The 505,133-nt window shown below is 41.7% G+C and overlaps 1 protein-coding gene, 3 long non-coding RNA genes and 1 other non-coding gene across 8 annotated transcripts; 3 read left to right on the top strand and 2 right to left on the bottom strand.

Moving 5' to 3' along the window:
- Window positions 1-51,015: 51,015 nt before the first annotated feature.
- LOC129199675 (uncharacterized) lies at window positions 51,016-478,485 on the top strand. 4 transcript variants are annotated; one of them, XR_008574710.1, is made up of 4 exons: window positions 51,016-51,369; window positions 455,315-455,401; window positions 475,767-475,889; window positions 477,241-478,485. It is a non-coding gene; the product is annotated as an uncharacterized LOC129199675 (long non-coding RNA). The 4 variants fall into 4 exon arrangements; XR_008574711.1 differs by lacking the exon at window positions 51,016-51,369 and adding an exon at window positions 426,037-426,065; XR_008574709.1 differs by lacking the exon at window positions 51,016-51,369 and adding an exon at window positions 426,082-426,327.
- On the bottom strand, window positions 82,105-91,234 carry LOC129199692 (uncharacterized). The gene is made up of 3 exons (XR_008574718.1): window positions 91,017-91,234; window positions 86,357-86,412; window positions 82,105-82,666 (listed from the first exon to the last, which is right to left on the bottom strand). It is a non-coding gene; the product is annotated as an uncharacterized LOC129199692 (long non-coding RNA).
- LOC129199687 (uncharacterized) lies at window positions 341,529-361,764 on the bottom strand. The gene is made up of 3 exons (XR_008574717.1): window positions 361,636-361,764; window positions 346,326-347,356; window positions 341,529-341,983 (listed from the first exon to the last, which is right to left on the bottom strand). It is a non-coding gene; the product is annotated as an uncharacterized LOC129199687 (long non-coding RNA).
- LOC129201999 (U5 spliceosomal RNA) lies at window positions 377,297-377,384 on the top strand. The gene has a single exon (XR_008575579.1). It is a non-coding gene; the product is annotated as a U5 spliceosomal RNA (small nuclear RNA).
- SOX1 (SRY-box transcription factor 1) lies at window positions 434,601-437,235 on the top strand. The gene has a single exon (XM_054810533.1). The coding sequence runs from the start codon at window positions 435,000-435,002 to the stop codon at window positions 436,113-436,115; it is 1,116 nt and encodes a 371-aa protein (XP_054666508.1). The 5' UTR covers window positions 434,601-434,999; the 3' UTR covers window positions 436,116-437,235.
- Window positions 478,486-505,133: the final 26,648 nt, after the last annotated feature.

Below are 505,133 nucleotides of genomic sequence, written 5' to 3'. Positions count from 1 at the left end.
GTGCATTTATTAACACTCAGGAGCGAGTGGGTTTGGGTTCAGGAAAGCTCCCTGGATCCTGTATATAATACGCTGAAACCTTAAATAACCATTAAAGCATTAAGCATTACCTTAAATAGTGCTGTTTGCCTGAGATTGACAGCTCCGCCTGCAACATTGGGACACAAGGCCGGAGTGAGAAAGGTTAGGAAGGTAGATGCCCACCATGGCAGGTGTGAGAGGGAGCTGTTAGTTTGATGGGAACAAAAAAGCGTTTTCTCCTTCATCTTATCAGATGACTCGTTTCTAATTTCTTGCTCTTTCCTTAACTGACCATCTGGGTTTTTTCAATCACCTACAGAATTTCTTCAAATCACAATACAAGTTGTGTCCAGCAGGTGAAACCCATATTTATTTAATTATTGCTTATGAAAACCATTTTTACTGTTAATATTCCACCAGCTACTTTCTATTTTATAATTACTGCCAAGTAGTTGTCACTTGCCCACCCAGAAGCACTGGCAATGTTTTCCAAGGGTGTGGTGTGCTTTGACAACTAGAGGAAAACACATTGTCAGTCAATGTCTTCAGCATCTAGGGGACGGAAAGAGGAGGACTGATGGTTCTGAGGTGTGGATGGTGTCAGAAGAGAGCTACATTTCAACTGGGAAGGAGAGGGAAATGAATTGGCCGCGTTGGCCACTCTGCGTTCAGGTAGTGCTGATGATGTTACAGGCTGGGTTGGTAGAAGCAGCAGATAAAAGATAGAGTTTGTATCCTGCTACCAGCACAGCACGAATTGTTATTTCTCCTCATAGTGGGATGGATTTCTGAGGAAATGGTCTAAATAGATCTTGAGATGCTTTTCACTACGCATGCTTGCAGTCACCAGTGTTTCCCATGTAGGGTTATGCCTCTGAACTACTGCTGCTTGTCCAAGGGGTATCTAATTTATACACTGTTGGAGCTGCTACAGCTGGTAGGCTGAGAAATCTATGTGCAGAAGCTAATGGCAGTGGGCACCTTTGCTTGCTATGATAAGGTAACAGGGCAGGAGGGAGCATGTAGCAACTATTGATTATGGGAGTGAGAGGCCTAAAATAGCCAGGGGAGCGGTGGGTGAAATGTGTATGTATCTGTATGTACACCACAAGTCCCACAGTGCTGATGTTGAAGGATCCCAGAAATGCAGAATTTGCACGTTGGAGAAATGCTGAGATGAAATTTGAGATTAACTTGCTCTGCAAGGCATGCTTCATGATCTGGAAAGAGGCGTAGGGTTGCCATATTTCACCTTGTGTGCTCTGCATTTGAGCTTTCTCTTCACTTCATGTGAATCAAATATCACCTTGGAAGGGGAGCTGAGCCTGGATTTGGAACTAAATTAACCTGAGCTTTTTATTAATTTGAGTGGCTGCCCTCAAGCCACGGTTCAGGCCCAAATCTAGTTGTTCTTGTTAGAAGCAAACGAGAGCTACAGGTCACTGAGTTAGTGTGAACAGTTACATCTGTGTTGCTATTTGCATAGAGCAATCTTAGCAGTCCAAAAATTTGCTCGGATGCTCCCATTAGTTCCTGAACGTTTTCACTGATATTGTTCCCTTCCTCTGTTGAACATGCGCAGGATCTGCTCTATGCGTGGCAGAGCTCACTCCTGTGCTTTTACCCTAAGAACATCATCATGAGGATGGTTTTAGCCTGACATCCAAAAGGCAATGGAGGCTGATAGAAGGAGAAAGCTTTTACCTACTGATACACACCAGTCCCAGGAAGGTGGTGTTGCCATGTGTGACACCCAGGATATCATGGAGTATCTCAAGTTGGAAGGACCCATAAGGATCATCAAGTCCAAGTCCCTGCTCTTTGTAGGACTACCTGAAACTAAACCATATGACTTCAGAGTGTCCTCCAGATGCTCCTTGAACTCTGACAGGCTTGGTGCCGTGACCGCTGCCCTGGGGAGCCCCTTCCAGTGACTGACCACCCTCTCGATGAACAATCTTTTCCTAATGTCCAATCTGATGTTATGTTATGTGTAGGCCTGGTGAGATTCCCTAAACAATTATTTTTTTTTTTTTTTTTGGCCAGTGTATCGCTCAGGTTTCATTAGACATCTCTTGCCTGTCAAGCAGCCTATGACAGCTCTGTGTGTGCTGTAGACATAGATGACCAATACAGAAATAGCATGTTTTTGCACTATTTTTCCAGCAGGGGACTGTGTTAGCTTCTGCTTTGTCAGAAACTACTCACAGCTTCCCTGAATTTGTTAATATTTGTACTTTTGTATGCTTTTATAACCAACTGGAGTTAGCTTTTTGCATGTTTTGGAGCTGCTTTTCAAGCTCCAGGAATTACAGGGTCTATTAACCTTTTGTCCCGTAGAACAAAAGTAGACCATCACAGTTGAAAGTGTTTGTGAAGCATTTGACCCAGCCATGTGTATGGGATTTGTATGGGGTTTTTAGCATTTGCCTGCGGCACGCGTGACTTATAGCGTCTGTACATTCAGCATCACAAGGGCTCTTTCAGCCCAGTGCAATGTGGAGGTAACATGGGATCAGGTTTATTGAGAAGCGAAACTAAGCAAGGAATTTGGCTGTGATCACTAGCTCGTTTAACCTCAGACCTCACTCTAAGGCAAGCAGAATTTCAGAGGAACTGAGAAACATCCACTGCTACAGGACTGGTCTTACCAGTTCCCACAAGAAGTCTCCATTGTGACACTGAGTTGAGAAAACGCTGGGCCGGTGCAACCCATGATCCATCCACCACGCTCTCTCATTGCTATCTACTTTGCCAAGCGAGTTTTCTGCTGGGAATTTAAGATACAGGACTGTTTTACCTGTGCTGGGAAGGGGAGAGAGCAATGCACTCTTTCTTAGTGGCAGAGGGGGAGCATGGCGACTACCCTGGACTTGAGGCTAAGTATTTGAAATACAGGTTCAGGAAAGTGACCTGTCCCTGCCCTACACTGACCACCACTTGTCACCAGCTGCCAGTTGGATTTAACTCCATTCACCACAACTCCCTGGGACCGGCCACCCAGCTAGGTTTTTACCCAGCAAAGCACATGCCCATCCAAGCCATGAGCAGCCAGCTTCTCCAGAATGCTGTGGGAAGTTGTGTCTAGGTAGACAACATCCACAGCCTTTCCCTCATCCACTAAGCGGGTCACCTTGTCATAGAAGGAGATCAAGGTCAAGCAGGACCTGCCTGTCCTAAACCCATGCTGACTGGTCCTGATCACCTGGTTGTCCTGTACATGCCACGTGATGGCACTTGAGGTGATCTGCTCCATAACCTTCCCCGGCACCGAGGTCAGACTGACAGGCCTGTTGTTCCCCAGATCCTCCTTCCAGCCCTTCTTGTAGGTGGGTGTCACATTTGCTAAACTCGAGCAACTGGGACCTGCCCAGTTAGCCAGGACTGGTGATAAATGATGGAAAGAGGCTTAGTGAGCACTTCTGCCAGCTCCCTCAGTACCCCTGGGTGGATCCCATCTGGCTCCATAGACTTGTGTGTGTCTAAAGTGGTATAACAGGTTGCTAATCATTTCCCCTCGGATTATGGGGGCTTCATTCTGCTCCCCGTCCCTGTCTTCCACCTCAGGGGGCTGGGTATGTGGAGAACAACTGGTCTTACTGCTAAAGACTGAGGCAAAGAAGGTATTAAGTACCTCAGCCTCTTCCTCTCCCCCCCCCCCCCCCCCCCCAATAAAAGATGGAGATTCTCCTTAGACCTCCTTTTGTTTTTAATGTATTTATAGAAACATTTTTTATTGCCTTTAACAGCAGTAGCCAAATTAAGTTCTAGTTGGGCTTTGGCCCTTCTAATTTTCTCCCTGCATAGCCTAACGACATCTTTGTAGTCCCCCTGAGTTGCCTGCGTCTTCTTCCAAAGGACATAAACTCTCCTCTTTTTCCTGAATTCCAGCCAAAACTCTCTGTTCAGCCAGGCCGACCTTCTTCCCATGGGCTTGTCTTTCAGCACTTGAGGACAGCCTGCTTCTGCACCTTTAAGATTTCCTTCTTGAAGAGTGTCTAGCCTTCCTGGTCTCCTTTGCCTTTCAGGACTGCCTCCCAAGGGACTCTGTACACCAGTCTCCTAAACAGGCCGAAGTCTCCCCTCTGGAAGTCCAAGGTAGCAGTTCTGCTGACCCCTCTTCTTACTTCTCCAAGAATCAAAAACTCTCATTCCATGGTCACTATGCCCAAGATGGCCTCACGCTGTCACATCACCTTCTCTACTCGCAAGCAACAGGTCCAGCGGTCGCCTTCCCTAGTTGGCTCACTCACCAGCTGTGTCAGGAAGTTATCTTCCACGCACTCCAGGAACCTCCTAGACTGCTTCCTCTCTGCTGTTCTGTATTTCCAGCAGACATCTGGGAAGTTGAAGTCCCCCACGAGAACAAAGGCTAGCGCTCATGAGACTTTCTACCAGCAGCTTATAGAATATTTCATCTGCTTCTTCATCCTGGTTGGGTGGTCTATAACAGATTCCCACTGTGATATCTGCCTTGCTGGCCTTCCCCTGATTCTTACTCATAAACACTTTACCCTTTCATCACCATTGTCAGGCTCTAGACAGTCAAACCACTCCCTAACATATAGGGCCACCCCACCGCCTCTCCTTCCTTGCCTATCCCTTCTGAAGGGTTTATAGCCATCCATTGCAGCGTTCCAGTTGTGAGTCATCCCACCATGTTTCTGTGGTTGCAATTACATCATCTCCATCCAGTACCCCCACTGAGATGGCTAAGGTGCTGTGTGCATTAGTATAGAGACATTTCAAATGTACTCCAGTGCACTCAGCTCATCATGGAGCAGACCGAAGGACCTCTCTAGCACACTGTCCCTCAAACACTGGCATGCTGTCCCATGGCTTATCACTAGCAAGCCTGGTTTTATCCCTTTCCCCCTTCAAATCTAGTTTAAAGCTCTTTCAATGACTCCTGCTAACTCTTGTGCAAAGATCCTTTTCTCCCTTTAAGAAAGGTGTACCCCATGTTGTCAGTAGGCTTGGTGTCGTGTAGACCAACCTATGATCGAAAACCCCAAAATTCTGCCGGTGACACCAGCCACAGAGCCAGGTGTTGATAAGTTGGGTCTTCCTGTTTCTTCCAACATCATTCCCTGCAACTGGAAGTATAGAGGAAAATACTATTTGTGCTACTGATCCCTTAACCAGTCATCCCAAAGCCCTGAAGTCTTTTTTGATTGCCCTTGGACTTCTTTTTGCAACTTCATTGCTGCCTATATGGAAAAGCAATAATGGATAATAGTCTGAGGACCATACCAGGGCAGGAAGTTTTCTCATAATGTCGTTAATCCAGGCCCCAGGAAGGCAGCAGATTTCCCTAAGATGTGGGTCTGGTCAGCTTATTGGGCCTTCTGTTCCCATCAGAAGAGAGTCTCCTGTAACAATAACCTGTCTTTATTTCTTAATAGAGGTGGTTTTGACACAGGGCGTAGGCCAACTTAACCTTGATGACACCTCCAACCAAGATGGACCATCATCCTCATCATTGTTTGGTTCTACCTGCAGAGCCTCGTACCTATTGTACAAGGGCACCTGGAAGGTGAGGTAGTCATGGAGGAGATGCGCCTGCTGCGCATCATCCTACTGCTGCAGTGAATGCTGACACTTGGATTACAGGGTAGGATGTGCTCTTGTAAGAAAGAAAACCAAATGGGTGTTGTCCAAACATAGAATTCTCTGACATGGGCTGCCATGTCTCACTCTCCTTTACTCTGTCAAACTCCATGCAGGAATCTTGCTTCTCAGAGATGGCAGTTCACAGACAACGGGGACCCAAAGAACGTGTCTCATCTTGCATCTCATCTGCTGAATCAGAGGGAGAGTTAGAGGTGAGTTTTGTCTACAGATGTTACAAGGGAAGAACATTCTTCGGTTCTGAGTGGTTGGGTGTGCACACATAGACAACACATCTTGAGTTGCCAAGAGTAAATTTTCCTAGTCATGGAAAAGAAGAAAGACAGGTGACTGTAATGACCAGATTTACATGATATTGTTTTGGGAAAGTAATAAGGAAATGGATTCAAGAATCTTGAATTATTCTTATTTAACAGACTTGGTTTCTGGTTGAAATCCTTCTGAGGGCTTGTTGCATAGAAATATTCCCAGGCCTAGATTTTGGGCTGTAAAACACATTTAAAAATGATCACATTTACGAGTACAGCATACTTGATACCTGCTATGGATAGCTGCACAAATCAACACTGCATAATTTGCCTGCATCAGGTTGTAAAATAGGAAAAGCTGTTCTGAAAGGACAGAGGAAGCACGCGATTTGTAGGGGAAATTCAGTCTAGTCCCTTGAAATAGTTTATCTTCTTGGTATGTGCCTGTTATTCTGAAGACAATGAAGACTCACAATATAAAAATTTGTATTCCAGGTATTTTTGCTTCTGTCAGTTTATGGTTTATTAGAATTCTTTTAGAAGTGCCTTTAAAACAATTCAGATTAACTGGGCTTTATTAGGAAGCAAATTGAATTAACATTTCAATGCATTTCACATTAGTAGGGACGCTTTCGATTAAAAGAAAAAGCACACTCTGGCTATTCTGAATGGCTTCCTGCTCATCAAGAGTGTCAGATTTTATCAGCATGCACCATGGAATAGTTGACATGAACAGTTATGCCTTCTACAAGGCTGCGCATAAAGAGCTCAGATGCATTTGTGTAAAGTGAGAAGCACTGGTGTATGGCAGGAGGAAAAGTAATTTCTACCTAAATCATTATACATGTCTGTAAGGCTGGATTCATCTGCACAGCCCTTTTGTGATGCCAGTTTGACCACCCTGTCGCAACACTAATCCCTTGTGCCGCACTCCAAATCAAAAGGATGGCCATCGGCTGGTTTGCAAGCACATAAATTAGGTGGCCTCATGCAAAGGTGCACTGTGGAGGAACATGACAAAGGAAACAGGGAGCTATGACATGAGGTTGAGTGATGAGGTGAGAAAAACACAGTGAAAACACCCTTTTCTCATTATCCTGATAGGGGAAGTGTACTGATGTGATCCTTCAGCAAGGCAGCATGTCCTGTGTGCTATGCATGCTGTGGAGAACAAGAGTGTGAAAACTTGAGTGGGAAGTAACAAATGAGTTGCAGCTTAGTGTTGCTCAAAACCTTGGCTATTGGAAGAGGTTGGAACGACAGGCTTTATTTGAGGGAAAGGGATAAACAGGACTGAAAACACTGTGCAACCCACAGGTATTGTCCTAACAGAGGTGGATGTTTTGGGGTGGCTCTTTGTCCACAGAGCACGATCTCCTCGTTCTGCTGTTTTCTACTCGGTTTCTCTTCTACCTTATGCCTCCCATATCCATCTGCTGGCAACTGTGACGCAATGCGGACTACTATGTGACCTCACTGAGCATTGGCCCACACCTCGGGGGAAGGATGCCGGGAGGCATGTCCTGAGCAGCTGGAAAAGCCGCTACCCCTAAGCTGGAAGCTGCTGACCTGAGCTGCACTGAATGCTTTGGTTTTCACAACTGCATTACATTCTCCTTTGCCTTTTTCCCCTTTGTTTCCAGCTGAACCCATGGTTTTCCAGAAACTCCTCTTCATAGCTGTGGTGGGTTGACCCTGGCTGGGGGACAGGTGCCCACCAGAGCCGCTCTGTCACTCCCCCTCATTCACTAGGCAGGGGAGAAAAGGCATAACGAAATGCTTGTAGGTCGAGATAAGGACAGGGAGAGATCACTCACTAATTATCGTCACGAGCAAAACAGACCAAACTTAGAGAGGGAATTCATCTAATTTATTACTAGGCAAAACAGAGTAGAGGAATGAGAAATAAAATCAAGTCTTAAAACACCTCCCCCCACCCCTCCCATCTTCCCGGGCTCAACTTCACTCCCGGCTTCAACCTTCCCCTCCTCAGCGGCACAGGGGGACGGGGAATGGGGGTTACGGTCAGTTCATCACACTGTGTTTCTGCTGCTTCTTCATCCTCAGGGGGAGGACTCCTCTCATCGTTCCCCTGCTCCAGCATGGAGTCCCTCTCATGGGGTGCAGACCTTCACAAACTTCTCCAACGTGAGTCTCTCCCACGGGGTGCAGACCTTCAGGAGCAAACTGCTCCAGTGTGGGGTCCCCCACGGGGTCACAAGTCCTGCCAGCAAACCTGCTCCAGCGTGGGCTCCTCTCTCCACAGGTCCAGCGGTCCAGCCAGGAACTTGCTCCAGCGTGGGCTTCCCACGGGCCACAGCCTCCTTCAGGTGCCTCCCCCTGCTCCGGCGTGGGGTCCTCCACGGGCTGCAGGTGGAATCTCTACACCCCCTCATCCTTCCTCCATGGGCTGCAGGGGGATATCTGATCCACCATCAACCTCCCTGGGCTGCAGGGGGACAGCCTGCCTCACCATGGTCTTCTCCATGGTCTGCAGAGGAATCTCTGCTCTGGTGTCTGGAGCACCTCCTGCCCCTCCTTCTGCACTGACCTGGGTGTCTGCAGAGTTTCTTACATCTTCTCACTCCTCTCTCTGGCTGCAAAAGCTCTCTCTCTCTAACTGTTTTTCTTCTTCTTAAATATGTTATCACAGAGGCGCTGATTGGCTTGGCCTTGGCCAGCGGCGGGCCCGTCTTGGAGCCGGCTGGCATTGGCTCTATCAGACACAGGGGGAGCTTCTGGCAGCTTCTCACAGAAGCCACCCCTGTAGCCCCCCTGCTACCAAAACCTTGCCACGCAAACCCAACACAATAGCATTGCCAACAGAAAGACAGAAGATGTGTGCTAGGAAGAAGCCTTTTCTTTTAGTGTGCTTCTTCACAGCTTCCTTCCAGCCAAGGGCTTGGCCTTCCCCTCCAAGTCACGCAGTGTCATTGACCGTAAACTCACTGTCAGTGTTCAGGTGAGATCTCCGAGCTGTCCATGGAGAAGCTTTCCCAGTGAGGTTAGAAAGCTGTGACGTACTTTACTCTGCGCATTCATGCGTTTTGCAGGCAGTGACCGTGCACGTTGTAACATATTAAACTACTTGGTGAACTATTACTTGATTCCTAGGCAAAAACGTGCTGATGTGAGGCTGTTCTGCCTCTCACCTTGACTGTGTCTTGCAGCATTTGGAAGTGCTCCGTGATCGGCCTTAATGAGGTAGAATCTGTTTGTGTCTTGATTTAAGGAGAATCATTTACAGAGCTTTTTGGGTCTAATGAGCATTGGTTTATAGGAAATTCAAGAATTCTGTCCCTTTGTCAAATGTGGTTGAAGTCCACCGGGATGTTCAAAAATTGTTCAGATTGGGAGGGAGCATGGGAAGCAAAGGAGCTGGCCGAGTGATTTTGGAGTTTTTGTAAGTACCTCAGGAAACTGAAGTAAAAACGGTGTACACAGACTTGTAATGAAACATGTAATTGCTTGACACTCTCGGAACAAGCGAAAATAAGCTGACGGAGCTGGGCTGCATCAGTCATTGCGATTTTATGGGGCAGTCGGGATGTGGGTGCCTGTGTGGCTGTGGCTGCGGCTGCTGCCTGGCATGGCTGAAACCTGCCAGCTGCTGAAGGCTGTGCCCATGGGCAGACATAACGTCATGTGGGTGTTCACAGTTTTGCTAAAAACCCCTTTATAAAGCCAGTAACACTTTGCTTGTTCAGTTGCCAAGCTCTGGTTTTAGAACAGCTACCCAACAATTTTAGAATGGTGTTGCTGGACTTTTGTCCTCCTATTCAGTGTGAAGTAGTGCCATGGATATTTGAGGAAGAAAATATATACAAAAAAGTTGAGGAATATCAGTTAAGGGAAACCCACTGACTTACAGATAATTCTCTGCAACTTGAGCAAAGGTGACTAGAGCAAAACTGAACTTGCTCACCAAAACCCAACTCTGAGAACTCGTCACAGTCATGCATCCTCTTGTCTTTTTGGCACTTTGTCCCTCCTGCTCATGGCTCAGGGTCTGTTGTGGTTCTCAAACCCTTTCTCCCTTTGATTACTAGTTCTTGACTGCACAGAGCTCATGGGTTTTGTGCTGGCTGATGTGGTCCTGGGCAATCTCTTTTCTTCAGTTCAATGGCTCTGCAAGGGCCATTCCTCAGGTTGTTTAAAGAAAAAGATTTTAAATTCATTTGACTAAATGGATATGAAACCAACATGACTGTCTATGTTAAGCTGAGACAGAAATGAAAAGTTGTATGAAACAAACGAAAAAACCCCTCCTGGATGACAGATCTCTTCCTCAGCCCCTGTTTTGTGAGGGATTGGTCTCTGGAAATGCTACCTGTACAGATGAAAACTGCAGAAGGGGAATACTTAAGGGTCACACGTTGGTACGCTGAACCTAGCAGTTTGCTGTAGCTGAGAGTGTTGGACAGGAAAGTATTTGCCTCTCTTCTGCCAAAACTGGGGTAGTGAGGCTGAGGGGAATGTCGTATAGCGTACCTGGAACGCAATGCCCAACAACCCCATGAAATTTATTTCCTGCCAGGCTTTGGAACATGACTCAAAGTAAGCTGTTTCAGAACATTCACCTTTGAAATAATGATAGATGGGGCAAATTGTTATTTCATAAGTTGCGGTATAGAAAGCAAACTGTTTTAGATGAAAATATTTACTTTGGATTTACATACTTAGAGTATGAAGATTAAATGATGTACTTCCATTATGTGAGGCCACAGGGGAAGACACAACCTGTCTTCAGGGCTGGAAAAAAGCACATTTGATGAGAGATAATTCTGAAATGTAAACAGTCAATATTGTAGCGCTTCACCACAAAATTGTACATATTGTAAATGAGTCATGCTGCTACTTTAAACTGTGGTAAAGCAGTAAACAAGACACAGAAGTGCAATGGTACAGTTCAGTCCTGTACTCGTCAGAAAAATATAAATTTAGGAAAGAGTTCTGTCAAAAGCTGAGTGCTTCTGAATTCTGGTGCAATTTATTAGATTTTGAAATGTGATGAACGAATAAGGTTTACAGAACACCTCACCAAACTCTAATTTGTCTTTGTTCATGATATGAGACTTTGTATGTAAGGAGATTGTGTGATTTGATGAATAAGCCTATCTAAGGCATTTTTCAGTATAGGCAAATTTGTAGAAAAAGAAAACTAGATCCAGAGGAGCTTGTCATAAATATTATATTATGTCTGAAACAAGCACAATCCTAATAAAAGCTGTGCACAGCCATGATGTAGGAGTACAGACTGGGGGAGCTGGAGGTCTGCTAGCCCCTCTTCTCTCATTTATATTTATCCCATCATCCTGTCATTTGTGTCCGAAGCAGAGAGTGAAACGTGGGTTTTGTACTGACACCTGAGAGCGCTGAGCCTGGATGAACTCTCTAAATAGAGCTGAATTTGTTCTTGGATACCTGCATCCTCTAAAGAGCAATTTACCTATGGCTCTGCGAACGCTTGCAGTTAAGAGGCGACTCCAAGCGTGGATGTTCACTAACCAGTGTAGGAATTACTTCATTTCACTACAGAACGCATGGGAGCAGTGGCAGGAAGAGAAGAAGCCCTGTAAATTAAGGACAGCTTACAGAGTAAAAGTAAAATAAAGAAACGTCTTAGGAACTTTAACGTGAGTCCCCAAGGACTGGAGAACAAGCTGCCGTTAGCAGGGTTTTCTGTACTTGAGGTGAGGGAAGCAGATACTCAGAGCAATCAAAGCATCAGTCAGGAGTGGCAGAGCAGCATTGCTTCTGGGAAATCCATACTAGTGCCTTCAAATTAAATGCAGAAGGCATTAAGAAACTCCAAACTCCAGGGAGGCTCCTTACCATCCATCTTCTTCCCCCGAATCTGGTAAAATCCCACTTGCCGTGTTACAACGGAGCATCTTTAACACGCTTGGCTGAGGAAACTGCGGGCTCTGCTTTTTACTGCGGTTTCCTATGGATTTTTTACCCCTCCTTGAAAAGAGAGTAAAGCCTGCGGTGTGCTGTGGGACTTTGACGTGCTGGGGGGGGGGGTGGGGGGGTCGGGTTTTTTTGGTTGTTGGTTTTTTTTTTCCCTCCTGCTGCTGACGGAGGACGTGCCGGGGAGCCGCGGGGCCGCCATCAGCGGTGGAGGGGCTCCTCCTGCTGGCAGCTGCCTCCGGGACCGCCGCCGCCGAGCCCGGCCGGGCAGGGCAGTGCGGGCAGCACCCCCCCTCCCCCGCCTCTTGGGGGGTAGGTTTTTGCGCTGCCATCCTCTTCGGTATTTATCCCCCCCCCCCCCAAGTAAACTATGTGGGACAACTCATGGAAGGAGGGACTTTTTTACTATTTGTCCGTACCAGGCTGAGCATCCCGGGTCTTGATGCCGGGATGGGTGTTTCAGCTCTGCAGTTCATGGTAGGATTCAGGGCAGCAATGTGAGGAGGGGGATATAGTTCAGGGGAGAGCAGGGCAGATGTTCATTTCGGTATGTCTAGGTCAATCCAGGGTCCGGTGCGTTGGCAGATGTGTACATCTATTTGGTACTTACATAGTTACCTTGAGATGTGGGATCCTGTGGGCTCTTTGGATCCCGTGCTAGTTACATACTCACTAAATGCAGCAGCGATCAAGGAAAAGAAAGATTTAAACAGGATTGTGCCTAAAATCCTTCCAAATAATCCTCTCTCTCAGGACTTCTTCCTGTTGCTCTGGCAGTTTCTTCATTTCCCTCTACCTGCCTTCTTGTGGGTTAACCCTGGCAGGCAGCTCAGCACCACCCAGCCGCTTGCTCATTCCCCCTTCCCCGCCTGGTGGGATGGGGGAAAGAGTCACAGGAGTGAAGGTGAGAAAACTCATGGGTTGAGGTAAAGACAGTTCAATAGGTAAAACAAAAGCCACACACACAAGCAAAGCAAGACGAGGAATTCATTCACCACTTCCCATGGACAGGCAGGGGTTCAGCCATCTCCAGGAAAGCAGGGCTCCATCACACCTAACCGTTATTTGGGAATGCAAATGCCATCACTCTGAATGTCCCCCCCCTTCATTCTTCTTCCCCCAGCCCCTTATATGCTGAGCATGACGTCATATGGTATGGAATATCCCTTTGGTCAGTTGGGGTCAGCTGTCCCGGCTGTGTCCCCTCCCAACTCCTTGTGCACCCCCAGCCTCCTCACTGGTGGGGTGGTGTGAGGAGCAGAAAAGGCCTTGGCTCTGTGTAAGCACTGCTCAGTGGTAACTAAAACATCCCTGTGTTATCAGCACTGGTTTCAGCACAAATCCAACATAGCACCATACAAGCTACAATGAAGAAAATTAACTTGATTCCAGCCAAAACCAGCACAGCCTCCAGATACTTCACAGGCTTGCAGACACCATATCTTGCCAGATCCAGCCTTCTGCATGTTCATAGTCAATTTTCAGTGGAAAATTCTTTTGCTGTTCCTCAGCATTTGGCAGGTCTCTGGTTTTGTGTGATGGCTTCTGTCACCATAGCTGTTGTTTTCCCCCAAAGGGGACCCTAATCACGTCCTACAGTTAGCATCAATCGAGGGTAGCTGCAGTGTAACAATGGTGCTGGAAACTACTGGGAAGTTTTATTCCAAGTAGTGAGGGGCAGAAAAACCGAACTCCTATTAAAAAGAATAAAAAAGTCCTTCCAGGCCAGGGGTCCTGTTTCTGTTCAAGGAGGTTTAAGGATGTGAATCCTGTTGTACCTTCAGAAAATTTCCCCACTGGCCACAAGAAAGACTGACGTCAAGCAGGCTGGTCTTCTAATCCCTAACTTCGTCTTCTTTTACTTAACTTTCGTGCTTAGATTTGCCTTTAAAACCATACCAAATACATTTCACACTTAGCTCGGGTTGCCAGGTGCTTTTTTTTTTTTTAAGAGATGTTAAGTGGGCCTTTGCTCAAGCTTACCACAGTTACTGAATTTCAGAGCTTATAGGCCTATATTGGAATTAGAGATGTGACGGTAGCACAGAGGAACAAGCCTGAACTTGACTACCTCATCATGTCCGCCTGAGCACTGATGGTAGGATTAGCTAAAGCACTATGGGCTTTGGTATGGGCTAGGTACATGAATAAAACCATTCAGGCTGGACGGGACCTCAGGAGGTCTCTAGTGTAACCTCCTGCTCAGAGCAGGGTCAGCTCTGAGTTCAGACCCAGTTGCTCAGGGCTTTGTCCAATTGGGTCTTGAAAACCCTCAAGGATGGAAAACTAGCCAGAGAACCCAGTGGGCTTGAACTGCTGATGCTGCTGAAGGAACTTTACTGAAAACAGCTGGATTAAAGGCAGGCTGGGCAGGTCTCCAAGGCTGCAGTGTAGCTGGCACGGGTCCTAGCTCAGATAACGACATGGTACGGTCTTCATGTGCTTCACGCTGAGCTTCAGGGTATGTGCTCCTGTACCACAATCACATATTCTCCAGCATAAAAGTACTTTGAGATGGCAGTGCACTACAATGCCTGTACTTCTGTAATATATATATATATGTATTGGTTTTTAAATGCTGTATGAGACAAGACTAATGGAAACAATTGACAGAGTTTTGCTGATGCTGTCTTTGAGAATTGCTGTACCGCTCATTGCTGAAATGGGGAATGGGCTTTCCCTTTCTTCTCAGTGGTTAAGAGGAGGCAGGTATGCAGCTCATGCCTGTGGTTCTGGACCACAGACACCTTCAAAGGTGCAGCTGCCAAAGGGCTTCTGCTGAGAAGAAGGTCTTGGGCTTTTGTTGGGTTTTTTTTTCTAGTTGTAATCATTTTGAAATCCCATTTCCACTTTATATTATAAAAAGCTTTCTTGATGAAAATGTTGAACTACTTGTAAATATATTGAAAATGGTCAGTCACAGAATTGGTACTTTTCTTTAATCTTCTTCTGTAGTACATATTAATTATCTTCCTTCCTGTCAAAATGGGAGTAAAAAATTCCATTCTATTACACAGACTCGAAATCCTAAAATCCTTTGATGTGGATAATTTAAACTTATAATACAGTAAAATATGGAATAATTATATGTTACAAATAGAATCTCAAATTTTCTATTGTATTCAGTCTGTCTTGTGTTCTGCTGGACTATTCAGACTCATATCAGCAAGAGTCTTCCACTGAAGTGTATTATGACTTGAAGACTGTGTTGCTATGAATAGTCAATTCTACCTTCATTTTGTTTGCTTCAAACTTTAATTTATTCTAGATATGCATTACAGATTTCACTTTCAGTGATTATGAAGATAATGCAACTACTTTCAGTGAAATTAAATGAAAAGCTAATGTTAAATTCACTGCCTTTCCCCCCCCCCCCCCCCTTTTTTTTGGTCTATTTTGTAGTTTGTGAACTTAATGTTTATGAAATACATTACCAAAATGTGCCAGGAAAGGTGTATGTAACCATAGATGGCTCCTTCTATGGGCAAGATAGTTATCTGAAACCTATGCCAAGCGAATACTTAAAAAAATAAGATAACATTGTTCAGATCTCAGACTTAGCTTCTAATTTTGGAGTTAATGTCTTTTTGTGGACTGTGTTTGCGGTGCTCATGTCTCAGGCAGGAAGAGACGGGCCTGTGCCCGTGGAAGCCTGCCACAGCCTTTCTGTTCTCATTTCGAGTTGATCGATGCCCTCATGCCCCTGCGTCCTCCTCTGGTGACTGGCATCACATTGTCCATACTAAATGAACCAAGAGAGCTTCCTTCAACCACGCGGTTAATGGGGGAGGAGAATTTGCAGGAATAATACCCAGATTCCAATTAAAATTTATTTAAATGTTCATTATAAAAATGGTCAGGACAGGCTATGTATGTTAATCTTCGAGAAATCAGCATATTTGGAGACAGCTGAAGACTGACTAGTGTTTCAGTTCTGTCCAAAACGTAACCTCATGCTCATAAGTTGACTTGTACTTGCATTTCAGAGGGTTGGTTTCAGCTTCCCCTCACAGAGCCCCAGGACAAGAAGGAGACATATTAGAGAAGAGAACAAGATCTTTGTGAATAAAGGCTCAGAAATAAATATACTTTGAAAAACTATGGAAGTGGTCTGTAAAAATGTAAGGCAGGCATGTTTTTGCCATGAGGGAGAGAGAAATCTGCCAAAGAGCACCTTCCGAGACAAGTGAGATGGGCAATTTTCCTTCACCTTTTTCTATATGGGTTGTACACATATAAGTTAGATTTGTATTTATGCACTTCTGTGATACTTGAAACACTGTTCTCTTAAAAATCTTGTTATTGAAAACATCTGGTTTTCATATAAGAAGGCTACCTGGACTGATTAAACAGGAGAAAGTTAAACCAGATCAGGGCGAGAAGCTTGGGCAAATAATAATAATGAAGAATGAAAAAAAAAAAAAAAAAAAGGTGTAATGCCATAGACAGGAAAGGATTTTTAAAAAATTATACTGAAATTAAGACAGTATCTGTGTGGGAGTAACAGGATAAAATGAAACTCAAAAATGGGGAAAGTTACTGACCTATAACTCTTTATCCTGAAGAGACATGCAAGTGAGGAACTTGGCAGATTTTAATTCCAGAGTGGAGAAAAAGGTTTCTGACATACAGTTTAGGATAGTCAAGGAACAGCAGACAAAGTGAACTGCACAGTCATGTTTTCATCTTCAGATTACGGCATTATAAGCTTCCTGGCCCCATCCTGCCTCTCGTATTTTATTTTTTCTCCACTTAATTCCTTTTTCTTTGGGAAGCAAGTGTGAAACACACATATATATATATGCATGTGCTTCAGCATCCTTTTCTGAGAACTGGGTTATTTCATGTTGTATAAAATTTACTTCTTTACATTTGCCCATTTATTTCTATTTACTGTTGATGTAGCAAGTTCATGCTGAGCGCAGAGAAGATGGTGTGTGGTATTGCTTCTTCTGGCATAGGGCACCTTTAACTGGGACTCAGTACGAGGCTTTGCTGAAAGAAATAGTGTGCAGAGAAAAGGGTATTGTTTTTCATACAAATCTATTTGCCATAAAGTGCTGCTTCACTGAGGCTGCTCAGAGTGTCACATCCCCATTGAACTGGGTGAATAGTTTTGGCCAAAAGAGGGAAAAATACGCGACATTTTTGTAACGCTTGATTCAAATGACCCCATAATAAAACATCACAGGGCTTCAGGGTGGGTTTGTAGAGCAGTGCGGGTTGCTGTCTGCGCAGGGAGGATGCAGTGGTCCTTTTTTCCTTTACTGTGTGATAACCCAGCAACTAGGGAATTTGCCGGCCGGCGGCCATGCAGGGTTCAAACCTTCCTCGTCCTGATGCAAGTGAGTCTGTAAAGCAGGGACGGGGACCCCATGACCCTTGGTCTTGGCTGTGTAAGTAGACGTAAAACATTGAAATGCTTCATGTTTTATTTAAATGCCACTACAAAGGTACTTAAGGTACTCAGGTACTTAATTCCTTTGTGAAAAATGAAATGTGATTTAAAGTGCCTTTGTGACCCTGCCAGTGTTCCAGAAGTCAGCCTCCAGCCTTTTAAAAATTGTTAGGTTTTTTTTAAATATCATGGCAGTTAAGATAACAATATTATTACTATTTCTAATGATACGTTTGGGAGCTTTTTTATTTGGCATCCTACGTTCTAGCATAAACTTTTCATGATTTTTTCCTCAATGAGCAAGGCTAAAAAGTATGATTTTTTGAAAGGTAGAATTATCTTTCAGATTGCAGGAAAAATGAAAAATCTTGTAAGAACTGAAAACGTGATTTCTCTGCATGTTTGTTTCTGTGTATAATTTTCTGCTTAAGATAATTCCCCAGCTGCAAGTCAAAGGTGGAGACCAGAGTTTTCATGTAAGGAAAACTAAAAGGAATTCTCAGCTAAGAGACAAGCTGTTCCTGTGATACCTAATATTAATCATGTCGCTAAATGTGTGCTGTGCCACTCCTGCATGTAATCTGCAGGCTGCTGCCATCATTATTTTAAAAAGGAGGAAGAAATAATGTTGAGGAGTTGTAGATGACAAAGTGTAATTGTTTTTCAGCCTACGTGAAAGTGCTCGCCAGCTTGATAATGCTTGTCCTGGTCTTCATTGTATTTATGTACAGCAGGTGAGTGCTTTTACTCTATAAAGAAAATGTAATTCTATTGACTTTGGCAAAATTGAATTAATACCATATATAACTTGATTTCAAGTTTATAGGGGCTTTCACAGATATTGAACTTCTTTTTATTTATTTTTTTTTTAGTCTATCCCCAGAAATGTCTGTGCTGCCTGCCCAGGGAATACAGAATGAAGGCAGGGGATGAGAACTACCTGTGTGGTGAGCCACAACAAAGCTATTTTGAGTATCCTGTCCTATAAGCTTGGATGGTAATTTGATGCGACTCACTCCTTTCAGCTGTGGAAAAAGGATAACATAACTTTATCCCACTGAAGAGAGGGCTTGAGAAAAATTATTTGTGCCCTTTTGGCTGGGCCTGAGCTGCTTACACAGCTGGATCCTGCACTGACTGCAGTTCAGCTACGATTAGCCATCTATATGTAGGCAACTTTGTGTTTGCTAGGTGTCCAGTCTCTCCTTCTAGCAAGTCAGTAGAGTTGGCAGAGCCTAGAGAGCCAACCAGCCATTTGATGTCTGCTTTGGGGGGTGAGCTGAACCTTGCTCTGCGCTCCCGTCACTCTGCTGATCGAGTGGAACTCAATCCAGTTACCTAAGTATAAGTGTACCTTGCCAAATCTGGTGCCCTAGGATATTAAAACATCTGTCAGCCTCATGCAGATGTTTTATAGGACCAAGGGGAAATCTCCGCCCTGCTGGAGGCCAGTCAGAAAATCCAACTCATCTCAAATGATACTAGATACCCATGTTTAAGCAACTGAACCCAGCCCTATCTCTCCGTTGGCTGTAATGGCACCCAGCTCATGTCAGCACCTAGATTCAAGTGACTGAATCTCAAACTGAACCCCCCTAGTCTTCTCTTTCTTAGAGAAGTTCTTCTCTTTCTCTTTCTACCTCTTGCTCCGTGGTAATGTAGCAATGCTGCGGCTTGCCTTGCTGCTATTCATGCGATTTATAATATTATAAATAGGCTAAACTTGTTCATGTTTATATAAGCTATGAGTTAGATTTCAAAGTTATGTAGAGCAAGGGCAGTTCAATACGTCCTTGCAAGACCACAGGAGGCAGGCACAGAGTTCCCAGCTCTTGATGACAGACGTTCATGGTAGAAGGTATAGCTGCTGCCCTACCATCGCCTCCCATGTGGATGTGGAGACAATTTCTCTGTCTAGCTTTGGCCTTTATTTGTAGCTGGTGGAGGGTTGGGTGCACTCAGCCTTCAGCCCATGTCTTGCCTGAAAACAGCCATCCTAGCCCACTTTCATCTATTTACGCACTAAAGTATTAGAAGTAAAGGTCAGTGAGGAGGCTTTTACTCCTCTAACAGTGCTGCCTTTTTTACAGAAGGTCAAAACATGATGTAGGAAGAACAAAAAAAGAAATTAAGAATTCCACTGATGATTAAATCCTGCATCTCCACATAGCACAAAACTATACACCAACATTTGGAATCTTATTCTGACTACCATCTGAATAGCTCCAAAAATATTCCTAACACCAAGAAAATCTACTAAAAATATTCTAGTTTTCCTTATTCATTCATAAAAGGCATTTGTCTATAAGGTATTGGTCACCACTTTAAAGTGACTCTATCAAATAAAGTTCTTTGGGATTTGCGAGGGAATTGTGTTAGTGATTTTGGACCTGTGATAATACATATCTTCTTTATGGACCTTTAGTACTCGTAAGTGCAGAGAGTCTGGTGGTTTGGTTTTTTGTTTTTAAATTTATGAAAATACAGAGTGAGATGGATATTTATTTCAGCAAAGATTTTTGAGAATTCCTGGATGAGGCAAGAAGTTGTGAACTTGGTTATAACATCTTCTGTTGGTGTTAGAACTGCGTGGGGGTGTGAGCCGTGGGGCTGCGGAAAGACTGGGTGTCCTGCTGTTTGGTTGTGACTCAGCTGTGACTGAAGTTATTCTTCCTGTTACACAACTTAAGCCTAATATTGGCAACAATACTGGGCTTCTCCACACTGTAATTTTTGCTGCACTGTACTGCTGTTACGGTCTCTACCTTCCATAAACAGTGTTTACCTCTTTTTCCCTCTTTGCCTTCGTCTTCCACTTTTGCTAACAGCCTCCCTCTGCTCCACAGGTACCAACTGCTTCTAACTATTTAATTAACATATTTAATTTAAACTCACAGGTGTTGTGCTCATTCTGTCTTTAGCCTGAAGTATGCTGCTGCTTCAGATCTGAAGAAGGGTTTATGTGCATAAAAGCTCTTCTCCCTCTTTTCCAAATCCATCAGATGGTGTTACAAAATAAATTATCTTTCCCCACAAATCTTACCTTGATGGAATGTCAAGAGGGGACAACACACACTTGATGGTATCTTTAATGCCTTCAGGTCAGACACATGATTTCCGTATGGTGTCTCTTTTTTTGGAGAACAGCTGTTCTTCAAGCCTGCTTAGTCTCTTTTCTGTTGATCAAGATGGCGATCTTACGATATTGAATATATTCCAGGTTTTGTAAGGTGAAAAGTACCACAGGTACTTCAGTCTCCTTTCCCATTCTTCCAAGTTCACTTTTTAAATGCTCGGCCAGGCACTCTTATTCTGAAGTGGGATTTTGTGGTTCTGGGGTACGGTGAATTTTGTTGGTGCCTTCTCCCACGCTGCCTCCTGCTTTGGCACTCTTTCTTCTCATGTCCTTGTGGTGGGTTGATCCTGGCTGGAGGCCAGGTGCCCCCCCGCCCCCCCCAGCTGCTGTGTCATTCCCCTCCTCAGTTAAACAGGGGAGAGAAAATATAACGAAAGTCTCATGGGTCAAGGACAGGGAGAGATCACTCACCAATTACTGTCATGGGTGAAACAGACCCAACTTGGGAAAATTAATTTAACTTATTGCCAAACAAATCAGAGTTGAGTAATGAGAAATAAAACCAAATCTTAAAAACATCTCCCCCCACCCCTCCCTTCTTCCCGGGCTTCACTCCTGATTTCTCTCCCTCCTCCCCCGCAGCGGCACAGGGGGACGGGGAATGGGGCTTGGGGTCAGTTCATCACACGTTGTCTCTGCTGCTCCTTCTCCCTCAGCGGGAGGACTCCTCACACTCTGCCCCTGCTCCAGCATGGGGGAAGTCCTCCATGAACTTCTCCAACATGAGTCCTTCCCACAGGCTGCAGTTCTTCATGAACTGCTCCAGCGTGGGTCCCTTCCACGGGGTGCAGACCTTCAGGAGCAGACTGCTCCAGTGTGGGTCCCCTACGGGGTCACAAGTCCTGCCAGCAAACCTGCCCTGGCGTGGGCTCCTCTCTCCACGGGGCCACAGGTCCTGCCAGGAACTTGCTCCAGCATAGGCTTCCCACGGGCCACAGCCTCCTTCAGGTGCTTCCACCTGCTCCAGTGTGGGGTCTTCCATGGGCCGCAGGTGGAATCTCTACACCCCCTCATCCTTCCTCCATGGGCTGCAGGGGGATATCTGATCCACCATCAACCTCCATGGGCTGCAGGGGGTCAGCCTGCCTCACCATGGTCTTCTCCAGGGGCTGCAGAGGAATCTCTGCTCTGGTGCTTGGAGCACCTCCTGCCCCTCCTTCTGCACTGACCTGGGTGTCTGCAAGGTTGTTCCTCTCGCATCTTCTCACTCCTCTCTCCGGCTGCAAATGCTGCTGCTCAGCAACTTTTTATGCTTCTTAACTCTGTTACCCCAGAGGCGCTACCACCGTCATTGATGGGCTTGGCCTTGGCCAGCAGCGGGCCCGTCTTGGAGCCAGCTGGCATTGGCTCTGTCAGACACAGGGGAAGCTTCTAGCAGCTTCTCACAGAAGCCACCCCTGTAGCCCTCCCACTATCAAAACCTTGCCACGCAAACCCAATACACTCCTGATGGTTCTTCCTGCCTCCTCATTTTCCTTAAAGAAATGAACAAATAAAACTACTGACTTATTTCAGGTATTTCTTTTTGTCTGTTTTCCCAATAAGCCTAAAGATCTGTAATAACAATTAATTATACTAACCTTAGTAAAAAACCCCATGAGGCTCTCAACCTATCTTTTTTTGGGGGGGTGGGCACTGGAGACAAATAGAAATTTTTTTTCGTCCTTGATTGACAGACACAGGCTAAATTAAAATCCTGTAAACTAATGTTATAACAGTCCTGCTTTTATTTTCCTTTCTGGTCATATTCTCTTTTTCAATATTGCTATTTATTGTACACATTATACTCTTTAAATAGTAGCAGTTAAAGGTGTATCTTTCTCCTGTGGGTTTTTTTTTTTCGTTCTATGAACCACCACAGAAATTGACTTTTCACATTTCTGATTTATAAATCACTTTTCATGTGAGATGCCTCTTCATCTCTGACAAGGCTGTTAAAGAGAGATTAGGTTTAAGAGCCTACTTCAAAGACCAAACTCCTCCTAGAAAAGTAAATTGTGCTGTTTCTGGGGCTTCAGTACTGTCCTTGCCTTGCATGTCATATTTACTGCCAACAGTGATAACTTTTATCATCTGTGACTCCAGACTTCCCTCCTTAAGCCAGTCCCTTGTCTGTAAATCTGCTGATTCTCTGTTGCTATAAAGCTGGAATTGACCTCAGTCTGTCTCCCTAATGTTCCTGTTCATCCTTGCAGTCTAGCCCAGGATGCTCTTTTTTTTCTGATCTTTATAAATATTTGTGCTGACATTAAGGGGAAAAAAAAGGTCATAAGTGAGGTTCGGAAATCCCAGTCTGTGGTCCAAAGGGATCTACACTCCCCTCACCTAGGACATCAGATATTTCTATGCTTTTGGAGACTGACCATGCATGAGTTGAAATGATAAATCTGGAGGATAGCTTTAAGCTTTGCTTCCTAAAATTCTGGCCTTACCATATTGCAAACAATACAATTTTCTTGCTTTAGAAAGCTGGAATTTGTCTATCCTGTCATCTTCCATCTTTAATATTAGCCTGTCACCCATCCCTTCTTTGCTCCTGTGGCATTATGGTTCTCTGCAAGCTGTACCTCCTGAGCTCAAAGGCAAGGCTTGCTCCATGTTCCAACAAATTTCTCCATTTCAGCTCATTATCTATGGTCCCAATCTAGTCACTGGGGTATAACTAACAGAAGGCTTAACTCAATTGCCCCCACATCCTTGCTGACCTCCGGTTCAGAATAAGGCAGAAGGAAATGAGTCTCCTGCAGACCATGTCGTACCCACCTGCTCTGTGCAGATACCTCAGACCTCTCAAATGGCACCACGTTTCTGTAGGTGAACAACTTACTCGAATTCTTTGTATCCCCTAACAAATACCTCCAGATGCATCCCTGATCCGGTTGCTGTGAAGTCATAAGAGTGGTAGATGTGCCAATTTAGCCAGTCTTGCTGGGTCACAGCCTGTTGTGTTTGCAAGTGACTCAGGATCAGTTGCTATTCTGCCACAAGTAGACACCCACATTTGGTCAGTTTGATGCTGCCTAAGATCCACTTTTGGCCTCAATCAGTTACCCATACTTTGGCAACTACTTTAGGGCAAATAGTTAGGTCTGTATTGACTAGATCTCACTTGGCTGCAATGGGATCTTAGAGGCGCAGCACACACGGACACTTGAATTTACCCATTTCAGTCTGGAATTGAATCTTCCCCAAACTATTTCCCTCCAAGGTGGCTGCAGTTGGAGCAAAGCTAGTAGAAGCTAATATGTTCTGAATGGCTGAGTGTGTGATCCTGACCTCAGGACTGTGCTGTCTGATCCCAGCTGGCCTGCAGTAGTGATGGAGACTCTGAAGGTGGAATGGCAAGTGATGGTTGATATTGACCTAAAACTAAACTCTTCTTGGATGTTGCAAGCTGCTAATGCTTCTACAGTAACTGGGAGAATTGAGTGTTGGAGTGTCATTACAGAATGGGTACAAGGTAAGATGATGTAAATGTTGTAAAGTCAAGTATTTCTAGAAAGGGTTTCTTGGCCCTCCAGTAGGAGTCTAAAGAAGTTACCTCACCTGCATTGATTTAATTCAACTTTGTCCTTCCTGACAGAAGTTTTACTTTTTAAGGTCTTCCTTCTTTTAGTTTCTGCCCAAAGATACCTCGAATGTGTTGCTTGCTATGTCTGCGTGCGAAGAGCACCCATGGAAAATGAAAACCATGATTTTTTGGTTAAAAAAAATCTTCGTGAATTAAAAAAAATTACTGCTACTTGTTTTGTGGTTGAACATAAATCCATAATCGATACTCATTTCATAGAGGCAGACCTTAGCAATCATTCCAATGATATGCTTTCACCAAACATATTTTGATATTGAAATAATCAAATTATTTAGACAAGCTTAGAGCAGTACCAGATCAACATCAAACTAATATAGCAACATTGGCAGCATGATTCACTCTCATTATAAATTGGTCATTAATGCCTGCTTAAATAATATATAGAGACTTTGAACATTTATCCAAATAAATTGTTTTTAAAGTCAGTTAAATGATAGCTGGAAAAGAAAATAATGTGATTGCTGTTAAAACACTGACTTGTATTCAATCACACTGCTCACCTGCCTGGTGAATTCCAGGGCTTCTTTGTTTTATTTATTTAGGAAACTCATGTTCCTTAAAGAGGTGATGATACCTCAATAGAGAGACTCTTCTTAATCTGTCCAAAGTCATAAATATTTACTTATTATCACTAGAAATCAGAGAGGGTTTTTCAATTTCTTATGTTATTAAACTAAATGTTGTCTATTATCTGTCTGTCCAGAATGCTTATCTGTAGAGTCACATCACATCTGGATGATGTCATTTGTTATCTAGACACATAAACATAAACAGATCACTTAAAGACGGTAAGGGTGGAATCAGCAGTAGTATGGAAAGAAAGAGCACGCATTTATTTTCCCTAATATAGAGAGAATCCACCAAAGGAGGAGCTTTTCTAATAACATGTCTGTAGGAAAGATTAGGACCTTGTTGGACCTTCATGGTCCTTGTTTTCTTAAAAGCAGGAACCAGCTCAGACCTAGCAATTTCTGAATCTTTCAGTTCTTCATCTGGTACCTGCAACAGAGATTTGGTTTTTATGATAATGGGACCTCTTTGAGGATCAAGGACTGCTATGAAGAGAGAGGATCCACTTGACCAAGGAGGGCAAAAGCATCTCAGCCAACAGGCTAGCTAACCTGATGTGAAGAGCTTTAAAATAGAAATGACAGGAGAGGGAAGTGATGACCACGTTCAGGTGAGGAAGTGAACTGGGTTGGCAAGAAAAGGGTGCAGGGTGATATGGACAAGAGAGGCCTTGTAAACAACAAAACAGCACTGAAAGAGCCTCGTCCTAAGTGTATGCACATAAATAAGGAAGTGTCTACAGGACAGCATGGTGGGGAAAGCTTTCACCTTTTCTGGGCCATCAGCACGCTTGGGTGCCTCTCTGAAGTGTCTGCGTGCTCATGCATGCAGCACGAGAACAAACAACAAGGGTTCAGAAGTCTGCATGCACTTGCAGGGCTACTATCATGTGGGGATCAGAGATCCTGGAGTGCCACAATGGATGGATAGAGGCTTTTTAGAGGGGACAGGTTAGGAAGACAAGGAGAGGGATTTACCATTTATGAGAGAGAACAGTGGGACTGACGGAGCTCTGCCTAGGAAAGGGAGGTGAGCCAGCTCAGAGTTTAATGGGTCAGGGTTAGTGGGCAAACCAGCATGGATGATGTTGCAGTGGGTGTCTGCTATACACTGCCTGATCAGGAAGAAGAAGTAGTTGAAGCTTTGTCGGAAAACTGGAAGAATTGCACTTCAGCATCCTTAGAAGAGGGAGCAGGTCAAAAAGCTAGTCAACCCCAGATTCCAGGAGAGCAGAATTTGGCCTCTTCAGGGATCTGCTTAGAATAATCCCATGGGAGATGGCCCTGGAGATAAAAGAGGTTCAAGAGAGTTGGTTGATATTGAAGGATTGTCTCCTCCAAGATCAGGAATGGTCCATCCCACTGGTACTGAATGTATACTTCACCTCAGTTTTTAATAGTAAGATCATCCTTCAGAAATCTGGGGACCCAGAGACTAGTGGGAAAGTCTGGAGCAAGAAAGATTTACCTTTGATGAAAGAAGATCAGGCCATACTTAAGCAAACCGGACATACAAGTGCATGGGGCCTGATGGTATGCACCCACGAGTGCTGAGGGAGCCAGCAGATGTCATTGCAAGGCCACTCTTGATTACCTTTGAATGATCATGCTGACTGGGAGAGGTGCCTGAGGACTGGAGGAAAGCAAATGTCACTCCTATCTTCAAGAAGGCCAAGAAGGAGGACCCAGGGAAATGTAGGCTGGTCAGCCTCACCTCGATTCCTGGGAAGGTGCTGAAAAGATGCTGCTAGAAGCTGACGGGTGAGATACTGCAAGACCCAACTCTTAACTTGCAGGTGTATGGTCCCCAACACAGGAAGCAGAATTTTTCTTTTAGGAAACTAGGATGGATCATCCGACGGTGTCAGGAGGAGATCCAGGCCAAAGACTAGCCCAAGAAATGCCTACAACTGAACACAGGGAAGAGCTGAATTGACTTACCAAGGTAAGCCTTCACTCTATCCCCTTGCTGTGGGACATAGAATCATAGAATGGTCCCAGCTGAGAACTGGCCCAACACCTGTCCATGAGGGTGAGCTGCTATGCTGTGTTTATTTTCTGTGCTGCATTGCTAACAATTAGAATAGTGTCACTCTTTTATAATTTGGTTAAAGACGCTTTAAAACAAAGCAAAAAGTTACTTAATATTCGTCACTGCTGTGCTGGGGTTTGTTAGACATGTCCCAAGCCTTGAAGGTTATGAAGGGAGGGATATCTGGTTCTGGGCATTGCATGGTTTCAGGCTACAGCATCTTGCCATGGTAAGGGCTTCTCTGAGTAAGGGCAGGCTTGTCATGTCAGGCTTCCAGGAAACTTTATCATGGAAAATGGGATGTCCCTGGTGTTTGCCCACAGTTAAGCAGCTGCGAAGAGAATTAGGAAGGTGGTTGAAGTTTTAAAACTAATTTTGGGTTTAAATGTCAAATTATATGTTCTGTAATGGATGATTTGAAGTTCCTGTCCTTAAATACTCTGTGGTGATCACCAAACTTACCCAGGCAGTAGGCTGAAACATTAAGGGGTCAGTTTGTCAGTCTAGTTGCAGAAATGTTTAAAACCATAGCACTTCTTTTAACTGCTTATTTTCCAGTTATGCTCCAGGAAAGGCAAGAGACAGTGAGCGGGGGAGGCAGAGGTTCCTATTCGCCATCCCCAGGTGCTTGCTGAGCTCTTTTTCTGAATGACTCAGTACAGTACAGAAGATGAAGGAGTTTCTAAGAAAAAAAATGATCTATTGTGCACTAATGTATTTTTCAAGGAAAATCCCTTCTGAGTCATCACAAATGTTCTCTAATAGTTACTAGAGGACCTATTTTCCACCCATAAATAGTTTCTTTTATACTTCAAAAGCCTGTATCTTTCCGGCTTGGAATTAAACTCAAAGTGTGCTTTATCAGACCATTTGTTATTGCAGTAGCTGGTTGATTACAGATGTACATCTTTTTTTTTTTTTTTTTTTTTTCCCTCCTGGTCTTTTTAGAGGGCCAATCACTATGGTAACCACATTACAGAAAATTGCTTGGTCTCCTTAAAATACCCTTCAGAAAAAGGTCATTTGTTATTAACATTTTCTGACTAAACTCGAAATGTTAACAACATCAAGAATATTGTCGCTGTTTCTATACTTACATGTTTTTTTTCTTTACCACACACCTTTCAGTTAAGTATCAAAACAGGACACAATACTGAGACTCCAAAACAATTGTAAAGCTGCAGACTTTTGAATATGTTTTGAAATATCAAGATTTGCTCATGTTGCTCCGTTTCGGCTGCTGGCATGCACAGCTTTGTTTCATTGTTTTCATTTCTCTGATTTGGAGCAAAATCCAGGCTGAAGTTGCTCTTTCAACCTCTGCAGGCTACGACTGCAAGGAAGGGGCAGGCATACGACTATTATAGACAGCCGTCTGCTGTTGAATTATGAAATAGCTGTTCTGGATAGTCATTTAAAAGCCTGGAAATGGCTGGTTAAAGGTTTCTACTCTCAGGGTAAAACGCATCCAAGGGGTGTTAGATGGGAAAAATCAGGTCTGATTGTAATAATAGGGTCCCAGCCTGTGAAGTGAGAACACACAAAGTTGCTCTCTTTCTGGCATACGCCACTTGTGTTCTGCTTGATTGGACACGTTGTTTCTTTGCCATTTCACATTATCTACATTGCCGGCAAAGGATTCTCACATTTGTATAGTTTTCTTGTTTTGCAGACAGCTATTTGCAGCTTTTATCCAAGCCCAGTAAACAATTAAAAAAAATCCCCTTTCTTGGAGTTCCATCATTTTGGAATTGACAAACAAGTTAAAAAGGCTGCCAAAAGAAAGCACGAGTTGGAGGAAGTTAATTCGCATTGATGTGTGCATGCCACTGATAGCAAGTTATGCCTATGACATTCTGACATTGCCTCTCAAAAAAGAGAAAGAGTGGAGTGGAGTGAAAGACTAAGAGGATGTTCATTTAATTGGAAAGCCTACTGAGATCTGAGGCAGCTGAGGCAAAGGATGCACCCTTTTTCTGCACAATGGCATTGGTTGAAGGTTGTATATAAGGTGGCCTTATTAAAGTGACAAGGCAATTTAATTCTTTTGTGCACAATGATTCTACTTCATTGATTTACAATGGGAAGGATATAATTTTGCTAGTGTTGGCAAAAAGCTCAAATGTCAGGCTTTTCAAATTGCCATACTTGCCTTGTTCAGGATGAATAATGAATAAGTCACCTTTTGTCTACAGTTAAATATTCTTGAATAAATACAAAGAACATAAAAGACATAAATGATTGCCTGATTTATATTTAAAATAAAGATCAACATTGTGATAAATGGTTGAAAATGCTTAGTGTGAAGTAATATGACTATGCTGATAATTACATTATCAATTAAGGGGCAGCCCAGGTGTGGAGTGTTATAGAATGGATGGCAGAGAGAAACCCCCAGTGTGGAACATGCCAAACTTGGCTGTCTGGAAAGGGGGAGGGGTGGAGAGTGAAGAGACCCTTAGTTATGCAGGGGTTCTCATGTTTAAAATTGGACAATTTACTGTACTGAAATAACCGTTCTCTCAGGAAGCTGTAGCTGTTGCTTCTTGCTTTGTCATTAGCAGGACGCATTGGTCTCATGTCTGGAAACAGATTTTGCTCCATTTATTCCTGATGGTTTGGGTGGGCAGAGAAGGCTGCTCATCATTTCTCAGGATCTGTCTTTATTCAGAGAGGAACAGTTCCTAAAGACCTGCTAAGTCCAACATTCATTACTCACAATGTTGTCAAAACCTCAGTAAAAGAACTGGAACAACTCAGAAGAAGACAAGATGCAGAAGTCTACTGAATACTCCTCAACCATTCCTAGACCATAAGCAACAGGCCTTGCCTCCGTATGCACAAGCACACAGTCTCCACTTTAGCTAAAATAATTGTGTTAAAACTGTGCCTACTCTCAATCTGTTGTTCTTCCTCTTCTAGAAAGCTTTGTTTGTCTTTATTAAATGTCTCAATGTCTTAAACAAGATGATCTTAAAGGATTAGTTGCTTAGATGCTTCTGTTAGATGAAACATATGCTTTGAACTTGTAGTAGGGCAGCAGGCAGTCCAGAAGTAGCTGGCTGGCATGACAGTGTGATATGGTGAAGATATCAGGATGCTGTATGTGGAAATGCAAAATGGAGTACAATGGAGCAGGTACAACATACGCCTGGGTCCTACGGTACTTAGATCATGATGATGGAAGGAAGGACCATAGCGCTTACTTGCAAAGCCTTACAAAGGTGCTGCAGGCAAATTCAACACCCCCATAGTATAACGTGTGCAACTTTACAGCTAATCACATACTATAATTCTATACGCGTATATCTGAGAGAGGGGGGTTTCTGGGACTCTTAAAAAAAAGCCAAAACCAACCACCCCAAAAAAGCCTTCCAGAAATGTGCCATGTGACACTAAGAGATCATCAGCAGGAAGAATTACATCTGCCTTGCAAACTTCTTCCATTGAACGAGTCAAGTATTATACAATAGTAGCAGACTATAGCTCTCTAAATGAACCAGGTCAGGGCTTGGGGATTGCAGTAGGGTTTTAGGTGCATGCTGACAGCAAAGATATGGTGAGATTCCTCAGCTTTGGGCAGGGGCAGCACATGCTCTTCTGTCTACTCTCTTCTGTGACATCTTTAATCTCTCCTTGTACTAGTCCTTCCACCATCCCTCTCCAGGCTCTCCTATTCTCATCTTCTCATTCTCCCACACATTTCCTTGTTCAGTGGGTCCAAAAGATCTCCTTTTGATCCCTTTCCCAGATCCATAATCTCCAGAACTATTCTTGCTTTCCATGTGCATATGCTCCCATTTCTCCCTACATTTTTTTTCCAGTAGCACTTCTCACTTCCATGGGGTGTGTTGCAATGCAAATTGAGAGTTATTTCACCCTCTTTCCTGCCCATTTGTTCCAAAAGCCCAACAAAGAACTGCAGCTCAAAGAAAAGTGCTCTTGCTTTCCCTGCTAGCAGTGTGCTGCTTGCTTATCTCTGCACAGGATGATGGTAGTGGCCACTGATGTTGCCCACCAGCAGAAACTACCTTCTTCCACTCTGTCCTGTAGTGTTAGGTCAGAAGTTGAGAGTGACTAGTTTTTCCCTTGCTGCTAAGAGTTCTGCTTGTGGGTGTTCCCCAGATTCGGTATCACAGGTTTGTCACTACCTGACTGTTTCCTGAAAGAGTCTGTGTGTTGGCAGCTGGCATGTGAAAGCTTCAGGTATATCTAATATTTCCTGCTTTTTCTAAAATATTGCTGGCTGATGATTCCTGCAGTACCTATTTCTGATGTGGCTTTTAATTCCTAGACCTGAGTAGTTTTGATGTTATATTAAATGTGATGTTAAATGGCTCTTGCAGTGGGTCATTGTGAGAAAATAAAATTTAATTTCTTATGATGTTATCTGAAGATCTATGTTCATTGATAGGGACTTATCATTCAGAAGCTGCCAGATTTCTTCATTTCTTTGTTTTTGCTGACATACCATTGAATAGGGTGAAGCCCCAATGTTATGTTATAAAGAAAGAAGCACGTGAGAAGAACATGAACATTGCATGCTACTTTCAGAAACTCCGAATAATTTTAAGCTGCACATGGCTTAAAAACATTCCATTAAGCAAAAATGCATTCAGTGTGTGCTTGACTGCACCTTCTCTCTCAAGATCTCTATGGATCTAATTGACCAAGAAGCTGCTGTACTTCTGGGTCTGTGGAAACAAACTGGCTTATGATTTCTTTCAGTCTTGCAACAATAGGACAGTTACTGTAGCTTTACTTGCAAAAGGAGTCTGTTGTATGAATAAATGTGGTGAGCTACAAGGGGCAATGAAGGTAGATAGGAAAATGCAGTATGTAATAAAATTTCTTTTGGACCCTGTGCAGAGTCCTTGCCCAGCCCTGTTTTCAGACTTCAGCAAATTTCTTCTGTTAGGAGCAAAACTGATGATGAAGCAAGATATTTCTTTGATGCAACTGTGTTTATATCCAATGAACATATGAATCGAATGTCAGTCTCTTTGCTCAGTTACGGAGTACGTCCAGGCAACTTATTGTGTGAAGGCTATCTAAGCCTGTTTTGAAAGGATCTGTCTACCAGGACTTCAGTGTTTGAAATACTTTGTATTCTCATTATCCCTTTCCTTATGAGCACCCTGCTTTTTTTCTGAGATGCAGCTTTGTCAATCAATGCTCTATCTAGAGCAGTTGCCGCATCATTCTCCCGATAAGGTTGCATGGGCCAGCTTCTGCTCAGATCTCGCTTTCTCTGGTTTTGTTTCAAGTCCATCCAAGAGTTTACTTTTTTCCTGAATGAAGAGCAGAGATTATGATCAATATTTTTCACTGGTATTTTGGGGGTATCCAGCTTCACAATATGACCATAAGATACAGGAGTGAGGTGTGTTATCAGTATAATAAAAGCATCAGATTCTTTACAGAAAACATGCAAGAGACTGAAATAATGTGTCCTTGTTTACGTACATATTAGCTATGGTTAATAAGAACTCCCCTGGCATTTGGTCTTCGTTCTTTTTCTGTTCTTTGTGCCACTTGCTGTCATGAAAAGAAAATGGAAAAGCTTATCATGGGCATGACTGATAGTGTAATCAGAAGAATATACCTAGTTTGAACGCTACTCCTCTGCAGGGGGAGAATAGGTGGATGAGACATACCACTGCTATTTAGTACCATATGGGTACTAAATTTACATTTTCGCCCAAAAGGATACTTGCAGAGGGCAACGATTTCCAAATCAACACCCATTAAGCAAAAGAAATCGGTATACAATGACCATTTAATAGAATCGTAGAATAGCCCAGCTTGGAAGGCACCTTGAAAGATCACCTGGTCCAACGTTTCTTTTAGTGCAAAGAAAAAAAAGCATAATGGAAATTTTTAACTCCAAATGCTTGTCCTGTATCCAGAAAATGTTGAAAGAATGGACTAATTCAAAGGTTCATATAGCAGGCAATGCATTTCAGGACTTCTTTCTTAGGTTCATTTTTACAAGAATATACACAAAAGAATCTTTTTTAGTAGTGGGGGCTGTTAGTGTTAAGACCCCAAACCTGAACAATGGAGTTTGTCAATTGTATCAGTTTCTGCCATCCTCACCTCTCCCAGCTCCATTTTTTCACCATGAGAAATGTCCTGTAAGGTGGTTGGGTTTTTTGGGGGGGTTTTGGGGTTTCTTGTTTGTTTGTTTGTTTGTTTTTGTTTTGTTTGGTTGGTTTGGTTTTTTTTTTTAATACAAGCATTTATTATGGTGGTATATTTTTCAAAACTAAAGACTGAGGAAACTGGAAATATAAAAGTGAATACTGTTTTTTTGTCACTTATGTAATTCTAGCATGTCTTTTTGTTTTGACATTAAAACAAGTCTCCTGAGTGGAAACTGAATGTTATACCAGGAAGATGCCATTTTTAGGAAGGATTTATAAAGCATTGTTCAGGTAACTGGCTCCCTCAACTTCCTTTGTGTGAACATTGTGTAAGAAAGCACTGCAGTAGCAAGCAGAAAGTAGAGTAAATCTTCTCCTCCTTCCTTAAGACAAATTCTGAGAACGGTGCAAACTCCTGGACTTATGTGAACTGCATTTTGCAGGTTATTCAATTACTCTGATCTGTCAGCATAGTTTGGGTATAATTTGAGGTCTGGGAAGAGATCAGTGGTTGCTGTTCAGAAACTGCCTTGTGTGTGAAAGAAGATTTCTTTATATCTGGAAACCCTAGGTTAAAAATAAACATTAACTCAGTTCAAAATAAATATTCAATGTATTTTTGTTCTAGATGGAAGTTGTTTCCTTTGTGTTTTAAGGGCAGGTTGAACTAAATCAGTGTGTAATGAATTCTACACAAAGATGTTTCTCAGCAATTGATCTAGGTCTCTTCCTTGATGTGTGATGGAGCACTGCATACTTGTGGGCAAATCTTGTATTTCCTCATGCTAAGCTTTTACTAGCGTTTAGTTTAAAGTCAGCAAGCTGCTTTCTCCTTTCTATCCCTGCGGCTGACTTCTGGTAAATCTTTTAATTTTTTTTTTTTTTTTTTTTAGAGCAGGAGAGATCCAAAATGTGCAAATATTTCAGAATAGCATGCCCCTAGGAAGAAACCCCTGAAACGCCATCGCAGAACGTGGTTTTGGTTGGTGTGAAATAGTATTGTTTGTGTGTATAAGAGACGGAGTAGCACAGAGTGGCTGAGAGGCGAGTTATTTGCAAATCTTGTCCCCTCATTGTCTTGTGTGCTTCAGTTCTGGGCCTCCCAGGAACACGGGCGGGAGGACAGGTAGAAGCAGAAGAGGGGTGATGGGTCTTTGTAGGGACTTGAATTTCAGCACCGGGGTTGCAAATGAGCTCATGGGAAAGGAGGGACCCCACAGCAGCTCCCTGACATGCAAGACCAACATTTGTTCTAACTTCATTTGCTTTTAGGAAGCCCACACAACATTTAATCAACAAAGACCTCTCTTACCAGTAAAATAAAGACCAATGGGAGTAGATATACAATAGGCAGAAATAGAAAGAATGAGCAGTTGCTCCTTCTTCCCAAGAGTCATTTGTAAATTCTGTCCCAGATGCAATTTTCCACATGCTTCTTTTTAAACCTTGAAGTACAGTTTTTAGGAAAAAAAAAAGATACTTCTACTGTTTGATTGGTCAAGGACTGGTATGATACATTATTATTGACTAGAAATTAATTGTAGGTTTTCTTCCTAGTTTGGACTGTAAAGTCAAGCTGTGATTCTGTTTTCTGAGACTGGTTGCTAGAGTAGACCATCAATAGGCTAGCCTAAAAGATGATCACTTAGCAATGAATTCTCTTCCCTCTTTTTCACTACTTTCCTTGGCTTCTTCCTTTTGTCGGATTTAAATGTTTGTGATTTTCACCTCTTTATCCATCATAGCACACCATTGACTGAATAATACACTTTTATTAAGCTGCCCTCTTTCTGTGAAATAAATGCCAGTAATAATCAGTCAATCATTCAATCCATATGAATGTGGAATTTAGATGTGGCTGTTTGAATTGGGTTTATAATATACCGTTTCTTGGTACAGCATGTTCTTTGATAGTATTCTTTTAAAAGACTGTTTCCCACTGCACTTGAAAGCACCTATGAAAGAAATTGTTTGTGACGCTATACTTAGTTTAAATCTCCTTCTCTTTTCTTCAGCATTTTTGTCTGTATTTCATTTCTATGCAAATTATATCTTTGTGAGTTAGTAAAATTTTACAAACCAGATGAAATGCAGCTATGGAATGAATTATTGGAGAAAATTTGGAAAATATGCTTATGAAAGGAAAACTGAGGAAAACATTTAAATCTAATTGTGTATTATTCAAAGAGAATTTCAGAGCAACTCTTAGGCAAATATTACATAAATGTATACCTATATTAAATGATTAATTTACCACAGGTAATATACTTGAAGGCTCAGGGACTATTTTCCCATTAGCCTGTGCATGTAGCACTTCTCAGCTGAAATAGAGCCTAGGTGCACAAATGCACTTAACTTGCTCATGGGGAATTGCAGAGGACAAATTGTGAATGTAACGCTTGTAAACAGCTAGAGACCAATGGCAGTCGCTACCAACTATCCCAGTGCTTCATTTCCATTAGAGTGACAGTGACTGAGTTTAACCTCGCAGGGACTCAAACCTTGATGACCAAGAATAATTCTGTATCCTCCCAAGTATAAAGCATACAGTCCCCCTAAATTCATTAACAGCAGCTGGCAGATCTACTGTGAATACTCTGAATAACTACCAGATTCCCAGCAATCGATCTCCAAAATGGGAGACTTGATAGCTGCACATTTGTCAGTCAAGAATAATTTCTATGATTTGTGCCTCTGTGAGGCAACTGCTTCCCCTCATGAGACAGGCGGGCTTTGTGAATAGTTTCTTCCCTCATTTCAACATTTACCTAGGAAGGATGTGGGCTGAAATGCAGAGGCAAGGAGATTAAAGGACCTTCAGTACTTTCAGAGCCTCCATGGGAGAGAGGAGCTGGAGTCCAACCCAAAGGTTGTGCTGGTATCTGCAGAGTCCAGGAGATATTGCAGAAAGCTCAACACGAGACTTTTTTTTTTTTTTTTTAATATATTAAAAAAAGTCTAATTCTACTCATGCTTCCTTATTCACAAGTACTAAGCTGCATGTCCAAAGGGTCTGGCTAGTGCAGATGATGAGGGGTGCCAGTTATCTCCCCCTCCCCATATCTCCTGGTTTCTTCAGCATATGGTCGACAAGTTGAGGTCACCAAAATGTGCCTTTTAGGACCTGCCAGTGGTTGTGGTGTTTTGAGACATCCTGACCCACTTGTGTGAGTCATTAGGTTTTATTCCCTTTTAGCTCCTTGTCTTTGTGTGTCTTAACACTCCAGTCCTGTCCATTATCTTTCTGTCATCACCTCATAATGCAGTCCTTTGTTTAAGTCTGGGTGCTTTCTCCATCTGGGTGTCCTGGGAAGCTGTGTGTCCAGGTGCTGATCTGCTTACCTGGGTGCTATCAACACCTGCCATTCTTACAGCCCTACTTCTGCTTTTCCTTCTGGTGCTTCCACACCCAGGCATGCCCATTCACTCCCCATTCATACCAATCTCAATCTTTCTATTACACATCTGTTTTCATGAATAAGTTGAATCAGTTTGGGTTTCTGCACCCAGCAGAATGTCTCCTTACTCCTTATAGATTGGCAGTGATGGTCTTTTGTTTCTGTGGAGCAAATACACTCAAACAATAAACGGTATTTTCTGAAGTACCCATGTAACTAAGGGCAGGATTCAATAGAGCACGTAGGGACATATAAACTGAAATGCAGGCAGATTTAAGGCATTGAAGTCTAATGTTGCATCCCAAGCTACCTCTTCCTAGTTGCCCGCTCAACCCAGAGGATTATCTGGTGCCTCCCAGCTTGAATCCCAAGTTCCTTGTGAAGTTCCCCAGTTTGAGCAGATAAGTGATCAGCTGGTGCCTAATATTGCTGAAGGTCTATCAGCTACTGTACGTGCCCTTGAAGGACCCAGTGTTTAAGGAACAAGCCTCTGCAACGCACACTGGGAGAACTCAGCCTTGTGTGAAAACCCACAGCAAGAAATTCTGCATCGAGGGGCTGTTTTGGAGCCGTTTAGTTCGCTGTGTGGAGGCTCCTAGCTCAGCCCGTGCCCTCTGAAGGGAACTGCGGTGCCAAACAAGGCATCCTGGCTGGCCCTTCAGGGGCCGGGTACCCTGTGCTGGGCATCCTTGTGAAGCAGCAAGATGCCTGCAATGACCCCTCCTCCCACCAAACACCCATGCCTCTCATGCCTCTGCTCTGCGGTGAAGTCTATTTATGAATTGTTGCCAACTGTAGGAATGCTTAGACTGAGTAAAGATGACATGAAGCTTATGCATTCCTCTTATTTAATCAGACACAGTAGTGCTCATCAGCTCTTGATCTAACATGGTATTTTATATATTTCCAAATGGATGACAAAGGAAATTTAATCTTTAATTTGAATTTCCATCAAGGATATCTTACATTATAAGCTAACAATGAGGTTTCTGTAATGCGGAATAGGTTACATTTGTGTGTGTGTGTGTTTGTTTGTTTGTTTTCTATAGTACTTTCTGGTACTATGGGTATGAAAGAAAGTTCATGTTTCTGTACCGAATGCATAAATTTGTACATAAAGTATGGTAGTCATGTGGTAAATACAATGCATAGTAGCTTATAGATATCACATCCTGTGTTAATTTCCAGTGCTCTCGAAAACCTAAGGGGATTCATTGGCTGCATGCAATTCGACAAAATTATGAAAATTAATGGAGTGTTGAAATAGTACCGGTAGCCAAATTTGGACAATTTTTTTCAGGATAGTAAAATATAGGATTCATCCTCTTTAATTTTAGTAAGCTTAAATTTGATGTCAAAGTCCAGCTAGTCTTCTAGGTTTCATGTATAATGTGTTTAGAGATAGACATCTGCATCGTGGAATGGAAGACATTAAAATTACAGATGGTCCAGAAAGATGACAAGGCAATTATTATTCACTATTTTTCACAAAAGAAGGGCTATGGAGCACAGAGGTAAATCAATATCATGTCCTTAAAACAAAGATGGTGTATAATTAAATCATGAAACACGTCGTCACAGGTTGCAGTAAAACAAAAAATACAAATTTATTTTAAAAGATGTAGAGAGGTTCAAAGGTAGGTCTCTTGCTGGGTTATTGAAAGTAGTTATTTAACTGTGACCCTTGCCTTGGGAAATCCCTGTGCTCCTCAATGAGACTGGGAGTATATACTGGGGACAAATATTTTCAGCTACTGGATAACATCAGAAACAGGATATTATTCTGAACAGGCTTTTGCCCTAATCAGTTTTGGGGTTTTATCTTCCTTTTGTCTCCTTAGGACTAAAGACCATCACTGAAGTAACACTACAGTAACACTGGGTAATCTCAGCACGCTGTATCTCTGCCAAATTTTTGTAAGCATTATATTGCAAGACTGATTTATCAGAATAGTTTTAAAGGGCACAGTAAGACAGTTCTGAGTTTGTTTTTCCAAAGTAGTTCATCACAGGAAGAGCAAAAACATACTTCTTCAGACACAATGGTACTCATACTCAGAATTTAAAAGTTTTGTGAGTTAAGTTGGAAAAAATAAAAATTATTCTTGATTTTAAGAGCATGTGCATAAAAACCGAGTATTTGGAATGCTTCAGGTAGTGGGTTTGTGTTTATTGTGGTAATGAGAATGGCAGAGAAGGGAAAAATGCTGGGGTTTTGATTTGTGTTTCCTGAAGCACAGTGAGCTTTCCTGAACTTTTCAATGGGAACTTCCACTGGAGTGTGCTTCCAAGGAGACTGAATTCCTTCAAGGATGAGGAAAGCCTTTAAGCTGCACATCTTATTTCTTAGCAAGAGCTTTAATATAGGGTTTCTATCCAGAATAAAGCAATTTCTTCCTCTTGCACACAGTTTAAGTAAATCCACTTGGAAGAACCTGGCAATTCAAAATCAGGTTGTGACTAGCTAGTGGTCTTATTCTGGTTACATGTTTGTTGCCAGTGACTCTGTATTCGTGTAGCTAAGACTGAAGCATCTCTTCCTGTTGTCTTACGCTTTTCCATCCTTCATGTTCTTCCATGTTACCTTTCTGCACAGAGTATCTTCCATTTCATGTAGATTGAGCCAGGACCTCCCAGACTTGTGAGCTGTATGCTGAAGGCAGTTTGTATTTCACAGCTTGGTCTGTCCTGTCTGAGGCTCTGTGTTCCTTGCCTGGCAACTTAGTAAAGCAGAAGCACTTCTGGCGTGATGTTTTCCTGCAAGCAGAGTCAAGGCATGGAACCAGGACAAGAGCTGTTTCAGCCATTGGTGTTGGTGTGAGTGTCTGTGTGGGCCAGAAAGGGTCATTCTACAGGCCTCTCTGCAACAAAAAAATAACACTTTGGGGGGTCAACCAGCACACAAAGCTCCAGCATGTTGCATTACGCTAGGCATTTTGGGGAGCTCTGATTTTCATAATTGGACAAAATCACATAAAGTTAATTTGGGAGACCTAGGGTTGGGATTTTTTTTTTTTTTTGCCTGTGTGGACTTATGAAGTGAGTGTATGTGGCAGAAAAATATGTAATGGTACATTGGGCATCTGATTGTAGCTTCAGCTTGGCTGACTGAAAGAAAGATGAGGTAGGTTGAGCCATTTTGAAATGACTGTGATATTTCCATTCACACTGTTGATTCTTGAACAAGACATACAGGTGAGTCCGGAAAAATCTCATGGAACTTACAAGCTAAAAGAAGAGCCTTTGAGAGGGATATCTTGTGTGCACAGTCCTTGGTTTCTTGCTTTGGAAGTCACCCACATCCTGTGCTGCACTGTCGTGATTCAGCCCCAGCTGGCAGCTGAGCGTCACAGTCATGGTTAATGAGGGAGGTCCCAGATGACTGGAGGCTTGCCAATGTGATGCCAATCTACAATAAGAGCCCAAAAGAGGATCCAGGGAACTACAGGCCTGTCAGCCTGACCTCGGTGCCGGGGAAGGTTATGGAACAGTTCATCTTGGGTGCGCTCACCAAGTGTGTGCAAGACAACCAGGGGATCAGGCCCAGCGAACATGGGTTCATGACAGGCAGGTCCTGCCTGACCAACCTGATCTCCTTCTATGACCTGGTGACCCACCTAGTGGATGAAGGAAAGGCTGTGGATGTTATCTACCTGGACTTCAGTAAAGCCTTTGACATGGTCTCCTAGAGCATTCTCCTAGAGAAGCTGGTGGCTCATGGCTTAGACGGGTACATTCTTTGCTGGGTAAAAAATTGGCTGGAAGGCTGAGCCCAGAGAGTTGTGGTGAATGGAGTTAAATCCAGTTGGCGACTGGTCACAAGTGGTGTTCCCCAGGGCTCAGTCTTGGGGCCGGTCTTGTTTAATATCTTTATTAATGATCTGGACAAGGGGATTGAGTGTGCCCTCAGTAAGTTTGCGGATGACACTAAATTGGGAGGAAGTGTCGATCTGCTTGTGGGTGGGAAGGCTCTGCAGAGGGATCTGGACCAGCTGGATTGATGGGCCGAGGCCAGCTGTATGAGGTTTAACAAGGCCAAGTGCCGGGTCCTGCAGCTGGGTCACAACAACCCCAGGCAATGCTATAGGCTTCAGAAGAGTGGCTGGAAATCTGCCTGGTGGAAAAGGACCTGGGGGTGCTGGTTGACAGCCGGCTGAATACGAGCCAGCAGTGTGCCCAGGTGGCCAAGAAGGCCAACAGCATCCTGGCTTGTATCAGAAATAGTGTGGCCAGCAGGAGTAGGGGAGTGATTGTCTCCCTCTACTCGGCACTAGTGAGGCCACACCTCGAATACTGTGTTCAGTTTTGGGCCCCTCACTACAAGAAGGACATTGAGGTGCTGAAGCATGTCCAGAGAAGGGCAACAAAGCTGGGGAAAGGTCTAGAGCAGAAGTCTTAGGAGGAGCGACTCAGGGAGCTGGGGTGGTTTAGCCTGGAGAAGAGGAGCCTGAGGGGAGACCTTATCGCTCTCTACAACTACCTCAAAGGGGGTTGTGGTGAGGTAGGGGTCAGTCTCTTCTCCCAAGCAACAAGTGATAGGACAAGAGGAAACGGTCTCAAATTGCTCCGGGGGTGGTTTAGGTTGGATATTAGGAAAAACTTCTTCACTGAAAAGGTGGTCAGACATTGAAACAGGCTCCCCAGAGAGGTGATGGAGTCACCATCCCTGGTGGTGCTCAAAAAGTGTGTAGACATGGCACTTCGGGACACGGTCTAGTAGACATGGGGGTGTTGGGTTGACGGTTGGACTTGATGATCCTAGAGGTTTTTTCCAATCTTAAAGATTCTATGATTCTATGATCACATGGCCACTTGCTCACTCCTCTCTCCCCAGGTGGGATGGGGAGGAGAACTGGAAGAAAAAGGCAAAACTTGTGGGTTGGGATAAGGACAGTTTACTGGGACAGCAAAGGAAGAGGAAAATTACAACAGTAATACTTATAAAAGAATATACAAAGCAGGTGATGATACACAATGCAATTTGTTCACTGCCTGGAACCCGATGCCCAGCCCATCCCGCAGCAGTGACCCCTCCTCCCCGGCCAGCTCCTCCCTCACATACTGAGCATGATGTCATGGTATGGAATACCCCTTTGGCTAGTTTGGGTCAGCTGTGCTGGCTGTGTCCCCTCCCAGCTTCTTGTGAAAATTAACTCTATCCCAGCCAAAAACCAGGACATGCACGTTCCATGAAGATTTTGCTTCTTTTTTTTTCTTGCTCCTAACTATTTACACAGAAATGGTTGAGATAGCAGAATAACACACTAAAAGTCTGCTGAACTTTGACTACTACAGTCTGAGTAGTTCCCTCTGTGATTGCCACCCTCTGGTCTAACCTGCTGACAAAGTCTGTATCTTCAATTTTCCCTTCCCTTCTGAGACATCTGACTTTGGGGGACAGTGCTACCCTGATACATAATTTACATTTGTATGAGGGAAAAATCCAGAATGGTTTTATAGTCTATACTGTTAGAGGAAAATATATCATGTCAGATCCAACAGAGAGAGGTAAGGATGCTGCAGCTCCGTGTCCCCAGGTCCAGCCAGTAGTGAGGCTGGAAATGTACTCCCAGTAAGCGTACACACGTGGAGCACACATATACACCACATCTATATATACATGGCTGGCCACAGAGATCACAGACACACACAGAGAGCACTTGCATGAACACGGGCAGCACCAACAGCCTCATCCCACTCCCCTCTCCAGCTGAGTGGGATGGGGGTCACTAGTGAGAGTATACCTATACATATGTACAAGATGGATCCCTCCAGGAGCTGGGCTCAGACACTCCATCTGCCCCATAGCTGGCCCCTGGACCCCAGTCTCCCCAGTTCCTGGCACCTGGACATATGACCCCCCAAGGCTGCAGCCCCTCAGTAGTTGCTGGCACAGATCATCCCACTCATCCCACACACCCACCCCAATCTGGCTGGGACTCCTCTGGTCCCCCAACAGCCACCACCCATGGTCTCACCCTTAGAGACAAACACACACATGGGTCTCGCTCCTAGAGACCCCCAGACCCCGCTGTCTCTCTGGCACCTGGTGGGACTACCCTGGTCCCACCAATAACCCGCTCCTCCATGGTCTCATCCTTAGAGACAGACAAACAGACAGACAGACACACATGCCTGGCGCCCAGACCACTTCACCTACTTGCAGGTATCTTTCCTAGTACTCACACACTCACCAGCACACCCACACTTGCTGTAGCTGCTGCCACCACGAACACATGGGCCCCTGTGACCTGAGGTCCCACTCTGGTTGCCACACTCAGATCCCATAATACGCACGGGCACCCAGGAAAGGAGAAAGGAATTTAATTAGGGAATAGAACAGACTGCATTGATCAGGCAAAGTGCAGACAAGTGTATCAACCAGCTCCCTATTTACATGTCTGCTGGTTTTGGCTGGGATAGAGTTTATTTTCTTCACAGTAGCTGGTATGGGGTCATGGTTTGGATTTGTGCTGAAACCAGTGCTGACAACACAGGGATGTTTTAGTTCCTGCTGAGCAGTGCTTACACAGAGCCAAGGCCTTTTCTGCTCCTCACACCACCCCACCAGCGAGGAGGCTGGGGGTGCACAAGGAGTTGGAAGGGGACACAGCCGGGACAGCTGACCCCAACTGACCAAAGGGATATCCCATACCACATGATGTCATGCTCAGCATATAAAGCTGGGGGAAGAAGAATGAAGGGGGGTACGTTCAGAGTGATGGCGTTTGCCTTCCCAAGTAACAGCTATGTGTGACGGAGCCCTGCTTTCCTGGAGATGGCTGAACCCCTGCCTGCCCATGGGAAGTGGGGAATGAATTCCTTGTCTTGCTCTGCTTGCGTGTGCGGCTTTTGCTTTACCTGTTAAACTGTCTTTATCTCAACCCACGAGTTTTCTCACTTTCACTCTTCCGATTCTCTCCTCCATCCCGCTGGGGGGGGGGGGAGTGAGCGAGTGGCTGCGTGGGGCTTAGTTCCCAGCTGGGGTTAAACCATGACACAGGCATCCAGCTCTTTTTACCTGTTTATCCCTCTGGTTTTCCACATTGTTCCTCCCCAAATCACTTAGATGCCTCCCTTCTCTACCTTTGGTTCCTGCCCTAAGCATCCCATAGTAATCCCTGGATAATCCCAAACTGCTCTTTCTCTGCATCTCATAATGTGTCCCAACCCTGGGAAGCAACTTCCCTTATTTGGAAAGGTGATGTGGAGAGCTCCTCCTGATGATTCATCGTGGTGGGCTCCATGCCTGGACACCAGGGCTGGTGGCTCTTCTGGGACAACCCTGGGAGTTGCTTAACTTGGGATCCCTGCCTGCTATTGCTCTCTGTTCTCCTTTGTGGGAGTTTTTATCACATACCCTAATATATAAAACTTTTCTGTGCAGCCGAAAAAAATGGAAAGGCCTTTTTGTTAATTAAAACTTTCTGCATTGCAGGAAGGGAAGTTGCAACTTCAAGTCTATGCAGGTGTCTAGCTGGTCTGTTCTGCAGCTGCCACGTTCCAGTTTCTCCGCCTGCGACCATTGCATAGACTCTAGGTACTATAGGCACCATATTATGCTGTCTATGCAGAGTTGGACAGGTCAAACACATTTTTACTAGTAATATAATTATGAAGAGTATTGACACAGAGTATGTGAACATCTCAGAATGGAAATGAAAACTTTTGCTCCAGGCCCCCAGCAGAGTGCCGTTCATCAAAACAGCTGCTTTTCCTGAGAATAGATATGGAGATTGTTAACTTCATTTAATATTCTTAGGAAAATATTCAAACTTTGTTCTTCTTAGGAACATCACAGTCAGTTTAGTGTTTCTGGAATTTGCACATGTAAGAGTCCTTATATTGCTCCACAGAAGAGGATTAATGGGCTAGCCAAGGTTGCTTGGGGAATCCTTTCCTGTTTCGTCTTCATGGAGGTAACTTTGCAAAAGTGAAAATTGCAGTTATGTCTTCTCAAAGTTGGGTCTTGCTGATATCACACCACGCTTCTGCCAGACTACTTGAGACCTACATCTGGCCATCTGGCAGCACGCTGGGAGGACAAGTTATTGATTCAAGTATGCTGGGGATGTGCATAGTATGGAAAGAAAAAAAAAAGAGTGATGGCAGCACTGCTAGTTCAGATGAATTTGTCCCCAGAATAAGATCAAAACCAGGGCACATTCTTGCTGTGAAGGCTTCGATAGAGTCTCTCCACAATGGCTGAAAGACAAATTCAGACTAAAAAATAAGGGCGCAACGAACGAAACTCTAACAATATAGAAAATTAACCTTTGTTATAATTTATCAAGGGCAGCAATGCACAAACTTCAACTCAAGATGAATTCAGGCATATGTTCAGTTCAAGAAAGGCTTTTGCGCTTGAAATAACACATACCGGGAAAATCTTACAGTGTGCATAATGCACAAGGTTGGACTAGATGATTATTTTTGCCCTTCAAGTCTGTGGGTTTCACGTAGTTCCTGTCTGCAAGAAAAGGAGCCTTGTTAATGTGTGCTAAAGGTGTAGGGTACCTAAAGGGAGCATATGTGCAAAAAGGAAATAGAAGACTGTTTTCCATAATGGTTATGGGGTGGTAAAAGAGCAGCTGGTCTTTTCTGTGCTAGGATATTAAGACATGTTAAAAATACACCTTTCTCCATTGGCAAAGATAAAACTGTATGAGTTGCATAAAGAGGAAGCTAATGCAATGTTGCAATGAACAAATGCCAAGTGAAGGGAGAGAGAGAAAAGCAATAGAAAAGAGGTCTATAGACCAGAAGGGGATTTAGGATAGTGAAAAGTGGTAGAAAGGACAAAGAGGTGATTGTGCTTGCAAAAGATGAACCTCTCTGATACAGTGTGGGATTTGTTTGTGCAGAGTCTAAATCACTAAGGAGAATTGGATCACCTTTCTTTAAATTTTTTTTTTTTTTTTTTTTTTTTTTTTTTTTTTTTTTTACTTCAGAGCATCATTTAAGATTCACATGCCTGGTACATCACACATACCTACTCAAGTGCCTTTCTCCATGAGAAAAATCGTATCTTTCATCAAGGTAATGTATTTTTTTTAAACTGTCAGAATCATTCCAATGAAGTGCATGAAGAAATCAATAGCAGAATTGTATTAAAGAAAAACCACAGTTTTGCTCACAGTTACAGGTTTCAAGTTCAATAACGTTGGACTTTAAAGAGAAGGAAAGAAATCTCCTTCATTTTTACTATAATGCACTTAATGCACCATACAGAGAAGAATAGAAGTGCTGTCCAATAGACCCTTTGTGTTTTCCTCAACCTTTGCTATCAGTTCCCTTTTCCATTTCTTTTTAATTCTCCTTGTTCATTTTCAAAAGAAGACCTTTCCACTGCAAACGAAGCTATTCCTTCCAGTGATGCTGCACTAGATCTCCCCGCATCCTGTCACAAACAATATCCGTGACGTTTCAAGAACTGTCTTTTATTTTGAAATATCAGTAGAAAAGGTATTCCTGGATCTGTTCTTTCTGAGATATACTACAAAGAAAGATAAAAGAGCGGGCCAGTACCATCATGAGTACATTTTTTTCAAACATACCTGTTCTCAGTGTGTTAATACACAGTGAGAGGAAGAACCAGATAAGCAAGATGTAACTACTGCCTTGTGTCACAAATAAGACTAGTTATGGAGGATTATTTTATTTGGGGATCCTTTTCTGTCAGAAATGAAGGACTGACCCAAAACAGCTGCTGCTTTTTGAAACTATTCTTAACTACCTAGCTACTGTTCAGCTTAGGTATGTTGTCCTCTGTATTAGTCTCTTTTGGTGTCTCTAAGTCGTCGTCGTCTTCCATTTGAGTCTACTTCAGGCAGTCATTTATCACAACCTTCCTTTGAACCGAGCTTCCTTTTTTCCCTTGCTGTCTTCGAATACTCCTCCCACTGACAGCTAGTCTTTCTTTACATTCTTTTTACATTACTTTGTGTGGGTTTTTCTGCCAGCTAACTCTCACAGAGAGTTTTGCTTTCTGATTTTAAACAGCACATCTAATAAATAGTATTTACTTTTCTAAAGTAAATACTTTTCTGGTTAGGGAGAGAGGACTTCTACCAAGGAGCAGACAGTTGCCTGTATCCTTACAAAGACTTAAACGAGGTTTTAGGTTCACATGATCTGACCATCTCTATGTTAATGAAAATGCATAGTGGACTATGTACGCTTCCCTGTCCCACTCTAATTTGAAGCTGGTTACTTTCTACCAATAACAAACTGTGATCCAATTTCCACCTGAAAATCAGAGTGTCTGGGAATACTTACAAAAAGGTGAATGTGATTAAGGTCCTGGGAGACCACGGCCAGTAACACTGACTGACAATATAGCCTTGTCTCCTCCTGTTCCCATGTAAAAAAAAAAAAAAAAAAAAAGTGCTGATGCACACTTATTTACCCCTTCACATGCACAATGCTAGTGCTTTTAGCCAGTCTGTACCCACTTCTACTGCTTCTTCTCTCTTCTTCGTGGACTTAGACTGGGTAGAGGTCTCCGGTCTCTGCCTGAGATTCCCAAACTGGTGAGCAAGGGAGCAGCCGTGCTGGCTGAAAGGTTGCTGGAAGGCTCAGCTGTGGGAGGAAGAAAAAATAAGACAGGATGTTTGGTTTAGGTTGGGGGTAAGTCTAAGGCCTTTCTTAGGGAGCACACACACACACACACAAAGAAAAAAAGATGGGAATAATAAACAGTCAATACCTTAATTAACCTCCTTTTGAAAAAGGACACAGTTTTTCCATATTGGCCAAACGGTGATTTTACTAGTCAAGATCTGACAGGTCAGGCACTTTAGCTTTTTTTTTTTTTTTGAGGTAAGGGCAGCTTTCACACCCAGAGATGCCTATTCCCCCTCTCTCCTGTGTTAGGTCACTCCACTGTCATCACAGCCTCTTGAGTGAGAGCTGGTGAAGGGAAAAGGAAGGTCAGGACCTGCAGGGAGAGTCAAACACAGCCTTTGCTTGGAGGGGAGGGTGTGATGGGACGTGGTTTAAGGGTGCTACTGAAGTTAGACCTGATGAAGAGGGAAACACTGGAAGGGTCTATGGCAAAGGCTTGTGGAAAAATGAAATGGGAGGAGGAAGTGGCCTAGGGCAGGGCAGTGTCTGCTAGAAACTCTCTGTTGGTATTGCTTTCTTGTGTTCTTAAGGGCATGCCGATCATATTTTGTCAAAGGATGAAGGATGAGGGATGACCCTTTATCGATCTTATGGAAAGATTAATGAGGAAGACATGGTGGAAGCAAGTCCATTTGCTTTAAACATCTCTTGTTTGAAGCCACATCTGATGGCTTGGTAGCTTCTCTGGCTTTCCCTGTGCAATGCTCTCATGAAACAGTGTGGACAAGTCCTGGGGCTATTTCCCTACTTACTATTGTCCTGACAGAGCACTTAATGCACATCCATGATTATTGCACTCAAGGACATCTCCCCGCTCTACAATGTCAGGCTCTTGTGCATGTTGAAGGACTGAAATCCATCACGGGTTTCCACCTCCACTCGCTCTTTCACACAAGTAAGCTGTCCGCTGGTTTAGCGCTGTGTCAAACATTGCCACATCTCTGCAGCTTTGCAACGGGCAGCAGCAGGCTGTTTGCTGCTGGTTTGCATGGTGCCTTGTGTGAAGGGGCTTCTCACACCTGCCCCGAATGCTACCTGTCCCGAACTATGATAGTAAATGTCAACAAGTGGGAGAAGGGGCAGGGCGCAGCCATTACCAGCAGGGTCCGAACGCTGCGTCAGCTCAGCCTGGTATGGTAACATATTAAAATACTGTCTATTCGTAAGACTTCCTCAGTCTGTCAGATCTTCTATGTTTAAAAAATGTGGGATTAGAGACAAAAGATATTTTCAGAAAGCATCTGCTGTAAACAAAAATGTGCACGTGTGCGTGACTGCATATAATAGATACACACAAACAAATTATGAGCGTACTGCAAAACCAGCTAGATTTTGTGTGTGGATATATATGGAGACCACTTTAATAGTCTGCATGTGCACACATACACACATTTAAATACTTTATGCAATGGTATGAAATCTCTTTTGATGCTGAGTACTTTTCTGATTTTCAGTAGTTTTTTCACACAGAAATGGTGCCAAGAATATATGAATTTGTTGTAAAAATTGTGTCCCTGGGTAGTGGTATTGTACAGATGCTCTTAATGCCTTGATGTACCAACAAGCCTAATGAACATGAGCTGGAGTTGCTGTATCTGAACAAATACTTTTCACTAGTTACAGCAGACTTCCCTAAATACTGCTATTTTTCAGAATGTTAAATGGTTGTAGCTGCCTTTTCACTAAGACATACCTACACAAGCATACAACTTTCTCAATTTTTTATGGGTATTGAAACACTATGGAATTAGAACTTTTTGAATTTGAAAACTATTTGAGTAATTGTTCATGCCTGCCTTTCTTTCTTCCTTCCTTCCTTCCTTCCTTCCTTCCTTTCTTTCTTTCTCTTTCTTTCTTTCTTTCTTTCTTTCTTTCTTTCTTTCTTTCTTTCTCTCTCTCTCTCTTTCTCTCTTTCTCTCTTTCTCTCTTTCTCTCTTTCTCTCTTTCTCTCTTTCTCTCTTTCTCTCTTCTTCTTTTTTTTTTTCTTGGTCCAGACACAAATTTTCCCTGTGTTTCCCACATCAGTTTGCCAGCATTTGGTTGTGTCTTAAGGGAATGCATAGCCATTGCCACCAACTCTTCAGAGATGTTTCAAACACAGTAAAAACTAAAATGAAATAATGAGAAGACTTGAAGGTGTGAGTAGGATGAGACTGTGTAGCAAGTATAGCCATATACTGGAATTTTAAAATACCTCTTTGTACTCAGCTTCTGTGAGTTGACGATGGTCTGTGCGTAGACTGCATTTTGTAGGTAGCTACCTGACTCTGAGAAATAGATCTGACAAAACCAAACTGCAATTTTTTTATACTCAAAATACAGTTCTCTTGATGTACACACTGTTTTTTTCTCTCTCTGATGCTGAAGCAGGGGTTTTCAGACTGCTTTTGCTTTTATAAGCTCTCTAGATATTTTCCAGTGAAAGCACTCCTTACCAAAATTTACAAGAACAGATTTTTTTCTTAGTTGCATTTCACAAAGGACTTTTGCAGTCTGATCATCCCAGTAGAGAAACTCTGACTCACTGAAGTGAGCATCAAGAACCAAACCCTTTGACCTTTGATGGATTTGGACCTAGATATGAACCCGAGAAGTAGCACCTGCCTTTAGCAAGAGCTGAACTCTTTCAGATCTTCCATGTGAGCTGTGTCCATCCAGCAAGAGAACCAGAAAAGAAAGTTCAGATTATTCTGCAATTCCAGGTTTGGGGTCCACTATAGTTATGCGTGACCAGCACCAAAATACAGCCTTTTTCCCCCTGAAATCTATATGAGATTGAGAGGAATACCTTAAATGTGAATGCCTGCTCAGGCCACGTAATGTTAAGAAATGCACAATGAATTAAAAGGTAGGAATACAGCATGAGCTGAGAATTGTTGGTTTATTTGTAAAACTAATTCAGGTTTCAAAGTTTTTGTGCTAGTCAAAGGACCCCAAATGGGACTTACGGTAGCAACTGTAGTTTATTTTCCTCTTTTGCTCTTCAAAAGTTGATGTCAAACCATTGAAAGATGAACATGAATTAATTACATTTTTACTGTAGCTATGTAAAGAGGGAGAAATTGTCTCCGAGTTCTCTCAGTAGTCTTAAGCGTGCTGTATTTGAGTCATTCTGATCTGCTGTATGTGAATTTTTTGGGAGACTTCTCAATTTAGTGACTGAGCCAATTCAAATCATAGTGGTACAGAGGCTGCTTTCATAATGCAGCATCCAGGTGTCTTTGGCAAAGTCCATGTACTAACAGTTCAATTCCGCTTTTCTATCATGCATGTTCTATAAGCCATTTTTAAAAAATCAATAATTTTAAAATCTTTTTGTCCAATACAGCAAAACCAGTTTGTGCCCTTCATGGTCTGACAGCTTAATTTTTATTTCTTAAAGAAAAAAAAAAAAACCTCAAATCCTAAACCCAATCTTGAGTTATACAGTTGTTAAAAACCCTCAGAAATTAGCAAGCAGCTTTTAGAAATGTTTAACTTAAAAACAGCCAGGAAGGGTTTTTTTTTTTTCCCCTGTTACATTTGTTTAAAAAAAATTATATTCCCTCAAAATGAGACCTTTGTGCCAAGTTTTATTCTGGAGCTCAGCTTTACAGCTGAGCTAAAACCCCCTATAATAGGAGAAAAGTGACAGACCCTTAACTATAGTAGCATGAACAGCACTGCCATAATTCCTGGGTGAACTTTGTCCCTGGATGTGTGTTTTTGGAGTGTGCCGGGGTGACATTCAGCCTCTACATTCATTTTTATGATAATTCAGAGTAAATTGTGGTGCAATAAACTCTTCAAGCCTGTCTTTCTTGTGAAAGCCATGAATCAATCAGCTGCAGGCTTTTTTGGGTCTTTTCAATGTATAGTGATCATTTAGATTTGACATGCATTGTGAGACCTTGGCTTAGCTCCTCTCTATGGTCTGTCATTAATTCCAGCCTTTACTGTTCTGAAGTACAGTGAAGGATGACTGAGAAATCATTGCCCCTCTTCAGCTCTGTTATTGCACAAAATAGCAGCGCAATAATTTTTTGTCAATGTTTTACTCTAAAAGCTTTCTACATCAGTTTTGAAAAGGAAGCAATAAAGCCCATTCAATGGTATGAATAAAAATCCTTTGAGGTTTAGGCGCAGGGCTGCTTTTCTTCAGCTGGTAATCAAATTGGAGCTAAAATGAAATTGAGTTTTCTTATGAAAATAGCCTTTGTTGCTGGGAAGGCTGGTAATTCATAAACAATAACCTGCTCTTTTGTGTGGATAATAATATATTCATGTTCTTTCAATAGGGTAAAAGCCAGACCTAGTGCATTATGGTACAGTAAAAATAGCAGAAGGAGCTTGCTGGAATAATCTTGAAGAAGAAATGTAGCATTCGGTGACTTAAGCTTTCAGCTCCCATCTGAAATTGTACTTTGCTTTTATTTGCGAGCCGGGTTTTAGTTGTTGATTTGTTGCCGCTATACAATATTTGGTTAATTGTGGAAGATCTCAAGCTGTGCTCATCACTGCTCCTGCGAAGGCTGCTGCCAGCTGCTAGAAACAGAGCCTGCTGCTACAGGATGTACACTATTCACAGGAGCAGCCTCTCAGCGCTGATTATCACTGAAGAGTTCCCCGCTCTCCATCACTCTGCGCCCTGCACGCAACCGGACTGCCGAGCACGGGGAGGTAGGCTGCCTGCCCTCTCTTTGGGGTAAGGTTAAAGGCGTGCAGCGGGGCTGCAGAGAGCGTGGTGGGCGAACTTGGCTGGGGATTTTCCAAGCACCGGTGGGGAAACAGGCTCCCAGCCCCCGGGGAGGACGGTGTGGGCTCAGTCACTTTGGAGCTGAGCAGGGGCTGGAGGGGCAAGGAGCGAGGGTTTCCATGTGCACCGCGAGGTGCTCTTGGAAATGTTGCCTCGGGGTTCGGTGTTTTTTTCTAACTAGCCGGGCGATCCTTTGGAGGTTTGATCCGGCGCTGGTGCTAGTTGGTGTTTTGGGGCGTACCTTATTGCCACATCTGTGCTTTGTGACTCGATGCTAAGGGTCTCGGTACGGGTGGAGGATGCTCCCCAGATAGGTTGTGTGAGCAAAGGCAAGAGGCTGGCAGAAAACTCTGGGAGCACGTCCTGTCTGCAGTGACTCTTTTTCTTTGCCTCAGCTCGCAGGGAGTGGAGGGTAAACTTCAGTCTGAGTACCTGAAATTACCTCCCTCCCCTCCTCTCCACCAGTGTATGCTTTTAAATTGTTGATAGCTTTGATGATAGTCTTGAGCTCTGAGTGGCGATAAAAAAAATTGCATGCAGACACAGGCGTACAAAAACGCTGATTTGGGGTCTGTTTACTTGTGAGATGCAGACTTGATCAGTCTCACCAACACTGAGGTGAGAGATTGCTTCAGGATTTAGTTTAATTTTGACCAGTCTCCCTGCCTGGGTGGCAGGACTAATACTAAAGCCACTTGTCAGAGTGCTTGGGGAGATGCAGCGTGAGACATGATAGCAGGTCAAATCTGTGCCATTACTTGTGGGTTTCAGGTGCGGGGAGGACTGGAGGACAGACCGTGTCTTGGTGGCAAATCAAAAGCAGCTTTGCACAGGGCTTTCTTACAGTGAAAGGATTTGTAATCCAGACTCTGCAAACCCCACTCTTTTTAACTGAAATAAGGGATGAATTAATACTAGAGGTATTGCTCTCCTTAGAAACTTTCCCAAGGCTTCAGAAAAGTTTTAAAAAACCCAAACCAGAACATACCCTAGGCAGATATAAAGTAAACGGGAATGTAAAGTGCAAAGACTTACAATGGGGATTATTTTCTATGTAACACTGAAGTTAGATCTGTACCATATGTAAGGCTGTCTTGAGGCACTTGCATAGGTTTTTATTCATTTTTAACAGTGAAATTACATGCTTAACAAAAGGAACTTTTAAAGGCACAGTGGTAACTGACAGTCAAAGCAAGATATGTCATTATCCAATTAGTACACACAAGTGTGTTTTTATTATTCACTTAACATACCTCTGTGTCTGGCTCTCAGAAATACGATGTTTTATTTCTCAAAGTGTTTTAAGACTGGTATGTGTTTTACTGCTGTAATCGGAGTAATATTTTTTCATGTTACATGTATTTGCATCTTTGTTGCTTATTGGATTGGCTCTGTTTGGAAGAAAATTTCTAAAATGAAGAATTGTTTTTGTGGGTAAATGCTGGTTAGACCAAATGTAGCATGCACTCAATTCCAGTTTTCTTCACAACTGGAAAATCTGTTTTATATTGCATCCAAAGTTGAATTGAGATAAATAATATTGCTTGTGTTTAAAAGAATGATGATGCGACTAAATATTCAAGTGCGTTTGAATGAAATGTATGTTAGCAGGTAATAGAGCATTTGTTGGTACTTGCTAATATGAGAACAGAGAGTCTATTCAATAGAACCACCCTTTTTGTTTTGTTGAAAAATAAAACTATCTAGCAATGTGTTGTTGGCATTTGTTTTGTTGGGAGACTAGTTAACTGACAGATGTGGTGGTGATTTTATTTTTTTGATTACAGGCTAGCAGAGTTGCGGTACATTGTATTAGCAGAGTTCCTTAGGAGCAAACATTTGGGTTGTAGTTGGACAGTGCTGTTGTCCTAGCACCAAATAGGTCAAATAGGTATAACAAGTTTTCCAGAGAATCCATGTTGTCTACAGCTTTAGAAAGAACAGTTTTGCTTCTCTTGCTATATTTAAATAAGATTTAGGACGTGTTTGGAGTGGAATATGTTTCCTAGTGTTTCTGATGCTGGATTCACCTTTGTCATGGAAATGCATGCTTTGTTCTGGGAGTCATGCAGGAAGGATGCTGCACTTAGGTGTACGGTGCTCTAATGAAGCTCTGGTATGTGCATAAACCTCTACGAAAGCAAACTCAGTCTTCAAATTTCACTAACGGTAGATATTTCCCATACTGATAACACCAGAGTGGGCCAGCTAGAGGAAGTATAAGCTTTCCATGAGAGAACTGCTAGTGTATCTCGTGCCCAAGTACTATTCTGTTATTTGGCAGTATTATGAATTATGAATAATTACCTAGCAGTGAATCACTCTAAGACCTCCAAACTCATTTCTTGGTGCCTATGTTAGAATATAAATATAAGTAAATATGATGTTTGCCAATGTTAACTTTATGTACCACTGTAACTCACAAAAGTAGATATTTTCAATTGCAAATAGCATTTGTAAGCTCACAAAGGAATGGATTTCCAGTCTATGCAGTCATAAATTACATGCTACTTATCACAACACACAAATTAAATTTGTCCACGGTTGACAAAGTTGGTTGAATGATGCACTGTACATTTGCCTTGAAATTTTAAGTATCTGCTGATGCTGCAGCATAAATTCTTTACTGACTATGTAGGATTTCCCTACAGATGTAAGGCAAACAAGTTGATCATAATTAATTTAAAAAAAAAATAAAAAAAAAAAAAGCAAGTTCCAACCACTGCAGATAATAAGGTAATCGAAAGGCCTGAAACCCTGTAGTCAAAAAAATATTTATATATTCAGGTTTTGCATATTTTACCCAATGAATGCATCCTAGCACTGGAAAAAAACAACACTGACCTTTAAGATAGGAAAGCAAACAAGGTGAATTAAGATCAAGATTAGTCTAAATGAGAGAACTTTTAAATGTATTTTTACACATTGGCTTTCTCTGTACTAACTGTATTTAAATTTTTCAGCCTTGATTTTCAAGTAATTTGTGGTCACCTTGGCTGGGTTTGCATCTAGTTGTTTATTGCTGGTTGTTTTGTTTTTTTTTTTTTAAGAGAGTATTCAGTAAAGGCGTATCTGGATAATTTATTCATATTAGAATTCTGATGTTAGAATAGATCTGACACCAGACTGATCTGATAGGCTTTTAAATGTATAAAAATAATACTTAAGAAGAAAAATATGTTAAAGGATTCTTATCAATAATGATGTTAATGGAGGTCACAGATTGCAACCCGTATCATGTGGATGAATGTCTGTAGAGTGCTGTTTCATGGACCTTCCTGCTTTTACTCTTCTGATTCTTATGTTTGCTTAAACTTTGTAGATTTTAGTTAAATGCTTTATGTACTTCTTTATGTAAATCGCAGAGATAAAAGTTCAGAGCCGCGCAGTTTCAATACTTTCATGTCTGTCTCTACTTCAGTCCTTGAAAACTAAGAGCTTGTTTACAGGTGACTTTTTATTTTCTACTAAAATATAAGATTAGCAGATTTCAATTTCTATTGCCTTCTCAGCTTTCAATGCACTCTGCCTTATCGCTGTACTCGGATCCACGTGGTGCATATAAAGTGAAAGCTTCAAGTATTTTTATTAAGACATCCAGGAAGAGCTCTGTAAACAAGGCTTTGCTTTCCAATGTTCAAGCTTTGAATTGTCAGCTGTTATAACACACTCTTACTTTCTCATTCTGAAAGGTGGCCAGAAAAAAAGAGCACATCTCTAATGTGTGTGGTGCCTTCTCAATGTAGCTATTTGAATATCAATATTTTGCTTTGAAATAGGAATCTATTTTATCAGGAGAGCTGGTCCCTCAAGTTTTCTCAGTGTGTGTGATGGTCCTGAAGGTAACATTATTTTACAGTGTAATTCAGCTCATTTTACCAAGGCTGTTCTCAGAGACAGTTGAAACAGCATCTTTCTGCTTCAAAGCTCTCAAGTACAGTACAAAGAAGTCAATAAAAGTAAAATATTTTGCTGGCAGCCAGGTTACTCAAGGGGTTCAGGAGTTGAAAGAAAGTAGGGGTCCCGTTTTAGCAGCCTTCAGGGGTTCAAAATGGGCGGGAAATAAGCAGAGAAAAATCACCCAAACCGTGGGCTGAAGCAAAATTCCTCCATTTGCTGTTACAGTCGGGAAGCCAAGATCCTAACTCCCCAGTGTCTCGTACTTCGTACTTTCCCTGGTGATTTCAGAAAGTAGGTAAAAACCGGAGGTTGTCATGGCGGCTGCATTGCGATTCAAAGCCCAGGGCGTCCTCCAGGTTGGATTATAAAACTGGGGTGAGGGTGGAGGAAACGGTGGCTGGGCACAGCAAGTTTCTGGGGCCACGGGCAACCCCACACCACTAGTGGTGTAAGGGTAGGAAAAGTGCTCGCTGCAGCCGTAGGGAGCTTTAAGCCACTTGGCACAGCTGTGAAGAATCAGGCTCAGATATTTAACGAAGTAAATTCTTGATCAAATGATCTCTCAGAATATTTCCGGCATCATCTCTGATGCCACTGGCCAGAGACAATACATGTTGCAAAATCAGACCAATAGTTATTTGGTATATTGAGTACGTACAGCACTGAAGGGAGGAAATAGAAATAGGCAGTTCTTTGGAATCTGGAGAAGACTCCCACACAGCATGAAACAGTTGATTTTTTAACTAAATTTACTTGTGCCTTTGTGATAGACAGTATTTTTTCCCTTCTTTTTTTCCCCCATCCATGGAATTTTTTTCCTCACTGGTTTTCTTACCTCGCTGCAAAATAATTTAATCTTCTCTTAAATTTAGCTTATCATTGCTAAAAGCACTGGTCCTGATTTCCCCAGAGCATTCCATCACTTACAAATCTCTGTAACTAATTTGAAATCAGATCTATGCCAGTGTGAAAGTGATGGAAAACACTGGGAAATCAGGCCTGCTCTCAGAGTAGAATGCTAGCTTTGTAAAAGTTTTTCAGATCACCTTTTTTATTGTCAAATGTAAAAGCACTGAAGTTCAACAACTTTTCTGTTTTGCTCCCTAAGCCACGTTTGCTAGCATTAAGGTAGTCTATAAAAAGTCATGTTCCCACTGCCACGCTGAAGCCAATGAAATAGCAGCCATCGCAGAATAACTGGAGCAAGAAGTGGTGCATCCACTGCATCGTAACACAGCAAAAGGAAAACTTTTAAGATCAATCATTATTCAAAGTGCTATGGGTAATCATCTTCACGGTCTAGGCTTGACAGCACATCTGAAGTATTAAACAGCCATCCGCAGACACTTAAATAGCCTTTTTCTAGACACTGCTTACACTGAAGAAAGAGCACAGCTTATACTTCTACCAATCAGCAACGGCACAAAACTTACAGAGAGTTACAAAAATGTAATTTCAGTCTTCCTGGGAAATGGAACATCCAGCTGCAAAGCATTTATAAAGTACATCAAATACTTCATATCACACAGCAGCTAGTAAAACATGTCTTGATTTATCTGTTTGAGAGCTGATCTCCAGTGTCGCTTTGGAGCTGGTCTTAATCTTTCATCAAGGCCTTTCATAGAAGTTCTTAACCATATTGGAAATGTGAAAATGTTGCTTTTGAATCATATTGGAAATGTCACATTATGTTGCTTTAATTGAGAATTTTTAACAAAATCAATGCAAACATGCCAATAAATGTTAAAGGATGAAATGGCATTGGACTCCACATTTGCTTTATTAGGCTGTGTCACAAATACATAAAATGGATAATGGGCTACTGATTAACACTTCAGAAGCTGACATAACTGTACAGAAACCATTAAAATAATTTAAAAGTTTGTAAGAAGATCCACTGTGATGAGTTTTTAAAACAAATTGAATAGTTTTAACAGGTATTCAAACCAGAACAGTATTTTGCATGAGACTCTACCGCCTGTTATCTTAAACAAAGCATCACGGTACTTGAAATGAACTAATACTCTGGTTAGTCTAATAGAATAAGAACATGACAGTTCAGTTGCTCAGAATTAGAGGTATGCATCAGAGACTTTGACATTGCTGGCATCTTTGTCAATCTTGAAGTTTGAGTGCAGACGTCCTGGGTTGACTGGATATAGAAAAGGGTCCGGTTGATACGGATCTCTAATCTAGTGAGAACCTCATCATTTAAAGTCAAATTTGAGGAGACCAATTTTTGCCTTGTATTTGCTATGACAGCACATTTTACTGAAGATTCTGCCTCTAATACCTCAAAGCTAATGCAGGACAGACCAGCATTTTTGTGGTACTAAGTGGAAAAACATCCAGCATTCTAAGTGACTGAATTTTTATCCTCCTGAAAAACTGTGCTTGAGTCAACTTTTTGATGCCACCCTACACCAGTACATCACCTTATAGAAATTCTGTCTGGTTAGGTATTTGTAGTAAGACTTGCATGAGTAGGAAAAAGAAGGCATTGATCCTCTTTCAGTATGCTTCCCAACGTTGAATGCAGAGCTTAGAAAGATGAACTTTGCAGTTATTTTTAAAGCTAAAAACAAAGTCTTTAATTTAGGGAGCTTACTATTTGGAACACTGAATTCACGTTGTCCCTAGAGATCAAGCTTTTGTGTGTGGAAAATTTTTTTTTTGGATGGCAGCACAGCAAAAGAAAAAAATATTGTTCAAAGAAGCAAAGACTCTTTGAGCTGCAAGAGTCTGTGGTTTCAAAATAATGGCCTGCCTGAAAGTAGGGGTGTAGCTGTGTACAGAGAGCTTGAACCGAAGGACACCTACGGTGATGAAAGGCTGCTGACAGCTCCATCCAGAAGCCACCGTAGAAACTGGCAATGCTATACGCTCTGTGAACTTTTACAAACTTCCCGTCGTATTCTTGGGGAACATGTCTTTTCGTGGGCATTACACATCACTCTGTGGACGTGTCTTTTCACGGGCATTACGCATCACACTGTGGACATGCTGTGTGCTTCTGAAGGCTGCCTCTGCTTGGTGGGGTCAGATGTGCTAAAGCAGAGTACTCTTCATTACATTATTCGTCATATGAACAACGTGTGGTCGGTAGTGCAGACTGGGGCAGGTAGTCAGTGACCTTTTATCACTGTGCAGTTTGTGACTTGGATCTGGCACTGGAAGGGAGAAGGAAATTCCAAAATACCACTGAATAGAGCATGAAAGACTGTTTGGGCTTTATTCATTTTCCACATAACTGGGAGAGGATGATAGTTGCTGTACAAAACTGACAGAGAATGAAATCCTTGCATTAGTGGATTTATCTCTGAAGAGAGCATTAGGCTTGTTGTTTGGAAGGAATGATCTAACTGTATCTTTTGTGTTGTAAAAATATACGTGATTCTAAAGCCTATGAGTTCTTTTCCTTTTTCAGCTTGGGAAAGTCACCAGTGACTATTTTCCTGGGTAATGTTGACAAACAGAAATGCTTTGAGACCAACTGTTCATAAGGGATAGCCCATGGCACAATCATATGTGCTAATAATTTACAGCTGCTCTCATTCCAGGCTGGATATGACTTAGAAACCTAAAGACAGAAGGATATTTGTTCAGTTATTAAGCTCTAGCACCAGTCACGTTATCTGGAAACTACATTTCTATTCTGAACGCCCAGAGGACGTTACATTTCCCATGATTTTCATTCTGCGAGAGGGAGAAATATCTGCTAGCTTTATACAATAATGCTTCTCTCAGTAGATGAAGGGCTAATGTCCTATGCTCCATTGAAGCTGATTGTGAAAAGCAGCAACAAGCTCTTTTTGGTAGTGTGTCACATGGGTGCTGACCTTGTGTGGCAGTGGCAGTGGCATTGCATCATCTTTTGTGTTGGGGGTGGGTAGAGGAGACTGGCTGGCTGCACGGCAATTAGCATTCCCTAGGATGGGAGGCCACCGCACGTGTGGGTTGTGCAGAACGCTGCGGTGTGCTGCCCTCCTCACTAGCACCCTCCCCACACAGGACCTGCCGTGTGGCATACAGAGGGAAACTACTGCTCATTTAGTTTGTGCTGGATCCTTAGATGAAGAGAAGAAAATGCTGTCAGGGCTTACTCCTTTTTAATATTGAGGAAGAAGAGAGGAAAGCGCTGAGTCTCTCTCTTTTTCTGCCTGAATTTCACTCTGGAGAAAGGAGAAGCCAGCAGGCATACAGAAATTGGTCAAAAAGGAAGCAATCACCTCTCTAAATCAGGATGATCTCCTCCTTTTCCCTCACTCTCTCTTCTGTTGCTGGCTTTACTCTATCTGCTGGCAAGGAAGCTTTGGGATCCTTTGACCTCCACAGAGATTAGCTTCTTTTGATGCTCAAGCTTCTTGCTCTTAACAAAGGAAGAGGACAAATCTCCACATTGTTTTTCTCTCCTTTAAATCCTGCTAAGTCTTTACAGGCCCTTAGGCTGTTGACAATGTTGTGCCACTCTGAACTTGTGCCGTGTCGTCTCTAACCTGCTTGGAAGATGCTGCGATTTGGGGCTCTGCAGAGCATCTTTAGCTTCTTTGATGTATTTATGGGCATGAGCTTCTGGAGTATCTTCAGCTGTTCATTGATGGCAAGAAGAGAGCTTTTCCGTCTTACTGACTCATACTGTCATGAAGGATGGAGCTCTGCAAAAGCTGGTTCCTCACTTGTACAGTGCCATGAATCTGTGAGGTACCAGGTTCAGGATGTTTAGCTTACTCACGTGATACAAAGGCCCTTGTTTCAATGCAGTTACAGGTTAAGCATGCCTAATTTGGGCTCATATTAACATGCTATTAGGGCTGAAGCACAATTTAGTACTTCAAGTAAACGCTAAGCATGTTTCAGCCGATGCAACTGCTTGATCTGCTGGCACACAGGGCTTTGAAGTAAGTTCAAATAAGAAAGGCGATATATTAAATCAGCTAATACTTCTCAGAATGAACAAAGCAACTGAATGGGTTATCTGCAGAAAGGTTAACAGAGAAGTTGTTTGTCATGTAATGTCTATCAGAAATTGAGCACTTGGGGAAAATCTCTAAATCACTAGTCCTGCAGTACTTCTTTTAAGCATGCTTTTCACAAAAGATATGTCTGAGCATCAGAAACATCTCTGGATTTCTGTCAAGCCACCCAGCAGGCATGCCACATGGCTCATAGAAGCAGTGGGAAAGTTGTGGTTTCCCATATGCCTATTTTCACTTTTTAGTAACAGATTCATGTTATTCGCTAAACACGGTGAAGAATAAAATACAGATGAGGATGAACTTAGTGTCAAGGGGGACGACTTGCTAGTAATGCCAGTAAAAATGTTATGCTCATTTAGAGCTCAGGAGCAGAGGAGGGATTATGAATAAGTGCATGACTATTACTGGATTCCAGCACCTATACACATATATGTGACACACTCAAGGTACAGGCATGGTCTTCAATATCTTGTGGCCTGTCAAAAAGCCTTCTTGCTCATTACTGGTTGCTAGTACACACTTCTTCCTCTCCTGACCCTGGGTTACCACGTGGTTTGTGAAGCGTCTGTGGATACTTACTCTGTAACTAACATGAAGAATATGTTGGGAGCTGAGAAACTTAAGATGCTTATCTAAAACAAGATAAAATCTTTAAAATTGTTTTTCAGGTGGTAGTCTTGCCATTTGTCTTAACTGAAGTATGTAAATGAAGTATCCTAACTGAAGTATCACATACTTGGAGATGTTACGTGCCAGTAACTTCTTTTTGCTTCATTCAGGAGTAAAACCTGCTCATCTCCCTTCATAGATTAGTGTGCATTTGTCAATGAAAAATGTTTTCTCCAATGAACCATGTATCTTTCTGTAATCAAAAATACCTGATGCAAACAGCTAAAGGGCATAAACATGCATACCTCCTAGCTTGCTCTTGATTGAGCGTGGATGCTCTGGTGACCCTCTACTTTGGAAAGAAAATGGATTTGGGTAGATGACTCCCATCAGCTTTATTCTCTATCTGTCATTTTCCACTGTACATTGAAGCTAAGTAGTATTGCCATGTTTTCACATATCTTAGTCTGATGGGGCTAACTTTTCAATCATTTCTCTATGAAATACATGTGATGAAACCCAGCAGCAGTTAGAAACAATTACCTGTGGCTTGTAAACGGAGGTGTGTTACAACCAACAGTAGGAATATTCCTGAAATGTTCTTATTTTCATCAAGTCAGTGTAAGATTAAACAGAATAAACCACATGATCCAGCGATGATAGTTTAATAGATGTTCTAATTAGAGATAGCCAATTGTGATAGAATAGAATAGAATAGAATAGAACAGAACAGAACAGAACAGAACAGAACTATTTCAGTTGGAAGAAAATGGCAACAATCATCTAGTCCAACTGCCTGACCAATTCAGGGCTGACCAAGTTAACGCATGGTATTAAGCGCATTGTTCAAATACCTCTTAAACACTGACAGGCTTCGGGCATCGACCACCTCTCTAGAAAGCCTGTTCAGTGTTTGACCACTTGGTAAAGAAATGCTTCCTCATGTCCAGTCTAAACCTCCCCTGGAGCAGCTTTGAACCATACCCACGTGTCCTATCACTGGGTACCAGGGAGAAGAGATCACCAATTTATTTAAAAAAATAACAATTGTAATATATTACTTGCAAAGATACTACTTTGGGAATTATAAGTGCCCCATATTCTGTTGTAATTATTAGAGGAAGATAATATCCACAGTATCTATATGATGACGCTAAAAAAATATTGAGGAATACATGAAACTCTCTACTTGGGGTCTTATCTCATTTGGTCTATCTTTAGAAACACCTCCATTTAATCACAGCAGGATCTGCATTTTCAGACTTAAAAAACAACATGGAATTTCATTTCTTATGCCTGAATGTTTCAGCAGATATGGTATTTCATTTTCACAAACATTTGAAAATGCAATGTGAACATGTTCTGGAAATGGACAGTATTATCTCAACATTATGAGTACTTGTGTAGTGTCCTGTTACTTTTCTATTCTAGAATTGTTAGAAAACTTGGGTTTAGAGTTGTAGGCAAATTTTTTAATTATTTCAAGCATACAGTAGAGTTTCTGTACAGATTATCTTTGCTTATAGATAAGGTTTTACTCTGATCTTGATAAGAAAGGAGAATTACTGCTTGTAACATCTGCTCTCTACCTTTGCATGGTAGCTCATTTATATTTGGTTTTGACTTATATGAACAGCACTTGTAAAAATTTAGAAAATGACTTGTGAAAACCATCCACTTACATAGTCAGTATTAATTTTAAAATGGAAATGGCTTCATTGTTTGTCTTAATTATTTTTTTAGTAGCAAAGGGAATTAATTCATTAAGGACATTATACTTCAGTTCTGCAAACACTTTGCTTGGTTTTTAGCCCATGAAGAGTCGTGATGAGTGATGACTTCTCTTTGTTCAGCACAGGAACCTGTTTGCCAGCCTGAGGACTAATTGCCCGCTCTAATGTCTCAGCTGAAGGTGGCAGAAAGTTTGCTCACTGACGACTGCTGAAATGAAGCTTTCTTTTCCATCATCAATTTTTAATTTTTTTCTGCAAATGCAGTGTGTTGTAAAGATTAATAAGTCATTCATAGATTTCTCTCAGGTACCAGTTACTCTTTCATATAAAAGGTTTCTATCAGTTATTCTTACAGGGAAGTCTCCTTGCCATTGTATGGTAGCACATGAGCTGTTTGAATGATGCATGAAGCAGAGCTCACCTAGAAACAAAATCATTGCCTACAGATATAAAGGACTTTAAAAACTTAGCACTGCAGACAAAATGCCATGAGCCCTTGAGCCCTCATGGGGCTAATGCAATGGGATGTTCTGTGCACATGGGATTTTTGAAAAATACAGCAAGAAATCTACCCAAAGACTCTTCAGTAACAAATGGAAATTGCCAGGCATTCAGAATCAGGGTGCTGTATACGCCTATCCTGGGGCTAATCTCGAAAACTGGGACTCAGACTGATGAATGTAAATTATCATAAATATTTCATAGAAGTATTGTAGATGTTAACTGAAATATTTAAAAGGAATTTCATAAAAAAATATAATCATAATCAAGACTGCTCATTTTATGGGCTATGACCATATTCTTATGTTCTTAATTTTGTGTTTAACAGACCGAGATTTAAAGTTGGTGAATAGGCAATTGTACATCCAGTACAGAACTTTTGTGCAACTCTATGAATTAAAGTTTTAATAAAATTTACATAAAAAGTTGGTAAAACCACTACTGCTGTGCTGCTGAGGCCGTCCAGTCAGTTGGTGATGTGTGTGGGAAGACAGAGCTCTGCAGGTCTCCGTGCAGTCTCCAACTGCTTGTACCAAGGCAGCTACTGGTTTTGTATGTGGTTAGAGAACTGCGTTTAGGGCTCATGAAGTGTCATAGGGTGGTTTTAGTAAGAAAAGAAGATTGAAACCACTGTGTAGTGATGAAGGAGGAGTTCGATGGAGCATATTTTATTGTAAAGCTGTTCCCATGATGTTCATCTCTGTTAACTACTGCTCCTTCAGCTTTTCACAGATTTTTATAGTGTTGGAAGACTGTTTTATCTGCTTTCAAGTTGAAGTAAGGCTCTACTGTATTGTCTGCCCTATTTTTTCATGAAGTGTGAAAAGTCCTCTCCACTCATGAGTTTTCAAGCTTAACTCTTTAGAGGCATCTAGGACCTCACTTTTTATTTTCTACTTTGTCCTCTGCTTCCCTGGTAGATTTGTCAGAGTTTGGGTGATGGACTAGGATTTACTCTTGGAGGATATTGATTGCACAGGAGTGGACTGTATGGAAAAGAGGGAAAAAACCCATGCAAGCAGTGTTATTCTGTTTCTGAGGCATCAAAGATAAAACTAAAGATGGAGGGCTGTGCTGAGATGCTATTCTTGTTCCCAGAACTGGAAGAGCTTGGACAATTGTGGTGGGTTGACCCTGGCTGGGGGACAGGTGCCCACCAGAGCCGCTCTATCACTCCCCTCATTCACTACACAGGGGAGAAAAGGTATAACAAAAAGCTTGTGGGTCGAGATAAGGATAGGGAAAGATCACTCACTAATTATCATCATGAGCAAAACAGACCAAACTGAGAGAGGGAATTCATCTAATTTATTACTAGGCAAAACAGAGTAGAGGAATGAGAAATAAAATCAAATCTTAAAACACCTGCCCCCACCCCTCCCATCTTCCCTGGCTCAACTTCACTCCCGGCTTTGACCTCCTCCCCCACAGCGGCACAGGGGAACGGGGAATGGAGGTTACGGTCAGTTCATCTCACGGTGTTTCTGCCGCTTCTTCATCCTCAGGGGGAGGACTCCTCTCATTGTTCCCCTGCTCCAGCATGGAGTCCCTCTCACGGGGTGCAGACCTTCAGGAGCAGACTGCTCCAGCGTGGGGTCCCCCATGGGGTCACAAGTCCTGCCAGCAAACCTGCCCTGGCGTGGGCTCCTCTCTTCACGGGTCCACCGGTCCGGCCAGGAGCTTGCTCCAGTGTGGGCTTCCCACAGGGCCACAGCCTCCTTCAGGTGCCTCCACCTGCTCTGGCATGGGGTCCTCCACGGGCTGCAGGTGGAATCTCTACACCCCCTCATCCTTCCTCCATGGGCTGCAGGGGGACAGCCTGCTTCACCATGGTCTTCACCACGGGCTGCAGGGGGATCTCTGCTCCGGCGCCTGGAGCACCTCCTGCCCCTCCTTCTGCACTGACCTGGGTGTCTGCAGAGTTTCTTACATCTTCTCACTCCTCTCTCTGGCTGCAAAAGCTCTCTCTCTCTAACCGTTTTTTTCCTTCTTAAATATGTTATCACAGAGGCACTGATGGGCTTGGCCTTGGCCAGCGGCGGGCCTGTCTTGGAGCCGGCTGGCATTGGCTCTGTCAGACACAGGGGAAGCTTCTAGCAGCTTCTCACAGAAGCCACCCCTGTAGCCCCCCCGCTAGCAAAACCTTGCCATGCAAACCCAACACAACAATATGTTATTTAATGCACTAAATTCTATATGCTTTGAAGACTTGACCCAATGAGTGCTTCATGTGAGAGAGAGTTGGACCGATCTCTATGAGCATGAGGCAAATATATTTATTGTCTATTGGCTAGGAGAGCCCAGTAAACTAGGAATAAAGTCCAACCTGATGGAAGGTGAAAAATAGTAGAAATGCAATTTGACGCTGTAATGCTTAAACCTTTATGACTCACTTCTGTCTCATGCCCAACTTCACAGTGGAAAAGTGAAGTTTGCAAGAATTGTTTAGAACTTGAGAGGTTAGTGGGGTCCTGTCTCCTTTCCATTTCTGGTGTTGTCTGTGTTTTTCTGAGAGGAGTTTGTTTAGGAATGCGATGCTAAGGTTGGTCTGAGATAAGAAACCTTAGAAATCTTTCGATAGCTGAAATGCTGTGATTTGTTTCTGAGGAAATGCCTGATACGGTGCTGTGCTCAGCCTCTCCTCATATGACAGATGACCCAAGCCCTTCATCATCTTTGTGGCTCTTTTCTGTACTTTACTGTAGTAAGTCCATGTCCTTCTTACACTGGGGAGCCCAGCACTGGAGCCAGCACACCAGATGTGTCTCACCAGTGTGAGGTAGAGGGGAAGGATCACCTCCCACTACCCGCTGACAACACTTTCCCTAATGCAGCCCAGGATCTGAATCTTTTCTTATTTCTAGAAGAAACAGTGATCCTGAACCACTGGTCCAATACCTGCCAGTGGCTGAAATATTTTTATCACTACAGTGAAGTAATGCTTTAAAAGCTCTTGTGCTCTGCTGCTACTCCAGGTGTATAGAGGTACGCAAGCCTGTGTACGGATGCTTGTTAGTGTTAGGTGGAAGTATTGTGATGAAGTGAATGTAGTGAGCTTATACTGGAAAGTGTGCTAAAAGTTGGAAGCTGGTTATCTTTTTTGGTTTATACACAGTAAAGCATGAGTGCAAGCCATGTCTATGTGTAGCAGCTGCATCTTGTGTGTTATCTCAGAGTCCTCTGGGCCACAGAAAAGCCAGTGATTTTGAGTTTTGCTTTCCTGTGCTGATTATATGCTAGTGAAACTTCCAGGAAATCAATGGAGGTACGTGGGTTCAAATCACAGTATAGCAGATTGTTCACTTGGTCCCTTAGTTCTGCCTGAAACCACCCTCCAAGCCCTAGTGCTGTCAGCATTGTAGGAGTGGGGGGCTATAGTCAGTCTACCTTAATTTCTTAAATTAAGTCTAAACACTCATAATTAAACGTAAGGTTCTCTCAAACAGAGGGACATCAAAGCCAGTTTTGGATTCAGCACAACATAGATAGCAGGCCAGCTGCAATAATGAGGCCAGATGTCTGAAACAAAATGACCTCCAAGTAGATGTATAGTAAGACTGCCCTGCTGGGAAACTGTGAAACAAGTCCAGTATTTATATGCAAAGCAGGTCTTGATTCTATTGACAGTGATTTGCCACTTCTGGTGCAAAACTGAAATATGTAGCTAACATCATTTACAATCATATGATGAAGAACAATATTTTGAAAGCAGGTTTGCAGTGCTTTGAACTCTGAAAGCATATAGAACAAAGCAATTTTTGAGAAAAATTAGGCAGGACTCTTCTGTTGTTGCCATCATTAGGATGTGTTTGAATCAATTCCAGCCTTGCTTCTCAAACATTACAGGCTTCTACATCTAGTTACAGATCTGAAGGTTTCTGGAAGGCTTTGTATTTTATAACAATATCTGACCGACACTGAGGAGTAACCTGCTGGTGATCCTCAGTGTCTATAAAATATTGAACCCTGAGATCGCAGGAAAGTAACATTTCCTCAAAGCACAGCACGGTAACTGCTGGCTTCCTGGTAGTGCCCAGCAGAGGATGCCCACTTGGGGAAGAATAGAGGGGACAAGCATGTGGTTTGGCCCCAACAAATTGTGGTTGAGTTTCCACAGACCTTTACAAAGGCTAGTTGTGGTGTGCAGATCCATTGTGGATGTTGCTGCAGTCATGAGCAGCCAAGACGACAGATCTTATCCCACAAACAAGTGAACTGCACATAAGGTGAAGACATGAAGAAACAGGAAAATTAAGTTGGAGTGAATGAAAGCATAGGATAAGAATGAATTTTACAGAAAAAAAAAGTTTTCAGCTCATGTTTTGCCTTGTCGATGTCAGAAGGGAGGGGGATTTGTCAGAGGTAGTGAGAGAATAAAACGCCAATAAACACAATTAGGACAGTTTGAAAAAGTGGAGAAGTACTTCAAAAAGAAGCAAGAAAACTGTGTTGCCATTGGCATTACTGACAGGGGTAAGGCAAGGATCAGAGGTGTACTGGGGAGCTCCGTGTGGGGCTAGCCCTAAAGTGAGAGCCTGGCACCGGAGTGGTGGAAGCGAGGGAGCTGGAGGGGTGGATCACAGCAGCCAGGATGATGATTTTGAAGGATGGTCCTAGTAAGAGGGATGTGAATAGGTTTAAGGAGGCCTGAGGTGACTGATGTCAAGAACAGGAAGGGGAAAATTCCTGGAACCGGGACAAGAGTTAGCACAAAGCAGGACGGTGAGACTTGAAGGTCTAAAGGGATAGAGCACAGGCAGGCTTGGTCCAACTTGGTGCTGTGTTTGCATAGACAGGCAACACCTCAAATACAAGCTCAGGAGGAGGACAGCGATGGTGTGTTCACAGCAGCGGAGGCATTATAGCAGAGTTCAGGTGATTTCACGGAAGACTGGTAGGGTGGGAGGGGAATTCAGTTGTACTCTTGTAATAATAACTCCAGTATCACTAATGTGAAAGAGAGACAGAGGTGCTCAGCGTTGCTTAAAATGAGGAGATATTATGTTAGTAAAATGGAATTTATGTTAAAAAAGTAAACATATTAAAGACTGCAAAATGTTGTTCCACGCTGTTAAGGCTGTAGCAGTTCATCAGAAATACAGATGAGCAACCCCACAGCACCACTGTGACAAAGTTAGGTATTGCTCCCATTATAAGAGAAAAAAAATGACATAAAGGAGCTTAGCACCTCAGCTGAGCAGAGCACTTGGAAAATGCATGAACGCTGAAGTAGACTCATTGACTTCAACAACACTGTTTTTTCTTAAAGTTACATAGGGACATAAGTGCCTTGCTGAATTGAGAGCCCAAGGGTAGGGATTAGAACTTGTGTTTTCTTGGCTCTCCGCCTGAGCAAAATTGGTTATGCCACACCGATCCTGAAACACAACTTCTGTTTATATTATTTGTGGAGTGCTGTGGGGAAATGAAAGCTGGTAAGGCATAATTTTATTTGTGTGCTTTGAAATTTTATATTATTATGTATTTCTTCTTGCACTGTAATGAAGCTCTGATTTCCATATTAAAATTAATAAAATGAAAACAACATGAATGCAATATTCCCGCTGAATACACATTGACTAGACAATGTTTTCGTATTATTCCGCAGGCATATTTATGACAGCCTATTTCACGGCGCCTTGAGAAGGCTGCAGGTCCAAAGGAACTTTAATCATTCACATTTTGCTTACCCAGTTACAACAGAATTCACACACAATCCATATTTGAATACCACTTTTAAACTAAGCAGTAATAGCATAAGTTCCATTGTAATGATGTATAAGCTTTTTTAGACTGTTCCCAGCCTATAATGATGTGTTTATGAAAGCAACGGCACTTACTGGAGAGAAATAATCTGCTAAAGTAGAGCTTATATTTCATAACTAACAGTCCTTTGTTTTATTGTGGATATTGGGCAGAGAACAAGAGCTTCACAGCTTCAGCCTGGGTTCAGGTAGGTATATCAAATTCATTAATCTGTGCCTATATTACTTGGACCTCTCAACTTAGCAAAGACATAATAGTTTGAAATAAGTATCAGTGCTCTGTAGGACTCGGCAAACACGCATAGTGCATTCAGAAGGGCGGTGGGTTTGTAAGTTACGGTGGTCTGTAATCACTGGTTCATCCAGATGAATGCAGGGATCGTGGGTTGTTCCTTACATCCATGCAGAAGTATTACAACCTACATTACGCTAGCAACGCGGTGTGTTAGAGAGCCCTCTGCTCAGTGTCCGATTACATAGGAAGCAGACCAGCAGGAGGAACTCGAGTATCTGTACAGCACATGGACTGCACCTCCCTTACGTCACAGCCTTTGCGCACTCTCCTCTTTCCTCATCTACCCCCCCTAAAATGTTCATGCACTTGCCAGCAGGGAGGGCGTTTCACTGTGGGGGAGAGAGGCAGAGGTTGGATGGAATTTTTCTAGGGCTCCTTGCTTGCTGCCAGCCCACTCTGTTAGGACAGGTACCTTACGTCCCCCCAGATAACTGGTTTCCAGGATGGAGAAGTGATCTGAGAGGCCCACCTATAAAAGGCATTTCTCAAGACATCATCATAACAATTCTCCCTGCCATCTTGGTGAAACTTTACCTATGGGATAGGGAAATAGGCATTAGATGCGCAAAGGTGTTTTGTAAAAGCATTTTCCCTTGTCACTCTTGCCCAGCTACCTCCCGTGGGATTTATGACTTCAGAAGCATTATGACAAATGAATCATTGTTTCAGTAAATTTGATTTCAGGGTGCCAAAAGGCTGTCACTTACGTCAACATTTGGTTTTGTTTGGTAGTTCTTTGCTACCGGACATGAAAAAAAAGCAAACATCAATGGCAACAATTTGAATATTTTATTAAATGATACAGCAGCCTTCATTGAAAGCTGTTATCACTGATGTTCACAGCATGGACAGTGCAGTGGTACGTGGTGGTGTTTCCTGCCCAAGCTGCTGTGAATACTCTTAATGAAGAAATGTAGTTGGGAGATGTTATTCCCACTCTGGTTCCACAAATCCAGAAAATATTAGATGAACAAAGAAATTGTTTGTTCTCTGTATCGTCAAATAAAATTTCTTCACTTTTCTTCAACTTGTCTGTAGTCTTTAACCTGGTCTTTCATATCAGAGAAATAGTTTTTCCAACAGATTTTCTGGAGAGGAAGCTATATTTTGGAGTATGCTACCTAAAATAGAATACCCTATACTCTTATAGAAGTACATGTCTATGATTTATAATACCAAAAAAAATCATACTGTAATGCTACATTTCACGATTTTCACTGTTTTAGTAGTAGGACAACTTTCTGATGAAGATGCCTCTGTACCTGGCCCATAATCTTTTCAAGAGTATAAAAATAAATGCACTTCTAGACTTTCTCCCCCAGGTAATCTTCCTGATGAGAAAACATAGTGCCTCTATTTGTGTTGCTTCACTTTTTAGTTGATTGTGCCTTGTGGTCAAGAATATTTTCGGTAATTAAATCTTTACAGGTCTATTCCCTTTTTGGACCCCAAATAAACTTAGATTTTAATTATATGAACTCAAGGAGGACTCAATTATTTGTTCAGAATAATTACAGTACATTAAATAATATTAGGTTTTAACCTTATTTTCAAAAGAAGTGATTTAATATTAACTGGGAAGATAGCACCACAGTTTAAGACAGCACCACAATATAACTAATCAGCTATACTAAGCTGTACATGTTGCTTTGGTTTATGGCAGTAAAGAAAGTACATGGTAGATCCTGCCAAGCCATTGAAACCTTAAATGAACATGCTAGTTGCTTTTCTGAACTGCCTGCCTGTGTGGGAAGATGCTATAGCTTTCCAGTATAGCAGCATGTAGTTTACTGTTGATTTATGGCAGAGAGAAAAAGATTCATTCTAAAGGCATTGCCAGAAATTATTCCATTTGCCTTTAGAGTCAAACTTGACCTTTCAGTGGATTGCCAGAAAAAGGTTTGCATCTGACTGACTTCTTATCCATATTACAGAATAAAATTCTGTTTTCACTTGCATGCGAAACGTATTTTGATACTGCAGCACTAATAAGTATATGGAAGCACGCTGAGGCCTTTGATGCCCCTGTCCTTTTCTGTGATAATTTTTCTGGGTACAGATGATCTTTTTCTTTTATTTTCTGCATGCAGAAAGTGAGGCAGGATGGGTTTCCTTTTGCTACCTCTTATTTGGGAGGGGAAATTAGTTCAAGTGCACTGTAGTCTCCATTCAGTAGTTACTTGAAAGGGAAAACACATTAACAGAGCACTAACACTGAGGTGACGCAGAACCAGAAATGTTCCTCTTGCTTTGCTCTCAAAAGCAGTGTCAGTCGCTATGGGGAACTATAAAAGGCCATAGCAACACCAGGAGAAAATGTTTTTTACTGCAGGTTTGGTGGGAGCTTTTTGTTCCTCTTCCTTTGGCTTTTGAGTGGCACTGGAAGAAGGGTGAGGTCAGTGGGTTTTGATGGTGTTGCACAGCACAGATTAATGCTTTCTTTTTTATCTGAGTGTGTTTTGCAGCAAATACAGCACTACAGAGATGCACAAACATCACAGTGCTAAATTAAATACCTGTTTTGGGGAAGACCTGCTGATTTAAATGCTGTCTAGCAGGCATTTGGGCATTACAATAAATACGCTACATTTCTTTTTACGAAAAAACTGGGAAATAGTTATGGTTTGTAATGGTGGATTATTGGTAATTATGGGCAGGATTATTTTTGTAGATTGTTTTTGTAAGTAATTATGGGTGAAGTTCATCTCGCACCAGTTTAGAGGTCTACCTCTGAGCTAATCGCCCAGAACTTCTTACAAATGTTGTGGAGAAATAGACACCCTAAGAAAGTAGTTCACTCCTCCTCTTATTTTTGGAATGAAAGGAATCGTTTTCTAGAGATGCCTGCTTCTCTATATCAACTGTAGAAGGAGCTCAGGGGATCACCTGTAGAGTGCTCATCTTCTGGTTGCCTAAACTAGGGCATAGCAACTCCATGCGGTAGCAGTACTCTCCAAATTGATTATCTCAAGAACAGGGAATCATTCTTCATGTGGCTACCTGGCTTTTTAGTAGTAGATGTCTTGTGTCCAACCAGTTAGGAGCATGGCAATCAAAGTAGGGCCATATATCTGTCTCTACACCCTCATTTAGAACCTGCCTCTCTCAGGGAGCTGTGCGTCTTTCCCAGCACTGCCGGGGTGTGCCTCAGCACCAGGCTCCTGCCACTGGCCTTTCCCAAATTATTCGAGATCTCCCTTCCCTGTCCTGTCACGTGGTGCCCTCACCTGTTGGCTGCCAAATTGGGCTGGTTTTCAGTCTTTCCTTCGCCACATTTATGTATCATTAGTGCTTTTTTATCAGTGGAGCGGCTTCCAGGCTGGATGGGGCTTTGGGCAACCTGGTCTAGTGGAGGGTGTCCCTGCCCGTGGCAGGGGGGTTGGAACTAAATGATCTTTGAGGTCCCTTCCAACCCAAACCATTCTATGATTCTATGATTCCAAGGGGACGGTTAAGAGCGCTACCAGCCCCTTGGCCAGCAGCCCACCTGGCATCATCATGGCACCTTCAGGAGGCTGGGGTGAGTGACAGGCAGGTACCCTCCTCAGGGGTGAGTGCTTTGGACCAGAAAACCGTTGTACAAAAAGTGGGCAGGTTTGTCATGAAGGCTGATGGTATGCAAGGGCTGCCTTGCTCTGCTCCCTGACACCGGAGTTTTCTTCTGGAGGTGGAGTTTTAGGAACCTGTAAAACATACTCATGGAGAAATAAGCCATCTCCAGAGATCAGGTGTTCCCAAAATAAGGAAGAAGGTCTTGGATGGACATCTCTATGTTTCTATATAACTCCAGCTTTAAGCACTTGGGGGCCTTTTTGCATATGCTTTGCGCTGAGCACTTTTCTTCATTTGCAAATACAGTGGGCTCAAATAGGTGTGAAACCATGGGGCAAGGCATTTGACATTCAAAACATTGTCTTCAAAATCCCGGACTACAGAGGGTCTTTTAAACATTGCAGGGGCTGGTAGGCACAAATGAAACTGGGCAACCGTGCATAAATACTCTACCTGCATGAAATTGAAGTGCAAAATGTCATGCACTGAATTTTGGGGAGAATTTTATAGTGGTCTTTAACTTTGTTTTCAGAATTATGTTTATCTGCTCATTAAGACCCACAGAAACCATGGAAATCTTTGTCTCTCTGAATGACAGGAGTGTTAAATCTTTCCCATCGCTATAAAATGTTACAGGTTTAACATTAAGGAATCAGAATGTAGTGAAGTTTAATAGTATTGTGTTCTATGAATGCTCTGAAACAGGTCGTTAAACGTTATTATGCACTATGGTTATTTCACCACTCAGCAGAAAATGCCTCAGTGTTATCCTGAAAAAAATATCTTGAGCCACGTGTAACATTTACAAAGATTTTTAAGTCACTTTATAATCAAAGTCTCATTTATGTTGCAATGCTATTATTCTAAGTCTTGAGGTGCTTAAAATTTGGTGATACTGCTGTCTGCTTTTCCCCACGGACTGCATTGTGAGAAAAAGCCCAGGATACCCATCTCTGCTCCAATTTCTACTTCTAGGTCACTGTGGAACTTCACATCCCTACTTTTCCCAGGTGTTCATTTTCTTTATTTCCATATTAAAATTACACTGAGTTGTATTAATTTAAATAGGCTACATAGCTATGTACAAATCTTGCTAAGGCAGACTTGTTTTTCCTCTGAAACTTGTGTAACATGCCATAATTCCTCACTGTTGTACAACAGTACCTTGGATGAATTTTTGCTTTTGCTCAAAATGGAAAAATACCTCCTTTAATGACACTCTGCTGGAAAAGCTTTCAGACAATTTTCTTACCAACAGCTGGGTAAAACCATATGCTGTGCTACATTTAAAGTATAGCTGGTTTAAAATTTATGCTTCTTTACAGCAAACTGCCCAAGCACAAGTCAGTCATCTGTTTTAACAACTCCTGAGGCTTAGGTTTGACACTTTTATTCCAAACTCCATTACATATTGTGGATGCTTATCTTATCTCACTGATCAAATAAAAACCTATAGGAAAAAATATCATTTTGCTTCTAAGACCCTCATTCTTTGCTGTTTTTCCTGAAAAGGGAGAGAGATGTGGAGATTGCTGCAGCATTGTTTCAGAATCCTTATTCTCTACCTCTCTGGGATTTTTTGGATTTTTTTTTATTCTTTTATTGAAATTATATTTCCTGACTCATACAGGAATTAATTTTTTGTTACTGTGTATTAAAATAAACTGAAAAAAGAAATCTGTACAGATAAGAAGCTGGAAAATCTTGAAAGTATGAAACTACCAAATGAGATTTCATGACCTTAAATAATAATTGTAATATCTGATTTCCAAATAGCACATACCTTCCTTTCCTCTCTGAAAATCCAGCCCTTTCAAGATTATGCTTCAAAACATAAGCCATATGGTTTTCATTTGTCATTGGTTTTCTGTAGTTTCTGCAAAGAGAACTTCTATTGACTTTGCATAAAAGCGTGATCCCCAGAAGAGATTCCCATTTAAATGGTTCCCTGTACTGTGCCATAACATCCTTCCATTTCCTTGACTGCCCTGTAACGACACTGGAATATTGTGAACTGGGAACACCAGTTATGATGGGCACCAGGAATAAATCTCAAAGAGCAGAGATGACATGACACATCAATAAATGCCACAAAACTGGAGCTAGTCAGAAAACTGTTAGGAAAAACAAGATTTCTTGTCTCTGTGTAGAGCGTGTAATTTTTTTTTTTTCCTGTTTTTTGACATTGAAGTAAGTTGCTTTCAAAGCTAAAACCGCATAGGACTTCTTGAATGCAAAAGAAGCTGCCATATAATAGACATCTTTGACATGGGCCACCGTGGAGTTTATGCTATTGGCAGCATTTATTCAGCTTCACCAGTCTGCATTAGAAAGAACTTGGGACTAAGGTGCGCACTTCTGTGCTGGAGCAGATAATATTGGTAATATGAATGCATGATAGAGGGACAGTTAGGAAACAAGAAGGGACTTTGTTGGTGAAAATAAGCCCTAGTAGCAGTGGCATTATCTGCATACTCCCAGCTTTTGCTGTTCTTGAGGACAAGGTGGTTGCTAAGCAATCACAGAGTTGGACGGGCAGATTCAGAACTTGTTAGCTCTGCTTGACGTGGGAAGTTCACAATTCAAGCTGCGTGTCCGCTCCAAGGAAAGGATGAGCTGATGAATGAATCTGGCAGTGAAACATCCAGTGCTATATCTGGTAGAAATCTGAAGCAGCCTGTGAATGTCTGAGTTCCCTGGGTGGCACATCCTTTCCAGGTGATGACAATATGCTCCAGAAACATCTGATTGCTCAAGGTAAGGTATGGAGCAGGTCTTTGTTGGACCATATCAGTGTTTGTCTGTCTGTCTGTCTGTTATTATATGTCATCTGCCAGTTCCCAGTTTTGTCCAGTAGACACAGGCTCCTATAAAGATCATTTCTTCCAAACTGAAGACAGAAGGCTGCATGAGTTGCGTGATTCATAGAAGTGCCATACACCCACCCTTTGACCTTACACCTCACCAAGGTACATATTTATACCCCCTGCACACCCAACTTCAAGAAACAAGGTAAGCCCTTAAAGCACTGACAGTCTATGTGGTATTTTGTCCAGCAATGACAGAACTTACACTTGGCATTTGTAAATATGTAAGTAGCTGTGGCTGGAAAAATAGCTTCTGAAGCATGGTTTGTCCCAGTAGTGTGAATTAAGATGCAAGACAGGGTGGCAAAAATTACTTCCTGCCAGTAAAGAAAATGAACAGTCCTGGTTTTCTCATGAGCTCAGTATAGGGAAAGGAAAAGTAAACCTGGAAAGCTAAATATACTTAGATGATGACAAAATTAGCTCAAAAAAGAAACAAGTTTACTCCAAAAATTTTTGGAGTATATATCAATGCAAAACAAGTAAGCACAAAAAAGGTGTTACATAGAAGAAGCTGGAGCAGAAGTGAAGCAGTTAGAATATGGTAGCAGAGTCAGAATTTCTGGAAAACACAGATAAAACTTAATGGCTATACACAAAAGAATAAAAAAGTCATGGTCACAATGGGCAGAGATGGAGTGACAAAAAAGATGAAGGTTCATTGAAAAACTCAGACAATGGAAACTCTGAATTCTGATATACAGAAGGGAACAACACAGTTCAGGCTGACGGAGTCTCATTTTAAAGGACAGTATAAAAGGATAGCATAAGCAGGTGAAGATAACATCAGAAATGCCAAAGGAGCAAAATGAGATATAACTAGCAAAAGACATCAGAAATGTACCGGTAGCAGCAGAGAAACACCAAGAAAAGAATTGGTCTGCTTTGCAGCAGAAAGAGAAAGCTATTGATCGACAGTGCTGAAGTGTCAGAAGTGTTATATAGCTTTTTTGTTTATCCTCACTGAAAGTGTCAGCTCTGATCAGACAGAATCGAACAGTGGGAACCCAGAGCTCTTAGTGTGGTTACACTCAGCATGTAGTTGCGGGCACAACGGTGACATTTTGTGCCACTCATGAAAATCTAGGTGATGTAATAACTTTCTAGTGCCATCGAAAGTTGACATCTAGCATATAACAGGCACAGTGAGATGTTTACGGGAACTTGCATGCCCTGAATTTGTCAATATTTTATGTTTAGAAGGACTTTAGAAAGCTGAAGAAGCAGCCTTCATTTTGCTCAGGTTAAGTTGTTTTCTTATTTCATGTATTGGAAAGATAATGAGTATCTCTGAAAACAAAGTTCACCTGTGCTTACCTGGACAGGCCGTATAATTGAACACATACAACAATTATATTCTTCTGTTAACAGTTTTACAATGTCATACTTGCAGAAGTATCAAGTGCTCCAAATAACATAATTCAAGTCACATCTGAGGCAAATTTGCCTGGTTTTAATTTCAGATACATTTGACGAGTACAACATTTTAAAAGAAGGAAACAGCATATGGCAAAAGCCTTATGCATAGATGCTGATCAACTTTGAAAAGCCCAAGTTAAAAAAAAAAAAAGGTAGAATTGATTATAATGACTTTGCTGTCTCTGGTTTAAGGTTGAATACTGGAGGAGTAACTGGAGGGGGGGAATATAGTGTCACTTTTACTACTATGTCTCTGAAATTTCTGTCTTTGCATGTATGAAAAAGAAAGATTTTAAGAGTTTTCAGAAAAATTAAAAGTTGGAAGTGATGGACACTGCTTTTTTTTTTTTTAACCGCGTATTCCCCCCTCCCCCCTTTTTTTCCCTTTATTTTTTATTTTATTTTACTAAAGAAATGAACTAAAATCTCAGTCTATATTACTGCCCAAAGCAGCTTTTCAGCACAGGTCCCATCTCCTGTTAAAGTAAGAGGATTCTCCCATTCACATCATGAGCTACATCTGATCTCTTGAACTACCTGAAAGTCTAGCACTTGTTAAAGTTTTGGAGTAAGTCGTTGTCAGCTACAAGGTATGGGATGTCAGGGTCCGTTCGGAGAAAACAAGTAACTAACTATATAGAGGGATTTAAAGCTTCCAGATTGGGATTTGAGATAGTGAGAACTGATTATCTAGTTTTGTTTTAACTTCATCATACACCCTGAGTTTTCTTGATGTCTCTGAGTGTTATGATGATAGCAGGTAAAAATAACAATATTTAATTTGTAGTAGCACCAGAACAGTTTAGCCAAAGCAAATAGCAGTTTATGTCCAAGTGATTTCCAGGCAGCAGTGAAAGCAGGAGGAGGAGAAGATTGCAAGAAAACTTGCAATTAAAAGCTGAAAAGTTGGAGTTGAAAAATCCTGCGCTATGCTTCGCAGAACTGTAGTCCAAGTACATCCTGCTTTCATTTTTTCTCATAGGCTGAGTTCCCAATTAAGAGATGATAATCTGATACATCATGGATTTTCTTTCTCGAGACCAGAGCCATAAAAGTTGTAATGTACGGTGGTAAGATGCAGCAGGAGACTAAAACCACACAGCTACTTTCACTAGGTGGTGAATAATCCATACAAAGATTAATATTTCAGTTTTCTACAAAATGTGGAAAACAGATTCATCTAATCAACTTTTTTGTTTTACAATGTCTTGTTTGTCTATCACCTTAGTTTAGGCAAAAAAAAAAAAATGTCAGCAGCTCCTAGGCTTCAGTCTTGAAAGTACTGATGTTCACCTGAAAAACTATACTGCTGAGAGCAACTGTAAATTCCCTATGAAATAGAACTGACAAATATATTGGTAATACTGTAACTTAAACTCAGGAAAACTGAGGTTTAAGTATATTTAAGTAACTCGAATCTGAGATATTGGGACTGTCCCAAGGAAAATGAAGTCCAGTGAGATAAAGTCAAGAAGGAAGCTTTTGCAAAAAGATTTACTAAGGATTATGGGTTTTACTAAGAGTCTTGCAAATTGAACAATTGGTTTGCTTTGTTTTTCTAGGGAATGTTGTGGGACATCATACATGTGAAGAAAGGGGAGGTTTGAAAAGTAGTAGGAGTTAACTCTTGCAGAAGAGTTTTCTATCTCCCATGATTCCATTTGATTCTGATTTGATTGGACAGTTTGCTTTTCTTAAAAGTCTTAGTTACTATGTGTTTGACTCAGTCATTTGAGTCAACATTTTTACCACTGTGGGCATAGCATTCTTTTATTATTTATGAAACAGCCCTAGCAATCCAACCATTTCCATCCTTGGCTAAGGCTGGTGTTACAATCAGACCTCGGTAAACCTTTGGGCTGTGCTGTGCACTGCTTTCTGACTGGGTTGTGTCAGGTTCTTCTTCAGGATGGTGCTTTCAGAATTTTAAATCTGTGAGGAAATCAGAGAAACTCTGAAGCCTGTTCTCCAATCCAATAAGACAGAGGTTGAGAACATCTTTTGAGTGTGTAACAATTTGTAACTTTAGGTTTTAGGATAACGCTAGAATAGCTATAAATACTTTTTCCTTTCTACTTTTATTCAACACTTGGCAAAAAGTGTATCCCTTTACAGCATACACATCAATTCGGCATGTGCGTTGAAGGTGGAGGGGGGTTAACAAGGACCTTGAACCTCAGCCAAGTGTGGTCTTCCCTTGTGGGTATCCCATTGCAGTGACTCTTCCTACCCTGAGGCAATTCTTCATTCTCTCCTTGGACCCAAACTAGAAATGGTTTAATGTTTCCTCATTCCTTACCCCATCCGTCTCCCACTCCTTCCCCGATCCCACTTTTTGGTGTTGTAGAGGCCCTATTGCTCTATGCATGCTGCCACCAGGCTTACAGCACCACCCAATCAATTATAAACCTTTCAACCAGTACAAGTACATTAGGTCTGGGAGGGAGGATTTGTGGGATGCTAGACTTAGGTGTTAGGTCTAATTTCTCCCTCCTTTTGCTGTCCCCCATAACTTCTGTACTGCTGGCCTGTCTTCAGTGGGAACTGCATTTGAAGTGTGAGCTTCACTGCGGTGGTGCAGGCCTTTGCTCATCCTTCGTTATGGGATCGATCAGTGGTGAGGGGAAAAGAAACCCACGCTCACCTTAACAAACCTCATGGACCAGCTGGTGCTGCTCAGCACTGTGGTCTGCTTCCTGCCTGAGTCAACCGGTGATTCAGTAGAAAGGGTTAGCCAACAGAAGAGAAAATGCAGAAACTGGCGTGGTATTTGAGAATAATTGGGCATGTATCCATATCCTTTCTTAAGGCCAGAAAGTGAGAGGTGGAAAGCTTACTCATGATGTTGATATAGAGAACTTACAGAATGGAAAGACCAAGAAGATAACGAGACAGAAAAGCTACGTGCTGTTCTTAAAGCATAATTGTATAGAGTTGTTTAAGAGCATTGAGGAAGATGGTGAATTCAAGCTGGAATTGGCAAGGCAGGAGGCTGTGAAGTTGGCCAAGAAACTGGGGAGCCTTTTTTTATGTGAGGAAATGAAAATAACGCGTATTGGTTGCCTGCGAAATGAATTTTGAAAGAAGTGACTGATTTCAATGTACTCATAAAAGAAGTAAACGATAGGAGGGATGGGTAGGAGAAGAATGATTTAACCTACACTGGAGCTTTAAAAATTGTTATCTATCCTTCCATTTGAGCTGGAGATGAGAGAAATGCCACAGAGCTGCTTGAATAAATTTTTCAATTTAATTTGCTCTGCTTTTCTTCAGACTATGTTTATCATTTGTCATAACAATCCAGGCAAAACCAGTTTTTACTTAAGGGGACAGGTAGCAATCCAGCTTTTATCACAGCAGTTATCTGAGGATTATATCACATTATAAAAAAACAAATATAACTAGAAATATTTGGGGGCTATAAAATGTACAGACTGTCATGGGTATTTTGGATACTTCTGAAGGAGAAAGAGATTACTTAGTTTTGGAGACTATTTACTTCATGGCTACAATAATACTTTCATACTTTGAAGAGATGTTCTGTAACATAAATACTTTAAAAGTGATAGTGATGCCTAAATATTTTACCATGTAGATCATATTAATACCTAAGTTTCCTAATGGATATGAGTTTTGTATCAGCATCTCTTAATCTACAAGGGTCTCACTGGCACACACAAGAGCAAAAGCTGGGACTTTACCCTACAGTAAAAAAAGGAACCACTGTGAAATTTGTAAATCAAAAGGGGGAAAATTCATATCAGACTGCATCTTGCTAAACAAAGGAGCAGTATTTTGTTTTATCTTTATGTACAGTTCTTACTGCTGGAAAGAAACTGCCCATGTTTGTCAGAAGAAACTGGAGGCTTTAGTGTGGAGCAGTGCAGTTCATGCTGCTAATTTGTTCCTGTATGCTTCTCTATTCTTGGTGCCCTCTTCTTAGCTGCTGCCTTTTCTCTAACTTTCTCGTTCTGAAGAATAAGCAGAACTGACATATTAAATAGAGGTGGCTGAGTAAAATGTGCTGCCTACATTGTGACAAGTTTTACCAATTTATTTTTTGAAATCTTTAAAACAAATATCTGATTTTGTGGGTCTAGACTTCTAATTCTTAAACTCCTACTTAGATGTGACACAACTTACACTTCTGAAATGAGTGTTCAAATACCCACAGGCTGAAGAGGCTCTGGAACCCACACTTCCTGCTTTCTGGTGGAGCAGCTAGTGACTATTGCCCCTTTGTCCTGTTTACTTATTTTTATTGGGTTTGGGGCTTTTTTTTTTTTTTTTTAAAGTGGTACTATGCAGCCACCATTTCATCTGACCTCGGAGAGGACATACCTTATATTGCCATGTGTAAAATGGTGACATTAACTACTACTGCTCTTTCACAGTAAAGCTGTGCTTGGTGCTTGATAATATTATAATGTTAAAATTATGATGTTAATTTTAAATGTACTCAGATTATGCTTAGATGTGATTCGTGTTGCACAGCTTGTTCAGCATGGCTGTGCTGCTTTCTGAGCATGGTTAGGAGCAGAACTTTACATGTCTAAGGATGCTGACCCTCCAAAGCGGCTAGACAGAATATCTGCAAATCTCACTAGTGTCGAGGTACCAAAGTGAAAGTGAGCTACTGAAATCCATTTGTGGGTTGAGTCTTGTCTCCTAAGTCAATCCTTAATGACTCATATTTTTGAAGGTATGTTGGTAGTACACAGGGACTCTGATCTGATCTGTACCTTATTGGATGATCAAACAGCCATGTGGCAAAAATATGTCTCCTCTGCAGCAGGTTAGGTGATTTCTTCTCATCTCACCTTCTCCTGTATGTTTCCAGTGTAGTACTCTTATAAAGACAGACTCTAGACTTGAGTCATACTATTCATTCTGAAGAGTATAAAATACAGACGCTGAAATTTTACTTGAAACAAAGCAAAATATTGGCGCAACATTAGATTGTGAGGATGGAAAACTTTATTTAAACATTAAAATAATAATCAGTAGATTTTTTTTTCAATTATAAAAGTGCGTGCGTGTTTGACACCATCCTTCAGTCTTGAGTGCTACATGAGTTAGAGCAAGCTGCAAGAACAATTGCCTCACAATTTCTGACTGTTACAACTTGTAGCATTTTTGTTCTTTTGAGATAAGGTGACTCATTGCAATTGGGGTTGGTTCATATGCATGGGAACCAAAACCTTGGACTTCCAAGGAGTTGAAACTGTCTGAGAGGGTTTGGTCTTGATTTAATGATAGCTTGAACAACGGAAATACTTCTCTTCTGATACTCAAACCTTTTAACTTTGGGCCATTCCTAATAAATATAGCTTGTACAGTGCTGCAATCCTGGAAAGAGCAATGTAATACTACACAGGAGGCTTGCAGATAGCATTCCCATCTTTTTCCCAGCTCAGTGTCAGCAAATATTCTCCCTTGAAATTAGTTAGGTTTTGTTTTACAGTACAAGAAAGTACATAAATTATGCACGTTTATTCACAGAGATTGAAGGCAAAGTGCAATATCAGAAAGGTGTTAAGCAAGCTCTGCTAACTTCAGGGTCCTCAGAGAGGTGCCAATCTGAAGAGTCATCCTAAGCAGTCTCTGTAGTCAATGAAAAGAAGGAAAAAGGATCCTCAGAGGGAGATTTATTCCACCAACAAACAAGGTGATTGTGTTTCCAGGCTAGGCAGACTCTTAGATGCTTACAGTGAAGTGGAGAGAGTAAGGCCTCGTGAATTGAGATATGAAATATCATATCATTACACTGCATTGACTATGTAAACTTCCAGCAACTGAAATGTTAGGAAGACACTGGTGAGCTTTCCCTCTCATTGAATGTGAGCTGTGTCCATGGCCCGTCAGGTGCACACATCCGTGTTATGTCAGCTGATGGACGCTGGGGGAAGAAGGATCACTTCATACTTGCCTTGGTTTTTTGTGCGCTTTACTCCATATGTTCCTGGGCTACCCTTGCGTTGACTCATCAATGGTCAATTCTTATATACGTAAATATTTACGACTGATCTTATGTAGGTATTTAAGTTGGGGAGGATTCTTAGGTGACAAACTTTGAGAAAAGTCTCAAAAGTCTCAGTCTTCAGATAATCGGTGGGCACTTTTGTCACAAACACCACTAAAAGAAATCTAACCTTATACTACATAATATGACAGAAAGCTGGTTTTATTGGGAGTCATAAAGATCAACTTAGTAGTGTCTTTGAATTAGGTACATTTTTTACTAGCATTTAATTAAACATGGGATAGTTGTGACATCATAAGACTGTAAATATGTAGTGAAAAGATTTACTTTTCAAAAGATTAATTTTTAGTCTTATTATGTGTACTTTGCATAATAGTATGCTAAAAATTATCAGAAATACAACAGGTATTTATTTTAACAAACACTATGATTTCTTTCAGTTTGTTAGTCTGACATTTAGATCTTATCATATATTTCCAATGTTTGCTTCCTGGTCAGCACTGCGAGATCTGTCCTGAAATTACATGCAGATTAAGTGAAATTTCTCCTAGACAGGCTTTCTTTCCGCTCTGAGCTTCAGAAGGACCAGAGTAAAGTACTCTGTGCCCTGGCTGATGCCATTAAGGTGGTATCCGGGACTGAACTTTGAACTGACTCCAGATGTGATGTGATCTCAATACTGTGGTCAAATCTGGTGGGCTGCTCAGTCCCTTTGTCACTCGTGGAGAATTGTTCTGTGTCAATTTGCTTCATCTTTAGCATGGCAAATAAAAAGACAAAATGCCCAGCAGTCGTTACCCAGTATGTGAAGCTCATGACAGCTTCCCCATGAAGAGGATGTCCCCTTTCAAAGTTAGGTCAGATGATGGGACAGAGGAGTTGTGGTACAAGCCTGCGACTGGGATGCATACATCTTCCAACAAGGCTCCTTAGACTACGTGTCCCTGCTAAGAGGCACCAGATGCTGGGCTTCGGCAGTGCTGCAGCCTCTTCTCAGCCCCAGGTTCCCACACGTGACGTACCTCTGACCGATACACCAGCAAAATGCCAGTGGTGACGCAGGCTTTTGGTGCTGGAGAGAAGTGACAGTACTGCATGTGGGGTGCAAGAGTTCCCAGGCCTGCAGAGAGGGGGTGGGAGGGAATGTGAAGCTGGGCCAAGGGGGTGAATACCAGACATAAAGCGTGACACTTGGCAGGTCTGCTAGGACAGGGCCAAAGGACCTCCTGAGGAGATGAGGGAGACCCCCTACACAGATGTGCTCTCATTGTGTATTGTGTCCCTACTTTTCTACAAATTGAGTGAAACTCCTTTGGCAAACATCTAGAAAAATTAATGGAAACTTGAAAGGAAGGAGATGACTTTACAGAATTTTCCCTGATGGGATAGTCCCATAAATATAACACAGGGGAAACACAATAAATCAACAAACACTCTGTCCATACAGACTTGAATATGAAAATAGATATCTCCTAAAGAAATCGAGTATAAGCTCAGAACAGTATGATTGTTCTCTATTCAGTGAGATAGGATTTATTTCAAAGGCATAATGCAGTTCTAGCAAAACATACCTTTATTTTCCAAAATACGTGTACTGAAAAATAGACCTACTTTGTTTGCAAAGACATTCTGCAGAAAAGTGTATAAAATAGAAGGGAAAGAGGTGCTAGTGTGTTTTAAAGAGAGAAAGCAAGGGTTTGGCAAGCACTTTTGAGAATAAAGCTCTCATTGATTAGAAATTTGTGAAGGTCGCCGCCATCTAGTGATGAGATGTTGAAGATGTTGCTTAGAACTAAACTGCACCAAAACACGAAGTGTCTTTTCCAGCTGTGTCTACATTCACTCAGTACACTAGATGCATCCTGCAACAGCAGGGTTTTTTTTCTTTGTGTGTCTTGTGGCACGTAAGTTAACTGGGAACAGGAGAAACTTATTGAGACTCAGTGCATTTGTTCCTGTGGACTGCTCTTGCATTACAGTCCTAGAACAGGGCACTGATGTAACCGTCAGCATTCGAGTGCGGTTTTAAGTGAAAACAGCAATCCAGCAACTTAACTACGCATAAAACTCCAACTGTCAGGGCAATGAAAGTTACTCACAAACACAAGATGGGCAGTGCGCATCCTCTTTTATGAACTGCCCCCCTGTGAAGCACTTGGGCAAAGTCATAATTTTAGTTTAAGAAATTTAAAAATGTAGCTAAATGCACCCACTTCTTGTTCCTGGCTTAGCAAATTATTTGAACACTGTGTATCACTAGGGATGTGAATAGTCCTCAAGTGTTTTAATCTAAGTTTAAAATTTCTACAAAACTAATCACTGTCATCTGAACAGAAGGGAAGTACAGCATGCAACCGGTTTGGGAAACTTGCATCAAGATTTGCATGTTTTAGAAACTCTGAGAACCTGGTCTGCACACACAAAGTCTACACCCAGTCAGTATCTACAAAGGTAACTTTTGCATTTTTGCTATTATTTTTTAGTAGACATGCTTCCTTGGGTCCCACCCGTGTCTGTATGGTTTCTTCCAAATGCCTTTACTGCGTAAAGAGCAAAGGGCATGACAGCGAAGGAAACCCAGCAGTGGGTGAAGACAGGCTTTTGACTAATAGCTATTGGCTTGGAATTGTTGTTCAAATAATAGAGCCAAAGCATCTACTTGTGTAGTAGTTCAAAGAAACATCCAGTATGGACTCAGCCAGATGTGAAGATGGATGAATCTTTAAGGACCAACAAGGAAAACCCACATCTGCCTGTTCAGTTGGAACATTATGCCCACCTGAAGCGTTAAACCCAAAAAAACCAGCCCTGGCTTCAGTATTCCTTCCTGCTAAACCTGCACCTCAGACATCCTCTGCAGAGAGCCACAGCTTTTCTCCCACCCCAAGCTGGTCTGACCGGTGGTCCCGCAGCCTGTGATGCCCGTGGGTGAGCAGCGAGGAGCCCAGGAGAGGTTGGGGGGCTGTGCTGCTTCAGCTGGCAGTTGCTCAGAAAAGCTGCAGTAAAAGGCAGCAGCAACTTTCCACCATGGCCCTCGTGAACCAAGTGGCTGTATCTCTGCCAGCTGTGTGCTCATGTCCTGCGTCCCAGTGTGTGTGTGTTGGGTCCTGGAGAGGTCACTGACTCCTTAACTAGTGCTCGGCAGAGGAATATATAGGGATAGAGCCAGCTTTCTACTGTAAGATTTTGCTTCCTAAGCTCTGCCCCAGTTCAGATGAAGAGGCCCACTGGTAAGTGACTGTGGAGCATTGACTGAGGTGAAGGTAGTGCCTTAGCAAAATTATAGCTCACATGAAGGTTGTGATACTTACTCCAGTGCGCATACATGCTTCAGAACCCTCTGCAAGCTTCAGGCACTGGAAATGTCCTGCTAAGACAGAATTACAATAATCAAGCCTTCTGGCCCCAAATGTGTACGTTACTGTTACTAGGTCACTGCGTTATCAAAAAGGGGCAGCTTGTGCATCTGAAATTTGCTTCCTTTCCAAAGCTGATTGCCACCTACCAGCCAAAATCTGGTGACCTTTCTGGGGAAGGAGCATAATCAAAAGTGTCATCAAGATACTTAATCTGATTCATTATCTCAGCATGCATCCCTTCAACAGCAGGGGCATGAAGGAAGACAGCATCATCATAACAATGACCTTGACCAATTCGCTAGACTTGTGATTTCCCCGAACAAAATTGCACCAGCAGCAGGCATTACAGCAATCAAACTCAATCTGTTTTGTACCACTAGTCTAAGTTTATTATAGCTGACTTACAGATCTAAAGGGCCTGTTGCCCAATCATCTAGTTTAAATATTACACCAGGGACAAAGCTAAGTGGTACTAAGTCAATGAGAGGCTCGAGCGTGATGCAGGGAATAAGTCTCTCAGAGCTGCTTTTATGGAATCAGACCTCTGTTCTTTGTTTTCTGCTGGAGGCCAGCTAAGGAGATTTTCTTTTTACTAATACTGAAAAATAGTAGTCTACTGTTTGGGTGGATCAGTGACAATCCATACAGCGAAAGGACTGATACTGCAGTCCTTACAAGAATAACTGAAATCTGATAAGCTGAACAAATATCAAATTGCACCTAGGGAAATTGTTGAAGCTTGTGTGTTGATGAATCATGCTCGTGACCTTGGATGACCAAAGTGAAAGGCCCTCAATTTCTTACTTTCTCTGCAAGAGCATAAGGACATTTTAATTCTCTAGCTACTGCCTAGCCGGTAACCTCTATATTCAGTGTCTCCTGGGTCTGGCGCTACGCAGTATTTTCAGTACTGAGGGAAATGCTGCTGTAGTGTTTTCAGGCAGTATCAAGCTGGAAGGGGTGCTCAGAATACAGAAGGGAATACAGGTGGGAATTCAAGATTATTGTAATGAATTGGAAAAAAAAAAAGAAACCATGAACAGGATGAACATTGGTGGCACCAAATACAGGATACCAGAGGAAGGTAGGGATAAAAAATTGTAAAAGCCTAACATTTGGAAACAACAAGCTAGGTAAGGATGAGAAGCAGATTAAAAAAGGACCAGGAGATAATACTGATTCTGCTGTATCATGGCATAGAGACCTAGTGGAAAGAGAAAGTGATGGGAATTATTTGTAAGCTATGAAGTAATGCATTTGCTCTACTTGGCACCAGGAAGGCTTCTGCTGCAATGCTAAGTCTGGTACTAGGGAGGCATCACAGCTTAAGAAGTTCAGTGAAAAACCATGAGAGTGGTAATGACAAAATAAAATTTTGTGACTAAATATCGAAGAAATTGGAATTGTTTAATCTACAACAAACTGAAAGGTGATCTAGCCTTTGAATAGATTAAAAAGTTGCAAAAATAGGAAATCTTCTTTTCTACATGCTATATGGACAGGATAAGAAACTGTGAATTCGAACTGCATCAAACTTTTAGACAAGCCCCAATATTTTCTTATAGTAAATATAGGTACATACTAGCACATATGACAGAAGACAATGGAGTCTAGAATTCTGAAAACAGACCAGACAAAAATCTATCAGGAATGCTGTGGGGATATCTGATCTTAAGGAAAGTGATGAGGGAAAATGAAAAAACCCTACCTCCTTTAAATTTCTCCCATCCTTATTTTCCATCGTGAAAATATGACCTCCTCGGGTAAAAGCATATATTTCACCTTCCCTGTAAACTCAGCAGCTCCTTGAGAGAGCAGACCACTGCTTCAAGATTTTAAACTCAAGGAGAATACAAAGACTGACAATCAATTCTTTACATATATATAGACTCCAAAATGATTCACACTTGCCAAATTTAGCAGCTTTCACCGATGATCATGATCAGTGAAGATGAGTCATGTTAGGGCACATTCAGATGATCACATGCCTTCCAGGAGTATTACAGGGCACATATTCCTGGCTCTTGCAACTCTGAGTGAAACTTTAGGCTGTAGTTCATAGCAGTCATAAATGAAACTGTTAGAAAGTGACTTTTTATCCATTAAACCCAGAATTTTAAAGAGCAATCTAGAGCTAGGGAATCTATCGTACAAATGTTTTTTCACATCAAAGCCCCAAAAATCTGACTTTTGAGACACTGTTTATATAATTTGCATTGTGTTTAAATTTGGGATTTAATATTTTGTAATGCCCTGCTTTACATCAAGCAAAAACCCATCTTCTGTACCATGTTATCTTACAAAATAAAAACAGAATGCAAAGCAACCATGATGTTAGATTTGTTAGTGAAGTGGGCTTCGATAGAAAGAAGAGTAGTCTCCTGTTCCAGCCCTATCTCCAGCTGGGGGCTTGGGGCCTTCTCTTGAGGGGTGACACATGGTTTTGAGCTCCCTCTGCCTGAGGCAGCCGTTGAACCAAGGCATCCTGCTTCTTATGGCCAAACCAGCAGTTTGCTACATAAAAGTAGGCAAAAATGCCTTGTATGCTTCTCTTTAAGAGCAGAGTAGACCAGGAAGAAAATTTCAGCTGTGAAGCCCAGCCTTACACTGGGAGAAATTCACTTTTCCTTGTAGTGCTGTTAGCTGCTGGCTTGCGTCCCGCTGCTCAGCATGCTGGCTGTTGGGATTTACACAACCGTACACAGCCTACTGTATGGGGACCTCGATCATATTTTCTTGGAGTTGTCTACCTGAATTCACTATCACCCCCAACCTCTGGTCTTCTGAAAAAACTTTTTAAAAAAATCTGCATATGCTTTAAGTGTCTGACCTAAACACGTGTGTTGTTATCTTGTGCCCTGTCTCTTTGCACCTTTGCTTCAAAGACAAATATTTGCCACTAGTTGGCGTTCTGCTGGTTCTGTGACTTTTGGTGGCCTTGGGTCAGGTTCAGGGGTCCGTCTGGCTTTTTTTTTGGCACTGCACATAACTCTCTGAAGTTCCCAAGGAAGGTAAAACAGCAACCGAGTTGCTTTCTGTAGAGTTGACGAGAGTAAGGGCTGTCCTGTGCCTTAAGCAATCCCATTTCAGTTTTGCCACTGGAATACAAGAAGTCTAATTACGGAAGTCAGGAGACCCAGAAGACAAACTGGGCCATTTAGTCCTCTTTCTTTGTGATTAAGCCTGGTCTTAAACAACACCTCTTAGTAATCCTCTGTGGTGTGGACAGTGTTTAGGTTCTCCAGAATTAAAAGAGGAGCTAATAGGGTTTTCTTAGCCTTAGCAATCTCTAGATGATGTTGATCCACCCTTAAAGAGCAAGACAATTGCACTAAGGTATAGCTATAGCATATTTTTTATCCTTTTTGTAGCAGGAGTACATGTTATTAGTGAAAATACACACCTTAAAGTGCACGGTATAAAGGTTAGGTTGTATCCCAGTGCTGGCATGTATTTCCACAAGACGTCTCAGGCACTGCATGCAACAGGTTCAGGAGGCATTTGCCACCTGGTTTACATATGATTCTTGGCTTTTTTCTGTTTTGTTTCCTCATTCCCTTCTGACAGAGATTGGAAGCAAAGTTCATGTTTTTGTGCACTCACTGTCACTATCATTAAATTTTGGCACTTTTGGTTGGATTCATTTTGTGTAGTGTGGAGCCAAATGTTTGTGCCCTCATCTCTTTCCTTTTCAGATGGCAAGAGCATTTAATGTGTTTTCAGGGTGAGGCGTGCCAGAACCTACCACTTAACAGATTGTCTTTCACACACAAAGCGTTTAATCATTTAATTAAGCAATAACACTTTAAGCCATTAATGTGTGTCTTGGACGCGCTGGGCGACACGAGGCTAAAGGCAGAATGACTTCAGTCACCTCAGCAGTGCTTTCATGCTTTGGTAATGTGCATCCTGGAGCGGCCAGTTACTATCGTAATAAGGACTTTCTGTATTTGAAAGAGCTTTTAAATTTTTTAAACACTTTTCTTTTATGTTTTATTGACTACATTTCTCTTTTGGAAAAATGGGCTATTGATGTTAGTCTGTTGAGGAGCTTGCATGCTAACTCTCTGCTGACCCTGACTCTTTCCTCAGCTATTAAAATACATTCCAACTACCTTTTCCTCAGCTTTGTGTAATTATAGATGATGAATTATAGATGATGAATTATAGATGGGGCCTCATCTTTCTCATTTTGTATCAGTTCTGTTAATAATATATAAAAATCACTATTAAACATATATTAATATATACTATTAGCAAATATACACAATATCATTATATATTAGTCAAATAATGCTAGTCTCACTTGCACTTTTCAAATAGCAGGTGTTTAAGTAGGTCTCACAACAACTGTATTAAGTAGGTAGGAAGGCTGTAAACTGAGGTATACAGAAATTAAGGTTGTGTTTACACTGGTAAACACATTTTAGGGAGTGATTCTGTTGTCAGTATTTTGAATGTATATATTACTTTTCCAAAACAATAGACAAAAATGCATGTAGGAAAATTAAAAATAAAATAGTTGATATTACTGTTAAGCAATACAATGACTCACGTCCAGCTAAAACCAGAAGCCTTAACCGTACTGTACCCTAAGAAACATATACTGTACCTTTGATGCAGTTTAAATCCATTACTGCTTTTCTCTTTCTCTTTTGCATTTTTGAAGGCAGTTCACGGACTCTTTTCTGTTTTCTCTTTTCTAGAAGATTTCCTTTAGCTGTTACCCCAGGTTATGTTATTCACACTTCTCTTCACTTTTATTACCTCTCTGGACTCTCTCCATTTGGCTCACATCTTTCCTAAAGTGCCGTGCCCAAAACTAGACATCACACTCTTGCCGCTGCCTTACCAACACTCAGTAGAGCTGAAGGCCCCGTGAGGCAAGACGGAGCGGCTCACAAAGTACTTCAATCTATATCAGCTGCCGGGAGTGTCAATAGGCCACTCCAGCAGTCAAGACTCACTGAGATGCAAGAGAGTCCTTGTCATGTTCCCGCCTTCCCCCCACTCTTAGCAACACACCTACCACTATAGAGAAAAGTGTGCCGTACTCCTTGATTTCTAACTATGGATTATTCATAACGCACTGGTAAGTCAGAGTCAAGGCTGCAGTGATTATCTAAGGATGACTCATTGTTGCCGCCTTTGAAAAGTGGAAGCACATCAACTCAGTCGTTCCCGAGTTTCCAACTGTACTTTCTTCTCCTTGTAGTGTCTACGATTCCTGAAAAGCAATACACATTTGGTACATTGATATATGTAGGAGCCATAAACAAATTAATTCTCTAGGAATGCTTATTTTAAAGTCCTAAACTGCCCTGGACCAGAACTCCCCTCTCCTATAGTTCAGAGGAGTAAGGGGCCCAATCTTTTTTTTCCAGCCTAGAAGATCTTTACATGATTCAGGCAAAGAATTTGTCCTTGAGCACAACCATGTTACAGTTCATTCCTCAGGTCATGTCTGAAGCCTAATTCAAACTCTGATTATATAGTACTTGTACTTTTTCTTCTCTGTATTCACCTGTGATTGTTCTAGTTTTGAGTGGAGGTACTGAATGTACCAGGAAGAGGTAACCCCAAAATGCCACCGATTTTCAGCTATTTTATGGTCTCTACATCAGGTTCAGCTAAAGCATCCAGGTGGCTAGAGGTGTAGTTGAATATTTATGATGTTCAAAACCAAGAAATGTCTGAATGTGACTGATTATTAAGTGACTACAGCTCTTCCAAAAGTTCCTCTAAGGACTCTAAGGTAGAAAGGCTTGTAAGTGCTGACAGTACTTCTAACAGGAGGCAAAACTACATCTGAGAAGACTGTGTGCCAAAAATTTCCATTTTCCTCAGCATGACCATGGAAGGTCAAATGGCCCATGTTATGAATCAGGACAAGAAAGGATTCACTGAACCTAGTTCGTGTTTGAAAGGTGTCTGCACAGATCTTCTTAGCAACCTCCAGTGGCTATCAGTTTTGGAGGTAAAATTTTTATGATTTCAAAGCAATCAGTGTATGGGCTTACTGATATCAGAGACAAAACAGACGTGATCTTGAACCCAGCATAGGAATCCTGTGAATTTCATTGGTTTTGACAGGTAAAACTCAGCAATTTTGCCTGGGGTTACCTTTGCAGCATCAGGACATGATGTTTAAACTGTAAATATGTAGGCTGAAAAGTCAAACTGAAAAGCTGACTAACAGGTGTTCCTTCAGGTCTCCTCCAAATCGCTCAGCCTTTTGCTTATTTCTGGATGAAGCTTTCATAAAAGTCTTAAACTCCTAAAAGCTTACTATGTTTGAAATATACTTAAACATCTAGTTTGTGTGCAATTTACGTTGCTCATAAAATCCTGAGTATTTTTTGAGACCTGTTCTTTCTACATTGAATGATTTTCTTTATCTTGACATTGACGCTGATGAGAGACAGCCTGCTGGAGAGTTTGGAGTTCAGGTCCAGGTTCAGATCTCTGTTTTGCTGAGGTTGCATTGCAAATACTGCAAAGGGATTAGTCTTACTGCTTCTCCCCAGAACTCCCTACGATGCTGAACTTGGCTGGAGCAGCCGAGTACTATTCAGGCTGAGGATTTCTTTTTTTTTTTTCCATCTCATCATCTTATAGAATCACTTAGGTTGGAAAAGACCCTTATGCTCTTTCGTAGTCAGCTTGCCGTCTCCCCTCATCCAGACTGAACCCTTTTCCCGTGACAAGCAGCTGTCAGCAGTCGCAGTGTGGTTTTGTCGTGGTTTTTTGCTTTTTGGGTTTTTTTTTTTTTTTTTGGCGGGAGTTCCGCCGCGGTGCGGTTCCTCTCGCCGCCACCAGATGTCGCCAGCATCCCTATGGAAAACGGCTCTGCCGCGCGGGGAGCCGGGCGCCGGGCTGGCACGGGACGGGGGGCCGCGGCTTCAGAGCAACCCTGCCGCTCAGCTCGGGGCAGAAAGTGGAGAAGGAGGTTTCGGGGGGGGGGGTTGGGGTTCTTTGGTTTTGGGGGTTTGGTTTTGTTGGTGGGTTTTTGGGTTTTGTTTGTTTGTTGTTTTTTTGTTTGGTTGGTTTTTTGGGTTTTGGGGTTTTTTTTTTTTGGGGGGGGGGTGTTGATGCCTTGTTGGATGAAAACATATCCCAGGCTGGCTCGTTCCTAAAATGCCAGCTGCATGGAGGTAAAAGCTGGAATAGAGTGGATGAGCTGATGGCCAGTTTGTCCGGCAAATTTCGTTCGTGCAAATCCAGGATTTGCCTGTAGGTTTTGCTGCGAGGAGTACAGAAATTGCAGCTTTTGAATAAAATAGTAATAATTTTGTTTAATACGACTCTGATCACTCCGTGCTCAGGCAGGGGCTATGCTCTGAATGTGTGATACAGCAACAAAAGGTTAAGGGAACACAGAGCCACAAAGGTCTTGAATCCAAGGCACTTTATGCCTCAGGACCCTCTCAACACAAGTCTTTTGTCAAACTGCTCCATTCTCCACTGCCCTTCTGCTCGGCCACGGGCATCAAAATGCATTTTTAAAGGAATGTTCTTTTGCTTTCTCTGCTTTTGTTCTGCAAGGAGAAGGTCATAGACATTAAAGACCTCAAGTCCTGTGGCTAAATCAATGTTGTTCATCTCCTGAATTCCTTTAATTGCTTATTTCTTCTTCTGGAATCAAATTCAGGATCCTCAACCTCCAATTTATGGCTTTCTATTTCTTCTGTAGTGCTTATTTCTCAGCCAGCCTTTCATCCCACCTCATCCCTTCATCCTGCTTTTGTCACCAATTCTTAACTTTTTTATTTTCCTTATTGGGGTTTGTCTGGAATTCTAGATAGGAAACTTGCCTCTACCTGACTAATTTTTAGATTCTTCTGATCTGAACTTAGGCACAGAGCTACTGTTAAGAACAGACCAATTTTCTTTATCAGAGAGAGATGCTTTTGTGTTAAGGTTTTGTGTTTAATTTCAGTTACTCTTGTCCCACTGTTTTTTGTGTCATCTTTTTCTCTTAAGAAAAACCAAGTTGAAGCAATGAGACACAGAACGCGAATCAGAAGCAGTATTTCTTTTAAATTGTATAATGGTGAAGAGCAGTATTAGGCTCAACATTTTTAGTTGCTATAATACGCTTTTAGTCACTATAATGTGCTATGAATTCCTATCAAGAGCTAATATTTAAAAGTGTAAATAAGAGAAAAATTAGATTACATTTGCTATGTGTCTTTTTAATATGCAAAACTGGATGTGAACAGAGACAAAGATATATAATTAGATAAATGATTCATTCTTGATGTATTAGGATATGACTTGTGCTTAAATAATTCCAACTGGAATGATGTCGCTCTCAGTCACGTGGAAAGCAGGAAAAATTGCTGTGGAGGACTTTCTTATCATTCTAACATTCAGCCGATATAAACCAGCATCCCAAATTGCATGCCACTTGAACTCCTTTCCCATCAAAACCAGGTTTTCACTGTTTGGGTTGTTTTTTTCTCCATAACAGTATTTCCTTGATATAAAATGTTAACTAAAGAAAAAAATGAAAGAAACAAAGGGAAAAAAAAGGTCACTTGGGGCTTGGTGACATCATGTTACATCACGTGGAAAGACTGTGGCTGATTGTATTTTAGGGTGCCCAGCTGTAACCTTTTACCATACCCGGATGCAGCACAACCAGGTACTGCCCCTTCTGCGGCTGCCTCCATCACAGCCAGCCGACAGCGCGTCCATGCCTACCCAACGTGTACGAAGGCATTGGTGTGCCTGGACACACAGCATCGCCTGTGCTGGAGGACATCTGAGGGTGCTTCTTCAGCACCCATGTGTCCCAGGAGCAGAGGTGGCTGGGGAAGCCTATGGACCTTCGGCTGGAGCTGGTAAATCTCTGGACAGCACTGTACAGGCAGCCTGCTGAGTGTATAAACAGCCCTATATTGGATATTTTCTGATCTCCGAATGCTTAAGTAGGCTGTTTGAACATTATTTTAACATGGTTCTTGTTTTTCTCCTTAATGGAGTATTATACACTCCTGCAGCTATTGTGCCTTTGGTTCCACTGTGCTCTGGTGTACAGTGGATGTTTACTTGTCTTTGTTTGAAATAAGATATAATTAAATTGGGCAATGCGCACTGTCAAACAGCAGTGCTCGGTGGTTTGCAGTCCTTGTAAAATGTGCCAAAAGCCATTATTGAGCTAGAAACCGGTCTGATAGCTACTCCTTTTGTCTCCTTTCTGTGGCATAACCAGGAACCTGTTCAGTGATGCCTTCTGACCTCAGTAGAGCGGGGGAGATGCTTAGGGCCAGAGGGGACTGAGATGCAGAGCTTACCTATTCACTCCTGAGCATTACAGAGAGAACAGAGTAAAAAGGGTTTCTGTGGGGGGAAAAAAACCTTACTCATCAAGACCAGAACATTTGGCAGGACAGGTTGGTTTGCGTGAAGTTTTTTTACACGAGAAATTGGTGTGGAAAGCTCCTGCACACCTTGGAGTTTCACCATTCAAAGCTCTTCCTGTGGTGCAGAGCTCCCATAGCCAAGGGGTAGAAGGTTTCTGGTCACTCCTCTGTCATGCTGGAAGCCCCTCAGGCTCAGTGGCACTCACTCTCAGGGGGCAGCAGGGAAACGATGAGACTCCCACCATCAGCCCTTGAATATTCTCAGATCTCCTGGGCCTCCTTCTTCTTCCTGATAGTAAGGGGTTCCTTGCAAGATTTGCTTTGAAGAGATCTTGACATGTCCACAATTTATTAGGGTTTGGGTACATTTGGGACTTCTTGGCTCCCTGCATTTGACGTTAAGCCCTATTTCCTTATATAATAGGCAAATTCTTAGCACAGCTGTAGGAAATGTTTACTGTCACAGCTCATTTCTTAATCCAGGGTGGCTAACTCAGCTCAGATCAGCTATGTAGCTGGACTGGATTTCTTAGGTTTCAACTCAGGTTGGCAAAGCACGTTCAAGCCAATAAGGAGGCCTGAGGCCGAAACTGAAATGTTGCTTTAGAGTCCCGGACTGAAAACGTGTTTATTGCAATACAGACTTGAAGCAAGGATGGTCTCCAAAGCACCTAGCCCTCTCTCCATGAGAGCTTCACCTCTCCAGCGGTATCTCTGGCGCAGAGGGTGCCCATGCTCTGCCAGCAACACAACTGTCTAGCAGAGTCGTTCAGGCCAGCTGGGTTGAATTGGATATGTTCTGTGGTTAAGGAGACTTTAGTCCCAGAAAGGATGGCTGTATTTGTCCCAAAAGGTCTCCTGTTCAATGACACCCCTGTAAAAGATATCTTCCTATGGTAAATTGAAGTAATGCATAATGAGCCAAGAGCTACTTTCATGTTTATCTATCTTTCTGAAGAGATCTCATAGAAAATCATCAGCCACCTTCACAATAGGGCATCACATAGTCATTCTCTGCAAATGTTTTAATATAATAAATCATCAGTGGAAAACAAACAATAGTGCATTGCCCATCTGCGTTTTCTGTCTTCTGGAGCTCTAAAAGCATTGAGTAAACATTTATTAAATCTAATAATGCTCCTATGAGAAATTCATACAAAAAAGTTGGGTGGCTTGTCCCACAGAAACAGGATGGATGTAGTAGGGCACAAAATAGCCTCACGTCTCCTGCACTGTGTATTAAAACCAGAATTCATTGCACTAGCTATTTCAAAACATTGAGATAGCTTGAACTCTGTTTAGAATATTTATATTCTCCGTCCATCACATTCTCCAAGGAGACAGCACAATCTTAAATCTATTTTCAGATTTTATATAGCAGCATGAGATAGGGAAAATGCGGGGTTTCCTCTTAAATAAAGTATTCAGTGAAATACGCTTTATACGACTCTGACAAATTGCTTGCAAAGTTACTGGGCTGTGCCTTGATCTGCAGCAGCTGCTATAGTTAGACATGCTGTATCATGATTTCTGTAGATGGTAGCAGTCAGGATAAAGCCAGGCAAGTGATGATATAAGTATCTGTAAATAAAAACAGGCTAGTGGAGGTAGGATCATTGCAAACAGAAGCAATACACACCATTCAGCTGAGCAAATATCTGTCACACAATGCAGCTGACACAAGAATAGCCTTAAGAGATGGGATTAATAAGGTAATCAAACTGTTAAAATGTAAAATGGTTAATTCCTGTCATATCAGAATTTGGTTTAACCTGTGAATAGCAGTTAATTTTAGAAAAAAGTTCCATAACAGTGCAGAGTATTTAGGGTAACACTCACCAAAATAAGCATTTACTAGTATATAAAAATAAACAAAAGCAATATTAATTTTCTTGATGCTTCCCCAGTGTCAATATTTAACATGTTCTATTGTTCTGACATCTGGACCATTAAACAGATAAAGATAATAGGGACTGGAAAAATGGCCAGCCAAGCTACCCACAAACTTTGGGTATTATGAAATACTGATTACAACTATGGTGCCTAAATTTGAATATGTAATCAAGCCTCTGGAGGTAAAAAAACGAAACAAAAAACCCAACAGCGACAAAAAAACCCCTCTCCCCTCAAAACAAAACAACCTCCTCAGAAACTCAGCCAAAACCCTGCATAACTGCATAAGCAAAGGGGAATTTGTGTGCGCAGTTTCTTTACTCATTAATACCAGCTTTTGGAGCATGGTAAGCGTATGTGTTAGTAAACTAAACCAGCCATCTGACTTGGTTGTCGCAGGAGATCCGCTCGCTGTAGCTGCCCTGAGGAAAGGTGTGGGCTGAACAGGACAGCAGCGAGCAACGGAGTGGCAAGCTGTGCACGCGCGTTTCCCACGCAGGACAGAACGGATGGCCCCAGGATGTAAACGCTCTTCTGACAATGTGGCCGCTTTGCTCCTCTCTCTCTTTACTTCAGGGTGCCTGAAAGATGGACTAATTTGTCCTTATGACCTGCTTTATGACTTTACAGCATCTTACACCTACCTTTTCTTTCATTTATATGCATATATATGTATGAAAATCCCTTAACATAATGTTGCCAGTGCTTTTAATTCTCGTAATATGGAGTCCTCCAAAACTCACATTAAGGCTGCAAGGGTACAAACTTGATAATAGCAAAAAGTGACATCCCTTTTGACTTTTTTGTGATTAATGTTAGTTTCCCAAGTAATTTATATTCTCAGGATGTACCTTACATTTTGGTGATTATACATTTTTAAAAAAGAAGATGAATTCTCACTGAGAATAGATAGAACTACTTTTAAGGCAATATTTCTCAGGATGGAAAAACACTCTGAGGAGTTCAGAAGCCTTTAATCAGCGACAGAGGGGGTTCACATTTTTTAATATAAGATTGCTCCATTGTAGAGTAAAGGCTGATCCTTGCACTCTGGCTTCATATTCGTAGCTGGGTGTCCCTCCTAAATGATGTTGACTGCAATATTTACTGATACTATGTCTGATTCCCCACTTCTCTCTTTTTTTTTTCATTACATGATAGACATTAATATTAGAATGCCATATCATGAAGTCAAAGTAATCATAAAGACCAATTATATAAAATGTACAAAGTCTTCTTGCTTCCATACATGGGGGTTTCTAAAACGCGGAAGATGAAAAGTGTTTCAAGAGGGCTTCCGAGTCATATACCTACAAATAGGATCTTGTAGAGATACTTAGACATGTAAGTAAAAGAGCTCACACAGTTTACCAAACGTGAATGGCTGTCGGTTTTGCTCTGCAGAAGTGTAAAAGACTAACCATTCAATTCTCTGTGCGCTGATTGCACACTGTCCGTGTTGTGTTCACAGCACACACCCTGGTGAAATAACATGGGTGATACTTAAAATGCTTATTTACATGGGAAAGACTGCATGTGGTATGCAAGAGCATACGTTTACAGTGAATCAGCCGCTCTGTACTAACTCCCATAGATGTTGCTGGTGAGGGCTATACATCCCTACTCCACTTTCAGAAGTATTGGGGGGGAACGCAATATAGACAAACCCTAAGAAGGGCTGGAAAAAGAAATGCACCTTCACAGTCCCGCAGTCTTGCCAGGGCGGCTCGGACACCCGTCAGAGCTGTCAGACCCGATGGTCCCCGCCTGTGTGGTACTCACCGCTCGCTCTCAGCTCTCACCACCTGGGCTGGGGCTGGGGTGATGCAGGGAGGATGCCTGGCTCCCGCTGCCGGTGCTGTCCGCAGGCACCGCGCAGCACGTGTAGCATCGAGAAGGTGCTTTGGTCTCCGGCTGGAAGCGCAGTTGATTCAAGCCTGTTTTGACAAAGTAAAATGTGTTTGTTGTGAAAAGCACTTACACAGCAAACTGTAATTATGGAGCAGTTGGGTTAATAGTGGAGCCAATGTAACAGACTCACTCGATTTGATTTGATCCAACAGCCCAGCCTACCCACTGAACAAACCAGATGAGAACATTCCCTTAACCTTCCCCTTTTGTTTTTTTGGGACTTGGTACATTCCGCTGTCTTTTCTCTTCTGAAACCAGTAAGAACCAGTTTAACTCGAAGGGATCTTTTCCCCCCCTACCTGTCTGCAATGCTGTTATCCACAGCAAAGTCTCATTTTCTGCCTGCTTCTAAGTTGAGGGAAACAGAGTATTGCCTCAGTTTCCTGCACTTTCAATATGTACATTGGATTTAGTGTGTAAATGAATTACTAAATTGGTTCTTATTCTGCCTTATTTTATATTTTGCTGGCTTCTCAGAGCTTTAGTGTTGCTTTTCCATGAACCTTTGATAATTCAGTTCTGGCTTTATAAGTTAGTCTTGCAATAAAATTTTCTCAGATGCCACAGATATGGCTCATTTTATGTAAAATGACTGTTGTGCTTGCTGGTATTACTAAAGAAGGGCCGCAGTCCATTTGTTTGGTGCAGCAGCCACCTCCATGATTGAAGAACACATACACATTATCAGCCCATTTTGAAAGGGTGTTGACATGGCTGCACCTGTTTTAACTTCTTTTATTGTCTTGAAAAATCACAAAGTTAAAAGTGGTTTACCTTCTGGATCATTTATTTAACAAATGTTTCTGGAGTGAAATGACAGGGCATTGTTTGTTTGCTTCTTTTGTTAATGGATCTACTTTGCGTATATGACAATATATAGTTAACCGGTGGAAGAGAAACTGAAATATAGGCAGCTGGAAAAATTGTCCTTGACCTGGGCCTTAAATGACTACAAACACTTAGATATGGTGAATGCTCATTCTGTATGTTAACTTTCCAGGAATGTCAGTATAAGTTAATACTTCTGTCAGTAACACTGAGTTAACCATCAGTGAGAAGATGATGCTCTACTGGCATTCTCTTTTGAAGGAGGAGCAACGGTATTTTGGGCCACAAAAGAGAGAAGACATAATTATGAAGCAGTTGGACAGAAGTATACCCCTCAAAGTTACAGTGTTACAGATTCTTATCTGGACAAACGTGAATTTAGATGAACCTGATGGTTGAAAGCTATCATGAGAAGGTAATGACATTTTTGTATAAAGCCTTGATAGCTTTGCTTGTGAGAGTTCTCTTGCCTGGAAATTTTCTAGGAGGAGAGAGGAAAAAATGGCAAAGTAAAAAATGTGACTGATGTGGGAAAGGATGCTTCAAGAAACAGGTGGACTTCAGGTCTATAAGCTTGCCCGCCACAGTCGGAAGGAGGAATACCAGGTTAGGAAACATAATAAAAGGGATGGCCAAAGAAAGGCAGAGCCAGGGTAGTTTGCATCTGGCTAGCACCGCCCTGAGGACCTGCCTGAGCACATTCAAAAATACTTTAGGGGTGATTTCAAGATTGTCTTTGGAAACCTTGTGCTGATATATCTAATTCAGTTTCTATTAAATTAGGGGTGTTCATCTTTAAAAAAAAGGCAAACAAAGAAGTAGAGGACAGAGAGTCAGACAGAGGCCGAAATATGCATGGTAGGATGGTAAATACATCCCTGTTTTACTTAGCATTCTTAGTTTTTCTTTGAAGTTTGATATTCACACAATGTACTTTCCATACTTTGCGTTTTCTTTTGATTAATCTGTTAGCATAATCCTGCTCTTCATTAGACATGAGCTTACATCAATATTTAATTTGTTAGAAAAGACCAACGGGTCTTGAAATGAGTCAAAAGAAGGCTGGAGGAAAACTTGAGAAAGCATGGAAGCAGCACTCCTGGAAGCAGTGTCCTTATGCCTTCCTCCAGTAACAGAGAACTTATTCCAGGTAGTGAATACACGGTCTGGCAAACAGATTTGTTCCTGGATTTCTTCTGAAATGTCGAAAGGCTTTGCTGATTTTCTGAACTCCTGCTGCATCGCTAAAGCTTTGCCTCTTTCTCATCTGTATATGATGCTTCTTTGGTGGTACAGTCAGCATGCTTATTCAGTGCCGTATTAATGTGTGTACGTGTGGAGAGACGTGTCACTGTGCCTGAAGAGGAAAACCTAGAGCTGCTGGTTTTTTCTTCCAGGTTTCTCCTGGTTTCTGCTCTTGCTTATTCTTCCATCAGCCACTGTTTTCCAGCCTTTGTTCAGCCCCAAAGACCACTATCTCCCCGAAAGTGAAAACTTTTAATTCTATATTCCCTTCTCCTCCCTTCATTCAGTTTACATTAGACAAGAAAATAAGGAGGTAGATTTTCTATAGCTTTGAACTTCTGCGGCTACTATTAGATGTTTGGATGTTTGGGCACTCAGCACCCCAGAAAATCCTATTTCAGGTGTTTAAAGTAATCTTTTGTTGCTTTGTTGCTGAGCTGCTTCAAGCTGTGCATAAGCAGATAAACTAGGTGCATATTTTCCAGTGACACTAGGAATTAGTAGATTCAAATGCAGATCATTCCCAGAGCCAAGGAAGTAAAATTCAAATGTTTTATATTTTCTACAGTTAGTACACGTGAGCTTTGAAAAATTGTAAATGTAAGACATAGATAAGTAAAACAAATCCATCAAGAAAACAACCTGTACTATACCTTACTGTTCCGTGAAACATATCGAACAGTTTTTTGCATAAAATTGGGACATTCATGCTAGTAAATACTCTGGTTTACTGGAAATCGACTGTTGATTTAATCATTGTGTTGGTGACCTGCCGCCTGCAGCTTTGGTCTGCCTACACCATTCCTCCTGGTGCCTAGAACCACAGGCAGCCCATCGCTCGCTAACCATCCTCGCTGTGACGTCTGTGCCAGACTACCTGAGGATCCCAAACTGCCACGCAGCTATTAACGCGGCTGTGGAGTAGCCGGTGAGTAAGTCGTGTTATCTCCATTTTACGGATGAGGCGGGCAAGGGGGACACAGGTAGGTTAGATGACATGCTGAAGGTCACAGAGAGACTTTTTGGTTCAGCCAGCTGTTCCTTTGGCTCCGGCCCCAAATATTCACGATGAGACTGTCCGTGCTGGCTCCGTACGCCTGCTACAGGTGAACGGGAAAGCTGGGGCCAGGCACGGGGATTCTCAGCTGGCTTGCAATAATACAGCTTTGTTTGTAAACACTTAGCCTGTTGTTTCATAGTTGAAAGGGGCTCGATGTAGCAAAATAACTGACGCGTGTTTTAGTTAGAACCTCCATTCTCTTCCGCACCTGCCCAGAGCTAGGATGGGTGCATCTCAGCGGTGGTTACCCACACCCTGCTTCCCAGCTCCCAGTACCAACACAGGGCGGCCTCGCTAGGATTAAATTTCTGTCCCTCCTTTTCTAAACAGGTTTCCTTAGGGCCTTGAAACAGCAGGAGGAAGAACACAAAGTGTGACTCCAAGGTAGTAGGTTCAACCTTTGGCATGAGGAATATTTTATTTTATTTTTCAGTGAGATTCCACTCAGGTGGTTTGAACATTTTCTTCCCCTCTGCATTTCTTTATTATGGTTATTTTTAAATACTCTTTGATCGTGCTGCCTTAGTGTTGTTTATCTCACAGAGTGTAGCCTTTTGTCTCACAAGAGCAGGTTCACTCCCTCCCTGCCTTGACACATGCTGCTGAACGTGGCTGTGCTCTTGCTGTGCAGCGGATCTATTCATGGTTTTATGAGTGGAAAGGGCTGTTTGCCGTGTGGAGCCCAGCAGGGCTAATAGCATATTTTTTCCCTGAGCTATTATCCCATTGGATTACCACCTGCCTTTTTACTATTTTGCAGGCTATTTACATGGTCAGCTGATAAGTGATAGGTAAGCTTACTACTAATTGAGTTCCTTTTTTAGGAGTGCAATTTGGGATGGACAGACCACACATAAGGCACCAAGAATAATTCTCCTGAAGTATGTAGGCTCTGACTCAAGTCAGTTATCAGGCTGAACTGCAAACTCCATGTACTGGGTAACTTCAGACAAAATATTCCCCTCCGGGAAGAAGCTCTGTACTTTATAGCAGAAGGTTCAGGAAAGATGATACAGCCTTGAATAGGGAAGATACTGTTGGCTGCTGCTATAGCCAAGATTATATATTCACTTGGCTACTCCTCTGTGTCAAAGCACTCAGTGTCCAGGAGCAGGCAGCTGTAATTTTCAGTCTTGACATTTACAATCAAAACCTTTTTACACTTTTTTTTTTTAAGTTCACAATCAGCTATGTTTGGTCCCCACCGCTTCCATAGAAAATTTGGAGTAGGGGAAGTACTGGTGACAGGCTTCCAAAAAAAGGTCATTAAGTTAACCATTATCCAGCCACCAACGTAAGAGGCAAACTTTAGGAGCTTCTGCCAAAGACCCATCTAGCCCCAGTTTCCCATTGCTAAGTAGGAAGTTTACTCCACCCCTTCAGAGCATGGTCAGCAGTGCTTCTGTAGTTAACACTGTATGATAAATGGTCTGTTTTTCCCTTGATACAATTACTCATCTGAGAGCTGGAAAGCTCCACATGTTTATACAACACTTTTTTTTCTTTTTTTTTTTTTGTTTATACTGCATTTTCAGGATGTCCATTCAGAACACAAGCTGTCCTAATCCTTGTATTCAAAGTCAAAATTTGAAGACGTTCAGGGTAATAACAGAGAAAAGTTTCTTAGAGCATATGGTGAACATTGTGAATGTAGGACTTTTGCCGTAGGAGTCTGACCAGTACTTGTTTGACTCAAGTTCTCAATCTAAAATCAATCTCTTTGCTCAGTTGGCCTACTGCGTAAAGCTGGTGGCTGGCAAAGAAACAGAAGAAAGGTTATCTAATAATTGAAGATCATGGGAAGAAAAGAAGAAAAGGGGGAGAGAGGAAGAGGAAGAGGAGGAAAAAAAAGGAAAAGAAAATTCTGAGGGGATAAGCATGATTTGGTACATTTCATTTCATTTCTCTTTCCCATCAGAAATGGCTCTGACAATATAACTATCAAATTAAAGAAGACAGGAAAGAAGTTCAACATCTTTAGTTTGAAAGTTATCGTATGTCTAAGCAGCATATCATTTCTAGATACCATTTTCATTGTACTGACATCAGTAGCATTTTTAATCTAATTAATAAAAAATAGATATGACAGGAAAATGAGAAAAAGCATACTGATTTGCCATGTACAAGCTCCTTTTTAAATGGAGACATATTCTTTCCAACTTATCCCATGTGCAACTACTTTGACCACCATTGAAGAAGAGGATGGCATAAAACATTGATTCTGTTGACATCAGTAAGTTTTTTGCCATGAGCTCTAATGGTAGAAGGTTTCCCTTCCCAGTCCCAGATTTACTGTCCCTCCCAATATATCTTATTTGTGTCATGTTCTAATTTGAGATGATGTTCTCTGAGGTCATTCACCACAATTGTCAATGTTGTGGTCTCCAGTCCTTGGAAATAAAATTACGTTTGCACTACCTGTTCACACCATACACACCCTTGCCTGCCCCCACAATGCATCAACCCTTAGCAAAAGCTTGTTCCTCTCAATTTTAAACCTGTCTCTCCTTGGTTAGCCTTTTGTGTCATTGAGAATTGTGCACTAGTTCTGACAATGCTTCTCTTTTTATGCCTTGATTAGTGGTGATATAATTAACAACAGTGAAAGATACAACTCTGTGATTATTTTACAGAGTTATCAACCCTTGAAGTGAATGGGGTAACCTACATCTCAGAACCAGTGTTTTAGGCTCTCTGCAGATTCAGGCAGACATCTTCAGAAATGCTTTATTCAAGTAATATTTCAAAAATGGTTCTTGCTTAGAATAACAAATGAACAAAAATGGTACTAAAAACCAACCCAACCATCATAAATTAAAAAAAAAAAAAAGGAGAGGGAGATAAAGTAGAAGTTTTAGTGATCAAATCAGATTCTTGCTGGAAATGCACTTTATGGAAGTGTTCAAGACCAGGCTGAATGGGGCTTTGGGCAACCTGGTCTAGTGGAGGGTGTCCCTGCCCATGGCAGGGGGGTTGGAACTAGAAGGTCTTTGAGGTGCCTTCCAACCCAAATCATTCTGTGATTCTATGATTCTATGATTTATGAGCTATAAGTATGAATAAAATAAAGATAGAACATAACTACATAATAACCTAATACAGTATCTCTGAGACCAAGAGAAAACAACAAAGTGGTGTTGCATTAATATGAGTTGGAAAAAAAGTACTGCAAGTAGTAGAATTGAAATGGCTACCGTAAAACAGCTCCAATTAGCTCTTCCAATGAACATGCTGGACAATTTTCTGTCCTTATCTTTTAATTGTTCTTTCAACCTTTGCATCCTTTTCTTTTTGCTTTGAGAGAAACAATGCAAAAACATTTGTTTTCAGGATTCTGAAGAGAGCTATTATTCATTTATCGTAAAAAAAGGTGTCAGTATTTTGCACAATGAGGGCTTGCTCACTAGCAGAAAAATTTGAGTCCTGCTGAACTGTGAAACTTGTCACTGTTCTATACAAAAAATTAGAGCTTGTTTTAGTCCTCAAATGTCCCTGCCAAAACACAAATAGCACTGAAAGGTATTGACATTGGAGAGGCAATCCACTCATTAATATTCAAATAAATCATCTAGCCTTTGGGGATTCCTGCACATACAGTCTTTCTGCATTCGGTTTGGGGACTCTCTATTGTAAACAGACCCTGGGTTTGGGTCTTGCAGAGATTGCAAGTTGTGTTGTGGTCAACAGGAAATCCCTCTCCACTGTCACCTGGGACCAAGATATGGCTGAGAAATACATAAAAGCTCTATCTTGTGTGCAAATAAATATTCAACAGGATCTCAAAACCATGGTAAAATATTTTGTCACCTAGGCCTTTCTCCTTTGGCTCAGATTTCTTCCAGTTGCTGCCCCAGCTGCCTCGTGCCTTGCCGTCTCCCACTCCCCCTGCAGATCTTTAGCGTAATGATGGCAAAAGGTTTAGGACAAATTCATCCCGTTTGAGGTCTCCTGGCCTTACTGCTAACGCTCTGCATACTTGTTTCTCTTCAGATAGTGTTAATCTGAGACCTCAGCATTCTCATGCGGAGTGGAGAAGGAAAATTCAAATTGATGGTAAATTCTCCCTTGTATTTTTAAGAATAACTACATTATTATTCTCTGCCCCTTGAAATCTGGTTGCTTTTTCAGTATGATGGCAGCTCTAGGACTGAATTTCAGCTTGCTTGCTTTAATAGCTGAGCAATTCTCAGCGTAGCCTTTTTACCAGAGAGCTGCTGCATGTTGCCACAGAACTTCTGCTCCCGAAAGAGAAGGTTTTGACTGTTCCAGACCACAAAGGTGCAGGAGATAGCAGGAGATGGATAGCCTCCAGAGAAATACCACATTGTCAAAATTTGGCAATGGTTAATTTTGATCCTGTTATGAGTCCTCTGTTAGTGGAATTCAGTAAAAAATTTTCATCTGTCCTGATTTTCTAGCTAGAAAAAAGGGGGAGGAATATTCGTTAGACTTCTCTTTTGAAGATTTTTAGAAAGGTTTTGGCTTTTTTGGCTCATCTCGAGTGCAGGCCTGAAATAAGAAGCTTGATTGCCTCCTCCTTGTTAGAGAAACTTCTGGGGCTTGACAACTGCATCGTCGCCACTCTCTCCCTTTCATTTCTCTGGGATGTGAACATGAGGGGCCAAGGGTACGTGCTATCTGCCAGGGAACTCTGTTTTGGAGGGGGCAAGGCGAGGATGATCTGTGAATCTGTCAGCATTGGCTGGTTAAAGGTCCCCCCAAGTGTTTTAATGAATGAACTCATACTCAAGTAATCCAAAGATACATAGCAAATGGATAAAGCACCGCAAAGGTTGCTCACGTAGATCTCAGCAGCCATTCCCCTGCCCTCTTAGTCTGGGTGCAGCCCACTCCGTCTGGATCCTGCACTGCTCTTGTGAAAGAAGGGACTGCACTGTGGCATCCTCTTTGCACCCTTTGGCCAGCAATCCTCCTGCAATTTCTGTTGCCCACACAAAGACTGAAAAAGCATTCCAGACATGTAATGCCATGTAGTTAGGCAGAAACAGGCAAATTAAGGTATGTATGACATGACAGGTGTTTCCCTCATTCACCAGTGTTTATCACCCAGTATTTATCTAACATTGCCATGACTGAAACTTCCAAGAGTATTCTGAAAGACAGAGATGTCCCTATTTCACAGTTACAGAATGGAAAGAGCTTCACTTCCCAGGATTTAGAAGTACTTTTTACTGATCTGCTCTTTTCTCAGTAATAGTGTGTGAATTGCAAACTCTTTTTTTCAGACTACAAACTTTCTGGAAAGACATTTTGTTCTGAGTTTGTTTACATGGTGCCCAGAACAATTGTGTTCTCAGTTGTGACTGAAACTCCTCAGCATCACGATGGTCTCCTCAACAAACAACACTGCATTTCTTACACTAGAGTGAGTAAAGTTACACCTGTATTTTTCTTCAAAAAGAAGTCATGCTCTGCATGGTGTGAGCACTGGAGACATCTCTTAATCCTTGACTCTGTGTGCTTGTCATTTTATAATCCCTTCTTCAAATAGTAGCCCAGCACATTTTTTTTTCCCCAAGAAAAAGGTGTGGGTTTCTTGTTTGTTTGGGTTTTTTTTTTTTAATATGGCAAAGGAAGCTGTGAAGAACAAAAGGGCACACTTCATTGCATTAAAGCAGTCTCCATCTTTGCCACCAGAGTGGTGGCTCCAACTATGCTGAAGCACTCACATGCCATAAGAAAAAGAAAAGGAAAATCTCATCAGTGACAGCTGTACAGGGATGATTTTTCACTCATTGGAGAGACTGTCATAACTCATAGTCCTAAGAGAGTGTCTGTTTCTCACTGTCACTGGTGAGATAAGCTATATTTAATGCTGCAACATCAAAGCTGCCAATTTTACATTTGCATTTAGTGGTACAGTTACAAATTAAATACACTGCCTGCCTGGTTTTGGTTTTGGTTTGCAGAAGGTAAAGTGATGTATTACATTAGAGGGGAAAAAGGTCTTAAAAAATTTCAAAGTGCAGGGCTTGACATTTCAGGAACATCGGACGGGTACAGATTTAAATGATGTGAATTTATATATTATCAGCAATGTACATTAAAAATGTGCATGAGCATATTGAGGTCAGACTTCTTATTCTGTAAATTACTATATAGTATCCTTGGATAGCTCTGTGCTAAATATAAAAGCAAATCAGCGTCTGGTCTGCTATAACTAGTATGGAAAAAAGGAGTTTTCATTATCAGCAATGGAGATGAGATATATATTTGTGGCCGTAAGCAATGGTGGGGTACTATTAGAATGAGAATATCCTGGCTGATTATCTGTTTGTTTAAATGAGGAAAAATGCATCAAGTTCCTTTCAGGTGGTGGACTATATAACAAACTACTGATCAGGATTAAGCATCACTTCTTATTTTCTTTAAAAGGCTAGCAAAGTAATTGAAAAGTGCTGGATAGAGTCTGTTGTACTAAGACAGCATAAATCTAAAGTAAGGGAGACAAACATACAATGGTTACGCTTCTTCACTATCCATGTGTCCTATGTCTGAACTATTTATTAACTGAAACGTGAATGGGCAATGAAGGGCCAATTTATATGTTACATCAAGAGATGTATTATAACTGCCTTAAGCATTGATTTCCTTCCTTTGCCTATTCTTGATTGGGATATACACACATAGAACAGCAATAATGTGGGGTTTCCTTATCAGATCTTGGATATTTCCCCAGACTGTCTGCAACCATTAACCTTGCATATTATCTGACTTTAGTGATTAGTACAAGGCACATAAAACCGTATTGATGGCCAGCCTTGGGTTAGAATGGTGAGCTGAATTATTGGAGGTTAGATTTTGCTGACTTTGTGATACAAATGATAGTATTATGCTAGTCCTGTGAAATTGCTAATTTGTCATTTCTTTCATGGTGTAGTCAATGATGTGGTACTAATGAATGAGGCACATAATTGTGTGATACCGAGCTGTAGCTTCTTGCTGATGCCTTCTGCGCCTGTATTAAGAGGGAGCGAATGTCAAGACTCTCTTTGTTCACTAGTTCCTCTCGCATTTCTGCGCTCTGCTGCTAGATGATCAGAAACAGTGTTTGTAATTAATGCTAAGGCTATTGCAGTTCGATTTATAAGCCTGACTTTGTTCTGTTGTGCTCATTACTTTGATGAGGCGCTTTTGTAGGGTTCTGTCGCTTCTTTGCTCTTGCAGCTCTGCTGTGAGATGCGTGCGCTGCATCTGCAGGGAACTTCAGCAAATAAAGTCCTCCAGGATCGTACGGGGCTGCCGTTCTGAGATCCCCTCAAGAAGGGTTTTTCAGTGCACATCTCGGAGACTATCCAACAAAGTGGGCCTCCAAAAGGATTTGGAAGATAAACTGGAGTGGGTAAACTGGGGATCAGTGTTTGAAGCATTTCTTTTTGTCTACTGTTCTATTTTTGCTTAAGTGGTTGTGCAAGGAGATCTAACTGGACCAGATTAAGACATTGCAGTGGTCAATCAAAATGCTTCTTATCCTTATGATTAATTTGGGGGTTTCTTTCTTTTTTTTTTTTTTTAAATCCCTTTTTTCTTATTCTTTATCCATTTTATTAGGAAGAATGAGGCTCAGGGGAGGAAGGGGAAAAAAAGGAAGAAAAAGGACTAAGTCTTTTCTTTTAATTGGTAAAACAGAGTTCATGGCTGTTCATAGATATAATTTCAGCTTGTGTTATTAAATACTTTTTAGTTCTTCTCCCAGAAGGCACTGAAGAAATAGAAGTACACATATCTGTCTGCTTCCCACCTGGCACCAGGAAGCCGCTGGGCCAGACCTTTAGTTTACTTATGCAATGATGGACATCCCTAGCAGCCTCAAGTGGGGCAAGTTCTCCTGCAGCGAGGGCTGTGGGGGAGCACCAGCTCAGGCACTGCTGCTCTCAGGAGCACTGTGGCCGTCCCGTGCCATCTGACGTCATACCTAAAGCTCTAGCTTGGGAAAATAAAGTAAATATTGGAAAAATCTCAGTTTGTATTAAAATTAGACAGAAAGATGAATACAGAATAAGAAATAGTATTTATTATGAGAAAAATGAAAAAAATAATCTTGTTGGTTGAGAAGTCTGAAAAACAAGCACAAGTGGATTTTGAAGGCTCGAAAACTAAAAGGTGTGTGTGGTGGAGAGAGAACCTAGAGTTTATACTATTATAAAAATACAAAGTTCTGCTTTATCCTAATTGGATGCTTCTTGTAGGCTGTTTTGATGAATTGTACGGATCTGGAGTCCTAGAGTCTGATTTACTTCTGTATGGTTTGGTCAGATGTTAGTGTGATACCACTGAGCTCCAAATAATGGCTCACAAGCACAAGCCCTTGAAACTCCTTCCCTAATTGGTCTGAGCAGTTTAATCTTGAGAAAATCACTTTGGAAATCAGCTTTTTAGCCTTCTTACATGTAAAATGGGAATAGCAACATTTGTTTAAGTCCAAAAAGTGTTTTTTTCAGTTTTATGTAAGAAAGACGTAGTGTCTGGCTGTTAGTGAATAGTGCCTATGATATGCAGCAGAGGCGTTATGCTGCATATCATATTTACACATATTTACCCCATCAAATACCATATCATATTTATGCATATTTACCTCATCAAATTTAAAGTGGAAGAAATACACACTGCTCAAGTGAAAGTGTCCAAGTCCCAATTAATTTGATACGCTTACATTTAACTAGAAGCCACTTCAGTCTTTTTAGGCTCATACTTCTGTTCTCTGGTTCTTTACCATATGCATCTCTAGTGCTGTAATGAACTTTCACTGATGCCGCAGTTGTTATATTTATTAAAATGACATCAGTATAAACAGCCTTCTTTTGTAACAAACTGTATATTTATTGCATTAGTTTTCAAGCCAGTAGTCATGCTATGCTAAAATGTATTATTAACACGTCTCTGAGTTTGGAGTGATGTCCTCCTCCTGCTGCTGGAGAACTCAAGCTCTGATAGTGACATACTCACAAACTGCTGTTCTGCTTGAAGTGTTTTAATGGAAGATAGGAAGGCAGCTGTTTTTCAGATCCAGGTTGTCTCAGCGTACAGGCAATTTTGTGTTGGTTTTAGGAGAACAGTTTACTCGGAAGCTCGCGTCTTCATGAATTAACAGACAATTTCTGCCATTAGAATAATTCAAAAGCAACTCAGTTGCTTTTTTTCGAGACCTTTACTCATTCCACAAGTATTTGTGGAATGTGGGGTGCACTGGCTTTTCTGTTAGATGCAGTATCTCTACAAAATTAACCAGCAAATACAGTAAAAAAGGGAATGTTAGGGTCCCACTAATGCAGAGCTAGCGGCTTTTTAAACCATAGGCATAGTAGGATTTGGAGAGAGACAGTAGGGAACACATGCTATTTCTGCATTGTGAAGGACTATTTCCCATGGGCTCAGGCAGTGCAATTTAACAAATGAAACAATGAACAGGGAACCAGTTGCTATTCCTAGTCTGTCCCCAAGCAAAGCTATGATTTTCTTTTTATCTTTAGAATTTAAGCTTTGTGGATGATCTTTTATAATGTGTTTGTACAAAGCCAAGAATAAAAAGGGCTGAAATCAAGTAGATGATACACTTATTTTCTTCTGTTACTGTTGTTACAGCTGTCTAAAGAAGCAGATAAGAGAAGTCTTGTAGACAGAGACAATATCTCTTAGTTGGAACAATCAGTATAATTGCAAAATCTAGGCAAGTTCTTGGGCATACAAACCCATCTTTAAGTCTGGAATAGGAGATGGACACCTCAAATCTAAACAAAACCTGTATCTTTCTGGAGTTAATGATTTCTGGTATGCAGAGACACTATGAACATTATTTTATAGTTGCCTTTTGAAGACATTTTTTGCAGGTCTCCACTGAAAAGCAGGATTAGAGATCAGAGATGGAGTGATTGGTGAATATCTGGGTCTTTAATTGATTTGTATGGATGTGTGAGCTCACTCTAGGCTATAACATTTGTTAAGTCTTGTCTACTCAGTTTCCGTGAGAGCTCTGTATGAAGTATTCTATGTACTGAGGAGTATTGGGATCCAAGGATTTTGATTGTTTTGTTTATCTATTCCAGTGATGCACAGAAGTGTTGCCAAGCTTCCTGCTTATTAGTCAGATCAGACATAGTCTAGATCCATACGGTACTTTTTGGACTATAGAAACTTTCATCTGTTTGTAGTGTAATAAAATAAGGTTACTTGAAAACTAGGAAAATTTATGTTGGGAATATATCTTGGAAGGTAAGATCTCCTTTCAGAACAGTTTGCAATTTCTTAATGACTTTATCCGTAGTTTCCAAAGACTGGTGGCATGTGCTTTGGAGGGGCATGTGATCAGTGAGTTGTCCTGGGGGTTTTTTGTTATAAGGTGTTCTTAAATGGTAACTGAGTGCTTTCTGTAGCTGTGTGCTACAGATGTGTGAGTCTTAGGTATGTTTATTTTTTGATAAATTAAACAGTGTATTGCATCAAATAGAGACAAAAAGGTTGTGGATGCCCCCTCCCTGGAAGTGTTCAAGGCCAGGCTGGATGGGGCTTTGGGCAACCTGGTCTAGTGGAGCGTGTCCCTGCCCATGGCAGGGGGGTTGGAACTAGATGGGCTTTGAGGTCCCTTCCAACCCAAACCATTCTATGATTCTATGATTCTATGATTCTATGATTCTATGATTCTATGATTCTATGATTCTATTATTCTATGATTTTATGATTATTTTACTCTTCTGTTCCACCTCACAAAAGCTGCAACACTTTAACAACACTTTCAGAAGAACTTTACTCAGTTTTGCTTAATTCAGATTCTACTGGGTTTGGGTTTTTTGGTTGGTTTGGGGTTTTATTGTTTTGTTTTGTTTTGTTTTGTTTTATTCTTGGTAATTAGCAGATATTTCCTGCTCTCTGCTTTGTTGTTCTGGTTAGAAATGGGTATTGCAGAGGTTTAACTCAGTGTTGAATGTTTTCCCTGAGCAGCATCTGAAACAGATCAAAAGAGTATCTGCTCGGGTTGGGGGCCCAACCATCCTTTTTGACTATTAGCAAGGCAGCACCCGCCAACGCTAAAAGTGCTGGGAGCTCTGCTCCGTCCTGCCTCTCCACGGATCAAGAGGAGCAGGAGCTGGACTCTTTGAAGACCTGTAGTCACCCTTTCAAGACTAATTCCCTGTTGCTGGACCCAGCAAGGCAAAGCTGAGTCTCATGCTGCCTATCACCATCAGCTGTAGTCTGGCAAACACATAATCTGCACACTATTTCCCTCCCCTTGGGCTTAAGCTGCAAAGGTTCATCTCTAAAAATAGCTGAGAAGGTAGCTGGGTCTCTCACCAAATCCTCTCATTCTGACTCTACACATATTGCTGATGGGGCTCGCCGGTGTGATGGTAGAGGATCAAAAGAAACCTGAATTGCTGACAGTTTGTTTGAATCAAGGAAGGATATTTTTGACCTGAAATCCTGTGCATTACTTGTTTAACCGATAAAAGAACTGCCATTGTTGCTACAAATTACCTGTTTTGTCCACATTAAAATATAAAACATTTCTGTTGAAGGAAAATATGGCACCATAAATAATTAAAACTATTCCAATTGACTTTTTTGGTCAATTTTAATCTGACCTTAAATCACAATGGTCAGCTGTTTTATTTATTTTTTTAATTACTGATTATTTAGAGAGATTACTCTAAGCAATTACTAGTTAATATCCTTAATAGCCAGTTTTACATGTAGTCCACTGCTGTGTTGCCACTGGCCCTGCTTGAGAAATATAATACACTGAATATCAGATCACATCCTGCATGTCCCCAGTATTAAAGAGAACAAAATGAAAGTAATATGAATTTCACTGATAAGGACCACTTTTGCTATGATTATAGTTCTATCAAAATGTACCAGTCTAATATTAAGCACAGATTTACATATCTTTGAAATAATACAATTATATATAAGAAACCTTGCTTTAGCGATTAAGACAATGAGATCTGCCCCATGGTGTTATGGGGAGAAGTCCACATTTTTTGATCTGGACAGGTTGGGTTTTTTTCTTCTCGATATTATTGAAGCTATATGAGGCAACAGCTTCCCCCCCCCCCCATTTTCTGAAGGGTTACAATTGTTCTGTCAGTGATACTTGGGTTACGTATTAAATGACCTTGTGGAGGTTCCTGTTTTATTGTAATCAACCATTTAGCAACAACTGGATGGTATATTTGTGCCTCACAGTTAGTTGTTTCACTGAGATTAAGGAACTATGAACCTTCTATATGTGCTATTATTTATTGAACCATGTTTGAAGAAATTCGTCTACTGCTTTTCATTGATGGGAGTTTCTGGCTAACAGCACTTTAAATAAGTGGAAAATGCTCAGTTATCACCCAATGTGAACAGGATCAATAATAGTTTAGTAGTGTCTGATAATTGCAGTGGCTGTTATACACAAGAGCTTGCATCTTCTTGAGTGACTCTTATCAATCTATTGTCCGTCATCATCTGATAATCAGACCGAAAATATAGTGGGGAATTATCCCTTTTTGAATCAAGCTTGTGAAAGACATTTGAAATAATGGTAAAAAAAATTCTCATTGTTCCACTCAGCAGGGAGAAAAATTCAGTATCTGGGTGACTATAGTGAGAAAGGGACAAAAAAAAAATACAAAAAAAATCCAATGTGCACTTGCTAAGTAGAAAAATATGTATACTACAGTGATATAAGGGCAAAATGTTTTTGCAATATTTGGAGAGTGTCTTAAAATATTTGCAGTTGTATTCTGAAGCAGTCATGACCCTTTGTATCGCCCAGGACTATGCTGGTGACTTGAAAGGAAACCATAGGACACAGATGGCAAGAAAGGTATGCTAGAGTGCAGCAGAGTGCAGCTCTTGTTGCTTTGTTCCTGAGGGCAGCAGCATCTCCGCTTCACAGCACAAGCACCCCAGCGCTGCGATGGCGTGCAGCTTTGGCTGTTCCCTCCTGCTCTTGGAAGAAATGTTGCTCTTGGACACACTGAATTCACTTACAAAACCAGAAATATTTATCTCCCCCACCCGCCCCTGCCGCTTTACATGGCAGTAGGAGTGGCTTTTTTAATGACTGTCTCATCATCTTCCTGCTTATGCTTCTCTCCCCATTTTCCTTTCCAGTTTTTAATTTGTCTTTTACCTTGTTACTTTCACTAACATGTATAGCCTTGCCATCTTAGGCTTCCTGGCCTTGCTCCTCTGCTGACAGCAGACAGAAGTGCCAGAAGTCTGTCTGTGCATAGGTTTTTGTATTACTAGGCTCAGTTATCTAAGAAAATCCTTCGCCTCTTTTTACATATTTGTTCTAGGAATGAAGAAAATAGATTTTTTTTTTTTTTTTTTTTTAGAAGCAGTTAAATGAAATATGCCTCTGTAGACCAGTGGCTCTACTAGTATATTCTTTTATGAAAAGAACTTGACAGTTTGTGTGTAGTCTACTGGTAGCAACATCATGTTTTCTTTGCAATAAGTTTCTGGCTTTGGTGTCTGTTGTATCAGGCCACTTGTTTGGCAGACACATATGTTACGGGAAGACAAAAGCACAACTTTGCTCTCTCTCCCCTTACTGTCGTACTTTTAATTGCTGAATCATGAAGTAATACTACATAAAGTAATTGCTGAATCATAGAATAATAATAGGTTGGAAGAGACCTGCTCAAAGCAGTTCAGTTACTTTAGGTTTATCAGGGACTGGTACAGGCAAGTAAAATTTTGGATATCTGCAACAATCTCCACAACCTCTCTGGGTTCCTGTTCCAGTGTTTGATCACCCTCACAATAAAAAAAAAAAAAATAAAAAAAAAAGGTTCCCTAATTCACAGGAAATCAGAAAGTCACATATTCCAACTTGGTGTCTGTTCCCTCTTGACTTGTGTCTGTTCCCACTGTGCACCTTTAAGAAGAGTTTGGCTCCATCTTCTCTACACCCTCCCATTAGACATTTGTAGACAGCAATAAGGCTGCCCCTTACCTTTGTCATCTTAAAGTTGAGCAAACCTGCTCTGTTAGTCTCTCCCTGTTCATCATGTGCTCCAGCCCCCTGACCATCTTGGTGGCTCTGTGCTGGAATTGCTCCAGTTATGTAAATGTCATTCCTCTACTGGAGAGCCCAAAACTGGACACAGTTCTGCAGATGTGGTTTCACCAGTGCTGAGTAGAAGGAACGGATCACCTCCCTTCATCTATGGGTTGTGCTCTTGCTCATGCAGCCCAGTATTTGATTGTTCTTCACTGCAGAGACTAATGACTCACGTTCAAAATGAACATGCTATGATGCGAGGGCATAAATTGTTTTTGATTATATCTAGTCTAGGCACCAAAGTTGTGTTTTTGAGAACTTTTCAAAAACGTTGTATCAAGTCATACCCCAGACTACCTTATTCAGAGGATCTCAATTTAGATCTTATTGAATAGCTTCTGTAATAGTCCTAAGTAATATTTAAGCCAAAGTCTCCAGCTATCCTGGCCATACTGTCTTTAATAAACTCTTTTGTCTACTTTTGAATAACAACTTGATTTCTGCCATATGGCTTGCAATGTGAAGAATTAAATACAGTATTTCTGTACCTTGGCATGCATATGTCCTCTCTTCCTTTACATTTATTTCAAAGGCAGTTTCAGACTTGATTGTGGTCTGCTGTCTATTATATATCTCCTGGACTATTCAGACTGGAATGAAATTACAACAGCCCTAATTCCCTGAGAAAACACTTTTGACTGAGCAAATAGGAAACTTAATTGGTGGGTGCTTCTGTAGTCCTGTCCTTTGCTAGGTGATTAGAGCACAATCAAATTACTCTGTTGAAACAAAGCAAAATTTACCAGTAGCCAAAGTATAATTACTTTGAAATATTAATCTCTAGTATGTACCTGCGGGACTTCCTCTCTGTAAGGGTATTGCCTTTTTCTCTGAATGTCAGTGAGTAAAGATTTACAAATACTAGCAAAAGTCTTTCAGATTTTAAAAATGTCCCTATTCTGCATCAGGACAAACTCAACACCCCTCCACACACACACTGTTTCTGGGTGAAAAAGGGGCAACAGGTGATTCCCCATCAAACCCAGAAAAGGAATCTCACTGAAGGCATTGGGGAACTGCTTTCAAGTTCTTGTTCTGCTATACTTCTTATTCCCTTATATGCCATACTTCTTCATCCCCTTATGTATAACACTGCGGGCTGCTGCTGGGTGCTTGTCCTGTCCTGTACCAGTAGAGATGACACCCTCCTCCTGCCTGCTCCTAGGCGTAGGACTTGAAAAGGAACATGAACACGTTAAAGGCAGTGACCTAACTACTAGGCTACGGTTTATGTTGTCTTCCAAGACAAACACCTTGGACCTGAAAGATTATCCTGAGGCAAATTTCCACTACACTGGCATTATTCTTGAGGGGAAAAAAAAAAAAAAAGCTAGTTTTTTATTGAGCTGTTTTGTGTCCTTACAGTTGTTTTGAATCATCTTCTCCGACCAAAAAAAAAAATCAAAAAGTGCAGCTGAAACATTCCCTGCTACCTGTATTTATAATTTTTTTCTCTTTGGCTTTGTATAGAGCTTTTTGTTCTCTTAAGGTGCAATAAAACCTCAGATAAAACAGAAATTAAATAGGTTTTATTTGCATAAAAACTATAGCCTCTAACTCCATCAACTACAACTTTGTGTGCCATATATGGTATTTTTTCCTAAAGCCCATTTAGTAGGTAAAGGATGAATAGGCATTTTTAGACCTAGTCTTGAAAGCTGACCTGCTTGAGATTGGCTGGTACCTTCGGAGGGCTAAGTTGACAAGGACATTTGTTACTTCCATATTCACAGAATTCCTCCTTTCCTTCTGAGCTCTAGCTGGCTATGCTTTCAGAAAGAAATGGATGGTTCTCTGTCTTCTCAAATTGATAACCAGATTTCTGACTTCCAAAATGGAGGATTTCTAAATAACTACAAGAAAACCAAAGGAAAGAGCTTGTTACTGAAATGGCAATCACCAGAACTTCTTCCTGTGCCACCCTGGAGTTTTCAACTGGTTTGCTGGTTCCCTTTTCTGTACACACAGAACTGTGTAAGAGAGCAACTCCCTTCGGTCTTTGGAGTGAAACAGGTTAAATATTGCAGCATAAAGTGTGTGGTCCACACTGAAAATGACTTGCGGATGCTGCTGCTAAGACCATGAATCTTTTATACCTCAACCCAAACCTATGCATTTTGTTTTAGTCAGAAAATTCAGCCCTTAAAAATCAAAATGCCATGGAAGAATATTCTTATCTGATCTCAGACAATCCCAATAATGTTGTAAACTTAATAATGAAAGAATATTAATAATGAATGAATATGTGGCATGTCTATGAAAGGCTTTGTCACTTCTCTCCGTGGAGTAAAGAGTGAAGGACAACTGGGCTCTAATTTGACTGCCTCAGGTAAGTGCCCAGAGTTAAAGCAGGATGACTTTGACTTTGGATTCCAGCTTCTTACCAAAATAGCGTAAAGACAAAATTCAGCTGACTTGGAAATGGAAAAGTATTTGGTTGAGGAAAGCAGGATTTAATTTCCGTTCTCAGTTATTCAGTATAATTTGTACTTTCCTTAAGGAGAATGAAAGTTGCCACTCTTAAGATTTAATGATATTTTGCAAATGATTAATAAAATGTAATAGGCTTAAGGCAGTAGTGCTTGCTACAGATGAATTCCAAAGTGATAAGCATTTTAGGTGGAAATACAGGTGACTGGAATTCAAAGCAGTCAATTATTAAGTCACTTTCTAACCTTCAGCTTTCTGTAAACCAACTCTAAAAAGAAACCAAGTGAGGTGCTTGTCTACAGGACTCGAGCTCCCATTACATTACATAAAAGTGATGTCAGCCTCTCCTGTTTGACTGAGAAATGTTCCAAACTGATGAGTGTGGGTATCCATTCAGGTAGATAATTTGGTTGTGGACAGTCCAGTTAAATACTTGTTTTACTCAGCCTTTTTATCTTGAAATTAACTTTGCCCCAGTGCCTACTGATTACAATGTGTTTGTTCTTCCTTGGAGCTGTTTGCTTTGGCATGGAAGGTGAGAAGAAGTTCCTTTTGGAGCCAGTCTCTGCTCATCCCAGAGCTGCAGAGCAGCATCAGGCTTAACTTCTCCCGTTTCCCAAGCTAGGGCTGCCAGCCTGCCCAATGCAAGGCGATGGACAGCCCGAGCATGAACAGAGGGTTTCAGCAGATCCATGCAATGAGCTGTCTTCAGGCTCTCGGACCAGCCCTTTCTACCCTCTTTGTCCTCCAAAGCGACAACAGCCTGATATCCAATATCCAGAAAGTCACTGGGAGTCGTGCTCTTCTATCTTAAATCTGGAATAGTGGGTGTCAATATGTAGTCTTACAGCCTACCCGTCCTCCAGGATAAACACTGAAATCTAAGAGCATTGAAATGTTTTCCACAGCCCCTGTCTTTAGGGCAGAATAGGCCACGTAAGTGAACCCAAGACCCCTCTGAGTTAATAGTTCCCCTTTTAAGACAGGGAGGAGTTCATAGAGGATAGAGAACAATATATAAATGCATCTAAAACTGGAACTGGGTAATGGCTTTGGTGCTAAAGGGCTAAAGAGAAACATCGAATGCTCTCAAGGATTGCAGTTAAATTCTGGTTTTAACAGTTCAGTCAGGAGTCATGAAAGCAGCAAATGGCAATTTTACAGTTATTATTACCTTAAGAAAAGGGATTTACACACACACACACACACACTTCTTGTTTAGAAATGGGAAGCTCCTTTAATAGAGGTGATGCACAACAGGACAGCAGGCGACATCCAAGTATGTTATAGGCATATGCTCAGCCTATAACAAAACTTTTATTTCAGAAGTCATAATATCAAGTAAAGGTTTTAACAGAAGGCTTGTTAGGTACATTTATAGAGGTTTACCAGTGAACAAAAAAATAGTGTATTTAATTGACTTATCCTTTCAACAGCTCTAATGCCCACTTTTAGCATCTATTCCCCTGAGATATGGGATATCACTCATTTATTTCACCTGCTCTAAGGTCTAGGGTGGGGGGTTGAGTTTGGTTTTTTTATTTGCTTTGCTTTTAGCATTTGGGAAGATATGAAACTGCCTCTTACATCTTTTACATGACTATTACGTACCACTCATTTAAAAGAGAATTACTGCTGTATCAGCCCCTGTCTTCTAGAGTTGTATGGGTTTGCACTGCAACACTGCTCCCTTACTTGAGACGTTTTTGACAGAAAGCGTAGTTGAAGTATCTGTATCCAACCATACTCCAAGATGGTACTGAAGACTGTCATTTCTTAGGCACCATTCATCACCCAGCTTGACATCTGCTGAGATAGTTTCTTGCAGCTGCATTTAGTATTCTAGTGCATTTATTTATTTATAAACCTGGCTGCTCAACAAATGGCAAGATCAGACAGATTTGATATGAGGTCTCCCCATAAAACACCTGTATTATAAAGTTAAATGTGTCCTTTACGTCAGGTTCCACTGCACCTAAAGCACTGCGTAGCATTTTGGGCTCATGAAAAGCATCAAAGACATTTAATTTTTTTGCAAGCAGACCTGCTCAGAGCAGAATTGGGTCTGGGTATAGCTTTTATTGCTCTTAGAATTCAACTGCTTTGCGGGGGAGACATGACCCATTTAGCTGTGTAAATATCTCAGACATCCATAGGTTAAAAAATTCAAGAAAAACATATTCTGCTTTGTCACTCGTTATTCCATTGATACATAAAATAACATACCTTTGTGAAGTAGGTGCATACATTAATGGGAGCTTTAACTGTTGATTTTTCTGTTTCTGTCACCATTATAATATTACTTAATCACAGCTTTTTGTGTCTAATTTACCCAAGAGTATTTTTAATAGAAGCATAAAAGAAGTTCAATGCTGGGTATGAAAAGAAAAGGAATTGAGGTCCAGTCTCTTTGGCAAATACTCCATAACAAGGTAATTCTTTAAAGGCATATCACATAGCTCTGAGAGAATAAAACAAATGCTTCAGAGTAATTCTGGTCTCTCAGATAAATACACTGTTAGATTATATGATTTACATTACATGACGTTAATTTACATAGGAAAATATGTGAAATATTCCCAAGGAGAAAGGACAGATCTACATAACTGGAGAGACCTTTAATAAGCCCATGCTCCCCCCTGTTAAATAATAAACCAGAAATAATGTTTAAGTGTTAGAGCTTTTGTGATATATTTTTGAGAGCATTTTTTACAAATTATGAATAAAATTAACTACTGCTCATTCTCATGCATGCTATCAAGTTTTTCCACACCAATATATCAAGGTTTTTCACATGTCAGCATACTAATACATGTATATCTTTAACATTCATGAGACATAAATGTCTCTAACATCTAACAATAAATAGGTAACTGATTTATAGAAAAGTAAAAAAAGTAAATCGGATCATTAGGAACATGTCTATTTTTGGTTTTGAGAAATAAAAACTATGAGTATCCCATTAATGAAACATGTGGGAAGAATTTGCTTGCTGCAAAATTTTATTATGATAAAGTTTTTATTTTCACATAGAGTAGACAAATTATTTAAGATACACAAAGGGCACAAAGTGGTGGGAACTGAGGTGAGTTGGTCTTTTTCCTGGAAGGCAGTGCAGCAGGCAGGTGAATGGACTATGGTGGGTCTTCCCAACCTAATCCAAAAGCCTTTGTTCAATTGGTTCCTTCCTTTAATGGCAGTGAAGACTTTCATGTGAGTAAAGACTGTAGGACTGCCTCCCCTCTGATAGCATCAACTGGAAGAGAGATCTCATTTTGGCTACTTGTTCCCTTAATGCTCCCATAATGAGGACATGGTTTATTTCTAGCACATCTAGTTGTAAAGTTATACTTTACAAACCACTCTGAGAGCTTTTTTTTTTTTTTTTTTTTTTTTTTTTTTTTTTTTTTTGGCCTCTCTACCCTGGCGCCCACGTACATATTTTAACATTTCAGGGACATTTTCCTTGAAATGTTTAAAATTATATGCGGCTGATACAGAATATGGTTATCATTGCGGTACAACCAAAAGTGATGCCTTACAACATGACACCCATACGTACATCATAACTTGTGTTTACAATATGATCAACCAGTCCACCTAGCCTTAACAGTTAAGGTTGCCACTTCCATTTCAAATGAGAGGCAAACCTGGCAGACAGGCTATGAGCAAGCCACGTAGCCGCTTGCTTCCTGAACTTTACATTTGCAGAAGAATAATAGTTTTCTCTCTGTTTTGAAATAGAAGATGCAGGGAATTTAGAATTAATCAGATGTCCAGTCTAAATGCAATCACTAAAATTAGCAGAAGCAAGAGGTATCACATATGATGTAAAGGTCTTTTATTTTTTTCCACTTGTACTGACTTGAATGGTTCGTGTAGTGAATAATGCTATGCCTGTTAATGAGCTCAGGCCTGTTTAAATAGAGAAATGGCATTCTCTGTTTATTCATGTGTGTTGTTTACAGGAGAGTGAAACACCCAAGGTAAAATGTGAGGACTATGTCCTCAAGGTTTCTTGACCAGCATGCATACACATATATATGCATCGCTGTAGCTCAGGGTCCTCCTTTTTTAACACATAAAAATTAGCTAATGAGAAGACCAGCAAAACCCCAGATGAATACAAGACACAATGAAGGTCTCAGATTTTAAGAGGAGTGTAGCTTTGGATATTTTTCTTCTTCTCCTTTTGTTACAACCACATATACCTGACATAGGTACAGTATCGATCTACCTACTGGTGGTGAAGCTGGCTTTTTGTTCATCTGGTGGTCGTGTTACCCTAAAGCTGCATGTCAGTTCATCAAAATCAATTCCCTTTTGATTTTTGCAACAGCAGAGATGGGTCAGCTAACAAATGACAAAGGGCCCTATTCATGACAAAGCGATTGTTGCATTACAAGTACAATTTTGTAGGAATTTAACAAAAAAAAAAAAAGAAGCACAAGAACACAATTTTACTGCATCATTTACTGTCTCACATGATTCCTCAGACCTCTTGAATGTCACATAATACAGTGTTTAGACTGCCTTCAGAGTAGACTGGTCACCTTCTTAAAGAGAAACTCACCAAATTCAGCAGCGCATATTTTTCCAATAGGAAAAAAAAAAGTTCTTCACTTAAATGTATTTCCTAACATTTTGCTGCAAATTCCAAAACACCTTAACTGACCCAACAAAACCCCCTCTGTATTACTCACAACATTACCTTCTATTTATTTTAGTTACTTAACATAGGTTATATAGGTTAGAAAAGAGCCCTCTGTTACAATATGTGAATTGGTCGTTTCTCCTGCTGGACAGTTAGAAATGCCTCCTGCAAGGCTGGAATAGTGACTGCAAAGCTCAGGCAGAATCTGGAAAAAGACACCAAGATCCACTTGACAATTTTGCAGAGATTTTTACCAGCTCAGTGCCGACAACTGACGCAAATCTATGAATTAACAGAGGGAGGGTATGAATTAACATTTTCAGGAAACAAAATTTTAAAGCTGGCATTTTTGTTTGAATGAGAGTTTGTATTTGAGCAACACTGAGCTCAGGCAGACCCTAGATGTCTGTCTATGTAGATATTTATCAGATGAATGGCAAATCTGTACATAAAAATCCAGTTTAAACACTTTAACTTAGACACAAACGTGAGTGTGAAAGTTTTCCATGGCACTTGGAGTGTCCTTACTTAAGTCCATATGTAGAACATCTTGGGCATATGTTTTAGCTCCATTGTATTGCAGCAATAACAGCAAAGTTTGGAAAACTGTTGACTCACCGGTTGGAGGATCTTGTTTTGGTGTAGCTCTTGGATGCCGTAGATTTGAAAAAAGTAGACTTGTAATCTCTTAATTTTCAGCAGCTTTGGTGTAGTGCTTTAGGAGAGCAAGGATTTAGCAAGCTGGTTGAGTCTCGTCTCTGATGGTTGTTAACTTTTGTTTTAAACCAAGGTATTGTCACCTGCTTGATACCAAACTGGCTGCACAATTGTCCCTAAGATTGGCGTGCTGGAAGAGGTTGTGCCTAGGAAGGCTGTAATGCTTTTCAAACTTGTCCTTTAATAAAGTTTTCTGAGCTTTTTTCTCCAGGAATTCTTAAGAACCATCGATATTTATTTATCTGTAATAGGGGACAGAAAAGACTTTCTCATTATTAACTTGTCTAAGAGTGGTTGGTAAGCATTGCCAGGTTGGTGAAGAATACTTTTGAAAGTATTGCAGGGGGTTGGCATACAGCTTCTTGCAAGGAGGGAGCCTCCAGCCCCTGGCTCTGTGGGCTACTTTGCAAAGTCTATGTCTTCTCAACAGTTTCCAAGTGCAGATTTAGCTCTCCCCATCTGCACTGATGGCCAAGACATACGCTTCTTGGACACATAATCTGACTGGGGTCTGCAGCGTGTGCTGGCACGCTCATTGGAATTGGGGCAGCATCTACTCCAGACTTTCTGTATCTCCACAAGTCCATGGAAAGGTCAACCATTAGGCCACTTTGGGCTTGTTTTTGTTGTTGCTGCTGCTGTTGTTTGCTAGAGAGCTCAAAAGAGAAGCAGTTGCTGTTTGTCAGTCAAAGTGAACAAAAATGCAAACAATGACAGTATTATGTCTGTATGGATGTATGATTTAGATTTATGCAAATAGCTATGGAAATTAAATTGCCACTTGGCTTTTAGTAGGTTCTGGTGTGGCTCATGGAGTTGCAAAGTTTTAACGGCTACATTTTAGTTCCTTCGGTCAAAGGTATAACTCTTCTCTGCTTAAATAGCAGATTGATCACTATTCCTTTTTATTTTTCACAAGATGCTAGACATTGTCCCCTGCTTATAAACTTGAAACTATTCAAACTGTTTGTGTTTAGCCCCAGAAGTTTTAAGAATGCAGATGCTTTTTCTGCACGTGCATATTCTTGCGTGTTTTAATTTATGGGCACAGAAACATCAATTTACTGGTCTCTTCTGCAGAGGGATTAGATGCCAGTAGCCAGGACCGTATTGGGACAGCCTTTTCACAGCTGTTTAAGCACGGAATAAAAACCCTTATTGATCCTACTGAAATACCTAAGACATGGCTATTATTATTACATATCCATTTATCCTCTGGTGTTACATTTGTCTTATAGACAACACTCTTTAACCAAGGTGTTGTCCAGACTGCTAGGAAAATGCATTACTCTGGGGGAAGTGCTACCATTTGTGCGCTCTACTGCAATCTTATTCTGGATAAGAATGGGAATATCACATTAAATTCACTGGGAACAGACTCAGTCTGCCAGGCTTGGATAAATATGTATTTCAATGTTCCTTCAGGAATTGTGCAGCTCTGAAATGCCTTTTCCTTAGGACTACTTTAAGGTCATAATACCTACAAGTATTTTAATTACGGTCAATACATTCCCTTTGCTTACTTTGTATTTTCTGAAATGCTCAATAACATTTGCCTGTTCTCCAGTAAAAAAATACCAAGTGCCATTCCTTTCCTCTGGCACACACACATGATTTAACTTGGGTCTGCCTGGTGCAGAGATGCTGGGAGTTTATCAGGGCATTTTTTTTTCTCCCAGCAGTCTCCTTCTGGGGAGTTCGTCAGTTTGCAAGCTATAATGAGAAGTAAGTTAAAAGAAAAAGGGCATTTTAGTGGAGGAGGGAATTAAAATTCAGCAGCTTAATATCAGCAGTAGTTTATAACAGGGCCTTATAAAAGGCAGCTCTGTGTCTTTTTTTGTGTGCACTTTTATTTCCTTTGATATCAGCAGGGGAATTTTCTCTGCAAGACCCATTCCCATCTCACTTTTCTGCTTTCAGATCCCTGCTGCTCTGGGTTTTCTCCTTTCATTTTGATATATGTTATATTCTTCAACCTTCCCACTTGAAGGTTGTAGGAAGCTCGATATTGCCCTTAAAATAGAGAACACAATTGACGTGAAAATTCTTCAAGGGGTGGCCCTGCTTTTCATATATGTTGAAAAGAATCCTTCCGCTTACTGGGAGGCCTTGGTGGTGGTGGATGTGAAATCTTCAGGACACCATCCCTTGCCTAAAGAAATTGCACTAGAAACCGGTCATACCGTATCCTTACTAAGAATGCATTTAGGGGTTCTCTAATTATACAATAACAAGATATAATTATGGTTTTATGCATATACACCTACAGCTAATGCTGCTACTGAATTAAAAATGTGTCTTTATGAACTGCTGCTCAGATGTTTGCCCTCCATGAAACATGGCAAGCTCCCGAGTTTAGTCTGAAGTAATTCCTTCTCTGTACTACCTATCTCAAGTAATTCCTTCTCTATGCTACCTAGGGCAGAGGCTAAAAATCCAGTTAGGCGCTTCCGCAGAAGTGGGGAATTTCTTTCTAAACCCTGATCATAGTGTGGTTAGCATTTTCCAAATGAAATTGTGTTTAAATCTCCCACGACAATTCCCTCAAGCTCTTTGCTGACTTTTCTTTTGCTTTTTCGGTGACCCCCAGGGTAGGATAGGAAGGCGGTACGCGGGGGACCGTGTGGTTATCTCACACCCTCCACTCCAGCAGTGGCCTCCGGTGCATTTCTAGCTGTTACAAATAGATGGCACTTTTGACTTGTACTAGAGCAATTCAGTTGGTAGGATGCAATACCTGAAAAAAAAAAAAAAAAACAACAAAAAACAAACCAAAACCAACCAACCCACTTGCTAGGGTTTTCATAAGTCAGGCACATATTTGTTACTACTTACATAGGGGCAAAAGAAATGAGGCAGATTCAAATAGTCTGCCATGTATATCTCAGGCGGTGAAAGCTTAAAAATATAAAAATTAAACGGTAGAACGGGCAGATCAAGTACATTTGTAATGTATTTTCAGACTCATGCACTGGATTCTCAGGGCAAGCTGGAAGGGAATTATCTTTTAATACTGAGCTGCTTTAAACGCGAACTAGGCAATTGCCACAAAAGTCTCTTATTTGCTGCTTTTCTGGTCTACACGTGTGCACACAGAGCCACACATACACACAGGGGGGAAAAAATCAGCCTGTTGTCTTGCAAGTGTTACTTATCATATTAATTAAAATCTGGTGACACGATAACACTAGCAGCTGTGTGGGAAAGCGAGGGAAATTAACAAACGTTTGATTTGTTGTGTTGCTAATGTGACACTTATTATACAGGTCACAGTAAAACAATACCTCAGCCAAAATATGCTAATACTGGTGGAGAACTGTTGCAGTTGTAAAAACATTGGTGTTTATTATAATGAGGCAAAATAGCACATTACCTTTAGCAGAGTGAATTGCTGTTTCTCAGCACAAGAATGAAGTGTATCTGAAGGTTTAATTAAAAAAAAAAAAAAGAAGATGTAGAGGAAGAATAAAATGAAATTGTTATACTTAAAAAACCGGTAAAAAGAAAACAACCTCAGGTACGAAAAGGACATACCGCTCGTAGAAAGCAAAATATGTAATTTCTAATGGACATGGATTAAATGGAGGATGCCTGCAGCTTCTTCGTTTAGCATTCCAAGGAACTTTGTTACAAGAACAAAAGAAAATGATTTACTAAGATACAAGTTATGCTATAAAATACACATAGCACTGGAAATGTAATTACATTTAGAAATGGATGTATTAACCACCCTTTTCCCCTGAGGTAAACTAATATGTAAGCTTATTTTTAATGGTGGCTTATATCCAATCAACCAGTTTGATGAAATTTTTAAACAAAGACCTTCGGACTTTAAATAATTATCCCCATGCAATTGTTGGATCACATTTAATTGCTTGCCATTTAGTACCTCTTCCTAAACTTAATTGCACTATACGCTGGATCTGAGAGGTTTTTTATATATAAAAATTAATAAATTTACAGAATTCAAATCTGAAATAGGAAAAATCCTTCCCACAACTGAAGTAAAAATTAAGAGTATGCATTCAGCATTTTGTAGCTATTTACATCTTCCCAGGAATAATTCAATTTTTACCTTTTCAAAGGTTTCTTTCATTTCCAGGGTATTTTCTCAATCTTTGTACCATATTTTTGAGCCCAAGGAAGGATTTTTTTTTTCTTTCTGATGTTTTGATCATTTTACTGAAATGGGGTGTATGAAGTCAACCATTTGTTTGACAGTCTTTGACAGCAGATTATGTAGATTTTGCCTGACAGAACACTAGTCATTCGGAACTGAATTCCGAGTGAGCAATCTAGATCAGAGGTCAGGCTGCGGGGTACAAATTGGGACAGCTATTTCACCTTACCACGCGAAAGGACACAAAAAAGCACACGAATCAGGAATTGGCGAGAACTAAAAGGTTAAAGCAGAGGTGATCCAATTACACAATATTTACAGCCTAAGATTGTGCTAAAGTCGTTTTGAACCTCCTGCCCCTCTGGTTCATGGAGGAAGCGGGCTCCGATTTGGAAATCTTCCCTGAAGAAATGTAAATGCTCTATTTCAAGATCTGCTCTATGCCAAAATGCTAAAATATACCTGTTGTCACTTGCGTTTCCCATCATTCACCTTGGTTTCAGTTTCAAATGGGGTATCAGACTACATGGGTGCACATGCCAGAAAATAGTTCCTTATTCCTCCTCCTTTTTCAGAATAACAACAGTAAGGGAAAAAAAAAAAAAAAAAAAGAGGAAGAGAAAAGATAGTTACCTAGGGCAAAACTCAGGTATAGAACCCAGGGACTAGATTTTTTGACTTTTCACATGAAAATTGCCAGATGCAAAAACATAATACTGAGGCGCTGAATTCAATTACTGGTAAATCAGATGTTAAAAAAAACCCAACCAACCCCCCAAAAAACCCACCCCAAAACAACAACAACAAAAACCACAAACAAACAAACAAACAAACAAAACCAACAGAAAAAAGTGTTCTATATTTTAGTGGTAACTGGACCGTGATAGAAAGGAAACCAATTTGCAAACATCTTAAGCTCTCAACAGAAACTGATCTTTTTCCTTTTAGTGGTCAGTACTAGCAGTTACACATACAAAACAAAACTCATGAGAGCGTTTGAGTCGGAGATTTTTTAAAAAATAAGCACTAGATGAGAAAGGTGGTTTGTTTTAATTTTTTTACCTCTGAATTAATTGTAATTGGAGATCATTTTCAGAGGAACATTAGTGTAACATTTATTATTTATCTTCATCTATTACACTCATTCTTTTATTAGTATCTGCCAAAACATAGCAAAAGTCAAAGCAGAAGAGGTTAGAGAAATTCCAGAAAGTGATTAACTTTTGTTTTTGTTTTTGGAGAATCTGTATAAATTAGATGGAGCTTTTGTGCAAACTTCCACCTTATGTAAATATGATAGGATGTCTCTACATGTTCAAGGAGGTTAAGGATACCTGAATCAATAATAAAGATGCCAAGAGTACAATTTAAATCTACTAAGTAACTAAAATCCTAAAACCATTATGTGGGGGGAAAAAAAAAAAAAAGAGAGAGAAAAAAAGAAAACACTTAAGGCTGATGAAATATCAAGGTTTATTATTCTATTAGACTTTGACAATGAAATGAAATACACAGACCTCTAACAATGTTATTAAAATAAAATTTCCAAGCTTGATTTTTCAATCATGCAGTCAAAGAAAGGAAGACATTTTACAGTCATATCCTGTAGAGTATAGGAAAGTTCTCTGTCAAAGCTGTGTAACATTTTGATTAAGTGCTTGATAGATGATAAATATAAGTCAGAGCTGGCAAGACACTGTAATAAATGGATCTTCTAAGAATGACTTGTGATCAATTTCAAATTACAGAAGTTTGTAATATACTCATTTCTTCCCTACATATACTCTCTTTAATAATGCCTTCAAGTACACGTGTGTAGTTTTGTCTGTATGTAGGCACTCAGCGTAGAAATACAGAGACTCATCCATGCATGCACACGTACATATGTTTGCACATCCACATCTCCTTATATAAGGTTTCAAGTAGCGTCCTATTCTGCAAGTTGTTGTTTGCTTTGGAGTTTTTGTCACAAATATTATTTTGCGTATCATTAAACTGTAAGTCAATGGGCAGACCTGCCACGGATGGGCTTTGGACAAGCAGATGAGACCCCAAACCCACAGATGATTGCATAGGAAGTCAGTGGCAAATGCGATGCCGAAAAAAGGGAAGTGCGGAGCCGTTCCTGGAGGATTACAGTGAGCAATAAAACACTCTGCTTTTTGCTGCTGTGCCTCATTTCCACTGCAGCGTAACTTTGTAAGATTTTTGCTAAGGGAAAATTATTTTGGTACGAACTGAGCAGTAGCTGATTCAGTTCTGTGCTCTCAACTTCTGTTACCAGTACTGTTCATTGAAATAATATAATTTATTGATATAATTTAACCTCTCTCATATGAATTGTTTGAAAGCAACCAGTCTCTTAAGTACTATTGATCTATGCTCTACCCTGATTTTAATGGGCACTCTTATAATACTGTCTCTGGAACCTACTCTATTTGTTCCTAAGTACATTAATCTCAATAATTACGATTATATTCATTATAAAAATACTCCATGTAGTACCTAAAAAAAATTTGACTCTTAGCTGGAATTAATTTGTCATTATCTTGTTCTGAACTGGAAGAAGCCTACCAAAAAGGCAGGAAATGACTAGAGAAAGAAGAGAAAATTTCCAAAGGGTTTATCTAACAAAGGAGAGACTGTTTCCAGGGAAGTTGTACCACACGACATGTTTTAAATGCATACATTCAATACTATAATAAGTTTACAGTCAATCGTTGGTTCATAGGTCATCGGTCATGAATTATAATCTGAAATTACTTTCTTCTGAATAAGCTCCGAAACTACGCAGGTTTTTCATACATCAGAACCTTTACAGCTCACTGGGAAAGATTCATTATCAATGCAAGCCTGATAAATTTGGCAAGATGTTAACTTTTATTACTAACATTTGTTTGTTTAGATTACTGTAACTTGCTGTACAGTGTATTTATAACAAGCATTAGACCAGCAATAATAGGAACTTTCCTTTTGAAATGTCACAGATGTGCCATTCCCTTTAATTCTCCAGAAATATGGGAAGTGATGATAGAAAAGGGGAGGGGGTGCCGTTCAAAATATGCAATTTGGTTTTTAGGAGCAATTTTTAAAAAGACCAATTTCCATATATCAACACTTCTCAGTGAGTTCCATGAAACATTTTGATATGATTTACCAAAAACAGTTTTTGCATCAGGAACATTACAGTAGCTAATCTGCATCTGTAAAGAGTGGGAAATGGAATCACATTAGATATAAATGTAATGCAAAAAAGAAAAAAAGTTAATGCAACATTATGGTAGAGAATTTAAATGTACAATAGTAAGGATATTCAAAGTTATGGTTCCCACAGCAACAGTAACTCAGCTTTATTTACATTGTAGGATTATATATGTTTTATTCCTTAAAGGAAAACTGATTTATTTTTTTCTCAACTATATAGGATACCATTTGCACATTAGGAAATATTTGTCTCTGAGATGAAACTGTGAACACCAAAGATATACATTTAGTAAAACTGAGTATTTCTGAGTGTGGCCAAGGAAATATCTTTTGCACTAAAAGGCGAGAGAAATTTAGCTTGAGAGAAGGGTATCTAAATTAGTTTGCAGCAATTTAGTGCAGTTAACTGTTTAATTAATGACCTGTCATGAGATTTTCTAGAAGTACTTGAATATTTCACCTAGAACTACTTGAAAATTTCATATTTAAGCACTAAATTTTTGCATAAATATTAGATGCTTTTAGTTATTCTGCATTTAATCTGACTGGAAACTTTTTTACATGTTTTCCACTGAGCTTTTACACTTGATGGATCATCCACGGTATAACCTTCCAGCAAAATGGTGACCTGTATTACAAGCTTCAGAAGAATCTACTAACTAATTTCATCTGTCTATTTTAAAACTAACAGATGATGAACACTAGTAAGTAAATGAGATGAGAAATAGCCAAAAGGCTAACTATCTGTATGTGGCTGCATGCTTCACCATACTTTAGGGTTTATAGTGATGGAGTAGGAATCTCGTTTTCAGGGTTGCTTTCTCTTTCTTTGAATAAAATTAGCTCATCACATTAAAAATGGAACACAGACCACTATAGCCCATCAAATCCAGCCATTAGGCTCCTCCCATGTGGGTCATTAGTCTAACGGGAATCCTGAACCTTCAGATTCCCCTACTGTAGACATCTGCCACTCAAGTGACAAAGCAACTGTTAACCTCTCTTTGGGTACGAACTCCTGCAGCGACACTTGAAGTGCTCTTTGCTAGCAGGTTATATTTAGAAATCCCGAGTTCGCTCTATAGCTATGGCGCAAGGTTACAGTGCAGCAGTTAGCAATAGGATAAATAAAGTTTGTACATTCATATATGAAGTTTTGAATTACAGGGCATTTGGTTGCAGTTCATCCCCCTATCTCCCAGTGGGATTTTGCCTTTAGTACAAAATCCATCATGTGAGAGATGCCATGATATTGGTTAGGGCAAGACTGGTGAGGGCTTCTATGGTGTGAGAGAGCTATCTAGTCAGAGGTGCCACGTTTAGAAGTAGAACAAAGCCAAGGCACAGGTTGGGTTACTGTCCCACCATCAGTCTTCGTGTACTCCCTTGCATGGACCAGGGGATAGTACGTTCCAGAAACTATTGCTAAAGGTGACTTCTGACGTCAGAAGGTAAACCCTATAAAGGTGAACTTCGTCATGGCACGTGGTCCATTTTAATTGTCAGCACAGACAATTCCTGCAAGCTCACCTGACACATAAGTGCCTGTGCTCACCTAACACATTTAGGTTACCAGAGAAACTTAGGTTTGTGTCTGTGCTATTAAAATGCATGTGCTTCTGGGCATGATTCCGGGCCCCTGGGCCAAGTAAAGCACAGCATTTGGTGTCTACCCAAATCCTACTCAGATTTTTCTGGAAGATTAATAGTTGGAGTACCTGAAAAAAAGGAGTCTACAGTTGGAACTTGGTCCTCACAGTGTTTTAATTAGCAGTGGGTTTGTATGCTAGTAACCCCGGGGACGGTAAAAAATGTGGTATCTTGAAGCTAGTTACTTGGTGCAAAAGGGATTTTCTTAGGTCCTGTGGTCTGTGAATATTGGTGGCTACCACCTGGTAGCTAGGTGGGTCTGTGGGGAAATGTGTTGTTTGTAGGTCATCCATCACACTCACGTTTGCTGCCCAGATTTCTGGTACTAATATTTTACTTAACAAGCTGTGTTAAATTAAGCCCTAGCCTTTCTGTGACCTACCTAAAACTGTGTGTGTCATCAGAGTTGTGCCTGTAAATCTTTACATGCTTATATACTGCTCTTCTGAGAAATAATATATTAAATGTTCTTTGAGTGTCCTACACATGCAATGCGTCTGAAGTTCCTGGATTGTTCGTTTATATTCTCAGACCTAAAAGTCTTTTTTTCCTTGGTAATGAGACTTTTTGGTTTTTCTTTTTCTTTCTTTTTTTTTTTAGAACAAAGTAAAAAGAGATTCATGTTTCATTAGTCAGCATCCTCCTTTGCAATTTTGTTAGAGAAAACAGTCATTTCAGATAGGGATTAAAAAAGATTTTCATTTAAGTTTCATTCCTGCAGAATGCAGAGGGAGCATTTGGAGTGAGCAATATAGACAAATTTGCACTGGTAAATCAACTCTGTTTAAAAACAGAAGACAAGTCTGCTGAGAACCCTTCAATACAGTCATTTTGGAGAAAACGGAATGACGTTATTAGTGAAAGCCTATGCTTATCTGAGTGTGATAAATTAGAATCAGACCCAACTACATGGTTCTGATTGTTTCCACAGAATGTTTCCAAATAATTAAATATCACACACATGATGCCAGAATACCATAATAATAATAATAATAATAATAATAATAATAATAACAATAATGTGCAAAAATCTACTGAGGTGTAGTGTAAATGAGGACATGCATAATTCTGTTACTTGTTAAGTCATTCTAAAAACAGCAAAAGATAATGAAAAATGTCATTTTTAAAAAGGATATAATTTCTAAATTAATGTATCCAGATATTCCTAAACCCCTCATCTTCAGAGCAGACTAAATCCTTTGAAAATCTGAAATTCTGTATTTTAGTCTTTGTATCCAAAAGATGAAAAAGGCAATTTTTAACTGATTGTAAAGCAAATTCTCCACTACGCTTTATGTATACCAACTCTGTAGCTTGAGTGCCAGTACAGACCCAGAATGCACAGTCTCTAAGCTGTGATTACTCAAACTCTGTTGAAAGAGAAGTACTTGAACTTTGTAAAAATCCTTCTTGGTTTAAACATAAGACTTAAAGGAATAAACTGTCTCTCTTTCTCCCAGATCAAAACATTGAAGTGTTCATAAAGTTATGCACCCTTGAGAAAGAGAAGCATGTAATAAAATTACTTATTTTAATTCTACATTACAGAAAAACATTGACAACATTATTATGAGATACTATGGACTCATTTAAAATGTTATCACATGTATGGCAATATCATAGAATCATAGAATGGTTTGGGTTGGAAGGGACCTCAAAGATCATTTAGTTCCAACCCCCCTGCCATGGGCAGGGACACCCTCCACTAGACCAGGTTGCCCAAAGCCCCATCCAACCTGGCCTTGAACACTTCCAGGGAGGGGGCATCCACAACCTCTCTGGGCAACCTGTGCCAGTGCCTCACCACCCTCACAGTGAAGAATTTCTTCCTAACATCTAATCTGAATCGACCCTCTTTCAGTTTAAAGCCATTACCCTTGGTTCTATCCCTACATGCCCTTGTAAAAAGTCCCTCTCCAGCTTTTTTGTAGTTCCCCCCCACCGCCTTTTAGATACTGGAGGGCTGCAATTAGGTGTCCCTGGAGACTTCTTTTCTCCAGGCTGAACAATCCCAACTCTCTCAGCCTGTCCTCATAGGAGAGGTGCTCCAGCCCTCCAATCACCTCTGGACTCACTCCAACAGGTCCATGTCCTTCTTATGTTGGGGACCCCAGAACTGGACGCAGTACTCCAGGTGGGGTCTTACAAAAGCAAAGTAGAGAAGGAGAATCACCTCCCTCAACCTGCTGGTCACACCTCTTTTGATGCAGCCCAGGACACGGTTGGCTTTCTGGGCTGCAAACACGCATTGCCGGCTCATGTTGAGCTTCTCATCAATCAACACTCCCAAGTCCTTCTCCTCAGAGCTGCTCTCAGTCCATTCCCCACCCAGACTGTAGTTGCGCTTGGGATTGCCCCAACCCACGTGCAGGACCTTGCACTTGGCCTTGTTGAACTTCATGAGGTTCACACAGGCCAATCTCTCAAGCCTCTCAGGGTCCCTCTGGATGACATCCCTTCCCTTCAGCGTGTCAACCACACCACACAGCTCGGTGTTGTCAGCAAATTTGCTGAGGGTGCACTCGATCACACTGTCCATGTCACCAACAAAGATGTTAAACAGTGCCGGTTCCAGTACTGACCCCTGAGGAACACCACTTGTCACTGGTCTCCACTTGGACATCAAGCCATTGACCACAACTCTTTGAGTGCAACCACCCAGCCAATTCCTTATCCACCGAGTGGTCCATCCATCAAATCCATGTCTCTCCAATGTAGAGACAAGGATGTCGTGTGGGACAGTGTCAAATGCTTTGCACAAGTCCACGTAGATGATGTCAGTTGTTCTTCCCTTATCCACCATAGAAGGCCACCAAATTTGTCAGGCACAATATAAAATATTTAAAATAGCTCCATGAAACTCACAGAGCTCATTTTAGGGAAACAAACATAGACATTATTCTCTGTTTCCTAATAATTTTTTCCCATAAGAGAGAGCAGTATGTCACTTCCAGCAAAACAACTCTTTTAGATTGGGCAAAGGAGTTGTGATAGAAATAGTTAATCCATTTTAAACATTATTATTTTAAAAAAGCAAGTTTTATATAACTGGAGGTTCCAGACATTTCCATATGGATAGCATTTCTGTGTCTTTGAACTTATTGATCAGAAAACCCTGGATAAAAATCCAAGATTATTCAGCTTTCCTTGGTTACAAAAAATGCTGTGGTGGTTTCTGAGTTCCACATTGCTCTGTGAAGGGTAGGTCCTTAATGAGACATTGGCATTGATGAATTATCTGGCTATAGTCACCCTACAGTCTCCATAAGGAGAGTGAGCGGATGCTTCCTCCGGAGTATTAATGTGGAGGAGCTGGCTCAGGTCCTTCCCGTCAGAGACAGATTGGAGCAGCAGCCTCTCTCCAAGGGGTACAGAGGGACCCCACAGAGACCAGGACCCAGATTTGTCTGGAGGCGAGTGGGGACCCCAGGAGATGCCGCAAGCCAACAGTTGAGGCAGTGGCACCACCATTATGGCAAGGACTGGGGAACAACGGCCAGAGGAAGGTTTTTGCTTGTTTTCCACCAAAGCCTGCAGCAAAAAGACTGCCTGCTGGAGATGATAGGGAGAATGTGTGGCAGAGAAAATTAGAGATTATCAAGAAAATTGGGAAAAGGGAAGTCATGTGAGGAAGACAGACAAGAGTAAACAAAAACAAGCAGAATGAGGACAGAGAACAGCATGAGGTTAAAAAAAAAAAAAAGACACACTGAAAAGGAAAAGAAAGATGGTATACAGGTAAAAGTATCATTTTTAGAAGACCAGCTACAGCTCAAACTCAGGAACTTCACGGGGGGAACTTTGCACTCTGGTACAGGAGATGAGCTGAGAGGACCATAAGTCTCCATCCTGGTGTTCACATTTCTAGAGGCTGGAGGGAATAGACAGCACAGCTGCTTCACTGTTAGGTGTTCCTTCCCTGCGCCCTCACGTAGGCCCTAAATCTGGGCATCTGTTGTCCCTTAGGACAAGTTCACACCAGGAAAGATCTCGTTGCCTTGTGAATGCTTTCTTTATTTCAAAACATAAAGATTTAATTATAGTCCACTGCTCCATTAACTCACACTAAGCGCAGCTCCCCGCAAGGGTCTGCTTTGAGTCAGGGAAGACCTCAGGTAGTCCATGATCACTTTAAGTCTGTGACGTCTGGAAAAGCCGTACTGTACAGCAACCACAGAAACAAACACAGGATGGAAAATATATGGTACAGTAAAGATGCTGCAATCTGCTCTCCACAGTCAGAACAGCATTTCTCCAGCAGTGACGTGCTTGGTATTGTGCTAGCAATATTTAGTACTGTGGTACATTTGTTAGTGTCTAATCATCAGAATCAGAGACATGAAGTCTCAACATGTATAATTTGGCATAAATTTGAAATCAGTTGATGAAATATGAAGAATTTTCATGGTCAGGCTGGTTATTAGACTGTTCCTGGTGAATTTAAGTATGCCATAAGACTCCACATAATCAATACCCAAAGAAAGGGTGGGCACTTTTACAGGCCCTGATGACCTTCAGGATAAAAATTTTTTCTACTACTTTTGATATATCTAGTCTGCCCTGAGCTACTCATCCGTGTTGCTGGATGGAGATGCCTCCTTGCCCTGTCTTTAAACTCTTTAAATGTATTTCTGCTGACATGAGAACATGAGCAAAGTGGCCATTGGTATTTCCCCCATCTGTACAGTCAGTTCTAAAGCCAAACTTCTCCTCAAGTATTTTCTTTTCTTTTTTCTTTTCTTTTCTTTTCTTTTCTTTTCTTTTCTTTTCTTTTCTTTTCTTTTCTTTTCTTTTCTTTTCTTTTCTTTTCTTTTCTTTTCTTTTCTTTTCTTTTCTTTTCTTTTCTTTTCTTTTCTTTTCTTTTCTTTTCTTTTCTTTTCTTTTCCTTTCCTTTCCTTTCCTTTCCTTTCCTTTCCTTTTCTTTTTTCTTTTCTTTTCTTTTCTTTTCTTTTCTTTTCTTTTCTTTTCTTTTCTTTTCTTTTCTTTTCTTTTCTTTTCTTTTCTTTTCTTTTCTTTTCTTTTCTTTTCTCTTCTCTTCTCTTCTCTTCTCTTCTCTTCTCTTCTCTACTTTACTTTACTTTACTTTACTTTACTTTACTTTACTTTACTTTTTTACTTTCATGGCAAAAGCCAAACGAGAAATCCTAACTACGAGATGAACCAAGAACCCAGTAGTTTTGGACCACGCAGCTATTACTAATAGGCAATAACGTGTTTGAACTTGCCTTTGGATGTCAGGATAGGCAATCCAAATACTTTTGGTAGATGAGAAAATGTGTTGGTCTTACAAGATATATTATCAAACATGGCTCATTTTTAACTCTAGGTGGCCTTTAGACTATATCGTTACTTCATGTTTTCCAAATGGCAAATATGCACTTCAGGTTCACTTATTGTAAGTCCTCCAAGTGTTTTGTTTTCTTCATCTTTCTGTATTTTTGGCTCTTGCCATAGCTAGTGGTAAGCCCCTGCCTGTAACAATTTAGGAATCATAGAACTGTAGAATAGTTTGGGTTGGAAGGGAACTTTAGAGGTCACCTACCCCAAACCCCCTGCAATTAATTTGCTCAGCTATGCTAAAGAGCTTCCAGATCTTTTTGTTTTATATTCTCAATGTTCTTAACTTCCTTTGACTTCCAACGACTTTGTCTTATGTAACTGACTTAAAATTTGTTCCTGGCTCCTGCTTTATGTTCTTTCACCATTTTTGCAGTCCGATGCTCTGAAGTTATCTATTCCTGATTTTAGATTAGCACACTAAAAAAATACGTTACCTTACTAAAACCTAGCTCTGAACGTGAGCGGTTTGCTACATTGAGGTTCTTGTTTGGGATGGAAGTGGTTAACAGACTGCAAGCACAGGAATAGTGCTTGCCCTGTTGAGTTCAGACTGTTCAAACTCTTGGTGAAAATCTAAAGCCACAAATACTTTTTTTCCTTTCCAGCTATTGTTTAGCACTTGCTGTTGACAGTCCTTTCCAGATTAGGAAAAATATTCTCTTTTTTAGGTTTCATTCTACTAACCATACAATTAACCTACTTGGACAGTGTCTGTTTTTGATTAATAACTTCTTATTTTATCACAGGGATGCATAATTTTATTTAGTTTCACAGCATTGGTTGGATTTCCCTTGAAAATATAATTCTGAGGTTTTGAAGTCTTTCCACAGGGAGGAAGGAGTTGTCTTTACATATGCATTACATTATAGATATTCTCCCTGTGCCCTTTATTTTGGTATGAACTTCTGTGGACTTGCCAGGCTCCTTCAGTTCTGAAGAAGCACTTTGGTTTTACCTATCATTTTCTCTTGTCCTTCCAGGAGGAGTTATTTTTTGTAGAGTAAGGGTAAGCATCCACACCCAAAACCATTTTTAAGCTGGTCTGTTAGTAAATTATTAATTGATGCGGGAGATCACTGCATAAAACTAGTGCATCCTGTGCTTGTTACAGCCTACCCAGGTCTGGCTTGTTGCAATATCAGAAACTTCAGCCTTCACTGGATTTCAGATGCAATCAGTTATATCTTTGGCTAGGGACAGTGGACCGTAATTAAAATGAGAATTCTGAATTTGCACAAGACATTTAAAGGAATAAATGCTTTCCTAGTCCTAATAGCTGTGTGCAACATTTTAGATATAGCCATATTTTTAAACATAGTATGGATAGCAATTATTTCATTAAAAAACATAACAACAAACATTTTTTTCTGCCAAAAACCAAATTTTTTTTCTTTTTTAGCTATTGTTTAGCACTTGCTGTGGACAGTACTTTCCAGATTTGAAAAAATACTCTCTTTTCTTGGTTTCATTCTACTGACTGCACAATTAACCTACTTGGATAGTGTCTTTTTTTGATTAATAACTTCTTATTTTATCACAGGGATGAATAATTTTATTTATATAATGTTAATATAGACCAAAGATAATTAACACTCTTTTATAATGATCATGATCCTTTTTATCCTTTTTATCAGCATTTAGATTTTAAAGAGTATTTAGATTTTCAAGACTTTTTAAAGGCCTTAAGAACTCAAATAGAACCTGTTCAAACACTGTGAAAAACAGCCAGAAACTAATGATGATAATAGACAAAACTCCTGCTTTAAGAGGCAGTAGAAAAACTCCATTTTATTTTTTATGTCTGAAGTATTTATTTCAAAATAGGCTTAAGAACTTTTTAAATTGTCGCTCACATAAATTAAGAAAGAAGCCCTCAAAGGCAATTGTTTTATTTCACGATAAAATTGCTGTAGAAACAGATTCACAGGTGGTGTCAGGTAATCATATTCTGTGGCATTATATTTGTAATAATTGACTGCCAAATAGAATGTCTAAATAAATATCAGCTAAATAAAGCACCTATATTTTTTTACTTCATTGCATTTCAGTTATTAAGAATGGTATTTTTTTCCTCACAATGACTTTGCTGCAAAAGGAAACTCAGTACCTCTTGACTTTTACCACATAAAATCCACATCTTTGAAAACTAGTTTTAAAGTAATTCTGGAGGAGGATGTTGTCAGCAGTGGCCTGGTCTTAACGGCAGCCAGTCTGTGGGAAGACTGTATTTTCTTTTGTTTTCTGTGAAAAAGAACGAAAACTAGTGGTCAAACATACTTTTACCAGGTCAATGTATAGACATAAAAATGTCTTCTCTGATAATGTAACGTTATCACAGTTGTCCAGACCACATTGAATGAAACGCTCATAAACGAGTGTTTTGTCATCAAAGGGGGCTGTGAAATTTCTCCTAGTTTCAGAATCCATTATTTCTGTTCCTTTTAAAAAGAATCAAGTCATTATTAAGAAATTAAAAAGAGGTTTTTTTCACTTATACAGTCAAAGCTGGGTCTGCTACTGAGTAGATGAGGCTAATAATACTGCCAGAGGCTAGATCATGGACTTTTAAGCGCTGTGAACCAAAAGTGCAATTAGTCAGGAGGCAGGCACAGAGTCAGAAGAAATGGTGATTTAAGGGGCTGAATTCTTCTACCACCCAAATCATAAATCCTGTCTCAATCACTTTTGCTTGGGATCTCACACCAATGTGGTGGAATTTGATCAAGTATCTAGTACTCAGAGCAATCTATATTCTTATCATGTATAAAGTATCATTACATGCACCTCACATACACTATTAGGTGTACCAGGTGTATGTATATTACACTAGAGTGTAATGTATACCCTATATTACTAATAAAGATACTAATTAGTATTATGTACATATATATTATACTCCTGCTCTAACCAAATAAATATACAGGCTGTATGCACGTCTGGAATATTTAAAAAAAAAAAAAAAAAAGAGTTTGATGATGCAGAGGAACTGCAACTTTTAAGGAAATCAGAAGAAGATCAGCATCTGGAAACTCCAAAGAACAGAGTCCTGAAAATAATTTTCTCAAAGTTGAATGAGACATACAGGCCAGCAGTCACTTCCAGACTGGTGGGAGATTGAAGTTGGTTAAAGATATTCAAGTTTAAAGCAAGAGAAGGTGGAAAGAAAGTTGAGGAGTGAGAGGCTTAGGATGGAGAATAAAGTAACAGCACCGAAGTTTTGAGGTAACATTTGAGGAAAGCCGATAAGGGAGATTAGGAGATAACTCTTATAAGCTAAACCTAGAGCAGAGGAATCTGAGGATTTTCAGAGGATTTGATGATAGTAGATAAAAACATAGAAAGCAGACAATAAACCACAAGGACTTCTCACAGAGGTGCTCTCTTTACTCTGGGCTCATACACATACAACCATGAAAGAGGCTGATCAATGTTAGTACGAGGGAGTGTCGTTATTCATACCATGGCTAGAAAGAGAATAAAATGTTACACCAAGTAGGCCATTTAGACTTGTAATCATTAGAGGTGAGGAAACTGCCACCTCAGACCTTGCTAGCCACGTCTAAACTGAGCTTGAATTCAAAGCAAAGTTTAAATCTCAGGGAAGGACGTTCACACAGGGGAAACGTACATGACTTCTATTGAAATATCATTTTCCAACTGACTGCCTTCCCCCAGTCAGACTTCTTTTGTAATGAACTTCCTTGGGATTTCAAAAGTGTCTTCTCTGAATAACATTAGCAGCTCCAGATCTCTGCCGAGCACGTTAACGAAGGTGGCCCTAATGCCCCTGCCTGCCTTGCCAACCCTACAGCTGGCTCTTCCACCTGCTCCTTTGAGACCGCCAAAGTGGGACCCCTCATTGTCAGAATGCGTTGCTGTTCTCTGAACATTTCCTAAATTTATTCTGTTTAACTTATCGTGTCTGTGATCACTAAGCACATGGAGAAATGAGGCAAGATATTAAATTCTATTTCTTTATAGTGGTAGGAATATTATGCAGTAATTTTGTCTTGTGTGTCAGGAGAGTGAGAGTTTTACTCAAAGAGTTCTTTCTGCAACCAAGCTAGTGATGACCACAAAAATCTAAATAACCATCTCTTCTGCATTTCATCTTTTTTTTTACATGTTTGAAGTAACTGTTTCTTTCAGCTTTGAGTAAGCTCACTGGGGTTCCTGGTGGCCCATGACTACCTACTTAAATCTTCTGGCACTGTTCTAAGAGGACGAAGAAATAGCCAGTTCCCACTTCTCACTTTCAGTTTCCCCTGCCCAGCCACCATGAGACTTTTTCTCTAAAGATCCCAAAGACAGACGTTATTCTTGAAGGAGGAATATGGGTCTGTATAACAAGGAAGAAAGTAGCAAGAGAACGCTGGTGTGTATTTTTTTTCCCTTTTGAGTGCCTACTAGCACATAAATTTTTTGTACCCTTTGTTTCCTCCCCTGAATCTTGGAAATGAGCTTCCGCCCCAATATTTATGGTTAGATACAGCTGTCTTTACAGATGATACCAATGCCATGTACACAGTTATCCAGAGAACGGTACGAGGGCTCCTTCCCAGGGACAAAGTGCTCTTCATCTTTGGTACTTCCAGCTCTTGTACAGCTGTGGTTTTGAACCTACATGTCCTCAGACATGTTGGAAGGTCTGAGCTGGTATTTCACTGATAATCACATCATTTCTCACAGGGATGGATAATATGCACTGTGTAGCTTGCTGCTTCAATTTCCATGTAGCTTTCTTCCCACTATTTCTGGAGATAGTTGAAGTCCTCGTAAAAACACTCTTGACATCAACACTGGAGGAATTTATAGTGTCCTATGCCAAGGCAGAACACAGCAGATGAACAGCCTACTCAAGTCATAACTGAGTTCATATGCAACCAAATATATGCACTAGAACTGGTTAATTGGTAAATTTTCATACTTTAGGTGAGAGGACAAAAAAGTATTTTTTTAATACAAAATTCTTCGTATTGCTACATTTAACTAATTGAGTCTGTATTCTAGTATCACTGCCTATGTGGTGAAGAGGCATTCGACTTCATTACTGATTTTCTTTTCACTATTCTTTACTTAGTAACTCCTACTTTTTTGGGGGGGGGCGGGGAGGGGGGTGGCAGCAAGAAAGGCCACTTGTCCTGTGGGAGCTTGTTAATGACTCCTAGAAACGTGTGCTCTTATTGGGGAAAAAGTGCTTTACCTATAGTCGATCCTACAGAAATGCGGGGTGAGGTCCCAAGACTGCAATACTTATTTTACATAAAACATCAGGTTGGTCTTTAAATAGCAGTCCCAGAAGCGCAAGGCATTTTATTATCCATTAAGTTACTTAGCATCCACTATATTTTTTTTAAAGTTATTTTCCCCAGAGGAGTTCCTAATATATGGTATTCCAGCACAGAGGAAAAAGAGCAAAGTATCTACAGCAAATAATCTTCTGCTAAATTCAATCCTTATAATTTTGGAAGTGTAGTAGATAGCAGTAGGAGTGCTGAGAGATCCATATGATACCTCTCTAAATTTAGGATCTGTCCTGAACATCTGTATGGGAATATGGCAGAGCTGCTTTGTCTGTTTTATAAGAAGGGGAAATAGTTATTTTTATGTTTTTCCTGAATACTTCTATAACCAGTATTCTGTGTCGGTTTATAGTGGGCAACTGTAGATGTAGGCATGTGTGTGAGGGGGCCAAGTGGATGGGTACTCCTGGAGAACAGGAGAAGGCAGACCGGAGACACTGTACATGTTTTAGCTGTGCAGAATCTCTATGGAGAAACCTACACTAGAAGCTTACTACAGATGAAGGGGTTTGGCACCAGAATATGGACCTTAAAACTAAATGGACATCCTTCTGATTACTCCTGAAAAAAGAGGTGGGTGGAGGATGGGATAGTCACATCTCCTCAGATCTCTACCAGAAGTTACTTTCTTTAGATCCCTGTTTAGCTGAAATGAGTCTTCTGCTCTGACTTGCCAGGCTCTCTGCATGGGCTGTCTGATAGGCACTTAGGTCAGGTTTGTCAAAAGGGGAGAAATTCAGTTTCACAAGATTTGTTCTAAGGCAAAGGTGAGCTCAAAATTCTTATATTTTCTGTGATCTAACATGAAGAACAAAATGTGAGTGGCAATAAATTCTGGAAAATAAGAAAATTAGTTATTGACTGTAATGGAGACACAGAGAAGGAAGCCTGAGCTTTACAAAATGAGTTAAGCAAGCAGAAAATAAAAGCTTCTTCCAAAAGGAGAAGCTGGAACTTATGAAAACTGCACGCCTTGAAGTTAATACCACCAGTGACAGTATCTGGAGAAGTTTTTTTTTTCAGTTTCCTGAATTACTATTATCACTTTCTTAACTCTGTTGGCCGCCCAACTCACCAGTATGCCTAGACTTGCTTTAGTTGTTAAAGTGATAACATATTACAGCAGATACACAGATACTGTGTTTGAAGGCATCCTCCAAATTCATGAAGTGCGGAGATAAAATTGCATACCACCACAATATGGATTGATTTTCTGGGTTTTGTTGTTGTTATTGTTAAAAAACATTCTTTCTTCAGCAAAATTTCCCAATATGAAAAAGGGGTTCTGCTTGACTGTCCTGTTGTGAGTAATAATGCATGTGTCTTTTTATTCAACTCTAGATCAGATTTAGTTGTGCAGTGCACTAAGGTGAACTTCTCTGAGAACAGACGTGATACCGGAGGGAGACTCCGTGATCACTCTAACTGCTGTGTGGTAGGCAGGCAAGAGCTTCTCTGGAGACTGTTCAGGGCACGAAGGACAAAAGGGATTTATAGAAAGGTATTAATGAAGGTTCATGGTAGCTGAAGGATGCAGCTGGGCATGCCAATCTGATTGACGATCTTCTTTTAAGCTTTCCTATGCCCCTGTCCTCTCAGCCCCTTTGGCTGGTGCATAAAGGTCAGTGCCTCTTTCTCCCTTTACACTGCTACAAAGTCTAGCAAGAGATATCTTAAAAATCCCTCCAAAGATGATGGAGACGGGTTTTGGTCATTTAGCTAGCTACTCAATTCAGCTCTCTTGAAAAATGTGGCTGGAGTTAGAAGCAGCAAGACTCCATCTCTAATTTAGAGAAGAAACTTTTGGGAGAAGGAACGATCTAAATGTTGGTCTGCCTACCCATGTAATGATGGCTAAAGCTCAGACCTGTAAACCCTCCCCAAAGATCGTGTCTGTAAAATTCTCATGATGAGACTGGAAAGCAGGTATGTAACTGCACTGTTACTGCTCGGTCAGCAGATTTCAGCCTACGCTCATTTTAAATCTGTTCTTTCTAAGCTTTGTGGACTGCAGCATCACTCTCTTATCAAGTCACTAATCCATAATGAGATTATTAGTCTGTTTGCCCCAATAGGAATGATCATCTTTAAAAAAAAAAAAAAAAAGAAAACAAAGCAGTGCAGCAACTATCCTAGATGCTCCCAGTGAAGCAGAGCTGCCGTGCCTACCGTGACATGGAAGCTTTTTGTCATCCTTATTTTTTAAACACTTTGAGGTTGAAATGACTCAATTCAGCAGAGTCCATTCCCTTTCAGGTTCAGTTCTTTATGATGCTACAAGAGGAATAACTTTCAGCTTCCAACCACCCGCAGAAGGTGCAGTGTAGTGCGTCTGGTTTACGTGCTTTGGGTACACAGTGGATCCTTATTATATATTGTTCACCAACATACTAAGTACGAAGGCAGACAGTTGCCATGTTTGATAGGTTAATTTTAAAGGGGTTTTGTTAGCAAACAAATCTTAGAAATAAAGCAGAAAAATGCTCAAGTTTGGTTCCAGCCTCTCCCAGGGAGGAGCTGCTCGCCTCTTCAGCAAGAATTCAAATGAATTGAAAATTCCTTTAGAACTGACAGCCCAAGTGTAAGAATGATAAACGGCTTTGGCCTTGATAATTTTTATTAAGCACTAAATGTCACATTTAACCTGCATTACTGAAAGCAATTACCCATGTATCAACAGTCAAGCAGTGCAGAGCTAGACGCCTGAAGCAGCAGCATTATGCTCCATCTGGGAATAAGGATTTTCAATTAGAAGGCAAATAGCTGGAGAGGGGATCAAGTCCTCCAGTGGCTCCCAAAGGAGGTCTATGAGAAGCAAAGTCTTCATATCCAAGTAATCGCAGGCAATGTCAACAGAGCATTCCAAACCATCTGCTGCCGGAGTAGCATTTACTTTATCAAATCTCAATATTTACAGAACACTGATCAGCTCGTGGGACCAGGATGGCTCACTGCCAGGGTGTTCTGGGAAATTCATTTTAAGGTGTGTTTCAGTAGGCTAATTAATTTACAAGCACCTGTTTCATCACTGGGAGCTGTTAGCACACCAGATGAGCTGCAGCAGGGGAAGGGGACTTTTTATCCCAGCTAAATTGATTTCAATTGATTTTCATTTACTGATGGCACAGTTGTAGTTTAATATGAGCATGGCCTAAAGTCTTTTTGTTTATTAATGTATAAGACAGTTTAGATAGTTTATAATTTACAAATACACTTTGGCTCTAGGAGACCTATGAGATTTCCTAAGTTAAATACAGCACACACCTTCCTACAGCAAGGTATATTGTATACATCCTATTCCATTGTGGTGAATTGTATTTTTTTCCAGTCTATGTTATTTAAAAGAAAAAAAAATACAGTTTTTTCTGTTAAAAGATCCACCTAATTCTATTGGTGTGTCATTCAGAAAGTCTCTGTAAAGGACTGTAAACTTCTGTACCCAGCACCAGGAATCGTGCCACCTAACCTTAAACTGCTCTGTCATGCTAGGCATTGAGGTTCCTCACTTTTGTCTCAGTTTCCTCTTACACTACTTCTTCACATCAGGGAGCCAATTCAGGATTAATTAGTTCATGTTTGAACGTCATTTTGCAAATGGAAAGTTCAGGATTCTTCTAGTTAAGATGTGACAAGTGGCACGGAGGAATGATTTGTAAAGCCAAATTAATCATTTTTGTTTCCTAAATGTGGTGTTTAGAATTAGGGCTTTTTCCCTGGCTAGCTGCAGAGCTTCCACAATCTTTGTGTGCTACCCCAGGAATGGCCAAGAGCTACGTTACATAGAAGAGTCTTCAAAGCAAGCTGGACTTTTGAACATAGAATATTTTCACAACAAACTATTCAGATCTGAGTGACAGATCAAGAATGAATTGCAAATATTATTTTGCTAAAATTTTAGAGTGATAGATTTGAGAAAATAAATGAGAGAGTAACTTGAAAAGAACTTGTATCAGCACAACAGGATAAGATTTAAGAGGCTTGGGAAGTCCTGGGTCTCTTAGACTGCCTGTGAGGCTTTCACCAGATCTTTGTGTCCTTCACTTCTCACTCTGTAAAATGAGGATAATACTAGCTGCCCCAACTGCCTTGTTTAGCATCTTTAAACTGGGCGTGAGGTGACTGTGTTTTGCCACGTGCTTTTACAGCAGTTTTCACCCTACTGCTCCAGTATTGGATGGTTCCTCTTGACACTGCAGTAATAGAAAAAGGGAATAATGATAATTTTGTTACAGTAATGTCAAGATCACCTAACCCATATTGACTTCCTCTTGACACTCCTGTAGTACAATTATTGTCCTTTTGAATTACTGGTCTAGATCTTCTTTACACTATGGATGTATGGTGCCTATATGAGATGGAGGCAATTTAAATTAGCAGGAGAAAACATAAATAGCTAAGGCAGCTGGAAGTTCAGCTTAAGTAGATTTAGACTGGAGATAAAGAATGTATTTTTTTTCATTGTGGCAATTATCTACTGGTGAAAGGTTTATGGGAGTTTAGTGGATTGTCAGCCTTTAGATCAAAACTGGATATCTCACCCATCTTTGCTTGGGCTCGGCAATGAAGGCCCTGATGAAGAAATTCTGTGACCTGTTGTGTCCTGAAAAACAGAACAAGCATACTGGTTTTCAGTTTGCTTTTAACTTCAGGTCTGTGTCTCCCTAGTAAATTTTGATCTACTTCAGGGAATTAAAAAAAAAAAAATTAATCTCATATTATGTTATATAACACCCTACACCTGTGAAAAGGCTTAAGTCAGTCTCTGCTAAAAGAGTTTTGAAAGTCCCTGAACGGGGAAAAAATTTGGAACTACTGGTCTGGTGAATTAATGATGATTTTTTTGCTTTAAAATCCATTGGGCAGTTTTGTGTTTCATCCCCTGGAAGGAGGGAGAAGCAGCTTGGGTCTTCTTTGTGCCCCTCCTGGTTAGTGTTGCCCGAGGGGTGCCTGGGGACACTCCAGCAGCAGCACCCCTGGAGTGTCTGTGGCGTTTCACAGGCACGTTCCTGCTGCCTTAGGAATCACACCGAGGACCTTACAGGGTACCTGTGATACAGCAGAGTCTCGTTTTCCACTGATTAATTGAAGGATTGCCACAGCTATTTAGAATATGTACCCAAAGGATGAAAGTATTTCTCCCTACTATATGTAATACAGCTGCACTAGAATATTCATTTTTATTTAGGACTATGTACCTATATCATGTGGTCATGAAAGTTTTCTTTCAGTGCAAAATGGTTTTGTTTGTCTTAAATGTACTCGTTCCATGATCCTAGTCTGACATACTCCATATCTTTGGGTTCAGTTTGGCAGGAGAGAATTTATTTCCAGCTTTTGCATTTACTATCCATTGGCTGGAGGGGTTTTTCCAAAAGAATGATTTAAGTGTGAAGGATTTATAAGTCAGCTTGTTTCTGTATTGATGGGGGGGGAGGCAGGGGGCGGAGGGCGGAAATAAAGGATTGGAAATACTTGCAGAAGGAGGAAAAACTTTCTATGAGTATCTACAACTTTCAACCTTACAATTATCCCAAAGTCATGATCTCACCCAATTTCTAATGTTAAAAGCAATGTGTTAGCATTTATTTGTCTATTTCTTATCTGTATGTGTAGAGAAATGGGTAGAGGAGGGATTTTGCCAAGTTGTTTTTGTGGTTTTTGTGGTGTGGTTTGGGGTATTTTCTGTGAGACACGTGTCATTGTTTTTCTCATCTCAGAGGCTGTTTGTCTGTGGTAATATCTGTGTCTGAGGAGTCTCCTTCATATGGAAAATGAAAAAATTTAATAATGTCACAAGGCTCAGAGAGGGGTCTTTAGTTTGCCCAGTATGAGATGAGGGTAGTTGAGTATGATCATAAATTTTATTGCTTATAATGTTGTTGACAAAGTGCTTGGATTTGAGCAAAACAGAAAATGTGGCATTTCTTGCTTCAAGGAACTACCTCAGTCTAATTCTATTTGTCCGCATTCTACTTCTGACTTTCAGAGGACACATTCATAAAAAAATTCAAGATTTCAAGGAGGAGAAAGTAACTGTTTAAAACTGAAAAAGCTGTAGTTTTTCAAAACAGCTGGGATTTGCCTTCACTTCTCAAATCTGAAAAAAGATCTTTGAAGAAGGAATGACTAGCAGAACACATTATAAGCATATTAAAAAGCTGGTCTGCAGTCCTAAATATACAGCAGTGGTTGTTATCAAGTCACTGTTGTTTATACTTAAAAGCATCTTTTTCTTTCCAAATTCTTCCCAATTCAGTGAAAAAGAATTATTTATTCCACAATATTTTTTTCCATATTGCAATCAATACAGAGATGGATATTTTACATTTGAAAGAAATTTCAGTAGAAATGTAGATCAAGCAAATTGATATAGACCAAATTCTGATTTTTTAGGATCATTTTGGTATACCTCAGGGGTTCAGAACAAGGTGAAATTATTTTCACGTACAAAGAGAGTTGTATCAGTCATTTAACATGCACATAAAGCAAGAGAGTAAAATCCTGCACTCTCTGAAGTCAATGGCAAAACATTTCACTGGATCTAAGATTTTACTTGGTAGGTAAGTAGGGCAGATTTTCTCCTGCAGTAATTATCTTAAAGTATATATTTTTTTAGTGTCTTACAGCAGGTGCAATGAATAACGTGGTGAGTCAGCCTGGGCTTGCCAGCCAGCAATTCACAGAATGGTGGGGGGAGAAAGTGGCACTGATAGTGCCCCTTAGAAGTGCTGCAACTACGTAGCAGAAAATAGACTGGAAATCCCATTTATTCCCCCAAAAGCCTGATAGTATCCTACCACTACAGTCATGCGTTTGTGCCAGGCATTTTCTGACAAGCGTACCAACCTGATGATTCCCCTGCACTATTAGTTGCGGTGTTTTATTGCTAGTTGTTCGCATGCACTGGGACAGGTGCTTTGTTTGCTGATGAAACTCAATAAATCTTTCAAATGTTGCAGTTTAGGCCCAGCTGATCAGCAGCTGCAGGAATGAAGTTCTGTATTTGCTCCGTGTTGCTGTTTATTGTGGTGGAGGTTTGTTCCTTGCAACGTGGAAAATACATACCTACTCCTTAAGTCCTGGACTTAGTGTGACCATTGACTTTTTCCACAGAAACCACCAAAAAGCTTTAATTGCAACATATAGAAGTCTGGCTCCATTCCCCCCCTGTGACCTAGAGGTGAAAGGATCTATATTTAACTTTTAACAGGGTCCATAATCTATTCATCCCCCGTCGCCGTCGTTTGCTCTATCGTTCTGCTTCAGCACCCTCTGACAGCCGGGCTTCCGCAACGCTCCCACAAGGGTGATTCAGCATGCTGTAATTTTATTGCTGGTAGCTCTGTTTGCTTTAATGGGATTTGTTTTACTTTGCAATATTACTTTAAGCTCTGATCTGTTGTAGGATAAAGATGTTATTATGACAGTGTTAGCTTCTCTGTAAATTACAGTGCCTTGAGGATTGCATTTTGAGACTTCATGTAAACACTTTACAGAGCTAATAACATAGATACCATATGTAAAGCTTGAAAAATATTTAAATAGGGCACATTTGAAGGAATAAAACAATCAAAAGGCTTTTTGGGGGATAATGAAGATTACACTGAATTGTTTAAACTCAATGTACAGCTTTTAAAACATAACCCATATACCATCATCCATTTTCCCTTTTCTTCCTGCTTAGCTACAATTTATTTGAACTATCGGAATATGTTTTCAGCAGAATTCCTTTACAGTAATTGATGAGATCTCTGGGATAATGTCTTTAGAACAACAACCTTTCATTTAATGTAACAATCATTAGTCATTTTTGTTAACAGTCTTGACTAGAAGAAAAACAGTTGTTACAAAAATGAAAACAAGCAAGCCAGCTAGCTGCTTAGACAGAAATGCACCACTTTGTGTGACGGCAGTGATGTTGCTTGAATGTTTTGGTTGACTCCAAGTGGGGCTTTTTAATCCCTTTGCAAGCACAATAGCTGCACGACTGCGGCTGGTAGTTTGAGTCACAGAGGAACTGCAGAGGAACTACTAATATAACATTTTCAGTATAAGACTTTCTTTGGAGACTGAAACACAAGCCTGACCTTTGATCAAAATGGAGTATTTATTATTTCATTTTTCTTACAATACTTCTTCCATGCAATATTTTGAACTTAACTTTCCTCTCCTCTCCTCTCCTCTCCTCTCCCTCAAACTCTGATTATCTCATTTGATTCCACAGACTTCCTTGGAGTTATATGTGTGCAAGTAAAGCAAGCTGGGTTTTTTTCCTCACTTTTGTGCACTGGGCAGCTCTATTAAACTATCACCCAGCTTATTTAAAGAAGGCCACATAGCAAGTCCATGTCATCCTTGTTATTGTCAGCTGTCTTAGGAAACGATTGGCAGGTGTAATGGTATATGTAAAACAAAAACATAGTGGTCCTGCTGCTTCATTTGCTTCATAATCCTGGTTCTTGTGGTGTTATTTTTCCATCTAGTTGGATTTTGGGGTGTGGGTTTGTTGTTTGGGTTTTTTTTTTTTTGGGGGGGGGGGTGAGGTTGTGTGTGTGTTTTAATTGATAAATTTTATATTTGCTTTCACTTTTCCATGGGTTTTAAACAAAGCTCCACTTCTCCAGTTAATCCATAGAGCTAGCGTTGCTTGCATTTCTTCAATACAAATTCTGATCCAGTGTTATACATGCAACAGTCCTGTGGTCATGACTCTTCGTGAGCAGAACTCACCTAGATAAGCTGAAGTTAATTTTCCCAAAGAATTAATTCTGAAATTAATGGTGTTACTCGCTTGAGTAAATGCCGCTCTGTCCAGGTGCCAGCCCCGGCAGGTCCTGGTACTGCAGCTCTGAGGACAAGCCACCCGGCGATCACTGACAAATCACTTGCACGTCGTTTTGGTGACCCTATCTGAGCACTATCAGTTAAATCCACCTCCTCACATCTACCTCCTTCTTCTCTTTGTTCCCAAGCCCATTTCATGCTGTCAAGGAATCTGAAGACTTGGAACTAGGGCCTGAATCATCAGAAAATGGCACGTACTGTGTTACTGTCCTTCTCCAGCGTGAGGCTGAATGACTCTGTGGTTTCCTATATAAAAAGTGTCTTTTGTGAGATTGCCTCTTTGTTTAAACAAAAAGAGAGAGAGGGAGAGAATGAAATATACTATGGAATACTCAAGCAGATGCTTGGCATTATATTAACACATGTATTATGGTGTATCATGTAATGGTACACTGTGGGGAATAGTAATGAATAGTTTGGAGCACAATAATGTGCATTGTTGATGTTTGTTAAAATAAAGATATTCAATTTATAATAAAAGGGATTAAAAGCTTAATTCATGACTATGTTAATATTTGTCTGCAAGTACACAGATAAATGGTAACGTACCTTATCACATTAAACACCTGCACGTACAAGTTCCTCTGCTGAGATCTCCATGGGATTGTATGTTTTACAGAGCTTAAACTTTCATTTCCCAAAATAATGATATCATTCATTTACAGATATAGATAGGCTCTTCTTACTCAAACTCTATCCTGAAATGAGAATTGTTACTTCAACTACAAAAATGTGGGATTAATTACCACAGTGATTGCCTGCTGCATCATCTGATGGTATTTGTATATAGAATTTATATATTTTGCAACAATCTGATTGCCTGACAGAAGTGAATTAAGACTTTCTAAAATACACTGCTGTTAAAGGTAAATGATACCTCCAACACAGATGTGATGAGCCAGGCGGTGGTGGCAAACAGATCTCATCTCAACACAGATCTCCCAGTGTCTTCCCCGTATTTCCCACATGCCATCCTCTGTGAACAACAGAAAAGAATGTGCATTTGTGAAGAAAATGCATAATTAAGGAGGGTGATTGATGTCTGAAGTATTTCATTGTTTAGTTCTGCTGTGCAAGTGTTTACAGGCATACTGGATGCCTGTGCAGTCTCAGTATATGTACTTGGAAGTATCCAAAGGACAAAATGTCAGCAGAAGCACCCACCATATTCCCCTCCATGAAAAAAATTGTCCAAAATAAAATGGCGATGATTCATACTGCCTTTGTTTGCAGACTTTCCTAAAAGTATGATCAGAAAGGAAAACAGTACTGTGAAGCCAGGCTAAGGGTGACACAGAACTATCCTGAGCAAAGTCATAAAATTGGGCACTTGGAAGGTTTTGGCTGCATGAAGACAGTTCAAACAAATACTGTGCACACCAAACGGGATGTTGTGGTTTTGCCCCAGCTGGCAGTGAAGCCCCACGCAGCCGCTCGCTCACTCCTCCCTGGCCGAATGGGGAAGAGAATCAGAAGAGGGAAAGTGAGAAAACTCATGGGTTGAGATAAAGACCATTTAATAGGTAAAGCAAAAGCCGCACACACAAGCAGAGCAAGACAAGGAATTCATTCCCCACTTCCCATGGGCAGGCAGGGGTTCAGCCATCTCCAGGAAAGCAAGGCTCCATCACGCGTAACCGTTACTTGGGAAGGCAAACGCCATCACTCTGAACGTCTCCCCCTCCTTCTTCTTCCCCCAGCTGTATATGCTGAGCATGACATGATATGGTATGTGAGATCCCTTTGGTCAGTTGGGGTCAGCTGCACCGGCTGTGTCCCCTCCCAACTCCTTGTGCACCCCCAGCCTCCTCGCTGGTGGGGTGGTGTGAGAAGCGGAAGAGGCCTTGGCTCTGTGTAAGCACTGCTCAACAATAACAAAAACATCCCTGTATCATCAACACCATTTTCAGGACAAATTCAAACCATGGCCCCATCCTAGCTACTATGATGAAAGCTAACTCTATCCCAGCCAAAACCAGCACATTCTCTACCCCTTATTCCATACCACGTATGTCATGCCCAGGTACCACACTATCCAACACAACCTCAGCAACCACCACCCCCTTTCCCATGCTTTGATATAATAAAAAGGTATAATTCCCTTCATCTATGGACCACCCCTGTGAAATGTCTGTAAAATGTCCACAAAATGTCCATTGAGCTAATTTAGTCCATGACTTTGGGCTCCATCTGTTATGGTGGTCACTCAGGACAGCAGAGGTGCTCTGTGGCATGGAGTTATTGGACACTAAAGCCAACTCAGGTGAGGTCACTGCTGCACTTGCACTGCTTCTTGTAAGGCTTGTTGTCCATTGCTTCAGGTGGTTCCTGCTATAGTAATTCCTATAACATGCAACTCAAATTATGGGTTACAATGATTTAAATGTATTTCCATTACAATCTTCACCCCTGGTCCCTTTGGACCACACCATCGGTTTTAGCATTGCAGTGAATTCCTCCTCTTGCCCCTGCTCTGGCTTGGATTTATCCACAGACTGCAGTCCCTTAGGGGTGTACCTGCTCCAAGTGGAGCCTTATCTATGAGCCATAGTCTCTCTAGGGGTACACCTGCTGTGGCATAGGCTTATCCACAGCCACAGTCACTTTGAGGTTCACCTGTTCCAGCATGGCCTCATCCATGGGCCACAATGCCTTCAGAGATATACCTACTCCAGAGTGGCCTTACCCACAGCCACAGTCACTTCAGAAGTAAACCTGCCCTGTTGTGGGCTCATCCATGGCCACACTCTTTGAGGTGCTCCAGCATGACCTCATGCACAGCCATTGATGCTTCAGGGTGTACCTGCTGCAGCATGGACTTATCCAGAGCCACAGATGCTTTGAGATGTACCTTCTCCAGCATGGATTTATCCTTGGGCCACAATCTCTTCAGAGGTATACCTGCTGCGGCACAGACATAACCACGGCCAGAGATGCTTCAAGATGTACCTGCTCTGGTGTGGACATATTCACAGCCACAGATGCTTTGAGGTGTCCTTCTCCCACATGGACTCATCCACAGGTCACATTCCCTTTGACTCGAGTGCACACAGGAGTTCCAGCCTGTCCAGTAAGGCAGCACAGAAACAGCAGCGGTGCCCTGGCCATCTGCCAGCCCAGGCGCATCGCCATTGCTGTTATCAAAATGTTCCCAGGCACAGCGCAGTCAGATGATAAGCAGTACAGCACTACAGCGAGCGGCGAAAGCAAAAAGCAGCCACTAACAAGCACTAGACTCTACTATACAGTAAGGCAAGCAAGCCCCATGGCAAGCACAGGAGCCTGTCAATTAATAGCTAAACAACAATAACAGCTATAAATGCCATCTAGCACATTCCAATCAAATCTGTTGTTATCTTGAACCCTTCAAGCCCTACATTGGGACTGTTGTGGTTTAGCCCCAGCCGGCAACTAAGCCCCACGCAGCTGCTTGCTCACTCGCCCAGCGGGATGGGGGAGAGAATCAGAGCGAAAGTGAGAAAACTCATGGGCTGAGATAAAGACAGTTTAATAGGTAAAGCAAAAGCCGCACACACAAGCAGAGCAAGACAAGGAATTCATTCCCCACTTCCCATGGGCAGGCAGGGGTTCAGCCGTCTCCAGGAAAGCAGGGCTCCATCACGCATAGCTGTTACTTGGGAAGGCAAATGCCATCACTCTGAATGTCCCCCCCCTTCATTCTTCTTCCCCCAGCCCCTTATATGCTGAGCATGACGTCATATGGTATGGAATATCTGTTTGGTCACTTGGGGTCAGCTGTCCCGGCTGTATCCCCTCCCAACTCCTTGTGCACCCCCAGCCCCCTCGCTGGTGGGGTGGTGTGAGGAGCAGAAAAGGCCTTGGCTCTGTGTAAGCACTGCTCAGCAGTAACAAAAACATCCCTGTGTTATCAGCACTGGTTTCAGCACAAATCCAAACCATACCCCATACCAGCTACTATGAAGAAAATTAACCCTCTCTATCTCTAACTAACTCTATCCCAGACAAATCCAGCACATCTCTCTGGACTGGGGAAAATAATTGCAGAAAACAGAAGAGGTACCCAGAGATCAAACACTGCTGGATAAACACAGCTAAATGCTGTGTGAAAGTCTGAGAGAGAACCTACTTCAAACTGGTATTTCAAGAAAATATATTTTTTTAAAAAACCAGAAAGTTTCCTCTTATTCTTTAGATGAAACCAGTACATCATGTAAGCATCAAACACAATAGTAGCTGTTTATGAAATAAACATTTTATTCAAAGCTTTGGTGTGAAAGCCATTTTCCATGATCTCCCAGGTTTAAGGCTGTACCATATAGTTAAAATATCCTGTGTAACGTATGCACAATAAACCTGCTTAAAACTCTTGACTTTGCTGTCTTGTCCTATGCTCAAGCAGGTCTCGTGGACAACACATGGGTCCTCTCTTCAGTGTCTCATGTCGGTTCTACAGAACCCCATCCTACCTCTCACCCCCTTCTTCCCCACACACACTTTTTTGAACTTTTCCTGCTGGACATACTATTTAACATATTTTCTATTGACTAACAGTTTAATAGCAAAGCACAGTTTATTAATTGACTTTTAGCACCTCATTTGCTTTTTATTCTGCAACTATATTATCAAAGAAAAGGAAGATTTTGTGTGTTAAATTTTATTTTTAGCATGCATTGCTGCAGCATGACAGAGAGATTAAGACTCTCTTCGCATTAGATGCAGTTGTCTAGTATATGGCACAGTCAGAGTTTTAGTCCATGTTGTGCAGTGAAAATTAAGCTTCTCTGAGTGTGTGTCTAGGCGTGCATGAGGTTTGTGTGGAGGAATGACCACCTTATCAAACAGGAGAACCAGGGAGTCCATCATTTGAAGGTCATCCTGTACCTTCTGAAGTAGCTCTTCATTAAATATTTCTGGGGAACACATTGGATGTGCATGCACTGGGAGATATTTTGCATACCCGAGGGTGTGTGAGACACCCATCTTGGGCTGGCAAGGTCCAGATGGACCCAGTGGGAGGCTGTGTCTGTCTGGAAAAGCAGCAGGAGTCTGGGAGCAAGAAATTTGTGCCAGTCATCTGTATTTCAACAAGTGCCTCTTGCCCTTGGTGTCCACCCATTCCTATGGGTAGTGCATTCCTATGAGTAGTGCAACTAACAAAGCTCATTTTTCTACAGATTTGTGTCCCCTGCCTTTCCCCTACAGGCCACAGTGGAGGTCCTCCCCATCGTCCCTCTCTCCTGACTCAGCGGTGGTTTAGAAAGGAGTCTCCCACTGCTGACACACAGATCTTGGAACTTGTGGGGACTTCCCGTGTATCAGATTTGAAAGTGGGTTGACATTTCCAGAGAGTTACAAGTAGCTGGAGAGGACAAGCAGGTACAGCAGCAGTACAGTCATATATGAAGGAAAGACAAAATCTACAGACTAACCTGGTCCAACAGGTCCCCCTGTCCTGGCTAGTCATAATTTTTAATCTATTTTTTAGCTGTCTCAGAGAACAGAACATTTTCATGTACTGTAAGAAGAAATGTTCTTGTTAGGCTTCCATTTTGTATCTTTGATACATTTCAGCAAAATGTGATAAGCTTTAATTTTTTACACTGCCTCTGCAGTTCATGTTCTTCTGAACATTCATTCTTCTGGCTGTGCCTAGTTACTGGAGACCTGCTCCCGACGCCATTCTCAGTGGGGTGATGCATTTGGGATCCTGGGTAAACCAGAAATTTGCTAACAATAACTAAGAAGCAAGAGACATTAATAAATCTAAATCAAACTCTGAATCTTGCTACTGCTCACTATTTGTTCACAGACTTGGATCTACTTGTAGATCCAGACGTTAAGAAGTGCCCATCACCTGAGAACTAATGTACTGCAAAAAGTCTGAAATCTGTCATTTCAGCAGCGGCTCTTTAGACGAAGCGACACGACACTCACATTTCCCTGCAGAGAGCGAGGCCGACTGAGGGCTGGGAAGTTGGGGCAAGGTTTGCTCTGTGCACTTTTAGGGGAGCTACCTGCCTCAGAACTGGCGGGCAGAGAGGTGCGGCAACACAAAAACTGGCAGCGTGCCGAGACGTTGGATCACCCTTATGAAAAAGAAAGGTGTAGTCGGGCTTCCTCTGGCCTCCGCAGGGACTTGGCTGCCGGCACCTCCCTCCAAGGGGTTCTCACCACCAGCAAAGCGGTAAAGAAATGTGTCATGTCGCACAGGAACTTGGGATGATAAACCAAAATCACTTAGAGACAACACCGTGGCAAGACAAGATTTTCCCTAAACTATGACCCTGAAAGTTACGAATGCTGTGAAGAACCTCTTTGCTCTGCTTGCTCCTGCATGCATGCTCAAGCATGCAGATACACTGTTAATACAAAAGTCTTTTGTCTCACTAGGGAAACACTACTGAAAACACTTAATTTTAAAAACATGAGTATCTGTCCCTCTTTCTTATGTATTCAGGGAATGAGACTAATAAAAATACCTTTGTTACATATTAAACGCCCCTACTAATCTACAGATATGTTAAATAAGAGTTGGTGATTTTCCCAATAGTTATATTTTCATAAGTAAACCTTTTTTCACACCCCTGTGAAAAACTGTGCACATTTATTTTTTAGTTTCATTTCTCTTTGTCCTTTTAAAATACATACATTACCAAATTCTAATTCAAAATTTTTGAGTACAATGTCTCTTATGTATATGTGATAAATTGGGGGAATGAAACTGGAGAAATTTTCAATTCATATTCTTCTATTAAAAAATTATATATGTTTCTGAGTGACATCATTAGAAAAACTCTTCAAAAACTCCTTATTCACACTAGTATTTTAGATCTTTCCCTGAATATATATTTTTTAAAGATAACTACTGTATGTTTGGAGGAAGATCAGTTTCTTTTTTTTCCACCTCTTATTTCTGCAGAATGACTTTCTTCTTAAACACTGGGACTTTTGTTATGTTAATCAGTCAGGGAACATTTCCAATTCAATTTTACCTGAGCGCTGGTCAGCTAGAGTTTCCTTTGTTTGATGTCCCTTGAGCCTTCCCTTGTCTTTTAAACTGTAATTTAGTTGGAGCTGCTGTCAATTTACTCCGTCCATTACATTTACAGTGATATTCCAGACATTGTCTTCTATTCAGTCCTAGAGAAGTTCCTCAACCTAAACAAAATGTGCAGGGAAAAAATCCTATAGAAATTGGAAGTACAAGCACAGAACTCCTGTTTGCCTGTGTGCAATGCATGCATACAAATAAAATTGTTGCTCCCTACCAAGATTATTGTTATTTTGTTTTTAATCTAACAGATCCTTACACTCAAGAGAGCTACCAAATGGTAATTAATTAGGATTTTTAATGAAATGGACATGTCCCATCAACTAGGCAGTCAGCTTGCTCTCTGCTCTGCCATGCCTTTGTAGTAATGAGATTGTAAACCCTGCTACTTTTTAACTCCACAGAACAGCCCTTAACATTAAGAGGTGGATTTTTTTATCACAATTACCAGCTGTCACGGAGTTCTACAAATAGAGCAATTTTCTTGCCCTTAGTCCGTATCAGCAAGTTCCTAAGGCTTCGGTGCACTAGGTGGGAAACTGTTGCTTTGAGCAGTTGCTTTCTGTGGGACAAGAAGGGAAGAACCCCCAAGAAAGAGGGTGTTAGAACCGATTTTAACCATTGAGCTGCCTTGACCGAGGGTGATGCCTATGTCTGTAGCAGCAAAAAAGGGAAAGTATTGCCTACACGGGCTTCCACGTGTGCCTCTGAAAGCTGTTACCTGGGACTGGACAGCTGAAAGGTAAAACACTGAAATATTATGCCCTGTCCTGTATCTCCCAAAAAGAAAACAAAAAAGAAGCCATTAAATGACAAATTGCAGAGAGTAAAACTTCTAGCCCATCAAAGAACATGGCGTAAGGACTTTGGGAAGATTGAGAGAGATGGAAACAGATGCAAGTGTGGTACACATGTCCCTCTGTGGCTCTACAGGCTTTACAAAGAAGCCAAATTGTCTTTTCTACAAAGCCCCCCAGCCTGGCCAGGCTTGGAGCACCCTGCTTTGCTGGCGTTGGGTTCCTGGGCCTTGGCTGGGATGTAGGTGGGTGCTGCATTGGCAGCTGGATACTTTGGGGCAGGTTCCCAAGAGTTCTGAAGCCTGGGGTACGTGCTGTGGCAGGGGCCAAATCCCACTCCTCTGGCAGAGTGCTCTGGGAAGCTCTGCAATGGCATCACCATGGGGTTTCTGTCCTTCTGAGTCCAGTCCATTTGAGGGATGATTGATCCATCCCCAAAAGGCTACAGGTGCACATTCACTAGGAACAGGAGTCTCCCATTTCAAACAAAAGCAGTCTGGCCTGATCCTGCAATGCCTGGTCAGCTGCAGTTCCTCCAGTGTTGAATTTAGTTCTAAAGATAGGCTTGGCTTCTTCTTGTACAGAACAGGCCGGAGGCTGCTTTTATCCACGTAAGCTCTAGAATAAAAAGAGGTGAGCCAGTTTCAGAAATGGCTCAGTGTTTCAGGATATTCTGTTCAGAGTCTCTGCTTTTCCCATTTGGTTTTATACGTACATGTGTAGCCAGTTTTTCCCCTTGAGGACAGGCTTTGGGAATGTCTTTAGGACAGTCAAATAATGAAGCTGTCAGTTTATTCATTTGCTACTAGTGTGAAGCTTAAAAATAGGAAGTGATCAATAGCTAATGACAGAACACATGGAAGAGCAGGAGCTGCCTGCCCTCTGCCAACGGGCTTGACAAGGTTAGCGCTCTGGCAGCACGCAGACACTTGTACGGCCCTAACCTTCGTCAGCATTGCTTGTTGTAATTATCACGGGACTTCCCCAGCGTTTACCTTCCATCACTCACCCAGCACAAACAATTCTTAGATTGTTTTTCCATTATAAATTGTATTTGGTACCCAGATTTTAAAAGGCCTGAGTTATGGATTTCTTTTTCTGTCCTGTTGTGTTGGTTTTGTTTCTCCTTTTAATTATGATGGGAGATGGTCTGTGTGCTTGGTTTAATTGCATTCAGTCTCACCGACTGATATACCGATGTTCTGTACACACTGCATATTTGAGCCATGCATATGGATTTGCCCTTCATTCTACGTGCAATCAATGAAACTTGTTTTAAAAGCCACTACAAAAGGAGAGATCAGTTTCTGCAGACCGTGATTCTCTACGTAGGACAGGATAATGTATCGCAACGCAGAAGCTGAGCAGTGGGTCTCAGGGATTGCCCTTCAGCCAAGAGGAACCGGGAGGTTCCCAGCACCCACAGTCCTTGCTGCGGGGAGTCTGCGAGCTCAGGCACTCATCCCCTCCTCGGTGAGACTGGGTCGGCTTCTGCAGCCAGGAGAGCCAAAAGCATAGCTGGGCCTAACCCTGGTGAATGGCAGTTCCGTGACTGACTGCATCGGAGCCAGGGTTTGGCAGCTCTTTTTGAGGGAAGCTCAGATCCTGATGGTGCCTGATACTTACTGTTTGAGGCCGGCTTTGGTTATTGCCTGTGCTTAATGTATCCTTGAAAATTGCTTATTTGCTGATGGCTGCGTTAAACAATAGAAGCTAGTTACTTACAGGGAACAGTTACTTATGTATGGAAAGTAATTGGTTCCACACTGAAGAAATGATTTATTTCTATTCCACCATTTATTTGGACTGTAAAGTATAGTAATTATTTTATTCCCTTACAGCATAGTTTGTGATATAAATACGTGTTGGATATGTGTGGTTGTTAACAAAAAGATTTAAATGTATTTTGTCTGCTGCTTACAAAAACATCAAGAAATTTTTGGGGTTTTTTTAATATTTCAAAGCTGACAGCACCAGCAAAATTTATGTAGCAAGGAAAAGACTGCTACAAAATACCTAATTATAACAAGAAGAATTACAATTTAACCAGCTTATGGTTATATCTTAAATAATATTGATTTTTAAGCTGAGTGAACTGAGAAATATTATGAATGCTGCTTGTGTATCAAACTTTAAATAAGGAGAAAGGGCATGCCAGCCAGGCCTTAAGTGTTGTTTGCTGTGTAGCATGGTTGTAAAGAAAGTTGTGTGAATTATGGGTTATATTGATTGGGTGGCCTGTTAAAAAAAATCAGGGGAAAGAAGTCAGGTTTTAGGTTAGTACAGAAGGAAAATCTGTTATACTTTCTGGAGGAAGGGGAAAGTTATCTCTGGTGAAACAACAGTTTTAGTGCACCTTGCTGATTTTGGCAGGATGTCTTTTTTTCCCTTTTAAAAAACAATTCAAGTTAGATTTCAGAGTGAAGATTGTTTAAAACAAAATCTGTTGAGATTAATTTTCCCTCCATTGTTACATTTGAAGTTGTTTGCTGAATTTGACCCAAACTGATGATAAAGGCTCTGTTTCAGCAACGACACCATTTCTCTAACAAGTTCTGCTCAGCTCGCCTCGTAACTAACTCAGCGAGCTTCTGCCATGTCTCTGGACCAGACTTCCCTGGTCACCCACCAGGATCATAACCTGGGAAGAGGCAGCTATGGCAGCACCGGAGAAGTAGGGGATGGGCACTAGTGATATCGGATGGTCATCAAACCACTCCTGGTAAATACTACACTTGCCAGGTGCTGATGGCTGCTCCAGGAGACTACTCACTGACTTTGTCCTTGTGTTCCTCTGGTCCTCCTCTACAGCTGCTCCTTATCCTGCCAGCAGTCCTTTCTTTATCATTTGTATAATTAATGTATTTTAATTAGGGTTATTTCTCTCCTTCTAGCCTTGCTGAGTTGATATTTTCCCAATATTGCTTTTTCTAGCATTCCTTCTAGCCTTCATCTCAATACTCCTGTCATTGCCAGCAATGAAGCGAAGCTGGATTTAACCGCAGTGATGTGTCCAGGTGCATCCCAAAGTCCTGGTCCCTTAAGCATATAGAGATAGTCTAGATAGTATATGAGTATACCAGACAGTCTGCCCTCCGACTACATGCCAGACTTGTATTTGGTGGAGATCACAGTGTTGGGAGAGAAGAGGAAATCTGTATTTATCAAGCAGTGGATCATAACATAAACCAGCACTGAGATGCGTTTAGGCCCATACTCTTGCATCCCTCAATTCGTATTTAAGGACAGCCATCCAGATTCATTCAGAACATCCTTGGATGTGTTATTACAGATGTTTTCGTGTCAAACATTTGGTTTTCAAAAAAATGAAACAATTCTGGAAATCATCTGTTTCTTACTGTGAATGCATGGGACTTTTTAGTCTCCCTGTGACTGAATTAAAGCAAGAGTCCTTCCTGCATGATTTTTTGTCACTTGACAAGAGTTTGGAAAACCTGACACAGTTCAGAAAATAAAGAAGTTCCTGTTCAACAGACCAACCAAAATATACAAAACAGCTGAATTTCTACGTAGTGTATGTCTAAATATGTTCTCCATCAGAAAATAGCAATTATTGAATACATCATGTACAATGACATCAGGGAGCAAAATGTTCCTCATGCTGCCCAATGGACCATGCTGGAACACCTGTTTCATATCACGAAACCATTTATAATTACTACCAAAGAAGTGAGAGCTGAAATGGCATCATTAAATCTAATTCTGCCACTCATGTCTTTGTTGAAAAAAATCCCTAAGGGGGAGGGGGGAGAAATAAAACATATTAAAAACACATTCACTTATTTTCCAGTGTGTTAAATCTTTGAGCCATAGAAACAAGCAAATATTGATACTACATGTAGTCTCAGAGCTGATAGTTACTTCCATGACTCTACATTGACAAATAGTCATTAAATATCTTTCTTTTTTCCTCCTGGAAAATGATGAGGCAGTGGAACTTTCAAACAACCACACATTTTTCTATTACCTGCCTTGGACTCTACCCCTTGTAAAAATCAGGTCTTGTGCTTTTTTAATTGTTTCTATGTCAGTAAGTAGTTTTAAAGCAGTAAACCTCTTTTGTGCTTTTTTTTTATATTCTTTTGTGCTCTTTTTTATATTCTTTTATATTCCAGGGTACTTCAATGGCCCTTATAGTAAATATCCACCTTCACCTATAACTAGATGGGGTTTGTGTCTCAGGCTTTCATGCTGCTGCCTGGCCAAGGGAAGTCACGTACTCAGGAGATTCATGCTTTGCTATTACATTTCATCAGATTTTGGCTTGAGTGGAAGAAATTCAATATTAGAAAAAGAAAAAGAAAAAAAAGGAGAAAAAAAAAGGAAAGTAGCTGTAGGTATCGATGAAGCAGGGGCAGATGTGCAGCCCTCTGAAGCCATCTGGTACCTCTGCCCACATTAAAATATCAAGGTATGGTCTGAGATGCTTTGTTTGAACACAAGGCCTAGTACAACGGCACTGGATGTACACAAGTTATTTTTGCTTAAAGTACATCATCTTCTTATCTCTAGTTCAGCAAGAACTAACTTCCCATTGACTGCAAAATATACTTTAAAGTATATTTTGATTATTTGAAGCTGTCCATGGGAATTGCCTAGAGCAGGCTATTCCTCCAGCCATTATCCCAAGACATCCTACTCTCAATACTTTTTAATTGGGCAGAAGGAGGATACTTAAGCACAGGCCACATTTTCATGAGTTGGGACTATGGTACTTCTCTCCCAAACAGTAACAAACATCTCCCCACTTCTATCACTGACTGGCAAACTCACTGCTTTCGATGGATTTTGATCCTGTTATTTCTGTGAAGAAGGGAATGTACAGATTATGACATTTCTGTTCCTGTACGTTAAAGAAGTGCTGAAATACTTTAACAGTAAAACCATGCATTGTACCTTGACAAGTATCAGTTTGACTAAATAATGGACTCATAGAATCATAGAATCATAGAATATCCTGAGTTGGAAAGGACTCATAACAATCATCGAGTCCAGCTCCTGGCTCCACACAGGACCAGCCGAATCAGAGCAAATGACTGAGAGCATTATCCAGACGCTTCTTGAACTCAGTCAAGCTCGGGGCTGTGACCACTTCCCTGGGGAGCCTGTTCCAGTGCCCAACCACCCTCTCAGTGAAGAACCTTTTCCTAATACCCAACCTAAACCTCCCCCGTCGCAGCTTCATGCCGTTCCCTCGGGTTCTATCACTGGTCACCAGAGGGAGGAGATCAGCGCCTGCCCCTTTGCTCCCCCTCGTGAGGAAGCTGTAGGCCGCGATGAGGTCTCCACTCAGCCTCCTCTTCTCTAGGCTGAACAAACCAAGGGACTTCAGCCTCTCCTCATACATCTTCCTCTCTAGACCCTTCACCGTCTTTGTTGCCCTCCTTTGGACACTCTCCAATAGTTTTATGTCCTTTTTGTACTGTGGTGCCCAAAACTGCACACAGTACCTGAGGTGAGGCCGCACCAGTGCAGTGTAGAGTGGGACAATCACCTCCCTAGGCGGGCTAGCAATGCCATGCTTGATGCACCCCAGGATATGGTGGCCTTCCTTGCAGCCTGGGCACACTGCTGACTCATGTTCAACTTGCTGTCAACCAAGACACCCAAGTCCCTTTCAGCATGGCTGGTCTCCAGCGTCTCATCGCCCAGTCTGTGTGTATCACCAGGATTGGAAGAAGGAGATGATGCACAGCTATAAAAGAGATGAATTTGACATGACTAGAAGAGGGCAGTCAGCAGAAAGTTTCCAAATGGGTGATGGGATCACAGTTGCAGGCTAAACCCACAGTTCTAGCAAATGCCAGAAAAGCTAGGAAAGAGAGATTATTAAAGCTCAGTGAGAGTCTTGGAAGAGAGCTCTGCAGTGGTGTCCATGACTGAGTTTTTAAATCTAAAATGACATGGGAAACAGAAGACAAGTGGGCGAGTCCAAAATGAAGACCACCTACTTGGCAGAAAGGCTAGTGATACTATGGACAGAGATGAGGTTTGAGAGGATTTTGAGTGATAGCTTTGGAGTTAGTTTATTTATTTTGTGAAGTATTTACTGTTTACACTATTTTATGAGGTTTGGGCTCATCTTTGTGTGGTTTTCAGTGGTAGAAACCTTGTTCTGATATTGTGCAGGCTGTAGCCTACATGCTGGGGTAGCTAGGACCATTTGCTGATAACCCCAATTTACCTCCTAAATTCTTCACTGACTCCTGTAAGGACTAATTGAAACTCTTTCCAATTCTGCTGTTTAACTGAGAAACAATTATTGCCATCAATAGCAAAGGTCATGTATGCAACTGCTAGCTATTTTCTTGCCTGGGCAGGTGGTCACCAGTTTTCTTTCCCTTAGAGGCAGTCCTGCTATGGTGGAACAGAAGGGGAAAAAGCAACGAGTCTTACTACCACCAAGGAAAGCACATTGAGAGCTCAATTTTCTCTTGTCACTGTCCTTCTGTAGTCTTCTAAAGCTCCACTGCTGGCTCAGCTAGTTTGTGGCAGTGCACGGTCCCATTACTGCCAGAGCAGTACGGGGACAGGTACAGACAGCTGCACGCTGGTGTACATGAACCGATTCCAGGTTCAAAGTAGTGCAGACACTTTAGTAGCTTTGCCTAGACCAGCATGGCTGTGCTGCCTCTGAACTGGTGCGTGGTCTTGTCTTGCTGGCACAGAGGAGTTGCATTGTAGTTTGGCTCAGGAACGTGTGTTTGAACCTGTCACCCTTTTGACTCCATGTAATGCACTGTGGTTCCCACTGCAGAGCAGTCTCCTAGATTGTGAATTTGATTTTTTTTGGATGAAATTAAACTGGAAGATGCATTCTGGGAGGTGACCTTATGCACTGACCACTAATAGGCATGTTGCCTCTGGAACAGAGCAGAGCCAGTCTGAAATAAAACCACCTGAAGAGTGCAGAGTTTAGGTCCCCTGCACCAACTGCTTCTCCTTGCAAATCTTCACCCACTGGGCCACTACTTGCCAAATAATCACAGCTTATGTGATCAGCAGGGCAAGGGGCAACATGTGGGTTACTTCTGTAAAGGTGTCATCTCACAGTTTATTTAGTAAAGTACTATCTCGGCTACACCAACACTGTTGCAGTTCAGCTGCCTCTTGTGGTTTTTATAGCTGTATTTGATACACAATAGATGAGCATTTTATGGTTATATGCATGTGCGTGTATGTGTGTGTATATGCATACAAACATAAACAAACCTACTGTTTGGATGTTTTATAACATAAGGTAATGTACTAGATTTTTAATCAGAGCATCCCTTTGTCATAATGCAAAACTAATTGTGTTGTGTACTGGAGGTCAAAGTTGTTATAATAAAACATCCATCCTCGAGCTTTTTAGAGGAACCTGTTTAAAAAGGTTAAAGTGGGTAATTATCACAACCCTAATTTACAACTACTTGGCAATAAGAGTTGCTTTTCAATGAACCATTTATTCATGATCTGCTGCTTCACACTGCAGGATTCTTCTTGACTAGGTTAGAAAATGTAATTAATAAATGATAGGATTATTTATGGTTCACGGTGCCAGATTGGGAAATACAATGATATACAGAATGAGCTAAAAATTATTCTTACAAGCAGCATCTTGGGTTTTAATCCATGGATTTGATTGTCACATTACTTGATATGGTGTGGTGAACTCCTGATGGTATTCATAGGACATTATTTTGTTTGTCATCCTAGCTCTTCTGTGTGCCAACAAAAATGGACATGCTCCTTTGAGAACAGACTTAATGAACGCTGACATGTTAATCTTTTTCTAGTTGAGGTAGGGTGGCATTTTTGTTTGTGCTTAGTTTGACTATATTTGTGATTATCTCAAGCCCCCAGTGGAAACTGAAGACGGTTATATTTCGTAATGATAAGATGATCTTCTTCGAGAATTTATTCTAGTAATACTAGTTATGGAAACATGCCTGCTAAATACAGACTTTCTCAATTTCAAGTTACAAAAATATGCTAAAATGGGATAATATCAGCTCTAATGTATTTATTCATGGAGAAAATGCCTAGACATGTGTGACTGAAGTTGAAATTTTGCTATGACCTTCAAAACCTGTAGGAACCAAGCCTAAGAGGAAAAGCATCCTGAGTGATAACATTTTATATTATTATTGTTATTAATTATTGCTTGGGTAAGAAGTTTTCACGAGGAGAAAAATATTTTGTACACTGATTTCTACACAGTCCTATAGAAAACCAGCATAAAAATCTAAATCTGAGGCATACTGGCTGTCTGCTGTGCTTTCTACTGATAACATACTGGAGCTAATAAAAAAAAAATCTAGGCTTTAGCACTAAGTTGAAATGTACTGTGGACCAATTCAGTTTCCAGTTTATTCTCAGCTCAGATCCCTTTTAAAATGCTTTCCTATAGTGATTAGGATTTCCAACAGTGATTCTAATATATATCTGTGCATGTAGTTGATATTTACAGAAGTGACCTACTAAGAGAATTTAAAAATACCTTTAAGTTTTGATGATGATTTGAATCCCATGGCTTTAGAGTTTCAAATGGAGAATAATGCTGGACATGAGAATAATGGATGAAACACAGGGGAATTACAGAATCACAGAATGGTTAAGGCTGGAGGGCACCTCTGGATGTCATTCAGTCCATCCCCTCTGCTCAAGGAGGGTCACCTACAGCAGGTTGCCCAGGACCACATCCAGATGGGTTTTGAATATCTCCAAAGATGGATATTCCTCAACCTCTCTGGGCAACCTCTTCCAGGGCAAATTTAATACAGATTTAATTGTTTTAACAACATTTAGTTATAAGTATGGGTAAACTTATGCTTTTCTCTGTGTGCATTTGCATATAGATGCATATGTAAAATAAAACTGGGATTTTTTTTTCTTAGTCTGAGATCAAGTTATTGCAGCATTACTGGGTTATAGCTCTAAACACTAATTTAGGCTCAGGTACTGTTTCCTCTGTTGGAAGCAATGGTGCCTGCATTCATTCCTCTTTCCTCTGATTTTGTTTTAGATTAAATGTACAATTTGAAATGCAAAATGGGTGCTTGAATTTATGCACAAATTTATATTAGAAAATGTCAAAAAGATTGTAAAGGTTTCCAAATGAAGGTGAAATAACAAAACAATGATATGGGGGAAACATCTTGCTTTTTTTCTTTAAGCTCTGAAAATTTTCCAAAATGGAAACACTGGATGCTTTGTTCAGTTTCCTTAAGAGGTCCTCTTTATCTACTGTCTTTTCTATGTACCAAGCATACAGATGAATGGGTAAAAAGGCTCTAACTTTTGCAAATACTGCTCTTGGAGTCTACAGGCTCTTTGAACTTCATCATGGCATGTTCTACTTTGTCCCAAGGTTCTCGCATTTTTTGTAATCTGGGAGGATATCCACTTCTGTCTCTGTGATGTGGGATGTTACATGGAGAACCAGCTGTTTTTCAGTCTTCTCCAATGTTTGCAAGGAGTCCGCTGACTCTAGACATGGCTCAGGAGGGAAAAGGTGTTAGTATGTTCTCCAGCCTACATACCTTTATACTGTCTTTTTATGTGAGTGTATGAACAAGAATCTTTGAGATGTATAAATCTATCTCATTCAAAGCTCCAGGCACTGCAAGCAATAAAAATCCTCTTTATTGTATTGTCCTAAACTTATGGCAGCCCTGCTGTTCCACAGGGCTTCCATAGCAAATCTTCTTCTTGATGAGAGGAATATACACATTAAAAGAGTATTGCTGTGGAAAACAAAAAGTTTCCCCTTCTAAAACATCAAAAGGGAATATTTAGCCAGTCTGTAAAGAGACATACTACACTGCTAGCCTTTTTATTACTTTGCTGTTAGTATTTCGTATGGTTTCTTTCCTTGCAAAACTAGTATTTTCAACATTCCCCAAAAATCCCTCACATGCTGCTGTTTGAACGTCTTTGCTGGTTTTTTAATGCTTCAAGCATTCACAGTTATGAGGAAAACTTACGTTTTCTTTCTTGCTTGTACCTGTTTGGTTTTTTTTTTTTTTTTGGTCTTTCTTTTGCATTGACCCAGTTTATGAGAAATAGAGAACTAATTCAAATGCGTTTGAATTAGCTCTTCTGGATACATACATAGTTCTCATTTTCCCTGCTAGAAAGAACTAGAAAGGCTATTGTTCTTCTAAACCCATCTTCCCAGACTGCAAATAGGAGTGATAAGGAAGATACCAAAGAGGAAAGCTGTGATTATTTTTCCCTTGTAACTATTTGGGATAGGAGAAGCCCCTATATTCTAAAAATGAGAGACAGCATATGAGAGAAAGTGTCTCCTCTACTTTTCCAAACAAAAAGAGATGAAGTGTTTGTCTTCAGATATCTTCTACTTCTTCCTTCATTTCATAAGGAGGAAGGTGAAGATCCTATAGAAAGGGTGAAGATGTTTGTTACATTTTGCATAGGAATTGTCAAATTAATATTCCTGAGCTGAGTTTTGTTTGAATGACATTCAGCCAATATCTGGTCTGTGAAGAACAGTGGTATTTTTCCTATTTGGTTAAATGTATGATTCAATTCAACCTTTTTCCCTTTTTTTCATTTTTTTTTTTTGCTATTTCTTAGTGATTGACAGTGGGTCAAAAACCTTAGACATTCAACAATTTCTGCCTCAATATTGCGTTCTCTTCTTATGTGTCCTTTTCATCCAAGGTTTTAAATCATTCTGCTTCATTCACCCATAAAGTAAAGTCCCTTTATGTGCAGTTACAGGAGGTCCTTTGCTATCTTTACCTTGCTTCCAGCATTTCTACATAAACACCTGAGGAATTTTTTTCTTTGTGACCTTATTTCTGTCAGGATATTTTTCTTTCTTAGCTCCATTCTCCTATTTCTAATTTAGTTTGCCTCACCTCAGCCTGCCTAGTCCCCTGTGTGGCTGCAAAAGGAAGAGGTAGTGTAATGTTATTTTTAGTGGTGGCTGAATAGTCTTCTATTTTTAATCAGACAGTTTTCATGTTCCATTTCAGGAATGGATTAATGTATCCTCTCATAAATACATGAATTCCTCCTCCCTCATCCCTGTACACACACACCTGCACAAGTGTCAATTTAGGCAAGTCATGTGGCCTAAAATTTCAAAAGATGTTAGATGATTTAAACCAGCCTATTCTTTGGAAATTGCAGGGCATTCGTCCTTTGGTAGATCAGTGCAATGATCAAATTCACTACCCACCTCTGAAAATTAGGCCAAAAGATGCCATTTTCGGAAGCAGAAGGGAGAACAGAAGTGCCTTGCTCCAGCCTGGGCTCTTGGAGATGTGGAGGCCATTGGGCTCAGATTGTTGTTTCCACAGTTGCATGCATGTTTATACAATAAAGGGCAGTCGAGGGCAAAGCAGGTGAAGGAGTGGAAGCACACCCGCCTCCTGTAGAGGATGTGGTTGGAAAGGCACTTTAAATCACTCCCCACCATGCATGACCAAACACCTGCTAAATTACCCTGAAGTTGCAATGTGTGCATTGATGACACACAACTTTGCCTCCTATGGCTGCACTACAGACAGTAGTAGAATTGCTTACAAGGTGGTGCAAACTTGAGGCATTCATGAGACAGCTCATGATACGATTTTCAGTCTTCCTGGATGATTAAGCCTTCATTTCTCCTGTCCTCAGTAACCCAGCTCTTCTCTGCTTTCCTTTCCTTGACATTATGCAGTTCAGCTTCTTTTGATCTTGAATATAGTCATTTCTCAAGCTATTGTATCAGCTGCGAGTCTTTTATTCTTCCTAGAAGTGTGTTGTGGCACATCATCTGCAGAGGGCTCTATCTCTAGAGATACTCTGTAAACCCATTTTGCTATGCATATGCACAATCCCTGCCTGTGAGCAACGTGCCATCTCTCAGCCGCATGGCACGGGAGATAATAGGACTTCACAACCTGCGTGAGTGACTGAAGTTCTGCACAATGAATTGGCTGTGCCTCTTGTGAGCAATCTGATCATCCCAAATAGACCTGCAGTACCATGACATCATATATTGTGTCCGTGTCTCCCTCTCTTTCTCACCTAATCATCCGTAGAATGAAGACACACAATAGTGTGTTTGTGTATCATTTGGGATCAGCAACCAAGTCACCTGTGAATTATACAGGTCAACAGAAATGGAGGTTAAGATTTGGTCCACACGCATTCTTCCTGTGTCATCAGAGATTACAGACAAAACAAACATAGGGATACACCATAGGCATTTATTAAATGTTATTAGAATTCCTTTATTGTGGGGAGAATGAGGAGAGGAAGGATTATGTCTCTGAATGCAAAGCTTATTACATTACTTACTCTGATCCCAAGCCATTTTAATTGATGTAAAATAATGTGTCTCAGTATAAACATGCCACAGTATAAAACTGTCAGGTCCTGGTACTTTGCAGGCATAGGAAATGTTGAGTATGAGTGGAAAATTGAGAATTTCTCCTTAGTAATGCTCCTAAAGCTTTTGAGTGGACTTCTGGAGTGCGTAAACATGGACACTGATTCTTTTCTGCCTTTCCCTGAAATTTATCCCTTCCCTGTCATTTCCCCCTGCTTTTTCTTCTACTCTTCTGAGTAGACCATTGATTTGTAATCGGTGTTCCCCAGTTCCAGTCAGCAGGTTCTCTGCTTCCAGGACTCTATTTCCAAGTTACCAGTATGTTTCCCACCAGGTACTTCCCTAGGTGCTGCCTGTAGTCTATTTTCTGGAATATTTTCTTTGTCTCTAGGAGACTTCTTTCACTTGATGGTTAAGTTTCCACCAAGGCATCAGCTATTTTATCATGGGTGGGAACTGAGGAAACACAGGAGTGTGGCTTAGCTCAAAGTCTTCTGATTTCTTTCAGCATATAAAAGAAGACAGAAAGTGTAGTTCTGGGAAGAAAAGAAATTATGAGTATTAATAATGTCAAAATTACCTGAGAAATGGCTTGTGGGCTTGGAAACATCTTATTTTTTTGCCTGCTGTGTCAGTTGGTCTAATAAATATTAACTCCCCTACAAACTGCCATTTGAAGTGCTTATAGATGAGTTAGAGAGTCAGAGAAAGTAAGTCGGAGAGTTAGAAAAAAGTAAGAGGGACAAAAGATATTACGAAGTGATGATAGCTTCCCAGTTATAACTGCAACTTGCTGATACAGTTAATTAATTAATTAGTTTGCTGGCAAGATATAAAGCAGCTCTGAAAAATGTGGTGGTAACAATACAGGCAATGAAAGCAGAGAAAAAAATTAATGTGATCATCTAAACACAACCACTAAGGCTGGAGAAGAGTGAGAATAGAAAAATGCTATTGGATATTTGAAATTAGGGAGGGGAATACTTGGAGTTAACAAATACAGCAAAATATCAGTAACAGAAGAAAGTATTAAATTATGTAACTTTGCCATCTACACTCAAATCAGAGAGCATCTTGGATCTGCTTCTCACGACATCAAATTCTGCTTTGTTAAGAAAATAAGTGAGGCAGTGTGATAGGTTTGGCTTTTTCCTTTCTAATTTCTGTAACATGCTAAAGAAATTACCCATTGTTTCATGCAACAAATAAGCTATTACACATTTTCACTTCATCTTGTGTATGATTTCACTGTTTACAGTGTGGTATATTTGTTTTCAATGTGCTTGAGCATTTTCAGTAGTTTTTGAGTGTGAAGAGAATAGAGTCCATATAAGGAGCTGGTCTGCCCTTAGCCTCAGTCTACCATTCTAGGTCTTCAAAGATTCTGGAGTCCACTTTCTTTATTTTAAAAAAATAAATAAATAAAACAACCAAATTCTCAATTAAATTCTGACACAGACAGACGTCGTTCCATTGCAGGAACCATTTACTGAAAGACTCTCAGGGAAGTTTGTTGAAGCCATCACACAGGGGGGTTGCAAATTTACCTTTTATTTAGCCCAACATTTACTCATTTAAATTCCTATCCAAACATAAGGAAGAAGCATTCTAACTAGTTTGGAATTACTTTTATTAATACCTATAACTCTCCTACCTCTACCCACATCCTTTCAAAACAATTTGAGACTCTCTTAATACAAACATATTGAGAGATTTGTCATAAATACTGTACTGATTATTATTACTATGAACAATCTGTTCATTGCATTACTGGTATTAGAAATGGAAAGACCAATTAGACCTGTTAACCCATCTTTTTGTCAGTAAGTTGATGGGGAATTACTGAAGCGTAACAATTCTAAGTGGCTTTTCATGTGAATGCCAAGCTAAAATGGATATTCAGAGATGCATTAAGCATTTTTACCTGGCACTGCATTCTTCACTTAAAGATCTACATGTTAATTTGCAGAAGTGCAACATAAACATGGCTCAGGCTTCTGTGCATCCTTTTCCCAATATTTGTACACATGTAAGAGCCAAATAGTAAAATTGTAGGCCAAATGTTGTGAGTAAGGACTAGGAGTACAGTTAACATGGATTACTTGGACATAATACTTAGAGCGATGCATCCGGCAGGTATTGTAAGACTGACTCAAGGATTTAACTACAACAATCACAGGCAAAAATTGTTAGTTGAGATTAATATCTGAATGCATTTAACAGAGGGAATTATTTTAAAAGATCAAGACAGCATTTTTTATGCTGAAGCTTTATTTCAGAAAATGGCTTATTCAAGCAGATAGGAGTTAGGAAAATGGCAGTCAGTGAAAGATAACCGTGCAAATTACCCATGGGAATGGTGCTAGAGAGGAGCAGCAAACAGGATATCTAGAAAAAAGTATGTTTCTTTTACTTCTTGGTGTAATCTAGTCAATATGTAGTTGATATAGTTAGAAATTCTTTGGTAAAGAAATATACAGAGGTGGCTGAAAAATTCTGACAAAATGCTTCTTTCTATGGAATTTGCTGTTCTCTTGAGATCAAATCACTCCTCTCAGATGGCTGGAAACAGAGGGCAGGTTCCTGGAAAGATTGCAGTCGCAGAGCCCTGCCACCTCCCCAGCTAGAGCTTTCTAGATGTGAGGCTGGGAGACAAATTGTTAGAAGGTCTGTCCCACAGCGTGTGGTATCGATTTAGTTTCATTAAGAATCACTAAAATGTGTAACCTTATTCTGCAGCAAAATAAAAACACATTTCCCTAACAAAATCTGTCAGTCAATTGGAATTATGTATTTCCATGCAATTCTGTTTTCGTGGTTCTTTTTAAAATGAAATTACGCTGAAACGTAAGTCTGCTTGCGTGGCCTCCCTCAGTAACCCACTGATCACACTTCTCTGTGCCAGCCTGGGTCAGGTAACATGGTCGTACTGAATATCAGGTACACTGGCAGCAGCAGAACCCCAGTTTAGCAACACATTTACTTGCTACTTTTAGAAAGTTCAGACACAATTTGCCATTGTCAGTAGCATGCTTTTCTCCTCTCCCTGGGGGCAGAAAACGCATTCCCTTGATCCTTGACTTGTTCAGAGGCAATTTGACAAAAGAGGTTTTTCCCTCCATCTGAGAAGAGCCAGTCCCCTTGCTGCAGTAGAGATGAATAAAAAGAACATCATGCATTAAGCTAAGTGACTGAACCAGGAGTTACAGAAATAAATGAACCTCCTTCTCTTGTACCCCTTAGGCACCTGACTGTCTCCTATGTAGGCATACAGAACATCTCAAAAGAAAACAAGTTTATATACTGGCCACTTAGCTATCACTAAGACTTTCAGCAGGTTTCAGGAAGGAATACTATTTAGGAAAACGCACTCTTCTCTTGGCATCATCCCTGGACAAAAGCCCTAGGGACCACTTAGGCTTCCAGGGCAGCGTGAATGCTGAAAACCTCAGTCTCTGTGAAGGCAACAGGGAAGTTGAGATGTTGAGTCATGGAGCCTTACAGGGAGCACCTTGCCAGAAGGTCCAGGGACCCCTGGGGTTGGACTGTTAAGTTCATCACCTTAGCTGATTTGGGCAGCCTCAGACAGTGAGAAGAAGGGCAGCCAGAAGTTTACCCCACACCTGAACATTAAAGGTCGCCTAAGTTAAAATGAAGACATTACTCACAAGTATTAATTGGAAGCTACCTCAGTGAAAAGGCATAGCTAATTGCAATGCTTACACTCAAGAGGAAATGATGTTTACTAATTTCAAGGGCAAAAACATCTTGTCCATCTCTTGACTGCAGTTTCACGCAGACAAGTATGAGTCACGGGGAACACGGTCTAGTGCTTGTGCCTGGGAAGAGCCTGCAAGCCTTTGTGCTCCTCCGCGCTGGCGTTCCCAGAGTATCTGCTCCTCCTTGCAAATTCTGGGAGTGAAATCGGGGGAGACTTTCTAGCGATGTGTGCTGGAGCTGAGTGCCAGCTGGGGCTGGGTTCGGTGAGGAAAGGGGTAGGCAGCTTGGGGCAGCAACCAGCTCAGCCTCATCAGTTAAATCTGCCTGCAGCCCTCAGCTGGAGACCTCCAGCTCCCCAAACGGCTACAAGCACATCTGCATTACAGTCTGTCTTTGTGTGCTGATTTGGGTTTTGTTTTTCTTTTTCCTGACAGGAACGTGTCCATAAAGAAATTGCCTTTACTTTTTGACTTCTTTCAGTTACCCAGTCAAAATAAAAAAAAAGGCTTTATATACAAAATCCTTGACAAATTCCCAGTACTTTTCATATATATGTGAAGATTGCACAAAGAGATTTTTAGATATATTTACATATATGTATAGAACACAGAGCTATCATGACATGAAATACCATTTTCTGAGGTGGCAAAATCAGTCTGGCCAAATGATTCTTGCAGAAATCTGTGATTTAGCTAAGTTTCTGAGATACACTGAATACAAATTTGTGAAGCAAATGTTTGTAAGATACCCCTAAGGTCCAGTCATGAACAGAAAAGATGTTTTAGGAGACTTGTCTTGGTAAAATTTGCAATTATATAGGGAAAGAAAACAAATTAGGCCTTAATCTTAGCAGTAATAGACCTGTGCATGAACACATTTTATAATATGTCTCTTCATAAGCTACGCAGATCAGAATTTAGAACACGAGCCCATCTGCAAACTTTAGGTGAGAGAGAAAAATTCCCAAAAGCAACAAATAAGGGCAGCTAAAATATGCTGTAAGTTAAAACTTTGTATTTCACCTAGAACTGAATTCCAGTCTTACACTAAGTGCATAAAATATTTGTTTGGATTCAGGCCAACATTTCCATGTCTTTAGTGTAAATAAGACATCTCTATGGCAAGTTTGAAGTCAAACGGCTCTATACAAAATGGCAGCAGCATTAATTAAGCATACACTTTTCTAACACCTTGGGATTCTGTGGTCTATTAATTACACGTCAAAATGGTTCCTATTTTGTTGGGGACTCATCAGAGCAGCCCTGTTCCCCACTTTTACTTTGGCTGTAAAGTCAAATATTTAAAAGGTGTTAGTGGAGCTGAAGAGGAGCACAAGAAGTCACTGAATAGGATGATAATTTATTACCCTTTATCAGGCCTTTTTTTTTTGTCTCATCAGGTAAAAGCACGCTGAGTTTAAGTCATTCCTGGCATGTTCAAAATGCAGATGCTGAACTGATTACTCGCCGTGACTCACCTGACTTTGGGGTAGCTTCTGCTCACGTGCAAGTTTGCAAGTGTAGGTGTGGAACTAAACATATATTTAAAATAAACGCAGAGCTGAAATACTGATCCTCACTGGGTACAAGGTTGTTTTGCCTAGTGACATAATTTACAAGATTAGTGGTAGCGCTACTTTAATTAAAACACTTTAACTACTGTTTCACAGCTTGAATATTTTTATGAATTTTTGTGACATTTGTTTCTCTGAACTTATATAAAATCACAGTACTGTAATGAATTGTCTACCATTTTAAAACATGTTCCTTTAAAAAATTTAATTAAAAAAAAAAAACATTATGATTTCACCTCTTCTTTTATCATTTCTCTGTGATTCTTAGACCTCTCAGCAGCAAGTATATTATTTGGACTCACATTTTGTATGCAGTAGGTTAGCATAAAAGCACTATGGTATGTTCAGCCATCTTGGCATTGTCATTTGAGGCTTTTTTTAATTAAAAGTCTGCCTTGGAGTATGTCAAGTGCTCCTGTATTTTTGCCATTCTTCTTATCTCTATGGCAACAAAAATATTTCAACATTTACATGGGCATCATATTCTTTGCTAATGTACTATCTGAACTGTTTGTATGCTGAGAAGGGGAACAGCAGAGATTGGCTTCTGCTGGCTGGGATGCAGGAGTTGTCAAGACAACCAAGAGGCCTAAGGATGTCCTTACTAGTAGCATTAAATTGAAGCTTTAAATTAATTCACCCGCATGTGTTTTTGTAGCTTATGCTGTTAATTGAAATAATAGGAATGACCTTCCCTGTACATTCAGAGCACCTGTCCTATTAAAATTGCATGTGCTATTTACTTAAGTACACTCATCTATCAGACAAATCTAGCGTGAAATAGGGGAAAATGGAAGACACTTATATTGTACTGCTATGTATTGACTTGTAGTAATAGGAGAAGCAGCTTTTCTTGTGTCAAGCTTGAGATAGTTGTGATGAACATTTTATTCTCAAACTTCATTTATTCCTGCTTCCCACTCAAGAGCCTTAAGTCTGCATAACTCCAGACACTACAATTTATTCTTCACTGTAGAATCTAATTGAAATGAATAGTTAAAATTGTTTTTGTGGCTTTAATATACTTGAAGAAGCCGAGTAGCGTGTTTTTGTGTATGCAAGAGACTGTCTTTTTCTTCTCAGCAGAAAAAAACCCAAAACAGTAGGAAACTGTTACTTTTTTGTTCAAATCATAATCTTGCACTGACTTCATTTGTGAAGTTACGTTTAATTTCTTTTTAAAAATAATTTTATACAGGAGCTGGTTGAACTTTCTGTGTCTGATCTTTTAGATTTGCACAGGCAAGTGCATAGCCACACCAGAGGGAAAAGATTATATGACATGTGTACATTTGTTTTCCTTCCCAAAAGAAACCACAATCTGCAAACAGCTGTTTTGCTGAAATTCACAAGTTTCATGTATGTCAAACATTCAATCATTTTTAAACTGGGCAATGATGGACAAAGATGCACAAGTTCTTAAAGGACTGAAAGGATTTCATCCTTCTCTGCAACAAGTTTAAAATACAAGTTTCTACCCTGTATCCTCCTGGAACACTTTTCATTTCAGAAAGAGGGAAATACACTTCTAGTTGCCATTGCCTTTATGCTCTTAGGTAGATCATAAAGCTATAGAAACTTTGGGAATATTCGATGCGTTGATGCACAAATCTATGTAATTATACTGATGTACACCAGCCCAGATGCTAACCAGTAAATGAATGAACCCTTGAAGTATGTTTGTTGGGCAGAAAAATATTCATCTTTCTTCACAGATTAGGAAACAGAGAGGAATGATTTATGTGTTACTTCAGGATTACTGAGAGTGCCGATATTAAAATGGGGATCTGATCTCCCTGTAGTAGAGAACGCAGGTGAAGTTTCTTGGGCATTTCTTGCTGCAATGGCTGGAGCGTGTCCCTGAGGAAGGGTGGCTCGCCTGTCACAGTCGTACTTTGCTGCGTGCAGAAACTCAAATGTAAGCCACTAACAGAACGGTACCAAAATTGGTAAAAACAAATGTACTGTGTAAACAGGAATACCACAGCATGATCTGGAAATGCTATAAAGTTGTTTCCGTCTTTATGAAGGGACTGATTAACGGGAGAGGGCAGGAGGCAGACAGGCACCCTCTCTTATTCCCCTGGCTCCTGTTAGTCTCTCCAAGACTCATGCCATCTCGGTGCCGTGTGACAGGCATGCAGCAGTCTCCACATCAACACTGTGGCTGCAACCAGTTTACTGTATGCATGTTAATGCTCGCTCCCATTGGTATTTGAAACATCTGTGAGTGCTCAGCACATCTGAAAATCAGACCATTTAATTCTAGGTAAATATAGATTAAGGGTCTTTAAATTTAGGTGTGCAGGTTTGAATGTTTTGGATCAAACCTCTCCATCAGCCTGCAATCAACAGTGCTATATAGAGATGATATTGCAGACTAAGATACAATCAGATCAGAATTATTTGCAGAAATAAGTCCGTAACACAATACATTAAGCTCACTTTAAAATAAAATTCTTAGAGTGTAGTTGCATACAACACATTTTACTAAACTTAAACTGGCAAATCCATAGCTAATGGCGATGGGTCTACATCTAAAAGAAAAGCGTTACTCTCTTTGCTACGTGCAGACTAAAAATACCCATTTGATCCAACCACAGCTTCTGGCTATGCACTAAAAGACTGTTGGTAACACCGAAGCCATCTTACTTTGCTGAGATGTACAACTGAAGGCATAAAACCATGGACCAGAACAGCTTGTCGTTGTTTCCCTGTTTTCAGCACCCCTGGATATTTTACTGACGCTCAGGGTCTCCTTTCATAGTCTCTCTCTTGGTGTTTTTGCAAGGAGCTGGAAGACTGCTCCCTTGTTGCTGCATCATATAACTGTGCTGAACAGGAATGATGCCGAAATAAGATTGTGGAGGATAGTTTGGTCAAATCAAAATAACCTACCTACTTTCTGGACAAGCCAGAAGAGGAGCAGGGCTCCACTACACCTGTCTCAGGTGCACGTATATCATACCAATATCAAAGGGCTGCAGGGATCAGCATGAATGACTTGAACTCATGATGTCATTTTTGCTCCCTTTGTAATTTTAAAGGGATCTTAAACTAGGATAAAAGTGGGCTTTAAAACTGATGGAAGGGAGGGGCTATGCTACAGTGGCATTGAGATAAGTACAAATTCGACCATTATCACTTTCCTTCTCTGAAAGAAAATGGTAGAGGAACAGAGACAGAACAGTCTCCATAGCATCTCTAGGGTTGGCATCAGACTGGTGAGAGTCACAGAATTTGTAGGAGCCCATACTTTTAGAGATGGATGCCATCCCACATCCTTCTCAATCTCTGGTTCAAGAGATGGAGACTGATAGCAGGAGAGTCTCACTTAAGGAGGTCCCTAACCACAACCTCCTTAAAGAATATGTCACTGATTTCTGTGAGAAATTATCTCAGTGTTTCTTCTAGGGGCATGACACTTTCCAGCCATTGCAGTAGTACAGCTGAGACTGACAGGGACCAAAAGTCAAGCACAGAAGAGAAAATGGTCTGTCATCGTAGGTCAGGCATTTCAGGTGGCATTTGAATGATAGGATCTGCAAAGTCACATGAAAGTTCCTTATAGCAGGAAGAAAAATTCACTGGCCTGAATCAAATTCCTCCAAGGCTTTGGGGCATCTGGATGAATTTTTCCATTTTGGACCTATATCCAGATTTCCTGCAGGCAGAACTGGCCTATGCAACAATCAGCACATGCAAAATCGGTATGGAATATAAATCTGCATATACGGCTCTAAACTAGCACAAACTGACTGTGTCTCAGTCACCTATTAAAATAAAATACAATACTATTTTCGTAATTCAGTATGTCCTTAAAGAGCTCCCTAGCACCTCCCGTAACTTCTTAATGATGAGTCTTGAAATGTCGGCACAGTCCCAGCTCCACATAAACAGCTTACAGACCACTATGTGTTTCACAGATATTCATACCTAAATCTTGTAGCCAGTATACATAATCTCCCGGTTTTCCTCCCATCTTTCTCCTCTTCCCTCCCCTCCCCCCCCCCCCCCCAGTTTTGCTCCCTCTTTTTAGGGCCTGGATATGGCACGGGAGAGTTCCCTTATTAAAGCAGCTTGCCAATGTTTTCTCTGTCTTCAGCACCGTGGGATATTTCATTGACACTCAGGATCTCCTTCGATATTCTCTCTCTGTCTCTCTTGACATTTTTGCAAGGAGGGAGAAAGAGGCTGGGGGAAGGTGCATATAATGCTTCCACTGCTGAGCAGTATGAATTATATCTGCTGGAGTAATAGTGTGAAGTGGCAGGGATCCGTTTTGATGAATCTCATGCTGATTTGTAGCCCCAATTCTAGCTGTAGGTAACACTGAACACCTGTTTGTAGTACTAGAGAGACGGAATAAAGCTCTGTACAGTAAATATGCTGTGTACTGTAGCTGTTTGTTTATTGTCAGATGGTAATTAATTTGCAATTATATTTCGAAACATACCGGAAGAGAAGTGCGCTATAATTCCTACCACCCAGACAGAGGCTCAGCAGTGACACTTGTTAGATTCCGAGCTGGCTGATTCTCTCTTTTCTCATCACTGATTGCTTTTTTCTTTTGTCTCAGCACAAAACAGAAGATTACAAAAGAGACTTCTGCAAAGATTTGTGCCTGGATACTAATGGGTCTGTGCTGCTCTAGAGCAGTACGTCTTAAACACACACACACACACACACACGTGTGAAAGACGTGGTGTGAAGATCTATACGATTTTATGTCTGACGTCCCTTGCTGTACCACCTCATTCACAGTGTTCCACTTCAGAGGAGAGTTTGTGAACCCCATTCTTCATGTCCCACCCATGAAATCCTTGTTTTCTCATCCAAACAGCTCCTTTGCTGGGTTTCTGCTAGCTCGCTTCAAATGAACAGAGGAGCCAGAAGCCCCTGTTTGCCTTCAGTGCCATAGTAATACTGCAAGAAAACAGATGCTGCTGTGTTAGATACTGCAGCAAGTGTTTTCAATGTAGTTTTGCAACCTGATGTTTGGCTCCTCTGACACAGATTTTAGAAATAGCTTCCGACTAGATTGACAGCAAGTTGGTTGCTTCTTCCTTGCCTTTTCCTAAGAGTGATCTATTCTCAGGTCCGTGCTTGATACCAATACATCCAGAATTCTAGGATTTCTTTCCTCCCATGTTTTTTGATTAGGTTTGCAATTTTTATCCTTCTTTTCTTTCATGGTTTTATTAGTATTTCCATATTTTATTATTATTGAATTGGTCTCAAGATATTTTAAAGATATGTATATATGGTTAAATTCAAAATCTAAATTTGAAAGTAGATCCTTATTATCTCACTAAAGCTTAAAGCTTAAATGTACGATCCCATTATTCTGTTTCTGTTGTAACAGAATGGTTGCAGAAAAAAAGCATTTTCCACTGTGCACATTAAGGTTTACTTTGTAGCTGAGAATATGGATCCTAAACTGGTAAAGACTGACTTGTTTTATACAAATTTATGATCAACTGCAAATCTGTGGAATATATAAACAAAAATCCTTTGACAGCAAAATAAGAAATAAATCAATATGTCTCAAAGAGTGCTAACTTAATTTGCAATTATGTCAAGTAAGGAAGAAAAAGAGAAAAATACTGGCTTCCTCTGAAAATCTTCCCAAATACGACATTTCTTTGACATTTTCACATGTGCTGAAAAGTTACTCCTGAGGAATTCATTTCCATTGCTCTCTCTTGGTGTCCAACAGTGACTGATATAAATATTTTATTAGGCAAACCTGCAGGTTTCTGAAGATTATATGTCTTATCAAGTTGACCCTTATAATTATGTTGTCTTCTGTAACTGTGGGATCTCTTTTAATTTTGCAGTCCTTTTGTAAATATTGAACCATTAAAAAATATACAATCACAAGCAAAAACTGACTGTGAGTAAGAAAAGGTGTAAACAGGTCTCTTCTGCTTGCTCAGGAAGATTCTCATTCTGGTTGTTGCTGCAGAGACGATGACTTAATTACAAATTAGTAACCAGTCACAGTGCAGCGTGTCCTTAACTTATTAAAAATCTGTTTTCCCAGGCTCTTTTTCTTTGTTTAAACAATGAAGTTTCCTTTTAAAGTAATCACTTTTTTCTTTCCTGGAACATGGGATTTAATGGGGAAATGTTTCAGCTGCTCAATTTTATGCACAGTGAGCTCAATGAAGGTTTGCAGTTCCATCAAACTGAGATGGACGTTGTATGTAGAGAAGAAAACATTCGCGAATTTTTGTTTGATACAGGAATTTTTTACACAATTTTTTTGTGGAGATTAGCTTTCATTTACATAATTCTGTGGCCTTCTGCTGCAATTATGAAACCATTGCCTCTGTTATTCTCTGCCTCTGCATTCCACAGTTATTTACTTAGAGAAGACTTTTTTTTTTTTTCCTGGGCAGCAGCAGAAGCCATGCAAGCCTCCTATAAAAGAAGAGGCTGGGAGGCCCTGTGCAGATATATACATGCCTTTGTACCATCAATTCCATGCCCCAATGTGTCCCAGTGCATCAGTTCATAAAAAAGGAGATGAGCTAAAATATTGGCCCAGCTACTTAATGCAGATGGGGGTTTTGGCTCACATTCATCCCATTTAAATTTAGTACTTAGCTGACATACCTTACTGAGGGCAATGTTCCTTCTCAGGCAGTGGAGTTCCAGAAAGTGATTAGATGTTAAATGAACCGAATCATCCTCTTAAAGTGTCTTTTTTCCTTCCATAGACTACAGGAACAACTACAACCCTAATTAAGACACCTTAACTCGATGTCTACATTTAGTTGGGATAGACCTTTGCCCATCTATCAGTGAGTGTTGTGTTGTGGCTGCCGTGTTGTGGTGGGTCTCGTGCCAGGCAAAGCAGAATATTTCCAGACTGCTGACTTTTCTGCTTCTGCAGGCTGTTTGTCTCCTGTTTGCTCACAGTTCTCTGCCCAGGTAGGATCTACCAATCCAGAAATAGCCACTAAGATACAGGGCATCTATTTCTAAGTAATTTTTGCTTGGTTTTAAATATAAAACCAGGGAGAAGTCTAATTACATGACACAGAAGATAGTCCCAGGGCTTAAAATTAGTGATATGGGCTACAAAATCACTACAACTTCCCCTTTTTATTTAAGATTTATTTAAGAACTTTGAGGGGACTTTTTGTAAGAATTATTATTGATAAAACAATGGGTAAAAAGTCTTGGATGGAAAGTAATGAAATAGGGACTCAAAAGAAGGGGTGATGCTGCTATATTTGTAGGTCTTTCTAGAGAGGAACTGAGGTGACTTTTGGATTCCTGCTTGGATGACCTGCAAATAGTAGAGAGACACGTGGCAGCAGAAATGGCTTCAGTTTCTAGGCAGACTTGGAAAGACTTGTGCAAACGTGCGATGGTCGTGCACTGACAGAGACTCCCACTGGCTTGTGTGAACTTCACAAGTGAACTATCTTCGATAACACTTGGGGCTTCTCACCTTTCCTCATGTGCACTACTTTTGGTGGTGCAGTGCAATACGTCCAGTGCAATAAAAAGCGGTGGCCTGCTTGGTTTCCTCTGTTAGCAGCCCAGCATCTTCACTGTCTGATATAACGAAACACCTGGTCTCTTCATTATACTCTAGTGCTCAGGTACTCCAAAATCCTCATCATTTGGGAACCTCTGTTTTTCTTTTGCCCCTTCTAATACTTCTAGATATCCTGTAATCCACAAAAGGAACTAAAATGTTAGATGAATGACAAATTATTTTATGGTGGGGTTTTTGGTTTTTTTTTTCAGATCAAATTATTTGAAATACTGTGAATTCTGTGTGACCACCAAATTTTTCTTGTAGTATGAAACATGCTTTTTATGCCCTGGGATATGAGGGAGTGTGAGGGAGCTAAAATAATGTTGGAGGATATAGCAGACTGATAGGAGCCAAATCTAGCACAGTTTTATTGACAGTAGTTTCTAGAGTAAAATATCCCCAGAACATGTTCAGATTAGTCTTGGAGAAAATTTACGGAAATCATTAAAACAAAAAGACTAACAATTGAGCAGTGAAGAAAACTACGGTTCTGGATTTTGAGCTGGCTCCTTGGCCTTTTATTTAGTTGTAAGCATCCGAAAGGAGCTGTGTGCCAGCTGGAATTTCTTATTTACACCCACCCAGAAGCTTTTCTATTTTGACCTTGTGCAATTGCATATGATTCCCCCTGCACAGTCCCTCTATAATTAAATATCTTTGCTGGAGACCAGGGTTTCCAAATGTCAGTGTAGGTAAGTGCAGCACTGCCAGGAGAGCCAAAGGCAGCCTGAGAAGCCAAGAGATTCCCCTGCAACTCTGTGGTGTGGCCAAGAGTCAGGAGATACTGACACTATTGCCAGTAATGGTACCTCTGTACTTTTATATTCAAACAAGATCTGTTCGCTTCAATACAGGTTATATGAGCTATTATAATTTAATTTCTACAGAGCTTAGATTGCTCGTGGCAAGGTGTGAGGTGATAAGACAAAATTTCTTATATTTAGTGTTTCAAGAAGTGTAGGTTGCACACTTGAAACTGATTTACTGATTTAAAACCAACAAATACCAAAGTGGTGAATTTCAATAAAGGCCTCTAAAAGTTCTTGAAAAGAGAGAGCCGCCTGCCTGCGTGCAATGCAGTGAGAGGTGTGGGAGCAGGAAGTGTGCACTGCGTGCCTTACAGACAAGAGGAAGTCCTGGGAAACGGAGGGAGTAAGGCAGAAACAAGGGATAAAGATGCAGACAGAGGCTGCTACCTTATGGGTTCTATTTGTCGCTCTCCTTGCAATCCTAAAACTGCAATAGCGTCAGTGAAATAGCTGCTTTGAGGCTCCTTTTGAAAGATTGTGACACTTTTAACTTCCTAAGCATCCTCCCTGCACAGCTCATTGCAAGGGTTGGGAGGACTTGACTAATAAGCATTATAACTTGTGTTGATGGAAAGCAGTTTACTAGCATGAGTGTGGTAAATCTTGACAGTACTAATTGAAATCTGTGGTGTTTTTTCCAAATATCGTAAAGGTCTCTCACTTTCTAGAAGACCCCATGAAACTGTGTGCATAAGAACTGACAAACTGTTTCTGCGATAGCAGTGGCTGTGATTGCGGTGAGCTTTGTAGTTCCTTGAGGTTACAGAAAAGTGTACTTTTTTTAAACTTCAATAGCAGTTTCTTGTAATATCCTGTCACACACAATGGAAGAAAACCCTACCAAAATTTATAATCTTATAGAGCAAACTAAATCTATACTGTCAAAAAATGACCTAAGCAAATGCTATGTTTTCACTCTTCTCATTTTGTGCACTGAAGAAGATGGGAATCATGTAGGCTGTATCCTAATGCTGCCCATGTTGCAGTGAAAGGAAGCCCACTTTAAATAAACACCAAATCCAATTTCAGTCAGCCCTGTATCTCTCGATTGCAATTTATTTTTCTTTAAATATGCGGAATGAGTCTCAGGGCTTTTCATTTCTTAAGAGATGAACAACTGGAGCACTACGACACATTTATATAATGCTTAATTTCAGAAGCAAGGAAATTAGACAAATGGATATATTGAGCCCAGAATTTAGATCAGGGTTCAGCTTCTGAGCTTAATGTGCTATATTAGCCTTTTAAATTATGTTCCTTTGTTGATGTAGTCTCTATCATCATTACACTCCCTTACCATTGATGTTCTTCATCATGTATCTGTTACAAGTTCTTACTTAGGTGTGGGGGAGGGTGAAGCTAATAAGATTGATGTTGATGATAATAAAACATATCCATCACAACTTCTTTCTCTGTGTCTAGGAAGAGGTAGATTGGTAACTTAGCTCCCTTTCCTCATGGGAAAACTCTCAAAAGGCAAATGTTAGCTGCAAGAATTCATAGTGTGGTGAAGACAGGAAGAAATGAGAAAACTACAGCCCCGTATTACCATCCCTCCACTGAGGTGTAGTAAAGAATATTAGAGAGGATTCCGTGACATTGAACAACACGTATATGATTACACAGAGCTAAAATTTATGTATGCTGCAGCAGATGAGAAGAGGGGGTTTTTGCAACTTTTCCCCCAACTCCTAAAGATGGCTTTCTTCTTCCAGACTTTTTTGTGTCCAGAAACATTTCTTTTTGATACTTGCCAAACTTGAATTTTATTAGACTTAAAAGCTGTAAAAGTTAAATGTTTTCCTTCAAGTTTAACACAATACTTCTTCAGGCTGATGTTTTTTCTTTTTTTCTTCCTTTAATTAAGCAGATATTTTCGTTCACATTTCCCATTTGAACCAGACAAGTTGAAAACAAGTATTATACGTTTTGTTGCTGTTCAGCCAATGAACTAAATACTGAGTGATTAGTATGCTGTTATTTTTTTTCCAGGCTGACATTTTCTGATTGTACATGAATGGCTTTCCACCAACCCCCCTGTGTCTTTAGAAAGAGTCTAGAACAGCTCTTGGTCCCCAGTGCACACCAGTTTTAACCACAAAGGTCTCAGGAAAGTCCATTAGCAGGTAATTAATTTCAGACACAGGAGGAGACATTCAGAGGAGAGCAGACATCCACATCATCTAGTTTGGGTCCTTAATTAAGGTGGGATTCCGAATTGTTGCTTTTAGGATCCTAAGTCCTAGAAAGAGCCAGGAGTCTTCAGAGGGTGATCAGAGCAGCGGCACTGACTGCTTGAAGTGACACTATGTGCGCGTCTCAGGGAAGACAGCAGGTCCGCGTGCTGAAAGGTGCATAAAAGCTTATGCGTGTTGCTGACACAGGGGCATATAGCTCAGCATCCTGCAGCATCAAACAGAGCTTTGCGGTCAGGAAGATATACAGCGCCCTTTGCTAGAGGCATTTTGTCCTTGCAGTATATTGCAGTAATGAAATCTGGATACACTTACAGTAAAATATTTTCTTTTTTCAGCCTTTTATGAGTTGAGAAATACTGATTTCATAAAAGCTCATTTGGTATACAACAAAATCTATCTATTCCTCCAAGAAATTTCTGTTTCTTCATCAGCTGCACTTTCACAAGAGTTTCTCCTATTGGCTAATGTTTGCAAAGTGCTTTAAAGATGAAAGCATTAAGTGCTTGGTGTTATTACTACTATTACAGAGCATACTGTAGGTATGCAGAATTGAAGTATTCATGGAAAGTAGTTATTTCACATGCTCACACTGAAATAACTTGGGCCATGTTTATCCCTGGTGTAAATTCAATGAGGCCAGTAGAAATCTATCAGGGTTGAACCTGGTACTTTTTGTTTTTATCTGTACAATTTATATCAAATCAATTTAAGGTCACACTAGGACCTATTTCTGTAAAAACATGTTTGTCTGCAAAACCACTGAAATACCCTGAGAGTCAGTTTTCAATGTCATCCATATCCTCCCAAGTGCTTTCATCATTCAAAAGCTTACCATTAAAGAAAACCTCCTTTATTTTCAATTTGTTGTATTGGAGGAAATGTTTGAAAGCTGTCATCTCCCATGGAAAGGCACTACAACATTGACTTTCAAAGAGCACAAGTCATTTTTAAAAGTGGGCCTTAGACTTGTACGTTACTCAACTGCTCTTGAAGATTGTGTCCTTTCCAGTAATATGAAATATCTGTGCACCTTTGGATATCATAATGAAAGCTTTATACATCACTACCCGGTAGTTTACTTGAAGGGTGAATAAAACGATGAAATAAGAGACCAGGGAAAGCAAGAGGGAAGGCTGGAGGAGCATAAAAAAAATATGTATTTTTATATAGATTTTGCCACTTGACATAGAATCATAGAATAATTTAAGTTGGAAGTTGTCTGGTTCAACCCCCCATGCAGAGCAGGGCAGACAGAATACAGTGCATTCCTTTTTAAACAAAAATTATATTCTAAAGCTCTAGGAAGATTAATTGAGCAAAACCAGCTAGGTTTCTTGCCTACAAGAAACAGCCCCTCCCGCCCTCCCAGGGCTTAAGAAATGAAGCAGGTAAAATATCTTGCTTGCGGTTGTGCAGAAAACTTGTGGATACTTTGTGCTGGAAGAGGATTCTGTGCTGCAGGATCCTGCCTGCACCTCACTAATACATTAGAAGTTTGTCTTATCTAGTAAGACTGTAACGAAAATCCCACTCATGGATGAGGCAGACACAGTGCTCAGAAGGAGTCAATCCTTTGAAAAATCTTCTGAGCTTTTAGGAAGGGTAGGGAATTAATTCATAACTCAGTGACACTAGCAATTCCAGTTACTTATAAGGCAAAGATAAGGAAAACTCTACATGTATTTCCCTGTGTAAAACCCTGTTTAGCAAAGCCTTCCAAGCACAATAACAACTAGCCTAGAAAACTAGTTCTGGACTGCTTAAGTTGTACTTTTCTTAGCTGGAAGTGCTTAAAAGTGGGTACCAACCTCATCGGTAGTGTGATCCCTAGAGGTACTTATTTTCGTCCTACAGACCTGAACCTTTCTCACGTTTACAGGAAAGCTATAGGTTTCCCAGCTGTTCAGGCAAAATTAGGTTTTTCCACCTTGAGGATGATAGTCCACCTTTCCCTGAGCAGGAGCCGCCATCCCTGCATCCCTAAGAGTGCAGCAGAGGTCATCCAGTGCTGGTGGCACTGAGATAAACACACCCACTGACTGCCAGAATTAACATAGTCCTGAAGTTACTCTCTGGCACCATGAGAGAACATGAAAACAATGACATACATTTAAAACAAAACCTTTAAAAGTGCTTAAACTCAAAGAAGAAATAGAATCTTGGACACAAATGACCCGGAGGCATCTAAATATGTTTCCAGAGTGTTTGCTAAAGCAATTACTTGTATGCAGAATGTTTGCAAAATTCAGAGGTGACAGGGTTAAAGGGAGGGATGCAATCTAATTATGAAAAGAACTGGCCCATTTAAAACAATAGCTTTACAGTTACTGAATTCATGGTAATTAAATCACAGGGTTGCTTCCTTAGGCTTTAAGGATTGGCAATGGAGTTCTTGTAATCCTCTCCTGATCTTCTCAGGGCATCGGGACTGTGGTTTATTGACATGTAATTAGATCAGGATGTCACTACATCAATGTCAGTGTAAACATCACTAAGTAAGTAGCTGATCCTTACAAGATCAGCAACCTAATCTCCTCTGGGATGCCAACAGGTTTTGTTAACACTTAGGCTTAGGATTGTATCTGTTCTTTTAATGCCCGACTCCCAACAACCGTGAGAGCTTTGACATTCCAAGTCAACCAGCATCTGAAGTTAAACTAGTTGTACTGATGTTCTGGCAATTGCAATACCTTGTCTGCTAATAGATTTTATTGATTAGAAAACAAACAAATAATGAAATCTTGCTGGCAACATTTTTTTGCAGAGCAGGAGGGGACGGATTGGGCTTTCTAGTTTACATTTTTAAACTGACTGCGAGCCAGCTACTGCATAGGTAACTGAAATTACCAGCTTTTAATGACACTTGTATAGTAGCTGATTTCTTACAGACCTTATTCACAGCTTTAATCTGCAATTGCAGTTGAAAGAAATCTTATAAAATAACATGTTAAAAGATTAATCATAAATCGTATTTTAAATTGCCAGCAATACAATCAAAGGAAATTGTTTCACAGGGTGGAGGTTTGAAATAAAGGTTCCACTTCTAAAAACATTTTTAATGGAGAAAAATATCTATAAATTTATTTTATTTTGAAGGAACAGAAAAGATATCTTAATTGGGATCACTTCAGCTCATATGATTTGTCCATAAACTGTAAATCTAGTTCTATAGTCAAAAGATTGTCGGCCTTTCTTAGTCTGAGGACCTCATAACACTTTTCAGCAGACCTACGTACAGTTAATATCTATGGTAATAGTCTAGCTTTTCTAAGTCAGGTTTCAGACGCACTTCAGAAATATAGTGTAGACCACTGGGCTTCATGAGCACAGTTTGAAAAGCACAGGCTGTTTTTCTTATTTGAACAATACTTCCATAGACTTTAATGGAAATTAAGAAGTCAGGTTTTTCTAAAGTGTTACAAGGTAGCTGTGAAGCAAAGGAATAAAGACGTTGATGTTAAGGTCTAAAGCCCTGCCTATATTGAATCATGAACGTATGGGACTATTTTCTTGGCAGGCATGTGTCATGCCAAACATTGTAATTGTGTGACACTCACAACCCTAAATATGTGTAGGTGTTTAGACACAATTATATAAAATGAGGAAGAGCATAAGCATCTAAAAAACAGTAGTTACAAAAAATCAGTGTGCTGAACTGATACCCATTTTAGGTAGCCAATAGGAAATGCAATCTGGTTTAGGTGCTTACCAGGAAGGTTACCCAGATGGGTATTTCCAAAGCTTTAGGAGCGTTTAAGGCTTATAAATAGCCTAGAATAATACCAGTAGTATCTGGAACCTAAAACAAATTTTAGCGCTTGTCTCTGGATTTATTTGTTGCATCTGAGCACCTGGTGGTTTGTGAGCAATGAAAACGAGTGGGTCCTGTCATGTCATTTCTCTAAGCTAGTGCGCACCTTTAAAAAAGAGAAAAAAGAAAAGAAAAAAAAAACCCCAAACCTTGCAAGCTTTTGTGCTGGGATGCATGCCCCTGTGGGGAACTGAAGCGCTGAGAATCACCAGTTTACTGCTATTATGCCTGCAGGGTTGAAGCTGGCCAGCTGCTCTTTGTGTCCTTTGTGCTGAAGGGCTTGGACTGGTAGTTTTTCATGGGTTTGTTTACTCTGACCTGCATACATATCAGGAAAACTTAGAGAAAGGAAGTTACCTAGAATAAATCCAGAGGATGCGCATGGTAGAATGCTCATTGATGAATCCAGTCAAAATGACTTGAGACTTTCATGTGTGAGACTGTTTTTAAATTCTTTTCCCTGGGGGCTAAAAGGTTTAATAGATTAAAAAAGAAATATTTCCCACTCTTGAATTCAGACTTCTGAATTAAAATTAATATAAATTTGTTTTAAGCTAACAAAGCTGTTAAGTGTTTAAAAGCTGATATCACTGGAAATAAGGGGGGGGGGGGGAAGAAAAAAAGAAAAAAAAAGCCTGAATACAAAGTTAGAAGTAATTGCCTTTTCATGCCTTTGGTCTCAGTCAGACTGAATCTTTCTCACAAGCAGGGATGGAGGGAAGTTGTGAATGGTCTTGATGGAAGGTGAAAAATTGATACTTTGTAACACCTACAAGGATGTACTGTAATGTAGAAAGTTGGGGCCTTCTCTAACCTCCTAAAAGAGGAATTCCAGGGTAATTTATTCATGCTTGCTCTCTGTACCTGAATGATTGCCATACAAACACACTGGTAATCATAAGACAAACAAATCAGATTGATAGACAAGGGAAACTCATTTCAGATGTGCAAAAAACATGTCTTTCAGGTACGACTTTTAAATTTTATCCAAGTTTAGAAATTATTTACTGGCACGAGACATACAATGTTTAACCTCTCTTTAAGTGCATGTTTAAAAAAACTGCTTCCTTTTGCAGGTAACACTCAGGTTTAATGGGGTCTTTCAGAGAGAGAGCTTATTGTATTGGAGGTTAGGCAGAAGTTTGGGTCATTTGGTGGAATAAAGCAAAGGTTTTTGTGGTTTCCACAGCTGCTAATCCTTTAAACATTACTTCAGAAAAAAAAGTTCATTAAAAAATGTCCACTTTTTCTGCTTTAGAAATTAACACAATACTGCAGACATATCAGTCCCTTTTCTATTTGTCTAAGTAAACCAGCTTATGTGAATAAGGGAAACGGAACAAGACCTCTTCCAAAAACACTCCACCAGTCAAAGCTGGAAAGGTCATATTGTTTGAAAATGACTAATGATTAGTTTATAGTTCCTTTAATACACAGGTTCCATAACAATGGAATTAATCTTTAGAGGAAAAACATTAGAAAGTAGTTTACTCCCAAGGGAGACGTGCTGGGGTTTTGTACTAATAGTTATGATGAGCACTCATCAGGACAGACAGCAAAACCCCAGGACGTCTCATTGTTTAATCAGTTCGGGTAATAACAAGTTGATTAATCAGCTGCACTTCCTTCTGACAGAAGCTGTTCATGTTTGCAGTGGTGGTAGCGCTCCTCACTGCACATCGCTGATCGCAATGAACTCTCGGGGACTCCAGTCTCCGACACCGGGCAGAAAGAGCAACGTTTCATTAAGCTTTTCACATCTTTTCCTTCTTTTTGAGGTTGTTGGGATTTTTTCTTGGTTGTTTTATTTTGTTTTGTGGTGTGTTTCTTTTGAACAGGAAAATCCTTTCAAGTGAAATCCTGGAAGCATTTTGTCCGTGTGTTGTGACTAATGCTAGTGTCTCGAACGTGGATTGGGTGATTTAGTGATCTCAGGAAAGTCAGACTTTCCCTTGACTTCCTTGGGGACAGGATTTCACTGTTTAAGTGAAGCCTGTCTCAGTTTCTCTGATAAAGATATTCTTGAACACTACTGTAGGTGTGAGGAAAAATTAAGGACATGGCCAGCCTTGTGCATTTCCCAGCCACAGCACACCCAATTCCTGCTGAGCCAACACAGGGCCATTTGGGACGCACACCAAACCAGGGGTCTGTGCTTCTTGCACTTGTGGATGGTAACCACAGCACGTTCCCATCACCCATATCCACAGTTTTCCTCCTTTCTGAGGGTAATCCTTATTGGTACCCTGAAGCCCATATTTCCACACGCACAAATGATGCAATGTACTTACCTTTCTGTGGTTTTGTATTAAGATGTATTTAAGGACAGGCATATACGAATGAAAGGCAGAGGCTCCCATGTGGATAAGTCATTGCATATGTGAGAACCTGTTCCAAAACTGCACTTCAAGGGCTAAACTCAGTGCAAAGGAAAGATGTTCTATTAAATGCATTTTTTTAAGCATTACAATGGTTGTGCTTCAGGGACAAGAAAAGTGTTATACATGAGTACCTTTGAAGCCCATACAGTTCATGAATGCTTAAGTTAGAGATGGAGAAGGAACCTGGTGGGCTGTGACAAATTCCTACGTGGTACAACCATCCATGAGTCACATTCCTGAGCCTACCACAATGCAATGAGCCTGAAATTGTGAAGAAGAGAATTCAATTTTTAATTTGTAGTGTGCTAAATTCATTTAAATACAAGAAGATATGCTGTTGTTACATATAGCTGGAGTGTTGCAGTGGATCAAAACAATACCTTTTTAAAAGTGAAAACTATTTTAAACTATTTTATTTATACCATTTGTTCTGAGAGCATGAAAATGCTCATTTATCCATTTTGCAAACAGGAAAGAAAATGATTAAATGGCAATAATGATCAGTGAGATTCTATACAGCCATTTACTATTACTATCCAATAATGCACTCTAAAGTGTCCTTTGGTGACAGCTCCGAAGCAGATCACTGGTGCTTACTAGCATTAAAGTGCTTCCTTTTTAAAATAATTTATTGTACATTTTACATGGCTATACTAGGACATCATGCTTTCTTTTTTGCTGGGTATCAGGTGAAGGGTTTAAGGAGCGGGCAAATGAGCAATATAAGCGCTGCCAGATTTTAGACATTTGTTTCTGGAGTTCTTTGAAAGGGTGAACTTGAGAAATATGCAAACTATAAATGGAAATTTGTCTAGTATAGAAAAAAGAAGCTTATATTATTGGATGTCATCTTCTTCTGTCCTTTCCATTTGCCTGTCTCTATATGTGTCTTCTTTTGTCTAATTGCACAATAATCATAAAGTGATAATGTTTGCAACTTGCAATTCTTATGAAATTGTGACTAAAAGAACAAATGCATGTGCATTAGTATGTGCTATTATCCCATTAGGGATGGGAAGAGAAACATACCTTTGAATTTCAAAGACCTTCAACATCAATGCATTAAATTGGAATCAGTCATTTAATGGACAGAGACGGGAGAAGAAAGGATATCTCTTTTTTATGTGTTCTCTTCTTTTTCTTTCTTTAAAAATTACTGAAATAGAATACTGTGAGAAAAGTCAAGTCACCAGTGAGCATTTAAGAACATCTCCAGGCAAAACTTGAAAACATGAGTTGCTGCAGAGGTGGAATTTCCACAGACTTCACATTCTGTCTCCTTGTTAAATTTCTGAGATAATTAACTAGTTTACCTAGCTACCTCAAATCCTGACAGACATGAAGACCATTTCGTCTTTCTGAGAAAGAAAAAAATAATTTATTTTCTTGGTGTGCTTGTTTCAACTGATCAATAAATCCTGAAGACACAGTAGGCAGATGTGCTTAAGGGTAGATGGCAGAGTTTCACATTTCCCAGGGTCACTTTGGGCCAATTTTCTCTTGTTTTGCTTTTTTTTTTTTTTAAACCAACTAATGTTCTAGTCTGATGTTTGGTTACTAGCTTCCATCAGATTTTCATAGATAAGCCTTCAGGGTGCAGTCATTTCTGCATAAATGCAGATCCTGTGTGGACAAGAACGTGCAGTGAAACCAAGTGGACCTTCCAGTCCCATGAGATCTCTTCTTTGTCTCCAGAGCTGTGGATGCAACTGCAGATTTGGGACTTCAGCTTACAAAATGCTCTGAAATCCTGCAGATAAGATGCATGTGGGAGGTACCCGTGAAACAGAAAGATGAGAAGAAACTGAGACTTACATGCAAATTGCATCCGTGCTCACATCCAACCTGATTCTACCTCTTCTGATCAAAAAGCAAAATAGGTAACATTGGACTCCAGCCTACCATTTTCCAGTTTAGCCTGCCAGAGGACATTTAAAGTGGATGTTCTACTTGAGATACATCTCTAATATAATCCTAGACCTTATTTGCTATTCAGAAACAAGTATTAGGATCTGTTGTTGCATGCACATTGTATGAACTGGTGGGGAATGACTGCGTATTATTCAGATATTCTTAAAAATCCACCTTTAGCATAACTGTTCATTTCCACCCAGAATAAGGGGAAGTCCTACACATAAAGTTTGCTGCATGGAGACATAGTATGTGTAAAGTAAGATGAATGGAAAAAAAAGTAATGATTCAGAGAGTTGTTATTTATTTATGTTCCATAAGCAATATGCACATCCCCTGCAAGGGTAAAATGCATAAGGAGAAAATGCTACCGACTGGGCTGCACAAACCTTGAATAGACGATTCATAACAAGTTCTCCCTGTGCTTTAGAGGGATTTGCTATAAACATTTTTACTTTCCCGCTGTGTATGAAGAGGTACTCTGATAACCCCAGAGGAATGGTACGGAGGCCATCCAGGTCAATGGATGCCTTTGCATTGGCTTCAGTAGGCTTTCAGTCAGGCCACACTGCAAGAGTTGTGGTGCTTCCAGCGTTCAAGGGGTCAACATTTTTTCAGAAATGCATTTCCATTAGAACTTCATTTTTGAAGAGTCATTAGTTGTATGGTTTTGCTCAGATGGAGCTGTGACATGCTATCTGTGGTCTTAATATAGATGTAATTTTAAAGTGTATTTTTAGGTAGGTTTCTGGGAACTCAGCAGACATATAGCAATAGAAAAAGGAAGGCAGGTAATGTACATTTGAAAACCAACAAATGGGTATGTTTAGCTACTTTGTCTTAATATTTAATAATAAACCCTATGTTCTATAGAACCCTTTTAGGACCTTGATCTTATACATGGTGAATTCTGATGTTTTCAAACTTTTAAACTGAAGTTTTCCATTCCCAGGCTGAACGCAGATTTTTTTGAGATTTATTGATTAAAATTTGAAAATTGTACTGCTATGCTATCTGAATGATGGGAAAGAAAACACAGATTAGAAATACTGAATATGCGCTTGTCCTGGTTTCAGCTGAGATCGAGTTAATTTTCTTTCTAGTAATTGGTATAGTGCTGTGTTTTGGATTTAGGAGGAGAATAATGTTGATAACACACCAATGTTTTTAGTTGTTGCTAGGTAGTTGTTGTGTCTACACTAAGTCAAGGACTTTTGAGCTTCTCATGGCTGGCCAGGTGCACAAGAAGCTGGGAAAGCACAGCCAGGACAGCTGACCCAGACTGGCCAAAGGGATATTCCCTGCCCATCATGCTCCATAAATAACTGGAGAGGCTGGCCGGGAGGCAGGATTGCTGCACAGAAACAGACTGGGCATCGGGTTGGGTTTTCTCCACATGCGGTGAACAATTGCATTTGTGCATCACTTGTATTATTGTTGTTGTTGTTATCATTGTTATTATTATTATTCTCTTCCTTTGTTATCCTATTAAACTGTCTTTATCTCAGCCCATGAGGGTTTTTTTCCATTCTCTTCCCCATTCCTTTGGGGGTGGGGAGGGGTGAGCGAGTGGCTGCTTAGTTACCAGCTGGGGTTAAACAATGACAGCACTGGAAAGACTAACTATGCACGTTCAGTTAGCATGGGGGTAAAAATGGAAAAAGCTGCATAAAGCTGCACATTTCTTACCTCTAATAGAAGAAAACACTTCCATCACAGTGTACAGATATGGTTTTAATTTTACTTCCCAATAATGCAAACCCAGAATAAGGACAATCAGAAATTTTGCACGTAAATAATACTTCCTAAGGTATAGTACTTTTGCAAGAGTCGGAGGCTAGAAACAAACTTCTGGGAACATGAAATCGTCTCAGGAGAGATTTTAGGGCAGCCTGAGGAAGCCTGTCCTGTCTCAGGCTCTATACTTTCCTGGATTGGTCTTGGCACTTGGGGTGAGTGTGTGTGTCCTTGCACAGTGCCAGGATTGCTCACTTCCACACAATACATCATGGTACAAATCTAGATACTAAACCCAATAATGAACAAATCCCAAGGTTTTGGTTTGTGATTTGACATATTTTGCACAATTGAGGGAAATGTGAGTTAAATTTTAAACTCTTTGCATTCAGGATTATGTTCTTATCTTTTTTTTAAAAAAAAAAAAAAAAAGCAAACCTAAGCTGAGATAGCCATATAATCATTTCAGATGGGAGCTTTAAGGAAAAAAAAACACTAAACATCGCAAGACTCAGAATGAAATCATGAAAGCAGTCAACACTGCAATTTACATGAGAGATGGTATGTCTCTCATTGAAGAACATGTATTACACAATCTTCTATAAATACCATTTCCTTCCCTCACTTTTTCTGGTGCTGCTGCTGTCAGTTTTTGCTTTTTAGATATTTTCCTGCTGTACTATTCTGCCTTTGAAGGACAGGGTAGAGCATTGCCCTCGCCTAAGTCACACATGGCTGGAGTGATCCCATATTTCAGACTTTGGGGAGGTATGTACCTGAAGTGCAAAACTCTTCCACCTTGCTGGAGAGGACTAAGTAACCACTGTAATGTGGGAGAGAGACAACTCTTTCTTTCCTTTGCTTCAGTTTTTTAGTCTTCTCCTACCCAGCTATCCGCTAGACATACCACTTTCCAGATTCACTAGCAGCTAACCCTAGAAGACTGCTGGCATATCACTGTCAACCATTACAGGTATTATTAGGCAGGTTAACCACAGAAAAGCACAAGCGGGCCCATACAGCTACCTCCAGACCAGATGAAACATGCTGGCACAGTCCTCTGGCACTGAGGCCAAGAGTCACAGAGCCACCCACATCCGTGGCATTAGGTCCAAGTCAGGGTGGCCACGTGCAAACCAGCACCTGGAACTGGTACCGGGACCAAGCCGTTACCAGGAACGGTCCCCAGGCGTGGCTGGGAGCAGACCAGGTGGAAAGCATGGGCCAACGCCGCGCCGGAAGCCTGTCACACCGCCTAGCAGTACAGAGAGTCGAGCTCTAGTGCCCATTCACTGGTACGGGGGCAGCCCACATCATCAGCCTGGCTAATTGCTTGTCAGTCCTAGCTTGTCCATAGGCACATCTTCTCCTTGTTTCTCTCAGACCACCTAGCAGACAGGCAGAAATTAAAAGTGATACAGGAAGGGGCATGCATCTTCTCTGACCATGAAGACAGCATGTTGCACGTCTCCTGCCCAGGCCTGGAGAGGATACTGCTTATTTCAGCTGTCCCTTATGCCTGGATACCAGGTTTGCTTTTAAAGCATTTGCTTTATTTCATTAATTGTGCACGTAATTAATATATGTGCATTGATTTGAGGAATGGATTTAATGATGGAGAAGGGGAGCTCTGCGTTCCTTTTAGGCAGAGGAACATTTGATGGGCTGGATGTGTCAGGCCAGAGAAGCGTGCATTTACCGCAGGGGAGTTATTGATTCTCCTGGGGTGCTCCTGGCTGACAATGGTATCTTTAAAAGATGAAAATGCTTGGGGTTTAGGATGGGACATGAGCCAGGAAAAAAGATTCATGCAAGGCATTTTCAAAAAAGCAGAAATATAAGGTAAGTAATTTTCTCATATAGCACATGTACCATGTAGCAGAAGTAAGCCAGTTTACCTGAAATGTCTCATGCACGTGTGCATTTCTGCCAGAAAAGGATGATGACATGTTACCCTAGGTAGTCTGGACGGCAAGAGGACTTCTTGCAATGTAGGACTGTGAGTAAGTCAGTAACCACAGAAGAAGACCCAGAGTTTTTTGGGTGAATCTTAATCATGTCTTGATTTGAGTATCTTGATTTCCCCTTTTCCTGAACCCCCACAAAGGATAGCCCCTATTCTGCTTATGCAGAAGTGAGGGACTGGTAGAAAATTTAATTGGATGGAGAAATAATTTTCTTTATAAGAAATAATGATTGATTTTAGCAGACATGATGGGAATGTGGGTGTGTGTGTGCCTATGTACATGTACAAATGCGTATACATTTATATGTATCTGTATATGTGTGTATATAGATGTATGTAAATGTAAGTACATATGTAAGTATAGATGTATATAGAAAGAGATGAGTGTACTTGTAAGGGCATATATATGTGTGTGTGTGTGTGCATGCTTCTTGGATCATTCAAGAAGGGAAAAGAAATGGCATGACTTAGATTAGGTATTCAACTATGTAGCTCAACTGGATAAATGTCCAAAGAAGTCCTGGTAAAACTATCCTACAATGACCAATAACCATAAAATGCTAATTAACAAACAATCTAATTTACATGGATTACAACTGAATAAATAACACCTCAGCATTTTTCATCACAAACTTAGCAAAAGGTTTGTAAAGTTGCAAATGTGCAATGAAGTCTGTTTATGGCTTATACCAAATCACATGGAAACAAAAAGACAGGCTTAATCAACCAGCTCTGGAGCAGATCCTAAAATGAATGTTGATGTGTCGAAAAAGCATAATCAGGGATGATTTAGCCAAAAACCAGAAAAAAAATAATTAAAGATGAGAAAATATTAAAGACTCCACTTTTTTTTACTGAAGTAATTATGAACTATTGGCCCTTGACATATCACGATCCTAACTTCATAAATTTCCCTCAACTCTAAGATTATCTTTGGATAAAGACTTTTTCTAAGATGCTCAGGATTGGTGACGATAAATTGCCTGCATTTCCCATCCAGTCTAATAATAATTGCGAAGAAAATTTCAAGCCTGAATGCTGATTTCGTATCTGATATCATAAATTATACAATATTTCTGACAGTAGTTGTGATACTTCATCTCTCACTAACTTTGGAACTCTCCATTTTAGTGATACTATTTAGAATATTCACTCTGGAAAATGTACATTTATTCCAAGCAAATGTATCGCATTTGATACATTATGCACAGTGTTCCACTTCACCACTTTAAACAACCTCTGGAAGTGACATCTTTACTGGAAAAGCCTTTCTCTGTGATGTACAAAACTGCCTAAATTTGTGTTTGATATATGCAAGGCAGATGAAGCCACATTTTAGTTTTCTTGAATAATTTTACTGCTTTCTGGATCCTGGACTTTCAGAAACAGAGGGTTTTATTGTCACTGTTTGGTAGAATCTTGAAGGAGATACTATACCTTTAGGCTAGATTCTGTGAAACTGCAGAAAAAGACCTTCTTTTTGCATTTTGAGGATACAAATCATAAAAAGCCGGTTTTATGGATGGAAAATGTTGCACTTACATTTCTAGTTGTTTTCAGGAATCATGGCAGGAATGGACTTTAAAGCTGCGTAATGATCATGACTGTGCATTTCAGTGCTTCCCAAGGAATTTTTTTCTTTTTACATTTTCTGGATTTTCAGTATTAACTTTCATTAGCATACTTGTATGACTTCTTCCCCTTAGATACAGGTGCACATTAGACTTTTAGCTGCTGAATAGGTTTTTTTGTGGGATAGTAGAGACAGACAAATATGCAGTAACTTTCCAAGTTGCCTTATTTTACACCTAAGCTGAATTCAATATTAGTCAGCAGTTAGCATCATTAGAAGTGATTGGCTGAGGTAGCGCTCTCACTACGCCCCAGGGGGGAAAAAAAAAAAAAGAAGAAAAAAAAAACAGAAAAAAAATCCTTTATTTTGTCAATAACAAGCCATACTTGGCCTTCTTGAAAAAGAAACTACAGTTTCAAATAGCTGGAAATTGAAGTGCCATTTCAGTAAAGACTGGTGTAAGTAGACAACTTCATTTTGTAGACCTGTCACTCAGATTGCTTCCATCAAGAGTAAACTCACTCTAACAAAACACCCGCTACCACAGCAGTATTTTAACTACAAGCTTAATTCAGCAAGGCTTGTCCCTTAGTCCTGAGACAGGGATACTGCAGCACGCCATGTTGTTCTGGAAAAGGTCAGTCAGTTATGTCTAGGTTACTCCCACTAAAAGTTAGGCTGAGGAGCTAATGCTAAGAACGTGTTTGTCCCAGGCTTCATGACTGCCCATGGAGGGAAAAGTTCACCTTCAGACACGACTCTGCTGTCGGGCTGAAGGCTTTCTTCTCCATTGACCAAAGAGGGAGAGGAGTTTGGCGAGATCCTAACTCAGCTCTCCAACTAGGTATCTGTGGTGGTTTGACCCTGGCTGGAGGCCAGGTGCCCACCAAAGCCGCTCTATCACTCCCCTCCTCGATTAAAAAGGGGAGAGAAAATACAACAAAAAGCTTGTGGGTTGAGATAAGGACAGGGAGAGATCACTCACCAATTACCATCATGGGCAAAACAAACTTGACCCACCCCTCCCTTCTTCCTGGGCTGAACTTCACTCCTGAATTCTCTACTTAGTCCCCTCCTCGCGTCACACGGGGACAGAGTATGGGGTTTGTGGTCAGTTCATCACACGTTGTCTGTGCCACTCCTTCCTCCTCAGCAGGAGGACTCCTCACACTCTGCCCCTGTTCCAGTGTGGGGTCCCTCCCATGGCAGACAGTCCTCCATGAACTTCTCCAATGTGAGTCCTTCCCCTGGGGTGCAGTTCTTCATGAACTGCTCCAGTGTGGGTCCCCCACGGGGTCACAAGTCCTGCCAGCAAACCTGCTCCAGCGTGGGCTCCTCTCTCCACAAGGCCACAGGTCCTGCCAGGACCCTGCTCCAGTGTGGGCTTCCCACAGGGTCACAGCCTCCTTCAGGTGCCTCCACCTGCTCCGGCATGGGGTCCTCCATGGGCTGCAGGTGGATATCTGCTCCACCATCAACCTCCATGGGCTGCAGGGGGACAGCCTGCCTCACCATGGTCTTCTCCAGGGGCTGCAGAGGAATCTCTGCTCCGGCGCCTGGAGCACCTCCTGCCCCTCCTTCTGCACTGACCTGGGTGTCTGCAGAGTTGTTTCTCTCACATCTTCTCACTCCTCTCTCTGGCTGCAATTGCTCCTGGTGTTTTTTCCCCTTCTGTTATCCCAGAGGTGCTACCACTGTCACTGATGGGCTCAGTCTTGGCCAGCAGTGGGTCCGTCTTGGAGCCGGCTGGCATTGGCTCTGTTGGACATGGGGGAAGCTTCTAGCAGCTTCTCACAGAAGCCACCCCTGTAGCCCCCCCCCCCATACCAAAACTTTGCCACACAAACCCAATACAGTATCTAAAGTTAGAATCATAGAATCATAGAACCATGGAATCATAGAATGGTTTGGTTTGGAAGGGACCTTAAAGATCATCCAGTTCCAACCCCCCTGCCATGGGCCAGGACACCCTCCACTAGACCAGGTTGCCCAAAGCCCCATCCAGCCTGGCCTTGAACACTTCCAGGGATGGGGCATCCACAGCTTCTCTGGGCAACCTGTGCCAGTGCCTCACCACCCTCACAGTAAAGAATTTCTTCCTAACATCTAATCTAAATCTACTCTCAGTTTAAAACTATTACCCCTCATCCTATGACTACATGCCCTTGTAAACTGTCCCTCACCATCTTTCCTGTAGGCCCCTTTAGGTACTGGTAAGCTGCAATTAGATCTCCCTGGAGCCTTCTCTTCTCCAGGCTGAACAGCCCCAACTCTCTCAGCCTGTCCTCACAGGAGAGGTGCTCCAGCCCTCTGATCAGCTTCATGGCCCTCCTCTGGACTCGCTCCAACAGCTCCATGTCTCTCCTGTACTGGGGACCCCAGAGCTGGACGCAGTACTCCAGGTGGGGTCTCACAAGACTGGAGTAGAGGGGCAGGATCACCTCCCTCGACCTGCTGGTCACACCTCTTTTGATGCAGCCCAGGACACAGTTGGCTTTCTGGGCTGCAAGCGCACACTGCCGGGTCACGTTGAGCCAGATTAATCAGAAAGCAGCTAAACCTTTTGAACTTTAGCTGGTTCCTACCGGAATTTTGCTGTTGATGTAAACCAGCATATACTCCTTGATGCTCCCAATATTGCTCTGAAGTCATACTGTAGAAAAGCAGCTCAAGTATCTTTCCAGCTCTCCTCAAGTCCTCAGCAGAGCGCAGCTCAGATCACAGAAATTTGTCTCCCTGGCATTGCATTGAGACTATGCCCACTGAGTTGTACAGCAACACCAGAAAGTAAAACATATTGAACTTGGCAAAGCGCCAATGATATATCAAGGAAAAAATTACAGCTTGCTATATTGAACTGATCTTCAAATATTTAAATAAAAATATAGTATAGCCGTGCTGACTGAAATGCATTATACCCTATGCCTGTGAAGATCAACAATTGCATTCCTTCCTTTCTTTACTGAAATAACCCCTGATCCCAAATTGACCTATTCTGAATTCAAAGGTTTCTATACAAGCATCATAAACAGCAAGGTAAAGCAGAATTTTTTACCCTCCTGTTCAAAAGTATCTAATTAAATTCCCTGAAAAAAAGGTCTATGAATTTACCTTAAGCAAACAAAAAGTTTGAAATAAATCAAGGGGGAAAAAAAGAAAAGGTTTATGTGATACAAGAATTTAAATGTCATTCCTGGCAGGAATTTTGAAAAGGCATACTAGTAACACATCTTCATAGCCCGAAAGCCAACTATGTATGAGGAGTACTGTATTACATTACACAGCAATGACAGGTATCACATAACTACGACAGAGCTGCAATCTCACAAAAATGATTGTGAGATTCCAGGGACTCTGAACCCTAGAGTAGCTATTTTTATTCTACTGCATAAATGTCCATCCTCTCTAAATAGTTTGTATTTGGCCATGATAGAAAAAAGTTTTAGTTTTGCATCAAATTTCTATGGTTCTTATTTAGCAAAATGCTTAATTCTAAGATGCCTAACACTCTGTGAAATAATAATAAAAATTCCATGAGTATAAAATTTTTTTTCTTATTCTCTATTGCTTAGAAATCATTTAGAATGTATTTTCAGTCATGGTTTTTGAGACTAAAATACATATAAATAATGACCGCATCCTATTAAAAAAAAAAAAAAAGCTTATTTAAAAAGAGTGGTCCTTACCCTATTCACTGAACACAGAATCAGGCCATTATTGTAACATTACCCTTCTAGGGCTATAGGGTACAAATACAGCAAGCATACCAGAGCTCATTTTGTAGGCTGAGAAACGCAATGGATTTCTCATCCGAAACAGAAGCAAGTGAAATGTTTAAGTTATATTCTATCTTTCTTTTTCTCTTGAACTGATAAAGGAAACAACTCACATCAGGTATGACAGCTTTTACTGAAAAATGCAAAAATATATTGTTGTAGCTATAAAATAAAATCTCCAAAGAAATTATCTGAATCTCTGCTTGTAGCAACCCATAAATAGCTGAATGACAGACTGGTAATAACCCTGACCAGACTGGCCAAAATTCTGCTGGCCCATTTCAGTCTGATTTCTAGTCCTCCCTGTTTTCCTAAAAGTGTATTTAACATCTGAATGAGCAGCTCCCTCGCAACTCTCTACTAACTCTTTCTCCATTGTTCTCAAGGGTCACAACTAATAATAATTACTTCTGAAGAAGAAGTTTTTCCTATGATGAGTTGAACCTAAAAACAAAACCCAAAGAGTAGTACAATCCCCTCAGGACAGCATTATTCAGTTTTAAACTGCTCCCACTAGAAGACTTAGAATTTTACACATATCCAGAATTGCTTTTATAATAAAAAATAAGTGTTCTATAAGTGACAGTATCATGGGAATATCAACAGCACTGACACAAGTCTAGTCAATTCTGCGAGAGAAGCCGGCGTTCCTTGAGCTCCTCTCTCCTCCCTTCTCTTTTCACACAACTTCCTGAGTCACCACCAGTTCTCAGCTTGGCTTTATTTTTCAACGCCCATTGTTTGATAAATGCTATTTTAATTGCATTCGGCTTCTCTAAATGTTTCTTCATTTGGAACATGAGTTGACCTCTCCTGATGTGCCACTGCCCATATCAAGCACATTCATTGCATTTAATCTGGAGTATTCTCAAAGTCTGTACTCACTCAGACCTGTATGTTTTCGAAAGGAGATTTCCATTTTTCCTTTCGACGTTTATGACCCGTTCTATTTTTCTGTCAATATTCGATGCATCTATGAGGTGTTCCTTTGCTAATTACAAATTAAGTATCGCTATAAAGATGACATGCTTTCCTAGGAAAGGTATTGTTGCCCAGAGGACATGGAGTACAGCTATTCCCCACATTATTATTTGCTATCCATTATACAAAATGAAGAAACAATACTGTAGAACAAAGCAAATGGGGGTGATACATTGTAGGTGAGAAACATGGGTTGTAAACAGCTAAAAAGCACCTTCTCTTGCCTTGAAGAGGCTGTATTTTATTTATGTATATTGTATGAGTACTATCAAAACTGCAGCTCTTGATGCAACTATGGCATGTCTATTGGTATCCATTCTCTTACGTTAAACTGCAGACAAAACCTGTAGAGGCTACGATCAATACCACGGCAATCTTGTCCCAATCCCTTCTGTTGCTGCTTTTAAACAAAGAGAAATGTAAAAATGAGAGCAAAGCCCTAAATGGCAAAAAGGCATAAAAACAAGCAGAGAAGGAACGAACCAGGTGCATTTCTTTATTCCCAAAGACCTTCTTCTGTAGTCAGACAAACCTGAACAGAAATATTTGTTAACCTCAGGGTAAAATTTTAGCTTTTTAAAAATACCCTAGGTACATGGGGGAAAAATGCACTCAAGGTTGTTACATGGGGGAAAGCAGTGTAAAGCATTCTCCTGGACAAAGCAGGTGGCACAGCGTTTTTATGGGATTTTAAAGACTATACTTATTGTAAGAGGGAAGTTGGCTTTGAGTTATTTACACAAGCTTCCTCAGATTTGTACCTGGAAAATTAAACGTAGATTTTGTGTTCGCCACAGCTAAAGTTACAATTCTCGCTGCTTTATCTGCGGCACAGGAGTGCTGACTGTGCAGGTTCGTGCGTTGCAAAGGCACACTTGCTCAGAAACGCGCGGGGCACTTTGCTCGTTCCCTTTCTTTAATTTCTTTACTTTGCGTTGTTGAGAGGGTTAGAGCAGATTTTTGGTTCACATAAAAGTGTACAGTGTTAACTAGGTGACATATGGGTGGATGAAACGTTACTGATTGTCCACTGCAGCCAGGGAGGCCGAGTTTCCATAGAGATAAGAAGGAAAAGTGCTCCATGCAACCTAATTGGTATGCATCTCCAGATCAGGTTCATTGTGCTTTTGCTAATGACAGGGTTGTCTCAGTAATAAGGATGGTGCACTGGAGAAATTTGCTGCCTTGGTATATTTTTCCCTGGCAGAAAACTACTTAGAGACTGTAGTCAGTAAGAAGAGTGACTGGCAGGCTGAAGGGGCTGCTTAGCAGCATATGGGGGAAGGCTGGCGCTCTGTGCCACATGCATATGGCTGCCATTAAACTCCAGCTTTGCGCTTTGTGTATTTCTGGTCCCATGCCAGTAAGCCCACCTGCTGCAAGAATACTTGTAAAGCACAACTCAAAAGTGATTGAAAAGCTACTAGAATAAACTGTAATAACACAGTGCTTCACAGATGGGACATAATTGCAAGCTAAAGTGTACAGCCTCTGCAGTAATGAAAACACGAGCCATTAAATTAAAATCATAAGGGAAAAAACTATAAAAGTCTGTTGAATTTTTTTTTTTAGTTTTATTGCAAAACTTCAATTTTCTTGCCCTCATTAATCAAATACCATAAAACTACGGTGCTACTTTGTCTGAGTGAAGATTCAGGCAATTAAAATGATGAATGTAGATTAAAATGATGTAACTTTTGTTTTATACTTACTTGGATAACTTGAGCTTTGGGCAGTGTGAGGAACGGAAAGCTGACATGAATCTATCAATTTGCAGATTAAGGTGCGGTTGGGACTTTGCACTTAGAATTCATTTGTAAAAAAGTTGGTTTGCAGGAGGAAAGCGCTAGTATAGATTTCGCTTCCTTAATATGTTATTTTCGCCCTTTAAATAATTCTAATTTGATTTTTCCAAAAAAAAAAAAATCAAACCCCCAGACTTTAAAACTGTGTAAACACACAAAACTACTTGAGCAATATCAAAGCAGTTTTAATTAGTGGTAGTGTGGTAATAATGAAATCGCTAATCTGACATGTAATTAGTTGTACGGTGGGTATGAGTGTTATGTGAAGCTGAATGGGCTCAGCAGGGCCCTAATACATTCTGGCCTCTCAAGGCGTTCTCTAGTGGAGAGAGGCCTGACAGAGCCATCTTTGTTCTGTTCCCTTTCTGTGGGTGGGCGAAGCAAGGAGAAAGAAACATTTGTTTCACAGTAGTCACCGAAGTAAACAGGCTCTAAAAGCCTTTTTCATTTTTAATTATGCATTTCTCCAACACCCGTCATAGCAAAGTCCATAGGACAGGTTTTAAGCAAGACAAACAATGCCCGACTGGTTAAAAATATATAGAAATGTCTATTTAAGGGAATATTTATAAATCTAACAATTTAGTTCATCTTTACAAGAGGGTCTTTCCCCCCTTTAAAAGGATGAGCACTTTCCTAAATGCGCCGTTTATACACAATTTATGCAGGAGTCGCAGTTGATCTAGCAAAGACTTTGGCAAACACTAGAGGTGCTAATGAGCTACCCGTAAATGTTTCATCCCATCTCTTTTCTCCTCTGGAAATGGCCTCAAAAAAGAAAAAAAAAAACACCAAACAAACAACCGTCTGAAAAGATAGCATCCGTTCATTAGCTGCCTGAGAAGTCATAGCAATATCAGATGACTGGCATTTCTTAATATACTACCATTCCAAAGAAATTTATTTTTCTAAAAGGCTTGCCAAGAGTAAGGTATATTGGCAGCCTCCACATTACCATCAGGCTTCCTAAAAGTGTAGTAAAGTGTATCTGTACCCCAGAGAATCTGGAGAATAATTCAGGTAAGTACAATATGGACAACTAAAAGAAAATGGTCGGCTTTATTTGCTTTTGCAGTGTTTTTTGTTGTTGTTTTTTTTATTCAGGCGAGGCAACCAGGCATATTTTCTCTGAATGAGATCGGTTTGTTCTTGAGTAAACAGAACATAGCGTGTTTTGCTCACACTTGGTAAATTTAAAGCTTGCTTGAGTGATTAGAGTCTAATTATTGCCAAGCAGCAATATCCAGGTGCAGGCAAATAAACACTGAAGGCAAAGTGCTTACAATCAGTTGCTGGTTATTATTACTACAAGTCAGGCTCTAATGCTAGTGTTTATTAACACAATACAGGTATCTTCCCTGAATCAGATAATTTAATCATTACTCTCCCACTGGCGCTCCAATGCTTGTATTTTATCAATATTTTTAGTAATAAATATTGTTATTAACCTTGTATTACGGTTATAAGACCACCTAGGTCCTTTCTTTTCACTTAGGATTCACTCGTTCCTCTGTAGATCATGACAGAGAGTTATACCAGGTAGTGAGAAATTATTTGGAAAACTTGTCAGACAGCGCTGTCTCCGAGTTATTTATTTATTTACTGGAAGCATCACGTGAGATCATCAGGGACATTCGAATGGGCAATTTGCTATATAGACATTGCTTTCATCTTCTTTAATGAATCTCGCCACCAATAGAGTGATGTCTAACTTTGTATTGCTGCTTCTGCAAACTCCATCCATTTTTCATTGTGGGCTGGGAATCAATAGGGATATCTACAGATAAAATATCTACATTTTCAGAAATGGGGTTATACTCCCTCTTTTTTATGCTTGTCCTCATTCATGCCAGGTTTTACTTGCATGTAGGAGGGAGCGGCAGTGGCAGCCCCTGGGTTGTGAAAAGGCTAGGGGTTTGTGCTTTTCTGTCTCAGATTAAAGCCAGATAGAGTGGAATGACACCAACATGGTGCATCGATAGTGCTGGCCCCGGGTAGCTGCCACACTGCAGTTGAAGGAAGCAAAAATCTGAATGACTGTGTTGCCCATCGATGTTGTGAAAGAATTAATTGAATTATTCACCTGAGAAATGTGACCTTCTCATTTTATAGGCGTTAGTTGTTGAGCTGTTGAAAACACACGTGTGTTTTGAAGTCAGTGAAACATAGGTGGGCTGAACATTTTTCAGACCTTTTCAAACACGGTTACTTTAGCACCTCAGAAAGCTGTGTCCTGCATCTTTGCTACAAAATGCTCTATCTGGACGGGACATGAGGGAAAGGCACTCACCATCAGGTGTTAAATATCCATTTTGCTGAGATCATGCCAATCCTGGCATGGTGCGCTGTTTGACATGAGTAAGGCTAAGAGAATTTGGCACTTTGTAAGATCTCCTATCCAAAAAAAAATTGTAAAGAGCTGGGTTGGTGGAAAATAACAGCTTCTTTACAATGAAATAGTGAAAAAATATGTAGGAACCAGCAAGTTCTACTGTAAGTATTTGATATAATGTCCGTAAGATATCATTCAGCTTTTGTTGAAAGAACCAGCAAGGTAATGCCTGCACCCCATAAGATGTCTGGGACGCTCTTTCTACACTGAATGCTATGGGAACTGAGAAGGTCCAATGGCACCTCACCGGGTAGCAATCAGCAGTTACTAGAACGAGCTCATAATGACTAAATTCTGAGAACCCAGTTAGGCAAGGGAGATGTCCAAGACCCAAGTCCTTGGTTATTGGCCTTGTATCCCCATACTGACAAACAGCTTGGCTTGGGGAAGGTAATGGGATGATTCCCCATTAGAAAATGACTATTCCCAGTCAGCAAGGAAAAGCCATGTTTCCGTTCTTCATCTAATTTTGTATGAGCTGACAGAGCTGGACAAAAATAATTTTTCTGTCCTATGAAAATTAAAAAAAAAAAAAAGGTAAAATTCTCATCCCATTCTCAATTTTAAAAATTGGAAAATTCAGTTTTGAAAGCCCATCCAGACATTATTTTGAATTCAGTGAATTAAAATGTTTGGCTTCAATAATTTCATATGGTTTGTTCTTGACCTTTTGGTCTTGTTACCTTTTAACACATATATATTAAAAATGAGATACAATTGTGTTATATAGTATTGTACATATGCTACATATAAAATTGATATTTTGTATGATGACATTTCAATTGAGAAAGTAATTTTCTCTTTGGAAAATGTGAAAAATTTTGTCTGACAATTTCAAAATATTTTCCAAATTTTTCTTGAGTTGGAAAATGTTTCTGAATGTGCCTTTTGACAATGACAGTTTTGGCTTTGCTGAAGAATTCCCAACTACCTCTAGCAAGCCAGTAGAAGGGACTCGCTGGTAAAAGGCTGTACAGTCTGACCATGATAATCTGGGAGAAGAAAGAACACAGAATGATGAATTGACTTGGTCCTAGTCTCAACAGCAAGATTTCAGCAGAGCTCAGCATACTATCAAGGGATGTAACCCAAATTTTAGTAAAGTCACTGAGAGTTTTGTCTCTGAAATCCATGGGATCATGATTTTCTCACTACTCCTGGCATCCTTGCCAGAGCACCAGATAAAATAATCAAAGTGTAAAGGAATCGGATATATAATTTAAAAGAGCTTGGACCCTAAAAGAGCTTAAAAGATGGAACTACATTGAATGTATTTTAAAATTAAGAAATAATACAGATAAAATGCACAATGGGATTTGGGTAATGTAAGACTTACTTGAGGACCATACGCAATATGTTAAGCCAGTGGAAGGCAACCTTTATCACTTGTGAGTCCACCAAACACATAGGTTAAAATATATCCTTCACCCAGTCTGTGCACCCCTGCCAGCTATGTCACACTCTCTCCCTGGGTGGTCACTCCCTTTTTTGTGTCTTCTTTGGAAGTTTTAAGTAGCTCCCCCCGCTAGAAAGGTTATGCAGTGTGGTGCTAAAGGCTGAGGAAGGGTTGTGCTTTGTACTGGAACATAGCTCATGCATTACTTGATCCAGAGTAGCAGTATCTCTTCTTAATGCTTGTTTAAATATTTGTTAATTCTTGAACTAATTCAACAGATTTGTGTCTAGCAGTTCCAGCCTGCAGTTTCTGCCCAGCCTTTGGTGACTGTAGATCCGTAAACAACAGCGTACTGCTAGACCATGGAGTTCAAGCTGACTCTTGAGGACTGAACTGATTCCACATCAGCACCCATTCCTGTCCAATTTTATCTCCGCGCCTGCCTCCATGTGTCTCAATAGAAGGCTTTCAAAAATAAACTTTTAGGGCCTGAGCTTGAAAGATAAAGAGCTGGTATGAATGTTCATCACCATAAGCAAAGACCACTGTGGAAGCAGAGGAAGGAGTTTATTAGGATTTCATAGAGAACAAATTTTGTCAAAATTCTACGAATTACAGAAATACACTTCGAAGCATTCAAATTGAGTCTTTTAACATATTTGCAAGTTTTCATTAATTTGGAGAATTTTATGGTTGGAGATAGCTATATTTTCTATTTGTGTTTTTTTCTGTTTTGTGCTTTGCAAAAACAGTATTCATAGGAAAAATAAATAAGGAAGTAAAAATATGCTTTTTGCTTTTGACAAATGCGGGAGCTGCAAATTACTGGTGGAAAATGAATATTTCCATCTTTGTGTGAACTTGGTGAAAAGCCAACATCTTCCACACAGCTGCAGAGGTGCAGGGCCAAATTAATTTGTGGTGCAATTCTATGGACTTCTGTGAAATGACATCAGTAAGAGTTTAGTCCCCATGCAATAAAAAAACAGTATATAAAATGCTCGTAGTGGTAAGTGGTTGATTAAGTATGGTATAAATAGAAGCTGATGTAACACATATTTCATTGGGAGTAGAAAGGGCACAAAAGCAGGTAAAGAAACCAGTAAGCTTGTTTTACTTACAGCTCTTTTACTGGTAGTCTTTGTTTAATGATGCATACTTGCTCTTTTATGCCCTCCATGTATAGTTAAGTCTGCATTCCCCCATTTTCTTACATAGATAGCAAAACTAATATGAGGTACTACTGCAGAGCTTGTCTGAAGACTTGTAACCGCAGTGTTTTAGACTGTAAAGGGCCTACCAACTCATTCTCTGGTCCATTGCATCTCATCTTGGTTCACTAACCAGCCAGTGGGTGTTTGTAGACCTTGAGCTTAGAAGTACCACAGGTACAGAGATGCACCCGGAGTTACACGGAAGAGGCTGCTGTCATGCCCACCTGGGACATATAGCCGTGTTTCCCTTCTGAAGGAACATGTGCAAGGGGAGACTAACACATGCCTGTATCGGGTCTCATCCTGTTATAGGGGTCTTTACAAACTGGCTAAGCATTGTTGGATTTACTTTTCATTCTGTTCTAATATAAGATTGCATGGTTCTTTACTATCTCTAGAGTGTAGAAGTGATAAATAAACTAGTTAATATCCACCTTGGCTTTCCAGGCTAGGTAAGGACAAGGGGAAGAGCTCTATGGTGCACAAGTAAGGTGTGATGGAACTCCATCAGCAGGCATTTACCCTTTAGCAGACCCTGTAGGGCAAACTGCAAGTGTTTGTGGGAACTGACCACAGCTGGATCCTACCGAGATGCTGCAATTGCCTCTGAACAAGAGGTATATCTGTCGGCCTACTAGGCATGTTTGAATTCATAAGTCACAGTGTTCCCAGGAACCTTTTGAGGTGGGGCTGGCAGCAAGTGTTTCATTTATACAAACTCCACTTTTTTCCATGCTTAGATTTTGCCAAGCCATACTATATTACCACTTCTGAGTAAGTGGCGTATAATGGTGCGCATCTTTCTTATGTAGATGCTAAACAGCCAAGTTTCAGCAAGCTATTGTGTTCCATGCAGTCATAGTGTTTGTTTTATCTCAGCCAGTCTATTTGGAGTAAGTTAGTTTTACTCTATCTTGGGGAGTTTATAAGGCATCGTAAGGGCAACTACCAAGAGCAATCAACTCTTCTTTCTCACTTACAGTTCTCAGGATTGCTCTCTGGTCTTTTACTTTTTCTTCCATACGATATGGAATAACTGAAATCAAGACTTTCACTTCATATATACCCTTCCAAAAATACTGCCCTTACTGAACTCCGGACTTTGTTCTCTTTGAAAGTTCCAGTGTTTCTAATTAGAACTGAGTTCATTACTCTAATAGCTTTCATTCATATTAGAATACCAGTAAGACATAGAAAATTAGTTTTACAGTTTTTCTTTTTCAGCATACTCAGAGACTGTGGATCCACTTTAGGCAGCACTATGGATTTAATTAAATTCCAGCATTAACTCACAAAGGCTTTTTAGACCTTTACTTTGTCCCTTGGAAGTGAGTTTACATGTGGAAAATTCATTTCACAAGTAATAATTTTTAGAGCATACCAAAAGGTATTAATAATTATGGTTATTTTATATTGGACCTTAGTGACACGGCACAGATGGCTTTGATGTTTAATCAGTAGCTGTGCTTCACAGCTTATTTTCATTAGTGATTAACCTTGACTTATTATATAACAGAGGAACATAAGACAGAGTCTGAGAGACAGTTTCCTTTGCTATAGCTGTGTTTGCTGTGAAATTGGGCTTCATTTTCAAAGAAGTGTACATCCACACCTGATCACTTCTTAGGAATGATCACACATGGACTTTCATTCACTGTATTGGTTCATAAATAAAAATGTGGCATTTGTGTATCCAAATTAGATGCTGCTGAGGTGTCAACCAGTACTTATTTAAAGTGTTTAATGGAAATACATTTTTACTTTAGAATTGTAGTCTTGTCTTTTTATTTTTTTAATAGAGAGCATAAAGATTCATTCTTTTTTGAAAAAACACTAGGCGTGCTAAACTGTGCAAGTTAACAAGGCCTGTGCTATATCTAGTATGGATTGATGTCTTCACAGAAAATCCTTTTGTATTGCTTTCCAGCTTTTCTCAAAAAAAAAAAAAAAAGTCTAGAGAGTAAGACATCTGAGGTACTGTGCTGCTCCCTAATTACACCAATAGACACCTGTCAATGGACTTCTTTCTCTGTAGCTCTGGGATTACCCGTGAGAGAAAGAGTCAGGACAAAAATACTTAAAGAATGAAGAGCAAAAGTCAGAGAAAAAAGTGCTAAAGATACATTTTTCAGACTAATATTAAATGTGACAGAAGAAAAGGCAGACATGTTCAGCAAGTATCATATGCCTCACAGTATGAAATGTTTGTTTAACTCAGAATTCAAAGCTTTAGCCCTGAAACTGCATTTCTTGTGTTTCAAGGACTGTTATTTCTCAATATTGTCGTCCTATTCAAGATGGACTCCTGGATCATGAGGTAGAACTGTCTGATTTCAGTATCAGAAGATGTAATACCTTTTCTTCTAAAAGTTGCTCCCCCTCATCCCCCAGTAGCAGAATGATACCGTGAAAGAAATCACTATCTGTGACCAGAGCTGTCTCTACATCCAAAAGTAAAAAAATAAAGACACCAGCATAAACATGATATGTTGTCATTTGCCAGCTGTCTGTAACACCAGTCAAACACCAATAAATCCAAGACATGGTACAGAAACCTCACAGCTATCCTTATTTTTTACAGATAAGGGCAACCATAACCTTTAACTTTCCTTGGCAACTGAGTAAAAGCATCCCAGTCCCCAAATGACAGAAGAAGTTGAACAAAAGTATCTTGTCTTCCTTCTTTTCATAAAAGCCCAGAGGGTTGCTTTGCTCCTGTATTTACTCACACCCAGTGATTAACAGAAAACTCCTAATTCTCCCAGAGTGTTCAAAATCTACATAAAGATGACAAAGATGCTGGGAAAACACAGGACAAGACAAAAGCAGTAGGCATCTATCTCTCCATGACCGCCTTCTGAGCTCTATTTTGTATCTTGCTTAACAAAGGCATCTTGCAGTTTGTCATTGCATAGCTAAAACTGGTACTGAGATTAAAACCAGAAAGTTACAGATGAATTCAGGGATTGCTCTTGCAAGAACTTGCTTACTTTAGTATTTCCTCCACTGTTCAGAGTATCTTCCTTCAGGTTCCTAAATTGGTTCCCCATTTAGTAGGTTCTTTTGGACTTTACAGGCTGCTCAATGTCCTACCACCTTGACCAACAAAACATTTCTGACCTTCCATCTGCAGTTTTGCTTTCTGTGACTGAACTCATGTTAGGCCCTACTGACTTACAAAGTTCTGACTTCAAGGCTCAATTGTTTCGGTTCAGTATATTTGGAATGAAACGAAATGCCTTGGAAAGAGCTTCAATGAATCAAGAAAGCAGCAGACTGACTGCTTGACAATGCAAGACAATTGTGAACACATTCTTAGTGTTTCTTCACTTTTTCGCCCCATTGAATTCTGATTCCCGGTTCAAGGTCTCTTTCTGATTTTTACGGTTCTCCATGAGATTGATTCTACCTCTTTTAGCAATTATATTTTCCTCTGCAGAGGTGACCTTCGTGACAGATCTGGCCCACTAGAATCAGAAGAACTGTAACAGGAATGGAAAGTAGCAAAAATGAGAGCTTGAACTAGATGATGTAAATATTTATCATGAAATATAAAAAAAACAGAGGCTTGAACATTGAGAATAAAATGCAAAACTCTAATTTTTCTGATTGGCTTTCATTTGGTTTGCCATCAACACATGTAGTTACAGTCTCTTTTTTTTTGTCTTTTTTTTTTTCCCCCTTCGTATTCTTTATATACTTGATCTTTTGTGTGCGAGGTCGTCATTTCTCGAGATGTGACTGGAAGAGCTTCAAATAGAAAACTGAGAAGACTGGTAAATGTTCTAGCTTTAGAAGGAGTTTAGATCAGATGTGAGTAAATACTTCAATCTGTTCTCATACACTGTCTCTCTATACTCCATAATTACCTAGACAATCCATCATTTATCTGCAGAACTCACACAGGTGAGGCAGCCTTGAAAGAAGAGTATCTTGATTTGATTATGAAGCCAAACACTCAATCGAGGCACAGTAACAGGGTCTTACAATATAGCCATTTAAATGTTTGGGCTAAATAAGATTAGATTTCAATCCCTTGGTGCTTCAAAAATGCAAATGTTAAAGAGAAGTTGCCACATCTTGCAGTGTCCCTGGCTTCCTAATGCACTAAACACTGTCATAAATATGTAATCTTTCCTGGTAAAGATGATACTTTTTCACCCAAAAACCCTCCAGCAATGGCATGTAGCGATTCTGCCATTTCATTTCAGATCTATTTTTCATTGTAAAGAGAGCAGCATTTTTTATTAGGATGCAATCTTACATCTAAAGAGACAATCATAAGTTAAAACAAGTGAAACACACATATGGGCTAACCATATGGATGACAGTACCAATTAGTAGAGATTTTGTATTTATTTTTTATATTTTGAGCACAGGGTGAGACCTGCCTTTTTCCAGCAAGTGGCAAATTTGAATGTGAAATGTCATTAGTGCTGTTTTTCACTAATACAATTTCTTTTCTGAATAACAAAAAACACATCAGTGTTATTTTTAATAAAAAACCCACCCTTTAATTTACATACATTTAGGGTGAAGTAAATGAAAATGCATTATGTTACCACTGTGCTATTGAATAATGAGCCTATAGGGTTCTAAATGGGAAGGAAAGTTGTTTTTCAAGCCCTGTACCCACTGTTCCCTTTACAAAGGCGCCATTGTGATCAGGACACATGAACTGGGTTTCTAACAGTAAAGATCCACCTTCTGGCAGAGAGACTGGGAAATAAAGCACCCCAGTAAGCCGCCACTTCAGCAGGAGAAGCTGAGCTAACGAAGGAGGGACAGGTGGAGCTGGTCCCTTGGCCTTTCAGTGACATTTACAGCCTCTGTGCAAGGACATGCTCTTTTCTTTCTGTTTCTATTTTCTCCAGTTAATCAGGTGACTTGAAAAGAAGCTAGATAAGGGTATTGTTTGCACTGACAACATCCTGATGATACTGTCAGAGGAGATCACAGGAAAATGTTCCTTTTTTGAACCAATAGAGTCATTAGGGAGAGTACTCATCACTTGAGTGCATCTAGGTTAATTACCACGGAAAATCTGGAACTGGCAGCTATAATTTTTCTGAAGAAAGTACTGCTATTTTTACTCCTGATGCTACAGAATGTCTCTTAAAGTACCTCGCAGGACCCCATTTTACAGTTCAACGGTAAAATAATTTTAGAAATACGGCTTTCTGGCTGAAATTAGTGGGATACGATCCATGGAAATTTAATGAAAGTACAAACTGTGAGTTATGTACTGTATGAATGAAATTCATCTCTGTTTGCCAGGACTGATTACTCTCCTTCCCATAAATGAGCAAGCATATTTCTCTCTTGCAGTGTCACTTTGGAAAGGAGAGAAGTGTCAGGTTGAGATGAATGACTTATCCCTGCACAGATGTAGCAAACTGTCACATGCCTGATTCTGTTTGCTACGGTACATTATGGCATAGAGTAGCCAAAAACCCTCCAGCATGAGACGAACACAGAATGCTGGTTTTGGATCGGCATCAAAGCACACGCAGTGGATGCCTTTTTAGGAAAACAGAGACATGGTGTAGTTTTAACCCACCCAGTATTCAATGAGTGCTTACAAACCCTAACAGTGTTCATGATTTTTAAAAAGCCTCAGACAATAAAAGGAAGGTGCTCGAGTGTGCTGAATACTTATTCAACTAATAATTCTTTGAGTACTTCTACCGTGGTGCCTGTTCTCTAAGGATCTGCAAAAAAGAAGACTGAGTGCATTTTTCAGCCTAATTATCTTTTTTCCAAAATTATTTGAGGCCAGGAATGCTTTCTGGTGTTTGCCTATCTCTGATGTGATAGGCATGCTATCCTGTCTGTCATGTCTCACAGGTACTGTCAAGCCAGAGCAGTCAGAGGAACTCAGAAATTTGCTCACATCCAGTAGCATAAACAGGATCCAAATGGAAAATAGTTATCCCTATTCAGAGTGTCGGTAGAGTTAAACGTTAAATGATTAATGCAATGAATCTCATGTAGTACCCTCCCCTTCCGATTCACCTTTTTGCCGTGGTAAAATTGTAAAAATATTCACTGTAAAATATTCTTGAGAACTGTTTTGATTCCATGGTAGTTACTTGGGAATTTGGTTAAAGCTTACTTGTTTGATGTTAATCATTTCCTATAGAAATGTGGATTATTTACTGCAGTGCCTGCTGTAAGCAGCTCACACACATAAATTATGAGTGCTTTGACCCACTCCACTTAAGTCTTACTGAGGAGCCGAAGCCTCCAACAGATGAAATTCTGTCAAGTTTCTTGAAAATGACAGCCACGTTGGGGAGATATATGCTATAGAGCCAGCTAAACAGGATTATTAGACATCATAGAGTCTTCACCGGACAGAGGAAGATGAATCTAGGCTTTACAAGCCCACCCTGATAACAAAACAACTTAATTCTTTAGAAAATTTTGGTATAAACCCATTCCAAAATATATGAGAGAATGAGGTGCCAATAACTGTTACAGCAGGGGAAAAAATATTTCTGGTTTCCAAAGCAAACATTTTAGTAATTGCCCCTCATTTATTTGTATTTTCTAATTTGCTTTACATACTACAGGGAATCCTGCAATTACCCATAGAATGTACTGTCTGTACCTTCCTGATTGAACTGCCACCTCCCCTACACTTTGTTAGAGCTGCCATTCAATGCAGCTCTGATTCAGACTCAAGGGAATAGCCTTGACACAATGCACTGAAGGCAATATTTGCAGAGAAAAGGGATAATCGCTTAATGGCAGCCTAGCTCCACGTTTCCACGTCCCATGACCTCTTTTCTCTCTAGCCTTGGCAAAAGAACTTAGTGTAAGTCCCTAGAACTCTGCTGTCCCCTTTCATGATCCCTTACCCTCTGGCACAGTTTGCAGGTACTCCTGACAGGTTAATATACTTCACGTGATGAGAGCAGTGAAATATCACAGTCTGTTTCCACTAAGGTTTCAGAGAAAGCTAGAACAGCGTCTTTATCTGCTGATATTTGCCAAGATCATCACCTCTGCCTGCACACATTTCACAAAAACTGTACCCAGTAAAACAGACTTAGAAAATGAAACTTGATATCTCTTTTTTTTTTTTTCTTTTTCACTCCATTCAGGATTATTATTCATTCCAAATGATATTTCTTTTGCCTCAGGCTCTGTTATGTTTCCTCAAATCCCAGTTTCACATCATTTTCGGAAAAATCTTTAATACAAACCTACCCTTAGATTGAACTGTCCTTAAAAATGAGTTTTCTTTGTGATGTCCAGCTGCAGGATCTTTCTTCAATTACATGCCAGTATGCAAGGAAAAAAAATTGTCAAAGCACTGATATGAAAACATAAATTGCGTAAAATACTGGTGACAGAATACTGAAGTCACAACTTGACATCTACAGTCTGGCTGGGGGAGGGGGGGTGTTAGCATTATGCTAATAAGACTGTGTTTTATTTATGCAGTGCTGTAGATTTGCATGATGCTTTATAAAGAAAATATCTAACAAGTTCCTGCTAGTGCAGGATCCTACAACAGGCATTGTACAGCACTGCACAAGGGACTGTGGACGAGAAGGGGAACACTTTAACAGGAAAAAATAATACAAACCCCCAAATACTTACCTAAAACCTGCTATTTTCATTTAACGTGTTTGAAATGTCTGGCATGCAGCCTGGCCACATCCTATCTAGTGAATTTGCTTTGTGTTATCATGATTTTCACAGGGATGAGGAGACTTCAGCTTTCAGCTTCCTCACTACCTCTGCTCTTAGTGGGAATGATGAATTAGCAGAAGTGTGCGTGCACTTTTGTATACTCCTTACTACGGAACGCCTAACCTGGGGGAGGGAAATCGTACGTGTGCCTTCGTCTGGTTACCAAAGAGTCATCATTTGCAAGAGATCACTAGAGCCACTTTTGCTTGACACGTCCTCTGACTTTCAGAAAATTTCAGCTGATGTGTATCACCAATGGCCATGTCATAGCAAGGATGCAACAAAATTGGAGGTTCATGGAGTTATTACATTTATATCATAAAGTCAACTGAATGTATCTTGTGTGTCAGCTCTTTGCTGGTGCTCTGCTTGTGGCACTATATACGTACACTGGAGATGTGTCCCTTTCCCTAGGTTAAGATGGTAACTAAGCTAAAGGAGTACGTGAATGTAAACTTTGCAGGTTGTTGCTTGTTCTGCATTGTCCATGCTGTGAAACTACATATTCAAATCTTACCTACTTTGTCCTTCCACACTTTGTCAAAAGATAAAAAAGGCAAGTCTAGTAAGTAGAATTTGCTGAAAAATCTGTCAGCATATGAGACGAGTTTAGGGGAGAGGGAGAAGGGAAGCATTATTATTGTCTCAATTTTTTCCTTAACAAAAATTAAAGAGAGACAGTATAGAAAAAAGAAGCAAGCAAAAACCAGCAAAAAAACAAACCCCAGAAAATTTCTGGCTAAACCTCAGAAATCCACAGTGGAAATCCTTCTGAATGCTGCAGCTGGGCTTCTTGGACAGGCGATATAACTCCCAAGATGCACAGCATTCTCCTCAGTCAGGGAATCGCTACTGTGCATCACAGGAAGCCCCTGGCCACAGTGCATCGAGGACCAGTGCATCAACAGCCCAGCTAGTGGGACCAGTCTACAGAGATGGTGCATCTTGAACCCCATAACTTCCGTAAAACATCACACAGGTGTATTTTACTGATAAATACAGTAACATTATGGTTTATAAATGTAAGTACAAGTACAAATGTAAACGTGAATGTAAAAGTATATTGTGTGTGTTTTCGTGTGGGTCTTTAGACAAATTTAGTTCAGGCTAAAAACACCCTTTCACGAAAAATTTACCTTGGTCAAAAGCTGGTCACAATTTAAAATCTTTTACTGGCCAACATTACATTCCTTTTACTTCCAAAAAACCTGTGCAAAGCACAAACTTGTTTGGACAATGAAATATTTTTTTCTGTGTATCCTTCAGCCTGCCAGAAAGCAGCATTGCAAAGAGAGGTGAGACAGGTCAAAAAGCTTATCATATCTAGTACCATAAATTTTCCCCTGAACAAGGAGTCCAACAAGCCTATGGGCCATTTTTTTAACTTCTGTTCTAACAACTTTCATAGGACTGCTGTACAAAATACAATTTGTTTATTTTACTGACTTTTAGGTATTTCAGCAAAAGTAGCAATTGAATTTCCCTGTCTTTGCAGCATAGATGCCTCATTTTCATAACTGCCAGAATAATGGCAGTAATTCAAGCATTTTATTTTTTTAATTACTACTTATGAACTTCTAGGTCCTTTTTAAGGAAGTAAAAAATACAAGAAATTTGAGGCAATCCATCACCTATTACCCCCACCTCCCCACCTCAGTTTAATATCCTAAAAGTTAGACAACAATGTGCTTCTGGACATCAGAAAAATCTTCTCAGGATGATACAATAAATCTCAGATATGATGTAATATTGCTTTGAATGACTTCCACACTTTGCATTTATTTATTTATTTATTTATGGCATTAGGAAATGTTAAAAATAAAATCTTATAAATATGTAGTTAAGTGTATGTATATGTTTTCTTTTAAGTTGGTTTTATAATATGACCTATCTGTAGCCTTGCTGATATTTGGCACATGAAAGCCAGGCCTTACAATACTCCCTCTAATACTTTTTCAGCTGAAGTTATTGGAAGTTTTGCCACTGAAGCCTGGTCAGAACCCTTGTAATTGGATAACTGAAAGAGGCGTACGTGTCCTACATACCAGCAGGTTACCTAGGAGAGATGGTAGCAAAACATAATAATTATCTGTATCAGTTACTGACTTATGTTATTGAGAGTCATTGGTAGAAACAATATGTACAGGATATTCCTAATTAACCCTTCAGTTTGGTAGCATATTTAAAGCACTGGCAGAAATCTGTGCTTCCTTCTCCTTTACTCTCTCTGTCAGAGTCAACTTCAGCCGACACGTTCTGATTAGCACTGCTGTAATGCAATGTATGTGGCCCACGGTATTTTTATGCCTTCTAAGGTGACTAGGGATGTTTTCTGTTTAACAGTAGCTGAGAATATTTTTTTTTAATTTTCTTCTAAAATTTTATAACAGATTGAATTGTTACATGTTTTAAAGTTAATGAGACAATTAGCATTTTCATTCTGTCCTGAAAGTATGGGCACTTCAAAGCAAAGGTAACACTTACTGTCCCTGCTTCATGGCTTGATTGTGTTGAAAAGTAGGAACTCACCTCCAGCAAAGGCTAATCTGCTGTAAAGTTCATGATTTCTCTGATATGCATCTTCTGGGTACTTCAGATAAAACTCTTTCCCACAATAAGATCTGAGAGGACTATTCTCTTTCTGAAATATTGTCGGAAATACATCACCACCAGTACCGTTGACTGGAGGGCAATTCCCTTTGACTTGTACTGAGGTTGGCTATGTTGTCTCTTATTCTCTATTTCTCTTTGAGTTGTCAGAAATTATTGCATAATTGATTTTGCAGTTGCTCAAGAGACCTTGAAACAGCTTTTCCTGAGCTTTTCTATTTTGAACTTTTTAGAAACAGCAAGATGAAAAAGAAAATGTATAGTAGAGATTACTTTCCTAAAACCTGTTCAACAGGTGGAGCTGTATGCTGCAAAATAGAGTTCAGAAATGAAATCCGTATGATGAGATGTTTGTTGAATTGTTTTCAAAGTCATAGAGAATACTATACCTGTACCAAACACGTGTTTTTCTCATGTTTTAGGAAGAATCTTTCTGCAGTTGCCCTAGAGTGGGGTAAGAAAAACAAGTCACAAAAAGAGTTGTGATCTTTAGCGTGTTTCGTTGGTGGGCAGAAATCCAGTAAGCTTTGCTCCGCTCTTCCTTAGAAAGTTAAGAAGTAATAAATGGAGCTGGGAGATCCTGGATGTCGCACAGCTGGTGCTCAGCATTCTATTACTGGTGAAGGGTAATGCTACATCAAATATTTATTAATCAGCACTCCTTATGACATTTCTTCTTGCTATTAGTGAAAGAAGTTTGGGTGACAGAAAACTCACAAAAGACAGTTTAATAAAAGAGAGCAATAGATATAGAAGGTATTATAAAGCATCCTTCTCTCTCCGTCTCTCTCTCCTTCATTGCCTGTTTTGACCAGTGCCCCTTTGAGGGAAAAGAGAAAGATCTCTGACTCTTATCTGCAGATGCCGATCCTCTTTTTCCTCTCCCCAGAAGAGAGGACTGTTTACCCAAATGTTCTGATTCCTTTAGAATACACTGAAAATACAGCTTTGGAAAATGAGTGAGCTGTATTAATATCGCTTATTAATCCATATCTGCTATTACTGGTACATCAGAAGGTGGTTTATTTGCTCATGTCACAGGATGGAGTATGCTATGCAGTCCTCAGTTTCTATGCTACTTTTACAGAGATAAAGGTATTATTTCAGTAACAGGATGTATCATGTTATATGCACCTACTGTGACATATAAGTGTACCTAGAAAGGAAGAGGGAGGATGACGCTCGCAGCTGACATGTCAGATATTTATTACTCATCCTTTGACAGGCTTGTACCAGTTTTTTACTACATCTGTTTACAAAAACACACATAAGCATTATCAAGCAGTAAAATTGTGGTCACCAGAGGAGTATTTTTTCTACAACAGGAATAATTTTTTATCACGAGTTAGTTGCCATTCTTTAACCTTTTGGGAGGTTTTTTTCACCTCATCAGTAATTTTTCTCCCTGCGTTAGTGCAGACTGTGCCAGATTTGCTCACCTTTCCTCAGGCTAATGGAACTTGTGAGATTTCTGGGAAATATATCCTGCCCAATGTGATGAAGGCACAGAAGCATGTCTTATCATTTAATCCTCTTAATTACCTATCTTTATGAGATTAGGTACTTACCTAATCTTCAGAACCGTATTGGTTGAACGTGCCACATTTGGAAGGTTTTACTCACGCCGGACAAGGAGAGAATGATGTAGGTATTTCAGCTGTATGAAGATGACCAGTGCTCCTCTTTTCCCAGTAAGTTTGGATTTATAGACTTGCACAGTTTGGGGGTTTTACGTTCCTTTCGGTTTTTATCTTACAATGCCAGACAATACTACTTATGAGAAAGAAGGTCGTGTGTAAGAGCTGTGTAAGCATACAGAACCCAAAAGTCCAGTTGCAAATTGCCCAAGGCTCAGGCAGGCAGTGACAATGACCGGATAGCCGGACAGAGTGTTGCAGTTGAGTAACAAGAGCTCTTGCATGCATGAAGGTGTTTTTTTGCGCTAGAGAGGAGCAGTTTCTAGGTGCTTCCTTTGAGCTGGCCAAGAAAAGTATTGCTATGGGCTGCATTAACCTACAACTGCCAATGGTGAGCATGTAGCAACCAGCCCTCCTTTAAGAAGACCATGAAACAGGACCAAAGCGCATGTCCCTGTCCAACAGACCATTTGAATATATGAATATAGAGCTTCATTAAATATTGTTTGAATAGGTGTGAAGAGGAGGGGGAGAGAGAGAAGTAGAAGACATGGCATAAACCAGGAAGGGAAATCCTAGACATAGGCCAGATGGACCTAGCGAAAAATTGAGAGAAGTCTTTTTGGTCTGAGAAGTCATGAAGATGGTGCTGAGCCTGTGAGAGAGAAAGCTGCTTTCGAATGCTCCCTCCACCTCTCATGACTTGGGGAGAGCAGATTCAGGTCCGTCTGTGTGACAACTAAAAGACCGCACCAAAGAAATGCTTGTATGAGTCTCACGCGCTCAGCCTCTGAAACTGTTATAATAACTTGTTGCGCTCGTAAGACAGCTGCCCTCAGCTCCCGTGTAATGACGCAGCATGACGGTGTTGTCCAACGTTAGGCAGGGGTAACTCTGTCACCCAGCAGTGAAACGAGCCACTCCTCTGGTTCACAGGGCTTCCTGCTCAGTCGGGACAGCTGCTAACGGGATTTCTCATCGTGAACACGCGTGTAAACTGGTTACCACTGGGTAAAACAGCTGTATGTCTTTGCTAGCAAGGCACTACTGGAAGTTTGGTTCACTTTTTGGCTTTGATTAAAATAATAAGCTTCCAGGACATTATTTTAAGAATAGCTAAGGACACTAAGTTATAGTTAAAAAGAGAGTCATCTCAACAGTAGAGAAACAGTAATATTCCTTTTCTGCCTTCCTTTTCTCTGTCATTTTTTTGCCCAATTTTTTCTTCAAAATAAATGTACTTAGAGGTGTACTTCTTTTTTTTACCAACAATTTCATACAGTTACCTGGAGCAAAACCGTAGAATTTGCTCATCTGATTTTTTTCTCATTTTTACTAGATAATTTATAAGTAAATTACATTTGCTATCATGATATCTGGTCTTTGCTTTCTATGATTTCAAGTTCTTTCAAATGAAATGGTCACCTAAAAGAAGTTTAAAAAAATCACAATGAAATTATATGCTGGGTCACACAAATTGAATGTATGGGTTAATCCCAATTTTTAAAAAGATCATTTTTAGCAAGCTTCTCTTGGTATCACTCAATATAAATAGTAACAATTCACTGAACTGTGCAACCTGAGATTGCCTTTTGCAAATTGAAGCTATAGTGGCATAAAAATGAACTAGTATCAATTTTTGCAGGACTGGCAGTTATATGAATGAAACTATAAAATCACTTGAAATCACATTTGAAAAAGTGAAATATTTCAGAAATGCTGCAGCAAATAATTTTGAAATTTTTGTTTTGTTTTTTTGTTGGGGGTTTTTTTGGCTGAAACTGTCAACTGAATGCAAGTTGCAAACATACCTGAGTTGTCAGAAACTGTTTGTTTAGAGCCCTTGTTAGAATTATTTATTTGGAATTTTTTCCGTTTCCAGACAAGAACTTGGATTTTCTTATAAGAAGTTGGACTGGGAATTAACTAAAATCTAAATGAAAGATGATCTCTCTTTGAATTTTTATTGAATCATCAGTCTATTTTTCCAGAATTAAGAACTTTGCTTATTACTAGATTCTATTGTGGATAGTCATCACTTACACTGATAGGGGTTTTTAATTATCATTTCAGAGTGAAACGAGCATTCATTATAGTACAAAATAGGAGAAAAAAGCACTAAGCAACATCTTTTTTTTTTTCACTGATTAGCTTAAAAGGTACACCCATCATAATAAGAAAAAGTAGCATGGAGAACACAGTTGAATTCAAACACGTGGTATTAATCTCACATAATGAGCATTGCTTCAATTGGCAGGAGAAACTACACTAAATAGATGGTAAGCTACAATTGGCTTCCTAAAAAATCATGGGCCTTGATTTTAATTCATCCTCTGCATCAGTTTCTTATATTTAAGAATGCTTATTATTAGGTCTTCTTGCTGTGCTCTCCTCAGTTCCATGCTACTAATTGGTTGTGAGTGAGTCTGGTGTTCTCTAATACATCCTCCTCTGCTGCCGCTAAGTCTGCTGGAATTGCCACCACCCACCATCCTCCCAGTGCTGTAACAACTGCACTTATTACACCATATAATATTTCTTTTGTAGTATTTTCCAGTAATCTCTCCCAATCCAAAATATATTATTGATAAGATTTTGGCATTGGTATTCCTCTTATCTGCCTGATATTTTTATGGTAAAATTAAAATTAATAAAATATTTTTTTTCATCTCTGTTTATCAGTTTTTCATTTTGTGGATACTAGAATATAAGGGGGGGTTTTGTGCATTCACTAATGTTCATATATCTGGACATGAACTTTCTGTCCATTGTGCATGCGTGTAGGGGCATGCGTGTTTGTGTATGTGTGTATCGAACAGAATCTTTCTTGTGGGTGATGAATGGGTCTTTAAACATGCATTGGTGTGGCCAGATGCAGACAGATATATGCTCACCTGTCTGTTTTGCAAGCTGGCCGTGTTCCCAGAGGGGTTTATCAGCTTGGGCACGGTGCCATGTTTGCACAGCTATACAAGTCGTGTGCTAGAGCTTGTTCATATCCAGCCAGCTGAGAGCAAGAGCACGACAAGGCAAATTTGTACATCCAGATGTATCCAAAAATCTTCTCAAAAGCACCATTTGTGGGATCCTTCCTTACCTTCTGATTATATCATATGCCAGGCTGATAAAATTTCCTGCTTTACTGAACTGAATTATAAGATTTGACAGTTGACACAAGGAGAAAAAAAAAAAAACAAAGTAAATTTTTGGTCTGAAAGTAGGATAAAGTTCTTCCTACATCTTTAACTTGAGCCTGTTTTCCTTGCTGGGAAATTTCAGGGAGAATCAGTGTTGTCTGCTCTGAGCTGTTGTGTTTAGTCGCGGCTTTCCCCTTCAGCTGTTGCCTGCAGGACCCATTCTCTTGGTTGACTGCAGAAGGTCAAATTAGTGCAATGGGGAGCCATGGCTCCCAGCTAATACTTTGTTTCAGCTGCTTTGGGGAACAGTTGGGATCAAAGCTACTAGTTTTGTAAGACAGTGACCATTGCCATCACAGTGGACATCAGGAAGGGATGCTCTGTGCCACAGAACATGGGCATTTCTTCTCCACCATGGTGTCAATGAAGTTGGGGGACTGAGCTTTTACTAAGAATTGTCAAAATGCCATTCTAAAATTGTGTGTTTCATAAGACGATGAGGAAGAAAATGGTCAGTTTGGGCAGCCTGAAACAATTTTGATTTAGCGTCTGAAGAGAAGGTGCTTTAGAACTAATATTGCAATATTGACTTGCATGCAGTGTTGTTCCGTGTCACTTCCAAGTCATTTTTAGAACTGGACGGAACTTCTCGGGTTTTTTCCATGGGAAATGTGTCCTCTTGCTAAGATTTCCTTTTAGCGTTGATTAGAAAAATGCCAAAATTTCCTTCTGAAAATATTTTTGAGATATTTATGGCATTTCTTGAAATATTTTGCTTGGATAAGAATGAAGCATTGAATCTTTAATAAAATGAAACATTTTGATGACTTTCTATAAAAGCGTACAGTTAAATAACATGTTCCCATGAAACACTTCTGTGCTTTCTGGTATATTTCTGGCAGTGTTGACCAGCTTTAGCTATTGCTAACAAGACAACTTTACTGTAAGCACTTCTGTTTTCTCAGTCTTACACATATCCTCACTACACAGAATTAAGTGAGGTGCCGTCTTGCATCTGTTGAAATCTGATGTTCCGCTATGTCTAGTGACTGTAAAATAAATTTTAATCTTCTAAGCTGTATCATTGGATATTTAAATGATGGAAAGTATATGTTCTACATATATCTATAAAACATATTCCTTTTACAATATAAATTCTTTTTCAGTATGTAAGTTTCCTCACAGCTTTTCAATAGATTTTTTTTTATTATTTTTTTACATCAGTTAACACAGATAGTCTGTCATGGCAGAGAACGCGCAAAGTATAACACCAAGAACAATTAAGGCAGTTTTAGTTTCTCACTGAAGGATAGTTTTTAAAGCTACATTTTTGTGTGCTAAGTACGTACTCCATATAGGTAGAGTCTATTGTGTTCTCTTAAGATAGATTCTTCTTCTATATGTTGACATTTTCACTGTGGAACATGTTCCTGAATTTCCCTCCTTTAGCTCATAAGATTACAAGAAACTTTCAGCCACCAGCTGGAATCTCTGAAAGAAAAGTTGTTTCAATCCTCAGTTCATCTTTCACAATTTGCCCTCCAGAAAATTGTAGGAATGACTCTTAGCACCTTTGCATCTTACAGGACGCTGACGTATGACGTACAGTAGTAAAGGTCTGCAAGTCAGTAGGCTATTCATGTGCTTCGTCAGGCAAGTGCTAGAGCCCTTCATTGGACCGAGGCTTAGGAAATTGCCACTGCATGGTAGAGCAGTGTACAAACCTTTTCTTTCCACCGGGTCATTTATAATTGCTTGTGTACATCCTTTAAATCATTTACTTCTGTAGTCAACATTTGGTATCCTTGTTCACAATCCAGGAGGTGATTTTTTTTTTCAGATATGTACTCTCTTAAGAATGAAAGAAATGGGAAGAAAAGGTCTTTTTGTCTTCTGAAGTCATCTCTGGTATTGTCTTTTGAACTGCTGTAGCATGTATGTGATAAATTACAGAAATTAGCAGTGCTGTCCTTTCTCAGTGGCTACCTCATACTGCAACTGGCTGTGACCAACCTCTGATCAAGGAATAGCTTGTAACAACCCAGAGCTCTGAGCTTCTGTGCTGGCCCTGTCCTTCTGCTTCCGCACCAAGAACACATCTCCCGCTGTCTTACTCCTGCAGACTGATTGACAAGAGTATTTCCTTCTTCCTATCCATGGAAGTGGCAGAGGCCTTCTCAGATTCAAAAAGAGTCGCAGTCATCAGCATTCAAGGTATTAATTCATGCACTGATGGGTTGATCACCTCCAATGTTCACCTTCTCCCCCCTGCAGACCTTACATTGTGGATATGCTGTGAGGTCACCAAAGAGCAGGGACTGACAAAAATGTTGTTTGGGCCACTCACAGTTATGCACCGAATTTAACTGGCCAAGTTAGCAGCTTGATCATCCTGGTGTCATTACATAGTCAGTCCCTGCAGAAAGACTGAGACTGATCCATGTCAGTGTGCCATCACCACAGGGATCACTCTATGCGTAGGCAAGCTAAGGAAACGAGCCAGCTACCTTACCCCTTCAAATCTCAGCTAAGTGTCTGAACTTGGGTGCTGCAAACTCACATCCTCATTAATACTCAATTGGTCTGTGAATATTTCTCAGAGATGGGTCCAGCTCTCAGCAGATTCAACTGGTTACACACAGCTTATATTTTCTAAATTTATTTGCAAACAGGATGGCTATAAATTTTCTTTTGCTGTGGAAATTTAAATTCTGAGCTATTGCGAAAATTTAAGTTCAGTGAGCACGGATTCAGCTACCCAGCATGGACCTCTAATGTTATGTATTTCAGGTGCCTTAGCTTGGCCAAGATATTTGCAGTAGGCTGTCAGGTGTAACTTGGCTCCTGTCGGTGATCTGTGCCCTGATCTGTGCCCTTGAGGAATGGCATTTGGATGCTAAGGCGGATCTACATTTGTCAGCCATATCTCATCTCCAGTGACTCCAGCAGGAGAAACTCTGGTTGTAATTCCGTGCTGTAATATGCCCACAGCAGTGCAGGACACTCCGGGATTAGAAGGGTTCAAGCCTGCATATCGTTTTGCTTTGTGCTCTACTCCACACCCGTTTTGGAGCTGGCAAATGACAAGTTCAGCCTGATGCTTCAGGAAGGTAGAGGGGATGCTGTGAAGGCTGCTGTGTTTGTACCTTAGTAAGTGAAGCATATTCAGTGGGAATTAACATGAGTTACATCACTAACAAAAAGCCTATACAACAGCACTTAAATGAATATTACTACTGTCTGTTAATGAATGCTAAAAAAAAAATTGTCATAGAACTGTCTATAGCGTTTAGGTTTTATTCATGGCAGGAGCAGTTTGAAGGAGGCATCACTGCTTAACACCCACAGTCATGCAGTGAGACCACAAGTAAAGAACTTGGGACTGATTCACTTGTATACTTATCTGTTACACTAAAAGTTTGAGGGTCTTCTTTTTCTGTATTTATTTGGAAATATTCAAAATCTGCCACCAGGCAGGGTCTTGGATTTGCTACAATTAATGTCCATTTATACTGCCTCTCCATCATGCTCAGAAGTTACCTCTTAAAAGTACGAAGTGTTATGGAAAGTAGTCAGGTTCCATATCTGTTCTTTTTTTTTTTTTTTTTTTCAGTGAATAGAAGTGTCTTTTAAACCAGAAGTCTATCTGTGATCTCACACCTGTGAATTAGCATGCAGAGCTACACAAGCCTTGTGGTGGAGGCAGTGGAAGAAGCCAGCGTCGGGAAAGAGCAGCAGCCGGCGAGGGAGGGGGCTAGCTGCCGGAGGAGGGGTACACAAAAAAAAGAGAATGGAAAGCAGCTTCCAAAAGGGAGGGAAATGGGAAAAAGAAGGGCGGCAGCAGCAACAGTGGAAGGGTGAAGGTGAAGAGGGGACAACAGCTGCTTTTCCCCCTTGTATCCTGACTGAGTTTTTCTCTGAAATGCCCATGTTTTTTGAGCATATTGATTGTGTGACCCTCTTTAGCTGTTTGAACTCTTGCTTCGAAAGAATCAAATTCAATCCAAATCTGTTTCTGGGATCTGTATTATTTTGCATTCCCTTGAGGTCTGAAGGAAACAGAAAAGACAAATGGTGTGATAATCACAGACCACACAAGAAAAAACCCAAATAGGGGTGAAACAGCCTGGGAGAGAGGTCTGATTTTGAGGGACTGCCAATGTGATGTTCAAATTTCTTCACATGTAATTTAAGATGTTTTTCAGAGCTCTGCAGTGGTGATAATAAAAATGCACTTCTTTGGGATATGGAATTGATTTCTTTGTTTCAGTTATTGTTTTCAGCACACCTTTCATAGCACCAGAAAAATCTTTTTCGTTCTAAAAAAAAGCACACAAAGGTAGAGTCTAAACCTGAAAACGAGGTGTTGAAAAGACAAGAACAGGGTCAATAATTTTTAAAAAACTTGCAAACATGTACAATACCATTAACGAATTTTAGCTGTTTAACATTTCCCAGGCAAGGTACTTTTCCCACGTGTTTTGTTGAAAATTTGTTTTGGCACCTTTAGTTGACGACTCCTGAAGATACGCTCACAACAACTTACTACTTTGCTCTTGATTGTCTATAGCACCGGTGGCGCAATTTGTATAGGTGAGGGGCCTTCTCCACCTGAAGTCTGAGTCCTTAGGTCCCACAGTTGTATTACAGTCTCAGTCTGTGCAAAACAGCTACTTGGGAACGCCACCTGAGCGTGGGCACCTCGGTACTGCCATGAACTGTAGCTGAATCAGAGAGGAGGAGTGATCTCCTATGGAACTAAAATACATTAGCGCAGCAAAACTATTTAAACGTCAGCGCAGTGTAAATAACATAATGTTTCTTGGAGAGAGGGACAGTCGAAAGAAACGGTAGTAACATGGAAAGGGAAATGAATGTTGGTTTAATTGGCTATTTAATGATTATCTGTTTTCTTCTTCTTCTTTTTCTTCTTCTTCCCTTTTTTAATCCAAACAGAAAGGTTAATCTAACTATACATTTAAGGCTTTTAAAGGCTCCATTACAAGACTTATTATGCTAAAAGAAACATACCTGGCATGCTGCAGTTTTCTAAATGTATCAGCGATGCATGTAATGATTCACTTAAACCATCATGGTCAGAATTCTTTTACATTATTTCTATGTAAATTGGATGCTTCACAATTACTATAATATGTGTGAAATTCCACTTATTATTTCTTTTAACATGGAAACTTTTATCACTTAACTTCAACTCACTGGACAGAATATTTGAACCATTTGCAGTCATTAGAGCATTTTTGTTTGGTCAAAACCCTTGTGGGATTATACTTTGGAAAAATAGCATGAATTACATTCAATGCAACTGAATGGCAATTTTAAATATATAAGGGGCATCAGGAGTGCTCGTCATTATACTTAGAATTCAACATTATATTTTATCTGTTATGGACTTGTTTTTACATTTGTGCCTTTTATCTTCAAGAGACTTATTTCAGTATGTAACATAAAAAAGCCATAATCCATATAGAAAAGGCTATCTGGTGAAGTACATCTACCTCTTCATGTTCTGGAGGACCAATTTAAAATACTTGGGTCACAAGGTTTTCAAGTTTCACCTTACTAGTCAGAAGATATTTTCCTATATCCTAGGAATCACTGGGTGAACTGGTGGAGCAGGAAGTCTCTTCTAGTAAAACTGAAGGTGATGTTACTCTCCGCTAGTAGTGAGACTTGGCACAGGGTCTCTCAATACTTGCTGAGATTCCCAAAAGTCTCAAGCCACATCAGGATGAAGAAGGCAGAAGAGAAAAGAAAGACTTTGGAGCAGCCAGTAGCTTCATTATCCAAGCAATTAGTTGAACTGTAGGTAACTCTTGTTTTGACAGTCTGCTTTGCCATTCTTCCAGAGGCAAACTTGCCTACTTTGTTGGCTGTTAGGTCTTCTGGGTGGATCTCTCTGGCTACAGCTATTCTTTGGAATAGGCACTTGAAGTTCAGATGCCTTGAGATTCCTCTAACAGCCTGCCTCAGGGAGTATTATTAATGGATTTTCAAAGAGCTCTAAGAAGAGTTTTGGCACTAGGGAGAGGTAGCAATCTAGCAAAGCCAAGAGGATTTGCAGGAGGTGGTGCAGGTGCATGTCTTCCATGGGCCAGAGTAGCAACACACTGATTTTTGCCTTTCCTTAATGCTCTTTCTTCTATCATCTTCCAACCCCAGTACACTGCCCTGTCATTTTGGAAGAGCTAACATTTTCTGTCTCTGCTTCTTCTGGCTTTAAGCCTTCTCAATCTGTTTCTATTTTAACCACACGATAACATTTTCCCAAAAAGAGTTAACTGAAATTAGTAGAATTTAATAAGACTTTGTTTGTTTGTTTCTCTATCATGTAAAGATGCCGTTTTTAAGACAAACTGATGAAACAGATTATGATCTGACTGCTCTAGTTTTTACTCCAGTGAACTCTGCTTCTCGTCCCTCAGTGAAGCTCTCTTTTTCTAATTCGAGTGAAAATGCCTCCAGTTAAAAATATACATCCTGATTCCGAAGAGAAGTGCTCCAACCTTTCCACCACTAATCTTCTGCCTCTTATTTCCAGAAATGAGTCTACTTGAGCTCACAGAGTTGTGTGCCTTTCATTTCGGCATCAAAACACAGAAGACACTTTAAAAACATGGCTTTTTACAGGAAAGGTGAAGAATTGTATCCTGGGCCCTGGCGTGGGGGTCACGGTGTGCTGAGTTCTTTCCTTAGATTTGACGCTCAAGCCGCTGTAGCTTTAGGCAAAACATCTTTGCCTCAGTTTCCTTTAAAGCAAAGGCATTACACAAGGTGATAAAAGCTTTCTTTCCTTTTGACATGACAGGTATCTGGCAATAATTTTCATTTTATTTTTTTAGACAATTCTTTGCTTCTCTACAACACAGACACAGACAGTGAAAAATAAGCTTAACATAATTAGCATAGTTCTTTTTCTTTATTTCAAATAAAAGAATCATGTTGTGTTTGAATTTGTATTTGCAATACATTTTTTGGCTGATTTTATTAAGTGGTTTGAAGGAGATACATTGAATTTTCTAGTTTGGTTTTTTGGTATGTTTTGTATATTTCACTTTACCTTAATGAATATCTGTAATATGTAAACAAGTACCTATAACTACATATGTTGCACATGCTGCATATTTTACTGCAATTTTTAAAATATGTACTTAAAGTTTATGTTGCTAATAAAACCCAGAATAGATTAGGTCAGATATTTTTTTTAAAATGCCCCCTACTGCTCCTACACCTTAGCTGTTATGTCTGTTTATGGCATTATTTTTCCTATGCACATATGCATTTTAGAATGAACTAGTCTTCTAAATGTTTACTTTCTCCATTATGTTTTTACTTCACTCGTTAAAATGCAGAATGAGCGCTCACTTCACATTTTTCTTTTGAAACTAAGCTAACTGGGAAATACGGCATAGTATATCTCTTAGCGATGCAATCATCAGCTATTTAAATATATATATAGTTAAAAATGGCAAAGACTTAAGTTTCATCATAACTCATATGGGAATTAATGAGTCTGTTCACAGACGTTGGTTTGGAGGCCAGAGACTGAACAGTGCCGTTACAGAGAATAAGCCACTGGCAAGTCAGACAATTCACTGAGGACAGAGTGATTAGCCACAAGGAGCACTTACGATGTGCACTGGTAATTTAGGTAATTGTATTGCAGGGTTTGTAGACCCATGAATTACAGAGATCTTTTTCAAAATATATATTGTGCAATTTGAACATATCCTGAAGCAGACACCAGGAAGAATCAGCTATCAAGTAATTCAGATAAGATAAAGCATCACTGACGTATAGTATTTGGAAAACCATATAGCAGGCAGCATGCAATAAAACTATAGCATATGCATTTATCGTAAGAACTTCTTCACTAGGATGTTAGGTGTTTAAACACCTCAAAAGACACAGATTTCCCACAGAAAATTAAAAGCAAAACAGAAAGGGGGAAAACCTTAAGAAGGAGGTGGTTTCATTGGAATACAATGTTAGATTGATTTATGTTATCATTTTTAAATGTATGATACAGTCACACCTAACCTAGCCCAAAAAAATCCTTATATTTATTTCCTTTTTCACACTGCATATTTTCAAAGACCTCCTATAGTTAACATTATAATATAGTTAGTTGCTACAAATAATCTGCACTGATTATAGGAAAACTGTCAGTGTCTGTTCAAGGTCTGAAAAGGCTGCAGCAAATAGCTTTTCTCTTTGCCATGGAGACTGGGGTCTGTTTTTACGGTTACTCTGGTAACCAAAGCCTTTCTGGTGCTAGTCCTTTTCAGTTACTTTAGCTATTAAACCCTCTGGTTGAGACAAAAGGAAGGCGGTATGCAGACACTTCCCTATAAAGCAAATCTCAGGGTTAAAATTGAGCAAAACTTGTAATAAAAGAAATAAAAGCAGCTTCTAATCAGCTGGTTACATTGGAGCTGTGAGGTGTTTGTGTGCTTGCCTACATGTGGGAAGCTATGGTTTGGTATGTTTGAATTTTAATCTGATTATTACAGGACTAGAAAATGGATTAGGCATCTTCAGTGCTGTTTCAAGGAACACAGTCTCGCAAACCTGTGACCCTCACAGTGCAAAAGGCATCAGTTTTCAAAGTTATCGGTCAGCGGGGGGATTGTTTTTTAAGGTGAGGATTCTGCCATTGCTTAGGGTGACGGATATTAAAATAATTGTAAGTAGAGGTTACAGAATGCTGCCCCCAAAGCCGTGGGTTTGTTATGTGGCATTAATGAACCTTCAGAGGGAATGGGATGCTTTAGAAAACAAAGTCAAAAAATGGATGCTGATCTGAAAGCTTATTATCATCACGATAATAAAATACCCAAGTCAGTGATCAATTTCATCGAGTTGATTACGGAAGACTGGCAACAGCAACAACGAAAAGAGAGAAGGCTGAGTTGTAAAATATTTAACAGCTAAGATGGTAGTGAGTGTCACTTTTGCTTGGAATCGGTAAGTGTAGGCAGACTCCCAAATTATCTTGTTTTTCAAAATAGTAATGTTTTCACCTTAGGTAAGGGCTTATTATGGCAAGCTTTTACCCTCCCTACACATTTTGGTTTGAGCTTTCTACTCCGAATAAAGAGGATTTTTCTCTGGAAGAAACAGCAGACTAAATAGACCACAAATAATATGCTTCACAACTGAACAATCCATTCTTGCTTTAACATGGTCAAACTAAGTAACTCTAAACACTGCAATACCCATGGTGATAAACCACTTTTGAGCTGCAAAGTATTCAATTATTTTTCATTTGAACTATTAAATGTGTCACACAGAAATTCCCCATTGCTGTTTTCACCCACATAGATTACCATGTTTAAAAAAAAGAATAACTTTGTCCTATCAGAAGAGAGTTCAAACTAAAACACTGCAGAATATAGCAACTAAATTAAGATCAATTGGTATTTGTTAACAGAGGGGAATGCACCTGCTGTACTAAAGTATCTGTTCATCCATAAATTAAGTGCAGGATCAGAATACTGGACTGGTCTCAGTTTAATCAGATTTGTGCTTTTCAATAGGGAATGCTCATTTAAATATATAGGCACAGTATTAAAGTGGTAAACATAAGGTTCTCTGAGGCCACTATTTGATGTGAACATCGCTACTAGAAAGGGCAAGTACTGATTCCTGATACCAGGTGTGCAACCGATAAACAGGTGTTCCCACGCTAAGAAATAAAATATATTAAACACCCTTTTTGTTCCATTTTCTGGAGAAGACAGGTGTCGTAAGGAGAAGGGAAAATGTATGTCTCTGAAATGGCTGGAATCAGAAGGAAGTTGACTATTTCTGATTTCGCTGCAGTTACTGAGCAAAGGAACTTAGGGACATTTGTACAGAAAACAGATCCTGCCATTTAACCTGGTTTTGCCCTGTGCTTCCAGAATTCGTGGGTTCAGGCGAGACTTTTGGCCAAATGTGTCCCCAGCCTTTCTGCAACCTCAGATATTTTCCTGTTTTCATAGACTTGGATATTATTCATGATAAAACATTGATCTTGTGTATTTATATGTGTGCAAAAATCCAGACCTGTAAATTAGGTAAAATGGAGGACGGTTGGTTTCTGATGAACAGTCGTATGCAATGAGCTGAACACAGCAAGCTCTTGGCACAAGAAGATTTTATCGCCAGGTTTGTTACTAGCCTTTCTTGCTAATTCCTTGTGTTGATATTTTATGTCCCAGTGAATGCTCCAACCTCAACCTCTCTTTCACACCCACATTCAGCAAAGCCCATCAGAAGTGGCAGAGGGTGGGATATTTGGGCTTCGTGCCCCCTGTCAGGTCCCCCATAGGGTAGGAACACCCTCATGAGCCAGAAAATCAGCCTTCTCTTTACCTGGAGTGGCAGGTGAAATGGGGGTCAGCCTCTGACCTGCTAGCTTTGGTTTCCCGTTCCCACGCCCAGGAATAATATTCCTATAGCTCCCTTGCAAATCAGTTACCCGAGGCTAACGCTGCGGGCAGCCCCATCTTTTGTGGGAAGCCTGCCTGGGTACACGGGTGAGGATTTGCTTGCAGAGCGCTGCATGAAGTGCATCTGCCGCGTGCCTCGTACTCCTCGTCTGCAGGGCCAGGCACAGAGACCTGCAAACTATTGCTTTTGCCCTTTCTGTAGAGGGGGACAGAGATCCTTACTGCAAATAGTCCACGTGGTGATTGGCTATCTGCAGTGCTTCATGGCATTTTGCCTGCGGGGGGGGGGGGGGAAAAAGTCATTATTCCCATTTAACAGCAGAGAAAGCTGAGATCAAGGATGAGTGACAGCAAAGACTAGAATTTAAACATGAGCACCAGGATCCTAACTCTGTGTTGAACGGAAAACTTCATAGCAAAGGGCTTAGACGAACCCTCAGCTACACTTGAGACACATTCATCTGGGGTAAAAGCATTTCTGAAGTAGAGCAAGGCAGTTCAGGTTGGTCTGAGGGCCTACTTCTGTGTCCTAGTTTGCACATCACATAGTTCAGACAATGTGCTGAAACTGAAACCACAAGATATGGTCATCTAACCCACAGGTAGATTATACACAGGTAAATGAGGAGGATTTATTGCTGTTGCAGGGAGTACTGATACAGAGAATGGCTAGAGGGGCACACTCATCTCCAGTGAATGAGCGAAAGGCTCACAATCACATTTGATCAGGGTGCACCTGGAATGCTCATCCCAGCAGAAGCTGCTCTATCTTACTGATTTTATCTTCTCTGAAATTTACCTTTGTCAAACAAAATCCAGAGGTCTGTGTTTTCCAAACCTTTCGCGCTGCCCAAGTGCCCTCAAGGATAATCTGTGGCAAAGCTCCCAAGAGCCTTCTAGCCCTGCTCCTCTTTTGTAGGATTAAGAGCCATAGGGCGTAAGTTCTTGACCTTCTGTGACTTCTGGGAGTGCGGGGATTTGCAGGGAGTGACGGAGAGTAAGCTTTGGGCTGTAGGATTTGAGAGAGAACATCTTTTAAAAAGTGTGTGATCTCTAGGAGGGGCAGAGATGGTAGTGGAAATAGGAAAAAGTACTGTTTCTTATGGAAAAGTATATTAACGATGACTCAGTACTGTGACAAGCTGCCGTATATGTTTTCCACCTTATATGTCTCCCACAACTAAGTAGGTACTCTGTCCTCATACTGTTGCGCAGGACAGTTGGGGGAATTGGCCCACGCTTTTCAGGTCATCTCTTGGCTGTAACAAAAATCTCGTGTTACATAGTGATCAGCAATGCAAATATAGTTCCAGTTTCAAGGAAGACATGTCCACGTAAAATTCCATTTCACCATGAGCTGTGTGAAATTCTCAACTTGTATAAGTGTGGGCAACTTTTAAAAAACGTCTTTGCAATTGTCTTATAAATGAAGTGGTGTGCTGAAGTATGATTTAACAATTAGAAAATCGGAGTCTTGAAGATGTTTACCTGAGATGTTTGCCTCAGATGTCTTGCACTGGTTTGAAACTCATGAAGCATAACTCCTGAACCTGCTGCCTACGTGGGGCTGCACAAATTGTTTGACTTCTGCAATCTACAGTTACCTCTCTTTAAAAAAGTGCCTCTGAGAAAAAAATATTTAGGCCCCAGTTTTGCCAAATCCATTGTGCAGAAAAAATCTAAAGTGGAATTTTTGCAATTAGAGGGTTTTTTCAGTAGGTTTATTCAAGTGAATAGGAGCCTTACACATATAGGTAGTGCTTAGAACCATTATTTGCAAGTTACCAAGCAGCAGTCAGCAACAAAGATCTGATTAGAAGACCCATTTCTCTGGCTGTCAATCTTGTGGTCTTGCTTCAGTTGCCTAAACCTAGACAGCCAGAACCATTTGAGGCAACTCAGTTCGTCTGAAACATCCTTATGGTGCTGGCAGGTGTAATGCAGGAGATATGGAAGACCAACACTGCTCTGGACCGATGGCTGAGAGCCAGCCTGGAGACCCTCACCCATCTCCAACACAGTAGTTGCTTGTTTAGGCAAGTAAGGCAACCAAGTTTGCCTGTTTAGGCAACTAAATCACACATGCTGATGATCAGCCCGAACGATCCCTGTGGCTTTTGCAGATAAATGATCTCATGTAGCTCACAGCTTTTTTCTGTAAGAACTGATCACAATAGAGTCCAAAGAACATCCTGACTTAACTTGTTTATCCAAACACCCTGAAAACATTCTTTCAGCAAAAAATGGATAAATTTCTTTTAGGAAAAAATTGTATGAAGTTGTTCCAGTTTCAGTACATGAAAACAGTTAAAACAGGTTTCAGTATTATCATTTAGATATTTTTAGTTTCTACACTTCTTGGAAAAGAAACTCTTTTATTTTTATGTGTTAATTTTAGAAGAATTTTTTCTATGCCATTAACCATTCAGATAGTCACACAGTCACCTCTTAAACTGTTCATATTACCCTGAGAGTTTTTAATTCACCACCTCCCAGCATCTAGCCCATGGCCCCAGCCTGGCAGACAGCTTCATCACAAGCATCATAATTGTTTTTCCTTTCTCACAGCCCCTGAACACTAGAGCTGTATGACTGTATGAGGTTCTCAAGCTTTCATCAAAACAATACGTTTTCTGCCTTTCATTTGTGTAGCATATTTCAAAAAATGCCATTTAAGCGTGACAGAGATTTACAAACAATACACGTGAATTAAAACTAATGGAATACTTATTACTACTTTTTCAAAGCCTTCTCAAGGTTTTATGGGCGGTCATGTTTGTATCAGCCTTGAGTTTGACCTTGCCTGCTGTTGAGAATTGGTACCCTGCTGTACATATTTCAGGGCTTTATCCAAGCTTGCGTTAGGCAACTGAGGTGAGAAACTTTCTGCAAAGTCTAAATTTTCATTGTAAAACAGAAGACTGTGCTCGCTTGTAGGGTTTCACTTAGCTGAAGAGAGAGAGGTCTGCTCTCTGCACACCGTTGCAGGCGGCAGGAGCAGCTCCCCGTGGGGGGATGTGGGGAGCAACGAGTGTCAGCTGGAAAGCTAGCAGGCACAAGGCAGTATATCCCTCACACCGCATCCAACACCTCTCACCCAAAAAAACATTTTCTTGCTAGCTAAGATAACATGACTGAGTAAATGAGCAGAAGATGATGCCACAGACAAAACTGAGCACTTGTGATATGCAAAAGAGCATGACCCATGAACGTGTGCATCAAGTCAAAGGGATCCAAGTCATAAAATACATTTCCAAGATACTACACATCTGTTTAAGATGAAGAAAGTTTTAAGAAAAACTCCTACCAATGAAATTTTCTTCGCAGGTTTGCACTGAAAGCAGGACTAGCTTCATATACCTACTTTGAGATCTGTGAACACATGTTGATAAATTTATGGTGGGGGACAATATTAATTTTCTCATAAATTTCTCTTTACTCTGTGCTTTTCTTGAAGGAATAGCTATTTAGTAGTTAAGTATATTGGTAATCTTTTACCAATATACTGTAACACTGTCTTCAAGATTATTGTTTTCCATTTGTAAATCAGTGTTTGTAGGACATTGGGCAACATACACTCTTTGGCCAAGACAATGGGATGACTTTGTTGGAGCCACACATGAATTCTTACTTTGGCTACTGTAGATCTATATTAAACAAGTTATTCAAACGCAGCATGTACCCTCAATTATCATACATGTTGCAAATGTTGTAGAGCCAAAATCCATGTAAAGGATTGACAGACCTTTGATTTATTAAGCTACCTATACCACAAGGATAGTTACATGGGCCCTTACAGAACTCAAGCGTAAGTTCTCTAGGCCTCAGTGCAAAGCTATTTGACTGTGACTTTTTAAAGCACAAATAACTCAAATTGTGTGCAAGTCAGGAGTCACTGCTGCTAATGTTACTCCTGCCAAGCATCAGCTCAGCCCACAAGATATATTGGCAAAGCTGCTCTTGATCTACAGGTACAATACAGTGCAAATAATGGCAGCAATCTGTGGTTTTGTGGCTTATCGGTTTAATTGTCATTGTGAGCTTTGAATTTTGGTTGATAGTTACTTCTACCTGCCACCAGCTCAGCCTTTCAAAAGATGAGTGAATATAATGGTTTTGACCCATGTTTATTTTCTTAATGCTTCCAGTGACTGAATGTTTTGAGAAAGAGGCTTTATTTCAGTACCCTTTTTTGTCAGTTAATTTTTAATACTAGCATAATTATAACATATAATCTGTGGGCTTGTTTTGTATTAGTAAAAGTACTAACCACTCCTCTGGAAGCACTTGTGTTAAGACTCTAAGAGACAGATGACTTAAGAGATCTCTTTCTTTAGTATCATATTCTAGAACACGGTGTTAGCTGGAGCAATATGACTATTCAGAAATACAGACATAGTTTATAGAGCTTTTACTTGTTAGCTTTTAAGCATCATTCTGTATTTTCACGTTATAAAATCTCTAGGTTATATTAGGAAATAAATTGCAGTGAAGGAAAAAGATTGGAAGTTGCAAATCTAAGTTAATCTGTATATTTTAATGGAAATAATGATAAAAAGAAATAAGACGTTTTATTCCAGGAATGATAATAAATGTATTTTTGTAGATTCTATACTCTATTACTTCAGTGTAATGGCCTTAGCACTCAGAAAGTGTCTGAGTTAATAATTTTGTAAATCCATTTTTTTGTCAATTTAAGTCTTTGAATCATATGCAATTAGAGCTTTTTTTGCTAGACTTTAATTGTTTGCTTTTTATAGACTGTTCCTATAAGTTGCTTATTACTTCAAGAAAAAATATAGAGCCCCTTTTAGGTCAAGGTTAATGGAAACCACTGATAGCTTTTTATCCCAGAATTAGCAGAACACAAACGTATATATCAAAACATGAAATAAAATAACTCCATAAACATAAAAATGGAAACATATATCTGTACTTTACTGCTGTTGGTTAGAAGGCTTGCACACGATGCCCCTGTCTTCTAATGCGGAATTTCAACAGGTACATAAATACCTGACTATTTCTTCATGTTCCATTTCACTGCTCTTCCTTTTACGAAACCTAATTTATCACTGGTCATTTCTAAGAGCCCTCTGTTTTTTTCTCTAACCTTTATCACTTCTCAAAAGGTCTGTGGAAACAGGAAGCCTGATATTTTCTAAAAAAATGCAATTCCCTTCACAGTAGGCCTTTGCAAAATGCCTACTATCTCCTCTTAGGAATTGACTTCCATCAGTCCCCATCAGTGCTGTAAAATCAATCCAAGTAGTCTTACGAGGTGGGTCTCCTGAGTATTCTCCACATCTTTGGCTTGAGCCCCCTTCTTCAGGATGGATCTTCTGCACCAAGCATCAAGTCTGAAGCCTGAAATGCCACGGGCATTTGTCCAGTGCTGTTTATCCAGTGCTACGTTTCTTTATTCCAAAGCCCCATATCTCAAGTTATTTTGTTTGTTTGTTTGTTTTCCAGCGATGTAAAATACTTCAGCTGCATCCCTTGAACAGTTGCACCTCAGCAGACCTGCCACTTTGTGTAAAGGAAGGAAAAAGCACGCTTGGGGAAAAAAAAAAAGCTAGCCATTGGAGAAATGTTTTCACTATACGTATTTGTTTTTATTTAGGTGACCTATATGATGTTGCCTGTTGTCCCTTCCAAGAGGACAAAGAGCTTCGGAAGTGTCGGTGCCTTTTATGGCTCTATAGGGTTATGTCTGTTGTGTGTATACGCGCACACGCGCTCTCACATACACCGAAGAGAGGAAGTCATTTTATTTTACACAAATCAGCTACTTAAAGTAAATTGAGATATATAGAATTTACCAATGAAATGAGTGATTTGATGTGAATAAAAGAGGTGGTGTGTTGTAAATCAGTACTGACAGCCAAATGGGAAAAATTGACAGAGCACTGTAATCACTCCCAACATCCACTGAAGTTATTGATCCAGAACCTCTATAATCCCCTTCACATAACACAAGCAATTTCATATAATACCTGTAATAACAGTGCATTCAAACTCAAGTAGCCATCAGAAGCTTTGTATCTAATGGCGAAGCAGGCCTCTGCTGAGTAAGTGTAACAACTACAGCACAAAAACGCCGATGACTCTCGCCTTTCATAGGTAACGGTCTGCGATAAGAGCTAGTTCAGAAGATAAACAGTTCCTCACCCAAGGAAAATGAGCTATTAATTGCCCACTCGCTAAATACATTGTAAAGGCCTAAAGCCCCGGGTGCAAAAAGGGGAGACTGTAAGCGGGATTTGGGGGCTGATAAGCCCGTGGGTTATCCACGCGGCAGCTATCTGATGTTAATTACAAGAGGGGAAGGAGGGCTGAGAGGTATTTAGCTGCCGGGTCATTACATCCTTCCCAGGTGTTTTTCCCATGAAATGTTCCACCAGTTTTACAAGCTCCTTCTCTGGCTGATGGATTATTCCACCGCCTTATCAAAGCTTTGCCAGCTCCTCATTAATATATAGAGCGAGCGGCGCGGTTCTATATATCATTGTCTTCTTCTCGGGGAGGGCTAATCAGTCAGGCATTATCAGCCCGTCAGCAGAAGGCAGGCAATCAGGCCTGACAGCGGAGAATCATGGGAGAGCAGGGAAGGTTAAATGAGGCTGACAGTTGTGATAATGATGATTATACTATAAATTAAGATATGATGATAAAGGAGAATAAAAGACACAATCTGAAGCAATATTTGGTTTAACATGTCTCTCTTTTTCGGTACTGTTAAATGGCCATAACATTTATCACGCCGAACAAGAATGGACATTTAACTACCATGATAAAATAGGACAGCATCAGATTGAAAACCCAACAAGTTGTGATTATTGTGTCAGGCACTTTTCCACTGGTTGAAAAAACTGGAGATAGAGCATATGTTATAATCATTCATGCATTATTCTGCAGAATGAAAAGAAAATAGATCTATTTTAGAAATGTCTTCCAGACTTCTAGATAAAAAAAAAAAAATCCAAAAGGAAAAAATTAATATATTCTCCTGCTTCCAAGATCATTTTTATCAATGAAACTATAGGAAGCTAAGTGATAGTTCCTCCCTGCCACCTCCTCCAAACGAATGCGTGTATTTATTAGGAGCTGATTTGGAGGATTTGTAACTGTTTTGTCGTTCGTTTCTTATTAAGCAAAACACTGTAAATGAAATTACAGAACATCAACATGTCATTTTTAAAGATTACTTTCTTGTCAGTCGGTAAAAATAAGTAGGTTCACTATCAAATAAGTGAAATCAAATAAGACTTGACATGGTTTGACTGTGGGAACATATGCAATACTGTGGACTTCATGCTCCTATTTGGTTGTTTGCTTAGATGGGCAGATGATATATGTATCATTTGTTTGTGATGTTTATCTTTAGGGTACTTAGCAATCCTAAATATATATCATCGGACTGTGAGAATGATGCTGATTAGCACAGTTTAGGCAGTGGCTCAGCCCCGTGCACCTACATGCGGTAAGTCGGGACAGCCAGACCAGGCTGAAGAGAGAGCACTCTGTGCGTGGGCATGCTCACCGTGTACTGAAAGGAGGCAAAAGTTTGGAAGGGAAAGTGTAAAACCTCCTCTTTGGAAAACCATACATTTTAGAAGAAGTTGAACCCAAACGTCTGGTACGTCTGCAAATAACTGCTCTGCTTCCTGCAGCTACGCTAAAGAAATTATCTATATACGTAGAGAACTTTGTATAAAATAAAAGTTTATGATTTGCGCAAGTATATAATTTCTGTGTCTATAGAGCTGACCGTGTTCCTATTGCAAAGGCAAAACCTTAGACCAAGCCAATGGTGTAAAGCTATACTCTTAATAACTGTTTTATACATGAATACATAAGTGTTTTTTTGTAATAACACACTCTATGTATGATATGCTTGCAAGTCCATCACTTATCAAATATGTGCAAAGAGAGAATCATTTGATAAATCACTGTATTATTTGGTTGCTACCTGATCTGTGCGAAAGGAGCTTTTGTGTTAGACATAGATGAAGAAATAAACTTCAACTAGTGTATGCTGTATTAAAGTGACAGTGCAGGAGAGAGAAACAAATATTTTAAAAGTTCACAGCTTTATTTTCTCCATTTCTCCTTTATCACCTCAGATTGGGAAGTATGCTCAGAATAAAAGCTGGTTATTAATTGTAGAAGTGGTGGAGATGACTGTGCAAGTCACAGACACAATGATTTGCTTTATAAATTAAACAAAGTTAGTCCACATCAAGCCTCCCATGAAACACGACTTCTCTGAAAGCTGCTCAGACACTACGGTGATGGCAGTCACTTAAGTGCCCTAGACAAACAGAAATCTTTGCTGTGATTATAGTGATTACCTTTTCCGCAGTGACTGACTCAATGGAAATAAAACCAGAGCTATTTTGTAGCAGGTAAGGAAAAAAAAAAAAAAGAAAAAAAACTACCCAAAAAAAGCCACCTTGAGACGACTGCTGTAGTATTGTTTTTCACTGGAAATGGCCTATTGTCTAATGCACTTTAGAACAGTATTTTTATTATTTGATCAGTTCGATTTACCAGAGTAGTGAAAATTGCACACATTCCTCTCATACAGATGTAGAGGAAGGAACACAGATGAGTTTATAAACCTGACAGTCTGTAATGGAAATGCTTATGCAAGCAGCACTCTCTGGCTGTGCAGTCTGCTCTTCAGAAAAACCCAAAGATATTCATTATTAGAGGACAAGGCGAGAGCGTGGAAAAATACAAAGAGAGAAATGTGATCAAATGGATCCCATGCTTTATTTGTGTTTCTTTTCTGTAATGATACAGAGCACTTTGCCTTGTTTCAATTTGAAACATGTCCTTGCATCTGAATAAAATCACTAGAGTTCTTCATGAAGATAGGGATTTTGTTTTGCTGTTTATCCTCCCTGAGATCAGGGTTTTATTAAAGGAGCAACACTGCTTCAGAGACTTTCTCACTAGCTTGTTCCATCAATTCAAGTGCACGCTGAACATACATTCGCAGGACTTCAGTCCAATAAACCAACAGGTTTTAGTGAGATAATATATTTCTTCTAAGAGGCAGAGAGCGGATAAGCCTGGTGCAATCAGGAAAGAGGGAGGAGACCAGTGCAAAGATTATGACTACCTATTTTAGGGACATCCACTGCTAGAGTCGAGGCAGTCTGTGCGGGAGCAGATTCAACTTGTGTTCTTAGAAAATGGTGATGAAATTCAGCATTGCCGCCTTCCCGCCCCAGCTGTAGCTAATCTGAAAATACAACAAAGTTATTAGGTGGATCGGTTGAGGAGATGTGTGTTATTAAGAACAAGTTGTTTTCAAAGCCTTTATTAATTTATTGAGTTGTGGAGCTTGTAACATCTGTCAGGATAAATGTCATTTACTGGGCTCAGAAGTCCCACATAGGCAATGACCAAACTGAGATTCAGGTCAAGGCACGTCAGGATAAACTGCCAGTTTCTTAGGGGGAAATAGGGACTCCAATGAATTCAGTTGGGATTTTGCGATTAACTGTGGCGCAGCTAGGATTTCTTCTGTGGAGGTTTTAATAAGTGTGGGCACACATCCTTGGTGCTTGGATGCTGAGGTTCAAGAACAGGGATCCTTTGTCTTCCTTCCAACTTCTTCTTTCCTCTCCTTGCCCTCCCACCCCTCCTTAACGGTCCGGGTGTATAGCATGTACCCTCACAGTAGATGGCCGCTGCTAACGCCAGCCAGGTCTGAAATGCTTAGCTGAGACTCATTAGTCTTGTTATAAAAAAACGCAATTGGAAGTGTGGTTTATCATTTGGAGGTAAGGTTCTAATTTTGGCACATAGGAGGCTGCAGGCAGGAAAATATCTTGTTCCTTATTACATTTTATTAACTTTGTTTTGTTCGCTTGAGCCTAGGACTGTGTTAGACTTTGAATAATCACAGCTGTACAGGTAGCTCCAGTGGAGTGAATGAGAGGCTTTTTCAAGGGCTCTGCTCCCTGCAGAAATGATTTGTACCTCTGCCTGATTGTCACTAACAGAAAATGAGAAATAGGAACATTCAATGCAAAGTAATGTGTTCTGTACAATTACTGGATTAATAATTTTATTCCATTACTGTGTGGGGAGAGAGGACATCAGGTTGAAGATCTGCAATTCTAGTATATTTCTAAGCGTCCTGTTAAGAGAGTGAGCAAGGGTCAGGAAACTTAATTATGCCATAACTAGATAGAAATTGCCAAGTGATAAAAAGAAACATCCAGCCAGATTCAGCAGGAAATTACAGCTTTAATAATATAGCATAATGCCTACTTCTATACAATTATTGGAGAGACCCTGAATGATTTTAAATAACAGGCTTGGTTTTCCAGTAACGACAGGGGAAAAAAAAAATCTGAAAATGACATTTTGCATTTTGCTGTCAATATTTTTTCTGGTTTTGGGGGTGTTTTTTTTAAGATTAAATTATTAAAAATAGCATATTTACTCTTGGTAATGTGAAAATGCTATTATTCTGAAATGAGAGAAAGGTTATATTTATGGAGGAATTTATATTTGTGGAAACTAAGCCTGTGGAATCATACTTTTGGTCTATTGTGCTTCTGTATTGTATTTGTAATTTTGAAATGAAAAAGCAAAGTGCACTGAAATTTATATGAAAAAACTTAGGACTGAGTGTTTTTGGTTTACGATCCCAGTTTTTTCCACACTATGACCATGTTTGTGTCCAATACCTCGCCGGGTGGTATTATTTCAGTAAAATGAACAGATTAAAGATGCACTTGCATGCTGATGCAGGATTTCCTTATAATTTTGTAGTCTTTATGAAAGATTTTTAAAAATACTATTTTAGCATAAACAAAATTCTTCATCCTAATGAGAAGCAGCTCTTTTTTTTTCCTTTCTTCTCCCAGATGAAATAGGATATTTTAAATATTAAACTCTTATCACCTTCGTAAACACCGCATGTGATATTAAGGCCTTTTGCAATATACACGCATGTGTTTGTCCATTTATTTCTAATGTAAGAAGGAAAAGTCATTTCTGGTGCTAACCCAGGAGAGCCCAGCATTTCATTTTGTATTCTGAGGATGCAGATTAATCAACCTGACTCTCCTACCCAGGGCTAGCCATTCTGCCTAGAAATCTGCATATCTGCATATTACTGTTCTTCCCTGAATTTAATTTCCTACAGGAGCTGATATTAATCACCCTGTTTAAACAGAGGGGATTTGGGGTCTATACAAATATGACATTTTTTATGGAAGTTGTAGAATATTTTCTCCTTTTTCATTATTATTTAAAGAGACAATAGCATGGTGCTTTAAAGCCAACTATAGGAGATTATTTTTGTTTATTGGAGCTCATATATATTTAGTTTAGATTTTAATCATAAAATATGGCGCACCGTGAAACTATTTTACATTTTTCCTTCCAGAGTCTCCTCCAGGTTTCATTGCAAATGATGTAATGGAGTTGGGCCGTGTGTGTCTCGAATACCTCCTAGCTGAGAAAGTTTATTTAAACCCTTTATTTAAACCACGTACTGGTTTCATCACCCGAGTAGCAAGCACCACGCGAGCAGGCGAGCGTTGCTATGCCCCTGTTTTGCAGCTGGGGAACCCAGGCAGAGAAACGTGGTTGACTTGTTGGGTCACCACTGAAATCCACGAGCCAGGCGGGGATCTTTTCGTGGACTTTAGTGGCCCCATGTCCTCTGCAGCTGCCCGGGGAAGCACCCGAGGAGCTGCGACACTGTCACCGAGGAGTGGGGGAAGGAAATTAGCTGGTAGGCTGCCCCCCTCTCCTTTGGCAGGTAAATCTGTATCTACACAAGGCCACCAGTTCTTTCTGCGTGCGGTCACAAAATTTGGTCAAATGGTGAATCCTCATGGCTGATAACCCCTTGTTGGTCTCCAGGCGAGAACAAAGACAATTTCATGAAGGCAGTGGCAGCAATGCCTTCACCGTCCTACCTTAAAGCCCCCTCCATATTTTGTATTTGAAAGTGGAGAACAATGAACTGTCACTGTGTGACTCCACTGATGTCAAGCGCATTGTATCAGGCAGGAATTCGGTCCAATCCGTCTGTCCCTCAGCCAGTATTACTTGGCATATTTTATTTTGGCTGCCTAGACTGCAGTTACGGTCCAAGCACAAACAACTCAGAAGAACAACATGCTTGGAAATATGTGCCTGCATACCCCAGGAGTCTCTGCCAGCTGGAAAAACAGAGCATACATCAGTTACTGACTAGATATACTGCCCTTGTTAAAAAGCGAAGCTGCCATCCAGGTTTTTGTTTAAATTTACACCCTGGCCTATTGTGGCACTCCAGGTTCATTTGGATCGGCACCTTCTTTGCAGAGCTCTCTGATGCAGCCCTGAAAAAGATGGTTTGGGTTTGGGTTTTTCTTTTTTTTTTTGTAAGTCTGGATCCTTTCACAGGAAACCCCAGCCTCCTGTCAAAGCAGTGCTTTTCTATCTTTTATTTATATGCCCCAAAACTTCATGAGATGACATCCAACATTGCATCCTTCTTGCCTTCTTTATCAAAAAATACATACAAGCTTCGAACTGGAGAAAAAATTAAACACAGAATTGCTGACTGTTTTGCAGTCAACAGAAATACAGAAGAGATACAATAGCGAGTAAATTTTCGCATAAGTTGTGATGGAGACTTGTGCCTTCATTTACAGAGGTTAAACAACAGGGTTTTAGCCAGATATGGTCTCTTTTCTATCTGAGCTCCAGGTTCTGCAAATCTTTGTGTTACAATTCCCAGAGAGGTTATGTCGCCAGCAGTTTCGCCGGGTCTGCTCGGGCAAGTGAATCAGGGTGCCGCAAAGTCAAATCAAGGCAGGTATTTGTAACTCTTCGATAAAAAGTCACAGTGATGTTTCTTTTTTTCATTTCTGACCTAAAACTGAATGTGAGGTTGATCTAAGTATTTTTTTTCTTTTTCTACAAATTTCATCAGGTTTTTGAATGCTTTCCTGTTTTAGAAAACTTTCATAATAAGGTAAAAAAATACCCAGTCACTGTGACTAACCCAAGATTTTCTGGAGGATTTATTATCAAAGGTCTTGGCATCACTGTGAAGAGATTACTGGTATTCATATCATTCTTCCTGAACACCTAGGCTGCTATATTTTCATTGCCTGTTACAAATCACAAGGGTATCGCCCCAGGCAAATAACAGCTTAGCATGTTTATCTGTCTGTGCTAATAGCATTTCATTTGAAGTCTTAAAAGTCACAAGTGGCTTAAAAGGGCACTATTACACGACTTCGCACTTTATTGCAAAATGACAAGGTCCGGTTTGATTTGTTCTGCTTTGAAGTATTCATGTCCCTTGGCTGCCTGATTGCAGCCTTTTCCTATTCAAACTTTGAGCACGATCCCCTTGAACCGAGGCACTGTCTTCGCTAGACAACAGGGAGAACTTTGCTTGTAAAAATGCTGTTTTCAAGCTTGGTCGTCTGGCTTCCACTGGCGTAATATTGTCCGTTGTGACTTGCTTTAGTGCTAGCTCGCCTGCAAAGAAAAAGATTAAGCAAAATTACAGTTTTCTAATTAACTTACACTACTTGTCCGCATTAATACAGAAGCTAGAACCGAAAATTATTTCAGAGCATGAAAGTAGTGTTCTGTATCCTTGTAGAAACATGTAGAAGTATCTAAAAGTGATAGCCTGGACTGAATATGTTCTTCCTGACATTTGATAGGCTTTAGTTAATTTATAGTAAAAATGTTTTCATCTTAAAGTTTGTGTACCTGCACTTTTTTGTAGGAAATAGAAAATGCAAAATACAAGATAGATACGATCTATCTAGATAGATACTACATGTGTCTAAACAAGGACAGATATTGAAAAGCTTTGCTGAATCAGCACCCAAGACAAATCCACATTTTCCTACTTTTTTTGTCAAAGGTTTTCTGAGACGGGATTATAGGTACTAGGAATAGCCCCAGTTGTTCTCTGCTAAGGAGAAAATCATGTCATATTGCTAGAAACAAAGAATAATAGAAAACTTTCTGATGCAGATCTAAAGTATTTTCGTGCAGTTATAGCAACAGAAAACTTAGGTCACATAGATCCGTACAGGCCCTCTGGACAGTATAGCTACACCTAACTTTTGAGCATGCTGTGAGTACTGCGTGCTGATTTGGAAGGGAAGTATTTAAGTTTTGTGAACTTCCGCATAATCACACAGGACAAAATCTCAGAACGTTTGGGAAAATCCTCCTTGTTCCACTTGTGCTTTTTGGAGGAAATTTTATAACACAGATTTTAGTCAGCAGAAGATTAAAAACTGCAGAATTGTAAAATTATTTTTCCTTTTTAAATGTTTTAAGTCCAGAATTAACTTTCGTAGTGCTTTTAGCAGGAAACATCCTCTGGTACAACACACATGGTGTGAAAATACGCGTGTATTTTCCAGCTACAAAACAAACGCCAACGCTTTGTTTCACAGCAAATATTGTCATCTGAAAATATGCCTGGCTTAGGTTAACGTACTTACACCACGTTTTTGCAATAGCAGGTATGAGATTTTCTGTAAATAAATCCATCAAAAAGTAAAAAGGGAAGGAATTGTTCTGAATCAAATGATTATATCTGTAAAGCTTGTAACAAGAAGATATCTTACTCTTCTTTAAGAAACAAGAGGCAATGAGACAAGAGGCAATGACAGGAATATTTTTTTTATTTGAGTCTTTTTCTATAACCAGGTTCTTATTTATTTTACTGCAATCAGAAGAGTGTTCCGATCTCCAAGAACCTGAGTGGGGGAGATGTATGTCAGAAGAAAAGATAATTGATGGTAAACGTCAAATATTAAATCTTGATCTGGTTATTACCCAGCATATTAGCTATGTAAGTAGCTTAACAATTACAGCTGTGATTGACTAGGTGGGATCCAAAATCCTAAATATCAACTGCCAGAAGGGATAATTATAACACATTAGCACCTGCGTGCTTAGACAAGATTGACAACTCCAGTCTAACATCTGCTTAATATCACTTTCATACTTTTGATATTTTTTTTTTTTTAGAAAGGAATAACAAAGATTTTCTTGAAGCATAACAATAATTCAGCATCCATGTTACACATTCAGTTGATTATAGTTGCTTGTTGTGTTTGGTCATGTTTTGCACTGACACATTTAAAATTAAATAAAGGCTTTTTGGGATTAGACAGTCACAGTTGTGGTATATTTTTGACAAAATGTACCTGTCAGAATCATTTGAAGAAATCCCAACAAGTGGGCTGCTCTTCAATCAGCTGGGCTGGCCAAGGCAATTTAACAACAAAATGAAAATGGGTTGGAAAAGAAAGGTCTTACACTCCCACCATGGAAGCAACAGAGAAAAGAATATTTAGTATTCGACGTGAACAGCATAGCGAAACCGCCCTGCTGGGCTGTTCGCAGAGGTGAGGCGAAATATTCCCCTCCCGGCACAAATCCCGACCGCCCCAGCTCCGTGGGTACGGCCGGCGGTGCCCACCCTGGGTCCACCCTGCACAGGCAGAGGTGCGAAGGCTCTTCCCGTGCGGCACTCGCCTTCGGACCCACGCAGCCTCACGCCCTCGCGCTGGCTCCCCTCTGGGTCTTGCTCCCGGATGATCCCAGAAGAGATTTGCAGCAGGGTCAAGTCTGCCCTCAGGTCTTGCAGGGTCCAGGAACCCCCTTCAGGGCTGCTCTGCCTCTCCGGTCCCGGGGGACCCCCTCCCAGTGAAATCTGACAGCACGCTCTGCCCAAACGCAGGTGTTGCTTTCCTCATATTTGCTCCCAAGGACATAAGCAATAACACCGGCGCAGCTGCCCCGGATTTGCAACACAGGAGCACCTCTCCTGAGCAGAAAACTGATGGAGCTGGATTATGGGCTCATAAAAGAGGAGGGTGGCAATAGCGGTGCCATTCTGATACAAGCTCGATTAAGCACAGACATCGTTACTCCTCTGCCTTATGGGGCAGAGATGACATTCCTCAATTGGTAAACCAAAGACCCCTCCTGGCTCTGTGTTTTTCTGTGCTGGGGCAGCTCAGCAGCTGAGTCTGCTCTTCATCTCGTTGGGAATTTTATGTCATTTTTAATTGCAGCAGGCTGAAATTTCTCACAGAAAAATATTTAACCACTACAGTAGCTACTCTAAGACTGGACAAAGGAATCTACTTAGTAAAAATTTGTTAAAAAAAGAGAAATAAAAAAAGGGCAAAAATCTCATTGCCTGTGGGTTTATCTTTACAGTAGCAGAACAGTAACTAATTTTACATTAAGTCCTTCAATGCCATTAGTGAGCTATGAGCCCGTGTAACTCTCTCCCCATCTCTTGAAGTTCAGTCCTAGGTTTCTGTTCACGTTTAGAAAAGGTGGTTCAAGTATACACTACTCAGACATGATGCCACGGCACGCGCTAACTCACCCAGCAGTGCCAGCAAAGCCTACGTACGGAGGCAGAAGAGTATTCTCAGGGTACTGCTGCTGGATATTTGGGCAAACTCTGTCAGCAAAAGAAATTTTTTTGCTGGTATAACCACCTCTAACCAGCTTTGGCGTGCTTTCTCCCTCATCACTTTCTCTGTTCTTTACCTTTGTTCTGATGCAGTCTTTCATTTCACTGTTACACAGCTTTTGTACCGTGCTCCAGCCGCAGGTATCGCTGCATGAGCAGGTCAAAGCCGCAGGAAGGGAGACTCTTCCTGAAGCCACGCGCGTACTGGGTAACTGAGCATCACGCAAGAGCTACCTACTGCCTTTACCTGTGAAAGCAGTGCAAAACCCCAACTCCTGTTGGGCTTCTAATGCACCTGAACATAAACCTCTGCATTATCATCCTTTCCCCTCTGTTTGTAGTGTAACTGTAGTACAGTTGTCATTTTCTTCTGCCTGTCCCTGTAGTCTGATGCCAGTTTCTGAACTTTACCTCTTGTAGTGCGGAGACATTTCAACTTTTCTCAGTCAGCTTAATTCACACTTCTATGAAAACTTCTTAAAAACAATTATTTGATGGTACTAATAGTAATCTTTTTTTCTATTTTCACCACGAGGACAGTCAAACACTGGAGCAGGCTGCCCAGGGAGGTTGTGCAGGCTCCATTGGGAGGTTTTCAAGACCCAACTACATAAAGACCTGAGCAACCGTGTCTGAGCACATAGCCGACTCCTCTTCAAGCAGGAGGGTAGACTAGAGGCCTCCGGAGGTCACTTCCAATTTACATTCCCCTATGATTCCAGTTTCCAAAAACTGCCATGAAAAATTCTGGTACGATCCACTTGCCAGAGAGTATAATAAAGATGTCAGGTGAATGTTTGTCTCATTCACCCCAATACTATCAGCTATTTTTAAACCCTAAACTACTCTTTCAGAATGTTTATTAAGACATTAACATCAATGTGTTAGAGTATTGGGGTAACTGAAGCCTTTTACATCAGATTTTGATACCACTGCAGTACTAGTGCCTTCCTAAAGTTCATGTTATTGGCAGGTCTCTACAACCAAAGAAGCTGCAGGACTGAATTTTACACTCACAGAAGTACAGCACCATTCTGATTTTTAAAAAATAATTCAATATGCTGGGTATTGTTCTTTTTTATTTTTGGAATGTTAAGGAATATGTAAGAAGAAAATTACCAAAAAAAATGGGTTTTGTGTGTATTATCTTTGCTGGTTATAATGATCTCATTTGCATTTAATTTAAAGAAGCAGTTATTAAAGTTTAAGTGGAAAAAGTAACTTAATTTAAAATTGATCAAATTGTCTTTCGATTTCTAAGTAAACATTGTCACTGAAGAAATTGCCTGACAGAATTGTATTATTCAGGCCAATATTAAAGTAAGTTTGATTTTTTACTGACAGGACAACAGAGGAAGCATAAATCGCTTAACATGCTTTTGCACATGACATGATTAGGAGACATAATTTATAGCTTCTTTGAAGGGAGACCATCCCAAATTAGTCCTAAAATTTATGCTGAGATAGTTTTTTGGTGCTGCCTGGAAGTGAAGCATTTTTGTATGGAATTATTGTTCCTCACATCCAAATCCTGGTACATCTCCCTAGTTATTGATGAAACTTGTGGTGTTAAATCAAGATGGTCAGTCCTGAAAGGGAGAAGACTGGTAATTTGCCATTTCTACATCTTCAAAGCCATTGCTTGAGAGGGGAGAAAGGGATGAAGGCTGCCATTCACTCCTTTGGCTGGCCACGGCTGGCCATTCTTCCCTTTAAAAGAGGCTAAGATGACAATCTTGCCATTTCTATGCAGACTAACACTGCTTTACATTTTGTCATGTTCCTTCCATTAATAGATATTTCAAAAGAGGTCATGGTACCTAAAATAGACTACTCTCAAATATCTGAGCATCATTATGCTGATAAAATTATACGTATGCTCTACAGTGATAACAGTTATATAAATGCATGATTTTAAGGTTAGGAATTGCATATATGAGTGTCTTGCTCATACTTTTGAAGTTTATAGCTGTTCTATTGCCTGACTCATACGATCAAGTTACAAGGCATAATAAAAGTAGGCTACAAAAATAAGTGAGATTTTTATTATTCATATAAATTTGTTGTCTATCCTGTGTTGATCTACTAGGCAGTCTGGCTTCATAAAATTTAGCATCAGTTAGCTTTTTGACAGAATTTTGGGCATAGTTCCCTTAGTTCAGGGGCTTTTAGTATCACTGGTTGTCCCCTTCTTACAGTATTCTGAATAAGGGTCAATTCTATTGCTGCTCTAAGACATTCAAGAACTTCAGTTCATTTCAAGTTCATTTATAACTTCATAATGTGTATAAAATTTAAAACAGCACTTCCACTATGTGTAAATATTCCCTTTTTATGCTCACATGAGATAACAAAGTAGAGTCAATATAGAAAAATGAAAGTTTATATATGGTGGAAGGACTGTTTTCTCACCTGTTACCCTAGTCTGTATTCATGTAATTTCCCAGATTCTATATCAATCCACACTGGATCGAAATTAAAAAATGTTTCACATACAAATGTTATCACTTTACTCTGTATTCCCTTCTAGACCACTATTTTACTTTACGCAGCCTTAACTCATTTATGTTTTGAATCTGTACTGTAGGTTTTAATTAGAGCCCATTACTCAACTTTACCAATCCTGTGTTTGTTTTCTTTACATCTTTTGAAAACCATTACTGTAGATTTCACTGACAGATCAAAACCACTATATTTTCTGTTCTTATTCATCATTCCCTGACTTCTGCAAAGAATGCCGGTAGATTGAAGAGACATGATTTGCCTTTACAGCAGCCATTCTGGTTTGTCCCTAGCAACATTTGAGTACTTGATGGACAACATTTTTATCAGAAAAAAAAACCAAACAAAACAAAACAAAAAAACCCACACAAAAAAAACCCCAACCCAGAATCCTGGTCTAAATGGCAAGATGCTACGTAATGATAAGGGCAATCAGATCTCCTTCTTCAGGCTGTTAGATGATCACAGATACAGCAGTAGTGTTTGCAAGCTTCCCCACTGATAGGTAGAGCAAATAATTCACAATGAATAATGCATCCAATGAGTTTAGCCTCTCTGTCTGATTGTGGCATATGCACAAGCAGTCCATGATTTTGTCTAATCTATTCATTATTCAAAGTATTTGATTAGTTTGGGGTGAGCTTTTTAAACTCTATGTACCATTTTCTATGAGTGTACACAATTTGATTTACTTTAGTTATTTGTGATTGATCAGGCAAGGCATGAGGGTAGTACACTGTTTTGTGGAACATATTTGTGTGATGCATTTGTCAGTACTAATACATTTGAGCTAAGAAGTAATTTTCAGTAAAGAGGGCTTTAACTTTGAAATTCACTTTTACTTACCTTTTTTGTCAGTATAACTCAATTTTATGGAAATTCACAAAAGAGACATAAACTAGGACGACACTGAGCCCATTAAAAATCTTACTTACTGTGAGACATTTTGTTTACTCACTGGGCCTATGTAGCAAATACAGGAAAGGGACCTCAGCCTCAAGCCAACTAAATCTTTACCTTTTTTTTTCAACCAACAGCAGTATGAGTTGATGTATGCAACTATTGGAGCCTACGAAGGCCAACTCCATTCAGACACATCATCAGTCAGCCATCATATAATAAATGCTTTCATTTATTGATCACCTCTAATCTGTGTCAGCTCTGTATAATTTGATCCCTGTCCTCTATTTCCACTCAGCATTGAATTCTTTTTTCTTCAGGAACACATCTTGTTTTGGCGATTAGTCCATGAATTCCTTCAGTTAAGAGCTGATCTCTTCAATTTCATTATTGCCCTCAAATGTTGTTGGGTTCATCAGAGCTGCTTGACTAAATCTGTCTATGAAAAGAGCGTATTCCATTAAAAATACTGTCATATTTATGTCTAGAACAAATGCCACTCCAATACTCACAGTCTCTTCTGTTTCGGCATACAATGTATTAAAGTCCTTTCAGAAACATTGAAGTGGCATTGCCAGTGCATCAAACTTCACAAAAGCCCATGATGTCAAGGTTTGCTGGATACAGTTCCCCTGCTATGGAGCAGCTGTTCCATCCATTTAAGTAGTTAGACATTTTAAAGTGCCAACTGGTACATGTTTTAACATCGGATTGATCCAATTGTGTTTTTTCACCACAGAAATAGAATTATGAGCAAGATTATATTATGCTTCTGTTGAGTCTTTCCAAACTTGCAGTCAAGAATGTCTCAGAAAACTGTGAGAGTTTTAACTTTTGCTTTAAGGCATCTGCATTTAAGAAGCAGAGATTGTACCTACTCCCTGTGTTTGTGCCAGCCTTGAGCCAGATTTTGCCCGGGGAACACCCTGACCCACCACTCCCACGCCAGCCCCAGAAAAGCACTGGTCTCGTAGGTGTGGGAGGACTAGTGGTGCCATTCCCCAGGCCGCAGCAGGAGTTTTTACATCTTCCCCCGATTTTGGGTTGCAGGCTCATGCGATGGCCAGCCCCTGACCGCTGGCAGCCGTGCTTCAGGCCGATGCAAGATCTCGCTCTCCTAGAGAGGGGCAGAGGAGAGCAGCTGTGGTTGGCAGCGCTTTCGGCTGAGCAGCCACATCTATCCACACTAGATATAAGGGAGAAATTTTTTATGGAAAGGGTAGTTAAACACTGGAACAGGTTGCCCAGAGAGATGGTAGATGCCCCATCCCTGGAAACATTCAAGATCAGGCTGGACGGGGCTCTGAGCAACCTGATCTAGTTGAAGATGTCCCTGCTCATTGCAGGAGGGGTTGAAGTAGATGACCTTTAACGGTCCCTTCCAACTCAAACTATTCTATAATTCTATGATTCTGTGATTCTATGATTAGCTGCCCCTTCCCAGATAGTAACCCATGACCTTGCTCCCTCTTCTCTCTCCTGGGACAGAGCATCACCCCACATCATGATAGACTGATATGAAACAATAGATTTCCCTTCTGCCTTTTCTTTGTATATCTGATAAATAATTTCTTGCATCAAAATAATGTGCTAATCTCCTCTTCATATTTGCAGATGGATTAAGACTTAGCATGGAAATATATTGAATAATATTAAGGAACAAATTTAAAATTTCATTTCAATCTGTTAATGCCTGCATTCCTGCTAATCACAGACTTATTGGGTAGAAATTGGGAGTAGATTATATTGATGGAAAAATTAACTTAAATGCCAATTTTAAGGTTCAGGCTGCAGCAGAGCTGTTTAATCTGTGAGTTATCTGCTTAAATCACTTTATGAATGAGGGCAATTTTATCATCAATCTATAATACAGACACTTTTCAGGCCAGAACTATTGATCACTTTTGGGTTTTTAGACTAAATGGGTAAAAATCTGAAAATAAAATAAGATCTTTGTATTCAAGTATATGCCTTTGTTAATGCATGCATTAATTGAAGCAGAATGGGAGTAGAAGTGCCTGTGACTCACTGAGAGGGGTATGCACAACTTCTTGATGCGTTATCTTGGAGAGGATGGTATCACAAGTTATTCTTCTGTTTCTTTATTGTTTCAATACCATGAAAAAGTTGAGGACATGAGCAGAGAAAGGTCTTGCTGTTTGTCACTCTGACGGACCCTTTCTAAAGGCCCACCCCTACTTGTCACATGCTCTGCAGATATCAAAGAAGGTCCAGAAGCCCTGAGGTCTTAGGGAAAGCAAAGTGTGGATGACAGTGATAGAAGTGTCGTTGATATTGACAAACTTCTTCTAATAAATTTTTGGCAATGTGAATGACAACAAATTTCAATATTGGGTTTTTGGGGTTTTTTTTCCCAATAGTTATTGCCTGAAGCTCTTACCTGAATGCAAGGGGGACTGGCCTGAAACAACATTTTAGTGTTGGTGTTAGCAACCTATCAATTAGAGGTTCTTGTGTAGGGAAGATAAAGTGTAACTCTCCTCTTTCCCTGAGGTAGTGTGATTTGGCCATCATCTATCCCGGGCAGTGCTGCAACAGTACCTCTAGCAACTCTCACACAATGCTGTTTGGGGGTTTTTTAATCAACTTTACTATCATCCCTGCTTTTTTTTTTTTTAAACTTAGTGAAGTCAAGTACATCCACAGCCAAGTATAGCCCAGCAGAGCATCCAATCTCACATGAGAGTAAAACCCCGAGAGATTCATTGTGGGTTTAAATCTTCGCCACAGCTTTCTGATTATATCCTAAATAAAATATAACAAAGACACAGCTCATTTAAAGCCCCAAATATGGAAAAGAACAAGAACGGTGGTCGTCTTATGCTACTCCTCCCACTATAGGACATTATTTCAATTACTTTATTCTGTAAAATATATTTTATCTGCTATTTCTTGCTTAGAAGGTGTTTTCTACCAAGTCCCACCCTCATCAGCAATGTGCCTTAAATCTGTCTTTACTCTGGAGACATCCTCCTACACTGCCAAGCTTCTCCAAAACCAATTGCACTTGTCTCCGTTTGAGGAAATATTTGAATTCATCCCAAACTATTTGGCACATCTCTTTGAAGATGATATTGCTGAACACTGAAGCTTTACTTCATTTTAAAGTTTCATGGTTCATGCAAAGTTTGATCTCTTTTTCAACACTGATGTAGTTTTAGAAAACTGTTTAGTTTTCTGCCTCTGTCTTCTTTGACATTGTTCTGTAAGTGCTGTCTTGTTAAGAATAACGTTTCTTCTGTCATGGGTATTCCGCTATCGTTGCTCCATCTCCAAATATGTTTTTTCCATATCCACATGTCAATCAATAGCTTGCCTTAAACTAGCAAATGATAGTCAGTGTAACTCAAATTAAAGAGAAAGGGGTTTATGCTGAAACTTAACTACTGATGGTAGAAAAGACAGTATCCATGGTTTCAGCAGGAATGAACGCAACTCCACAGCTGGATCTCCACAACTGCTTATGCAGGTCACATGAAATAAATTTGAGGTATATCCTACAGCAAAGCTCCACAGAAACAACTGCCCATTTCTGACATATGCTCTGCTGAGATAAGTGCTTTGTGAAGGTAAAGACCAGTGAACCAATAAACAGGGCAGCAATAATACCTGCTCATAGGGACTGTATTAAATCCGGCTATTACCATATAGTGCCTAGGCACAAAGTGAGGAACTGAATCAAAGTCCACTGAAGTGAAATGATGTCTGCTGGCCTCATGTAGCTCTGGATCAAGATTAAGCTGTAGTAAATGTCTGCCTCACAAGTGGTCTGTGACCAGAGTGTTGGAGAAAATAAGTTGTGATTTTCAGCATCTTTACTATATTAGCAACTTCTGTAATAGTCTGTGATACATTTCCAAGTGTGTGTCTGTGTGTATTTATCTAAAAAAAAAAAAAGTGTGTATATATACACACACACACACATATACTATTCTCATTATCTTTTATGTGGTTTTAGCATGTTTTCCAATCTGTGTCCTTCCTGTCTTCTCATTTATACAAAGCTCATTGTCTCCTGTATATGTAGATTCCTTCCCATTTCTCACACATATTTCCAGACTTTCCTCAGGACCCATCAGTACCACAATGTCATTTTGTTATGAAAGAAATAATCATATAATATTGTTGCTCCTGTCTATATATTTTATAAATGTGAGTATACACAGAAACTAAACTAAATGAATTTTATTCCTCAGTCTTTGCATCACCTGCATTTTTAAATATTACATTCTTATGAGCATCATGTTCTCAGAAATGCTTTTACTGTGCCTAGCATGATAAGACCTTGATCCTGAAAGGAAGCTCTTGGTGGTTTTGTGTTGCAAAAATCTTTTATAGGATGGTAAGAACACTAGTTTAAAATAATTTTTTTTCTCCACAATTGAGCAAACCATCGTGGCACACTCTCAACCCCTGGAAACTCTTGTGTTTAGTTTACTGCTTGCAAATGGATTAACAAATCTAACTTCAGACATCAAGTTCAAATGTTTGGACATCTCAGTTCTTTGACCTGTTCAAATAAATGTTATCTTCATGGCAGCCCAAAGACAAAACAGTATATCTGAAAGCTTTAAAACCTTTTTTTCTGCTAGCACATAGATCGGAAATGATATTCCAAAGTAGAATTTTGTCATCCCATAGGAATTTAAAGAGGCAGCAGAATTGCTGAAGAAAAGCAGATGACGTAGACCTCAAATGTCACCTAAGTATAATCAAGAAAATTTCAAAATGCAATTACCTGTTTTGTGATCTCTAATACATTACAATAAGTAATAATAGTAATAAATGATAAAAGCCAACACTTGTATTTTCTCAGTATTCAGATATTCCTGCTCTGATCAGCTGCTGTCACCCATTGACCCCAAACTGCCACCTTAAGCTCCAAGCTTTCAAACTGGTAGTAATTAAAACTGCAACACAAAGTGATTTCTCACCTCATTCCCTTCAGCTGAAACAGGGCACCCAAATTTGCATGACAGGTGGATTGATGTTTGGTGTGCTACCACAATGGCAAAGGGCAGGATCTTTGTTTTTATATCCCTGGTTGCCGAAGTGGAAGCGACTGCTCTGAGCGAAGCGTTTCAGTGCCCGTGAGGAGAGGACAGACATGACAGGGTGGGAACCCAAACATCTACCTGCAGGAGAGGGATCACCTGAGGGGTGTGCAATCACCCTCAACTTCCACATTCAAGTTCCTGAACCTAAAACTCTCTCATGAAATCACATACTTACTCCTCTTTCAAAAGCTACAGCAAGTACCTCCCTCTTTGTATACGCAGGTGTTTTCATATACACCAGCCACTCATCCACCCATTGCTGCTCATCTATGTTTGCAAAGACTGGCATCCAGACTTCAAAATTGGGATATAAAGGGTTTACAGAGAGTTAAAGCATTTCTTAAGACATGCTTTCATCAGTTATTTTCACGGATTACTATAAAGTCTAACACATCCTAGTGTTATAACCTTGCTGACCATCAGAAGCAACGCTCTCTGCCTCCTGATATAGGAACACTTAGATAGAAAATAGACACAGTAATAGAAACACATTAATAGCAAATATATGACAAAAACATACCAAATGCTGCTACCCATTACGAAGGTTGCAAAAAAAGGGGGAAAAAATTGAAGCTAATAAAAGACAGAAGCAGCAAAGTAATTCCACTTAAAAAATGGCAGATAACATTTTTTTACTTTTATTCAATGTAAATATTAATTATTCGAGTTGGAGAGTGCAATTCAGCAATATTTACTAAAGAAACAGTTTTTGGGAATGTAAAATCAACCAGTTTGGATACCTTTTGCCAACAATACAGACTGTTCAGTTTCTGCCTTCATTTCTTGTAAACACTATGATCTATGCCTTGAAGAGTTTTTCAAGCTCTAGGTAGTTCATAAAAAGAAAATATCTGGCAAAATTGCCAAAGTGATGCACCTTAAGTTTCATTTTTTAAAAAATCAATCATAAGAGAGAAAGTCAGTGGGATTTTTTTACTAACAAAGTTATGGAAGAGACTTTGCTCCCACAGATTTTGTTGGGAGCACATGTCTACATGGTCCCATGAATCTGGGCCTTAGACATCATTAAAACATTATCCCTTTCCATTATCAGCATTTCATAGTTCAAAGACTGAATTGATTAGGAAGCTAATCAATTTGGGCAGCTTGTGCTTACAGTGCATACTATTGTATTATAATAGTGTAATTATATTGTAATGCTGTAATAAACAGAGCCATGTGAAAATAAGTAACAAATCTATGAAAACCAGTCATAATCTGGCATGCCAGAAACTAATATAATGCTACAGGCACCATCAGAAAGCACTATATTGATAATTTCAGCAAAAACAAATGGAATCAGCAAAGGTTTGAATTCTGAAGTGTTATTGCTATAAAGGGAGTTGGAGCTCAGGCAGTTTAAAACCTAAGTGGGAATTTACTAGCAACAAAAATACATTTGCCACCTGTTATACTAGGGATGTGTTGATATCAAGCATATGGTCCTTCCTAGTCTGTGTAAAAGGAGCAGCTGTTCCAACATGTCCAGGCTGTAAGCTGAAAGGATGACAAAAAGCAGTGAAGAAACACCACTGCAGTGGTCCTTAGGCTTTCAAATCAAAGAGCCAGAAATAGAAGAGGTAAGGCAAGCGCTAGATGAAAGGTGAGGCAGAATGCACGCGTGCCCTCAGCTTACAGAAGGACACATACACACACACGTGCATGTACTCACATAGACAAACATCCTCAGATGGGCTCAGAACTAAATCTATAAAGAGAGTTCAGGTGTTCTTAGATCTCTAAGACCTTTCAGATCTACTACGCTGAGCTGGGTTATATGAGCCTGTGCCATGGGAGCGTTTGATTCCTCAGAAGAGACAGGAATAAGCTACCTAAGGTCAGCATAGAGCCAGTATGGAAACACCACAGATGAGGTGAATCTCCATTTTACCAAGTGTTGTTCACAGTGAGAAACAAGCAACCCCTTCTACTCCCCGGGCATTCACAGACCACCCCTGGTAAAGGTAGGCTTGTAGGTTCTTTTCCTTGCAGGTTCATTGTTTTGTGTTTTAAACCTGGGTGGCAGAGCCATTGCGATAAATTTTTATCCAATTGTTAGATGACTTTAAAGCTCGCTGAAGAAATTGGAAGTTCGCTTGGTGAATTTGAATCTCCTCACAAAGATTTACTCTAAGCACGGGTACCTAGGACAGTCACCATCACTCAGGCTTAATTTGTGACCTTATTAACAAAGGAATGCAAAGTTGTTCAGAAGGGTGAAAAGTCATACGTACAATGGAGAAGGACTGCTGTCTAGCAGTCACCTGAGAAGAAGGGGGAATTTAAGTTCTGATCAGACCTCCTAAGCCTTTCTCTCCTAGGTTAAATGGAACTGACTTTGAATAATAAATATAATTCCTAGAGACCGGAAGCACTATTAATGCTCTAAACAGCAAGGATATATCAAATCCAGCTGGGGCCTATAAAGAGTGACATCTTCACCTGAACAGTGATGAGCTTCCTCTTCCTCAGGACAAGAACTTGTAAGCCCATGATTAGGACATGTAGGAGGTATAAATTTGCATCCTATTATAAAAGAAGATGGCATTAGACCTCCGTCTTCCATATGTGTAGGTTTTCTAGCTGGACAGCTGTTAAATGAAAAGAGGAGAGTGACCATATTTTAAAAGAAAGAAATGGGTGCAACTGCATTCTGTAAGGAGTGCATTCATGTAAATGAATCCCAAAGATTTTGTTTCTGGACTCCAGCTGCAGTTATGCATGGCCATGCCACAGAGTTCTATCAAAAATAAGTAGCTTTGGCATGGGTAAAGGGAAATTGGAAGTTTTAAATATGAAGTCAGCAGAATTTAGGTGCTTCCAAAGCCAAGAGGCAGCTCAGTCTGGGACTTCAGCATCATGATTCTCATGACAGGCACTTGCATATCACTGAGGTCTCATTTCCAGTGCTTAAATCCTTATTGAAAGCCACACTTATGCTACCAAAATTTAGGCAACTGACAAACATTTCCTAGTTACAAGCAGTCATGTGTATTGGCTCCTGTCATGGTTTAACTCCAGCCAGCAACTAAGCCCCACGCAGCCGCTCACTCACTCCCCCACTGGTGGAATGGGGAAGAGAACTGGAAGAGTAAAAGTGAGAAAACTCGTGGGCTGAGATAAGACAGCTTAATAGGTAAAACAAAAGCCGCACACACAAGCAGAGCAAGACAAGGAATTCATTCCCCACTTCCCATGGGCAGGCAGGGGTTCAGCCATCTCCAGGAAAGCAGGGCTCCGTCACACGTAACTGTTACTTGGGAATGCAAATACCATCACTCCAAACATCTCTTCCCCCAGCTGTATATGCTGAGCATGACATCATGTGGTATGGAATATCCCTTTGGTCAGTTGGGGTCAGCTGTCCCGGCTGTGTCCCCTCCCAACCCCTTGTGCACCCCCCGCCCCCTCGCTGGTGGGGTGGTGCGAGGAGCAGAAAAGGCCTTGGCTCTGTGTAAGCACCGCTCAGCGGTAACGAAAACATCCCTGCATCATCAAGACTGTTTTCAGCAAAAATCCAAAATGTGGCCCCATACCAGCTACTATAAAGAAAATTAACTCTATCCTGGCCAAAACCAGCACAGCTTCCTATTTTTTTAACATGGGAGAAAGGAATATTTAGCGTGTGAAGTAGTCCATCTAGAATTCAGTCCTTCTAAAAATATAAGCTACCTCAAGTTAGATAGGAAACAAATCTCAGCTGGATAACAAAAGGTTATTCAGGGAATGATGATTATTCCTGTTGTTCCAGCTGTTGACTTTGGCAACACGTTCCATTTATTAACTAAACCTCACTCTGTATTTTTGTTCAGTTTCATTTCCATTGTGTCCAACCATGTTTTTACTCTTATGTTTATTAGTAGATGAAATTATAGTGCAATTGCTTCTTTCCGCACTACAATTTTCCAGACCTCAAATTCCTCAGTAAGATCCACTGTCTTCCTCCTCCTCTGTGAAACTGCAGGCAATTTTGTTTTGTTCTCTGACCTTTATGAATAATTAAGTTTGCTGTCTACCCGATTCTATTGTCCGGTTCCCTTTGCCTCTGCTATTTTTATAAGGCATACAGAACTCCTCATAGTATTGCAAATGCAGCTTCATTCATAAATCCCTTATGCAGGAGCTGGAATAACTTCATCTATGGTATTATTGTTACCTCTCTGAATCAATGGTACCATTTTATATTACTGTTAACCACTGTCCTGAAGCTTTTTGATCTCAGCCTATCTCCAGATCCTGCCTTTACTCAGTATTTTGTACCATATGATTACATAGGGCATAAGCGCCTTCTCCTATTTTGTGTCCCTAATCTCATTATCTTACACTTCTCTACATTTAATTGCATAAGACACTTATCTTCCTTTGGGCACATTCTGTCAGAGTCGTCTTGACTTTTTTGCCCTTCTTCTTTCTATTGATTGCCCCTTCCTAGCATGTATCATCAACAAATTTCATTCCCCTGGTGTACGTCCCTTCTAAGCAAGTTCTAACAGAGAGCTAAACGGTGCTGCCGAGCGGTCTCCCTGTAGAACCAACTGTTACTCTGCCTACGCACCCTTCCCCTTTGGTCTCGTAGCCACTCTTTAAGCACTTGTGGGTCTGCATTTATGGCACATTCAACAACCTTCTAGCATAAATTTCAGTGCCATACTCACTACAAAACTTTCCTCAAGTCCTTTTAACTCTTCAGGTTCCCTACTCTTGATTGATCTTTGCATTATTGCTGGTTATCTTCAACACCATCTTTGGAAACTTAGGCTGTATTCTTCTCCAGCATCACTGCAATTAAGGTCAGCTCAGTGGAAATGAAGGCAGGAATACAGAAAGTAAATCTGTTTTACAAGAAACACACTAATGTATTTGCAGCATAGGCATGTTTATAATGTATGAACTGTATTATTATTACTTTCTTTATAAAGACTTTAATATGATACAAATGTTTTGTCAGCAGATTGGAATGTCAGTATTTTTCATGACCAGTTTTGGGTAATTAATACTTATTTGCCAATTTAGTAAAAGTCCTGCAGGTTTTCCTTTATTTACCTTTCACTTCATTAAATATTTTAAATATTTTCTTGTTTTATCTCAATCAGAGATTTAGTTTTACAGACCCTTGGTAACTACTTCCCCTTGTTATATAATTAGAGAGGTATTATCTGCAGCCACTCAGTAATCTGTCTTTACGCATTCAAAAATGCTTTTCTCAGCATTTATCTTTACATATCCAAAGAAGCTATTTTGTCTTCTTCCCATGCCTCATAAATAAATAAATAAATGTATTAATAAATAAAATGCTAAAATATCATTCTCTTATTCTGGTGGTACGCTAGAGCCTAAAAACTCTTTGAAATTGACAGAGTGGAATTAACCATTATGTGAATTTTCTTGGGGGATGAATAGGGAAAACTCCATGAAAGGAGCTATTTTCTTGTAATAATTAACAATCATTTAACAATCTCATGGGTCCGGGCTCTCAGCTGATATAGATTGCTCTGCTGGTTTAAACCAGCTGAGAGTCTGACACATCAGCTCTTTCCTCTATTGCTTATTATTTTATATTGAATCAAAACTGCATTTTACATTTGTGCAGTCAGAGGGAACTGGAAGAATAGGAAAAAAGCAAATATTTAATTTTTATAGCTTCTTTTCTGGGTTTTCACATGGCCCTTTCCTTTCTGTGCCTTTTTTAGATATTTACTGCCAACAAGTAGCTTACAGTCTTTATGGACTTATCAAAGTAGATTGCCAAAGCCCTCATTGTTACCCTGATTCTTCTTTCTTTGAAGTGAGTAGAAATTTAACTAGTGACTTCAAAATGAGTAGATTTAGGGCAAAGCCAAGTACCTTAGGGAGTAGTCACTAGTATCAACATATGAATTAATAAATAGGAAGTGATCGGGGAATACGCTTAGTTTTAATGCAGGGTAACTATAAAAGCAAGTGTCTCCTGTAATGCAGATACCAGGCAATGCAGAGGTCTTCTATACAAACAAGTTCCCTGAAACCCTTTTTTCTTTATTCAGTTTTCTGATGCAGATGCAATAATCCGAATGATCCTACTTTTCATTATCACAGGTCATATATCGGTACTTTGAGGTCCGCAAAATCCTGAGGCCGTAATGAGAGGTCAGTTGGGTAGCTGCCTACTAAAGGCTATTCTGGTGCTTCAGTTTTCAAAGTATTGCTATCACAGGTATCAGCAGATCTCCTTCAGTTGTGGAAACACTCTTTGTAAGTGCTGATATAATAGGATTAAAATTTAAGCACTCATGTAAGAGATAAAAAAAGATATTCAGGGACCAACTTACGCTCTTTTCTCATTGCAATGGCCTGAGCCTGTAAGTTCACACTGTGCAGACAAATGTCAACATTGCCAGCTTTCCAATGCTCAGGGAAATTATAGTACACACACAGTGAAAACCTCAGCATCTTCTAGAAAGCCTTTTCTAAAGTAAAATTACTTCTGAAGTCATTTGTAATTTAAACATGTACAAACTCCATTTCTAGACAGAGTGCCCTCTGGTTTTGTGCTTATAGTAGTATATTGAAAGGTGCAAACAAACTATTTTCAAGGTATCACTTGAGCTCTGGCTGTCCTCTCTGCCTTCTCTATTAAGTCTGAGGATTTTCATGGTTAAATAATTCCTGCACATATGTCATTTCACATAGTCCATGCTAGGGTTTGGCCCTGAAACTGAACATACCCAGGAGCGGCAGCAGCTGCGTGAGGGAATCATTGGAAGCTGCGTAGCTGCCGCTATACACACAACTGGGAAGGCTGCATCTGGCATGGCTTATTGAGATCTGGGAAGAGGAAGACAATCGGTTCTGAGAGGTCTTCTATCTGCCATGGCAATGCATGCCATAATAGAAACACCAACCTTTCCAGCCAGCTGATGGCAGAGGATTTTTCCCTGTAAATGTAAATTTCTCTGAGTTAGCCCGTGCCTGTGACTGCAGTGGTTTCTCTGAACGCTGATTAAAGTCTGAGGCATACCAATTCAGGACTGATAGCTGCCCCTTCTGTAAACACAGTCAATAAAGGAAAACATGGAAACTAATGTAAATCCTCTGGTCTGTGCATGAGTAAGGCCACTGCAGCTTGGAGCCTCCTGCTTTGTAATAGCTTGTGAAAAGACAGGATTTGAGATTGTTGCTTTTAGCAATTTCCTCTTAAAAAAAAAAAAATGCTTTTTCATCTTGAAATTTTCTATAATTAATCTTTATATCATAATTATATTGCTGGCTCAAATTTACAGGCTTAGACTGTAAATAACAACTGTGGAAAAGAATTCAGGACTGGAATGAATGAGATATAAAGCTAATTCCTACCAGCCTTCTTCACGTTGAGCAATACACTGCTTCTTGAAACAGACTGCATCCAGACTTATGTGGGAGAGCAGGCCACTTTAGAGAGGCATCTGCATGCATATCATCCCGATTCCTGCACACTCTGCAGTTCCTGAGTCTGGGTGACCATGTCACGTTGGCTATGTTCTGGCACCACATCACACTGAAACCTCTTTGTCCCGGCCACCTTCTGGCTGCTGCAGAAAGAAAAGCTCCACCCTTAGCCAGGGCAGTAGCTCCAGTAGAGTCCAACTGATGCCTTGTTTTAGGTCCTTAGAAAACCAGCAGCCCATGAGGTACCCTGGCAAGTGACTGTCAAGACAGCTTAGAGACACCCTCCTCAGGAGCAGAGAGAAAGCTACCATTCAACATGAACAAAGACAGCAGATTTTGACCCAAAGTCATGATATCAAGATTGAATTCATGGAAAACGAGGGAAACCTCTTTCCTTAATAAAACTAACTTGCCAATAGTAAGAGTAAGACTCCATACGGTTAGTTCCTGAATCAAACTGCTCCAGCGTGTGGCTCATGGCACAACCCCAGAGCTCCTGCCGTGCCCTGGGCAGCAGGTCACTCCGATCTACAGGGTACCAGAGCACAGGGCAGGGCTGGCGAGCTGTCTAGCAATTGGGTCATGCTACACATGGGGTCCCATGGTTCAAGGGGTCCCTGCTAGAAAGCAAGCTCTTTGGCCACAGCCCAGCACCAAATCCCCACAGTCTGACTGCCTGCTGAAGTGTGATCGGATAGACAGGGTGCTCTGTGGAGGGAGAGAGAAAAGAAACTCTGCCAGATTCATTCTGCAACTGCAAAATCATTCCTCACCATTGCTTTCCTGTGTGGGTAATCCATCTGAAAGCTCACCATAGAAGGATAGCAGATTCACAAGAAATGAATAGTGTGCCTCCTTTTCACATACCTCCTAGGGCTCCACCCAGACTCACTGCATCGTTTAATAGAAAGAAATAAGCTGGACTTGCAAGGGGCTGCTTCAAATTACTGTCAGCCTGCTCCTAAAGCCAAGAAAAGACAAGTGACCAACTTGCAACTCTGAGTCACAATTCATTCCCTAGATTGCTCCCAGGCTGCTCGCCTACGCACTACACCTTGATCATGGTATCTCTGATGGCTGCAGTTCAGTCCTCTACACTAAGAGAGAATCACCGTGTGGTGGTGGTGTTTATATTCATATTTTCATAAACTTTCTCGTCACATTAAAGTGTCTCTTAGGTGGATTTGCTCTGCCACATCTGCATGCAAAATTTATAAGCATACAATAATGGTTCAACTTCCCAAGCTGTCAAAGTGATAAGGCAGGACAAAAAAATCCCCAAACAAAATCCACATACTTTTAATGCATCATAGGGCCTCTAAAATAGCTTAATCTCTTTTTCCCACCTTCTGTTTAAGTTCTGGTTAGGATTTACAGTTTTTTCTCTCACATCGGAGAGACTCAGACCTTCACACTTGATTCATGTTTATGTTTAAGTGATGAGAACAAGAGCAAACAAAATACATGTATGTTATGGCAGGTTGCAGTTCACATCTGTTTTTCTGGGGCATGCAGTAGTGTTTCAGTTGAAAAGATAACACAAAAGAAGAATAAAATAAATATGATAAAAGCCAGTTCAGCAACAGGCTGGTTTACATGGCTCCTCTGATTGTCCTTTTAGGCAGCATCTGAGACAGAGGTCTGAAAATCAGCAAGCCGTGAAGCTATGGAAGCCAGAGATCCAAGCTTGTTTTTTCATGGCAAGTCATTTGTTGTGTATAATCTACAATAGCTTTAGATGACTTTTCATAGGCACACTTCATAGGCAGGGGGTCAAACACCACTTCCTAGCAGAGGATTGGTGTTATGCCCCAGTGATTGCTGACTATTTCTGCAGCAGTAAAGGAGCTGGCCCTCAAAGCAAGTGATATTGCAGTCTATCAGAGATGGTCTGTTAATAGGATGACACCAGCTTTCCTGTTCCAGAGCATGACATGATGGAGTATGGAGTTGTCTGAGAATGCAGGAACTGAAATAACTTTGGAGGACTTTTGGTGGAGCAGGGAACCCAGCTTAGGGTGCATACCATCTTGTTAGGTTCAGATCCTGAAGCAAGATGTCACCTTTTCAGCAATGCCCACAGTTACTTGCTGAGGAAAAAAGCCGGAAGCAAGCCCAAGAGCCAGCAAAACTTCTGGATGGGCAGTGAGAGGACTGTGGCTTGGAGCACTCTGGAAATTAAGATGCTTAACCCCAGAGATGGAAGTCAATGTAGATGCTTAAGAATGGAATATTAATAATGTTTCATCATCTTGCCAGGACTAACCGAACTTAACTAAGAAATTTAAGTTTTGTTGTAGCTGACTTGGACTTCCTCATGAGTCAACACAGAGACACAGGGACCTGTCTCTGGGAGTTGCTCAAACTCTTATGACAGAGGAAGATTTCAGTCTCTCTTGACTAAACTCCTGGTGCTGGCTCTCTGTCCTGGTTTTCGGCTGGGATAGAGTTAATTTTCACAAGAAGCTTGGAGGGGACACAGCCAGGACAGCTGACCCAAACTAGCCAAAGGGGTATTCCATACCATAAGATGCCATGCTCAGTATATAAGGAGAGGAGCTGGCCAGGGAGGAGAGATCGCTGCTGGAGGATGGGCTGGGCATTGGGTTCCAGACAGTGAGCTAATTGCATTGTGCATCACCCGCTTTGTATATTCTTTTATTAGTATTGTTGTTATTTTCCCCTTCCTTTGCTGTCCTAGTCCTTATCCCAACCCACGAGTTTTACGTTTTTCTCCTCCCCGTCCCACTGGGAGCGAGGGGTGAGCGAGCAGCCGTGTGGTGCTCAGCTGCTGGCTGGGGCTAAACCACGACAGTCCTTTTTGGTGCCCAACATGGGGCTAGAAGGGTTGAGATAATGACAGATCCAACCAGAGTGTGTTAAAACAAATTTGTTTATATGCATTTATTATATTAGTTAAATAGTCGCTGGTCACAATGGTGTTTTGTTTGTTCACAAGGTTGTGTTATATAAATCCTTACTTGCTGTATGTATTCCCTGAGGCACTGTTTATCACCTCTGAGAGAGGCATCAGGATTCTCATTTTGCTGTACTGTGTAGTACCGATATGATAACATCACCAGTCATGAGGTTAAGCTGGTATTTGTATGTAGCATTGCTGTCATGTCTGTACCTCGGACAACATCTCTCAGAATTTATTAATAATCGCCCCCAATCTATGGGGAAGACAGAAGGGGATACTTTTTTCTGCTCTTTCACCTCCCCTTTTTCCTTCAGGCTGGCTACAGCAGCTTTTGAGAATTTTGAATATCCCTGGGATGTTCAAGCCATCATCTTCTTACTGCTATGTCTCCTGAACGTGTTTCTGGTCCTGTTTAGGGTTACAAGAAATTGTTTTAAGAATACCATCCAGAGATCTGCCCCAAGACTGGATAGTCATGGGTGGCGTGGCATGTGGGAGAATATGGGCAGGTGTCTAGAGACCTTCTCACCTCCAGTGGTTTGGAACTTCAAAACAACTACAGGGCCCTGATAAAGTGATAGAATGTTTGAAAGGAAAATGCTGTGGCTATTCCAAGGAGGCACAGCTCGCTGCACTGTGCTGGGCCCTGGCCACTATCTACCAAACACTGCTCAATAGTAGGCAGCACCCTCAGGGGGAGGAGAGGGAAAACAGAGATGGCTGCTCCAGTGCCAGCGACGGGCACTGTGGCTACTTAAGCCCTGGCAACAGGCACTGCAGCTGAACCAAAAAACCAACCCATGCCAGTGTCAGTTGCCCCTATACAGAAGAAGAAATATACAAAAAAAACCCAGTTCACTTAGTAATGGATGACAATGAACCAGGACCATCACAACAGCAGGAAGAGGCAGAACCAGAGGTAATCACCCAATCGCTGTCCCTGAGCGAGCTACGAGATATGCAAAAAGATTTCAGCCGCCATCCGGGCAAGCACATCGTTACGTGACTGTTCTGATGCTGGGATAACGGGGCCAGTAGCCTGGAATCAGAGGGTAGGGAGGCCAAGCAGCTGGGATCCCTGTCTAGGGAAGGGGGCATTTACAAGGCAATTGGGAAGAAGACACAAGCCCTCAGCCTGTGGAGGTGACTTCTTTCAGGCGTGAGGGAAGGTATCCCTTCACTGAAGATGTGTGTCAGCCAGGCAAGCGGACCACCATGGAGAGAGGTATCCAGTACCTGAGAGAATTAGCCACACGGGAGATGGTTTTCATGACCCAGACAACAGGCAATTACCGACAGATCCTGATGAAGTTCAATGTACCCGACCCATGTGGTGGAAGTTTGTATGGAGCACACCATCATCATACGCCAACTCACTGGCAGTAATGGACTGGAAAGGCCAAGAGGCACCAACAGTGGGTGAAGTGGCTGGCTGACTCCAGCAATACGAAGAAAGTCTCTCTTCCTCATCTCGGCTGTGAAGAAACTGTCCCGAAACTTGAAGACAGTATGTCCTATTCCCCACCTGTACAGACCAGTATCTCAGCTATTAGGAATAAGCATTCCTTTGCTCAAGAGAGAGGATATAAAGGTCACATACCATGAGGCACCCTGTGGTTTTACCTGTGGGACCACAGAAAGAACATGAGGACATGGGATGGAAAACCTACCTCAACCCTAGAGGTTACCAGCCAGGGCTAAACCACGACACTCTCCAGTGAAGTGGCTCAGGCTGGGTAGGAGGAATCCTTTTAATGCCTGAACACAGAACACAATTTTTGTAAGAGAAATTTATTTTCACAGCAGGCCTTCCTATTGATATCAGAGAAGAAATCTTTATATGAAGGGATGCATAAGAGGGAGGGGCTTGAATGCTTAAGGAGCAGATTTCTAACAAAGTTTGGAACAGTGTCTGAAATTAGGAAAATCTGCATGGTATGACTTTCCAACTGAGTTTTGTTAGCCTGTAATCATTTTTCAGTTGCAACCTATTTTCTTATTATCCTTTTTTGCGGTTGTAGTTGAAAAGTAGTCATCTAATAGAAAGAAATTGTTCCCTGAAAACTGGAGCATTTGTTTCCAATGGATTTATTTCCTTACTAATTTACTTTTAAAATGAATTGTAGTAATAGATGCAGTTTACAAACATTCCTTATAAACACCAGAGAATCCATACAGGACAGACATTATAAGTGCTCAAAATGTGGAAAAGTTTGAGACTTGTGGTCTGTGCCTTATTAAAAACCTGAAAATCCACACAGAACAGAAACCTTAACTGAGGAGCAGATTCTTTTCTGTCTGTTAATGACTGAGCTCATATAGGGCCTTTTCCTAGAGCGGACACAATGACAAAATCATTCTTCTCTACCTGGCTATTTCCATACAACCTGTAGCTCTGAGATCTCTAATCTCTGCCAAATTTGACTAAAGTTGGCCAAGGTTTCAAAAGTCTTTTGGCACACAGATATAGCTGCGCACAAACAGTTGCGCGTGTCTACGTGTGTGTACACACACATATGATATTCTATGGGAGGAAAACTGCTTCCAGCTTGAGCTTTAAATGGCATCTGCACTGTTATACCTGAATGGATATTATTTTGTAAATAATAGTGAAGTGAGGGAATTTTACAGTGGAAAAATTTAAGGAAGATAGATCTAACAGCAGTGTTTAGAGAGCTGCCTGATTGCTTTTCATGTTGTTGAAAGTTGAGATAGTCTTTGGGTACTTGGTGACCTGCCAGCTGGCATCTATAACAGACATTTATTTGTTCATACCACTTCAGCAGCTTGCACCACTAGTTGGACTAGTATGAAGTATCTGGTCATGCAAGAAGTGATGTACTACTTTGGTTTAGATGTGTCACATTGGCACTAAATTCCTACATTACACTCCACAGTAAGCTGATAAGATAGAATGGAATATTTGTATTGAAGCCTGTGTTACAGAAGAAAAAAGAAGAGATGTATAATGCATTAAAAGACAGATGAACTTTTGACTGTGCTGTGAAGCCGAAGCATTACCTCCATGTCTGAATGTGCTAGAATTATTTGCCTACACCTTTTTGCTTAGGTCAGCAACTGGTAAAGGTCCTTGGGTGAAACGGATGAAAACTCATTTCTTCTTTGAAAAGGCATGGGTGGTTCATTCAGCTGGTTCAGATTGGAGTGACAATTAAAATACAGTTACCATTTTGGAAGAGGGAGTTCCTTGAATATTTACACACATCATACTTTTCTGGATATGCTTCACCCATATAAGTTAGGAAAGAGGTTTCTGGGGTTTTTTTTTTTTTTTTGTTAATGGGAAGTCTAGAGAATTGTAAAGAAGCCTCTTCTTCTTCTTGCTGTTGTTCTCCACTTCCTGTCATGTTTCCATATTTGCTTATTCATGCTCATGAAGTTGTCCTGTAGCTACTCATGCTACTGAAGGCCTGTTTAGGAGTGGAGCACAAGGGTTAAGTTCTGGCCAGGCTTCAGACCAGCCATTGACTCTGCCTCAGTAACTTTAGCCCCATTTGGTCATTTACTACAAGCCTCCTTCAAGCTTTAACTTCAAGTATGTCTACACTTACAGTCACAATGCTGACAGTTCATTTGGACAAATCTAGTTAGTTTTACATGTGGCGTTTTTGATAGTGGTAGCACAGCTATTGGAGTAACTCAATTTAAGGACTATTGTTGCTGCTGCTATTTGCTACACATTCTTGAGGTTATCTGTGCAAGCCTCCATTTTCAGTGGTTTTGTTTGCCAGAGGTTGTTGGAAGTACTCTCAAGGCATTTTATTTCACCTGATGACTTCAAGTGAGAGTTTGTGTGTTGGTACCCAAAGTTCACACTCCAAATACATTCAGTGCTTCCATCTGATTTTGATAGAGCTCATAGCTGATAGATAGTACCTGAGTTTCTCAGCTGGTGATAATCTCTCTATCAAAGACCAGTAATTTAAAACAGACAATGCTTTTCAAAGATGCCTAGTTTCTTGTCTAATTCCATGGTAGATCATTATCTCCTGCAACCTCATGTTGACATGTTTTGGTGCTATATACCTCTATTCCTGTAAACTGTTGAATTCAGCAGGTTCTGTGCTGTACATTTGGTTACCCCTTTCTTGATCTCTGCTTTGACTAGTAGCAGGTTGCCTAGATAAACAAATCGTTGCTTCCTCTGTGGTGTTGCTTCTTGACACATGGGCTTCAAGGGTGCTTGTTTTGGTTTTGAATGCTCCCTAAGTCATTGCATCTTGCATAGTTTATTTGGATCTCAAATTGATACTAATGTGGTTGGGAAGATGAAAAGAGCAGAGGTTTGCATTATTCTGGGATTTTCTTGCTGTCTGGCAAATTTCATGTTCGCTGCCTATTTGCATTTTAAAAGGAAAAAGTTACTTATGAAAACTCGGTAAGACACAAAGCAAAATGCCAGAGTCCCTTGGATTTGGGTTGATACGGTCCTCTTCCAGGCTCCCCTGCTGCTCGTTCCATTCTTTGGTTGTTGCATCTACTTTGGTATTAATGTCACCCATCACAAAGTGTAAGTTGTGTTTTGGTATTCTGTCAATCACACTTTTGAGGCAATTGTAGAATTTGTCCTAGTCACTGTGTTCCTCTGTCAGAAAACATCTCCGTATGATTGACATCTTTAGGAACCTGGTTTGGAATCTGGCATATATGATGTGCTGGCTGATAGCTCCCCAACCAAAGAGTGATTTTTCCACAAAATCCGTCATGGTGAATGCTATCCATGTCACACAGACGGTTCAACTTTTAGTGGGTTCAGAGATGAGTACCCACTTTTTATCTTTACCAAGGATCATGAAAAAGGATTAAAGAAGAGAACACCAATGCCCTTTGTAGGGACCTGTAAGCACGTGGAGGGAGAGGTACAAGAACCCTTCTCTGAAAATCAGCGGGACAAAGCACAATCCCTGCATGTCCACGTTGCTCCAGAAGTTCCTATGCCCATGAGCACAAGCAGATAACCATACAGCAATTATATTAGATAGCTGGCCAGCTTGTCCAGTGCGGTGTGAATATGTCCTTGCTTTCTGAGGCACTGCGTTCCTGCAGAGCTCTTGAGGACAGTATGAGCCCTTCATCTAGCACTGCTGTGGATAGAACTGCAAACTCTGCCAAAACAGAGAAACAATAAAGAACCACATAGACCATGAAAACACCGGCATGATATGGAAATAACATGAGATTTAGCTTAGGAAAATGTGGGTGATTGCAATATAGGTAATAATCATTTGAAACATATGACTCAATATGAAGGTGAAACCCAGAAAGTGGTAATACTGAAAAAAACAAACGAACAAACAAACAAACATGGAGTGGAAGGCATAGTGTACTAAACATGAGTTTTTCATTGTTATAGTGCTGGGATAATCCTGAATACTACTTTGGACTGTCTACTTAAAGGCATCCTTTTTCCAAAGGAACTGCTGTGAGTCGTCTTGGAAAACTGAAGCCAATCCTGGCCATCACTTAGCAAGAAAGATACTGCCAATTTGAAGGGAATTTGGAGGAGCAACACAACTGATTAAAAGATTGAGTGGAATGAAGCATAGAGATAAATATATAAACTGCTGCTTGATTAAGCAATGACTAAGGTGATAGGCAGAGTGGAGGAAAATAAGGGAATGGCTTAACATTAACATATCCATTTGTATGGATATAGACATCAAGGAGGAAGTGTTTCTTGTGATTACTGCGCATTTTGTAATTAACACTAATGGACTGACACTATAAATAAACCCCTTAAAATGGCTATTGCAAAAACTTGGCTTTTGTTAAGCTGTGAAAATTTCTTCTAAGGGAAGCAAAAAGGCCTTTAAAGACTGAAATGTACCTAGCATTGGCAAATGTATAGAACAGATAATCCTACACTCGCAGGGGGACAGACTGGATGATCTTTGGTGTATTTCATCTCTGGCGTTTCAGATTCTGGTACCAATGCGTATTTAGTGTTAGCCTGTTAAGTTTTCTGTTCTCATTGTGGCAATCGTTGGCCTGTGTTGCTTTCTGAGTAGGAACTCATATAATATATTCAGTATCAATATAATATATTCATATAATATATTCATATAATAATTTCAGTATCAATGTAGTATTCAGCTAATCATGATCTTATGCCTTAGGCTGTTTATTCAGATTACAAAATGAAGAGTATCTTTAAAACTGTAAAAAAAAAAAACATTCTTTGGAAGCCAGCAGTGGAAATAAATTGTCCATCTTCCTATTTTATATTAGCTGTGAAATATTTCTGGCTTTCCTTAGTAATATATTTTATATTTTTTAAATAAATATCACTCAAAATCCCAAGAAAAGCTGCTTGTCTAAAAAGATAGACTAGTTTATTTCAGAAGATATGGAAAACCCATAAATACAATGTCCATTATAGTCTCTTCAGCTGGCAAGAACAAACATGATACAGCTTTGGCATTATTTTTGACAATACTAATATAATTGACTAGGGGACAGGGTAATCTAACGGCAACAGCTTTGGCACATTACAGCGAAGCCAAAAAAATTGGAGCAGTTAGTTAATATCCCTCAGCCTAACCTTCCTATAAGCGCATTAACTCCAGAACCTCTGTCACTCATGAGAGATGCTCCGGGAGAATCTGGTCGTGAGAGGATGAACACGAGGGTGAGCGAGACGCTGGTCCGCAGCTCAGCAAAGCCCCGCTCAGCTCCCAGTGTTGCCTCAGGCCTCCTCCACGAACACGGGGATACTCTGCTGCTGGTGGTTTACATCTCCTGCCTCTGAATGGCCCCTAATAATTCTTTCTTTCCCCTTGTCCTGAAGTACCGTCTCCTTTTTCTGAGCAAAAGCTGTGTTCAGAAATGCACCCCCAAAACCCGCCAGCAGCTGGATCAAATCCACTGGCTGGCAATTAGCGTGTTTTGTTGGGGACGCGGCCGCGCTGGCTCTGTCTGCCGGCGCTGTGATGTGCCCGCCAGCAGTCGTGGGAAGGTGTGAGAGCCTCACAGCCACCACCGCTCCTGCCCCACCGGTTAGAGGGTAGCCTGCCCTTTCTGAACTGAGGAGCCTTATGCTCTTCCTGGAAAAAAAATATATATATTGTCCTCATGTAAGATTTTGATGTCACTATAGCTGGGAATAAGGACAGTTGAAAGGAGAGAGGAAAATCTGTGCTCTGCACTTTGTGCGGTTCTTCTAGGTGCTGTACCTGACAGCTACAAAGGGTTTGAACGGAACTAGCCAATTTTTAGAATAAAGCATTTTTTCCCTCAAGCCTACCTCTTAGACATTACTTGTGGTGACTTGCAATATCCCGTTTCACATCTGTTTTGGCAAACACTGATGCTGATGTCTGTTGAGTTTGCTATGTTTCATTTTAAATGAAAAGGTACCAAGTCCTACAGCCTGAGTTCACAGTGAAGTGAGGGTCAGAAATACCCCGTTTCTGATTATCTGCCAAAACAACCCCAATCAGCCATGATTCTCATCTTCAGACTCACTCTCCAGCCTCTAGCTAACCAAAATGCTGGTGCCCATTTAAACTAGGCACCTCATCTTCCTACTTTCCAGGAGTTTTTACCATCATGTGAGAAGGGAGGAGAGGACACATTTGAGTAAAGTTCACATTAATAAACAAAATAAGTTTTATGACTAAGTTGAATGAAATATAGTGATATTTTGTGTCTTGGCCATAAACTCTTTAGCTGACCTGGTACGATCATGAAGATCCACTAATGGAATGAGGCCTGGGATATTACTATTTCTAATGTAAGTGACATTAATTGGGTTCTACATCGCGTATTTAAAATAAGAGACTGTTAATGTAGTTAGAAGGATTTGTGCATTACTAGGGATGCCATTATATGTGTAAACTACATGCAGCATGTTTTTTTATTGCTGTTTCCAAATTGACTTTAGGTGAAAGCACAGCTGGGTGCTTAACACAGTGGTGCGGAGGAAGCAAGCATTTAAATATTCAGCTCCCACTTTTTGAAAATTGCACTGCAATTTGGAAAGTGCATTCTCTCTTAGGAAAATTAGGCCTTAAAGTCCTGCCGCAGATGACTGACAGTGCTAGCTCTCCATCAGCCTTCCATTCCTCTGATCACTGGTTAATTCTCCATTTAGATGGCATGACTAAATTTCATATTGTCTGCTCACACAGCAAGGAAAAGTACTGTCTGTACTGTCTTTGTAGAGATATTAAGAAAAAAAAAATTTGCATTAAAGACCTTTTTTTCCAAGATCACACTTGCAAATAAGGGCCCGGACCTCCACTCACTGATGTCAGTAGCAGTGGCTGAAGGATGAAGCTATAAAAGATCTTGGCTCTTGAAAAATCTCCATGCAGAGTGTGACTTTGGAATTTGGTGTTTTAACAGAGATGCTGGCTTCCTCAGTTATTGTCTTGCAGTGAGCCCAGATTAAATAACGCTTGCTTGTAATAACAGAAGAAAGTTACCTAAGTTTAGTGGTCAACTAAGGCTATAATTGCCACCGAAGAAGCAGGTCTCCTTCCCACTGTCCCTGACTGGACATCTGTATGCCTTACGCCACCTTTGTCCTCCTGTTGGTGCAAGCAATCACACAGTTGCGTGTGGAAACATGATACACATTAAAATTAACTAGGAAAAAAAGGCTGGATTTTTAATTAGAGAAGCTTTGTGATCTAGTCCCTGCCATTGCTGCAAAAAGCCATCAGTACAAGGCACAAGGCGGGGGGGTGTGACCATGCAGCTAAGTTTGGAGGGAAGTGCAGCCACCTCCTCTAGTAGAAGCTTGGATTTAGGCTGGCTTGATCTGACCATGAAGCCACCCTTTAATGGTGCAATTTCATATCATGCTGACTGTGATCTAAATGCAGAAAGGGTGGTACTGTTCTCTTCTCCCTTCCTTCTACTTCCAAGGTCCCTGGTCCATTGAGTGACCGTGTGGTGACCTGGATCAGCTTGCTGAACTGCTGGAAAACTAATCAACGGTTCATGGCTGGACCACTGCAGAGCTGCACAGCCCTGGGAAAAGGTAGAAGGGAGAAATCATGTGATGGGAGTAAGTTGGAAATGTGCTGGTCAGCAGTAGCTGCACTTGAGTTCAGCGCAAAGTTGAATCCCACCCTTGAAAAGCAAAGGTGAGCTCAGGTTGTTTCTGTCCAGGATGACAGCTACCCCAAAAAGTTTTAGTTCACCTCATCCCTGTCTAGATACATTTCTTGTGTCAAGGTAGCGCCTTTATTTTAAAGGAATGTTAGGCTCCTTTTCATCATCTGCCCAGCAGGGTTTTGTGCTGGATAGAGCAAGGTGTGCATGGAGCCCCTTACTTGATTTTTAGATGTATCTGATACTCCAATATGCTAAATTATATTAATATACACTTTAAATCCACTTGGAGCTTGCTGGAATGGTGCTTGTGAGCCCCAGTGGAAAACAGATTTAGTCATTTCCCAGCTACGTTTCTCTATAGATGTCCAGATACATTTTGGGTTTTTACTCACTTCTTCATTAATTTTCTGTGGCTGATGAGTTCAGTGGCATTTGAGGAGCCTCATGTGCCTCTCTTTCTCTACTAAAGGGGAGTCATAATTTATTTTCTTTTGAAGGGAACCTGTATAAGGATTCTTATCAATAAAGGTTTCTGAAATAAAGGATGGTGACAAAGTTCAACTGAAGAGGGCTCCTTTATTGACAGAGGTAGCAAGCGAAGAGCACCAAAGTCTCAGTAAATAAATACCCAGTAATTGACTTACCAAAAAAAAAAAAAACCACAAAACCCCAGCCTTCTAACAAGCTGTATCATTAGCAATGCAAAACCAGCCCTTGCTGTTGTTGCTACTGAGATTTTTTTTGTTATTCCCCTCCTCCTTCCTAGTTCTAATTCAACCTTTATTATTTTGCACAATTTTGCCAGCAGAAAAAGCCTCCATACATCAAAGCAGGTAGTGAGTGGCTGGGACGAGGTTCTGTTGAGGGAGAGAATGGGACACTCGGCATTAGGAGGAAGCGCTGTGCACTTAGAGATGAACAGTTTTATTTTAATCCTTTCATCTACTTCTTTAGCTCCTTTTTGTTTCAGCTGCCATAAACACTTGCTGTGGAGCCAATGTTCGGTACTGAAAGGATTTTTTTCTTTTTTATTCCTCTCATTTCTGTTGAAACATGACACTCAAATTGGAGATAGGAGCAGAGATCAACAAACCCTGTCAGCTCTTGTCAACCCAGGTGTAACAGTGTGATCTTCTTAAATTGCTGCTAATCTGCCAAAGATCTCTTTATCTGCAGTCTCCATCATGCTGTTTGCTCACATTTGGTTAACACTTTAAATTTCCCTTTTGGAGGTGTCACTGTTTGCCATTTAGCAACTAAGAAGAACTGTGAGAGCAGCTTAAAGCACATGGATTTGAGAAGCTAGAAAAGCTGATTAGCTATTCAGGGAGAATAATCTTATTGAAAGTAGTAAGAGCTGTATAAAGAATGCTTTTCCCTTTCCTCGTAACAATCTTCTAATTATGTTGTCAAGCTTGCTGTCGTGTTCTCCCCCTGTGCCATTAAGAAACCGTTTTCTAAGTTAAGAAAGAGATTTCCAGATCGTGATGATGTTTGCTGATTTTTTTTTATTGTTTAAAGAATCTGTGTGTATTAAACCAAACATTAAAAAATGATTCATGTGCAGCATAATTATCTGAGATGAGGCGCTCAAGGCTGTGGTGGTGGCAAGAGAGGCAAGGGGGTGCTCAGCAGGTGGGGTGTTACTCTTCCATATCAGTGCCAGGGGATTTCACCTCCGTGACTGGGATCTGAGTCTAGTAGGGACCTTTGTGACTAAAATATAACCACAAATCGATAGTTGCTCAAGGGGTCAGAAGCAAGGCCAACAGATATCTGCAGCTGCAGGTTTCTGAGCAAAACCCAACAATGTTTCTTGGCAATGGATGGACAAGTCCAACTGTGCACTAATCCACTCTTTTATTTTACTGTTCTCCATACTTTGATAGGAAGAATAGGAGCCTAACTTTTAAATATTCCCTTAAAGTTGGATGCCTGGTAGTGTAATGGCACAACATGGATCCGTTCACTGATACCAGCATGTCAGTCAACATACAATATCATAAAATAAAATGCACTAGTGGCCAAACAAAATCCAGACTTGCTCAATGGTCTTCCTGTTTCTGATCCATGGCATAAATATCACCTATCTACTGTTTCTGACTTCTGATGTTTTAGTACTAGAGGTGCAGCCATTGACCAAACATGGTACCAGTGTTCTTTCATTCTCTTTTGCTGTTGAGTGCCTAAATGAAAGCTGAAAATCATATTATCAGTTGGTAGGGTTAGGAGGTGTATCAAATGACTCAAACCATAGCACAGTTTAGGAAAAATCTGCAGAATAAGCATCTTTATCACGATGACTAACTATGGTCACAGTTTTGCCTTTATGCAATATGTTTTGTTACGGAGACACAGTGATTTGTTTTTCCCTAGCACAGTTTATGGCTAAAGGTGCATAGAAAGTGTTACCAAGCAAATACAGTGCACCGCATAAGCTCTTCCTTTAAAAGTATAATGGTATGCCATCACACATTTCAATTTTCAGGATATTTCGCAGAGTCAGATTTCTTCCTCTCCCATTTGCCATTGTGTGACTCCACTTTATTCAGCAAAATTACTTTTGATTTCAACAGAAAGAGAAAAGAATTTGGCTAGTAAATTTTCAATATAAAAAATGCTTGTTACCTTAGTGAAGACAATTCTGCTTGACTGATGCAACTCACCAAACAAAGTCTGTCCATTTTTCTTTTATAACAGAGCAACAGTAATTTTATAAGTGATTTTTTTTAAAAAAAATCCCCTTGTGTTTTTTACCATGTCACATACAAAACTGTTATCCCACTTAGGTATACAATTGGCCAATTGCAAATTATTTATCCTCTTCTCATAACATCAAATCAACCGTCTTCTTTATTTATATATATATAGCAACAAACTCTCCTGCAGACTGCCGAGTAGGTGGCCAGAAATTAGGAAGATTTCTAGCAGAAACCTATTTTATTTGCACTTCACTTAAAATTCAGTAAATATTTATGTACCATGTTTTGGAGCTGGTAGATCTGCATTTTCAGATGAAACCATAGTATTTTGTCCAATGAGGCAGAATTCCACTTTCTTTCATACAGACACCTCCTATGTACTGTATTAGCAAGCACAATATATACTAGTGTGTAACCAAAATCCTGGCCATGTTGAATTTGATAACAAAGCTAACACTAACACTTAACATAGAATTTTCCTGTATGGGTGGAAAGCCAGGTATGCATCAAGGACTTGACAAGTAGGAGGAAGCTGATATATATTTCATATATACATATTTATGTTTCATTTAGTCCATAGAGCTAAGCTTTGCTCCCATAATGTATGCATTTACAGTGGGAATCAATTTCTCCTAAGTGAGATTTTCCTTTTTTGGGTCTTCTGAGGTACTATAATCACAAGGGAAACCACTTGCCAAAAGTAAGTGCTGCTTTCAGACCCAATGTCATTGTAAAGAGTATGAATTTTATGTAGATTTTTTTTGGTCAGCACTATTTTTGACAAGACCTTCGATAAGCTAAATCTGCTGCATACTCTTCCGGTATGTGACCTCCGCATCCATGGGGCCCATATTTGCTATTTAGGGAATGTTTTATCAGAGCAAGATTCTGATCTGTATAAATCCAGCATTCTCCCATACTCACATGGGACTGATGTCCGTGTGCTGCTCTTCCTTTCAATGGTGGAAGTCAGTATTCTTTCCAGATAAAGCATCTCCATTACTTTACTTACCATATGAATGCCTAACATGAGGAATTACATCAGGTTCTGAACTGTTGTTTAAACCTTGCGAAACCCACTGAAAGGAATGTGCCACAGCTTGATTGTAAGCGATAGCTGAAGGGTACGTAATCTGGGGAACACTGCAGATCGTCTGTGCAACTTTTTGCATGGGCTTTTGGCCGTTCCGCCTGCTGGTGTGTTCGGGAACACTCTGCAAAAGTGTCCTCAGGCGCAGCAGGAATATGTCAGCCTACATGCAGTTTCACATTGGAGGGTATGGGAAGCATCTTTGAAGCTGGTAGACATATTGGCTGCCTTCCATTCAGAGTAAAAGAAATAATTGTGTTCTTTCTTGGAGTTATAACAAAAGGAGATCACATTTTGTGCTCACTCTCTTTCAAAACTTTTCTGCAGTAAACAGGCTGCCATACAAACATATAGTTTCTGCTTCTTACTTCACCTTTCATTTGTTTCCTCTGCCTCCCTCCCCAGTGCTGCTATTGAGAGCGCTTCCTGCAGACGAAGACACAAGCTTTTTCTGATCATTCTAATATTCTGATCATTCACAAGCTGGATCATTCTTGACCCAGAGTATATAATTAATTTTGATTATTCACAATTTATGCATGTCTCCAATGAATCATAACTTTTATACGTAACCTAGGTTTCTCACGATTATTGCACTCCAAGTCCCCAAGATACAGGAGGATGCAGTCTCTGATTTGAAGAGCTTGCTTTCTAATTTGATCCAAGGCAGAGGTGAGCATGAATGAGGAAAGAAGGAGAGAAAGAAAGAATCGTGGGCTCCTACTCATTACATAGGTTAGCAATGTCACAGCTTGATGATTCTGAATAATTTTCAAGTATCCCTTTTATAAATGAATAAATAATAACTGCTGTCATTACAAAGCTATTCCACCACTATATTTTGGCTGAGTTTTTTAAGTATCACTTGCAGAAGTGGGTCTTGAAGAGTAAAGGGACAGAGAGGAGAAGAAAAACAGAAGATACCATGTTTGCATGTGCATGGAGTAACACAGAGTGTAGAGTATAGAGGAGTATAGAGGAGAGTCTTCCTAAGAATCTGCCTGTGGACTACTTGCGTCAATTTATCTCACAGAAGAAAGATGGAAGTTGATAGTCCAAAGTGCCAGCAGACAGAAACAGGGGACTAGGGAACTGAAGAAGGGCAAGATGTTTTTAAAAAGGGCTTTGCTACATTCAAAACCTGCACATATGCATGAAGTCCAGATAAAATGCTGAGAGGAAGACTAGATGGGAGCTAGAATTTGGTTAATCTCATGCCAGATTACTGCTAAAGGTTGATCTGAGGGCTTACAGTGTCTGTGGGTGTGTGCTTGTGGACAATGTTACTATCAACCCTAACTATGGAGAAGATTAATTTCAGCTAGCTGTAGTCATCCAAAGTCAAGAGTCCAGTATAAAGTCTGGAGACAGACTTAGAGCAATATTTATACCTTCTTGCAAGCAGGTTGTAGTCGTCAAGAATAGAATTGAATCATCCTAAGATTTCTCTGTTTCTGCAGGATAAGCTTCTTAAACTTGCATGTGCAAGTAATTGCTTTCATTCTTATACTATCTGTTTCCTTTCCATGATATGCAGAGGAATGTAAAGGAAGTGTGCTGTGTGTTAGATTTTAGGGTTTGGGGTTTTTTTGTAGATAACACTATTAGAGTCCATCCAAGTTGTGTTTATTTTATACACAGCTACTAAAAATCTCTCCCCGTTTCTAGTGGTTACAAAGAGAAAATATCAGTTAAAAGAAAGCTAAGATCAATAACTGCATTTTTTTGAGATAAAATACTTTGTGAAAAAATTTGCAGCAAAAACTGTGACTGCAGTTAGGCAGATACCTGATTATTAATATTCCATTACAAACTAACTTCAGAAGAGGCCCCAGGAGGCACTGCAGCTGCTTCCACTGAAAAAAAAAAAAAATCCTGCAAATGAGATATCTTCTCATTTGAAGACCCAACCAATGCCTGCCATTTGCATCAATATTTCCTAAAGGTTATGTCACTGTGAGAAATCCGCAGAACATCTCTCACTCAGCTGGTTGTTCTCATTGACCTGTCGTGCCCTGTGATCCTTCAGGAGTTCAGAACACCGACCACTGCCTTCACCCTGGGTGTAGCTTCCTGTTCTGAAGGGTTATTTAAAAATGCTAAGTCTTAGCAGAGATAAGAGGAGGAGGGGAGAAAGGGAGAGGTAGCCTTCACAGTGTCCGATAGCTCTCTGCTGGACTGGTCTTACCAAATGAATGTGACTTTAGGCAAAGTCTAAATGGAAATGCCAGAGGGTGCGAAAGTTTCTGTTCTTGTATTTGGCAAGGAAAGTCATAGGGCATTTCAGGGAAGCAATGCACCAGACTGGAGCTTAGTCTTTGTCTCTAAGGTGAACCAAAATCCCTTCAAGCTTATGGGACTCCAGGAGAGGTGTGTCACCAAGGAGCTGGGGGTACTCTTGCCTTTTTCAGCTAGAGCACGCACCCTTGGAGCTCTATCTATCCTGGTTCTTCCATTTATCTTTTATGCCGAAGAACAATGAAATACACACATTTCACCCTGAGCATCTTCATATTACCTACTGATGTTTTCTTTGCAGAATGCCCATACTTTGTCTGCTTTCTTCTGTGCCTCACCTCTTTGGCTGGACCAACCTGTAACTACAAATCAAAGTTCTAACACTGATACATTAAAGGGTACATGAATCCAAAATGGGCTGATGAACTCAGGAGAGCAGATGGAACATGCTCTGGAAGGTTATGGTCAGGAAAGCTTAGGAACCAATCACTGTGATATGTCTTCATTTAGTGAAAGTTCACTGTTTAGGACCATAAAGTATATTAACATGTACTTAATGAATGAGCTGTAATTAAATAATTAACCAGTTTACCTGAAGGATATATATTTTCTAATTGATTAAATAAAAAAATCCTCTTCATTTTTCTTAACTTTCTAGTTCCACTGTCCAAAATCAGAACTATAAATTCACGTTTCCTTGCTGCCTTCTCAGCCCTCTCACCAGCACTGGTATTTGGCTATTAGGGTAGGATCAACTCCGGATTCAGAGTATTGAAGATGTAGTGGAGATGCAATGTAGAGTCTAGGTCATCTAAAAAAGACAACTTTGGTCACCCAAAGTAATCTCTAGGCTCTTTTGACCATATCCCCTGTGTACAACGAGAGTTTAAACACCTTCCTCCCATGTAGACTTTTGCATTGCAGACACCCACAGGTATGTGCCTGACTGTGAAGCTGAACGCCACTCACAAATTCCAAAAGTTATCTCCAGCTTTTCTTATAGAGCAGCTGCTGCAGGTAGATAATCTACTTGGGTGAGGTGGAGAATGTTTCCCCCAAGTTACTTCTCCTACTGCTTCTTAGTCACCGTCAAACAGTAAAGTGATCTTCCTGATATCATGACATGAACTGGAGAAAGGAGTTATGCCTGTTTCAAGACTATGAAAAAAATGTCCTCATGCTTTGTTTTTGGTCAGGTTTTCTAGCAGAAGCAGGATCAAGTTTTACTTTCCTACATAAGCATGAACCAAACCAAAACTGACTCGCATTTCAAAGGAATGGCACCTAATTCTTCAAGGCTTTTCTTTGACTCCAATTGAATTTTGCTACCCAACCTCAAGGGATCATCATGTCTGTGTACAGCTGGAAAGGTTTTGGTTGTTGAACTTTCTCACTAAGTGAAGTAGTGAACATTCTAAAAGCCCTGGAAAAAGGGAGAGAGAGCAATAAGACTTGATTTAAGTTGATGCATCCAAAATCTTGTCATTCCAGTGAATGTCTCCTATTTGCATCCCTGTACCAAACTAATGTGTTCGTAACATTCTAATGGCATAACAAGTACACCTACTGTGTGTGTTTATGGACTAGTTTGCCGTCTATCTTTACTAAACAATTATCCCCAAGATAATTCGGTGATGGGAGTCATATGAAGTATCTACACGTTAATCTGTGTACTGAATTTCTCTTTGGAATGTCCTTGTGGTAATAGTATTCAAAAATTGTATTCTTTTTTTCGTGATCCTTGATGTCTGTGGTTTGCTGTTCTTCCCTTGCTTCTTTGCGTAAGCAATTGGCATTACCCTGGTTGAAGAGCCACTAATATTTGCTTTCCTCTGTTAGAAGTGGGAGAAGTAAATAGGGTCTGCATAATGTATTTTCAAGTATACTAGTTAAAAGTCAGTTCAGGATAAATGATCTATAACAACACTTAAAGGAGAGTGAGAATGAGGGATTTTTATTATTTTTTTTTCTCCCCACCATTTCTATAACCCATTAGTTATACCCAAATTCTGTCCTTGCCTACAGTTATGCCTGTTGACAAGAGTTTTCTTTCATAGGTATCTCACAGGCCCTCTGAGAGGAGCCCACAAACCCCATCCCAAAGTGAATGGCTTTTTTCCAGGAGGAAGGGTCACCCCTGAGGTGCCGAGAGTAAAAACCTTCCTAGATTCCTATGGAAAGGATGGGAAACAGTAATCGTGGTTGGCAAAACAGAAGAGAGGTATGAGAGGCAGACCTCACTTTGGACAAGGCAAAGCAATTTGGAAGATGTTTTTTAGCATCAGTGTCTCAATCCCTACAAGCAATTCAGCCTAAAGAGGTGACTCCTAATGTAAGACCTAGGCAGACAGACAATGGTTAACTGCTGACACAGATCCTTCTTCCCAGTGTCAATCTCTGTCAACACCCACAACAAGAAAGCATTACAACAATTTGGAAAGTGTTCCTAAGAATGGACACTAGGCCACTCTCTGGGCGACTGAAGAGTTCGTTACGTGCAATAGCAACACCTGGCTGCTGACAGTGCCACCTGATCTCAGACATCATGAAAATGTCTCAAATGTATAGGCCTGATTTTAAAAAAAGATAGGAAAGTAAATGAGTCTTTCAGCTGACGTCAGTAAGCCCTGCACCAGACTACCTCAAAGTTTAAGCTCCCACAAAAAAGAAAAAGAAAAGGTCTTTCTGAATTTTATTCCCTCATTCAAAAATCCATGGACTCTGAGAGCAGAAAGAATGCTGCAGTATTTGGCTGGATCACCTGTTCATAGTGGACACAGCACCTTTCTTAGAAATTGGACCACATCCTGTCTTGCTCCAGAGACTAATGAGCTTGATACCTGCCCTGGTAAGCAACTCCAGCATTTAATTAACTTTACTGCTACGAAAATATTTCTTTCCAGTTTGATTTTGTCTTCCAGCTATTGTTATGCATTTGTCTGAAAGACTGAATAGCTTCTCCCTACAGAATGTCTTTTCCATGTGTGATAATCTAAAGACAGTGATCAAGTTGCCTATCAAACCTTTTGCTAATAAATTGTGTAGATAGAGTTTCCTAAGAATGACACTGCATGTTTGGGGTTTTTTTTCCATCTTCTGGGACATTTTTGTGCTTCCATTTTTGAAGTCTTTTGAATGTTTCTCATTGAGTATACCAAAACTGGACACAAGATTTTTATAGAAGTCTCATCAAGGAAAAAAATTAAAAGTTATTGGTTTCTATTTTATATTTCTAATTATCCAAGGGCTACATCGGTTACACCATCACAGATAAAACTCAGGTTGAGGCAGTTATTGATGGCAACACCCACCTCCTCTGAGTTTTCCAAGACTGACTTCTGCACTATAGATAGATCTTGTAGTGTTCATACGTAAATGATCATTCCCAGTTTTCCAAATGCAGTGTAATTTCTAGATGTGTCTATTCCACATAAAGTGCCTATCAGTGGATTGCACTTTAGTCCACCCTCTGATCCACATTACTTATTAACTCGCTAGGCTGTCACATAGAAATATATCTAGACAACATTGTTTCACTTTACCTAAAATGGCAGCAATCAAATTAGGGTTTGAGTGGGTCTGCAACAGCTAACAAGTGTGTGCTTATGTGTGTGTGTGAATGCAGAGTAAGAGAGGTGAGTGCTGCCAGGCATTAGGTTCTTTATACCAGGGAAGTATTTGTGAGTCTGAGTGGAGCAGAAAGCCACAGGCAGAAAAGTCTGGGAACTATTGGCCTATGTAGCTCGTTAAAATAATTTAGTATTGTGAGACCAAGGACCATTCCCTAGAAGCCCTGGAAGTGATGCTTATTGATGCCTTCCTATTAGCAGCCACACTTTCAGACCTGTCACTGAACCAATTTCTAATCCACCCAACTCGCACCTGCTAATCCAATGCAATGTAAGTTTTTTAATCATGCAGTACTGTGTCAAATGCCTTGGAGAAATCCATGTAAACTGTGTTAGCACAGTTGCCTTTATCAAGCAGACCTGTAATCTTGCAAAGAAAGCTATCAGTTTTGTTTGACAAGACCTGCTTTCCATGATACCATACTGACTGGCATTAATTAGATTTTTAATCTCTAGGTCTGTGTTGCTAGAATCACAAATTAACTTTTCATTAAACAAGCGAATCTACCCTGCTATCCCAGGTCACTGGACGGACTCCTCTAAATAGCCAAATTTCATTGCAGATCTCCACACTTTCAGGATTCCCCAAATTTTAAGAAGTTTGCTTTCAGTACTTTCACTTAGACGATTCTTCTGGTATCTTCTTTAAGTCTTCTTTAAGACTTGTAGCTGATTTACTAATGATCGACATGTCACCAACAGGACACATAGCACAATTTGAAGGAAAAAACATCTGGCTTCACTGTTTTTCACTGAAAAAAATGATTAATGCATTTCAACTGCATCATTGTAATTCCTTCTGTGATAGAAGTGAAATGTTTGAAACAATAACTCGGGCATAATTTTTACTAAATCCCTTTGGATGTGTGTGAGTTCTTCCATTTACACCAGGTACAATTCACTACAGCACATCTCCCATGACAGACCAAGAAGCAAAAGTAGTGGTTACTTAAAAACAATGAGAGAAAACCATCTGTGGTTTTCTGTGCGGCTCGGCACTCATGAGGATCCCTTCTGCAACACTGAATTCATCTTTCATTAACACATGTCAGGGAAGATATTGACCAGTAGCAGAAAGTCAAGATGAGAGCAGCAGCAATGGAAAGGCAAAAGCTGTGAAGAAATGTCAAAAGATTTGGGCTGCCTTCTGTAGAAAAGATGACAGGGGGAGAAGGTAGCAGCCTTCAGGTACATGCAACATCACTGCACAGCAAAAATAGGAGCATCTGTTCTCCTTAAATTAATGTGACAGTGGAGACTGAGGTTGAATATGCAGAAAACCTTTTAAAGATAAAAGTAGCAAAGCCTTGCAGCTGGTGGTCTGGAGATCATGGTGTCTATCACTGGATGTTTTTCTGCCTTGGACCATGACATGAGCAGATGATGCCTTCAGGGACCTTCCAGCCCTGACGGTCTGTGTCACGGCTGTCAGGAACAGGACTCTTCTGCCCAGCACCTCTCATGAGACTGAAAGAAGAAAGAAGGTGTAAGAAAGTCTCTTTCTTTCAGCATATCTCCTTCCAGTTATGGGGTTCTCTGTCCTGTGCAGGTTTGTAGGGGTTTTTTTCTACATGTCTTTAAAAATAGACAGTCTGGCATTCTCATCGTCACAACATGGAGTCATTTCCGTTGTTATGAGCAATGAGTTAAGAAGCGAGGTAGATACCTCTGTCACTGTAACTTGCCTCTATTTGTCAGCCCACATTAAATGCTCACTTAAGAGTTATTTTATCATTTTTAAATGATCTTGACATTTATTTTATTTACTAATAGCAAGTGTTATTGGTTTCGTGTGGGCTGCTTGTAGCGGCAGGCAGCAGCATAACAGAGCCTCTGCACAGCTGCTAATGCCTCTTCTTCACGGGGAGTGAGTGGGAAGAGTGAGGAAATGAGTGGAGATTTGGCTTCTTCCCTTCGGTGTGCCAGCTAGCACAGTTGAATCAGCACAGCAGGGAAAATGTGTAACTGTATATCAGCAGCAGATGACTTTCCTCTGGAGCACAAGAGCAGTGCAATATACTTTTAGGTACTTCTCCCCAAAAAGCACGTCTAGATGGTACAGAACATACCACACACAGATGCTCAAGTTAGCTCTTAATTCGTTGGTTCAGGCATGAGATGTCAGACAAACACATTAGTACGATATCCTGCCTTGGCTAAATTATCCCAAATGACTGGTATTTCTCAAGGCACTATATTGTGCTGCATAGAAGTCTTGGTGAGACTCAGGCAAGGTTTAGATACCTAAGCTGCAAATCTCTTCAAACCACCACTGAGCTGCTAACTGCAGAAGTTCCTTAATGTTTGGCACTGAAATTGTCTTACATTTGTCTTGTTATATGTGCGTCCATGTGTGTGGGCATCATTATGGACAGCAAACACCTAATCCTCTCTAATCTACCACCTAGGCGTTTCTTTTCTTCTTGAAGCTGACTCCTAAAAGGTCCATGTCAGTCAGTGGGAGCTCTTTGAAAACACCTTTCGGAGCAAGTACTAAATAAGGTACAGAGGCAACCGCATTCTGTCTAAAATCTTAGTAACTCTGAATGTCTTGTGCTGAAGCAATATGACTTACTATTAAAGAATTAAGAGTAAAAAAAGAGATATGTATAGCTTAGGGGATGATCTTTTGTCTAGGGGCTGGGCAGTCACAAGGTTGTCCTGAAAGAGTCCTAGGAGCTCTGGAGTCCACTTTTGGGAATTGCTTTCACATCATAGATTAGACAGGGTCTTTTTATGAAATAATTAAAAAACTTCGTGGAGTAGGATTGAAAACCAAGTATATTCCCTTCTCATATGGGCTTGCTTAGCAGCCAGGTTCCAGCCATGCTCTTCCTGATCGCTGCCTAACTCTGGCCTAACAGATCTTCAGGGCTGCCACAAAGTTGGACAGTCAAAAGAAGAGGTGAAGAGCTGGGTAGTGTCATGTTCCCCACTCGTCTGATAGACTATAACAGGACACCCTGCTGCCCATGCAAGTTCCAGAGGCCAGATATCCCTTCTGCTGCAAGAGTTAGCATAAACTTTCTCCAAAAAAGTAAAAACAAGTGGCATGGAAAGAGATCATGTTAGACTACTAAACAAATTTGCTGATTGAAATAAAACTTTGACCAGTTTGAATTCAATTATTTATGTTACTATTTATTTCCATAATATATTCCAAACAAACCTTTTAGACACCAGCATATTTTACAGTCAGTTCCTTTATGACCTGCCAAACTGCAGGGTCCTGCTCAATTTTTTAGGGCTCGCTGCTAACTCCTGCTACCAGGTCAATTCCATTTCCAGAAGGACTTTAGTCTTAGGATAGTTTATCTCCCACATGTTCCCCTCTGGTTCTGCTCGGCCCTTTGTACTCTACTGATCCTTCTAAAGTACCAGATAGCATTAGAGAATTTAAACCACATCTGAACTTAATCTCTCATATGGCTGTCTGCACTGGAATGTTTATTCAAGTGTGCTAATATACCAGTTTATTAAACTTCAGTAAACTCCAGTGGAACTCCTGATAGCCAGGGATTTATTTTGTGTTTTCATTCAATGAACCACATTAATCATACATTATTTATTAAAATCCTCTCTTTAGGATAACATGGAAATGTAGCTTCACCTACAACTTTAAAAGTGTATGATCTTCTTAAGGATTAAAAAAAAAAAACCAACCCACAGTTTAGCTACTAGCAGATACTGCTGTATAGTATTAATAGCATTGTTAAGGCCTTGAGCTCTATTTCAAAAACCTTACAAGTTATATAATTTATATGTCTCATAGCTTCCCAATTTTTCCTTTATATAGCTCAATACAAAAAGCTGTTTTGGAAACCCAAATAGGCAAAAAACCCCCTTCCATGTTCAAAGGAAGCACTGGCAGTTGTTAGAACAAATCTGAAACAGATTTTTTTTCCTCTGCTAGCAAATTGAAGAGGAGCAGCAGGAGTGATGACTTATCTAAAAAATGGAGGTCCAATTCAAAAAACTACTTGAACACATATTCAAAGGAAACCTATCTCAGCTTAGGACAAGCTACAAGCACTGTCTCAGTTTTAAGTAAGTGACAGATCCTGCTGACCTCCTTGAGCCATGTGTAATGCTTAAATTCCTTAAGAAGCTGGGCTCCAGAGCAACGTTCGCCCATCTGGAAGTCCCCCTATCTCTGTGCCCTTTCTTTCTTCACGCCTCACTCTCCAGTCATCCTTACTTTCCAATATATTGGAGGCAGCCCCAATACATGGGAGGCAGCTTCAAGAAGGCATGGGGAAGGGTAAAAACTCTGAGATACAATGCCAGAGTCACCAAGAAGATGGATCAACGTATTATATCCGCACAGAGGACTATAAAATTTAAAGGTCTTTCAGCAAAAATTAGGTATCAAGAACTTTATGTGGTTATGAAGAAATCACCAGAGGAATTTCATTCAGTTAAAAGCATTCAGCCACTAGAGCCAGAAGCATCTTTACTCTCATTTTTCAAGTGATTTACTGGAAAAGTCATCTTAGTCAAAAAAGGATACTACCATTCTGTAATGCTCAACAAGGGCATGGATGCACCCGTAAGAAATCCCTTTAGGCCATTAGCATCTTCCACCAGTGGTTTCTACCCAGATCTGGGGAAAATCTTTCTTCTTCTTGTAAAGGCTGTGTTGTACTATTGTCATCTTGGTTGTTGCAAAAAGGCTGTGATGATGTTTAAATAGTTAGCCCATTAGCTCCAACTGCTTTCTTTTCATATTTCCCCTTCAAACATGCAGGGACAGCTCTTGGGCACTAAATCGTGTAGTTCAAAGGAATAGCACACAAACTGCTGACTAAACATTGTGCTGTACCACACAAGGGTTAAGAGTGAAGCCCATTTCTTCAATATTTCATGATTTTTAATTGTTACCTGTGCAAATGTAACAGTACTTTAGGGAACTGTAGCAAAGAAACAAAGAGTCAGATGTGCCATGCTTTAGGATCCCATCAGCACATACCCAATCTGAGTGAGCCATCCTGTTGAATTTTATATATCTAAGTACCTTGCTGAGCTGAGACAATATTGGCATCCTTAAAATGGCTTGAGATTTTTCTCCTGTATGTCTGATGGGATTCTTTCGGTTTCACCTGGAAATAAAAAATCTCACAGTTAGTTTAATAGTTAATGAAGAACTTAAGGTCTAGTATTATGGAAATTGCCAAGGAAAAATTACATTATCAGAAAATTGTAGCACTTTTCCTTTCTGAACTTGACAGTTCTTTCAAAGATCCTTCAAATTCATAAAGCCATAACCAAAGCATTTTTATTTATATGTGTAATTCAATTAATTTTTAAAGAAAATACCTGGTTAGATGCATGTAAACACACTGGTTAAGCTGTATATCTTCATTTTTTCCACTTCAGTGATTGAGACTGTGTAGAATAGACTGTAAAAACTGCACCAAAGAGCATATTCTCTTTTTATTGCCTGTCAAATTATTGCTGTGACACCCATAGTTGGTAGTGAAACATTGTGATCCACTGTTAGCAATGAAACACAGAGTGTGAGTTGCTCATTGAGTTTAGGTAATGTACCATAAAACATTGCATGAAAACACTAATTTTCTCAATATATATTAGTAGACAGACACAGTGTTTACCAACGAGAAGTTGAAGATGGTTTTAAACATAGTTTATTCATCTGAAGTCTTTCCTAGGCTCTACTTAATCACTTTATATTTGGGGTTGTGTTAGAGATGAATGGCTTATGTGCTGAAGGAGCAGAAGCTGCAATTTGACCTATGTGTCTGTCAGTCCTGCGTAGATGTCACACCTGACAAATGCTGACATTTTTACAGTGAGCTTCATATGCATCATATCTTTGACACTGAGCTATCAGTTAAGGCATCGGTGGTGTTACACCCACCATAAGTTTTGTCATTTTTATCTTTACCATGTTGCTTTGATTACTCTTCCTTTGTATTTGATGTACATGCAAGATACAGGAAATTTGTAGGTCATTGCTTTTGGTCCTGCTGGTACCTCTCTCAGCAGTCTAAACACTGCATCTGACATTCACTCCTTCCTCGCAGACCTGCCCTGACTTCAGGTATCTTACTGAAGATGATCTTGAGACTATTGTTACAGCTTGGCTTTAGGAGCTTTACAGATAAGAGCTAGTTTTATTTAATTTATCTGAACAGTATAAAGAGAATCATAAAACCCAGTATTGTCAGCCTTTAATAATACTACCATTGAAACCTTTCATTATCTTAATATCAGTGTATTCAAGGAGACGTTCTTTGTCTCTGTCCTTTTTCTTAAGATGCCTATTTCTTGGTGTTAAGTAGCAATTGTTGGCTAAGACCAGCAGAGGGGAAAGCGCTATTACTTGGATAGTAAAACAGTTGATCTAAGCACATCATAATAAACTTTATAAAGTGCCAAACATTGTGGCTCGTGCATTTGTTCATTATCTTTTTTCAGATTTTCCCTGTAAGGTTTATTTTCTATGTAGCTCCTTACACTGCCTTTGTGGCTCCAGATGCTGAGCTCCCCTTGAGTGCTGAGACCAACTTTTGTTGCACATACTTCATTCTCTGTCCTGTCACCCTCCAGCTGAAGAATTGTATGCATGGTGGATTCGCCTTTGTGACCAAACTAGGAAGGGACCACCAAACCCGACGCACTACAAGAAGGCATGTAATGGAGATTCAACCTAGAAGACTTCCCCAGGACACTTACTCAACAGGCCATAAGGCACTGCCTCATCACAAAAAGCGAGTCCCTCCAGCTAGATTCTCACTGCCAGTTCCTAAGCATCAATGCTATTTCTCTTCACTGACTTAGAGGAAGTCAAGGGCAAGAAGCCCCAGAGAGTAGACAGTGTGAATCTTTCACTGCTCTTTAGAACCCAAATGCCATAACAGTCGTGATGACAAAGCACATCAGGAAAGCTAAGTATCAGCAATACAGAAATAAAAACAGTAATGATGTAAGTGATCAGAATCCACAAAAGCTCTGCCTTGCCACTGGAAAAGAAAAAATCTCAGGATCATCAATATCCTATGGTCTATATTGTCAGTTCTCCAGACATCCCAGGAAGTAGATCACACCTCAGGAGGAAACAAAAAAGAATGATAATCCTTGTAAGACCTGTTAGAAGAAAATGGTTTTTCTGGACTACAAAAGTGGTGACCATTAATGTAAGCTTGTGAGCAAAATATGGCAGGTGACAGACAGGTATCATTATGGTTGAATCTATACCAGCTCATGCAGTGAGCATCCTCCAGTTCTGCATACACACCTCATCCTGGAGAAAGACTTGGGAGGATACTGCTGCCCTGTTCCCTGTATCCTGATTTCTACATGGGGGAAACCTTGACCTGTAATCCTGATGAAAATAGACCATGGCCTACAGAGGTGTTAGTCTGGATAAGTGGGAGACTAGCACTTTTAAACATGTCACAGCATACATCAAAACCTAAGTCCAGGCACAAAGACCAACAGTTCCACCTTCAGCACCATCACCCACTCAGAGTTTGCGCTTAGGTGAGGCTTATCTCTGGAGCTTCAAAGAAGGACAATGCTTCTACTTCTCTACCACCACTGCTCAAAAGCAGTTCATCCTGGGAGAAGAACTCCTCCATGGCTTCTGTTCACAGCCAACCAGAAGTGTAAAGATAGATGTTCATTTATTAGCAAATGAATGGCAACTAAATCTCTTTTCAGTTTCCTACAAAAAAATCAAGCACCTCAGGTGCTATAACACTTGAAGCCTCTTTATTTTTTATGTATTTTGTAGTCACTGATATGTCATGGTTCTCATCAGAAAAGATGGCAACCTGATTTAACAGCATTATTCCTTTAATCTAAGTCAGATTAAGTAAGCAATATTTTTAATGAGTTTTGCATATAGGCAAATAATTTGTTTTCCTTGGCTCTGTAAAACACATTTATATATTCATTTTTCAGAAGTTTTTTGCTACCTCTGTTTTCATTATTTGAATTTCATATTAAAGGTATGGGAATGAGCCAGACCTTTTATCTTACCCTAATAAACATCTTGTAACGTAAAAATGAGCACAGATCAACCAATGCATATGGCTGGTATTCCCTTCATGTGCTCTAACACCTGGCAAAATTATTCATTAATTCAACAGCCACATTTAAAAGCAACAGTTCAAAGGCCTATGAATGGTAGAATAACGTGTTCAAAACTGAAGTGCACTTCAGCAGCAGCAGTGTCAGAGTTTAGAGAAAGAACCATTTCCTGTGAGATGGAGGGCTTGGGAGAGTGAGGTAGCGGTTAGGAGGATGTCTAATTTGTAAACTTGTTTCTTCAGCCCCTGGCAAGGCCAGCAGAGATTAGCTGACATGCATTTAAGAAGTGGGAAAGTTTTCCACACTAAAGTTTCTCCATGAAGAAAACTTTCTTGGGCTATGTGGTTTCCTGCCCCACCCCCACCCCCAAGAGTTAATCAGCAGGGGAAAGTTCAATTACAAAGTAAATACAAAACACCGAAAGGAAATGAAAGCATAGGACTTTGGGACAGTACTTTGATATATATTAGAGGATGGGTAATGTGTTAGATAGCTCCTATCAGCTGAAAAGCGTGGCATGTGCCGGTCACACAGAGTTATTTACAGAGTTCTTGTGTGTGTTTGTTTTTATGAGATGAAATGCAGCATGTGCAAGAAGTTGTCCAAAATTGGACTTGCTGGGCCTCAACTGACTCCATCCTCAAGATGCATCTTTGTCAAAGAGTGATTCCCACATCCTCTGGTAAGGTATATACTGCTTTTAAGAGTAGGTCCGGTTCTACACTGAAGCCACTAAGTCTCAAGGTTTGATACTACTTGGATGCTTTCACACAGGGAATTTGTATGAGCTCCAGGGCATAGCAAGACAAAGACTTGGACTTATGCTTGTCCTTAGGACAGTCCCAAACATCCATGACCATCTGCAGCACAGAAGGACCACACTTGAGCATGACTGTCTACACTTGTTCAGACTGCCGTATGCCCAAGACTGCCTTCTAGGGACGAGAGACATCAAACCTATGATGGACCAGCCAGTGCAGGGCCCTATTTATAAATTCATGCTGCTGCATACAACAAGGTGTTATTGGATACGTAATCTACTGAGCTGCAGATGTTCTGAGTCTTAAAATGTAGCTGCATATTGTAAGATGTGGTACATGTGATGCGTGGAGCAGGCCATGCACCCATGTCTAAGCCTGTCTGGTTCCAAAGGTTTTGCTTTTGCCTTGGCCAAATGTATTCATTTCATCGAGTCCATTTCTGTGCAGGAATGCTATGGACTTGAGATTCAGGAGCTGACACCTACTTCAGAACAATTTATTTGTCTTCTGCAAAACTATACCGTCATAAGGTGTCTCATGAAACACTTACAGAAGTCCACTGGCATCTTTCAATGAGAATAAAATCTCCTACTGATCGCAGTGGACATTGGCTCAAGCCCCAGGTGAGGTAGTCTTTCCAGGGTTCAGAAATTACTCTTTCTTTATCTCACAATTTTCTTTCCTTTGGTGATGGTATATTTCTCATATGATAAATCGCTGGAACATGGACTCTCATTTACATCTTAAGATACTATTTCCAGAGGATGGAAGCAATTATTCCATAGCACCTTTCACCTTCTTCAGTCCACGAAATTTTCAATGCCTGTATCCACTAAATGATTTTAAATAGATCTTATCCCTTAACTCCCCAATCTTTCCTCTCAAGGTTATTCAATTACATGTGTTGTACTGGGTAGTGTTCCATTAAAGGGTTTCATGTTTTTGATCAGTAATACGTGTAAGCCTTGGGTGAAGGAGAGGCAGCTGATGCTCTCCTGCTTTTATTTTGAGACCTGTTTTTGCTGCACTAGATCGTACAGCCAGTGAACTCAGGTCTTTCAAAAATCTTTTTTTTTTTTTATCTTATTATTTGAACTGTTCATTTTATCCAGGAAAGCCAGATGCAAAGTCCGGTGTTTGTTTTGCATAAATACCTTCTCCATACTTAAAAAGAGGAATTAATTCAAGGTTAAATTTCCAGACAGATTTTTTTTTTATTTACATTTCTAAGTTTCTGAGTAGCATTAAATAAGAGAAGTGCATCAAATGTGCTGAACTGCACATCCCCAATGATGTCAGGAGGAACAACAGCTGCTTAAGAGCCATGAAACTCTGAAGTCACACTTACACACACTACTTTTTGAAAACATGATCCCTCATTTCAGTTTCCTACTGCACAGCAGGGGAAAAGTTCTAGGTACAGAAACATTGTACGCTTTCCTAACATTCTCCCTCCTTTTTACCTGAGTCAGAGCGAGATCAGCTCACTGTGTAAGATAATGCTAAGATAGTGTTAAGATTAAGATAATATGCTGGAATCAAAATAGACATCTTATCAACCACATTTGCAGACAGGCGAAAGGGAAATCATATTCAGATATACATAAAGGGAAATTTCTGGCATCACTGTTTTCCCATTAATTTCTCAAATGATGGCAGTGGCTGACAGTAGATAGAAGCGGTTAACGTCAAGTCCTCTCATTGCCTTAAAATGGAACTGTAGATGTGGCATTTGGCACTGTGACTTGTTCCAGTTGTCTATCACATTGTTATATGTCAAGTCTCTGTAGGAAAAAGGTAAGAAGAAATCTAGCGTGGGAGCAGGGGTGACAGATTGCAAGAACTCACCTTACGACAGGTGCTGCTCTGGGAATACAGCCACTGTTTTAGGCTGAGAAGCACCACGTCACCCACAAGTGTCACTGATGTAATAAAAGAAGACAAATGCTACCCTAGAAGATTACCAGTGGATAGAGTTTCCAAACTTGTTCCTATTTTGGTTTGGATCGCAAGGACTTTGCAACGTTTTATTGTGTTACAGGTGGTTAAATTGAGTGAACAGCTCTCCTCTCACCCCTGATGATTATTATCTAACGATGGAATCTAAGTGAGCACATACATCCTTAACCTCAGTGGACTTTTCGCTAGGTCACATCACTGACTTCCATTTAAATTAATCTGATTAAATGAGAGCTGCATTTGGACCATGGTTACATGCATTCAGCTATTCAGTCCTCATTAGCTTTGGGGTTTATGACTACAAATATCAAAAGTTACTATAGCCTTGTCAGAGGTGAACTAGATGTTTAGGTACTTTGGGGGTTTTGCTCGCATTCAGTGAACAAACAAATGGCTTTTTAACAAGCTGATTTCCTCCCTATCAACTGTTTGTAAGGTCTTTTTGCCTATGGTTGACAGCAGAGACAGCAGATGGGAACACACACCCTCACTCCAAATATTTCAGGCCACAGTTTGGCATCCTAATGCAAGCTTGCCTCCTTCAGAAGGAAGATCTAAATCATCATATGGTGAACCAAGGGCTTGGAAGTTGGGCACCACTCCAAACAGAGGGATGAGAAAACTACCATCTCAATTACCAGCAGCTACATCTGTTTCAGTTTGTCTGTGATAGCCCGTGTCCTCCTGCGTGGACATTTTTAAAATGCCCCTTATGTGAATAAATCCCATGCCGTTTTGGACTTTCCACCAGATAATAGTTTCCAGTGGATGCTTTAGCCATTATAGGAAATGGGTTCCTAATATTGCCAGTTTACATTATTGGACGTTCTGCTCCTTGTAATGCCTTTTAAGTGTCAAGCTCTGACAATCTTCATTGAACCTCAGCTGACGTGTAAGTAATGCAAGTTATTTAAAGCACACCAAAGATCCACTGAAGCAGTGAGAAGTATATCTCACACAAACTAAGCTTAGGTTTCCCAGTAGCCAGTCATCATCCACAGCGGTGTCTACCTACCGTAATCACAGGGTCACTATCTATGTGCCTGCTTCCCAAGTCGTAACGGTAGCATATTCGTATGGTGTTCTCAGGTTTTTTTCTTTTGGCCCTTTCTTGCAGCTGCTGGTTAGTAGCATTTTCCTCTCATTTTGTTCCATGCAACCTCTTTGCACTGAATCCCAGATGCATGTGAAATGGCCACAAAAGAACTATCTGGGTTAAATGAGTACTAAACAGGTTTAAAATTAGTGCTTATTGTTTGGAAGCAGATGCAAGCTTCAAACAAATGCAAAACATCAATGCAAATGCAAAAAGGAGGGCAATTTGAAAATCAGATCCTAAGTACTTGATTCTATAGGTTGTTTTTTCTAGTAGTAATACCCAGAACAGTTCTGTTAATGTAATGGAAGCACACTGAATAACTACTCTACTAGCATTTGTGTTTGCAGAGTTCATGAATCAGCAAAATAACTCAGGTTCCCTGCTATTCTCATTTTAATGAACCGTTATCTCTACAAAGCTACTCATTTTGAATCTAGTAAACACTGCTACACATCTCTACATTACATTCTACAGAAATTATTATTATCTAATTATTTTGCTGTTTGTTTTTCTTTACCTTTTGCACTATTTTTATTGAAGGCTAGTTGCATCCAGAATCATGGTCCTGGAGATCTACAGTGCGAAGTCTAATGAGTTTTATCTGTCCATACTAAATGCAAATTGATGGCAGCATATGAGGGAAATGTCAGTGTTGAATCTCTTCAAATACACCATTGACAAAATTCTTTTCTTTTCCTGGATTTTTGTGCCTTATCCTGCTGTGCAGCTCAAAGCAAAACCAAGCAGTACGCGTGTGCCGGCTTTACAGGCAATGTCATGGGGCGGGTTGCTTTAGGCATAAGCAAGGCAGCAGGTTCCTAGCATGGCACATGGATAACAGCAACAAAACCATGGTCTCAGGTGAGAGAGGGAAATCTCCCAAGTTTCCTAGCTGTAGCCTCATTCCTTTGCCCAGCCTACGGAGACTCAGAGGTAGTGGCATAGTACTGCTCTTGTGAGCTATTCTTGCAGTGCATACAAGATGCCAAGATGGAGTGAGTTCCTCAGCTTAAGTAGCAGACCATGGAGGCTGTACTACTCTTTCATGCTTGCCTCCACCTGTGTCGTGCTGCTGCTGCTGCTGCTGAGGGACCTAGCTGTGCAGCTAGTAGATGCTTCAAGAGCAGGGAAGGAGACAAGGGAAGCTGGAGAGTGGAAGTCAGCCATGGCACCCCACTTCCATTTGCCTGGGAGCCCCTCGTAGTGCCTGAGGAGCACACACTCACCCAAGGCTGGCGGGGAGCCTGTTTACAGCCAGGCACAGAATGACACTGGCTGCCCAGGCAGTGGAGCAATGGCTGCTTGCATCAGAGGCAGAAATACTCACTCAGCCTCAGTTCCCCAACTTTGGAAGGATGGTGCCCTGAAATTAATTTTTTTTTTTTCAGCCCTCAGATGCATTTAGTTTGGTTTTGGCCTTATGAAGCCTTGAACTGACCCTAAGTATTGGTCAATGATGAGCTCTGAAAGCATCGTGGTGCGCAGGAGGCAGGGACTGTCCAGAGTGCCACCGCTAGAAATTCAAGTTCCCTCTGCAAAGAACAGATGAAATGCAAACTCCCCAAAGGATCTTTCACTGCCAGTATCTGCCATCTGTGACTTTATAGGAAGCAGTTACAAAAAGTACTCTGCATAGACAAATAAACAGCTTTCAGGTAACATTAGACTGACAGCTTACATATTGCTCACTATACCACCTCAACAAAAAAGTTACATCCTGCAGGACTGGTTGATCATCTATCCTGAAAGATTTTTGTTAAGACCTGCTCTTAAAAATTACTTGCAATTGTCACTTGGATGAAGCATAGTGCCGAGAGGGAAATTAACTTTCCATATTTGTCTATAAAGTGCGCCAAAAATCTGTCAGCATATGCCAATTGAAAGAGCAGTGATTTCGATGTAGATACCCAAACCACTGAAATCAGAACAGGGACAACAGCTAGTTTCAGAAATAGTTCTGAACATATGTTAGGTGTAAAGGTTTTTAGGAAGGGGTTTGATTTAATGACAGCATTTGGGGAGAAAAACAGTGAAAACCAGTGGAAAGAAATGGCCATTATTCCCCAAAGTATTGTTGCCAGCAGCCTCTTGTGGTTTACAGTTAACAGTAGATGTTCACTGGGATTCGTTTGCATTGCAAGCCACATCCGCTTCTCCGTATTATCCACGTCACTGCTCTCTTTAGCAACTCTAGTTTTACTTCTGTTGCCTGCTTATTAGAGCTCTTTCAAATTGGGTAGAAACTATTATATTTTGTACCACTTTAATTGTTTACCAGTTCATAAATATTACATTTTTATATGCATCCTCTTTTTCTGTATTGGTAAATATCAGAGGCGTGAAGAAATAAGTGGAAGCAAAGGGAAGCAGACCATATTTTTCTTAAAAATATGTCTCTAGTACTTGAATAAAATAAACATGTTTTCTAGGATGGCTTACGCTCACTTTGAAAGCATAGAGGTTGCAAGGACCTACATGTCATAAGAGCACTGCAGAGCAGACAGCTCTATCTTGGTCATTGTAACTGTGAAGAGAATACAGATTGGTAATTAGCACTGGCAGCAGTGCCCTGGTCTCAGGAATGAGGAAATGTCCCTTCCCCAGCTGTTCGAATAGTTTGCAGACACTTGACATTAGTGGAGCTCTCTCAGCCTGTTCCTAGAAACCACATCAATTTTCCAGTACCTCTCTGGTATTTTTTGAGAGACACACCAAAAATACTTTGGCACACCTCTCTTTTTCATCACTTAACCCATGAACCCTGCAGCAAGATTTACCATAGATGTACATGCCAGGAGACTGCAGCTATGATTCCTCCTTAGTTATTTCAGCCTCCATCCCCAGTCTACCCTTCAGTTGCTGGGCAGGCCAAAGGTAATCACACATACATATTTCTCCAGATGTGGAGGCACTACCGTCATGCAGGTGAGGTGAAGGCAGATGCCGATCTTAAGCCTCTACCAAGGACTGCAGCACAGTCCTGCAGACACCCAAATCATGACGGCGAGGAGCAGTGCCACTATGCCATCACTGAGAAGGGGTACAGACCTAGGATATCAAGAATTAGCAGGTCTCACCCTTTCATTGCAATCCATGTAGTTGTACTGGAGGTATTTTTACTACCCAGCTGCTGAGTATTGGTCATAAATACTCATATTGGCTTATGAAATAACTCTAATCATTTTACATAAAATGAAGTTTTTCCAGATTTTATTCTTCCTACACATACATAAGATTTTTAGTCACAAGGAATGTATCCGTGATTCATTTATATCCGGGTGTTGTAAAGCCCAACACTGTTCAACAAGAAGCCAGCAGAATGATTCACAAATTATTTTCCATCACCATACACCACTACAAAAGAAACTTCTATAACATAATTCAGCCTCCTGGTTGTTAAAAAACAGGACCCTTCTGATGTAGCTAAAACCTTGAAATCTTAGATTTGTGCTCATCATTTACTCCAAGGGAAAAAATACAAGCACACTTTTTGGCAGATACAAATCATTCCTGTTAAAGAGAGGATAGGCCATAATACTTTACAAGTTGCTTCAAAAGATAGTACTGGGGGCCATTTTTCAAATCAATGATTCCTGAGAACTCCCTAGAACAATCTGTTTATGCATGTGAACAAACCGGATTGTTTCTAAAGAGGGAGCCATAACTTCCAAAGCATACTCACTGGCAACAGCTTTCTATCCTGTGTAACTTCTGCTTTTACCAAACCCAAGGTCCACAGAGAGGTTCCTCCACATTCTGACCACCTGCAGTGTGGAGTAATGAATATCCAGAAATATTGCCATGTTTCTCTTTTAATAAAGAGAAACCCTCCCCTCTCAAGATCCTTTAATATATCCCAGAGAAATATTCCACAAAATAACTCTTCGGCCTATACAACTGAGCCTCTACAAATACTGTAGATATTATACATACACAGAGAGAGAAAGAGAGAGATGTTTTCTACAGCTTGTTTCTGTGTAGGATGAAAAACACAAACACAAAGAAAGGGAGTCAGAAAAAAAAAACAGAACATGGAATAGTTACTGTTTTAAAATAAAGTGAGATTATTTTAAAAATAAGCTTGCATCATAATTTGAGACAAAGAAGTCCTGACAGGGACAAAATCTGCACCCATATCTAGAGAAAACAGAGGGGGAAAAAAACTGTTAATGAGTAAGATCTTACTTCAGTGTATTTCAGGCATATAAATATATTTCCCATTATCACCAAAAGATTACAATTGTCAGATTTCTGTATATTGAGATGAATGTGTTTCATAAAGTAGCATTAACTAACATAACCATAAAGGAAAGAAGTGCAAGAGAAGCAAATTAAAATAGTACCCATTCAGGCATTATCATGAATAAATACGTAAAAAATGGAAAATTAGAACTGACTCTACTTTGGCAACTGGAGAAGGTCACAGACCTGATTTTCTTCCTCCATTTTTAGCATTATGAGGTAGAAAAAATGAAGTATGAAATTATAAAGAAAAAGCCCCCTCAAGTCTTCCAAATCCCCTGCAGTTCTTTGCTGGCGAGTGATTTTGACATAGTGCTACAATCATAGAAAAGTGTCAACACCATTATAGTGTCCTATTGAAGAGCCTTATGTGCATTTTAATGAAAGGAATAATGAATGGCTAAATGTACCTTCCCTACTTTATTGTTTTGTAACAGTAAAAAGGATGTGCTCAAAAGTAGCTTTTAAGGTTCCATTTGTATCTGGTCCTCATCCATATTTTGTTGTTCCCTGCTGGTAAGTCACCTACCCCTGGGGATGGTCACTAACCCAGACCCATGTTTGGATCTGAAAGCTTTTGATGCAACTGCGTCGAAGCAGCATCGCGACACCATCATTAGTCGAGGCCTCTGGCATGCTGCGCTGTGGTGCGGACCCATGCCTTGGGACCCCCCAGTCCGGCCATGTGCCCTTAGGGCTACACAGCAGCCTACATGTCCTGTAACAGAATACACTTTTATAGAAGATCTGGCTTAGACCTTAAGACTTCAGAGAGTTAAGAGACATCAGAGCAAAGAACACGGGCTTTTGAGAAACACTTTCTTAAAAACATACGCACACACAGACCTCTTAGAAGTCTTCTAGTTCCCAGTGCTGGAGAAAGGCACAGCAGGAACAGAGTTTGCAACTGACATTTTCTTACATAAAATAATACGAGCTAGGTATCTGTGCTGTGGGTAAGTCATCTTGTAAGAAGCCAAATCATCAGATAGCAGGATTTGGAGGGTGTGGCAAGGGGAATAGATAACGATAGAAAAGATATGAGGCAACAAGGGAAATTCTGACAGAAGACAAGGAAAATAATTGTCCTGAAGGCAGTGGGTAGGCACTGGCAGAGGTGCCCACAGAGGCTGTGGAATCTCCACCCTTGGAGATACTCAATACGCTGCAGGACAAGCCCCTGAGCAACCAGATCTAACTACTAACTTGGCCCTGCTTTGAACTCGGGACTGACCAGATGGCCTCCAGAAGTCATTGTTGACCTGAATTATTGTTATGATTCTCTCACATGCTAGGAGAAGGGATTTTAGGTTCTTTTTTCACATATGTGAAATAAATCCCTCCCCCATGAAAGCAGTACTATATTTGTTTATATTTCTGAGGTAATCAAAACACACAAGATATTCATGACACAAACATTATTTGCCTCAGAAATGTTGCAGTCTGTAGTAGAGACAAAGGCAGGTGAGAAGTATTGGGAGAGGACTAGGTCATAGTATAATATTCAAGCAGGGAAGATAACTCCAGATAATGAGCCTACAGCATGACAGCATGGTTGTTATTTGCACTGCCCATCCATGTGGAGAGAATGGGACACAGACTTAATGACAGCACATTTATTATCTCTCACCAGGTCTTAAAAAGTAAATACAGCTAAATTGGCTGGAATTATCCCCAGATATACCACGAATTATTTAGGAAAAGGGAAGAAACATTACAGGGGCAAAGACATACATTGTGGGTGCTGCATGGCTTAGTATGATCAACATTTAGCATTGGGCTCAGCGGCACAATAAGAATGAAACTGGGATTTGGCATATTTCTGCAGTTTAATAATTTAACCATTTAAGTGAATAATCATACATTGAATTTCTTCATTCAGTTCACTCCAGTTTCAGTCCTGCATCATTTAATGTGTGAATTCTGTTTCTGAAAGCACTGATATAACAGAAAACCTTGGGAGAGGACTTTGCTTGTCCGTGTTGCAAGGACAAGTTTATAGGGTGTAGGCTGGGTTCAAAATACTGATGCTCAAAACTGTTGCACATCACAGAACATTACAATTACGTACACACAGCAGAGAAGTCCCAAAGGTACCTTCATGTCTGTGTAGCCAAGCCATGAGTAGCACATAGCAGCTGGGCATCATGATTCTGTTTAAGCCCTCGTGGGCTTTGCGAAATAGATACCTATTTCACCGACATTGCCCAAACCCAAACAAATTTAAAACAAGCAAACAACAACAACAAAAAAAAAACCACAAACAAACAAACAAACAAACCCCCCAACCACTAGTCTGGCAGTGGCACAAAACAGATGAATGGCATCCTTCTCCCCTCCTGTCTAAACACTTGTCTGTATGGAAAGCTAGCTTCAGCTCTTTCTTGTATCTGAAGAGACAAGAGTACATATGTTTCACCTCCTAGAAAAGTGACTGCCCTCTAAAAGGCAGGGTATTCTGGGAACTGGGGTACCCCTCCATCTCTTCTTTCCCACTAAATGTTTCAGTAATTTGGAAATTACTGAGATTTTTTTGAAAGAAAGCCAGATAAAAACACTAGCTTAGTAATTTGGGCACTGATCCAGAAAGAGGGATGTGCAATTCATCTAATTCCCTAGTGTGCTGAAGTTTTATATGGAAAGTGGAAAGGTTTCATCAGAAGAGGATGAGGATAGGATGTGACAACCCTGAACTCAGTGCCGGGATCCTGCCATAATTAGAAGGGGTTCAAGCTCCGGCAGGCAGAGAAGAGAATGGAGTGATCTCCTCTCTTATTCTCCCAAACTATTTGGTAATAAGTTGGTCACTGTCATCCAGTTGACTATTACATGCAGGGGAGAAGGGGAAAGGAGAAGGATAGGAAAAGGTGAAGTTGCTGCAGACACTTGATTTCAGGAGCAGATTCACAGCAGAGACTTAGGGAGCACTTCTTTGCAGCCCAACATTGAGCCTTTTGAGAACTGCAGGCTTTTTAAGCAGCTCTTTCTCCTCAGCTTTTTTTAAATTTTCTAGCTTAGGTGGTTTTTTGGTCAATTCATCTGCATCTGCAATAATGTACAGCCATGGCAGCCCCTGGTGAAAAATTGTGCACGGCTCCGTATTCTTTGAAGACGGACACCAAATGAAAGCAAATATGCTGAGGGAACAAAAAATACTTATTGCCAAGAGCAGTGTCATGGATGATTCTCCATTATTCCACTGAACACAGTTTTTCTTTAAAATCTCTGAGCAGATGAGGCCCAGCTGCAGGTCTGTGTGAGACCCTTGCACTGTCCCACGGTTGCTGCAGTAGCCTGGCTACCTTGAGGAACAACATTGGGCTGAGGGGCACCTGCTGGCCTCAGCAATCAACACTAACACACCCTTGCCTTGCCACAGCCGCTGGGGAGAACCCAAACGCTCTGTGAATAGGCATCTTTTCCTCAAGCAGTGCTTCTCCTCATTTATGACAGTGAAAAGACACACCAAAAGAATGATTCTGAGAATATGAAATACATGTAGTTAAATTGGGAAGTCTAGCCTATGTATATATCTCTGAACATTTGCAGGCAGTGCAAGAGAATTTGTTTTTAAAGGTTCTGATGTCACAGAATCATTTAAAAAAAAAAAAAAACACATGAAAAGAGACGGGGTTTGGCATGAAAGGTGTTTTCATAATTAATGATGCTAATGCATTTATCCAAATGTCCGTGCCTTAAACACCTTAATAGAAATAATACTATTCTTCTAAAGTTTGTGTAGTCATGCAGTCAAACCAGTCTTGAAATCAAGATGTCTTTCAGATCATCCAAGCAATGTTAATCACTATAAGATCCCTGAATCACTAGATAGGCTATATATGACTTCTTTATTCAAAGCAAATAGAAGAACATTGGAATGCTTTCAAAGACCTAAACAGCCCATTTTCTGTACTTCAGTCCCTACTCACAAGCTCTTCACTTAAATATAAGAAACTAATGAAAATTGCAAAACAGGAAGGATTGCTATTTAAATAACCATACACTAGTGTTTGTACATACTGTTCCCACCGCTGTAGTTTTGGACAGGATTGGACTATCTGCTTTGGACAGAACATTAACTCATGCTGACCTAGAGCTAAACTCACTCAAACTTTACTTAGAAAAAAACTGAGATTACAATATTTTTTTAAAAAAACATATCTACACTAATTCATGTTTAATTCTGACCTAATTTCATGCTGTATGCTAAGAGCAAGCAGACACATAGAATCAGCATGGTAACCATTTGCGTGTATTACAATTGATTAACAGGAAGCACAGGTAGCTAAACAACAAAGGAACTAAAAAGGAAAGTCGGAAAAAAAAAAACCACCACAAAAACATTTAGATGACAAGCTTCAAGATTGTCATTGTATCAGGGACATGTCCTTTGGAGAATGGAATTCCAGCCCAATAGCACAATTGAAGCTAATAGCACAATTTATGAGAGGTAAAAGATAGGATAGGAAATAGGAAAGCTGAGAGGGAATTTGAGGAGCAGATACAGAAAGACACAAAATAACGCATTATGAAAATACCTGTGGAGCAGGATGGTTTTGAGAGAATCAGTGGTTCTGCAGGGCTCTCAGGGAATGAAAGGAGCAATAAATGGGGATGAGGACACCACATCTGTTAAATGCTCTTTTTTGCTTCAAGCTCGTCAGAGAAAATATCAGCTCCCCTCATGATATAAAGAAGAGGCACTGTCAGAAATTAAAGCTTTTGAGATTTTCTTTAAGAGCTTTTAGAACAAAATACTTTAATTAGTCTTGAGCCACCAAAGAACCAAGATTTGATTCATGAGGGCATTAGTAGTGTTTAATTGCTGCCTCATCGCCACTCTCAGGGAAAAGCAGCCCAAACTTTAGACCCTTACAGCTTTGATCCAGGGGTGTGATAGGGACCCTGGATATTGTGTAAGGAAGCTCCCTGGTCCTGAGCATGCTGATGTCCTCAACACTTGGCTGTGCCTTTTATGAGAAAGTTGTTCCTTGATCACCCCTCACAGACCCTTTGCTTCATCTTCTAAATGCAACACCTGGCATGGGCCTCGCCAAGACAGACTTTCAGGCAGCACGGGCCACCAGGACTGTGGTTAGACTACTAAGGAAATGTCTCTGTTCTTCTGATATATCAAGGTGAAGCTCTATTTTTGTACTGTCTGATTGACTGACACTAGGACGAGCTTTCAGCCCATGAGAGAGACATGTCACGAGATTTTTTGAAACAAAAGCAGTTCAGAAAAGTATGTAGACTGAGGGACGCCTACTCAATATCAGACTCATCTGCTGAACCACCTCGTGGCTGATCAGGGATTTTAGCAATTCAGAATCTGGCACGTCCATTTCAGATTAGACTATACAACCCCCCGCTGCTCCCCGCTTTTCCAGTTTAATTCACTCTAATGTGAATTCAAACAGCAAAAAAAACCCTAGGCCTCTGTTTCTTACTGAATAAACAAACCTTGTTTACTCTTTGTCTGGGTCAATTTGGCACAAGGAGGAGCTGGGCACACGCTCTCTGGTCCCTTGACATCAGTGGGAGAGGAGGGTGCTAAGTTTCTCCGGTGGTATCTGAGCCCACTGTAGAGTCGGCTGCCACCACAGCATTCCAAAAGCTGGATAAAAGCTGTTTTATTTTGTTAACATGCGCCCCTGGTGCAGTCTCCTTCTTCTTGGTTTGTAAGGAGGTGATGGTTGCAGGATTATTCCTTCTCTGTCAGAGGGAGGAAGCATTCAGTGCTCAGGTTTGTTTTCACTGTGTCATCTCGTTCATGCCATCAGCGTGTCCACTTGCTTTTGTGAGGCTGGTCATTTGGGGATCCTTGCAAAGGTGACTCTGGCAGCAGAGTCTCTCCTTCAGTTCAAGTATTTCACCTCTCCCTCTTCTTCACTAAACAAAGAGCTTGTGCTTGCTTCATCAGTGAACACGACAAAACAGCGTGCCCACAGTGTGAACCATTTCCTTTGACTAGCAATGTATACCAATCCGATGGTTGGGGTTTTTTCAGCAGAAATTATGTTTTATCATTTTTAATATTTTTAAGGGTTGCGTAATATTTTTATATTTCTCATTTCGGTGAAATGTCCTGAAATTTCCAGTATTGAAATAAAATTAATTACGGAGCAAGACTGTGTGAAGCAAATTGATACAGATATGTATCTGACTGTGTTACAGAAATAAACGTTAGTGGAGATCTGTATTATGTAAAAAAAGAAATTCATTCTGCAGTCTGAATAACTCAAGCATCCTACAAGAGCATTCAGCAGTGAAAGACAATGACAGTCAGGTTTGTTTCATTTATCTTCCCTCTGTCAAAATTTGCGCTTATGTGCAGAAATAAGTTTCTTATGTCGTCTTCATCATTGGTGCTGCTTCTGTTTACTCTCTGCTGATAGTTCAGAGCTTTTGAAATTGTGGGTATCCTCATGTCAAGTGACAGCTTCATGAAGCAGTCTGTGAATTGCCTTTGGGAGTAAATCATAGCAAAGACCACCACGCCTTATTCTGATTCTGGTGGAAACAAGCTGCTAGCTCTGGACTCCTCAGCTGTCAGCTTTGGCAACGGTACTTACCTTCCTTACTTCCTTCCTTTCCCAGAATTTCTCATGAGCATTGTTTTCTGGGGATACCTGATTTCCTACCTGATGCTTCAGGAAGATCTTTACCTTTAGAAGTATGTTTTTGAGTTGAAAATTAGCCTCTTTTTTTGCTGTGTGTTGGTGAAATTGCCGGGGTGGGGACCAAATAAAGTAGGGAACACAGCCTAAAAACCAGACTCAAAAAACTCCATTTGTTACAGAAAGAAGTCCGAACTTTCATTCTAGTAAGCAAGTAAATCGATAAATAATAAAAATAATGTTTACAAGATTATAAATAGGCTTCAAAGTAAACAGTCCATTAAGATGAATGGTACAGTTCGCACTCCTCTTAGACCTATTGATTCAGTCTGGATGCCTGTAGATTCACGAAAATAACACTGCAGCATCCACATTTTAGAAGGTTTTCTTTCTACCAAGAACTGTTATCTTTCAAAACAAAACAGAAGTTTAAAATGGTACAAGGCAATTGTCAGAAGCTGCTGCACATATTTTCAGCTTTATGTTATTACATAGTGAGGGGTTTTTTCCCAGTAATAAGATTCTGTGATTTAAGTAACAGTAACATAACTGGAAAAAATTAAAATGAAATCAACTGATAGAGAAAAAGTGGTCCTATTTAACAGTACAGTCTCACTCTATGAAAAGCCACCTTGTGAGCAGTTTCAAGAACATATTTTTGATGACAGGTATTTATACCTTCATTTTTATGCATATAACCCCCTCCTTATTCATGTTATCAGAATCTATTGATAATAAGAGATGTTCCTTAATAGGAAATTTGTTTTTTAACAAGAGATAGAATCTCGTGTCTCAAAAACTCATTTAAAAGTTTGTGGGTTTTTTGGTTTGGTTTGGTTTTTTTATTTAGTATTAAATGTGATATTACTATCTATTGGAAATAGGGTTCTAGATGAGCCACTTTTCCTTTGTCAATTAGACAAATGTTTCACATGCAACTATTATCACTGTGGACCTAAACCCAGGTAAGATGAACACAGCCATGGCATTCTGTTGCTGCCCACACAAATGCCCTCCAATTACAAATTCCTTTTTGAAAGAGTCTCGTTGTCACACATCTCTTTCATCTGGTCTAGAATTAAAGCAGAAGAGAGGAATGGTCTTGTCTACTTACATGGACTATCTCACTGGCAATATTCTGGAGGACATTCCAGTAATATTTATTGAACTACATACCATACTGCTTCTCAACTTTTATCCAGAATCCTATTGTCTGTCTATCACGCAGTCCATGAGCCCCAACTGTGTGAATCCAGTGGTTTTCCTTATCAATTCCATTGAGTTCTGGTGGCTCAGATGCACAATATCAGCATTATCATCAGGCAAATGCCCTCCTACATGAAAATAACACTGATATGGTAAGAATTAAATTAGGGGTACCATAGCATCTTGAACATACTCAATAAAAGGTGGAGTGATCCCTCAGAGAGTTTGCCTTCTTAATCTATAATCTGAATCTCCATTTATGTCCTAAAAAGTTCTCTTTAAAAACTTACACTGGCTGACTTTACAAAACAGAGCAGTCCCTGTCCATCTGCCTGGTAAAGGCAGTTAGAAGCACTGCGGGAGAACAGGGCAAGCAAACCCTTGGTGTGGACCTCTGCGGGATTGGGAAATTTCCACAGCCTAATGGAAAGTGTGGCAGATCTTCCTGGTGGAAGAATAAGGAAGAACTTCATAAGGAATCCTCATTAAGATGTCCGTCCCCTAGGGACCCTGCTCACAGTTTTCTCAACTTCTGGTTATTTTTTAAAGTATGCTGATAAGGAAGTCATTATGGGGATCATGTAGATGTGAACACTGTGTTCCGCTAATGGAACTTCAAGGATGTTGTTTTGCATCTTGTTTAAGAGGCCAAATACATCAACTTTATAATATACTCAACCTGTAAAAGCATTTGTCCTTAAAACTCCAGTCTCCTCACAAAGACAGGTCTCCTGTTAATGGAATCAATTAGTAGAGTTCAACATACCAGCAAATGAGAGAAAACAAAGCCAAAAACAAAATCCTTTTTTCTTTAGACTTTTTTTTTTTTAATGAAACCTGTTGGCTCTTGCCTTTCAGTCCCATCCTCCTTTACTTGCTGCTTGTTTCGCTGCCATTATGTCTAAATTAATGATGTGTTTGGCAGTCAGACAACTGATCCAATTGGCTGCAATGTCACAGTTTGAAAATGCTCATCAGTCCTGCAGCCTACTCATTTTTTATGATTGACATTAACACAACCATTGAGCAGTGTGCATGCTCCCGCTCTCCCCACACACTCAGCACACAAACAACAGAATTTACATTAATTTGGTGAATATACAGTCATGCTCATTGAGTACGGGGAGCTCTGTTGCAGCGGAGTGGGTAGGGAATCTTTGCTGGAGGAACAGTGACTCTGCAGCTGACTCTGGGAGCCCAGCCTGGTGTTGCGCTATCCCTTCTAGAATAAGGCAGGATAGGTTTTTAGAAGGGGAGATCTCTTAAGTGGGCAAGCTAGCATAATTGCATTTCTAACTACTTGGCTGCAGCAAGAAGGCAGATAAAACAAAGCTATTCATATCTAAGTCTCTCTGGCACTGACTCAACAGAAGGATTTGCATGCCTTGCAGTGCTAAAATGGACATCCCTCTCTTCCACCATCCAGGTTATTGACAGTATCAGATAGTACGATAACCAGGATAGACTCCTGTGAAAGTCCATACAATTTAGCTTTCCGTTTTGTCAGTGAAACATCACTAACTACTCTCAGTAGTACAGTTTTCAACTCGTTTTATACATACCCATTAATTTTTTCCTCTATACAATTTTTTCCTTTGCTTGCTTATGTAAATGTCATGTGAGACAGTGTCAGAAGTTTTACTAAGATCAAGAAAAATAGCATCTGTTGTTTCTCCTCAGTGAGCAAGACCCATTACTCACTTTGAGAAAGAAATTATATTTGTTTCACGTTGTTCATTCTTGGAAAATCAATGTTGACTGTTCCTCATCTCCTTACTTTTCGGGTGCTTAGAAATATCTTATTTGATTGCTCATTTCTTTTTAGAAATTGAAGTTAGTCAGGTGGTTAATAATTTCTCAGCACCATTTCTTTTAAAGATAGGAACCATGGTTGTCCAGAGACAATTTCCTGGCAGTTCATTCACCCTTCCCAAGTGTGGTGGGTTGACCTTGGCTGGAGACCAGGTGCCCACCAAGCCACTCTGTCGCTCCCCTCCTCAGCTGGACACAGAGGGGGAGAAAACAAAATGGAAAAAAACCTTCATGGATCAAGGTAAAGGCAGTTTAATAAAACAAAAGCAAAAGGCCACACATGGAAGCAAAGGAATACAAAAGATTTTATTCTGTACTTCCCATCAGCAGAGGATGTCCAGCCACTCCCCGGGAAGCAGGTCTTCAGTACGTGGAGTGGTTGCTCTGGAAGACAAACATCATAAATAATGAATGCCCGCCCTTCCTTCTCCTTTCCCTTAGCTTTTATTGCAGAAGCAGATGCCACATGGTATGGAATATCCCTTTGGTCAGTTTGGGTCAGCTGTCCTGTCTGTGTCCCCTCCCAAGATCTTGCCCACCCCCAGCCTACTGGTGAGGGAGGGAGAAATGTTGGAGAGACAGCCCTGATGCTGTGCCAGTGCTGCTCAGCAGCAGCCAAAACCCTGGTGTGCTACCAACACCTGGCTACAAAGCACAGCACTAAGAGGGCTGCTGTGGGGAAAATTAACTCCATCTCAGCCAGACCCAATACACCAAGTTCTCAAAGATAACTGTGAACAGCCATCAGATTTCATCAGTCAGTTCTTTAGTTACCCTTTAAGGAAATTCATCAGGCTTAGCTGATTGAAAATCTCTCATTTATGTTCCTTCTCTTTAAGAAGCTGAGATCTTGCTTACTCTTTTTGCAGCTGGAAAACTGACCTCTTTAATGAAGGGCAGTGTAGAAAACTTGTTTCAGTGTACCTTCCTAGAAGAAATCTCTAATGCTTAAGCGCTGATGTCATAGGCATTACAGCTAAATGCATTTTCCCCTAGGTCAAGTGGAAAAATCTTGGGAAATGAACAAATGAGCATTTTTCCCTTTTAATTCTTTATTCTTCATTCTGTGGTTATTTTTTTTCTTGAACTTTCAGCATGGCTACACATTTGCAGCAGTATTTTCAAGAATATTGAATTCTAATTAGTCTCACCATCTAACTTTGGCTTGCAGGTAAAAGAATTTTTTTTTTCCGAGCCAAGAACAAGTTAACAATTAAAGTACTCACAGTACAACTCTTACCTATGTATTGATAGGATGGTGTTCAATCAATTGGTTTAAGCACAGAACAGTGCTATCTTCTGAACCAATAAGTCCAAAGCTGTTCAATAACACTACAAGGATGTAGCAGATTAAAGACAATGAGCATCTTTCTCTGAAACATCTACTATTAGTTTCTTCTAATTGATATTGTATAATTGATTGGGTCCCTCCAATATACCAATTATTTCTACATTGTTAGCAACAACATCTCATCAAATATTCTTTGCTTCAGGACTGTAGCTATAATAACCATCTCATGGCAAGAGTGAAAAGTTCTCTGGCAACTGGTTCACAAGACAAGGAAAAGGCCCAGAATAGCAAATGAGACCACCCATGCTTCACACTCAAGTTTGAGAGCTCTGCGACAACAAAGCTTACTTTCTTACTTTAAAACTTTCATTGCCACTCAGTTTTGCTATGCAAATCAGGGATTATAGAGGACAAGCGGAAACTAATATAAGAATGAAATGCATTGGTTCTTAGACAATCTTTATTACTTTACATGCCTGATGATTTAGAATGTATGTCAAAATTAGAATTATGCATGTGAACCAAAAGTAGTTTGAGTTAAATGTGTGAAAGCTTTTCTAATTGCAAAAAACATCATCAGTCTTCTTGATTCACATAAAAGACATATGCTTTACAGGCCTCTGGGAGAAATATTTTAGCCTTCTTTTAAAAAATAATTATTTTGTGCACTTCAGGCTTTATCAATATCTATATCTAATTTTTCTACAACTAATCATGCTTTTCAAAATAAGCATATTTTCATAAAGTCAGGGAATCTCCTTGAAGTAGGTTTCCCTGGGTAAGCAACTGCTGAGAATAGAAGTGTAAAAGATCTGACAGCTATTGAAAAAGGTTACATGAAAAGTACAACAGCAAAATATGCCAATGTGGAAGGAAGTAGGAAGCAGAGCAAGATGGAAAATATAGAATCTTTTGAAAATCAAAAGGCAAGTAGGAAAAGCAATATTTGACTAAGGGTATTGCAGAGCAGCTTTTGTATTTCACTCTAGCAAGGTTTTACGCTATCCCACCCAATATACCATCACAACAGATTAGGAACACCTCAGCTATGGAGGCAGTAACCTGTAGCAGTGGGATGGTAATGAACAGTAAGGGGCTCTTTCAACCACTCCAGTAAGATAAAGTAGAGCACCTCCATCTATACCCATAGGATGTGTATAATGAGACAACGTAACCATGGAGGATAAAATTAGAAGTGTTAAAATGCAAAATTAATTAATACCAATAAGGACATGCATTTGAAATCAGGGGAAGATAAAAGAAAATGTAGGTTCATCATTTAATGGGGGAGGAGAGCAAACAACAAGCACAAAGAAAGGTGAAGCTTCCAATGCTTATTTTGCTTCGGTCTTCACAAAAAAGATTAACTGAGAGCAAATGTTACTGCCATTCATTTAAAAGAGAACAGTATGGAGACCAGAACAGAGAAGGGGTAGATTCAGTAATATTTAGTTAATTCAAATGTATTTAATTTAGTGGTTCCTGATGAAATTCACCACTGAGCACTTAAAGAATCACCCAAAGCAATCCCTGGGGCACTAGAACTACCTTTGACAACATGAGGAGGGTGGAAAAGGATTCAAAAGATTGCAGAGGAATCAGCATAGTACACACCATTAAAAGGGGGGAATGGAACCATAGCCTAATTCAGTGTCAGAAGCAATATTAGACAAAGAATTAAATAATCAATGTATAAGCATCTTTAGGATATTAAGGTGATTAAAACTGCCAACATAGATTTGTCAAGAGTAAATCATGTCAAATCAATCTACTCTCTGCTTGCAGAAGGACAGCTGCTCTGGTGATTGAAAAAGACACAGTAATACCTGTGACATACCTATATTTCGATAAGGTTTTTGAGTTTGCATATCTTGGTATCAACAAATCACAGAAATATGGTCTAGGTAAAATCACCATAAAATAGATGCAAAACTGACTGAAAGTGCATTTAAACCTTAAATGCCCCAAATGCATTATCAGTGTGGGAATGATTCAAGCAGGATTCTGCACTGAATTGTCCTAGACCCAGTTTGATTGAATGTGTTCACGAATGACTTGGGTGACAGAACAGAGAATACACTTAAGACATTTGTGGTGACATAATGTTAAGCGCACAAGGGAAGACAATATCAGAAATCTAATTGATCTTGATACATTGGACGTCGAACTTGAAATTCAATGAAGACAAATGCAGAGCACTACACCGAAAAGAGACATAAGATACACAATTACAAAATGAAAAACCGAAGAGGCAGCAATCCATCAGAAAGGGACCTGCTGCTACAGCAGTTTGCTGAGTGAATATGAGTAGAAGTTGTGACGCTCCTGGGGAAGAAAAATTAAGGCCAATCTCTGACACAGAGGAGTGTCAGAGGTAAGAAACACAACACGCTGAGTCAGCTCCACTTCCACTGCACCACGACGCCCCATTTGCTCAACACGCAAAAGCAGACAAAGCATTTAGGAACAGGATGAAAGCCTGAAGGAAAAAAATCAAGATAAGGAGGAGACAGAGCAATCCTTCAACATGTACGAGCAGAGAGAGGTCTGTGGTGGGTAAACAGAGGCAGCTGTGGCAGACTGCTGGAGGCAGCCAGAGGGCAGTGGGTTACCCACAGTGCGATGCCTCGAAAGCTGGGCTGCCCGCTGCTGCTGCCACTACCAAGAAAAGGGCTCGGGTGGGCAGAGTTGGGGCTATTCTGGGGAGGAAGAGGAGATTCTGGAAGCAAGAGTCACTGTCCAGGATTGGGACAGGAGCAACAAGGTCTGTTTTCTACATATTTCCACTTGCGAGTACAGTCTGGATTCAGCCTTTCTCCTTGAAAGTCGACTCCCCACTTTCAGTCTTGCCTACACCACGGAGAGGCTTTGAGCTGTGCTGTAGAAGGCATGTGTAGAAAGCATGGGAAACGGTTCTTGATGTCTGCCCAAGGAAAGATAACAAGAATTTAATAGCTTTACAGGAGAACAGGTTTAGCATAGATACTAGGGGGAAAGTCCTCAGGACAAGCACTGGAAATCATTGCCCAGAACATTTAAGGAATCTCCTTCACTGGAGGGATGAAGAGCCGTTAGAGAGAATATATATTAGCATCTAAAAGCAGGTGTGTTTGTTGTCTCTCCGGGAAGGAAGACAAAAAAGTGACCTCCCGAGGGCCCTTTCCAGCTTCACATTTCTGATTAATAACATTTCACTGCATCTCCGCGTTTTACCGAGAAAACCTGTGAAAGCAGCACATTGTGCTCTGTGCTGATGGCAACTTTCAGAGCCCCTCTTCACAGCCCTGGGACAAATGGCTGGTAGGACAAGGTTCAGTATCATTTTTAGCTAGGATTATATAGTGTGTGACATCAGCCCATAGAAATTGTTTCTGGCTTAGCTCTCTGGCATCAGTGAGCAAGTGCTAAGTCATACATCTGTTTGGGAATGCAATCACATTATTATCTCCTGACAGAGAACATAATCAACTAATTTCGGCCCTGGTATAAATGGATAACCATTTATTATAAATGGATAACCATTCTCAGTTACCCTCTGAAGAAGCCTCCTTGTCTCCATTACTGCTGTATAGGTAAATTAAACTCCTCAATTTATGTGCTCCAAATTAGTTAAAATAATTTAAAGTAGATGGAGTTAACCGCTTGGAAGTTATTTCTCAATAACTAAGCTATTAGTAATCATTCCTAGGGCTCTTTATAATCAATGCTGGATTGTTTCTCAGTGAATATGCACATCTCCTTGCTATTACTTCAGTGGAGTAATGCCGAGTTAAACCAACTGAGGATTTGGCCCACAGTATCTCAAGGGTACTTCCTTTTAATTTAGTAATAATTACGCCCTAGGCTAATATACTAGAAGGTCTTTGGCCTTTGAGTTAATGAAATAATACCAACATGGCCCTCAGAATCAATTTATTCAGCAAAGAGGAAAATTATTACTTCACAAACAGGAAGTAACCTCAATTTATTATAATAAACTTCATTGTGTATATAAAAAGAGAAAAAGAAGACAGAGGAGATGAACAAGTAGGAAGATAATTTTTAATATGATTTTCTATGGTTCTTATCTCCCTAGTATCTGATAACCCAAACCAAAAGCGTAAACCATGGGATCACACACACACACACACAAACAAATTAAATTAATCCAAATTTCATCACCTACTAAAGGCCTCACAGAATTATTACAAATGCTACAAAGGGATGAGAAGCAATTCATGTTCTGCCACCCTCAGGAAGGATTACACCTCAGACTAAATTAATAATAACCTGGGAACGTATGTCTTCCATCCTCCTGCACTAGTAGGGAGACTGAACATGTGGTCTCAGAACAAGAACCTAAACAAAGGGGTGATGGCAGCTCCCCTCTTCTGAACTTCTCAAAGAAAAGTTTCTTCATCTCCCTTTCCCATACCCTATTTTTGTGGAGGGAAACTGCCAGGAAGAGCAGACAGAGAAAAATAATATAGACCTTATCGCTCGTTTTCTTACACTGAGCTAATTCTGTTGACTACCACACAATTATATCCACAGAATCTGAGTGATGCAGAGAGAGAATCAGGTCCTGCCGAAACCAAAGGAAAGTGCCAGTCTTGTACATTAAACATTGTATCCAAAAGGAGAGTTATAGGGGATGGATTTTTAACTTTTTGGTTAAGTAAAACATGCACTTTATGCAGTAAGTTATACGCATATCCCTAAGACAATTCTTTCTAATTCACATCTGTTCACATCCAAGCGGTTTACTATAGGTTTTCATAGTTTTTCATAGGTTTTCATAGTTTTCCCTGTTGTATATGAAAATGTTTACCACACTTGCAAAGAATAATTCTCTGAAGAACCCAACTAAGAGTAAATTTTGAAAATATGACAACCAGTATTGATTCATATATCTAGACCACCAGACTAGAGCAACATCGGTGTTGCAAATTGTATTTGCACTCTCACAAGATGTGAAATTGTGCTGTTGAACAGAAGTAAAGGCTGGTTTTGCACATGAGCTATAGAAGTTTGAAATATTCTGGAGGGGATGCATTTACAGGTATTTTTGAAGAAGTCTAGATTATGTGATAATTTTGCATTATAAGCTTGATAAATTTGTGGTTTTGTATCCTAATATGTATTTGGGTAAAACTAAATGGTTCCAGCTGATTTTTTCACTTGACTTTGAATTTAGAAAAATCTGGGTAATGGTGGAGAAGAGGACAGATGAATCCTGCAAATACTGGAACCAAACGAACAATGTGTATGAAATGTTCTGAAGCATAAATACTGTATTTTGCAAAACATACAGAAATTGAATTTAAGATATATGCTTTATTGTGTAAACTTGCCTCCCCAAAAATCAATGTGTTTTTCTGCACAACTGCACCAGTTGTATCTAACCAGATACATTAAAATAGAGTTTACCTATGCATATGCAGACAAAGATATTAATTTTAAATAATGATGTAGATATGTACAGTTGCATTGAGGATCTGTCCATTACATAAATATTGTTTCACTATATTTACCTTGCATATCATGAGGTGGCAATATCTCTAATCATGTCGCCTTTAGTAATTTAAGCTAAGTGCAGTCTTTCCTACGAGCAAACATTGCATGATTCAGTTTATGTCTTCTTTATTTAATAAAAATTTAAGAAGACCATGAATGGTTCTTGGAAATCAATATGTAAGTGAGGAATGTTGTGAAGAAAATAGACTAGATTTCATTATAAGCTGAGTATTGTCTTCTTGATGTACCCAGTGACAGAGATTTCCTGGAGTGAAGTCAAGACAACAATTTTACACACTGTAAAATGGTCTGAAAGTGATTAGTCTGTGAGCTATGAGGAAGATTTTTGGCTTAAGCGTAGATAAAAATAAAACCTTGCTAAAGCTGCAAGCATGCAACATATCGTGTTTTGAAAATCACATGATAGCCAGAAAGAACTCCATATTAATTTAAAAAATGGAATTTGTGTCTCTCTTTAAATCTCTTGATGCTCTGGCAGGGGCCCAAATAAGAATGGGAAGGTGTCCTAAGAGATGCTGTACTTAGTCCTGCTGATGTTGCAGTAGCATAGACAGTACTAAGACTGAGGGAGATGTTTTGCTGAAGTTTGTGCTGTGTTGGTAAATTAAATATTGAGAAAACCATAAAACAAGTTCCTTTTGATCATCTCTTTATCAAGCTTACAATCATGTTTGCAGATCTAAAACTGATATCATAAAAACTTCCCAGTTTGGCTTGTTGTGAAGGTTTTGCAGCCTTGCAGAACCTGCTGGTGGGATGTACTTGGAAAGGAAGGCAGTCACTGCCAAATCTGAATTCTTGGCAGACACCTAGTGTCCTGGAAGCATCAGCTACACATGAAATCGCAGAATCACAGAAGGGCAGGGGCTGGAGGGGACCTCTGGAGATCATCTAGTCCAACCCCCCCTGCTAAAGCAGGATCACCCAGAGCAGGCTGCACAGGGTCACATCCAGGTGGGTTTTGAATATCTCCAGAGAAGGAGACTCCACAGCCTCTCTGGGCAGCCTGTTCCAGTGCTCGGTCACCCTCACAGTGAAGAAGTTTTTCCTCATGTTCAGATGGAACTTCCTGTGTTCCAGTTTGTGCCCATTGCCCCTTGTCCTGTCACTGGGCACCACTGAAAAGAGTCTGGCCCCATCCCCTAGACATCCACCCTTTAGGTATTTATAAGTGTTGATGAGATCCCCTCTCAGTCTTCTCTTCTCCAGACTAAACAGACCCAGCTATTTCAGCCTTTCCTCATCAGAGAGATGCTCCAGTCCCCTCATCATCTTCGTAGCCCTCCGCTGGACTCTCTCCAGTAGTTCCCTGTCTCTCTTGAACTGGGGAGCCCAGAACTGGACACAGGACTCCAGGTGTGGCCTCACCAGGGCAGAGCAGAGAGGGAGGATAACCTCCCTCGACCTGGTGGCCATGCTCTTCTGAATGCACCCCAGGATACCATTGGCTTGTCAACAAATACAGGGATTGTCAACAGTCCCTTCTTTTTACTTTATAAATCAAACTTGAATACATTGTTCCCAAACTAGTTAAAGACCAATGCTTTTGTTGTGCTGCTGTACTTCAGAGGTAGCTTACAGAATAGTACAGAAGTTGCAGAATGAAACTGATGTGAATGATAGGGAAGTTGACCATTCAAGTGTGAATTTCAAGCCTTACACTCTCAGTCTTAAAGAATCTAGAAAATATTGTGAAAATATTGTTGCCATTGTTCCAGAATCACTCAGCAGTCAGTTTCTCAGGGGAAAAAAACCCACACCGAAAAAAAAGTATTTCCTACAGAAACACTGCAGAGTGATGTGAGTATTTCGCCTTACTTTAAAAGCCCTCTGTAGAATTTTAGAGTATATGACATTTACAATTTTCCTATTACAAACAAGTGGAGCTCCACTCCGAGTTAGTCTCATTGGACAACAGTGAACTGGAAATTATAGTTAGTTCTAATCCATTTCTAATAGCCTTGTGTTGGCCTCAAGGCATGATTGAAATTCTAATATATAAGACTGGAGCAGCTGCTAAATTTGAATTTATGTATTAACTATTTGGAGGAATTAGTTAATTAACTTTAACATTGTTATAGTCTCTTTAACAGTGTTTCAAAATAACTGACAGTGATTAATAGACCATGATAAGAATTTTGATCAGTTGTGATCTAATGTTTCTTCGTTAAAAAAGGAAGAATTTATTGCACATTAAAATTTTGTTTGAATTATTTAATTGTAGATTTCAATCTTGTCTCAAAATGCAATCTTCATCCATTCAGTGACATAAGAATTTAGTTTCCTCTACCCAAACATTTACAAACCTTGCCTCCATTTCCTTTCCTTCTGGCATTATTTCATTTAATTTCATGTGGTTTTAATGAGTGATTGTTTTCAACAGTTTTTGAGAGTTTCAGTCAGCAATATTTCATTCTGGAATAAAAGCTAATGATCCATAAATTCTTAATGCCATATTTTTATAGCCAGTAAATTAGTCTTAAATGGGTTCAGTAAGTTCTGTGATGTATGTCATTAATTGTTAATGGTGTTTTAACTAGATAATTGTTGTAAAAGGTTGTTTATCATCACCATTGGTGGGTGACTGTTCCTTGCAATCTGTTCCGCCTGGTACTGCTGAACTTATGCTGTCTACCATTGTGTGCAGCAAAGAGATCAGGAGACTGTGAAGCATAGTTTAAATATCAAATTCAAACGTGTCCAGTGGATAATGAACCTACAGACCATCAGACTGAATAAGGTCGGATTACTTTTCATTTTTCAAACAGAAACACATGTGTATCATATACTAGTGCTCTTTGCACATAGTGTAAATGAGTTATGAACCAGTCCTGCCTAAGTAGTAAAAATGCCCAAGCTTAGATCCAGGCCAATTCAGGCATTAAATTACCTAAAGATTACGCTATCCAATGACTTCGTGACCTGAGTAGCAAGTGAAGCTTGGGTAGTCATTAGTGGTTTCTCCTCAGGATAAAGAGGTAGTATTACCTTAATAACATGCAGTAATTAGAGGAAAAGTTCATGAAGTGCTAAGCAAAGTGAACTTTTCAATACACAAAAGTCAGTAAAAGTGAATTGAATCTCCTCTTTGGACTTGAATCTTTAACCAGTATTATGACTTCACAGACTGTTTCCACCAAGTTAATTATCAAGTAAACAGATATCTTCAATAAGGTCAGATGGAACTACAAAGAATTGGAATGCAAAGTCTTGCTTCACCAAACATAGGAGGCACGAAGCATCCAGAGGCAATGCCTTTGCTTGCTATTCCAAGTCTCTCTCTGGGTTGCCCTCATTCCTAAAACACATGTGCTCTTTGGTCCTTGCTCTCAGGGGTGGGTTTTCTTAGGGTATTGCTACAAATATTGCTCTTTGGTGTCTTTGGGTTCTCTTTTCACATTTTCTCTAGGATTCTTTGGCCTCCCTACTATTTTTCTCTGACACATAACTCTCTCAGAGTAGTCCTGGCCCCTTGCATTTTCTTTCCACCAGTGGTCAGCTGCATAGCTTGACTCCTAACTGGTTCGTGCATGGCCTGCTGGTCGGTCCCAGTTTGCACTCCATTCCATGCAGCTTTTATATGTTTACCCTAAATGAGAGGTAGTGGACATTTGACCTCAGCTTTAGGGTAAAATCATAAGCATAAGACTCACCCAATCCTTAGGAGAACAATACGGGCAGAATGAACTGTGCAGACCGAGGCCAGCCCCTGGGTCATACCTGCTGTTCTTTCCCCTCATCTCCTCCTGTGCATGAAGTTACATGGAGCCCCATGGACAGTATGAGCAGAGGCTGGATTTTGCACGTGTAAATAGGGGCTAGTGAAAGGGTATTGTGTGCCAGCTTCAAATCGCCCCAAGACAGATTTGGTATTTCTTAAGGGAGGGCACTTAACACTGTCAACTGTTCTCCCTAATGCTTACTATAGCACGGAGGGCATAAGGGTTTGGAGACTTTTGTTTGCCCTGACCGTGTGCATAACTAGCATGTGTGAGCTGTGTATGCACCATGCAGAAGTAGCAAATGCAAATTATGACGACTTGTTTGGCATGCAGCAGGATGATGCGGCTGTAGTGCCCTATTTGCCAAGAAAATCGGGTACGAAGGCACATGTTGTGCTCATACTACGTATCACAATATTTTACCCATCTCATTGGCTTCTATACCTGCTTCATTCCCCAATTCCTTTTTTTCCCCCTAACTAGTAACATGCTGCAAACACCTACCAGCCCTACATGACCGGAAAAGCCTGCCAGACACAGCCTCCTGTAAGGAGGCAGCAAAGCTTCTCAGTAGCTCACAAAAAGAAACGAGGGCAAATTTTTCTCCCCTGGAATACCAGTTTCTTCAAACGCAGGCAGGATGCACATTCCCCGGCAAAGCAGTGCTGGTGACAGCCTGGCTCGCTGCACTGGAAACCACCTCCTAGAAATGTCTTGCCTCCTCACCGACACGACTGCATTTCCCAACAATGCTCTTTCCAGCAGCATCCCTTCCTCCTTCCCACATTTAGAAGGCTCCTCTCTATTCCCATGTTCCTCGCCCCCACTTCAAGAACAAGCAGGCACGAGTTTTGGAGTGCCGCAATCAGAAACTTCCACCCTCGCCTGCTCAGTCACTGCCCAAACTGCTTCGCCCCTTGAAAAGGGGACTGCACCTTTCAAAAACAGAGGAAGAATCACACTCATTCTTTACAGCGTGGAGTCAAAAGATGCTGTCATTGCCACCACAATGTAAAAAACAGCGGTGGTAAGAGCACACACCCCAAAACATGGCAAAAACCTGTCTCCTGAAAAAAGGCCATACCATGGGAGTACAAGTATCTCTAGAGTGAATGTAGGGGGTGGGAGGAGTTCTCTCTAGTTTTCCAGTTGAAGCAGCTCCTTTGTACACATAGTATTAAAAGATTCACTGAGAAGGAGTGTGGGAGTGAACAGGGAATTTTCCAGGAGGAAGAAAAGCTGATTGCTAGTCCCTGCTCTTATATGTTCTTACACACACTCTTATGTTTTACCTACAACCAGCATTGGATAAGAAGTACCAGCAGACCTTGAGACCTTGGGATTTAGGCTGCTCAAGAGTCAGCTGTACCCACTAGGTCAGAAAGCCATGCTCAGTCTCATTCCTCTGTCCAGCCGAGAAGGTGTTCCATGCAAAGAACAGCTTCGAACAATCTGGATGGGAGAGGGAGGGAAGTGAAACAGCCGTACCTCACCGGGCTGATGAAGAGAGCACCCCACAAGGTGAACTGGAATTCAAGTACTTCAGGTAGACACAGGAAATGACTGGTGTCCCACATGATAGGTCAGCCCTCAAACTACCCAGGTGCTGTATAACAACTGAGAAGCACCACCCTCTTCTTTAGAGATTGCAAGGTTTTGTGTGGAGCCAACACCAGCCCTGACATTGCCTGCCAGCCCATAATGTCTTGGGCAGATGAGTGAAAATACGCGTATTTAAGGAGCCAGTAGGGCTTATGCATAAAAGAGGTGATAAACTACTCACTTTTGAAAATTCATAAACAAACTGAAACTCTCAGCTTGCAAAAGCATGTGAAGCTTCAGGGGTTTAGGACCTGAATTAGCAACAATTTAATTTGTTTTTATATTAAAGGTTATGGCAGTGTCAACTAATGTGTCTGCATGTACAGGGAATGCCACTGTACATAAAAATCACTTATCTGAGTTGCATTATGAAACGTTTTAAAGAACTTGAAGGGGTCTTCAGCTTACTGAAATGAACTCATTACAGAAATTGGGTTAAAATCCTTTGGGGTGAGCTCCTTTGGATATCTAGGGTGTTATTTGTAATATCTACTATTTCACTATGCATAAATCTCTAGAAATATGTCAGCCATTATTTCAGCCCAAGACTCCAGTTTCTACTCCTGCTTTTACTCTTCTCACATAAGCTTACCATAATCCTCTTAATATGTGTTCTGTTTACAATATTTTGAGCAATACCAACTCTAAGCCACTAATTTTTTTTTCCAGTTGTTTAATGAAGATTAGATTAATTTTATTAGCATTCAAAGGGTGCTCTTTTCCTATGATCAGTCATAGTTCTGCTGGGATTTTTTTAAAAAGCCTAAGGGAGGTGGGTATCCAAATACCAATGAATTTCAATGAAAATAGGTTACGTAACACAGGCCATTGGAGAATCCTAGCTTTAATTATACCTGCAGTCCTAAGATCAGCTCTTGAAATACTTTGTGCATATCTGCACACTTGCTTGGAGCTCAGTTTTGAATCATACTAACAAAAAAAAAAAAAAAAGAAAGAGACATGGGAGTGTTTAAAAAAGAAAAAAGTAGTAATTTGTAAGCCTCATACAGTATCATGTATGGGCTGAGGGCAATGATATGTTATGTTAGCAAAAAGGGACTCGGGCAGTACCTGCCTTGTGAATGCTGCTCCAGAATCACAAAAGCAGGGTTTTCTCTCTACACCTATCTTGTCCCTTTTCTCTTCTTCTCTTTATCCCACCTTAAGCATTCGTATTGAACCAGATCCCTAGGATCTGGCCGGTGAGAAGGTTCACCTGACTAAGCATTTCTCACCTATCAAGATGTTTTGTTTGCATCCATCAACTATTTAAAACTGGCAGAAATCTCTTTACAGGGAGGACTATAATAAATTCAGCCCCCTATAGATCTCACAGAGACCTCAGCCTCAAAGAACACATTAAATAAAATGCTTCTCAGTTTAGCATAAACTATGCCTGACACAGATAGTTGGGCTAAATATCTGGTGAGACGTTTCCCAGCCCTGTGATTCCACGATTTGTTGAAAAGGACTGGTTCTGGCGTAGAGGATGTGAATGAATAAAAACTTCTCAGAAACATTGACTTTAAACGATGCTTGGCCTCACTGGCTATTGCTCCTCTTTTTTCACAGGTGACTATTAACACTGCTCTTGACCTCCTCTGTTCCCCATGGAGACTCTGCTCAGGAAGTCACTGATGTTTCCCCATGCTGAGAAGGAGGGAGGAACTGCACTTTCCCTAAGCTCTGTTGGCAGGGAGGAGGAAAGAGAGAGAAAGAGTCCATCAAAAATACCTAGAATGCTCCCGGTTCTTTTAATCACTGAATACAAATTACCTAAAAATGACCCTAAAGATAATTCACCTCCAAAAAAGAAAATTTAAAAAAAAAATGAGGCAAACAGGGAGCAGCGAGGACTGTGAAGACATCCCTTTGATAAACTCTGCACCCTTACAAAGGCTGGAGGGCAGAATTTGAAGATACGAGTAGTGATGGTAAAGGTGGCAGCTTTCCAATATCAATGTTGTCAGTTAATCCTGAAAAGTTGACCTTTTTAAACTAGCACAGAATCTTTTCTTTTTCTATATGACAGCATTTTGCCTTTTTGTGGAAACAGTTCCCTAATAGGCTTTCTCTTGGCCACTTATTACACATCGAGTGCTAGGTTTGGTTTCTAATAGTTCCTTTTCATCTAGCTGCCTACTGCTGACTGTGGAAAGTGTAGGTTTGGCTCCACTGATGGCTCTCTGTAATGGCTGTGATTACACCCTCTGCATCTTCTTCACAGTGCCAGCCTTTCAACTGAACAGCACATTATGCCTGGATAAGACTCAAAGAGCAGCTTAATATCAGGGTTCTCTGGAGCTATAATAACTGGTTCAAGATCGAACAGATAAAACCACATCAATATTTCTGTATGGTCCATGAGGTAAAACACATCAATCCTGCATATGTCTATCCGTGAGTTTAAGCTGTATTTTACCATCTCTCTGGGGAAAGAGGGATGAAAATAAACTAATGTCATCAGAAGGTCCAGAGAACAGCAAGTATAAAGCAACCCGTCACCTGCTGCCTGCATCGGCGGCAGTCTCTTCATGTCAGACCCAACAGATCGCTTTGCAAGTCACCATTCTTAAGCAGGTATCCCTTTAAACTTGAGAAAATGTGATTCTGCAAAATATTTCACATGAGCTGAACCCAGTTATTTCCAGGGAATCTGCTGAAATGATGCTGTAAGTACAAACAGAATGGTACCTCCACGGAGGGCACCTGCGAAAAGGCTGGACGTGAAAGACAAACTGCTTGTGAGTTTTTAAACCATTTAAATTTACTATACAGTCTCGCAATCCTGCAATGTTAAGAAAACAGGTCCAGAATACAAAATATAAAAGAAAAAAAAAAGAGGCAGTTATTCTTTTGCTGTTGGTTCTTTAGAGTTTACATTTTGAATTTTTTTCTATGCACAAGTAAAGTTTAAAAAGGGAAATTTTTTAACTGAACTTCGGTTCTGTCACATTTTACTGATTCTTAAAACTGGGAAGCAGTTTTAAAAAACACCAAATTTTACAAGGATTTTTCACGAAGGCGGAGCTGTTATCAATACTCAATGTATTCAAACCTCGCCTCAGCTCCAGCTCTGAGAATAGGTTGGTAAATACACTTACCCAAAACTTCAATTATGGCAGTAGTGGTGTTTGTGTGAAAAGCTAAGAAAACGCTGTGTGCAATTTTCAGAAAGTATTAGACTGTGGACTTTTTGTCACACCAGTCTTAGACCATGCTGTCCACAGGAGAGGCCTCATACAGGTCACGTCCCTATCAGCAACCAGCGTGGATGAGTGGGAGTAAAGCAATTAGTGCTGAGGACCTGATGTTCTCAAGGTGCGCATTTCAGAGTGGACTTTTTATTTTGGGGGGTGTCACTTCAGGCTAGCTGTCTTCCACCTATTTGTGGCTAGAGACCACTAGGTGCACATCTGGAACTGATCTTCCAGTTTAGTTTCATTTGAAAGGGGAACTAGTTCATTTACTCTGAGACTGCTCCACGATGCAAAACAAAGTGCAAGTGGAGTCAACTGGGAGATTTACATCAGTAATTTTGAGTCATTTACTTCGGTACTGCTCTGAACTCGGATGTGAATGGAGATGCACTCTCAACATCCAAGAAGAAGCTACTCTCTGAACAGCTTGATGTTGTGAAATGCTGAACCGGTATGCAGGACACGGGACTTTATTTAAATAGCTAATTCATCCTAAGTCTCTTTTCAGCTTTCTGCTACACAACAGTTTGTTAAAACAGATTTTTCAAAACACCACTCATTACTGTGGGGAAACCAAATCCTGACATTTATGCAGTAAAGTTGCATGTGCTGTGTAGGTACAGCTCTCAAGACACTGTGTATTTTATACGACAAAATTTCCACTTTTCTCCAAGCGATGAATCTTCCCATTTAAATCCCAAGTTTAACCCCACTTACATCTTTACGAGGCTCCACCAGCAATGAAATAACTGCTGGTGTGTGGAGCCACAGAGGGGCACTGTGATTGTTCAGCAGAGCCAATGTCATCCACTCGCTCTTCCACCTGCTATCAGCAAAGACCTGCGATCTGACAACAGCCGGAGAAAACCGCGCAAGTTTGGTTCCTCCTGGGCTTCTCTGTTCCCCGAGGTTTGCTATCTCACTGAGGCAGGCACTTAGTGAAACTGCCATCAGAGAGATCAGGAGTGACAGGCACAAATTTCCGAGGATCCTTACAAGTCTCGTGTGGATTTTAAGCAAAACTGGCTTTGGTGGGTTTTTTTAATTTTTTTTTTTAAAGGGGCTCTAGCAACCTCACTGGAGCTGACACATATTACCCAGCTAAAGCCTGAGATTTAGCGTGTGAGTGAAAGTGCTCCCATGAAAAACACACTGGCGTTATGTGTCTAGTTCCCGGAACTCTGATGCCTCCCTTTGCGTCCACCATCAGCAATGCAATCATTCAAATAAGCTGAAATCAATCATATAATGAGTCCCACCATATGATACTTATCTTTGAGGGGAATGAATAAATCATTGTGCCTTTGACAGGGTATTTATGCCATAAATTGACCTAGGAAGTGGCATGGCAACACTTTGATAGTTATGGCTGTGATAGTGGCAATTTAGGAATGAATGCATCTTTGTACTTTGACCAGTTCAAATCCTGGCACCTGTTGAAACTAAAACTGTGCGGGGAAAAAATCCTGCCGCTAATAGAGACGTTGGAAACAAAACGGAGAGCTGTCAGAGGAGAATGCAGAGGAGGCCTGATGCATAACCCCCCTGCCAGGAGGAAACATACCTGGGAGCAACAGGAAACTGATAAGCTCCTTTCTCTTCGGTGACAGAGCAAAGCTCGCAGGTCTGAACCGAGAGCAATCAACGGTATTCACCTTTCAGCACTGAGCCACGCTCTGTAGCAAGGAGCGCTCTCAAGCTGATCACGTTCCTCCTTTGGGCATTTCTCCACTTCTCGCTGCTCTCTGTCCATACTCGGCAGGTTTCTCATCTATAATTAATATTTTCATAAATAATGCAGGCAGAAAAGCATAAATTTGTGGTAAATGGCCAAGTCCGTCCTTTCTGGCCAATATCAGCTAGTCTCTACGTACAGATGACTACTATGAAGGGTTACAAGAAAGCTTTATTTGCTCAGAATAAACTAAAATTGAATGTGAAGGTAGCTCCCTTTTGCTTTGGATTTGTTTTTTTGTATCTACCACCTGCAAGCTTTGTGTCCTGAACAATATGACATTGAAGACATCCAATGTTGAGTGACATCAGCCTGTCAATCTTTATTCTTGCTGGAGTGATTTTTAGTGCTAAACCCATTATTTTTAAGAGCGCACTGTAGGTGTGAACAAAGCATTGTAACAGATTTTCAGGAGTTCTGGAAACCGTAGACAGGATAAGTATTAGTGGGGCATAAAGGAGACAGGGGTTTAAAAAAGATGTTATAAGCAATATATATTTATGTCATAACTACTATAGTATATGCACAAAAGCTTACATATTATATATATAAATAGAAATAAAATATAAAGTATATTAAAATTTTAGGTAAATAAAATATAAACTATATACAATATAGGAACACATATATATCTATACGTATAAACACACCCAACTCTTATGCTTTCTCTGAATGTTTGGTGCCTCTCTGGAACCTCCTAACTAATTGCAATAATAATGCTTACAAATTTCTATACTTGATACTCTAGACATGATTCAGAATAATCATGTGGGATAAGTTAATAGTGTTATCCCCATTTATCAAATGATAAAGCTGAGGCATAGGGTTAGATATTAACACAGGGCATCTATGTTTTAGCACTGGATTCAAAGATACCTTCAGAACCATCGAATCCAATTCCCTGTTCTCCTGGTTGTGTTGCGTATTATATGTCATGAAGTGATCTGTTTCTATCTGGAAAGTGGTTGGGATTTTTCTCCCACACAGCTCCTTTGGAAGATTGTTCCGAAGCCCTGCGGCTCTGATGTTTGCAAGTGTTTTTAATTTCTAGTCTAAGTGTATTCCTAGATAGTTTACAGCCTTTTATTCTTATGTCAATATTATTCTTTAGTTAAATACTTTTCTTCTTCTCTGATGCCTATTCTCTTGACATATCTGTAGAGCACAATAATTCCCTCTCTCAACCTTTGTTTTCTTTGGCTAAACAAACGGAGGTCCTCGCTTCCTCTTGCAACATAGGCTGTCCTTTCCCCTGATTACTGTAGAAAACCTTCTCTGTAGCTTCTAAAACTTGAATTCACCTCATTTTAACATAGCTTCTTTATCATAAAAGTATCTTGTTCAACGACACTCATAATTTCCATCTCATAAACATACAACCTAACAGCTAGAATAATGTTTGTCTTTTTCTCTTGGCTGCATCATAACAGTGACTTAAAGACGTTCCGTACTACCCTCCCTCCTATATCCTCCCTTCCACCTAGGTAGTATTACACTGTCTCTCCTTCTAACAGGTCTGACTTCTTGTTATACAGCTAATAGTGTCTGGTTATTAGTGGATATTGTGTGCATGGTCTTGCACTTTTCCAATTAGACTCCATCCCATTCCTGGGAATTAATCTGATTTATTGTGTAAACTATCATGTAACCCTGACACCAGTTCCACACACAGTTCTGTCAATAAATATCGACAACTTGCTCCTACTTCTCGTGATTGTTCATCAAAGAAAATAGTGAACAAGTGATTATTAGGTCTATCCTGAGGAATTCCTCCCATAATTTCTCTTCATCCTCATACTTCTGAGTGGGTTAGGGCCACTACATTTTCTTAGGTAGAGAATCTTGTCACAGAAGGGTACTGTGTTAAGCACGCACTCTCTCTCTCTCTGAATTTTGTCTTCTTTTCCATTATCTCCAAGTCTTTCTTGAAAGCCTTTCCTGAAAGCCATACTGAGAGCTCAAGCTGCTCTTCAAAGAGTATCCTGCGTGTTCTTCTGTTGAACCATCCCTCAACCTCCAGTACAGCAGCCTTTTCCTTCTCCAATTCTCTTACCTCTGTAACGGCCTTAGGAGCAACATCCCCTCAGTTCTCAGCTCTAATCTGCTGATAGTAGTTTGCACCCTCGTCGTGTGACTGTCTTCCTGGTCAAACTGGATGCTCATCTTACATTTACAAATGATCTGGTGGGACCATTTGTGTTCCTGGACTGAACTGGCTTTCCAGCTGAGTGTATTCTCTTTGCAGATCTGTCAGATTTTGACAAGTGCTGCAAACTTCTGATTTTGAAATAGTGCTGGCTTTAGCCCCTTTCTAACATGCTTCATGATCTAGAATAAGAGACCTTTAGGATGGGTATGACCCTCCTTCAAATTTGTTTTAATCTTTCTTTTTTAATGCCTCCTCTCTGGTCCAACTGAGTACACTGCATCTTGCTGTGTTAAATGTTTCAAAGGTGCTCAGGTTTCCCACAGATGTGCAGAAAATCTGGAATGACCATTCCTGTGAATTACTATGTTCTTTTTCATCCTTTCTTCTGCATGTTTCTTAATGGCTCCCATCTCAGTGCCCAAGTGGAAACCCTCTACATCCACTCTTAGATATGAAGCTTGTTTAGCTTCCTGTAATAGAAACCATTTTGGATATCATACCAGTGGATACTTGCACAATGAATTAACCAGATCATATACGTTCAGTCATTGAAGAAGGCACTGTCTTATTTTCAGTGACCAGATCTGCAGTCAGTAGTCTCAGAGGATATGTATAAGGAGTCTATATCAAACATGCCTGGTCATCTTGATATATTCTTTTTTCAGATATTTCTTATGTTGGACTGCTGAACAAGGACAGCATTGCCTGCTCTCCTGCCTTCCATAGAAAAAAGTATATTGTGATCAAATCCATGGAGCCTGCTGCTTTAATAACCTGCTGTGAGTGCAAAACTATAGAAAGTACAGTTTACAGCTAGGGGGGAAATTATGAATTCCAGGAGGTCTTGTGTTCCCTGGGTTGCATACAAGCACTTTTCTGTTGTTCATTAGAATTAATACTGTTTCTTTGTACATCAGCAACATGAGATCACATTTTTCTAGTCTGATATTTCTGGGATTATACTGCAGCTAAGTCCACAATTTACCTGGATTCAAACTGGTGTTTGACATAACAGAATACCTGCAAATTTTCAGTCTTCTTCTAAAGTGTTCTGTCTTCAGAATCTAATTGAATATCTTCTTCTTCAGCAGCTGCTCTTAGTTTATCATTAAAAAAACCCAAGCAAACAAGCAGGCCCAGTGTTTCAAATGCTATTCCTGCTGAGCACGACTGTCTCACTTTTTACCTTCTCCACCCCTGTGAAGATAAAACTCCTATACCTTCTTTTTCTCAGTCTCATCCTTCATATCCAGCTCCATATGTAGAAATTACCTCTGCTTCCTAGCTTCTGCAAGGATTTAAGTCTGTAACTTCCAGTGTTTCAAATCCTTCCATACTCTTCAACATGCTTTCTTCTTTGCTGTGAAAGCCCTAAGGGATGAGGCAACCTAATGGTGATGGCCAGATCTAGACCTCCTTCACCTCCTTCTTTTTAATAGGCAATGTCAGCCATATGTCAGTCAGTGCCAGCCAACCATATCGAGTCAGTGGTATCTCTTCATATTCATGGGCAACCACCTCTGCTTTGGGCATCCAGCACAGGTTAAGTCAAACACCTCTGTGTTCTCTAGCCTCTGTCTTCATGTTGCTTCCTGTTTACCTACCTGAGCTGCTGGGAGCGCCAGCACAGGCTATATCACATAACAGACTTCGTTAATACACTATAGTAAAGATGCAAAATGATTAATGGAAGTTGAAAAGTCAGAGCTTCTGCATGACTTATCCTTGTTGTTAACAATGGGAAAGCACTGAGGGACAGACCATGGACTTAGAAGGACTCCACCTCTGGGTCCGAAGGGCAGCCGTTTGCTGATCAGCATGGTCTTTGACTTGGTTGGAGCCATTCTGACGGAGCCTCAACTATGTTCTAGCTGCCCTTGACTCACCTAGCCAGAGCAAAGAAAAAGGAGGGCTCTCCTGTGCTGCCAGCAACCTTAGAATCCACTTTTTGGCCCTTTTGATCCTAACATAAAAAGGGATCATGAGGCAGTGGTGAGAAGGATTAAAGCACTAGCCATCTTGGTGGGATCATTTGCTTCCATGCAGAGGTGTCAAATGTTCACAGGTCAGAATACTAGCATTTTATACCCAGGAGACTTCAGAAGGCAATTAAGATTCAAGCCCTAACAGACTCCAATCAGTCCCCGTTCTTAACTTCAGTTCTATGCCAGAGTAATTTCACTGCAATCAGGTGAATTACTTCAGTACTATGTTGCATGAGCAACTTCATCGCTTTAAATGGAATTACACTGGCGTAAAAGTGGTGTAATGTGGGTGACATGAATCAGGCCTCGTGTTTGCAGCAGCCTTGAATACACCAGCATTGAGAGGACCTTTGGAGCTGGGCCCAAAGCACTCACAAAGGGAGCTCCTGCTGTTCTTCCAACCCACAGGCAGTTCCCCGAACAAAGACCAATTATCTGAGCTTTGTGTGAAGGGGGTAGGGGACATGCACCAATATTCATAAATTAGGCAAGCCCGGTGTTTACTAAAGTGGAGGGCCTTCATTCCAATTAAAGTCTGTCTTCATTCCTTCTGTGAATTCTTAATTTCCTTTCCTTGTGATATTTGTCAGTTTTCATCTGTATATTACAACGTACTTCACAGATGAGATGAAATATCATCATTCCCCATTTACAGATAGAGAAAACAAGGCATAAAAAAGTGAAATGACTTGCCCAAGAGAATAGCCCCAAGGTCACTTGCTACCTAAGGTAGGGCTTTGCCCACATGCTGCCTCCTATTAACAATTCTGCTCATTTCTTCCACTGGTGTGCAATAAAAAGAATGGAAATTAGACTTTTTCAAAGGTTTTCTTGTACCACACCTTAAAAAGAGCTGCTGCATTTTTTTTATTTTTATTTAAAAAAATTAAGTAAATAGCCATAATATTACCAAACCTTTTAAGAACACTTTGAACCTATATGTTAGAATGTAAAAGATTCAGACAGAAAATTATAAAACATTTCAAATAATTTGTTTTATGTGAAAAGGCCAATTAACAAGGGAGAAAACTCCAGAAAGAATTTTGATAATGTCATTATATACAGTATAATAACAAGATCATTATAAGTTGTAAATATCATGTCATTACCCATTGTAATTATCTGATTACATTCACTTACATTAACTTTGTAATTAGATGTAATTTCACATTTATCAAGTAAAATAATTTCTAAGATGTATGGCAGTACAGCTCCATCTTTCTGTGTGCCCCTGGCTTGATCCCTGACAACAGGAGGATGGAGAAGTTCTGAGCAAGTGGTCCTTCCTCAGGACAGCAACAGGAACACTTTTTCCCACATGTGAGAAAAAAAATTATTTTATCTACTCATTCTTCGCCAGAAGGATGGGGACCTTGATAACTAACTCAGGAACAGCAGAGGTAAATGATCCTGTGAAACAAGAAAAAAAGGCAAAATTTGAGTAGAGTAGATAAGTCATTTTAATACAAGGCTAAGCCTACATTACATCATCTAATGAAAAAGCAAATTTTATTTATGAATATATTATTTAGAGAATGTTAAACTATGTTTCAAGGAACCGTGCCAACTTTCAGCTATAGTCTTAAATTCCCTTGATTCTTTGTCCTCTCTGACAAACTGTCATGACTGCTTTTCTGCTTTCCTGAAGGTACCCCACCACTGCATCCAAAGCGCCACAGCCAGAGCGGTGCCCGCGCAGGTGCAGTGGTACAGAGGTTACGAATAGCTGTGCTGGGTCAGCCTGAGGGACCCTCAGATACAGGACCCTGCCTCCAACAGTGACCATCTTCATGAAGCTCTTACCCTTCTCCCTCACAGAGACCCACCAAGTCCCCAGGACCATCTCATCACCTCCTCCTGGCCCCAGCCACGCCGGCCTTTCACACCATTAGCGGGAGGAAGTTTGAGAGGGACCGGTTTCTCTTCCCTTGTCCTACTATGCCTCTGGGCAGGGCAACATCCATTGGCACCTTAGACATGTCCAGGGAGCAGTGGGAGCTGGCAGGGTGCTCAGCATCCCCTCTAGTTGCACACTTTTGATCCTGTGACCTTCCCCTTCCCTTTTCTCATCTGTCATTCCCACTGTTTTCTCCTTGTTTTCATTTTCCTGCAGCCCTTTCTTCCTAAGGCCAGGGGCCCACGCCTTCATAGCTCTCAGAAATCACAGGCTCAGGGATACCCTAAGCCAGAAGAGGGATCCTCAAATGTAATTCCCCTTGACAAACTATTCTCTCATGATCTTGTCTAATCCTTCAAGCCAAGGACTGTTTGCATAACCACATCTTCTGGCAGTGCATCCCACTCTTTCCCTACATGAAAATGAATTTCCTTCTTGCTTACTTTGAACTCATTCCCTGACCTCCTAATTGATTCCTCCTAGTTCTTGTACAAAGAGAAATGGAGAATAGTCATTTTCTGTTCAGCTTCTGTATTCCACTCAGGATCTATAAACCTCTTCAGTCATCTCTTTCTCAAGCGAAAGAGCTCTAGCCTATTTGACCGCTCCTTGTACAGAGCCATGCTCCTGTCATCCTTGTCCACCTCTCTCTTGCCTACTCCTACAAGATCCTTTGGGAAAGCAGTTCTTCACTGCTCATACATAGCACTAAGGCAGTTCTGTCTCTTCATTTGGCTTCCCTATTCACTTCTCTAACCTCTTGAGATCTACCTTTCAAGGAAAGGTCTGGAGTGCGATGTCCTTAGTCCTGGAATCTCCTGGGAGACAGTCATGCGGTTCAGTCGCAGCCATGATGAGCACGGCTGGTCAAGTCTAAACACTTTGGAGATGTCAGTCTCAGTGAAAGACCAGAGTCCCTCTCTCCCTCCCAGGTGGAACCTCAGGAGTTTGAGGCAACTCAGATGTCTGTCTCACTTCTGCACACAGCAGACTTCCCTTCTTTATCTGAGCAATTCAAGGAAGCAGAGACTAAACACAGGCACAGACCAAATCCTTTATTACCGTGAGATTATTTCTAGAAAAAAAATGTAGGAAAAATCATGGCAAAATGGTTTACCTTTGAAGCTAACACCTTGCAACAATGTTAAAAAATGGAAAACTATACAGCAAATTTATTTTAAACTTTGAATAATACATTTCCTTCAGTTAGAGAAACTTCTTCACTTAAATTAACCACTTGGGAGTTTGCCATGTGTTAACTGTCTTTCAAACTTAGAAGGGGAGGTGATTCAGGCTGCCTACATGGAGACCTGGAGAGAGCCTGAAACATGGCCAGATCTTAATTGCCACCTAATGGCACCTTGCCCTCTACCTTTGTGCCTATCTATTGACTACTTTCTATGATTTTATAATCACTAGTTCTTCTTTGGCATAGCTGTTTTCGAATCTCACTTCAGCTAAAGATGAGGGAAGCTGTTGGGGATGATGTAGGCTGAGTCTCATTATGTTGCAGGAAACAAAATCTCTTTATAGGGCTCCAGTTCAAAGCAATTACACAGGCCTTTAAACTTATACATCTGAATTGTCTCAACAAAGTAGGTAAATGAACAAAATACCTAAAGTAAAGCACACACTTTAGAGGTTTGGTAGTGCAAGTCTACAGCCTGTGTAGGCCGATGATATCAGTTAATGTGTCTATTTGCGAGAAATTTGCCCACACACTGGTCTAGGAGCCTTTTCATTCTTTTTTCAAATGAAATTGAAATGCACTGATTGTTTAGATGAATCATTTCCCTCTCCTTGTTTTGGATTACATATCCTTTTTTTTCCTCACCTCACATCTTCCTTGCTTTTGATGGCAAAGCTAACGTCAGAGCAGACAGAACTAGTCCCAGATTTCCCTAAGTGATATTTCTGAAGCAGAGCAGGTGCAGATGAGGAAAAAGGATCAGCCAATTTTTAAGAAGTCAGATGGCATTGTGCAGCAAACAGAAGGCAAAGGACTGATTTCAAAGCACAAAATCAGGTCCTTTTATTTATGTAGAATGCACCAATTCGCAGAATTTGAAATGGCTGGTTACAGAAATGTATACATTTGATCGTAGTTTAATTTTCCATGGGCTGCAATACCTAAATCAGGAGAGCTGTGAACATGGCATACAGGTTGATTCATTTCAGAAGAGTCACCTGGAGAGTTTCTTGCATGGAAGATATGGAAGACGCAGTTTATATTATCCAGTGAGAAATTTTATCATGAACTTTATTCTTGGAGCATTGTCTCTAGCCGTAGGGGGTGGGGGGGGAAGATACTAAGCAATTGTGTCATAAGCATTTTTTACATATTTTGCCCTGAGTTGAGTTCTCTCTCTGTAAATTCAACAAAGTGCACAGAAATGAGATAGATACCAGTTTATCATGCTTCTTTTGTAGTAGCCGTCCTATGACATCTGTGATAAAGCAGGCTTCCCAAAATGCAAATGTCAGTAACAGTGAAACATCAAGCTTACAGCTTCTCCAAGACTCTATAGTTTCGCAGAAACCTCATGTTTAAATTATTGTATCAGCAAGATTACTCAAAGATCTAAAATTGTTCCAAATTTTCACACAATCCTTTACTCCAATACTTATCATGCAACACCAATTAAATACCAATTAAATACCAATTAAATACCAATTAAATATTTTGAAGGCTTTTTTGATAAAATGACCAGCTTTTAAAAAGAACGCCTTTCTACTTCTGCATTGCTCACCAAAATGCTATGGCTGTACAGAAAATCAGCTTAGCTGCATATACATATGTATGAATACATTGAGGTAAACTTCTAATTAACTCCTCAAGGCATAATTACCCTCAAAAAACATAGCGACAAGTAGACCAAGATAGTTACATGTCCTAAAATGCTGCTGTAGATTGGGAAAGTCATAATTTTATCCAAATAACTGTAAGATTGACTTCCACAAGTTATATCAAAGTAGAATTACAAAATAATGACTAGATATTAACAAGGAGATCCTGTCATGGTGATGTCAATGGCAAAGCTACTGCCATCTTCCATGGAGCCAGGGCTTCACATAGGATTTCATAACTTGCTCATTCTAATTATTGAGAGATTTTTTAAAAAAGTGAATGAAAAAAAGATAATTACACAGTCTTCTGGTCTTTCGCTCCAGACGTTAATTCCCAATGTTAAGACAATTACACTCCGAAAAAGGATACGGTCTCTGCTGGCTGATTCTGATGGTTAAAATGGAGCTGCAGTGCTTAACCAGAGGTGCAAGCAGCATCAGTCAGGCCTCTTGACCCCAAACCCCATATCTGGAGTGATTTGGCACAGCATAAACTGTGGCCATGCAATCAGTCCAGCCTCCTCTCCTGACAGCAGAACCTGCCTTCACCAGGTGCCAGAGAGGTCTTCTCAAACACCACTTGCTTCAGTGTTCCCATCTCTGCCGGCTCCACTGCCTGGTGGATGCCTCCTCCGTGCGTTACCTCTGAAAGAACCTTCCCCAGGACAGCGGTGTTTCTTCAGCGTGACACCATGGGAGGTTATTCCTACCTCTTTCAGAGAAAAGCTAAAAGACTGCCACTGACGGCTTTGCTGTGAACCCTCTGCCACACATAGCTGCAGATTTATTGTCCAGCTGGTACTCAATATTGCAGTCATTCCTACCTGCGCAGAGTGGATGTAAAATGCTATCCCTAAGATAATGCTGGAGAAGTCTGAGGAGCAGAGAGAGAAAACTGTACTGTTGCAATAAATAATCACAGTGATAACAATTTCACTGTGCAGCAGACCACATACACACGTATTTAAAATCCAATCTTATGACAATATCTTGATGACAAAAGCTTACCAACGTGCGCCACTGATCCAAATGTGGTTTTGTTCTCATTCAGTGTGTGCTACCTTCATCAAAATAGGTGGGTTTGGTTTGGGGTTTTTTTTTTCCACTTTTCTTCTTCTTTTCCTTTTGGTAAGCCAAGGAAGGCTCCTTTTTGTTTTCCACTGTCTTTGTGAATTGCTTCTCTCCATCACTTGGTAAGCCCCAAAGAGATTGGCAGGCTTGACAATTTTACTGCCAGTTTTCTTCTGCAGCTTCAAGCGAGGCCTCCTGCAATGTTCCCAGTTCCAGTCTCAGGATGAGCTGTTCAAGGATGAGCAATGTGGGAGTTAGGCATGTTCCTACCTGTCAGTCCCATGAGCTCTTTGGCAGCCACAGTCCCTGGCAAGATCAGAGATTATTGCATCTGCGGGGAAAAGCTACAAAAGCCAGCATTCAGCAGACAATTCACTTTCTTAACTTCCAAAAAGAAGCTGGCAGAGAGCCTTCTGCTTCAGTAAACAGTTCCAATTTCTCATCTGAAGATTTAAACACTGGCAAGCTTAAAATACATTAAATATAGTGCATGCATTCACGTACACGCTCACATACATCTTCACACAGAGACATGAGAACACTTCTAACAAAAATATTGCTTTTCATTTCATTCTGATATTTTTTTAATAGTCCATTTCAGGCATCAGACCCCTTTGACTATGTATCATTTCAGGAGCAGAAATTAAATATCCAGAACAGGAATCATGGCATCAGAACAATATTAATTCATTCTTCCCCAAGTCCAAGGATGTTTTCTCACACAGACATAGTATCACCAGAATCTCTCTTCTTTCCTGGTGGGTAAGAGTTAGTCAAGATCTGGGCAGGAAAGAGAAGAAACTACCTCATGCAGGGTTTTGCTCTGCCAACCCACTTCCATTCGCAGTTTCTAAACCGACTCAGCACCAACACCTTTTCCCACGTTCTCACGTGCCTTCCCATACTGAGGAGTCTTCTTGCAGTCTAGCTCTTGGAGTCAGGAGATGACCTGAGAATCTCATTTTATTCTATAGTAAGAAAGAAAAAGTAGAAATATAAGCAGGAAAAGGTAACATTCAAAAAGGACAATTTTAGCCTGGTAAAGCCACTCTCCTTCAGCTTGCTTTAGAGACTTCCAGAGATCACAGCCTAATTTTAGCTTCAGTAAATTTGGATCAGCAGCACATTTTGGTATCTGTCTGTCGGGAAGATATTGTCATAACGTTGGCAGAACTACGAGGAGTATACCAGACTTTGTCTTACTGGGATGGGACAAAGATGTGCAGATAAGGAAAACAGCTGTTCTGTTTCCAATAGGAAATCTTTATAATTTTCCCTGGGTTTTTTTTCAGATGACTGATCTACAAAACAGGCAAACCAGGGGGAAGGGAAAGAAATGAAAAAAGCACTTTATGCACAATATTTATCTCTCACAATGAACAGCAAAATATTATTTTTTCTATTGTATTTCAATCAGATTTTGATCACTAACAAGTATTTAAAATGAACATCTTATTTTAAAATATCACAGTAGTAGCAAACTGTAATTCTTACAGACTTATCTTTCTTTTTCTGTTTAAAAATGAATAATATTGGCATTTTCTACTTCAACAGTGCAATCTTTTTCATATTTTAGAGACATGTCAACAAGCAGAAGCTGCACTTAAATATTTTAGCATTCAGCACAATGCCATAACTGGTGCTAGATACATTTGTCACTGCTCCAAAAAATGCATGTGTATAGAGAGTTCATAAACATACGTGGCAGTACTTCCCATGTGCTACCTAAATGGCACATAATGCAGTTTTTAGTACAAAAAAGGTAAATACATTTCAGCTTGAAGTAAATTGCTACGTTAGTTGCTGTCCTTTCCTCCCTGCTCTGTTCCTTGCTCTTTCTTTCTCAGAAACAAAACAAAACTTTAAATATTACATTTTTACTGTGAGGACAGAGTCCAAATGAGAACCCAAGCAAAAGCAACTGCCTTTGCAAGAGAATGGAAATTAAGAACCACAAGTTTGAATGCAATGCCTGTTCCCCTTCACAGGATCTCCTGAGGTCTGTTTTCCATAGTAAACACCAGGGACTGCCTAGATACCATGTTGGTTGACATTTTTTGAGAACCACAGCTCCATAGACAGATATGTCTTTCTCTCCACTGTACTAGCTTCTCGGCCCTGCTGAAAGGTGTACCTATAACTAGTTGTACAGCAGACACAACTCCATCTTGTGATTTACAGCAAAACCTTTTCAAACTGCTTTGTCAGCATAAAACGCTCATGAACTGGGTATCATTTCCTCTCGTTTGAAGATTACTTTCCTCTGCAAGTGGCATGCAGGTGCCATGAGTAAATGAGCATCTGCCTGTTAAAGGAGGACAGGATCTGGATTTGTCCGTACAAGGAAGGCAATTCTGTTGTGAACTAAAGGAGGAACTGACCTAATTCTGTCAAATGACATTTCAGTGGTGGTTCTTGGGCAGAAAGCAGTCTGCTGCCTAAACAACAGTTACAAGGCCATACTAGAGATGGTGTTGGAGATGATAACCTGGAAAGAGTCATCAAGGGGGAAAAAAAAAAAAGAGGAAAAGACCAGTAGGATAGGATGTGTAATGAGACCAAAATGAGCTCCCAGCGCATCACTGCAACCATCCAGTGCCATCTCTGCGAAACCAGGTAGGAGTACATGGAGCCGGGTATTACTGAAGCTGGCACTAGTTTGCCTCCCCTGCGATGTTGTGCCCAATTCTCAACCGCTCACGATTCAAGGAGCAGTTCCCAGGAGAAGCACAAGAACCACTCAAAGGGTGAAAAACACATCTTAAGAGTGAGAACCTCCATCCAAAGGGGCCCTTGATGTGCCTTCCTGAACAAGGTGCAACTCCCACCGACTCCAAAAGGAGTGGTCATGGAGCTGCAGGCACCGGTGCTGTGTGTGAGGACCAAAAGAGAAAAAGTCTCTTCTGGCAAACTCTCCTTCACATATCTACAGCACCTCGGGAATAAAGTACAAAACTGACGGGTAGCAGCACAGGTTGGAGGTAAAACACATTCGTTCTTATCCTCGCTATGCGCATCCTTTTTTTGAGTTAACAGCACAACTGGAGGATTCCTGCGGGAGCCGCCGCTCTGTCACCAGGGCCAGGCCGTGGAATTTGCGTGGCCAGGACGCGTACGTGTGTGCACGCGTGAGGGGGAGAGCCAGCTTTCTGGCCGAGAGGACGGCTGCTGGGTGAGCCGGCAGCGGGAGGGGGCGGCGCGTTAGAGCGCTCGCTGTAGTCTCCTGGCCGGTTGCCAGCGGTACGGAAGTTGAGAAATCATTTGTCACGAGGATAAAAGCCAAATACGTTGCTCTGGGTGAGATGTAACCTGACAAACAGTCTCCAGTGACTGACGCATTTGAACTACTAATACACTCTATACAAATGCCTTTTTCTGACAGCTAGCAATCATAATTTTTTTGCTTAGTTTTTCTGCTTGTTCATGCTGAGCTTTCTGAGGTCCTGGATATCAGATTGCTCGGTGAGGAGCACTGGGCAGGAGGAGAGTTCTCTGTCATGCTAGTTCCACACCACGAGTTCAGGAGGAAACAAACTATAAAAGAATTAGAAAACAATTTTTTCAAAATCACTGTTCCCTGGTATCTCTCTTTTTCTTTTTTTCTTTTTTTTTTTTTTTTTTCAAAATGCCATACAGTCAGCTGGCCAGCAGGAACTTCATTTATAACTGTCAATTTAACAGTTCATTTATTTCATTGAAGCAGTGAGACACAACAGGGGTGTGGTAACCATGAGATAATCACACCTCTGGGGTCTTATGAGGCAAGGAGAAACAGCCAATTCTCTCTAATCCCACAGTGGTGTGATTAGTGCTCCTGATAGCTACAGCCAAGGAGGTTATGAGATAAATTGTGCATTTCATGTTCTAGAAAAAGAATTAAATTAAAGTTAAATGTTTAACCAGCCTCATTCAAGTTCTGTAATTCATCTTGATTATAGATATGTATGATAATGAACACTGATCCATATACATTTATCTACTTTAAAACGTTTGACAGACAATAGGAGTAGTCATTTGGATCCAGAATTATACTACACATAGAAGGTATAGCATATAGCTGCCCATCTGTCTACTAGCCTTATACGCAGGGACCCACCAGCATGCTATCCAACAGCTTCTCTGGGCATGCAATCCTCACGTGCATATCCATACAAACTAACTGGATCCCAGTAGCAAAGACACTGCCTTTTTCTCACCTGTTATGGGTAAACCTGCTAATCAGTTTCATTTAAGCCTTATTGAATATCTATGTCGGCTACAGAAGGTCCATTCATCTCTCATATATGATGCTTCCAATCATATATAATGGGTAGTGGGATGCTTTCACTAGAAAACATATAATGGGTATTTGGCAGATAGACAACAGCATCATGGAGGATAGAAATTACAGAATTAATGATCTCATCTGTTAGGTCACATTGCTCATTTCCATCCTCCAGTGCTGTTGTCTGTAGTGTACTTTGTCCTATTGCATTCTAAAAGGTTCACTGAAGAACACCAATTCATATTTAAAGTAAAATACTTTTAAAGAACAATTTTTATGATTCTTCTGAATGCTAAACCAATATTCCTCTATCATTGGTACTATATGAAAGAGCATATGTCAATGGTGTGTGGTTGATTCCTCTTGCTGTTTATTTCTCCTTCTCCTGAAATCTTGACTGAAGTAATGATAGCCCACCCTCAAGATCCTCTTCTGCACCTCCATGAGTAGTCATTGTCCTGGGGAGTTGTGGTGGGTTCACCTTGACTGGCTGCCAGGTGCCCACCAAGCTGCTCTATCACTCCCCCTCCTCAGCAGGACAGGGGAGAGAAAATAAAATTGGGGGGGGGGGGGGGGAAGTGGGTTGAGATAAAGGCAATTTAATAAAGAAAAGCCATCTTGGAGCTGGCTGGAACTGGCTCCATCTGACTTGGGGGCAGGTCATGGTGTTTTCTCATAGAAGCCCCCCTCACTACCAAAACCTTGCCACATAAATCTAATACGGGAGTCTGAAGACATGAATACCAGCCTCAGCCACAGTAGAGGTGTCGTGCTTGTTTCTGAGGGCAAGGGCAGTGTATTCGGATTTACAAAGAGGACTTTAAAGTAAGATTGGAAAGACTAAAAGGTATCTGTGACTATCATATGTGTAAAATGACCCACTGCATTCTTCTGCGACAAACCAAGTTTCTGCTATTGTGTGTCGCTCGGTTGGCCCATGCCGGACCTGACAGTCAAGTCGTTCAAAGTGCCTCCCCGGGCGGCTGGGGTGTGGGGGCACGCAGGGGGCAGCTCCATCAGAGTGCAAATCCTGCAACACTTTCAGGAGCGCCTTTGAGGTTTGCTGTCTCTGTGGAATGACATAGGTGTCTCCAGGCAGACAGTCTACATTTCTGACTCCTCAGGCTGCCGTGCTGCGAGCATCCACAGGATAGGGAAATGGATATTAAAATTTTCTCGGCTGTCGTGGCAATTTCAGTTGTCAAAGTCTGATCTGACACCCCTCGAATCTTTTTAGTTAGTGCACTTGGAGACTGCTCATCCAGCCTGGGAAAGGGAAAGTGTGATCTGCGTACTCTTAGTATTTCTTGAACACTTTCACTGTTTTTTCCTGTTCTTCCCTTTTTCTTAATAGATCTGGCTGTGTAAGAGTGGACAAGAATGGATAAGGATTTACTCCACAGAGATTTCTTTAACACATACAAAATGCCACACAGGTTTCTCCCAGGGTCCTGGACCTAACATCAGTTTCACTCTTGTTTTACAGAACAGCATAAAACAGCATAAAATCAGAGTTCTGGGTCAAAAGAAGGCTTCAGTCAGCTGAGGCGTCTCCCACTTAACCCTATTGTAGATGCAAGAGATCTGATTTCTCTCCTGGTGATAGGGGTATTATCCTTGCAATCTAAAAAAAAAAAAAAAAGCCAAACAAAAACCAAACAAACCCACAACCAAAATATCTATTTAAGTTTTCAGAATTTATTTCATCATCATTCACCAAATAGGAAGTTAGTTATTGTTAAGATCATCCAAAATGATGGTTGTTAGTTTAAGTCACTGCTAAAAGCACCTAGATCTGGTGGTTTCTTTCAATGGTCCCAGAGTGTGTTTCATGGCTGTGAGCAAATGGGATGCAGATGTATTGTTTTAACCATCTCGCTACAATTGCGATCCAACCCTTGGCCGCCTTCTAAATGGGATGGAAGATTTTAAACTTCATGGAGGGATTTCAAGCACTGCTGCTCTTCAGTGGACTCCTATGGAGCAGTACTGCAGCCCCAAGGGAGCTGCTGCTGAAATGTGAAGCAAACATGAGCCTTTATAAGTAACCTGAAATGTTATAATGAAAAGGTATGTGAAACATGTAGGTCCCCCTTCAAACAATATTTTGGTGATTATTCGAATCTCTCTGGGCTACTCTAAGTAGCGCAGATCAGGCGGAGCCTGACGGGAAGAACATTCACCTACTCTGTAACAACGGTGCAAATCCCAGCGGCAGTATTTCCACAAGAGGGAATGCTTTGGAGCAATGCTAGTGTATTTCTGTTACTAAGGCAGGTTTGGGAGAACCAGCACTTTGATACCTGGGGCACTCTGCAAAAATCAAAAGACTTCTTAAAAAAATTATTCTTCTTTCAAAATGAAAGAGAATTATAACCCTTTTGTCCTAATGATAGGGAAAGGGTTTTAAATTCCTGAGTGTTCCCTCCCTCTAGCCCCAAAATTTTTGTAGCTGCGGCACTGAATGCAGTCCCATTATTTTTAATGATATATCAGGACTGGGTAGAAGAATAGCATACCATATATCAAAAGCTACACCCTTGGAAATCACAGAGCTCTTCAAGAAGCCACCAACGGGTTAAACGGTGACCTGACCAATTTGCTATGGTTCATTTGGTCTATGCTAATTGTTTTAAATGCTCACTTTGTGGCATATTCTTTACTGCGCTGATGGGAAGTCAGGCATATTTCTTTAGAGCAGGGATTCAAGGATACATTTATATTGGAAAGACTTTTTCAGAAAAGTACAGGCACACCTCAATAGCACTACGTAAATAGTAATTAAGCTTCATCATTTATCCAGTTTAAGGAAATACATGAAATAAATACTTTTCAAATCCTTTTGCTTTGCTTGATTTTTCAGTGTCACACTTTTTTCTCTATTCTTCTGAAATGCTTAAAGTCAGACTGTTTCTTTCCCATTACCAGGCTTTTGTGTCTGCCTGTCTGGTGGGTGGCGGGTTTTTTTATCCCTTCGGACCCTGACCTGGTAGTCATTATTTTGTCTTTTATCTTCATCTTCTTTCCCCTTTATTTTTCCTTCTTTATTTTTTTTTTTATTAAACTAGTCAGCCTTGATATTAGTCTTCCCAAAGCTACTATCCATTACACTGTCAGCAAAGCAAGCTGCCTTACTGTAGGCCAAGTGTCAACAGAAGGTGAGGCAGAAAATCAGCCACAATCTAAAGCTAATTACCCTGCCTAGAAGTTAATTAAATACTTGTTAGGAGCAGCAGGGTAGATCCTAATTAAACTTGTCTAATAACAGTATGCTGACATACTCTGACACTGGGAATTCCTACAGGGTTTAAATAATTGTACAAAGGGCAATAATACCTGTCACATCATGGTGTGCAGGCAAACCCTGAAGATGCACATTTCTCAGTATTTTCTGTACTAATTTGCCACATATTGTGCACTTCACATGTGTTTAATTTACACGTGTTTTAATTTTGGTGCCCTGGATCTTTCTAAATCCCTTTGCTGTTGCTGATCTAAGTGTAAACCACTGCAAAGGGAGATGGTCACTAGTATTTCATTGTATCATTTAATACACTAAACCTGATAAAATCCTGCTGATGGTGATACCTCTGGGGTTACTTAAGTAAAGCCGTGGCCTTTTGTTTCAGATTTCAAGACAGTAGTGATTTTACGTGGAAGTGAAGAGGAGGGGAGAGCCTGGCACACCTTGCCAGCCCTCCCACATTCTCAAAGGGCCAAATTCTGCACCCACCTCCGGGCTGGGAATTTTAGCCTTGGCGTTTTTAATTCTCAGGACTGCCACTGACAGAGACTTTTACCCCCACCGTTAAGCGTGTCTTAAACCAACATCTCTTTAAATTGGTCAGATCTTCATTTACATTCAAAACAAAAGGAAGAGGAAACCAGTGATAGGTGTAAGTGCCAGCTGAATTGAAGGGGAGAGGAGAGGTGAAATGCAGGAGACGGGGCTGATAACAGAAAAGAACCTCTCTCTTCTGCTCATTTCCAGCTTTTTGACGGGCTGGAAATATTTTTGTTTCCAGACAGAAAAACACAATTTGCCATCGTTTCAGACAAATGAAGGTTCCCCACAAACCACAGCAGGGCTTTTGTCTAGTTGTTTTTAAGGGATCCTCTATGCCAGGGGTTTTAATGCTGGTTAAAAACCTGCCATTTGACCAGGTTCTGTTTTTCAACTGATGAGTCGTCACACTGCCTCGCGTGAGGGTTAATCCCCCATTGTGTCGCCTATGCCACCGCAAAGAAGGACGTAAACGACAAATATGCAATTGCTGATAAAGCTTGTCTCTTCTCGAAAAGCCCCGAGAGGCTGTGTCGCATGCTGATGGTTGTTTACTGCAGTAAAATGCTGAATGTCAATTTTAGGAACAGGATGTTTCAAAACTTTTTGCCTTTTCTCCCGGTAAATCAGTTCGATTTCTCACTGTTCCTTTACTGCCCCGGACTCAATCATCGGTTTTATTAAGGGGGCTAGAGCTCTTGGGTGGTAACCGGGCATGGATGCTCAAAAATAGATTTGATGTTCCCATCATTAGACCATACTTGAAATGGCATGTCAGTGAAACTAATGAAATGGAGTGCCGTGACGTGAAATTAATCCGACATGAGACAACTTTAGAGGGGGGGAAATAAGAGACCTGCAAAGATTTAAGCCAATCATAGTACTCTCGTTTTGCACCCTCTCCCTGAACAGCAAGGATTAATGGAAAGATGTAAGCACTCTGATCTTTTCTGGCAAGACTGTTGTAGAAATAATCAATTAACCTTGGGAGATCAAATTGACAGAGCTTAAGCGTGAAGTTATTTAAAATGCCAGATTATCTAGGCAGATGAATACATTTGTTGCAATACTAAAAGGAAAATGAAAGTATTTTTCCAAACTTCGTTTTTCTGAACTGATTTAACATTATTTCCCCAGGAGTCAACTCTGCCTTTTTCAGCGTGCACTTTAACACATTAGAACAAAATGAGATTTGATGTACTCCATAAAGAGACTAGCGATTTTTCTCTCTTCCTTCATGGAGTGGGAGGGTTATTATAGAAAATAGCTTATAGTAACCTCATGCTTTTAGCTCTTTACTTTTGTTTATTTGACAATTTGATTATTTGGGTTCCTGTCTTCTGTGGTGATTTTGGTTGGTTTGCATTCTGGCTAAATCATCTGCTGTTTCAGCTATGGGGTAAGAATTCCTTTTGTCCTTAAAAATACAAAGAATGTGAAATATTTTATAATATCAGTTATTTTTATCAAATACAAGAATCCAGTCAGATGTTCTTTAAACAATCAATTTAACTTCATTTGGTCTGAAGAGATAGCAATTTTACTTTATTAAAATGCTTTGGGCTATGTAATTCAGACTAATAACTTCTCTACTATTTTATCACTTTGTAATAAGAGGAGGACAACATAAAGTTCTAGCGGCATCGGGCTGTAACTCTAGGCCCGTTACTGCAAGCTTCAGCTGAGATCCAGCGTGTAAGAATATGCTTAATGCAAGCACGCAAGCAATGGCAATGCTTGTACGCTTGAAGTAAGCATGAATTCACACACAGGCTTAAATCTGTCCTTTAAAGAGAATTTGTGAACAACCCCATTGATTAAATGGGTACAGATCTATAATTATGAGAATGACACAAATTTTACCACGTGAATTTTAGATCAATTGTTTTGTTAAAGTGGAACAGGTATTGCATTTCATTCCCTCATTCATACTTTCACTCATTTAATCTTTTTGTTATTTTTTCTTTCTTCATTTATTTACAATGTTGCAGGAGTTTATATCAAATGCAGCCATTTAAAATGAGAGCTTAACTTGACTTTTATAAGCTGAATTTATACATTTAACTTCAAGCTAAACAGAAAGTACAAATGCATTTAAGCCAGTAAGGAAACATTTGCACACAAAGACATGCAGGCTGAATTGTAAAGGTATAGTGCGTAAACCAGTTCAGATTGACCAGATTCATCCAGCAGCCACACCAGTTTCAGAAATTGCCATAACCAACCATTTGTCCCCACACCAGCACTGGAGCTTACATAGTGGAATAAAGTAATATATTTACGTGCACCCCAGTCCCAGGCAAACTGAGGCAGCTTATTTTAGCCAGTGCTAGTCATGAGTTGAGGTAACTCGGTTGCCTTTGCCTGAAGCAGGGCAGGGAACATCCACTGAGCTCTTCTGAGCTGCATTCCAGCTGGCAGTGACAAGCTGTTGAGAGTGCTGGTGTGATCAACTGGCTCCAGAAAGGGCATCTGTCCATGCTCTCCTTCCTCCGTTCCCTGACTATATACCCTCTCTTCACTCAGTCCTCCTTCAGACCATGATGCTGTCAGACTAAGAAGGAAGCGAGGACAGGAAGCAGAGGAAGGTCTTGGTGGGACTGGCACTCAAGACAGAAGACAAAAGGAATGGGGGACAGCTAGGACCAAAAACAACGTGTGAAGAAAGGGTTAGTTATGAAGTAGATGTTTGGGGAAATTATTCTTTGAACTTGGAAGAACTGAGAGGAAAGGTCATTTGGAAGGTCTTCAGCTTTTACATATGGGCAGAAGTGCTAGAAACTGTCAGAAAAGGGATAGCTTTTATGGACAATGAGTCATTGAAAAGGATGACTACATATCACAGAAGCCACAAATAGACTATTGGCCGATCCCTGATTAAAGATACTCAACTCTCAGTCAAATGCTTTCTTAACGTGTTTGTCAGTGAGCACATGTCCTTCCTCAAGCTTAGGACAGTGTATCAAACATGAATGACACTTTTCAAAGGCTTTCGAGTAGTAGGATTCCTTTACAACACAGTACAGCCAGGACAATACATGGCAGCAGAAAATCACTGGATGTCTTAAAATTGTAAGAAGGTTGCTTTGAAGGAGCAAGTGGGTTAGTGGCAAATTACATTTCTTCCAAAAGACAGAGCTGAAAGATCACTTGAAGACTAGAATCCCCCATACTTGGAAAAACTATCCTGGAAAAGACTTAACGGTCATGATGGGTAGCCAACTGAACATGAACTCTCAGTCTGCTACTGTGGTAAAGTAATAGTACAGGTCATCAATTCATAAAGAAACAGGAATAGAAAGTAGGACTGCTGGGATTGCTTTTTGGATCCTCTGCCTGGATCCGTTGTCTGCCTGGATGTTGTGTCCTCAGTTCAAGAACAAGGATAATAAATTAGAGGGAATTTAAAGAAGAATCACAACAATGTTTAAAAAGTTGGAAATATGATTTTTTTTTTTGAGTGTGCTCGTTTTGGCTGGGATAGAGTTAATTTTCTTCACAGTAGCTCATATGGGGCTATGGTTTGGATTTGTGCTGAAAACAGAGTTGATACAGGGATGTTTTCATTAGCACTGAGCAGTGCTTACACAGAGCCAAGGCCTTTGCTGCTCCTCACACCACCCCACCAGCGAGGAGGCTGGGGGTGCACAAGGAGTTGGGAGGGGACACGGCTGGGACAGCTGACCCCAACTGACCAAAGGGATATTCCATACCATATGATGTCATGCTCAGCATATACAGCTGGAGGAAGAAGGAGGAAGGAAGGGGAGACACATTCAGAGTGATGGCGTTTGCCTTCCTAACTAACAGTTACACGTGATGGAGCCCTGCTTTCCTGAGCATGGCTGAACCCCTGCCTGCCCATGGGAAGTGGGGAATGAATTCCTTGTCTTGCTTTGCTTGTGTGCGGCTTTTGCTTTACCTATTAAACTGTCTTTATCTCAACCCACCAGTTTTCTCACTTTCACTCTTCCGATTCTCTCCCCCATCCCGCCGGGGGGGAGTAAGCGAGTGGCTGTGTGGGGCTTTGCTGCCCGCTGGGGCTAAACAACGACATACAGGGAAAGAAATTCAACCTGTTTAACTGAAAAAAAAGAGAAGGCTAAGAAGCAACTTGCCGGCAGTTTGAAAATATAAACACAAGGAGCAAAAATATGCTAATGGAGGGCTCTTCTGACTAGAATATAAGTGAAAGAACCAGGATACAAAGTTAAAAGGTGACCAACAGAGTTTAGGAATAACATACTTGTCCTTAACAGTAAATGTAATTAGCCCCTCAAACAATCTGTATGGTTGATTCTCCATCATTGCATATTTTTACTCAATGTTTTATGAAATACTATCCCTAACACCTACATTCTACAATGCCTGCAGCCTGTGTTACACCAGTCATCATAACAGCTGGCTGTAATAGCTCTTTCTGGCTTTACAACGTATGACACTTCTAATTGGTGATAAATGAATTGAAGCAAAGGACAACTTTACAAAACCTATTCTAGAAGAAAAAAGCAACTACATAACTTCTTTTTTTAGAAGTCTTTCATTGCCATCACTTGCCCTTGGTTTTTGAAGTTCACTTCTCTACCGACCTCAGCCCCTTGTATACTGAAGCATTGTTGCATAGTAAATGGTGCTAATGCGCGTTTTTCTGTTCAAAGTCCAGCTTTAAGATAATACAATGGAAATAATGGTTCTTGTGCCTCTCCTGGATAATCTGCATTAAACAATCTCCAGCCACTGCCAACATGGCAGCACAAAGGGAGAGGAGCACAGCAAGCCCATGGTGCGTCAATGGCACAAAGTCCCTATGAATGTTCTGGGTGGTTTGTCCACTGATTCTTACTCGGCAAAACCCCTCTTCTGTAGTCTACCTTTACAGAAACCCTTGGTCTTCACTGTTCTTGGCAAATAACCACTAAAGGCAGCTGCCAAGGGGCTTGCCAGAAGGAATAGCAATGACTCGGGGAACTCTGCAAACTTTAAAAGCAAGACTGCACATCTCTAGCACATCCCACAGTCTTACAGAGGAATTCCAAGTAGCATACATTGCAGAGGTTGAAGCCCCGCAGCTTGAAGGTAATGGCTCTCTTCCATGCACGCAAGGGGAAAAACAATGTACGTCTTGAAAACATATCCTTGCTTTGAAAGGGATGCTTGCTGCTCCCTTTCTTTTCTGTGCAAAGATGAGACAAGGCAAAGTCAGAAAGCAAACTGTGTTTTCTCTGCAAGACTCCACTCCAAATGCACCACAGCAGACCTTAAACTGTACGCACAGTCTCAGCATAATGGGTGATGGCCTGGCTAAAACCATCAGCATTACAGTGCTGCTTCAGCGTGTACACTGATTAATTGCAGTCAAATCCTTAGATGCATTAGGATCAAACTGGCTTCTGAATCAAGGAAAAATGCCTCTGCTGCCTCTATTTCTTTGACTATTACCATCTATTACAGCCTCAGGGAAGTGCAACCTGCCATCACATTTGTCCAGTGCAAGACTGATGGACTTTGCCCCAGCAGGTTCCTTTGGGATTGTATTTAACAATTTAATACCTCTAATGCTGCTAAATGATTATTTTTCCCAAAGTAAATATAGTTTAAGGAGATGGAGAATTATATGATTGGTCTGTTTTCCCATGAAAACATCTGTTAGCATTTTTTCCTTGGATTTTCTGTTATTGTAGCACTAGAGCGGATGGTCTGTGAGAGAGAAAACCCTTATTCTAGAAAAGGTAGCTAACATAAAAAGCAAAGGAAGTCATGGAAAAAATAGCAACAGCATTCATTAAAAAAAAGCATCATTCCAAGCTTCTGTGAAACACATAGATGTAAGCATGCTACCCACTGCCCTCAGGCACCGACGAACAATCTGTGTAGCAAACACTGCGAGTTCGAATATTAGGTATCTACTCCTGAAGACCTGCCTGCCTAGGTCTAGTGACATCTCCCATATGACGAAATCTTTAACTCGCCTGTAGCTGCATGTAAAACCAGCAGAATGACACAGAAGTGTATCAGGCTAAGGAGCTGCTACCTGTGGCAGATTTGTTTTTTTTAAGATGTGTGGGGTCAAACACAGAACAGGAATTTAGGACAGAAAATTCCCTCCTGTTAGGCTCTTATACAACCTAAGTTTTCATGTCAAGAAAGGTAATACTTGTAGCACTTACCTTTACCCATCTACACATAATACCTGGGTGAAAAGTATCTGTAAGCACAAATGTTGTCATCAACCTCAGTTTAATTTACAGTTATTAATTTCCTTTACTTTTGGATTGTAGGAAGCAAGCAATCAACCTTCTTGTGGAAGAGAGAACTTTGAAAACTTGCTTGTGTTAATTCAGCAGCTGGTAACATTCAGACATTTTGGAAACAAACCTGATGCTCTTTCAAACAAGAATTTAGCAAATAGAGCATACAAGGCAGCAATAATGTTTTACCTGTCAGACTTTTACTACAGGAAATGGGGCTTGGATGATGAGGAGAGAATACAGAAAACTAAAGAATGAAGGAAAGGAATAACAAAGGGAGAAAACCAGGAGCAGGAGGAGAAAAGAGATGGTCAAAGGAGAAAAATGTTTTGCAAGAATACAAAAGTAAGGTAACAGCTAGTTAGTGAATAAAAGGGCAAGAATCCAAGTTCTGAAATAAGGAAGTGATGAATTAAGGCAACAAGAGAATCGATTAGAACAGAGAAGTCTTAATATAATGTAGTTGGAAAGAAGACTGTAAAAAACTGTAAAGCAGAAAACAGCAGCAGGCAGAAGGGAATTAGAAGAGAGAGAGAAGATGAAAACTGACAACAAAAAAAATGGATGGCATGTGTCCATTTACTAAGCAGTCCACGGAAGGACGGAGGACTGGACAATAAAAAAAAAACCAGTTTGATTTTCCGATTCTTCTGTTTTACTAGATGACAAGAAATAGTAAACATGGACTTGAAATTAGGTGAGAAATAAATGGCTAGAAGTCAGGGTGCTTCATAGCCTGAAAATGCTATCTATCCATTAAGCATATTTTAGCTAGATCCCTAAAAATAGTAGCCTTATGCATTTTTGCTCTTCAACTATCCAGCTCTCTCTCATCCTTACTAGCTTTTGCCAAGTCCAACCAAGAGTATCTTTGAGATACTGAATGTTTACTTGTTTCAAGGAAACCAGCCGCTACAAAAAGGCAAGAAATCTAAAGCAATCCCTACTCACCAATGACAGAAGATTGCAGTACACGCACAGATGTTCTCTCTTCTGCAACTAGTAAATAAACACTGCGCAGTTAATAAGCACAGATGCAGCACAGAATCACCCACAAGACATGCTGTCTCTTGTTCAGCTGGTACTTGGAGACAGAAGAGGGAACTGAGGAAACTAGCGATCTGTAGAAGGCTCATCAGGGACGTTAAAAAATCTGGGAAGTTGCAGAGCATTGTAAGAAATGCTGGAGGGAGGTCAAAATATAGTAAAAGTGAGTTAGTGCAGACAAACTGCAGCATGGGAACATGGGGAAAAAGATCCCTTGAGGACCTGGGAAGGGCTAAGGCTATTGTGAAGGGGAAGTCACAGGACACAGGGAGGAGAAGCGGAATGCTGCAGGAATGTAGGATGTGAATCCCTGGGAAGCCGGGCTTTTGCCCATCCACTCCTCCTGAAACTATTTGTTTCCTCAGTACATTTAGTGACTTCACTAGTGTTTTGGTAAAAACTATATGGGATTAAATGCTGTTAGACTATTAAATACTTACAAGCACTTAGAACAGTGTTTGAGTGAATTGTTCATAAAGTACTGATTTGTAAAGGAAAACAAGGGGAAGCTGTATCACCTTTGAGGTGAAAAGACACTTTTCTAATCAGAAGTAACACCAAGTTGACCTGATGCAAGAAGTTGTTTTATAATCATTGGCAAAAGATAAAACATGCTCATGCTGTACAATGATGTCCACATTTTATTACTTTAGCTATGTCAGGAATTCTGAATATTCATTTGTAAAGAATAGCTTCCACTAGCACTTGTAAAAAAAGTAACCAGAAGGTCATCAACAAGGGAGCTGAGAGAATAATGTATCATTAATAATGTATTAAATTTATTTCAGTCTTTATCTATTAATGAATTATCTTCAATCATCTTATAATTTTCTTGAATGTATTTGTAATTCAAAAGTAGTCCCCATGCAATTTCTCAAAAAAATTATTGCTCTAAATTTTTCATGGTCTTTTTGTGGATAGAAAGTAGCTGAAATTTGAATTAAATTAGTTTGGTTTTAATAGGACATACAGACTAGGAGTTTCTGTTTCTGTTCCCACACAAACACATTTCTAAGAATTGTGTTACCTATATGGCAATAAATTTTTAACCAAGAAGTCTCTTCCACTAATATTTTTCCAAATGTTCCATTTCCACCAGTACCCTAATATGATGTGCAAGTGGGCTAGGGCAGTCACTGAAATTCAATACCTAGAGTTTACTGCCTGTTTTTGTCACAATTTTCTCTTCCTAAAAGAACAACTTCTGCTATGAGTGTTCACTCACCTTTTGAAGAATTTAAGTCCTGGAAAGTCATAAAAAGAATCTTTTCTGTTTGAACACATCAAATGGTAGCTGACCAGTTGTTTTTTTTCCTGTATCAGGCTATAAATAACTCCCAATGACCTTAAAGGGAATCTTTGGTGGTAAAAACACAAATTCTCATTTCTCTTTCCAGCACACCAAATGATATCTTGTACCCCACTGACACTTTTTAGATATTGTGAGTTGACTTTATCTTTACCTCTTTAAGTTACAATAGTGATGACCATACCTGCACTGGAATCCTGCAGTCATAATATGAGTGACTGAAAAAGAGATTATATTTAATTTTCATGGCATAGTAACGGAACTGATCTATGTTGACATGCCAAATAAAACTAACATATTTGTATAGATACTTGGCTCATACAACTCATTCCAGTGTGCAGAGATGTGCAGAGGTTCCTTCCATGTGAAGATCCAGCAGCCTTTTCTGAAATAGCTAGAGGTGAAGGAGTCTTACTGATTTGGAAAATATTGTCACAGGTTGGCTCATTTTGAAACTCATTTTTTCATCACTGATTATGATAAGTGTCTGGTAAGTCTGCATTATGTGTCCAAACTCTATGAACCTCTAGAGACACCCCTATTCCTGTGTCTTTAGCAATAACCTTTTGGCCCTCAGTTAGTGGTGTCCAGCTGGCATCTGTGCATCTTTAATAATTTCTCAGGAATGAAAATATGTGTGCCTACCTGAGACACAAAGTCAAGTACATTCAAAACAGTATTAATTCCCACATTCATATCATGGCTGTGTTTTTTGAATGCCATTTAAAATAGGTTTCTAATAGGCAAGGAAACCAGCCACTACATCTCATCTCCATCTGCATCTCAAATTCACAGCACAAAATGTCACCTCTATCAAGTTGAAAAGAGAAAAACAACTTCAGACCTTCTGAATAACACAGAGTCTGAGTCTTCTTCCAAGTTTCAAGCTCTTGTCTCTTGGTCACTTGCCCGTTCATTTTGTTGGCACAGGCTTTGTTTTTTTCCCCACTCCTTTAGCCATATGCGATGCCATTAGCTACTCTGCCTCGGGCTCTGCCCAGCGCCCGGTGCTGTGCAAGGGAGCTCATGAAGTCCATGGACAGACTTTGGATGAAGCTCTGACCATGGTCCTACAGCAGCTGCAGACCCTCTTCCGACTGCCCCATCTGCTAACTTGCTCCCCGTGGAGAAAAACCCTAGTGGGAAGACACAAACATCTGTAATCAGTGCTGACATCTAAGTACAGTCATTAAAATATTTTGGGTTTCTTGGCATCAGTTCTGGGAGGCAGCAGCTCACACTGAAAATACAGTATTTTTTTTTTTCCTGGAAACATCAAGCATGCTTTAATCCAAGTACTATTTTCTTGTGAATAGAATCAAAGAATTTAGGAAAGTACTCAGGGGCACAGAGTTTCCAGATTCAATTATAATTAAAGGCTATAAATACTCATAAATAGAGGCTGGCACTCGGGTTTAGGGATCAAGCTGAGTAATCCTCATCTGGAGCTTTCTTGTATTTATACGATCATGTTAGATCTTGATAAGACAGTGACTTATCTAAGACAGAAACTTGCAAAATCTCCATCACATCAGAACAAAGCACATTCTGCCAGGCTTTTTAATACCAGAACGGGTCAGGCAGGCTCATCTGCAAACAGCTCCAATACCAACTGGAAAAGGACAACATTCTCCAGTGACTTCAAACAGGTATGAAATCCTGCCTAGCCCCACCTGTAGTGAGCACAAAACAGCCACCAGACAAAACCAAACACACAATTCCTAATCTGGTTGCTGGAACTCAGTCAGTGATCACCCACGGCGAGCAAGGAGCAAATGCAACAGGACCAACAGGGGAAAAAAAGGCGGGCTGGTCCCTTAGCACTACTCGCACAAATCCCTCCAAATGCAACCAAGGGGTGTGATGTGCAGCAGATACGCTGTATCGCACAGATGCAGGCATGCCTGCATGAATCGAAAAGACTGAATCCAGTGAGCAGAGTTTCAGCACGTAAGCCTTTATGTTAGAGCAGAAAATATAAAGGGAGGAAGAGGAGCTAGCGATCATAAAACTTCCTGGCATCATCTGACACAGCAAGGGCAGACGGAACACATCTAATTTTAATCTTTCCTTTACGTGAGTGGTTTTTCCTTCCCCTCAAACACGGCAAAGATGCTTTCTCTGACCATAAGCTGTGCAGCAGGGACATCGCCTAACTTAGTAAAGGCGATTTATGCTCATCTGGCAAAGTTGCCAACCTCCATTTGCAGGCTCAGTCTGTCTGTGCTGGCTAATAAATGGGGGGCAATGGTGGGAAAAGAGGGGGAGACTCCAGTCCATAGAAAGGCTGCCCCTTCCAATAGCACATCTTTGTCCAGGTAGGTCAGATCCTGAGCACCTCAGCCTCCTTCCCAGCTTTTGCAACTGTTCTTTTAGACCATTTTGGCTTTATGCATCAAGCACTCGCCTGCACAGCCACCACACAGACCACCTTTCAGCCAGTCTTCTCCAGAGGCTCCTTACTCCCATTGGGAACGACCTCCTAAACTCTGTTGCAGATTGCTTTAAAGATCACTTTTCCACAGAAGTGTATAAAATTACCACCAGATCTGTGGGGTTTATATATATACATATATATCTATATATAAAATGTTAGCCTAACCCAAAATGTGTTCACTGGATTTGAAGTTAGAGGGGGAGAGAACTCCCGTTGCATTTTACCTTCACAATGGTGCTGGAATGGTTGAATAAAGTGTGGCCCCGCTGCCCATATGCCATTCAGCTTCTGTCTGTCTTTTTGTTTACACTGGGAATACAATAGGAACTATAGTCCTTCCAATGCATCATTTATAAGTGTATTCTACCTCTGAATGTACAGACAGAACTGGCTCTGTGAATGAGCTCTGTGAATATTGCCAAGACACTGTGCTTTGTTCAGCATTATTCTTCACAATAGATACCACACTTTGGAAGTAATTTTAAAAAGGGAATCAAAATAGTGGTACTTTTAGCCTTTGTTTCTTTTATACCACACTGCATTCTCTGTCTCTCACTCAGCTGCTTCTATTATACTGACAAATTAAATAAACCACTCCATTGCTAAAGAGGCTTGGGCGGGCTGGGCTTCGGTACACTGCCGCACTAGGAAGTTGAAATAAACATTTATGCCGGTTTTATTCTTAACAAATTTAAGCTAACTTTAGTCAAGCATCTTTTTTTTTTTTTTTTTAAGAATGAACGAACGAAAGAAAGCGAGAAAGAGGGAAAGGGGGAAAAAAAGAAAGGAGTACTTCAAATTTTTGAGCCGATCTGCAGCATCAAGGGATCTGGCATCTGAAGCAATGAAGTAATGAGAAGCCATGTGTCCAGGTAATGAGCCTGCTTTTTTAGTGCTCCACTATTTAGAAGCCCTGCAAGTTCATTCCTGCCGGGGGCCTCTGGGAGTGTGACTTGGTGAGTTACGGGCAGTGTGGTGTGGTGCAGACAGGGTCCGTCGCAGAGGCTTGCTGCAAGCAGCTTGCAAACTTCTGCAGCAAACTTTCAGCTCGATCCGGGAGTTTACCTCTCCCGCTGCAGGCATAGTTCAGTTTTGCAAGGCGTCTTGTTTGCATGCTGTTCAGCGTACAGAAATAAGGGCAGGTGGGGGGGGAGTGCTGAGAAAAGCGTGCAGGATGGCAAGGGCAGGTCTGGCTGCTTACAGGTATATATTTATAGATAGATATATGGAAAGGTAGAAGAGTATGTCGATTTGTATTTTGGCTATAGACTCATATCCTCATTGCATCTGTAGCAAAGAGAGAAATAAGAAACTGAGAAGAGAGTGGCAACGTGACCTTTACCTGCATCAAGGTGCTTTCTGACTTTTGGCTCTTTTCTTCAGCAGGCAGCAAACAGAGAGAAGTGGGGAGCAATTTGTGATGGTCTGCTTGTGTGTAGATTAGGGCCGTCCTCCGCATTTGCAAGTGCTGGTGCGCTGATGGGGATGTACGCTGTTTATAAAGGCTTGTCCGTATAGTCCAGTATTCTGGAAAATACTGTCAAATGAATGGCGTTATTTTCCCAAACGAGATGTAAGTAATAAGCGCAACGTTGCCTGGATTAGGTCTGAAAGCTCCTCCTGTACTCTTGGGCTAGCAGTGTGTGAATAATGCAGGGCGAGTCTCACCCCGCCGTGCCTTTCCCCTCCTCTCCTAACAAAGCAGATGGACTACAGGCAGGAGCCTGAGCTAGGGAGGGAAATTATTTAATTTGCGGCGGGGGAGGGCGGGTTTGTGTTTGGTTTAGGGGATCTTGGAGGCGGTCAGCTTCCTCCTGAAATCGCCGCTAAATGCTAGCCGTGGGCTTTGCAGACCTGAGCCTCCCCTCCGAGGCAGGGAGGCTGCGGCACAGGCTGGGCCCCCTCCGGCAGGGACCCCCTTGTCGGGGCGGGCAGGGAGCCGCGCTGCCGGAGGAGCAGTGGGCAGGGAGCGATCGGGGCTCATCTTTTATTACTGAACATAGACTTTCAAAAAAAAAAAAAAAGAGAGGGGGGAGGGGGGGGGAAAAGAATCAACCCTCAGGTGAAATTTCCTTCTATTGTCTAGGAAAATTCCCTTTAATTTGTCCCCAGGGACATCCAGCCGCCTTGAGATTCCCCGCTCATCTCTGTCAACGCCAACGTCTGGGGGGGCTCCCTGGAGAAGGGAGTGGGGAAGCTGAAGGTCAGGGTTACCCACTGTGGCATGACTTTTAAGCTAAAGGGGTTTTTATTTCTCTTGTTGCCGTGTCAGGTTTAATTTGGTCTGCATTATTCTAAAAGGGTGGGCCTGCTCATGACAGGAGGGGGTTAAATGGGATTACAAGCTTTAGAGGTTGTCAGCAGCCACTGCTGCCTGGGGATGTTAAATTGCGATTTAATGGTCAGCTTTATCTGTATAGTATCAGTGGAAATCTGCTGTTTTCAGCAACTTAATAGGCAGTGTGTTTTCAGGAGGGGCCTTTGGGGAGGGAAGAGGGGGGGCCGGCGGGAAGAGCTGACCCGGAGGGAGGGAGCGGGGTCTCGGCGCCCTCGGGGCGGCGCGGGCAGCCCCTCAAGCAGGGCTCGGGCGAGCGAGCGGGCGGGCGGCGCCTACTTCCTCAGGGGGCTCAACTTTCTAAAGGCAGCCGGGCAGCCCCGCACCTCGGGCCGGGGAAGAGAAAACAACCAGGGCGGCCCGGCTGCCCGGATGGGGGCGGCGGGGAGCGCGGGAAGGCGCCTGAGTGGACGGCTGGGCAGGATGGGGCGCTGGCGGCCCGGAAACCAACCGCCAAACGAGCCCCCCGGCGTGGGTGTCCGTGTGTGGGTTGTGCGTGTGGCGGGGGTGCTGCGATGAGGGTAGAAGGGGTGTTAAAACATGCTGAGGGCAGGCGGAGGGGCCTCGCCGGCAGACACCGGTATTGTCTGCTCGCGAATGAGGGGTCAGTCCGGAAAGTTCAGGATTAGTAAATTTAATATCCTGTCAAAATTCTCATGGTAATGAGGTCTGGCCGGCCTCGCTGGCGCAGCAGCCCCGGCCCTGTGCTCCCTGCCAGCGCCAGCGATTTATGAGCGAGAGATTGTGCTGCGCTGGCATGGGCCGAGCTGCTCCGGCCGGGGAGGGAGAGCGGCTCGGTGGTGGGGCCCTGCCGGGGAAATGCACGGGCCTGGGTCGGTTTAAGTGGTTTTTGTTCGTTCCCAAACCCCCCCAAATGCTCCCGCAGTAGCTTGGCCGCAGTGACAGAGGTGGGCTGCATTTGGTTTTTTCTTCTCCTTCCCATGGCACTTGCAGGAGTTGCCCTGCACTCGGGATTTCTGACATTAAAAACAGTAAGAAAGAGGGAAGAGAGGCAAAATCGTGATTAACTGTGTACACACCGTGTTACAGACTAATTTTCAAAGGGTAATTCTTTAATTTGTAGGGCTGGTAGGTTTAAAACAGCAGACAGGAGGGGAAGGTGGGAGGAAAAGAAACCAGTAGTATCATAGTAAATAGTAAACTGTGGTCCCAACAAGAGTATTTTTTGAGCTGATGGATGATATTAAAATACAGTTCCTAAGCAAGTAACAAAAAAGATGGGGGGAGGAGGGATGGAGAGGAGAGGAAAATAAAGGAGGAGGGGGGAGAGAAAGTTCCTGTGCACTTTGTTCAAGGTTCTGCACCTCTCTAAGCAGCTGTCACATCCGTACATTATGGTACATTGAATCTGAATGAGGCTCTCCACATCAAAACCTTGCATCCATTATGATATCATCTCCTGCTCTAAGCTGTAATGCTTATTAATTCTGCACCCATACTCTCCAAGCTTCAGCAAATGTATTCCATCAGCCTAGCATTTAATTTAATTAGTACAGCTGGGCTCTCATTCTCCTTTCTGTGTCAGAGGTATTGTCAGCACGTTCTGCTATAACACAATTACTGATTGCTTTTAGATAGGCAGAAATATGATTAGGGTATTGGGTGACTGTATCATAAGCCTTATTAGATTCATTTGAAATCTGGAGATAAATAGGAAACTTTTATTTGCAGTGTAATGAGATTATGCTTATTAGGCCAAGGCCTCACAACCTTTTGCAAAGAACATAGTGTATCACTAGGATTATACTCTGGAACCACACTTTTTGCTCATAGCATCCAAGCAATTTCTCAGCAGCTTTGAGATTTAACTGTTGTAGCCCTGTACACATTTTAGAATTGTTTTCTGGCTCAGTGGCTGTCTCCTGTGATAGACTGTGTGCACCTTCCACCCTGTGTTTTCTTCTGCTTAAGCCCAGAAATCTAGGGAAGATGTTTTGTTCAACAGAGGAAAGATGTGGGTGAACTGTGGCCACGTGTGGATGCGTAAACATGCTGATACATTGGACAGAAGAGTTTTTGCCAATACCCATTTTTTTAATTTAAATTCTTGTTTTCCTTCAATAGAAAGCTGCAAAAATGAGGATCAGCAGTTTTCAGAAGCTAAAAACCGTTTCTGTTCAGATACTTCCGAGGTTGACTCTTGAGATAGAAATAATGAGTTAATTTTCCTGTGTAAAAATTGCTGGAAAGGCTGCTCATTTCATGTCACTTCCAGAGAGAGTGCATTTAAATCTTAATGTATACATCACAACCTTTTGTATTATGCTATCCTGACAAAACATGGGGCATAGTGTTTGAGAAGCACGAGTTACGTTTTTAAAAGTTCGTTTATTAGAGAGATTCAGAATTCTGATCTGGTAATTTCCCTGTAACAATCAAAGGTGCAAACAACCTATCACTGACTTGACAGGTTATAGAAAGGAGTCCATCAATTTTAACACTGGTGTCAAATTTAGGTTTCATTCTGTTTCCACATAAGTTTTGCTACAAACTCCAGTGGGACCAAGATTAGACTCTTACTGGATCCTTTTCCTTTGTGAGCGCTATTACCCAGTGTGGAAGCATTTTGTAACTGAGCATGGCAAAACCCTGAGCCCAGTTTTGTGTTCCTTGTTGCATCACTTGCTCTACAGTTAAGAGAAGAGAATTTGTCTGGATGTCAGTATCTCAGGCCAAGGATCAGACTCGGGGGAGGAAAATGTGCATCAGTACTATCATGGTATTCTATTTTGCATTTGCCTAGCATTGAAAGCATGTCTGTGAGGTCTGGTTTGTCTCTGTCATTAGCAGGCTCCACATTGCATAGTAGATCTCAAATATTTGTGGTATTTTAAAACTGGTACGGGAATAAGCTTTGAAGAGGTCAGGTGAAAGTTCTTAAAGATGACATTTCTGTATTTCTCATCTAGTTACTAAGCGAGCATCCAGAGAGTAAGACTGTTGCCACAGCCCTGTGGAGTCCTTTGCCAAAATGGACTGAGCTTTGGCGTTCCTAGCCTTGCCTCTGCTAGTACTTCTGCAGGTGCATCATGGTGCAGTTCTGTGTGATTCTCCAACTGGGGAATCTTGTGCTGTAGCTATGCTTTTTACTTTCTTGGAGAGGAATATGCATCAGTTTGCAGTGGCCTCAGGAGCCATAGTATGTATGCTTAAGCAACAACAGCAAAAATTATTCTAGAGGAATACTTCTATAATCGGGAGACCTCAGTGTTTTGAGAAAAGAGATGGATCACTCTCTCCATTTTAGGTACAGGCAAGCTCAGACATAAAACAGCTAATCAGCTCAAGTTACATATCTAGGAGCAGCAGCCTCGCTAGTGCCGAGTCTACTAAAAAGTCAAATATTGAAAATCCGGTGTTCGAACTACACAAAAGAAACTATTATTGTATAGCTTTATAAAGAGAGATGCCACTTTAAATCAGGTGTATTTTGGAAAGGAGGTGATTTCTCAGATAGTTTTAGAGGAAAGAATATCTGGCTTCTTTCTGCCAACTGAAAAAAGATGAACAGCAACTCTATTTTATACTGGCTCCCAAAGCGGCAGAGATGACAAATGCCACAATTTTCCAGTATGTTGCTTCATCAAGAAAATATTTTAAAGTGTGGTGTAATTGCTGTATGTGAGAATGAACTGGTGGCCCTGTTCATTTGTCCCCCGTCACCATCATCCTGATTTGCAGTGAGCAACAGGGTTATTCACATGCTTAGATTACACACATGCTTCGGTGCTCTGCTGGATCAAGGCCTAATTGACACCCTAATTGACAGGCTCAGTTGAGAGACTGAAGACTAAATTGGGCTTGGAAGCTGAAACGTGATGTGTGTTTTTACCCTCAGAGGTGGTTTGTCCAGGCTGTGCTTGAGATGTGTTACCAAATAATGTGTTCCACCTTCTGCTGTAGCTTTTGTTGCCTTTCTTTTGTGGCTAGATAGAGGACTTCAGCTGCTGGGCAAAAAACCCAAATATGTTAGCCCAAACTAATGACATGTTGAATGCTAAATTGAAACAAACAATTTTATCTTTGGTCTTTCTAAAAGAACAAGTTTGTTAAAAGAAATACTAACAGCCATTTATTCAAAACCAGTTGATTAAATGGAAGTGTAACTAATTGTTAGATGTTTGTTTCATGTAGACTCAAAGGTAGAATCACAACAGAAGTAATTAGGGTAATTATTAAGGTCTGTATTTAATTCAAACCCTCAGAGAATATTGCATATTCATTCAAGTGAGCTATATTTCCTGTTAAAAGGATAGCAGTTTCTCAAAGCTTTCATTTACAGGTATGTTTTTGGTAGTGTCATTTTATATGGTATCATGTCATCTTGCTCTCTTTCTACTGTGACAGTGTTTGTTATTCATAATGATGGCAATCAAAGGGGAAATGTTACTGGTAATTTCTGTGTGCACTTTTAACCCCCAAATATTTGTAACAGTCATTTACCTGAGGCATTTGAGAATTTGAAGATTGGGGCATTAGGATGAACTTGCCTTGATCTCTCAGCAGAATGTACTGTGTGCATTAAGATACTAAAGCTAGGCATTTTTATATATTCCTAAAGAAAATGCAGTGAGACATTATTTATAGAATAACTGAAAAATCGAGGCAGTACTTGTACCCTTTTACTGACAATGAAGAAAAATCTAGCTCTGTTTCACATATGATTTTCTTCTTTTTATAAAATGCGAAGAAAATCTACAAAAGAAATGTTTGGGAGTATTTGCTGTGGAGAGGTTCTTAAAGGGCTGTTTCAAACTGTAGACTGAAGATTAATTTGTATCAGAGCTTTTTGGAAAAGAAAAAAAAAATAAAAGAAAAAAGCTTAATGGACCCAGTTCTTACATGTTACTAATCATGCAGGATGTCTTCCAGTATTTATTGCTGGCAGAGGACACACACCATCTTTACAGGGCAGTTGGACTGGTGTGGTCTCCTCCTGGATGGATTTACTGCTTGAATTTAAATTCGGATTCTTGTCTCGGTAAAGCCAGATGTTTCTCTTGAATTCCTAAAATGCAGAACTGTGTTGATCAGACAGAAAACAATGTTGCTTGCTAAATTACTGAGTACCATTTTTCCCCCTTGTGTTTCAATCCTGCTGTAACACTCAAATAGTATGCACTGAGTATGAGTATTTGATAGAAACAAACACAGACAGGATCCGAGTTGTATCAGCCAGATTCCTTAGACCATACCACTCAAATGATAAGCTGCTGGAATATTGTTGGTGCCATTGTTTAAATAGATACATAACAAACTAGAATTAAAAATAGCAGTGACAGCAGATTTGTATTGCCTTTTCTATTACTGTAAAAGCGCAGTAGTGGTGATAGTAATACCTAATTAACCTAATTTACTTGTACAACAGTAGAAGCATAAGACCTTAGTATGGAGCCAGCTATAACGATCTGATGATGGTCTGCCTTTCTAAGGTACAAACAGTTAGTGCACTATGGAGTTGACCAAAGGACTAAATGGAGAGAAAAAAGTTGATACAATCATAAAAAAGGGAGTGAGCACAGGTTATAGGTGGTAGCATTACAATTGGCATAATTAAAGCTCTGCAGTTGAAGTTGTATCTGCATATTCATTGTAGTTCACATTTTACCCCTTTGGACATTAATTTTTTTTTTTTTTCACCAAATGTGATATCCCTTCTTGTTTGTGACTATTTAAGTGCACATTGTTGAATGAGAAATAATGCAGGTTCATTACTAAACCACTGGGAACTACTGAGATAGCGTAGGTGTCCGCTAGAAGACAGAAAACAAGGGGTTGCTCACTGATGACAAACCTTTTGGCCAAATTACTGCGCAAGCATTGTGCTCGTGTTAGGACTCAGCATTTTGTTGCTTATCCACATTTCCAGAAGCATAACTAATGAGAGAAAAAATAAAGCTTCCTTTCCCTCCCCGCTCCAGCAGAATTAGATAAGCCTTGCTCTCTCTGCAGTACTCTTCCACCCTCCTAGCAATGTCCTCTTTCAAGCTACAGGGCAGCCAGGTAGGACTAGCTCTGCCGATGTTGACAGAAGTCCTCCATCTAGACCCTGTTTCTTCCACCCCCTCCTTCCAAAAAATTGTGTGCCTTTTCCGCATTTAAAATTGCCAATGTCTTTATGAAAAGGTGCTGTGAGAAGGAATACAGTTGCAATGCAGCAGAACTGAATTCCCGCATCACCATTTTGCGGTAGAGTCAGGATCTTTGGCAAACAGCTTTAGAGTGTGCATTTCCTAACCCAGTAGTCCATTACTTTACAAATTTATGTAAAACTGATTTCAAAAGGAAGGCCATATTGTAGCACTGAATTGATATACTGTGTCACAGAGGTTTTACAGAGCTCTCTATTAGATCCATCTCTAATGGTAAAAGAGTTATTTGGTCAGATCCATAGTATACACTTTAGAGTGGGCAGAGAAAACATGAAAATTTCAGAAAGGATGAAATTTTGTAAAATTACTGTTAACACTTACTTGGCTTTGGTTTCCATTATGCACCAGCTTACACTCAAATTAAAAAAACGCACGAAGAATTTTTTTTTTCTTTTCAAGATCCTTGTCTAATTATTAACTTCTTCACAGTGTTTTTCTTGGGATGGACTGTGCCATTAATATTCCTACAAGCCTGCAGGTTACAGCTTAGTGTATTTGTACCCCTCCAGGCAGGTACACCTCTCTCTTCCCCACATACATCCTATGTAGCAGCAACCTGAAAACCTGTTGTGAGAGGTCATCAGTTGTGTTGTGCATTTTCATTTTCTTTGCTCCTTCTCTCCACCTCAGTATTAAAATGTATTCACTTTTTTCTGTTGTCTGCCACAATTTTTTATGCTTACAGAACAGTACCTGGGTATCGGTGAACACTTCCCTTCTCTGCTGCCTTCCTGTGTACTATCTGGAAAACACACAGGGTTAAGATTTAAGGGTATTTCTCACTTTCCAGCAGCTGAGTCCTAGGTTCCTTTGCTGAGACTGAATATAACAGGGTATAAGATGGTTGTTCATTTCTTAGCATGGAGAGCTGCAACAACACATGACTTTGATAAAGAAATGCCACTAAAAGCCAGGAGAGTTAGATTTTATTCCAATCTCTGACTTTAATTTTCCATTTAACCTGGATGAGAGTTCTGAAATGTGACTGTTGGTTTGTTTAGAAATCTTACCAACACTTGAACAAGTCTGCTGGGATGGGTGTCCTGGTGAGTTGTGTTGCCAAGCTGAGTGTAGCTGCTGCTTACGTTAGTCAGTGTTCATAAACTAATTCCCCAAACAGAATATACTTTATTAAAGAAAAGATGGCTTTGTTGGTATAAATGTGTCTACGCATAGAAACAAAATCCTATTCCAGAAAAAAAAAAAAATTAGTGTCTACCATGTACTATAAAATGTATCCATCTTCTGAAAATGGGTATTCTCTATCCGATGACCCAATGCAAGCACCTGTAAACCTGTAGATCTCACTTTGGAAAGTGTCAAATGTCTCAAATTCCCACCACTGAAACAATCTCTGTTTCATCAGCCTATTCTGAGACTAAATTAATTGTTTTTAACATAGCATACAAGCATTTAATTTTAAGACTCTCTAGGTTAGTGTTGGTCAAAATTTCCCCAGATTTACAATTTTCAAAAGTTTGCTGTTAAGATTCCATTTTTATTACAAACCTGTTAAAACTTGTAATGACAAATACAGTGGTTTTGGCACAACTACTGATTGGAGCATTTTTATAATCAAAAAATGGAACATGCTGGAATTTTTAAAAATATCGAGGTAATACTTTGAAATTTTTCTGTGGCATATTTTAAACATTTTTAATAATAATTATTGCTTAAGATAGCTCACATTGTTTACCTATATTGTGCCCAATTTTTATAAAAGTTGATAAAATCAGATTAGAGATAAAAGGCTGGAAGCTACAGGATGTCAAATGGTGAGAACAATGATCAACATGATGTATAGAGATGCGTGTGTGTAGGGCAGTATAGAACAGAGGAACACATACAGTAGAAATGTAGAGGTTTGTTAGAATAAAGTAAGTGTGAGTAAGAATGAGAGACCTAATTGCAGCCTTCCAGTACCTAAAGGGGGCCTACAGGAAAGCTGGAGAGGGACTGTTTATCAGGGAGTGTAGTGACAGGACAAGGGGTAATGGGTTTAGGCTAAAAGAGGGTAGATTTAAATTAGATGTTAGAAAGAAATTCTTTACTGTGAGGGTGGTGAGGCACTGGCACAGGTTGCCCAGAGAAGCTGTGGATGCCCCATCCCTGGAAGTGTTCAAGGCCAGGTTGGATGGGGCTTTGGGCAACCTGGTCTAGTGGAGGGTGTCCCTGCCCATGGCAGGGGGGTTGCAACTGGATGGTCTTTGAAGTCCCTTCCAACCCAAACCATTCTATGATTCTATGAAGAAAATGAAACAGAGAGGAAAGGACACAGGGAAAGCAACAAGGGACGAAAAAAGGTGTTTTGAAAAATGGTTGGGCAATAAAAGTATGATTGGGAGCTGAAGGGATAGGAAAAGGGTAAAGATCAGAAAACACTATGCCAGGCACATGGCAAACGAGGAAAGAATGTGAATCCAAATTTCATAGCTTGATTCTCAACCATGTTACATGCTATTATATCATCATAACTCAGTCATCTTCATGTAAGTCAACAATACCAGGAAACTTAATCACTGGAGCATTTGCTGCTTGTCTAGGAAGGGAAAGTGTTGGACTTAGTGTCCCTTGGGGTCTTTTGACACATCTGTAATGCAAGGAACTGTAAAAAGAGTTCCCACTGGCATTTGCTTCAGTAGCTATCCCTGGTCGTTGCAAAGAAGAAACCCGAAAAGTCTGAGGAGTTCAGACTTCCCATTGAGACTAGACCTGAATCCTGCTTAGAGGAAGATGGGACAAGGAAAGGCCATTACACCTTCCAGTAGAGTAGGCCATGTCTTTATTATCAGGCTCCAAAGTGTTCTCAGGTTCTTGGGTTTCATCTGCATGCTGGCCATGCCCTGACTCCATCCTCGAAGACAACCAGACATGCACCAAACTTTACCTTTATCCTCAGCGTCCAGGTTTCCATTCAACTGGATGACAGTGGCCTCGTCTAGTTGGCAGGGGGCCATGTCAATAGGTATGTAAAATACAGCCTTAAGTAAAGCAAAAAAAGTCAGATCCTTAGAATCTTAGGATTTGCTTTTTTGAGGAAGCATTGCTAAGTATTGGTGATTTCTAATAGTTGTATGATGTCTCTTAGGACATACCTAATGCTGGTTTCACTGCCATCGGAAAAGAATCCAGCTTCTTATTTACATGGAACTAAATTTCAAGTAGTAATACAGCAGCAAGAGTTTGTGCATTTTTCAAGTTAGTATGGCCAAGATACTTATTTAATTATTTTATCTCAGTATCTAGTAACAAAAATTACAGTAGGGTACCTGGTTTTCCCTGCTTCAAATATGATTTATACATAAGGCTACAGCCTCTGGTTTCTCTTCAGGTCGTATAAATCTTTCGCCTTTTACTAAAGATTTCCGTGGAGAAGAACAGGCACCCGTGGAGAGAGGACGCCAAAAAAGACTGTGGTGGGTTGACCCTGGCTGGGGCCAGGTGCCCACCAGAGCCACTCTCTCACTCCCCTCATTCGCTAGACAGGGGAGAAGAAGTACAACAAAAATCTTGTGGGTCGAGATAAGGACAGGGAGAGATCACTCACTAATTGTTGTCACGAGCAAACCAGACTGAACTTAGAGGGGAAATTCATCTAATTTATTACTAGGCAAAACAGAGTAGAGGAATGAGAAATAAAATCAAATCTTAAAACATCTCCCCCCACCCCTCCCATCTTCTTCCCGGGCTCAACTTCACTCCCGGCTTCAACCTTCCCCCCCTCAGCGGCACAGGGGGATGGGGAATGGGGGTTACGGTCAGTTCATCACACGGTGTTTCTGCCGCTTCTTCATCCTCAGGGGGAGGACTCCTCACACTCTGCCCCTGCTCCAACATGGAGTCCCTCTCACGGAAGACAGTCCTTCACGAACTTCTCCAACGTGAGTCTCTCCCATGGGGTGCAGACCTTCAGGAGCAAACTGCTCCAGTGTGGGTCCCCCACGGGGTCACAAGTCCTGCCAGCAAACCTGCTCCAGTGTGGGCTCCTCTCTCCACAAGGCCACAGGTCCAGCCAGGAGCTTGCTCCAGCGTGGGCTTCCCACAGGCCACAGCCTCCTTCAGGTGCCTCCACCTGCTCCGGCGTGGGGTCCTCCATGGGCTGCAGATGGAATCTCTACACCCCTTCATCCTTTCTCCATGGGCTGCAGGGGGACAGCTTGCCTCACCATGGTCTTCACCATGGGCTGCAGGGGGATCTCTGCTCCAGCACCTGGAGCACCTCCTGCCCCTCCTTCTGCACTGACCTTGGTGTCTGCAGAGTTGCTTACATCTTCTCACTCCTCTCTCTGGCTGCAAAAGCTCTCCCTAACTGTTTTTTTCCTTCTTAAATATGTTATCACAGAGGCACTGATGGGCTTGGCCTTGGCCAGCAGCGGGTCCGTCTTGGAGCCGGCTGGCATTGGCTCTGTCAGACACAGGGGAAGCTTCTAGCAGCTTCTCACAGAAGCCACCCCTGTAGCCCTCCCACTACCAAAACCTTGCCATGCAAACCCAACACAAGGGTATAGTGGTAAACAAAATGTAGTATTTTTTAAGTATTCATAGGACTTAATTGGTGGGGAAAAAAATCAAGCTTGCTTTTAATTCAAACAGGATATATGTTATACCAACAGCTTTAGGATATGAGTGTCAGTATGGTGTATGTCAAAATCATCTTTGTCCTCCTTTCCTCTCTGTGTTGAGCATGCAGTTATTGAACAGAGCCAGTAATGGTGCTGTGTATGTTGGCTGGAGGTTGGGGATAAAGGGTTTCTCTTATATCCACAAAGCATCATCGGCATGGAGATAGTGTTCCAGGTGAATGTACACTGAAAGCAATCCCTAACTCTAAATTATTTAGCATAGTAAAGATTTTTGCAACAAAACTTAAAATGCTGGTAAAACCTAAATGAGAGTGTGCAGCTCTTCTCTTACAAAAGTAGGACTAAAATAATGAATAAAATTAATATGTTGGAAAAAACCGTGGTATTGAATCACTAAGATGACTTTTCCCATTGAAAGAACCTTTTTGCTAGTGAACAATTGCCAAAATTGTGCATATTATTTGCATCTTAGTCAATAACAATGTTGGAGGCACCCAATGCTAACCAGATCTGTCCATTGCTACCTTTTTAAAAGATCGTGTGCGTTCACATTCCATGGGATACCGGAACAAAATAATGCTATGCAATTAACAACAAATAAAATGCCTACATAACAATTTCCATGCAGCCTTAAATTCTTGACAGTATTTTCTAAGGTAAGCAGAGACTCCTGAGACAGTGTACTATGACCTTCTGAATAATACCAGCCATGAAACCTCCCTAGCAATTGCTGGTTTTGTTCCAGTGACATATTGTTGAACCTGCTACACACATATAAATGTATATATACCATTTAGTTACCCAATTAGTTATGCAATTTTGAATTTTAAACTCGACTGTTTCCTTAAGTGAGGTAGCACATATACCATGATCACTGGGTCATATAGTGAATCTCTAACTCAATTATTGAAGATAATAATGAGAGTAAATATTATGGTTTATTAGGTGTGTAGGCCTAACAGCAACACCACCACTCAGCCTCTACTCATGTTTGCCCCAAAAGAGAAGATGTGAATTAAAACTGATGAGAAGTGCATTCATTGGGGTCTATGTCACACAGCTGCAATAGGGATAATTGGAAGCTTAAGCCCTAATCCTGCAAACACTTAAGCGGTGCTTAACTTCAGTGCATGCAGGTTGACTCAAATGCAATTACTCATTTTTTCAAAAGTGCACTTGCTAAAGCGTGTGATAGAGAGGGGCAGAAATGGGGCTTTATTTAGCAACGGACTGCCAAAACTTTGCAAGGAAACAGACCTGTAGAATTGCAGTTGACTTCTACACCATTTTCACATACCACATGAGCATGCATATGCAGTGTTCACTTCTCCAACGTTCTTCAAAGATCTTGAAATTATTAATGAAGTGATACGTCTTCAAAAGAGAACAATATAAATAGAAAAATAGAAAGCACATAGCAAATAGCAGTATGTTTAAGCTAATCTATATGTGTGCACCTGTGGTATAGTGATTTGTCAGTGAAGAATGTGTTGGATGGATATAGCTATCAGTGTTTGTGCTTGTTGTGAACTCACTCACCCTCAGCAAGCTCTGAGTTTTTTAATGTTATGATATTATTTAATTTTATTCTTTTAATCTGAAAGAGCGCCCTGAGATCAGTAAGGGGATGGTTTTATCTTAATCATCACTCCTTTCTTCATAAACATGCAGATGTTCAGCCTTCTAGTAACTCCGGTGATGATTTTTTGATGCATGAGGACAATGGAGTGAAGTAGTTTCACCTTAAACACTATTAAAACTGGTGGTCTGCTTATATTAATATCAGAAGGGCATATTATTGCCTGTGTCTTTTTAGGAGTTGGGAAAACATCACAGTATAGCTTGGGGTGAGGTTGCTTTTTTCTCCTTTTACTCTCTAGTGACAGAGTGTAACATTGACAGAAATGTTGCTGGGCTTTTTTAGAAAGATATATTTTGAAGATATTGTTCTTAGCTCAACTCTGGTCAACAGAATTGGTAGTTTCAGATATTCTCATTTTTCCTAATGGGAAGCTCTTAACCAACATTGCTTCTTCCAGGAAAAGACTGATGGAATTTTTTAAATGTTTATCCTCTGTGTACATAAAAGAATTTCAGTGGGCTTTGTACGTAATGTATGTAAAACATTTTAGTGGTTGAAAATTGTTCTAATTCTTTTGGCTACCTCTGATAGAAAGCACAAATTTGGTATCTTTTTGAAATATGAGGTTAATTACCTTGGGTTTGTTTTCTTTATTTCTGGACCTGGGATGCCAGAGGAAATGAGTATGTCAGGGTTAAGACTTGGATGCAGAGAAAGCTTGTTGATTGAGAGATGAGTGGGCAGAAAAAGCCGTTCTGCCCAGCCTGTACTTTGAGACCTGGAGGTGTTTCTCTGGTTCTGCATCTGGATGCACCTTCTGGCTGTATCTCACTCCTTGGGGTAGGTGAGAAGGTGTCACATTTGATGTGAGGTCACATATTTCTCCTGTCATCTCAGATGGCAAAGTGTGACATTGACACTAATGTTACTCTTGGGTTGGTGGGGTTTTTTTAAACAAGTATTTATAGAGATTTGTCTTAGCTCATATCAGTAGCTCATCCCCATCACATCCTGGTTTTCACTGGAAGGAAGGACAGGCATGCAGCTGGCTGAAAATCGCTGCCTCTATCTGGATGGCTTGAGGGCACCAGAACTGTGTGGTGCAGTGTGGAGCACACACCCCAACAGCTAGACAAAGCCTGTGAGTGCACAGGTGAGACACTGCTCTTTTTTTGTGTGGAGTCTCCACAAGGTGAGACAGTTTCACACACCTTGAAAAGAAAAAGCTTAGAGCACATCCATAAGATATACTAGACAAAGGCATCTCATTCATTATATACTACCATCTACTTGAGATTCAGGCTACTGAGACCATTTCTGAGGTACGCACTAGCTAGGGTAAAATACTGGCTTTTGTAGAGTAAGCACTGTGAAAAAGTGGTCACCATTCTTGTCCTTTTGAAATTAAAATGATCAGGGCTCATGTGCTTTGCATGGGCTTCAGCAGTTCTGTTGTGCAGTCTACTCTGAAAATATCTTCTTCGGACTTTGGCAGATTTTTCACGTATCCCTTCCTGCTCCCAGATCATTCAAGAGGACAGTTAAGAGCTACATGAACCTTTTCCAGACCTGGGAGCTTCTCAGTGTATCTAGGGAGCTTTGCGGTCTGAAACAGAGGCAGTGCTTGACTGTGTGGTGTCACGTACTAGGCGGTGTTTGAGGGCAGGCAGACAAGGACTGTTTAGAAGGGCATGGAGTGACAGGACAAGGGGTAATGGCTTTAAGCTGAAGGAGGGTCGATTTAGATTCGATATTAGGAAAATATTCTTCACTGTGAGGGTGCTGAGGTACTGGAACAGGCTGCCCAGAGAAGCTGTGGATGCCCCCTCCCTGGAAGTGTTCAAGGCCAGGCTGGATGGGGCTTTGGGCAACCTGGTCTAGTGGAGGGTGTCCCTGCCCATGGCAGGGGGGTTGGAACTAGATGGTCTTTGAGGTCCCTTCCAACCCAAACCATTCTGTGATTCTATGAAAGGGGCAGCATCAGGAGCTCTCCTCATTGGTGAGAAGTCTGCAGGGCAGAGCTGGCAGGCACAAGTTCCCTCTACTGCCAGTGGACAGAAATAGGCACACGTGTAGCACCTGACCTATCCAAACAGGTTTAAACATCCAGTCAGGTTTTTAATATCTCCGAGGATGGAGACTCCACAACCTCTCTGGGCTATCCACCGAAGATGAGCTGAATTGTGCCTTAGAAGTACCTGTTCCCCTCCAGTGAATACAGAGGAAACCTAGATGATAATTCAGGTGGAGGCATCTGATTTCAGTGTAATAAAGCCTGCCCCTGTTGATTGCTTAAGCTAAGATTTAGGCAGCATAGAGATGGCCTGAATTTGGCTCTCTTTCATCATATTCCTTTCCTTGCCTTTACCTGTCCTTTATTCACAGGTAATTTTAAGAATGTGTATAGTATACTGCATTACTTTCCAGCCATACAGTGCAATATTAAAAAATTGAATTAACCCGTCCAGGTTAACCATGAGCTTTTACCCACAACACAGAATAATTTTTTTTAAAGTTGAAAATGGGTATTCTGCTTTTTCTTCTTTGCTACTCCAATGTTCTATACAATAGTAACAGGTTAATTATTAATGTCCAACTACTGCTCCTTTTGAGGGAGAATTTTTCCAGGCAACAAAAATATGTATTTATTGTGTAGCATGTGTACTATAAGTTCAATATCATGCATATGATGCCAGCCCAACTGCACAGGGCACGGGACTGGTGCAGCAGGACTTTTTCCCAGATGGTAGTAGCTCTCAGTGGAAGAGTCACGACAGAAAAGAACATGCGTCTATAAGTTAGAGGAAAGGTAGCCCCAGTATGCTGTCCTCTACTCCATGGAGTGGCTGGGTTTGTCCCCTTCTGGTGCACAAAGAAGATAAAAGTTTTTCTAGTACAAGAGCTAAAAGATGTTTTTCTTCCATATGGTGTGGGCCTGTATTTTGCCAAGTTGGGGTCGCCAGGTTACTTTCTTTCATTTGTCTGAGTCTAGCAGAAGTACTTGCATTAAATGTTCTTCTAAAATGCAAGCATAAAGAGTTAATACAGAGTTATATGCATACCCTCATTAATATACATATAGTTATGACATAGGATTATGTATATAAGAAATTCTTAGGGCATTTAATATAACAGTAATACGGAGTGAAAGGCCCATAAATAGCTGATGTCGTTAGTGTACCTGGAAATCTAGTGCAGAGTTCATCTATGACAGTATGTGTACAGGTATTCCTTGTTCGGCTTGTTTGTCTAAGATTGACATCTTTGTAAATATTGCATCGAGTAGTTTGAATTACTTGCTGTTTCTGTTTGTTTCTGTTGCATTACAAGTAGCTTCATGCTCCTTAAATGATCTTGGCATAGTTTCAGGTGAGCTAAGATCTAATAGCTTTTGTCTTTTCTTTAGGGGCATAACTGACAGTTCTGAAATTTAATGAAATAGATTTGTATCCAAATGACTGGTAAAGATTTTCTGAAAACTTTTAGGAATGTATGATCAAAATGTTTGACACTGGTGTCACAGTGTGTTTGTCTGTGTATACACACATATATATGCATATACACTGTAAATGATCACATATATATATGTATGTGAATATTCATGCATACAGACACTTGCTCATCTAAAAATCTTCAAGATTACTTGCATATAGGGATTTTTGAATCCTGGAATTGTATCTTGTAGTGAACAGGAAATATGATCACTCCCAATAGGAATTCTTTCCTTGAGATTGTATTTGTATGTGAAGGAGTATATCTAATATTTTTCAGGTGAAGGCAGACAAAGGTATTACTGTTATAATTATTTTTATTTTGTTTTCACTGAAAAGGGACACAAAAGGAGCAAGGATATTTGCCAAACTAATATTGGAAGTCTGTAGAAATTAAATCTGATTCAACCATGAGCGCATTATATATTTACCTGATGAGGGAGGGAAATTTTCACACTTGTTGCTCAAGTAGATATGTGAGTTTGGGATTTGTTTTCTTTCTTTTTTTTTTTTTTTTGGTTTTTTACCTAGATTTTAATTTAGATGAAGAGGAATGGGAGTGTCTTTGTGGTGTCTGTGTAGTGTATTGATTTCAATGTTGTACTTTAAAGGGCTAATTTACCATGTGTATCTTATCTATATGAGTATGTCCTTCATGTCCAGTCTAATAAATGTTAAGTTCCTGGGTTTATTTAGTGGGACTGGGATGAATCAATCTTTTTTTTATCCCCAGGGCATTCTTCTGTGCATCACAGAGTTGCCCTTTTACCTGTTCAGTGTAATTTAACCTGAGTCAGGAAATCAGTTGAAATCAGTCTGGAAAACAAGCAGATCTAAGAAATAAATGCTCCCCCCATCCCTGGGGGTTTAAGATTTTCCATCACAGTCATATTATACAGTGTAATAAAGCTCCAAAGAGCAAAGTAAAGAGAATTCATTCTGTCCTCAGTCCTCAGGCACTGACTAGATTCTTAAAACCAGTTTGGTGAATATCTGTCCAACAAAGTTGTCTTTTCTTTCTTTCTACCTGTGTTTGATAGGTTGATTTGGTCTCCAGTTACACAAAACTTGATTAACTTGGGGTATGGAAGCCAGTAGAGTAAAGCCTGAGTTCTTCACTCACCCGTGACCACACTCTTAAGCCTCAAAGCGCAACATGGCCGACAAGCAGGCTGGTGTCTCTGAACTTCTACTTTCAGCCAAATACAGAGGAACCTTTGACTCTTATTCTTCATAAAAGACTTGGGTTTAGTATACGTATGTCAGAAGTTTTTAGAAGAGACGTACTTGAAAGGTGATATTAGCCTTATTTCTAGACAAAATAGCTGCAAATCCCGATTGCTTTCCTTTTGGCTTTAACCTAGTTGTAGCTACTCTTCTGAATTACACATGCCCAATGAAGCACGTCTAAGCAAATGCGTCATCTTAAACTTGGAAAGTCTTAACCATTGCTAATTTGTGGAGTTGGGAATGGGGAAGGGTTACCTATGGATTTCTTTGAATTTCAGTCAGGTTTGACATTCAAGTTTAGGCTGTTATTTGTAGCAGTAACAACAATAGCAATTAGAGTTCAACAGATTTCATCCATAGGTGCCACATTTGCATTTCAAGGGTAGTGCACGGTGAATGCATTTTATATAGTCACTCCTCAATGAAAACAGCAGTGGTGGCGGCAATATTAAAGGGGTTGGTAAGGATGCCTCTGCCCAGGCCACCACATAGCAACCACTATGTTTCTAAGGACAAATAGCTCTTGCCTGCCCTAAGCAACTGGATGAGAACATCAAAACATGCCTTGTGAGAGACCTCTAATACCCATTAGCGTTAGCAACTGTTACCTCAATCATGAATGACACAGCCCTAATTATTAAGGTAATTAGAAGTTATAACACTGGCAATATTAAAGGGAGAACTTCTAAAGCCCATTAACAATGTTACTTTAAGTGATCTGGCTGTGAACTGTTCAAATCTCTAATTACATTATACGTCTGTCTTAAAGGGTGATGTAATTAAGTGATGGGAGAGGGAATGAATATATAGTGACTACTGTGCTATACTTTGTAAGTACTATTTTCACAGAAACCAGCCTCAGTAATGTCATTATGTCATTTAGGGGTGGGGTTTTTTGCTCAATTGTATAGCACATGTAGCTAAAAAATACTTATCCTCAGAATATATAAAAATGATATATCATGGTTTAGTATAATGATATTATCAAAATTAGGTTGGATTGGCTATATTATTCATGTATGACAAAGCCATCAGTGACATATTCCTGCCACCTCAAACAGCACTACACTTTCACGTCACCGTTTACCAGCGTAAGTGGGTACATACCAATATCTTGTATGCCCTACATGGAGGAAAGCTATTTTAAATATTTTAAAAGAAAATACCTTAAATTTTACAAACATGAGTCAAATTTGTCAAAAGTTAACAACAGTTATGCTTGAGTCAGAACAGAGGACAGACTTCTGCAGTTTGGCCTTTAGGTGTTCGCATCATGAATTTTTGTTGAGGACTGCAGAACAGAGGACGCTTAGCACCAGCCCCTTCTTTTTGGATTGGAAAGGTGGAAGAAACTGAGCATATAGTGAAAAACAGAGTTGGATGGATGGAGGACACTCTATAATTCTCCATGGGTCTTTGGTGAGTTATCAAAATTGTTTTTCATGAAGTACAAAAGTAGAAGAGAACAGATTAGCACTGACCCATGTTGAGTAAAATATTCATTATCTAACCAAGGAGGAACAAAATAAAGTAATTCCCTCTTTTCAGTTCTTTTTATTCAGAAATTGGCTTTTTTTTTCTAAGCATGAAACCTCCAAGTTCTAAAAGATAGTGGGATCCAGGTGCTGGGGTTTGGTTTTGTGGTTCTTTTGCATCAGCCTTCACCATAACCTCACCATTTGTATGTATATGCAGCCACAGTAGCAAGATTTGTTGTCCAATTAGGTGGTTACATTTAAAAAATCTTTCTTCTAGATTCAGTGGAGGTAGAAAAGGTCCACATGGAACAAAGCAAATTAAAATCTAAGCTGTTTTTCCTGCTCATATTTTCACGTTTGATATCCCATCATGAACTGAGTACTCTACTTTTCATATTTTTAGAGACGGTTAGTGGATGAACCTTATACCCCTCCTGCAAATTCTGTGGGGTGGCTGAAGTGAGGAGAATTTGTACTGTATACTCAAGCATCACAAGGTCTCTCCCTCACTTTGGTGTGTGGGGACATTGACCCACATTCAGTGCTGTGTAAATGCCCCCCTGTATGCAAAGGCACCTGGAATCACTGAATCATAGACGGCTTTGGGTTGGAAGGGACCTTTAAAGTTCATCTAGTTCCAACCCCCCTGCCATGGGCAGGGACACCCTCCACTAGACCAGGTTGCCCAAAGCCCCATCCAACCTGACCTTGAACACTTCCAGGGATGGGGCCTCCACAACTTCTCTGGGCAACCTGTGCCAGTGCCTCACCACCCTCATTGTAAACAATTTTTTCTTTATGTCCAATCTAAACCTACTCTCTTTCAGTTTAAAACAGTTTCCCCTTGTCCTGTCACTTCGGGCCTTGGTAAAAAATCTCACTCCATCTTTCTTATAAGCCCCCTTTATGTATTGGAAGGCTGCTATAAGGTATCCCTGGAGCCTTCTCTTCTCCAGACTGAACAACCCCAACTTTCTCAGCCTGTCCTCATAGCAGAGGTGCTCCAGCCCTCTGATCATTTTCATGGCCCTCCTCTGGACCTGGTCTAATAGGTCTACGTCTGTCTTGTACTAGGGCCCCCAGAGCTGGATGCAGTACTTCAGGTGGGGTCTCACAAGAGTGGAGTACAGGGGCAGGATCACCTCCCTCGACCTGCTGGTCACACTTCTTTTGACGCAGCCCAGGATATGGTTGGCTTTCTGGGCTGCAAGCGCACATTGCTGGGACATGTCCAATTTTTCATCTGATGCCATCATTTACTTCAGAGCTCCAGTATGTATAAGCATTACTTGAGAATAAGACCTTTCTGTTCCCACACTGACAGTTTTTGAAGCAAGGCAGGTTCCACCATGGTGTGCTCCAGGCTGTTAAATGTTTGAGCCTATCTACAGGCCACTGTCAACAGCCATTGCATATCTGTGCTGAGTGGGGACACAGAACTCGAAAGAATCTGTTGGAGATTATAGCTGAGGCAGGCCATCATTGAGTCAGGGAAGTTCCTTCATCACCTTTTCTGTTCCAGTTTGTGTCTTCCACCTGCTCCACTAAGTCGTGGCTGATGACTGATGAGTTTGGGGTGAGCAGAGGGATGACAGGCTTCTTCTCTTTGTCCAGTTTGTATGCAATTTGGGAGCTGAGTAGGGGGGCATGCTAGCTGAGGAAGTTCTTCCCTGTGAATCTGGGTGCAGAGGTCAGCTGCACTCCTGGGTAAGAAAGACATTAGTTGTTTTTGTAAAAACAACTTAGATGATAGATGGAGGGAAAAACTGTTAACTCTTGCTGCTGAAAGGTAGAGCTCTTACATCTGTGCAAATAGTGTTGCTGCTGCACGTATTCCATTAATGCGAGCCACGAATGTTGTATGTGAATACCTGGCAAGAGAGAAGGACTTAAGAAATCGTTGTTACTGAGCTGGAAGTGGGAGAGAAGGGAAAGAGAACTGAGGAGCAAGGTCAAAAGACATACGAAAGAGTTAAGCATGGGTTAGCAGTGGGAGAATGAAGTCCAAAGATGAAGAGAATGATCAACCTGCAGTTTTGTAAGTCTTTATATAGCGCTTTTCATTACAGAAGCTCTTCTCTTGCTGTAAGGTTTATTTGTTATTCAAGACAGGCAGTGGGTCACCAGAGCTGTGTTCTGAGAGGAGCATGGCATCAGCAGGAACAGGTCCTGATATTTGTTTGAAGGACAATGATCCTGCAGAATCTGACAAGTGTCAGTCTGCCAAAAAAACCTTACAACCACTGATATATGTGATGTGCGTACGTGATTGGGGAGTTCTTTTTTCTGGATGCCAGTAATCACCAAGTTAAATTTGTAGCTAAGCTTAAATTGGAGTTGGACTTGCCACTTCATTTTCCCTTTTTCTTGACCTTGTACAAAACCAAATTTTAAACCCTTTTTAACAAAAAAAAAAAAAGGAAAAGATATTTTCCCTCTTTGTAGCAGTAAAAAAAAAAAGTGAGGACAGAGTTTTGCTGTTTAAAAAAAAAGATCACTGTTAAGCCACACATGGAAGATGTGTAGCTTAATGGGGATTGGGTTCCTCAGAAAACTGACAATGTGAAAATGAAGAATTAAAGTGAACTTTTAAGATAATCTTAGCTTTCACTCTTGCCCTAGCAAAAGAGCTGATGTGCACAGAGGCCCTGGTTGGAAATTATCCCTTGTCAGGAAAGCGCTCAAGTACTTGCTTGAATGTATTCCTGAATGGGGATATAGACTGTACACAAGGATATACTGTACATTCATAAATGGCATTTATAACATTTCTCTTGATTGCCACTTTATGAAATCACCGGTGTTGCCGGGGTGCAGAAAAAGGCAGAATGTGATCCAGTGAGCTTGATCCTTCTTACTGCCTCAAAGCCAGAAACATTTATGGTTGTGTGACATGGTAGGTCCTGCTTCACATGCTAGCAGTTTTCTCAAAGCTTTCAAACAGGCATTTGTGAACATGTGATCAAAAAACCCTTCCACAGTTTGGGAATACTGTTTAAGTTAGCTCTCTCTCAGGGTAAAAAGTCATCAGTGCATCCATTCCTGGATTAATGCCTGTAAGGTGGCATATTAATGCAAGTCTTCACTTGAACTAATACCTCTCTGTTGTCAAGATACTTGATGCTAAGCTCCATTGGCCAGACAATTTCTGGCAGAAGCATGGGTCAAAGGTTAAAGGCTGGGCATGTGTTCATCCCTCCAGATTTGAGAGCTGCGTATGAAACATACAACTTCATGCAAAGAAAGAAATATTCGCTTCCCAGACACAAAGAGCAGATCATTCCTATCTCAGTTTGAAAGCAGAGAGTTATATTCCTAGCGTATCAAAAAGAAAGAAGGAGAGCAAGAAGGAAGTTTATCTTCTTTGGGGGCTTTAACAAGTAATCAATACCTTAGTCAGGATCTAGCTAGAGTTGGGTGTAGAACCCAATCAGCAGCAAGAGCAATGCAAGTCAAAGTCAGGCAATAGAAAAGTAAAGGTAAACAAGGCAAGCATCTAGGCAAGAACTGGGATCAGAAGCCAAGCCAAAGGACAGGAAGCTGGGTACGGTGGTACCAAGCTGAAGGGCAAAGCTAGAGGGAGGTCAGAGGCAAAGGTCAGAAAGCCAGGGAATTACAATGCAAAGAGCATGGGAAGGGGAGCAAGACACAAGAGGAGTTAGGGTGTGATTATTCCTTTGATACTCAGGGCAAAGGACCAGCCATGCTCAGCTGGTTGTGTTTATTGGGTCTTTAGAGGGCAGAAAAGGCTGAAAAAGAGGGGCCAGGCAGGTCCCTCTGGCTGTAGCTGCAGTTGAAGGGTTGAATCAGGAAATTGGTCCGCTTTGCTTTCCAGTACTCAGTCAAACATAAGACGTAAAACACTTCACCCTGCGAGTGGACATTTTTAAACAACTGTTATGAGACAAGCAAGGAAAGGGCTGAAAAAACTAGTCTGTGCATAAGTGCCTGATTTACTCAGCTGCACATGTGGAGACGTGGATGTTGAAGTAAGCGGTGTCCTGACCTTAGTCCCCAGACTTCACAGAACATACCTCTCAGAGACATTTGTGTTACCAGTAATGATATCCTAAGTATTTCTGTGGAAATACACTACAATAGTAGGTATAAAAGAGAAAAATGGGATGAGATACCTTGCTTTGGTTGGTTTGAGGATTGTGAAAGTAGGTTTTTACCTACCTGAGGAAAGGAGATACCTTCGGCAGATGGTATAATGATGCAGAGGAAGACATATATTCATTAATTCTATTCAAAATTTTCCATATTTTAGAATACATTTTGAAAGAAAAGTCACACCAAGAAGTTACATTGCAGCAATATTGTGATGATGCTTAAAATGTACTTAAATTGATACTTCAAGTCTGGAAATGATATGCTGATGGATTTTTTTTCTAGGGAAGGGGACAGCTAGGCTCCCAGATCTCACTAAAAGTCAAAAGCAGTCAGGCCTTTCATCCTCAGCTGTGTCTTAATCCCCATTGCCTTTCCTGATCCTGAGGGGCTAGTCCTCAGAGGGGCTCCACATGACCTTACAATTTTAGGTTTTTCCTTACCTTCCGTACACATAAGACTACAGTCCCTAATTTCATGATTGCTTACCTGTTCTCAAATCCCACAACATAAACATTGTTTCTATGAACACTTTAATAATAGATTGAAATGCTTGAGCATTACAAGTGGAGAGAAATATGAACATTATGACTGATGTGGGGTTTTTTTTAATTGAGGCTTCTTGAAGATGCTTAGAATATTGTATTACACGAGGTTCAAAATGCTCTACTAAAATAAAATACATGCAACACAGGTGTTGTTGATCATGTGAATAATCAAGAGTTGTGTAATAAACTGAAGTCATACCTCTCTTCGGTTTGGAGAAGAGAGGGGGAAGGTGGCAGATGAGTGAAGTTCCACCACAAAGCTGATAGATAATGAAGAATTGTTGTTCACAGAATTTCTTCTTTAGGAAGAAATTCTTCACTGTGAGGGTGGTGAGGCACTGGCACAGGTTGCCCAGAGAAGCTGTGGACGCCCCCTCCCTGGAAGTGTTCAAGGCCAGGCTGGATGGGGCTTTGGGCAACCTGGTCTAGTGGAGGGTGTCCCTGCCCATGGCAGGGGGGTTGGAACTAAATGATCTTTGAGGTCCCTTCCAACCCAAACTGTTCTATGATTCTATGAAATCCCACAGTATGAGAAGTAGAGGCTACTCAGTGAAAATAGTAGGAGTCTGGTTTAAAACAAAGAAGAGGCAGTTCTTTTTACCCACTGGATAGTGGACTTCCAGAACTTGCTGCCACAAGAGGTTTTGGAGGCAGACCCTAAGAGGGTCTTCAAAACAAGAGTCAGAAAAATTCATGGATGACAAGTCCATAAAGAGGTATAAAAAACAGGGAGGTGCCCTCTAAAACCCCTGGTACAAGTATTTGTGTGCTAAGGGAGTACAAAAGAGTACTGCAAATAACGACTAGGCTCACGTGCTGTCCCTGAATGGCATCTCCTTTTGCTGGTGAGACAAAATATAGGACTAGATGAACAACTGGTACAACCCAGTAGCTTCTCATGTTCCCATGCATTTCGCTGCTTGTTTCTTTGAGCGACCTTACCGATGTGCTATCTGCTAATCCATTCCTTTTGAAGCAGCTTCAGCAGCTCTTTTCCACCATATGCTAAGGATTTCTCTGCTGACTGGCCACAGGGTATCTGTTGTTGTGAAACAGTTGCTTGGATGTAGGTGACGAGGTGGCTATTTGACTAAACTAGTCTGGGAAATGGAGTATACATCAGACTAAATCCTGCTCTGTACAAATTAAGTGTGAACAGCTTGGCAGAAAGATAAAGAGGTGGAGAAAAAAAGACCATTTAGATTCAACCTTGGGATAGCTACATTAAACTTGATTTTATTCTGTCACCAAGGGCCTTCGTTATTTTTCTAACGATGTGGTCAAGTCTGGATTTTTTAAAAAAAAAAAAAAAAAAAAAATTGTTTCTACATTAGCCAATCTTGTGGTAAGGGGAATGCACAGACTAACTGGTACATAACAATGTGTAGCATTCCTAGTGGTGAGGCGGTTACAAAAGCTGAGATACTGGAGAATTTCCGAAGTTCCCAGCAGTGGGGACCATTTGGTTGCACAGGCTGGCTTGAGCACTGGTGCTGCAAACGGCTGCGTGACAGAAGCACCTTCCTGCCAACAAGTTTAGACTTAGCAATAGTAGGATAGAGGAATGGTGGCGTCGTGGGATTTATAACAGCAGCATGCAAAATCAACACAAAGAGGTGAACTTCAGCTTACTAAGAACTCACTTCTAGTGAAAATTCTGCAATATATATTTAAATAGTCCTGTTTGGTTAATATTCTTACTAATAAACTTAATTATTTGAGCATTTTTAGAAGAAAAAGTATATAAGCCTAAAACCATATCAAAAGTAAGATGTCTTAAAACATAAATATTTGTGGGGATCTTCTTTAGATATGGCATTTAGTTTTCATTATTGTCCCATTCCTGTCAAGCATACAAAGTTTGGGGCTATATAAACTTTGAAATGAGAAAAGCTTTCTGTTAAAGCAGCGTCTGTAGGACAGAGCCCACGGTCTGGTGTGCTTTCCAGGCAGATGTGCACTGGTGGATCAGTCCGTACAGTGTATTGTGGCAGGTTTCATCTAGTGAGTCAGAATCTTTTATTTAATGTAACACTGACTCACATTTTTTATTTATGTGACTCCGACTCCCATTTTTTTATTAAACAGGGTTCTGTGATATCCAACACAATATAAACTGTTTCTTAGAGCCACAGTAAAAGCAACTTGAAGTACTTCATGTAGATGTTGTCCTTGTATGTTTTATTTTATTAGAATTTTAGATAAGGTTAATATTAAACATTTATCAGAAGACTACGCAGTTTACATAAAAAGTATATCCTCTTACTAAGACCTCCATTCACCTGAAGAGTTCTGATAACAGGTATAAACCACTCAAGTTCCATTTTTGTTTGGTTATTACAATATCAGATCCCCAGTTGAACCAAACCTGCTTCTGCATTATCCCATATTAAATTTTTAAGCTTCCAGCTTAATATTGTTCCTTCTTACTATTCATCAAGTAGATAACTGAAAAAGTGTTCACATTTTTATTGTGATTTATATGCACTTTAAATACTTCAATCTGTTTTCTCTTAAAGTTTCCTGAAATACTAAGTTGAAAGCCAGTTGAAATTCACGCACTGAAGGCGCCGTGTTGAACTGCCCCGGCTTTCTTTCTAAGCCATGTCTTGCTTCTCTTTCACATCACTGCACCGAACTTTGTTAGGGCTCATTTGCGAGTACCACGCACGATAAACTGGCAAAGCCCAGAAAAATGAGGAAAGGAAATTCAGATCATCTGATGGAGCTCAGCAATTTCTTTTCTTGCTCAGATGTCACCTTACTGTTCCCCTCGCTACCTACCGTACATTACACGTGGTAGCACTGGCTCGGGCCTTCTGTCACTCTTTTGCACACACTCCCTTACCACGTCAGGTTCTTTGTTGAGTTTTTTTGTGGGGTTTTTTGGTTGGGGTTTTTTTGCCTATAATTAGTAGTTGCAGGCATTTTCTGTAGTCATTGGTTGTGCTGCGAAAGTGTAATTTGGTGAAGGGGCATTTGCACAAAGGAGAAAATGGAAGGCTGATTTCAGTAGTAGGGGGCCGAGTGATTATGAGGCAGAAAGAGTTTATGTCAGTTCCAAAGCAGTGTAAGGTCTACTGACAAAAAAAAAAAAAAAAAGACTTTTATTCCAGAATAGTGTCTGTGCAGGAACACAGAGAGTTACACAAGCAGTAGCTGCTGCAGCATTATAATTATACTGCCATAGTTCTGCCACTTAATTTCCTCACATGGACAAACCCTCAATTTTTTTACTTGCAAGGTCTCACCAAGAATTCTTATTCTGCATTACCTTCACAAATTTCTGGCCTCTTTTTAAAACTTCAGTTGTTGGAAGAGCTGTGAAGTCTCTCCGAGACATCACAATGTCTTTGAAGAACTGTGCAGATTTTATAATGTCCGGGAAACACTCTCTGGGTTGCATTTTGTCATTGAAATGCTGTGCAGATGTTATAAACCCCTGAGATGGGTGGACCTGACAGTATTAATAATAATAATAACAACAACAACAAGTCTCCTTTGCAAAAAATAGTATAGCTGCTAATTGCCTTTTAGGTATTAGGCCCATTAAAGTAACAGAGTAAGGGCTATGCAACAGCCAAATGAAGGTCTAAGTTAAGAATGGGGGTCTGAAGGCTGAAACGATGCTTGGATAACCACACTGGCAGTTCCTCAAGAAAAAAAACCAACTTTATGACCTGTGTGAGGAGCATTAATGCCTTTCTCAGCCCAAAGCAAGGGAAGGGAGGGAGTAGGAGAGCACCACGTTGCCACTCTTTTATCTGCCCAGAGATCTACTGTTCTTCCAGACAGGGCAGCAATACGCACGCCACCCATGAAGGGGTAAGCTGTCTCTCATGCAAACCACTGGCTAAGAGACTGGCAATATTGATGTAGTTATCCAAATGAGTAAGTGTCACTTAGGTAGTGGTAGGCTATGACTGCAATTATTGGAAGAGGACACCTTTCTAGGAGCGTATGCAAACTTTTTGATGAATCTCTGCATTCACTTATGCTATACAGCCAGGTCACCCTCATGTCCTTGTTGCTACTAGACATTTTGTTCACTTGAATATTTAAATAGTGTGTTTTGTTCTATTAGTGTAAGACAGAACATGACCTTGCTAAAAGCATACTTAATTTGAAATATATAATTAACTATGGAAGAAAATTGTTAAAAACCTGGACCCAAAAGGGAAAGCCAGGAAGTTCTGTAGTCAACATCCTAAATAAACTAGAGTAAATGCCCCTATAACCTTGTCAGTACAACTGTACAAGGTGTTTTCACACTGTTCTCAGGAGAGTTCACAGGCAACCAAGTGCCTCCCTTTTTTCTACTTCACTGGATTTCATCACATTCCAAGGACAAATGAGCATTTGCTCCAACATTGAGCTCTGATGTGTTCTCCTGGTATATTAGGACCATATTTTCAAATGGGAACAGCCTTCACATTGGAGACAACCAGCCTGAGAGCCTTCAGGGATCTTCACTGCCAGAAGGTGAGTTCTGAGGCTCTTTCGGACCCCTCACCTACGAGCTACCAGCATCAGATGTCACTGCAAATGGAAGCCGTATTTGGGCTTTTGGACTTATTTTTCAGAAATAAGCTTATTTTTCAGCTTTATAAAAAAGATTCTCTCTGCTTCAGCCAGCCCCCTTGGTAAGCAAAAGTTCATTGTATTAGTGACTGCTTACCCTATCCTGATCCACTAGTTATTTCTGTGGACATGGGCACAGCAGAAAAATGAGCTAGTTCTTTGAAATTGTGTCTCCTTAAATTTATGAATAGGACCATATGCATGGAGTCAGTTATACAAAGTAATGAACCTGATAATAAACTAAAAGGCCACTTGTTGCTACCAAGAGAATCAAAAGATACACCCAGAACCACACTAGCTTTAGTCAATGATCCCCGAAGAAGGGCTGAGGACATAGTTGTCTGTAAGAAAAACAATCTGTTTCAATAACATTGCTTTTATTAGGCTGAAATAAGCACTGTAAGTACACTGACTTTGAAGTCTGTTTTGCCTGTCTTAGTTAAAAGATTTTGCACTGTTTCTCCTTTGTTGGGTGAACAGAGGGTGTATCCCCAACTCTTTTGTCTGATTATTCTGGGTAAAATTCAGAACAACTTCAGTTATTTTGTAATTTGTCTCTCACAAAATAGAAGCCAGGAGTTTGGCAGAGGGAAATATAGTTTTCCATTATAAATTTGGAGATAACAAAAGCCAGAGTGACCACTGCAGTTGCTCACTCACTGCCTTGGAGAAGCAGACCACAGAACATCCTGGAGTTGTTCCCTGTTCGATCAACATCCACTCTATTTAAAATTTCCATCACAGACAACCTGTCACAATCCCTTGGCAAATAGGATATCTGCCTCATTGAAAGAAGGAGATATAAAATGACTTAGTTTTGTGTTTTGTAGACCTGCTAAAAATACTGATTTTTTTTTCTATCTTTAACAGTAGTGTTGGGAGGGAGGTTGATTTTCTTTCTTACGGTTTTACCAGCAGGAGGGGAGATAGGGTTGCATAAATAGCACAAATAGGAAACTACTTATTTTTTAAGTTCTGGTTTCAGACCTACAACTCATTGATTTAGTGAGAGTTGTAGTGCCGGAGGTAAAGCTCGAGTTTGACAGTTTGCGTTTATTTTACTTGCAGTCAATGTTCTATATAAAGACTTCTGGGAAGACAAAAAAATCCCACAGTGTGGTGTAAAGCTGACAAAACAGGAGAAAATGAGAGGAGAATAATATCAGAGCTCATAGGCCTCCAGTTCTAACAGCTCTGCTCCTAACACTTTCTTCCTTCATTTAAGCTTCCTGTAAAGTCTCCCCGTGTTTACCTCTAATTTAAGAAACTGTCCCTTAATCCCATCCCTTCCCATTCTCTGTCATCCTCTTGTTACTTCCTTCCTCTTATCTTTTAAAAGCTTGCTCACTCGCTCTCCACCCCCACCCTAGCTTATTTCTTCCATATTAATAATAATCTTAGTACCAAGCACTTATATCGCTCTCTACATGTTCAGAGTGCTGTACAAACCTTAGCTAATTAATCCTCACAACACACTCCCCTCCCTCTGTAAGATAGGTAAGTATTATTATCTCAGTTTTACAGATGGGGAAATTGTCGCAATGACTCAGTGGCAGAGACACAAGCACAGTAACCTTGTTCTTGCAACCTCTATTTTGAAAATACCTTCTCCAGCCCTGCTTGCCTCTATAAATACCTTCCCATCTCCTTTGTCTCCTAAATCATCAAGACAAATCCACTGCCTACTCCTGCTGCCACAGCTCCCTTAATTGTTGCCATCTCTTTCTCTCCCTCAGACACCTCCTGCAGGAGCTTTGCCAATGCGTCGCTCCTCTGGCTCTTCAAACACCTTCTTCTTACATCTGCAGTTTTCGTCTCGCTTCCACCAGGCAAGGTGAAAGTAACCTCTTGCCAGCCTCACCAGTTCGTGGCTCTTTTTTCTTTCCTCTTCCCTGGGTTTCTGTCCCTGGATCACATCAAATTCAAGGCATAGGCTGCCCTTTAGGGATCTGGAGCAAGATGGCCTGAATTCCCTCCACACAGAATCACAGAATCACAGAATGGTTTGGGTTGGAAGGGACCTCAAAGACCATCTAGTTCCAACCCCCCTGCCATGGGCAGGGACACACTCCACTAGACCAGGTTGCCCAAAGCCCCGTCCTCATCTTTTCCTAGTAGCTTGGCATTTCTGAAGCATCCTGTACCAGCAAGAAAACAGCAGGCGTAGGTTTGTTAGTAGAATTTTTGCCCTCTCTATACATGCAGCTCCAAATCAGGGCACAGCGCTCCTGCTCAGGACCGTGTGTTGGTTCAGGTGCAATCCACGGCTTTGTGTTTGCTGTCGGTGAGCTGCAATTCACCCCACAGGCCAAGGCACTGCTTCATCATTGAAGATGCTGACCTCTCCCACCTGACAGCATTGTGTGCCCTGAACCACCTTCCCAGGATCTGGCATTTTGATGCTTAAATAACCTTCTTAAAGTAGATGCCCTGAATGTGGCCCTGAGAGCAAGTGGATTGACAGAGGATATTCTTAAATTTAGGAAAGAAGTGTCCGCAGTTATAAGTAAGTGCATCCAGGATTTAACTGCCTCTGCGGTTCCCTGATGTGACATATCCTTGTTCCTGTAGGTTGTAAACGGGTGATCCTTCATGTCATGTCTCTGTGATCACAAAATGTGTGTGTCACTTGAAACACTGGATCCAGCTACTCCATACTGAGATATCCTTGATTTGCTCTCTCCAGTGTGGTGCTCTTGGTCTTATCTGACCAACGAGTCGTGATAGATTCTGATGGTGTGGCTAACTGAGAATCTTGCTTAGCTGCAACTGTAAGTTTTGTCAGTCTCTTGTTTCAGACCAATTAATTAGACATGATTACATGAATTTGCTCTTTAAAAGGCTCTGCTGTAATGTCGTGCCCTGTCAGGAGCAATCTGTTTAATGGATCAGTGCTCATTTTGTCATTTTCTGTTCTGTCATATGACACGGTATCATACCTCTGCAGGTGAGCTATTGGTCTCTATGGTGCTGTACTGGGGATTATTTTTTTATAAGAAGCCTTCAAAGACTTGTTTTGATGAGACTCCACAGCAAGTTCTTACTCATGCTCATAGTAATGAGAGGCTAACCACAATGAACTGTACACAAAGGCACGTCTCTTTTTTCCATCTTGCATATGCATCAATGTCACGGAGGTCAGAGACTTGGACGAAGAAGTTGCTGGCTTCTTGCAGCTAAGTTTTGCTGACCCATACCCACTTGTACTGCTGCCTTTTTCATTATTTTATGTCAGTTTAGTTTATACATGTGCTATCAGTCCATTACTTTGTCGTGCATTGAGTCCTCAGCTTCTGTGAAGAGTGTGCATGGAACCTGCCCTACCTCAGCAATGTTCTACAGGAGTCTCATCTCGGTGTCCAATGTTGTTTACTCAGTGTTTGGCTTGATGCTCGTGGTTGAGGTGATGGGACCAACGTGCACCTGCATGGCCTTCTTATGCATTTGTTCAGGTTTAACAAGGTCACTGTTATGCCAGGTTTCTGGGGCACAAAATGTGACATCACTGCATATTCTGCGTAACTGCTCTCAAAAACACAGGAAACTTCAGATAGCCCCTCCATGCGATGTGCCCTCCTCCTTCTGCGTAAAATGAACGCTAGAGGGTGTAACCCACAAACCTCTCAGCTCTCCAGGGGCTATTCACTGTGGTTAGGACTGGCATCACTTTTGGACGCTATCAGTTGACCACCTGTACACTTTTGTGGATGCTCTTCCCGGTGCTCTTCTTCCTCCTCAGCAGCAGTGCCCTCCGCATAGAGACCTCCGTGCCTCACTGTACCTCCCAGACCAAGTGACCGACCTTGAATACGGGCTCTAACTCCATCTCTCCTCCTCTTCCCCCACCCCAGCCCATTTTCTGACTCTGACTCTTCTCAAGAAAAATGGAAACCAGCTGCTTAGGCTAACAAATAGCTGGATTGTTCTCCTGAGGGGTGGAGGGCTGTTTTTCCTAAAGACCACAGGTTATTCGTTGGCCTTAGAGCCTCTTAAAACTGCAGCTGGAAGTCTCTGCATTATTACCTGGTTGCTGGGGCAATCGTTTGTGGCTCTGGGAGGTTGTTCTGCCCAGTGGCGAGTGAAAAGATCCTTGGTCTTTTCTAAGCCTGCTTCTGACCTCAACATTCAATATATTCATTGTGCTCTCTGACTGCTCTGTGGAAAACCTAAATATGAAAAGAGCAATCAGGATTCAAAGAAGCTCAACACGAGGCACAGGGAGAGAGAGTGCTACAAGCATTTGAACACCGACTCTGGCACTAGCCCCCATGCCTTCACCCACTTTTTTTTTTTTTTGCCTTTCTTTCCTACCTACCAGGGAACAATGAACAGGGCTGTGGCATTAGCCCGTAGGTTTGTGCTTACTCATACCTATTTACCATGAGTATAGTTACTGCTGTCTGCCAGAGTGGATCCAGGGCCTTCTAGATGCTCGTTCAGCTAGGCAGCTGTCAAAACCTGTTGGAAAACAATGACTGGGTGAAACCTGTTCATTGCTGGGGTTTTTCAATTGTGTTCTCACAAGGAATTATGTTTGGTGTTTCACTGAAAAGCTCTGTTCTTTAAAGTAGAGATGGGAAATTTAGATTATCTCTAAAATTTTTCCCTTTTCCTATTTCCAATGAGTTGTTTTCTATATTGAAATTCTTTTGTTATTTCATTTTTTCTAAATTCAAATGCTATTTATTTTTGCTATGAAAAGCATCAGTTTAAGCAAAACCCACATTTAAAGGAATCTTCTTTTTAACATCAAACATTTCTACACTCCTTTCTAGTTACCTCTTTAATATGATAGCAAGTTCTATCAGGCCCCCAGGTAAGCAGCTTCAGAAGGAAGAATTGCCCTTTAAAAATACTTGGTTATGTTTTTGAAGATAGTCCAAGGTGGGTAGCCTTGCTACCTCCACCAAAGCCCAGAGCTGCCTTTTGGAGGAGGACTTGAATGAGGGTACCACGCAGCCCCCCGTACAGACGTTGATGTCTACACTTCAGGGAAGTATACCAGCAGGCGCTTCATGTTAAATTTCGGTCTCTCAGAGTGCAGACGGAGGCTTCGAGCTGTCTAGCTCACGTGCCGACAGCAGCGAAGATGCAGCCACACTGGCTGCAACTGCTCAGGAGCGTGCTTTTCACTTGGACAATAACCTTGTGTCACAAAACTTGGGACTAGCTCTTCCTTGCTCTCGGGGCCAAGTTTCTGTGTTTGCGTGTGTTGCAGTCAGACTTCTGCCTTCCTGTAACCACGCTCCCAACACCCACTGTCCCACTCCGGCAGCTGGGCTTCTGGGCCAGTCCACCCGCCTGCTGCTCGGTGGGGTGGTACTGACACGCAGCCGCAGCTGCCGGAGCGATGCTCCTCGCTCCCGCAACGCGGTTTCCTCACGTGCGGTATGGCCACAGCCATGACGACCTGTCAGATTCTTTCCAAGACATGTTCATTATTAAGTACTTTGTTGGATCAGAGCTAAACGTTTAATAAAACCCAATGTGAAATAACAGGGAGCAGCGCATGCTTTCAGGGCTACTGTAGACTACCTGCCTTCAAAGAATAATTCTGCCAGGGTGTCTAAGTGCCACATGTGTTGCTAGTGTTTATACAGATTTCTTATCCCCAGTATTTACCTCTCAAAGTACTGAATGTTTCATTCCAAAAACTTGCAGTGGTAAAGGATTTTGGTCTTTGCCAGCCTCTGGTATAGGAGAAATCATTTCTTAGGTGATTTGCTAGCAAAGTAGGAAGTCTCTACAATTTTTAATGAGTAAAATTTCTTTAAAAAGTTATATGATATGACCAAAACATTAACATTTCATTCAGAGAATTTGTTAGCCTGAGTAAGCTCCCTTTCAGACTACAAATTCATGTTTAAATAGCAAACGAAGGGGGAAAAACCAATCTAGAGAGGTCAGTGCTTTGTAACTAATATGCATTTGCAGTTTACTTTTGTTCCAGTAAGCAGATGCTTTGAAAACTGTTCAGCTGCAGTTCAGACAAAGGTCAGTATTGGGCCAGTCAATATACCATACAAAGCTCCAAATCAGTATGCTGTGAAAGGAGGCTCCGCACCTTCTGCCTTAAAAAACTGTCTAAAATAGAACTTACTTCTCAGATTCAAGCTGTCCTGGGGGATTTCCTTCTTCGTGTTCCCACTGGAGGAGCCCATCATGATATTGCAGTAATTGGTAATCGTTTAACCACCTATCCATGTACTGAATTTTGTGATTTAAGTGAGCATATTGATACCCAGCCTTTGCTTTTTTTGTACATAAATGTTAGGGTGCCAGGCTTATATTTTCTACATAAAGGATCAGCAACTTTATTACCCGCAAAAGGTGGTTATTAGGGTCTAAGACTAGAATTCATCAAAGTAAGTATGGTTATTTACTTTATACATTTATGCAGTATATCAGCCACAGCTTTGACAGTGCTCTGCAATTTTTTTTTCACGCGAAGGCATTCAAATCCAAGAAATATATTCATACCTGCTGTCAACAAGTGCAACTCCCTTGGAAAGCTCTGAGCCAATTTCAGCAGTGACGTGAACGGCAGCATAAATTTTAGGTCTAAATTGGTCAGAAAATATGTGAAAGTGGGCATAATTTGCATGCTGAGGACTGAAAGAGGAAAAGTAGCTAGCAAAAAAGAGTGCAATTAAGTGGGGGGTGGGGGGAATAGAGGATCTACTGGCATGAGTGTAGTGCATCGGGTTTGGTTCTGAATTCAGACAACTACAAGCAAATGTAAATGTTATACTTAATGCAACTAGCTATTTATAGTGGAGTGAACACACTTTCTCTACCTGTTATGCTCATTGCTATGCTAAAGGATGGACTAGATTATGTCGTGCCTGGTCTGGCAAACATCCAGCACAGACCTGTACGTATGTGCTGACTATATGTTTCCCAGTGGGCTCTCTAGTATGATCGCAAATACACTGGCTCTTTATGGGAGGGAAATCTTGATGAATGAAAAAAAAATATTATCTTGATCGCCTTGAGTATGTTTCAAGGGTCTTTTACTTAAAGCAGCCTTTCCTGTATTTCAGGCTGCTGTGATAGATCATGGAAGGTGAGGGACATTTTTCACAGCAGCATCAGTTCTTTGGTACCTGCCAAAGGGAAATGGCTAAGACCTGTGTAATGAAATGAAGGCAATATGCAGACTGCCAACAGGAACTGCTCAGCTTGGGTGCTGCTGTGCTTCCAGGCAACCCAGCAGGATGATTCACTGTATCTGAGGTAGACATCTCGATTCCAAATACAATGGATGGGGAAAGGTGGCCACCTCTGAAATCATTCAAAGCGGCTAGGACCCTATCTCTCTCCGCTGCCTGAGCAGGTCACTGAAACTCCCACCTACCAATCACCGGGGAAACCTCTCAGTTTAGATCTGAACAAGTGTTGAACCTCAGTCACCTTCATCCACTTGAAATCCAGAGCACCGAGTCCTCTCTTGAGAGCAAGCAGCTAATGATGGAGGAGGAAGAGGCAGCAGCCACTTCAGAATAACTTCATTGTTTGAACACTCTTACAAGAAGTGGGAAACATGGATTTTAAGCCTTTCTCAGACTGAAGGGGTTTGAACCGCAATTCCCTTTTCCTCGGAGCTTATCCTACCCATCAAGCTAGAGAAGTTCTTCATTCTGCTCACTATGCGAGGCCACGGAGCAAAGAGAGAGTAGGTGGGAGGGAGCTTGGTTTTGCAGCCCATTGGTGAGGGCAGGCATGAGAGAGTCCTGAAGCTTGGTCCCAGCTGTCACTGCTGTTTAAGTATTCTTTACTGTTAATTTTTAATACAGGCACTCATACAGTCAAGCAGCCATGGCTGACAGACTGTAGAGACTGTAGTGTTTAATTCTGCCGGAATTTGTATTAAGCACCAAAAATGTGTGAAACAGATACTGCCCTAAGCCCTGAACTTAGCACATCCGATGATAAGCATCTAACTGAGGCTGTAGCAGCATAGTTGCCTAATTAGGAGCAGGGTTGTTCAAGGCCACCTGCAAAGGTAATTGAGAGAGAGAGGAAACCTCTGTAGGAAAAGTGAGTCCATTCTTCGTGTGAATCACATTCTGGAAGTGCCTGTTCTTCTCTGTTGATTACGAAGGGAGCCTAGGATGACAATGTTCCCCAAATAAACCTCTCGGTTGAATTTGGCATGCCCAAATCACAGGAATATAATTTCTTTCTCCCGTTGTTTTGCAGTTTATTGCTGTTTGTTTCCTTTGTGTCCACCTCAGAGTGGTGTGCATCTCTGAAGAAGGATACAGTGCCATCTTCTAGATTCAGCCTAAGTGCAAAGACTGCTACCTAGCACCAGCCCGTCAGGGGGAAGTTTAGGAAGTTTTTTACCTTCCCTTTGCCCGAGGGAATTTGTGCACAGCAAAGCCCTCGTTCTTTCATGAAACCAGCACACCAAGAACAGATCCCATTGGAAGGATACACTGCATAGTCAGTCCTGAAATGTAATGTCGGTCAGCTAACCTACCTGCTTTTATATCATTAAATGCATCATCTCCATCAAAGCATCGTGCAGTTTCAAAGTGTAAAGTGCATTCATCATGCTCTTTTTTTTCACCTGAGAACATTTTCATTATTCCAAACAGCGGCGCTCCTAAGAAGTCATAGAAAGGTACCAACAAGGTATGCAATGCTGCAGGGCTGCCTGTGTAGCTGGTAGAGTGGTGTATAGTGGAGAGCTGCAAAAATCCCTTTTGAGGTTGTGTCTTACTTGTTTTCAGTGTTTTACAACTTAGAAGAAACAAACTTCATATTATTAATGTGCTTATTTAAGAAAGGTTGCCAGTACCAGAGAGGAAGAAACCCATTGCTGTGGGTAGTGTGGGTAATATAAACTGGTAGAGTACCATTCAGCCAAATACATAGAGGAAAGATACTCTCAGGTGCAGGTATTTCAAAGGGATAGACTGGGCCCTATGGATAATTCTGGGACCACAAGGTCTTTTTGTGGCAGACACTGCCTCTTCCTATATGCTTCCAAAAGCCCCTGGTTTGGTTGGGGCCTCATGCCACTATTTTAACAGTAATGACAGCAAAACCAAAATTAGGCCACTGTAGATTATTTTCATTTTTTCTGAAATGTGCCTTTTAGGAGCTTTGAGTAGAACAACATTTTGTAACTGTAATCCAGAATATATGCAACTAGACAATGTCCCAAACTAAAGACTTTTTGAAATCATACAGATGTCTCCAGTCCACTGGTCTAATTGTCCTGTGCTTCCACCAGTGGAGCTGAAGGGAAACTCTGGCTATGTAGCGGTATTTTTCTTTTTCCTATATAACAGAGGAAATAACAATTGTAGGGGAAATGGTGTTTGATGGTGAAGATCATATCCAGTTGGGGTTAGCCACCTTCAACAAACTAGTAGAGACAGTGAGAAGGCTTGCCATTTTTGTTTGGGAAAGTCTTCAGTAATAATGTCACAGAAATGATTCATGAGCCTTTATATCTCTCTTTGCAGTGTTTTTCACCTTTCTCATTCAAAGGGGATGTTAACCTGTTAGTGAGAACTGAATAAAACATCATGTGCCTTGACATCTGTGATGGTCACCACATACTCGTCGCCATCTTTCATAACCATAATGATCCTGTCATCCAGAGTAAACATGGCATAACTTAACTGGCCCAGGGAAACTTTTGGAGGAGCTGGTTATGCCACAGCTACTGTCTCCCGTCAGGTAGTCTGCCGTGTACCAGCACTTTTACTACAGCCTGAACACAAAATTTGAGGCTTTTTTCATCTCTTGTGCCTTTGAGATTTAGGAGTTGTGCTTTCAACAAATTTTCCTAGGATGACATATACCTTTGTAATATTCAGATGAGGTGACTGATAGTACATCTTCCCAAAACCATGCACAGGGCTTGCAGGTAGACCATCCTTTTTGCTGATCAGTTCAAGAGCCATGGCAGCAAGGTTTGCCTTCTCATTTCACTGTATCGGTTGACTTTACTCCAAAAATAAGTAGCACTGATTGGAGAGGAACATACGAGGGAAGCAGCAAGGATGTACTTATTTAATCTATAACACAGATACCTCTTGTTATGGATAAAGAACACACAGACTCTCTCTTTGATTTTCTTTGAACCTCCTCCCTCTTCTATGTTACCTTTAAAACCCTTCAAAACTAAGACGGTAAAAAGCCAGGGTCAGTGTGTTCCCTCCCGCACTAGCTAATTTAAATATGAGTTTGAAAAATTGTTCACATTAATAACTTCAGGTTAAATCTACTAGCCTTAGATAGAGAAGCAGCAAAGGTACCAGCTGAACACTATTCTAAATGGGGAATTTCCACCCAGGGCACAGCATTTGAGATCTCTTCCATACTGATAGGGGTGATTTTGCCTATGGATTCTGGCAGCTTCACTTCCCATCGTTTTGTTGTGCCAGTGTGTTATGGGAATGTTGAATTTCATTTAGCAGTCCCTGTTTCCTGTTACAAATTTTCAGATTATTTCACCAGCATTATGTAGTAATTAACACATCACCCTCTGTGTGGAGAGCTGAAAAGATTGCATTTTAACTGATAGGATCAATTCAGGAAGAGACTCTTTCTCTCTCTAAAACTAGCTATTCCAAAAAAGTATACTGAAGTTATCAATAATTTAATAATCCCTGTGCTAATTCTGTCTGTGGTTTCATCTTTATTATTATTGCTGCCACTGTCGTTATTAATCGCTACAGTTGCTTTCTACTGCTTTCTTTACCGTACGTAGGTGTCGTTACCCGTTGCATCTCTGTGAATAAGCTTTACTCTCCCGATCCCATAAAACTTGGTGTCTCTGCCTACACCACCCGAAGGCGTCCTGGGCCAGCTTTCCATCCCTGCGGCTGCTCCGCGCGTAGCCGGGGGATGGCTCCACGCGTGCCTGGCCGGGTGCGCTCCCGGGAGCGCAGCACTGAGAGCTTGCTCCCCACGTGCCGAAGGCTGCGCTTGCGGGTTCAGGAATCAGAGAGCGGGTAGGGTTATGCTGGCAGCCTCGGGATCCCCGTAAAGGCAGTAAAATCCTAAAGCCGCTGATGTGCTCATTGGTGTCCGGATTTAATCCAAAGTCTTTCTCTTGATGTAAAAGCCGGGCTGGCTTCCACGCAGCGGTTCTGAAGGCAGAGGTCTGTACTCGGGCAGGATCTGCCATGTGATCCTTCCTATTCAGAAATTTTGGCTTATTATAATATCTATGGATTTTTTTTCAGGCACGAGGTCACTCCCACACCTCTTCTGTCACTGTCTGTTCTCTCCGCATGGCTATGTGCGTGACAAACAACGTCCCATTGTTTTGTGACTCCACCGTGCTTCAGTAATGCAGATTATAGGTTCTCCTCCAATGCCTGGCAACCTGGGTTTTGTTTTTAGGCCTCCTATAATGGTGCATAGACATTTACAGGAATTTTATCTTTATCTGCATACCAGTGTTTATTTAGCTCCTTTATTTGATACTATTATTTTAATACAACATTACCCCTATGATCTTATCCATCTCACGTGCTGTAATAGCTTTAGAGAGTTACTTTTGTATTCTTCAATCTATCTGTAACTGCGATAGCTTTTATCCTTGGGTGTTAGCAATTCTAAAAAGCGCAGTTATCTTTGAATCTCCAACAGATGTCTTAATAGAACCTCAGTGCTTCTCAGTACCTGTTTCTTCCCACTCCTGGTTTAAGTAAACACATGTAATAATTAGTTTGCCAAGCCAGTAATCTGTTTTCATTTCGGTTAGGCAAAAATCTACCCTTGCTGTACAGGTGTCCTCTTTTAAAGAGGACCCCAAATACCTTACAAATATAGTTATATTCTCTTTCTACCACTTTCCCCTCTAAAGTGGGGACCTTGACATCTCCAGTCTTTGCCATCTCATTTATATGGTCCTATGCAAAGAACTGTCAGAGAAAACTACCTGGAGACCTGCAGCATCAGTGCTTGATAGTATGAGCGTAACTCCTAGATTTCTGCTTTTCTCTCTGTCATTAGTATCAATCTATACCAAGAGCACAGGCATCTGCTCTGTCTACAGATGTGGACATTAAATGAGATCCATGGCCTGCATTGCATTAGTCACAGAAGTACTGATATTTCTACATGACTGAAATCACTATTGCAAAAACTCATCTGTAGCAGGACTCTCTTTTGGAAAGTCCTCTTTGAGACAGAAGGCACATTTGCTTTCTTCTGCCTGTCCAGTGAAGTGGGCTTGTTTCGTGTGTACATTTGTGGTCCTCTTTCACTATGAAAAAAAGGGGACCTTTAGGATCAGCAAATTGAGAGCCCTCCTTTTGCAAGCACTGCACCACGCAACGTCCTTGTTGGCCTTTCAAGGACCTTTTACAAAGCCAAGACTGCCAGAACATGTGGGAATAAATGCCAAGAGTGTGAAGATTCAGTAGATTAAATAGTGAGTGTGGCATCTCCAGAAGAGATACAAACCAGTCTTTTTTACACAGAAGAATTTTTTAAAGCTTCTTTGTTCCAGACAGAGTGTCTAATCAATTCTAAGTTCTTAGACTCGGTTGAAAAAATTTCAATGCCCATATCAAGAGCTCAAAACTTAGGTTAAATCTGCAGTAGTGTTATAACCATTCTGTGGCATTAGGTCATACAACAGCATTAGTGTGTGATAAAGGTGACTAATTAACTGAGTTAGATAATGAATGAGCTAAATGAAAAATGGTTCAAGAGCTTGGAGCCTGGCATCTCCTGGATGACATGACTACCATGACATATAGTTAAGATACCATAATACAGATGAGACATGGTCCAAACCCAGATCTGCTCCATGTACTTAAGTAGAAGCAAAGGGAGAACTTTACTTATATAAACTGACGTGACTGTCAGCGTACAAAAGCATGACATTTATAAGCATTTGTTTGCTAGGGAGAAAATAAAAAATAAGAAGTATTCATGCCCCCAGATAGCTCGGGAGAATAAACTGACAGAAAAAAGATAAGAGTTGGGTTTTACTGCATGCTGGAGATCAAAGTCTCGTGAATGTTGGTGGTTTGATGGGGTGCTTTCTGTAATTGGTATGCCATTACAGAGTATTAGAGATTTGCATTAGTGAGAAGTGTGTAGAAAAGAAAGAGGTACCAAAGGGAGGAGGATGAGATATGTTGTTCAGCTGAAGTGAGGCCTAACCTTCCATTTTGTACTTGCAAAAGAGCCTTTTCAAATTTATGATCACAGAATAAATACATTAGTATATATCTGAACACTTGCACTTTCAGCTACCTGTTTGCTGATGTCCATAGCCCAGGAAAACAGGCTGGTGCCCAGAATTGAATTGTGAGAGCAAAACATGAACGTTTCAACTGTCCGAATAGCTGAAAATCACAGTGGAAAAATATTATGGTAATAATGCAGATTACAAAGCACAGCATTACAGAGCATTCCGCAAAGCAAATGAAGTGCAATAAAACCAACAGGACATATGCACTTCTAAATAAGCATCTACAAAACCTAACTTAAAACCAGCTGAAGGTGTTTGGGAGTCTGTGAAGTAGATTTCTCTTCAAGGAAGCCTGTCATCAGCTACAGATAATAGCTTCATCTCAGTATATATTTTCGAGTCAAAAATAAAAGCAAATCTAAGGTTTCTTAGGGCTAAAGATTTGTGGTCCTGCTCTGGCTGCTTCATGCATCGCTAAGCAGAGTGAAAGCACATTGCTTCCTGAGGATTTCTCCTTTCAAGACTACTTTGACGGATACTGCCGATTTAGTAGTTCGTACAGCAAGTTTGCTGTAGGTGCAAGTCACAGGACTTCAGCCTTCCAAAAGTTAAGCGTGCAGTCCTGGTTAGGCACTTTCAATAGTCAGTGGGGAGAAACAACTATCCCCAAATGGTGGTTCATCCCACCTGGTATAGGTGACTTTCTACTCTCACTGTTGGGAGAAGACTATCTCATGCTATCTCTTAGAGAGACTCTCTGGATGACAGGTTTAGATTAGAGACCATTGATAGGTGTCCATGCACAAGTGCTGCCTACGGTGTAAGACATGAGTGAGATGTTTCTGAGCACTTGCCATTCCCAGCAGGTGATTCAGAATAACCTCTTAAGAACAGCAGGACATTGGGCCATAGTCCACCTTTATAGGTGGCTGGGCTGCTCTCAAGGTGCTTTGACTGGCAGAAGATAGGGACCCAAAGAAGGAAAGGAATTTGGTCTTCCTGGATATTGTATTTGGAGCTTTGATTTCTGTTTCTCCTCTCAGCAAAGTCAAGAGATGGAAGAAATCAGCAGCGAGAAGAAACGCAGCAAGCACTGCTGCAATTGAACAATTTTGAGTTGAAAATTTAATATCAAAGTGCTGCAGGGAAACAGAAAGTGTATTCTAACAGTGTGGTTAGCCACTGGAAGAACTTGACTTTAGCCCTAAGAACTTAATATTATTCCAGCATACACAGGGCTGTTAGGTTTTGTTTGTAATCACAACTGATAACTGAATTTAAAAGGGGGGGGAGAATTCTAGGGGGGGAAGGAAACTGATTTTTAATTGTATTTACAAAACAAAATTACCAAACCTACTTGAACACCAGTATCATTTCCCACCTGTCTCAGGACACCCCTTGCTTGCTCCAAATACTTTGTAAGCCTTGTCCACAATGGGAAGAAATCTTGCACTCAATTTGGAGAAATAGTCAACTGCTAGGTGAATTAATTTTAAAGTAAACATTAGGAAATTGATTATCCTTTAATAGCCTTGGCAAGAGCAAACTGAGTAGGAGAAAGATGCAGATGATGAAACAAGAGTCCTCTTTCTAATTTTGGGACCACAGTATATACCCTGTATATATCCTACAAAACCAAGGACTGGCACAATAGCTCAGTTTATGTAGTGTCACTGGACAATCCTGAAGCTCCCCACTACGGACCTGGTGTGGCAGCAGCTAGCAAGTCTTGAAGGCTGTTACTCCATGGTTTTCCCTTGTTCCACCTGTATTGCAGCTGGCTTTCCAGCATCAGAGACTCCTTTGGTGGGATTTATGTAATCTAATTTTAGATGTCCATGTCTGAACTTGTTACCTCCAGGTTTCTTCATATCCAGTGGAAAAAAAGAGGTGTAGTTCTAGAGAACTACATTTTAGACATGTACTTTAGGAAGAAATCAGTCATGTCCTTGGGAAAAAAAACTCAGGTCCAGCTCAGATACAGACTTTGAGAACACAGACTTTTGGCAAGGTGCATCCTACTCAGTTTGTCTGTATATATTTTCAATCACAGAACCATCTACAACTCGATTCTGATTATCTGAAAATAAGAAAATGGTATGTCATTTTTCAGTTTCTTCAGTGCACGTCATCCAAATGGCCATTCTTTGGCAGCTATTTCACTTCCCAGCTTTGCTTGCAGTGCAACTGTTAAATTAAGCCCAGCTGCTTCCTTTTCTCTTCACTGACCTTCTAGCAATTACCCTGTTCTCTTTATTACACCTTATTTTAATGTCAACAGTTTTATGCCAAAGCTCAATCATTTGGACGCTCGAATGACTTCATGGAAGACTAAGAATGAGAAAAACGTCTTTAATATATTTAGATGGAAATTATAGTAGATAATTAACTTTAAAACACATAAGTGAGATTTACTGAGTCCATACACCCAAACCAAACATAATTAAAGTTATTCCATTCATTACTTGGACTGTGTTTTTACTTTCTGTGTTCTCTAAGCTATGCCATTGATTCTCCTAAGATAACTTTTCAGCTTTTATTTCCAAGCCAGGCTGACAGAAAAAAGGCATTCAGTGTGAGGGACCCTGAGTTCCTAAAGATTCTCCATGTACACTCATGTCTTTAAGAAATACCTGGTTTCACTTTGAGATGCAGAGCTTAACACATAAACTGTCTTTGTGAGTGGAGAGAGGGATGGAAGAAGTAGAGATGAAGGTTAAGAATGGCCATATTTTGAATAAGATTCCTTTCTCTGTGCTGGATATCGGGCATCCCAGATTAGCCAGTTCTGGCTGCTCAGAGGAATCGTGAACTTTTTGTTATCACAGGGACTTCAGAGAAGAACAATGCAAAAAGAGCCTTGTCATTTATTTCAGTGTCTTTACTCTAAATAAGTATCATGAAAATCATTAACAAGCACAGTTTTCCCCATAATGAATCTAATGTCCTTGCATGCATTTGCATTTTTTTCTGGTATTTGTAGGACATAGATGGAATAAGGGGGATCTTTACAAATATCTGCATGGAGTTTGCCTGAAGTAAAGCACCCAAACAGAAATGCATAAAGACCAAACAAACAAACAAAAAAAAAAAAAAAACAAAACAAAGAAGTCTAAACAACTTCTCGTGGACCAATTACACCATCCCTAGCACTGGTTTTCACCTTCTCCTCAAGAGAACATTAACTTGATTCTAGAGTATTCTAATACACTCCACGTCATCCACTCATAGTTGTTTTCTCCCACTGAACTCTGTTTTGCACCCAGCAGGAGTTCTGTGGGAGAAAGGACTGGTGAATCAGGACCATAAAATCCATTTTAGGATTTGGGAGATGCTTTTTTTTCCTGAGACGTCTATCTCAGGTCCTGTCCACAAACATTTGTTTGGGCTTAAGCTTTGGTAAGTTGCTTTTCTTGTGTGAAGAAGCAGTTAAGCATCTTAAAATATATATGCTAATGTGGTAAAGCACACGCTTAAAGCACTGACCTTTTACACGGACACCAGGCAAAATATTCTTTAAACGTTGAGACTCAAATAAAGAAGCAGGAGTGAGATGCTAACTCTGTAGCTTGTATCTCATAACCTCAATGAAAACAGCAGGGCTCTATGGAGGTAAAAAGAAAAAGAGAGGGAAAAAAATGCAGAAAAAAGGTTACCAGTAGGTAAGCAAGGTAGAACTGTCACTGTTTGTGACTCTAAAAGTTTGAACTGATGAGAGTTTAATTTGTGTTTTTCATGTTGCATGCAGGTATGCGAGTAGCTTGTTAGCCACCGTAATTAATAGCACTGGGGAGCTTGTTGCTCTGTGGCAAATACCAACAGCAACGGTGACAGGGAGGAGGAGAGGTGCTGCAGCCCTTGCCGTGCCTCCGGACCCGGCACTGCGGGCAGGTGGGCTGCAGGCTCAACATCTGCCCTACCTTCCCCTCTCATAAAGCCACCTCTGGGGGACATCTGGCCAACACAGCCCCTGGCACAGAAAGGGTTAGAATTCCCAAATCTTTGATTTAGTGTGATCAATTCCATGATTAGGCTGGATGTTGTGGAGAGTGGTGATGATCTAACAGGGGCACTGTGATCTCTGTTACAAAAAACTCTCCTGTAGAGGAAAAGCTCTCATGAGACATCAATATGCATTTATACAAAATACCTCAGGGCATCTTTGCACCCAACAGGCTATAAGTTAATAGAGCTTTTTCTCTGTTAAGTCAGTGGAAGAAAACATGCTTGCATTAAATCTATGTCAGAAAGTGAATCTTACTGTTAGTGGGTTTTTTTCAGCTAATGCATTTAGCCACACTAAGGTATGAACTTAATTGCTGAGCTATTTGGGAGGTATCAAGCACAGACATTAAATAGGATTATGTAACAGCCGTCTGTTCTTGCTAATTAAAATGTGGAAAACAGCCAGTATCAAATTATTTTGTTTAGACAATTGTATTGGTTTTGCGTGGCAAGGTTTTGTAGCGGGAGGGCTACAGGGGTGGCTTCTGTGAGAAGCTGCTAGAAGCTTCCCCTGTGTCTGACAGAGCCAATGCCAGCCGGCTCCAAAACGGACCCGCTGCTGGCCAAGGCCAAGCCCATCAGCGACGGTGGTAGCGCCTCTGGGGTAACAGAGTTAAGAAGCATAAAAAGTTGCTGAGCAGCAGCATTTGCAGCCAGAGAGAGGAGTGAGAAGATGTAAGAAACTCTGCAGACACCCAGGTCAGTGCAGAAGGAGGGGCAGGAGGTGCTCCAGGCACCGGAGCAGAGATCCCCCTGCAGCCCATGGTGAAGACCATGGTGAGGCAGGCTGCCCCGCTGCAGCCCATGGAGAAAGGATGAAGGGGTGTAGAGATTCCACCTGCAGCCCGTGGAGGACCCCACGCCGGAGCAGGTGAAGGCACCTGAAGGAGGCTGTGGCCTGTGGGAAGCCCACGCTGGAGCAGGCTCCTGGCAGGACCTGTGGACCCGTGAAGAGAGGAGCCCACACCAGAGCAGGTTTGCAGGCAGGACTTGTGACCCCGTGGGGGACCCCACGCTGGAGCAGTCTGCTCCTGAAGGTCTGCACCCTGTGGGAGAGGCCCACACCGGAGCAGTTGGTGAAGGACTGTAGCCCGTGGGAAGGACTCACGTTGGAGAAGTTGGTGGAGGACTGTCTCCCGTGGGAGGGACCCCACGCTGGAGCAGGGTCAGAGTGTGAGGAGTCCTCCCGCTGAGGGGGAAGGAGCGGCAGAAACACCGTGTCATGAACTGACCACAACCCCCATTCCCCGTCCCCCTGTGCTGCTGCGGGGGAGGAGGGAGAGAAATCGGGAGTGAAGTGAAGCCCGGGAAGAAGGGAGGGGTGGGGGGAGGTGTTTTTAAGATTTGGGTTTATTTCTCATTACTCAACTCTGATTTGATTGGTAATAAGTTAAATTAATTTTCCCAAGTTGAGTCCGTTTTGCCCATGACGATAATTGGTGAGTGATCTCTCCCTGTCCTCATCTCGACCCACGAGCCTTTCGTTATATTTTCTTTCCCCTGTTTAGTTGAAGAGGGGAGTGATAGAGCAGCTTTGGGGGGCACCTGACCTCCAGCCAGGGTCAACCCACCACAATAATTCATGGCTGGTTTAGGTAGTTTGGCATGTACTGCAGTGGTTTCACTGTGTGGTAAGACTTTTAAGATTTCACGATCACCTGTGTGTCCTGGTTTCAGCTGGGATAGAGTTAATTTTCTTCCTACCAGCTGGTACAGTGCTGTGTTTTGGATTTAGGATGAGAATAATGTTGATAACACACTGATATTTGTAGTTGTTGCCAAGCAGTCAAGGACTTTTCAGCTTCTCATACTGCCCTGCCAACGAGAAGGGCGGGGGGGGGGCAAGAAGCTGGGAGGGGGCACAGCCAGGACAGCTGACCCAAACTGGCCAAAGGGACATTCCATACAATATAACATCATGTTCCTATATAACTGAGGGGTGGGCTGGGAGGCAGTGCGGTTCAAGAACTAGCTGTGTATTGTTTTCAGTTGGTGAGCAATTGTGCTGTGTATCACTCGTTTTGTGTATTTTTGTCATTATTATTATCATCATCCTTTTCTGTGCTATTAAACCATCTTTATCTCAACCCACAAGTTTTACCTTTTTTTTTTAATATTTAATCTGGGGCAGGAGGGGCAGTGAGCAAATGGCTGTGTGGTTGTTTTAGCTGTCTGCCGGGTTAGACTACGGCACCACGTCATTATAATATACAGGCTTTAAGTACAGTCAATGTCATTTTGCCCAAAAAGATACTTTTTTTTTTTTAATTGAAATAGGATTTTTAATAAATAATTATTTTAGCTATGGAAAATTTTGGAAAAAATATTCTTAGGCCTGCACTCTGTAAATTATATTCACCAGTATCTTCAGCTACCAATTTCACCTACATTTCAACTAAATTTTGGGTGACCAGTGCTTTTATAAAACTCTTCTTTAGTTTAAAAAAAAAGCATATTTGAGCTACGTTTTTGCTTTTAAATGGACTCACGAGTCCTATAGTTTTTGCTTTCTAACACTCCCTTCTTCCAACAGAATTTGCTTTTGCAAGACTGAGTTGTACTGATGTGCTTAGCATGTATCCAGCAGGCAAGATCCAGTCCAGAAGAACATTCATTCACACCTGTGGCCTCTTCTCTGCCACCCACTACCCCAGTTTGCCCCAGGGAGGGAACTGCAGTCTGGATGAATTGTCCTGGTAGTTTGTGTCCTGTAACCTTCTTTTCCAGGGCCCCAGCACACCCCCCTGCCCCAAAAACATGACCCAGAGTTCATCCTTGCCTGCAGGCACTGCACACAGTCTCTGCCAAATGCCATGTGTGTATGAGAATGTGTGTGGGCTACGCATATCTGCAGCATGGTCTGGGGACCACCTCCCTGATCTTTTTTTGTTGGACGTTCTCCCACCACCTTGGGTGAGCGCGGCAGTATGCCTTGTTGCAGGGTGCACACCCAACAGCCACGAGTCTCGATGGTTTAGATCAGGGAACCCACTGGTGTATGTGCCACAGCCCTTCAATGGTGCATCCAGTGAAAAGCTGAACACAGGGACGGGATGGTGTGTACCTCAACGTACCTCCGTCATGGAGCCAGGCCATGGCTGGGTTGTCTCTCCAGAGTAAAGGGCTAGGAAACCACACCTATGTCCTACAGTGTGATACAGTTCATGTGGCCCACTGTAGCCAAAAGGTTGGGCACCACTTTATTACTGCTTCAAAGCTCAGTATGTGCCATCTCTCAGAGACTTGTCAGATAAATGAAATCCCAAAAGAACCCTGGTGCAAAACAACAGGTAGGGTTATGATGACTACTGGAGTGACTTCAGTGGCTAGTGTAGGAGATTTGGCAGAACTGTTCTTCTTACGGTCGTCTTGTTGGGTCCTGAGTTCCTTGTCCCTTTGAAGAAACCATCCATTGCAATTAGTTTTCTCTCAGGCATGCCACCTTGTGTCCACCTCAGCATTCAAACAAGATAAGTAGGTTGCTGTATTCATTAGACACATTGCCAAAATGATCAGCAGGAGCACAGCTTCAAAAATGACATTTATATTGTCACCATTATGGTTAAGAGTCAATGACTGGTACAGATGATGAGAACTCCTGCCCCTGCTAGACTTGCATCTGCCTTACCATTCATAGATGGTTTTGCATCCTCTTCACATTTGAACGGTTATCATTAGCAACCCAAGTATTAAAAACTTTTTTAAATTAAATCTTGGATTTCACTGCACAGTTCTGTGGCAGAGTCGGTTCAGTGACAAGTCTGCAGCCCCTGCAATGGAGTAGAAGGAAGCCGGAGTTCTTCAAACCTAAGCTTTAGAAGAAAAGATGGTTTGAATAGCCCTTCTAACAAAACGAGCTGGGTTTTAAGCAACATAGATTCAGTAGAAAGTCTTAAAATCAATGAGCAGAAAGCTTTAATAACTTCCCCAACCACTGTTTTCCTCCTTGCATGAAAATGACTCATTAAAAGGACACATCAAATTGCTCTCCATGTCTGTGAAAGCGAACACCAACACAATTGGAGAATTTGCTGAACTGTTACATTGAATGCGATATATAACAAGAGGGCTAGGAAGCTGCTGCATTAACATGTGGGAGATGTTAAGAGAAAAACACAAATGTCGATGTAAGAATGGGGAGGAAATTTGAATTTGCAATTATGCTTTAGATTTTTTTAAACAAACGTTGCAGTTTGTAAAACAGAAGCCTAGTTTGGTAGTTCGTGCTCCCAATTTTCAATATAATTTTAATGTAAGTACACAGAATGTTTGGTTTCATGCTTTAGGTTTGTTTAGGTTTTGTTGTAGTATTTTTGCACTCCGTCCTACACAGAGCACTCATGACATTCATCTATCTCAGCTGTTGTGGGAAACAAAACCACATTTCAGGCCCACGTATTGATACAAAGTGAGGCTTTATGTTTATATTCACTGATTATAGACTGTTAAATATGGAGATTTCATAGCAAAGAAGTCCTGGAGTGTCATATTAATCACAGAAAATAACTTCTACCTGTCCTTCTGTAGGCATACCTCTAAAAGAGCCAAGAGTGGGAAAACAGGGCTGTAAAAAGAGGAAAAAAATCCTGCCTCTCTCATGCAAAATTACAAAGTCCCAAAATCACAGTGGGAGACATTGTTTGTTTGTTTGTGGGGTTTTTTGGCTGGAAAGGGAAGTCCCACCGTGCTTGGGTTTGGGGCACTGGTAGGAGCCTGACAAACACATCCAGGAATGCCATTACTTGACAGTCCAATTCTATCAGAGAACGCACGTCAAACCGCATGCACGGTGCTTCTCAGTCCTTTAAAAAGCTGCTACCTAAATCATCTAGCAGTGGATCAGGCTGAGGTTTCACTTTCCCAAGCCCAAAATATGTTTCCCCTTCAAGCATGCAGGATTGATCAACTCTATTTCTTCAAAAGAGCCACAAAGTACTGATATTGCTCCACAAACTAACAGGATGAGCATCTCCTGGATTCTGCTCCGCAGGCTGCAGAGGGAGACTCCTCCAGTCCTCCTCCTTGCTCCCTACCCTCGTGGGGACTTTTGGTTCAGGCTTTTGATCAGGGAAAGGTAGGTGGACTTGGAGATAGCTGGAATCAATAGGAAGTTGTGCAAGGGTCTCTTCTCTTGAAAGTATTGAAATAGTGTATTTACAGACATTATTTCACACCCCATTAGAAAGGTGTAAATCTTGTGAAACTCAGTGCAGTTATTCCTTATTAATATGTCTAGCTGAAAGCGGCATTTGAATCAATGTGTTAGCTGAAAAGGCTGTTTACTCTGATAATTAAGGAGAGTCGAACAGTTAGCCTATCAATAAGAGCTGTGCCAGTCAATTCAATAGAAGATCTCATTTTCATAAGGAATTCAGGTGGAAGACTCTGCATGCTATTCTGTTCCAGAAAAGAATCTAGTAATACTGCATTTAAAAAAAAAAATTGTTTGAAGCAAATATTTCATTAATTTCACCTATCTGTGATAACATTTTTCATGACACAATAATACCAGTGAATTTTACTACTTGCCGAGAGAGGCACGTTGCTATCAGAATACATCCTGAATGTGTTCAGCTAGTTCAGCTCAAAGGAAACAATGGAGCTTATAGACATGGTAGGCTACCATTCAAATTGGCAAGGTTCCCGTTGCAAATATTCCTTCCTTTGAATATCTCTTGCCATCCAAGTCCTACATGATGCATATAATGTAAGCGTTCTCCTTAATGAATCACAAATGAAGAGCAACGTCTACAAGGGAATTTCAGGGGAGGTGTGGGTCATATCCTGTGTTACACTCAGCAAGCATCTCCAGAGGAGGCAGTGGGAGCAGAGGTCCTGATCCAGAGACTCTTGGTGGGAATATGACCACAGCAAGCTTTGGATCTAGCCCAGAGAGCGCACAGCACCTCTCCAGAGGTGTTCAGCTGTTAGCAGGATAAAACCTCAGCTAAGTGTGCATAAAACTAGTGGCCTTTATGCATTTTTTTGTCATTTACGGGCAGTCCTGCAGAACTTGACAAGGCGAGCTTTGTCTGATTAGAGAGCATGGGACGGGACCCTAAATTACTGAAAATAAAATGTGTATTGTTATATATTGCTACTATATGTTTTCTACAGTTTGTATATGAGAAAGTATGATTAAAAGTCGATGAGAGACTGTTTATAAATTTTGATTGCTTCATAATTTTAACTCTGAGCAACATTTTTATCATAATTATAGGCTTTCTTAAAGCATTTATGCAGATTGTTTTATTCAAAAGGGGTTTATTCCATATAAACTCCACTCTTTTATCTCTCCATAAAATCAGTGTGTGAATTCCCAGCAACCAGAACTCCACTAGACAGTCATCACATTAGTAGCAGAGACATCTTCACACAAGGCAACATTCCTCAGATATTCTGAACATTATTTCCCGCTTTCCCACCCCAATGGGTATCATGGTGGTAAATAGTAATAATAATCCTTAGCACATTTGTTACCTCTTTACCTCCCTTTAAAAGCATTAGCAAGTTTATACTTGTAATTCCTTTGTGATATTCCTGTGTGTTATGGTAGCCAGTGTATCCATGGTTCAGTGGAGGCTTGGGGAGATTAAGTCAGATATCTCAAATCTTCAGTTCGAGGAGACTTAAACCCAGGGATTTAGATGCAGAGCTTCTGTTCATTTCAGTGAGAATTTTGTGTCTAAATATCCTGGATCCCTACAAATATTGAAGTCTAAAGGACTTACCCAAGGCCCTCAGGCTGTTTCTTAATCATTGTTAACATTCAGTTGGTTGTGCGGTGTGAACTGCTTTTGTGGTCTGCAGCAGGGAATGAGTCCATGGCTCCCAGTTCAGATTGGGTCACGTCCGTATTGCCTATCAGGAGAGAGCTCCAGAGCAAACCATCCTCTATCCTTCCTCCAGGTTTCCTCACAAAGGATATGAGACATCCATCCCAGCCAAAAAACCCCAGGATTTCTGCAGTGGGGACAATCGGGGCACCAGGACACTTGAGTGAAGCTTGAGGCAACAAATTGACAGCACAGCTGGACCTAATATAACAGAAAAGCAATTTAACCCACTGGATGAATCAGTGGCAGTCCTGGTAATACAACGGAGGAGCCCAGCAAAAGTGAATCATCTTCACTGGAAGAGGAGCTGAAAGGTTTGCTTAGTTTTATAACAGTCACTGTCTTGGCAAGCCATGCCTCGTTATGGTCTTCTCATCCTGATGACCTGAGAAGGCACTTCTCCAGCACTGGAACATCCATGGAGTTAATAGAACAAAATACACCCTCTATTTGCATACACAGCTAGGGCATCAAATGGACAATGTGCTATCACCTCCTCCAGGAAATGCAAATATATGTTAAATGTATATAAAATATGTGCAAACATTTTTGCCATCACAGTGAAAGTTAGACCTTTTGGTGCATGAGCTTGGATGCCCAGAAAGAAACTTCTTAAAGCCATAACATGTTCTAGTGGGCTCAGGACAGTGATGACAGAGTGTCTAAACACTTCGTTCATCAATGAGTTAGTTTTCCTCAGTCTCTTTGATAAGCCATGAAGCCTGATGCTAAGCCACGCTCCATTTTACAGCACTACTACCAAGTTTAATGATTTCCTCAAATGACTGGATCACATTGCAGTGGGATGACCTGATCCCCAACCCCTACTTTCTACTCACAAGCCACTTGAAAAACTGATTTGCACCTCAGTCTTGGAATGTATATTTTACACTCGAATGGATCAGACTTCAGACCCTATTCAAAGGGGAGGCAAATCTAAGACCCCCAAAAAAACCTAAGAAAACAATTCAATTACTATCTGCTGCTCTAAAATGAAATAAGAGAATCAACACGCACAGGGCAAATGCTGAGTTCGGTGCAGCAATGCTATTAAGTCTCACCTGTTGACATTTATAGCTTGTGGCATTCATGTTACAGGTCTCGTAGCTTCCCTCCGATTTCCCTCCAGCATAGATCAGGCGTAATTCCACTGCAGTCACAGGAACCGAGCCCATGGAAGATACAATTCTAGTGATCTTTGTGTTTCCTATCTACAGCACAAGCCCCATTTAATCCTTAAACAGTAAAATCATAGCCATCTTTATTTCCATTTCCCATGTTATTTTAGTCATTTTCCAGCTCTATCATTTGAATTTGTGCTGTAATATTTCCACCCTGAAAACATACTAATATTAACTTTTGAAGTATGGAAATAGATACAAGTTGAGTGCCTGGATTTGTGATGACACTGCAGCTGGAGAGGGTGCAGATCTGTATTGCAGAACAATTTTAGGACAGTCAGGTTGTCACTGCACTTAATTTCAAGACTTAATAAAACTGCTACATTTGAGGAAAGACTATATATCTATGTCAATTATATTTTGACTTCTGAGGTTTGGAACTGTGTTTCTGGCAGTATGCTGAAAAAGGGACAGCTGTGTCTATGTTGGAAAGCAATACAATACTCGTACAAGTTTACTGGTAAAAAAGCAGTCACATTAGAGGTAACAGAATGTCAATTTTTAGGTGGCAAGAGGAGTTTTTTATTATCTATCAAGGATATCAATAAATATTTTTTCCAGATTTGTTGGTCAGTTTCTTGTTTGAAAATAAGGGTCACGGTTTTACCATAGCCCTTCTTTGCAGGCAAATGGGCTGGATAATAGCTACAGGCATTTTTCTGCATGAGGGAATTGAATAAAGACTGTCCACAGCTCCACTCTAGACCCAGGGACCGACCGCAGAGCCAGCCTGTGTATTTTAACAACCTGCTGCACACCGAAGCAGCAGCTACAGTTGACTTATAACAACTCGGAGGCAATTGTTCCAAAATAAACCCTGAATTCTTCTTCGACGATTTTACCCGATGCTAGGCTGTAGTTGGCGTTGTCAAGGCATGGAAGAAAGCTTACCTCGGGGCTGGTGCTTGTGACCCGAGGAGCCCCCAGCAACCCCAGCCTGGAGCACCCTAGGCACCACGGGGCGGTTGCTTGCGGTTTGGGTGTTGTTTTGGTTTTTTGGTTTGGTTTGGTTTGGTTTTTTTAAATCTGGGGTTTCTCGTCAAAAAGCAGCAGCAACTTTCAGGTCAGTCCCGAAAGCAGTGTGTCTGCTGTGCTGCCCCAAGAGCCCTGGCAAGGGCTGGGGGCGGCTCTGAGACCCTCTCCGAGAGCCCGGGGGGTGCTATCTGCAGCCCCGGAGCTGCGGCCGGGGGCTGCTGCCGCCCGCCCGCCCCCTGGGAGCGGGGGGGGGGGGGGGGGGGACATCCCAGCCGCGACGGGCGGGGGGCTGCGGGCATTCCCTGCTCCCCGTATTTTCTAAACACCTGAAGCAGGGTTAGCTAGCGTCCCGGGCATTCATTGTCGTTCTGCAAAAGTAAGGGTTGAAAGCCCCTGTAAAACTACAGACAAACAAAAAAATCTGCAAGGAGGAAAAGGCTGTAATCAAGCAACAGAAATTTGGGGATTTGGGGAGGAGCGGGGAGAGAGTTCAGAACAAATGGGACTTCAAGATAACGGACAACAGTAACTGCATATGATCAATAATCATTCCGTGTGCATTCCTCTACTCATTTAACATCAGCTAGGACCGTGCAAATATTGCAACTGAGTACCCGACAAGGAAATCAGCTGAGCATGTGTTTAAACTATGGTTAATTATTAATACGAACAATTATTTTCAATCAAATGTTTTATTTAAACCCTTCATGTCGACTGGTTTAAGAAGGTACATGTTTAGCTTCCAAAACGATAATGCGGGTGCAGACTTATTCTAGGGAATTTGATATCATCCGTATAATATCATTCATGCCATGAATTATCATCTTTTCTCTTCTTGCTTCGTTCTAGCCAGCTGAGGCAACGAACAATTTTTGGTATAAATATTTATGACTTTTTTTAAATGTTCAAAGGAAATTTGTCAGGGGGGTCCCTCAAAGCACAGGGAGAAATCACATCTCGGTGAAGAGACGATTCTTGGAAATGTGAGTTCAAAAAGAAAAGCAGCTTGTATTTCGAATAGCAACTTCGGAAGAAATTAACCGTGACTAATTTTTGTTCCTGATACCGCTCCTAATCTCTCTTGCCATGTCCTAGGCGAGTGCCTGCCACCCTTTGCAGCGGGTCTGGCCACCTCCTTGCACGGTCCTTTGCTCACCCTGGGGAGGCTGGGGTTGTGCAGCTGCCTGCTCGCTGCGTTTGTGGTCTTTCCTTCCTCTGCCTCCTTCTCCTAAATCAAACCCCTCGGATCCCCCGTAGAAAACTGTCCCTGCAAACTCGGACCCTGACGAGCTTTTCCCTCCTTCCTTCCTTCCTTCCTTCCTTCCTTCCTTCCTTCCTTCCTTCCTTCCTTCCTTCCCCCTTCTTTCTTTTCTTCCTTCCTTTCCCTTCTTCTCTCCTTCCTTCCTTCCTTCCTTCCTTCCTTCCTTCCTTCCTTCCTTCCTTCCTTCCTTCCTTCCTTCCTTCCTTCCTTCCTTCCTTCCCTGCCTCCCTCCCTTCCAGCACGTCAGATTTGGAAGAGCGACGGTGAGTTGAGGAAATGAAGATCCCCGTTTTTTCAGTATATACGACAATCAGCCCCTTTCAGTGAGCCATCATATTTGTCCTTAATTTCGACTTTCCCAAGCACCGTTCTCATGTTCCACTGTTTGAAATGTAGGAAGATTTAGCATAATTTGGAGGTCAGATTTCTAAATAAGCCTACTTTAAATAACAAGCCCACACGGGAGATTGTCAGTATCTCTATTTCGTATACAGTTTACACACTGGCACCGCTTTTTAAAACCCTATATGTGGGTTAAAACTCAATTTTACAACCCCCATTTATATGAGATGTAGGTTTGACATCTGTTTGCCAGAGTGTTTTGCACTTAGCCTAACACCCACTATTAAATGACAAAATTGTGGCAGGCTGTCAAAGCCAGCTGACTGACAGCTGCTCTACTTTACAAAAAAGCCCCATTCAAATATTTGCAGGGTTTGAAGCTTTCTGTAACGCTGTCGCCATTCTCCCCGTTATTTAGCATGTAAAATATAAGTCAAAGTTTTAAAGCTGCTTTCCAAAATGTTGCCATTTTTCCATATAAAAAGAGCGAGCGGTGGTTGCTGGCGGGGATCCAGCGCCAAACGCATTGGATGAGTATTTCGCTGGGTCCCCGCGTTCCTCCTATCTGCACAAACCCGATAAAACTGTCATTTAGCAGCGTTTCTTAATATTGCAGCTAATTAGAGCCGGCGTGTTATTGAAGTGAGAGCAAAAATCCACTTAAAAGAGAGGGGAGGGGAAAAAAAAAAAATAAAGGGGGGAGGGGGCCACTAAAATGTTTCCGCGCAGGCAGAGGAGCGCACCCGGGCACGGCGCACAGCGAGACCCCCCGGGGAAACGGACAGGCTCCGGGGAGGGGACACCGAGGGCATCCTTCCTCCCCCGTGGGGTGCCCCTTCCTGCCCCCACCTCCAGGGGTCCCTCTGGGTATTCGCCAGCCCAGGGCAGCTCTGGAAGGACGTGCAAGGGACGGTGCTGATGGAGGGCGAGCTCTGTGCCTTGGCCGAGGTGTCTCCCATTTCTGGCCCCACTGATGAGGACGTAGGACTCAGGTCGTTAATACATGCCCGTCCGTTCCCCTGTTCCCTCTCCAAGCGCGAATACGAGTCTGTAAACGGCAACGGTGGTTTAAACTTAAAAGCCAACTGCTTTTTGCTCTAGGATCTCTAATGATTCTATGTGACCGAACAGCGTAAAATAGCTGGCGAGGTAACCTCTGCGTGCTTTGCAGCAATTGCTGTGGTTTATTTGAACCTCGGGTGCCTTCCGCAGCCTTTGCGAGACAAGCAGGGCTCTAGCTGTCAAGAGAATCGGAGGTTAATGGAGGCGGGGGGAAGGTATATTTATTACTTTATTTTTTTAATGAGGACTAAGTCCACCCCCCAGTAAAAGAAGAAGGCGCTCCGGCGACTGTCCCCGGTGTCCATTCCAAGTGCTCTGGCCCCGGCGCGGCTGGTCCCCCCCGCAGGGTAAAGGCAGCCACGACCCGCCTGGTCGCTACCGCCGGCTCCGGCAGTCGGCAAAAAAACCCATCCCGTTCTGTCCCCCTCCTCCTTCCCCGCCACACACCTCCCTCCTCCCGGCACACACGGGCAGGCACACACCCTCACACAGCCAGAGCGGAACAGAAAACGGGTTACTCTCAGCTTTACCTGGAAATCTTTAGCTGATTTGTGTCCATTTTAATAACCTCTATCGACTGTCTTTCCTAGAGCGGTTGTCATGTTGATAGAAAGGGACTGGAAAAGAGTATTAAGGGGAGGGAATAAAGAAAAAAATCCAGGAAGAAAACTAACGGCGCTATCTAGGAAAGGGGAGGTTATCGCACTGAGCGGTACAGGGCGGAGGAGAAGGTGCGGACCCTCCGCAGCGATCCCGGGAGGAGAGGGGGAGGCTGACAAAGCCCGGCTCCATCCCGGGGAGAGCGAGGGGAGGCAGGGAGAGAGGGGGAGCGAGAGGGCGGAGGGGGGTCTGAGCCTCCCTGGGAAATCCAAGTTTATTGTCAACAAAGGAGTGTCTGGCCGGGCTCGGAGCCTCTGCGGTCCCGAGCTGTCGGGGACCGGCAGGGCACGGCGGGGGGGACGGGACCGGGGTCCCAGGGGAGCCGGGATGGATGCGGTGAGGGACAGGCGGAGGCGGGGGGAGCCCCGCGGCGGTCACGGCGCCGCACAGGTGCGGGGAGCAGCACCTGGAGGTGGCTCTTCCCTTCCCAGAGGCATCTCTCCCGGAGAAAGGGGCAGGGGAGAGTGGCCCAGCAGGAGCGGGGAGGGAGAAAGGCAAGGTTAGAGGAGAAAGTGCGTGTGAGAGAGGGAAAGGGGAAGAGAAAGAGGAGGAAGGCTCCGGGCTCCACCTCCCCGCTCGGCGCGGCGCTCCAGCTGCTCTCAAACCAACTGCTCAATTCTATTCACTGCCGCGACGGAACAAAAAAGTGGCTATTTATTAGAATACTTGTTTGGTATTGTTCGGTGCCACACAAAAGGCGTTTCATTATGTTGGGGTGGGGAGAAAAGCCCCTCTCCTTTTTTTTTCCCCTTTCCTTTTCTTTTTTTTTTCTTTTCTCTCCAGAGCGAAACAATAACTTGAAATTGTCTTTAAAGTCTTTTCTATCAATAATAAATTTCATTTTCTTCTCTCTCTCCCGCTCTCCCTCTCTCCCCCTCTCCCGTGCAGGGTGTGTGTGCGTATGTGTGTGTGTGTGTGTGTGTGTGTGTGAGAGAGAGGGGGAGAGAGAGCGAGCGAGCGAGCGAGAGAGCGCGGATGGTGAGTGTGCGTGTGTCGCCGGGCACTCGTGTCTCGGGCACAGCCGCCTGGGAGCTGCGGCTGGGCGAGGGGCGAGGAGGAGTGCTCGCCGGCCCCGCCGCGCTCGACCGGGTCGCGTAGCCCTGCGCCTGCCCGGGCACGGTCGGAGGAAGGTGTGAGCTAGGCTAGAGGGGGGGAAAAAAAAAAAAAAGAAAAAGAAAAAAAAATAAGACTGCCCCTTGAGCTGATATGTTGGGAGGAGGCTGGAGCTGGAAGAGCAACTGTAAGTGTGCCTCTAACTTTTGAGGGGGTCTTCACCCTGTCTTGGGAAGGGAGGAGGGGAAGCCGGCGAGGGGAGGGCTTCCGAGTTACTTTTGCTGCAAGGAGGGAAGAGCCGTTTGCAATCACTGGGTTATCGGCTGTGACACGGATTGGGGGGGGGGGGGGACGACGACAGTGTTTTAGGCTGCTCCCCTCCGCCTTCCCGGGGAAGACGCCTCACTGGGTTTTGAGGCGGGAGAGGGAAGCGGCGGCCGGGGCCGGGGGCTGCGGGCGGGCTGGGGCGGGGAGGGCGCCGGGGGCGGCGGCGCCCTGGCGCTGCCTCCCGAGCACGCAGCGCTCGCTCCAGTTACACGTTCAAAAATTAACATGTCGGTGCGCGGGTGCCATTTAGTGAAAGGTGTTTTGGGCAAAGAATCAATTTAGCTGTGACTGACCGACGGGCTTGGCTGTATTAATACTGCCAAAAAAGGGAAATCAATAGGCAGAGCAGCCCTCAGCTATTACAACTAATGCCTGCTTAATCTCTGCCCCTCGGAGCGAGCATTCACATGGGCTCTTAGCATTGCTAATGCGGCCGGGCTGAGCACGGCTCCATCTTCCCAGGGAACGAGGGATCCCCGGATCCGGTCCCCTGTGAAGGTGACAGCTGCCGGGACCTTTCGACGGGGAGGCTTCGCCCAGGCTCTCGAAGTAAAGTCCCGGTGAAAAGAAACTCCTGGGGATTAGGGCTACTTGCGGCGGTCCGACCAGGGGTCTCACCCTCCCCGGCTCCAAGGTGGCTGTACAGTTTCCCTCTATTGCCATAAAGTATCGGGATGTTTAAAAGGTGAAATGGATTTTTCCTCTCTTATTTGCCGGTGGTGTTTGGGGTCGATCAACAGGCAATGGAGCAAGGCTGTGCATCTATCGATCAGGGAGGGGACGGGTTTTGGCTGAATCTCTTTTCAGAAACAGGTGTTTAAACATGATAGCGGCTCCAGTCAATTAACCCATTAAAAACCCGTTTTATCGCATTGATTCCCGCAGGCTGCCATAAAAGGTTGTGGTCTGAAAGCCTCTTTGTTAAGGGGGGGTTAGGGGGGTTGTGTATGGATAGATGGATGGATGGATTGCGGAAGGGGGGGTGCGCGCAAATTGTCCCCAAATCTACAGTGTCGAGAATAGCAGGCGAATAAGATGCCAACCTACTGTTTCTCGTTTGCCTTCCCACCGAGCCAGGCTGCCCCGGCATCTCAGTTCCCTCCGTCTCCGCCCCGGCTGCTCCCGGGCCCGGCTCCGCGAAGGGGCAGAGCGGCCGCTGCGGGCCCGAGGAGCTGCCGCCACCCCCTGCCCGCCGTGGGCCGCCCGGTGCGCAGCCCCCGTGGCAAAAGTTGACACGTCCCCCTCGGGGAAAGGGGCTCCCGTGGCGGGGGGAGGAGGGGGGGCAAGGAGACACCCTCCCGGGGAGGAGGGGTCGGACCGGGGGCGGGGGCTGCCGCCCTGCAGCGGCTGCGGGATGGGGTGGGTTAGGGGTGCAGCTAAACAGTAGCCCTATAAAGTTGTAAGCGCTGTTATTCCCTAAACAGGACGGTCTATGAAGAGCCTACCCCCCCCCACACACACACACACCCCCCAGCACCTTTTTGAGGTTTGCCAGTGATAGCGCTATAAAATATTTATTTGCTAAAGGCGTCAGTAGCTGTTATTATCCCGCATTACGGTGACTACCAGGGAATCCATGTAAGGGTGACGTGAAGTATCAGTCAGTGATCTGGTGAAAAACAGATCTGTGAAAATCACCCCTTTTCCAAAAGGCAAATAAGCACTGGATCCCGGCTCCGGCCAAGTCGCCGGTATCTCCAGTCGGTGGGAAGGAAACCGGCTTCTTCTCTCCTCTTCACTGGGGTTCGTTATCCACCTTCCCATGGCCGGAGTGCTGCACTGAATGGAGCAAGACGTTCATGTATTTCCTCTGGGTACCTTTAATTTCCAGACCAGCGGTCTGAAATTATTTAGATGTTTCTAGTTTTCCCCTTGTTTGCTGTTTTCTGAAGTAAGCACTGGATGCGACCGAAAAGGTTTGAAATCGTGTCAAAGTGATGTTTTAATCTCATTGAAAAGTGTATTAAAGCAGAAGATGTAATTTGTGGGGGATGTTTCGATGAAAGGAGAGATTGGAGTGGATGATACTTTCACTCTCCTGTGAACCTCATGTCATGTTTATATTGAAGCCTGTGTAGCTAATCTAATTTGCAATAACAGGATGGCCTGCAAGAAAGAAGCTCCCATATGATTTCATTTCTTTCTTTCCTCATTTATTTTTTACACAAATTCATTCTGACTTGCCCTGAATGATGCCTCTGTAATTTGGGGATAACTGACGAGGATGCAAACCAGAAATACTTCCTTTATGGTGGTCTAAAACCCACTTCTCCAAGCGATCCGCCACAGCCAGGTTGCCCTCCCATAAATGGGATGCCGCACTTTGGCTTGTGAACCTCTTTTTTCGTGACTGACATGTCAACAGCGCAATTTTAAAGATTAACTTCGAAATAACTCCCGTGTCGTACCAGTCTGACGAGCTCTCCATCCCCTCAGCTCTTCTTTTTCCTTTAAAAGTTTACCGTTACAAAACTATGCTTTCAAAATATTTTCCTTATGGTAGAAAGTAAATTGCTGGGTAGGTATTTTTTGTCTACAGGGGTTCTCGGTTGTTAACTTGTAAAAAGTAAAAGGTCTTGCCATCCCTCTAGATGGAAAACCCAAACCCAAGAAAATAAGACAGTGCAAACCCTCATCTCCCACGAGATGTTTTGCCGTCTGATTAGCACATATTCCCGGCGTGTGCCTTAGTAATAATAATAAAAAAAAAAATTTAAAAATCTGAACAGACTTGAAAATTACAACTTTTGTGTAATGTAAAAAGGTGTATTCAGCCTGTTAATTACAGGGGGTTGTGTCATTGGAATGTTATCAATGACCCGTTTAATTTTACTGTAATTACTGACAAAATAAGACAAGGATAGATCACAATACAGAATATTCTTCTTTCAGAACAATATTGTGCTGGAAGTCGAGCTAATACGTAACATAAACAAACATTTTCGAAAATGGCAAAACTTCGTTAGGACCCCATTCTGCTTTCTCTACCGACTCGTAACTCCACCGGAGTAAGAATCGGGCCCGTTTCAAGGCGAGGGGGCACTCGTCTATCCTGCAAGGGCGGGGGGGGGGATCTTTTCTTAGGCGCGGGCTGACCGTCCCACCGAGGTGTGCCTCGTCGTTCCTCCTGCAGTGTCGGCCCCGGGAGCCGTGCTGGGAGGTGACAGCCCCCGGCACCGCCGGCCCACCCGCCCGCCGGGACCCACTGTCGCGCTGGGGCGGCCGCTGGCTGCAGCGGAGATCAAACGTGCGGGAGATCGATACTACTTCTTTTAGGCGCAACGAAAATATAAAGCCTGTTCTCAAAGCCAGTAAAAACTAGAAAGGAAGGAGAGAAAAACAAAAAGGCTGGGATATATAAACTCTTAGGAAAGGGGCGATTTATCGATACGGGGGGGACGTGGGGGGGGTGATGCAGAATTCCTTTAGAAAAATGGCTTCAGCCGTCCTTTTATCTGACATAATAAATAAATGGAAGTACCTACACGGAATAGCCGGATGCCCTCCGGACGCTTTGATTTTGTCCAGAGCAGGCTGCCCCTGAGCACACCCCTGTGCTCCGTATCGCGCACCCTCTCCAGCGCCCGGCTCCCGCCAGAAGAGCCCCGGCACTAGCTTCGCCGCCCCCGGGCGCGGCGGGCACCTGCCTGCTCTCACTAGGACTTCAGAAACCTTTCGGCCCCGTCTTGTACCCACCCTCGGTGTTTCCCCGCCGTGCCTCCCGCCTTTGCCCCAGGGCAGCCCCGCCGAGAGGTCTGAACGCCGGTGGCCCGGGCCGCCCCTTCCCCGCGTGTTCCCAGCGCGGACGTGGGCGACCCGTCGGTTGGGGGGGGAAATACGGGAAAACGGCCTGGGAGCCGAGCCGCCGCTCCCTCGAGCCGCTCCGGGGAGCCGCAGCGAGGTCTCACAGCGGGGCCGCCGCTCGGGTCGCGCTGGTGTCGCGACAGTCCGGGCTGCCCGGGAGCGGCAGCCGGGAGCGGTGTGCACCGGGGCGGCAGCAGGACAGCCCTTACCCTTGCCACGCTTCCCGTTGGTTGGCACGGCTCTCCTGGGCGAAGGGGGGAGACATTTCTCGTCAGGGAATTTTAGCCCTTTCCTTACCCCCCCTCCTTTCCTTTTTCCCCCCTTCCCTTTCATTCATAAACCTGGTGGCTATAGACGCAGCTTGAATATTGACGTCTCTTCCCCCAACTGCTCCTCCGTTAACCCAATTACAGAATTCATCAAGAACTGTGTTGAATTATCTCTTTCCATACAGTATCAGCATTAGCCTAATTAAAAGCTATAATGTCTGATATAATGATTAAATCGTTAGCTCTGCTGTAGGGAAGCAATATTTTGTTTTCCCTTCAATTAGAAGCTGATTGAGGTTTTCAGAGCAGGTCAGCTGTGAAATTTGAATTATATGTGTGAGTACCGTTCACAGGGTGAGCCCCTACTCGAAAGCTCCAGAGATTCTCCAAACGCTTTTACCCAGCAAGCTGGGAAAAGACAACAAAACACACAGAGAGCCTGTAGCTGATTTGGGACTGGGGCTGTAGGATCCCCCGAAATAGTTGTTAGTGCTGGAAAAAGAAAGCGGGACTTTATTCAGGCGCCCTTTTTCCTCCATCCCATTCCGGCTGGGTAGCTGCTGGTGTTCAAAACCGTGATCCCCGAGAGGCCAAGTCACCGAGGCAGGAAGGGGCTTCCCCTCCCTCCCTTGCCTGCCCTCCCTGCTCCCTCCCGGTTGCTCGCTTTGGCCGAGCTAACGACGCCCCGGGAGCGAGGGAGCGGTTTGCATTTCGCGCTGGCCAAGCGGGTTTTGTAATAAAGGGCCAGAGGAGCTGCAAAAGATCACACACACGCGCGTTTCAGACGGGGCTGGCGAGGGATCAGCCAGCATCTCCCCCGAGCATCTTCCCGGCGCGGGCCCAGGGCGAGGGAGGCACGGCGGCAGCCAGCAGACGGCGATCGCCGCCTGCTCCGGGGCGCCGGGCTCGGCCCCGCCACCCCCCTGCCCCCTCGTCGCCCTCGGGGCTGAGCACGGCGGGGGCACAGCAGGCACAGCGCCGGCCCAGCAGCGGGCGACCCCCGCCTCGAGGGGCGGCCCTGCCGCCGCAGCCGCCGTGGCGGGGGGAAGCGCCGCCCGCCGAGGTGCTTCCCGCAGCGCGGGCCCGGAGGGGACCGGTGCCCGGGGAGGCACTCGTCACTCCGGCCGGCCTGCGAGCGGGGCGGGCCACGTCGGCACTTGCCCCCTTCGAGGGCCAGGGGAGCGGCTAGGGCTGCTGCAGGACCTTCAGCCCTCCCCGGCCCTGCTCCCAGCTCGGGATCTCGTCCCCGCCTCCCCTCTGGCTCCCCTGCAGCGTTCACCCACGCACACACCGCTCCCACCCACCGCCCCGACCCCTCCCTATTCCCGCCACCACCCGGCTCCTGGCTGTTTGCAGCTCTACTTTCCTTCGGGGGAAGTCCAAGGACCTCTTATTTCTGGGCTCAGCCCCCTCCAGCACCGCCCCAACCACGCAGACCGCTCCTGGCTTGTCGCCTGGGTCAAACGGCACTCGCCAAAGTCCTTGACTTCGTCCCTCTCCCGTGAGTCGGGATCTGCACTACCTTTGCCACGGAAAAAAAAGCCCCAGTCTGTCTTCCGAGCTGGTTTTTACACACACACACACACACAGGGCGAGATACATCCCCCGGCCACCGGGGAGCGAGGTGCGTCCGGGGCAGAAACAAGAGGGCTCACTCCAACAGCATCTTCTCGCTCCCCCGCTCCCTGTTCGCGTTTATCCACCCTAAAGGACAGTGTTCATGGCGGTTTGGCTGCTTTTAGGGGAGGGAAAAAGCACTCGGGGGGGGGGAGGGAGGGAAGGAAGAGGAGGAAGCCCCCCCCACAACGAGAGAAAACCCAGGAGGGGGTAGCCCCCTGGGGGTTGGGGATGAGCGGCTGCCCCCCCGCACCGGGGAAGGGCAGGGTCAGCCTCGGCCGCGGTTTGTGAGGGGGAGGGAAGTGGGGGTCCATCCCCAATTCCCAGGGATGAAGGTGTGTTCCCACGGGGCCCGCCGGCTCGCAGGGTGCACAGGACTCGTCCGGAAGAGGTTGCCCCACACGGGTTCGTCCCGTTTATTTGTCAGGAGGCCCTCTGGTACCTTTACATCAACTTTCAGGGAAAAAAACCACTAGGGCTTTGGATGGATAATGTGCGAGCCATGTCATTTATCTCGCAGTTTTTACTCCTAATATCTTGGTTTGGCCATGCAAGTGGAAATGCGCCTTTCTGCAGTCACCTTCTCTCCCCTCCCCCGCCTCTCCTACCCCAACCAATTATGTTTTTAATACATCATTTAGCAATCACAGCAGCCTCGCTTGTTTTGCCCGTGCAGATGTGGCAACCCATGAGCTCGGGAAAATATCAGCCAGAGCAGCATGGGCCCAATCTCCCAATCCCGCACGTCTCCCCCCCCCCCCCGCCCATTGCACCCTTAGAGACGACTGGAAGGGAAACAGAGTCCCCCCGAAAGCATCCCCACCCGAGCTAACAGCAACACTCCAGCTGAGCTTAAAGGGCCCAGAACCAGGCCAAGCCTTCAGCCGTCAGAAATGGAGAGGTGCTTTCCTCTCCTCAGCAAAGCCAGATTATCGTGATGAGATCACTATTTCATGACGAGTCGTTGGGGGGAAAAAAAAAAAAAAAAGTCTAATTCTAGCCCAGTGCCTAAGGCTGGTGCTTTGTGCATGGTGAGCACTCCTCCTGCAGAAAACTTCTGGTGGTAACAGTAATTGGGGGAGCTGCGGTGTGATTCCACCCCTTGGATGGCCACTAGGATCAGGAAAATTAACATTCACGGACCAGGAAAAGAGCAGGGATGCGGTGTGTCCCTTTTTCACACGGCAAAAGATGATAGGGGTAGCGGGCTATGTGCGTGGGTATTTGTGTGACGGACCGGTCGTTCCTATGGCTGCAGTTAAAGATTACAGCGTGAATTTCAGTGCGGACCATTTTCTCCCCTCTGTAAAATAACAGTAATGTATCTCACAGGCCAGCCAGGGCACAAAGATAGTCTTCTAATATTTTAAGGGTAAAAAAAAGTCATACGCCTGTACCTACTTCATACAAATATAACATGTTTCGCTGTACCTTCATTAGTCTCAGATGATTTTAACTCCCCTAGGACTACGTGCATAACGACCGCGTTCAACCCCAGCCTTGCACCCGGGCCTAGGCCTGGGAGCAGTTTTAATGCTGGGGAGAACCGTCTGCCCCTGCCCGCCCAGGGAGCCCCGGGGAAAGCTCCAGAACGGGTGAAGTCCCCGGAAAAGGCGCGTTTAGGTGCCGCTCGCACCACTGCGGTAGCGCCGAGGGCTGCCCGGCCCGGGGCGGAGAGCCTGGGGTGCCTCAGCCTCCCCAAATACCGCTCTACCGCCGTCTAACTATCGGGCGCGCCCGGCGGGGACGGGTCAGCCCGCGGCGATGCCCGGCGGGGACGGGGGGGGCCGGTGGCCGGTGCCCCCCCGGGGCCACAGCGCGGGGCGAGGCGGGGGCGGGGCGGGGCTCGCCGTGACCCCTCCGCCCGCCCTCCCTCCCCCCCGCTTCCCCCCTCCCCCCCCACCTCCGGGCGCGGCGCGCCCCGCCGGACGTTACTGCTCAGCGCGCGCCATGCAAATCGCCGCCCGGCGGCGCGCCCCCATTGGCCGCCGCCAGGCGATTTAAGGCGGGCTCGGCGCGCCCTGTATGGCTGCAGCGCCGCTCGCCCGCGCGCCCGGCGGCTCCTCCTCTCCCGGCCCGTCCCGTCCCGTCCCGCCCGGGCCGCGGGAGGGAGACCACCGCCAGCAAATTACCGTGCCACCGCGCCCCGGCTGCCGGGCTCGGCGCTTGTTTTGGTTGGGTTCCTTCCCCCACCCCCTCCCTCCCCCGATCCTCCTCCCGCTTTTTTTTTTTAGTTAACGTTTAAATACTACTTTTTTTTTTCCTTTTCTTTTTTTTTTTTTTTGCCTCCTTTTTGCGTGGCGGTGGGTTCTCCTCTCTCTTCTGCTCCGTTCACCTGCGATCAGCGGATGCAAGTCACACACGCTCCCTCCCTCCCTCCCTCCCTCCCTCTCTCTCTCCAAGTTAGCAAAGAACAAAAAAAAAATAGCTCCGTTAAGGATAAGAGCGGGAGCGGAGGGGTGTGCGCGCGTGTGCCGGGGAGAGCCGGCGAGCGGAGGACACCGCCGACGGCTCCGCACACTCCTCCCTCCGCGCCAAGTGAAGCAGCAAGTTTGCCGTGCACCTGTTTGAGCAGCTAGAATCCCCGTCGCCGCCGAGCCCCGAAAGTGATTTGCAAAAGGGAGAAAGTTTTTCGCCGGCGGGGTCGCCGATCGCTCTCCTCGCGGTTTTCTTCTCCTCCTCCTCCTCTTTTTTTTTTTTTCTTTTTTTTTTTTTTTTCCACGGCGGTCGCTACCTAGATACAAACGGGTTTTGCCTCGCTCGCTCCCCGTCCTCCCGGGCTCCTCTATGTTTGATTCTTTTTTCACGCCTGGCGCCGGTGGAAAATAAAAAAGCTACTTGAATGTACAGCATGATGATGGAGACGGACTTGCACTCCCCCGGCGGAGCCCAGGCCCCCACGAACCTCTCGGGGCAGACCGGAGCGGGAGGCGGCGGCGGAGGCGGCGGCGGGGGGAACAAAGCGAACCAGGACCGGGTCAAGAGACCCATGAACGCCTTCATGGTGTGGTCGCGGGGCCAGCGGCGGAAGATGGCCCAGGAGAACCCCAAAATGCACAACTCGGAGATCAGCAAGCGCTTGGGGGCCGAGTGGAAAGTCATGTCGGAGGCCGAGAAGAGACCGTTCATCGACGAGGCGAAGCGGCTGCGGGCGCTACACATGAAGGAGCACCCGGATTATAAATACCGGCCCCGGCGGAAGACCAAGACCCTGCTCAAGAAGGACAAGTACTCCCTGGCCGGGGGGCTGCTGAGCGCCGGCTCGGCCGGGGGAGGCCCGGCCAGCGTCGGCGTGGGCATGGGCGTCGGCGTCAGCCCCGGCGGCGTCGGGCAGCGGCTGGAGAGCCCCGGCGGCACGGCCAGCGGCGGCTACGCGCACATGAACGGCTGGGCCAACGGCGCCTACCCGGGCTCGGTGGCGGCGGCGGCGGCGGCGGCGGCGATGATGCAGGAGGCGCAGCTCGCCTACAGCCAGCACCCGGGCAGCGGGGGGCACCCGCACCACCCGCACCCCCACCACCCGCACCACCCGCACAACCCGCAGCCCATGCACCGCTACGACATGGGCGCCCTGCAGTACAGCCCCATCTCCAACTCGCAGGGGTACATGAGCGCCTCGCCTTCCGGCTACGGCGCCCTGCCCTACGGCTCCCAGCCCCACCAGAACTCGGCGGCGGCGGCGGCGGCAGCGGCGGCGGCGGCGGCCGCCTCCTCGGGGGCGCTGGGCGCCCTGGGCTCGCTGGTGAAGTCGGAGCCCAGCGTGAGCCCGCCCGTCACCTCGCACTCGCGGGCCCCGTGCCCCGGGGACCTGCGGGAGATGATCAGCATGTACTTACCGGCCGGGGAAGGCGGGGATCCGGCGGCCGCCGCCGCTCAGAGCCGGCTCCACTCCCTGCCCCAGCACTACCAGAGCGCCAGCACGGGGGTGAACGGCACCGTCCCCTTGACGCATATCTGAGCCCCCGCCGGCCGCCGACACCGGCGCCGGGAGCGGCGGAGGCGGGCGCGGGCGCGGGCACAGGCACAGGCACCGGCTCGGCCACCGGCACCGGCCCCGACCCCGGGCCGCCCCGCAGGACTGCGCGCCCCGCCGCCGCCACCGCACGCTCAGCCCCCGGCCGCCCGCCCGCGCCCCGGCCCCGCGCCGCTCCTGCCCCGCTCCCGCGTTCCCCCCTCTTATTTTTGCCTCTGGCTCCCCTTCCCTCCCGCCCTCCCCCGCCTCTCTTTATTTTTTTTTCCCCTTTTCTTTCTTCCTTCCTTTTTGTACAGAAATGTTTTGATGTTCTTGTAATAATAATAATAAATAATAATAATAATAATAACGAGAGAGAAAAAAGGTAACGGTTGCTTTACTTACCTTTTTTTTAGAAGGACTAGTTTATGAAACTAGTTTTAGACTGAACTTCTGTGTTTTATCGAGACTTTTTGTACAGTATTTATCATTCACCCAAGAGACAGAGCGTTTATTTGCAAAAGAGGAGAGAGAGAGAGAAAGAGAAAAAGAAAGGGAAAGGGAAAAAAAAAAAGACGGTGAAAAGACAAAAAAAAAATTATCAATAATAACCACACAAAATTGTAGGCGATGCCAACTTTTATACCGCGCGGAACCGCTACGATTTCAGTCACGGATCGCTTCTTGCGAAGGCTTTTTATTGCCTAATTAACTCGAAGCTGATGGGGAAACAGTTCTCATTTATTACTCATGTACTAAGGCAAATCCAAAACAACACTTAAAAGTTTTTTTGTAGATGTTCTCGCGGTTTTTTTGGTTTTGTTTTTATTTTATTTTATTTTGTTATTTGTTTGTTTATTTATAAAACTTTTTTTTTCCTTTGGAGGCTGCAATGGGTTTTTTTTCTGGGTTTTGTAAAACTTTATTGTATCTGGATATTTTTTGTTTGTTTGTTTTCTCTTTGGTTTTGTTTTCTTTTTTGTATCATTTCTTGTAAATGCATTGTGAAATAATTTTTATTTAGGCGTTACGAGGGAATTCAGATTGTGTATATAGTTTACTAAAAAGCTTTTCTGCTAAACAGAAATCCTAAGGATGCGTTCAATTTTGAGTTAAATAAATTTCAAAGCGGAAAAAGTCACCTGTTTTTTTTTTTTTTTAAAACAAACAAAAAAAATTCCAAAACCCTAACCGGAGAACATAGTAGTGTTTACCATGGTGTGCCTGGAAATACAGGTGAACCTAGAATATGGGGAAGAAGTTTTAAACTGGAGCGGCAAACAGAATGAAGTGCAATCCCGCAGTAAATGTCGATGTCGCCTAATCCGTATAAACCAGGAGGGATGAAGGTAGATTTATTTTAATACTCGTTCTGTATTGCGAGGGAAGGCGACTGACTGAATTACTCTTCCTAGCCGTGAACGTGCATTCTGTGCATTTTATGGCTGGGCTGACGCTCCGAACCTTGCCCGGGGCCATAACTTTCCCCCTGGGGGGAGGTCGGGCACTGCGGCGGCTGCGGCCGGGCTTCCCGCCCCTGCCCGCCTCTGCCCCCCGCTCGGCCGGGAGTCCCCGCCGGCCCGGGGGGCACCGACCTCCCCGGGGGACGCGAAGGCACCGGCGAGCGCGCCACTTCCCCTCTAATTAACACCATGAAAAGCGAAAGCGCTTCGGTTTGAGCGTCCCGAAAAAGAAAAGCGTCCTCTAAACCCCAAGCCCGAAAAGCAGCCCCATCCCTGCCGAGCATCCCGGGGGGCGAGCAGGGAGCGGCGGGGTCACACGCTCCCACCCCGTGCAAACTGCGGCGCCAGTTTCAGCGACTGGTGCGAAAGCTGCTGAGCAAAACGATGCGAGTTTGTTCTTTGCAGAATGTTGTTCAATGCTTTGAAATTTATTTTTTATTCTTTATTTTTTATTTTTCCCTAGCTGTTGATCGATATGCTGGAATTAAAAGTTTGTAAACTTCTGATAGTAATAACAGCATTAAGCGTTGCGTTTAAATATACTGTAGCGAATATTTTTTTAAATTAGCTATAACTGCTTAAACAAAAGGAAAAAAATACTTTTATCTTCCAGGGCGGTAATGTCGGTCGCAGCAGGCTGTAGGGCTTTTTAAACCATCTTTTAGCGCTAGCGAATGAGCACTTCATCCGTCCAGGAGTGGGGAAATGTTAGTTGGTTAATGAGGAGCGGTTTCGGTCCATGTTAGAGATTGCACTTTACCTATAATGCTGACATGTCAATTGACATATATAACTCTTCGGAGTCATTGTGATAATTTTGTTTAAATCACTCATTCGTTAAAGTGAGCGCAAAATTTTCATGGAAGCTGTCTATTGATTTCAAACCAAAATTCCCCCCCCCTTCCCCCCCCCCAACTATTTGAGTCTTTATTAAAGCGAGGTATGTGCGGGTTCAGACAGTCAGCAAGCTAGATTTGGAAATGCTCAGCGTACAAACAGCGCACATAGAAAGCAGGAACCTGTGAGAAACCTTCTGTGGCGTTGGTTACCTCCAGCCAAGCACGGTCCTATATGTAACTTAAAATATTAATAGGCGTAGCTTTAAATATGCAGAATAAGCTGAGTACCTGTTGAACTGTTCCTTGAAGCGCGTTATGCATCATGTGTATACGTACTCATACATATCTATACACACTATAGATAGCATCATGACCGAAGAGAAGTGTGTGTGTGTGTACGTGTGCACATGCAGACGCATATACATCTGATGCAACCTTGTTACGTGCCTTTTCTTTAAGGGTCATAGCTGTTGAAAATCACATTTACTGACAATGCGGAAGAGAAAAATCCCGGCGAGACGATCCCGTATCGCTGAACACGACTGACGGAACAGGCGGACTGGGGCGGTCAAGGGAGAAAAGCAAATAAACATCTCTACGCGTCCAAACAACAGAAATACTAGGGGAAGTGCTTAAAAGATAAATATTACAGCTCTCTAAATGAGGTCCTTTTAACGAGTCTTCCCTCCTCCCCTCACAATTTAGCGGCTCAATGGCGTTATGCCTAGAATAATAGGAATACCTGCACTTTCAACACAAGGGGATTAAACAGACCCAATCTCGGCTATATTCAAATAAGCTTCGAATATTCTCAGCCCGCCTTTCAAAGAAATACAATCCCCTCTGCGAACGTCCAACACCCCCACACACCCCCACCCCCCGCAAAAACAACACAACTCCACCAAACACCATAAGGGCAGAATTTTGTGCTGATGGTGGATTACTGGTTTGGAGGTTTAGTTTAATTTGAGTTAAACTTCACGTTTGAGTATACAAAGTTAAAACAACTTTGCTAGGCAGAAGAGTTGGGTACAGTAAAATAATTTGGTCTTCGGGCTTTTTGCTGTGCGGGTTACATATAAGAGAACAATTGAATATGCAAAACTAAGAATAGGTTTAAACGATTTATGGTTTAAGTACATTACATCTAAAATTGTATGAAATGTTCCTCCTATAATATGATTGACAGAGCTATTAAAATCACCTATGTGGAAGAATTTAAAAAAAAAAGAAAAAGTCATCTCATTTTCAGCAAAAGGAAGGAAAATCCAGGGAGTCAGGAAAAGGGGAGCGGGGCGGAGGTGCCCTCTCCGCGGAGTTAGGCTGCGTGTAGCGTGGGGGGCTTGGGGTCAGGCCCCCCGCGGGCCGGACCGCGCCCCCTCCCCCCAGTCACCGTTCTGCCGGCGGGTCCCGCTGCCCCGGGAGGGGACCGGCGGCAGAGGAGCCGGGAGGACAGGAGGCTCAGTGCGATAACAGGTTTGATCTGCTGCAAACTTCGAGCCAAAAGGCAAACTTGGCCTGAACTCCATAGCTCTGTCCCAACGATTCTCCCTCTTTTTTTTTTTTTTTCCTTTTTTTTTTTCTTTTTCCTGTCCTTCCCCACCTCTCTCCTTTTCCCGTGCGTGGCTCGCTGGGCTAGTAGGAGTGGCGGTGGGCCCCGGGGAAAAGGCTTTCCCTCCAGCTCCACTCCTCCGCGCGTTCAACCGGAGTCACACCGCAGCAAGCCGGGGGGCGCGGGGGGCATCGATGGGACGGCTCCGGGCCTCTGGGAGCAACGGAGCGGGGGCGGGGGGCACACACATGAAATTGCCCATGAAGATAAAAAGAGGAACGGCTCTAGAAATCTGCTCAGGGGGCCGTGAGGACGCAGCCCCAACCAACTCGGGGGGGGGGGTGGGGGCCACAGCGGGGCAAGAAGCCCCCCGAGATGCCCTTTGGCAGGGCAGGGAGGTGGGGAGGATCCTCCCTCCCAGCTGCGCCACATGCAGGCAGCATCAGGCCGGAGGCACCTGAACTCCTGACGCGGTTACAGCTTTTTATTATGCGTAAACTTCCACGGAAGAAAAAAAAATAAAAAACAAAACAAAACACCACTCTACATCGCCGAAAACTAAATCAAACAGCTAATCCGAGCTTCGCTGTAGAGTAAAACGCAGCTAAAACACTCGAGCTGGCAGCTGCCCGTGGGTTTGACTCGTTAACTGGAGGGATGTGCTCCCGGGCCGGGCGCCGACCCTCTCCCGTGCCCCGCGACGCCTCCGTCTTTCCCGGGCACTCACCGACCCCCGGGGCCCTTTTCTGCCCCGTCCCCCCCACACACACTTTTTGCCCGCTCCCCGCGGCAGGCTTCCGCACTCCCCTTCCCTCCCACGCTCAGCAACACGTGGGGGAGCGCCGGGAAGGGGCAGCCCCGTGAGGGCGGGCAGCATCCGAATGTATGTGTCTGTCTGTGTGTCCGTGTGAGTGTGCAGGGGCCTGATCTTGCGGGAAGGACCCTCCTCGCTAAGTAAGCTCCCCGGGGCCCTGGAGCAGCGGGTCTGCGGGGTGTTGTTCCGAGTGTGCGTGGGTCTCTGCGAGCTGCAGCCTCACGAAGCGAGATGCCCCCGGTGCCGTCGGAAGGGCTGCAGATGAATGATGCAAGAGGAAGACAGGGGTGAAAGGAAGGGGGGGCGGGAGAGGGGAGGGAGAGCGCGGGGGGGAAGGAGGGGGGCCGGTGTTTGGAGAGCGAGGGATTAGCGAGGAGAGTCCTGACCCCGAGATCAACGGCCAGTCAAACCCGTTTACAATCACCCAGCGGAACACCGACGGCTCCCGCTGCAAGCCAGCGGCCGGCCGGGCAGCCAGCGAAACCAGACCCCCCCGTGGAGCGGCAGGCTAGTCGGGGAGGCCCCGACCCGGCTCCGGGGGAGAAGGGAGAAGCCACAGAAAGTAGGGGGAGAAGGACTGGGAAGAGAAGTCCCAGCGGGAGGGCGGGGAGCTGCAGAGAGTGGTGGTGGGGAGGATGCTGCGGTGTGCCCCGTCTCCTGGCCGCAGCCTTCTGGCCCCTCACCGACGAGCAGGGGGGAAGGGAAGAGAGGGGATGCAGGCGTCAGAGGCTGCGGGGGGCTGGGCGGAGGTAACTGGGAAAACAAGCGCGTTGCTGTCAGCCGGGAAAGGCCGCTCCTGAACTCCACACGGGATCCTCCCGGGCTGGGCCGCGGGGCTCCCGGCGACACCAAAGCCTGGCTCCAGTCATGCGTTCAGCGGCGGGCGGCCGCAGGCCGCCCTCCCGGACCGCAGGCCATCTGCTGCACGGCTACCGGGGGCGGGGGGTGGGAAGGGAGCCGCCCCTGACGGGGCGCCGAGCGGGGCCGGCAGCGGCGGGTGGGCGCCTCGGCCGCCGCACTGCGCCCCGCGGGGCACCGGCGCCGCCGCTCCGCCGTGCCGCTCACACCCCACGCACACAGACACTGCACGGGGGGAAGATGACACACGCTAACTAGTTTTTCTGTGGTGGGGGAAGCAGGTGGTTCCTCCACTTCGCGGCATTTTGGCTCCTCCTCTTCCAGAAAACACAGCACCCCCCAAAGCGAGGATGCTCGGTGGCTCGGCGCTACCCCACGAGCAACACCGAGCACCTGTGTGCACGTCGTCCGAGTCAAACGGGAGCTAAAGCAGACGGGCCTGGCCCGGCTCGGGGACACACCACCCCCACCACCACCCCCCCCAAAATGGCCGAGGGAAGCCCCAGGCACCTGCTGTCACGCGTGGGAAACGCGGCGCTGTCCCGCTCTGCTGCCCCTCCGTCTCCTCAGCGCCACGGGGACCCACGCGGCTCCGGGGAGGGCGGGCGCCCGGGGGCAGCAGGCAAGGACCGGGAAGTACGGGTCAAGATTAAGCAAGTGTCCGTGGGTTCGTGCTGAGGTTAGGGGTGGATGCTGCTTCCCGGGGGGAAAGTGAGGTCTGGGGCAAGTGGTTTCGCACGGCTGAGGCGGAGAGGAGTCGAACAGCAAAGCTTGGCTGCAAAGTCACTTCTGGAGGGGCAAGGGCGAAAGGGAGGCAGAGGAGACCGAACAGAAAACGGGCCAGGACACGGTGCTGCAGAGCTCCGAGCCGGTCATGGAGGGGAGGGCTGGCGGTTGCAGCGAGGGGCGTGGGGGAGCAGTGGGACCCGACCCCCGCTGCCCGGGCGGCGGGAGGCAAAGCAGAGATTATGCATATGGGGCGGGCAGGGCCTTGCCTGCCTGCCTGCCTGCCTGCCTGCTGGCTCCGGCCCCGCCGCGCCTCTGCTGAGTAATGTCAGGAGGAGCCGTGAGACAGGGGCGGCCCCGAAGGGGAGGGCGGCTGGCAAAGGAGCCGAGGCCCTGGGCCTCGGGTGTGCAGGTACGGATGTAACGGGGGGCTTTCCTTAGCAGAGGTTGAAAGGAAAGCCCGTTGACTTTTACATGCAGTGACCCCTCTGCCGTTGGAGGAAACTTTGCGAAAGTGAGGATTAGCAAACCAAAGTTTGGAGACTCTGGAGAAACTTTGCTGTAACAGCGGTGCGGTGTATGGTGCCTGCACACACTGCATGCCCGAGGTGGTCAGGGGTGCTAGTAGGCGACCTGGAAGCCCTTCCTAGTCCTCATGCCTAAAACTGGGACATGTCTAGGGATACCTGTGAAGGATAAGCCAGAAGTCAGTAGGAGCTGGCTGAACTGAGTCGCACCACTGTATGTGCCATCAAAAAGTCTGGCGCTACCAAAGGGAAAGGGCCAGAGAAAACCCCGTCCTTTAAACCGCCCAGAGCTCGTGTGGAGTGAGGAGCAGCCACCCAGGGCAAGCGCGCTGGTCCCTGACTTCGGGTTGAAAGCGGTGGGGACTTGCGACAAAGAACACACACACACCCCCCCGCCCCCTACTTACAAAACCTTGGGGTGCCCCCGTGCAGTTTCATGCCTATCTTTCCTGGACGGTGTAATTCCCTGAAGGGAGGAGCCTTCAGAAAGGTCTCGTTTCAAGAAAGTCATTCAAGTGCTTTAGCATGGCCTGTCAGGACGGGTTTGGGGGTAATATGCTTCATGCTCGGTAAAATCCCATTGTCCACGCTTTCAGCCCGGGCACCTCTCATTGATTTGGAGAAGACGTGTGCCACGGTTAACTGCGGCTCTCAGATAGAGGGACTATCCTTCAGAAACCTTAAAAAAAAAAGGGAGGGGGGGCGGACAATGAAACCGAGGAGAAGCAGGAGAGCATCTGGCGGTGGTCAAACAATTGGGCAAGTGCTAGAGGGAGAGCTGAGCTCCGAGGAGTGGGAAAACGCGGCTTCAGCCCGGGGCAGACCAGCGTGGGCTGAGGAAGTGCAGCCGACACGGGGGGGAAGGACCGGAGTCGGCAAAGTGTGCATTTAGGAAAAGAATAGCTTTCACCGGGAGGAGGTGAAATATAGTTTACTAAGGCGTAAAACTCTCCATAGCAACTAGGATCTAGCGGTGAACAAAGGCACCATACATTTTGGGCAGTATAATTTATCCACGGGGGGGGTGTGTGTGTGTGTGTGAGGGTGCGGGAGGGGTGCAGGCGGAGTAGGGAGACGTTTATTTCCTACCCAAATACTGTCTCGCACAAATTTCAGAAGTACCAAATTCACGTCATTTATTTACTCCAATACAGAAAAAGTGTATAGGAAGATTGTCCTGCTAAAACTGTTGGACAGTGGATAGTTCAATCCTAATCAGATTAGCAGAATGAAGTAACAGGCTCTTCAGGCATGGAGGTGCAAACACAAGCAGCCCAAGGCGGGAGGAGAGACCTAAAACTCCAGGCTCGGGAGTTCAAAACGAAGTATCGACATGAAAACACAATTTCGACGCGATGCGGAAAGCTGGGGGCTCTGAAACCATCTACGGTGCCTCAGAGCTATATACACCCCAACCATGGTCTCCCCCTCCTGCTTTACGCACAGGTTACTATCTTTATCTCTTGGAAAAATCTTGAGTAATCACTTGATCAAATGATCGGATTAGTTTTCCACATTACCTTTCGTTTTTCCTGTACGTATCAGAAAAGAGAAAGGGGCTTTGCTTCGATTAAGGGTTTGTTTGTGGGTTTGGTTTTTTGTTTGGTTTTTGTTTGTTTGTTTGTTTTGAGGTTGGTGGGGATTTTTTTCATTATTTGTGCCTTCGTGCGTTATCAATCCCACCTTCCTCTACATTGCTTTTCAGCCACAGGGCAGGTGAGGGCTGCGTGGTTCCCCTCTCGATGTTAGAATGTAGGAACTAATGCAAAAAACAAGATGCTTGTGCAATCGAATCACTGTGAACACACAGATCTCCTTCTTTGAAGGTTAGTTAAAAAGAAAAGAAAATTAGGTGGGAAACGCCTTTTAAAATACACAGCTGTAGGGGAGCTGAAGACTGCATGTTTCAGGACGGAGATGTCTGGAGGAGAACTGTGAAATCTCAGATTCCAGAAAATAGCTCAGGAAGTTTTTGGGGGTTTTTTGGGTTTTTTTGTTTGTTTGTTTGTGTGGTTTTTTTTTTTTTTTTTTAAAAAAAGAGCCGAACAAGGGAAGCGTGGGGTTTAGCCTAACAAACTTCTCAGCGGTGTGTCCCGAGCTGCCGTAAGGTTGAAGAGGAAGGGATACAGGCGTGCAGCTTTCCGAACGGGGACTTTCCATGTGCTGGTGTCACATCGTTACTTACGTGCAAGTTGCGGAATAACCCAAAGAACGAAGAAATGAGAGCAAAACGTGCATTCCTCCCCTCCAAGAGCACTTCAGCTGTTAATGTTCCTCTCAGGTTCTAACTTTCTAGCAAGACTGAGGAAGTTTCTGCTCATCCTCCATCTAAAAGGTCCATTTAGCAGACCAACTTTTGGGCCAAATAGTCTCCTAATCGTTTTGCTTTGACTAGGCAGCTGCAGGGAAAAGCCCTGCATGATTTTCCCGAATATACTAACATCATCTCAGTTTTAGGAGTCGCAGACCAAAGCTCACTAGATAAGTGGGACAATCTCATCGGGGTAAACCTGCCACAAATCGAGATATTTAAGATTAAGATAAGGAAAGCAATGAAATGGCGTTATTGCAAAAGGCATCCTTGGGCGACCAAATGAGCTATTCGGAACAATTTGGTAGGAGCTTGCTATTTAGTTGTATTATTTAGTGAGTAGTTCCAGGTAGGTAAACTAAACGTGTTCATGTCTCAGACATGTTTCAAATGTTTCGTAAATCATGTGTTCATATATTCACAGTTACGGTGGGTTCCTATTTAGGCGACTGTATTTATCATATATATTAGAGTAGCCTTAGATGCTGAATAAGAGAAGAAGATATTAGGGTTGAAAGGTAAAGTTATTTTCATGAAAAGGGCCAAACTCGGGATTCCTTGTTCAAAACATGGTCTCTACTCTTCGGGTTATTCTTGGTGACCTCCTTTAATCAGCAAAAGCTAATACGCATTAAAAATAAAGTAAATAATCTTTAATAAAAATCTGACAGTGTGTGGATAGCAACTACTTCATAAATACACGTCATGGCGTCATTTACTTGGGAACATCCCCTCATAATTTCCCGACGTTTGCTGGAGAATACAAATCTCTCTCCATAGGCTTGTGTCTTGTTATAACTTTTTAGTTTTAATATCACACACCCGTCGCATAACAGGTAGAGGACTAGCTTCAGAGGTGAAAATTAACTGATGAATGGAAGCATGGAGGCGGAAAATCAGAACTATAATTCACAGAGGATCGGCTTTAGCTTTTGTGGTATGAGACCTAATAAAAAAAAATTTAAAAAAAAAAAAAAGAAGAAAGGGCAGAAAATGTATTACAGAAGCTCCGTTCCTATTCTATCAAACAGCCAGGCAACATCTGGAACGGAGTCCTTTCCCTCATCGGACATCATACAGCAAGCACAGCCGCAAAACACTTGAAGGGGAAACTTCGGCGTTCCCTCCGTCGCTGCGCACGCCTCGGTTAGCAAGAACACCCGGATTAGAGGGATTTCCAGTGTCTCTCTGGGGATGACAAATGGAACTGTGAAATGTTACTTTAAAAAACTCTTCGAGTTTTCGGTGAAAGGCGACTGCCTTTTTCCGAGGAGCAGGGAGAAAAACTCTTGCACGGAAAGCAGAGACGGCAGCTGCGGAGGAGCCTCCCGCCTCCCTGCCGGCAGGGCCAGCCGTGCCTCCTGCGAAAGGGGCTGCTGATTAAAACCGGGTCAGGCTTTAGCGTCCCTTACTTTGAAAATCAACCTGATTAGTCTAACTAGTTGCCAAACGTCACTTAATGAAGTCCAGGACCCGGCTATCCTATGCGCCCACCCCAGCCCCTCCCAGACAGAGCCGAATAGTTTCTTACAGAAACGCGGTGTGAATGTGCCCTCCCCGCCCCGCTGTGGCACTGCCACCCGAGGAACAGCCGCCCCGTGGCCGTGGGTCTTTCGCTGTGCAGGTTCTGGTCTCCCCGCCCCCCGTGGTGCCCCTGCCGTGGGGCGGGCGGGCTGCGGGCGGTCCCCAGCGAGCTGTGGGGCTGCGGGGGTGCGGGGGCCGGCCGGAGGGGAGAGGGGGAGGCCGGGCCGTGGCACCGTGCGTGTGGGCGGAGAGCTCCACGTCCCCGGGGAGCAGCTCCGGGGTCAGGCTATCGCGTCGCAGCGGAGATAACCGCTTCTTGCCCCTGGAGAGGGGACACGGGACACAGCCGTGCCCCGGACCGAGGTCGGGGAACCGGCGGCAGGCAGACTGCGAAGGCCTTCGCGCCGTACTTTCCAGAGTGGGACAGCCGGGTCTGGCCCCTGGGTGATTTTAGTGAGGGCTGGATCAGGCCCACGGGGTTCCCTGGCCGGGGAGCCCGGAGGTGGCTCATGCGCAGGCACCGGCGGCACCCGGCAGCCCTAGATCCAGCTGTGCCCCAGAGGTTGACGTGCGCCATAGACTTTCTCCTGATTCCCTTTGTTTTTGTCCACTAGTGACCAAATGGCAACTTCCATGACCTAAGTTGCAGCCGGTCTGCTTGTCTTCCTTCTCTCTCCTACGATGTATTTTGTTGGGTCATTTTGGGTGAAGCCAGCTAATTCAGGGAATTCGGGGGGAAAAAAAAAAAAAGCGCACGGCTGCTTTTAGAAATCTTTTTAGGAAGTCTGAAAATGTTAAGCTTGGCACTGCAGTATTTTTGCCCATACACAAGAAACAAAATATGAACCAATGCAAAGGAATACCTCGGTATGGGGGGGGGGGGGGATAAATCCAGAGTCCTTCTGCACTAAAACAAAAGGTCGGAAAATTTTCTCGTCTTAAGCGACTAGTCACTAAAGAAATATCTTTCCTTATATCAAATGAGAGATGTTTTGAAGAATTTTCCTAAATTAAGCACCTCTGAGACGTATATTTTCTGCTTCAGCAGGGTTCTGTGTTTTGCTGAGTATCGTCGTGCCACCAACACAGGAAAAATACAGCTAGAGAAGCAAGGAGGAATGTTGACCTACAATTTAATAGTGACTTTCTCAAAGAACAGGTTATCTCCACCTGACAGGAAGATGTTAATAGAAAATAATAGCAAGAATTTTACCACTGTACAGAGTACTTTCTGAACTTGTAAATAAACATAAACTCAACAAATATTATTCTCATTCTGGAAACTTTACAGTACAATTACTGCAGACTACTAAGATCACTCAACTGACCCTCAACCATACTACACGGATATTGCCAAACTGAATTCCCTTATTATTTCGCAGAGCCAACACTTGTTAAAAGGAGAATGCAGCATCCCTAATTTAAATGTTATTTTTTTTCGGGGGAAAAAAAAGGGAAAAGAAAAAGCAAGAAAAAAAAGAAGGGAAAGCTGTTTTTTAAAGTGAAAGAAATTTGAGAAGTCTATAGGAAAATGGTCTAAAGCTGACTAGACTAGTGTTGTCTCTTGTTCAACCTACAAGTCTTCTGCAGGTTATTTTTCTCTAGTACAAATGTAATTTAATAGCCGAGATGGATATCGTTTCACTTTCAGCTATCTGCTCTATACTCCGGTCTCATTCTACGCCAGATGATTACCTTACTGTCCTATATGCACAATTTAAAGGGAATTACCTATTACTTCAATTATTTGTTTCTTATCAACTGATGTTACACTACAAGGATTTGCATTGAAAGGACACAAAGAAAGAGCAAGTCATGGCACATTGCCAAATAAAAGAGTAATGTTCTGGTGAATTTAGCCTAAATAATTTACTGCTATATAAAAGTGGAAAAGTGGAAGGTGAACCCTTTGACCAATAAATCTCTTCTGCATGTGAAACCCTTATCTTGTCCCCTCCAATATATTCCACACTAGGAAGCCATCATCATTGGCTCTGGTTTGTTATTTGTAAACCTTGATCTTCTGCACTCGGTGTCCTAAATATGGATAATTAGCATCAGTTTATCACGCCTCTGCATATTTTCTCTTCTCTCCAAACATGCATGCTTCTATTGGCTGCCATTCTGTCACAGAAGATTATGGAGACAGATTGCAGAGAATGAATGTGCTAAACGAGATTAGGAAGGAATAGAAATAGCAACTTGGCCAATAAATTCCTCGTGAGAGCCTTATCATACAATTACACGTTGACTTGTTTCACACTCTCCCAGCCTCTTAATCCAACGCCCCCACCAAGAATAAAATTTCACTAATTTCTGAATTACTGCATATCCTCATGACTTGTCACTGAGAATGGTTGGAAGCAGCAACACGGTCGAAAATAGCACATCAAACTTCCAAAAAGAAAAGAAACTTTACAGACAGAAAGAGATGTGACTTTAAACCATTTGTGGACATGTGCAGAAGTTTTTGTGCCGTCGCAGTTTGAAGGGTCAAGATTTCAACATCAGACGTATTCCTCTACGCTTTTACTCCCTAACTCTTTCCATTGGGTGTTACGTTATCCTTTAGAGGGACTTTGGGATCAGAATACTGTGCACCGATGCTGCTAAACTATCTTACGTGATCGTCTGCTGTGCAATCCGCTCCCACCGCCGAGCCCGTAGAAACCCGTCAGAGTTTCGCAATGGGGGAAACACCTACTGCCGACATCGATTTCTAGGACATTCCTGAAAATGCGATAATTGAGAAGACGCCAAAAGCATGACAGTAAAGTGAGACAACATCCTGCTGAACTTACAAGAAACATCTACCAACTCTATGGAGTTAGTTTTGTCCATTCTGCCGCGGGTCTTTCAATGTGGACGTCAAGAAAACATTATTTGCATGACGTAATTAAGAGACATGGCAAAACCCTTCAAAAGACATCATCTCTGGAAATGCTGGAAGTCTTCATTTTCCCTTTTATACTAGCCCGAGAGGAGAACTTGCAAAAAAATATTCATGTTGTAGTAATGTTGCTTTCATTGTTTTAGATACATGTAGAAGAAGGACATAAATGGCATTAAAAGTTCCAAATCTGAAAATAAAGCCTTGCTTAGTTGATCTATATTCAGCTTTGATGCTGCAGTGCACTTGGCTTACAATTTTAGCAGATTTAAGGATATTTTGCAGCGTTTATTACCGTGACAGGACTGCTTTAGAAAGCAGGATATTTGTATAACTCGACTAATTGTTTCCCCTAATAAATGCGACTCTACAACCACATACAGGTTTTCAGAACCCGGTTGAAAAGTATGACGAAGTTGTGCTACATATTCCGGAGTTGCTTAGCGTCGCGCCTTCCTGTGCAATCAGATGCTGGGAAAGTTCTAACGTAGCAGTGAAGCGGTATATGTCGCGAGTGTTAAGGATGCTCAAAATAAGGGGATTCCCTGGAGTGGGACCTTTCCTGAGCTCTTTTCCCCAGGGTGGAAGCGATCCAGGTGTCAGCAGAGCATCCTCGCTCCCCCCGGGCTGGGGACCACGGGGCAGGGGGCGGGTGTGGCACACCCATCCTGCGGGTACCATAGAGCGCAAAGCGCCCGTGAAAACTTCACGTCTAGGCCCTCTGAGTTATCTTATCATAAAGTGGGTTTAGCGGTGGGGACGGTGGTGATGTTGTTGATTTTTTTATAACCTGCCTTTGCCTTTCTGTTACTCTCCCACGGAGTTTTGCTTGGTACTCAATCACCTCCAGATGGAAAAAACAGACTGCAGTTCAGGGTCAGCTTCATCCAGAACCTTAAAACCATACCATTACAGAAAGTACTGAGATGATATAAGCATGACCTTGTGGGACAGCAAGACAGCCCGCTACCTGTTTGCTGCCAAAAGAGCCTTTGGATGCTTGCGGTCACATAAAATAAAAAATTAATAACGCTCCCTTATTTCCTTCTTCCTTTTTTTGTAATACACGTAAGCACACATACATATTCATATGCACGTATATCTATGTGTATACACACAGATGCATACGTACACACACATACATATATGTATACACATATATATATATACACACACACATATCTCCCGAGTGAACTGGTTAGCTGCAGCAGGGAGAGAGGTGTTTGCCATTAATCTGGGAACAAACCGCTAACCTCGGTGACTGGTATTTTAGCTTTTCTTTTCTCGCTTCTCTCAGTGCGGGGAGAGCAGTAAAGCTTGTGTGGACTGATTGTGAGGGGCTCTGCTGGAATTTGGCAGGCCAGGGGCTTGGAGAGAAGCCCCATGCTGACTCCTATTCAGCGGGCCAGTTTTCTGCGAGCTTTGGAAGTTTCACTCAGCCGTGCACTCAATGGCTTCACAAAGCTGATTACAAGCTTCAGCGCATTCCTGAAGGAGCCAAAAGCGACGCAGGTGCAAACGAGCCGAGGGAGCCCCTTATCCCGGTGACAGAATGGGACAAGCTGGGAAAGGCTTGGACCACACAAATCCAAGGCTCACCAGGCAGCAGCGAGCCTGCCTTGGGAACCGGGGATCATTATCCGCTCCATTCACCGGGGACCCAGCGGCGGCAGCGGCACGTCCCGGGGCTGGGGACGGCTCCCGGGGCTCTCCGTCCCGGGTGGGAGCAGAGCCGCTTCACCTGACATCCCCTCCCCGCTCCCTTCCCGGCTGCCTCATGCGTGGACCTGAGGTGCCCCCGCTCCCCCGAGCTGATTTCTACCCCAGCATCTGTTAGGCTGCAGCCCGACGCCTGAAGTACCTCGCCGGTTTTTTGTCCTATTGCCCCATCACACACGAAAAGCCCTTCTCTCCCCCACCCCCCACCCCTTCCCCCCCGGTGCCCCTCTTCCCTTCCCCATATAAACACAGTGCTTAAGGGTCTGTCTGGAAATCCAGCACAGAAAACGCACTGATCCGAAATGGCAGGTTTCCTCCCGACTGAAGTTCTCTAACAAACACCCTATTTTGAAGACTGCCTTTAATTCCAGAGAGAAACCAGCCGAGAGTGCACCCTCCCCCCCCAATTACTCCAGCCACCCGATTCCCACAGAAACCTCCCGCAACACAAACGCCTGGTGAATGCTTTCTGATTTCGTGAAAGCAGCCCACGGGCCCTGCCCTTCCTGCCTCCCCGGGGAGCGAGGGGATGGCGGGGAGTCGAGGGGGGGGTGTGTGTGTGGGGGTGTCTCGGTGCCGGAGAGAGTGAGGCGTGATTTCCTTTAATTGGGGGTTCTCGGGGGGAGTTCCTCTCGCCTCCGCTCCCTCGCCCCCTTTCCTGTCTTCTAGCTCTTCCCCTCCAGCCGGGAGAAGAAGCTGCACTTTACTTCGCTGCGAAATTAATTACGGCCCTTCCCCGCTATCAATTACGGAGGAATCAGCCTTTCCTGGGGAGAGGAGAAATAATCAAAAGGCTTTTCAGTCTGGGGGGGACCTCGGACCGCCGAGGACATAATGCGGCAAGGGGACTGCCGCGCTTCTGGCCGCTGGTTTCATATGCAAATAGCGAGCTGCCTCCGAGTTATCATTATGGTTTTATTTTTTTTTTAATGTTATTATTGTGTCGGGGTTTTAATAGCCACATGCTCTCCCCTTCCCTTTCAGCGAGGTTTCCTTGGCGATCAGCCACGCCACTTCTTCCCCGGGCGCGCTGCCTCCCGCCCCAGCGCCTGCCCCACGTCCATGTTAATTTCGCCCTATGGAAATGAAAGCGGCCCGGCCGGGCAGCTGATATTAAAGCGATCCCCCGGCCCCGGGGCTCGCCCTCCCCGCTCCGCGCAGCGGCCGTGCCTCCGCATGAGCGTGGCGTGTCGCTGCCGTGGCGGATCCGTGAAACACCCCCCCACACCCCCCGAGAACCCCCCCCCCCCGGAGCCCCCCGAGCCCGCCGCCTCTTTCATGCTTGCGAGATGCTGGGGAGGCAGCGGTGCGTTTGCTTGTGCGGAGCACACCGCCTGCAAGCGGTTGCCTTGGCAGAAAGGTGCAGCTTTCTGATGTTCTTTTGTCTGATAACTAATTCAAGTTAATGCGATCTTTATGTAAAGCTAACAGCGGATAATTGTCTATTTTCTCGCCAACAATCTCCATCACAATCACTTATCTGGAAACCTGCGGTTGTATTAATCGTTATATTCCCCGAGATAAGCGTCTCTCGAATTATCAGTAAACACTGGAGGGAAATTAAACAAACTCCAGAGCCACTTAAGTTTCCTCGGCAGCTTTTAACCCCCTTATCTGGGGCGGGGGAGAACCCCCAAACCAACCTGGGGCCGGAGCACAAGATGAGAAGGGGGATGTGTGTGCGTGTGAAACTGTGGAGAAAGGCCTGAACTTTGGGTTAATTTTGAGAGCCGAGTCCCGCTCAAGGCGCCTTCCCTCCGAGGTGCCCGTGTTGCAGAGCCAGGCACGCACCTTAAGCCCGGCTCGCCGGGCGGGGGTCGGGCTTTAGCAGCCCCCGGGACCTTGTTGGCCATTCTTGTAAATCACGTAATTAAGTGTATTAGTCGCCGCAGGGGAAAGACGAGCATCTAGGAGAGAATACATCAGAGATTAAACAGAAGTCGCATGACTTTAGGTCTGCTATACGGGGAGGAGAGAGTTCTGCTTCCTTCTGAGAATCACCATACTAGCACAATTATTGGCAATATTTATACTAGAGAGTGATCTGAACCCCAGGAGGGTAACAGAGAGTGCGAGAGAGCGAAACTACTGTGGGAATATGTTTTACTGCTTAGATCCCATCAGTTCCGTTAGGTGTAAAGAAATTATAGCAAATTGTGCTGGAAACCCCTCCAGGGAAAACATACTTGTATGAGAAAGATTTTGTCTTTTGGAGATGAAGTCAAAACATCGGTGTCAAATGAAATTCATTTTAGGGGCGCTGCCGTGTGTGTGTGTGTTTACTCGAGTACCTGGGTGGGGAAGAAGAAAAAAAAAAAAAAAAAGCCCAAACCATGACATTTCAGTCGGGAATCTGGGACAGCAGCAGAGAGTTTGGAACTTCTCCGGGGCAAACGAGGCGTGCTCCAGCCTCCCCTCACTCCCCGCAGCTCCCAGCCCGGCGCCCAGGATGGAGACCCCGCAGTCCCGCCCGCCGTGTGTGGGGCTGGCTAACAGCTCTCTTCGCGCTTTGCATTTCTAGGAGGGTTTTCCACGTCGAAAGCGCTTTATGAACAATAACTAATTAATCCTGGCACTTAGTTACGGAGCAGGCACCAAGGAATTTCAAAACTCGCCTCTATGATGAGCTTTATTTATTGTCGTCTTATGATTTTTAGTAAGCAAACTTTGATTCACAAAGGTTTCCAGTGGCACAGCTCCCATCTTAGCCGAGGGAAGTTGAGGTCTGGGATGGAAAAAAAATTAAAAATAATAATAATAAAAAACAAACAAAAACCTACAACACAACCAACCATAAACCAAACAAAATTCCGCAACGAAGCACAAAAACCTCCTGTTACTAGTTTGTGTGTCCAGGTAGCATATTTCCAAATACGATCAGTTTCTTAAAAAAAATGAAAAAAAAAATCCTTTAACAGCTTCAATTCACGAACTATTTCTCTTCCGCTAAAAGTTCCCAGGGTAGCCTTTTCTTATGGCATTTGAGAATCATCCCACTTCATCTCTCACCTGAATCTTGTCATCTGTGCCATCTTGAAGTGATCTGCGAACAATGCTGGTCCCTTGGACAGCCCAAGCTGGTCAATCAGGCAGAACAGACTATGCAAATGGAATGGAAAGGCGAAGCGATGGAGAACAGTGGCCCCCATTGTCTTGGGCATTTCAAAGCGAAGCCCAGCTGCAGCAGGCGTTGCTGTCTCGGACCCTTGGTTGCTACTCTAATGTCATCATTGGAAAACATCACATTTTGAAAAACTCTACAGTCTGAATGCATGAGCAGCCCTCCGCAAAGATTTCACTTTGCCGTGACATCTTTCGAAGTCACACACACACACACAAAAAAGGCTAAAAAAGGAAAAAACCCAAACACAACAACTGGGGACTGGGATCCCAGCCACATTGCCCGCTCACATCCCTCAGTCCCTTTCCCTGCGCTTCTAATAACTGCGGTGCAGCCGACGCTGAACTCCTTTTGCAACCTTTTGGTGAACGCCTCGCCTTTTTTGTTTTTAGAGTCGAATCGGATGATGATTTAAGTTGCATTTAACTTGTTTTCTGTCGGGTCTCTTTCAGGCACTCTAATGAGCTAACGCCGAGGAAACGTCGCTGTGAGCAGGCAGTGAAGTATTTATTCACAATCGCTTCCGAAACTTCAGATACGCGGGGCTTTAAAAGAGTCAGGCAGTGTCTTTGCGAGTGATTAAACCGGCAGCTAGGATGGGTATTTACGGGTCCTTTATTTTATTTTTTTTTTTAAACTCGGTTTCTTAATACACTCAGGCAGTTGCTGTTTCTAAATATTGCTGCCAGCCCCTCTCCAGCTCCACTTCCCAGCACTGATCCCAAACTTAGCCCGCCATGAGAAACGAACTTTCACTGCAGTAAAGCTGAGGGTTGTCAGATGATTAATGTGCATTTTCAAGGGACTAAATCATTGCCCATGTTTCACTTATCATTCCTTTTCATTTTCTTTTGTCTGTAGGTGACATTTGTGATCACCATGTGGTGAGCAGAGGAAACTCCCCTCTCTTCCACCCTCATGTCAGGAGCCTGTGCTCAAGGAAAAAAGGTCTGTGCCACCGGTATCTTAAAATGTTGGGGGTTACCTTTCCCTCCTCCCCATCTCTTATCTCGCAGGAATTAGTGAATCCAAAGCTTCTTCTCCAGCAACAGCCTTCCTAGAGTGAGCCTGCAGAGATGGGTAATGCCTCAGATGCTGCCTAGCTCGTAGATGGAGCGGTCACATATTTTAGTGGTCACTCTTGAGTGAGAACTATGTTTAGCATTTATGCAGGAACAGAGCAAAGTTTCATCAGACTAAGAGAGCTGAGCTAAGAAACTACCAATTACATTCTTTGCAGGACCAAGAATAATTCAGTGCTGCTTTCCCACTCATTAAATTGGCTTTCCCCTTTTGCTTGGATAATGGATTCTGTAAGAATATAATGTAAATTACAAAGGAAGCAAAGGATGGAATTATTTAAAATTAAATAATTATCCATTATGATTTGATTAGCTTCCTAAATTTAAGTTTGCCCCTTTCAGAATGTGGTGTGTTGGTAAGAAGGAAAAGATAAGAGTAACAAACAAAAGCAAAGAGGGGTTGAAGTGAATGGGGCAAATAAATTACTGCATAGGTGCCATTTAATCTGCTGGCTGGAAGTTTCTTTCCCCTTGCCAAAGAGAGTTTTCCAAGGACAAGTACTGGGTTAAAAGAAAACCAGTTTCCAACTACATCGTCCTTGTGGTCAAATGAGTACCAGCAGACCTCAGACTGCTACCTGCTTCATACAAATGTTTCAATGGAGATGATATGCACTGTAAGCATCTTCCCTGCCAGGTATTTGTTAGCAGATGTCCCTGAGATTCTTTTCCCTATCAGTTCACCACCTTTAAACTTTACCTACTAGACAAAGGTATCCCCCAAAATCTACGTCCTAGGAGGTCTTGGGCATGCTTCAGGTACCCTCTGGGCTAACTTCAATGCAGAAACCCAGAGGAAAAGCAATGTTGTACACCCAATGCCTGCACAGAAGACAACAGCAACGCACATGGCCAGGGACCAAATGCCCTGTTCCTGTAAGTGGGTGCATCGCCATCTGGATCTCTGCTAAAGTACTTCCAGAAAGAGGTTGTGAAGGAGGAGGATGCAGCAGCTTTCAAAGAGGAGCAGCTGCTCCTCACGCCTCCCGTGCAGGTGCTGCCATGGGACTACGCAGAGGTGGAGGTCCCCTCTGTGGACACCACAACTCCCACTCAATGCTGGGATGAATGATGTCCTCAGGGCCCAGGCCATGGATGGGGGACAGGGGCCCATGGGGTCATCCCACCGCCCTTGACCCAGATGTCTCCCTCTCCCCAGCAGCTCTATTCCCAGCCCATGTTGCCAGCCAGACCTCACCCCTTCTCAGCAGCCCGCCGGCCTCACCCCCCAGGAGTGAGAGGCCAGAGGTGGGTTAGCCACCCCGCGCTCAGGACCCTGTTCCTCAACAGCACCAAACAAGTTCCCATCACCCCAAGTTAACGGGCTTGACTCCACTGGGAAGGAAATGGTCCCAAATCTGCCCCTTGGGTAGGGTGCTGGGATAACCAGGGACGACCTTCCTTCCCACCGGTGCCACGTCCCCCTGCCAACGGGAGCTAATTGGAGACAAGAGCAGCTCCTCCCTTGAGGAGCTGAACTTTGCTTTTCTCTCACAGCTGGAACTTCTGTGTCTTCCCCCTACCAGCCCCAGCCCTGGTACATTCAGCCACAGTTATCTCTGCTCGTGCACTGACTGTATTTTTCATGTTTATTATCATCCAACCCAGCGTAGTGCCATCTGGCATGTGCACACGCAGGGGGAAGAAAACCATATATTCAGCAAATGGAGCATACACGGTTTAGGTTTTGTTTTGTCTTGTTTTTCTTATTCTTCCAGTTTCCATTTAAAATTATGCAGAAGGGATAGCCGAGCAATTCACCCTCATGAAAAATGATCAAAACCCCCAGTTATGAAATTAAACATTACAGCAGAGCAGTGACACCAGGAAGGGACAAGAACACCCCTTCGACTGAAATACAGCTTCTTCTTTTCCTCCTTCTGTGTTTCATTTCACCTCCTGCTCAGATAAGGAACAGAATGACTTTAAAATGTTTGTGTTAACTCTTTTTACCTAGGATTTTTTCTGGTCTTTCAAATCATTAATATACTGTAAGACGTGTATTTTAAGGAAGTGGTACGTAACTAACCACACTCCTCCGAAGCACTACAACACTGCGAGCCACCCTGCAGTCCTCGAAACCTTTGCTATTTTCACTGTTACTATAAAAATGGATGTAAAAATACATCTGCGGAGTAGACGTAAAACCCCCACGTTTTTCAGTGAAAGCTAGCACCTATCGCATTGCCACCTTAATTCAAAGATAGTTTTGTAACAGAGTTGTATAATCAAAGCGGTTTTTTTCCCTGATAATTCATGCACTTCACTCCAGATTATCAGTGGAGTTGCCCATGGAAAAAGTACTACACAATGTATTGTATTACTTGATTCATTTTCTTTCAATTTTTACTTTAATTTTGTCTAATTACTGTATTGTGATCTAAGTCAGCAATCTTAAATTAACTATCAACTTAACTTTCGAAGAAACCCTACAAATGCATGATAATATTGAAATTTAAATTACTGTCGGTTATCGTGTAATGTCTATACCACGGAAAAGCAAACCTTCAGGTATTATAATTCCGTTTGCATGTTTTTCCTGTTTCATTTTTCAGAGTAGAATTCTCTGTCATTTCCAAACTATAAAAATACTATTAAAAAAACCTGTTTGGGGTAGGTTTTTCTGTGGGTGGGTTTGTTGTTGGTGGTGGTGTTGTGGGTTTTTTTTCCTAAATTGAACGATAGCTTTGATGAAAATGTGAAAAAAAATAGTTCTTGGTACTAAATTGTCAGCTACTCAGTCTTCTCTAGCAAAGCAACTTGTTGTTTTACAGATACAGATGCAGAGTGGTAAAACTGTTCTCTGATCCTGCTAAAATAATGACATTTCAATGCAATTTATACAGTATCTTTATATTGAGCTAGATTCTGGTCTCACATCTGTTCAAAATTCAATATATCCTTTGCTCAAGCCCTGATCCAAAGCTAAGTGATGTCACTGTAATGACTTCAAGTGGGCTGTGGATCAAGGCCTTTTACACCACTATGCCTTATGCCACTAGGCTGAGAAAGGCTATTTTTACTACATCTTCCTTTTCCTGTGAAATCAGATTAATTTGGAATGAATTAGAAATGCTTTAACAGAGATGCTCAGGGTTAGTTTTTATGATAATACTTTTCATTTAAAATATTTCTTACAAATACAATTTGATAGAAAAATAAAAATTTGCACTTTCCAGTATATTTCCTCTCATCTTTGATTTTTGGGTGAATCGCACTTTACTTTTACATGCATGTGTTCATTGCCTTATTTCTGGCACAGAGCATTGCAATTTTTATGTAAATAACAAGGGAAAAGAGAATCTATTGTAAAATACAATGTATGACAAATTCATTGAAACAAGCAAAATAATTTAAATAATGGTTATTCAATAAATGTCAGGAAAGCAATCCCACACCTTCGCTGATCGAGGCTGCTATGTAACTTGGAAGAAAGCGATCAAGGGAGACTTTTTATGCAGTAATACATGGAGTCTGTTCCAGTCGTTAAGCACATAATTAGAAATTCAGCAAGTCTTACCAAAGAGGGTCATAAACAACCACAATTAAAAACTCAAATCTCTCTCTGCTTTCTATGGCAACATGTACGGGGAAGAAAAAAGTGTTTGTTTTTTTTGGTGATGACTCAAATTAGCTCCAATTAAACTTAGCTTTAACTCTGAGAGCTGCAAAGCGAAGCAAGCAGAACTTTGCTGCTTACTGTTCGAGGCTGTTTTACTTACAAACCAGTAGAATTGCTTTTAAGCATCTCCAACAAAAGGCATAAAAGAGAAATCAAAGTAAAAGAAACAGTCAGAATGCTGCAAGTATAATGCAAAATCCTTATGTGTCGGTAAGCATTAACAGGTAACACAGCAAACTTGAATCTACCTATGGCTTTTCTTCACCCTGTATGCACTGAACAGGTGGAATTATAACAAAATCTTGTCATAAATGACCTTAGTTTTCAGTTTGCAAAGTTGCCATAAATATTATTAATTTGAATAATCAGAACCAATGTAGTTTGGTTAAATGATCTGTATCAGTAACATTTTAGTAGCGATCAGGCAGTGGCAGAATGACATTTCCGTATGTTGAAACTATCTCGTGCCACTCAGGTGAACTGAAATGGCAGAACAGACTTGCCTCATTAAACTGTATCTGGGAAGGCAGTATGTGGGGAAGGAAACCCTGTCATAATTAAGCATCCCATCTAGATTATCATATTAGTGTTAGGTCATTGTAAATGGTGGGTAAGTGAAGCAATGTTTCTTTTCAGTGGTAAGTGCTTTGAAAATTTTAAGGGATTTAAATGCTTGAAAATGTTTTCCAGCTCACCTACTTTCAACGTCAAGTTTGCCCCAAATTCCCTGTTTATTCCTCTAACTCTCCTGAAGTGGCCTTCAAAATGCATGGGCATGGATTTATTGTAAACTTCTCTGTTGCAGCTTCACTGTGGTCGTTCTGATCATTTCAGGACAAATGTGACAGTTTAAACTAATGACTGAACATCTATTGTGTTAGTGCTGTTTCCTGGTTATCTAGTTATTATTTATTTCCTGCTTGTTCTATTGTTTCTTGCCTTACGAAGACTCCTGTTCGCTCTGATAAAATTCCTTATAACATGGCTGCAACACCAAGGGTTGGGTAAAAGGGTTCCTCTGAACGATAACACAAAGAGCATATAAAGAATCCATCACAGCAGTCAGTAGTATAATGCAATTTATTTTCACTAGACATCCTCTTCACTACTGGATTAGTCACTTCAGTAATGAGCAAATGACCCATAACTCACAGGAGTGGGAACTTAATGTGCAGGTCTTGCCTTCACCAGTGCAGATGAACTGCAGCATGCTCACCATTATGCAATCACTTAATATTTATGGCTCCTTCCCATCTTTCTTGGGCATTCCATATGCAGCAGGAGTTTCAGGTGGGTGAAAAATGCAGGACCCAATGGGCAAAACATATACCAGGCTTTATAATTTTTATTGTTCCAGAAAACATTAATAAAAGATGCCTCTTGCATCTAGAGTCCACCAGGAACCCATAAGCAGACAATGAACTGGTTTTAAAAAGTGATCTTCGTACGTGCTAATACATTCAAAATGCTATTTTCTACCACTATACGCTAGGCATCTTTCGAATTTATTGTCCAGATCTCACTTTAGCATGACTTTAAGCTCAAAGAGAATTTATCAGGTCAGTCACGGTATGAATGCAGCTTGTCTCCCTGTGCTAGGAAAAGTCGACACTGTGAAATTCTGAGTTTGTCAGTAAAAGGAGAGTTTACAGTTTCAGTGGAATCCGAGCAGTTGTGAGATATTGCTTTAAAATGTATTTTTTTCTCTTTTCTTAATTTCACATATTGAAACACATTGTATGTGTTTACAGAGCCCAGAAGTTCGAGTCTATGATTATTAATTATTAATAACTTGGAGTTCAGAACAAAATTCAATCAAAAGTATAAAATATTCAAAATTTTGAAGTTGGTGGATCACCCTATGTGGCTAGGGAAGCAGAAATGGAAGCAGAAGTACATTCTGTACCTCATTTGGTAAAGAATGATGACAAGATTTCCATACCCAGAATTATTTTTAACATTTTAAAGTAAATTCTAGGACTAATTTTGTACACTTAATCCAGAAATAGTTTCCTAGAGACAAAATAAATTTTAGCTATGATGACAGGGCTGAAACTCTTCTGCTGAAATCCCCAAGATAAGTCTATCCCCAGCTTTGTACCTGGCAGATCACAGAAACTTTACCTGCCTGACTCCATAAAACCCATGGTAATTAGAAGGATTCTAAGCCTTTAGAAATATTCTAAGCCTTTACCCACTTACACAGAAGGCTAGAAAACCAAATTGCTTCTGTTTCTCAAATCCTAAATAAGACCCTGGACCAAATCCCACTGAAGTCAACCGTACTCTTTTCCATTGACTACCGTAGATCTGAAATCGGGATGTACCTGCAACTCTCGTTGTTCTGCATCAGCGATGGTTTTGTGCAAAACCTTGGATGAAGTATTGCCAACGCCTCTCAGGATAGAATTAGCTGAGCAGTAAAATGGAACTGGCCCGCTGCTGTCTTATGTATTACATTGTACTGATGTAGCAAGTACTGTAGATGTTAGGTCTATGAATGCCTCTGATCTTTCCTGAATTAATTCCCCTTTCTAATCAAAAGAACGTGGTTAAACTGGAGTATACTTTAGAAACACATTTTATTTGGAGAATTTTCAAGGATGAAAAATCCACCACAGCCTTCAGTAGATAATTTCAGTTGCCGTCACCATTAACCATTTAGGTTTTAGTCTGAATTTGTCTAGCTTGAACTTCCAGGTGCGGTGTATTCCTTTGACTGCTAGACTGAAGAGTCCTCTACAGCCATCCTTCTGCCCTGTATAGATACTTACGTGATCAAGTCACCCCTTAACCTAGGCTTTAATATGATTTATCTAGACTGAGTACCTCCTCTTTCTATTACATACACTGTCGATAATCCTTTCCATTCTTTTAATCATGGTACTTGCTCTCCTCTGAAATCTTCCCAACATCCTGTAGGCTTATAGCAAGGTGTTCTCAAGCAGCTATGCAAAATTAAGACTACTTTAAACCTGGAGTAGTGGCTTGTGTTAAGTTCTTGTTAGAATTATATTAGTCATAAAGGCACTAGAAATAAATAGCAACAGCTATGAAAAATAGGTGATGTATGTAGCTGGTACTTCAGGGTTAGAGCTTTAGGGATAGGGTCTTAATGGGAAAATAAAAAGTATTTGTGCCTTCAGCACTTACAGCCTCTTTGTTTAGGTTTCTAAATATAGGTGTAGGAGCCTGACAAGAGGTGCTGTTTCACAACCTAGAAAACTCTCCCTTTTATTTGCTTGTAAATGTGGTTTAACATCCTAAAATTTTCCATGTTGCTTTGGGTGAGGGCACCATTCTTCATCTTGCTCTTGGAAGGTTGCCTAATATTTGCATCTGCTGCAGGAACACGGTCTGAGGACTGATGGTGTGCAAAGCAGCGATCCCAGTAGAGTTTATAAAGCACTTTCCCTGGGGGCAAAAATAACACATTAAACTTTATCGTAATTGCCTTTTCTTTGGAAAATTATGTTGTTATAATTCATACTTGCTATAAGATCTTCAGTGCAATCACTTCATAAAAATGTTGATATGTCATGTGAAGAGGCTTAGGAAAATTATTTTATCTATTTCAGCCAGTAATTGGGAGTCAGTAGACTGGTCTGTGACACAGATATTTCATGCAATGAGCATTTGACATTTCTCACCCAACCACGCTAGTATTTCATGAAGTTGCTGTAACAAAAAAAGATCATGTCAAATTTGAAGGAGTGAAATATTCTACTTTTCTCTGCTTTGCTGAAATACGTCCTACCAGTAAAGCAAGCAATACCCCTGTAAAACTGTATGTCTGTTAACCCAACCAACCAACCAACCAGTTCAATATGTCATTTCAGCAAAAATGCTCAGTTGCTTAGTATTCCCATGATCGAGTTTTTCTTTTCTGCCAGGCTTTTTACTTCTGCTTCTGTTGGTTTTGTTCACGCTCTCAGTCTGTCACTGTTTCTTACACTCCTATTTTTCTCTCTCCTCTATTCCCTTCTGCCTTACCAAGTCCATGCGGGATGAGCAGAAACACAGACTCCTCTGAGCATCACGGTGTTCAAACATGGGGGTTTGTGTGCTAAATAGAGGTAAGCTAGAGAACGGCTGAGATCAGGGCTATATGGTTTGTTCAGAGAATTAAAAATAAGACTAGAGGGAGAAAGGAGGCAGGACTGAAAAATAAATCCTGACAAGAGGGACAACCCTCTCTGCTGTGCAACTCTACAGTCAGTTTCTGTGGGAGGACTATATACTTGTGCGGTTGCCCTAACCCCCGGTCCTGTCGGGGTAATTTCTCCCATTTTACAACTTCAACGCCGCACTAAAATTGTGACATGGTTTCCTAAGTCAGTTCAGTGCACAGCCATTTTGCCTTCCCTCATCCCCCCTCACTCCTGCAAGATGAGTCTAGGGTGCAGCGACAGCCACGAGTCAATCAAGGACGGTTCTGATTGTAAATGCCTGCAATGGTATAAATGACAGCGCCGAAGGAGATTATATTCAGAGCCACATACGTGCTGCAGAGGTCCCACCTCGAGATTAGCCTAAAATACCACCCAGATGTCTAGGTCCCTCCCAATTAGCGCAGCCAGGCAATCTTCCTGGCACTACAGAGGCAAAGACGTATTTTTAGCTCAGTGCTGTGCTCTCTCCCCTCAACTCTTGGAGCCCCGCTGAGCCAATGGAGTCCCAATCAGTGGGCTAGCTCTGATGCTGCCCCTTCACAAAATTGCCTGGAAAGCCAGTTCAGCAAAGGGATCTGTAATGAGCTCAGCAGCTTGGGGCTCTCAGTAAACTGCAGCGGTGAAGTGAGTTCATGGCTGAAATACCAGCCCTTTTATTCACCAGTAGCACATCAATTAGTAGTTCAACAGGCAAAGGAAAGATACAGTGAGTATTCATTTACTATTAGGCTGATCATAGTCTGCATTTGTACTAATTCTGGCAAGTTTTCCGCATTTTGGTACTCAAGGAGAGCTATTTTCTTAATTTTATTTCTCCATTCCCCACACTACAAAGAACCTGCCAGCTAAGTTCAGTTGCAATGTATAGAATCAAAATGTAAAATTAATAAATAAGAAGTTAAAACAATTCTTCTTACAGATTGAACAACTCATAAAGAAAGAGGGATGTCCTAGAATCCTGTAGGATTCACATATGATTCATGATATTGTTGTTATACTTACGATTCTGGTTTATTACTCTCAGAGAGCATTAAGCATTAATGATTTGCATTATACAGGAAGCACTTGTGAGTTAATCAGTGCCTCAAGTTCTTCAGTGGTTCCACTCTTTCTTCCTGTCTTACAAAGAGCTGATTTTATTACTTAATTAGTTCCTCTGGTCAAGGACTATGGACCCAAGTGTTGTCAAAGTTAGCAGAAAGAAACATCTGTCCACTCAGCCGGAGTTCTCTCCCATCAGCGGGAGAGACGGACAAACAGTTGATGGCAAACAGTATGCTCGCCAAATGATGGGCTGTTATTATTTTACAAACCAATTGGAACAGTTTAGGATTTTTTGTATTTTGTTGTTATTTATAAGTATGCGAGAAATACTTGCCGGGAACATATTTCAGCCAATTTCAGTCTATTGCGCGTTGGATCTGTGCCTTCACTATTCATTGCTTGTCACTCTCCCAGAGTAACTAGTTCCTCAAGTCACACAGGGTTGTTTCTTGTCCGTTACTGGGTGAGTGGATCTAATAAATTGGGGGTGGGGGTGGTGGAATTATGAATTAATTTCTGCTTTCTCACTGGGAAATAGAATCCCCTTTTCTTCATAGGCGAGCACAAGCCTACCCAGATCAGGCTTGGTGTGTGATAGCAGAATTCAAGATTCCTGGTCCTTTGATTCCCTCAGAAAAAGAGAAGATTTTTTTGAAAGTCAGCAGTTACAACAAATATTTCAGATTTGAAGTTTTTTTCTGCTGTGCTGTTCTTATGACTTTATGAAGCCACAAGCTTATGACAAATTTAATACCAAATTGTCATCTTGCAAAAAAGTCTTATTTTAAAATATTTCTTTGCTCCATTCTCAGGTAGAAAAAGAACAGAACAGTTCAGAACTTTCTACTATCTCTTTTTTTTTTTTTAATATACCTGCATAATCACTGCATTTTCTGTTATCTTAAAATGTATTCTGCAGATCAACTTCAGTTCTCCCAACTTCTGCCATAGGACAGAATGCTGACACCTTTTTCTACTATACATGCCCCCCATCCTCCCCAGCAGTCTCCATTGCAGCCCATCAGTCAGTTTTACTGGGCTATACGAGCACCTCTGTGTCTCTGCCATGTGCTGGGGCTCCCTAGAAATGCACCTTGGTCTCTCTGCCTCATTCACCTTTTAATGGCTCAGATTTTCAACAAACACTGCTGTGTTTCTTCTCATAGTCCCACTTGTCTATGTTTTCTGAGACTGAAATAGTCCTTTCCAAGAAGGCAATATTATGTTCCATACTGTGATGTTTTCTTTTAATTTATTACATGCCTATTACACTGATAGTTATGTATTTTGTGTTTTCTGTCTGTTGCCTATGAAATCAAAGCTTTTCTCTCCGTGTCTTCAAGGACCCGCATGGCTCAGGTCCCGCCTTTTTCCTAAATTCCTTGCTAAATGCTGGTCAGAATGATCGTCACGCAAGGGTTTTTCATCAAAATACATTCTTCTTTTGTGAAGATGGCTGAGTTATTGCCAGTAAGAACAAAAATGAATGTTATAACCTTGGAAACTGTCACAATATGAAACTGTTTCCAATGGCCGTGTCTGCTTCCACCTGTGGTCCCTGTTGTCTCTTTCCTTCTCTGGTCCCCAACAGACGTCAGATCCAATATCCATTTTATCTTCCTTCTTCGTAAATAGCTATACTCAGTCTCCCAGACCAGCCTTTATAGCAGAAATATTATTTCCCAGATGCTCTAAGGACTTCACTCTGTGTTTTTTCCTTTCTCCATTTTAAGAGGAACAAGTAAGGAGGAACAGCTGACAAAGCAGTCAATATCTCATTGATAGGACTCATCATATGGATTTCTTATTAGATCCACGGCCCCAGTGCTCCTTTTCCCCTCCTATTCCTTTTCCTGTCACCTTTGATTTCTCAACATGTTGCTTGTTTCCCACCAGATTCAGACTTTATGCTGTTCTGGGGAAGGAGCACATTGTATCTGTCTTTGGACTTCTACTGGCACATCTTTCACATTTTTGAGTCATTAAAATATTAATAAATGTTATAAATTATGCAATATAAAGTATAAGAATATAAGCACACAACAATGGCATCTACTAATGCAAGTAATTGCATGCGACACATATATATGTAAGTCCTCCTTCTGAATGGCATGACCAAATCTTTGCTCCTCAGGCCTCTTAGGAGGGGTTCCTTGGGAACTCATGGTTACATAAACGGTGCCTACACAGTTTTGTCAGTTTTGCATAAATGCAGAGCTACCAAGGCTTTGCTTGGCAGGATCTTTGCTCCATGGTGCTGTTCCTCACTTCACTCCCTCCCAAACTAAGCCCCTATATTAATATACTCACAAAGTGGGTTATATTGGGTCTAGTCTCCAGTTTATGGACAGGCAATAGGAAAAACTGTACAGAATCCCAGGCCAGGGAAGGAAGAAGATGTTGAGGTGACCACAGCAAAATTCATCCTATTTTGGAAGGACCTGTGCCTTGCGTCCTCAGAAGCCTGATGCGGGCTGCACTGTTGAGGTTGCCACAAACATTTGCCGCCCATTGTGGGTCCCTCTACTTTTTCTGAGCTGGGAAAGACACAGGGAGGTCCCTGCAATAGCGTCCCCATCACAGTTCCAGCTGAGACCACGACGAGCAACTCCACAAGGATTGTCTTCTGCTGTGGTATTGACAAGTGAACAAGAAGAAGCAACAAACGCAGAAGGCCACAGGGACAGGGACATGGTTCTCTTGTGGGTACCATCGGCACAGCTTTCCCTTTCTCTGCTGCCTAGAAATGAAGGCAATAGGTGACCTTGGCTGAGGGAGACAGCAGTCAGAGAGAGAAGTTTCTTTAATTAGTCAGGAGACTTCATGATCTATCGTGCTTTTACAGGATGCTAGTGGAGACAAATTCAACGCAACTGGGGGAAAAGTGGTTATGTGTAGAAGACACCTGTTATGTGTCTTTTTCTGAGAGAGCAAGAATAATGGCTGTTCCCTCTGTGGAGATGGGATAAGGAGAGATTTCAGGTCACAGTCCTCAAAACGAGGGCATGCAGAGAAACAACAGGACATGGGCTACTAATAGCAACATATCAGAATCATAGAATCACAGAATGGTTTGGGTTGGAAGGGACCTCAAAGATCATCTAGTTCCAACCCCCCTGCCATGGGCAGGGACACCCTCCACTAGACCAGGTTGCCCAAAGCCCCATCCAATCTGGCTTTCAACACTTCCAGGGAGGGGGCATCCACAGCTTCTCTGGGCAGCCTGTTCCAGTGCCTCACCACCCTCACAGTAAAGAATTTTTTCTTTATATCTAATATAAATCTACCCTCTTTCATTTTAAAACCATTCCCCCTTGTCCTATCACTACATGCCCTTGTAAACAGTCCCTCTCCAGATTTCTTGTAGGCCCCCTTTGTCCCAGAAAGAAAATCTACAAGTAATGGCCTTCATTAAAATGTAAAGTTGTGGTTCTTTTAATGGTGATAAACCCATATCAATAAGTCAAAGGAGTGCAGTGATGAAGATCCTTTGCAGACCCCTCAAGAACTGAAGTGTCGGTGCTAGCCTGACACCAAAAATGGTGCAGGGGTCCAACCTAAGCCTGGCAGTCAGCTCCCTGCAACTGTCTTCCTCAGAGGCTGCAATTGATATTCAAAAGTTGCATTCAGACACAAGCTGGTGAGCATCCAGCAGATTCTGGAAGGCAGATGAAGCATGGCTTCATTTTCTAGTTTATTCATAATTTTAGAGGAGGCTTTAAATAGCATATGATATGAGAGAAGAAAACTTGATGCTATTCCTCAGTTTTCTGTTGTTTAAAGAGGAATGGGGTACTTCTTTGGCCCAGCGGACTAGGTCTTCCTGTGAAACTGCTTCTGGGAAAAACTGAGAGGATAAGTCGTCTTGCCCCGTGAGATATACTGCATCCATGAGCCTGAACTGAATTATATGCAGGAAAAACAAAGAGTGTTTTGCTTTCCTGAGTGTTTGTGAAAAGTCAGCAGAAAAGAAGAGTTTAGATTTAAAATTAATCTAAATATTTAAAATCTGAGTTTAGATAAAAATTCAATTTCTGCTTTCCTCAGCTGTTGCTCCTGGAGTCTTCCCATTATGTTTTCGATTTCTGCTCAGCAGCCTCATTTTCAGAGTTGCATAACTTTAAAGTTTCAAGGAAATGTATTAGCCAGCAGCCTTATGTTAGCAACTGTATTTTCTCTGGTATGTTGTCTTGGAAATATGACTAGGTCTAATAATCTCCTGTATTACAGCTTGTGAAACTCCATTAACATCCAAAGGTCTGCACAGGTGGAAAATCTGACTTGTGGTTAAGAGATTTTTATATTCTTTCTAGGCCTTTATAGGGTCTTTGGCATTATTGTACATGAGTAGCATAGCACAATAACAGTAGGAGCTACATATTTAGGAAAACTTCCTAGCAGCATTGTAAAACATGTTTAAAATTGTCAACACTTTTGAAATTACGATAGCACTTACTTTGACCTTGATACAGAGTGCATTTATCTTCCCTTCTGTGTGTGTATAAACTTGTCAACACCTTATCTGGAATAGAAAAAACTGCAATGTATCTTTTTTATTTCATAAATAGGAAACCTCTCTATACAGTAATGAAAATGGGAAACAGTATAATGCTAATACAAATGGTATCATAAAATCCCACTTCAAGAAGATTTCACTGAAAAATAAAAAGTAAATCTGTCTTAAATATATTAGGTTAACAGAAGTAAAAAATACTTGACATCGGATTGTTATATATTAAGATAAGCAGCTACTACCTCATTTGGACATAGCCAGTGGTTTTTTACTCAGTAGAGATCTGTTGCCAGCTTTTAGAACATATATTACAATGGCAACTGTTCTGTAATGACATCAGAAATACAGTGTGAATATAGCACAAGTACTGGTACAAATGCAATACCTGATGAAGTTCTTGAAGCCACTGAGTAACTGCAAGGAATATCTTTGTTTTCGACTGAGAGACAGTTGGCATTAAAACAACTGTTCGCAGCATTGCTCTCTAGTGACTGTCACCTAATGCTTTAGACAACATCCTGGGGTGTTCAAGGCTGTTTTTTCTCTACTCTTCAGTAACTGTCCAAAACACTGAGTGCCTCACTTTTCAGCCTGAGTTTGTTAGGTACCCATGGTTAGCTTTCAAACACTTTCAGAAACCCTGAGTCTGGAAATTTTGGTGACTAATCTCTTGCCTGAGATACTTTATGATGTAATGCATTCAAAGGGATCTAAATGCTACCTAAGTCAAGGAAGAGGAATCTTCTCTCTCTCTCTCAGAAATAAACAAAAACTTTTTTGCCAGGACGGCCTGCCTCTCGATGAGAGCCTAAGCACAAGATGAAGTCCTTCACCTTCTTGCTTTGCCCTCTTGCTGGGAACCATGTAGTGGTACTCCTCTTCCAGTGTCAGGAAGATGGATGAAGAAGGTGCCCACTGAGGTGACCCAAGAATGTAATATTAGGGGAGTACCTTGAGATGTGGGTACTATAGTTTCAAACCTTGTCAGGGTCTCCTGGTCCCTGTGGGGAGCACTGCAGAAAAGGGAGAGAGCGCTTTTGCCTGTGCTTCAGACTGAATGTTGTTTAGAATTATGTCGTTTCATTTTTTGTTTGTGTGATGTGAGCCAAAGGAGGCCTCATCATCATCTCTTGGATACCACTCCTCCAGAATCTACTGGGCACTCTTGAACTGAGCAGACCAAGGTGGTTCATGTGCAGTGCGGAGCTGGGCCTTGCTGCCTGCAGAAGCATCGAGGAACTCAGTCGGACCTCTGCTTCTGCGGCAGCTCCGGGCAGCTCCCTTTGCAGCATGTAGTCTTTGGAAGTCAGCTCTCTTCCCCACGCTGAATTCCCAGGGATCTCACACCCCACCTAACTGGGTGGGTTCATGTCTCTGTTTTCAATGCCGGGAGCCTGCAATCTCAGTGCTCCGCAGTAGGAGCCTGCCCCTTGCATACCCACGGGACAATGTGTGAGTTTTCTTCTTTGGTGATGTTTCTGTTCTTCTTCTTACAGATGTGTTTATTTTCAAGTAGAAAAATAGCATAAAATAAAATGCACGAATACAGAGACTATGTTTTATGATACATGTACACCTTCTGTGCACTGGGGAGACACTTCAGGGCCGTTGCATGATGTGGGGCTGGCTGGTGTCCCCGCTGCCCTGGAATAATGCTGCCCCAAATAATCCAGGTGTCTGCCAGGCCCCCTGGGGCTCTGAGACATCACTTTTCACAGAATTTTGTGGGCTTCCAGTGCAAATTGACCGAAATAATGAGGTGCTGAGTCAGAGCCTGCTGGAGAGGAGTTCCCTAGCGTGATGCTGACAGTGTGTGCTGGGTGACATGGGAGAAGGCATGATGGCATGTGGATGACAGGTAATGCAAGGACCTCTGGGAGAGTTTTGCAGGATGATTCGAGGCAGAACGAGCCACAGTTGGTGCATCTCACAGTCAAGTAGTTTATTCGCTGTCTATCCTTCAGCAAGCTGCCCCATCAACTGTGCTCAGATTTCCTTCCACAGGAAAACAAGTGACTTTACTGGAGAAGAGATTTGGATGTGAACTAGGGTGACCATGTTTGGGAGTAAAATTAGACTACTAGTGTGGACACAGCCTTTGTTGCAGAGTTAAATGCAGCTTTTACACTCTTGATATCCCTCCCATCTATCCTAACAAGCTGTCACCTCAGTTTGATGGTACTTTCAACCCAGGCTGACAATCCTGCCACAGTGTTTGGGTAGCAGCACCAGCAGTCACTTTCTCCTTCAGCTGATGCTCAGCCTTTTTGCAGTTAGAGAAGATGACAAGGAGTACCACCCCCTGGACACTGATGTTCTCTAACACTTCATCACAATTATCCCCTGTGCTACAGAAATCCAACGTGTTCTCCCAGAATTCCATGGAAAAGAGTCACGGTCAAATTTACCAGAATTGAATGTGGTGAGGGATGTCAAAGACAAGAAGAAGGGCTTCTATAAGTACATAGGTGACAAAAGGAAGGCTAAGGAAAATGTGGGCTCACCGCTGAAGGAGGTAGGGGACCTGGTTACGCAGGACATGAGGTACTGCATGTCTTCTCTGCCGCAGTCCAGCGTTCAGGAATCACAGGTCCCAGAGACCAGGGGAAAGGTTGGAGCAATAAAGTTGTAACTTTGGTGGAAGAGGATCAGGTCACAGAGTACTTAAACAAACTGGATGTACATAAGTCAATGGCCCCTGACGGGATGCACCCACAAGTGCAGAGGGAGGTGGCAGCTGTCATTGTGAGGTCACTCTCAATGATCTTTGAGATCTTTGGGAGAAGTGCCCAAAGACTGGAGAAAAGCAAATATCACTCTGATCTTCAAGAAAGGCAAGAAGGAGGACCTAGAGAACTACTGACTGGTCAACCTCACCTTGATCCCTTGGAAGGTGATGGAACAATCCTGGAAAACATTTCCAGGCACTTGAAGGACAAGAAAATCATCAGGAGTAGTCAGTATGGCTTCACCAAAGGGAAATCATACTTGACCAACCTGATAACCTTCTATGGTGAAATGGCAGGCCTGGTAGATGAGGGGAGAGCAGTGTATATTGTCTACCTTGACTTCAGTAAGGCTTTTGACACTGTTTCCCATAAAATCCACATAGAGAAGCTGCTGAATTATGGGCTGGATGAGTAGACAGTGAGGTGGATTGAAAGCTAGCTGAATGGCTGGTCCCAGAGATTGGTGGTCAGTCTCATGAGGCCTAGTTGGAGGCCAGTAACTAGTGGTATACCCCGGGGATCCAATCCTGTTTAACCTCTTCATTAATGATCTGGATGAAGGTGCAGAGGGCACCCTCAGCAAATTTACAGATGGCATGAAACTGGGAAGAGTGCCTGATATGCCAGAGGGTTGTGCTGTTATGCCAGAAGGTCATCCTTGTCATCCAGAGGGACTTTGACAGGCTGGAGAAATGGGCTGACAGAAACCTCATGAAGTTCAATAAGGGAAAGTGCAAAGTCCTGCACCTGGGGAAGAACAACCCCAAACACCAGAACATGCTGGGGGCTGCCCAGCTGGAAAGCAGCTCTGCAGACCTGGGGGTCTTGGTGGACACTTGAGCCAGCAATGTATCCTTGTCACAAAGAAAGTTAATGATATCTTGGGCTGCATTAGACAAAGTATTGCCAGCAGGTCGAGGGAGGTGATCATTCCCCTCCACTCAGCACTGGTGAGGTCACAAGGAGTGTACTGTGTCCAGTTCTGGGCTCCCCAGTACAAAAGAGACATGGACATACTGAAGGAACTCTGATAAAGGAGCATGAAGATAATTAAGGGCCTTGGAGCACCTCCCATATGAGGACAGACTGAGAAAGCTGGGACTATCCCACCTGGAGAAGAGAAGGCTCATGGAGGGATCTTATCAATTACTATAAATACCTGAAAGGAGGGTGCAAAGAAGACAGAGCCAGGCTCTTTTCAGTGGTGCCCAGTGACAGGATGAGAGGCAATGGGCACAACCTGAAACACAGGAGGCTCCTTGTAGATGTAAGAAAAGACATTACTGTGAGGATGGTCAAGCACTGGCGCAGGTTGCCCAGGGAGGTTGGGGAGTCTCCATCCTTGGAGATCTGGGACCTCTAGGTGTCCCTGCTTGTGCAGGAGGGTTAGACCGGATGACATCCAGAGGTCCCTTACAACCTCAACCATTCTGTGAAGTTTATGCAGCTAAAAGAACCACTTTCCTCCAGGAGTCCTAGTGGTATGAGGAGCCCCAAGCCAATGAAGATGACATGCCACTAGTACACCTGTTCAGCACAGTTATGGACACGCTGGGTCGGCTAGCCAGCTACACTGGCCTGGCAAAAAGAAGCTCTAAGAGAGCCATGGACCATCAAGTGAGGGCAAATCTCACAGCCAAGGCAGGTTGATGTTTGTCACAACAATGACAAAGAGCAGTGTTTTTGAGGACTATTAGCCCGAGTTAATGTTTACAGTAACATGCTTTTTCATAAAGAATGGGGTCAAATTAGGAGCATGGGCTACTGTATTTTCTTTCATCAGCAGTTGGGGATCACAACACGCTCTTACCATGTAAATGAGGAGTGAAATAACAGATCCTTTTACACTGTTTTTTGAGCAGACAGGATTACAGCACAGATTGTGTTGTGAAACAAAGAATAGCTCCACAGGAGCCATGACTCTTCCCATGAATCATTCTGTCCCTCCTCTCCCCTTCCTATATGCCCTTTCTTTTTGTAATTTTTCTTAAAGGTAAATATCTTCTAGATGGGAATGCCATACTAACTGAATGGCTGGACTTAAAATGGCTAAAGTTGGCTGTTTACTAGCTACAATTTTATTTAATAAGTAGTGACTGATAATGGTTATTTGCCTTCCTACTCAGAGACAGCAAATACACTTTAAACATAAACATATGCATTGTCAAAATTATAAACATACCCTTCCTTTAAAGTGCCAAATAGAAATAAAAGTCATAATACACTTCCAATATCAGGAGAGAAATTGGGGTGGAGGGCCTGGAGAGATGAGGTATATGTTTTTCTGCGTAATGTTATGTTAACGACAGCTATGAGTGAAGAGAAATTACATATGGAGCCATGCTGACATTTACAGGAACTGTTGTGGAGAACTTTAAAAATATAACAGAGAAAAGAAAATATTTGGGATTAAAAGATTGCATCACATTTAGAAATCAAAGGAAACAAGTGTTGCAGTTCATGATAATACACATGGAGAAAGGATTACAGACTGCTTGAAGCGCATTAACGGACATTGTTTCTCTGGAACTTTCAATACGCTATTCCTCAAATACTCCCTGGTGTTGTTTCAAAGTGAGTGCTTCTTGTTGTGCATTCGAGGTACTCTGTTTTCCCAAGGGCTGGTTTTGCTCCCTGGAGCAAAGCAGGAGCAGTCATAAGTCTGCAGAGACTTGCATTGACTGGAGTAGCCTCTTTGGTCTGAGCCTAACATTCAGTGATTTACAACATAAAGTAATGACAAAATCTAATTTTTCCTGACCCTCTATCCTGGGAACAGGGACACAGCAGCCAGATCAGCAGTATAACACAGAAAGATAATGTTAAGCAAGAAAAATGCTATCTAGCTGCTGAAGTCTGCTCTGTCTCTCCTGCAATGCTCAGTGTCTGGCCACGATCTGGCCTGGAGTATATTCACTTGCAGTAAGACTGACAGATATTATGTGTCACATATCACTTCACAGTAATTTCCTGGATTCAGCAATTATTTCACTAATGTTTTGTTTCAAGTCTTCAAAAGTGTCTAAGTGTCCAAATTTGATTTTTCATGCATATAAGTAGTCTTAAGAAGCTGTGGCACTTTTGTACAAAAGATGATGCTTCAGGAGCTCACTGCAGGATGAATATCTGCTATAAATATTATTTCTGTGTTTGTGCTCATTAGAATGTGAAAAGGTAACATTTGAATGCACACATGTATTCCAGGTTTTTTCTGGGAAACTATTTTTCCGGGAAACTATTTTTCCAAGTTATTCTTGCTGACTTACTGAGATGCTGTTGACTTACGAATCAGCAACAAACAAGTGCAAATTGCTATGACAAAGGAAAAGGACAAAGGGAAAGAAGGAAGGAGAGGTGAGGAGAAGAAAAGGAGAAGGAGAAGAAAAAAGAAGAAGAAGAAATCTAACACATAGAGGAGTGAATATGAGCCTTAAACCAGCCTAAGGACTGGTCACAGGAAAAAACACAAAGTAGGTATGGCTTTATGTAGGAGATACAGTCACAAACAAGACACTCAACTCATTAAAAGACATTTCTAAGTGCTTATGCTTCAAAAGTACCATCTCCAAAGGAAAACAAGATTTTCCTTTAAGTACATAGCACATCTAGGCTGATCAATTTGTTAATGCGAATGTTTGAGAGAAGAGAGATTACAGCAGTATAGATTCTGACATGTAAATTAAAGTAGTTGGGTTAGACTAAAAGAATATTGTAAAACTCCACGTGTGCCCGACTTTGTAGACAAAATCTGTATGATTCGGGGGGGGGAGGGGGGGCACTTTGTGATCATATAAAGGAGTGCGAGGGTGCGAGCACACCCGGGTTAGAATGAGGTTTTTTTACTGGTTTTGTGAATACAGATTTAACTGTACGCACAGCCCCAGGAACCTCATGTTCCTGGGCAGATTGGGAACAGAAGCTTCACTGTTATAGAAGTTTTAACTGTTTCACTAAGAAATTCCACTGAGGGCTTTTGGACAGGAAAATTGCAGGATTTAGCCCAAATGTGATGAATCTTTGGGTCCCTGGTTAATTATGATCTGCTTTGTTACAGTAGCAGAAATAGTGCTAGACAAAAAGAGACAGTTCTTGCTGTGAAGAGTATGTACTCTTACTATTATTTTATTTGTATTCTTCCTCCTTGAAATTAGCCACTGCTTATAAAGTATCCACAATAAATCCAAACCAGTGGGATGGAGACAGAGATTGACTAAGTGAAACCTGCCCTAAGTGTGCACCCAAGAGATCAACAGAAATCAATTTGTCTTGCAGAGGTAGGTGGTTATACATAAAAGCTGAGAAAAATCACGCTGGAAGCCACGGGAACACTTTCAAGTGGGAAAATTGGGGGTTGCCTACATATGCCCTTGCTACCAAAGAGTGTGTGTATGTGTGTGCGCGTGTGAGTCACGGAGAGAGATACCGAGAGACAGAGAGTGGAAGAGAGAATGAGATAAAGGGGGGAAAAGAAAAAGGGAAGAAAAAAGAAGTCACTAGAGACACACAGATGCAAAAGCACAATGGTTGTATTAAATTATTTTGAGCTTTTCGTACAACTTACATAATTCTCAAGTAGAAGAAAATAAAGCCATAATTTATGCACAGTTCTCCCTAGCAAGTAAAAAAAAATAAAGAAGTTATTTTTACAACCCCCTATATTGATTGTATTTTTAGAACACTTTCTAAAATAAGTGGAGAATTCAATCCTACTCTCTGAGGCATGTCAATTTGTGCCCACATAGTGGATGGAAAGATTGAACCCTAAGTGCAGATCATGACATTCTGCTGTGATAAAAGCTGTTTCTGTTTGCTTTAACACTCATGCATAGTGGTAAATGCCACCTGTGACACATTGGGATAAGTATAACTATATTGCATCCAGTGATTGCAATACACTGAAAGTTGTTTCTGAAAGTTACCCGACTCTCTCTACTTAGATAACTTAATTTTCTTCAAGTGTTTTAAGACAGGAAAAGGCAGTCAAGCTATAGATACAAATAAATTTCACTTGCCAGGAGGGTGGGGTTTTTTTTCAGAACATGATACCAATTAACACCAAATAATACATGTCTTAACAGAAAATCAGTCTGTGATCTGCTTAGGCATGGGCTTGTTTCTAACCCTGTTCAGGAAAAGCCTTGAACTCTTGCTTAGATCCTTCTCAATCGTGCCTGTAGGCATTGCTTAATCAGCGTTGTGGTAAATATCCATTTTCCCAACCACTGCCTGCCATATGTTTTTATGCATGTAAGGATATGTATATATTAATGATCAAGATCTGGGCAGAAAAGTGTCCCTCAGCCTACTGTTTTCATTGCCTTCCAGATACTGGCCTCTTCTTGTACCGTCAAATGAACTTGTTGCTATTATTATTTAAGTCATTGTGACCGTGAAGGCAGAACCAGAAAGTGCCAGAACCATCTGAATCAGTGAAAATCTGTTGCTCAAAAACCTGAACATGTCTGACAATATTATCTTCCCAGAGATAAGGGCTATAAGGCTGCTATGCTGCCAGCGGCCTATTTCTTTTTGTATGGTGTGGAATCTCAGAGAGGGCAGCAGGGTGGCAGATTGCCGCCCCATGAAAACTTGTGCAACTTTTCCAACTGTCTCTTCATCCTCCAGGTGCCCCCTGCGTCAGAAAGCTGTTCACTACCGCAGACCTCCCAAGGAAGCCTGCGTACATGGTTTTGATTGACCTTGGTGGCTACTATAACTATTATTTGTTAATCAGCTTTTTGGGGAACCAGCTGTCCTATTTGCCTGGGAACTCACACGCCGAGGTTCTGGTCCACGCATGCAGCTCCTGGACACGGTGCCAGCCCATGTATTATGAATTCCATGGCAGGAACAAATTCTCTTCTTCTCTAGCTGTGCTGGCTGTCCGGGTCCTTGTCTGCCATAAGGATGAAGAACTGTCAGGTTCCAACTCAAAAATCCTTCCTGCTCCCTCCTCTGTGCTGCAACCCACGCTGGCCTAGTTTTGAAGCATGCTCGATAATGTACGTGAGCAGCTAAAATTTCCTTCTCGTGTAAGACAATGTGCCCTTTCTAACATTAATTTCTAGAGGACCCCAAGCTCTTTAGCAATTTAATAAATCCAGGTAGGCACAAAAAATAGTGAGTGTTGACAGGGTCTCTGATAATAATAAATAAGTGAAAAAGGCTGTTTCTTAAAATTTTGCTGAGAAACTATTTTTGTCCTTGGGCAACATTTTGTTACTGTGCTTGCATAGCTCGGTGTGTTTCCTACTGAGCTGGCTGTATAGTTCTGTAGAGATAACAATACATATGCACGCACGCATTATCTATATATCTCTTGTTTGCTAAACCTGAAGTAATTTATGTAATTATACACATAATGTATTTTATCTAAATACACAAAGAAGATTTTTTCTTAAATGCCACTTAGGATCTAGATTTAACTTAAACCACTACTTAGTCTATCTTCCTTAATAGGATACTAAAAAGGAATTTTATGACAACATTATCAGTAGCATTTTGCCGATAATTAGAATAACAATAATAATACTGAGATATTTTTTCAGTAATAATGGTGTTATTAATGAGATTTTTATGAAAGACAGACTTCTTTAGTATAATTATGAAAATTGATCTTTTGCATTTTACTTATTCACTGAAATCAGATAAGTGGCTTAACTACATGTATTATTTCTAATAAATATTCAAAAGAATGCATTTAAACAAGGCACCTCATTCTATTCTTGCTCATATTCCTTGCATTTAAATAAAAGTGTAATTGCTCTGCTTTTTTAAACTGCTAGTTTGGATTAGCTGTCTAACCTGTACAGTGTAGCTGTTTGCTGTTTGCATTTTTAATAGCTTTATTACCATTTGGTGAAGCCTTAATTTCTCACTCCCTTGAAGAGTCCTGCCTTTAAGTCAGCTCTACAATTTAACCAGCAATAATCTGTCAAGATAAGATAAAGACCTACACCAGATGAAATGCAGTATTTTTGTGTAGCATTCTGTCATTGTTAAAGGAAAGATCTGAGTATGTCAAAATGTAACACCTGAAAGTTTAATAAACTTTGTAGCATAATTTTACAGTTCACATTTTAAAATAAATTGTTCTAGAATACATTAGCTTGTTCACTAGTGAAATCAGTTAAATATCTATATAAATATGTTTGGGTGAAGGGAGCCAGCAGTTTTCAACAAGGATAAAAGTTCTTTCAGTTTTCAAGTCTCAGATTAAGTCACTTCTAAAAATCCTTGTTTCAATTCAGTTCTATTAACTCTGCAGTTTCCTCGTAACTCCTTCATAATATTTGGCCATAACATCACTGCTGAGGTTCATCAAATATTGCAAACATTCTTTTTTTTTTTTTTTTTAGAGTTGTTAATACTGAGGTAATTGAAGTGAAGCGTGCTTAACTCCTCACTTTCGGGACTCAGGCTGCTCTTCGAGTAGTCCTCTTTCTTTTCACATTCCTGTTTCACTTATTCGTGCAGTATTACATATTTTTTTTTTTTTAAGAAATCTATGAAGATGAGGTCCTAAACCCCTGTTAGGGTAAAATAGTAACTGAACTGTGTTGGGTATATATAAACCAGTATATTTATAGGAAAGAAGAACAAAGAATCAGTTTCTCAGTCCTGTCTTAGCAGAACCTGCTATTCCACATACAAATGGACATGAATGTCTTTCATCTAACCAGACATACTCAATGCAAATGGCAGTAGTGAAGGCTCTGTGAGCTACTCCTGAGTCCATGAGAGTAGATACAGGCTCAGATACGTGGTCTGGAAGGGAGGACCAGAGCACATGGAGTGTGCATGGGAGTGTTTGGGCAGCCTTGTGCCCAAATCCTGCACCCCACTATGCCCTCTGGGCGGCTTGGGCTGTGCTGTGATCTTTCTCTGCACGGCCCAGGAAGGAAGCAAGTTTTAGGATTTCACACCCAAGATTTTAGTTGGGTTGTTTTTTTTTTTTTTTTTTGAATGACTGAGCTCCTATGAATACTATTTTTTTTTTTTTAATAAAAAAGTAGAGTCAGAAAAAAAGCCCATGCTAGTAGCTCGGTTTGCAGACATTCAGCTCCACTCGCTGCTTGGGATCAAGCTGTTGTGTCTCTCCACAGTGACCAGCACTCCCCTCTTAGGTTGGTTAAACTTTCACAGGGCAGCTTTGCTAAAACATACACTTCCATGAAATGGTTCCTTTTTGATCAAGCATGATTTTGCAATGAAAAAATCTGATTTGCTGCCAAATCTCCCAATCTGTTTAACTTCAGTATTCCATCTTCCTGGGCTAGCTGTGTATTGAACTATATTAAGAAGCAGCCCAAAATGCTCTTTTGGAGGGCTCTGAAGACTTGGCACCACAAACCCTGTATTAATTACAAATACCATAGCACAGTGTATTTCCATTTCTCACACTCAGTGATTTAGGAACTACAGAGCCATCATTGCATAGACTTTGACTTATGAGAACCAGATCCTGCCTGAAACTGCAAAGGTTGTTAATAATTTAATTCTGCTTCGACATGTACTTGGTAGGTCTGTGGGCCTTGGTTATTAGTCAAGAGGAACAGATTCGGATTTTTAGAACAAACAGAAAAGATATATCTGCAATGAATACATCCACTGTGTGCTTCATCAAAAACACCACTGTCAGAAAATCTGTTCAATTTTAAGGTTAAGGCCATAGGACTATTCTGTATTGCTCACATTGCTAAGGCCTGTAGGATGTGGCCTTTCCAGGAAAATCATTGAGATACAAAACTCACATTTAAGAAATGGGTGCATCTAAAATTAGGTTCCTAAGTCCATTGTTGAAGACTTTAAAAATATTTAGGAATTAAAAAATATTTCGTAGTGGTTGCTACTTCATGGCAACCACATAAGGCAGCTCAGTGGTAGTCATTATCCCTATTCCATGAACAGTAGTGTGTGATAAGTTAATAGCAATTCTAGCACTGATGTGTGTTGGAGAATTTTCCCATGACAACGATGCTGATTACTGGCCTGGCTTATAGCTGCTCAAATACATTTTAAAGGAAGCTCAAAATGTGCAAATATTTTCTAGTTTGACCTTGTGGGGTGACCAGTGGGTTTATTTTCTACATGGATATTTAGGAGTTGAAAATGGGAATAAAGGCAGCTTACAAACAATGTCAGAAGCCCATAGTCTATGAAAAATCACAAGAAAGCCTGCTGCAGGCACAGCCCTTAAGAAATGCTGCATGTCTGTGTGTCTGCTTGAAGTATGCTTACTGCAAGCACAGGTCCCCATTCAACAAAGCATTTAATAACATTCCTAAGTCTACACTTGTGCTTAATGCCTGATCTCTGTCTCAAGAACTTTTTGGAATTGCAAACTGACATTCCTACACTCTGGCTCCCTCTGGAAGATACAGTTTAGACCAAGGAAAACGGTTCTTTAGAGGCTGAATTACATCAGCTCGAAAGACCGCAAAACACATATGGGCAAAAGAGCTCATCTGCCTGCATCGAGGGCCAGGAGATCAGCATCTATTGCACGGAGGCTTGAAGCTGTGCAAAGACGTCCCCTCTTCCAGCCGTACTAAGTGAAAGAAATCAGTACTGTGCTGAGATGCTGATCCTGCCCGTCGCAGGAGGTTGCTGCTTCAGCAGCTCTGGCGGTGCGAGCAACCCTGTAAAGCGCTTTGGCAGAAAGCAGCCAGGTTCATGCCAGCTGCCCAGCTTGTCCAGGCCAACCCGGGCAGCTTCGCCTCCAGAACGGCAACAACAGTGACCTCCGGGAACAGGCTGGTGACACCCTCGTCAGACACAGCTCTTTGCACAGTAAATACCGACTTTTACCCTGATTGTTTTCTTCACAGTCTGAAGTGAGGCGTGGATACAAACATGTCTTTGTCCAGGCTGATGTGGGCTTGGGCTGCTAGTACGGTCATTTATACCAGCATGAATCAGGACAGAAGGAAGGGCAGGTAGAGCCTCCCACGAGCAGGAGGAAGGATGCACCCAGCAGAGCTGAAGTCAGCTTGACAATCGTGCCTAAAAGCCTTCCTGAACTGTAACTTTACAGCTGCTATCATCTCAAAACAGGATCTCACATCCAATGTTTTAGACAACTCTCTCCACATCGAAACAACCTGACTTTGAGACTAGTCCCTAGGCTGGAAACACATGCACGTTTGAGGCTCATGTAACGGACTCCTTGTTTCTGTATCTCATGTCATTTTTTATTTTTTAAAAAGTAGGAGCACTACTCCACATGCGTGTGATGTGAAGGCGTGGATCAATTAAAGGTGTGAAAAATGATTACAGCAAAAGGATCCGACTAGAATAACCACAGAGAAGCCAAGAGGCTCGTGGTTCAATAACACGTTCATTCAGAAAGTCACAAGGCAGTGTGACAGCTGGAGTGAGGAAAGACTTGTGGCAATATTTTTTAAGAATTGCACGATGAAAAAATAATAATAAACATTAACAATGTTTTTTGGTTTTGTTGTTTGGTTTTTTTTTCTTTCCCATGACATAAACAATAGCACTCTGGTCATAAGCCAAAACCTGACAAAGGTCCAAGGTTGAAAAGGGTTTCTTTGAGCCTGTCTTCCTGGTATAATTATTGTAGGTTCAGAGGAACCAGATCTGGAGTGTTGTAAAACTCAACACAATGAACTTGACAGACAGCCAGATTTCTGTTTTCAGCCAGTTTAGGGTTACTATAATCTCATTATTATGCTTGAAAGACGACAAGTAATAGAATCTCAGGTAGCCGTTCTGTCTTTACTCAGCCGCATCTTCTCTTTTATGCCGATTTCCCTTGATTACCTGAACTAGTGAGGCTCGGTTTTCAACCACTTATCTTCCAGAAATAATCATCTGATCAGCCTTACAAGGTTCTCACTGCACTCAACGGTTTTAATGGGTCAAGCGTTAAATTAACCCTTTAACCATATCCCAGGAGAATACAAAACTTATTAAAAAACAATTTACTATTCAGTCATTCTTAACTTTGCAGAAGAGAAGGAGTTCCTTCGCCAGCTTTGCTTGTTGTTCCCTCCACTCATGTCCCATTTTACTGCATCTTTGCCATTACTAACATACAAAATCTTTTTAAGGCTTCTGCCTAAGGAAACATTCTTCTGGTTTCTCACTTCTACAAAAGCATAAAATGAAGCCACGGGAAAAGTGGTGTATATCTTACATTGTATTTTAAGGCAATTTTTTACAAAGGTTAAATTGATTTTTCCATGTATGGAAAAACAAATCTATAAAAACATGACTCATGTCAGACAATGTTGTATTGTGTGCAGAGTTGTAAGGCTCATGAAACTCTTATGGACCCATCTATGCCATGGCAAGGGTCTGCAACTCTCTCTGGCATGGGAGAGTATTTGCACCAGCCTCAGCTAGAGCAGGGAAGCAACCAAGCAAGAGGTCACTTACTCGTGCAGCTGTGTGTTGGTGTGCAAAGCAGTCAGCAGCTGTGCTGTCACTTCCAGCCTCCCCAGAAAACTACGGAGTCCCCTCTGGGAGGAGGATGGAGGCAGGAGCCCAAGCAGTGCTCTCTGGCTTCATCCTTCCCCGGGACAGGACACAGCCAGCAGAACTATGCCTCCTGCCCTGACTCATCCCAAAGCTAGGGAAATCAAGGGAGGTGTGAGAGGACGTGGTTCTGAAGAAGCAGCCTTGGTAAAGTTGCTCCTAGGAGTAGGTCTGCACCATCAGTGAACTTGAACAAGAGGCAGATGGCACCAATGGCTGCACCAGACCTTAGGTGTTCTTGTGAAGCCAATGCCCTCTGCACACAAGAACTGCCTTAGCAGAGCAGTCTATCCATTCCACAGAGGGGAAAAGTCTCCCTTTCAGCAATACTCCAACAACAACAAGAGACAAGAGTAGAAATATTTCATGTAAACCAAGGCCAGGAAAAGCCTCAATTTACTAGCTGCTACAAATGAAAGGTATGATACCTCCCAGCACTGCTTCTTACAACAGCGTAGTAGAGATGCCCAGGGTGTAGATCTAGCCTTGCTATCTTCAGCCAATTCTTGCTCACACAAAATTCTCACTGCCGTTCACAGGGGTATTGCCAGGAAATGACTTGAATGAAAGATGGGGTTTTTTACAGAGAAATCTCATACAAAACTTTCATCACCTTTAGTTTGTACAATCCCAAATCTGATCTTTGATGACAACTGGAACTGCTTACGGGGCTTTACTAGCTCAGGTTAGTAGTCATCAAAGGAATGTTAGGAGTATAAAATCTACTCTGTGTGTTTGTCATTGCTGTGTATGTGAGTCATTGCGTGTCTGTAGAAAAAGAATGTGGTGATTTCAGTTTGTTCGTAATATATTGGTCTTTTACAATGGAGGAATGGAAAGAAAGAATAAACAGTGCCTAAAAGTTAGATGGTGTAATGATTTTGGGTATATGGGCTTTTAAGAGGAATCTAGGGTGAACCCCCAGGCCCTTACACAGAAGAGGGAAGAGCCAGTGCCAAGGACACTGAGCACAGCCAGCCTGCTGGGCAGGGCACTGCCGGTAGTGAGCCAAGAGAAACACTCAAAAGAGGAACACAGCTTGGGGCTCAGCCCTCTGCAAAATTTTGGCATCCTACTGGGATCTGCAGTGAAGGTGCCTTGTTGTCTCCAGAGTCCTCCCACGGTGAGGCACATTTCTTATAAAAGTCTTATTCTATTCTATTAAAGGTCATTACTACTTCTCTTCAACATATAGCCATTAGAGAAGACAGGGTGGTGACCTTTCCCTATCATTTCTTGTGGGCAGGATCTTCCCCCAGGACACCGAGTGTTGGGGTTCAGTGACTCCCTCAGCTCACCGGTGTATAGGCTCTGATCTCCTTCCTACCAGTTCTCTAATCATCAGTCCTCAAGGAGGTGTCCTTCAAGCAGAAAAAGTTGTCTCATGAGACATTTTTCCCCAGTAATTACTAAAAGAATGTATATGCCTGGAGCTTTACATGTGAGTGGTGTTTGTGTGTTACATCTTTTGCCAGTTTCTGTGCAAGCTCTACTGACAAATATCTAAGACAAACCAATATTGTACATATACTGAAGATGAGATTTCAATGAAGAAAAGCAATAATGAAAAACTAAAATTAGATGTTAAAAAGGCACAAATTTCCACAAATGAAACTAAAAAGAAAATGCAAGATTCAGTTTCTAAACAAAGGCACACAGTGTCGCTTCAAGGTATTTCCCCTAGTCTTTAGTCAATCATTTTAGATGCCAGTGTCAGATGTTGGCAGACATGTTAGAAAGCCTCTCAGATACTTACACCCCCGTGTACTGGAGATGGAGGCAACTCAAGAGATACCTTACATTTAAAGTAGCTTTAAATATTTCCATTTAACCTACTGAATCCCATACCTCAATTTTTTCACCTTTGATCCCACAGCCTTGGTTTTTTTATATTAATTAATACCTTTAAAAAAAAAATCCATCAGTTTCCATTTGAGGAAAAAACTATTTTTATTGCTTCCTCTTCATCAGTAGTACTTCTGCAGATCCTCCCACAAAAAATGAGCATATTTCTGTAAGATCAGCTGGGAGTAAAAGTTTGTATGGAGTCCACTTCAGTATATGAGAAAAGAGGAAAAGAGTAATATTAAATTTAAACTAGTTCTGTAGGCAAATCAAATCCATCTAGATTTAAGAGGAATATCAGATAATTTACTTTTATACTTTTGGATATATGAATGATTAATAAAGAGAAATGGCAGATTCAGGATAAAATAAAAGAGGGGAAAAAAAAGCAATTTACAGACCTTCATCAAAGCATTTTTCTGAACAGCTGCACTTCAATATAATAGGGTGGTACACAAAAATCATATCCAACTTCTGTTCAAGGAGCTAATGGCTTTCCAAGCTTTCTGGAAGATTCTTGGGAGCATCTTATCTTCTGTGTGTGGCCTATATTCATCTGATCCAACCTGAACATCTGCAGCTCTTCACCCAAGGCTCCGTTTGTAGACAATAGAGTAAAATACACATGTCTAGGGAGCAATTTCTCTGAGTAATTTTGAATATATATTTTGAAGATGTACTTTAAAGATGACTTGTGTCCATGAAGAATGTAGAAAAGAGAGAAAGTCACGAAACATTTATTGGGCCTTGGTTATGTAGGTCAAACTATGTAATTAGTAACATGTGAACTCTATTCAAGGGGCTCTTTCAAAGTCAGAATCTGCTTTTCAGTAAAATTTGTAAGTAGAGTTAATGCTCTGCTGGGAGACCACTGAGTCCATCCAGTTCTCCTAAAGGCATAAAATGCCTGAAACTTGTCAAATATAAGATTCTTTTCTGAAGATTACCGCAATATAGCTCTCAGCCACCTTTGGATTAAAGGCCAGCATCTTATTTGCTTTAGCTTGAACAAAGTTCCCTGTAATTTAAAGGAAATGGCTTATAGTTTAAGGATAAAAAATGGCAGTAAACAGTACCCAAAAGCTATATTAAAATGTGCTCCTGAAAAAGGGACAATTTTCTAGTATACGAAGTAGATACATTGTAATGCCTAACATGATATCAGTGTGGAATCTTAGCAGTTTTAAAGTGTTATCAAAATAAAAATATATTGCAGTAGACAATGGGCGACTCAGGCATAATATTTCTGTTTTCTAAAACTAATTTTCTGCTTTATGCACACACAAAACTTTATCAAACTGAAAATGCCTTCTGTAAGTCGACAGCATTTCTTAGGTTTTTAAAAGGGGTACAAGCACTTATCTGCATAGCTTTATTGTAATTCACCTTGAAAAGCAAAAATGAGTTAAAGGAAGTTTTTACTAAATTCAGTTAAATCCTTCCCACCGATAACACAAAGCTTTTGAGGATGAATAACCTGACAAACAATCAAAACATAACTGGTTAAATTATTTTTCATGAGTATGGCTGATGGCAAATTCCACTTGAATTGCTGGGCTCCCACAAAGATCAAGTCTGTGAAAAATTTGTGTGCAAGCTCTTTGAGTCAGAAGTCTGATTTTCATCTATTTGTATAGTATTTGTACACTGAAGATCAAGATGCCACGTAAACAGGTAAAAACAAGGAGTGAAACCTTGGCTCTACTGAAGTTACAGCATTTCCAATGTGTAATTTCTCATATCGAATTAAAGCAGTCCGAAAGTTGGCTATCCAGACTAAACTACTTGCCTAAGCTGTTTCTATAACCAATGGACCTTGTAGGGCAATTCACCCCATCATCAGATCAGTGCCTAAAATAGGTGGCCCTGTTTCTCTCCATTGGCTAGAGCAGTGACATAGATATCTGGTTTAGGCTGGGCATCTAGATTGCTGAAGCCATTATCTAGATGGCTGAAGGCAGATGAGAGGAAGCCTACTCCCCATGAGGGTAACATTTGCTACTAAAGTAATGTGAGTAGAGAACAATTTAAAAACCTTCAGTGGAAGTCAGTCCTCCTTTGGATGATGCTGGATTTTTTTATTTATTTGACCATTTCATAGAATCATAGAATCATAGAATCATAGAATCATAGAATCATAGAATCATAGAATGGTTTGGGTTGGAAGGGACCTAAAAAATCATCCAGTTCCAACCCCCCTGCTGCGGGCAGGGACACCCTCCACTAGACCAGGTTGCCCAAAGCCCCATCCAACCTGGCCTTGAACACTGCCAGGGAGGGGGCATCCACAGCCTCTTCGGGCAACCTGTGCCAGTGCCTCACCACCCTCACAGTAAAGAATTTCTTTCTAACATCTAATCTAAATCGACCCTCTTTCAGCTTCAACCCATTACCCCTTGTCCTGTCACTGCACTACCTGATAAACAGTCCCTCCCCAGCTTTCCTGTAGGCCCCCTCAGGTACTGGAAGGCCGCAATTAGATCTCCCCGGAGCCTTCTCTTCTCCAGGCTGAACAACCCCAACTCTCTCAGCCTGTCCTCATAGGAGAGGTGCTCCAGCCCTCTGATCAGCTTCGTGGCCCTCCTCTGGACTCGCTCCAACAGCTCCATGTCTCTCCTGTACTGGGGCCCCCAGAGCTGGACGCAGTACTCCAGGTGGGGTCTCACAAGAGCCAAGTAGAGGGGCAGGATCACCTCCCTCGACCTGCTGGTCACACCTCTTTTGATGCAGCCCAGGACACGGTTGGCTTTCTGGGCTGCAGGCACACACTGCCGGCTCATGTTGAGCTTCTCATCAATCAATACCCCCAAGTCCTTCTCCTTGGGGCTGCTTTCAATCCATTCCTCGCCCAGCCTATAGTCGTGCTTGGGATTGTGCTGACCCACGTGCAGGACCAAATTTGTCAGGCATGATTTGCCCTTAGTGAAGCCATGTTGGCTGTCACCAATCACCTCCTTATTTTCCATGTGCCTGAGCATAGTCTCCAGGAGGGTCTGCTCCGTAATCTTGCCAGGCACAGAGGTGAGACTGACCGGCCTGTAGTTCCCTGGGTCTTCCTTTTTTCCCTTCTTAAAAATGGGGGTTATGTTTCCCCTCTTCCAGTCAGTGGGAACTTCGCTGGACTGCCAGGACTTCTCAAATATGATGGAGAGTGGCCTGGCCACTTAATCTGTCAGTTCCCTCAAGACACGCGGATGCAACTCATCAGGTCCCATGGATGCATCTCATCAGGTCCCATGGACTTGTGCACCTTCAGCTTCCTTAGATATTCTCGAACCTGATCTTCTCCTACAGTGGGCGGTTCTGCATTCTCCCAGTCCCTGCCTTCTGTGACCTGGGCAGCGTGGCTCAAGCATTTGCCAGTGAAGACTGAGGCAAAGAAGTCATTGAGTACCTCAGCCTTCTCCATATCCTGGGTAACCAGGTCACCCGTTTCATTCCAGAGGGGACCCACATTTTCCCTCGTCCTCCTTTTCTCACTAACATACCTATAGAAGCTTTTCTTCTTGTCCTTGACATCCCTGGCCAGACTAATTTCTGTCAGGGCTTTGGCTTTCCTAACCTGCTCCCTGGCTGCTCGGACAGTTTCTCTGTATTCTTCCCAGGCTACCTGCCCTTGCTTCCATCCTCTGTAGGCTTCCTTTTTTTGTCTGACTTTACCCAGGAGCTCCTTGTTCATCCACGGGGGCCTCTTGGTGTTTTTGCTTGACTTCCTCTTTGTTGGGATGCATCGCTCCTGAGCTTGGAGGAGGTGACCCTTGAATATTAGCCAGCTGTCTTGGGCCCCTCTTCCTTCCAGGGCTTTGTCCCATGGTATTCTAGCAAGCAGATCCCTGAAGAGGCCAGAGTCTGCTCTCCTGAAGTCCAGGGTAGTGAGCTTGCTGCGCGCCCTCCTCGCTGCCCTGAGGATCCTGAATTCCACCATTTCGTGGTCACTGCAGCCAAGGCTGCCCTTGAGCTTGACATCCCCTACCAGGCCCTCCTTATTGGTGAGAATAAGGTCCAGCATGGCACCTCTCCTCATGGGCTCCTCTATCACTTGGAGGAGAAAGTTGTCATTGACACATTCCAGGAACTTCATGGATTGCTTGTGCTCAGCTGCGTTGTCCCTCCAACAGATACAGGGGTGTCTGAAGTCCCCCATAAGGACCAGGGCTTGTGAGCGTGAGGCTGCTCCTATCTGCCTATAGAGGGCTTCATCTGCTCTGTCCTCCTGGTCAGGTGGCCTGTAGCAGACCCCCACTATGACGTCCCCTGCCCCAGCCCTCCCTTTAATCCTGACCCATAGGCTCTCAGTCAGCTCCTCATCCATCCCCAGGTAGAGCTCCATGCACTCCAGCTGGTCATTGACATAGAGGACGATGCCCCCTCCTTGCCTGCCCTGCCTGTTCTTCCTAAAGAGCCTGTACCCTACCATCCCAACTCTCCAGTCACAGGAGCTATCACACCATGTCTCTGTAATGCCAATAAGGTCATAGCCTTGCAGGCACACACACGTCTCCAGCTCCTCTTGTTTGTTCCCCGTGCTCTGTGCTTTCACGTAGAGGCATTTCAGTTGTGCCCCCGATGAGGCTGACTTATTGGCTGGGGTGGCTGGGATTCTTTTGATGTATCTGCCCAGTGTTACCCTGTTGGTTCCTGTTGCATCTGGAGCACCTGGCTTGTCTCCTCTAGGCTTCGAGCATGCTGTAGTGCATCCAGCACGCCTCTGAGCAGTAGGCTGAGGGCCCTCACCAGTGCCCCGTACCTCCAGCCTGGGCACATCATCCCATAACATGTCACTGGCAAGCCCGATGTTATCCCCTCCCCCTTCGAGCCTAGTTTAAAGCTCTGTTGATGAACCCCGCTAGTTCCTGGGCAAAGATCCTCTTCCCCCTTTGAGAGAGATGTATCCCATCAGGGTTCATCAGGCCTGGTGCCGTGTAGGCCGCCCCATTGTCAAAGAACCCAAAGTTGTGGCGCTGACACCAGCCATGGAGCCATGCATTTATGGACTACTGCGTCCGCTTGTTCCTCCCAACATTGCTGCCCTCAACTGGAAGGAGGGAGGAGAATATTACCTGCACTCCCAAATCTTTCAGTGACTGTCCTAAGAGCCTGAAGTCCCTTTTGATCGCTTTCATGGTGTCCGCTTCATCCCCGCCCACATGGAGGAGCAGCAGTGGGTAATAGTCAGAGGGCTGTACCAGGCTGGGGAGTTTCCTAGTGATGTCCTTGACACGGGCCCCGGGGAGGCAGCAGACATCTCTGAGAGGAGGGTCTGCCCTGCATATTGGGCCCTCTGTACCCTTCAGAAGGGAGTCCCCTACAACTATAACTCTCTTTTTCTTTTTTGTTGGGGTGGTCACGACCCAAGGAATGGGCCTTTGGGCCTAGGTGCTACCTCTGGAGTAGTTTGACTGTCATCCATATCCTCGCTCAAGTGGCCTTCCACAGCCAGAACCTTGTACCTGTTGCACAGGGGTACATGGGAAGGCGAGGTGGGTGAGGAGGAGAAGGTTTGCCTGCCACGCCAAGCGTGGACTTGTTTCCATTCACTCTCCTCTTTGAAGGTGCTGCCTTCTGCCTGGCGAGGGGAGGATACAGGGTCCCCTTCACTTTGGCTTTGGTCTGTTAGCTGTCCCTGTTTCTGTCTCGGGGAGGGCAGAGCTTGGCTCCACCAGTCTATCTCTCTCTCAGCCTCTCTGATGCTCCTTAACCTCTCCACTTCTTCACGGAGTTCTGCCACCAGGCTGAGCAGATCGTCCACCTGGTCACACCTGAGGCAGCCAATCTCACTGCTGCCTTCCCCTGCCAATGCCAAGCTCAGACACTCCCTGCAGCCTGAGAGCTGGGTGGCTGCATGCTTCTGTGGCAGCTCTGTCTGTGTTGCCACATGCCTTCTGGTGAGCAGAGCTTAGGGCTTTCTGCCTGGTGGGCGCCATGGCTGAGGTCCTTCTATGAGAGAGTGATGACCACCAGTGGACTCTCCTCTTGAGCAGGTAGACTGACTAGGCCCTTATAAACTTTAAACTTTTTCTTATAAACTTGAATGAATCAAAGAAAACTCTACGCAACCTTCCCATGTTCTCCCAGACACAAATACCCAATGACTCTGCTCACAGAGGGGTGGCAGTGGAGGAAGCAGATGGAGTTTTGCCTAGACTTTAAATCTGCTTATCCTTAGTAAAGCCCTACTGGGCAGCGGGCTCAGGAGATGAATCATTGTTGCGGGACACAGGGATGTCTGCTCCAGTCTTGCTTCTCCTGCTGACCTTCTGTGTGGCCTTGGGCAAACTGCTCTACCATCTGTTTCTTCACCCTGCTTTTGTCTGTGCAGGGGATGGCTACAGGGCATTTTGCAGTCAGATGCAAGCAAGCTCTCTCCACGGCCTGACCCAAAATGGCACGACCGAGGTGGTATGGTGCCAAGCTTGAGGTAACTTACCCAAAGCCTTAGAAAGACTCTTCAGCTCCATCTTCGTGCTTTGTTAGCTGTAGTGACGCTGCTTCTGCTCAGCTCGTGGCATCAGCAGAGCACAGGTCCAGGTAGACATATCCGTAGACTCTGAGTGCCTTCTCGCAAGAGTCTTGTGTCTTTTATTCTGTGAACGTAAAACAGGGAGCGCAAAGGGATCTGAAAACTCTGCCATAGAGATGAATAGAGACTGCACGTGTGAGTCCATTGGTCTGGCTAGCCACCCGGTTCATGCACCCACAGGGTAAGAGCAGATGTTGAGCTAGGATGGTGGCATTTCTAATTAATCCTTCACTTCCTATAATGAGCAGAAGCAGGCTTTAATTAACTATGGAGGTCAAATTTAAATCAATAATATAAACGGAAAATTGTGCGTGTGTATACCTGTGTATGTATCTGCGTATTTGCACAATACATTTAACCTTGTTTCCTGAAGTGATGAAATAAGAAACGTCCTTGTTCCTCTCTTTCCTTCCCCCCTCCTGCTCTCAATTGGAAATTTTGGTTCAGTCAAGAAATAGAACCATGTTGTCTTTGGAATTAGTGAGTTGACTTACTAACCAGGATGAAAAAGTCACCGAGGTACTGGGATCTGAAGCACTGCTATGAACAGGTACTTAATACACAGGAACCCCGTGCTTCTCAGGTATTTATTCAGAAATATTCTAGAAATAAGGAGCCAGCTTATCTAAAATCCACTAACCATAGCAGGACAGCAAACCATTTTAGAACAAAAATGACTGTGATATTTGCACTGAAGGGCCCCACCAGATGCATTACTCACACCACTCTCCAGACTTGCAGTCTTTCAACAAAGTTTCAAACGTTCAGAAGAGGGTCAAGTGAATGCTGCTGGGGAAGATTCATCGGCATTATATAAACCGGACATTAAAAGGTAGTAGCTGTTAAAAAAACAGGTCTCCCAAACTTCCTTTTGGGTAGGTGTTCCACATCTCTTTCCAGCAGAGCATGATCCATTACCCTGTAACACAAAGCGGATGCCCGCAGGTGTAAGCTCCCAGCAATGAGTTTCTCTTTCATATGTGAGGGAGATTTTGTGTAGGAAAGCTGGTCCCACTATCTAAGGAGAGAAAAGCTCATAGTTCTCTTTACCAACCTGCCTTGAGCTCCTTCTTCTGGGGGTTCACACAGTTAGGGCATGGCTAACATAAAAGCCAAATTTGGTTTCTCTTGTGTGTGGTATGCCACAGCGTGGTTGTTGGTCTGGCAGATGTAGAACTGAACCGGGAGTTTGCAGAGAAAAGGACAAGAATCTCTTCAGTTTGAAATACAGAGTGAGGATTTGGAAGTCCATCCTTTGGGTCTGCAACAAGACCTTTTAATTCTGGCCCAACCTCTCTATTATAAATATTCAACATTTCCAAACCCATGCTTGTTTAATAACTGAGCTTGAACTTTGGGCCTGTACAAGTTAAGTACAAGCCACAGCTTGATCTAAGGCTCCATGCTGACAGGTGTAACAAGTGCATGTTATTAATGTTACTGTCATCTGTCTAAATGCCGAAATCTAAGCTTGCTTGTTCTTTCCCTTGAAAATATCTGCAAAGGAAGTATTGGAAGTGAAGAACACAGGTAAGAACAAAACACTGTTTCCTGCAATATCCCTCCTGTTGTGTTTGTCCAAGATTACCTAGAAAAATGTGTGGAGTTTTGCTTCTCTTCCTTTCAAAGTCATAGAATCATAGATTCATAGAATGGTTTGGGTTGGAAGGGACCTCAAAGATCATCCAGTTCCAAGCCCCCTGCCATGGGCAGGGACACCCTCCACTAGACCACGTTGCCCAAAGCCCCATCCAACCTGGCCTTGAACACTTCCAGGGATGGGGCATCCACAACCTCTCTGGGCAACCTGTGCCAGTGCCTCACCACCCTCACAGTGAAGAATTTCTTCCTAACATCTAAGTCTCAGCCCTGTCCTTCTCCCCCCACAACTGACAAGCTATATCTGTACCTCAGCTGTGGGATCCAGGAATATGTGTGGGGCACACCTTCAGCATAGGCAGAGACCCTGCTACAAGGTCCTCCCCTTGGAGACTGAGGTCTGCAGCCCAGCACGGTGGTGGGTAGCAGAGGGTATATATGTGAATTTAGCACAGCCACAGATTTCCTGAGGCTTTGAGCTCTGGCAGTGTGAGGCCATCTCCTCGGCCCTCCCATCAAGCAGCCCATCATCTTCCCAATATGCAAATAGCAGAGACTCTCACAGCTTCAAATATGCTCAGTATATGAGTTTCCCAGAAGGCTTCACAGATGAGCAAGGGAGCAGGGACTCCACCGACACCAAAATCATGGATGCATGAACTGAAGGCAAACAAGAAACAGCAGAGCATCAGATCCGATTTTCTGCATTTCATCCCATGGGCCCAGACAACCAGGTTAGTCAGACAAGCATCTGACTAAACGTCACGGATGAAGGAGCAATAGCATGAGGGAAGTAAGGGAGAGAAACTGTAGCTCTGTCTGCCCTGAGGTCTGGAGAGGTGGGAAAACACAGTCAAGCAAGTTATAATCCAGCTATTGGCTGAGAGAGTTGGGGTTGTTCAGCCTGGAGAAGAGAAGGCTCCGGGGAGATCTAATTGTGGCTTACCAGTACCTGAAGGGGCCTACAGAAAAGCTGGGGAGGGACTGTTTATCAGGGAGTGTAGTGACAGGACAAGGGGTAATGGGTTGAAGCTGAAGGAGGGTAGATTTAGATTAGATGTTAGAAAGAAATTCTTTACTGTGAGGATGGTGAGGCACTGGCACAGGTTGCCCGAAGAGGTTGTGGATGCCCCCTCCCTGGAAGTGTTTAAGGCCAGGTTGGATGGGGCTTTGGGCAACGTGGTCTAGTGGAGGGTGTTCCTGCCCATGGCAGGATGGTCGGAACTAGATGATCTTTGAGGACCCTTCCAACCCAAACCATTCTATGATTCTATGATTCTATTAAACTACCAACAGCAGTGAAGGCTCAGCAGCATGAACCCAGTGATGCTGTGGCTTCACCACCACCAGCAGCTGCAAGATTGAAGCAAAGTACATCACTGTAAGAAGCCTGGGAATGTGCAGTCATTCCTCCGGCACGAGTGCTACATGGAGAAAGAGCCTGTTGCAGAGGCTACAGATAGCGGTAGGGAAATATCTCTCTTGCCTACCCCCTTCACCACCCCAGGCCTGACTCACTGTGCTCCTAGTTAGTGAGCACGGCTACGAGAAGTCCCACCCCATTTTGGAGCAGGTCCTCCTTTTTATCCAAGGGGCTGCAAAGGCTTTTTAACAGGAAAAAGCCCCAGTGAACAGGTAAGTCCTCAGATCAAAATAGTCTTCTGATCAGCTATCACCTGCCCATGAAATGGGTCCTGCATCTTAGCTCACATCCGGCTGACCGGGCAGTGTTTCGTCTTTCAGTGTCGTTGATGGAGTGCTCTGAGGGACTTCGTACAGGGACTGTGGTGACACCTGAGGCTATCAAAAAGTTGAGGTGATAAATCATTCAGCTAGTCAATTTTCCCACCATAGGCAAGATTCATCTCCTTTTGCAACTGGTCTTGCAAATTCTAGTTGTTAGGAAATGAAGGACATCAGGAAAGTCCACTGAGCTAAATGGTTTTGTCGTTGCCCCCCACCTCCTTTAACTTAGGTTGCTGTGATGACTGAAATAGTTGCCCTTGCTTGGATAGACCAGCATTACTAAAACCCACAATCTTGTAATAGTTAAAGTTATGAGCTATAACCATACAACATAAAATCATATATGTCACTTTTGAAGGGGTGCTCACAATTTCCCTAGCAGGAAAAGAAAGGTTTTGCAAGGTTTACTTCCTGCCCCCACCATTTCCTGTCAAAACTTTGTTCTGGTAAAAATTTGGGTTATCATCCATACAGGTTTACTCTTGGAAAAACTGCTCTTCAGCAATCAAACTTCATACAAAGAAAGAGAGATGAATATTATTGAGCGCTCCATTAGGGATCTGGGATTTTACAGCTTTCAGAGCAACATTTCCATGCAGCGTAAATTTGTTTGGAAAATAAGTCCATCTTTTGTTTGAAGTAGTTAATTACCTTGCTAGAGGAACCAAATGAAATAAAAGATTTATGGATCCCTCTTTCTCATAGCAAAGCAGAAAGTGATCTGTTTGCAGGAGTTATATTTTCAGGCACTTTGCTGAGACACCCCAACCCCCCTCGGTTGCTGACTGTAAAATAAGAAAACTATTACCCAGCTGGGGTAACAATAGGCTCCCACAGTGCTTTTCTGCTCAGCCCGCAGCTGCCAGTGAAAGTGGAAACTACAGCAGCAGGATAACATTCTTTTCTTACAGCCTGTTTCTATGGGCAAGGAGCCCTCCCACTGCTTCAATGTATTTTCTATGCAAAACTGTAGAAGAAGTGACATTTTAAAAGTTTTGACCTTTGTTTTTTTTTCTCTTCCCCCCTCTTTTTTTTTTTTTTTCCATGAACCAAAGCATACATTTTTAAAACCTTCTGACAGGGTGTGTGTTAGGAACAGCAATAGCCATTACTATAATAATAAAATGTTTCAAAATTTGAAAATTCTATATTGAGTATAGTGTACTGGTAACCTTTGTGCAGAAAAAGATAGTGATGAGAGATAGTCTTCTGGTTATTGTCACAGGCAAACAGATGATTGTGGCAGATCTCGCACACCTTTGCAAAATAGCATCTTTGAATGCCACATTTCATTTGCTAATTTCGTATTTTGAGGCTAAAATTTTAAAGGATTTTGCAGGCAAAGATTTTTTTTTTCCATTACTCTGCAAGAAAAAAAATAAATATTAGCCAATTTTATTCAAATTGCCTTTTAAAAAAAAGTGTTTACAACAGAAAAATCATTGGACAGAATAATGCTAGTGAACAATAGTAAATTAGCTACATATACATATATACAAATTATATGGATCTAATTTGATAGGAAGTTGGCATAGTTCCCAATTAGATTACAAATACAACAAAAAAAATTACCCTGCTGTTTAACACATAAAATAACACACTAAATCTCAGGAAACGATAAAGGATGTTAGAAATGTAAAACATATTTTCCCAAACACAAGCAAAATAAATGAAAACTGTTCAAGTGAGGCGGGGAGGGGGAAGGGATGCCCATGAGTCATTGAAGTGAATGCAGAACAGATTCCAAAAACAAGCCTGGCAGGTTAATCCACGTGAGAGTCTTCCATTCACTCCCGGTTCCCTCTGCTAACTACCACCACTAGCTATCACCAGCTCACCCTCACGTTCACCGAGGGCACTGGCCTTGCTGTGGGTCCATCTATCTCTCCGGGTCTGACCCAACATTCTTTTCATACCCAAGCCTCTCCCCTCCACACATTGAAACTGGTGGAAATTTGACCGATGCGAACTATGACAAATAGGCTGATAGGGCAGCCACGTTCTGAAATAATCAAGTTTAACGCTGTTTCAAAATTTGGTAAGATTTAGAAGAGAAAGAAGAAAAATCCCATGTTTTAAACTGGCGGCTCCACTGGTGGGTTGATAAAGAGCTATAAAGACATCTTGGTAACCTGAGTCCTCCATCAGAACAAGATAAAATCATCTCTCACTCTACAACACACACACTGTAACCAAATCCATCATTAGCAAACTACATCATTCATCATTAGGTAACAATCTACTATAAATTACAATGGGTCCATTAAAAGATCACGAAACCTAGCAAAAAAAGCAAAAGCAAAAGCAAGAAAAAAGCTCTCCTGGGAGGGTCTGTGTCAAGACAGAAATTTTATTCAGGTTCCCTTGATCTGTGCCTGAGACACTAGAAACTCTCAGGACACATCTTGGATTTCACAAACTGTACATGACATCCCCAGGTAAACAGGACAAAGGAAGTTGTAGTTTCTACCCAAACTGTCTGGGGTTTTTGTTTCCCCATGCAGAACATCTGTAGATTTTCAAACCCAAATTTGCTCTTTCTGGTCTGTGAATCAACAGCTTAAAAAAAAATATTCAGAAACATTTTCATGGCAAGTTTGCCAGCGGGGAGCCAGGGACCAACGAAGGTTCTGGGGAAGCCACCAGGCTACCTGCACCTTTCCTGAGGGCTCCTCCCGGGTTGGGGCACGGGGCTCTGGAGGAGCTGCCAGCCAGACCCTGCACCCACTGAAGGTCTTCTCCTTGGCTTTGATGAGGCTGCAACCAAGTCAAACCAAGTTATCACTTCGAAAGTGCGTCTCTCGTCATCTGCTGTATTAATAGTTATTTGCATGTTATTTCCTGGTTGCTTTCCTGCGATATGTGGGTGCAGGCAGAAGAATTCTAAAGGATTTTTAGGCTGATAGTACTTCCATTATTCAGGACAATGTGCTATCCAAGGCAGGCAGCTATTTGGGATAAATAGCATATCCCCATTTGTCCAAAATAGCCAAATGTCTGGCATGAGTCATGCCAAACAGGCAGCTGCTCGGCAGGAGTGTAATACTGGCATACTAAAAAGCAGAAGATATTGGAGCGGGCAGAGGGAGCTAAAGGTGGCACCAGGGTATAGTGACAGAGGGTTTGTGGGGTCAGTAATACACAGCTATCACACATTAAAACCGTCAGATGATGCCATCATAAATGTCAGTGTTTGTCTGCAGTTTGCACACAACAGTTTCCAAGACACCACTCATCTCCTTAGTACTTAAACCAGACAATAAACGAGTATCTCAGAGGCCGCTGGGTGGGGAGGTGCTGGGAGGTATTACCTCTGGAGCACAGATATTGTAAGTACAATATCACTGCCAGAGAAACACACGGCACAGACAGGAAAGTCTTGAGAAGCAATTCATTTAGTAAGGGTGCTTGCTGTGTGATTTGCACGGGACGGGGTTATTTCCTCAGCTCTCGGAGATGGCTTCCTGAGAAATAATGGCATTCACGAGGAGCAGGATGGATGTCGCAGGTGAGTAAAGGTATCCGTGTCCTCAGCTGGCTGCTGGGTAAAGCCACGTACACACAGACTTGTGAGCACTGTACACATCCATGCTGTGTGCAGGCACCCTCCTGTCCTTTCCAGGCTATATACGTCCTTTCCCTTCCTCTCTCAGCATTGCATGAGTACTAACGATTTAAGCTGCAGATACTCCTGTGAAGTAGGTAATCAACTTCATTTCACAGAGAAAGAAACCAAAGCTGTAAAATTTGTGCCATACCCAACACTGCGAAGAAAGCACGGGGCAAAGTCTTGAATGAAATCAGCTACTGAGAAACGGTCTTCTGCTACAAGAATATCCTTTGTCACAGTCACTGCAATGCAAGCTCAGCAGGTGCCATTTCAAATTCAGTATCTCTGCCATCTACTTTTCTTTTAAAATAAATGAAAACAGTCCCTGGCATGTAGTAAACTGCTTGCCAAACTTAGGAATTATTTAGCTTACATTATCTTTAGCACATTTAAGTGCCAAAAGAAAAAAAAAAAAGAAACTGGGTAAATGTGTAGTTAGTCATGCTTGTAAAAATGTCAACGCTGTCAAAAATATTTGTGTGAAAATCATAAACAAAATCTGCTGCCATGAGAAGTTATTTGGTTCTTAATTATGGGACAAAATGACTTCTTTTTCATGAAGACTTAAAAAAAAGAGAGCTAACGCTGTGATGGAAATATTGGCACAATCTTGACTCAGCTGCTTCCCTGGGGTAATAAAGTTGCTCCCAGAAAGAAGAGGATTATAATCTTCACAGAGTACCTTAAAAATCCAGCTAGTATGCCAGGCTGGCTAAGCAGGTTCCTAATAGGATGTGCAATCCTGCACCTCTAAGTATGTTTGGGAGGGTTCGGGTACTTAAAGGCAAGAGAGGGTTGGTTAGTCCTTTAGTTGGCATTTTTGAGTGGATTTCTTAAACTGCAACTCTTAGATTTGCACACTTGCTTACAGAGGCTGGATAAGCATATTTTATAACCTAAAAAGATAAACAAAAGCAGTAGGTCACCAGACCAAATCATACAGGTCAGCGGAGAGGAATACCTATAGCTATCTTGAAGTTTGTGTTCGCTGACCTGTGGGAACAGTTGGTGGTCCAACTCCGTTTCTGAAGGACAGATGTCCTCACCCGCACACAACCACAGGTGGCAATGCGGTGGTCAGCGGACCCCATGGGCACCTCCCAGGAATGAACCCCTGCAGAGGGGGTTTGCTGGGGCCAGGTACACTGGCGGGGACTTTGGAGAAGTTGCCCTCTCTTCCCCCTCTCTTCTTTGCAACTTTATAAAAGCAGACTCGCACTCTTACGACTTGTGGTTAACTGGGAAACTTTCACTGGTAGTAAAATCTCATGGAGTGGAAGTGAGCATTCAATGGTATGGCCATTTGGGGACTTAATTTCCAAACCATGTGCTGAGTGCATGCATTGCCATCTTCTGAGAACGGAATCATACGCGTTTGTGCATGCTTGTAAAGTGTAAGACTCACCAAACCAGTATCAAAACAGATAGACAGTCAAAGTATTTATTTCTCTTGCCCAGAATTGCAAAGACAGCTGGTTAAAATTAGTGTCCAACTGTACTGATACGGTCCTATTCAGCACTGTTCGGGTTTCTCAAGAGTCAGGAGAAATGGCACTGAAAGGTTTGTCACAACGTGGCACAAAACAAGTTACTAGCAAGAAGAAAACTTGAAAAAGGGCCACAGCAACTGAAGCAACATTTCCTGCCGAGCTCTGCGGTTCCAAGGCCTCTTACAGAAATGGTTTCCCACCCCTTAATATCCCTGGGAGTTCAGTACTGATGTCTTATATTGCAAACTTAAAAGATTTCTTGAAACAGAACAAAGATTCATAAAACTCATCTTTTATTACTCCATTTCATGTCTCCTCTCTTGTTATCTTCCCTCCTCATAGAATTTCAGATTACTGCTTGAAAAGGTAAGGGAAAACAATCTTATATTAATACGCACTAGATTTATTCATGGGGGTTTACGTTATCCTATTTTATAATTGAAAATATCTGCATGGAATCGAGATACAATCAAAACTCAAGAGAAAAGTAACATTTTTCATATCACAAAAGGGATAAATCCTGAACCAGAAAAATGTGACATTAAATGAACAAAGGCCATGTTATGTTGGCTCATTTAAATCATGTCTACCTTCATTCCTCCGAACAACTCTGCTGAGAGTCCTGGTACCTCTTTCTTGCTATCACCATGAAAACAAGCTTTTGCTGGAAGAAAAAATGGCGAGGCTCTCTTACGCATTTTTAGTACTTACTCTTTGTCAGATACAGGAATTACTGAAATATTTCTTGCTTCCTGAAAAAAAAAGAGGTAAAACAAGAGCTGGATAACTTTGTGCCACCAGTTTCTGGTTTGCCTTGTGAAAAAACGACATTGTTTTAGCAATAAATAAGAGCAGATTTGTTACAGTGTTCAGGGAGTGTGAAGACCAGGGGAAAGACAGATCAGGAATAAATGGATTAAAGACAGTCTTCCAAGCAAAAGAAAAAATCATTGCCTGGGGCTATTTCAGTGTTAAGTAACACAAGCAGTAGTCTGTGGCCTGCCTTGCACAAAGGGCAGCAGGGAAATGAAAGGTGCTTTCTACCTCTGGTTATCCCTGGACAGGGAGAGGGAGGTGTTGAAAGCACTGCCCGCTAGTCAGGACATTCCCCCCACCGGCGGCTCTGCCCACCCTCTGTACCCCAGCGAGGATGGGAGGCAGGAGGACACGTTGTCATCGGGCCAGCACAGGATGTGCCACTTCTGGAGTGAGGCAGCAAGACCGTCACGCTCTGAAATGCCATCTGCTTCCCGACTGTTCCTAGGATGCTACCAAAACGTGTTGCCAATGGCTCACTCAAGGAAGACCCAAAAGGCATCAGAATTTTTTTCCTTCCCTTGGGAAACAGGATTCTCCAAGACCATCTATTTCCAAGGTCCCCAGAGCACAACGACAAGCAAAGTAGTTCTTTTACACAACAACCAGTGAGAAGCTTGGCTCAGCCTTCTTGAGAGCATCATCAAAATTCAGCCTAAGTGTGATAAACTGTCAAGGTTTGTTTTCTACAGACAGGCTCTCAGCTCATTGTCCTCAGGTTGTTGAGAGACAGAAGAGGGAAGCAGATGTCCTCAGCTCTCTGAGGCATCACTTAAACAGTTCTACAAAACCTTTCCTCCTCCTGTTAGTTTTTTCTGTGCTCCTGAAAACCTCAGATCTTCCTTTCTTTACTGCCAACATTTTAGGGTCCAGAAGCTGGGTCCTCTCTACTGAGCCTGAGCACAGTACAGTATCGCAAACATTACAACTAGTTCGCACTGATGCAAAGGATGAGCAGAGATCTGTGAGACAGGATAATGTGGGTATGTTTCCTGACAGGAAGGGTCACAGCCATCCCACTAGTCCATCCAATATCCTGGTGAGCCCAGGAGTAAAGCTCTTGCCCTCTTCTTGTCCCATTTTTCCATTGCAATCCCACTTCCAGCCAGGATATCAGAATAGGTGCTTGGAGATACATTCAGCCTCTCTGGTCAGCCTGCATCCTACTAATGCAGTTCTTCCAGCGCAGTCATGCGCTACTGGTAAATGCAGTTGTCTGCCCCTTTCCTGGTCCTACCAGCAGCTCTGAGAAGCTGTTGGAGGAGTCTGTGACACAACAGCATGCAACTTCACACTTGGTTGCGTAACTGCCAAAGTAGATATAGAGATACCTATATCTAAGACTAAGGTTAAATGAACTCTAAGCAGAGGAATTAAAATCTGAAATTAAAATGCTACCATTTTGTGCCAGTGTTATAATCTTCCTGTTTGGTAATTCCCGAATCTCTGATTTGCAGCATCTCTGCTCTATTCACCAGCTAGTTTACTACCTTTAGTTTGTGTAAGGCACCATAATGTTAGACATGTACAAAATATAGACAACTGCACCAAAGCTTTTAGTCTTTGGATTTTCTTAATTGCAAGTCACGTGACCTATGGTAGCTGTCTAATTCAGGATGAGCCAAATTACTGCTGGGAAGTGCTTACATCTTTCCACTGACTCTAACAGGGCAAAAGAAAAGGTGGACTTGTTCAGATGTCTGCAATTGTAATTACTATTAACTGTAATTCTAATTATTAATAACTGTAAATGTCTGAATTTCAGTCATTCAGATCTAAATTTGACTTAATTTCACCACAAGTGTCTCCATGCAGTTTAAGAGAACCCATTAAAAACACATCTTCACATATGGGGCAAACACCACAGGTAAGGTGGTGAGTGAGAGGTGTGCAAATTTTCCACAAACAGGTTCACGCTAACTTCTGTAACAGTTTAGGATGAAAATCAGCCTTAGAACAAAATGCAGAGATTGCTTGTTTGGCATAGCTTTCCCACAGTAAATAATAGAAACAAAATTAGCTAGTGAGGGAGGAAGGGAAAAAAAAACCAACCATAGATCATTTGCTTTCACTTGCAAAGCTTTTAAAGCATTCAGAACAATATAAATCCTGAGACAGACAGAGACTGTCCTCTACAGATGGGCACTGGGCATCTGCAACAAAACACAGTCATGACCCTACATATAAGTTTCTGTGAAGGGCCATTAGATGGGAGACAGCTCATTGTGTGCACATGTGTTTGGATGAGAAAAATGAGTCACTCCCAACTCTGGATCAAGCAGGTGATGTAAAGGATTGGCAGGGAGAATGATGCAGACAAAGGCTCTGCTTTCTGAAAAGCACTGAGTCACATCCTAGGAAAAAGCATAAAAAAAGAAAGCAAAACTGGATGCAGCGATATCAGCTGAGAGTCGGGAGCAAGGATGAGCACACCTACTCTGCTACAGAGGATGCACACCTGTATAACCCAAAGAGCCTAGACTATGTTTTGCATAGGCCTTTAGGGTTGAAACTTTCTTTCTGTTCAGCAGCAATTTCGTTAGGAGCAGGTTTTTTTGTAATTTCACGTGTCACAACTCTGCACAATTTACAACTTCTCTGGAATGACAAATTCTTTGCTGCAGAAACCCGGTCACAGGGCTGGTGAGAAGTGGTCTGCTGACAGGGAGAATCAGGTTCATTATCTTTCCAAAGTTTTGCTGTCCTCCTTAGCAATGTTCCTAACTTGGTCTCAGTGAAAGGGTAACCAGGAGATACGCCGTTGCATTTGTAATACAGGAGATGGGCGGAACAATGTTATTCTAGGACCAAAAAAGCTATTAATACAGTTAACTCTTAATTCCCCTGCTACGTTTTACCTTGGGTTTAGAGCAGCAGGACAGCAAGCAGAGTCTTTTAGCTCTAAGCTGTGGGTCGACCCTGGTGGATCTGGGCTGCCTTTGTGTTAAGCTGCCCAGGTATCCTCCTCTCCTCCCCAGTACCTTTATTATCCTGACATCCCAGGCCCCCTCTGCTTGCTATAGATAGCGGAGATTAAGACTGTTCAGTTCACTGACTTAAAGGAATTCAGCTCACACTGTGACACCTTTTTGTGATTTTTACTAACCACTGGCCATTCACAAGAAGGAAAAAAAAAAGCTGGAGACATCTAAGCTGGAGCAGGGGAACAGCTACCAGCTCCATCATCATCATCTTGGGTGTGACAAGGCAGTTAGCTCCAGTTAGCCCTTCAAGGGACCGCATTCTGATCTGAATAACAGATTCAGAAGCCTGATTTTTGAGCTTGGGACCCCCCAAATGAGGCAGCAGGTGTCTATCCTTTAAGGCACAGCCAGGATAATTCTGTGGGGCAGCTCCCCCATTGCTTTACAAGCCTCTTTCCCTACACACATGTAACAATTGATATGGCAGATGCTCTGAGAGGTAGAAGTCACCAGGAAGACGAATACAAATTGAGTTAAACGTTAAGCTGAGAAGTGTTACTCAAGCAGCATAAACTGACTTAGCTCTAGTTTAAATTTCTGGGCATCCAAGTCCCGTTTCCTCAAATCTCTACTCTTTTCATTAACGCTTCGTGAGGCCCTCGGAAGACCTCATTGCTTTGCATCCACCCCGGCTCTGCTTCTGTGAAAGCAATTTTTGTGTATTCTGGGAAACAGATGTGAGTACGAGATAGATTTGGGTAGATTTGAGGACTGCCGTTCTCTTAACACTTTCCTGGAATTTCAAAGAAGTAGTTGCCACTCAACCCTGGCTTTTGGGAAGAAACATGCACCGGTTTTGGGACACCACAGATTTTTGCTGAGCTCTCACAGCTGGCCTTTGAAACCTTCTGGAGGGACCAGGCTAAAGCCCAAGACCAGAGCGACGCACGAGACAATTAACATGTTAGACCTCCCCATCCCCCGATGAACTTTTGTCGGCCTCTCCTCTTCCTGAAAGAAAGGGGGAAAAACATCCTTTTTGTAGTGGCTGCTTATTATATAAAGCAAATCAAGAGTGAAGGGAGGGAGCAAAGAGATGGCACAGAGCCCGATAAGTGCACCCTTAAATCTATAATTAAAACCAAAGGCAAGTTCCCAATATAGCCAATTCAGTTATATAAGATCTTACAAAAGCTTCACACTGTTTGCTGGGTTTTGCTTTATTACTGTTCCCTCTCCTCAGAGTTCACTTCAGGTCAGTAGCGGATGAGGTATTGCAGTCAGAGTTTATGGCAGGGTAGAAATCTAAGAGTGCTCTGTTTGTAAAGATATGCAAGTGTGCACCCAGAGGGAAAAAATAATCACTGGCTCTACTTGAAAGAGAAAAAGTTAATGGTCACTCTGGAGCTCAGTTTAGGCCACCTCCAGCTCCGGAAACGGATTGCTAGTTACTAAGAAATTACTTT

This window comes from Grus americana, chromosome 1 (genome assembly GCF_028858705.1).
Source record: "Grus americana isolate bGruAme1 chromosome 1, bGruAme1.mat, whole genome shotgun sequence".
Taxonomy (NCBI): domain Eukaryota; kingdom Metazoa; phylum Chordata; class Aves; order Gruiformes; family Gruidae; genus Grus; species Grus americana.
Note: the sequence above shows the minus strand (reverse complement) of the source record. Positions and strands in the feature narration are given on the sequence as shown.

Coding starts and splice junctions, on each gene's coding strand:
- SOX1 (XM_054810533.1), top strand. CDS start 435,000: ATGTACAGCATGATGATGGAGACGGACTTGCACTCCCCCGGCGGAGCC.